At 43.3% G+C, this 576,716-nt stretch overlaps 2 protein-coding genes and 2 pseudogenes across 3 annotated transcripts; 1 reads left to right on the top strand and 3 right to left on the bottom strand.

Annotated features, from left to right (window-relative positions):
- Positions 1 to 53,521: 53,521 nt before the first annotated feature.
- Positions 53,522 to 90,967, bottom strand: LOC148026307 (uncharacterized). Its single transcript, XM_087690729.1, has 11 exons — positions 90,445 to 90,967; positions 89,901 to 90,021; positions 89,639 to 89,785; positions 73,243 to 73,289; positions 72,760 to 73,132; positions 72,170 to 72,380; positions 71,907 to 72,050; positions 71,432 to 71,824; positions 55,974 to 56,154; positions 55,729 to 55,856; positions 53,522 to 54,187 (listed from the first exon to the last, which is right to left on the bottom strand). The coding sequence occupies exons 1-11, from the start codon at positions 90,724 to 90,726 to the stop codon at positions 53,965 to 53,967; spliced, it is 2,250 nt and encodes a 749-aa protein (XP_087546855.1). The 5' UTR covers positions 90,727 to 90,967; the 3' UTR covers positions 53,522 to 53,964.
- Positions 56,162 to 63,079, bottom strand: LOC148026308 (uncharacterized; annotated as a pseudogene).
- An 80,228-nt stretch (positions 90,968 to 171,195) lies between the features above and the next one.
- On the top strand, positions 171,196 to 430,782 carry PSAT1 (phospholipid sterol acyl transferase 1). Of its 2 annotated transcripts, XM_087690727.1 has the most exons (15): positions 171,204 to 171,753; positions 177,701 to 177,836; positions 178,242 to 178,386; positions 235,839 to 236,008; positions 236,128 to 236,204; positions 287,926 to 288,136; positions 288,228 to 288,399; positions 305,836 to 305,935; positions 331,138 to 331,235; positions 350,563 to 350,614; positions 353,152 to 353,223; positions 388,641 to 388,809; positions 388,927 to 389,031; positions 430,286 to 430,370; positions 430,449 to 430,782. In XM_087690727.1, exons 1-15 carry the CDS (start codon positions 171,487 to 171,489, stop codon positions 430,528 to 430,530), a joined length of 1,941 nt encoding a protein of 646 aa, XP_087546853.1. In that variant the 5' UTR covers positions 171,204 to 171,486; the 3' UTR covers positions 430,531 to 430,782. The 2 variants fall into 2 exon arrangements, with proteins under 2 accessions (XP_087546854.1, XP_087546853.1); XM_087690728.1 differs by lacking the exons at positions 430,286 to 430,370; positions 430,449 to 430,782 and adding an exon at positions 430,045 to 430,261 and having other exon boundaries at positions 171,196 to 171,753.
- LOC148026306 (uncharacterized) lies at positions 210,767 to 221,277 on the bottom strand (annotated as a pseudogene).
- Positions 430,783 to 576,716: the final 145,934 nt, after the last annotated feature.

Genomic DNA, 576,716 nt, shown 5'->3' with positions numbered 1-576,716 from the left:
TCTAGAGAAAAATGGTAGAGTCCCTACCATTGTACCAAGTTGTGACCATTTCTGAAGGTATTTTGGTTATTCTTGGATAACATGAGGCTTATAGAATTTAGTGGTGGATACTAAAGGCTTGTTGTGTTGAGATGGCAAGCTCAACACATGCACGCATTGGTGATGGACCATTGTCGGGATAAAAAATAGACCCAACACTAGCTCTAGGGCTCTAGTCGACGGGCCTCCTAAACTCACCAAAACAACCCTGTGGCCTCACAGCCAAGAGCATATGGACACAATGAACTAATTGAACCAAAGAATGCATTTGTAGATACTATTTCTAAATCATTGTAGTCCAATGTGTTCCCCTTCCCAACTCCAAGCAATTGGAGTGCCCAAACATAATGATGACTAGCACCTCATATCACATACATAGGCAGCATCTCCTAGCTGATTGTTGTGGCCCCAATACAACTCTCCTATACCCCAAGGATTCGCCGTAGGATGATGCACCATTCCAACATAAAGCACATGCGAAACATAGAGGGCTCTCTTTATATTCGTTCTAGGAGATAATTCAATCCTTACCAAATCAAGCCCCAAAGAAAAAAACCATCTAAACCTATGACTTAGGGAAACTTGCACTCAATGTGGATTAGATATTCACAAACAAGTGCCATGCATCCGAGAGATGATTCTCATGATAGCACGTATAAAATATGGATGCAAAGTAAATGCCTTTAAGTGCATAAACAAGTAAAACTTAGAGATCAAACATCGTGGATTGTGCATGAACAATTCTTTTATGACTTCAGCGTAACATAGTGTGGCGTTGCTAAGGCAGCACCAAAGTAATTCCTACTATTTCCTTTCTTTAAAACTTAAAGCAAACAAATACTGTATGTCAAGATATACATAAAATCAACATTTCAATAATATTCAACTTATGACAACCCTTTTCCCCTACTGTTTATGGTTTTCAATTCCTTAGTAGGTGTAAAGAGTATCTCTATGTGTTTTTCATGTATAAAAAGTAATAAATACACACTTTAACATAGAGAATGGGGATAAGCTGAGGCTAAACCTCATGCCCTAGCCCCACTATACATTTTATAAAATTTTGTAATTTTTTAAAGCATTAAATCTATTTTTTCTTGATTTATCTTATTATTTTTAATTGGATTTTTTTATTTTCAGACATGTAGAGCTTGCATGAACTTAGAACTAGCATTTTACTTCATATGACCCCATATGAACACCAAAATAACCATAAAGATGCATAAAACCCTCAAATTTTCCAAAATCTCAAAATTCTCGCATTGCGGGTTTTCTCAAATTTCAATTTAATTATGTGAATAGTAAGAATCCTGAGAATTCAGATTTTTCACACATTAGAAATTATATTCAATCATTTGAAACCATTTCTCAAATTATGCGCAAAAGATTCATCACAAAATTGGAAATTTGAGCACTTAGCATTTAATTTAATACAAATTTACATGTATTTCAAAGTCAAGAAGCTGCTAATGCTTTTCCATGGCCATAGTGACATCCTCAACCTTTGATTTATGCTCCATAACACTTCAACATCATCATACGTCCAAAATCTATTGCTTCATCCCATCCCCCTCTCACATAGATTGAGCTTGCATCCCCTCGCCCTTCACGCTAAAAAATTTGTTCTTTTAGTAAGCCTTTAGCTTTATCATTAACTTTTGAAGTTAATTGATTCAATTTTTGCATGTTCACACTTTTCAAAAGTGGTTCTGAGACCTAGATGGAGGGTCAAATGAGCTCAAAATTGCAAAGGGAATGAACGGTTACCTTCGTGGCATAGAAATCTATGAATTTGGCCTCCATTATATTCTTTCTGTCTCTTGGATTCGGTCACTACTTCATAACACCAAACCTTATGGGGATTAAATGGGGGGCCAGATGAACTCCGATTGGAAAACGAAGAGTTGCATTGAGTTCTTGGTGTCGAAATGCATCTAGGAAAACTCTAGCTCCTTGATCCATAGTCATTTTATTTTTCATAAAAAATTATTATTTACCGCCTCCCGGGGTCTTTTGCACTTTAAATAGGCTTCAAAAATCCACTCTCATTGGTGACCATGGGATAGGGTGACTTAGTCCATTGAATTGAGATGAACTGACCTATATATAAAGAAACTATAAAGAGCATCAAGCTGCTACAAAGAAGAATACACAACAAAACACAAACACAACTCTCACCCTATCCCCTGACCAAATTAAGGTATGAAGATCCACAAGGGATAGGCCAAGTATAATTTGACATAGATCCAGAGCTAGTCACTAACCAATTGCTTTGACATAGACTAGCTAAAAAGAACTATCAAAGGAGGTATCCTAAGTGGTGGTCTGATCTACCTATCTCATCTAGGACAACTTTTGACAAGGAACTTCTACTAGGTGAGGACTCCTATAGCTTGGTCTTTGATTTCAAATCCTTTTAATTTGATCGCTTCTAATACTTCTAGAATTGATACTTGGGTGTGTAAAAAGGAGAGAGCAGATTATATTGTGACCCAAGGAGAATAGGGTATTGGTCTTAGGTCCTGACTCGGCACCCAAGAACCTACCAAGCGCTTGCAAGGTGACACAAAATCTTTTTATTCTTTCACTCATTTTTATTTTTGCTCCAACCATCTTTATTTATTTTTTCAGCTAGGTGTCACCCCTAGGAAGATAAGGCATTGGCCCCGGGTTTACTTGTCCCCAGGAACCTACCAGGCCTTCACAAGGCAACGATCATCTGCTCTTGGAAAATTTTTTGCCCTTCCCTTTATCTTTTGTTTAGGGGTTAGAACCCCTTTTTACACACCTCCGTATTTTGAGTTTTTTAGATATATTTATTGTTTCTTATTTTTTTTTTGAAATTTGGCAAGCATCTTTAGAAAACAACTGCCTAGTAGGCTAGCAGAACAGGGTCACTTAAGGACTACTCTCAAAAATAGCTCTTTAAATGCTTGACAATGTCTTTAGAGAAGGCATACAACTGCTTAGACCTCCTCGGATACATATAACCCAAACTTTGGAACTTCATGCCTTGATTGTCGATCCCCAAAAGAAGAAAATTCTCCTCACACATGTATATATATAGCACAAAGGGAAAGAATGCACAAAGGAAGGACATCACCTAGACTTGGCCATAAGAAGCTTCTGTGCAACAAGAGGCTCACTCTAGGTACTCCATTGAATCTATTTAGTACAACACTAAGACAAGAAACCATCAACCACACCTGCACCAAATAAATACATGGCCCTCTTAGCCTAATAAAAATCAACCAATACACTCCAAAAGAAATGATGCTCTTGGCCTTATGAAAACAAAACCATAAAGCACACCATACAACATCCTATGGCTGAAAACAAACCCTTGGTCCCCCATAAAAATCATATTGAAAGACATTACAAAATCCAGGGATGGGCCACTTAGGCCCTATACTAAATGCATCACATTATTAGCTAGGCCCCTTGAATAAATAGCAAGGGGTGTCTGGTGAATATGCCATTTAATGATCCTATGTGTTCATGAAAGAATAGAAAGATGACCAATTACAACTTGACTCATCACCCATACCAACCATCGATGGCCATAACAAGACATGTCAGCATCAAGCAGCCTCCACAGTAATCTTGGGCTAATAAGATCAGGTAAGTATAATAATCCCTTAGGACCACAATTGAGAAACACATCATTAATAAAAGCATAATTTGCCAACAAAACTACAAAGTGGTTCCATCGATGAGGAATCAGCTGACAAGTCATTGTCTCAAACATTTCAAGTATGTCCAAGACTACAGGATGATACATCCTGTAGAATGGGATTCCTCACACTATAAGTCCCATTCAATTGATTGATCACTAACTATAAGTAGCCTTTTACCAATAATTGACGGATATCACCATGTTGGGCTATATTTAGCCCTATAATTAAGGCCTTGTATTTTGCCATATTATTAGTAAAAACAGTGCCTAAATAAACTCCCATTTTCATAACAACTCTACTTTGAGTGTCTTTAATAACCATACCAACTCTTACATGCTTAGCGGACCCTTGTGAAGCTTCGTCAAAATATAAAGCATAGACCCATGCTTCATTGATAGGCTATGCCATGTTGATCAGTCTACTTATACTTATGATAGTTAAAGTCAAGTCAAGAGAGAGAATGTATAACAGATACAATCCCTCATTCGTCACTAAGCTCAATAGGGTCGCTAGTAAGAACCCTATGACAATGGTGGCAGTAGACCTTAATAGTGAAAGATCCATCTTGCCACTCAATAATTTGATAACCCTTACTCCACCAAATCACTCAATCTTGGTGGTAATGCTACTTTAAATACGAATGTTCAAGATAAGGAATGATTCTACCCATCTTGCCTTGTCACTGAAGTGGAAGCTAATGCTCCATAGCCAAGACCCACAGACCACTTATTGTTTCAAGCAAGCTCTAATGGCTACCTCTCACGTAGCCGATGTGCTTTTGATCCTATGAGTGTAGTGAGCTTACATTGATGTTTCAAGCGAGCTCTAATGGCAACCTCTCACCTACCCGACATGCTTCCGATCATACGAGTGTAGTGGGCTTACCTTATTATTTCAAGCATTTTAAGCGAGCTCTAATGGCTACCTCTCACCTAGTCGACGTGGTTTCGATCCTACGAGTGTAGTGAGCTTACCTTGATGCCTGAATGAGTAGCCTCCTCTCTCTCAAGCACTCCAATAGCTCCACGATCCGTGATGTGAGCTCAAGCAAGCTCAATCCTCCATCTCCAAGCTCTGTCCACCATAACTGCGCATGCAAGAGAAGAGAAGAGAAGAGAAGAGAAGAAGAGAGGAGAAGATGGAGAGCTTCTCCACCATGGTCCCTCACCCTCACACACTCACTCCCTCTTGTTGAGAGGAAGTGGAAGTAGAAAGAGGGTATGCACATTAATCGAGGTGCTCCATAGTACTGAACAATGAGAGAGAGTGAGTGAGTGAGTCGACGGATAGGTGTGTAGTACCAGTGTGGTACACACAAATAATAAAAAGAATGTATTTATACTTAGGGTATGGTACACTTACACCCATTAGGGTGAGTTCATGTGTATGAAGTAATATATACACGGGAGAGTGTAAAGGGCCTTTACACCCAACAACCTCCCACTTAAAGGTCCGAAGCAAACCTTTAACCAACTTCCACAAGTCTAATGCAATGCTCATGTTGAGCCTTTGCAAGACTTCTAGTGAGAACATCTACAGGGTTATCTTGTGATTTGATCTTAGTCAAGGTGACTAGACCATCATCTAGAACTTGACTGATAAAATGATACCGAACAGCAATATGTTTGGTGCGTGCATGGAACATGGCATTCTTAGCTAGGCATACAATGCTCTGGCTATCACATCCAAGTACATGTGTTTTGGTGGGCAGCCCAAAATCCTTGACCAAACAACCAAGACAAATTTCTAAAGCTTTAGTGGTGGCTAAAATATATTTAGCATTAGTGTGGTAGAGAGTGCTACTATCTTTTGCAATCGAGAGCACCAAGAAACTGCCCCACCAGTCAAGGTAAAGATGCACCCACTAGTAGACTTGAGAATATCCAAGTCACCTGCCATGTCTGCATCACAATACCCCTACAGATCAGCTACACCCAAATCCTTCATGGGAAAAATTGAATTCAATTGTCTCTTCAATGCATTAATTTGGCTTTTATGCTTACCAGCAATAAGCATATCATCCACATAAAGTACAAGTATAATAAGGCTTCCATCATCAACCTTCTTAGTATATATGCAATGATATGCACTACTCCTTTTAAATCCATGTGAGACCATGAAGGCATCAAATTTTTTATACCATTGGAGCCTTTTTGAGATTTGCAATCACACCTATTGTAGCCTCTTTGGATAAGGCAGTCCTAGTGGGCTGAGGACATGCAGGCTACAGGAATCCCATAGGCATAGAGGGAAAGAGTATCACCTACCCAACTCTATTTAACATTGTACTTGCTTGTCATTTTCACATGAGATGAATGCAATGTCACTATCATTTTTCTTTTCAGTTTAGTGTACCTATTGTCTATGTACTTCAGTCAAGTCACTTTGTCTCTGTCATGTCCAAATACATATGAGTTTGGTCTATGTCTATGAGCCACCATAGTTGCCATGCTCTAGATCCCATTTTTTCACATGGTATCAGAGCGCAATTGAGCATAGCTTAGCATGTCTTAGGTCCTCTCTCTACTCTCTCAGCTCTTCTCCATCATTACCCATTTCAAGGCTAACTCATGATTTCATATTCAGTTCCATTCCCACCTCCAGCTCCACTCAAACTTCTTGTTTGCCATAGCCAAACATCACATAGCTCTGATTGAGCTCTTGGATCTTGCAATAGAGGCATTATCTCTACATGCTTCCTTCTAAGGATTTGTCCCTGACTTCAAGGCGCTTCACTCTGTCACAGAAATTGTTTACATTAGGCAAACCATAGCTTGGCATTGCCATTTTCTGAGATCACTGCCTCATTCTGTGCATCCTGCATTTGTACACTAGTGTTCTCCCTCTGCTATGCGATTTGATGAGCCATCATGGGGCTACCAAGCTTCATTTCTATAAAAAAAAGTTTTGAAAATGATCAAGTATACACTACACACAGAGTGAAAAACCACGCTACTGTCAGAAACCCTAATCCTTCCTCCATAACCAAATATTCCTCAAGCACCTCATTTTCTCTCTCTTGCCACTCAAGCCAAGGCATTATCATTTAAATCCAATTACTCTCTGAAGATTCAAGCAAAGTTCACAAATTAAATCATTGAGGAGGGGAGATCATGGTGACTTCTTGCAAGATTGAAGCATAGTATCATAATGTCTCTTGACACTTATTCAGTGACTCTTATCACTTATATCAGCTTTGCCTCACATCAGGTTTGAGATTTTTGGGCTACTCCAGCATTGAATCAAGAAGGGGAATACAACAAGATCCTAGAAGTTCTGAAGAATCATTGAAGATTTGAAGATCTCTCAAGCATCTAGCTCCACAAGTATCTCTTGATACTAGACACTTAGTGCTTTTTGGGCAATTGTGCTTGTTAGCACATTCAAGATCATTTCTTTTGTTGCTAAAATTTGAGAATTTTGGAGCTGATTTGCTGTTGTTCCTGAAACTCCAACATGGGCAAGGACTCTCTGATAGTTTGCTTTAAGGGGGTCCGATTTCACACCTGGCAGACTCGCATCAAGCTTATCCTAATGAAGAAGAGTCTTTGGACCATCACAAGTGGCAAAGAAAAGAAGCCTCGTGATGCGGACCTAGCAGTCACTTGGCAAAAGAATGATGATAAAGCTCAAGCCATTATCAAACTAGAGCTAGACGACAACTATATCCACCATGTGGATAATTGCAATACTTCACATGATACATGGAAGAGACTTAACACTTTGTTTGGTGCACAGTCTAAGTCATCAAAGTATGGTCTCTTGATTGAATTTTTTAGGCTTCACATGAAGTCTAGTACATCACTTGTCACACATCTAAATTACATGGAAGAATGTCTAACCCAGCTTATATGAATCAACATTAAAATGGAAGAAGATGTTTACATTGGTGTTCTGCTTAAAAGTTTACCTTTTGAATATAATAATGTATCAACAACCTTAATCAATATGCCAAACCCTAAGCTTGTTGATATCCAAGCATCACTGTTAGAGGAGGAAAAGAAGCTAAAAACTAAGGAAGAACCAAGCACCTCTAGAGATGAACAAGCATTATATGTTGGCAACATGTACAAAGGCAAGAAGGACAAGCTTTTCTGTGATTTTTGCAAAAGGATCAAACACATCGAGAAGTTTTGCCATGCCAGAAAGAGGTTCCAGATGGCCTATCTTACTATAGTGAAAGAAGAAGAAGACCATGGAGCAAAAGAAGAAGAAGAAGAAGAAGAAGAAGAAGAAGAAGACCAAGAGAATGACAAGCTTCATCAGTCCTTCTACACTTACTCTAATAGATTGTTTTAGCCTTGTAATGTCTAAAGCCCAATGCCTTTATCAGAAGCTTGTAAACTTCTCATGTAGCCTTGTACAACAACCTCTGTATACTTTGTGAGGCCCCTGTTACAGTGTCTGGATGTCCACCATGTTTGTGGTACCCACACTTAGCCTTTTCTGTGACAACCTCTAGTGTTTGCCATGTCTATGGTGTGCCCACACTTTATAGGTGTTGCTTTCACTAAAGCCTCTACACACTTTGTACTTCTTGTTGTGATTGAGGAGAGGTGTTGAGATTTGGAATCACACCTATTGTAGCCTCTTTGGATAAGGCAGTCCTGGGCTAAGGACATGCAAGCTATAGGAATCCCATAGGCATAGAGGAAAAGAGTGTCACCTACCCAACTCTATTTAAACATTGTACTTGCTTGTCATTTTCACATGAGATGAATGCAATGTCACTGTCATTCTGCTTTTCAATTTAGTGTACCGGCTGCTTGGTTTGCGTATTTCACTCAACTCACTTTGTCTTTGTCATGTCGTCCAAGTAGATATGAGTTTGGTCTGTGTCTATGAGCCACCATAGCTGCCATGCTCTAGATCTCGTGTTTTCACAAGCCTATTTCAAACCATACAAGCTTCTCTTAAGCTTACATACCAAATGCTCCTTTCCTTGTATAACAAAGCCTTCGAGCTATTTCATGTACAATTCTTCTTCTAGAGATCACCATGCAAAAATGTAGTTCTAACATCCATCTAATCAAGTTCAAGATCCATAGATACTATAATGGCAAATAACACTTGAAGAGTGGTCATTTTGACAATAGGAGAAAACACTTCCTAAAAATCAATGCCCTCGTTTTGTGTATAACCCTTAGCCACAAGTCTGGCTTTGTATTTGGGTTTGCCATCCACACGTTTGATTTTATAGCCCCATTTGTTAGGAATGGTTTTCCTATCCTTGGGCAATGTAACCAAATCCCAAGTATCATTCTGATACAATGACTTCATTTCTTCTTGCATAACTAGCTCCCACTTTTTCTTTAATTCACATGATAATGACTCTTTATATGTAAGAGGCTCACCTTTATCTATGAGAAAAATGCAGTCCAAAGAAGGATCAAATCTTTGTATAGGTCTTTTGACACGTGTAGACCTTCTTACCCAATAATCTATGTTATCAGGTAATGGATCCACATCCAAGGGAATGCCAATGACCTCATTGTTTGCCTTTTGAACTGCATGTTCAGGTTGTTGTAATACAATTTCAGGCTACTGAAATTCATTTTTAGCATGCTAATTTTGGTGCTCAAGCTAATGTTTAGCATCCCCTTAGTGCCCACTTTCATGTGGCTCAATAATGATACAATGATTGTCATAATCAACATCAAAAGGAGCTGAATTTTTAGTGGGCTGATGGCTGCTCAAGGTACTGATCATGCTGAAATTTAACATTCTTTTTGTCTGAGTCATTAGATGTGACATTTTTCAGCAGCTTTGACTCATTAAATACCACATCTCGATTGTGTAGCACCTTTTTCATGCTTGGAACCCAAACTCTATAGCACCCATTTCACCTTCATCTCCATAACCCATGAAGATGCCTCTATGAGATTTCATGTCAAGTTTGGTTTTGCTATCAACAGGTACATGTACATAGCATTCACAGCCAAAGACCCTTAAGTGGTCATATGAAGCAGGTTTGCCAGACCAAACCTCTTCAAGGATACCACTTTCAAGTGCATGATGTGGAGATCGGTTGCAAATATGCATTGCAATTTTAAGTGCCTCTCCCCAAAACAAATGCGAGAGATTAGCTGTGGACACCATGCACTGAATCTTCTCACATAACGTGCGATTCATTCGCTCAGTCATACCATTAGATGATGGATTATAAGGAGCTGTAAGCTCTTGTTTAATCCCATTGACATCACAAAACTTATGGAATTCTTTAGATACATACTCTCCCCCATTATCTGTTCTTATGCATTTTAACTTTAAGCCCTTTTAAGTACTATCCAATGCATAAAACCTTTTAAAAGCATCCAATGCCTCACTTTTCTGCTTAAGTAAGTAGACCCATAGCTTCCTAGAATGGTCATCAAAAGAAACAAAATAACAGAAACCACTATGAGCTTTTATTGGCATGGTGCATATATCAAAATGGACTAAATCCAAGATACATGCCTTCTTAGAGGCTCCATGAGAATATGGACTCTTTACATGTTTACCAAGAACACAATCTTCACAAAAGTCAAGCTTTGAGTTTTTCACATAAACTCTTCGAAGTGAAGAAAATACATGCAAAGCCTTTTGACTCATGTGTCCAAGATGCTTGTGCCATAACTCCATGTGTGACTGTACTTCAACAACTGCAACTAGGAAGTGCCTAGTAGTAGAGATAATACAGAGTCCCCCTTTTTACCACCTCTAGTGACTAGCATAGACCCTTTATATATTTTCCACATTCCAACACCAAAAGTGGTGAAGTAACTTTTGTTGTCTAGCTGCCCAACATAAAGCAAGCTCTTCTTGATGCTAGGTACATACCTAACATAATGAAGGATCAATTCCTAACCATTTTCAAGAGTCAAGTGTATGGTGCCCATTCCTTCAATATCACATGCATGATTGTTTGCCAAGATAGACTTTTCCGAGATTACCTTGTGCATAAGAAGAAAAACACTCCAAAGTTGGAGTTACATGAAATGAAGCACCACTGTCAACAATCCACAATTGTGACAAACCATCATGAGCTAACAACAAAGCATCTATCACATCATTTAGTGATGTACATGTCCTCTACTGTCATAGCAAGTGGATCTTTAAATGTAACCGGTAAATCAACATTTGTATCCTCTTCTATTTCCTCAATAACAACACTAGATACCACATTTTCTTTCTCTGTCTCTTTAGGAGTAGAGTTGCCATCCTTGTCATTCTTTTTGCCTTTTGCATTAGCCTGCTTCTTGCATTCTTGTTCCCTCTTAAAGTACCTGGGATTTTTATGCCCTTTGCGACCACATTGATAACAAGTAACATCTTGCTATTTTTCCTTACTTTTGCTGTGATTTTTATTTTTATTTGTAGCATTAGATTTTTTTTCAGTTCTTCCTCTTACACTGTAGACTGATCCACTATTTTCCCCACTTGCTTTGCGTCTAATCTCTTTATTTAGAATAGAACCACACACACCATCAAATGTCAAGTTGGGGTTACTGCTCAATAACACAACCAATGCTTCCCATGAATCGGACAAGGTCATGAGCAAGAAGATAGCCCTCAATTTAGGATCAAAAGTTGGCAAACCTGCATCCTGTATAACTGACTCAAAATACTAGTGAAAGTATTCAAATGCTCTAAGAAGGCATGCTTAGACTCATCAAGCTTCAAGTTGACCAACTTTCGCATGAGATGTACCTGATTAATAGAAGTTGTATTCTCATAAGTAGCATTGAGTTTCTCCCAAACTGCATAGGCATATCAAGCCCCTTTATATCAACCAAGATATCATTTGTGACGGCCATTTTAATGTAAGTAATGGCCTTTTTATTCATTTTAGCCCAATCCTCATTTGACAAAGCAACATGCTTATGTTCTGCTAAAGCATCATCACAATCCTTTAGAAAGAGTATACCCTGCATATGATCTTTCCAAAGATCAAAACCATTGTCATCAAATTTACGAATCTCAAAGAGATTCTTTGTGTTAGATGTAGATGCACTTCTAGCCATCTTCAGCAATACATAACTACAATAAAGGGCTGAATGCTTTCAGCCAGTAGCAAGGTTGTTGAATTGTAACAGCAAGTACACACTCTTGTACTTCCAAGATGTCCAAGAAGCAGATGTTTAGCTGCAATTTCAATCTCAAGTACTGATTATAGCATATACTTGAATTAATTCTAATACATTCGCATTGAAGACAGCTACCACTTCAGTAATACATCACCAAAATTTCCAAATGCAATGACCCAAATGATATATTTACCACTATATCACTACATAGTGAGTATTTAGCAATACATGTGCCAAGAGAAGCTGACCTTTTCCAACATTTGAAGCATCCAAAACTCAAAAGACTTCCACTCAATAGTGAATTTGCTACAAATTTCACTGTTTGAGTCTCAAATCGACTCAAAATATATCATCAATGTGAAAAGCCCCAGAATTTTTGCAATGAATCTGCTCCAATTGCATCAATACATCTTTTCGAGCATCAAATACGAGCAAATATTGTAGAAATTTCACGAATTCTGCAAAAGCCCTAAATTTCAGGGTCCAAGAGTGCACAATTTCCAAGAACAAGCAAAAATTTCACTTGCATTTGAAAATCCCCAAAAGTTTTGAGACTTTACACTCAATTTCTGCAATTTATGGTTCAGAATCACTAAATCATGTGTCTGGCACCAAATCTGGGAAAAGGCCCAAATTTTAAGGAGCGAATTTGCACAGATTCATGTTCTATGCTTGCTCACATGAACACCCAAAAGAGGGAAAATAAAATAACCCAAAATTTTTATTTTTTAAATAAATGGGGCTGTTGACCTATCCGTTTGAAGGATGTCAATCCGTGTAGCCCGCATCGCACAACCCTTATCAACTCATGCAACCCACCGTCCCCTATCACCCGTCACACATGCGCATCTATGCTTGGCCTTGTCGCCATGTGCTAGTTAGACTATCAGTCCCCATCGAGCCATCCGTTTGACTTGCTCCCGGTAACCTGACTGATTGTCACGCCTACAACAGTACTGTCGCCTCTGCAACTTGGCACCTGTCAGTTTGTCAACACGCACCTTGTGTTGGTCGTCTATGCAACGTGTGTTGATCGCTTCTCCTTAGCTCTTCACTTCAGATCTCAACCTGATGCACATGTTGAGTGCTGTCTGTTGGGTGGATTCTTTGTCGCGATGTGTAACACTCTTGGAAAGTGCAAATGTTGTAACCAACAGCTCTGATACAAGTTTTTTGAGAGGAAGCAGAAGTAGAGAGAGGGCATGCACATTAATCAAGGTGCTCCATAGTATTGAACAGTGAGAGAGAGTGAGTGAGTGAGTCAACGGATAGGTATGTACCAGTGTGGTACACACAAAGAATAAAAGAATGTATTTATACTTAGGGTACGATACACTTACATATGCTAGGGTGAGTTCACGTGTATGAAGTAATATATACATGACAAAGCGTAAAGGGCCTTTATACCCAACACCTCTCTCAAGCACAAGCACAAGCACAAGCAAGAGGAAGATAAAAAACTAAGAAGAAGAGAGCTACTTTTGCCACACACCAAGAATGAGCTCCTCATTCACTTTTTGAGTTTATATACAAGCCCTAAATCCTTTGGACACCCATCCCCTTTTTTAGATGATCGGCATCTTGCCAAGGTCCTCTTTTCCTATTCCCTTCTATTTACCCTATCCCTTCACCTATGCCACCCGTCTATATTTTACAATTTGTACAGGAGAGAGCCTGGCACTCTTTTACAAAATTTTAGGGCATCTTTCATTTAAAAATGCACCTTCCATCTTTGCATTTTTTTGAGGTTGCCTTTGTGCCTTTGGTCTTTTCTCCTTGTTGTTGATTTTATTGGGTCCGCATTTTGAAATTTTCTTGGATTTATTTTTGCTTCTTCCTTGTTCTTGTCATGCAATGGGGTTAACATTACCCCCCTCCTAGTCAAGTGCTAGTCCCATGGCACTTGCGAGTCTTTGTTGATGAGGGCTTAGTGAGTTGAAGGGTGGTCATGTGGGTTGATGATGGGGCCTTGTGGGGATTTGTTATGGGTGAAAAGCATATCAAATGATTGAGGTGGTGGAGGCTAATGGCATGTCGAGGCTTGCGAGGTCAATGGTTGGTCATCTTTGCTTTACTTGAAAGGAAAAGAAAAGTGCACTGCATCTAGGGGATGTGCCTACCTTACCATGTGGTCTAATATGCTCATGTTAGTGAAACTAGGAGCTAGGCGAACCACATGCAAGCCTAGGTGTTGTCCCACACACTTGAGGATCAAGTTCGTGAATAAGGGAGGTGTGATGGGTTAAACTTGGGGAGAGAGGTCTAACCATAGGCAAGTGTGACCTCCCTAGGTATGTCCTACGCTTGATGTGCTTTAAGTGTGTAGTGGGGAATCAACAATGGCTAGGGGGTTAGGAATGGACTTGGTCGATCGAGGCTACCAGACGCACCTAATTTAAGGACCCCTAGGGACTGTGGCACTCATATAGTGACTTTCTTGCTTTCTCTTGTGATTTTCTTACTCTTTTCTTTTCTTTTATGTTCCTTTTTCTCTCCTTTTTTTTGGAAAAGTAACGAAGAACTAATCTTCGTCATCATGGTCATGAGAAGAAGTTTGGGGCTTAAGAGACTTGCTAAGGAAGGCTTTTCCCTGCATGTATCCTTTTAGGTTCATTCTAACTTGGAGAGGAGTTGTGGATGAAAATGGGTGGTTGCACCTAGTGAAGCGACTGTCGTTCATACCCTCTAAGAGGGTCATGCAAAAGGATGGTAAGAGTAATCAACCTAGCCATGGCACAATTATCTATGTCGGCACTAAGATAAAAAAATAGAGGCATGAATTGGTAATCCTGTGGTGTGGGGTCTTGTTTAAGTAGTACCCTAAGCAGTCTAAGTTAGTTACAAGTAGTGATAAAGGAAGGATTTGGGCCATAAGTGAACTCATTAAGAAAATGGGTAATCGAGTCCCATAAGTCATTCTCAGAGAAGGTCAACCAGCTTAATGGCATTTACATTGTATTTTTGGAAAATCATATCAGATGTGGATGTCACAGTTGAAGTCCACCCCTACCCTTCTCGGATATGGCATATAGGTGGGGTTGTTTCTCTCGAAGGGTAGTGTGTCGCAAAACGACATCCAGGTGTCCATGTTGCCATCCAAGATTCTCCTCCACTTTGGTTGGGACTCTAGCCTTTCATTGTCCCAGGCAACTCCATGACTTTGTTTTCCCAGTAATCAAGTGCTTTTATTCCCCACTACATTGGATTTCTCTCCCTCTCTTGGTTCCACCTATCATTGAGCCTTCCTCTTACACTTATCACCTCCTCCACCACTTTGGTTGATAGTACTATGTGTAGTGTAGAGGTAAATTTGAAGGTGAAGTCAAAGGGTTGGGCGTTGTTCTCTTTTTGCTCCCACATTATGAGCTCCCCATTCCAATTCATTGGGAAACAATCTTCCCGCGGTGGAATGGGTGCTTTTCTGGGGCTACTACTGGTTGGGTTTTTAATCTTCTCCTTTCCTGCTCCAACATATTCATTCTCTTCTTCTTGATTTCCTCGGTAGTGATGTCTACCTCTTGCTGTGTTTCTAGTTGTGGAGAGGGAGGTTGCAGGACTAGCTCCTCTTCTAGTTGTCCCATTTTAAATTCTAGTTTTGCTTCTCGAAGTGGACTCTGCATTTCATCTTCTCTCCTAGCTTCTTGTGGTTCTCCTTCCTTGAAGCCTAGTAGGTCCACATCTTGGACCTTTAGCACTGTCCTTAGTAAATAATTTATTTGAGCTTGTAGGCTTAGGCTGGTTTCTTCTCCTTGCTGTTGAGCACACATCCCATGCCTTATGGCCCTACGGGTGATCTCCAGCTTTTTCTTTAGTGTCTCAACATCCTTCTCCTCTTTTGATTGTGTGACATCCAAGATAGTGCTGAGGAAGGCACATTGTTGGGCGTCCAATATTGTCTATGTGGCCTCTATGCCCTACTTTTTGCTAGCACTCTATTACCTCTGCTTTTTGCCCTAATTTTGTCCTTCTGCACTGTTAGCTCTTCATTTTGCACAACAAGGAGTTTGTACTATCTCTGTAGACCGATCAATTCCTGATGCTCTTCTTCAAGCCCTTTTCGCCACTTATCTTCTTCTCCTTCTTTTGTCTTGAGCTCTACCTTCAACCTTTTCATAGCCTGCTGCCACTTGGCATGTTTTCTCGAGTTGGTAGGCTGCTAGCGTCTTCTTCTCAGCCTCCAATTTGGCTACTGCTATATTCTTATTCTCCTTTGCTTTCTCTAGCTGCAAGAGAAGCTCTTTGATGTATTCGGGTGACATGGTGGTGGGGATGGATGTGGTGGAGATCTCTATCTTTTGCCTTTTGGGGTCTTCTCTTGACTCGGCATCTGCAACTATTGCCGGTCTCTTAAGTCCAGTCACTTGTGATCCTACACTCACATCTAGGGTTGTCTCCATGTTGTGTCCACCAGGAACTACACCTAGGCTAGGCCATGAGGTTACTAGCATCTACCTTGGGTGTAGTGCTTTGGGTAGTTGTGGTAGTTGGGGTAGTCGGCACAAGAGTAGGTGAGATCGGGTGAAGCAAGCCCTTGCCCTTGCCTTCTGCCATGGGGGTGGTATGATGTCTGGCACTTGGGCACTAGTTCCTAGGCCTTCTTTTCTAAAATGACTCATGGCAACCAACTCCTTCTCCTTGGAGCGTTGCTCTACCGACATGCAGATGGCCTTGGCCAGGTCCTCATCTTCTTTCCTTATAAGCTCCTCGGCCTCTTCATCTCCCTTTCTTTTTCTCTCCTCTTTGGCCTTCTTGGACTCCTTTTGTGCCTTGATGAGCAAGTCGGCTTTTTTTTTTCTTCCTTCCCTCTTCTTCATCCTTCTTTTGGGGAGTCTTCTTCTTCTGCTTCTTAGCCCCTCCTTGGCTAGACTGTGCTTTGTGCTCTCCTTCCTCACTCACCGTTCTCTTGCTAGATTATTTCTGATCATGGAATAGTGACCTATCAGGTGTCTCTCCAACTTGTTCTTTGCCTTGCACCTCTCCTACTGCATCCTGGATGATGGCAGTCAATACCCCACCAAATCCTATGGTTGAGGCCTTGGACGATGACTTATTCCTTGCCTTGGAGGCGAGGACTCTCCATCTGCTAGTGTTTCACATCCGTGGCCAATGCTTTTTTTGGGGTTTCAATCATTTTTCGCATGAAGACATTCAGGTTTGCTTCGTCTAGGGACTTGGCTGCAATGCTTTTCAGCATGGGTATGTTGATTCGGTTCATTAGCATGTTGTACCTAGGACTGGAGAAGAAGGCATACACCATCTTCGCTTGCAACTAGACTTTCGGATTTGGGATGTCGACAAAACTGATCCCATCAATAGTGTGGACTAGAATCTTATCCATTTCCAACATGTTATACACATCCCTTTTGGGCCGTCTCTCAACTTTATTGGCAAGCCCATTGCCCTCTCCACCAACTTGGGGCTTAGCTCATTGGCCAGATTCCTCTTCTTTTTGCATAGTTATAGTGCCATGATCCTTGTTAAAGGTTCAAAGGCATTCCACACACTTTTTATAGTTCATTGCTTGCCCAACTTTCTCCACATACTTCTCTAGATTGCATTATTTCACAATCTATTTCACAATGGCCTATTCTTTCATGGCTACATCCTCCAAGTTTAGGATGTGCCTGAAGCTGAACTGATTGAAGGTCCTTATCTCTACTGACAGTCCCTACTTTGCTTGTTCCTCTTCTGAGAATGGGAGTTTGCTACTTTTCTCCTGACTTGCCATTGTGGGTTGCTATCATAGTATCACAACTCGCCATTAGTTTTCTTAAGATAATTCCTTGCAGGGAGATGAGCAGAGAATGATTGTGTGCTTACAGAAAAATAAAATGCTTAAGTATAGAAAGATATTTTTTCTTCAAGCAATCTACACAATCCAATAGAAATCCATAAAAAGTTTCTTAAAGTATGTCTTTCTAATTTTCCTTAAAGCATATTCTTCCACCTTACCTCCTCCCTCCTTGGAAATGAGAAGAATCCTTCCTAGGATTAGAGGGTGAAGGGTTAAGGGCAATCAACGCACATTCATGGTGCTTTACTTCTGCATAACCCAAGTGTAGAATTGTGGGTTGTATTCCAAGTAGGCATGGTAGTCCATGTCAAAAGGTCGAATGCCGATGCGTGTTATGTATGTGAGGACATCCATTAGAAAGTCACTAGAGGCAATCTAGCTAGCAATATTTAGTTTCTCCTGAGTTAGAATGCGGTCTAGGTAGGGATGGGTGAGTTCATGACTAAGACTCTAAATGAGGTAGGAGCCGCATAAATCGGATTATATTCTGATGTTTTGATTGTACATCTTTGCTCGACGTTGGTCATGATGCAACATCCCTCTTGTTCCCATTAGAATCAGAGAGCATACCATTTATGCAAGAATGTAGACTCAATGTTGATGAGGGCTTTTAATGCTTCAATTTCTTGGGTGGTGGGGGCAGAGATTGCACATATGTCATAATATGTGATGAGTCATCGTCTGCGCACTTGCTCATGAGAGATTTCATTGTGGATTAACTTATCAGCCATTGTGTGAGCCTAAATGGATACAAATTCAGATTCCTCCTAGGAGCAAGGTAGCATGCACACTTTAGTTGCTAAAGGCTCATCTAAAAGACCTAAGTCTAATTGGTCATAGCTTTTAGCAAGCATGGAGAACATAGCATCTAAGCATTGATTGCAAGTGACCAAGTCATCCCCCATATTCTCAGCTAAGTCTGAGGCCAAGGTAAGGATAGACGCCTCTCGTAAGAGAGTTTAAGGCTTGCAAAAGAGGTTAGGGGTTTGATTGGGATAGATAGCTCAACAGCTCATGTCTATGACTTTTGTGAATTTGGAGGGGTTGGTTTAGATTCTTATGTGATAGACGTGGTTTGCGATTTTGTACTTGTGTTGCTAAATGCTTGTGAGGCTCTTGAAATGCTAGCAATGCTAGGTCGGGGTGGTTTGGGAGCAGCAAGCTGTGTGTCCAGTTGATAGACTTGTTGAGGCTTTACAAGCTTAGTGGGTTTGGGCCCTATGGGCTTTGCAGCTTGAGGCTTTTGTGGCTTCAGCTCCTTAATTGTTGTGTTATCCTGTTTAGACAAGTTCGAGGGTTGCACTTGAGTGGTGCCCTCAGTGGACTTGGCTTTAGGCACCTATATCCAGGTATTAAACTCATAATAGCCTTGTGCTTGCAATAGGGTTTTGGGAACCCATCGTGGCTTGATTGTGCATTGATTCCCATAGTGCCTTTTTTGCATCCTAGGTCTTGAGGATGAGTCCTTAGCATTGCAAGATCATGTCTGCTTATTTCTAGGTGACGGTCCTTGGTGTTTAGGTACCCATTGGCTCATTGGCTCTTTGGGTGCACTCTCGGTCACATGCTGGCATTGAGGCTTGGTGAGTTGTGACAAGTCATGACTCCCCTCATTAGACTTGGTTGTAGGTTTCTCTATTGATGGCTTTGTGGGCTTTGGTATGGGTGCACTCCCCTTGCTAAAAGCTGTCACTATGCATACATTGCTGATGGCAGGTGAATGCCCTGTAACTCATAATTGATATTGCAATGTGTTTGGTTCTTAAATGGTCATCCTAACAACGATTCCTTACCGGCATCCTTTGTTTTGGCAACACGTAAAAGTCCATGGGTATGCTCTCAGACTCAATAGAGACTACGAGTTTGCATTTTCCCAAAAGTATGTATGATTGACCCCCAAATGGGCTAAGTTTAGTGTTCTGGATTGTAGTTGTGGTTGACCACTTAGAGTCTAATGATGATGAGTTAAGATATTAGAGTCGGCTCCCTCATCAATCAAGGCATCAAAGGTGTGTGTCTATTGGGCAATGACTGTTATGCGTAGGTAAGTAAGTGCTACTTCTTTCTCATCTTTGTCCTTAATCTCTATGATTGCGGCAACTCATATGTTCAAAGGGGACTCTAGCATTAGAGGCTCGTGAGATGGATGCTTGGGAGGATAGTACTTCTTCATGCAGCTACCGTTGAAGAAGCCTATGCCCTCTTCGTGTAGGGTCTCGAGCTTTACATTGCTAGTTCGCAACTGATGGTGCAGACTTTGAAAGGCCCTAATCCCCTAAACTTTATCTTTTGTTTATAGCCTTTCACTGAGTATAACAACACTAGGTCAAAATCTCACTACTTGATGTGCTTGTTAAACCAGCTCTTACGTCGTGCCTTTTCGCAAATCACTGCATGAGTTGCTAGAAGTCGAGCCTCTGATAGGTGTTCTAGCTCAACTAGGCATTTCGTCTATGCCTCCTTTCCATCCCATTTCTCTTGGATGGCATCTCTTAGGCTAGGGACAAACAATACTATTGGTAGAATGGCTTTAGTTCCGTAGGTCTGCTTAAAGGGAGTCCATCCCACAACTATTTTATAGATTGTTTGATAGGCCCATAAAGTTGCCATCAACTTGTTGTCCTAGTCACTGTGACGAGAAGCAGAGACTACCTTGGTCAGGACATTCACTAAGATCTTGTTTGTGGATTCAACCTGGTCGTTAGCTTGAGGATAGTAGGGTGAAGATTTCCTATGGATGATCAGGAAGGTAGATAGGAGGTGGGAAATCACTTCGTTAATGAAGTGCCTGCCTTGATTGCTGACTAGTTTAATGGGACAACCGAATCGTGAGATTACTTACTTCCAAAAAGGAACTTGGCCGTGGTCCCCGGTCACGATCTGTCGAGCATCATTTTTTCTAGTGGTAGTGCTTCCACCCACTTTGTGACGAAGTCTGTGGCGACTATGACGTACTTGGCCTGCGAGTATCGTGATGCAGGACTAATTGGCCCAATGAAGTCAATACCTCATTTTTTAAAGGGTTGTCTTCTTGTGATGATTGGGGTGAGTTCCATCTTGTCATTACAAACTGGGACCTTGGTCCATTGACACTTATCACAGTGCTTCATAAAATGTGATGCATCATGAAAAAGCATGGGCCATCAGAGTTGGGACTACAACACCTTGCATGTTGTCGTATCTCCACTGAAGTGTCCTCCCATGATTCCATTGTGTGCCTCCACAAGTACATCATGCATCTCATATTCACACACGCATCGTTGTAGTAAGCGATCTTGTCCTAACCTATAGAGCTGACCGGCTATCAATTGATAGGGTTGTATCTTGAGGATAAGTCACCTAAGTGGGCCTTCTTGACATGTCTTTCTAGTAGTTTGTGCTCGAGTACTTGGACTATGTCATCTGCCTAGTATGTCATCAATTTGGCTCTAAACAAGTCCTTTTCACTAGATAGGTTGAAAAGATGTGCATATGAAAAGTCATCTACTATACCCTATCTAGTGGCTTCTCCTGTGGGGGTATATGAGACCGACATGTGATCAACCATGTAGTGATGCTTCCCTTTGTGTACAACCACAAAGAAGTTGAATTCTAAAAGTAGAACTAACCATCAAGTAATGCATCCTGTATAGCACAAGGTTTATTCACAAGATAAAGCAAGGCTTAGTGCTCAACAAAAAAGGTAAAAGGCATTGCTAGAAGATAATGTCAAAATTTCTTTACGACAAAGAGCATGGCCAAAACCTCTCTCTCAGTCGTGGAATAGTTCATCTCGATATCCGTGAGCTGTCTGTTGGCAAAACTCACAGGATAGTCTAAGTTGTGTTCTCCAGGCTGCTAACACAAAACAACTCCCACTGCAAACTTCGAGGTGTCAATGTGTATGTGAAAGGTGATGGTCCAATCTAGGACTTATAGAATGGGTGCAGTTGTCAAAGCCTTTTTTAACTCTTCGTATGCATGTTGGCATTCCTTGGTCCATTCAAATATTATCAGCTGTTTGTAGAGCGGTCTAATGATTAACACATAGTTCAACACGAATTTCTAATAGTATCCCATATGTCCTAGGAAGCACTGAACTCCCTTGTAGTTGGTTGGTGGTGGAAATTTGATAATAACCTTAACTTTCGAGAAGTCAGTGGTAATGCCATTCTTGGATACCACATGCCCTAGGATGTAGCCATGTTTCACCCAGAATTGGCAGTTAAGGGGGTTCAATGAGAGATAATACAGTTTGCATCGTCATTCAAAGACTGTGTGGAGTTTGTTTAGGTGTTCCCTCCAACTCGAGTGAACACAAGATCATCAACGAACACCTCTAACTCTCTCCTAAGCATGTCCTTGAAGATGGCACACATGAGCCATTGGAATGTGGCTGATGTGTTTCTTTGCCCAAAAGGCATGACTACGTAGGCAAAGACATCGCATTCAGTAGCGAATGTGGTCTTATGCCTATCATCAGGGACTTGCATGTGATTGTAACTTGAGAACCTGTCCAGGAAACTGTAGGCTTCTTTGCTAGCCACTCTCTTGAGCATATGCTTAGTGTATGGTAGTGGATAGTTGTCTCTCTTTGTAGCAGTGTTGACTTTATTATAATTAACATACTTTGATTTTTGCGTTCTTCTTTAGGAAGATCACAATGGGCGAAATCCAATCCTTGTGTGCAATTTCATAGATGAATCCCACTCTTAACGGATTATCTATCTCCTCCTTGATTTCATGAGCATGCTTGGGATTCATAGGGTATGGTCACTACTTGAATTGGCATTATGTCTGGTATCATGGGGATGTTATGAGTCACCACACTTGGATCTAGTCCTTTCAGCTCGTTGCGGGACCAAGTGAATACGTCTATGTACTTTCGTAGTAGTGCAACAAGATCTGATTCTTCCTTATCGATCAGGTCGTCAGCTCTATGAAGACAAGTCAAGGCTTCTCCCCTTTCCCAGCCAGGTCAACCTCCTTGACCTTGGCAAGCCCTTCTACGGGTTCATTCGCTTGTCGTTGCCTCTTGGCACCTAGCAACATCAATACTCTATCACTTTTCTTAAATTTCGTGAATCGCTTTGGTAGATCTCGCAGTTTTTTCTACTCCTCATCATTCGAATCCCTAGATTGCCTCTTTCTTCCCTCCTTCAACCATTTGCACCTTAGGTGGACTGGTAGGTCCCCCTTGGGGAGTGGTCGCGGTATTTTAGGGTCACTATTTATCTGAACTTACTTCCGATTCACAGTTAAACTCCCCCATCTTTGGTGGAAGAGGGAGTCTCTCATGGTGGTCATAGCTTCGAAGGTGATCTTGTCCTAAGTAGCAATGTGGCACTTCGTTGGGTGAGCCCTACCCGTTCATAGTCAATCACTCCTGTGTGCTCCAACCATGTGTGACCGCACTCCATTCGCATGATTCCTCTCTCGAGTTTAAGGGTACTCTCTTTTCGTGGATTGGAATCTACTTATATTTGCTCAATCTCATGTCCATTAGTGTCATACTCTATTGTGTCAATCTCTTCTTTGCTCTCCGTTGAAGGAACAACAATGCTCGCATTCGTCATTCGAGCTATCCTCATCCTATTGCTCGTCAATACTGGATGGTAGGAGCAACAAACCATTCAACATGATTGGTCATATGATTAGATGCACCTGAATACACATGCCATACATCATCATGTGTTCCCTTTCTAGCATTCATCATATGCTGCATAACAAACAGATGCTCAAATTTGTCTTTATTGTATTGTAATGACGATGCATAGTTTTCTTGTTGTAATTTACCACTGTGTATATCATCCTTCTTAGCATAAAAATGGATTGTAATATGACTTGTTTTGCCACAATAATGTCAAATAATAGTAGAATTTCTAGAACCTCTATTTTGTCATTCACATTTTCCTCTAGATCTCCCCTTGCCTCTAAAGTTTCCATAGCCTCCTGAAACTTGCATTTCACTGAATTGTTGATTTAATCTATTTTGCTAGTTATCACTCTAGCATGTCCCATACCACAACTTCTCCAAGAGGATTTGCCACCCCCTTCTTGAACTTGAGTAAAATGCTTGGACTTATTCACTATTTCTTTTAGATGAATCACCCTAGATATTGATCTTTTCAGTATTCATGAGATAGACAAACTCATCAAAATTTGAAAATGACTTCCGTACATACATAGAAGTGATAAATGATGTCCAAGTCTTCTCATTATTAAGGCCACCCAAAGTAGATGAAACCAAATCATCATCATCAGGCATTGCATCAATCGTTGCCAAAGCACTTGCAATGCTCCTCACCTTCAAAACATACTCATTGATACAGATTTTCCCTTCCTTCAAAGTATTCAACTCTTGCTTGAGTTGAATCTTTTGTGCCTTTATATTTACTGAAAACATATTCTAAAAAATTGTCCAAGCTACATGTGAAGTTTTTGCATTCTTGATATAACCCAACATAGTATTATCAATGACTGCAAATAGCCAATATATCATATTCCTATCCTTTGCATTTTATTCTTTCCATGCCTTTAATTCATCCGCAGTTGTAAGGTTACTCAACCCTCTAGCTCCTTTTCTTCACTTGAAGTGAACTCATAAAGGCCTTTTCCAATAAGAATAGCCAATATATCATATTCCTATCCTTTGCATTTTATTCTTTCCATACCTTTAATTCATCTGCAGTTGCAAGGTTACTCAACCCTCTAGCTCCTTTTGTTCACTTGAAGTGAACTCATAAAGGCCTTTTCCAATAAGAAAGTTCACCACACAAAACTTCTATGATGGATAGTTGTTCTTGTATAACTTCTCAATGATGGGATTTCCACTATTCTCTGCCATTATCACAAAAATGATACAAAATAACAAGCTAGTCTTCTGCAACCTTTCACGACAAGTGCAAAGCAATACCCCAAGCAACCTTTTTCATGGATTGTACAATAGTACATGTAATCTACAACCTGTTTGCAAATAAAACTTATGTTTACTTTCTAGCAAACACCTCAAAAATTACAAATTTGAAATTTGTAACTATGCACCCACTTCCAGTCGACACAACCAAAATTGTAGTATGCCTTGAAACTACTATCCGCAACCTTGAGTGTTTAAAATGGGGCTTGAAACAACCTCAGATGGCCAAAAAACCTGCAAGAAAACCTAAAAGGGCTTATGTGAGGGATATATAGTGCTCTTCTCATATACCAAATCTCATAGCAATTTGAGATTTTCACTCTATCTTGCTTTCAATGCCTTCACAAGCACTGTCTAAGAGAATGAGTGAAAGAATGGGAGGGCTTCTTACCCGTTACTTGCTTGCTTGAATCCTTGCTTCTTTTCCTTCACTTCAGCCTTTAAAACTAGCCTCTCTCAATGATGCCACTTTGATACCATATCAAGAATCGCATGGTAGGGGGACTTGCTCAAGCTGTTACTGCGCCAAACACACACCATATATATAAGAGGAAGCTCACTCAAGGACACAAGAAGAGGGATGGAGGCCAAAAAATTTGCTTGCTAGTTTTTTCTTCTTCTTTCACACATAATACAATGTACACAAATCATTAATAAGATACAACACAAAGGAAAGTGGCCTACTAAGTCAAACAATGTATAATTGACTATATTAATGGTGCTATATTTATGCTAGCTGTAGGTAGGTGTAACAAAGTAAATATAATAAGTGATAAACCAGTGGCTATGTAAGGACCATTGATGTACTAAGTACAGATGTGCGGACCATCTAGCTAGGTGGTTAGGAGTAGATTTCTAAGGACAATTTAAAGCGTAAAAAGACCTTGGAAGGCGTACAAGAGCAATTTTCCATGAAAAATGAAACGATTGCAGATCAAGGAGTTGGAGTTTATCTAGATGCACTTCGATTCTAGAACCCAATGTAAGTCTTCATTCATTAATCAAAGGTCATTTGACCCCCCATTTAATCTCCACAAGGTTTGACGTTATGAAGTAGCTACCAAATCTGAGAGCTAGAAAGAGCGTGACAACGGAGGCCAGATTGATAGATTTTGATTGCATGAAGCCAATTGTTTTGAGTCCATTTGCCATTTCGAGCTCGTTTGGCCCTTCGTCTAGGCTCAAACCACTTTTGAAAAGTGTGAATGTGCTAAACTTAAACAACGTGATGGCAAAGGCTAGATTGATAGATTTTGATGCCACAAAGCTAGTTATCTCCAGTCCATTTGCCATTTCGAGCTCGTTTGGCCCTCCGTCTAGGCTAAAACCACTTCCGAAAAGTGTGAATGTGTTAAACTAGTTAGCTTCAAAAGTTAATGACTAAGCTATGGGCTTAATTAAAAAAATGGTTCTTTTTCTATGTGAAGGAGGAGGGCACAAAATTTTTTGCACCCCCTCAAATCCATCGATTCATGAATTTTCTAATAGGGGGAGATAAGATGAATGCTCAAGGGATTGAGATAGAGATTTTTGTCACTCCACATCGCCATAAACCAAGTGCAATATGATGCACTAATCAGAAAAATTCAAAAATCAGTATTTCTCTCTCCTCTCTGCACCTTGTTCCCATGGCTCAATATATGTGAGATGAGAGTGGACTAAAGCGATAGATTTTGGATATGTGATGATGTTGAAGTGTTACGGAGCGTAAATTGAAGGTTAAAGATGTGTCAGTGGCCATAGAAGAGTATCAATGGCTTTTTGACTTTGAAATACATGCAAATTCGTATTAAATCAAATGCATAAGTGCTTGATTTTACCATTTTATGAATCCTTTGTGTATAATTTGAGAAATGGTTTCAAATAATTGAATATGATTCTAGTGCGTAAAAAAGTAAAACACGATTTACGCAACGTGAGAATTGTGAGATTTTGAAAAAATTAAGGATTTTATACGATTTTATGGTTCTTTTGGTGTTCATATGGGGTCATATGAAGTATAATGATTGTTCTTTGTACATGCAAGTTCTACATGTCTGAAAATTAAAAAAAACCAATAAAAATAATAATATAAATAAAAAATAAAATAATATTTTAATCTTGGAAAAATTACACAAAAGTATGAATATGTTCGTGAATGTATGGTGGGGCTAGTGAATGCGGTTTAGCCTCAATTTATCCCCATTCTTTGTGTTAAAGTGCATATTTATCGCTTTTTATACATAAAAAACACATAAAATTTTATCTTTACACCTACCAATGAATGCAAAACCATAAACGGTAAATGAAAAGGGTTGTGAAAATTTGAATATTATTGAAATGTTGATTTTATGTATATCTTGACATATAGGATTCATTCATTTTAAGTTTTTAAAGAAAGGCAGTAGCACGAATTACTTCAGTGCTGCCTTAGCAACAATGCACTGCGTTAGGTTGAAATCATGAGAAAATAATTGTTTTTGCACACAATCCATGCTATTTGATCTATAAGCTACTTGTTTGTGCACTTAAAGGCATTCACTTTGTATCCCATTTTTATACATGATATCATGAGAATCATCTCCTAAATGCATAGCATTTGTTTGTGAATATTCGATGCACATTGAGTGTGAGGTTTCCTAGTCGTAGGTTTAGATAATTGTTTGTTTTGGGACCTGATTTGGTAAGGATTGAATTATCTCTTGGAATGAATATAAAGAGAGGACTATGTTTCGCATGTTCTTTATGTTGGAACGACACATCTTGGGGCTAATCCCTAGGGTATAGGAGAGCTGTAGGGGGGCCACAACAATCAGCTGGAGGGTTCTCTTTGTGTATGTGATACAAGGTGCTAGTCACCGTTATGTTTGGGTACTCTAATAGCTTGGAGTTGGGAAGGGCAACACATTTGACTACGATTTAGAAATAGTATCTACAAATGCATTCTTTGGTCTAATCAGTTCATAGTGTCTATACACTCTTGGCCGTGAGGCCGTGGAGTTATTTTGGTGAGTTTAGGAGGCTCGACTAAAGCCCTAGAGCTAGTGTTGAGTAGGTCCTGACACGTGGTGCGATTGTCGAGAGTTGCTAATAAGTAGTAGTTTCCGAATCTTGGTTGATTAGGGACTAGTTAATCAGTTTGTGCCAAAGAGCAATGAGATTGATCCATTATTTCTTGATTAACACTGTTAAGTCGAGATCCAAAAATAAGAAAGAGCCGAAAGGGCTAGAAGGCGAGCTGAAATTATTAGGAGATATTCCACTTAATCTAGCAACCCAGTACCCCTACGAAGGCGAGGTCTTAGTGACCCTAGTAGCACAAATAGTTTGCTAGGAGAAGGAAGCTCTAGTGCTCCCCTTCTCCTAGTAAGTCAGCCCACTTCCAATGGAATTGTAGTTGTATCATCATGAACTCTTACAATAAATTCGATCGTCCTTATGGTGCAATCCTGTTGCAATTCTTGCAGGAACGGTGGATTTGCCAGCTTTAGGCTTCACATTAGTGAGTTCCAAAAACTCATGTTTAACTGTTGAATTCAAGATGAGGGACATCTAATGATGTTCTTTATTATGACCCTAAAATGAGGGCTACAATGTGATATCATGGCTTAGAAACAGATACCACAACCACGATCGATTTATTCTTTGCAACCTTTCAAAGAGAATTTGCCCTAGAAAGAGGTGGTCAGTATTGGCTACATGTGCTAAATGTGATATGTCAAGAACCCCATGAAAATGCCTAAGCATATGCCAAGAAGATGAAATAGATCTTTCTCAAGTTGCAAGCCTCTATTCCTATTCCACCTACAGCCCAATTGTAATACTTCTTACATGGATTGGACTTCAATATCCAATTGTAGTTGAGTAGTGTTTCTCTAGCAAATATAGATATTGCTATAACCCGAGTAGAGGAAGAAGAGTCCCGCTTACAAGGAACCTACGCATGGAGGGAAAATTTAAACTCAAACCTTAGTCTTGGAAATAATTTGGGATTGGTTAATGGAGATCGAGGTGCAATCAGCACCTTTGTATGACCAACTTGAAAGGTAGAGGAAGCATGATGCAAAATATACCTTTTTTGCCAGCTCCTCCAAATGTCATTAAGCCAACTGTAGGGTTGGGGGTGTTGTGCTTAAACCCCCGTCAAAGGGGGGCCAACGACTCCCTTGAGACTCCCTAGCCAAGAGCCGCTTTTGTGGCTCCTTGCGGATCCCAGAATAGAGGTCTGTAGTAACTCCCACACCTCGCAACTCAATTCATTGTGCCTCGAGTTGCTACCAACATAACTACTCTATTTAACTCAACAACTAGATCCAAGTGTCTGTTTTCCGATTGTAGTATGTTTGACCCTTCATTTAATGGCCACAAGGTTTGGTGTCATAAAGCAACTACTGGATTCGGAAGCTAGAAAGCATGTGACAGAGGCCAAGTGATAGATTTCAATGCCAATTTCGAGGTCGTTTTGCCCCTCCGTCTAAGTGGAAACCACTTGCAAACAAGTGTGAACATGGGAATTTGAACTAATTTTTTTGGGGGGCTATGCTTTAGCCATGATTAAGAAGGAAGAAACTCATAAAAATCACACAAGAGGGGGTGTGTTTTTTGCGGTGCCCCTTCCTCCTCATTAAAAAATGATATTTGGCACCCATTGCGATATTCTTCCTACTTCAACCCATGAGATCTCTCAATTTTTTTGTCATTTGTTGCTTCAGACTGTGCCAAAAATGATGCAATAAATGAAAAGATCCAATTTTAGTTTGTCTCTCGTATTTTAGTCATCCATTGCGTATGAGAGAGAGAGAGGGAGGGCTAATTTTATGAATCGAGGATGGATGATGGTTTGAAAGTATAATAACACGTAGATCGAGTGATTTGGATACATTAGTGGGGCTAGAAAACAACGTCAGCTGCTCCACTTTCTTGAAATACAAGACGTACGTATGCATATTTTAGAGTAAGTGACCCTTATTTAATTTGTATGATGCAATTTTTATGCATATGATAGAAAGATGATTGAAAATTGTTGAAATATGTTTATTGATGTCTGTAATTTCAAAAATTTGTTCAATTTTCTTTACGCATACTAAAAAATAATAAAATTGTAAAAATCAAAACACAAGATTTAATGGAAAATGGTATTATCCTTGAGTTTAGGGAATCAAATGATGTTCACATGGTATAAAAATGAATATGGTCATGGATCACACTTCACATAAGTCATAAAATTAAAAAACCTAAAAAATATCAATCATTTATGTCAAAATAAAAGAAAATTTCATTAAAAATAGTCAAATTAAAAAAAAAGAAAAAAATAGATTTTATATGTTAAAAAGTATAAAAAATTAGGAGAATATTTGTGATTTTTGTAATGAATGTAAAGTATGAGAGTTTGCCTTAGTTTACCTCCATTTGTATGTTAAAGTGCATGTTTAGAGCTTGTTCAATGAAAAATTATCACGAAATCTCCCTACATCTGTGCAAACAAGAAAAAAATAAATGGTAGGGAGTGTGGGATTGAAATGAAAAGAAATTTGATAAGTTTCTCATTTCTTTGCATATCTTAGCATATAGGCCATGGTTTATATAAGTTTTAAGGGGTTTAGTAGCACAAGTTAGTCTCTGCGGATATACCTTAACAATGCAGCAACACGACGCTGGTAGTAGAAAGAAATCATGAAAAGATTTTTTGTACACTTCACATTGGCTCTTTTGGTTAAGTTGTTTGAGCACAAAGTATCATATGCTTTGCATGTACAATCTAAATATGGTATCAAATGATAAATTCCTGGATGCATTACAATTGTAACTAACATTGAGAGTGTAAGATCCCCTTTGCTCTAAGATACTATGATATCTTGGGAAATTGATTAAGTGAGGAATATATACAATCTCTTGGATCGTTACAGTTATATTATGAGAGGACTCTGTTAGGCTTGTGTTCTATGTTGAAAATGGTGCATCTTGGGGCCAATCCCTAGGGTGTAGGAGCGCCATAGAGCCAATGTCAGGTAGGTCACGACACTCTTTATCCCATGCGACCTAAAAAAGTTACTAACTCATTAGAGAGGTACTCTCCTCCTCCATCTAATCACAAGCACTTAACAAACCTATTTTTGTTTCAACAACCACCTTGAAAGTTTTGAACTACTCAATTGCATCACTATTTTCCTTCATTAAATATATCCATAAATTTCTTGAACAATCATTAATAAATGTGACAAAGTATTTACTATCACCAAGAGATATGTTCTATGTAGGTCCCCAAATATCATCAATAGATTTCTTGAACAATCATCTAAACGGGACAAAGTATTTACTACCACCAAGAGACATGTTCTATGTAGGTGCCCAAATATCTACATACACAACATCAAGTATGTTTTTGCTTATATCTCTATCATACAAAAAATATTGTGTTGCTTGCTTACCAAACTGACATGCTTTACACACTTTATGAAAATTTGCAACTCTCAAAGCAGGCAACCATGTAACCAATCATTTAGACTGTATTAATTTTAGCCTTTGTATATTTGTATGTCCAATATGTTTATGCCATATTTCAATATCTGAAACCACTCCTTTTCCTTTAGCGTATATAGCAACATTCATAGCATGAATTCCAGTGTCTAAAGTGAGCATACAGCCAACTCTACTTCCTTTTGTGACCAACTTGCATTTATGATTAAAGTCTTCTACAAAACAATATTTTGCATTAAATTAAATCTACAACCCTTGCTCTACCGTTTGGCCAATAGATACTAAGTTCGTTGTTATTGATGGCACATTAATATGTCTAACAGACAGTTTGGCCATCATGCAAGGACAAGGAAACCTTTTCAATGTGTAAAATTGAGTAGCATCAATTATCACATAGCTACACTTGGATTTTGTAAATCTTGTATCCCTCAAAACCATTTAGCATGACTGGTCATATGATTAGATGCACCTAAATTGATATATCATACATCATCATGTGTCCCCTTTCTTGTAAGAGCATTCGTCATATGCTACATAACAAACAAATGTTCATTTTTGCATTCATTCTATCGTGAAGACGATGCATCCTTTCCTTAGTGCAATTTACTACTGTGGATATCATCCTTCTTAGTGTAACAATGGATTACAATATAACATGTTGGCAAACAATACTAGAATTGCCAAAACCTTTGTTCTACCATCCACCTCTTCCTCTAGAGCTTCCCTTGCCTCTAAAGTGTCCACAACCTCCTAAAACCTACATTTTACCAAATTTTTTATTTAACCTATTTTGCTAGTTATCAATAGCATGTCCCTTACCACGACCTCTCGAAGCGGATCTACCACGTCCCCTTTCTAAACTTGAGCAAAATGCTTGGACATGTTCACCACTCCTTTTGGACGATTCACCTTGCATATTGATCTCTTCAGTGATCATGAGAGAGACTAACTCATCAAAATATGGAAATGGATTTTGTACATATATAGAAGTGATAAATAATTTCCAAGCCTTCTCACTATTAATGCCACCCAAAGTACATGAAACCAAATTATCATCATCAGAATCATGAGGCATTGCATCAATCATTTCCAAAGCATTTGCAATGCTCCTCACCTTCAAAACATACTCATTAATAGATATTTTCTCTTTCTTCAAAGTATTCAACTCTTGCTTGAGTTGAATCTTATGTGCTTTTGTATTTACTAAAAACACGTTCTCAAAAAATGATCCAAATTACATGTGCTTTTGTATTTACTAAAAACACGTTCTTTTGTATTTACTAAAAACACGTTCTCAAAAATGATCCAAATTACATGTGAAGTTTTTGCATTTTTATATGCCCTAACATAGTATTATCAATTATTGTAGATAGCCAATACATCATCTTTTTATCCTTTGCATTCCATTCTTTCCATGCCTTTAATTCATCATAGGATTACTGAGCTCTAGCTTATTTTGTTTACCTAAAATGAGCTCGTAAAGGCTTTTTCCAATAAGGAAGTTCGTCACACAAAACTTCCATGATTGATATTGGTTCTTGTACAGCTTCTCAATGATGAGGTTTTCACTATTCTTTGCCATTATCACAAAATGATATAAAACAATAAGCAAGTATTCTGCACCCTTTCACAATAAGTACACAGCAATACACCAAGCAACCTTTTTCACTAAATGCTCGATAATACATATAATCCGTAATCTGTTTATAGATAAAAATATGTTTGCTGATACCTCAGAACTTATAGATTTGAAATCTGTAACTTGTGCACCCACTTTTGGTCGATACAGCCAAAAGTGTAATCTATTTATAGATAAGACTTATGTTTGCTCCTTGAAAAATGCCTCAAAACTTATAGATTTGAAAAATGTAACAGGTGTACCCACTTTTAGTTGCACTATTCCTAAAATTGATGTCCATAATGCTTGTGTATCTAAAATAGGACCCAAAATGATTTTAGATGTCCAAAAAAGTAGCAAAATATATAGTGCTCTACTTGCACACCAAATCTCATAGAAATTTGATATTTTTACTCTACCTTACTTTCTTCTCCTTCACTTTGGCTTTCAAAACTAGCCTCTCTCAGTGGTGCTGCTCTAATAGCATGTAAAGAATCATGTGGTAGGGATACTTGCTTGAGTTGTTGTGCCAAATACACACTATGCAGACAAGAGGAAGCTCACTCAAGAACACAAAAAGAAAGATGGAGACCAAAACATTTTCTTGCTCGTTTTTTCTTTTTCGTCCTCACAAAATATAATATACACAAAGTATATATAAGATACAACATAAAAGAAAATGGTCTACTGTCAAACAGTGCATAACTGACTATATTAATTGATTGGCACTATAACTATGCTAGTTGCAGGTAGTAGCAACAAACTAAATATAACAAGTAATAAGAAAGTGGCCATGTGAGGATCATTAATGATCATCGACGTGCTAAGTACAAAGGTAAAATAACTAGATGTATACAAAAAAGCAATGTTATTTAACCAAGCACTTATTGCTAATAGTATAAAATGAAAATAACTTGCACATCATCGATAGACATGTAACTCCACTGCTTCAAAATGTCCATCCATGAGGCATCATCATCTTATAGAGGACCCAACAGTAGTCAGCAAGACAATATATGAATCTCTAAACCTTCGGTGATAGTAGTGATATTATATAGCTATCAAAAGCAAGGGGCATGAAAAAATATTATTAAGGCAATATACCAAGGAGATCAAGGATTGAGATGCCCAAAAAAAAATGGAGAAAACTTACTCTTGGAGGGCAAGAAGGATGATGTCAGTCGACTCCTCATCATTGGGGCCAATAAGCACTCCAGTCTCAACATCGTCTAGCTCCTCAATCTACTGCTCCCCTCTCAAGGGTACACATGCCCCAGCGGCGGGGCCACTACCTTCCCCATTGCCTCCATGCACTCATTCAGGATGGTTGAGCTCATTATCGATTGCAAGATTTTTCTCCATCAGAAGAGGTGGATTTCAAGGAGCTAAAGTGATGGTAGAGGCATAAGAAGGTGAGGGAGATGAGGGGGCTCTTGCAAGTTGAGGCCCCGTACTCATTGAGGATGATTACGAGGGGTGGGGCTCTACCTGAAGGGGCACGCCCTTGAGGGGATCAGCTTGGAGGGGCTTATCCTTAAGGGGCTCCTTTTGGAGGTTCTCCTCCCTTGGGGGGTCAGCCTGAAGGAGAACATCCCTGGGGGGGGGGGGGGGCTCAACATGGAGGGGCTTGTCCTTGAAGGAGGGCTCCTCATGGAAGGGCTTGTTTTGAAGGGCATTGAAGGACTCAAGGTGGTGGGTTTGGGGCTCATGGGCTTAGAGGGGCTCAGTGTGATGGGGATCTATTTGAAGGGCTTGGCTTGGAGGGCCACAACCTCAACCTAGAAAAAACATGCCCAAATTGATGTCAATACTCCAATTTCTATTACCTAAAAATTACCGAAGCAAGCTCAATATGTGATCATTTTCTCCAAAATTTCCTATAATTTTTTTCCACTCAAAAAATCCTTCAAAACATGCACAAAGGCAACCCTTTAACCCTTCAAAATATTTAATCTTTCTCCTTGTAGTGTAAACAAAAAAGTGTTGAACTAGTTCCTTGGAATAACCAATTTGGACCCTACACAATGTGAAAGTAGTTCTTTCAAGATAACTAGTGCATACCCTACAAAATGTGAATGTAATTCTCTGCAAGTAGCTTCAAGATAACTAGTTTAATCCCTTGCAAGTGTGAACACGTCTTTTTATTCAAGTGTCTAAAATCCAATCCATTGGTAGCAAGAAAAGAGCTCCAAAATATCTAGTCCTTCAAGGCTAGGTGTGAACACAACTTTGTGTTACTAGTTTTATTTTGATGTAACTCAAGCTTTGTAGTATGAAAAGGGATTGAACCAAATGAATTCCATTTGAGAAAGTCTTGTGTGAAAATAAACTTTTTTATTAAGCTTTATTAAGCATTAATATTAAGGCATTAAGGGGAGGCCTCACATAAAACAAGTGTATGTAAAGAAGGGCTATTCTAACTGAATTAATCTAACATCTAATGACAAGAAACACGAAAATTGACCAAAAAATGTTGAACATGGCCATGCCATGGAGAAATCCTTCAATTAATCCATAGCATAATGAAGCCATGGTTGATGCAAAAAATACAAAGGAAACAACTAATGCTAAGATGAATTAGTTCTTGATTATTTGTGAAATGAGCAAGAAGTATTTACAATGGCACTAAGGCCTCCTTTTATACTCTTAAAAATAATACTCTCCATCACACTCTCTTCTCCAATAATGATCTTCTTTCCAATTTAATAATAGACTCTTCCATCCTCTTTCATAATTTATTATTGCAAACCATTGTCAGAGAGAGAACTAGGGAGAGAGAAAGAGGAGAGAGAAAGACTGCAGAGGAGAGAGAAAGACTGCAGGAAGAGAGAGAAATAGAGTGACGAGGAGAGAGAAAGACTAGAATTGGAGAGAGAAAGACAGGAAAGATGAAGAAGCCATGGAAGCTTGGAGCAAGAAGGGAGAGAAAGACTGTAATTGTATTGATATGTCAAAAGATGTGAAAGATTACAACTTCTCTCCTTATATACCAGTGTCAATGTGACATGGCATATTATTAGTATTCTAAGTATTCCCAGCTTCTTACAATCCATCCCTTCCCAAAAGTTTTTGTCCCCAAAAACAAAACTAGAAAGAGCTAAAGAAAAGATGGATAGAACAGAGTACTACTCTGTTTTACAGCTTTACAAATAGGGAATGAGTGAAGAATTTATCATTACAAGGGCTGAATTTGAAGTACGGAAAGTGGACCCTGCTATATGCATGGTTTGAAGAACTTTAGAAGCCATTGGAGCCTTGAAATCTTCAACAAATAGTTCCAGAAGAAAGTAGACAGCTTGCTGAAATAACAGTCCCTGCTGGACCAAATCAGCCATAACTTTTGATAGAAGTGTCCAAATGAAGTGTACCACATATCAAAACGAAGCTCTTGAAGAGTACTTTAAGCTCATGTAGATAGCTCAATTCTGAAAATGAAGTACGACAAAAAATGTTCTAAAACAGCGTGCTGTCTTGAACCAGTCTGCACCAATACTAGCTCCACAAACAGTAGACTTCAGCCACCAATGTATTCTTCAAGTATGGATACTCATCCAATATTGAATCAGGTCTCCAAGAAGCCTCTTCAGAGGGTAAACCTCTCCATTTAATCAAATATTCCACAATAGAACGTGATCGAAGCTTCTTTTCACGCTGACCTATAACAGCCTCTGGGATGTACTGAACGATACCATCTTCATCAATAGGTGGCAGCTCATCAACTAAATCCACTGGATCACCATAATAGGGCTTGAGCTGACTAACATGGAAGACATTATGAATCTTTGTAGAAGAGGGAAGCTCTAGTCTGTATGCCAAATCACCAATCCGCTTAAGGATCCTGTAAGGGCCATAGAATCTGTGGGCAAGCTTATTACTGGATCCATCTTTCAATGTAGAATACTTGGATTTGGGCACCTTCAACAAAACCAGCTCTCCTTCCTGGAACTCTAAAGGCCTCCTCTTCTCATCAGCATACATTTTCATCTGATCTTGAGCCTTCCTTAGATTCACCTTGCATTGTTGAAGAAGGGTCTGCATTCTATCCAACTCTTCCTTCCCATGAGGGTTGATCTTTTCATTAAAAATGACTGTGGGTAGGGGCACCTTGTAACCATACAAAGCCTCAAAGGGTGAAACTCCTATGCTCGCATGAGTGGAATTATTATAGGCAAACTCAGCCAGGTGTAACCAAGAATCCCATGAGGTTTGGACATCATAGCAAAAATGGCGAAGATAAGTCTCCAACCATTTATTAACTCTCTCTGTCTGTCCATCAGTTTGGGGATGATAAGCCGTAGATGGAGCCAACTTGGTACCCATAGATGTAAATACCGCTTGCCAAAAGTTACTCATAAACTTTGAGTCCCTATCATGGACAATCACCTGCGGTAATCCATGCAATCTGAAAATATGCTCCATAAACTGGTTGGCCACCTGAGAAGCAGTAAACTGAATTTTCGTTGGGATAAAATGAGCTGCTTTGGTGAGTCTGTCAACCACCACATAAATACTATTCCACCCCTTCTTGGTAGTAGGTAAGCCAGTGATAAAATCCATAGTAATATGAGTCCATTTACCCGTAGGAATAGGCAATGGCTGCAATAAACCTCCTGGCTTATGGGTGCTATCCTTATTTTGCTGACAAGGCATACACTTCATAACGAAGTCCTTGACATCTTTCCACAGTCCTTTCCAATAAAAGCTCTTGCTGATCCTGTCATAAGTCTTGAAAACTCCCAAGTGTCCAGCTAAAGGCGAAGAATGCATCTCCTCCATAATTTTTCGCTTGAAGGAAGAAGTAGAGGGAATAACAATCTTGCCCTTCCACCAAATAAGACCATTTTTAAGCTGGTAGTGCGAGTTTTCTTCCATGAGACCTTGCTGTAATTTCTGAAAGATTTGGCTGAATTCCTCATCTAAGAGATATGCCTCTTGTAGCTCTTCAATCCAATCACTATGTAATTCTGTCATGGCTGATACTTTGCAGGCCCACATACGAGAGAGAGAATCAGCCACTATGTTATCTTTGCCCCTTGTATGAGTGATGTCAAAGTCATAATTTTGTAATGTTGCTACCCATCGTCGTTGCTTTGGAGTAAGATTTGACTGAGTAAGGAAATACTTGAGTACGCGATGATCACTATGCACTCTGAATCGGCTACCATATAAGTAATGGTGCCATTTCTTGATTGCATGCAGAATAGCCAACATTTCCTGATCATAAACATTCATGGCCATCTCCTTATCAGTAAGCTTACGGCTTTCAAATGCAATTACTCCATGCTCCTGAAGCAAAACAGCCCCAATGCCACGGCCACTAGCATCACATTGTATAGTAAACTCTTTAGAGAAATCCGGGCATACAAGAATAGGAGCGGAGGTAAGTAATTCCTTTAACTGGTTGAAGCTGCTATCTGCAAGAGAATCCCAAAAGAAAGCTTCTTTCTTCAACCTGTCAGTTAAAGGGGCTGCAATTGCCGCATAATGCTTTATAAATCTGCGATAGAATGAAGATAGACCAAGAAATCCTCTAAGAGAGGTAGTAGTAATAGGCGTTGGCCAATCTTTTATGCATTGCACCTTCTTGGGATCAGCCTGTATTCCTTTTTCACTGACTATATGTCCCAAGTATTCCACTTCAGTCTGCATGAAAGAACACTTCTTCTCCTTAGCAAAAAGCCTATGATGTCTCAACACATCAAAAACCTTCCTCATATGCGACAAATGATCCTGAAAAGTCTTGTTGTAGATCAAAATGTCGTCGAAGAATACCAAGACAAACTGAAAGAGGAAAGGTTGTAGAATCTTATTCATCAGGCTTTGAAAGGTAGCTGGAGCGTTTGTAAGGCCGAATGGCATCACCAAGAAATGGTAAAGCCCACGATCAGTCCTAAAAGCAGTCTTGACCTCATCACCCTCTCTCATGCGAATCTGATGATACCCTGATCTCAAATCAATCTTCGTGAAGAATCGAGCCCCCTTAAGCTCATCAAGCAAATCATCTATCCTGGGTATAGGATACCTGTTCTTCACTGTTATCTTGTTAAGATCCCTGTAGTCAATGCACATTCTGAAAGATCCATCTTTCTTTTTGACTAACAGGACTGGGGATGCATACGGTGAAGAACTTGGTTCAATGAATCCCATTTCAAGAAGCTCTTTGATTTGCTTGGCTACTTCCTCTCGTTCACATTTTGATAGTCTGTAAGGTGGCTTATTGATCGTCTTTGAGTTGGGTTCCAAATCAATGGGGTGATCCACCGCTCTCTTAGGAGGCAATGAAGTAGGTACTTCAAATAGATCTCTGTACTCCTCAAGAAGAGCTGTCAAGGCTGGATGGTTTGCTGAATTTTTGGGCTGATCATGTGTTTCTTTGTTCAAATGCAATACAAATATCTGTGAGCGCTTCTTGTACTCTTTCTTGAGTTGTTGAATGGTGATAAGCTGAAAATCAGATTTACTAGGGATCCCCTGTAAACGGATGAGCTGTCCATTGGAGAAAAACTCCATATATAACTGTGAGAAATCCATAGTAATCCTGCCTAAGGTCATCAACCAGTCACAACCAATACAATATCTATGGGCCCCATTTCCAAAGTGATCAGGTTTACTTTGACTTCAAAATTTTCAGCCATCTGCAAAGAAACCTGTGGACAAATCTGTGTGCTGATTTCCTCTTCACCATTAGCCACTTGTACTCTAATGGGCTGCTGTAAGTCGGTGGGAACACAATTCAACTTGTACAAAATGGATTTATTGACAAAACTGTGGGTACTGCCACTATCTATCAGGATGAACACTGGCTTTCCACATATGCTTCCCTTCATACGAAGTGTATTAGGGTTCTTAGATCCCGTCCAAGCATCCATAGAGATAGAACAATTAGTGGCAGCAGGCGACTCATTACAAAATCCACCAGGATCAAATGGAATATCACCGCCTGGATCAAAAGGAAAAGAGTCAGATGGATCATAGAAGTACTCCTGTCCACCATCATCCTCGAAATCTTCATTTTCAGCATTGATTGGGACTGCATTCACTTCATCTATGTCATTTTCAAGGTCCTCAAGAACTAACATACTCTGAATTTTTGGCTTGGCATTTTTGTATACACACTTTGAAGCATGGTCAGGAGTATACTTTTCTCCACACTTGAAACATAAGCCTTTGTCCTTTCTTTCCTTATAAAGATCCATGGGAATATTTCTGGAATTTGTATTGGCTGAAGTAGACTTAGGCTTATTGTCACCTTGCTTAAATTCAACTTTTGGACTGTTTGCTGTCCTGAAATTGCCTTGAAGCCTAGAAGCATTAAATGGGGGATAAGTTGGTATCCGTAAGCTCCCATTAGGCATATGGTTGCTGCCATAATTGTTACCAACTTGCCCTTGCTTTAAAACAGTCCTTGGCTGTCCATAACTTGGCTGAAATGAAGACTCTTTCCTATACTTCCTTCCAAAGCGCTCTGCAAGCTCAATAGCCTTGAAAAGTGAAGTAGGATTTTGCGCCATAACATCAGCTGACAAGGATGGTTCTAAACCATACATGAACTTGTGTAACTTGGCCTCATCACTGATGTTTTCCACATACATGGTCAAGTTGAGGAATTGGTTTGTATAATCTCTTACACTTAGGCTCCTTTGTTCCAAGTTATACCATCTTCGTTCTAACTTCTCTTTTTCAAGAGGTGAAACAAAGACTTCAGCCATAAGTGCCTTGAAAGCTTCCCAATTCTCAATAAGTACATTCTCTTTCTTGATATACCTCCACCAAGTGTGAGCAAATCCTTCTAAGTGCAAGGAGGCAAAGTGTATCTTCATAACATCAGTTTTAGGAAATATATCAAAATAAGACTCCATCTTAGAGGTCCATTCCTCTAATTCTGATGGTGAAGATGACTGGCCATTGAATTTGGATAAAACAATTTTGTCCTTGAATTCTCTATCATGGAAGGGTTGCTGTCCCAAAACTGGCTGATCAGAATTTCCAAGTACAGAACCCCCAAAATGAGATTGAAATCTTCCAACAGGTGGCTGAGAATTACCCTGTAATCTTCCTGTTGGTAAAGCACCCCTAGAATGCTGTGTATGCAGTCCAAAAGCTTGAGTATTGGCACCGTTCAAACTGCCCAAATAGTCATCATGCCTTTGTGAAGCTTCTCCCACTTCATATTGACTATTGGGTATGCCTCTTCTTCCTATGATTCCATCTCCATGACCATTTTGGTTGGATGGCTGAAGTGGAACTGAAGGATCAGTATTTGAACAGGCCTTTTCATTAGCTTCTTTTGATGCCACTTGTAATTGTAAAAGTTTAGAGATTTGTGCCATGAGTAGTTCATTGGACATTACCAATCTATCAATGGAAGCCTTAGTCTGATCAGTAGATTGAACCATCTGATCCATTCTTGATAGCATGGCCTCATGTCGCTCTCTATGCCTTAGTTCATGGGCACACAAAGTATCATTGAGCATGCTAATTTCTCCTTGTTGAGGCTCTTCAGGGTTCTCTTGAAATGTGCTTTCCATCATAGAATCCCTGATTTGCTGTGCATAGTCCTCCTGGACCTTATTTTTGCCTTTATGCCCTGCCATACTAGTGCAGTCCTGCAGTACCCCCTGTCAGTAAAACGGCTATAACTTTGGCTAGAAAACTCCGATTGCAAAACTTTTTTGTGCGAATCGAAGCTTACAATGCCCTCTTCGAGATGAGCTATAGCACGCTATAACAGGTTTAGGACAGAAAATTCTGTAACTGACTTTCAGAGTCTGAACTGTCCAGTCCTGCACCCTGTTTAGACCTGTAAGTGCCCTGTTTTGACCCTGTAATGCAAGAAAGTAACCTCCAAAGGCTACCAAACCCTGCAAAGGGGTATATAGGACCTGTGGGTACCCTGTAGTACTTGCACCTGTACTTCAGTATCAAAGGGTGTACCTGTATCCTCCTGTAAATACCCTGTGGGTAACCTGAAAATGCCCTGTTTTACCCTGTTTTACTCCAATAGGTACTTGAGTCGTTGGAAAGTCTTCAATCTTCAATTCTCCACTCGCTGTACCTGTGTGAGGGATAAAACGGCAGGACGGGCTCCCTACACGGGCTCCGAATCGCCGGGAGGTGGGCAAAGTTCCCCCCGGGTCGGTTGGTTGCACCCCTTCGGGATCTTCGATAGTGAGGGAGGGTCACCTCTCTTTTGTCCCACTATCTCCCCCGGCATCCACCTTTTTCCTCGGTGGGAATATCAACATGGCAGAGGCTAGTGTACTAAGCAATCAGCATGATATGCATTTGGAAAATATTCATTCAGCCTTTCATGAGATGCAATTGATTGAGATAAAAGAACTTGAGATGGGAGAAGGGTTTACCTATGCAATTCAGTGACTCACTGATTGCTAGTACTTACCCTTTTACAATATTTCAGCTTGGATAAGAGAGAATTTCAACAAAACAGATCAAGGTTATGCATCAAGCTGATCAAATGTTACCTAAGATGAGTAATGGTTTTGAATCAAAAGGAATTCAATGAAATAGGCTGAAATTGAAGAAAATTAATACTATTCTCTGATCTATTGATCAATTCAGTGAATTAATTGATCAATAACCTCTCATCAACAAGTGGAAAAGCCATTAGCAATAGGATTATTGAGAGATTTCAGAGATTAGCAAAAGAAAATACCTCCATTAAGCTTGAAAATGATGATGGATATCAGCTTTAACCCGATTGATGCAAGAGTTCTTCATAATCCACCATGAATCCAACATAAAGCTTGAAATCTCCATGAAATCAGTCCATACATGCTTCAATATGATGAAATCCTTGAAAGATCAATACTCCAGCCTTGCTTGAACACTTGAACTTCAAAGATTCAAGCTCTCTGATGAAAAGCCCCAAAATATTCCTTCCATTTGAGCTTCATTGACATGCACGGGCTGAAATTTCTTCAATGTCTTCAATCTTGAAGTCTATCCAGCTTGTATTCAGCTTTAGAGAAGCCTTGAAGGTCGGAAAAGTCCAAAATCATGAGAAATTTGAGCTTCCATGTCTGTGGCTATGGCTGCCCTGCTGTGTATTAGGGTTTTGAACAGAGAAATGGCTGATGAGAGTTCCCCTGGGGCTGAAAGTTGATGTAATCCATTGTTTGATGAAGCCTTAAGAGTCTTTGATCAGTGAGCTGAGCATTTCGAGCAGCAGAGCAGTGAGAAGAGGGCAGGAAGATCAGCGCAATTTGCGGCGCATTTTTCGGGCAGTTCTGGGCTGATCTTCAGCAGCAGGCATCAACAATGGTGCTCCTCCTGTAGCTTAGGCAACAAAGATTCTTTACCCTATGGTTTGGCAGTGAGATATTCAGCACAGAGAGAGAGATTTGTGAAGATTCTTGACATCCACCATGGAAGCTTCAGCCAAAAGCTTGAAGGAGAGAGAGAGAAGCTCTCTTTTGAAAAGTAACTGGAGTTTAGTCTGTAACTAAGCCCGGTTAACCATTCTTTACCCTAGTTACCTCCATTTTTGCATAAAATTTGATGACATCCAGCCATTTAAGCCTTTACCCGCCATATCTGACCTTGGATAACTCCAGATGTAGTCATTGCTAACTGTAGTTGTCCTGCAGCACTCCACTAGTCACTGTCTTGTACCATTTTTGTCTGAAATTGGTTTTGAAATAGGAAAATGAGAGTGAAAATGGAAGAAAATAATGGATCAAAGACTGAAGCTCTGATACCACTTGTCAGAGAGAGAACTAGGGAGAGAGAAAGAGGAGAGAGAAAGACTGCAGAGGAGAGAGAAAGACTGCAGGAAGAGAGAGAAATAGAGTGACGAGGAGAGAGAAAGACTAGAATTGGAGAGAGAAAGACAGGAAAGATGAAGAAGCCATGGAAGCTTGGAGCAAGAAGGGAGAGAAAGACTGTAATTGTATTGATATGTCAAAAGATGTGAAAGATTACAACTTCTCTCCTTATATACCAGTGTCAATGTGACATGGCATATTATTAGTATTCTAAGTATTCCCAGCTTCTTACAACCATCCCCTCTTGAAATATCTTTGTCCTCACAACTTGAATGATAGAATCAATGGAATCCCATAAATAACTAAGCATAAAGAAGTTTCCTAAATGGAATCATAAGATAGAGAAGTATCTCCAATTAGAAAGAAGGTTCACAAATATGGAAAAATCCTAAAAATCTAAGTGTTGTCCAAAATAGGGTGCAAGAGTAAAAATGCCATAATTTTGGATATACTCCTCCAAATAAGGCAAATGAGATGTCTAAATATAGAAGGCACTCCAAAGCACCCATACAAACCATAAAAATCCAATTTTGATGGAGTGACGCCAATTAATTTTAATGCAAAATTTTAATATGGAACACTCACAACAAAGAGCATGAGCACTGGCCTAGCAAGTTGGCCTAGTAGGTGGTTGAGATCCAGACGTAGTCTCACTAGCCCAAGTGCCTCCAAGCCTAACCCCACCACCCTGATTCCCATCATGCTAGCCCTCCAGGAAGAGCCCCTCAAACCCTTCAAGATGAGCCCCACCACCCCAAGCCTCTTGAGGCCCTCCAGGATGAGCCCCTCTAGGAGGAGCCTCTCTCACGGCTCATATATATCCTCAATTTTAGCTTTTGGATCACCATTGATTTATGCATTGAAATTTATAGATGGGAAATTTAATGTATCTCATTTTGCCATTATGTTTTTGGCTAGAATTTGGATTCATATTTGACATAAAAAATTGGGATGCTCCATTATGCACTTGTAATGGACATTTTGATGGTATTGTGTTCTCACAATTGCAAATGTATTTTGTGATATCATCCCCTTTCTTTTGAGATATTATACATTTAAGGTTTTGGGCTACAATTTTTGGTTGAAACCCTATACCAAATTCCTTAGATCACTAATATTGTTAGTGAGAAGTTGACAAAAGATGAGTATATTATTTAATCATATAATATGAAAAATATTTGTATGGATAAAGGTCTATGGAACCTCATTATAGGGAAGGATGCTTTTCCTAATCTACCAAAATAGGACTGGGTTGAAGAGTAGAAGAAAGATTACAAATACTAGATTGAAAAGACTAGGAAAGTGTTGCATTGGATCTCTTTATGCATATCAAAGACATTGATACCTCATATCTTACACATTTTCATGAAGACTAAAAAGCTCCACTCCATAAATAGGTGTTGGCTATATGTTTACACGTGTGGTTTTTTGCTTTAAGTTTCTATAGATTAGGAATTTTGGCCATGTGTTAGACTAGGTTATCTACTTTTTCCTCATTGGATAGTTAGTGTTTTCTTGATCAAGATTATGTTTTCTTTAGTCATAAAATATTAGACCCTCATCAAAGCTATAAATATCATGGATATTAGATAGATTAGCTACAAATACCTTTCACTTGCACCTCACTAGGATTTGGATTCATGAGCACATCACAAGTAGATTTGTTTGGATTCACTACACATGGGGGTCGTCTCCCTAGAGTTTATCTACTTCCATGCCATGGGATTGGAAAGATGCATGTTTGCAACATCATTGAGCACTTTCAAGATATGACCCGCACCTCACTAGGATTTGGATTCATGAGCACATCACAAGTAGTTTTTTTTTTTTTTAATTCACTACACATGGGGGTCGTCTCCCTAGAGTTCATCTACTTCCATGCCATGGGATTGGAAAGATGCATGTTTGCAACATCATTGAGCACTTTCAAGATATGACCCCTATGTAGCTATATACACTTAGATGTGAGCACACTAGATAGAGCACCTATCATTGTGCATGCACAATTTTATGCACACACTTTTGGGATATTGTGCCACTTGTTAGGAACCATGGTTTTAGAGAATGAGGAGGTTGGGTATCTTTGAGGGTCACGAAGGACATCAATAATTATGTGAGATGTGTTGTTTCTTCTAGTCAACATCATACGATCATCTTTTTATCAAGAGCATTATGAGTTATAGGAGAGTAGAGAGAAGCACATTCATTTTTCTACAAGAAGTGAGGTTGGAGAGTAAATGACTTTAATTCTAATCAATAAACATGTGTTTGCATGTTACATAGTGCACTTACACATTGGATAGCTTTTCCAAGTGCACACATTGTTTTCGCATGGAGCATTGGGTGTCCTTGGTAGCATATCATTGATTTTTTATTGTAGTTCTTTAGTAGGACACCATGTTGAAGAAAGTAGGTATTTCAATAAGAAAACTTCTTGAAGACAACAATTTTAAGATTTTATTGTGATCAATCTTCCCCTTGAGGATGAGGAGACCTTTAACTTACAAGGGCTCCTCTTGATACTTTAGTGTGGCTCGATTCCTTTACTCAATGGAGCACAACTCAAAAAGGTTGACATTTTTGACATCATGTGATATTTTTTTGAGAAAGTTTCACATGCTAGCATGCTTCAAGGATCATTTGATCAAGAAACATGTGGACACACCTTAGGCTTTCTCTTTTGAAATATTAAAATAAAGTAGACAATAGAGATGGTTTTAAAGCCTTGATTATGAAAAAAAGAATTGAAAATACTATAAAGAAATATATCAACCACTATCATGCAACAAGCAAAATTTTATACCATAGAAAAACATCATGAAAAGCAAGTACCGTGATGATTAATTGAAGGCAAGAATGATATTGCATCATTTGAAAAGCTTAAGTGATAAGGCTTATAAAAGGCCATGTAACAAGTGATTTTTCCCCCCTTCCACGTGTCATGTGTGGTGTTGTGATAAAGATTCTAGGAGCAAGAATATGAAGGAGAAGGCTAGTGTTAAGATATCGAGCTCTATATGAGCTAGCATCCATTACGTGCCTTGGTGATATGGTAGAATATTACTCACTAGCATATTAGATCATTGACATGACGATATGCCAATGATTCTAAAACTAACTATATCCACATAAATCACCCTTGGTTATGACACATTTATTGTACCACATCTTATTTTCTTAGCAAGTTCATGCTTAGTGATCACGTGTACATGCATTGTGGTACTTTTATATTAGTATTTTATCATATTGTAGACTTAGTTCTTTTGAGTGGAAGAAGAAGAAAGAAAAAGAATAAGATTTCAACCCTATCTCTTTGTGTTCTCAAGTCTCCATTGCTTTTATGTGCATGCTCTTGGGTTCTTCACCTCTCTCTCCTTTTGTCTATATGAAAGTTTACGGGATGACAAATTTCTTGAAGAGCAAAGGTGTTTGGAATGACATTGAAGGAGACATGGCAGTAGCATCTGAAGTTCCTACGTGACGCATTCCATAACAGCTAAAGTCTAGGAAAGATTGGGAGCAGACATAGAGCAAAGTCATGTATTGATTGTCTATCAATGTCATAAATAGCATGATGGGCTATTTGTAGGAATTTGATACCCTTGGTATTGCATGAAAGAATCTACCAAGCTTATTCAAAGACAACACAAAAGCCAAAAAGCTGCAACTCAAGTTAGACCTAATCAAGTGAAAAGAGAGAATCAATCCATTAATAATTATGCCTTGAAGATCAAGAGTATTAAGGAAGCTCTTGGATATATCAATGTAGTAGTTGATAATGATGATGTTGCGAGATGGACTTGGAGATGAATACAAGAGCTTCATGTCATATATGAATATGAGGGATAATATCCTTGATTTTGCAAACTTGATTTCTATATTGATACTTGAGGAGAAGAACATTGTCTTGGATTCCTCTTCTTCTCAAAATAAGAACAAGTCTAAACAAGTGTTTTACTCTACTAGCAAAAGTAAAAGTCATGGGAGAGGCCAAGGTGATGGTCGTGGTCAAAGTTATAATACATAGTAAAATAAAGGAGAATAGTCCCAAGGAAGGGGGAGGTCAAAGAGACCAAGTTACAGATTCTAATAGGCAACAAAATTCTAGTGATAGGAGGAAGTGCTAGCATTGTGGTTAGAAGGGCCACATTTCTAAAAACTACTTCAAAAAGAATGTTGAAATTAGAAATGGAAAAAAGCAGCACGATAATATGTATCCAGTAGCAAAAAAATTGTCTTGTTCTTATTTGAGCCTCGAAAATCCATGAAGGGGAGAATTTTACTCATTCCAAAAGATTGTCCAAAGAAAGGTTTGATGCACGAGTGGATCACCTCCATGATTGCATCGTAAGATGTTGATAAAGGCAAGAGATCTAGATGGGGACTTCTTGATACATAGGTTGAAGGTTGAGTGGTAAGAAGTGCACCATGAAACATCAATTTTCTCCCACAATAGCTTGTGGGTCGGGAGGCACCCCGCATTGGGCCTAGGATGGAGATGGAAAACCTCCATGGCTTAACATATGCAGATATTAAAATACCCTATTCTAGATAACGAGTGGATTATGGATTGTGTCCATGGGACTTGGACAAGGGTATCCACGTGTTTGGATACAGGTCTTGAGATGTAAGAAACAAAATGCTATATTAGCATTGCACCTTAGAGAAGGTGCAGGTAGAACCCAAAATAATGGCAATCATGCACCAACCTGAGGTTGTGGTAATCCCATGCAACAAGATTGGCCAAACAAGGATAATCATGTTTGGATAAATTATTAAAGATAAAATTTTATTAAGTTTATTTTTAAAATCTTCAAATTTATCTCGCTAAATCATGCAGATACTCACATGCACATCTAGGAGAATGTAAAAGCAGCCCCAAAAGTGCTAGAAAATCACGTAGAAAATAGTATTTTGGTTCTAAAAATTGTACCGAGCTCGATAAAAATCTAAGAAATCCTAAATTCAAACATATATATTTTTTCTTTTTTACTTTTTAAGGGAAAAACATGTGATAAAAGCAAGGATAGTTCATTAATATCATAGTCCTAAATCATTACAGTGATCAATTCTACTTGCAATGTGAGTGTTTTTGGATTTGTGCATGTAACGATTATCTTAACTCAAGTCCTTGCTTGTGAGAGTTGTATGGAGAACTCATCTTGCAAGATGGGACACCTTGTGGGGTGATGTGAATTATAAGGATATAAAACTAGGGTGTTTGCAAAAGACCTTCTAGATGTAAATTGTAGTGCCAAGCAGTGTTGTGGATGAAAAGTGGGTATTTTTTACTCAAGAAGTCAGTAATCAAAGTAATGGAGTCTACATTTGAGGTGACAGTGAGAGAATGCTAGTTTACGTGCTCAAACAACCCCTAGCTTACCTATTCCACAACTCGCTACTAGTGATTGTTGCCTAGATGCTATGGACATGGTTTGCACATGCAAAAGTCCCTAAGTGTGAACTTTTTGGAAAGAAAAACCAATGCATTGGAGCAACTAGACATTGCACTCTACCACATGTAGGCATGATGGAAAGTCAATTTCCTATCACTATTGAGTTCAAGAAGCATAATAGAAATGCAAACATGAATATTAGATCACTCAATGTTCTATATGCTTTTGCTCTATGGTCTACAAAGTAAGATATGACTTGAGGTGCATCAATCCATGCAAGTAGGCAATGCATTTGATGTATTCAAAGAACTCAAGCTTAGAAAGATTGCAAAATGAAGCTTTTTATGATTTTTAACTGTTTTTTTGCAATAGAATTGAAAGAAGAGAAATCCTAGTCTAATCTACTCCATACTCCATGTCCATATCAAGTTGGTTCCAATTTGACTTAGCCTTCTTATCTAACCATGTGTATTTTGGAAGGAGTGTCTATTCAAAGAACTCAATTCTTTTGACAAGACCAACTTCTTAATTCACCACAACTGATTTTCCTAAATAAGCCATGTATGTTTCTTATTATCCATCCCTTCTCTAATTGGAAAACAAAACTCAATCCTTTTAAGCAATCACAATCTCCTATTCCTACACAGTGTGAGAGTATGCGCTCACACACAAGAAGCATTCTATCCTTGGTCCCGGCCAAAAAACCAAATATATAAATCTTTTACCAATATTAGAACTTTAAACGAACTTTTATTCATTCAAGAGCTTACTTCAAGTATGGAACGTGGCTAGCTCCAAGCCATTATGTTCCCCTCTCTCTATCCAAAGTTAGTATTCAAAGTAAGTAAGAAGATAAAGAGAACTCAATGCTTGTAGTTGGCTCACAAGTACTCACCCCTCTTCATTGTAGTTTGCCACCAGAGATCTTGATGGCCACACGATTCAAATGTGCTCCTCTTGCACACCAAACTCTCAATCTACCACCATCCCATTCCTCTTCATGCCACCAAGAAGAAGAAGAAGAGCAATAGAGGAGAAAAACCTTCTCCTTCTCCTTCTCTCATTCTCTCACTCTCTCCCTCAATCCATCACTCTCTTTCTTTCTCTCATACAAATAGGGAGACCTCAAGAGCACTATGCGGTAATGCAAAGAGAGGAAAGAAGATGAATGAATGGAAGAGAATCCTCACTCTCTTAGTACCCTCTTACTCTCACACAGACACACTCCCTCTCAAGCAATAGCTATGGTATAAGTAAGAAGATGGGGCTTGAGCTCAAAATGCAACCTCAACCCTTGGTCTCTCTCGCAAGTCCGGTCACCTCATTTCTACATACCTATGGCTCTTTTGACGACCACACTTGCCCACATATCTTCATTAATTATTGGGGGGTGTTATATGCATACAATGAATAGAAATAAAAATATAAGTTGTGATTTTGGGAGATACTACAATTTGAATAGGAACGAGGTCAACTCACTTTGGTCCCTACTCCTAATCTACCAATGACTAGTCTTCTTTGACTCCTTTAAGTGACTTTTGACTAGTTTGACCAACCTTTGACTTTTCCCTTTTCTCAAAACGTTGCAATTGAATTAGCTACAAATGAGGTAGCCATGGTTCATAATTTTGAGTGATCATTAGAAAATCCAATTTTATATTCTCGTTGTCCCAAAGCATTGATTATCTTGTAATAATTTATGAAAATCGATTATGATTATCCATATAAATTCAAGTCATTCATCTTAAAAGAAATTTCTTGACATGAATTTAGTCATCTCGATTGTAAATTTCTGACATACTTGAAATTCACCATTAGGGGTTGTGCGATCTTTTATAGCACCCACATTAGTCTTTTTTTTCACTAGTTACTAGCAAATCAATCCCTAATTTAGGCTCTTAGAAGCATCCTACTTACTTCTTGAGATCAACACGACCACATCAAATTCTTAGGGACAATGAAAGGCTCTCATAGTCGAGGCAATCAGAGTCACAGTGGTGCAAGTGAAATGCTCAATTGTAAGTGGAAAGCAGCATTTGTTGTAGGAGGACCCTAAGAGATGTACATATAATCCTTAGAATCTATTGCTATTACAAGTTTAGTTCTCCAAATATTGCAGGGGAAAGGGTGTAAGCGTTAAGCGAGGGCCGGTAATAAAACACTTTTCGTGAACCTAGCGGGGATCCATTATAAAACACTTGCTATCCAAGATAAGAACATAAAAAAGGGGGGATTGGTTACAACAAGCATATGTGGCTTTCAATTTTTGTGAGAGAGGAGGGAGCTGAAGCCCCACTTTCAATTGGCGTGCATATGTTTTTTGGTAAAGGCTTGCTTGCAAGTGTCATGCATGCTACATTGGAATTAATCGCAAGCAAAATTGTTTTGAATGATTGCTTGGACGAATGGAGAGAGACTTTTGGCTATTCAAATTGTCTCTCTGCGGTGAAGACCCGTTTGCCAAACTCTTAGCTATTCAACCATTGGCCCCTTCACCCTACACCATACACTCGGTATGGCATGCGCCTTCAGAATATGGAACAGCAGCGTGCTTCGCTTCTTCCGCCCCTTTGCTGCTAGATCGATCCTTCACCTCGACAGGTTTCTTTCCAGATAGTAAGATCATCTTCATCTTTTACAATCGATACATTGCTTTCGTGCTGCTTGTGATACTTTGATGGATATGGCGCTTATGACAGTTGCTTTCGTGCTGCTTGTGCAAATGTGGCAACACTATCACATTGCTCCTATTGAGGTCATGTTCGATGATTGTCGTCGTCGTTGACGTACATTGCGCTTGCCTGTGCATTTTTGTGGCCTCCATCATATGCAACATGTGGCTGGCATGATGATAACGGTTGGATGAGTGATTTTGGACCTAAAATGCAGCAGAAAAAGAGACTTTAGAGGAGCACATGATCCGCTCATTGAGCTGAGGATAGTTAACTGAGTAAAGGCACTTTAGAGAGCCAAATATCCATGAGACTTACAATTTGTATATCATGAGAACTCGGGGTGTATATTTAGTGTAATAACATATGCCTTGCATAAACTTCCTGCATAGCCAATGGTTTACTTTAGGATCCTCATCTTGACACACATGGGATAATCATGCCTAGCTTTTGTTGCTTGCTCACTCAAAGGCAATCTTATTAACATATTTGAGTCGTTAGTATTTGTAGCATGCATTGGAGAACAGTTTAAGGAAGACCAGCAGAAAGCATCCAATCCAATGTCAAGCTCGAGCAAGAATTAGAATGTTCTCCCACAACACAGCCTCTAAATGTATCTACCTAGATAAGTTCATCTTTAGGAACATGTGATTTCCTTCCTACAACTGTTGCAGCGAAGTCCACATGTGGAATGGAATAAATTGGCGACATCTTTGGGGTTGCCCAAACCATGCAGTAAGATACGAATTGTACTCAGTCCAAAGCATGGATCCCAAGACACTACCTGAATAAAGCTACCATGGTCCCATGCGCCTGCTTTTTACTAACCAACCAATAAACTACCTCTATGTACAACATTGGGCATCATAAAAGCCCTTATCAAGGAAGATGAAGCTTTGATTTACATTCTCTCCCATTACTTCCTTCGTCCAAGCTTTTAAATGAAGTAAACAAACATAACAAGTTGCTAAGTTTCTTTCAAGTTTGCAATACGGATGGCCAAGGCAAGTTCCTATGCAATATTTGCCAACATTTAGGTACATTGAACATGCAGTCACTCAAAACATCAAAAGTTAGACACAAGCAAACAAAAGCTTTGCCCAATGAACTTTTAAACTTTGTTGCCATTGGATGTAAATGCAGAAGTAATTTTTCTCCTTTTACACCTTCCATAGCTTACTTCTACTTTCCCAACTAAAGATCGATAGGAATCCCCACTGATAGTGCACCTACCTGTAAGTTTTCCAATGGAAGTACACAATCCAACCAGCTCCATACTACCACTCTTTGTTTCAAATGTAATTTACTCTTACAAATTGTGAAAATCTGCATGTTCCATCACTTCATGCTTACTTCTGTTCTATAGCTGAGCTCCATGGGATTTGAACCATGGAGAAAGCATCTATAAACCTTGGTCCCCATAAGTCAATAACAAATGAAAGGGGGAAAATCCATATACACCTCTATTAATTGTTCGATCATGATGTTTGTATTCTTCTACAAGGAGTGGAACTAGTTGCACACATGAAATGAGCATATTTATCTCCCATCATAAGTCTGATAAATTCAAAGACCTAAACTGAGTCTTGCTTGTGAAACAGAAGAAAGCACCTCCCCTTGATCATTAATCACATCTCCCAGAGGACATAAGATACATCTGAGAGTAAGGCTTTCTTGGATACAAAATTTGCCACAGATTGAGGAAAAAGCCAGCTCCAACGAACTCTCCCCAAGAATAGCTTGGGAATAATGTATACACCAATGCCCAAATGATTTTAGTCTTCATGTCACCATCATATCAACTAACATAACTATCCAAGGCTACTTATGCTTACAGAAAGTCAATAAGAGGTATGGTTTTACACACACATCAAATGTTATTGAATAATATTCAAGATGTTTAGTTCTCCTTGCATTTTAGGTGCAAATACAAAAAAAATTTACAAAACCTTAAGCAAAAGAAGATTAATATCTTTTGAGACAATGCTACCAATGGCAAATGAAACTACACATATGCCATGATTATTGGTAACCCAATATAGTTTGATCCACTGAAATGATCTCCCTTAGCCATAAGAGAGAGTGCCAATCACATTGTTTAAGAGGCAGAGTTGACTATATATCTCAGAAAATTAACTCTTAAACCAGTACGCCAAAATGGTGAATACAACTACCCCATGATATAATTTTGAGCCATCTGTGTACAAGAGCTCCTAGCTCTCCTGCTATGCTGAAAGACCCAGCATAGGATTATAACGGAGGGATTTGCAGTGCATCTATGATGGTTACCACCTGAAGTGAGTCTCCTCAAGAATGTGTACACACAAAATTATGGCCCAATCTTCCAACTACTCCAGAAAATTTACACTCCATGTAAAGAAATTCAGCATTTCAAAGAATCCATATTTTTTGGTGTTAATCTTCATTGTTTTCAAGTTTAGAACAGTATCTTCAAGCACAGCCTCATGGTTTTTCAACTTGGAAACACTTGCTCCTACTTAGCAAAATTTTCACCTATTTAACATGCTTCCAGGATTATCCATGCTCCTCTCAAACTCCAAATTTACTTAATCATGTGAATCCATATCTGTCAAATCCTCTTGGCTCTCTCCAATTTGTCCTTCATTATTTTCCTCATCAGCATTGCTTGGCAGGCCTGCAGTATTTCCAGATGCTGTATTCCCATCCACCTCTTCAACAACTAGTACATGCGGGCTTCTGATGCCCATTTCTGGTGGATGAAGATTCGAATCTAAACTTCTTTCTTTCTCACTACAGGTTCTCTCACACCTACATAAACCAACAGCACAGCAGCTATAAGCTAGCAATTATAGATCAAAAATAGATTTGTGGATATCACACCAACAAAAGTTCGATGCAAAAACAAGCTTTTCCAAATGCAAAAAAATTGTTCATCTCAATACATCAAATCTCAGAAATAAATTACAACAGTAGCGATAATGGCTGATCTCTTAGAGACTCTCAGGAATATATCTAACCAGCCACTAGAGCAGGATGTAATGCCACTTCTTTGGGGTTCCCTCTTTAAATTGAGAGGACTGCTAATTATCATAGAATGATCAACCCTTTCTGCAAATTTTAAGCCTTGCTTCAAGAGGCTGTGGCAGATTCCAGAGCTTTGGCTTAAGTAGCATAGTCTTTGGATATCAGCTTTTAGGTCGACCCAAATGTCTTCCGTGACAGTTCATACTTCCCTACCCAGTCAAAAATGTTCACGCTAGCTGGTCACCATCCTTCCCCACACCATGAATAGTAGTTTTATATTCACAGCTGACAAGTGCATACTTCGATACTCTGCAAAAAAAGTTCACGCTACCCGGTCACCATCTTCCCCATGCCTTGAATAATATTTTATATTCACAGCACACAAACTGCATGTTGATGTCTGGAACTGTATGTGCATGCTCTATTTGAAGCCCTTGCCCTCTTTGGTGCACTTTGCCATCTGCTTGCTTGTGAGGTTGAAGTTGTTCTTAGTTGCTGATGCAGCTGCCAGTGGAGGCTGCTAGTAGAGGCACCACCTGCTCTCCTGTTTCTCTCAATCTTCGACCTCCAGTACCTGTGGAATAGGAATGTGAAGAAGAAGCAGAGGAAACTCAGAGGCATTGCCTTTGATACTACCTCAGCATTCAAAGGCATGGAAAAGAGCCCTCAGATTGGCTTGTCATCCCACTCACAGTGAGATGATGCAACCTAGGGAGCAGTAGCCTAGGTCATAGACAAAGAGCCCACTTGCAAATATGAGAATGTTGAGGGGAACATGACCTCTCAGATATCTACATAGCAGTAAAGAGTCATTCCCACCTTCTCTCAGCCAGTGGACAGCAAGCCACTAATATACATGGAAGATTACTGGCAGCCCTATGGCATGGTACATGTGGACAGCAAGATGCAGTGTGGACAAAGAGCAGTAGCATACTTCTACTCCAGAGTCCAGGAATCCCCACCCATATATGGACAGAGATCATTCATACACTGAGAGGTAGATAGATAAGACTACAGAGTGACTCAGACCACCTGAGCAGGAGGCAAAAAGCCCTACACACTTGGGAGACTAGCACCTTATGTGTCAAGAGGTTTTCTTCTTCAGGGAAAAACGACCTCCTTAACTAAGAACATAACTTCTTTTAGCTTTCAAGTTGATGAGGGTCATGGTACAGACCTAATCCTGTAAGAAAAACAGCATTTTCAACACAAGTTATATACTATATGCAGTTTATGTATTGCGCATTGTTTGGGTTAACACAATTCAATCATGTGAGTGCAAGGCATACAAGCAATATAACGGAAAGGTTCACAGTAGGTAGTACCTTAGAAAAGATGCTGAATCATTGATAGATGCCTTCATGGGATGTGGCTGACCTGTTGATATAGGTGCCATGTCCTTGAACCAGTCTAAAAGAGTTCTTGAGCTTATGTTTTGATGGCGAAACCATATCTGCATACAGAAATATGAAGTAATCCATTTCAAGCAGCACACATGCCTTTCTTGTGAAACTCCATCTCAAAGGTTACATAGTAAAATGGATTTACAGTTTGAGCAACAAGGACTAACATCTGTTGTTGGCCGATTGATTGGAGCAAGGAACAAGCGGCGTGGTTCTTCCTCCAATGGCTTTGGTGGCAAGTGCATGAAGTATTTGTCAAAACATTCCACAACATCTTTTTCACCACACTGAATGACATCTCGAAATATCTCTTTCCTTTTACATTTTTGTGCTCTTTTCTCATCATACCTATACATTCACAAAGAAAGAGCTGAAAAGTAGGAGCATGCATGTCAAATACCTAGTATTTTGTACTTTCTCCATAGTGATAACATTACTCTAGAGATGTGTGGAAAAAAGTTAAATATTTTCTATAAAATAAGACAAACTAGTGTAAAATTTTCAAGCACTCAGTTGCATTTACTGTTGAGACGAATGTGAGATGCATCTCATTTATGTATCAGTTTTGACCTCAGGTTAACTAATTGGAACTGAGTTCGAGATATTCTTTCCAAAAAATATGATATTACACCTCAATCAAACAATTAATATAACTTATAGATCACAAGACCTTAATGGAAACATTGCCCCCAGGCTGGCTGTTCTCAAAATGAGATTTTGAATTTCCCTCTAGCCTGGACTGGCCACTGAGTTAATAGGCAATTTAAACGGGACACAAAGCCAAATCAATTAAAGCATCCATGGCAGGAAGGTGTATGTATCCCAAACAGCTACGCATCTCTCTGAGACATGATCTCCAAGGCGTGCATCTCTCCTCTAGTGCCCTTGAAAAGCAAGCTCAAGGCTCGCCTCCAGACCTTTTGTGCATAAGTGCCATACCATAAACAAATAAGTTTGGCTCCCCTTTGCAACTTCACATCTTTAAGAGAAGTAAGTGACAAAGAAACAAGGATAGAAGTGATCATGACCAATTGATAGATGTGCCTACAAATAGGCAAGAAACTCTAAAAAGACCCAAAAAGTTACTCTTGGGTGATGTAACCCTAAAAATATTCTAAGGTAGTATCTCGAGCCAAAAAGATGAACAAAGGCCAAGAAAAAGGGACAATGACAATAAGGCAAAAAGTGACCAGAATACGTGGATCCGAACAGAGCTCGTAGTGTCCCTCATTGAATCAGTGTAGGGCTCGCAACCAAGAGATGGTCATGATCACCAACACCCTCTCTCAAATCATAGGTGTGCCTAAACTCCTAAAATACACGAAAGATGAAAAATTGAAGGTAACAAAAGAGCCTTCATGAAGATATCCACCACATTGTTCCCTATGGAACAGTAAACCAACTCCAGCTCCCCATCTTATATGCACTCCTGAACATACTAATACTCCATATAATGTGCTTCATGCGAGCATGAAACATAGGATTCCTTGCTATGGCCAAGGAGCTCTGACCATCCCCACAAATCACAATGGGTTGTGGCTGTGGAAATCCCAATCTCAGCCATCATCCTCCTCAACCAAAGAGAATTTTGACCAGCCGCACAAGCAGCTTGATACTGGGCCTGTATGGAAGAAAGAGCAACAGTACATCGTCGCTTTCTGCTCCAAGAAATGGCACCTGATCCCAAGTTAAAACAAAAACCTGCAGTAGATCTCCGGGAGTCTATGTCATCAGCACAATCTGAACCTGTCCAACTTATCAGTGAGACCTCTTCTCCATACAAAATCTCATGGGTCAGAAATCCTCGTACATGATACAAAACCCACAAAGTGGCCTGCCAATGGGGCTGAAGAGGTCTCTGCATGAATGTGCTAGCAATGTACATATCATGGCTGTATGGGCGTCATATCTGAGGGCATGGAATCTCTAACTACATGGTACATTTATAACAAGTCTACCTGCATTAATGGCCTCATTAAATGCTGGCCGACCTGATCATCATTTCCTATTATTTCTACCCATTTAAAGGCTACCTCTCATCCATTTCATAGTTGCCTCATACATGCATGCTACATATTGCTGGAGAGAGGGAGACTGGGAACACTTTGCTAGTTTCCCACAGCTCGTGCAAATTCATCTAAGGTCAAAGACATTGCACCTACTTCTTCCACATGAGAGAAGCCATGGCTCAAGGTGGACAATGGGGCTTCGTCCCATATGACATATTGTCAGGATTGGCTTCAGCACCTTCACTCCAAAGGGGTTGCCATCACCATTGCTGACAATTGTTCTGTACCCACTTGAGAAGTGGGAACAATTCCCTTCTACCAGCTCGTCAAAACTCTTCTACCAACATACTTTATATTCCTGATTATGGGCACCTGAACTTTGACTCTACTCGACGGGCGTCCCGAAAGAAGATGGAGGTGCTTCGAGATCTTCCCCCCATCAACACTTTGTGCCCTAGCTACATTTGGGTCAAGTAGCATTGACAACTGTATCTAGTATCCACAAGTTGCCTCACATAGGGCATCTACTCCACTTGAGTTGGTTTGTACGGACTTTTGTGGACCTATGAGTATGGTCTCCAGGGAAGGCCAAGTATCATCTAACATTCGTTGTTAACGATTTTAGCAAGTATGTGTGTCCCTATTTCCTGGAATACAAAAGAAGCGAGGCATATTCCAACTTCTAGAATTGGAAGGCATTTGCTAAGAAACAAGCAACTTTCAAAGTTCGACATATTCGAGCCAACCAAGGTGGCGAGTTTTGCTCTGAAGTATTTGGGAAGTTTTGCAAGAAGCATGGGATTTGAATTGAGTATACTCATCTAAGCACACCATCAGAGAATGGTGTGGTAGAGCACACCAACCAACCCATTCTTGAGATGGCGCCATCAATGCTGAAGCATTGTGGACTTCCTCATTCCCTTTGGAGTGAGGCGGTTGCTACAATGGTTCACATCCGCAATGGGTCTCCAATATGTACTTTAAGGATAAGACTCCATATGAGCCTTTCTTTGATAAGAAACCTTCCGTCTCTCACTTTCACATCTTTAGATGTAGTGCTTTTGTCCATGTGGATAAGAAGATGTTACACTTATCATGTTGCTCTATAGCTCTGGTGTGAATGCTCCCTTATCGACATGCACTTTTTGTTACACCCTTGGAAGACCAAGACAGAAAAATTCCAAAGATCGAAAATGGAAGACAATCCCAAGGCAAAAGGAAGGCGGAGAACAAAGGCACACTATGAAAAATCTAAAGACACGAAGTGCAAAAAAAAAGTCTCAAATATAAAAGGAAGCGCACAATAATAAGCGCACCTTAATATGTTAGCAAGAAAAGCGTCAGGCGCATTCCAATTCATTTTGTAAAAGAGTGTCGAACTCTCTCATGTACAAGTTGTAAAGAATGAGAGGTGAGGGTTGAGGCCAACGCTAATAAGAAGGAGAAGAAAAGAGAGTAGAGGGTGGACAAAGGCTGAACCAAGAAGGGGATGGCCACCCAAGGAGGGGATAGGGCATGTATAAAAGTCAAGAAATGAATAAAGAAGCTCATTCTTGTGTGTGGCCAAACTTGTTCTCTTCTTGCTTCTTGCTCTTTCTTCCTTCTTGTGCATGAGAGAGGAAGAGTGTGTGCAAGAGAGTCAGATACCGTGGACTCTTTTTCTCCTCTCTTCATCATCATCTTCTTCTCTTCTCCCTTCTTGCACACATGGCTATGGGAGCTTGGAGATGGAGCTTGTTTGAGGGCACGTCTTGAATCGTGGAACTATTGGCGGATTCATGGAAGGAGACACTCGATTGGATTCAAAGATAAGCTCACTACATTTGTGTATGGAAAAGTGCACACGGCTATATGAGAGAGAGCCATAGCTCTCGGCTTGAAACACTTGAAGCAATAAGCAGTCCATGGATCTCGGTGGTTTGCTCGCGAGAGCGACGACATTTTAGTTCTGTTGTCGTGATCAACAAATTCAAGCTTGAGTGCTTGCCCGCTCCAAATCGAGTGATGAAATAGGGGTCTAGGTTTAGAAAGCTTTCTGTGCATTGGTTAGAGTAGAAGAAATGTATTTTGATCTGATTTGAGACATTAAGGTTTGGGAAATAAGAAAAAAAAAAGGAAAAGATAACTCTTTGTATAACTAGGAAATAGGGGACTGGGGAAAGAAAGGAAAAAGATTTTTTATGTCTAGGAAGGAAAACAGAGTGTAAGGGGAAAAAGAGAGAACACAAAAGGTGAAAAGAGGGAAGAGAGAGCTCATTTGCACACTGTGAGATTGAGAGAGAGCTGTTGGGAGAGAGATAGGGAATAACACCTCCAAAGGCAACAGCACCAGCAATCCTTGGCATTGACACATTCAAGCGTTCTATGTACACCTTGAGTCTTTATTAATGATTATTGTATTGATTCAGAAATTGGATGCATTAGAAGTTGTCCATTAAGACATTAAAGTGAATATTTGTGCCATTCGGCATGTTTCCGTATACTGCTTGGATGGCCAAATTCTTAGGGGACTCAGACATTCGAGTCCACTTAAGTCCACTCAGACAATGTCCAACTCGAAAAAGAGTCCACTCGAACTCGGACCAAATTCGGGCCTCAAACAGCCAACTCAAATGCTCAGACAGGCACCCCTCATCCAAGTCCGACCACTCAAACAACCACTCACCTATAGAAGTCCACTCAGATGGCCGAATCTAGGACTTGGACAGCCAAGTCTAGGACTCGAACAAGTTGTCCAAAACCCTATTTTTAACTATTTTCTGCCACTTTAAGACCTGCTAGGGCCCACTACCAACTGTCCAACAACCAAGTTGAAATCCGAATAACACGTGAGACCAAAGAGTTGTTTGCACTCAAAAACCTTGACCTAGCAATCCAAGAGTGACTGAAATAACTAACCACCGGCCACTACCTTGGATAGAGACCTAAGTTGACCAACTTGGCTGAACACCCATCAGACCACCTACCAAAACCCATAAGGAACCCAAACCATCTAGTAGGAATAATCACGATCCACGCAAAAAAATCGCAAGGCGCGAAACTGATTGGATGTGATTGACTTCATCAAATGTTACACTTTGCATTGTAGACACTTAAGTGTATGTGAAAGTTGGAAAGCCTAATTTTACACAACTCACATTGAGTCACACCACTCTAGTGTATAAGTGTTTGGATTAACAAGGAAAACACTAAGGGGAATTAAGCTAAAAACGAACCCACCAGTAGGAGTGCAACCCCGGGAATTAGACGAGTAACCCAAGACACCAGGAACAAACATCTAGGATAGACAAAACCATCGGACCATTGAGGGAAGAAGGGACTAGCCAAGATTAGAGATGCATCTTTAGCCAACCTAGTTGACCTCATAGAAGCATAGTTGCAAGAAATGCTAAAGGTTGAAACATATAGAATGAAAACATCTTTCTAAATTTATAATGAAGGGAAGCCCAAACTTACAAAAGATCAAAGATATAAAGGCTGAGTTTAAACATCGAGAACTAAAAGCGAAATACAAATGACATGTCAAGAAGAAGCAAAAAGAAAATAAAAATACATCAAACATCTATCTCATCTAGAATCTCTTCCTCTTCGTCATCTTCATTAATTTCATTATCTTGATTCTCTTCATTAGCATCCTCCTCCTCTTCATCTTCAGCTTCTTGCATGGAACATGGATTGTTTTCATCTTTATGAAATCCAATATAAAGATCATAAGTATACTCTGATTTCATCTTTGTTAGCAAACGCAAGTTTGCATTAACAAAGACTAAATCATCAGCCTTCTGAGTGCTTAGCCTGTTTCTCTTCTTGGTGTGTATATGACTAAATGTGCTCCAAAGTCTTTCAAGTGCAGAAGATGCACAAACTTGGCTGAAGATTTTAACAGCCAAGTTTTGCAGCTTTGGAGAATCAGCTCCATAGTTCTCCCACCATGTAACTGCACGTACATGGAATCTACAACAGTCCAAAATAATGTATAGTTAGAAAAGCTGTATTAAAACTTTATATAGATTGAAAAACTAAGCAATTTTGTGAATTACCTATCACGTTGCACATCAGGCCAGTCAAACATGCCTTCTTTGTTGCGGTACTTAGCGAGTTGAAATTTGATTTCTCGACGTTCCTCAGGACTTGCCACCAATTTCTGAAGTGTGGTATTCCAACCTTGAGTTACTTCAGCATCCGACTAGACTTGCCACCAATTTCTGAAGTGTGGTATTCCAACCTTGAGTTACTTCAACATCTGACTAGAGTTGCTTTCCCTTGTGTTGGAACTTTGGATCCAAATTGTAAGCAGCATAATGAAGTGCTGAGTAGTATTGGTTCCATTTGCTAACTGCAAGCTCCTCAATTTCTTGTTTCTTCGGTGGAGCAAGATTAAGAGCACGGATGTTTTCACTGAGACGATCCATTGCTTCGTACACTTTACTGATATACGGTACATCACCATCCACTTGCCGCAAGAGATTTACCATGGGTAAGCATAGAAGAAGCAATTGCTTTGCTTCCTCCCAATACTCATCTTAGGTTACTGTTGTGTAGCACAACTGGCCCAAAGTTGACTTTGAAGTAGACCATGATGCCCAAGATGGACTAGCAACCATTTGTTTTAAAGCTGGCCTCATGTTGTATAGCCGACAAAGCATAAGGAAATTATAGGCAAACCTGGTCTCTGAATATTTTAGTAGCTCCTTTTTGGCAAATTGCCTATACAAGGCTAGAGAGAAATGATGGCAAGTGACAAAAGAAATGATTTCCTTGCCTGTAACAATTGTACTCTTGATCCGTGTTAATGCTCCAATGTCTTTCAATAAATTATTAAGACAATGGGCCATACATGGACTCCAGGTGATATGGGGATATTGTTGCTCTAGTAAGGCACTTGCAGCCCTATTTGTCGCCTCTCCATCAGAGACAAATTGAATTGCATTCTTGGGTCCAACATACTCAACAACCTCAACCCACATCTCACATAAGACAGGAGCTGTCTTTTGCCGGGTACCACACTCCGTGGATTTTATATATAGAGGCTTGCCACGACATGCAGCAAGGACACCTTCCAAGGAATGGCTGCATATGTCAGACCAACCATCACCTATGAGACTCACCCCATAGGTATCCCACTGTTATTTAATTGGTGTGATGGCAGCCTTTATGCTGGTCACTTCCTCGTGTAGAAGTTTCTCACGTAGTGCATCATAAGAGGGAGGTTAGTAGGAAGGGCCAAACTGGGCTATTTTAGAAACCATCTCCTTAAAAAAAGGAGATCGTGCCACATTAAATGGAATTCCACATGAGTAAAAAAAATGTGCGACAGTTGCATCTACTTGAGCCTTCCTTTGTGGGTGCCATGCAGTGAACAAATTGCCTTATTTTCCACGAGGGATGGATGATGTACCTTGTGTTCCACTGCTTGTGCAGTCGTAGGAAAAGTGGCAGACTGATTTGCTCTGCTCTCACGAGCTCAACTTCCACTAGTGCCACTTGTAGTTGAAAGCATTGATGCTCAGATGACGTGAGTGTCCTTTGGGGGCCTAGTTTCAGGATACATCTTGACATCCCTTGCCATGCGAGCACGATCCTCTGGTGTTATCTTGTTGCAACCTTTGATACCATGGCCGGGGACATTAAGGAGATGCACCATCACTCGATCAGCACCTCCACCTCTTTTGATGCCACAAAAGCGACACTCAAAGCGTCTTGCTCCACCCGCCTTGCTATTGTAGGACCCAACGATGCTAACTTGCTGCCACCAATAGTCACTTTGGGTCATCTCTTTCTCTCTCGGGGTTTCATTTAGTTGGGCTTCCATGGTTTGAGGCCTCATTATGAGGTGAGTGAGAGAGAGAGAGAGAGAGAGAGAAAGAGAGAGAGATTATAGGACGAGATTGTGTTGAGATTTCACTTTTGGGAAAGAGAGAGGGAGAGAGGGAGATGTATGAGTGTATGAGGCTTAAGATGAATTGAAGTGTGTTGAACTTAGAGGCTTGCTGAACTGTGTTGAAGCTCGAGCTGAATGTGTGTGCGAGATGTGAATGTTTGAGGCTTAGGCTAAATTGAAGTCACTTCCGGTTTGGTCCTTGAGTGAGATGAGTTAACTTGATGCTTAGTGCACATATTTATAAGTATAGGAATCAAGATAAGGTTCAAGATATAGGTCCCTGAGAGGCTTGAGGTTAGAGAGAGAGAGAGAGACAGAGAGGCTGATTTGGAAGCTTGCAGGTGAATAATCTATTAGAGAGAGAGAGAGAGAGAGAGAGATTATTTATGAGAGAGAGAAATGAAATGAAATGATATATTAACATCTACAAAAGGCCAAAATGACCTATGAGACCATGAGTTACAATCATGTGTATGATGGTACAACTGTCTGGGCAAAATATGTAGCACAAAGCAAAATAAGAAAGGAAACTAACTATGGCTATGTGTAAAACATAGACTCTATCTAGTAACAATGAGCTCCAAATGGTACAATCTCGTGTGGGTACGGAGGGCCTAGCTCTAGCCCGAGCAATAGTCCCTTGTATCCGCCCATGAAGGTATCGTCAGTGTCTATGTAGAGGCCTAGGACGTCTAGATCGGCTAAGCTGAACGGCTCGATCAATCAGTACTCCTTGTCTGTGTGTGGACTGTGGCAGTGAAAGAGGCTCTCGTGTGGACTATGGTTGTAACTGTATTGAAGTCTTCTGAGTCTCCTTTGCAAAGAAGTTTGTGAGCTGCCTCTGTGAAGGGCCTTGGTGTCTTGGAGTAGCTGTACTCCTGAGGCGCATGTGAATTTGAAGAAGGGTTGTAAGGAGCTGTAAGCTCCCTCTTGATTCCATGCAAGTCACAAAAAGACTTAAACTCAGTAGATGTGAACTCACCCCCATTATCAGTTCTCAAGCATTTCAGCTTTCTATCTGTCTGAGTGGCCACAAATGCATGAAAAGTTTTAAAAACAGCAAACACTTCACTTTTCTTTTTCAACAGATAAACCCAAATCTTCCTGGAACAATCATCAATAAAAGAGACAAAATATGCAGCACCACTCGATGATTTCACGGGCATACTACATACCTTAGAATGCACGAAGTCCAAGACATTAGATTTACAGGAGACACTAGAGTAAAAGGAAATTTTTCATTTGCTTTCCAAACTAACAGTCGTTACAAAAATCAAGTTTAGAGCCTTTTCCATCAACCCTCTTCAAAGAGGTAAGGACATCAAGTCCTTTTTGGCTCATATGGCCTAATCTCTTATGCCACAACTCCAAATGACAGCCAATTTCAGCAACTGCAAGAAGCTTGCCATTCAAAGCTTTACAGTGTAGACAATACAAAGTGTCCTTCTTCTTGGTTCCTTTTGCAATCAGCATGGAACCCTTTTTCAAGTTCCACAAACCACCACCAAACAGTGTAGTGTAACTGTGCGAGTCAAGCTGTCCAACAGATAGTAAACTCTTTTTGATGTCAAGCACATATCTGACATCTTTCAACACAAGCTCTTGCCCATTATCCAAAGACAAGTGTACAGTGCCTATCCCATCAATGCTGCAAGCATGGTTATTTCCAAGATATACTTTTCCATAACTGCATGCATTGAACATAGCAAAACACTCCAAGCAAGGAGTTACATGGAAAGAGGCACCAGAGTCTACAATCCAAGTCTGAGTGACACCATCATCAACTAACAAAAGTGCATCAATCACATCAGCCTTGGTAATCTGCATATCCTGCATGTGACATACAAAGGCATCATAATCAACTGCACATAATACATCAGCCTCTGTATCCAAGAGCTCCTCTATGACTACACTGGAGGCCACACTGGCCTTTTCCTTGCCTTTGACTGCCTCAGATACACCTGTCTTATTCTCTTTCTTCTTTTTGTCTTCTACATTCTTCTTTCTCTCTTGTTCCTTCTTGTAGTACCTACAATCAAGCTTCTTGTGGCCCTTCTGACCACACTAATAACAAGTAATATCACTCTTTTCCTTTCCTTTGCTCTTGCTTCTCTTTCTCTGTCCAGCATTTGCATTTTTCTTTTCAGCCTTGCCTCTAACATTGTAAGCTGAGTTGCTGCCTTCTCCATTAGACTTACGTCTAATTTCTTCATTCAAGATTAAACCCCTCACACCATATGAGAGATTGGGGTTATTACTGAGAGAAAACACCAAGGTTTCCCAGGAATCAGGCAGTGTCATGATCGAAAAGATCGCCCTCAACTTATCATCAAAATCCAAATTGGCATCCTTGAACTGATTTAAAATGCCAGTAAATGCACTTAAGTGCTCAGCTACAAGCTTGGACTCATCCAATCGCATATTCACCAACTTGCACATTCAATGTACCACCTCATTAACAAGTGAGGTGTTCTCATAGGTAGTTTTCAACTTCTCCCATATTGCATAATCAGTATCTAAGCCCTTAATGTCTGTCAAAATGTCATCAGTGACACCTATCTTTATATAAGCCACAGCCTTTTTGTTGACTCTGGCCCGTCCACTGTGTGCGCTTGGTGGTGCCTAGTCAACAGCCCGCCTTATCGACTATCATGCTTGGTTAGCTACATGGTCCCCGCCCGCGCCCACTGGACCTGCCACCTTGCTATTGGTCGCCTCGACTCCCCTCTGGTCCCCATTGCATGCGTCTGCCGCCTCCGGTCCCCATTGCGTGCGTCTGTCTGCTCCCTGTTGGACCCCGCTACCCACATGTACCTGCTGGACCTGACGCTGATCGTCAGCTACGCACAATGCCCATTGGTCGCTTGCGGACCCCTACCGGCACCTATTTGCGAGCTACCTACTTGACCTATCGGTCTTGTACTGTAAGCTCTGATACCCGTTGTTGAGTGTGTGCTGCAGCTGGAGGAGTGAGCAAGTGAGTGAGAGCGACAACGAGAGAGAGTACGATACGATTTGGGTGTACCAACAAATGTTGGTACACAAAGAATAAAATGTATTTATACTTAGGGCACGTAAGGCTGCATTCACATGTACAACTAAATAATACATATGTATAATACACGGAGGTGAATAAAGGGCCTTTATCCCAACACCATCAAAGTGCAACACACTCTCCAATTCATACTCTTTGCCTCAGTCGTAGAGACACAGGAGTTCGAGGTTCAGTATTCACCTTGCATAGTGTGTTTGCTGCATTGAGCATTGTATTTATTCATTAGCATTCATTTATCTTCATTGTTCATTTGTCTTTCTTACTCTTCCCTTCTAGAAGACAAAAACAAGGGCCCCCTTTGGAGATGTAAGAGAGACATTCTTATGAAATTGATCAAACAACCATGTGTCACAATAATTGGCCCTTAAACTCACAAAAAGTGGGCATAGTAGACTATGAAATCACTTGTTGTACAAAATTAAAGTATCTATGTGGAAGTTAATTGAGGAACGATGTGATTTGGTCATCAAGGAACTAGGTAGCCCCGTAGTGGCACACTCAATGAATAAAAGTTGGTATTCCACCAACTTGACCTTAAGGCCATCCCAATCTATGATTTTGAACTCTTGGAACTCACGGTCAAGGTTGATGCAAGTCCTAACCCAAGCCATATAGGGGTTAGTGAAGTGTTTCCTATGGCAAAAGCATTCTATGCTTTCCAAGAGCAGTAAAAATGTTGTATTTGTGAGAAATTCTAGTAAAGGACCTTGCATCTACTCAACTGACAAAAGCATTTTGTGCTTTCCAAGAGGAGGCAACTTCTAGACGAGTTGATTGGGGGTCCAATGCCTAAACTAGGTCTCATAAGTTTTATGAATCTAAAACCTGCCTCATGAAATTTGACCAAGTGGTATAATTAGACCCATTAAAACGAGTCTTATATGTGAATGCATTCTTGATTGTAAACTTACATGTGTATGATAAGGATAGTGTGATAGAAAGGCATGAATAGAACATGCTCTTCCAAAAGATGCCAAAGAAGAAAGCACTAGAATCTAAGATCCTTACCCAACTATAGTCTTAGGCACTAGAATATAGCCAGAAGGTCCACTAGGTAAAGGGGGAGAGAAGGTGCACTGTGGGATGTGGAGTGGGGATAGGGAAAGGAGGGAGGGGAGAGGGGAGAGGGGAGAGGGGAGACGGGAGAGGGGGTATGCTTCAATAGGTAACCCTTGCGAATAGATATCCCAAGGTGCTTGGTTTGGGGGATAAAGCCCCAACAATAGTGCACCTCCACCACCGAATTGTGCAAAAAGGTCTAGAGAAATGAGAAGTGACTAAGTTTGATGGTATCCCCTCTAGTATGTGGTGCAATAGATGGAGAAATGAGTGAAGGTATACCAGAATGAAAGAGTCTGATGGGTGGGATTTGAAATTGTGGTGTGGATGGATGTGGAGTGTATGAAGTGGAAAGATTTTGTGAACTAAACGAAAATGTTGGAAAGTGGAATATTGATGGTGGATCTTGTGAATGCGAAGATGAACACCAAAAGGAAAATGACTTGTAGAAGAAAACTGAAAGAAGATTTACTTGACTTTTTCTCATAACCACCTCTTCTTGTGTTTACCTACTAAAATGGATCTTCTTCATGATCTACACTAGTACTCTAAAATACAAAAGGAGAAATGAAGGAAGAACTAGAAATTGAAAAATTCTTATGGCCACCACTCCCCAGATGATGCACGACCCCTACCTCCAATCGTGCCCTTGCTGCCTCCCGCTCTGTCGCCAACGTTCTGGAGAATCTGTAGCCTCCTCCTTGAGTCTCTACCAATCATTTGTGTCTAGTCACCTCCTAGCCACTCGGGCTTTGAGGTGCCACTCTTGAGTGCCTTGTGTGTGTCCGATTCTCTATGTGACATGTATGCACGCATACACTCCATCACCCACCCAGTGGAAAACCTCTACCGTGATAGGTGCCGAAAATTCATCATGCAAGGATGCCACTATATAGTCCTTGCTCCCCTCGGATATGTTTTTCCAATGGTCTAAGACGTTGTGTCGAAAAACATATTGGCACAACTCTCTCATGCGAGATATCACCCTCCTTCCCTCATCATTCATAATAAAGCACCTATCCTATCATCTACGAGATATCCATATCCATCTGGGGTACGCCTAAGGTGTATCCTCTCCCACCTATGACCGCGCTCCTAGACATAATCAGGAGACCCCTGTACATCTGGTGTACCCACAGAGGTAGTATCTCTCAGAGTAGCACCCATAGGGGTACCACATGCGGACAATTGAGCAAAAGTTGGAGTCACTGGAGTAGATGTCACAGGTGTGACAAATCCTGGAGGTGACACATATCCACCAAAATGACAAGACAAAGACATTCCATTGGTGCATCCACAATACCCACCTAAGCCACCCTCTCTAGAACATGTACGAGAGTGAGGAGTAGCACCCCTTTCTAGAGGCGACAACAGGATCACATCATCCACATCTCCACAGCCCCCCCCAAAATCACTCCCTCCGTCCGAGCTCAATCTAGAGCATTGACCTCATCTACTAAAAACCAAAGCATCAGAGCGTATTGAAGTAGATCTCAAGGAACGGCCCGATGGTGTCTGAGACAACCATATCTCTGAATCGGGCCCTCTAGACTTGTTCACCTTTCATCAATGATGTTGAAATTTGATCGAAAACTGGTACCTATTCTACATTTCCTTCTATAATTGGGCACTCCATCCCAATATGCAACTCTGACCGTCTTGCAAGATCCTCTGACTTATGCACATAAGCCGAAGGCTAATTGAGGTGAATTAGGTTTGATGGATCTTTCTACAAGTACTTCTCATATTATTCTCAAGCGATCTTGTACAATTTGATTTGCACGTACCAATCTACCATATCACTCTCTGTCAAAGGCTCAACAGGAGAGAGCTTTAAGTGCCACTCCTATTCAACCTTTGATGGTTCTGAAGGAGATTGCTTTGGTGATGAGAAGGATGAAGACATCATTCCTTTTGCATTCTTACTTCTCTTCAATGTCGAGCTTTCAAATCAAGGCTTAGGTTTCTTCAAAGTGTACCTAGATCTAATACCTTGCAAAGAAATACTCAAGCAAAGATAATAAACACAAAGTGTACGGCAAGTCACAATGATAAACAGTAGAAATCAAAAAGAGTAACTCAAAGTGAATAAGAACGAATACTAAAAATACACTTTGCTATACAATAACCTCGAACCTCTGTCTCTCAAAGTGGACCAGGGCAAAGATGAACTGGAGAGTGTGTCATACTCTGAATGGATGCTGAATCAAAGCAACCAGCTTCTGATGGTAATCAGCTGCTGTAAATGCAAATCAGAGTGAGAAATCTGTCTTGAACAGGCTGATGAATGTCATTGGCAGCAGGGCAGTCTGCACAGGTGGAAAGACTTTCTTAAAGTGGCCAAAAATGTAGAACAGGCTGCAAACACAGCTCCTGCAAGTCAATGGCTCCAGGTGGGTGGTAGAGTGCTAGGCAGCAGCAGGAAGCAGCAAACAAAGCCTGCTGCAGGCTGAAACTGGAGACCAACGGGGACTGATGGCTCTGGGCTGATGTGGGTAGCAGCTGGCAGTAGCAAATGCAGGAGAAGACAGCTCCAGAACTGTATGTAGATGATGGGCAACAGTTACCAATATAGCACCTCAGATAGGGCAGACTGGATACACAGTCTATGAACTGAGGTGTTCTCCATGCAGGATGTAGACACCAGTGGAACAGGGTGCCAGCCGATGAAGACTGGAAATCTACAAAATAGGATCAATTAGTGGCTAGGCAGCCTCTCTACTTATAGATGTGGATCCAACCAAAAGTTTGGATGTTTGCTTATGGGACACAGAAACTTAGGAGCATTTTGAGTTTGGGGCTGTTTGAAATGAGCTAATGAAGGTTAAACTGTAATGCCACTGCATCTGTCTACTCGCAATCTAGCTTTGGTCTACTTGGGTAATTTTGGAACAAATGTCTAACACAATATTGATCAAACAATCCCTCATTTGAAAGTTGACTCTTAAGCATTGGACACTTTCAGAATAGATGATTCCACACTGCATCACGTTGCTTCTCAACTATGGCAAAATTACCTATTGTTGTTTGAACCGAGGTTTTGCATTCAAGTATACAATCAATACTTATCCTGGCTAATGTGAAGGTATCAAAAGGCAACTCATATGACCACTTTAGTCAAGTATCTGTTCCCTTTCACCTTATCGTAGCACCCAAATCATTGAGTCTTTACAGATTTGGAGAGTTCATATTGTGGGAATGTTTACAGAATATTTGAACACCCAACTCAGAGTCCTGGAACTCAAGGTATGAATCCTCCAATCAAATATGTATGCCTGAGTAGGCTGCTTGATTGGTACCTCCAACTTAAAATATACCAGCCTCAATTAAATGACTCTGTTGAGTATCTTGTAATTAATAACAATGCAATGAGAGCTCGTGTGCAAAACCAAGCTTAAGAGAGCAAAGTAAGGAAGCTCATTGTTTTGTCATAGATGAAAGAGTGTCTAAGCTCCTTACAGTAAGCATTGATGGGTCAGTTCAAAAGTCGACGACAGGCATCTCTCTTAGCACATTTAGCGACTAACTGTATAGTTAAGACCAAATTACCAAGAAGGCAAACTCACATCATTTTGACTGTTCAAACTTCCTCAATAAACAAACATGTTTGATAGAACTTACTCCCAATAGACATCCCCTTCATCACTGACAATTTTCTGAAATTCCACATCTGTTGTGTCATAAAGCTCCATGTTACCATTGATACCAAACTTGTGGATAGCATAATAGCAAAGTCTTCTGCAAAGTCCTTTTGGTGTATCCATTTGATTTTCTGAGCATGCCAATATGTCAATTGCATAAGTGGGTTCCAGTTCATCTAGCCTTCTCCTTTTGCTTCCACCAGCCCCCTGCAATAGACTGTGCTTCATGGCCTCTATACACGATATGCGAGCTTTCTCAAAAATAATGTCTTTACCTGCATCTACAATTGGGCCATTATAACTGCCTTGCAAAGTAAGTCTTTTGTAGTGTGACTGAATTATCCGTGCAAAACCCCTATACATGGCCTTCAAACTGCATGATGGACACAAAATGAAATCCCTTAAAGCTCTGCAAGTCCTACTCTTGAACAGGCTCTAATGAAAACAAGCGATACCTTTCTGATGGAAACAGATCTCCATTGCGCTTCTTCACCATACAAAAGAACTTGACAAGACTCTCAGCAAACTCAGGAAAACTTAAGTCTTCAATCTCCCTTTCTGGCAAACCACAGCTTCTTCGCCATTCTGTATAATGTCGCCTTCATAAACATGGTATTGCCAAAAGTCATACTACATACTAAGAGAACAACTAATGAAAGAAGACAAATTAACTTCTAGCTATCACTTACTAAAAGATGTGTTCATCCATATATAGTACCTGGCCCAAGCATCAGTTTTTGCACTCCTATTTTCTCCCCCTGAGTCTATCTTCATTAGAAGATCCGAATCTAATTCTCGAAATTTCCGGTTTCCACTCTCCAAATTACAACCTTCAGCGTGCCCATCACAGCTTGTAGGCACAAAAATGTTGGGTGCCGGAAGACAGCCCTCATCAGTATCACCCTCGACATTACATTTTGTTATTTTATCTATTTTGCAAACATGAGAACCATTAAAATCTATCACAGTTTTTATTATGCTGCAGACATGAAGAAGATATGTGCAAATGGTGTTTATCTTGTGTGTTATGGTTGTGTTTAAACATACACAAGTCTATGCATCCATATGTGTGCACAAGCAAGCGTACACGTTCATACATGTGTGTGTACATATGACATACCATAACACACATTTACATGTGTTGGATAGTTTACTTACATAACATTGTGCGTATTCTGTATGCAAATGTGTGGTTGTGCATTTGAAGAGGGGAAAATATAGATGTGCATTTTGCATATCAGGAACACACAATTAGCACAGCATGAAAGCTCTCACGATATGAAGGGGTAAGGAAATAAAAGTAATCACCTGTTCTTTTTGCAGTCCTTGAGTAACTATTCTCCCCTGATAATGTCAATGCTGTATTGCGAGAAGATTTCTGCTTCCTTGGAGCTGTGCCTCTGCATACCATATACGGTTTTCCAATTGAAGCAACATTATAGCCTGGGGAATAATCACTAGTTCCCGGTGGTATTGAAGAAGGCATGGAAGGAGAAAGTTCCATATTTAAGCTCGCACAAGGAACATGTGATTGGGTAGGCATCAATATATTAGGAGAAGAAGTGTTTGACCAAGAAGGCTGTATTTCACTGTGGGTGACATTTGGAAGTGTATTCTGTCTAAAATGGATAGAATCAGCCTTCCCTTGGAGGATTGCATTCAAAACATCTGTACTCCTGTGCTGCAGGCTCACAAGTTAAGATATCTTTAGCCAAAACAATATGTAGGTACAGTTTAAACCATGATAAAGAAAAGAAGGCAATATGGCTAGTGTCTCACATCCATACTAACCTTCTCACACTCAACACTAGCCTCAAGCTCCAACGCCTGTCGTCGTGCTGGTAATACATCAGGCAAACAGGACAAAATCAAGAAAGAAGAAAGAGAAGGTGTAACCTGTGACTCGTATACCACATAGTTTGACTGACTGGTAAAGCTTGTCCTTACAGGAATTCCAACAAAGTTGTTAAACTTTTCTTAAAATAAACAAAGACATCAACAATGCCACTGAAAGTGGTGAATGCTGACTGAAATATATACATACATCTTGTTTCTCCATAGTACTAGCTGAGAATCTATTTCATCACCTGAATGTGGGGATTCAGACTGCATATTTTTGGGGAAACATTCTTATCCAAAATTTGCTCCTCCATTTTCTCTATATAAGCCTTCCCTGAATAACAACAATGGCTATGAATATGAAATTTGAAAGAGCTAGAGACTGCTCTTGTAACAAACCAAGCCTTGGAGCTAGCACCCAAGTCGGCTTGCACCCAAGCCTTGGGGCTAGCAACAAACCAGGTCACAACCATGTCCCAATGTTGAGAAACCAAGTCATCCAATACATTTTCCCTCCTTCATTCCTATTTTTGGTTTCCATTTACAGCCCCAAAAAGGCTTTCTAGATGCCTCCCAAGAGAGTCGGCTGAGAGACTTTAGTGGGCAACACTTGAGATAGTATGTGCCTATAAATACGGCACTGATCCAGCCATTCATCCGATCCCACATTCATTCCTTCCGACGTTCTATCACTCTCTTCCATCTCTCCATTGCTGCTCACACCCCACCTGGAGGACATTGCAGTTCGAGATCTCCATCTTCCCTGCATCAAGCACCCTATCTTCCTTCCAAGATGCATTTTGGCCTACAAACACTCTCTCTGCACCAAACATCATCAACCATCAATTGGCGACTAGACTTCTCCTACTAGCGACCTCTCCTCCTTGCTGGCGTCAGCTTCCACATGCTCTAGACATTTGCCTTTGGCAGATTGTGGCCTCTATGGTCTACATTTACCTATCAAGAGGCTGCTCCATCATCAGCCAACCATCTCCATCACTGGGCGCCATCATCCCTAGCTGCATTTTGCAATCTAGGCCCACCCTGGCATCGGCACTACCTCCAATAGGCACCAGTTTTTTCATCCTAGCTATGTTTTGCAATTCCTGCCCATCTCAAGTCGAATTCCCTCATCTCCCAAGCTGCCTTGTGATTCCTCATCCTCTAGAGTTCTTGTAATGTTCTCCCCCCCACCTTCTGCATGAACTAGTGTTAGAAGGGGTAGTGGGTTTTAAGGTTGAAAACCTTAATAATTTTTAGAAAAGGAAAAGAAAGGAAAATCCGTCGACTAGTCGACGGATTGTCATCTCAAGCGCCACCACCCTCTCAGAGTTATCATTGACCTCTCTTGCAATCATCGACCCACCCTCATAGCCATCACAAAGAATACTGCAATTGACTATCCCATAGCATTTCAAAAACACAAGTTGAGAGGATGCCTCGATAAGGCTGATAGCCTTCAGCCATAGCCTTAGACTATAAAGCCTTAGCTGCTTAAGCCAAAGGCTTAGGCTATTACTTTATGATCACCCACCATGGCTGAGAAGCGAGAGAGAGAGAGAGAGAGAGAGAGAAGAAAAGAGGTAGAGAAGGAGAGAAGAGAAGAGGAGTAAAAGAGGAGAAGAGAGAAGAGGAAGACAAGAAAACAAGAGAATACGGGAGGGGTAGAGAAGAAGAAAGGAAGAGGTACATGAAGAGAAGAGGAGAATAGAGAGGAAGAGAGTGAAGGAGAGAGAGTGGAACAAAGAGAGCAAGAGGAGGCCACCATCAATCGCAAAGGAGAGCACTACTTCGGATTGCAAAGACTCGTTTACCTCTCGTGCTGCTCATACCCATGGAACGAGTCCTCTTCCTCCCTATGAAGTCTCAGTCTTGCGAGGAGCTGGCCAAACCATTTGGAGTTCCTAATCAAGACTGGGTCAAAGCTCCTACACAGACTCCCTACTTGCGATGGCTGCAAAGAGACAGTATTCTAGAGCAGGGAGTGCGGGAGCTATGAATACGATCGATAACGTGGTCAACACGCCATCACATGCAACACAAGACCAGGTTCTTCCATAGATTAATGATCAATTATTTACACATGAGTAGGAACCTAAGTAAAAGAGTTTTTTTAGTAAAGAAATTATAGCTTAATGGGAAAAAGGCTAGTTGTGAGTCTCTTTTCCAAGGGGGATTAGCTACCCCCTTGGAGAGTTTTCGACCAACTCTAATAGCGAGAGGTCACTCCGTAGGGGGGTCCTCAGGCAAAAGAAGTTGAGGGTGCCAAGGGGGACTTTGGCCGGTAAACTCTTAGACTTCTAGGATTCGTCTAAATTCCTACGTGACTCGGAATGGATTTCCTAAGTCCCCGGTACTAATTAAGAGGGGAAATCTTGGAAAAATAAAGGTCTTCATTTCGTTCTTCCATATGGGCGGAAGATGAACACTTGCATAAGAATTTCTAATAAATAAAGAAGTTGTTATTCAAAAGAGTTGTTTCCATTGTTTGGGTGTTGTGATTTCAATTACGTGAATGAACACTATGACTAAAGGATTAATGAAGGAAGCTGATTTATGTGTACAACTTAAATGTGTTAGGTAAGTAGACAACTAAAACTACCCAATCGAGGGAAGTGGTAGGGCGTGATTCCTGACAAATCCGCCCTAAGGTAGGGTGGTCTCAATAAGCAAAGAGCTTCTTCACAAATTCAATGCATTAGAATATAGAAAAATATTGACCCATAGAGTCAATTAGAACCTTGATTCTATATCATTTTAGGGAAATGAGTGAGACTTTGCCTCACGAGCAGAGAGGTCGACGTAGTCATACTCCCGAGAGAGTCTAGGCAATAAACCTCGTGTTACTTGAAAGAGTACCAAGCACAGTGTTGCTTAGAAAATCATTTGGATGGACCACTAAATCATGCCACTAAGGATGTCTCAAGCAAGCAAGTTACACTGATATCAAAACGAAATAGAATTAATGTATAGGTAGATTTGTTTGTAACCTTGTTTAAGGAAACGTTCGATGCAAAAACAATTCTTTCCAAATAATGAAGATTCGCAAAAGTCCTTGATATTCTGAACAATATTTATATCAGCAATGCACTCCCTTGATTTTGATTGGCAGGATCGCTTCATAAGATTGGAGGGTATGTACAATCCTTCGCCATAATATCGAGAGCGTCGATGGATGCAAAGTGGAGTCTATTGCTTCATCAATGCCGATCGGCTTGCCTACCTTCAAAAAAACCTTAAAAGAATCAAGTGGATGGAAGACCTTAAGCTGGTCAAGCTATTTATCTTTTAAGAATCATATCTAGATCCTATCCTCAACATAGGCGAAGAACGAGTTTGCCAAAACGGTGATCTTTATGATCAAGTGCTCTGAATTCTCCCAACCAAGAGCATTGCCATTTTAGGACACTCACACTGCCACAATTATTGTAAAAATGGTTTCCCAAATTTCCCCCAAAAAGTACAAAGTCCTAAATATATTTAATAAGCCTCCTACCTACAAAACTATTAATGTATTTGAATTTCACAATTAGGACTGTCGTAACCCAAATTTCTCTCTAGCTTGATTCCAAAATTATCTACTTGATGTAATAAAGAAATTCGGTTAGCCCTATTGCAAACTATGAATAATAAAAGAGTCTCAAATTTTTACAAGATAGTGTACTTTGTACTAACCATATGCTATAAATTTAAAATTCGTGGATTTAAGTATTGAGAAAGACCTTAAAGAGAGACAAATATTATAAGCATTCAAGACGTACAACTAGTCTTGCAAATGTTAACAAAACCAAGGTATTCCGCCTTCCATATCTATGCATATCCTGACTGAAGCGCAAGAGAAGAAATTCCTTTTCAAGCAAATCAAACCACCCAAGTTTGATGGCAAAGGAAAGAATATCGAGTTTGAAGCAAAAATTTGAATTGAATATATGGAGGATTACATCGTTGTTGCAAATACTGCTCCTACAAATCACACAATGATAGCTAAATTGAAGTTGACGGGCAGAGCCCGACTTTGGTGGAAGCAATGGTACAAGGACCAAGGGATTGTGGAAGCAACCATTACTTGGGAAAAGCTTAAGGAAGCTATACGTGGGCGATACCTCCCACCAGTACACCACACACTGAAAATGAATGAATTCTTTAGCTTGAAGCAATCCAGATTAAGTTTGGAAGCTTACTATTCTAGATTTATATCCTTCTCGAAGTATGCCCAGGCCATGGACATCACCCAACAAGTGTCAAAGTTTTGTCACTGGCTAAACCCTCCATTGGATACTCGTCTCGAAGCAATGCATCCGATTTACAAGATGCATTAATTCAAGCAAGGCCCATTATACAGGAACTTCAATCAGTATCCAAAAGTGGCAGATTTTGGAGACAAAGTTCTCCATACAAAGGGCCACGAAGATATGTCAAGAGAATCCAAGGGCAATACCAAACCAAGCAAAGGAAGAAGGCCAAAACAATTGCATATGGAAACTTTGTACCTACAGTCAGCAACAAGGAGATACCAACATGTTTCCATTGCAACAAACCCGGCCACTTCAAAAGACAATACCCAAAGTTAGGTCAAACAATCTACCAAGGGAAATTTCGTGGCTAGAATCGAGCAATTTCAACCACCAAAGTAAAAGTTGATGGAGTAATCTTCAAAGGGAGGAATAAAGAAATAAACGAATGTGAAGATTCCACTTTAGAAGTAGACATGGAAAGAGCAATGGTACATGCTACTCTCAACAAGAAGAGCCCCAACCACCAATTCTCAGTAATCCAAACCCCAACAAACTACCAAGGTAAAACCTTTAAGATTTTTATTGATTATGAAAGCACCCACTTGTTTATCTCACCGAAGTGTGCAAAAAGGCTAGGAATAAATACTGAACCTACATCTAAGTTATTTGTAAAGTTGGCAAATGGGAAAGAGGCAATTTCTACTCAACATATTAAAAGAGTGGAATTTAACTAGGAAGCAATCTTTCTAACATGTGGTTCAAAGTTATGAATTTAGGAGCTTACAAATGCTTGCTAAAAATGGATTGGCTAATCCCCAACAATGCTCATATTCATTGCAGGAAATGTCAAATCACGTTCCTAAATCAAAAAGGAGAGTTAGTAACCACTCAAGGCAAAGGAAACCCTACAATCCGATAGCAAAAGCTTCTCGAATCATAAAGGATCTAAGAAAAGGACTACCTATCTACCTAATCAAACTTAATAAGACTGATCAAGGAAAGGAAATTAATGAAGAATCATCTTGGCTAAGGGAATATGCAAATGTATTCCCTGAAAAGCTAACAAAACTTCCCCCACCAAGAGAAGTTAATTATGAGATCAAACTAACACCAGGAGTTGCATCAATAGCAAAGCGGCCCTATTGTATGTCCATTCCAGAAGCCATTGAATTGAAAGAGCAACTCAAGCAACTTTTGGACCAAGGATACATCAAACCAAGTAATTCACCATGGGGAGCCCCAGTGCTATTCCAAAAGAATGAAACCCTCCCTCTCTGCATCAGCTACCGTGTGTTAAAATAAGTGACAATCAATAACAAATATCCAATTCCAAGGATAGACGAATTACTTGACCATCTTCAAGGCACAAAGATCTTCTCAAAGATAGATCTAAGATCAAGCTATTTTATCAGATAAGGGTCAAAAAAAAGACATTCCAAAAACTGCATTTAATACAAGGTATAACCATTACGAATTCATTTTGATGTCTTTTGGATTAAACAATACACCCGTAACCTTTAACAAGCTGATGCAAGACATCTTTTGGCCCTATCTTGATGACTTTGTTCTTGTCTTCTTCAATGACATCTTGAAAACTCAAAGAAGGATGAAGATCATGAATCGCAACGCCTAGTTGTTCCTAAAACAATGAGGATGCACAAGCTTTATGCCAAGAAGAAGAAATATGGCTTCTTTAAAAAGCAAATTGAGTACCTTCGATTTGTAGTCTTTGACAAAGAGGTTGCGGTATACCTTGCCAAGCTTAAAGATGTACAAGAATGTACACCCCCAATGACAATTAAGGAAGTCCAAAGTTTTCTAGGCTTGACAGAATGGCACAAGATTTTTATCAGAGATTATGCCTTGATTGCCTCACTCTTGGCTGATTTACTCAAGAAGCAAAATGCCATTGTATAGACTCCCATTGAGCAGTCTAGCTTTGAGAAGCTTAAGCAGAGTTAGATCACAACTCTTATTCTAAAACTACCTGACTTGAATCAAGAATTTAAAGTTGTCACTGATACAAGCTCTCTTGCATTAATTTATGTGCTCATGCAAGAAGACTGTTCGATAGCCTATTCTTCTAGAAAGTTGAAGATTCATGAGAAAAACTATGCTACCCATGATCTGGAGCTACTTGTTATAATTCATCCTCTGAAATTATGAAGGCACTATTTGCTTAGTAGCAAGTTTACCTTAGTCACCAACCATAAAAGTCTCAAACGGATCTTTACTCAACCAAACCTAAACATGAGACAATGATGGATTGAAAACTTGCAAGAGTAAGGGGAATACCATTGCGGATGCCCTAAGCCACAAAGCATTTCTCAATACCCTTATCTTAGAAGAACCCTCCAAGGCAAAATCTCTAACAGTCATGGTATCAATGCCTAGTAATCCAATCATAAAAATAGCTAAGGAGGAAGCAAGTAATGATCCAAGGTACTAACAGATGATAAAAGAAGTCCTATCCAAGAAGATAAACCCTAAGTTCAAGTCCAAGTATTTAGACTTCTCTATAGAAGAAGGATTTATATACTTCAAGACGAGGTGGTGCATCCCAAGAGCCAAGACCTCAAGAAGAAGATACTTTGGGAAGCCTATGATTCTCCTTTCTCAAGACATCTGGGCTATGCAAAGACTCTCAACACTATAAGAATAAGCTTTCATTGGAAAAAGCTCAAAGGAGATGTGCTTAAATATGTCACTGAATGTCTGAACTGCCAATAGGTCAAGGCTGAGAGCACGTCAAGATGCGAAATCCAACCACTTGACATCTTGCAAATAAAGTAAGAATTTATCAACATGGATTTTGTGATTGGTTTACCTTATGTCCAAGGAGAATACAACTCAATCATAGTCATTGTGGATATGATGACTTGCTCACCTTATGCCAATTAAAACCAACTACAAGGCTTCAAGATATTACAAGGATTTTTGTGAAGGAGATCTTTAGGCTGCATGGATTACCGAAAAGGATTATCAGCAATCATGATTTTCTCTTCACTTCTCATTTTTGGAAGAGCTTATTCGAGGCCATCGATACCCTTCAGCACCACCTATCATCCTCAAACTGATGGGCATATTGACCACGTCAACCAAGTCATTGAAGATATACTAAGCTTACTACTATAGGGAACCTAAGGAATGGATACAATACCTATCTTTGGTGGAGTTTGTTGACAATGCATCCTACCATCAAAGCATCCAGATGACCCCATTCCAAGCTTTGTATGGGTAAGAATGCCTAACATCACTAAACCACCCTAAAAGTAGAAGCTTCCAAGAAAATGTCAACCCCCGTCCAGTCTACTCCACCCTCCCCCAGTCTACGCCTAACCATCACCTCCTCTTCTCTCCTCCTCCTCCTCCAATTTTCCTCTTTCTTCTTCCTCTACTTCCCTCTTCTCTCTCTTCTCCATTCTTCTCTTCTTCCTTCTCCCTTCTTTGCTTTCCCTAACTAGATACATTTCGCAATTGAGGCCCACCCCGACATTGTCAACACCTCCGACAGGTATCTATTGTTTCATCCAAGCTGCATTTTGCAATTCTTGGCCCATTTGGGGTTAGATTACCTCATCTAGCAAGCCGCCTATGATTCCTCATCCTTTGGAGTTCTCGTCCTTACCTGATGATCTTCTTCCTCAACTCTAACGACACTAAAGGACTATGTTCCACTCCCTTGATAATTGTCCTTCATCTTCAGCGTTACCTTCTATATCCTACTTGCCAAAGGACAATGTTTCACTCCCTCCATGGTGCAAATTCCCTTCAGGTAGTACTGCCACCTAATCATACACGACAATGCAGGAAGCTTCAAAGCTTCGGCTCTACCATATCCACTTGATTCACTAGCATGATTTAGTGATTCATCGTTCTTTTTCTTCTATGTTTTCTGGGAGTTTCTTCTTCTCTCACGGTTTGCCATACACTGTGTTTCTTGTTGGGTTTCACTCATGCCTATTCTCACAGAGGAGTATCGGTGATCAATAGGACACTAGGGGACTTTTTATTCTCCATACAAGAGATTTTTTCCCCCTGACTTATTCTCCTTTTTTGTATATGCCTATGTTACACATTTACGGGCACTTATCATGTTGCACACACTTTCGTGTGTGAACACCCCTTACAACCCTAAGGTTTAAGGGTTGTACTTTGTACTTTCATTCTACACTCTTTCAGTCTATTGCATTGGGTGTCGCACTTCACTCTCCACGCTGTCTACTGCACTCTCAGCTGAGCTTCGATCCTCTCAACCTCTCACATTTGGTATCAGAGCTGAGTTCAGCTCTCCTCCAAGAGCTCTTGCCAGGGCTACAACTCCTACTCAACATCTACAACAAGTACAAGGAAGCCTATGCCACTGCAGCCCACCTCCACACATGCTGTTAGCCCTTGGCGTGCACCTGCATGCTCCGCCCCCAACACCTGCACAGAGTCGCCCTCTGGTGTTCTTCTTGGTACCCACCCCCCAGCACCCGCAGCACTACCGCCTACACCCGCCTGCCGCCTGGACCTCAAGCACCTGACGCCTCTTGGACCCTGCCACCGCCTAGACCCTGCCCTACAATGTGCCGCCCTGAGGCACTCTTCCTAACAGTGGTGCCAATACCACTGCATACGACTGCAACCTCGCCAGCACCACTGGTCCGTCACGCCTCAACAACACATGGTCCAATGCACCTCTAGCACGAGCCAATACAACCGTCAAATTCACGGTAAAATGACATTTTTTAATCAATTTGTATTTCAAATCTTACTCGCAGGAAAAGGATTGTGCCTGGGTAACATATCTCTGTATTTGCAAGTGTCTAGGACACATTTTGTGTAGAGATTTTATGAAAATTTGGGGTTTTTGTTGTCAGTTTAGAGATTGGCAAATGTCCTGCAGTCTTAGTCTAAAATAGACTGTTTTTTACCATTTCGGGGCGAGAAATTTTGGGGCTTTTGCTTCTACAGTGTTGCTGAGCATTGAATGCACCTTGGACTGCATGCATTACAAACAGTTTTGACAGAGTGAACTTCAGTTTGCGAAATGCAGCAACCTATTTGCTGTAATTTCTGGAAATTTTGAGATTTCTAGGTTGGTCCATCTTGGACTTTGCTCCTTTCTTGCTCTTTCTGCAAAGAAACAGGGAACGGCCGTTCCGGCTTGTAGGAACGGCCTAACGCGTTCCAAACCCTCCAAGGAGGTGAAACGGCCAGGGAACGTTCCCTGCCGTTCCCTGTTTGGAACGGTCGTTCTAGGCCTATTTACTGAAATTTGACGTGTTTTTTTTGTTTTTTTTTGCTTGGGTCATAGTCCTTCAACCACATATTCACCCATCTCCATTGCCTAATGTGCACACACTAATCTCTCTCTCTCTCTCTCTCTCTCTCTCTCTCTCTCTCTCTCTCTCTCTCTCTCTCTCTCGTTGAAGATTCAAAGTGTCAAGACAACCCACAAGCTAATTAGGAGTCCATGCAAAGTTCAAATTTGATGCATTATCAACTCTTGCAAATCAGAATCAAATTTCAGCCGATCCTCAATTCCAAGGTATTCATCCACTTATATTATCTAATTTCAAGGGAAATTGGGATAATTGGGACAATTCAAGGCAATTTGGAGCTATGGGGTTAATCGAGTCAATTTTGGGACATTTGGGACATTTTCATGCATTGACGGATATTGGGGCAATTAGAGGGACATTCTTTGGGGCAATTTGGGTCATGCAGGGCATATTTGGGGCACTTAAGACATGTGCCGTTCCCCCTGTTCCCATTCCCCAACCTTGGACGTTCCCCCCGTTCCAGGGGGTCCCGTTCCCGTTCCTCGTTCCAGGTAACTATGTCTTTCTGGCATTGATTATCATGGCAAATTAGGGAGGTGATGTATTTACCTATGTATCCAAAGAGGACAGATTGGATGGTAACAACTATTCACTTTGGTTATTCATGATGAGGAATGTGTTGATTGGGAAGAATCTTTGGGACTATGTAAGCGGAGAAGAAGTTAGGCCCGGAATTGTGGCTCCTACTACTCCTCCTCCAGGAGGATGTGGACAACGGGCACCTTAGCCTGTTCAGCCTGCTCCACTTCAGCCACTTTCCCAAAGATCAGCAACGCAGAAAACATGAGATACATGGGATGCACAGGCTTTGTCACTGATTGCATTGGCAGTTCAGCGGTCTATCATCCCTCACATTCGGTCTGCAACTTCTTCACGAGAAGCCTGGCTAACTTTGGAGCAGATGTTTGTTGGTAAGAATGAGACCCACATCTCTTTCTTAAAGAAAGAGCTTGAGACACTGAAGATGGATGAGGGTGATTCTATGCAAGATCACTTGAACAAAATTCAGAGCTCGCGTGAGCAGCTTATGAATGTCGATGAGTATTACTCAGATGCACAGCTGATATCTACTACATTGAACTCATTGCCGCCCCTCGTACTTGGCCTTTCATACAGCCCTAGACCTCACCATGAGGATTGCCCCAGAGCCGATTACTTTTCTTCAGCTAGTCAATTTGCTTCTAGAGGAGGAGCAAACAAGAAGAAACAGTGGTGTGGATGTCATAGCCACTGAGTAAGCTTTTATGGCACGACAGAAGGGCAAGGGCAGCCAAGCAAAGAATGCTCTGTAGAGTTCTGGAAATTCAAGCAATCAAGGGGACACGGAAGCCAAGAAGGGCAAATGCCATTATTGCAAGAAGCCAGGTCACTACATCACTAAGTGTAGAAAGCGTATAGCCAATGAGAAGAAAAAGGAGTTGGGGATGTTTGTTTCTGATCCTCCTTCCACTGCTACTAAGTCAGCGTCCTTTGTTGCAAACAGGGACTATTGTTTTTATACATGCAGTTATGACTCTTCGTGGTTTGATAGAGCATTTAGCTCTATTGAGGATGCAAGCACTTGGTTCTTTGACAATGGTGCTTCTAGGCACATCACATCTTGCAAAGATTTATTTGTTTCTGTCGGTGTCGCACCCGTTGGCAAGTTTGTACAGTGTGACAACAATGCATCATACCCTATTAGAGGTATTGGGGAGATTGTGCTCACAGCCATTAACGGCTCTATTCTCCGCCAACAGGATGCTTTGTTTGTGCCAAGTATAAAGAAGAATTTGCTATCTATTTCTTCTTTGGCACGATGTAGATTGTTGGTCATCTTTGATGATGACAGATGCATGGTGAGAGATAAGGAACACATGACTTTGGTCTTGACTGGCACTCCATGTCATGGGTTATATGAGCTAGATGCTCTTTCAGTTGATCAGCCAGTGTACTTAGCGTCCACTCTTACTCTTGCTATGTTATAGGTGAAGTCATGGCATGCTCGCATGGGGCATGTGAACTATGGTAGCTTGATGCTCTTACAACGTACATAGATATTAGATGGATTACCTCTTTTGGAGAGACCTCCTGAGCATTTATGCGAAGGACGTATTTTGGAAAAAATGCATCGGTTTTTGTTTCCCCATGATGTAGCTTTTAGAGCCATAGCCAGTTTACAGTTAGTGCACTCATATATATGTGGCCCTATGCTACTATTTTGTGACTTTTATTGATGACTTTACTCGCTTCTGCTAGGCCTTTTCTTTGGTGAAAAAGTCAGAAGTATATGATGCATTTTTGGCTTTGATAGCACTTGTTGAGAACCAATCTCGTTGTAAAGTAAAGACTCTCCGTTCGGACAAAGGGGGGAAATATATGTCCTCTATGCTGAATTCTTTTTTGAATCAGAAGGACGCTGTTCATCAAATCACTGTTGCTTATACTCCACAGCAGAATGGAGTTGCAGAGAGGAAGAATCGGTCACTCATGGAGATAGCCAAATGTATGCTGAAAGCAAAAAGCTTGCCACACAATTTTTGGATGGAAACTGTTATGTGTGGTTGCCATGTTTTGAACACATGCCCCACCAAAGCATTAAAGAATATCATGCCTTTTGAGGCTCGAAACTGCCGGAAACCTTCTATTGGGCACTTTCGTACCTTTGGGTGTCTTGCATATGCACACATTCCCCAAGTACTTAGAAAAAAGATGGATAACAAGGCTGTCAAATGCATTTTTGTGGGATATAGCAATGAGAGCAAAGGCTACAGACTATATGATCCTGTCTCTAAAAAGGTATTTGTTAGTAGGAATGTACTCTTTGCTAGGCCATATACTAGTTTTATAGTTAGTGTTTTGAGTAGGTCCTAAAACAAACTGCAAAAAAGTCATTGGAAAGTTATAGGGTCATAGAATACTAGGGGTAACAACTGTTTTAATGACAATCGACTATAAACATAGATAAGTATTTAAGCCATTCGGTGCACATGGAGATCTGCAAGTAGTTTGTGGAGCCACACACACTCTGTTGTGGTTGTGAAGTAGCAATTGTACTTTGTTTCTTACTAAACCAAGAAACGAGAGATGTATCCAAGAAGAAGCAATTGCCATTATGAGAGACATGGGAATTATCCCTTGCTGGTTTTGACACATATCAAGCTGCCCGTGATGTATTTGAAGGGCTACTGCCCATTTCATTTGGTGATTCAACTGGAGTTTCAGCAAGTGAACTTAATGTTCAACTAGCTACTCCATTGGAGAATGCAGAAAATCAGCCATTGGCTGATCTGAATATTCAGCAAGAGCTTGTGCACAATCAGGAGGCAAGACAAATGCCAAGTATTTACAGACTATGAAAGATAGTCATTTGGATGCTCCCATGGCTGGTCGTACTAGAAGGCAAACTCGTATGCATGATACTTCACATACCATGGAGTTTGTTATGGCAGCAAGTACAGTTGATGATGAGGAGCCTAAATGTTTTGAGGATGCACAACATAGTGTGCATTGGATGGCAACAATGCAAGCTAAGTTTGATTCTATCATTAAGAATCAAACATGGGATTTAGTATCTTTGCCCATTGGGAAAAAACCCATTGGAACAAAATGGGTCTACAAGCTGAAAAGGAATGCAGATGGATCCATTGACAAATATAAAGCAAGGCTTGTAGCTAAGGGCTATGCATGGAAGAAAGGCATTGACTATGAGGAGACATTTACTCCTACCTCCAACATGACTACCATCAAGTCTATGGTTGCTTTGGCTGCCCACTTTGGATGGACTATGCATCAGTTAGATATTAAGACTACATTTTTACATGGGGAGCTTCATGAAGAAGTATATGTACAACAGGCCATTGGTTTTGCAATTGAGGGATCCGAACACTTGGTTTACAAGCTGAAAAAGGCTTTATATGACTTGAGGCAAGCTCCTAGAGCAAGGTATGCAAAGATTGATGCTTTTTTACTCAGCCAAGGGTTAATAAACAACTCATCTGAGTCTACCCTTTACGTATGCAAAGAGGGGGGATCCATGCTGATCATTTGTCTATATATTGATGATCTTTTGATTACAGGGGACACATGCTGATCAGATTTCAGCATTTAAACTAAATTTGCAGCAAACTTTTGAGATGTCAAACTCTGTACACCAATGGAACTTAGACTAAAGTTGTTATTGCATGATGACAGTGATTTTTTTGATATACACACATATGCTCCAACAGTTGGATGCCTTATCTACCTATGCAACACTAGGCCGGACATACAATTTGCAGTTTCAGCCCTGAGCAGATATACGCATCGGCCACGCATGTCACATTGGCAAGCTGTCAAGCGTGTCTTCCGTTACTTGCAGGGTTGCTTTATGCCAAGGAGGGACCATTGCACTTACATGCTTACAGTGATTCTAATTGGGCTGGTGATTATGATTCACGTCGCTCCACTAGCGGAAATTGTTTCTTTCTTGGCTCATCTTGCATATCTTGGCTTAGCAAAGAAACAATCCACTGTTGCCACATCGTCATGTGAAGCTGAACACAAGGCAGCTTTCACTACCACAGTTGAATGTGTATGGATTAGACGCTTGCTAGCTGATCTAGATGTATTTGTAACGGAGCCTACTCCTTTGTTCACTAACTCAGAGTGCCATTGCAGTGGCACGAAACCCAGTGTTTCATGCATGCACGAAACACATTGAGATACATTATCACTTTGTCAGAGAGAGGCTACATGCAAGAGATATCAGCCTTGTCTATTGTCCTACCACCAGTAATGTGGCAGACATCTTCACCAAAGCTCTTCCTCGTGACAAATTTGAAGCATTTCGCAATGCTTTAAATTTGATCTCCTTTGGTGGCAAATGACCCTTGTATTTTGATCACTCTTCACTCCAAGGGGGGTTTGTTGAGTTTCACTCACACCTACGCTCACAGAGGAGTGTCGGTGATCAGGACACTGGGGCACTTTTTACTCTTCGTACGAGAGGTTTTTTCCCCCATACTTATTCTCCTTTTTTGTATGTACCTATGTTACACATTTACAAGCACTTATCATGTTGCACACACTTTCGGGTGTGAACACCCCTTACAACCCTAAGATTTAAGGATTGTACTTTGTACTTTCATTCTACACTCTTTCAATCTATTGCATTGGGTGTCGTTCTTCACTCTCCACACTGTCTACTCCACTCTCGACTAAGCTTCGATCCTCTCAACCTCTCACATTTCTCCCTGCAAACCCTACTATCTCTCTAATATGGCATGAGTGCATGCCATCCCATCACACTATTTTGACATGGTATTAGAGCATACCTGTTATTTTGACACCCAACAACTAGCGTCCCATACGACCAATCCACAACATCATAGTATATGAAGGCATTGCCCTATGGGCCAAGTGTTCAAGAGTGGTGATCACACAATGATATTCACAATAGGGCCTTGAGTCCTATTAATAGAACTTGGCTGCCCTAACCTTGAAGTGCCCTTAGTGCATTCGCACCAAGTCACTTCATAACCATTGTGACTAATGCTACTAGAGCCCATCCAAATGTACAAGGATATAACAATAAGAAACTAGTAACGTTGATTTGCTTAAGAGAAACACTTTGATTTAGTGAAACATGCTCATTTCAACAAAAATTTAAGAAAAGAGAGTACTACACAAGACAATGAAATGTAGAAATTTAGATATGCCATAATCAGAGTGAAATGAGTAGAGAATGAGACACAAGAGACTTAAAAGACACTTATAAGAATGGTGTCGCATGTCAAAGATTACAAGAGTATTTATGTCCCTAGACCAGCTAGCACTTAGTGGGTTTAGCCCTCTTGCCTAGAAGTTAAATATGCTTTAGAATGATTTCCAAGGATTCTCTTTGTAAGGCTCACAATTGGAAACATAAACACAAATAACTTTTTAACACCACACAAACAAATGGCCTTTTCCTTCCTTGTTTAGTTATTTGTACCAAATTGCACGACTCTCCTAATTAACTCTCTACAATTATTTCACATAGATCAAGATAGATTGCTCCAACCTTCTACATCCCAAGGCATGGACTTTCTCTAGGGAAATTTGTTGATTAATCATTCAAGCTACTATCACCAATCTCAATGTTTCAGACCCAAGCCCTCTCAGCACAGGTTGCCCAACCCATCACACCCACATCCCCAATGCCAAAGATGCAGGTCCACAAAGACCATAACATTTTGTATTCCTTTGATTGTAAATTTAGAATGTATCATCGCTCGATGTATCCAACTAGTGTTCCCAAGTTTGTTTATACTACCAATGCATTACGTGGCTCCTAGAAGGAGTGGACAGGCGAGGCATAACTCATGCCAATGTGCTTTTACAATGCATCTTGTGTTATCCATATTTTTTATCTCTTTGTCATACTTGCTCCCATCAATCCTTGCCATTTTAAGTAAACCAAATTGATCCCTTGAAAATATGTATAAGATATAAAGGAAAATGTGGCTAAATCATATGAGGGCACCCTTGCTTGGCATTATGAGCTTGCACAATCACAAATCCTAACTTTATTTGGAGATAGCAACCTAAGAATGTTGGCTCACACCTCTTGCATCAAATCACATGTCAACAATCATTTCAAAGTTCACTTCTATGCTTTATAATACCGTGATGTTCCGGTTGACATAATTGAGCTTTTTCAATCATGCAACTATACTTTGAGACCAATCGCTAGTCTGAAAAGGAAATAGCCTTTCACATCACAAAAAGTGCTTGTAGCACACCAAATCTAACATTGATAAAAATGGAGGCAAAAGCCCAAACCTTCTATGAAGGCATCATAGAGATCCAATGCCAAAGCCCCAACAGCATCAGTTGCGCTGCGTCCTTTTAGCATTTCAAGACATAGAACCAAATCCCTTGAGTTTCCACCTTGAGAGTGGGTTGACTTCAGTTTTGCAGAAGTAGCCCCTGCTTTTCAGTCAAAGCCCCACAAGTTTACATGCCAAACCCACCTTCATGCAAATGTTTCCAAAGATAAAAGCAATCTATGTATCAACTTGGGCTTTAGGAAATGTGTCTTCACCTTTGCCCCCAATTGCACTTGCAGGGCCTCCGAGTTCAATCTTTACTGTATCGGACGAGAATGACTCACTTAAACTTTGAAGAAAAGCCAAAGGAGTGCTTGCACACCCAAGATTCTCCTTCTGTGTGCCGATAACATTGGGTATGAGTTTGATAGAATGTTCACCACACCGAATTGATGCACTTAATATAATGCTTGACTAATCAGAGTATGATAAGTCCTCTAAGCATGTGAAAAGAATCTCTTGGTACACCATTTCCTACAGCAGAAAAGCCAGAGACCCTCTCCCTAAGTTCCACATGTCGCAAATCTGCGATCAATGCAATTGATAGGTAAAATCGTACTATCCATGAGTTAGTGGTAGCTTGACTAGTTGCTGCAGCTTCCTTTGTTTCCGCAAAGAAAGAAAATCACGAAGAAAATTGCCTGCACAGTAGCTGAGATTTCTAATAATTGTATTATCCACAAATGATTGCTACCTTGACTTTTTATTTACTGCAATTTAATGTCGGCAAGTGAGGAGATCGCGAAGAGAGGGCAGTACCAGCTCTCTGAGGAAGGGAAGGCTCAATTGGGCATGCCAGGTGTTAGAATGGAAATCGGAGGCGAGGATTTGCAAGTGGCTGGTGTGGCAGGCGTAGACGTGGAGAAGGAAAGGCAGCAGTGCGGCGTTCCTGGCGTGAGGAGAAGAAGGATCCAGCTCTCCTCGTCCCCGATTGAAAACCGCCTTGAAGTTGGCCATGGCTCCACCCCACCCAACACCACCATCATCATCATTATGCAGCTCAGCCGCCATCGCAGCAGGCAACTGGTAGTGCAGTAGCATTCATGGAGCGAGCGAGCGAGTTCTCTGTTCAGTGAAGACACATGAGCGGCGGAATGCCGGCAAGGTACGCTCCCTTACTGGTTGGTGTGTATGTATTGGAGGAGAAGCCGGGCACGCGCGTGTAGTACCTGCTGCTGCTTGCCTATCAATGCGAAACTGGCCACATTCGAACATGAGACTCTAACACAGTTGGTAAGAACCTTTTTCCCAAAAGGGCCTGTCACCTGTGTAGCCTAACACAAAGTGATATAGCCCCCTATACAAGGCCAATATGCGCCCCCCCCCCCAGGTTCAAGAGACTCGGGAGAGCTAGTGATATAGCCCCCTATACGATGCCAATGTGCCCCCAGTTCAAGAGACACTTGGGCAAGCTAGTGAAGCAATAAAACTCCAACGATGCAATCGGAGGAGAGAGAGTGTTGAGTGATGGCTTGCTACCACACATTCTATTCTTCTATTCTATTCGAAAAGTCTACAACCGTGTTGCACATTGTTTTGACTACTCAAACACATTCTTGACCTTCAATCTCATTCAGCAAAGTAGTGTAGAGCATTAGAATTATTTTCCAACCTTGTCTTACTCTTCCCAACCTCTGCACAACAGGAACCTTATTACGATCCTAGGAATGCAATTACATAAACTCAAACTAAAATCTTATAGAACTCAAAGGGAAAATGGATGTCATGTTGATTGCAGCCCTGAACATTGATGTATTGAACACTTTCATAATGTTGGTGTGATCATCATGATGCTAATGTGAATATTGAAGTGATATGATTCAATGTGGATAGTGACACCCTTAATTCTTTGGGACTGGAGTGAGTTGTTGGCCTGATGCAACACTGACCTTATGTGATTGAAAGATTATGTATTGTGGTGATACTTTGCAGTCGTGCAACTATGATTGGGACATACAATAAACACATATTACAAATTTAACCTTAACTTGGATTTTTTGAAGGTGGATCATGAATGCATGAAGGTAGGCTATGAATTCATAGAATGAATGTTGAAATGTTCTGAATGTTCTTTGCAATCTAAGAATTTGTGAAGAATGATGTGAAGTAAAAGCACCATGCATGCCAAACAACTCAGAGAATGCAACCACTCCATTTATAACTTATGGCCCATGCATACATGGGGGAGATTTCTGATGACAAAATAGCATATCCAACAATGGAAGTAGTATACCATACTCCACCTGCGCAAGGCATAAAACCTACAATCCAAAAACATGTGAATGGACAGTCTCACCTAGATCAATAAGACGTGAAAAAACATCTCATACCATTAATGTATACAAAGATCCAAATCATGATTCGCATAAAGCCACAAATCATGAGATAAGAAATAAAAAGAATGAGATACATGAAAAGGTTCAAGTTGAGTTGCTAGAGAAAATGAAAACTATGCATAATGAAATAAATGCAACTATCAAAAAGGGAAAAGAAACGAAAGCATCACTCCAATGGATAGAGTAGAATGGATTTCTTTGATTGTCATTGTACCAAAGAAGAACAAGAAGTTGTGGATTTGTATGGATTATCAACAAAACCTCAATGTAGCCCTCATGCAGCCACTATCCCAAATCCATTTCCTTTACCCTTTTTAGATAGTCTACTAGATGAGATTGTAGGTCATGAAATATATTCTTTTTTGGATGGCTTTAGTGGTTATAATCAAGTCCAATTGGCACCAAAGGATCAATCTAAGATTGCTTTCATAATAGCTTGGGAATTATTTGTATGTAGAGTGATGTGGTTTGGCTTAAATAATGCTATTGCCTCCTTCCAGAGCAAGACATGCAAGAGATCTTTGTCCCCTATTTGATGGATTTTATGAGGGTCTTCTTGGGATAATTTTAGTGTTTTCAGCACAATCTTGCTCCATCTCCATCATGTTTGACTATGTTTGCAATGTTGTTGGGAGGTTAGTCTTAGTCTAAATCCCATAAAAAGTGTGCTTCATAGTAAAAGGAGGGATGTAGTTGGGTCACACTTTTTGAGACAATAACATCACTGTGGTCCCCTAAAAGGTAGCCATAGTCATGCATGCAGAAATCTCAACATCCTCCTTTTTGTTCTTCAATTCCTTAGTCAAGTCTAGTGGCATGGTTAACATGTCCGATTGTTAGCAAATGTCATTATCCCGCTAAACAAATTGGCTCTTGTTGCCAAAATGGTATTCCAATGGAATGAGGATGCAAATCTAGCATTCCGACACCTCAAATTGATGCTATCTAAATCTCCCATTCTTATCCCTCTAGATTGAACCAAACCATTCCGTTTGTTCATAGACACTTTAAATTGCACCATCAGCAATGTACTCATATGGGAGGATAAAAGGGTTGGTTTTGTCCTGTCTATTATGCTAGTCACTACCTTTCTAGAGTAGAAAAGCTTGGGGATGATCTCCTCTGTGAATAAATTTCATCATTACTTGTTAGGGCATCCCTTTGTGTTCCATGTGTATCATTCCACACAGGTTTATTTGCTCAAACAATAGAATGTTACAAGTCGGTCGGTAAGATGGATCCTTTTCCTTCAAGAATTTGAATTCAAAGAGATTCGTAGGCCCAATGTTTAGCATGTGGTGGCAGATAGTCTAGAATCTACTCCTACCAATCCACCCCAGACATGGTACAATGAAATGCTAGCTCTTCTACAAATAAGGGAAGTTTCGAATCCCCTTAGACCACTAGAAACACCTAGCTCTTTGAAGTTGCAAATTTGAGTCTATTCTTGGGTAGTTCTCATCATTCGTCCTTTCACATCTGCTTTGTTCATCAGGAAGGATAGGGCCTCATGATCCACATAAAATTTAAAGTGGGTGGATAGGAGGTAGTGGCGAAACTTCTCTAGGGCAAACACCATTGCCAAGCACTCAAGCTCTGTCACTGTATAGTTCCGTTCCCTATCAGTGACTTTTCGGCTTGCATAATAGATCGGTTGATCCAGCTTCAAGGAGCCCTTCTGGCAAAGGACAGCACCTAAGCCTTCAATTGATGCATCAGTGTGTACATGGAACTCTTTCGTCCAATCAGGAGGTTGCAGAATGGGTGCCTCAATCAGACACTGCTTCAGAGTGGTGAAGGCTTTGTCACATTCTTCCGTCCAAGTAAACTCTGCATCTTTCCTCAGAAGCTTGTGCAAGGAGATTGCCTTTGTTGCAAAATGAGCTATGAACCTTCTGTAGTAACCCACATGGCCTAAGAATCCCCTCAACTGTTTGAGGTTGGTGGGTGCTGTCAGAGCTGCAATCTTTTCGATCTTTGCAGGGTCTGTTGATATCCCTTGTGCAGAGACAATGTGGCCCAACAGAACTCCACAAGAGACCCCAAAGATGTATTTGTCGGGTTTGAGGGAAATCCCATACTCCCGGCATTTGTCAAAGCATTGTTCCATGTGCTCCCAATGTTCACGAATCAAACTATAGACACAGAAGTCATCCAAATATACTTCAATAAAGTCGTGTAGATGATTTTGAAATGCGGCCATCATGACTCGCTGGAAAGTACCAGGGGCATTGCAGAGCCCAAATGGCATCACTCGGTAAGCGTAGGTCCCCCATTCTGTGGTGAAGGTTGTTTTGGACTGGTCTTCTTCTGCTATCTGCACTTGGTTGTATCCGCTAAATCCATCCAGAAGGGAATAAAGCTCATGTCCTGCCACTATGTCCAACAGTTGGTCTGTGAAAGGGATAGGAAAGTGATCATTCTTCGTCTTGGAATTGAGCTTTTGGAAATCCACACATATTCGCAATTTGCCATTCTTCTTGGGTACAACCACGATGGGTGAAGCCCATTCACTATTTGCCACTGGATAGATGAACTCGGCTTCCAGAAGCTTCAGCAGCTCCGCTTTCACCAATGTGGAATAATTTGGGTTCATTCGCCTCTGTCGTTGCCGTACTGGCTTGGCATCAGGCTCCAAGTCAATATGATGTTGACATATTGTGGGATCAATCCCCTTTAGGTCTTTGTAAGACCATGCAAACACGTCCAAATTCTCTTTCAACAAGTTGTACAAGGTTGACAACTCCTCTTCTGGGAGGTTGCTACCCACCTTCAAGTGGCATTCAATGCCATCTGCATCCACAAAGGTTAACTGCCTTTCACCTTCTACTTCACGGATGAAGGTCCCATGGGCTGCTTCTGGATACAGATCCGACTCCTTCAAGGGAGTGGTGTCCTCTTCTGATGTCCCACTAGAACCAACTTCTTCTTTTGGTGGAGACTTAGGTTGCTCCTTAAGATGTTGAAATGGGATTAGAGCTGTTTCGGGTTTGGTTTCAAAATTAATTACCTCTTGGCTTGAAGACTCCTCTTCTGAAGACGCATCCAGGAACGTGACATAACAGGGACCCTCTGATGCCTGTTGGGTTTGTGGGACTGGTGCTTGTTGGCACGGTGCATCATCATCATCTTTCTTAGGCAAAGATGGGTTAGAACGGCATGAGCCACTGCTGAAAAACGGCTTGGTCTTCTTAATCCATGTCTTATAAAGATTTTGCATATGAGAAGATCCATTTACCAGACCAAATGGTACCATTACCATTCTGTCCCATAGCATAAGCTCGTCTGCTTCTGATGCTTCTGAAACTCCTTCTTCAAATGTATCCTCTTCGGATGGGATAGATTCTTCTGGCTCACTTTCATAACCGTCTTCATCCATATCATATTCATCCTCTTCTGTCTCTGTCTCTGTCTCTGCTTCTGCTTCTACCTCTGCTTCTGTCTCTGCAGGCACTCTGTAACAGAAGAACAGATTCTCTGTTTCCTCTCCTGCCTCTGTCTCTGTCTCTGCTATGGCCATGTAACAGGGAGAGCAGTACATCCATGCTTCTATCTCACTGTCAGAAGTGATTTCAGAAGTCATTCCTGGTTCATGCAGGAAGTATTCACCCATTGATAATGGCTTTGCATCTTTTGGAAGTCGGCTTACAGTATCCACTGTTAAGGAACGTGCCACTGTTTTCTTAGGAAGGATCTGTTTGACAGCATCTTCGTTTGCTGATGTTCCATCTGTAGCCTCATTAGGGGAGTCAGAAGATAATTCCAAGGAAGTGGATCCATGTCCTTTTTGAGAACCATACAGTTTCAGCACCACTTTATTGGGCCCTCTATCCAAGGTCAAGGTTCCTTTGAACCAATCCATCCGTGCTCTGACTTCAAAAAGCCATGGTCTACCCAGTAACAGAGGATAGGATGTACCATACGAGTTTGGCTTCACCACCAAATAGGTTAGCCAATAATCTTTTCCAGCCACTGTAGTCTTCACATATGGGAGCATGCCCAAAGGCTTGATTCTACTCTGATCCGCCAGTCTGATGAGCCATTGGGTGGGTTGCACACCTTGTAGGCCTAGATCTTTCATTGTCACATCCGTCATAATGTTCACTGATGAACCACCATCAATCAGTGCATTTGCAATGAAGCAGCCTTCTATCCACACGCCAGTCTCTGGGGTACCTGGATCTAGAAAGGCGTTAGCTACATCCACTTCTTTGACAGGATTTGGAGCTTTGTTGGACTTTGTCACTGTTGAGGGAGCAATCCTTAAACCACATCTTCTTGTCAATATACTTTTGAACCTTTTCCGGCAGTTGTATCATCGTACTTTGTTCAGAGTGCTACAATGGGTGGTATTGCTAATGGGGAAGAATGGGGTCATGGAGGTGGTGCGCAGATCGACGTTGTATGCTCGCGTAGTGAATGCCGGAAGGTCCCCAAGAACAATGAACTCTACTTTTTGCACAAGTTACAAGGTAAAAAGCATGAACAACAAGAGCAAGAGACCAATTGGGTGCAATCTTCCCCCATGCCTTGTGTGAGTGCTTCACAAAGCATGTATTTTATGTATATTTCATCTTCATGCTCAATAATAGCCCAATTTACAAAAATATAACAAGCTTTTAGCTTTTGAGTTTGCTTTTACAAAAATAGGAATAAAGCTAATGGACGGTGCCCAATGAGTCTGGCACGCCCAATACAATGTCCAAATAGAAATAACATAACCGTGCGCCCATGCGTATACAAAAATAATAATAAATAATCGATGCCTCAATAAATAGGCATGACAAAATATAGGCGTGGCACCTATCAGAATATAATCCATAAATCGAATACTCGCTATCCTCCGATGCTTTCCTCCGCCACTGCTGCTATCTCTACACATCAACTGAAGCATTCACAATCGTTAGTAAAATAATACAATTAAACCGACAAAAGTGAATACCTAGCAGTCTTCAGCTACATAAATAAATCAACTGGTTAGAAATAAATCCTAACCTTAATTTATTACGAGTGCGCACTCTAAACTCATAAACGTCTATTAATTTAATATGCATTTTGCGGAATCACCTGCTATGGAATCAACCATGTACACACTAAATTAATGAAACGCCCGAAAAGGACAGGCATCCCCATCAACTTCTCGCACAAAGATTCCACTTTGTGTATGAGCCCCGGTCATCAAAGTTTACGGAATCCACTGTAAAACCTCACGGAATCCACCGTGGCACGAAATCCACCGTGAAATATGCCTCCTGGCATCATACCCCCGGGGTGGGATAGCAATTGACCTCAATTGCTATTAGCTCAATGTGGAGCTAACAGAGTGGGGAAAGCATTTAAGTCTCTAGCATGCATCCATTGTGCTTCCTCTACAGGATGGTTCTTAAATTTAACTAGATATCTAGAATACCTTCGGGCAGTTCTAGTGGTCATAAAGTCAGTGTCTATAATAGCTTTTGGTTCAAGTATTTCAGTCTCTTCCTCTAATAAAGGTGGGTTTTCATAAACAGGGTGTACAGGTAATTGGCCTCTAAATGGTCTCAATAAACTAATGTGAAATGTGTTGTGAATTTTCCAATGAGGTGGTAATTCTAACTTGAATGCATTGTCATTAATTTTATGAATTATCCTAAATGGTCCATAGAATCTGGGGGCTAATTTAACAACTGGATGTCTATCTACACTTTGCAGTCTACGTTTTTCTATTCTCAGCCAAACATAATCATCAACTTTGAAATTCATTGCTTGTCGTTTCTTGTTGGCTTGTTTGGTATATGATTGCTGGGCTTTAGCAATCATATCTTTAACCTCATCAAAAATAGTATTATGCATACTAGCAATATCATCAGTACTCTGAATTCTATTTGACAAAGATGCAACAGGTGTAGATAATCTATATCCATAAATCAGTTCAAACGGTGCTTTCTTTGTAGATGTGTGTGGGGTATTGTTATATGCAAACTGTTATAAATGCAAATGTGTGTCCCATGTCTCTGGTTTAGAGATAGTATATGCACATAAAATATCTAGAATTGTGCTATTAGTGGCTTCTGTTTGTCCATTAGTTTCTGGATGAAATGCAGATGAGAAATCAATCTTTGTGCCTAGGTTAGCAAACAGAGTAATCCAAAAGTTGTTACAAAATCTAGAATCACGATCTGAAATAATAACTTTTGGCAATCCATGGTTAGTAAAAACAGTTTTCAAAAACAATTGTGCTGCTTGTGATGCTATTAAAGTTTTCTTACATGGAATGAAATATGCTTGTTTACTAAATCTATCTACGACTGTCCAAATCATATCATGGTTAGATTTAGTATTAGGTAAACCAGTAATGAAATCCATAGAAATTTGTTCCCAAGGTTTAGATGGAATAGACAAAGGCATAAGTAATCCATACTGTTTACCATGATGTCTCTTAACTCTTTGATAAATCAAACATTCAGAAACAAAGTTAGATACATCAGCATCCATATGCGGCCAATAAAAATCTTCAGTTAATGTACGTAAGGTAGATATGATACCTCTATAACCTTGATATGGGGGACAATGAATTTCATTCAAAACAAAAGATCGGAATGGAATTGTAACACACAATCTCTTTTCATAAAACATAAATCCATCATTATATGACAATGAATCAATAGGAATCAAATTATTTTGAACTAATTTATTCCAATCAGCATGAAAAGTAATATCCTGATGATATGTATCTTTCATAGCAATCAAAGAATCAAAAGATATGACAGAAATATTATGAATGGCAGGTCTTCTACTCAATGCATCAGCCAACTACATTTTCTTTTCCAGGTTGGTATTGAATGATAGGATGAAAACTTTGAATAAAGGAGGCCCATTTGATATGTCGGTCAGAGATTTGGGGTTGGCTAAGTAAATGTCTAATACTTTGCTGATCGGTCTTAATCATAAATTCTGAACCCATTAAGTAGTGTTTCCACTGTCTTAATGCTTGTACAACTGCTAATAGTTCTTTGTCATATGTAGAATATTTCAATTCAGAAGGTTTCAGCTTACAACTAAAATAGGCTATAGGATGATTGTCTTGCATAAGTACAGCTCCTATTCCGGATCCACTAGCATCGGTCACTACTAGAAAGAATGGTCTATTAAAATCAGGCAACTGTAGAATAGGGGCATGGATTAATGCATGTTTTAATAAGTCAAAGGATTTCTATTGATTTTCGGACCAATGATAGACAATACCTTTCTTCAGAAGTTTGGTTAATGGTAAAGCAAGTAATGAAAAATTACGTACAAACTTCCTATAGAAACTAGCAAGACCAAGGAATGAGCGTAACTCATGCACGTTTTTAGGTACATGCCAATTCAATATTGCATCAATTTTCTTAGGATCAACTTTAATTCCATCAGATGATACAATATGACCTAAATACTCAATTTCTGTTTTCAAGAATTCACTCTTTTCAGGATTTGCATACAGTTGATTTTCTTTCAATAACTGAAAAACCAATGATAAATGCTCATAATGTTCTTTCTCATTTTGACTAAACACAAAAATATCATCAAAGAAGACAATTACACAATACTGATATTTCAGAAATATACGGTTCATCATTCTACTAAACGTAGCAGGTGCATTAGTCAATCCAAATGGCATCACTAAAAATTCGTAATGACCAAACTGTGTTCTAAATGCAGTCTTGAATATGTCAGACTTATCTAATCTCACCTGATGATAACCAGACTTAAGGTCTATTTTACTAAATATAGCAGATCCTTGTAGTTTGTCCATAAGGTCATCAACTCTAGGAATAGGATACCTATTCTTTACAGTGATCTTATTTAAAGCTCGATAGTCAATGCACATACGATAGGTATTATTCTTTTTCTTGACTAACAGAATAGGTCCACCAAATGGAGAACTACTAGGTCTAATCAATCCTCTATTTAGTAATTCCTCAACTTGACTCTGAATTTCTTTTTGCTCTATCTGGTTATGACTATATGGTGCTTTGCAAGGTGGTTGTGTGCCAGGGATCAAATCTATCTTATGGTCTTCTGGACGTAAAGGAGGTAAACCAGGTGGTAGGTCTTCTGCAAAACAGTCCTTAAAATGTGCAAGAAATTCTTTATGCCTAGGGTGCATATGACTTTCTTTTACTTGCAATTCATTCACCCAAATGAGATAAGATTTACTACTCTTGCGTAATGCACGTTTAGCTTGAGTATGCGAAAGCAGTGGAAAAACATTAGATGCATGCATACCATATAATGTAATAGATTTTCCTTGAAAATTAATATTCATTGAGTGTGTGGAATAGTCTATATCTGGGTTATGCTGGTGACGCCAAGGCATAACTAAAATAATGTCACTCGACTGTAATGGAACAACTAGAAAATTTCTTCTTTCAGTGTATTGACCAATTTGAATCTCTAAGTCTTGCACTTCCTGTGTACCATTATACCTAGTGCCTAAAAATGCAGCTTTGATGCGATAATGCATAGGTACAGTCTGTAACTTCAATTCTTTTACTAATTTTGCTGAAATAAAATCATGAGTACTACCGTCATCATGCAAAATAGTCTTTTCCTTTCCATGCACCAAATATTTCATAGTCAATAATGAATGTGGAGTAGACATACCTGGTAAAGTATCCGAAGGTGTAGTAGTGTCATCCTCATCTTCAGTGAAATCAGGCATATCTTCATGTTCGTCTTCATCCATTGCTCCAAGGTAGTTGATATGGGCAGGTGGCTTCTTTGAATGACAATTTGTTGCTAGATGTCCAGGTTGGTGGCATTTATAGCATACTATGGGCTTGGCTTTGGTTACATTGTTTGCAATGGTGGGAAGTCTAGGTACATTAGGATTTGGCTGTGGAATAGGCTTAGGGTTTTGATTGACATTGGATGGTAATGCAGGTGGTTTTGCCCAATTTTTACGGAAAGATGATGAAGAGAAACGACCTAGATTAAATCTTCTAAAATTGGAATTGAATTGTTTAGATCCATAATTACCATTGGCTTGGAATTGTTGTGGTTGCTTGTCTCTGCCTCGTAGCTTATCTTCAGTGTCGTGAGCTAGTGAAATGGCGTCTTCAAGGGTAGCAGGCTTGAACATGTTAACTTCAGCGTAGTAATGCCCAAGGAGTCCAGACATATACTTACGTTTGTGTGTTGCTTCTGGTACGTCTTCAAGCATGCATAGCTGGAGTAATGCATTCCAAAGACGCTCTGTATACTGAGGTATAGGCTCATGATCCCGTTGCTGGAGAAGATCCCATTGCTTAATAGCTTTCTCATGAAATTGTGGTGGAAGGAAATTCTGCATGAACTTCTTCTTGAAATTCTCCCAAGTATCAGGACATTCTATGCTCTTGCGTACTACAGTCCACCAAAGAGATGCTTTGTCTACTAAATGATTAGTGACACACTTGATTTTATCTTTTTCTGCATAGGTTTCCTCATGGAAATAGTCATCAAACTGACTAATGAATGCTAGAACAGTTTTTCCTTCTCGTATGCCATTGAAAGTACGGAATTTGAAACTTCTTTTACTTATCTTTGATTCCTTGCGGATGGTTTGAGCTTCGAGAGTTGCGTCGATGGTACGTCGAATAAGATCTTCAGCTTGAGGTTCTTCTTTGTCGGTAGACGCTCTTTGTAAATTTGCCAGTTGAGCTTGCAATGCTTGCCTAGCCCTTCGTTCTTCTTCCAATTGTATCATGATTAAGTCCAGCTTTTGCTCCATTGTAGGCTCAGGTAGGTGGCCTTCGGCCATAAGATCATCCATATGTGGTTCCGTCATCCTGCAAAACTCAAAAGACCTTTCTCACTCAAAATCAAGTTAGCGGGATGAGCGTAGCTCAAGTTCGAGAATACAAGGCTTATGTGTTTTTGGGTATAGCCTTCTCAATCTTTGGAAAATCTACGTATTATCCTTCTTCGTATGTTGAAAATGCTTCAGCAAACCTGCGTATGGATAGAGTACCTTCCAATGAACAACTTTGCAATTCGGAGTTTCTGCGCAGGAACAGTCCTTCTAGGAGCTTTGAGCACAAGTCAGTTCTGACTCCAGTTGACTAGTTTGACTTGCAAAGTTGCAGACTTATGTGACTTGCAGAATTGCAGACTTGCAGAACTTAGTCGATTTATGGAACTTGCAATACTTCAACTTGGTAGACTTGCCAAATCTGACTGACTGTGTGTGACCTGGAGTTATTTGTGACTTGCAGGATTGAGAGTTTTATGTGACTAAGCTTAGTTGATTAAGCTTAAGACTTCTTGGCAGCAAAACGGCGCAAATTGTTGGGGGGGGGGGGGGGGGGGGGGGCGCTTTTATGACGATGCGAAAATTTCGGAGGTCCTCGGAGACCTCGCGTTGATAATTGGAAGCTTTTAAGCTTCTTTAAAGCTTATAAGCTTTACTATTAAGCTTATGAAAAGATTGGATATGGAGATTTCTCACTGTTTTCCAACGACTTGATGAAGGAGATTTGGAAGTGGTCCTCCGTCGCTATAGCCCGGTCCTTCGTGATCCAATAACAGAAACAGGGGTTCTTGATCGCCAGAAGTCTGCCTGTATCGACGGTTCGCGACGAGATTGACCGTAGAGCTCGATCGTTCCAGGAGCTCCGCCTTCGCACGAGATGGATAGCGATTGGAAGCTCTTGATCTCAGCTCCGCTCTAATACCACTGGTGCGCAGATCGGACGCTGTATGCTCACGTAGTGAATGCCAGAAGGTCCCCAAGAACAATGAACTCTACTTTTTGCACAAGTTACAAGGTAAAAAGCATGAACGACAAGAGCAAGAGACCAATTGGGTGCAATCTCTCCCCATGCCTTGTGTGAGCGCTTCACAAAGCATGTATTTTATGTATATTTCATATTCATACTCAATAATAGCCCAATTTACAAAAATATAACAAGCTTTTAGCTTTTGAGTTTGCTTTTACAAAAATAGGAATAAAGCTAATGGACGGTTCCCAACGAGTCTGGCACGCCCAATACAATGTCCAAATAGAAATAACATAATCGTGCGCCCATGCGCATACAAAATAATAATAAATAATCGATGCCTCAATAAATATGCATGACAAAATATAGGCATGGCGCCTATCAGAATATAATCCATAAATCGAATACTCGCTATCCTCCAATGCTTTCCTCCGCCACTGCTGCTATCTCTACACATCAACTGAAGCATTCACAATCGTTAGTAAAATAATACAATTAAACCGACAAAAGTGAATGCCTAGCAGTCTTCAACTACATAAATAAATCAACTGGTTAGAAATAAATCCTAACCTTAATTTATTACGAGTGCGCACTCTAAACTCATAAACGTCTATTAATTTAATATGCATTTTGCGGAATCACCTGCTATGGAATCACCTATGTACACACTAAATTAATGAAATGCCCGAAAAGGACAGGCGTCCCCATCAACTTCTCACACAAAGAATCCACTTTGTGTATGAGCCCCGATCATCAAAGTTTACGGAATCCACCGTGAAATATGCCTCCTGGCATCAGGAGGAAGCTCATCAAGGAATTACTATTCAAAAAATCTAGCAAGCAGGTCTTTAGTGGCCCACCTTGTAGGGAGATATACCCAAATAGGTTCCCAAGTGTGATCCATGGGTCAGCCTCTAGCCTAAGATCGGCTCCTTCTCCACCTTATTTTACCTCTGGATCCCTTTGACAAGTGGGGCCTTGACTTTGTCAGTTGTCCTATCAAGCTAGCATCTTACACTAGGATTTGGTACATCCTCTCTACGAATGGATCATTGCACCAAATGGGTCGAGGCTTGGGCTCTTTCGAACGATTTGGCTCAATTAGTGGCCAAGTGCTTATTCTAGGATATTTTTACTCACTACGGGAGTCCAATGGATGTGGTTAATGGCCAAGGTGGTCACTTTATCAACAAGGTCATTAAGAAATTAATCGCTTTCCTCTTCATCATTCACAAGAAGTCCTATCCATTTTTACCTTAAAAGATTGGGATACCAAGATACCAACAACATTGTGGGCTTATCACACATCTTTTAAGGTGGCAATTGGCTTGACTTTGTACAAATTAGCATTTGCCATGGAGGCTGTGATGCCCTTGGAATTCATGGTTCCCAATCTACGAATAGCGGCGGAAGATCAGCTCCTTTTAGAGGACAGATTACCTATCCAAGAAAAGGCTCTTTTGAGCAGGGAGCCATGCTGGGTTTTGGTTTTTAAGACCCAGATGGAAAAATTGCCCGACAAACCGAAGTACCATTGGAGTAGTCCATTCTAGGTGTTTCAAGGCACTCGATCTAATGCTTTTTACCTTAATGACCTTAGGGGAGAGTACTTGGAGGAGATTTTGGTGGCCGAATTATATTTTTACAATGTTCCTCGCTCGCCCTTTTAGCATTGCATGGACCTGTGGCTCTCGCAACATCACTTGTTCTACAATTCACTCCCTCAACAACCTCTTCCATCTCTTGGTCTTACTCCTGCTAGGAGTTGACCTCCTTCTCTTGGAGGTCTTCCTGTGGTTTCATAACATCTTGCTGTGTTCTTTTCGAGTCCGTAGTTGGCACCTCCAATCATTCGGTTAGTTCCTATTATGGTACTAGTTCTTGCTTGTATCACGGTCCAGGATGAAGTCCCTATCCATGATGTAGGCAACATTGAAGACTGATTCTAGAAGTCTATTAGGCATTGGACAAGAGTGGACCGGATAACAAAATGCTAGAGTACCAAAGTCTTAAGAGTCATGGATTGCGATTGTTTGGATCTCTCAATTGGCAGTTTAGATGTGTCCATTTGTATCTAACATTGATGTTTTCTTTGATACAGATGTCACCTATTGTATTCATGTTGAGAGCATTGTTGTATTTATTCAAAAGCCTTATGAGAGATTGCTAACTATTTTGATGTATTCCGATGGATTATATAGTATGAAGTCTTCTTCATTCCAGTCTATTTTCTTACTTTATATTTCTATTTTGTGTGTTATGATTAATTGTTCTGTTTATGCATTTCTATGTTGAGTTCAGATATGATGTCTTTTTTGGGGTTTGATGTTTGTGTTCATACTACTACCCAATTATAAGAAAAGCATGAGCGCTTATATCATAAAGGCATTCCTATCCAAGAGCAACTCTCTTGTGAACTACCCAAATACCAACGATAAAAATATTGCATTCTTCCTATCCATGCAACCCCGATAAGGATTAAAGAGCCCTCTAAGGTAAAAGCACTCAAACAACGTTGTATCTCCTCCATGTGCTTTGATGTACTGACCCCACATACTGTGAATTAATATCCTTAAGATCTATTTTTGATTCCCAAAAACTCGATGCACCATAATACTTGCTACATCATTCATTGCCGCCAAAGAGGAGCTTCACATGGCTAGCCGTTTGAACTAAGGATCCTTGGCTAATTGGGCAAAGATGCCATGTGCTATCGTCCATCAAGCTTTAAACTAGTCATCGTATTATTCTTCATCTCCTTCCTACTCATAAGCATTTTCTAACATTGAAGGATCAAGATATTTCTCTAAACCCAAATTTTCTCCTTGTTGCACACAATGTGTGCATATTTCGAGATTAGGCATTCCATTTTTCCTATTCCTTTATGTACTTTCAGATTGTGAGGCATCATCATGAATTGAAACATTGTATGATGACATGCTTTGCTATAATGTACTCAACCGATCACAATTTTAGTAAGAATGCAAAGTCTCTGGCTTGCATGCAAGTGCCTCGGGCCCACCTACTTAAGGGATAGATGTAGCCCAACAATGGAACCATGAAACTAGCCTTCTTTCTTGGAAAGAGTGATATAGATGACTTGTCTTACCACAAATTACAACAAGCAATCAATAACAAATTTGAAAATACAAACTTTACCACTTAATCTTGGATCATCAACACAATTGGCATGCCTTGAAGTATTTCTTGGGCTGGCCTCCTTCGATCTTTAATACAATTGTTGTTAAGAATGACTGGGCACTTTAAACAACATTGCACCCTACTTATGCATCCTTATGGTTCAACTTGCAGACTTGGACACCCTTGCCATGCTCACATATAATCCAAATTTCTACAATTTGTGAATCCCTAAAAATCCTATTGTACATAAATAAAACCATGCTTGATGTAAATATCAATAAGATTGTGACTTTAACTTTAAAAACCCAAAAAATCTACACACACTACGCTCGATTCTATAAGCTTGGAAGCTTGTATTCTTTTTTTAAAGGGGGAGAGCTTTAAATGTTTCCAACTTCTCCTTACAAGGGAATTGACTAAGGACACCCTAAAAAAACATAAAAACTAAAACTACCAATCCATACATCAAAATGATGGGCAATAAAAATAAAAGATATATAGGTGGATGAAATAGCTAGGGGTAGAAGGTCAAATCGCCGTTCCAATGTGAAAAAGATGCATTCATATGGAAACATGTCAAAAATATGAAAAAAGTTTTCAAAAGTTAATTACAAGAGAATCATAACTTGGAACAAGGGGCTATACAAGGGAAAAGTATCTAGTTCAAAGGGATAAACATGGTAAAGGAAGGGTACATTGACATGGATGAACTGAAAAATAGAAAAAGAGTAAAATCGGCAAAGAGGAGCCTTAGTGTAGGGTGGGATAGGACGGATTGGTTGGGAAGGGACACTAATAGGGCAACAAAAGAAAAAGTATATCAATTACAAATCGGTTAAGGCATGCCTATATTCATATATAGAATGGACATGCAGGGACCTATCCCCACATTTAATATCTTAAACATCGATTAGACTGACTAGAAGTGGCATGAACACTGGACAAGTGACCCAACCCTTGCATCCCCACACTTATAGCATAACATACAATGATGGAATCACAAAGAGTAGAGCTAGAAACACCTGGCTCATTCAATCGATGGTCATGGTTACTCGTTTTCATGCAAGGCATGGTACATTGGTGAATCCCAACCCACTTGGCATAGGTGTAAGAAGGAACCCCAGAGAGCCTTCAAGTGTAGTGCACATGGGATAGTATGATGGGTCATATTGTGGTTACAAAGGCCCATCCCATGTGTGCATAAGGAAATGAGAATGTACCTCTTGCCAATTGTTGCAGCATCCCTCAATCTACACCTCTCAATTAAGGAAAAACTAGTCATGCTTTGCTCCCTTGTCTCGTGCTTTGTTGATAGATTTAGGAGGATAACTTGATTCCTAAAACCCATTGATGTAATCCTCATGTCACTTGTGCAAAGGCTATATACCTTGTGCATAGTTAATGGTGCAGCAATGCATATTGCCTTGTGCCAACATATGGTGCAAGAAGGAAGGACATGCAGGCTTATAGTACTATGCATAGAACAGACCATGCATTATGTATTGAGAGGTCCCATGTAATGCTCCATTCCACATAGCTCACCTCTCGTATGAATTAAAAGGGAAAAACCAGTTACTCACCCCACCCTCTGTTTCACACTTGATTAATAGATTAGAGGATAGCTCATACTCACATCCCCATCAGATTAGGCTGAGAGCTCACATCACATAGTGGTGGAGTCACAGGACATAGTGCACCAGGGGAGGTGGCTTTAGAACAACACCTTTGTGTTTTTAAAAAAAAAATCAATGGCAAGAGCACCATTTGTCAAAAACATCCATGCCACCTTTTGATGGGTTGGAAGACATGGTAACATAATAGAGGCAAAAGCTCTAATTGAGGGGATAGAAGAACAATACCACCTCCTCAAAATAAGAATGATGGCTATTAGTAGTGTAGAAAAGTTCGTAATGAGTGACACCATGGGGGGAGGCGGATTGTTCACTATGATTGTCAAGATCCCAAAGGAGGAAAGTACTTCTTGAGGCAATAGCCACTAATTAGGAGGGATCATTAGAGGTGTCCATGGCTTGTATCTGAATAAGGCCATTCAAGTCAACTAGAAATATCATGTAGGGGCCCACCTAATGCTAGTGGAGTTTTTCTAAAAACTTGTTAAAGTGCAAATCATATGCAAGGACAAAGTCACTTTTCTTGAATTCTTTGTGCTTAATGATGTTATCATGGTAGAGTTTGTGTAGAGATTGTATGGCTTCCATGCAATGTCATACCATTTTTCAAATCTCATCTAAGCATTCCAACTACAAGAGATGATGCTGTAGGTGATGGCCACTCACAAAGAGGACAATTCCAACTCCATAGGGAAATAATTAATGTGATATACACCAACCGAAAGGGTGTTTGTCATCCTGTTGTGTTGCATCATGAGACGAAGAGGTCATTGTGCAAATCAAAAAGGACATATTGTTCCTTGCCATGCAAAATTGATTAAGAGTTCTTCAAAGATGGTCAAATTGATATCTGATCAGTTGCCAAAAAAAATGGTTTGATCCATTGGCTAAGGATCTTTTGTAGCTCAAGCTTGTCTTTCAATGTTGGATAGCCCTAGAATCTAATGGTGGCTAAGTCAAGAGCCATCAAGAAGAGAAACATTGAAATGGATTTGATAGGAGGTTCAAGAATGAGAGCTATAGTATTCATTGCATCTAATTGAATCACACTTTGAGGATGAGAACTATGGTATACAATGCATCAGACTAACTCATGAGGATGAGTGCTATAGTATTTAGGGCATTTGATTGACTCATGTATTTGTGGGCTGGACGATACTTTAACTCCTCCATGAATGGTAATCCTAAGGTTGCAAGCATGTGCATCTAGCGTTGCTCATCCTCAAGGGAGGGAATATATCTAGCTGGAGGTCGAGTGCTCGGAGGGTTGTTAATATCTCCTTTTACCAGTGTAAAGATAGGGTCTAAGTCAATGAGGGATGTTTTCCAAGACTCGGTCTCAATGTAGACTACCTCTTTCTGATTACCAAGAAAGACTAGACCATTACTTCAGTCTTTAATGAGACATGCATTGTGCATGCAAGTGCTATAATTATGAAAGGTTCAAGATATTCGTAAACATATCATGGGTGACTTGCATCACGAACTAGAGACACCTCCTACTTTATGAGATATATTCTATTTTGTGTCTTGATTGTGATCTTATCTATTGGTTGTGGCTTGCTTGGAGAGATGCATCATTTATGTGAGATGTGCTGGGGATATTGAGCATTTCATCAATCTACGCCTTCTATAGCTCTTCTTATGTTGCCTTTACCTAGTCTTTAACTTTTTCAATCACAACTGATTGCTAAACTAGGTTAAGATATGAGTCATTTTTGGCGATATTTTCCTTTGTGGTTTGAGGTACTCTTGTAGCACTCTATGTACTAGAGATAGGAACAATTGTGGGATTGAGCAGAGGCCATCACTCTTGAGTTTGAGTTTAGCTCTCTTCCTCTATTTCTTGGCATCCTTCTTACCAATTACTAAGCCATTCATTCTTGTTGGGCCTTTGATACTTACTCCCCCACTTTGTTTTGTGTATAGGATGATGGCGTGCACTGGAATGGGAATACTGTCTTCATCATTGACCATTTCCACTAAGCTTAAGGATACTCAAGGCACAATGGTCTTACTACACTTGCCTTGCATTATGGGCAATCACGGTAGATGTGTATGACTATGCATTGTGGACAACATTGGTCAACTTTGTTTCCCTTATCTTGATCATGTTTCTGTGGACACTTTGAGAAAACACGTCCTACTTGTCCACAAGTCTAACAAGAAATGGGGTTTCTTGTTGAAGGTATACCTCACCCATGACCTCCACAAAATAATATTTGGTATCAATCTATAATCCATGAGGATTGGGTATCCTTTGTCATCATAATAGTCTATAGGGTTTGTGTATTCCTCATCCTCCATTGGTTCTTCAATGAAATGGATAGGGGTAGGTGGATGAGTGATTATTGGCATGGGCGTTTATGTATTTCTAAAGGATCAATTTCTATCCTTTGTATAGTTGCTCGATGTTTTGGAGGGGTTAGCAATACCAATGGCAAGGTAAGTGTGAGATACCTTGGGTAATTAGCAATTTGATTATACTATTAATAAGGAAAAATTAGGCTCAAGGAGCCATTGTGGGGCTTTGTTATATGTAGCTTCATGGCCAAAACATCCACAATTAGTGCATATCCCTGATGATTGGGAATATTCTAAGGAAAGGTGGGCTCCATCTTTCCTTAGAATATATTGTGGTGGTCTCCACCACAATATACATACTATATGTTTTGGTAATGTGGTTGTAATATTTTCAATGACTTGACCATCTTGAGCAACTCTTGATGTTGCTTCTTAACATCAGCAATCAATTCTAGCATCTTTTTATTCTCTGCGTGAGATTGTCCTACACGATTCTCTTATTGGGGTTCCATTGTGCATTTGTCCTTGCTTCATTCTCTATGAAGGTCATCCATGCTGATAGCCTTGTCGAGGACATCATTGATGATGGAGTGATCTAACTTGGAATTTCCAATTGAGCTTTCATATATCATTTTGCTGGCAAATGCCTTTGTGCTTGCTTTGGGTCTAGGACTTTCTACGACACAAGAGGGATGCATTTGAAGATGCTCTAGATTCTAGAGACATAATCCCTCATTCTTTTCCCTTCTAGCTCTTCTATATTCATGATTGAGTAACACAATGAGGTTATCCCCATAGCTAACTTAGCAAATCATTTAATGAACAAATCTTTCAGTAGTAGGAAAGAGGCTTTCTTAGTGGCATCCAACTCGGTAAACTGGGTTTGCCTTGTTTTGGCTAAGCAAAGTCTAAATACTTGCACTTGCTTAGCATCATTGAGAAGATTGTTTGACTTGCAAACTTGCTTGAACTATTGTGTAAAACTATAAGGATCATCATTGGTTCAATATTTGTCTAATTGTTTAGCTACTAGGGGAGTTTTTACTTGGTCTTGGTTTGACAGGGGAGAAGGATCAAAGCTTTCTTGGAAGAGCTATGGTGGGAGAGCAAGAGCAAGAAAGAGAGAGAGACCAAATGGGAACTCCAACGGTCACAATGTGTGACCAGGCCTTCCTTTATTCAAACTGTCACTAAAAGAATAAAGAATAAAGTGACTGTGACGGGCGCCTGCCACCTAGAGTGTGCAATGACGGGTACTGTCAGTGTAGTAATAATACACGGGCAGCTAGGCAGAGGCACCTTTACCCCCAGCAACCTCCCACTTGAAGGAGAATCTTCCCTAGTGAGGATTGAAAAGAAAAAGAAAAGACAGTACAATGTACACATGTACAATAGGATGAGGAAAAATGTCATCTCATCCAATGCCCATCAATCTCCTGAGGAAGGCAAATCGCTCAATAGTGAGGCTTTTCGTGAGTAGATTTTTGTTAGTGGAGATCTTGACAAGGTCAATAGACTTGTCCTCCATGACCCCACGTATGAAGTGATACCTCACCTCAATGTGTTTCGTCTTTGCATGGAAGACCGGATCCTTGGCTAGCTAAATAGCACTCATAGAATCCGAATGCAGCGTAGGCATAGAATCAATCCCAAGGTCATGAACCAAATAGCCCAACCATATGGCCTCCTTACAAGCCTCAGTGGTTGCAACATACTCGGCCTCAATGGTAGAGAGAGCCTGTGGGAGCTTTCGCTCAACCGCCAAGACCCACGGACCGCTTATTGTTTCAAGCGTTCCAAGCGAGCTCTAATGGCTATCTCTCACCTAGCCGACGTGCCGTCAATCCTACGAGTGTAGTGAGCTTACCTTGATACTTGATCGAGTACCCTTCTCTCTCTTGCACTCCAGTAGCTCCATGATTCTTGATGCTAGCTCAAGCATCCTCAAGCCTCCTCCATCTCCAAGCTCCATCCTCCATAGCCACGCACGCAAGAGAAGAGAAGTGAAGAAGAAAAGAGGAGATGGTGAAGAGCTTCACCCTCTTGATCCCTCACTCCCACACACACTCACTCCCTCACTCTCTGACACTCCCTCTCTCAAGAGCACACACAAGCAAGAAGGAGAGAAGAAGAGAGGAAGAACAAGACTCTTTTTGCCACACACCAAAGAATGAGCTTCTGATTCACTTTTCAACTTTATATACAAAACCCTAAATCCCTTTTGGGCGGTCATCCCCTTTTTCCCTTTTTTATATGGTCGGCCATAGCCTAGGCCCTTTTTCCCATTTCCCACCACTCTAATTTCATCCTATTCCCAACTAATGCGTACAATTTACACAGGAGCGAGCCTGGCACTCTTTTACAAGGATTCGAGAGCGCTTCCATATTTATTGGTGCGCCTTTTACTTTTTTGTCGCCTCGGGGCCACACTGAGACTTTCTGAGGGTCGTGCCTGAACATTTAAAATTTTCAGGGTCTGGTTACTAGTCAAGGTGCCTTTTTCGCTATTTCCTTTTTTCTGTTTTCCGCTCCTCTGTGCTGCGGGAAACACGGTAACAGAGCCGTACACTTTTGACCCCTAGACATCCAAGAGATAGCATCTCTAGCATAGATGAATACATAGCCAGAAATAGACTTCCTACTATCTGCATGTCCTACATAATCGAAGTTTGTGTACCCCACAACTCTTGTATCTTGGCAGCCATAGCAAATACACATATATGTTGTGCCTTTTAGGTATCTCATGAATACCCTTCACAACATCCTAATGTTTCTTGCCAAGTGTAGCCATATAGCGTGCCACAACACCAATTGTAAAGGCAATATTTGGTCAAGTGGCTATCATGGCATACATCAAATTGCCCATGATTGATGCATAAGGGATCTTGGCCATCTTGGTCCTCTACTCATCTGCTTTGCGGACAATTGGCATGTGAGACCTTCACATAAGAAGGTAATGGATAGCCAATAGGCATCACGTCCTACATGCGGAAATACTCAAGGACTTTATGAATGTACTCCCTTTGTGAGAGGTAGAGTAGTCCCTAATGCCTATCGCACTTAATGCGCATACCAAGAATGTGAGAGGCCTGTCCCAAATCCTTCATCTCAAAGCTCTTCTTCAGCTGAGATTTAAGAGCATCAAACTCATCATGAGCTTTCCCTGCTATCCGCATATCATCCACATAAAAAGTACCAAAATAAGCAATGAGCCATCATGGGCTTTCTTCGTGTAAAGACACAGATTCATAACACTCCTGTTGTAGCCCTGTGATTACACAAAGGCATCAAACTTATGATACCACTCCCTAGGTGCCTACTTCAAGCCATACAGACTTTTCTTCAACTTGCACACTAGGTGCTCCTTGCCAAGTTCTACAAAGCCCTTAGGCTGCTCCATGTATATCTCATCATGAAAATCCACATGCAAGAATGCAGTTTTGACATCCATCTGATACATGCCCAAGTCAAGCTGCGCGACTAAGGCCAAAACCAAGAATAGGATGGTCATCTTGACCACATGAGAGAAGACTTCATCAAAGTCAACTCCATGCTCTTGTTTAAAACCCTTAGCAACAAGTCTTGCCTTATAAGCCGTCTTGGGGTTTCCAAGGGTACTTTTTAGCTTGTACACCCATTTGCATGGCAAAACCTTCTTGGCCTTAGGCAATGCAACCAAATCCCAATTCATATTCTTATGTAGGGAGTCCATCTCAGACTACATAGTCCTCTCCTAGCAGTGATTGTCACCCTTGCGCATAGCCTCATCATAGGTGAGAGACTCTCCTGCATCTATAACCAAGACATAATGCATCGAGGGCTCAAATCGATCAGGTGGACATCTAGCTCTAGTAGACCACCTCATTGTAGGCTCTGCTACATATCTAGCAACGTGTCCAATATCCTGGCCATGTGTACCAACTGCTGCTGTGTAGGCTGTCCATTTGGCTGTGCAGGAGTACGTGGCTCCTCCTAGAATATAAACTTGTGTATCTCGACCACCTTCTCAAGTTGCCTATGCATCTTATCTTCATGGAATACTACATCATGGCTGCAGATGACTTTTCGTACCTGTGGATCCCAAAGGTGGTAACCCATCTCGCTTGCATCTCCATAGCCAAGGAAATTGCATTTGACACTCTTAGGATCCAACTTAGTCCGCTTGTCCTTGGGCACATGGCAGAATGCCTCACATCCAAAGACACATAAATGTGCATAAGACGGAAGTTTCCCAATCTATACCTCCTCTGCAACCTGGAAATCCAAACCACTGGAAGGTGATGTATTGATGACATGCACAGTTGTACTAACTACCTCAGCCCAAAAGCTCTGTGTGGTAGGCCTGCATGGCTAAGCATACTGCGTACATGCTCCTGGATGGTTATATTCATCCACTCAGCCAAACCATTCTGGGGTGGGGTATAGGGGGTGATCAACTAATGCTTAATATCTCGCTTGTCACATAGCTACTCAAAGGCATTTGACACATATTCTCCCCCATTGTCAGTCCTAAGGCATTTCAGCCTATGTCTAGTCTAGTTCTCAACCAATGCAAGCCATATCTGAAACACAACCAAGACATTTGACTTAAGCTTAATGGGGTAAGCCCAGACTTTATGTGAAAAATCATCAATGAACATCACAAAATACTTTGCACCACCCATAGATTGACAGGGTATGCGCCCACAGATATCCGAATGTACCAATGTTAGGGGCTCACTCATGCATGTCCTACCAAACTTCTTATGCATATTCCTAGTCTATCTGCCATAAAGACAATGCTCACATGAATCAAAACATGCATAGTCAAGGGGAGGTAAGTACTGCAAACCCAGAAAGCATTTTCATTCCCTTCAAGGATATATGGCCCAAATGGGCATGCCAAAGAGATACATGTGGGATGGAACTGACTAACAAAACATGGTCAACAAAGGACCCATCAACTACAAGAGGACAGAGGCTGCCAGCCTTGGCACCTCTAGCAAGCACAAGTCTGCCACGTGTGATCTTCCAGGTAGAATCCCCAAATGAAACATGGAATTCAGCATCATCAAGCTTCCCTGTAGAAATAAGACTGCGTGTAAGCACAAGTACATGATGTACATCTCTGTAACAAAAAAGTACTTCTAGTAGAGAACTACAGCTGTACATCCTCGATGCCAACAATAGCAAGTGACTTGTCATCACCCAAGCGAACTGAACTAGAGATAGTGCAGTAGGAATGGAACCACTCATGGGATGGTATAACATGAAATGAAGCACTGGAATCCAAAAGCTAGCACTGTGCATACATAGAGTGAACCTCGGTCAATGGCATAGCATCACAAGAACTAGTTGCAAGTATGTATTCCCCATCGGAGTCATCAGTCTGGATGACATTTATCTCCTCGATTTTCACACTGGATTTTGCAAGCATAATGCATGATCAGAGGACTTTTCCTGTACTTTTTCTTTCCTCTTCTCTTTGCACTTCTCATTGTGCAACTCATGACAGTGTGGGTGTATATGACCCTTCTTGTTGGACTTCTGTGAGTCTTTGCCACGGCCATTCCATGGTCATTCTTTCCATTACCATCTCTGCATCTAACAGTCAAAGCATGCGGCACACGAGAGGTATCCAAGTTCTTATGGTTGATCTCTTCCTGCAGAAGAGCACTCTCCACATTAGGCAAGTTCAGAATAGTAGGAGGAGCACATAAGGCAGTGCGGAATACATCCCATGACTCACTTAGAGTCCCAAGCAAAAACAATGGAGTAACCTCCTTATCATTAAAGGTAATGCCCTGCGAAGTCAAGTTCTCAAGAATAGCATGGAACTGGCTCAAATGAGTAGACATTGTTATATTCTCCTTCATGTGCATGTCCATAGAGAGCAAGCTGTAGACAAAATGAGAGCAAACTGTAGACAAAATGAATGCACCAAGTCAACCACTGACTATCAAATCATAACCAGCATCAAGTAGGCATAAATGAGCATGTGATAGTCATACGACATCGAGCAAACACCCAAGTATGTCAAATGAATATGTCAGTAAGTCGACACACCCCTTGTGTAATAGGGCAAAGTGTACACAACACTGGCAAGACCTGACACAAAGAGGTGTATGCTCAGGGAGTGCAAAGCCCAAATCAGCCCAAGTACATTTATGAGGACCACGGCATATCAACCATGCAACATCCAAGTGAAGATCCCGGTCTCAAGTATCTGAATGCTCAAGTAGCATAAACCACCTGCTCAATGTTTGTCATGCATATCAAGATGCTCCCACTCACACAAAAGTCATGAATATCAAGCAAAGAAGCTCAACAAGGGCATATGATAGCACCAATGCCAGAAGACCCAAGATCAAGCATCAATAAGACCTCATGAGCATATAGACCGTATAGCATCCATACATAGCATCCATAGACATCAAGTACATCCAAACTATAACTCTGGCAAGCTGAGAAATAGTCAAAGTAAGCTTCGGGCAATCAAAAAGACAAAGCAAGGCTCAGTAGCATCCAACTCTAAACAATGTAGCATGCATGTAGTAGTGGCATAGGCCAAGCATGTCAAGACTGATCAAACATAATCAAAGTACATGCCATAAGTACAGCAGAGATGAAGATCCAAATGCTATGCAAAGCAAGCTCAAGCTCAACTAATGATTCGAGAGCAAATCCAAGCTCTGTGTTGATCCCCAAGAGTCACTACATCAATGTATATATCCAAGACATAGCCCAAATCCAACATGCATATCCAAACATAAGCAAATAAGCTTCATCCCTGAATATTCCATCAGAAAATAAATGTCCAAATTTGAGCAAACAATTGGCTGAATCTAAGATGAAAACCATAGACAAACCATATGCATACTTTCCCATATATATAGGCACTAACCGAGCATAATCGGGCATCAAATGACTATGTAGCATGAGCATAAAATGTAATGACAAGGGGTTTCCATATTTTGGGCTGCTTGTGGACTATGTAAAATAGTCAATGACTGAGCAAATTCAGCCCTAAAAGCATCTCATATCATAGGCATACATTCTCCTAGCATTTGGGGGCAACATTCGGGACCCAATCGGGCAACCAATGTCAATGCCATAGTGGTCTAGATATAAAATGCTAATGTAGCACTACTGTGGGCTACCTATAAACTATGTATAATAGTCCCAAACCTAAAGTAAATAACATCAATGCTCAATGCCAAGGCTCGGGATCAAATGCCAAGCATAAACCAAGTGTATAGTGCCCAAATGAGGTGTTTTCTAGCTGCCAATGAGTGCCAAGGGAGGGCTGAAGTAAAAAACAAATTTTTTGTAGGTCTTCAAGATAGCCCAAACTAATCTAGGGCCTATGGAAGGGCTGGGCAAGGTTAAGGAAAGGTTGGGGGAGTAGTCAAGGACCCCCAGGAGCTCCCTCTTGAAGGGCAAAGTCACTGGTAGAGAGTAGGCATCACAAGGAGCAAGAGGACATGGCTGCCCTACTTCACAAAACCTATGGACTGAAGTAAAATAACAAAAGAGAGATCCAATACCTTTGAAGGAATTCCTTGAGGGTGTCCAAATGGGTTGAGTAGGTGCTTGGGAAGCTGGGGAGTGACAGGAGCTTGGGAGAGTTAGCTATGGCTGCTAGGAAGGAGACCCAATGAGTGTAGGTAATCAATAGGAAGCTGAAGGAGTCACAAACCAAGTCGGAATGCTCGAGCAACCATGATCTGATACCAGTTGAAAGGTGAGAAGGATCAAAGCTTGCTTGGAAGAGCTATGGCGGGAAAGCAAGAGTAAGAAAGAGAGAGAGAGACCAAATGGGAACTCTAACAGTCATACTGTGTGATTGGGCCTTCCTTTATTCAAACTATCACTAAAAGAATAAAGAATAAAGTGACCGTGGGACAGGCGCCCACCATCTAGAGGGTGTAGTGGTGGGTACTGTTAGTGTAGTAATACACGGGTGGCTAAGCAGAGGTACCTTTACCCCCAACACGATTTCCCAGCATGTTGCCCATTTTTATCAAAATAGACTTGTAGCATGTTTGTGTGGTCAAACAAATGCCTTTGCATAAGATCTGAGAGGGAGTCTTGCAATCAGCCTATAGCTCCAATATTGTGTAGCATCCATCCCATGCTATCCATTTTCTTGCATATTCGCAAGTTGTTATTTGGTGTCATTGTTAATATCAACCAATCAATTGACGTAATAGTTCCTTGTGCTTGTAGTTCAACCAGTTTATATTCTATGGAATTTGGGCCATAATTTCTAATATCAAAGCTTGTAGCATACTGAAAGCTATCAATTATGGTTTGAAAATTTTCCATGTCACCACTTGGATTCCTCAATTTGTCCATATTGCTAGTTGAGGTACCTGTGGTCTCTTGGTTGACTAGGTGAATTACTTGATTGACAAGGTCCCTTGGGGGTGTATTCTCAAGGTCATGTTCAACAACAAGGACTAGTGTCTCTACTAGTGGTTGAAGCTTGAACCTAATGTCCATTCCATAAGTGCATGCACTTCCTTTATGGGCTATGCTTTGTGTTTTGGTCCTTGGTCTAAAAGCTCTTTAGAATGATTTTCAGCGTTTTGTCCAAAATATAAGTTTCTTTTTTTGCAATTTAGGTAGTGAGGTGTCTCTTATTTTGATCTCTTGATCTTTTGTTTTGTTTGATTTGTATTTTGGTTTTTTTTCTTGTTTTTGTTGTGTTTTTTGTGTGCTAGAGGTAATGATAGTGCCTTGGGAATTGAGATTGTACTTTAGAGGTAATGATGATGTTGTGCACCTATGCATATTATACTAATGCAATGTGCATGTGTGACAACACCTAGAAAGATGCCAAAACATTGAATTTTATTTATTTTTTGCAATATTGTATACAATTAGTACATTGTTATCAGATTTGTATATTACTTCTATGCAGATGCGGTTGTAGTTATTGTCTTTGAAGGATGGTCTAGCAGTCCAGCAAGAGGAGTGCTTTAGGATTCATAGTGGAGAAAAAGGGGTTATTGTTAATCTTCATAGATGTTATAAATTGCAAGGCAAGCCAATAGGATTAGGTTACAAAGAATGACAACATCTATTTCAAACTCTGCCACTTTTAGCAGGTGGACTAGTATTGGAGGTGCAATGAGCTTTGGATGCCTTGACAATTGGTTGAGTTTGATGGAACAAATAGAGGTTGATATTATAGATGAGCCAAGGGAAGGATATGGACTAAAGCTTTCTGATTCAGAGGACATGAATGTGGATAAAGTGGAGCTATTGTGTAGAATAGAGGAGCAACAAGGTTTGAGGGCTGAGTGGGAAGAGGATATGCAATGCCAACTAGAGAAGATTAGCATATTGCAAGCAAACACTCAAGCATCCATGTGCTTTAGTACTCCCATGAAGAGAACAATATTTGATCGTGTTGCAAGTCACCACCATCTTGTTCTTCAACAAAATAAACATGTGCATGGGATGAAATTTTATTACAATCCTACTCAAAGCAGAAAGAGCATTGGAGTTTTTATTTCCTTGATTGAATGAATTGATGGGGAATATAATTTTTATTTTTTTCAAAAAATAGTTGCAATATGATAGTAAGCGGGATGAGAAGGTGTGTGAGACATGTCATTAAAAAGAGGGGAATGCCAAGAAGAGAAGGAGAAGGGGGTGCCGGGAACCAAAGGGGGAAAGGGAGAGGAAAAGCCATGAATTAGAGAGAGCGGAAGCAAAAAACACACGGGAGAGAGAGTAAATAAAACCTTGGGCCATTTGGCAAGAAGGGGGGGTGATTATGAAAGGAGGGCGCCATCAGGAACACATCGTCAAGGAAGAAGGAGAAGAGGGCGCCTTCAATGAGGGATGATTTGGCTCAAAGACCACATCATTGATGTTCCTAAAGCCTAGATAAGATTCATAAATCATCATAAACACCAATGGAATCCAAATTTCTCTTCTGCTCTGACATCGCTCTCCCTTCTTCATAATGGCCAATTTGGAGCCTCAATATACTTGGGTAGACTGAGATTATAGGCTGGTAGAAGAATTTCTCCTCTTCAAATCACCCTACCTCATGCGTAGTTTGGTGGAGAGATGGGCAAGATATTGAATTAGTTACCTTCTCCTCATTTAGACATCGCATGTGAAGAAGCCATAGCCATGGAATTTAAGCTTTTAATTAAATCTTAATAGCTTTTAACTCTTAAGGGCCATTCATATTGTGATAAGTTAATTAATAAGTGAGGAGCTGCGAAGAAGTGAAAAAGTGAAGAGCTCGCATTCAAGATGACTGGTGGGTGGAAGGTAGGCCTTGGTTGGATTACGGGATGCACACCTCCAAAGACAAAATTTTGACTTGCGTGTTTTCAAGAAAGAGCTTGATTTGTTTAATAAAAATAAGTAGTATGAAGTGATAGTTTTCTTGGTTTAAAATTTTAAAATGGCATAGATAAAATTTGATAAACTCTTTGGTTGAACAATTATGAGATATAATATTTTTCTCATGAATTCTATACTGTTGAAAGTTTGCTGGAAAATTTTTAGACTTTTTGGAAAAATTTTAACGTGTTTTAAAATTCAAAAAGAGTTATTTTAGAGTAAAAATTACAAATTTCATTTAAAAAATTATGTTTTACATCAATAAAAAGTGTGATTTTTTCATGGGAAAGTTGAAAGTAAAGTTTTTATGCTTTAGTGAATTTTTTAGAAATTAAAGAAAAAAACCATTTTAATGTTATTTTTAAAGAAAATATCCATATAAATCATGGTGTTTTTGATTTAACACAATTAAGAGTATATACGTTGTGTTAATTTATGTCATATGGGGAGCAAAAAGAAAAGTGTAAGGGTATTTTATGCTTGTTGCTAAGGTTGGAAATAACTACAATCATTAAAAAATTATAAACATCATAAAATTTACAATTTATTTATATGATGGCATGAGGGGAAGCGTCAGCATCTATGCTGAAATTTTACATGTTATTCATATAAACAGTGCTTAGATGATCGTTAAGAAAAAGAGTGGAGGGCCACTAAGATAATTGATAATTAAGGGGAGACATTGGGTTTAAAATGAACTGTGTGTGTACACAAAAGAGTATGGAAGGAACATGTATTTATCTTGCTTGATATTAGTTAAAGAAGAGAAGAAGAATGACGTTACCATTCGAAAATAACAAAATGAATTAATTATTTAAACATTAAGGAGCAACGACGAATTGCAAAATATGAAGAGGGGTTACGCTTTTAAATAGGGACATAAGAATCATAAATTTCTAGAACGTTAGATGATTGTTTTGAATGTTTGTTGATTAGCAAGTATATAAAGGAATTAATTGGATAAAGGTGGAGAAGAAACAACTTAAAAGGAACCTAAATGTAGATGTATTGATAGATGCATTAGATCTATACCCTGAAACCAATCTTCTTAAAGTCAAATACAAAACTTCTTGGATAAACCGCCACTAGTATGGCAACGGTAAACTTATGAGGAGCCGCCCGTGAAAGATGGGAGGAAACAATAGTTGTCCTAGGCTTAGCATTCTAGTGCCTAGTATAGAGACCTAGCCACCGTGAAGATTTAAGAAGTGAAGTGCAAGACTAAGTAATCTTATTGAGTTCTAGACATTAGGTTGGACTACTACGAATGAGTGTCGTAAATATTAGGGAAGGCTAGACATAGTTAACAAGATTAGTGCCAAATATCACCTATCTAGTGCAACAACTCTTAGAAGTTGGCTTGGCAACCTTGTTAAAAGTGGCTTGGTCATTGGCCAGTCAATGTGTGAGTGTATAACCTACAATACATGGTAAGTGCAAACTATATATGATAATTGTGGTGTATGTTGAGCAGATGGTAGTGTTTGCTCTAGGTGTAAGTGCATGGATAGTACACAAGTACACTAAAATTCTTGTTTACATGAATGCACGTGCACTTTTGTGCACAACACTTTGGGTGCAATGTGTTAAGGGAGGTGTATAGTAATTAGGGTACAAGGGTTAAGGTGTGTTTTGTGTGTGTGTGCACTAGGTAATTTAATATATGCCTAAATATTGGTGCACTTGGGTTTATGCCTAGCCTTTATATTCTAATGTGTGATGTGCCTAAGTGTGAATATAGTCAGGTTACGAGTGCCCATGTGTAGCACTAAGGTGTTGCTAGTGCATGTAAGTGCCCTAGGAGAGGCCAATGTTTTGTGATTAACTATGGTGGTTTAAATATAAGAGGTGTGTAAGATGTGGTGCACAAGGTGTACCTAGGTGAAACCTAGCTATTGCATGTGTGGAGGTGTATTTTGACGGTGTCTTAAGCTAAGTTCACTAAGGTGTGTGTGTATGAGAAGGTCCCTATGTGCAAAGTGTTACACTAGTGCACTATGATGCAGTGGTGGACTAACAAGATGCAAATCTAAGCTATGCACAAATGTAGATGAAAACAAAAATGAGTGTTTGTTTGTTATACAGCATATGATGAATGCAGTTACAGGAAAGGGGACACATGATGATGTATGGTATGTGGATTAAAGTGCATCTAATCATATGACCAGTCATGTTGAATGGTTTGGAGAGATGCAGGACTTACAAAATCCAGGTTATGTGTAGACGGGTGATGATTCATGCCACCTAATTTCACATATTGGAAAGGTTCCCTTAACCTTGCATGATGGCCAGACAAAGAGTCTATCAACACATGTATTACATATGTCATCAATTACAAAGAATCTAGTGTCTATTGGCCAAATGGTAGAGAAAGGGTTGCAAATCCGATTCAATGCAAAAGGTTGTTTTGTAAAAGACTTTAATGATAAGTGTAGGTTGGTTGCAAAAGGAAGTAGAGTTGGCCGCATGTTCACTTTAGATAGTGGAATTCTTGCAATGGATGCTGCTATGTATGTTAAAGGAAAAGGAGCAATTGCAGACATCGAAATATGGCATAAACATATTGGACATGCAAATGTGCAAAGGGTGAAATTAATGCAATCCCCAGAGGATTGGTTACAGGGTTGCCTTCCTTTAGAGTTGCAGAATTTCATAAAGTCTGTGAAGCATGCTAGTTTGGTAAAGCAGGCAAGACAACCCTTCTAGCATGATAGAGAAGCGATGAGAAAAATACTTGATGTAGTGCATATAGATGTTTGGGGGCCTACACAGAATGTATATCTTGGTGGTAGCGAATACTTCGTCACATTTCTTGATGATTGTTCAAGGAAGCTATGGGTATATTTCATGAAGGAAAATAGTGATGTATTTGAGCACTTCAAAACTTTCAAGGCAATTGTTAAAACAGAAACATGCTTGAAAGTGAAGTGCTTGAGATTAGATGGAGGGAAAAAGTACATCTTTAATGAGTTTACTAGCTTCTTGAGGACTCATGGGATAAAGAGGCAATTTACTTGCAAGTATACCCCATAGCAAAATGGGGTTGCATAAAGAAAAAATAGGCATATTGCAGAAGTTACACGGGCATTAATGACAGAAAAGAATATGCCAAAATATTTTTAGTTTGAAGTTGTCCATACTGCTGTCTATAGTATGAGTAAAACCCCCATAGTTGCAATTCATGGGATGACTCCTTAAGAAGGCTTTACTGGCAAGAAGCCCAATGTATCACACTTGAACGTATTTGGCTGCGTTGCATATGTTCATGTGCTAGATGAGCTATGGAAGAAGCTTGATCCAAAGGCTGAAAAATGTATTTTTATTGGATACTCTTTAGAGAAAAAAGGATATCATTGTTATAACACTGTCACAAGTGAGTTCAGAGTGAGTAGGGATGTTATTTTTTATGAGATGCGCAATTGGTATGCACCTGATGGTGATGTATTAGATGATGATAATGATCATGATAACTATGTGTAGAAAGAAAAGCAAGAGTCACAGAGTCTTAGTGGACCAGAAACATCATCTAGTACTACATCTACGGTGATGAGCCCTTGGTCTGGGAGACTAAGGAGTAGCCCCATATCTTTAGGTGGATCTATAAGTATTGCAGGCAAAGACAAAGGAAAGAAGAAAGTGTTGGATGGTAATGATGCATCTACTAGTCATTTGGGATTTGATGAAGATTCTAGTGGTTTAGAGAGTTTGGACGATGAGCTTGGTATTCCTTCAATTAGGACACCAAGTGTAGAGAGAGCTCATAGTAATGTAAAGGATCCATTGAGTGATCCAGTGGTACGCAGGTCTAGCAAGGTTAGATACCTTGTTAAAAGATTTGGTTTTGAAGGTTATGCAGCTCACCATTATGCATATATGGTAAAACTAGTTGAGGATGTTGAGCCCACTTGTTTTGAGAATGTTGTTGGTCATGCTCATTGGGATGTAGCAATGGATGAGGAGATGACACCATTAGAAGCCAATAAGACTTGGAATTTGGTACCCTTGCCTAAGGGTAAGAAAGCTATTGGCTATAAGTGGGTTTACAAAGTCAAGCATGATGCAAATGCTTCCATTAGCAGGTATAAGGCTAGGCTGGTTGCAAAAGGCTATGCTCAAACATATGGAATAGATTATGAAGAGGCATTCAGTCCAGTTGCTATGATGGCAACTGTTAGATGCATGATTGCTTTGGTAGTAGCCAAAGGTTGGAGTTGTAGCAAATGGATGTTAAGGATGCCTTCTTGCATGGTGAATTGCAAGAAGAAGTGTATATGGAGTAGCCAATAGGTTATGAGGATTTAGAGCATCCCACATATGTGTGCAGGTTAAAGAAAGTGCTCTATGGGCTGAAGCAAGCACCTAGAGCATGGTCTGACAAGATTGGAGAGCATATTGTCAATATTGGATTTTGTATTTTTGATGCTGATCACTCACTTTATGTGAGAAGGGGAGATGTAGGTTTGGTCATCATAGTCATTTGCGTGGATGATTTGATTATTACAAGTGACAGTGACAATGGGATTGCTAAAGTTAAGGACTTCTTGAAGAAGAAATTTGAGATGAAGGATTTGGGTAAGCTAAGATACTTTCTTGTTATTGAGGTGATCAGATGTGATGATGGTATATGGCTATTCCAAAGGCAGTATGTCTTGGATATGTTATCCAAGTATGGTATGACAGCATGTAAGCCTCTTTCAGTACAATTGGAGCAAAATGTGAAGTTGAGTGTTGACATTGGGGATGAGAAAGAAGACCCTACTATGTTCAGGAGGATAGTAGCGAGTTTGATTTACATGACTATCACAAGGCCAGACCTGAGCTATGCTGTTGGCCTTATTAGTTAGTTTATGCAGATTCCTAGAAAGCCTCATTTGGATGCAGTTAGACGTATATTGAGATATGAGAAGTCCACTTTACATATGGACTTTTTTATGAGGCAGGTAAGGATGTACAGGTCTTTGGATACATAGATGCAGATTGGGCTGGTAGCATGTCAGACAGAAGATCTACTAGGGGATTCATGTTTTCCCTTGGTAGTGTAGCAGTTACATGGAGCAGCAAAAAGCAACCTATAGTTGCTTTATCGAGTATGGAGGCTGAGTATAGAGGTGTTGCCATGGTAGCATGTGAGGTGGTATGGCTATAGAAGTTATTAGGTGATCTGGATGTGTAGGGAGATGGTCCAGTTGTCATTCATTGTGACAACATGAGCAGCATACAGCTAGCTAGGAATCTAGTGTTCCATGCTAGGACAAAACACATTGAGGTGCACTACCACTTTGTGAGAGAGAAGGTACTTGCACAAGAGATTGGCTTGGTATATGTCAACACACAGGATCACTTAGCTGACATTTTCACAAAGGCATTGGGTGTAGAGAAGCTTCGAAAGTTCTTAAGCTTACTTGGAGTTGTAGAGATAGAGTTGAGCTTGAGGGGAAGTGTTGAGATGGCAAGCTCAACACATGCGGACATTGATGATGGACCGCTTGGCTAGATGGGTCCGCACGTCTACACTTAGCACATTGGTGTTCATTATGATACTCACATGGCCATTGACTTATCACTTATTATATTTAGTTTGTTACACCTACCTACAACTGGCAAATATATAGTGCTAGTCAATTAGTGTAGTATGTCATGTACTGTTTGACTTAGTAGGCCACTTTCCCTTATGTTGTATCTTATGTATACTTTGTGTCATTGTATAGTGTGAAAAAAAAAGAATAAGAAATCAACAAGAAAATGTTTTGGCCTCCATCTCTCTTCTTGGTTCTTGAGTGAGCTTTCTCTTGTGTATACAATGTGTGTTTGGTGCACCAGCTCAAGCAAGTCTCCCCACCACACAATTCTTGACAAATTCTCCCTTCCTAGTAGGAAGGATGTCAATTGTGGAGATGAAAGGGGGTCTTTGTGTGCATGTGTGTGATTATAGTTATGTGTAGTTGACATGTGTGATTAGCTATATGTGCATAATTCATGCATACGCGAGGGTGTGGATGTGTGGTATGTGCCTATGGATGCAGTGTGTGACCATGAATGCACAATGACTGTATGATGAATGCATGGTGAGTGTAAGTTTTTCCACGTGTGTAACCCTAGCACCTTGTGTCTTCTCTTACTACCCTATGATCCCCTCTTCCCAATAGGGAGGATGTTAGTTGTGAGAGGAAATAGTTGGTTTTGGTGTGCACTAGTGATGGCATGTTTATGTGCATGTCTATGTGTGTAAATTTTGTGCTTTTGTATATGCAAGAGGATGATGTGATGTGATCATGAGTTCATGTGATGCAATGATACCCACACTTGGTGCAATGGTGCTTATAAGGTGAGCATATAAGGATGTGATGTATATGTCACACGTGCATCATTGCGTGTTAATGTGGTACACATATGCTCCTATGCACCTACTATGGTAGTGGTGTGCATCAAGCCCTCCTCCCTGTCTCATTGCTCCTATTGATCCTTCCATCCCAATAGGTTGGATAGTTGAGCATATAAGAGGGGGGTGCTAATGCTCACATAGCTGCATTAGGTACACATGATACACACTAGTACATCCAGGATGAGAAGCAAAGCACACAAAGAGATAAATAAAGACCCTTTTTTAAAAACAAAAAATACCACAAAGAACAAAAGAAATCAATTAAAAATTCATTGCTAACGGCACATAGTCATTTAATACGTGGCACAAAGGAGAATGAAGGTACATGCATCTACTTTTCACAAAAGAGGTGCACATAGAGGCAAAATGCTTTTGTGAGGATTAATCCATGTGCAACCAATAAATGGTACCATGTGCAGATAATTTATCCTCTATCTCTCACCCTTTAGTACACTCTCTCCCTTCCAAGTAGGGTAAAAGTCACAATGGAGGCTGACAGGGTAGGGCCAAGATAGTCTGCACCCCTCTCCACCGCAACATATTCAAAGCCTGAAGTATAGATTTAAGACATACCTATTGAGACACCATGTTGCGCTTCGATGGTGGTGGCTTGCTATCCCTCCTCGTTGGCAATTCTCTAAAGATAATGTTGGACCTTTGCTTCTTATCCATAGCTCCTTCTATTCAATGGCCACTCTTGTTTCCTACCAATGGTGCTTGGCTATGGTGGATCTGTTTGATAGCACTTTGGCTATGGTGGACTGGTATAGGAGATGGTGGTGAAGGAGATGAAGAAGGTGGAGATGAAGGTGATGTAGGAGATGAGGATGGTGATGATGACGATGGTGGTGATAAATAAAAGTCGATAGAGGGTGAAGACAACAGTGTCAAAGAAGAAAGCAACATGAAACATGAAGAAGAGGATGATGTTCATGGTGATGGTGATGCTTGTTGTAGGCCTTGAAGCAAGGCAAAAAATGAGGATGAACATGATGCATATGATAATCTTGTTGATGCTCAGGCCAATGAAGAATGCACTAATGGAGATGATGAAGATGAACATGATGTTGATGATGAAGACAAAGATGATTATGATGAGCAGCCTACCCATGTGCTACCTACGATTATGCTAATGGTCCCTTCTAGGAGGATATCAAGGGCTTGCTCTAATGATGAATAGTAGTAGAGAAAGACAATGGGTAGTAAACAATGATGAATAAGATGCTAATTACAAATAACAATAGGTATAATCAAGAGGAGACAATGATACAGATGATCAAGCTGTCCATTGAACAACATTAGCAAGTGCAAATTTAACAAGTAGTAGATGAGCACAATGCTAATGATGATGATGATGATCAAACTATCCACCAATAGTGGTAGTATGCATAATTTGAAGACAATGATGATGCTGATGGCATGCTATGTAGAAATAAGCACTTGCTTGTTCAAGGGTAGTAGCAATCAAAGATGAAGGGCAACATATGATTACGAGAAAGATATTGTCCATGAGTAGAGGCAAGCGCAACTTGTAGATGATGTTGGTGCTAATGGTGCCACAGTTTGATGACAAGTAGTAGAGGAAGATAAAGATGATAATGATGATGAGCACAAGGTAGAACATGTAGATGAGTGGTGTGCGACAGTGAGTAGGGTTGCTAAAAGCAAATGTTGCTTTCTTCTCTATTTTTCTCCCCTTCTGTTCTTTATTGTTTTCTTTCTCACTAGCATAAATCCCACAAAATCAAGCAACCTGAAGCTCTTAATCCTTAGTATGCATATGTCATCTTCTTTATTCATCTTTGTCAAGGAGAGGACTAGAGAGAGAGAAAGAGGAGAGAGAAGTTTGTTGTAGTGAGAGAAGAAGTGCAAATGAGAGAGAAAGAGAGTGAAAAGGAGAGAGAAATACAAAAAGAGAAGAGAAGCCATAGAAGCTATGAACAAGGAGGTGAGGTAAGAGATAATAATGTATTAATATTCCAAAAAGATGTGAAAAATTACACATCTCTCCCTTTTATACCTTTGATAGTGTGACAAGGTATTATTACTATTTCTACACTAAACATCTCTTCTTCCCAACTTCTTACAATCTCACTCTAAGGTGGTTATTTATGACTATGGTTACCACTTACGATCATAAAATCCCAATCATAAAACCCAAAGGTATTTATAAACAAAAAATACAAATCTAACTATTTGGAAGCATTTCAGAGTTCACATGAGTAGGGCTCTCATATTTCACAACTGTAAATCATGTGAGTGACTTTGTGGTTGATGATATTAGTGAGATTGTTGAAGTTAGGGACTTTTTGAAGAAGAAGTTTGAGATGAAGGATTTGGGTGAGCTAAGATACTTTCTTGGTATTGAGGGTGATCAGATGTGATGATGGTATATGGCTGTCCCAAAGGCAGTATGGCTTGGATATATTATCCAAGTATGGTATGGTAGCATGTAAGCCTCTTTCAGTGCCATTGGAGCAAAATATGAAGTTGAGTACTGATGTTGGGGATGAGATGGAAGAGCCTACTATGTTTAGGAGGATAGTAGGAATTCTGATTTACATAACTATCACAAGGTCTAACTTAAGCTATGGTGTTAGCTTTGTTAGTCAATTTTGCAGATGTCTAGAAAACCTCACTTAGATACATTTAGACACATATTGAGGTATATGATGTCCACTTTGCATTACAAACTTTTTTATGAGGTTGCTATAGATATGTACATATTTGGATACAAGAATGCAGATTGGGCTAGTAACATGTCTGGAAAAATATCTACCAACAACAGATTCATATTTTTTCTTGATAGTGCAATAGTTACATAGAGTAGAAAAAAGCAACCTATAGCTACTTTATTGAGTATAAAGGCTAAGTATAGAGGTATTGTTATGGTAGCATGTGAGGTGGTATGACAACCAAAGTTATTGGGTGAATTGGATATGCAAGGAGATGGTCCAATTGTCATTCACTTTGATAACATGAATAGCATATAGTTTACTAGGAACCTAGAGTTCCATGCTAGGATAAATCACATCGAGGTGCATTACCACTTTGTGAGAGAGAAGTTTCTTGTAGGAGAGATTGACTTGGTATATGTTAGCACACATGATCAAAATAACTGATATTCTTACAAAGGCATTAGGTGCAGAGAAACTTCAAAAAATTTGAAGCTTAGAGTTGTAGAGATATAATTGAGCTTGAGGGGGAGTGTTGAGATGGCAAGCTCAACATGTGTAGATACTAATGATGGACCGCTTGGTTAGATGAGTCCACATGACTACACTTGGAACATTGGTGGTCATTATGATCCTCACATGGCCATTGACTTATCACTTATTATATTTAGTTCATTGCACCTATCTACAACTAGCATAGTTATAGCGTCAATTGATTAGAATAGTCAGTTATGCACTATTTGACTTAGTGGGACACTTTCTTTTATATTGTATCTTGTATATAATTTATGTACATTGTATTGTGTGTGGAGGAATGAGGAAAAACGAGCAAGAAAATGTTTTGGCCTCCATCTCTCTGTTTGTATTCTTAAGTGAGCTTCTTCTTGTGTGTATGGTGTGTGTTTGGTGTAGCAACTCATGCAAGTCTCCCCACCATGTAATTCTTGGCAACAAATCCTACTAGTAGGGGCTACTATGGAAGAGCTTGACAATAAGTATCTACATCTCTCTTTGAGATTTTGCTCATGCTCTTTGAAGGTGGTATCCCTAAACTAACTTCACCTTTGTCTCTTGATATGAGTGCAAACTTATGGCCTACATGGAGGGTGCTCTTTCTGTAACAATGATTCTATGCCATCTGACTACAAAGATTGTGCGGGTCCCATAGTAGGGCCCTCAAGATGTTAGATGTGGATGGAGGACATGTCTCAATGCATTTCTCCTTCTGAAGATTATACATGGTCTTCCAAATGTGAGTGGTTTTTATCATGCAAGCTTGTTTTCCTAGTCAAAGCTCATAGCTTGTAATATCTTCTTTGGCATAAGATATTAATATAGGGAGCTACTCAAACTTTGAAGTGAAGAAATTCAAAGTTAGTGCCATTCAATTTTTTGCATCTACAATTGTTGAGCATCATAGGGAGGAGGTGTTGTGGAGAGATAAGTTTGAGAGAGAGCGATTATAGAGGAGACATGAGAAAAATGAGAGTAGATGCGGCTCTCCAAGAGACAAGCGATGCCATACGAGGTCATGAGGCCACCATGAAAGACGCTCCTCAATGGGTTGAATTGAGAGAAACTATAGAGAGTGGATCGAAAGTGGTGGAGAGGGGGCTACAAAGATTGGAAGCTCTTTGGCATGATATGGAGAAGGCACATCAAACCTCAACCCCCATCCCAATGTGACAACCTCATTGTCCTCGTGGGCAACTGAGCTGCCCGCATCACCAAGTAAGCTCTTGAAGATTCAGCCCCTACCCTCAAGGAGACACTTGAACCTCACCTTCAAGGCCAACATTGTAATTCTTCAATGCTCATTCACCACTTTGTAAATGGGAATGGAAATGCGAAAAATAGAAAAAGAAAGGAAAGGTACTCATATGTATTGCGAAACTTGTTGTTTATATTTATTTGATGGTATGGTCTTTCTTGAGTACAAAGTACTCATGAAATGTTTACCTTTCTTTTGTGGAAAATATATGTGTCTACGATTGTGAAAAGACTCACTCATTTTGATTATAGTTGGGCTGATTAAAGTGGGTATCATGTGTGGTGAACCTCACAAGGGTCACCACCAAGCGAAGAAGGCCTCTCTCTAGGCCACTGAAGGGCCCTCACTTTGCTTGGTGTTGACCCTCATGTGCACAAAGTGTCATATGGGTCACCATCGAGTGAGAGAGGCACCTCCCTAGGTCAACAACAGCCCTCATATCACCCTCGTATCACTTGGTCGTGACACTCAGAGTGGAGGTTGCTCAAATTTGGTACGATTCTCAATGAAAATTAACTCTAGTGTGATTTGCTCATGGCCTAGAATAGATCAATACACACTGAACAGATATTTGAGAAAAAGGAATTTGCTTGACATTGTTTTTGTGTCAGCGCCTAAGTTACGTGAAGGTATAATACTGCACTCAGAAGACTTTTCCAGCACTTTTTCTTTTCCCTTTCCCTTGCACTTATCATCACACATTTTATGGCATTGCGGCCTAATATGTCCTGCTTTTGCCACAATAATGACAGGTAAGATCGGACTTCCGTCCACAGGACTTACTGCGACCACGTGACTTGGACCTGGACTTCTGAGAGTCCCTGCCCTTATAATCATTATCATGCCTGCCATGTCTACCACCTCTAATGGTCAATGCATGTGAAGAGCGGGAAGCATCATTGTTTCTCCTATTGATTTCCTTAGTCAATAAAGCACTCTCAACATCTTTGATTTTCAGCCCATCAAGCTTGTTCGTGCATGTGGCAGTACAAAAGACATCCCATGATTCAGGCAAGGTGCCAAGCAGAAACAAGGGGTGCAAGTTGTCTTTGAACTCAATATCCTATGACAACAGACTCTTCATGATAGCATGAAACTAACTGAAATGAGATGAAAGGGAGGTCCCCTTCTTCATGCAAAGATCCATTAACTGCTTTAGCCAATACATCTGTGACGCAGGACTCTGCTACGCATAAAGCTCCTGAATCTTCTCCCATAAATCCCAAGCACTCTGATTCTCATCTTCAACAACATTATGATGGACCTCTTCTGAGAGTGACAGAATAATGGTAGACTTGCATAGCTCATCAACTTCCATCCAAACATCATCGTCCATATCCTCAGGTTTGACACCCTTGAAACACAAGGGTTTAATCTACAACTTTTGCACCAAAATCTGCCATATTTGGGACTTCCAATACCCATAGTTGGTACCATCCAACTTGGCAATGTTAAAGAGAGTTGTGTCTTTTATATGACCAGCCATAGTGTCCCAAATCAATGCAAAAAAGTAAAATTGCAGGTTGCTATAATTAATAGAAAATGCACTAAAACCACTACTAAAACTGGTTGAAAGAGTGGATTTCACCAAGAGAAGCATAGGTCCACCAAATATGACCAAGATAACATAAAATAGTAAGCATTACCCTCATAGAAGTGCTCAAAATCTGCAGATTTCAGCTTACTGTAATAAATGGCAGTAATATATAAAACTATCCCAAAATGAAGCAATCACTGATACATATGTCATTGCAACTGCCAGGTAATAGGATACATCCAACAGTGAGTTTCCAGGGGCAAGAAGATACCAAGAACTGTCAAACCAATAACCTGTTAGGCAAGAGACATGTCATAGGTCTAGAAGTCATGCATGTAATGGGTCTCGGGGTAAGAGAAGAGACCAAGCACAAGCACAACTAATAGAGCAAGAAGCTCAATACATAACCATCCAAGATGCATACAAAACTGACAAACCTATGACAGAGATAGGTGCTTGCCCCAATAGGCATATCAAATCAGCCCACTAGAGACAAACTGTAGACATAAAGCTCTCAAGAGAGCAAATGCATGTAACTGTCCCACAAGCTCAAGATCATCTGTAAATAAGACTCTATGTACATCCGAAGATACCAAGAGGCTCCCATTGGAAGTAAAGTCAGATGCAAAGAGAGCAAGCAATGCTCAAATACATTGAATACATAGTATCAGATATGCCAAATCCCAGTAGGGTACATCCGGAGCATAAATCCCAAGCTATCTCAAACCCATAAAGCATAAGCCTGAAAGCATTCAAAGAGCATGTAACTGATAACCAAATGTAATGCCCAGTAGATCCAAAATGCTCAAATACATATGAAGACGAAGCTCCAAGTAACTGTCAAGCATGGGCAAACCAAGTGGCATCTATATCTGACCAAAGCATATATACAAGAGGCCTAAATGTCAAGCAGTGACAATAGGCATAGACCGGTCCAAAGCATGCCAACTGAAGCCAAATGCCAGTGAAGAACAACCAAGTTAGAGCTTCATACAAGCTCAAAAGCATTCCAGAACCAAGAAGAAGAATTTGAAAACCTCCAAATACTATAGTATGATCATTCAAACCTCCAAGAAGCACCCCGTATCCATGAACCAATGCATGCACCAAGTAATTGAGCTTCAGCCCATTGTATTACAGCAAGCAAATTACTATTAAATGAAGCTCCAATAGTGCTCAAATTTGCTCCAAATCAGTCCCAAAGCATAGACATAGCATCCCATAACATCCGGGCATCAATAGGCAGCAAATGGGCAATGCCAAGAAGCATCAAACAGTAAATGTCAAGTGCTGCCCTGTTTTGACAGTCCTGGGATTGTGTATACAGCAAAGGGCTGAAGGGGGAAGCACTCGAATCAATCACTGGGAATCAAGCACCAATTTCGGGGAGTAGATCAGCCTAGCCCCCTAAAAATGCATCAAAAATTGCGCTGTCTATTCTTAGGGACTGGGGGATCTACAACAACCCTCGGGGGCACTTGACAAGGTCAAGGGGACTCTAATGCACCTTGGGAAGAAGTCGATGAAGGTTTGGAAGCTCGGGGAGGAGGCAGGAGATCAAAATATACTTGCAAATGAAGGTGCCATGGCTGCCATTGAAGCTTAGGTTGAAGCTCTTCAAATCCAGGCTAAAGAGAATGTCGAGCAAGCTCCAATGCCTTTGCTTTGATACCAGTTGAAAGGGAAGTGGAACCCAGGAGGATGACGCTTGGCGGTGAGAGCTATGGCGGATGGAGACCAAGAGCCAAGAGAGAGAGGGACTCAAAAGTGGAAACTCCAACAACCACAATGTGTGGCTGGGCCTTCCTTTATGCAAACTGTCACTAAAAGAATAAAGAAAGTGACTGTGAGATGGGTGCCTGCCACACCTGCAGTGTGTAGTGGCGGGCACTGTTAGTGTAGTAATATACGGGCAACTAGGTGGAGTCACCTTTACCCCCAACAACATGTACCACACATTCTACTAGCTGCCACTCTTAGAAGCTTACTGGATACAAGTCTATTAATATCAAATAGTCTTGTCAATTACAAGATGAATAAGAAACACAGACCTTCATTCAGACCAGAAAGTAAATGCAGCCAAAACGCATCAACAGTTGGGTCTATGGAGGGGGACATTATAGATAGTGGGCTTAAGGTGAAGCTCCTTATGCATGAAAACATGTTGCATAAGTACTTCTTTGATTGTCTTCTTGGAGCCACAAAGCCTAAAATTTGTTACCCTACCCTTCCAGCATGATAAAAAAGAATTGGCTATTGAAGATCTCTTCCACTTTCTTTGCTACATGATTATCCAACTTCCCTTTATTACGGTCAAGGAAACCCACTTGTCCTGCTTATCAAGCATATTGAAAGTGACTATGGACTTGATGAAAGCACTAGGTCCTTTACACTGAGAGAATGCCTCTATGGAGTAGGAAGATTGAGGGTAGAAATGTGTAGCTGAGTGGAGAGAAAATAAACTGAAACTCCAAAGGGTGCAGAGTGGAGGCAAGAGTGAGGGAATGAGCATTGACCAATCAAAGATTTTGAATAAGGAGAGGCTTCCACCACCTTTTCCCCCCTTAGTAAGAGAAATGGCTACAATGTGATGGTAGAACATTACTATTGGAAAATGGCAATCACTTCACTTTACTATTGAAAAATGACGATTACTCTACTCACTACAATAAAACTAAAAATATAAGAAATGCCAAATTTATTATTTGAACTTATGAAAATAATTTTTGAAAAAAAGGTTTTGTCATAGAATCCTTCTCCTCATTGGTGGAGTGCACACTCTCTCTACATGCTAAAGTGCCGAAAAGTGACCTCAAACTCTGACTAATGAAAACCACCCCCATAGCCACCTTCATTGACCACCTTCATAGTCCATCAAAATCAAAGAGAAAGAGAAAAAGACCCAAACAAAAATCTAGGTTAAGAAGCAAGACCAATAAGGAGAGTATACAAAAAGGCAAAAACCAAGGTCCATGGTATGTTAGTCTTTGAGGATTCAGAAGGATGACAATGATGAGGTCAATGCATTTGTAACTACCATTAAAAATGAGGATGTTGAGGAGGAAGTTGGGCAATAACACTTTTATGATCCTGCCGACACTTTTCCTTTTGATCCGGGTGGTAGTATTCCTATTGATCCATGAGGAACTCATGATGAGCTCCTTGTTGCCACTATTTGTTTCATTTCGATGGATGCTTGGATAGGTTCTAAGAGCCCTAATACACTTCATATGAAGGGTAATATTCATGGGAAGGATGTGTTTATCCTGATAAATAGTGGCAGTACACACAGTTTTGTGAATAAGTCCATTGTGGGTAATTGAATTATCTTCCCACTGATTTGTAGCAGCCCATAAGAGTTCAAATAGCAAATGGTGAAGAAGAAATCAACACTCAAATATGTCCACATGTTTCTTTACAACTGGCTGAAAAATATGAGGCAAAAGTAAACATGATTTCTTTGGAAATGGGGACCATAGATGTTGTACTTAGGTGTGATTGGCCGATGACATTAGGAAAAATTAATATGATTTCTCACAACTGTATATGGAGTTTATCTTTCATGGATAGCTCATCCATTTTATAGGGAATCCCTAGTAAATTAGATTTTCAGCTTATGACCATTAAACTACTCAAGAAGGAGTACAAGAGGTGCTCAGAAATTTTTGTTTTGCACTTGAATAAAGAGGCTGAAGATTGAAAGGTGAGAAGGATCGAAGCTTGCACTCGAGAGCTATGGCGGGAGAGCAAGAGCAAGAAAGATATAGATAAGAAATGGGAACTCCAACAGTCAGAATGTGTGACTAGGCCTTCCTTTATTCAAACTGTCACTAAAAGAATAAAGAATAAAGTGACGGGTGCCCGCTACCTACAGTGTGCAGTGGCGGTGACTGTCAATATAGTAATATACGGGTGGCTAGGCGAAGGCGCCTTTACCTCCAACAACCTCCCACTTAAAGGCGAATCTACCCTAGTGAGGAGTGAAAAGGAAAAGAAAAAAGACAGTACAACATGTACACATGTACAACAGGATGAGGAAAGATGTCATCTCATCCCATGCCCATCAACCTCCTAAGGAAGGCAAAGCGCTCTGTAGAGAGGCTTTTCGTGAGCAAATTTGCAAGATTCTGGTTAGTTGAGATCTTGACAAGATCAACAGACTTGTCCTCAACGACTGCGAGTATGAAGTGATACCTCACCTCAATGTGTTTCGTCTTCGCATGGAAGACCGGATTCTTGGCTAACTAAATAGCACTCATAGAATCCGAATGCAGTGTAGGGGTATCATCAATACCAAGGTAAGCAACCAAACAACCCAACCAAATGGCCTCCTTGCAAGCCTCAGTGACTGCAACATACTCAGCCTCTGTAGTAGAAAAGGCCGTGCATTTCTACACCCTAGACATCTAAGAAACATCACCTCCAGCATAGGTGAATACATAGACTGAAGTGGACTTCCTACTATCTGCATTCAAGTACCTCATGATACCCATCCCAATGCTTCTTGCCAAGTGTAGCCATATAGCATGCCACAACACCAACTGTAAAGGCAATATCTGGATGAGTGGCTATCATGGCATACATAAGACTGCCCACTGCAGATGCATAGGGAATCTTGGCCTTCTCGGCCCTCTGCTCATCTGTCTACAAACAATCAACCTGTGATACCTTCACATAAGAAGGCAATGGACAGCCAAAAGGCTTTATGTCCTGCATGCGGAAGCGCTCAAGGACTTTATGAATGTACTCCCTTTGTGACAAGTAGAGGAGTCCTTGATGCCTGTCGCATCTAATGCACATACTAAGTATGTGAGCGGCCTATCCCAGATCTTTCATCTCAAAGCTCTTCTTGAGCTGAGCCTTAAGAGCATCTAGCTCATCATGAGCTTTCCCTACTATCAGCATATCATCCACATAGAGTACCAAAATCAATAAAGAACCATCACAGGCTTTCTTTGTGTAAAGACACGGATCCACCTATTGTAGCCATGCGACTGCATAAAGGCATCAAACTTATGATACCACTCCCTAGGTGCCTGCTTCAAGCCATAAAGACTTTTCTTCAATTTGCACACTAGGTGCTCCCTGCCAGGTTCTGCAAAGCCCTTAGGCTACTCCATATAAATCTCATCATGCAAGTCCCCATGTAAGAAAGCCATCTTGACATCCATCTGGTATAAATCCAAGTCAAGCTGAGCAACCAAAGCCAAGACTAAGCACAGGGTGGTCATCTTAACCACAGGAGAAAAGACCTCATCAAAGTCTACACCATGCTCTTGCTTAAAACCCTTTGCTACCAATCTAGCCTTGTATGTCGGCTTGGGGTATCCAGGGGTACTTTTCAGCTTGTACACCCACTTGCATGGCAAAGCCTTCTTGCCCTCAGGCAAGGAAACTAGACCCCAAGTCTCATTCCTATGCAAGGAGTCCATTTCAAACTGCATAGCCCTCTCCCAGGAGTGACTGTCACCCCTGCGCATAGCCTTATCATAGGTGAAAGGCTCTCGTGCATCTGTAACCAAGACATAATGCATCAAGGGGTGAAATCTATCAGGTAGACGTCTGTCTCTAGTAGACCGTCTCACGGCAGGTTCTGCTGCCTGCCTAGTTGCCTATCCAACACCCTAACCATGAGCATCTGCTGCAGCTATAGGCTGTCCAACTAGCTATGCAGGAGCTCTCGACTCCTCCTGAAATATGACCCTGTGGATCTCAACAACTCTCTCAGGCTGCTGATGCATCTTGTCTTCATGGAAGACTATATCATTACTGCGGATGACTTTCTGCACCTACAGATCCCAGATACGGTAACCCATCTCGCCTACATCCCCATAACCAAGGAAAATGCATTTGACACTCTTAGGATCCATCTTATTTCTCTTGTCCTTAGGCACATGGCAAAATGCCTCACATCCAAAGACATGGAGATGCGCATAAGAGGGAGGTTTTCTAGTCCATACCTCCTCTGCAACTTGGAAATCCAAACCACTAGAAGGTGATCTGTTTATGACATGCACAGCTGTACTAACTGCCTCATCCCAAAAGCTTTGTGGTAGGCCTACATGGCTAAACATACTGCGTACATGCTGTTGGATGGTTCTATTCATCCGCTCAGCCAAACCATTATGGGGGGGTGTAGGGGGCAGTCAACTGACGCTTAATACCCTGATCATCACATAACTACTCAAAAGCACGTGAGACATACTCACCCCCATTATCTGTTCTTAGGCATTTTAGCCTATACCCAGACTGGTTCTCAATTAATACAAGCCATCTCTGAAACACAGCCAAGACATTGGATTTCAGCTTAATGGGATAAGCCCAAACTTTCCGTGAAAAATCATCTATGAATATAACAAAATACTTTGCATCACCCATAGATTGACAAGGCATGGGCCCACAGACATCCGAACGTACCAATGCCAAGGGCTCACTCACGCTTGGCCTACTAGACTTCTTATGCGTAGACCTAGTCTGTCTGCCATAAAGACAATGCTCACATGAATCAAAACATGCATAATCAAGGGGTGATAAGTACTGCAAACCAAAAAGCATTTTCATTCCCTTCAAAGACATATGGCCCAAACGGGCATGCCAAAGAGACACATGGGGGATAGAACCCACAGACAAAACATGATCAAGGGAAGAAGCGAATACAATCAAGGGATAGAGGCTGCTAGTCTTGGCACCCCTTGCAATCACAAGTCTGCCACGAGTGATCTTCCATGCAGAGTCTCCAAAAGATACATGATAACCTGCATCATCAAGCTGTCCAGCTGAGAGAAGACTGCGTGTCAAAGCAGGTACATGACGTACATCCTGCATAACAAAACTGCTGCCAGAAGGAGACTGCAGCCTAACATCACCAATGCCCACAATATCAAGAGAGCTGTCATCACCCAAGCGCATAGAATTCGAAACAGTACGGTATGAATGAAACCACTCTCGGCAAGGTATCACATGAAAGGACGCACCTGAGTCAAAGAGCCAAAACTGTGCATACATAGAGTGTATCTCTATCATCTGCGAAGCACTAGAAGAAGCTGCAAGGATATAATCATCATCAACATCCTCAGGCTGCATAACATTGATCTCTTCAATTTTAACACTGGACTTTGCAGGCACTATGCTGCGAGGATCAGAAGACTTATCCTGCACTTTGTCTTTCCCCTTATCTTTGTGCCTTTCATTGTGCAGTTCATGGCATTGTGGCCTAATATGGCCCTTTTTCTCACAATGGTGACAAGTAACATCTGCATTCCTGCCATGGGATTTGCTATGTGACTTCCCACGAGACTTGGACCAAGATTTCTGAGAATCCCGTCCATGGCCACTGCCACTGCCATGCTTTCCATATCCATCATTCATGCCTCTAACTGTCATAGTATGCGACACACAAGAGGCATCCAAATTCTTACGGTTAACCTCTTCCTGCAGAAGAGCACTCTCAACATCAGATAATTCAAGATAGCAGTAGAGGCACATAATGCAGTGCGGAATATATCCCATGACTCATTAAGAGTACCAAGCCAGAAAAGAGGAGTGACATTCTCTACAAAAGTGATGTCCTGCGAAGTCAAGTTCTTGAGTATAGCATGGAACTACATAACACTGGCAAGACCTGACACCAGTATAGTGTATGCTCACAAGAGTGCAAAGCCCAAGCTTAGGTCAAAAGCAACTCCAAGAAATCAGTGCATGAACCATGCAACATTTAAGTGTAAGAGATCCAAAAGTCTCAAGTATCTGCAAAATGCTCAAATAGCATAAACCTCCTGCTCAATGTTGGTCAAGCATACGAGATGCTTCCACTAGCTCAAAAGGCAGATAAACGAGCTCAACAGCTTAAGCAAACCAAGTCAAAGTACCAAAGATAGGTAACCAAGACAATGCCTCAATAGCATCCAAGGTCATAATGGAAAAAGCCAAGTCATAACGAAAAAATCCAAGTCAATGTCCAACTACTCAAGGAAATACTCAAATGAATGTCGAGACGAGCTCAAATAACTACCATCTATAGCCAAAGCATAAAGCATTCACCAAGACATCATAACCTGTACTGGGTAGCCTAGGCATAAACCATATCATAGATGAAATGCCACCTGCAAAGAAGTGTCAGTCAAACCCAAATCGAGCTCTAATCTTAGCTCAAAAGCATTCTGGAGCATAAATAAGACATGTGGCATAGTCAAAATACATCATGACATCATACCGAGTAGTCGGGAGCACCCTGTTACCAATAAGTATAACCCAACTGTAGCATAAATAGCTTCAGCCCTGAAGTTTCTAGCAGCATATAACCTCTATAAACTTAGCAAATCAGTTCTCAATCCAAGCTCAAATCCATAGGCAAACCATAGGCATACATTCTCGTTTGTATAGGTACCAACCGGGCATAATTGGGCATCAAATGCCAAGACATGTAAGCATAAAATTGAAGTAATAGGTGGTTGCCCTATTTTGGACAGATCTGGGATTGTTCAAAATAGTCAATGGCTTAGCTAAATCAGCTCCAAATGTGTCTCACATAAGAGGCATAACATCCACAAGTGATCCGGTATCAATAGACATCAATAGAAGCATCACATAAGCCATAGGCATACAAACACATGTTGTCTCAGACCTGAAATTTATTGCAAAATATTCTATCATCAAAATTTGGCAAATCCGACATCACCATTGCATCTGAAGCATGCCAAAACCCCAACTTAGACTCTTACCTTGCCTGAATCGGGTTCTGAATGCCTGAGATATGACAAAAAGAGTGATTTTTGGGCCTGATTTTGAAACATGAGCAAAAAAAACGTGAGTTAGCGGGGGGGGGGGGAGGGGGGGGTCTGTTGTCCCACGTGTCAACAATGGGGCCCAAAGGGGGCACAAATGGGGTCCAAAGAAGTCCTACAAGCCTCGGCAAGCCTTGATAGGCTGGAAGCAAGATCCAGGTGAAGGAAGCTCCAAGAGGTGTGAGCTATGGCTGCCCACAACCTGTGAAAACCCTGTTTACCTAGACCTATGGACTGAGATAAACCTCTCAAATAATGAAGCAATACCTCAATGTCAATGCCCCTATGGTGCTTCAATAGGCCGGGAAGAAGCTCGGGAAGCCGGGGAGTGACGGGAAGGAGACCCAATGCGAGTGGGAGTTGATGGGAATCTGAGTATGCCACGAGCCAAGCTCAAGAGTCAGAAGCCATGCTCTGATACCAGTTGAAAGGTGAGAATGATCGAAGCTTGCACTCGAGAGCTATGGTGGGAGAGCAAGAGCAAGAAAGAGAGAGACAAGAAATGGGAACTCCAACACTCAGAATGTGTAACTGGGCCTTCCTTTATTCAAACTGTCACTAAAAGAATAAACAATAAAGTGACAGTGACAGGCGCCCGCCACCTATAGTGTGCAGTGGCAGTGACTGTCAGTGTAGTAATACACGGGCGGCTAGGCAGAGACGCCTTTACCTCCAACAAAGATCAGGCAAAAAATTCAGCAGATCATCTAGCTCTGAAAGCTCTTCTTGAGGAGTACATGGATTTGTTTGAAGTATCTACTTCATTGTTAGAGAGCAGTAGATGACTCTATTAATTTAGAGCCCAACTCAAAGCCAATTAATAAGCCACCCTACAGATTGTCAAAGTGTGAGCATGAAGAAGTAGCCAAGAAAATCAAGGAGCTTCTAGAGATGGGATTCATTGAACTTAGTTCTTCACCTTACGCATCTCCGGTCTTGTTAGTGAAGAAGAAAGATGGATCCTTCACAACATGTATTGACTACTATAGGGATTTAAACAAGATCATAGTGATGAGCAACTACCCAATACCCAAAGTTAATGATTTGCTTGATGAGCTCAAGGGGGCTAGATTCTTTATCAAGATTGACTTGAGATCATGGTATCATCAAATCCATATACGAGAGGGTGATGCAGTCAAGAGTGCCTTTAGGTCTGATCGAGGGCTGTACATTATCTAGTGATGCCATTTGGACTTACTAATGCTCCAGCTACCTTCCAAAGTCTGACAAACAAGATTTTGCAGCATTTCCTCCTTCAGTTTGTCCTAGAGTTCTTTGATGACATCTTAATCTATAGCAAGACTCTACGGGACCATTTATCACATAAGAGGAAGGTTTTTGATGTATTGAGGCATCACAGACTCTTTGCTAAGGAGAAGAAATGCTCTTTCATGTAGACTAAGGTGAAGTACTTTTGGCCATATTGTCAGTGAAAAAGGGATCTAGGCTAACCCCAAGAAAGTGTAGTGTGTTAAAGATTGGCCAACACCTACTACTAGTACTTAACTTAGAGGGTTTCTTGGTCTATCCTCATTTTATTGCCAATTCATTAAGCATTATGTGGCTATTTCAGCTCCGCTGAGACTAACACATTAAAGAATGAAGTTTTCTTTTGGGATGCACTTGCAAACTCAGGTAAGTTACTCATGAATATATGTGTGCGTCATGTGGGTTCAAAATAAGATATTTAAAAAATACAAATTTTATATAAATATTACATATAGAAGGATTTAATATAAAGGGGTTATTTACATATTGAATAGAAAAGGGTTATGCTTTATTTAGGCAAATTTCACTGATAAGCATATTTATAAATAGACTTTGAATGCAGGTGATGTAGAGGATATAAACATAGTAACTTTCCCGAGCTTGCAGATAGTAGGTTCAACCAGTTTAAAGGAACTCCCTACTTTCTCTTCCTATTCTAGTATGCCTGAATTTTTCGAAAGAGTTAACCATACAGTGTGATGCCAGTTGGCCAAGGCATAGGGGCTATTTTGTTAGAGGAGCATGGAGCGATTACCTTTGAAAGTTGCAAGCTTACAGATAAGGAATGGCTATGAATGTCTATGACCAAGAGATGTTATCTATCTTACATGTGATAAAAAAGTGGCACCATTATTTGTATGGCAACCACTTTAGAGTTCAAAGTGATCACAGAGTCCTTAAGTATTTCCTCACTTAGTCTAATCTTACTCCTAAATAGCGTAGGTGGGTAGCTACATTACAAAATTATGATTTTGATATCACTCATACGAGGGGAAAAGACAATGTAGTGGCTGATTCTCTTTCTCATATGTGGGCATGTAAAGCTTCAACACTACATAGTGATTGGATGGAAGAATTACAGGAAACCTATCTTTTGGATGAAGAGCTCAGCCATGTTTTTTAGAAATTACAGCAAGGTCCCATGGAAGAAAACTTACATTATCATCTTAAAACTAGCCTAATATGGTTAAATGGTAAGATTGGTATTCCCTCTACTTCTTTTACACACAAAATTATGGAGGAGTTACATTCTCTTTGCATTTAGCTAGACACCTTGGAGTTTTTAAAACCTATGATAAGATCAATAAAAGCGTTTATTGGAAAGGAATGTGAAAATATATCAAAGATTTTGTCATGAAGTGCATGCCTTGTTAGCAACAAAATAAGGACATCACCCATAAGCCACATGGTCTGTTGTAGTCATTACCTATTCCTATGGGTAAATGGATGCACATTACAATGGACTTCATTATTAGTTTGCCTACCACCAAAAAGGCATGGAATAGTATATATGTGGTGGTCGATAGACTCACCAAGGCATCCCATTTCATTCCAACCAAGACCCAATTTACTGCTTCACAAGTGGTTGGTCAGTTTATGGAGCAGATTTTTAGATTACATGGATAACCATAGGTGATTGTTCATAACAGAGTTTCAAAGTTCATGAGTAACTTTTTGTAGGCGGTATTCAATTCCATGGGCACTAAATTGGCTCCTTCTACACCCTATCATCCAAAAACTGATGGCTAGACAGAAAGGGTAAACAAGTGGTTGAAGACTTACCTTCGTCATTTCTATCATGATGTGCAGCAGTCGTGGGATTCTTGGTTGCACTTGGTTGAGTTTGCCTACAATAACTCCACTCATGCTAGTATTGGAATTTCACCCTTTTGAGGCTTTTGAGATTCAACCTCATGATCAGCATCATCGACTCTATCTTGACAGTTGTAGTCTTAGCTGTCATCATTTTCCATGTGTATTGTAATAAATGAGTCGGAGACTCAACCATAGTTAGTGACATAGTCAGTTAGTGACCTAGATTGTTATGTAGTGTGTGAGTAGACTTTAGTCGGTAGCTTCTGATTAATGAAGGTGAAAGAACATGAGAGTACTCTACTCTCTGTGTGTGGGTTTCTCTCAATTTCTATGCCTTTTTCTCTCCCTCTAAAACTTTGACATGATATCAGAGCCATGAAGCAATGAAACCCTAAGCCTACCATCTTGACACTGGAGTCATGGAAGTCGGAGCTTGAAGAGGAGAAGACTAAAGTGGATCTGCAAGAAAAGGAAGCCATAGTTGACATTTGAAAGGTATGCATCAAAGTTGGAGCTCTTGCAATTGCCAGAACAATTGTTGAGACTTGCATAGAGGATCAATAGCATGTGTTAGAGCTTGTTAAAATGAGATTATTATTAATGACTAGAATTTGTAGCAGATCAAAAAACATGATGCTCACAAATTGTGCATGTTTCTCTTGAGGGTGTAATGGGTAGCATCAACCATCAAATGCCATACTTTAATGCTCAAGAATGAAGAGCAATGTTATATAAAGCTAGGAAAGCATTGTCCAAGTGTTCAAACATTGTGGTTGCTAATTGAAAACCAGATCTAAAGACATCAACAAGTTTAAAGAATTGATTGAGAGATTAAAGAATTGTAAAATTTCCCTCAAATTTCAATAAATCATTACTTAAATCAGCCCACTCATGGAATCCATTGTTTACTTGATGCGTATTGGATCCAATCAATGAATTAGAAGCTCTTGACAGAAGTTTCAACATTACATTCAATCCAATGATGAGATTGCTTACTCTAATCCATTGATTTGCTAATGATTATTCATTTATGACAAAAATATATCATAATCCATTGTAAAAGGGTAAGTAAGTAGTGAGTCACTACATGGTAAGACCCTATTCCCATTCATTTTACCAAATTTCAATTCTCTTACATTTCATTTAAAGAGCTGAATGAAAATTTCACTAATGTATACCATGCTAATTGATAAGAGTAGTATGCCACTACCATGTTGACATTCCCATTAAGGAAAAAGATGGATCTCGGAGGAGATAATGGGACACTAGAGAGGTGACCCTCCCCCACTATTAAAGATCCAGAAGGGGTGCAACAAATCGACCCGAGGGGAACCTTGCCGACCTCCTAATGATTTGTAGCTTGTGTAGGGAGCCTGTCTTGTCATTTTATCCCTTGAAAGGCATACAAATTCTTACGATTAACCTCTTCCTACACAAAATGGAGAGGTGGATTTTGATCCGTAAGATAGGCTCCCTACACGAGCCCTCTTACGGTTAGCCTCTTCCTGCAGAAGAGCACTCTCAACATTAGATAATTTCAAGGTAGTAGTAGAGGCACATAATGTAGTGTGGAATACATCTCATGACTCATTAAGAGTACCAAGCAAGAAAAGAGGAGTGACATCCTCTGCAAAAGTGATGTCCTGCGAAGTCAAGTTCTTGAGTATATCATGGAACTGGCTCAAGTGAGCAGACATAGTCACATTCTCCTTCATGTGCAGATCCATAAGTTGTTTCAGCCAATACATTTGACTCGCTGGACTTTTCTTGTCATAGAGATTCTTGATTTTATCCCACAATTGCCATGCACTCTATTCTTCCTCAAATACATTGTAGTGAACCTATTCTATGAGAGACAATACAATGGTGGACTTGCATAACTCATCAAGCTCAAGCCATTCCTCATCTGGCATAGTTGCAGGTGGATGCCCGCTTAACCTCAAAGGTTTGATCTACGATTTCTACACCAACACCTGCCAAATCTGGCTCTTCCAATAAGAGTACTTCGTACCATCAAGCTTAGTGATGTTGAAAATAGCATGATCAGTGGATGAACTCGCCATAATGCAGGCTGGAAGACTGTAGACAGTCCAAAACCGCTTGCTGTTTACTATAGAAAATGACAAAAAAATCACAAAAATCGAGGGGAAATGGCGAGGAATGTGGAACCAAAGTTGCTGCCCACCAAGTACTAGTGAAAGTACATCATTTCAGAGTGTTTTAGCATGAAAAATTCATGTCAATCCATACATATATGCTTGCTGTAATAAATTTCAGATTTCAGTAAAAGAGAGCTAACAGTGCCAAAATCGGATCCCAAGGCAATCAGATACTGCCAAGACCAAAGCCGACATCATGCGCGGGCATAGCATAAGCATATGACAGTCGATAAGCATGAATCCAACACCCAAGTATGTCATACAAACATTTGCCAGTGAGTAGGCACACCCCCAGGCAACGGGGCAAAGTGTTCCTGCCACCACCAAAACTTGACACAAGTAGGTGTCAATTCACAAAGATACGGATCCAAAACTGAGACTTAGCTCATAAGCATACAGTGAACTAAGACATATGATGTATCATCCCAAAAGGTAAGAAGTTCCAAAGTCTCAAGTGTCTGTAACTGCTCAATGGCATGTAACGGCTCAATGCATAAAAGTACTGCCTGCTCAATGTTTGATAAGCATTCAAGAATGCTCCCACTGGCACAAAAGTCATTTTTTACGAGCTCAAGAGCTCAAGCTAAGGCAAGACACAGTGCCAATGACATAAGTCCAAGACAATACATCAATAGTGCATCTCGAACATGTAGGCGGTAGAGCATCCGTAAGCATGTAAGACATCAAATACATCCCAATCCAAACTCTGACAAGTCAAGTAACATCCAAGATTACTCTAGATAATCCAAAATGCATCCAAGGTGGAGCTTCAATGAGCACTCAAGCTCAACGTATGCATAGGATAATCAACCGTGACATGAGCATCAAGCCGTAAGCAACGGGTATGCATAAACCCAAGAAGCATCACTGTCAAAGCATATAGCAATGTCAATAAGTGCATGCTAAAATAAGCTCAAGCTTCCAAAAGCATCCGGATTCAATGACAAGCTCAAAGTCATCCCACGATGATCAATACATCATAGCATAACCCAAGACATACATCCGGAACCAATAGGCATATGTCAAAGCATGAAAGATAGCTTCAGTCCAAGAGTATTTAGCATGCATTTATTGTTATAAATTATGTATTTCTAGCCCCAAAATCAGGCCAAAATCATAGCATTACATGTAGCTTCAATCCCCCAATCAATCGAGATGCAATAGTCATCAAACCGGTTATGTAGTCATGCCCAAACAAGTATAGGCATACAAATACATGCTGTCTCAGACCTGAAATCTGTTGCAGAAGATTCTGTCATCAGAATTTGGCAAATTCGACATCACCATCGCATCCGGAGCGTGCCAAAACCCCAACTTAGACTCTTAGCTTGCCTGAATCAGGTTTCGAATGCCCGAGATATGATAAAAAGAGTGATTTTTTGGGCCCGACCTAGCCAAAGACACAAGGGATGACATTATTGCTTGTCTTAGATGCTTAGATGCCACGTTCATGTCACTGGCTCTAAGTTATGACCACTTTCACTTAGGCATGCTACAAGAACCTTTAGCGATGGAAGTTCGCATGATGCCTTGTTCCTGGGAAACATTCAAATTCACATTTGTCAAAACACCCCACTCAACTGCCGAGTTGCAAGGCGCTTAGATATCAAGAGAACAAGCCATCAAACAATGCCTCATTACGTCTTATGATAAGCATGTGACTTCTTCCATCACTAACAAAGAAGTCGAGGAGTTGAAAGCATTAGCTAATATCGACTCCCCATTTTTACGAAACTGGTACACTCTGGGATTGTAGTGGGAACTCGAAGGATGCCAAATCATGACCAACGCTAAGCAGCGCCGCGCAATCAAGACATCGGAGTACAACCCAACCTATGTCGCACCCATCTCGTATAAAGTTTTAACACTCTTTGTGGCCGACTCATGGAAGAGCACATCAAGGGACACCCATATCTTGATCGTCTCTTGACTGAGGAAGAGCTCCACATTGCTAGCCGCATCGATTCCGACGATTTCCTAATAGATGTCCTCACTTACATCACACACGTAAGTACCCAACCCTTCACTCTAGACCCCAAGGCTCAGTTGGAATATAACCCGGAATTCTATACTTGGCTCATGCAAGTAACCCTTATACTCGAAAGATGAATGCCTTGGATCTCCTAACCTTCGATCCTAGGAAGGATTCTTCTCAATCTGGAAGGGGAGAGGGTACGAGGGTAGCGTGAAGGTGAATAGGGTGAAGGTGAATCAAGGGTACGATGGTAGCATGAAGGTGAATAGGGTGAAGCTGAATAGGGTGAAGGTGAATCAAATTAAAACCAATCAAGATCAAATAAACACAATAAACACATAAGAAACGGGTGATGTAGGAGGAATGTCACAAAAACATTGAAAAAAAAGTATGAAGGGAAGAATCTGTATTGGATCTTAATGCTTTCATTCAACAAATATAAAATCTTTCTTTTCAACAAATTCTTGTATGTATATTAATTATAGCACTAATGGGAATTATGGTTCATGATAGGAACAAGAGATGTCGTAACAAGACCATGCCCACTAACTCCCCTTTACATAGGAAGAGAGAGCACAGTACGGCATTAGCCTGGAAAATCGATCTTATAGTGAGCTAAAATTCTGCAGCATTCACAACCTTGAGAAGATGATGGCCAAGGAGCAGGCTGCAAGGAGAATAGTGGAAGAGTGCCACCTCCACAAGCACCTAGAAAAGTTTACACAGGAACCTAACCACATGAAGTGTGTAGAGTTCTTGAGAATGTACAACCCCGATCGAGAGTGCGGAATGGTGATGGTAGGAAAGGGGACAATGCCCGACAAGTGTAGGTACCACTAACCTAGGCCTTGGTGGAGAAAGCACTCCGGCTAGAACCTAGGGTGGAGAAAAAATGTAAGAGGGATGTGTATGCCCTGCTGAAGATGAATAGGGAAGAAGTCTTGACAAACGACGGCATCAGCTTACAAGACATCCCCGATATTGAGATTCGCATACATGTAAAGTTGGTGCATGCCCTTTTCTCCAGCCAACACTACAATTCCCTCATGCACCGGATCAGTGTACCTATGTTGGAGAATGTGGTAGCCCGCACCCTGGACGAGGTGGATTGGAATGGCTATGTGCGCAAAAAAATAGACCAAGCAGCCAAAGCACTAGCCCTAGGCAACAAACAGGCAGGTGGAGAATCCCCCACATCTAAGAATACGGAGAGGAAGAAACCTTCCTCGAAAGCCTCCTTCATCGGGTATGGAAGCATACTGACGGCCATCATCTAGGAGGCTGTGAAAGAGGCCCAACAGGGAAGTAAAGGAGCAAATGAGACCCCAGATAGGTCATTGACCCACCAAAAGGAGGAGCAATCGAATGATTGGACAGAAAACGAGACAGAGAAGGAGGAGCGGGAGGCTCAATCCGGACGAAGAAAAACAAAGGAGTTAGTTGGGAAGGCAACTCAAAAGAAGAAATAGAAGGCGGGCAAGAAATATAAAGAAGAAGATCTGGAAAGAGCAAAAAAGGAATCCTTGAGAGAGGCAACGGAGTGGAAAAAGAAGGAGAAGGAAGAAGCGAAAAGTTTGGCTGAGGAAGCAAGGAAAATAGAAAAAGAGAGAGAAAGAATAGCTATGGAAGAGGAGGCAAAGTTGAGAAGACAAGAGGAGGAAGACATGGCCGAAGCAATTTTCTAGTCTATAGAACAAGAGAGCCGACTCGATGGCCTAGGGACCTTAAGTCTGCCTAGGGAAGATAGACCCGGCTCAAGCGCACAAGTACCTGAAGCCATGATGTCCATGGTCATCGAGGGCAAGGGTAATGCCCCCCTCCATCCCATTCTGGTCCCCCTTGATACCCGCCAGTAAAGCCACCACTACCACCCCCAGCATCCCGGCCAGCATCGACATGGACAGCTTTGTGGTGTGGATGCAATACTTTATCAATAAGGAACTAGCACAAGGAAGGAGCGGGGAGGCCACAACCCCACCAGGCACAAAAGGCCAACTACAGATGCCAAATCCAAGCAAGAGCCAAAGCGCCAAAAAATTGAAGCCTTGACCACCCCAATCCCCACCACCATGATGCCACACGCAAATCATGACAAATACATTAATGAATTGCTCTCGCTGTTAGAAAGGGCAAGGGAGGAAAGGAGGATCGCGGTGGCCGAGCTGGAGGCAGAAAGGGAACCGGTAGCGGCCTTCCAGCTCGAAAACACAAAGCAAATGGCTGCGCAACAAAAGGAAATTCTCGACCTGAAGAGGGAACTAAAGACCAAAGAAGAAAAGGAGCAAAGCTGGCGATAATAGCTCAAAGATGAAAATCAAGAGCTCGAGAAGATGCAAAAAGAAAATGGCATGCTGATCGTGCAATACGAGGATCTAGCAGCAAAAATAGGGTGGATCGAGCAGGGCATCAAGGAGTTTACTACAGGGGAGGAAGGGAGGAAACAAGAAGAGGAGCACCACCACCGAGAAATGGAAACAATGACTAAAAGGTTGAGCCTCGAAAGAGAAGAATAAGAGCGAATGAGCAGAGAGTTGGAAGATCAGTAGAGCGGAGGCTCACAACCTTGGTGCAAAGACAAGGAGAAGGCATGGAAGAAATGAAAAAGAGGGCTAAAGAGTGGACATACTAGAAGGAACAAAGAGTGAAGACCTTGGCGCATCGCCTGGCTCTGGTGGAGAAAGAAAAAATCCTAGCAGAAGGCAGCCCAAATGGCCTTCCACACTCAACAACGAATCTTCCCGAACACCTTGATAGATGCCACTCATGAGGAGGAAGGGGAATCCTTGGAGGCAATAAAAAAGAAACTAAGCATAGCATGTAGAGCCCTGTGAGCAGGGCTACACATGCCCTCCCAACCCATTACAATGGGGCTAAGCCCGGGGGAACAACATAGGTATCTGCTATTGGCCGGCCTAAACCCCAAGGAAATTGATGCCCTAGGGTTCGTAGAAGGGATGCAACAGCAAGAGTGCCCAAGGAGTGAGACAGAACTGCACATCGACCTAGGCGGATTCGAAGAAAACGTGGTTTCACAATCCCCTTTACCCCATCTTGAAGGGCAAGGGCAGCCAGTAGACGCATCTATGGAGATGAAAACCACCCTCAGGGAGAAGAGGAGGAAATTGGTGGAAGAAGCCAGATAAAGATTAAGAGCTAACCCTATCGCCTAGCCCTCTATACCCAACCTTCCATGCCCAAATGACATGCCTCCCAGTTTTCATACAGAGCTCATACTCTGGGAGAGATAAGAATAGGAGAAGCAGCCCTTCACCAAAGGCAAGACACACCTAGGGAGGTAACACTCGCCTATGGTTAGACCTGTCACCCTACGCTACAGTCACCGCACCTCCCTACCGCACGAACGTGGTCCTCAAGTGTGGGACATCATCCAGGCCTACCTATGGTTAGAACCAGCTCCCCGTTCCACCAGTACAAGCACACTGCACGGCACAGTAAAGCAGACACTCCCCTTAGGTAGAGAACTGCACTTTCTCCTCTCAAATACTGCAAGATGTGCCAAACCATCAACTTCGGAGGCCCCATCATCCACTTGACATTATTGCCCATGCTTCCACAGTAGCCAAGCCCACCTATGGCCCTACCATTACCTGACCAACAACTTGCCAACCGTCTACCCTTTCCCAACAAACAGCTCAACGTGCTATGGGACTGGCACTTGTCTCGAAGGGGGGTAATGTTAACCTCAAATCGAAATGGCAAAAAAATAAAGGAAAAAGTGCAAAAAGAACGAAAAAAGAGCAAAGGCGTAGAGATGGCCTCTAAAACTAAACTGAGGCAAAAAGAGCAATTTTAAAGGAAATGCACCTCAAAAACTCTAAAAACCCTTGTAAAAGAGCGCCAGGCTCCCTCCTGTGCCACTTGAGACGTGTATAGGCTTAGGGCATAAAGCCAGAAGAGGGAATTAGAAAAAGGAACCTTGCCACAATGGCTGGTCATGTAACAAGGGATGGGTGCCCATGGGGCTTTTAGGGTTTGTATATATAAAGTTCAAAAAGTGAATGAAAGCTCATTCTTTGGTGTATGGCTAACAAGAGTCCTCTCTTCTTCTTGCTTGTGTGTGTGCTCTTGAGGGAGTGAGTGTGAGAGTGTGAGGGAGTGAGTGAGTGCGTGGGAGTGAGGGATCAAGAGGGTGAAGCTCTTCGCCATCTTCTCTTCCCTCTTCTTCTTTCTTCTCTTCCCTTCTCTTGCCTCACACGACGTGGCTATGGTGAATGGAGCTTGGAGATGGAGGAGGCTTGAGGATGCTTGAGCTAGCATCTAGGATCGTGGAGCTACCAACTTGTGTGAGGGAGGAGGCGACCCATTTCAGCATCAAGGTAAGCTCACTACACCCCGAGAGGATCAATGGTGCGTCGGCTAGGTGAGAGATAGCCATGAAAGCTCGCTTGGAACGCTTGAAGCAATAAGCGATCCATGGGTCTTGGCGGTTGAGCGAAAGCTCCCACACCAAGTGAATCATTGTTTACCTCTCCCATGCTCTTGGTCAAGAAGAAGGACGGATCATTTCACATGTGCATTGATTATAGGGATTTGAACAAGTCTATGGTTAATAGGTATGCTATCTCCCATGTTGACAATCTTTTAGATGAGCAATGCAAAAGTCTTCACCAAAATAAACCTTCATTCCTGTTACCATCAAATTCAAATGAAGGAGGGAGATGAGTTCAAAATAGCCTTTCAGACTTAAAGAAGATTATATCACTTCTTGGTTATGCCTTTTGGGCTTTCCTATACAACTGCTACTTTTCAATCCCTTATGAACAAAATATTGCAACCATTCTTGTTCAAAACAATCCTTGTATTCTTTGATAATATCCTTATCTATAGCAAGTCCAAGCATGACCATTTGAAGCATGTACGGGAGATCTTTAATACCCTAAGAAGACACACACTCTTTGCCGAGATGATGAAGTATTCTTTCATAGAAGATGAAGTGAAATACTTAGGCCATATTGTAGGAGAGAAAGGAATTAGAGTAGATCCAAATAAAGTGAAATGTGACGAAGAATGGCCTCCCCCTATGAATTCGACATATTTGGGAGGATTTATTGGATTATCTTCTTTTTATAGGAGGTCCATCAAGAATTATGCTCATGTGGTGGCTCCATCGATGGATAATCTTTAAAAAGAAGCTTTCTATTGGGAATTCATAGCCGACAAAATAATCTTGCACGCTTGAAATTCTCTAAGGAGTTTACCGTATGTGCTTATGCTTGTGGAAGAGGAGTAGGAGTTGTTTTATAACAAGATCATGGAGTCATAGCTTATGAGAGCCGAAATCTTGATGACGAGGAGAGCCAACCACATGTCAAAAGTGATCATCGTGTGTTGAAATACTTTCTTTCACAACCAAATTTGTCTCCCAAACAAGCAACAAAGATGGTTGGCCACTCTTCAAGAATATGACTTTGAGATATCATATATGGCTCGAAAAGATAATGGGGTAGCGGATGCTTTGTCAAGAATATGGGCATATTCCATTTCCACTATTTTCACCATGCATAAAGATTAGATCCATGACATTCAAGGAGAGTACTTACTTGATAAGACCCCTAATTCACATTTCGAAGACACTATTTTGCAAGAGATACACTCTTCACCTTTAGCGGGTCATCATAGTTTAATCAAGACATTCGATAATATTCATAAGAGCTTTTATTGGAAAGGAATTTGGAAGGATGTTAAGGATAATGTCATGAGATGTCTTCTGTGTCAACAACAAAACAAGGACTCCACACTTCTACCTAGTGGATTACTTCAACCACTACCTATTTCTCATGGGAAGTGGACCGATATTAGCATGGATTTTATTATGGGATTACCTATAATGAAGCATGGATGGAATAGCATTTATGTGGTTCTAGACTAGTTGACTAAATCAAACCATTTCATCCCAACAAAGGTTCACTTTATAACAAAGCAAGTACCTCATCAGTTTATGAATAGTGTCTTCAAAGTTCATGGGATTCCAATGAAGATTGTGTCTGACCGTGACACTAAATTTATGGGAAATTTTTGGAAGAGTTTGTTCTCTTTTATGGGGACTATTTTGACTCCTAGCACTGCTTATCGTCCACAAATTGATGGTCAAACTAAAAGTTTCAATAAATGGCTAGAGACCTATTTATGACACTTTTTCCATTATACACAAAATGCATGGGATCATTGGCTTCACCTTGCCGAGTTTTGCTATAATAATACTCATCATATGAGTATTGGAATTTCTCCTTTCAAAGCATTTTATGGTTATAAAGTTCAAGTTCCTTCCACGTTATTTCATGATGATGCAAATCCTCATTCTTGTGAAGATGTTAAGACCTAAAATGGCCCTAACATTGGCTCCATGGCTCTAGTTGAGCCTCCTATGCTCACAAAACCACCCTCACGGCCTCACGGCCAGAAGCGTCTGGAGGCTATACAGGGTATAATCACGTACTTGTATCAATTTGTAGTCCAACATTTTTCCTTCCCAACTTCACCAAAGGGAGTATATGAATAGTTAGGTGACTAGCACCTCAATTCACATACACAAAGAACTCCCCCCAGCAGAGTGTTATGTCTCCTACAGCTCTCCTACACCTTAAGGATTAGCCCAAGATTCGCCATCTTCAATATAAAACACAAGCATAATAGAGTCCTCTTATAATATAAACATAACAATCCAAAAGACTGTATATATTTCTCACTTAATCAACCTCCCAAGATATTGCACTATCCTACAGCAAAGGGGAATCTTAAACTCTCAATGTTGGTCATCACACCTAGACATACAATTGCAATGCATCCAAGAATTTATATTCTAACACTATATTTAGATTGCATATGCAATGTGTATGGCACTCTATGTGCTCAAACAACTTAACTAAAAACTAGCCAACGTGAAGTGCATAAACAACCTTTTAATGATTTCTTTCTATTAGCGTCATATTGCGTTGCTTGAGAACATCACCCTGCTAACCCATGCTATTGAACATTATGAATGAGGGAAAAAATATCTACAAGATCTGCCATCACAAGTCAACACCCTACTACTCGAGAGCCAACACCCAAGTCAAAGTCACAACTCATATTCTCTATTTAGTCTTGACAAGGACAATTACTACTTATCATTGTGATTGGGATGATCTATTTATAGGGGGCCTCTGGGCGTACAAAAACCTCTCATACGGCCATAAATGCTAAGGAAATAAGTGACTTTGAGACTAATTGTCAATTTAGAACAACAAGGACTTGGAGTCAAATTCTATAAACTATGAAACTAATGGCCGCACCATAGAGCAAATCTACATAGACCCAAAACCCTCTCTACTTGAGAGATTGCTCATTGATGATGAAACTATTAAAGTGACCTTAGAATTAGAATGGATTGATTATCTCAAGGTTCTTGGTACAAATGAATGAGGTATCAAACCAATGATCTATATCCAAATCTTGAGATACTCCTAACCGAGAACAACCAATGCAATGTTTAGGACGATCTTCGATGGAGTTCAAACTCAGATGCAAATGGAGATAGGATTCTGATAACCATCCCAATCTATAAAAACTAAAAATGAATTCCATATCAATTTGTAGAGAAAACACCTAAAATTTGACACACACAACATTGAGTCCAAAGATTGAAGTCATAAAAAACCACATGACTCATCTCCACACTTCACTAAGTTCAAGAAGAGAGATCAAATAATTGTATTGCTCAAGGCAAAGCACAACGACACATCCAACAAACCCATTGAGGGCCTTGGAAAGGTCAAAGAGGTGAATATTGTAGGTCAAAGAGGTGGACATGGATCAAGGAATGGCAAGCCTCCTATGAAGCTTTGAAAAAACTCTAGTGATGACTACACCAATCTTAAGAGCCCCGGACTCTCGACAACCACATTCTACGTGCACATCAATGCTTCTAAGATTGCAATTGGAGCTATATTGTACCAAGTTGGTGAGCATAATATGGATTTTTCAGTAAGTTTTGCTAGTTAATAACTCACTGGAGCTAAGATGAATTACTTGACTACAGAATGAGGACTAGCAACGGTTTATGCTATTAGATAATTTAGACACTATCTCCTTGTTAGTTCCTTCACATGTTTTATAGACCATCAGATGCTCACATACCTCGTAAATAAGCCTTGTGACACAAGATGCATCACTTGATGGCTTCTACTATTGCTCGAATTTGACTTCTCAATTGTGGTACACAAGGGAAAATAGCACTTCATTATTGGTCACTTGTTTAGAGTGACCAATGGTGAAAAAGCTATAGGAGTTTATGACCAACTCCTTGATGATCATCTATTCCACATTACACAGGAAGCTCAACTCTTCAAAGTTGATCTCAACCCTCATTAGGCTAATGACATTATTCATGTTTTTTAGCAAGGCTTATGAGAACAACCGATTGATAAAGCTCACCTCATGCATCTTTTGATTAAGACCACAAACCTTACCAATTGATTACATGTCAATTATAGTACTTAGGATAGGATGGTCTACTCAGGAGATGTGTATATGAGCATGAAAATGAAGAGGTGTTGCAAGAAGAAGCACATGGTGGTGGCATTGGCAGCAGCGCAACGGACACTTCAATGCAACTGCCATAGCATGCAAGGTACTTTAATCCCAATTATGATGGCCTCGACTCTTCAAAGATGCAGCCCATTTTGTCAAGCACTATGATGAGTGCCAAATGAAAAAACTACCCATTAGAAAAGACTAAATGGAACTCACTCTAGTAATTGTCGCCCATTGAAGAGGTAGTTAATAGAAACAAGTACTTCTTTTAGGATAGGTAAGCTCATAGTCCATTCTCTTTATAATAGTATTTATTATAGGATATGTAAAATTGTGATATGATAAAACTTCCATACTATAGGGTTTAAGAGATTTCAGTAGTGTAGAATATGAGATGGTATTGATTTCACAAACCAATCCATGTTGTTGGAGGTTGCTTGCATCCCTATATCATGGTGAAGAGTTGTATGAAATGAGGAGATTGAAGAGGGGCCACAAGAGTAATTCAATTGGCATGCCTATCCATGCATAACTCAAGCTCTAGGAATGAATTTTAAAAAGATAATGAATTTTTGAAAATAAAAAACTACTTGGTCTCACTCGAAAATTGGCCATTAACCATCCATATTTAAAATCCTAGCCCCATGGACTTGAAAGTGTTTCAACTTTCACCAACTTGGTCCTTGACACTGAGTGTTTAATTTCTCTAAGCCTCATGACACCAAAAATCATTTCCAAGGGTACATTTGATGCCTAGAGCCAAGATTTCTCACTAGGTATCCATTGGCACCTAACTAGTACAACTTTTACTCATGATCCTCGCTACTTGAGATAGGGTTTGATTATCATAGTGCCATGACTTAGCTTGCACTTCACATGTGCACAACTTATTTATGGCAAAGTAATACATTAAAAATTCACATCTGTGGGACAATTTTCTTTGGCAATCTCATCTTTAGAGAGACCTTTTCTCCTTAATGACAGTGTTTTGAGTCATAAGACTCCATGAGGAGATTGGCTCCAAGATCTCTATACTTGAGGATATAAACATTGTTGGTAACATTTTTTTGCAGAGTCTAGCTAGTTAAGAAAGTTTGTAAACTTCACCAACTCATTTCTTCCTATTTTTATCAATGAGACTTGCAACCCCCATGCCTTGGCAATAATTTTGGTCCAACTAATATTCAAAAATGTTCCTTCAAATTTGACTTTATTCCTTGCATTCCAAATTGCTTTCAAGGTGATGATCCTATAAGATGGAACATCATTTCTTCCTCCTTCTTGACATGCTTGCAATTGTCGAAGATGCAGGCCTAAAGTTCATTTTCAAGTCCTACATGTTTTGGACTTGGGCTTCCATCTCCTTTCTGTTCATGGCCTTATGAGGCTTGACACTTGCATTGTCCTCACATTGTGGACTCTTCATTAAGAGCCATTCTTATGATAGGTTGGTAGGAGAGGGAGCTATAGTAGCTCCATTTCCCTTCCATTGTGAAGGAACCTTTAAGGCATTTTTCCACTCCCACACCCATTTCCAATACTACACCCCCTATCCATAGATTCTATGGCATCCCCCACAATCTCCAGTCGTAGTTCCCTCCACCCTTCCATCCCTTCGAGGGGGATAAACTTAGAGATGCGGCTATGGATTCCTTGGCTCTTATTTTTTCAGGGCAAGATTCCTGGGTTCGAGGAACTTCTTCAAGGATTGCAATCTTCTACATCCATTACTTTCATACACTAGCCTCTTTTGTTTGCCATTGGGCCACCATTCATCAATGCTAGTATGCCCAATCCCATGGCCCTTGGTTCCTAATCCTCCTTTACAAAAGTTACATTGCCTTCAATAGCTCCTCGCTATCCTCTAATGATTAGGTCAATGGCTTGTCTCACCCATACGTAACTAGATATCTATGGCATGATCTATTTGAGGCCTCTCCACTCCATTGACCTATGGTGGCCTCTTGTTGGATCAGTTTTTAATTTAGAGAGTGGATCCTACTCTTTGGTTGACATTCTTCATTGATGGACCTTGTTAATAGTGGCATAATTCCTAAAACCCTTAGATACGTTTCATCTCCTTTGGCCTTTCACCACATATTGGATCTTTTTTTTTTCCCTTGAGGAGGAGGGTTGTGGGGTCTTAGCAATCACGTGTGTCTTATGTGGTCATCTCTTACTTTTGAGCTACTAAGTCAGACAAGGCCATTAGGAGATCTAACAGTATATTTGTCTATTATCTCATTTGTTCCAAACACTTTAGGTGGCCTCTACAACAATGGGCCATGCCATCTCTCACTTCTAAGGGGTTGCTAGTACATGGGGCCATGACATCGTTGGTTCCTAAAGGCCAAAGAAGTGTTTAAAGAGACTCAAGGTACCTAAGGCAAAGGCGTGTTTTAAAATGTAAAGGCACCCCCAAATTTTTGTAAAAGAGCGTCGGGCTCCCTCGTGTGAAAATTGTAAAGAGTAGATGGGCATAGATGAAGGCATAATGTAAATAGAAGGGAATAGGAAAAGAGGACCTTCGCAAGATGGCTGGTCATGCAAAAAAGGGGATGGGTGCCCAAAAGGATAAGGACATGTTTAAAAGCCAAAAAGTGAATAGAGAAGCTCATTCTTGGTGTGTGGCAAAAGTGACACTCCTCCTCCTCCTCCTGTTCTTCTTCTCTTGTCTTCTTCTTGCTTGCTCGTGCTTGTTGAGAGAGGGAGTGTGAGAGTGTAAGGGAGTTAGTGTGTGAGGGTGAGGGACCATGGTGGAGAAGCTCTCCATCTTCTCCTCTCTTCTTCTCTTCTCTTTTCTTTTCTTATCTTGCGCGCACAGCTATGGAGCATGGAGCTTGAAGGTGGAGGATTGAGATTGCTTGAGCTCGCAACTCAAATTGTAGAGCTATCGATGTGCTTGAGAGAGAAGGGTACTCGATCGGGCATTGAGGTAAAGAAATTGTGGTGGGGACCCTCCAAGACCAAATCATCAAAGGTTGTCTTAGAGCAAACACAATGCCAACCTTGGACATGTAAGGAGTGAAGAACTTGTCAAGGCCTAAGAAGGAGATGTTGATGGGAATGCCTTCCTCAAGTGTGGAGTAACCTTGGCCTTTGACCCCCATCTATCAAAGTATACTACTAAAGATTCAGTGTGAAGTGGGATGGCTATAAGTTCTGCCTTCATCTGCTTTGACAAGGTGAAACGGAGACTTGACACATCAATTACCACTTGGATAACTTTGGGTAGTGGTGCCAATGAGAGCCAAAGGTGGGGGAAGGTTAATCTTCTACCGATTTGCAAACCAGAGATGATGCCTTAAGGGCCATCATTTTGTCCACAAAGGTGAGCTCTCTATTTGAAGCAAAGCAAATAAGTGGTAAAGGCATCAAATGAGTGTGCATGGAGGCCTACTTGGAGTCTCTTGGTAATGTTGGTGGATCGACTACATTCTCACGTCACGCACTCATGCATTTGTCTTGTGCTAAAGTGTTCTCAACATCTCATTCATGCTTTTATTGTGGTGGTTTTGATGCCTCAAGAGAAGGGTGAATGGAAGTAGAAGAGGAGAGGGAGGCTACTTGGGCAAGAAAATGGTGGCCCTAAAGAGAAGGCCAAAGACTCTTCCACTGTTGGAAGGAAGGGAGCCTAGGATAGAAGAGGATAGTAGCCAAGCAAGAGAAAAGGAGGGGTAGAATTACATCATTGAGTTACTCCTTGACTACATCATTAATGAACAACCCAGTTGAGGTGTAGCTAAAATCACACCATTGCTTCATTGAAAAGGGATGCTTGCATCATAAGAGAACTAAAAACTAAATTTTTTGGCTTGCCTTTAGCCATAGTGATTAGTTTGGCCAACATTTTTCTTAGAACATAAATTAGAAAAAAGTATAATAAAAGTTTCTAACTTTTTCTTTGGTGATTTGAATCTTCACAACTCCTCTATTCATCACTATGTTGCTTATTCAATGATGAGTACAACAATGCCAAAAATGATGGGAAGCAAATACAACAATGCCAACAATGGGAAGGGCAAGAGGTATGTGTTTGTGTACAATCCATTGACGAGTTGCATGCTTGTATATTGTCCATAAAAGGTGCTTTGTGCATGCTCTAGCCATAGGTGCCTTTCAGCATTCTCATTGGAGGTGTCATGGATGTACAACTACTTTCCAAGGGTGCAAGCATGTAGCAAGTGGAGCACTTTTAATTGAAGTTGATAGGGACAATTGAGCAATTGAAGCAAAGAGCCAAGAAGGTAGTAACCAAGGCAAAAGATGCAACATTGGGGATATAATTAAGTATATGATGTTCCCCATGTCATTCCCTTGGGAGCAAGTAAGATCTTCAAGCAAGATGATAATTTCTTCAAGAGATTATCAAACAACATGTAGCATATGTAATATTTTTCAACACTATGAAAATCACTTAAATCAATATACATCAAATAGTAATATTTTGCACAACTACTCTTGTACAATTTACATGTTATTATAGCACGTAATACAATTTAAGTATTATCCATTTGCTTATCATAAGATAGGAAGACATGCGTGTTGAAATGGGTCTGTTACTTTTTGCTAACATTGATGTTTTGTTCATCCATTAGTACATGCAAATGGCAATGAGCATTCAAAGTGTTTTTGTAAAGTGTTATAAGCATCACATCCCATATTATGACTTTGTGGTTAGTATAGTGGCTAAGTACATAGTCTACATCTTTTGAGCTTAGGAGAAATACTATGTCTTTGTGGTTAGTGTAGTGGCCAAGTACATAATCTACATCTAATGAGCACAAAAGCTGAATTCCTATGAGATTCACTTAGTTTATTTTCCCTTTATGCACATCATTTTTCATTTAATGGTGACAAAATTATTATCATGACATCAAACTTCTTTTTTCATAATGACTACCATCTCAGTTTGACCTTATTGTGATAAAGTTAGAAATTTTAGTTCAAAAAAAGCATAGCCCCTTCTATAAAATAATTTTATTTATTTGTCGCTTATGTGACAATATGCACACATCTTTCAAGTATGCATTACATTATGCATTTTCCAGTGTATGCACATTACAACATGAAATCGATCTTAGAAATAATTCACATTATATATTATTATTTATCACATTCTTGTTTTATAAACCTCGTTGTGCATCCACAAACATGTTATATACACATCTTTAGACAAACACATATCGATTATACCACATTTGTTTACATCCATTATTAGGACACTTCTACTTACCTAGAACAAAAAATAAAGAATGCTTTTCGCCACACCTAGTTAAAATGTATAAATTAGACTTTGCTTCATTGCACATCAATAGACTACACTACTAGCTAATCTATCAAAAGGAAAACTTGAGTTTACTAATGCCTAATTTTCACTTCAAGGAATTTGCAAAGCTTTTCAAAGGGCTTTTTTAATCAAAAGAATATTTAAAAGACATTTGGTGCGATTTGGGAGACTTATACTTGTGTGTCCATATCATATGCTTGTAAAATAGGTGTTGACAAAAGGCACATTATTCTATATGTTTCATGAAAAAAAAAGGCCATCGAAAGTGAGTACTTTTTGGTATCATAAAAGGGACTTTTTGGGACCACCCACATATGTAGATATTGTGTATTTCTAAAATGTCTATGAACAAAATGTATATGATGCTTCAAATATTTCATAAAAGAAACTTTTTGTAATGCAGTATTGATATTGAAATTATCAAAAAGATGTAAATAGTTACATCATCTAAATGATACAATGAGGCTTAAGTCTTAAGACTTGGTTTCTTGAAAAATAACTTGAAAAGCTAGTGTTTGGCCTTCAAGACACCTATAGTAGCTAAGACGTCCTCTCTCAATTGATCCACACAACTCTCTAGCTTCCCTTTCTTAAACCTATTGAAAATTAGGCTATTTCTTTTGGACTAGATGAGCTTGAGAGTTAAGCCACATAAGAGGCAAACTAGTCACTCGGTATTGTCTTCCAACCTTGCATGATCAAGAAAAAAATAGTTAGTGCCATCCTGAAGTTGTGGTCGATATTAGCTTCCCTAAGCCATCTCCTAACTGCTTTCCATATACGCACCACATGCAAATACTTTGATAAAAGATGCTTTTCAGTCTCTTCAGCCCAACCACAAAAAGGATACATAGGAGAAACTTGAATTTTCTTGGTTAGTTTGGACCTAAGTAGCACTATCTTCAAGAGTGGGCTCCACCTCAAAAATTTGATTTGAAATGAAGGTGCAACTTTTCAAATGTTATTTGTCCTCCTTTTCCATATCTCCACACTAGCTAGTAAGAACTCTCTTTTCCACTTAGCCTACAAATTCGTTAGAATTGTAGGAGTAGATGCTCTTAGATCTTAGGCTAATTTATAGTGCCACATTTGCTTGCCCACCATTAGGCTAACCAATTCCTTCAAGACTAAGTCTTCCAGTTTATTAGTGGAAGAGGGCCAATGTTGCTTCAACTACTAGAATACTACATTCAACCATTGGACTTCACTATCAATAAGTTTGAATCTCTCAATTGTTTGATTTGCATGCATCAATTGGGATCGTTGTGAGTCCCCAAGGCATGCCTCAGTGAAGCATCACCAATTGTTCTACCCTTAGAGGACTAAGAGTATTCTCCCAAAGCTTTCTACAAACTAGCGAATGAGGGATCTTAACACAAGTGTGGGGATGTAAGTATATCTTGTGAGTCGAAGTTGCTCCATGAGCTACCCTTGATCTTAATGGAGATTCTCCCCTACAGTATGCACATTCGTGGATGAGTTTTCATAAAGAAACTTGTTTAAAATAACTATGAATAGTCTCTCCCAAAGCTTTTTCCAAACTAGTGAATGAGGAATCTTAACACAGAAGTGTGGACACGTGAGCGTATATTGCCAGTCAACGTTTCTCCATGAGCTACCCTTGATCTTGATGGAGATCCTTCCCCGTAATATGCACATCCATGGATGAGTTTTCACAAAAGAAACTTGTTTAAAAGAATAGTGAATGAGAATTGATCCTCTTACCTCTAGGAAAGCCTAAAACCAATAAAACAAATAGCTTATGAGATTAAGATTCATTTTTTGTAGTTTTATTAGTTCAATATATAGGGTGATTGTTAAAACTAATGGACCGCTTACAGTGAATGACAAAATGAGGAGCTTAATATGTATCCTCACCAAAGGGGAACATTGTAGTAGATAGATCATGCTTGGTATGCTACAATGGGTGATGATGATTTATCCATCGGGATCTTACCACTTTATAGTCGATGTGCTTCTAACAAGGCGAATAGTGCATCAAGGTAGGTTCATGATGCATGTGTTTCATTTTATATCATATGCTTGTTTTTTTTGTCATTTTTAGATACTAATCATTGTGTTAATTGTTTCTAATAATACCGAATAACCATGGATGTGTTGATGTGTTGTATAGCATATGGGGTCTTGAAGATTGACTGGCACTAGGATTACCATGCAAAGTAGCATATGTATCACATTAACATATACTAGCATTTCTTGCCTTTGCGTGTGTGAAATGATATGCCAAAGCAGAAGTGTGAGGGAAACAAAGTTGTTGTGTGATACTTCACTTCCCTTACTTTTTCCTCACATACTATATTTCACTTTTCTCATTGTCTCTCTCACTTCTTCCCCCATGCATTGTATTTCATTTTCCTCAACTTTACATGTCAACTTTGCTTCCTCTCTCTCTCTCTCTCTCTCTCTCTCTCTCTCTCTCTCTCTCTCTCTCTCTCTCTCTCTCTCTCTCTCTCTCTCTCTCTCTCTCTCTCTCTCTCTCTCTCTCTCTCTCTCTCTCCCCCCTCATATACCAGTATTATCATAGCCACTTGCCAATTAAGTCAACCTTGTCACTCACTTTATGTGAGTTCAAAGAGAGGGAAGGAGGGAGGGACACACACGCATACACAGAGAATATTAACTTCTCAAAAAGGCCAATGTGGGCTATGAGACTAGAGCGACACATATAATGATGGTGTGTTTCTCATCTAGAACAAGAAAACATGAAAAACCTGCCTATCATGCAAAAAAGTGAAATAGTGTCCTATAAAAATAAAACATGTCGATGATTTAAAAGTAAACATAGAAAAAGGAAACCTCCATCAATGAGATGTTTATCCTCTAAGGAGATGTATCTTTGCATGGTTGAGGCATCTTGGCATTTGTCTCATATGGCACTCAATGATGGCTCTAATGTGTTTGTGGTGTGGACGTCTAGGCTTTTGTCCGGGTGGACATGGGCACCTAGACTACGATTGAGTGTCACTGCTCTATCCAAAGGGACACCTATAGAAGATGAGGTCCAATGACGATGTACTTTTATAGGCTGTGTGGTAGTAGTAGTGGTATGTGCCATACTTAGCCACGTAGTAGTAAAAAAGTCAATGACTACTCTTTGTCTATGTGAGCTAAGTTGTGCGGGCCTCCTACTTTGTAGAATTGTTGCTCTACGCCTCTGGAGCTCTAAGAGGAAGAAACCCAAGCATATCTACTCCTCTAATTGCATGATTCATCTCAAGGATTCAAAACCCTCTCAAAATAGACAACGATATCTGCCTTGTATATCATAATAAACAATGCATCGAGAGATGTAGCGTTCCTTTGTCTTTGGCTTTGTATCCCATAGTGGGCATATGCGTTCCTCAATCTATATGCTCTCCCATCTGCTTGTTGCACAAAGAGAGAGAGAGAGAGAGAGAGAGAGAGAGAGAGAGAGAGAGAGAGAGAGAGAGAGAGAGAGAGAGAGAGAGAGAGAGAGAGAGAGAGAGAGAGAGAGAGAGAGAGAGAGAGAGAGAGAGAGAGAGAGAGAGAGAGAGAGAGAGAGAGAGGATGTGTGTGTATTTGTTCATGTGTGGTGTACTAGACGTGAGGCAATATTTCTCTCTCAATTGAACTTCTCTCTCTCTCTCTCTCTCGGTCAACTACTCATCTTTAACCTTTAGCACACTTGCATGTTCACAATTGTGCCCATGCATGTCTAATTTATGGGCTACATCCCTTTGGCATAATATATTTTCTCTGGGCTTTAATTCATACTTCTATAGAACATTTATAATAAAAACTAAACATTCATAAGAGAGTCTTATGTATGTGATTTGGTAATTTTGAAACTCCATCCAAGGCACAGTGGTTACTTCAAATGTCCATTATGCTGAATGAGTTTTTTTCCTCATGCTTCTGCACATTGAATTCCTTTTCATTTTAGGGTTTCTCGAATGTTTTTCTCTTGTTCAAGTTGAGGGCTACAAATCGTTTGGTATCTAGGTAGGTATGGGAAATTTGATGGGATCTAAGTTCTATTTTGGCCATTTTAATGCTTTGGTATATTTCTATGTGAATTTTCTCTCTAGTTATCATGTTTTCCTTATACTCTGACCATATCATTCATTTTCCTTTGTAAAGCCTTTGAAGGTTCATAACTTGGGTTTTTTAATAAACCCTTCCCATTGCTAAGGGGTATATTGTAGTAGCTTAAACAATCTATTCAAGAAAAACAAAAACATTGTCCATGACAATGTACATATAGCCAAAATCTACAAATTTGGATATGTACCACCTGATCATGTATTAAGAGATGATGAAAGGTACTTGCACATGAGCTTCTGCACATGTAAAAGAAAAAGTCAAAGCATCATGCATGAAAATAGACGATGTTGTAGACATCTTGTAGTAACATCCACATAAGCATGATATAAAAGAGTATTTTGGATGCCAAATCATAATATTAGTATTAACCAATAGCTTTTATATCAAAGGCCTAGTTAGTTTAACAAAGGGGATAACCTAACCAGGCCCTCCTCTCCTAGGTTACCTAGCATACATGACATACTCCAAAATCGCCATGGTTTGGCAACTATTTTCCCCCATTTGACTTCCTCCCTAACCTTATCAAAGACGAGCCTATTTAGTTCCTATATTTCCTTAAGCACTAGTATTCTTAAGGTGTGGAATGCTAGTTAAAGATGCAAGCTTGAAGACTCCTTCCAGGACCCATCTTGGATTGCAAATGGGAGGTGCAAAAAAAGCTATTTGCCAGGCTTGATTCACAATTCAATTCTTTCAAATGAGGTGTCTCATTGTTTGGAGTAATTAAGATAACTATACACAAAGAGAGAGAGAGAGAGAGAGAGAGAGAGAGAGAGAGAGAGAGAGAGAGAGAGAGAGAGAGAGAGAGAGAGAGAGAGAGAGAGAGAGAGAGAGAGAGAGAGAGAGAGAGAGAGAGAGAGAGATTAGATGCAAAGAAGTTTGCGTTATTTATTTCATATGATGGAAGACAGAGGGTGGAGAGATGGAAGGGAGAGAGAAAGAATCAATTGTTAGAAAGAGAGAGAGATTATAAGAAATTAAAAAATGCAAGTTTATTATTGCAATGATGGGGATGTTCATATCTGAGAGGAGGTGATAGTGCCCTTGTGTGGAAGCAAATTTTTTTGCTATTTTGATTTACATGATCTCTTTCTCTCTCTCTCTCTCTCTCTCTCTCCATTCCATACTCTTATGAAAATGCTTTTTTTTCTAGTAGGGCCCCTCCTAGAGGCAAATTTTTTTATTTCACATAATCTCTCTCATGGTTCCTCTTTAGTCCCCCCTTTTCCCTAGTTGCCCATAGAAAATCACCCTTCCTTCTCCTTTGTCCATACCCCAAACCCTAATCTATATTGTCTCTTTCTCTCTCTTCATCTACTCACACACGCACATGCACACACACACACACACACACACACACTCTCTCTCTCTCTCTCTCTCTCTCTCTCTCTCTCTCTCTCTCTCTCTCTCTTCTCTCTCTCTCCTTGTATCATGCGTGTATTAAAGTATAGGGGTGGTGGTGGTAGTGGTCGTAACCGTGGCAAGCATGGAATAAGTGGTATATATGGAACAAAAATATAGGGTTAAGAAAAAAGGTTGCTCCAAACAATTGTTTCTTACCCTTTCTTAATTGACTTCTTTTGAAATGATATACAAATAAGTAAATATTCTTCATATTTATAGATTTTTCATAATTTTTGTTTTGAAGAAAATGTATTGCCCCTACTAACCACTAAACCTTAAAGGGCCTAAAAGAAAAAATATACAAATGTATTTTTAAATTTATATTGTGACACATGGACCGAGTACCGTTGTTGGCAAATTTTGCTTGGACACGGAGGTGCTTTAAGGGGGGCTTTGCATGTGACACAACTAGCTATTTTGCCTAAGTGCTACATCTCAATTCTCTTTGTGCAAGGTTTCCCGGATGATGACACAAGATCAAACGTGTAGGGGCATGTGCTAACAAAGACATATCATTAGGTTGGCTAACATCAAATGTAGGAACATGTAGATGGTTTAAAAAGAGAGTTGAACTCAACTTGAAATTTTACTACTATACTATTTTTGCTATAGGTTTGGAAAGCCCTGAACTTTTAGAGGGCTTCGCAAACCTACCCCCTTTTCCAAACCTCCCTTCTTAAATCAAAACCCCCTCCCCTCCCCTCTTTCTCACGTGTAATATCTCATTTTCTCTTCCCCCACCCTTTTTTCAATAAAGCCTCCCCCCCTCCCTTTTAAAAATTAAAACCCCCTCCCCTCTCTCACACTTATAATCTCTCTCTTTCTTTTCCCTCTCCCCTTTTTAATTAAAGTCTTCCCCCCCTCTCTCTCATGTGTAGGGCCTAGGTTTTCTCTCTCTCTCTCATTAAATCAAACTTCCTTTTAAATCAAACATTTCTCTCTCTCTCTCTCTCTCTCTCAGTTAGATTAAACTTTTTCAATTAAACAATTTAAAAGTTTTTTTAATTTAAAGTTTTTCAAACATAGTTTTTCACACACTTTGAGAGAGAGAGAGAGAGAGAGAGAGAGAGAGAGAGAGAGGAAGAAGAAGATGATGATGACGATAATGATGATGCAGAGAGAAGGGGGAGAAAGAGAATAGAGAATAGTATTTTTTAATTAAACATTTTTCTTCTCCCCCTCCTCCCTCTCTCTCATGCGTAGGACCTAGGTTTTTTTTTCTCTCTCTCTCACAGTTAGATTAAACTTTTTATGTAAACTTTTTGTTTAATTAAAATAAGGACACACACACACACACAAAGTAAAAAAAGAAAAAAGAGGAGGGGGAGGGAGGGAGAGAGCGAGAACAGAGAGAAAGAGAATTATAGAGAGAGGAAATATAAAATTTAAGAGAAAGAGGAGGAAAATTAAAAAGGAAAAGAAATGAGAGAGAGGGGAAAGAGATAGAGAGAAGAAAATGAGAGAGAGAAAATAAGAAGAAGAAAGGGGAGAATTTGAACACAAAGAGAATTATAGAGAGAGGAAAGATAAAATTTAAAAGAAAGAGAAAAGAAAAAAATTTAAAGAGAGAAGAAAATGAAAATGAAAAAAAGATAAACTTTCTTTTTAATTAATATGAGAGAGAGAGAGAGAGAGAGAGAGAGAGAGAGAGAGAGAGAGAGAGAGCAAAAAAGAAAGAAGAGGAGAGGGAGGGAGAGAGGGGGAACAAAGAGAAAGAGAATTATAGAGAGAGAAAATATAAAATTTAAGAGAGAGAAAGAGAGGAAAAGAAAAAAAAAAGAGAGGAGAGAGATAGAGAGAAGAAAATGAGAAAAGAAGAAGAAGAAAAGAGAGAATTTAAACATAGAGGGAGAATTATAGAGAGAGAAAATACAAAATTTAAAAGAAAGAGAAGAAAAAAAAGAAAAAAGAGGAGAGAGAAGGAAAAGAGAGAAGAGGGGTAAGAGAGAGAGAGAGAGAAAGAAAGAGAGAGAAGAAGATTAAGAAGAAGAAAGAGGAAAAGAGAGAGGGAGAGAAGATAAAATTTAAAAGAGAAAGAGGGAGAGAAAAAAAGAGAAATTTTAAAAGAGAGAGAGGGAGAGAAGAAAAAAAGAAAAATTAGGAGAAAGGGGAGGAGAAGAAAAGGGGGCACAGAGAGAGACAGAGGAGAAGAAGAGAGAGAATATAAACATAAAAAGAGAATTATATATAAGGAAAAGATAAAATTTACATACTTTGAAAGAAACTGAGGGGAGGGGGGAAAGAAAGTGAAAGAAGAAGAAGAGAGAGAGAGAGAGAGAGAAAGAAAGAAAGAAAGAAAGAAAGAAAGTTATATTAACGTCTTCTAAAGACCAAAACTGGCCTATGAGACAAACTGTGATACAACTGATGAGGTCCAGCTATCCAAAATAAAAGTGCTGAATGAAAAGCTAAAAACTGAAAATTGAAAATACGGTGCTGTGAGTGTGATAAGTGTCGTGTATGTGTATGTGCGTATGTAGCTCTGGTACTCCAGATAATGGCTACAAAAGGGGAACAAATGTCGGCTGTGATAGGGGAACAACTATCGGCTATGATAAAGTGGTGCGATGTGTATATGTAACAGATGCAGGGAGATATACTATCCTGGGATGTAGTAGCAGTCGTCGAAGTCGCTAATAGCAGGTGAGCCCTCCTGGATGCAGGATGTGGTACATCGGCGGTGGAGAAAGAGCAAACTGGAGATCTGAGATCCAATGTGTCGAGCGTCGTCGGATCTCAGTCTGCTGTCAATGTAGATCAAGAATCCTCCGGATAACATGTAGAGAGAATTATAAAGAGAGGAAATATAAAATTTAAAAAGAGAGAGAATAGAAAATAACACAGAGAGAGAGAGAGAGAGAGAGAGAGAGAGAGAGAGAGAGAGAGAGAGAAGAAAAAATTTAAAAGGAGAATGAAGAGAGAGACAAAAGAAGAATAAAAAGAAAGGAAAAAATAGGAGAGAGAGAGAGAGAGAGAGAGAGAGAGAGAGAGAGAAGAAAAAAGGAGAGAGAAAACTAGGAGAGAAGAAAAAATAAACCAAAATAGAAGGCAGAGAAAGAGAGAGAGAGAGAAAATTAGACAAAGGGAATTTAGGAGGGGGAGAGAGAGGAAAAAGAAAGATGAAAAATTGATTGTTGTGCGAAGTTGCCATACGATAACTTCGCTTGCCACTTCAAAACAACGAAGCTGCTGTGAAGCACGCGCGGAACGCTAGTGTATGATTATCTAGGTTGGTGGTTTGAAAAGAGCCTGCTGCCTTATAAACAGGTCATGCATGATGCTACTTTTGAGGAACAAAGAGTGTGGATTGACATCGGAATGCAGTGGAAATCTATGTGGTGGCTATCATTAATGCAGGAGTCAAAAACCACGTGATTTGAACTTTAAAGTTTAGAGCATTGAACGAATCAAGGTATCGAACGTGTCTGAAAGCCGGGAGGGAATATGCTATCGCCAGGGAGAGCTGCGAGCTAGCCTGGTCCTTCTAGCATATGTACTTTGTACGAGTTCCGGAACTGAATATAGGAGGAGGAGCAGGAAGTAGAAGGAAGACGACGAGAGAGGATGAGAGATGGGAGTAGCATTACAAACGCGTTAATGGCCGTGCCTCTCTTCTGAACCGTCGTCCATCGTCATCATCATGATCATTGTCTCGTCGTCGTGGCACCTCCCGAGCTCTGCTGCCAAGCTTGCGTGCTGGCTACTCCTTTGCTCGTGCTGGATAAGCGTCCGGGTCGCGGCAGCAGGCGTCGATTCCAAACGATGGGGGCCGCACCTCTCCAAGCTCTCGGGAGTGATCATCCCTGGATTCGCATCCACCAGACTGCGTGCCTGGGCAATGCTGGACTGTCCTTTCTCTCCCCTTGATTTTCGACCTTTGGATCCTGTTTGGCTTGATACCAGGAAGGTAATAGCTCCCTCCATTAATTGAGGATTGATTAAAGCGCTTAAATGATATTGAACGGTTCAGTGCAAAAGCTGAATTAAAATAGGTCTGTAAGCTACTACAACAAAAGGCTTGTGCTTTGGAATGGTGCCTGTATCAGAAGAGTTTTAAGGATGTCCCTTTGAGATATAGAGTCTCTCAAGTGCGGACGGGAACGTATATCAGAACACGGGAACGTATATCACAACACGATGATTGTGTTCACTGTTGGGAAAATACCTCAGTTGGTCTCAGCATTGCTCGTTAAAGGCTGCAAAGTGACGCCCTAGGCTTGATGATGGCTGAGTTATCTCCCTACAATAAATCATTCTAGTGGCACTTGGAAAGTGGGCTTGCTGGTATAAGCCACCCATGTCTAACTGTGATAGGGCTATTTCTAGGATGTGGCTCTTGGCTAAGGGTGGGTTTCATTTAGAATCTCAAGTTGAAATAATGATCTTGTGTGACGTGACCCAAGGTGGGTATGAGGTGTTGGTTGGCAATGTCAACCGACCAGATAAAATTCGTGTTCGCATGTGACACGTTTCAAAGCTTTCAACTTGTTCCTAGATGTATTCTCAAAGCCCAATTTGGATGGAGAATTTGGGATAGATTGTTGCAAGTTGGTTTTGTTAGCAAGTTGTAAACAAGTACAAATATATACTCCTTTAGAAATAGTTCACCATCAATGGACTTTCCAAACTTCTTGATTCTCCTCTTCATCCTAGACCCATTTCTTTTGGAGTTCTTTGTTCAATTTGTTGATTATGGAGACTGAGATCACACCTTCATGCTTGTGCATACAATATTTGCCAACATAGCTACATCTTTGAACATGAAAAGCCACGACAAGAGAAAATCCGAAGACAAAACACTTCTTTAGTGTTTGGAGACAAGTTCACATTTCAAAATACATGTAGTTGTTGTGTCTATTGATATTTTAAACTATCAAAATGAATTAGCATCGGCTTAATAATAAAATAACTTTTTCGCAGTTGGCTGAAATGCATCAGTAGCATTGTGGTTCTTTGAGATTCCATGGAAAATTGGAGAGACTGTAGGGCGGCTCTAAGCAGATAAGGAGGAGGAGAGGCTAGAGTTGAGTCCATGATGCCGATTAGAGCTTGAAGATAATTGCACTATCTTGGTTGATCAGGTGGCAACACTTGTAGATGTGGAGGGAGTGAAACACAATCCTTTGGGCAGGGGGATGTTGGAGAAGACACTTGGTGATGAAGGATAGCAGTGTAGGGAGTGGAACATAATTCTCGAAGAGCTGTAGGTGATGATGAGAAGATGAGATCAGCAATCCAAGTGATTAAGACAACCATCACAGTGGCATGCTGAAGAAGGAAACACAACTGCTCCTCCTGTGAAAGTAAACACATACCCAGAAGTGGACTTTTTGCAGTCCGCATGACCAGTATAGTCTGCATCCGTAAAGCCAACAACAGATGCCTTCTGCTTTCCAAAGCAGATGCACAACTCCTTTGTGCCTTTGAGGTATCTCATAATACCTTTCACTGCATCCCAATGCTTCTTGCCAGGGGTTGCCATGTATCTGCTAACCACTCCCATTGAAAAAGCAATGTCAGGACGTGTAGCAACCATAGCATACATCAAACTGCCAACAGCTGAAGCATATGGTATCTTGGCTATTTCAGCCTTCTCATCATCAGATGTAGGGCTGCCCTCTGCACTAAGTTTCACATATGGAGGCAATGGAACCCCAATTGTTTTCCCCCCTCCATATTGAAACGTTGCAAAACTTTGGAGATATACTCCTGCTGAGATAGATAGAGTAAGCCTTTAGATCTATCCCTGAGTATTCGCATGCCAAGAATGTGATTTGCATCACCCAGATCCTTCATTTCAAAACTGCCATGAAGACTTTGCTTCAGTGAATTCAAGACATGAGTATCCCTGCCAGCAATCAACATATCATCTACATACAAAACCAAGATAATCAGGCTGCCATCTGCTGCCTTCTGGTGTACATGCAGTGATCCACTTGACTTCTATGAAAGCCTTGGGACTGCATGAATGTATTAAACTTATGATACCATTCTCTTGGTGCTTGTTTCAGCCCATACAAACTCCTTTTGAGTTTACATACCATTTTTTCTTTCCCTTGTTCAACAAACCCTTGAGGCTGCTGCATATAGATGTCTTCATGCAGATCACCATGTAAAAACACAGTCTTTACATCCATCTGTATGAGCTCCATATCCTCAACTGCAACCAAGCCCAAAATGGTTCTCAATGTAGTCATCTTGACTACAGCAGAGAAAATCTCATCAAAGTCAATTTCATGCTCCTGCTTGTACCCCTTTGCAACCAATCTTGCTTTGTACTTGGGTGAGGAACCAGAAGTGACCATTTTGTAAACCCATTTGCATGGAAGGGTTTTCTGCCCTTTAGGCAACTGCACCAAGTCCCAAGTGCCATTTTTTTCAAGAGATTTCATCTCTGACAGCATGGCTTTATACCATTTCTTGTTGTCCTGTCTGTCCAATGCTTCCTTGAAGCAAGACGGTTCACAACAGTCTATCAATATGACATATTCGGCCACATTAATTGCACCAAGAACAAATCTGTCAGGTTGTCTAGTAGCCCTAGACGATCTCCTAAACCAGTGTTTGTTGGCTGTTCCTGCAAATTTCCATTTTCAGCATGCTGTCATGGCATTTCAACCTACAAATCAGCATTAATAGCTTGCTGTCCTGGCTAATCAAGCTCTTCTTGAAACTGTAACTGCACACTGTCAATACTTGCAATCTCACATGCATAGTTGTCCCCAAGATGGACAACACCATGTCGACCCCCTGTATAGGCGGAGAACCACTCACGATGAGGGGTGACATGAAAGGAAGCACGTGAATCAAGAATCTAGGTATGCATGTCATCATCTGTATCTGCAAGTAGAGCATGTGCACAAAAATGTGAAGAGACAAAGAGTACATCACTCCCACTGCCACTGTCATGAGTGACTACATTCACCTCTTCAATTTTTACACCGCTCTTCTTAGGTTGACTGTCCTTCTCTTCTCTTCCTTGCAATCATCTGTCTTCTCGCCTTTTCCTTTCTCTTTCTTCCGTTTGTAGCAGTCACGTTTAAAGTGACCCTTCTTGCCACAATGATGGCATTCAACATCTTTGCCATGTGATTTACTGCGTCCCTTGCCATCATATTTTCCCTTTTACTGTGATCTGCCCCTAGTATGTAAAGCACTGGAAGACTTACTGGATGCGTTGTTCTGCCTATTCATCTCTTCCATAAGTAGAGCACTCTCTATATCAGCATACAAAAGGATCACATTAGAATTGCTCATAGCAGTCCTGAATGTATCCCAACTCTTTGGTAGAGTGCAAAGCAAGAAAGTAGCCTTAAATTCCTCATCAATCATGAACTTCAAGGCAACCAGGTGGCTGGAAATGGAGTTAAACTCACTCAAGTGAGTAGACATTGCTGTACCTTCTTTTATACGCAAATCCATAAGCTTTTTCAGCCAATACACTTTACTTACAGCACTCTTCTGTGCATACAGTTCTTCCAGTCTAGTCCATATAGCATATGCAGAATCCAAACCTCCAATGTTGAAGAGCAAGGCATCAGATATCGATAGCTCTATGGTTGAGCGTGCAAGCTCATTCAACTCATCCCAATCGTCCCGATCCATGTCCGCAGGCTTTGCCCTTTTAGTTTTGATCAGCTTTGCCTGCTTCTTTTGTAATAGGATATTGTAGCATTGTTTTTGCCACACTGCAAAATTATGTGCGCCTTCAAGTTTCTTTATATGCATCGAATTAGTGCTGTCATTGCTGCCAGCCATGGTTTTTAGCCCAAATGTGACAAAAAAAAAAAAACAGTAAATGCAGGCCCAAACTGCCACCCAAGTGACCAAGGTACAAACAAGTACCAATCAGCAATAAATGACCACGCAAAAGTACAGATTTCAGATCTGTAATTAAGTTTTCAGAAGCACCAAACCAATTGCTACATCATTATCCAACTGATTACAACTGTTCCAAAAGGCATGTGCATCACATTACATGAGAAATCCCAAAATTTCAGCTGCAATTTCTATTGTACATGTACCACGGGCATAAAATTCGACACGAATGATCAAAAGCCCCAAAATTTTGTGCTCAAAGCGTCAAACACACATCTGCATTTCCTTTGTTATGCATAGGACTATCTAGTTTTGCCAAAATAAAGCAATTTCAGCAAAACCCCCAAATTTTACCAAGTGTTGATGTCCAAATTGCGCGGAATTCAACCTGCATGTACATAAAATGACCAAGTGCTGCACAAATTTTGCCCAAATCGCAAAAGCCCCAAATTGCACGGGGTCCAATGTGGCTCAATGTCGAGAAATTGGGTCAATTTCAGCCCAATTTGTGCATGTACATGAAAAGCCTCAAATGTCGGGGACGAAATGTCACAAATTCCTGCAATTTCTGAGACAAATATCACTGTTGCATCTTGCTTGCACCAAATCTGGACAAATCCCCAAATTTTCCAAGTCGTGCGTGCACTAACGTCAGTGAAATTGAAGTAATTTCACTAAAATGTGAAGAGCACCAAAATTCCCAGGCAAATGTGCACTGACTTTGCAATTTCTGAGTCAGATTGTCCAATTCTGTGTTGAGATCCTCAGATTCGAGAAAAGCCCCAAATTGACTTGTTACACCTAGGCAGTCTTGTGTGCATAGGTGAAAACTTGTGTGCACTCATGTGTGTATCTTGATCTAGTCCACTGATCCCATGAACTAACAAGAAAGGCACACCATCTTGTACTCATCATCTTAGTGCACTCACCTCACACACAACCTGCACCTAGAACTCATCTAGCCTCTTGTATCTCTTAAATACACACACAAATAGCCCATAACAATCACCTCATTGTACTTAGCTTCACACTTAATACACTCCATCCACATTGAGGCACATATCTACTTAGATTGAGGCATAGACCTAGGTAGCACACTTAGTCCAACACCTAAAACTCAGGTGGGCAGCAGCCCTCTAGGTCAGGAGCCATCAGGTGTGGGCAGCAGCTTGAGCTGATGTGGGCAGCTCGAGACAGCACTGGGCAGAAGTTATAGCTACTCCAGTAGGGTGTCTAAACTACTTGAAAGAGGCAACAATAGGGGAATGATGGGCAAGATGGAGGGCTCAATAATTTTCTTATTCTTCTTTTTCTTCATTCTCTCTGGCTTCTCATACACACATTGTGAGATACAAAAGTGGATACTATTTGCACTCTCCTTTTAATCAATTTTCAGAATTTGTTAGAATTGAAACTTGGTTGTTTTCATAGTTGAGTGTGTGAGTTGAGAGCAAGAGTGAGTTTCTTCATGTGTACATGTGATTGGACATTTATACAAAATAATCTATAAGCTGATGCCAAACATGTTCAATGTCTTATACATGTTCTGGATCTTTTAATCATACTTTATGACCAGTTCATGGATGTTTGGTACATGCAAAATGGATGGTCAATGTTGGCACCCAGTTCAACAGATTAGTGGACCTTCATCTGTCTAGCCAGAGAATACGACCGAACTGCAAATTTACTTGTGCTTGGTGTGTAATTACACATTAATTCATTGTTATACTCACCTTAGTTATAAATTTAGAAAGTTGGATCAGTTGTTTAGTTTGCACTTGTTTTGTAGTATGTATAAAGCTAGACTTTATACATAAATTGTTGAGAATCCAAAGATTTTGTCAGGGCTTTCTTTGTTGGAGATTCCTTTGATTCACTTTGCCATGGTTGCTTGTGTATACTGAAGATGTGTATCGTTTGGTACCTTTGATTGACTTTATTGAGTCTTAGGACCAAGCTGCTGAAAGGTTAGTCTTGTGAAGATCTTGAATGGAGGAATCTGTTACTATGCTAATTATGTTGCCTATAATTTGCAGGTTATTTCTGTACCTAATTGTTGGCTGAAGTGCATGCTTTTAGAACCTTACAACCAAACAGATCATCCAGAGTGCAAGTCTCGTCCAGACTCAGGCCTTACTGCAATTACGGAGCTTGATCCTGGCTACATTACTGGTATTGTCCAATTTTAGGTGTTCAACCTCTAATAAGCATCCAGTACTCCAAGTTGAGGTGTTGTTGAAAGTCTCTAGCTTGTTGCACTTTCTGTGAAATGCAGGGTCCATGATATACTGTATTAAAGCTAGTTACTAGACGTGCACCACATGCCTTGATAACTTGTCAACTACCTAATGACCGCATGACATTCTCATTTTGTTAGCTGCAACTGTCAAATTCTCTGGTTCTACTGCTGTAAGGTGCCGATTGTAAGTAGAGGAGCAGGATAATATTCTTTACGTATGCTTGTGACCTGGTAACACATGCTTAAGCTAAAGTTAATTTTTTTCTCCATTGTATGGCCTCGTAATTATAAAAGTTTATTAAGGCTTTCAACTTGATCGTGTGTATATTTTTTTTCAGGTCCCTTATCCTCAGTCTGGAGGGAGTGGGTGGATTGGTGTGTAGAGTTTGGAATTGAAGCAGATGCTATCATTGCTGTACCATATGATTGGCGATTGTCTGGGAAAATGCTGGAGGAAAGAGACCTTTATTTTCATAGACTAAAGTAAACATTCTATATTAACCGCATTTAATAACCAACATGTTTTCATACATGATTTTGCACTGCCAGATCTAGGATTATATCCTTATTTCTGATAGTTCTTGGAACTACTTAATCTGACTTCACACATTTCTGTGTAAATAGGATCCAGGACTTCCATGCATTTGCTACCTTAATGACTTTAAAAATTGTAATCAAACGATGCAAGTGTAAGGCTTATCATCGCATATATTTTGTAAATACTAGCAGAGTTTACCAGATTTGAACATTAACTATTGCGAGGACATTCCCTTTTTTTTTTTTCCCAAATGGCTTGGTAACTACCTTATGCATGCTCACATACATGCATACTTTAGATGGATTTGGGCCCACCGCACTCATGCATCTGCATGTGCGGATGCACAATGCACAAGCATACACACACACCCACAAACGCATGCAGGCTTTGGTTGATGTAGGTCAATGGTGGACTATGTGAGAGAGAGAGAAAGAAAGATATATTAACGTCTACATAAGGCCAATGTGGCCTATGAGACAAAATCCAGAGTACATCCATGTCTAATGTCATCTCATCAGTAAGGTAAAGATAACATTACAAATAAGTGGGTGGCCTATGAAACAATACTGAAAATAACTATATGATGGGTTGAACCATGTGTAGTGTTGTTCCATCGATAGAAAAGAAAAGAAAAGGAAAGGAGAACCAGATCTGATAGAGCCATGTACAAAAGTGTGGTGGAGACTATGGGCTGTAGCCGACCTCAAGATATGCACATGATCTCAGCTATGATCTGGTCCCTAGCTGCTGCACTGATATGCCTGGTAGTGAGTCTTCGGTGTCTCCTGATAATGGCTCTAATCCGACTGTGGTGTGGCCTCCTCGGGTGTGGTCTTGGTAGACGGGGTCGTCGTGCTTGACGAAGGGAAATGGTTCTATCCAGTGTGACTCCACAGTGTGGCCTGTAAGGTGTCTAGCGGGGTGGCTTTGTCTTTGCTAGGTTGGCAGTGTCAGTAGGGTCGGCTCTGTAGAAGAAGTCTGTCACTGCTCTCTGTGTGTGTCCTTTTGGATGACTGGCCTCCTGTCTCGCAGTAGTGTAGTTCGGCGCCTCTCGAGCTCCAAGAGGAAGAGACCTAGGCATCTCTGGTCCTCGTACTCCATGACACGACAAAGGGGTCCAAATCCATCACGGAAGAGGTAGTGGTACCCTCCTCGTATGTCATAGTATACTGTGCATCTGCATATGTAGTGCTCCTTCGTCTCAGGCTCTCGACCACAAAGCTGGTAGGTTCTATCCTCTGCTAGGGTATTTGTCCATTTGCCTGTCTCCATCTGAAGCCTATGTGAGGAGGTGCGGATCTGTCTGATAGCAACCCTACGCTATGGGAGAGATGGGTGTCCATATATGCTGGCCGAATAGTGAAACCATCATTAGAGAGACACAAGAAATGACTCCTGTAGAACTCCATCCTCGATTCTAGAGGGAGTGGTGGATGGATCCATGTCCTTTGCTGTCTCAATCCTCAAGATATCAGCTCTAATCACCTGGTTCTTCAGCTCTGATCGGCTAAGAGAAAGTGTGGGGCAGTCAAGGCTATAATCCAAAGGTGGAAGACGGTCAATATCCAAACCATGTAGGCTAATGTACAAATTACGAGGATGCTCTTACCTTCACCTTTAGCGATCTATGTAATGCCATTGTACACTTCCTAGATACATTCTCCTCTTGCCTTGACCCAGCATTTATCACCACTTGTAATTACCTTCGCCTACTTAGAATTCTCCTTAGGATAGATCCCACTCCGCAAGAGTGCAACTTACCCCCTCTCTTCTTCGATCCTAACATGATTGATAGCTGTGCCATGGCCCGTCTCATGATGCGAGCCACGCTCCTACCCTCGTTTTGCCTAGCCCTTATTGGAGATGTGCTGCGTGCCCGAACTGCTGGTCGTTGTGTATTTTGCACTACATGTGATGAAACATTGCTTCATCTTTTTGCCTCTTGTCCAGTAGCGCGACAGATTTGGTGTTTTATTTCTTGCATCTGGCTCTCGGTGACTTAGCTCTGGATAATAGCCCTTAACGTCTATGAAAGGCCAAGTTGGCCTATGAGACCAAAACGTTACATACAAAATGTCTGGGAAACTTTCCAGGTCCCAATAAAGCTACCATCTAATGCTATGATGAACTAATTGAGTAGGTACAAAATGGTATATAGGCTGGGTACAATTTATATGTGTTCCAAGTATGGTGTGGAACTACTCATGGAGCTTGGTCATCCTAAAATGTCCTGCATGGGTCTATCTAACATCGAGAGGCTGAATCGGCAGGGCAGGGCCCTCCAGTGACGCCGTAGTATCCCTTGTATCCTCAACATGTGCCTCTTGTGGGGGCGGGGGCGGGGGCCGGTTGGGCATGGGCGCCGGGCTTTACTTCTTGCCGTGGCTATGGCTAGGGTGGTCCCCCACGGCCGTGAGGTCAGTGGGGCTGGAGAGAGAGAGAGAGAGAGAGAGAGAGAGAGAGAGAGAGAGAGAGAGAGAGAGAGAGAGAGAGAGAGAGAGAGAGAGAGAGAGAGAGAGAGAGAGAGAGAGAGAGAGAGAGAGAGAGAGAGGCTTTTCAGAATCCCTCGTGGATACCGTGATTTATGGGAACAGCTTTTGTCAGTGCTCCACAGTAGGCAACCCTTTCTTGCCCTTGCTTTGGATTGTCCTTGGCAGGATTGGGACCTTGCGGGTTGGTTAAATTTGGAAAAGGCCTCAGCTAACCAGGTGTATCATCTTCTGATTAAAGACCATCAATGGCTGGTTACTAAAGCTAATACTGTATGGGGATTGCGGAAATCTCAGTCATGGTGGAAGACAACTGTGATGGAGGGCTGGTTGAACAAGACACCTTTCAAATGCAAGGTCTTTCTTTGGAGGGTGATGATTGGTGGTCTTCCGCTTGCTTTAGCCCTTTCCAAGCGTCGAATCTCTAATGGCCATTGTTTCTTTTGCACCACTACTGTGGAATTGGCCCGTCATCGATTTATTTCGTGCCCTCTCGCTAAGAATATCTGGTCGCTCTTGTCAGCGGTTTGGCAAGCAGTGGTTGGCTTCTCGCTAAGCCCTTTTGATTGGGTTTTTGTACGACCAAAATACCCCACACCGGCGCAGTCGCATATGAAGATCTTGCTTCACTTTCTTAGATATTGGGGATGCTGGCACAATTGGACCACTCAAATGCCTTTCTTTTTGATTCGGTCTCTAATGTCTTGGCACATATTGTGAGGCTTAAAGGTCTCTTGCATTGGCAGATGGATCTTCATTCAGCTCTCTGGCTTACTCCCTCGGGAGGACTTACTTCCCTAGCATATGGCAATTTCCTCTGCGTCTTTGCCATGACTTTTGTAACCCTTTTGTAGTTTAGTACTGGGTCTTTACACATGATGGCTTAGTGTCATCGTGTATCTTGTAATCAAGTAAACTTGTACCTTTTTTTCATAGTTAATACAATTACCTTTTACGAAGAGAGAGAGAGAGAGAGAGAGAGAGAGAGAGAGAGAGAGAGAGAGAGAGAGAGAGAGAGAGAGAGAGAGAGAGAGTCTACAACAGGCCAAGTTGGCCTATGAGACCAAAATGTTGCATACAAATGTCTGGGAGATTTCAAAAGTCCCAGTGAAGCTAACATTTATGCTATGTTGAACTAAATTGAGTAGGTACAAAATGATATCTGGACTAGATACAATCTAGAGGTACTCCCAGTGCGGTGTGGAACTGCGCCTGGGGTGTTCATCCTAAGATGTCCCGCATGGGTCGGTCTAGCATGGAGAGGCTAAAGCGGTGGGCAGGGCCCTCCGATGGCGGTGTAGTATCCCTTGTATCTTCGACCAGTGTCTTCTGTGGGGGACGGGGGCCGACGGGGCGTGGTCGCCGGGCTTTACCTCTCGCTGTGGCTATTTCTAAGGTGGTCCTCGGGGGCCAGGAGGCCGGTTGGGCTTGTGGGGCCTCGGTGGTAGGGAGGGTAGCTGCTATTTGATAGAAGTCGTTGAGTGTGCGTTGGTTGGTGGCTCCTTGTCTTTGCTCCGTGGTTCGTAGGAGGTGGTCTCTGTGGCGTCGTATTTCCAGTAGAAAGAGCCCCAGGCATCTTTGGTCTTTGAATTCCATCACCTTGGAGAGTGGTCCGAATCCTTCGCTGAATAAGCAGTGGAAGCGTCCCCGGATTTCGTAATACACTTTGCATCTACAGATATTGTGTTCCTCTGTCTCTGGCTCGAGATGGCAGAGCTGACAGATTCGGTCTTCTGGGGGGAGGGGGTTGGCCCCGTATCTGCCTGTTTCGACCCGTAGTTGGTGTGAGGACGTGCGGATCTGTCCGATGGCACTTCTGACCCTGTGAGACAGGTGTGTGTCCATGTAGCTTGGGCGGGTGATGAAGCCGTCCGGGGAGATATGCAGAAAGTGTTCTCGGTAGAAAGCCTTCTTGGTTCCTAGTTCCGATGTGGGGGTCACCCATGTCCTGGCGGTGTCTGTCTGGATGATATCCATTCTGGTGATGCGATTTACCTCCTCTCGGCTGAGCTCCAGGTGTGGGCAGTCTAGGCTGTATTGTAGTGGGGGGAGGTGGTCCATGTGCAGGCCATGGAGCCGTAGCCAGGTCTCTGTTCGGGCATACCAGCACTCAGTGTCCCCTTGTGTTGCTAGCTGTTTGGATGACTTCAGGGCGAGTCTGGGGTACCGGTGCCGGGGCAGGTCCCATATTCGGTGCAAGAAGGTCACGGTCTGGAAGAGGGCCTCAGCCACGAGGGGCAGTGCCCCCAGCTCTGCGCGGATGATCTCGTGTGGTACGGAGGGCTTGCTTCGGATCATCCATGAGATCATAAGTACTAGGGGTCTCTCCATCTGGTCCCATCCCTCATAGGTGGCCTCCTCCTCATGCAGTGGCTGATCCTGTGGGGCCCTCCGCGTGTGGTAGAGATTGGACCCCGATATGGGAGCCCCGTACAGGAGGGTTGGTGTGACCAAGGTGTCAAAAAGCCAGAGTTTTGTCCGGGGTTCCTGGAACTGTATGCGGGCACATTGGTTCTCCATTGACCTGAGGGCTGCATAGCCTCGGGTTAGTCTATCTTACGCGGCTTTTCTCAGGATAAATCTCGGCCCAGAGAATGTAATCCCCAGATAGACGTATCTTTGGACCACGTCCACGGTTTCTCCACCGTATGTGAAGGGGGGTACCGACCGACGGAGCCATTGGGTTGACGTGTTGAACACCATGACCTTGGTTTTCCCCAGGTTCACAGTTAGGTCTTTGTCTTGGCAGAAGGCCTGTAGTGCGTCCAGTTGGCGCTGCAGCCCTTCGGGTGTGCTAGAAATGAGGACTATGTCGTCCGGATATAGTAAGATAGGTATCAGTGTCCCTCCCAGGCTCGATCCCACCTCGCCCAATCTATCTATGTACTCTGAGATCTCATCAATGTAGAGGCCAAATAGGGTGGGCGATAGTGGGCATCCCTGCTTGGCTCCAATGGTGCTGGTGATCTCCTTTGACAGCCCTCTCGGTGCCCGAACTCGGCCCGTTACCGATTCGTATAGTGCCAGTATCCCCCATCGTATTTCGGTTGGTACCTCCAGTTCCTGTAGTCTCTGCATGAGCCTCGCTCGTGGGACTGTGTCAAAGGCCTTGCGGAAGTCCACGAAGCAGTAGTACACCCGTCTTCCATGTGCTTTGCCCTCCTCTATGATGGCTCTCAGTGTGAGGATATGGTCAAGGGTGCAGAACCCCCTCCTAAACCCTGCTTGTCCTGCTGCTCGGTGTTGGTGTTGCTCTGTCCACTTGCTCAGCTCGTGGTCCAGTATGGATCCATAGAGCTTGGCTAGTACATGGCCAACCATGACTGTTCGGTAGTTCGTGGGAACCATGGGGTCTCTGGCCTTCAGGATAGGTATTATGGTGTTGGTTGACCAACTGGCTGGGAAGCCTTGGCATAGGGCTCTGTTGAACATGTGTGCTAGGAGAGGTGCCAGTATGTCTCTAGCATGGGTCAAATGCTCTGCTACCAAGCCTTCGTGGTCTTGGGCACGACCATTTTGGAGTCTGTCAATGGCGTCCCGAACCCGCCCCGTGCTGAAGAATGTGGATGATCCGGGTCTGAGAGAGAGAGAGAGAGTAATTAATACAATTACCTTTTGAGAGAGAGAGAGAGAGAGAGAGAGAGAGAGAGAGAGAGAGAGAGAGAGAGAGAGAGAGAGAGAGAGAGAGAGAGAGAGAGAGAGTTATATTAACGTCTACAACAGGCCAAGTTGGCCTATGAGACCAAAATGTCTGGGAGATTTCAAAAGTCCCAGTGAAGCTAACGTTTATGCTATGTTGAACTAAATTGAGTAGGTACAAAATGATATCTAGACTAGATACAATCTAGAGGTACTCCCAGTGCGTTGTGGAATTGCTCCTGGGGTGTTCATCCTAGGATGTCCCGCATGGGTCGGTCTAACATGGAGAGACTAAAGCGGCGGGGCACGGCCCTCCGATGGCGGCGTAGTATCCCTTGTATCTTCAACATGTGTCTTCTGCGGGGACGGGGGCCGGCGGGGCGTGGGCGCCGGGCTTTGCCTCTCGCTGTGGCTATTTCTAAGGTGGTCCCCCGGGGTCGGGAGGCCGGTTGGGCTGGTGGGGGCTCGGTGGTGGGGAGGGTAGCTGGTATTTAGTAGAATTCGTTGAGTGTGCGTTGGTTGGTGGCTCCTTGTCTTTGCTCCGTGGTTCGTAGGAGGTGGTCTCTGTGGCGTTGTATTTCCAGTAGAAAGAGCCCTAGGCATCTCTGGTCTTTGAATTCCATCACCTTGGAGAGTGGTCCGAATCCTTCGTTGAATAGGCAGTGGAAGCGTCCCCGGATTTCGTAGTACACTGGGCATCTATAGATATAGTGTTCCTCTGTCTCTGGCTCGAGATGGCAGAGCTGACAGATTCGGTTTTCTGGGGGGAGGGGGTTGGCCCCGTATCTGCCCATTTCGACCCGTAATTGAGGACGTGCGGATCTGTCCGATGGCACTTCTGACCCCGTGAGACAGGTGTGTGTCCATGTAGCTTGGGCGGGTGATGAAGCCATCCGGGGAGATGTGCAGGAAGTGCTCTCGATAGAAAGCCTTCTTGGTTCCTAGTTCTGACGTGGGGGTCACCCATGTCCTGGCTGTGTCTGTCTGGATGATATCCATTCTGATGATGCGATTCACCTCCTCTCAGCTGAGCTCCCAGGTGTGGGCAGTCTAGGCTGTATTGTAGTGGGGGGAGGTGGTCCATGTGCAGGCCATGGAGCCGTAGCCAGGTCTCTGTTCGGGCATACCAGCACTCAGTGTCCCCTTGTGTTGCTAGCTGTTTGGATGACTTCAGGGCGAGTCTGGGGTACCGGTGCCGGGGCAGGTCCCATATTTGGCGCAAGAAGGTCACGGTCTGGAAGAGGGCCTTAGCCACGAGGGGCGGTGCCCCCAGCTCTGCGCGGATGATCTCGTGTGGTACGGAGGGCTTGCTTCGGATCATTCGTGAGATCATAAGTATTAAGGGTCTCTCCATCTGCTCCCATCCCTCATAGGTGGCCTCCTCCTTAGGCAGTGGCTGATCCTGTGGGGCCCTCCACGTGTGGTAGAGACTGGACCCCCATATGGGAGCCCCGTACAGGAGGGCTGGTGTGACCAAGGTGTCAAAAAGCGAGAGCTGCCCAGCTGCAGTAAACCCTAAGTCCGACAGTTGTCAGAGAGGCAGCGTCTTGACTTGTGTGCCCACGGATCTGAACACAGAGAGAGAGAAAGAAAGAAAGAAAGAAAGTTATATTAACGTCTACAACAGGCCAAGTTGGCCTATGAGACCAAAATGTTGCATACAAATGTCTGGGAGATTTCAAAAGTCCCAATGAAGCTAATATTTATGCTATGTTGAACTAAATTGAGTAGGTACAAAATGATATCTAGACTAGATACAATCTAGAGGTACTCCCAGTGCGGTGTGGAACTGCTCCTGGGGTGTTCATCCTAAGATGTCCCGCATGGGTCGGTCTAGCATGGAGAGGCTAAAGCGGCGGGGCAGGGCCCACCGATGGCGGCGTAGTATCCCTTGTATCTTCGACCAGTGTCTTCTGCGGGGACGGGGGCCGGCGGGGCGTGGTCGCCGGGCTTTACCTCTCGCTGTGGCTATTTCTAGGGTGGTCCCCGGGGGCCGGGAGGCCGGTTGGGCTGGTGGGGCCTCGTTGGTTGGGAGGAAATGTCTTGCGCTCTTTTTCGGTGTTTTATGACCCTGCTGTTATACACTTCTTCACTGGCAGGATCCCAATGCTTTCCCATATTCGCCAGTGGCTGCACCATTTACTACAAGGGGAGTGTGTTGAGGAGATTTTTGTTGGGCCCCGAGGCTTCTATGATGTGTTGTTGAAATCGGAGAAGCATCGGCCTGATCTCCTGTCTAAACTGCCATTGTTCTTTGATCGCCGTTTGGTCCATGTTGTGCCATGGCGCCCTATGGCGGATTTTTAGCGCCTGCTTCAACGTGAATGCCCGGTGTGGGTTGAAGTGGAAAATTTCCCGGCTGTCTATTGGCCTTTGTTAAAGGATGCCATGCCCGTCGTGGGAACTCTTCTGGTCCCCCCGAGCCTAAGGGCCATGAATCGTAACTGTTTGTGTATGTTATGGGACACTGCTAGGAAAAGGCTTGCATGGCTTCGTATTAATTGCTCTGGCATGCATCCTTTGCACTTTCGTTTGAAATGGGGCAACTTTGCAGGACACTGCTTTTCGTGTGGAAAATTTGTTGCATTTTATGGCCGAGTGCCCAGAGAAGCAACCGTCTTCAAATGATGAGCATGTTGTGCTACCTATGGAAGACATGGTGCTTGATGCTCCGTCACAGGATGCAACCCAGCCACCTAAAGTTTTGGATAAAGGTAAACAACCTTTTTCGGGTTTGGACTCCCGTGGCAATGACTGGGTAGAGGCACGTCCCAAAAAAGGTAAAAAGTTTGATGCTGGCCTGGCGGATACTGGGCCTAATGTCTCACAAGATTCCATGCGCACGTATATGCGCAGGAAAGAAATGCTGTCTTCAGAGCACGCTGCGCATACTATGGTTCCTTCTGCTCCCCGTAATCAGTCTACTAGGAAAGTATATACAGACGGTCCAAAGGGCCCACCCGCTAAGATGGCTTTTGATACTAGAGGGAATGTGATTACACCATGGGATCGTCGTTATCCCCGTGCCATCCGCAAGACAGTGGATATTTCGTCTACCTCTAAAGCGGGCCGTCAGAACTCTTTTGCTGTGTTAGCTGATTTTTTGGATGAGGGTGTCCTTGACATTCTAGCAGAAAAGGTCAAATCGAGGCAAGTGGTGCCTCGTTCTTGATTTTCTTTTTGAATACACATGAAGATAGCCACGTGGAATGTGCGAGGCATTTGTTCTCGCCATAAGCAACATGCCATGTGGACTGTATTGCATGAGAATCAGTGGGATGTCTTGTGTGCAGTTGAGCACAAGAGTCATGGTGAAGCAGGAAAAGTTGTGGATTGCCATGGGTTTTGCTTGTTTTATGCAGGGACACACGCCGGGCATTATTCTGGTGTGCTTATGATTGTACATGAGAAATATCAGCCTGTTCTTATTAAAAATGATGTACATGGCCGCTTTGTGGTAGTTGAAGTTTTATTTGAAGGAGAGATCTTATGGTTGTTGGGTCTCTATGCTCCGAATGACCCTTTATCCCGCCGTGATCTTTGGAATACTTTGAAGACCTCCTTGTCACTTGGCAGACGGGGTTTTTTGATGGGGGATTTTAATATGTGTGTTGATTCTTCACAGCCCACTTCAGGGCATTCGGTGATGGACGCTCCGAAAAGTCGGCTGTGGAATGCGTTTGCGCTTGCTGTACTTAAGCAAGATCTATGGTCTTGGCTACACCCTTCCTCTACAGGGTTTACTTTCCATTCGGCGCAATATGCAACTACATGGTCGCGGTTGGACCGAATGTACATCATGCAAGAATGATGATTGTCTTCTTGAGACGCTGGAAATGAGAGTCTTGCAGCAATATGCCTTGTCGGACCATTTCCCTCTCGAGCTTGAGATACTTGCACAACCCATTGCACCTTTTATGCAATTGCTGGATAGACTCCCTTTACGTTTCAACTCGTCTTATTTGAAGCATTCAATCTTTCGTGGCTATATGCAGCGATTGATTGATAGTTTTTTATTGGACTTCGCCGCTGAGGGCACTGCTTCCTTTGAACGCTTGCTCTCTAATGTGCAGCGGGTTGCTCAGCAGTATGGGATCGACCATGCCTCTCTTTGTCGGCGGGATCGACACGTAGCGGAGGACTTACTGGCTTTGGTTTGTTCTCTGCTGGTGGACACTCCAGATGATGAATTTCTACTGTCATTGGTGATGCGTTTGGCTGATCTTATTAAAGAGTTTCAGTTGAAATCTTATCAGCAGGCCAAATTGCAAAATTTGACTGAGAATTTGCAAGATAGTGCTTGTCAAACTCATAAGTTCTTTCGCGCTCTGCATGCCTCTCCTGCTCGAGAAAATTTCACTAGACTCCAGAATTCAGAAGGTCGAATGGTCACTGACCCTCAGAGTATTGTCAATATGTGTAGGAATTATTTTCTAGATCTTCTTGGTTCTTCTCAGTCACCTTCTGACCAGGTTACGCATGCACGTTTAGTCTTCTATGATCTTGTCCGACATCAGGTTCCAATTGATATGCAAACTGCTTTGGAGACAGATATTTGTGAGGAGGAGGTTATGGATGTTTTGTTACGCTTGCCTTAGGATAAAAGTCCCGGTTGGGATGGTCTCACCAATGAATTCTTTGAGAGTTCTGCTACCCAACTGGTGAAGCCTTTGACGGCTATGTTTCAGCAGGTTTGGGAAACAGGGTTCATGCCTTCCTCATGGAAAGAAGGTCTTATCAAACTGCTTCCAAAGGTTCCTTCGTTGTCGATGTTGCAACATTGGAGACCAATTTCTTTGATGGGTTCGATGTATAAAATCTTTTCCAAAGTGCTGGTGAATCGGCTCCACAAGCATCTTTCAGCCATTGTGCATCCTCTTCAATATGGTTTCATTAAGGGCTGCAACATTCTGCATAATATCTTAAATGTGCAAATGACTATGCAAGGCACTCAAGTTAGGAAGTGGTATTGATTCAATTGGATTTGGAAAAGGCTTTTGACTATTTAGACTGGTCGTTCATTGCAGAACTTATGTTTACTATGGGCTTTGGTACTCAGATGTCCCGCTTGATCTACACCATTAGTGCTGCGGCTTCTTCGCGAGTTATGCTAAATGGTGGTGTTACAGAGCCCTTTGTCCTTGCACGCTCTGTGAGACAAGGTTGTCCTTTGAGTCCTCTCTTCTTTGCCCTGGTGACTCATCCGGTTCTTTCGATGTTATCTTCCATGGTAGCTTCGACTCAATTGGCCGGATTGTCTCTTTCTTTTGGTCAGCACTTCATTAGTCAATCTTTGGGTGATGACAGCTTTATGATTTTGCGTGCGGACAAGGACAATATTCGCAAGGCATTAGATGTTTGGACGCTCTTTGGTCATGCTCCTGGTCTTTGTATCAATGCTTTCAAATCAGCCATTCTTAGTTGCATGGAGTCAGATTTACAGTCATTGGGCTGGCAGGGACAGGTTGTTCCCTATGGTTCCATTGTCAGGCATCTTGGGTACCCTTTGGGTGTTGCTGTTCGGCCAAAACAACTACTACAGTGGATTTCACAGAAACTAGCAGCTAAGTTTCTGTATTGAAAGTCGCAAGCTTGGCCCTTCCATGTTCGCCTCAAAGTGGCTCAGACAATTATGCTGCCAATGCTCACATATTTCTTGCCATTGCTGCCTTGGACTCCTACTACTTTGAATGCTCTCACTCGGCCAATTCGTTTCATGTTATGGAAGAAGGATTCATTGCATGCAGGTATTTCGTGGATTTCGTGGTCGCATACATGTACCCCCAAACACCTGGGTGGTGGGGCTATTTTGGATGCCGAAACTCATATGCTAGCACTTCGTTGGTCTCTTTTTCGTGCCATGTGTGTGGAGCATCACCCGTGGGCCGTTATAGCCCGTTATTTTCTTGAGGACCGCAGGCTTCTGCATGGTAATACACAAATTCGAAGCTCCTGGTGGCATGTTCTTAATGCAGACTCTCGGTTTTCGAGTCCTTCCTCATCTCTGCTTGTTCATTTGGTCGTGTCCTGGCAATTGGTTCTCCAGAAGGCGCATTGGTATCCAGTGGAGGACCGCTTACATACTAACTCTTTTCAACTGGAATTGTTGGCAAGCTCGAGATTACTTTCATGGGAAGGCAAACATGAGCTCAGACCAAAATTTAACCGCATGGCCCGTTTGGGCTTGACTTCACAGATGCCACCCTTGCCAGTCATAATGTCTTCAATTTGTTTTGTACTGCCAGAAGGCTTTTTAGAATCCCTCGTGGATATCGTGATTTATGGAAAGAGCTTTTGTTAGTACTCCAGAGCAGGCAACCCTTTCTTGCCCTTGCTGTGGATCGTCCTTGGCAGGACTGGGTCCTTGGAGGTCGGCTGAATTTGGAAAAGGCCTCAGCTAACCAGGTGTACCATCTTCTGATTAAAGATCATCAATGGCTGGTTACTAAAGCTAATACTGTATGGGGGTTGCGGAAATCTCAGTCATGGTGAAAGGCAACTGTGATGGAGGGCTGGTTGAACAAGACACCTTTCAAATGCAAGGTCTTTCTTTGAAGGGTAATGATTGGTGGTCTTCCTCTTGCCTTGGCCCTTTCCAAGCGTCGAATCTCTAACGGCAATTGTTTCTTCTGCACCACTACTGTGGAATCAGCCCGTCATCGATTTATTTCTTGCCCTCTCGCTAAGAATATCTAGTTGCTTTTGTTAGCGGTTTGGCGAGCTGTGGTTGGTTTCTCACTAAGCCCTTTCGATTGGGTTTTTGTACGCCCAAAATACCCCACACCGGCTCAGTTGCATATGAAGATCTTGTTCCACTTTCTTAGATACTGGGGATGCTGGCAGAATTGGACCACTCGGAATGCCTTTCTTTTTGATTCGGCCTCTAATGTTCCGGGACACATTGCCAGGCTTAAAGGCCTCTTGCTTTGGCAGATAGATCTCATTTGGCACTCTGACTTGCTCCCTTGGGAAGACTTACTTCCCTGGCATATGGCAATTTCCTCTGCGTCTTTGCCATGACTTGTGTACCTCTTTCCTGGTTTTGTACTGACAGTTTACACACGTTGGCTTAGAGCCATCGTGTATCTTGTAATCATGTAAACTTGTACCTTTTTTTTGTAATTAATACAATTACCTTTTACGAAAAAAAAAGAGAGAGAGAATGTTGATCTGATGGTCTGATGTAACTATTCACTATCTAATTTAATTATCTTCACGAGAGAGAGAGAGAGAGAGAGAGAGAGAGAGAGAGAGAGAGGGGGAAAATTGTCCGGCGGTCTATTGGCCCATGTTGAAGGATGCGATGGCAGTTGTGGGAACCGTGCTGGTTCCCCCAAGCCTCAGGGCGATGAACCGCAACCGTTTATGCATGCTATGGGACACGGCCAGGAAAAGGCCCGCGTGGCTTCGCCTCAATTGTTCGGGCATGCATCCTTTGTATTTTCGCTTAAAATGGGGCAACTTTGCGGGCCACTGCTTTTCATGTGGTAAATTGGGGCATTTCATGGCCGAATGCCCTGAAAAGCAATCGTCTTCGGAGGATGCGCAGGTTGTGCTGCCCAAGGACGACATGGTGCTTGATGCCACGCCCCAGGAAGCCCTTCAGTCTCCTCATGTCGTGGATAAAGGCAAACAACAGGTCCTGAGTGTGGATTCCTGTCGCACTGACTGGATTGAGGCACGTCCCAAAAAAGGGAAAAAGTTGGATGCAGGCCCGGCGGATCCTGGGCCTACCGCGCCCTAGGATTCCGTGCGCACGTATACGCGCCGGAAAGAAATGGCCACTTCACAGCAGGCTGCGCGTCCTACGGCCCCGTCTGCCCCCCGTAATCAGTCTCCAAGGAGAGCCTATACCGATGGCCCCAAAGGCCCACCTGCCAAGCTGGCATTCGATGCCAAAGGAAATGTTATTACACCCTGGGATCGGCGTTATCCCCGCCCCTCTCCCAAGGCCGTGGATTTCCCTTCTACCTCCAAAGCAGGTCGCCAGAATTCTTTTGCAGTATTGGCTGATTTTCTGGACGAGGGTGTCCTGGATGCTCTCGCGGAAAAGGTGAAATTGAGGCAGCAGGCGCCTCGTTCTTGACTTCCTTCTTTGAGGATACATGAAGATAGCCACGTGGAATGTGTGAGGCATTTGCTCTCGCCATAAGCAACATGCCATGTGGACCGTCTTGCATGAGAACCAGTGGGATGTATTGTGTGCAGTTGAGCACAAAAGTCACGGTGAAGCAGGAAAAGTGATGGATTGTCATGGATTCCGTCTGTTTTATGCAGGGACCCATGCTTTGCACTATTCGGGCGTGCTGATGATTGTCCATGAGAAATATCAGCCTGTCCTTGTTAAAAATGATGTGCAGGGCCGCTTTCTGGTCATCGAAGTCGTATTTGAAGGAGAGATTTTATGGCTGTTGGGCCTCTATGCTCCGAATGATCCCGCATCCCGACGGGATCTTTGGTCCACTTTGCAGGGCTCCATGTCACTCGGCCGAAGGGGGTTTTTGATGGGAGATTTCAATATGTGTGTTGACTCTTCTCAATCCACTTCAGGGCATTCGGTAATGGATACGCCGGAAAGCCGGGTGTGGAGTTCCTTTGCTTTGCACGTACTCAAGCAAGATCTTTGGTCGTGGCTTCACCCTTCTTTTTCAGGATTTACTTTTCATTCCGCACAATATGCGACTACCTGGTCGCGACTGGACAGAATGTATATCATGCAGGGGGATGATTTTCTTCCCGAGATGTTGGAAATGAAGGTCTTGCGGCAATATGCGTTGTCGGACCATTTCCCCCTCCAGCTTGAGATGCGGGCACACTCTATTGCACCTTTTGTGCAATTCCTGGATAGGCTCCCTTTACGTTTCAACTCCTCTTATTTGAAGCATTCAATTTTCCAGGGCTATATGCAGCAGCTGATTGAGAGGTTCTTATTGGACTTCGCCTCTGAGGGCTTGCCTTCATTTGCACGGCTCCTCTCTAATGTGCAGCGGGTTGCTCGTCAGTATGGGATCCATCATGCCTCGCTTTGCCGCCGACGTCGACATGCAGCAGAAGACTTACTGGCTTTGGTCCGTTCCTTGCTCCTGGATTCCCCTGATGATGATTTTCTGCTGTCTCTGGAGAGGCGATTGGCCCATCTTATTCAAGTGTTTCAGTTAAAATCTTATCAACAAGTCAAGCTGCACAACTTGACGGACACATTGCAAGATAGCGCCTGCCAGTCTCATAAGTTCTTTCGCGCCTTGCACGCGTCTCCGGCTCGCGAAAATATGACCAGACTCCAGGATTCGGAAGGTCGCATGGTCACGGATCCGCAGAGCATTGTCACTATGTGCAGAAACTATTTTATGGAACTTCTTGGTTCCTCTTCCTCGCCTTCTAGCCAGGTTACGCATGCCCGCTCGGTCTTCTATCATCTGGTCCGCCAGCAGGTTCCCGTTGATATGCAAGCCGTGTTGGAGACGGATATTTGCGAGGATGAGGTTATGGACGTTTTGTTGCACCTGCCGAATGATAAAAGTCCTGGCTGGGATGGTCTCACTAATGAATTCTTTCAGACCTCGGCCACGCAGTTGGTGAAGCCATTGGTGGCCATGTTTCAGCAGGTGTGGGAAACGGGGGTCATGCCCTCCTCATGGAAAGAAGGCCTTATCAAACTAATTCCAAAGGTCCCTTCGCCGTCAAAGTTGCAACACTGGAGACCAATCTCTTTGATGGGCTCCATGTATAAAATCTACTCCAAAGTGCTGGCGAATCAGCTTCACAAGCACCTTCCAGCTATTGTGCATCCTCTCCAATATGGTTTCATTAAGGGCCGCAACATTCTGCATAATATCTTAAATGTGCAAATGGCTATTGACTATGCGCGGCACTCCGGTCAGGAAGTGGTACTGATCCAATTGGACTTGGAAAAGGCGTTTGATTATGTGGACTGGTCGTTCATTGCAGATCTCATGTCGGCTATGGGCTTTGGTACCCGAATGTCCCGATTGATCTACGCCATTAGTGCTGAGGCTTCCTCCAGAGTTATGCTTAATGGTGGAGTTACAGAGCCATTTGTCCTTGCACGCTCGGTCAGACAGGGTTGTCCTTTGAGCCCTCTCTTCTTTGCCCTGGCGACTCACCCGGTCCTTTCAATGTTATCCTCCATGGCAGCCTCTGCTCAGCTGGCCGGGCTGTCTCTTCCGTTGGGTCAGCACTTCGTTAGCCAATCCTTGGCTGATGACACCTTTATGATTTTGCAGGCAGACAGGGACAACATTCGAAGGGCATTAGATGTTTGGAAACTCTTTGGTCAGGCCTCTGGGCTTCGCATCAATGCCCTTAAGTCAGCCATTCTCAGTTGTACGGAGCCTGATTTACAGTCCTTAGGCTGGCAAGGCCAGGTGGTTTCCCGTGGCTCCATCGTCAGGCATCTTGGATACCCATTGGGGGTGGATGTACGGCCAAAAGACCTGCTGGAGTGGATTTCACAAAAACTGGCGGCGAAGTTTATATATTGGAAGTCGCAAGCGTGGCCATTCCATGTCCGCCTCAAAGTGGCCCAGACAATCATGCTTCCAATGCTAACGTATTTCCTGCCTTTGTTGCCATGGACGCCTACTACTTTGAAGGCCCTCACTCATCCCATCCGTTTCATGCTGTGGAAGAAGGATTCACTGCAGGCCGGCATTTCCTGGATTTCATGGTCACACGCATGTACCCCTAAGCGCATGGGTGGAGGAGCTATTTTGGATGCACACACTCATATGCTAGCTCTCCGTTGGTCCCTTTTTCGTGCCATGTGTGTGGATCATCACCCATGGACCATCATAGCCCGTTATTTTCTTGAGAACAGCGGGCTCCGCCATGGCAACACACGGCTTCGGGCCTCCTGGTGGCATGTCCTTAATGCTGACTCTCGTGTTTCCAGTCCCTCTTCCTCTTTGTTACTGCACTTGGTCGGCTCTTGGAAAGTGGTGCTCCAAAAGGCCCGTTGGCACCCAGTAGGGGACCGCTTGCAGACTAACTCCTTTCAGCTGGAATTGTTGGCAGTATCCGGGCTCCTTTCATGGGAAGATAAACACCAACTCAGACCAAGATTTAATCGCATGGCCCGTTTGGGTGTGACGTCGGTTGCGGATGCTACCCTTGCCACTCGCAATGTCCTCGTATCGTTTCGGACTGCTCGGCGACTATTCAAGATCCCGCGTGGATACCGTGATTTATGGGAGCAGCTTTCGTCGGAGCTTAAGGGTCGCCAACCCTTTCCTGCCTTGACTGTGGATCGCCCTTGGCAGGACTGGGATCTTGCAGGCCGTCTGAGTCTGGAAAAGGCCTCTACTAATCAGGTGTATCATCTTCTTGTTCAAGATCACCAATGGCTGGGAGAGAAAGCTAATACTGTTTGGGGACTGCGGAAATCGCTGTCATGGTGGCAGAAAACGCTGATGGAGGGCTGGCTAAACAAGACACCTTTCAAATGCAAGGTTTTTCTTTGGCGGCTGATGATTGGTGGTCTTCCTCTGGCCTCGGCCCTTGCCAAGCGTCGCATCTCGAATGGCAATTGTTTCTTCTGTACCACACCGGCGGAATCGGCCCGACATCGTTTTCTCTCTTGCCCACTCGCCAAGAATATCTGGTCACTCTTGTCGCACATTTGGCGCGCGGTGGTGGGGTCCTCGCTAACTCCTTTCGACTGGATTTTTGTACGCCCGAAGTATCCCGCACCGCCACAGTTGCATGAGAAGATCTTATTTCACTTTTTCAGATATTGGGGATGCTGGCACATTTGGACCACGCGCAATGCTTTTCTCTTTGATTCGGCCTCTGATGTACCCCGACATATTGCCAGGCTTAAAGGGCTCTTGCATTGGCAGCTAGATATCATCCGACACTCCGACTTGCTCCCTCGGGAGGATTTGCATCCGTGGCATATGGCAATTGCCTCTGGGTCGTTGCCATGATTGGTGTAACCTTTTCAGTGCATTACTACGCGGCTTCCCCACACGTTGGCCTAGGGCCCTCATGTATCTTGTAATCAGGAAAAAGAGAGAGAGAGAGAAAGAGAAAACCTCTTCACATGATGGCTTTGTGTCATCATGTATCTTGTAATCCAGTAATCTTGTATTTTTTTCGTAATTAATACAATTACCTTTTACGAAAAAAAAAGAGAGAGAGAGAGAGAGAGTCCGTCCGCCTTTCCCTGAGAGCGCCTCCCTGCCCTGTTCGTCCGTCTGTCTGGTTCCCTGAGAGCGCCTCCCTACCCTGCCTGTGACCTGACCCTGCGACCTAACCCTGAGACCTGACCCTGCGCAGGAGCGACCTGACCCTGCGAATCTGCTCCGTTTTCCTGCCCGACGACCCCGACCATCTGTATAGCAGGCGGCTGCACTGTGGACTCCACCGTCAGACTGCACCGTCAGTCCCCCGTCTCGTCTCGCCTTCGAAGCCCCTTTACTAAGAGCGACTGGCACGCAGTCTTCTAGGTTTCCGGCACAGCAGAAAGAATTCTGTGATACAGCAGAGGGTCGGCCTCCGCCGTGTGAGAAACTAGCTTTCAGGGGTGCAGATTTCTGACTCAGCAGACAGAGACCTGTGCTGCAGCAAGACACACAGAAAGAGAGAGAGAGAGAGAGAGAGAGAGAGAGAGAGAGAGAGAGAGAGGGAGACAGAAAGGCCTGTGCGCCCTGTGTTCCACCCTCCTGCCCCTGCACTGTTAGGGTTGTGCCCCTGCCGCACGCCCTCTTGGGACAGGTCGTGACTGCGGCGGACAAGGTCGCGTCTCCCGCTCTTCACCGCGCGTCAGTCCTCCTTCGAGATCCAATCGTGATACAATATGGCTGGTCTGGATCTGGATTTTATAGACCAAACGGTGGCAGCGCTTGGTTCGGATTCTGATACTGAGGAGCCTGAGGATATGGTTCCGTGGACCGAAGAGATGCCCCCTGGTCCTGACATCCAGCCTGCGGGTAAACGTACCAAGCATACTTCGGATGAGGCAGTGGATCATCAGGATCGTTCCTATGCTCAGGTTGCTTCGGATTCTATGGACTCTCTGGATGTTGACTGGGAGCATTTGCTGGAATTTGCCAATACTTTGCTTGGCGATTATGTTCAACATAATCATGAAGTCTTTTCTGACTTTGCATCTGACGATGTTCTGGAAGCCACTATGGACCCGAAAACTGTCCTGCGATCCTTTTTGGTGTTTTATGATCGCGCTGTGATACTCTTCTTCACTGGTCGAATCCCACTACTTTCCCGTATTTGCCAGTGGCTGCACAGTCTGCTACAAGGAGAATGTGTTGAAGAGATTTTTGTTGGGCCCCGAGGGTTTTTTGAGGTGCTGTTGAAATCTGAGACGCATCGTGCTGCTTTCCTGTCTAAATTGCCTTTGTTTTTTGATTGCCGGTTGGTCCATGTTGTACCATGGCGTCCAATGGCAGATTTTCAGCGTTTGCTGCAACGTGAATGCCCTGTCTGGGTTGAAGTGGAAAATTGTCCGGCTGTCTATTGGCCACTGTTGAAGGACGCTATGGCCGCTGTGGGCACTGTTCTGGTTCCTCCAAGTCTAAGGGCTGTGAATCGCAACCGGTTGTGTATGTTATGGGACATTGCAAGGAAAAGGCCTGCTTGGTTACGTCTCAATTGCTCTGGCATGCATCCGTTACACTTTCGTTTGAAACGGGGCAATTTTGCAGGACATTGCTTTTCCTGTGGACAATTGGGGCATTTTATAGCCGAATGCCCGGAGCAGCAACACACTACAGATGCTGGCCATGTTGCGTTGCCCATGGAAGATATGGTGTGTGATGCTCCGTCGCAGGTTGTTATCCACCCACCTAAAGTTCTGGACAAAGGTAAACAACAGGTTTCGGGTCCGGATTCCCGTGCCACTGACTAGGTTGAAGTACGTGTAAAAAAAGGCAACAGGGTTGTTGCTGGCATGGAGAATACTGTGCCTACTACCTCACAAGATTCCATGCGTACCTATATGGGCAGGAAGGAAATGTTGTCTTCCGAGCGATCTGCTCCTGCTATGGTTTCCTCTTCCCCCCGTCCTCAACCCACCAGGAGAATGTATTCGGATCGTCCAAAGGGTCCACCTGCTAAGCTGGCTTTTGATACCAGAGGCAACGTCATTACCCCGTGGGATCGTCGTTATTCCCGTTCCATTCCCAAGCCAGCAAATATGCCATCTACCTCCAAATCTGGTCCTCAGAACTCTTTTGCTGTGTTGGCGGATTTCTTGGATGAGGGAGTCCTGGACATTCTCGCAGAAAAAGTCAAATCGAGGCAAGCTGTGCCTCGTACTTGATTTTGTTTTGAATACACATGAAAATAGCCACGTGGAATGTGCGAGGAATTTGTTCTCGCCACAAGCAACATGCCATGTGGATTGTATTGCATGAGAATCAGTGGGATGTCCTATGTGCTGTTGAGCATAAGAGTCACGGGGAAGCCGGAAAAGTTGTGGATCGCCATGGCTTTCGTTTGTTCTATGCAGGGACACAGGCCATGCATTATTCGGGTGTGCTCATGATTGTACATGACAAATATCAGCCTGTTCTTATTAAAAATGATGTGCATGGCCGCCTTCTGGTGATTGAAATTTTATTCGAAGGGGAGATCTTATGGTTACTTGGTCTCTATGCTCCGAATGATCCTTTATCTCGTCGGGAGCTTTGGCAGACTTTGCAGACCTCCTTGTCAATTGGCAGACGGGGCTTCTTGATGGGGGATTTCAATATGTGTGTTGATTCTTCCCAGTCCACATCGGAGCATTCGGTAATGGACGCGCCGGAAAGTCGTATGTGGCATGAGTTGGCTCTTACTGTTCTTAAGCAAGATCTCTGGTCCTGGCTACACCCGTCTTCTACAAGGTTTACTTTCCATTCTGCCCAGTATGCAACAACATGGTCGCGGTTGGACCGCATATACATCATGCAGAATGATGATTTTCTTCCTGAGATGCTCGAAATAAAAGTGTTGCAGCAATATGCCTTGTCGGACCATTTCCCTCTGCAGCTTGAGCTGCTCACACAACCCATTGCACCTTTCAAGCAATATCTGGAGAGACTCCCTTTGCGTTTCAACTCGTCTTACTTGAAGCATGCAATCTTTCAGGGCTATATGCAGCAATTGATTGATAGATTCTTAGTGGACTTCTCCTCTCAGGGCACTGCTTCATTTGAAAGATTGCTCTCTAATGTGCAGCGGGTTGCTCGGCAGTATGGAATCCATCATGCCTCTCTTTGTCGGCGGCGTCAACAAGCAGCAGAGTACCTGCTGGCTTTGGTTCGTCCTCTGCTGGTGGACACTCCGGATGATGCATTTCTGCTAGCGCTGGTAATGCGGCTGGCTGATCTTATTAAAGAATTTCAGTTGAAATCGTATCAGTAGGCCAAAATGCAACATCTGACAGAGACTTTGCAAGATAGTGCGTGTCAGACTCATAAGTTCTTTCGAGCCCTCCATGCCTCTCCTGCTCGGGAGAATATGACCAGACTCGAGGATGCAGAAGGCCACCTGATCCTTGATCCACAGACTATTGTGCATATGTGTAGGAATTATTTCCGCGACCTTCTTGGTTCCACTTCTCCACCTGGAGCCCAAACTACTCAGGCCCGTTCGGTTTTTTATGACCTGGTCCGCAATCAGGTTCCGCAGGACATGCAAGCTACTATGGAGTCAGATATTTGTGAGGCAGAGGTTATGGACGTTTTGTTACAGTTGCCCAAGGATAAAAGTCCGGGTTGGGATGGTCTTACCAATGAGTTCTTTGAGGCTTTTGCTACCCAACTGGCAAAACCATTGAAGGCTTTGTTTCAGCAGGTGTGGGAAACGGGGATCATGCCTTCCTCATGGAAAGAAGGACTTATTAAACTGCTTCCAAAGGTTCCTGCGCCGTCTACGTTGAAACATTGCCGTCCAATTTCTTTGATGGGTTCTATGTATAAAATCTTTTCCAAAGTAATGGCGAATCGGCTCCATAAGGATCTCCCTGCCATTGTGCACCCTCTCCAGTATGGTTTCATTAAGGGCCGAAACATTCTACATAATGTATTAAACGCGCAACTGGTGATTGATTATGCAAGGCATTCTAATCAGGAGGTCGTACTGATTCAATTGGACTTGGAAAAGGCTTTTGACTATCTGGACTGGTCTTTCGTTGCTGAACTTGTGTCTGCTATGGGCTTTGGTGCTCGGATGTCTCGTCTAATCTACACCATCAGTGCTGCGGCATCTTCGAGAGTCATGCTGAATGGAGGTGTTACTGAGCCATTTGTCCTTGCCCGCTCTGTCAGATAGGGGTGCCCTTTGAGCCCTCTCTTCTTTGGCCTTGCGACTCATCCAGTTCTTTCGATGTTATCTCATATGGCAGCTTCTACTCAGTTGGCTGGATTGTCGCTTCCTTCTGGACAGCACTTCATTAGTCAATCCTTGGCTGATGACAGCTTTATGATTTTGCGTGCGGACAAGGATAACCTTCGAAAAGCATTGGATGTTTGGGCTCTCTTTGGTCAGGCGTCCGGCCTTTCGCATCAATGCGTTCAAATCAGCCATTCTCAGCTGCACGGAGTCGGATTTGCAGTCCTTGGACTGGCCGGGTATGGTTGTTCCTCGTGGCTGCATTGTCAGGCATCTTGGGTACCCTTTGGGTGTTGATGTTCCCCCAAAGCAGCTTCTACAGTGGATTTCTCAGAAAATGGCGGCTAAGTTTCTGTATTGGAAGTCTCAGGCCTGGCCCTTCCATGTTCGCCTCAAAGTAGCCCAGACAATTATGTTGCCAATGCTCACATATTTCTTGCCATTGCTGCTCTGGACTACTACGACTCTGAATGCTCTTACTCAGTCTATTCGTTTCATGCTATGGAAGAAGGATTCATTGCATGCAGGTATTTCCAGGATTTCTTGGTCGCATGCCTACACCCCCAAACGCATGGGTGGAGGGGCTATTTTAGATGCCGAAACTCAGATGCTGGCACTCCGTTGGTCTCTTTTCCGCGCCATGTGCTCGGATCATCATCCGTGGGTCGTTATAGCCCGTTATTTCCTTGAGGATCATGGGCTTTTGCATGGCAATACCCAAATCCGGAGTTCTTGGTGGCATGTTCTTAATGTTGATTCGCGGTTCTCCAGTTCTTCTTTGTCGCTGCTTACTCATTTGGCATGTTCCTGGAAACTGGTCCTCCAGAAGGCTCAGTGGCATCCAGCGGAGGATCGCGTAGCTACTAATTCTTTTCAATTGGAATTGCTGGCAGTCTCGCGATTACTTTCATGGGAAGGTAAACACGAGCTTAGACCACAATTCAACCGGATGGCACGTTTGGGCTTATCTTCAGTTGCGGATGCCACCCTTGCCAGTCGCAATGTGCTAATATCGTTTCGTACAGCTAGGAGGCTTTTTAGGATCCCTCGTGGATATAGGCATTTATGGGAACAACTTTTGATGGTGCTCCAGAGCAGACAACCCTTTCCTGCTCTTGCTTCGGATCATCCCTGGCAGGATTGGGACTTTGAAGGCCGGCTGAATTTAAACAAAGCTTCTGCTAACCAGGTGTATCATCTTTTGATTAAAGATCATCAATGGCTGGTTACTAAAGCGAATACTCTATGGGGATTGCGTAAATCCCGGTCATGGTGGAGGGCAACTGTGATGGAGGGCTGGTTGAACAAGACACCCTTCAAATATAAGGTCTTTCTTTGGAGAGTGATGATTGGTGGTCTTCCTCTTGCTTCAGCTCTTTCCAAGCGACGAATCTCCAATGGCAATTGTTTCTTTTGCACCACTACTGTGGAATCCGCCCGGCACCGATTTATTTCTTGCCCCATCGCCAAGAAAGTCTGGTTATTCTTGTCAGCCGTTTGGCGAGTGGTGGTTGGTTTCACACTACGCCCCTTTGATTGGGTTTTTGGGCAGCCCAAATACCCCACTCCGGCACAGCCACATATGAAGCTCATGTATCACTTTCTTCGATATTGGGGCTGTTGGCATAACTAGACCATTCGGAATGCTTTCCTTTTTGATTCCGCCTATAATGTTTAGCGGCATATTGCTAGGCTTAAGGGCTTCTTGTATTGGCAGCTAGACCTTCTCCAGCATTCTGACATGCTCTCTAGGGAGGACTTACGTCCCTGGCATATGGCAATTTCCTCCGTGTCTTTGCCATGACTTTGCAACTCGTAGTATTGGAACCTCTTCACATGATGGCGTAGCGTCATCATGTATCTTGTAATCAAGTAATCTTGTATTTTTTTTGTAATTAATACAATTACCTTTTACGAGAGAGAGAGAGAGAGAGAGAGAGAGAGAGAGAGAGAGAGAGAGAGAGAGAGAGTATATTAACGTCTCTAAAAGGCCAATGTGGCCTATGAGACCAAAACAGTACATACAATGATGGTGTGTTTCTCATCTGGAATGAGAAAAAAGATGAAAAACATGCCTATAAGACTGAAAAAGAAATGAAGTAGTGTCCTATAAAAGGGGAAACATGTCAGTGATCTGAAAGCGAGAGTAGAGAAAGGAAAACTCTCCATCAATGATATGTCTGTTCTCTAGGGAGGTGTATCTCTGCATGGCTGAGGCGTCTCGGCATCTGTCTCCTGTGGCGCTCAATGCTGTGGTGTGGATGTCTAGGCCTTCGTCCGGGTGGACGTGGGGGCCTAGACCGGCTAAGTGCCACTGCTCTATCCAAAGGGACACCTATAGAGGATGAGGTCCAATGATGATGTACTCCTGTAGGCTGTGTGGCAGTAGTAGTGATATCTGCCATACTCTGTCGTGTATCAGTGAAAAAGTCAGTGACTGCTCTCTGTTTATGTGAGCCGAGCTGTGGGGGCCTCCTACTCCGTAGAATTGTTGCTCTGCGCCTCTGGAGCTCCAAGAGGAAAAGTCCCAAGCATCTCTGATCCTCAAATTGCATGATCCGTCTCAGGGGTCCAAAACCCTCTCGAAACAGACAGTGGTATCTACCTCGTATGTCATAATATACAGTGCATCGGCAGATGTAGTGTTTCTCTGTCTCTGGCTCTCTGTCGCATAGTGGGCATATGCGTTCTTCTGTCTGTATACCCTCCCATCTGCCTGTCTCAATCCTCAGGTGGTGGGATGAGGTGCGGATTTGACCAATAACTGTGCGTAGTCCATGAGGCAGCTGTGTGTCCATGTAATTGGGTCGGGTGATGAAACCATCCTCAGATACCTGAAGGAAGTGGGTCTGGTAGTGTGCCATCCTCGTGCCATGGGGGGAGGGGGGTCCGATCCAGGTCTTCTCCGTATCTAACTTCAGTATGTCTGCTCTGATCACATGGTTTAGCTCTGATCGGCTTAGGTCAAGTGTAGGGCAATCCATGTTGGGTATCTCACACGCCTTACTTACGCCTACGCTCATATGGGAGTGTGCGGGTGATCACTAGGACACTGGGGCACTTTTTACTCTCGGTAGGAGAGGTTTTTTCCCCCAGATTATGTGTACTATTTTGTATGTGCTTGTGGTGCACACTTACGGGCACTTACTGTGTTCGGGTGTGAACAGCCCCTTATAACCCTAAGGTATAAGGGTTATCATTTGTACTTTCAGCTCACACTCTATTCAGTACTATTGCATTGGGTGTCGTGCTCAACTCTGTCTCTCACTCTCACACTGTCTACTGCACTTCAGCTGCACCTCGATCCTCTCCCATCTGACATTTGGTATCAGAGCTGGTCAGCAGCTCTGTTCGGTTCCCGAGGACTTGCGTCAGCACTGACAGCTCGTCAGTACCTGTCTGGTACAGCACGTGCAGCCTGTACCTTCGTCAGCAGCCACGTCACTTGCAGCTCCACCTGCCAGGTTAGCTCCAGCCGCCAGCGCAGCTCCACCCGCCAGCGTCAGCTCCAGCCGCCAGCGCACAGCTCCACCCGCCAGTTGCAGCGCGCCATCTGCAGACGTCTTCAGTCCAGGCGCAGCCTTCTCTGCCCAGCGCGCTGATTGCAGACGCCCCCAGCGCCACCTGTCCCAGCGTGCCACCTGGCAGGAGCCGTCAACGTTAGTCTCGTCAGTCACGTCTGACATCAGTCTGCTTCACGTCAGCTGCAGGCGCTGACGTATGCCAGCGCGCTGTCCAACAGTGCAGTCCTCGTCAGCCCAGGCGCCGCCTAAGTCGTCTGTTAGCCCATACGACTTCCGTCAGACCACCGTCAGTCCACCCGTCACACGCGACTGACCTGCGCCCGCCTGTCAACGTCACGTGCAGCCCGCAAGTCTGACATCAGCCCGTCCTGCCCGCCGTTTTGACCACGCGCAGCCAGCTCGTCTGACGACCACGTCAGCCTGTCCTGCGCCAAACTGCCCGTCGACCAGCACACGCAAGTCTGCTCCACGTCAGGTAAAATTTTCAACAAATTTTTTTAATTTCAGCCCAGAACACAGTTCTGGAAGCGGAGGTTCACACGCGGCAAGCACAGAACAAGTGGGGGGATAAATTTCATGCAAATTTCTGGACTGGATCGTCAGAAATTTTGGGGCTTTTGTGTATTTGGAGGACAGATGCATTTAAACTGCTGATACAGTCACAGACCGACTGTTTTTGACAGAGATTTTGGCAAAATTTTGGGGATTTATTCATAACAGTGTTGCACTGCATTGTTTGCACATTGGGAAACGTGCTGTGTCTGTCTGTGACACATTGAATGCACATTTTGGGGTTTTTGTAACAGACATTTGTGACAGAAATTTTGGGCAGAAAATTTTGGGGCTTTTGATGTTTTAGTGCTGCTGAGCACTAATTGCACCTTGGGAAGCGTGCATCAGTGACAGTTTTTTTTGACAGAGTACCCTTTGCACATTAATTGCAGACTTGTGTTTGCTGCAATTTCTGGAAATTTGCAGATTTCCAGCCCGTACTGCATTGACATTGCTCTATTACCTTTTGGGAAATAATGGCAAATCAGGGAGGAGATGTATTCACCTATGTGTCCAAGGAAGACCGATTGGATGGGAACAATTATTCCCTTTGGTCTTTCATGATGAAGAATGTATTAGTGGCAAAAAATTTGTGGGATTATGTCAGTGGAGAGGAAGCACGACCGGGAGTTGTGGCTCCCGCTACTCCTCCTCCAGGAGGACGTGCAAGAGGGCAACCTCAGCCCCCTCCACCTCAGCCCGCTCAGCCACTTCCCCCAAGAACTGCAGCTCAGAAAACTTGGGATACACGGGATGCACAGGCTATGTCGCTGATTGCATTGGCAGTTCAGCGTTCTATCATTCCTCATATTCGTTCAGCAGCTTCTTCACAAGAAGCTTGGTTGATATTGGAGCAGATGTTTGCAGGAAAGAATGAGACTCGCATCTCTTTCTTGAAGAAAGAGCTAGAGACTCTAAAGATGAATGAGGGTGATTCTATGCAGGATCATCTCAACAAAATTCAGGACTTGCGGGAGCAACTCATGAATGTGGATGAGTACTACTCAGATGCGCAGCTGATTTCTACAACATTGAATTCATTGCCTCCCTCTTACTTGGCTTTTCATACTGCCTTGAACCTCACTATGAGGATTTCGAAAGAGCCCATCACTTTCATTCAGCTTGTCAGTTTGCTTCTAGAGGAGGAACAAACTAGACGGAACAGTGGTGTGGATGGTATAGCCTCTGAGCAGGCTTTTATGTCAAGGCAGAAGGGTAAAAACAGCCAAGGGAAAAATGCTTCGCAGAGTTCTGGTAGTAGCAACACTTCACAGACAAGTCAGAAACAGGGGGGCACGCAAGCCAAGAAAGGAAAATGCCATTACTGCAAGAAGCCTGGCCACTACATCACTGAGTGCAGGAAGCGCATCGCCAAAGAGAAGAAGAAGGAGTCAGGGATGTCTGTTTCTGCAGCTCCTTCCACTGCTAGTGAGTCCGCGTCCTTTGTTGCAGACAGGGACTATTGTTTTTACACTTGCAGTTATGATGTCTCTTGGGCTGATAGAGCATTTAGCTCTACAGAAGATGCTGACACTTGGTTCTTTGACAGTGGTGCTTCACGGCATATCACATCTCGTAGAGATTTGTTTGCTTCTCTTGGTGCACCTCCCGTTGGGAAGTCTGTTCAGTGTGCTAATAATGCATCATACCCTGTTCGTGGTATTGGGGAGATTCAGCTTACAGCCATTGATGGCTCTATTCTCCGCCTACAGGATGCTTTGTATGTGCCTGGCATTAAGAAGAATCTGCTTTCCATTTCTTCTATGGCACGTTGTGGTTTGCAGGTCACCTTTGATGATGACCGTTGCATGGTCCGTGACAAGGAACACATGACGTTGGTCTTGACAGGTTCTCTGTGTCATGGGTTATATGAGTTGGATGCTCTTTCGGTAGATCAGTCTGCATATTTGACATCCACTCTTACTCCTGCTATGTTAGAGGCAGAGTTATGGCATGCTCGTTTGGGGCATGTAAACTATGGCAGCTTGATGCTATTACAGCGTACTCAGATGCTGGATGGATTACCTCTCTTGGAGAGACCTCCTGAGCATTTATGCGAGGGTTGCATTTTGGGGAAAATGCATTGTTTCTCTTTTCCCCGTGATGTTGCTTTTAGAGCAACAGCCAGATTGCAGCTTGTGCATTCGGATGTTTGTGGGCCCATGCAGACACAGTCATTGGGTGGTTGTTACTATTTTGTAACATTTATTGATGACTTTACACGTTTGTGCTGGGTCTACTGCTTGAAAAAGAAGTCAGAAGTGTATGATGCATTTTTGGCTTTCAGTGCACTTGTGGAAACTCAGTCTGGTTGCAAGATTAAGACTCTCCGTTCGGACCGAGGGGGGGAATACATGTCCTCTATGCTGAATTCTTATTTGCAGCAGAAGGGCATTATCCATCAGTACACTACTGCATATACTCCACAGCAGAATGGGGTAGCAGAGAGGAAAAATCGGTCACTCATGGAGATGGCCAGATGTATGCTGAAGGCAAAGAGTTTGCCTCATAGTTTTTGGATGGAAGCCGTCATGTGCGCTTGCCACATTTTGAACAGATGCCCTACCAAGGCCTTAAAAACCGCCACACCTTTTGAGGCTTGGCACAGCCGCAAACCTTCTGTTGGCCACTTCCGTACTTTTGGGTGTCTTGCATATGCCCATATTCCACAGGTACTTCGAAAGAAGTTGGACAACAAGGCTGTAAAATGCATCTTTATGGGATATAGCAGCGAAAGCAAAGGCTACAGACTCTATGATCCCGTGACCAAGAAGGTTTTTGTCAGCAGGGATGTTGTATTTGATGAAAAATCAGAATTATCCTTGGCTGGTTTTGATACATATCAGGCTGCCCGTGATGTCTTTGAAGGGCTGCTGCCCATCACATTTGGTGATTCAGCTGGTACTTCAGCAAATGAACCTAATGTTCAGCCAGCTGCTCCTATGGAACATGCAGTAAATCAGCACATTGCTGAAACTGAAATTCAGCAGGAACTTGTACACAGTCAGGAAGCAAGACAGGTGCCTAGATGGTACACGCAGACTATGAGAGATAGTCATTTGGAAACACCCTTGGCTGGTCGTACTCGAAGGCAAACTCGACTGCATGATTCAGCACATTCCATGGAGTTTGTTATGGCAGCATGTACTCATGATAATGAGGAGCCTGAATGTTTTGAGGATGCACGACATAGTGTGCATTGGATGGCAGCCATGCAAGCTGAATTGGATTCTATTCATAAGAATCATACTTGGGATTTGGTGTCTTTGCCAGTTGGCAAGCGTGCCATTGGTACGAAATGGGTCTACAAATTGAAAAGGAATGCAGATGGATCCATAGATAAGTACAAGGCACGGCTGGTAGCTAAAGGCTACGCACAGAAAAAGGGCATTGACTATGAGGAGACCTTTGCTCCTACCTCCCGTATGACGACCATTCGGTCTATGATTGCCTTGGCTGCACATTTTGGTTGGAAAGTGCATCAGCTGGATATAAAGACTGCATTCTTACATGGGGAACTTCAGGAAGAAGTGTATGTACAGCAGCCCATTGGTTTTGCAGTTGAAGGCTCAGAAAATTTAGTATGCAAGCTGAAAAAAGCTCTATATGGTTTGAAACAAGCTCCACGAGCTTGGTACGCAAAGATAGATGCCTTCTTGCTTAGTCAGGGGTTTGTAAACAGCCCATCTGAGTCTACCCTTTATGTACATAAAGAGGGGGGATCCATGCTGATTTTGTGTCTATATGTAGACGACCTTTTGCTCACTGGAACACGTGCTGATCAGATTTCAGCATTCGAAAATAATTTACAGCAAACTTTTGACATGTCTGACCTGGGTATTTTGCACTATTACTTGGGCATCCAATTTGTACATGATGCTAGAGGCATTGGATTATGTCAGTCAAGGTACATTGGGCAACTTCTTGAGAAGTTTGGCTTACAGGATTGCAAGCCAGTTTGTACACCCATGGAACCTGGGCTCAAACTGTCATTACATGATGACAGTGATTTGTTTGATATCCATACTTATGCTCCAGCAGTGGGATGTCTCATCTATCTATGCCACACTCGGCCAGACATACAGTTTGCCGTTTCAGTTTTGAGCAGGTACATGCATCAGCCTCGTATGTCGCATTGGCAAGCTGTGAAGCGTGTGTTTCGTTACTTGCAGGGTACTAGAGCTCTTGGATTGCTTTATGCCAAGGGGGGACCACTGCAGTTACATGCTTACAGTGACTCTGATTGGGCTGGTGATTTTGATACTCGTCACTCCACTAGTGGCAATTGTTTCTTTCTTGGCTCGTCATGCATTTCTTGGCTTAGCAAGAAACAATCCACTGTTGCCACGTCGTCATGTGAAGCTGAGTACAAGGCAGCCTTCACTACTGCAGTTGAGTGCGTATGGCTTAGACGCTTACTTGCTGATTTGGATGTATCTGTTACGGAGCCTACTCCTTTATATACTGACAGTCAGAGTGCCATTGCAGTGGCACGGAACCCTGTGTTTCATGCTCGCACGAAACACATAGAGATTCACTACCACTTTGTCAGAGAGAGGCTACATGCAGGTGATATCAGCCTTGTCTACTGTCCTACCACCAGCAATGTGGCAGACATCTTCACCAAAGCTCTTCCACGAGACAAATTTGAAGCATTTCGCGATGCTTTGAATTTGAAGCCCTTTGGTGGCGGATGATCCTTGTACACTTGATCACTCTTCACTCCAGGGGGGTTTGTTGGGTATCTCACACGCCTTACTTACGCCTACGCTCATATGGGAGTGTGCGGGTGATCACTAGGACACTGGGGCACTTTTTACTCTCGGTAGGAGAGGTTTTTTCCCCCAGATTATGTGTACTATTTTGTATGTGCTTGTGGTGCACACTTACGGGCACTTACTGTTAGATATGATCAATGCCCCACCCTCATTAGGTGCTACCAATGATCCATGGTGCTCAAAGTTGTAAGGCCCCCATTATGAGGAGAAGCCAAATGTGAGCCCGGACATTGGTTGAGTCCTGACTTGTATATCAGATGAGGTCTATGTGACCGGATGGCAAAAAGGTGACTGTTGTGGGTCTAATCTTTGGGTTAGACGGAGTGGTTAAGCTGGTAGCAACTCGAGGCACATTGCATTGAGTTGCGTGGTAAGGGAGTTAAAAGGGGCCCCTATTGTGGGGTCCGGGGGCCGCGGAAGCGGCCCCTGGCTGGGGGGTCCCAGGGGGGCCAGCGGCCCCCCTGGCGGGGGTCCGGGGGCAGCGCCCCCGGCCCGATGGTAAAGGGAATATTCCCTGGAATATTCCCTGGCCGACTAGTGGAGGCTCATATGGTAGGTCGGTCAGCAGGCCGACCTAACGACCTTCGCGGGCTATAAAAGCTAAACCCCTTCGCAGCCATCTTACACTTATCTTTCACCCAGTCAGAGTTGTTGTTCCAGCTAGCCTTAAGCTCTTCACCTATCTTCTGTCTAGATCGCCATCTAAGCTTCACTCAGTGGAAGCGCACGGGTGGACAGAGCCATCTTTGTATCAGTTGTTTGAAGTTAAAGAATTTACTGATTCTCCTCTTATCTGTTGTGTACTCTCTATCTCTTTCTCAGATTCTGTTCGCTGCGCCGTGTAATATTTTACACTTACTGTGTTCAGGTGTGAACAGCCCCTTATAACCCTAAGGTATAAGGGTTATCATTTGTACTTTCAGCTCACACTCTATTCAGTACTATTGCATTGGGTGTCGTGCTCAACTCTGTCTCTCACTCTCACACTGTCTACTGCACTTCAGCTGCACCTCGATCCTCTCCCATCTGACAATCCAGGCTATAGTCGAAGGGGGGTAGTTTGTCAATCTGCAGCCCATGTAGACTCATCCATGTACTCATCTGAGCATACCAACAGTGTCTGTCACCGTCTGCTGCTAGTTGTCTAGAAGAGGCCAGGGCTAGCCGTGGGTATCTATCTTGGGGGAGCTCCCATAGTCTATGTATGAAAGTCACTGCCTGGACCAAGGCCTCAGCCACCATGGGTGATGCTCCCAACTCAGCTCTAATAATCTCATGTGGGGTCGAGCTCTTCACTCGTATCATGCGTGAGATCATCATGACCAGTGGTCTTTCCATATGCTCCCATCCGTCATAGTATTCCTTCTCTGGTCCATCCTAGTCCCCCAAAGGCTGTCTCCTCGTGTGAAAGAGACTCGGACCCCAAATAGCTGCCCCATATAGGAGTGTGGGTGTAACCAGGGTGTCAAAAAGCCACAATTTGGTGCGCGGCTCATGAAACTGTATGTGAGCACATTGCCTCTCCAATGCACCTAAGGCTGCATATGCTTTTGCCAGACAAGCCTCTGATGTCTCTCTCCAAGAGAATTGTGGTCCTTTCAATGTGACCCCCAAATAAACATACTGCCTAACCATCTCCACTGGCTCTCCGTCAAAAGTAAACTGGTGCTCAGCTCTTGTCACCCAAGCAACTGAAGTGTTAAATACCATAACTTTAGTTTTCCCAAGGTTCACCTTAAGATCTCTATCTCTGCAAAAAGCTGATAATGCATCCAAGTGTCTATTTAGTCCCTCAGGTGAGTCAGATATAAGTACAATATCATCAGCATAAAGCAGTAATGGTATCAGTACTCCAGCTAGGCTGGCTCTGGCCCCACCAGTCCTATCCACATATTCTGAAATTTCATCTATATACAGCCCAAAAAGTGTCGGTGAAAGTGGACAGCCTTGTTTCACCCCAATGGTGCTATTGACTGTATTTGAGATGCCCTCAGGTGTTCGTACTCTGCCTGTCACTATCTCATACAGGGCATAGATACTCCACTATATCTCTACGGGCACATCAATGTTTTGCATTCTTCTCATGAGTCTAGCATGTGGCACTGTGTCAAAGGCCTTGCGAAAGTCCACAAAACAGCAATAGATCTTTTTCTTGAATGCCTTGCCTTCTTCGATGATTGCCCTCAACGTAAAGATATGGTCTAGAGTTGTATATCCCCTCCTGAAGTCAGCTTGGCCTTTTGACCTCAGGCCATGCATCTCGGCCCATTCACTCAATGCTTGTTCCACGATAGAGCCATATATCTTGGCCAGCATGTGTCCAATCATGATAGTTCGGTAGTTACTAGGTAGCGCGGGGTCTCCACTCTTAAAGAGCGGCACAATAATATGGTCTGACCAACAGGTTGGAAATCCCTCACAAATTGCCCTATTAAAGATGTGAGCCAGCGTTGGTGCCAAAATATCACAGGCATGCGTGAAGTGTTTAGCCACTAAACCCTCATGGTCTTGGGCTCTTCAATTTTTCAGTTTCCATATGGCATTCCTCACTTTTTTTTCAGTGAGTGAGAGAGAGAGAGAAAGAAAGAAAGTTATATTAACGTCTTCTAAAGACCAAAACTGGCCTATGAGACAAACTGTGATACAACTGATGAGGTCCAGCTATCCAAAAATAAAGTGCTGAATGAAAAGCTAAAAACTGGAAACTGAAAATACGGTGCTGTGAGTGTGATAAGTGTCGTGTATGTGTATGTGTGTATGTAGCTCTGGTACTCCAGATAATGCCATAATGTGAGTGTGATAATGTGAGAGAGAGAGAGAACCCTCATGGTCTTGGGCTCTTCCATTTTTCAGTTTCCATATGGCATTCCTCACTTTTTTTTCAGTGAGAGAGAGAGAGAGAGAGAGAGAGAGAGAGAGAGAGAGAGAGAGGAATTTTACGAAAAAAAAGAGAGAGAGGAATATTTACGAAAAAAACAGAGAGAGAGAGAGGAATAGGGCGTCCATACATGACAGTCTTTAGATGCTCTTTCCTTTGCTTGCGTTACAGCCTTTGGATCCTTGGCGTGACTGGATGTTTGTGCTTTCTAATGATTTTGGGAAAAGATCAGCTAATCAGATATATCATCAGACGGTGGAAGCCAAGAGATGGGTCATGGGGAAAGTGAATAGATTATGGTATCGTAGGGACAGTAGAAAGATTTATCCAGCTTTGGAAGTCTAAGGTCCTGTATCAGGAAAATGTCTTCATGTGGCGGCTTCTCATTGGGGGTCTACCAACGGGAGAAGTGCTCCATGCCCGAAAGATCTCTGCTGGCCGTTGTGTTTTCTGCACTACGTGTGATGAGACATTGCTTCACCTCTTTGTCTCCTGCCCTGTTGTGCGACAGAACTGGAATTTCATTTCCCGTGTGTGGTTCTCGGGACTTAGCACCGTCTATCAGTTCGTTCGTGGATTATGGGAAATATGTCCTCTATGTCCTCTTTGAGTTCAGATTGTTCCTGTCTATTTCATTTCCTTAGATGGACAGCCTTGTGGCATATATGGCGTACTCACAATGTCTTTATTTTTGATTCAGCATTGGGCATCCATGGGCATGTGGCCCGTGTGCGTGGAATAGTGTTATGGCCAATCTCCTCTATGAATCCACCGTGGAATATGTCTCCTAGCATCATACTTCCGGGACAATTGCTATTAGCTCAATGTGGAGTCAGCAGTGTGGGGAAAGCACTTAGGTCTCGAGCGTGCATTCATTGGGCCTCTTCAACAGGATGATTTTTAAACTTAACAAAATATCCAGAATATCTACAGCCAGTTCTAGTGGTCATAAAGTCAGTATCTAGAATAGTTTCAGGCTCAAGGATTTCAGTTTCTTCTTCTAGCAAAGGAGGGTTTTTATATATAGGGTGTACAAGTAATTGTCCTCTAAAAGGTCATAATAAACTGATATGAAAGGTGTTGTGGATTTTCCAGTGTTGTGATAATTCTAGATTAAATGCATTGTCATTGATTTTGTGAATGATCTTGAAAGGTCTATAAAATCTAGGGGCTAATTTTACAACAGGATGTTTGTCAACACTTTGTAATCTTTGCTTTTCAATTCGTAACCAAACATAATCATCAACTTTGAAACTCATAGCTTTTCTTTTCTTGTTAGCTTGTTTTGTGTATGATTATTAGGCTTTGGCAATCATATCTTTAACTTCATAAAAAATAGTAGTATGCATGTTAGCAATATCATCAGCAGCTTGAACTTTGTTTGACAATGATGTAACACGTGTAGGCAATCTATATCCATAAATAATTTCAAATGGTGTTTTTTGTGTAGCTGTATGTGGTGTGTTATTATATGCAAACTGAAGTAAATGTAAATATGTATCCCATGTTTGCGGTTTTGAAATTGTGTATACACGTAAAAGATCTAAAATGGTACTGTTAGTAGCTTCTGTTTGGCCATTTGTTTCAGGATGAAATGTAGATGAAAAATCAATCTTTGTTCCTAAGTTAGCAAATAAAGTAATCCAAAAATTATTGCAGAATCTAGAATTACGATCAGAATTAATAACTTTTGATAAACCATGGCTAGTGAAAACAGTTTTCAAGAACAATTGAGCAGCTTGAGATGCAGTTAGTGTTTTCTTGCATGGAATGAAATATACTTGTTTGCTAAACCTATAAACAATAGTCCAAATCATGTCATGATTAGCTTTACTATTAGGTAAACCAGTGATAAAATCCATTGAAATTTGTTTCCATGGTAGTTTTGGAATTGATAAAGGCATTAATAAACCATATTGTTTTCCATAGTGTCTTTTAACTCTTTGACAAATTAGGCATTCAGATACAAAGTTAGATACATCAATTTTCATATGTGGCCAATAAAAATCTTCAATCAGTGTACGCAAAGTAGATATAATTCCTCTATGATCTTGGTATGGGGGACAAAGAATTTCATGTAAAACAAATGATCGGAATGGAATAGTTACACATAATCTTTTTTCATAAAATATAAATCCATCAGTGTAAGACAATGAATCAATAGGAATCCAATTATTTGCAACTAGTTTATTCCAATCAGCTTGAAAAGTAGGGTCTTGGTCATAAGTGTCTTTCATAGAGAGAAGAGAGTCAAATGATATTAGAGAAATATTATGAATAGTCGGTCTTCTACTTAAAGCATCGGCAACAACATTCTCTTTTCTGGGTTGATATGGTATGAGTGGATGAAAACTTTGAATAAAAGCAGCCCATTTAATGTGTCGGTCAGATATTTGTGGTTGACTAAGAAAATGTCTAATGCTTTGTTGGTCAGTTTGATCATGAATTCAGATTCCATTAAATAATGTTTCCATTGACGTAAAGCTTATACTACAGCTAGCAATTCCTTATCATAGGTAGAATACTTAAGTTCAGAGGGTTTAAGTTTGCAGCTAGAGTGGGCTATGGGATGAGAATCTTGCATAAGGACTGCTCCTATTCTAGATTCACTAGCATCAGTAACTACTAAGAAAAATGGTCTATTGAAGTCAGGTAATTGCAATACAGGAGCATGAGTTAAAGCATATTTCAGTAAATCAAAGGACTTTTGTTGATTGTCAGACCAATGATACACAATGCATTTCTTTAATAGTTTTGTCAAAGATAATGCAAACAATGAGAAATTTCTCACAAATTTTCTATAAAAGCTAGCAAGACCTAAGAAAGAGTGTAATTCATGCACATTTTTGGGTATCGGCCAATTCAAAATTGCTTTTATCTTTTTAGGGTCAACTTTAATACCTTCAGATGAAATAATATGTCCTAGATATTCAATTTCTGTTTGGAAAAATTCACTCTTTTTTGGATTGGCATATAATTGATTCTCTTTTAATAATTTAAAAACCAAAGACAAATATTCATAATGCTCATTCTCATTCTTACTGAAAATCAATATGTCATCAAAGAAAACAATGACACAATGCTGATGCTTCAAAAATATGCGATTCATCATACGACTGAATGTGGCTGGTGCATTAGTTAAACCAAAAGGCATAACCAGGAATTCATAGTGTGCAAATTGTGTTCTAAATGCAGTTTTGAATATATCAGATGTGTCCAATCTTACTTGATGATATCCAGATTTAAGATCTATCTTGCTAAATATGGCAGATCCTTGTAGCTTGTCCATAATATCATCTACTCTAGAAATCGGATATCTATTCTTAACAGTAATTTTATTTAGGATACGATAATGAATGCACATGCGATAGGTATTGTTTTTCTTCTTCACTAATAAGACATGTGCACCAAATGGAGAACTACTAGGTCTAATAAGTCCTCGGGTTAACAATGCTTCAATTTGGGCTTGAATTTCTTTCTGTTCAATTTGGTTATGTCTATATGGTGCTTTACATGGTGGTTCTGATCCAGGAATTAGGTTTATCTTGTGATCTTCAGGACATACAGATGGTAATCCAGGTGGTAAATCAGCAGCAAAACAATCTTGAAATGGGGAAAGAAATTGTGCGTGCCTAGGATGCATCTGATTTTCTTTAGCTTCGATTTCATTCAACCATATTAAATAGGATTTGCTACTTTTCTGTAATGCACGTTTAGCCTGAGTATGAGTAAGCAATGGAAAATTATTGAAAGTGTACATACCATGCAACGCGATTTGTTTTCCTTGAGAATGAATTTTCATTGAATGCGTAGAATAATCTATATCAAGATTGTACTGATGTCGCCAAGGCATTCCTAAGATAATGTCACTAGACTGCAAAGACACAACTAAGAAATTTCTTCGTTCAACATAATCACCAATTTTAATTTCTAAGTCATACACCTCTTGTGTTCCATTGTATCTAGTGCCTAGGAATGCAGCCTTGATGCGATAATATGCAGAAACAGTATGTAGATTCAATTCTTTGACCAATTTTGCAGAAATAAAGTCGTGTGTGGTCCCATCATCATGTAAAACAGTCTTTTCTTTACTATGCACAAGACATTTCACTGTTAATAAGGAATGGGGATTTGGTATACCTGGTAAAGTATCTGAAGTAGTACCAATGTCGTCATCGTCTTCTGTGAAATCCGGCATCTCTTCATGTTTTTTATCTTCTGTCGCTCCCAAATAATTGATATGAATAGTTGGCTTATTGAATTGACAATTGACCGCTAGACGTCTAGGTTGATGACATTTGTAACAGACTATGGGTTTGGATTTGGATACATTATTGGTAGTAGCAGGAAGTTTAGGAATGTTGGGATTTGACTGGAGAGATGGCTCAGGGTTTGAATTTGTGTTTGATGGCAAAGCAGGTGGTCGTCCAAAAGATTTATGGAATGAAGATGGAAGGAAATGACTTTGATTGAATCTTCGAAAATTTGAATTGAATTGTTTTGAACCAAAGTTACCATTACTTTGAAATTGTTGTGGTTGCTTCTCTCATCCTCGAATTTTGTCTTCAGTGTCATGGGCCAAGGAAATTGCATCTTCGTGGCTTGAACATGTTGACCTCCGCATAAAAATGTCCAAGTAAGCCAGACATAAACTTGCATTTATGGGTTGCCTCAGGTACATCTTCAAGCATTCGTAGTTGCAATAAAGCGTTCCAAAAACGCTCGGTATATTGTGAAATAGGCTCACGATCCCTTTGTTGCAGAAGATCCCATTGTTTGATTGCTTTTTCGTGGAATTGGGGTGGAAGGAAATTTTGCAAAAATTTCTTTTGGAAAGTCTCCCAAGTAGTGAAACAATCAATGTTTTTGCGGACAACAGTTCACCATAGGGATGCTCGGTCAACTAGATGGTTAGTAACACACTTAATTTTATCTTTCTCAGTATATTGTTCTTCATGGAAATAATCATTAAATTGACTGATAAAAGCAAGTACAATCTTTACATTGCATGACCCATTGAAAGTACGAAATTTGAAGTTTCTTTTACTTATCTTTGTTTCTTTCCGAATAGATTGCGCTTCAAGTGTTGCATTGATCATACGTCGTATAAGATCTTTAGGTTGTGGTCCATCTTGGTTGGCGGTAGATCGTTGTAGATTGGCCAATTGAGCTTGCAAGGTTTGACGTGCTCTTCATTCCTCTTGAAGCTGCATCATAATCAAATCCAGTTTTTGCTCCATCGTTGGTTCGGGTAGGTCACCTTCAGCCATAAAATCTTTCATGGTTTGATCGGACATCCTGCAAAATTCCAAAAGACCTCACACACTTGAAATCTTGTTAGCGGGATGAGCGTAGCTCAAAGTCGGGTTTACAAGGCTTATTTCTTTTTAAAAAAAAAATTTGGCTTTTTGTAGTATCTCTCCTTTGCGGTTGCGGAATTTGATATCAGGATTGTCTTTCAAGAAGATAATCTTATGTATAGACTGCGTGTTGTAAACTGTTCATTGGAATCTGGTTCTGTCAGTCCACAGGTGTAAACAGGGGCTTCTAGAGAGGGTTGAAGATGAGTTCAGGATTGACCTAGTGTGAACGCTTGCTAAGGAGGGATTTTATGATTGACTTTGAAGCTTTAGGAACCTTAGAGTATTAAGCTTTATTAAAAAGCTTAATTTTTTTTTTCTGAAACGAATCGGTACAAGAAGACGTTGACGGCGGAATGGACGCCCAGGAGTATACCGCGCCGTCCTCGTCGCTGGGATTTAGGAATTAAGCTTTTCTAAAAAGCTTATTAAGCTTTCAAGTTGAAATTAACTTATATGTCTTCTCTGATCTTGAAAAAAAAAAACGTGTTAATGAAGAAGCTTCCTGTGTGGTCCTCCGTCTGCAGAGGCCGGTCCTTCGCGATCTGAGTGTATAGCAGGGGGTTCTTGACTGCCAGGAATACACTGGTATCAACCGTTTGCCACGAGACTGACTGTAGAGCTCGATCGTTCCAGGAGCTCCGCCTTCGTGCAAGATGGTAAGCGATTGGAAGCTCTCGATCTCAGCTTCGCTCTGATACCATTGGTGCACAGATCGGACGCGGTATGCGCGCGTAGTGAGCGCCGAAAGGTCCCCAAGAACAAAAGAACTCTACTTTTGCACAAAGAACAAGGAAGAAAACTTGCACGACATGAAGCAAGAGACTAATTGGGTACAATTTTCCCCCATGCCTTGTGTGAGCACTTCACAAAGCATGTATGTGATATATTATTGATCTCCAAGCTCAAAAAATAGCCCAATTTACAATTAGCATGCTTTAGCTTTTGTGTTTGCTTTTGTTCCACTAAAAAATTAAAGCTATTGGGTGCCCAAGGAGTCGGGCGGTACGCAAATACAATGTCCAATACAAATATTTAAATCGTGCGTCCATGCGCATACAAAAAAAAAAGTCAAGCGCTTTAATAAATAAGCGCGTCAAAATATTGGCGCTATGCCTAAGATGCGCGCCCATAAAAAATGATAATAATTTGAATACACGCTATCCTCCAGTGCTTCCCAATGCCCATAATTGTTAGAAAATAATAAAATTAAACCGACAAAAGTGATATCTAGCAGTCTTCAGCTACAAAATAAATAAATTGGTTAGAACTCAATCCTAACCTTAATTTATTACGAGTGCGTACTCTAAACTCATAAACGTCTATTAATTTAAATATGTATTTTGCGGAATCACCCGCTATGGAATCACCCACTTGCACATTAAATTAACAAGACGCCTGAAAAGGACAGGCGTCTCCATGGACTTTTCGCACAAGGAATCCACCTTGTGTATGAGCCCTGGCAATAAAATTTTACGGAATCCACCGCAAAACCTCACGGAATCCACCGCAAAACCTCACGGAATCCACTGTGGAATATGCCTCCTGGCATCAGATAGCCTTTAGGTTGGCCCTTTTGCAGGCTCTATGTGTACAAAGTCATCCTTGATCAGAGATTGCTAAATTTTTTATTGAAAAGAGTGGTGGGAACACGGTTATGGTTATTCATGCTCCTTGCTGGAATGTGCTTAATTCCTCGAGGCCTATTAAGGTCTCCCAGTCTTTCCTCCTTTCTCATTTGATCGCATCCTGGCAGGAGATCTTACGTTTTTCAGTTTGGCGCCTCTCGATATTCGTAAGGAGGTGAATTCCGTGCAAGAAGTACTGGCATCCTCCAGGTGGTTGGATTGGCCGGACAAAGATTTGCAGAAAGTCAAGTTTAATAGAATGGCTCGTTTGTGGTTGCAGATAGTTTTTGATAGTGTTATTCTTGGGCAGTCCCATCTTTATTCTTTTCAGCATATGCATCAGCACTTTTAGGTACCCTGTGGATAGTGTGACATATGGTCATCCATACATGCCAGACTTTAGAGGTTCTCTCCTTTGCTTGTGTTACAGCCATTGTATCCATGGCTGACTGGATGTTCGTGCTTTCGGATGATTTTGAGAAGAGGTATGCTAACCAAATATATCATCAAATGGTGGAGGCCAAGAGATGGGTCACTACAAAGGTGAATAAATTATGGCATATAAGAGATGGCAAAAAGAAGTGGCGGGAAAGATTCGTTCAGCTTTGGAAGCCTAAGGTTCCCTATCAGGGTAAAGTCTTCTTATGGAGATTGCTGATTGGTGGTCTTCCAACTAGAGAGGTGTTGCGTACTCGAAAGATCTCTGCTGCTTGTTGTGTATTCTATACTAGATGTGATGAAACATTGCTTCATCTTTTTGTCTCTTGTTCGGTTGCTCGACAGATCTGGAGTTTTATTTCCTGAGTGTGGTTCTCGATGACTCAGCATTGGATAACGGCCCGTTCATGGATTATGGGAAAGCTGCCCTCTCTACCTTCCTTGCATTCTGATTATTCTTGCCTATTCCATTTCCTTAGATGGACTGCCCTCTGGCATATTTGACACACTTGGAACACCTTTATTTTTAATTCAGTTTCGGGCATCCATGGTCATGTGTCCCGTGTTCAAGGTTTAGTGCTATGGCAGATTTCTTCTATGATATCAGCTGACCTGGTTCTTCTTGACATTGCTGCTCCTTGGCTGGCTATTGTTCGCTCTACTCCAACAGTCCTTTCTGTGTGATTTTTTCTTTGTGTAAAAGTCCTATTAGTCTTTCCTCAGTTTCTCAGATGACCTGATGGTCTGATATAATAGAAAGTAAGACATATAGAGAGAATGTGACTTGATGGTTTGATGTAAATATTTACTACTTAATTCAATTATCTTCATGAGAGAGAGAGAGAGAGAGAGAGAGAGAGAGAGAGAGAGAGAGAGAGAGAGAGAGAAGGAGAAGATGGAGATCGCGTCGCGTGTGCCTGTCGCGCCGCCATAGCCCGTCTGCGTCCACGTCGTTGCCTGCAGCTGCCGTTTCGCCGTCGTCTGCAGGGCCGTTGTCCGTCGCCCGCCGCCCGCAGGCCCGTCGCCTGTCGCCCGCCGCTGAAGTTCCGTCGCCCGCGGCTGCCCTTGGCGCCCTGTTGCGTATCTCCCACGCCCCGTCGGGCACGACTGAGTCCCCCGCCCCGCTGCTGGTCGGACCATCATCAGCGGCCCCTGCCCTGCTGTCGCCCGCCTGAGTGGCGGGCTCTGCACCAGCATTTTGCTCGTTTGCCCTCTGTGTCTAGGGTTTCTGCTGGCGAGGCCCCTGCCCTGTGCCCTCGACTATCCTGCGCTGCCGTCAACTGCCAGACCTGTGTTCCACCCTCAGGCCCTTGCACTGTTAGGGTTGCGCCCTGCCACACGTGTTCTTGGGACAGGCCTGCGCTGCCGTCAACTGCCAGACCTGTGTTCCACCCTCAGGCCCTTGCACTGTTAGGGTTGCGCCCTGCCACACGTGTTCTTGGGACAGGCCACGACTCAGGCTGACAGGTAAAGCTCCGGTTTCATTGGCTGTGTTTGTGGAATCTGTCCTTGGACAGCGCCGCTGTACAGGAAAGAAAGAGAGCGAGAGCGAGAGAGAGAGCGCGAACGAGAAGACAGCAGTATGGCTGCCCTGGATATGGATTTTCTCGACCAGACGGTGGCAGCCCTTGGCCCTGATTCCGATGCAGAGGAGCCAGAGGATATGGTGCCATGCACCGAGGAGCTGCCTCCAGGTTCTGAACTGCCGCCTACTGGCAAACGCTCCAAGCATACTTCTGATGAGCCAATGGGTCCTCAGGAACGTTCCTATGCGCAAGTGGCCTCGGATCCTGTGGATTCGCAGGAAATCGACTGGGAGCATTTGCTAGACTTTGCCAATACTCTGCTTGGCGATTATGTCCAGCATAATACTGAATCTTTTTCTGAAGCGGGAACGGATGATGTGCTGGAAGCTACGGTGGACCCTAAATCAGTCTTGAGATCCTTCTCGGTTTTTTATGATCGTGCAGTTATCCTTTTCTTCACTGGCAGGATCCCAGTGCTGTCGCATATTCGCCAGTGGATGCACCATTTATTGCAAGGGGAGTGTGTTGAGGAGATCTTCCTTGGACCTCGCGGCTTTTATGAGGTGCTGTTGAAATCGGAAACGCATCGAGTTGAGCTCCTGTCCAAGTTGCCACTATTCTTTGATCGCCGCCTGGTCCATGTTGTACCATGGCGCCCCATGGCCGACTTCCAGCGCCTGCTTCAACGAGAATGCCCGGTGTGGGTGGAGGTGGAAAATTGTCCGGCGGTCTATTGGCCAATGTTGAAGGATGCGATGGCGGTTGTGGGAACGGTGCTGGTTCCCCCAAGCCTCAGGGCAATGAACCGGAACCGTTTATGCATGTTATGGGACACGGCCAGGAAAAGGCCCGCCTGGCTTCGCCTCAGTTGTTCGGGCATGCATCCTCTGCATTTTCGCTTGAAATGGGGCAACTTTGCGGGGCACTGCTTTTCATGTGGGAAATTGGGACATTTCATGGCTGAATGCCCTGAAAGGCAACCGTCTTTGGAGGATGCACAGGTTATGCTGCCCAAGGACGACATGGTGCTTGATGCTCCGCCCCAGGAAGTCATGGATAAAGGCAAACAACCGGTCCTGGGTTTGGATTCCCGTCGCATGGACTGGATTGAGGCACGTCCCAAAAAAGGTAAAAAGTTGGATGCAGGCCTGGCAAATCCTGGGCCTCCTGTTTCCCAGGACTCCGTGCGCACATATACGCGCAGAAAAGAAATGGTCACTTCACAGCAGGCTCCGTGCACTACGTCCCCGTCTGCCCCCCGTAATCAGGCTCCAAGGAAAGTCTATACTGATGGTCCCAAAGGCCCTCCTGCTAAGCTGGCGTTTGATACCAAAGGTAATGTGATTACTCCCTGGGATCGGCGTTATCCCCGCCCCACTCCCAAGGCAGTGGATTTACCCTCTACCTCTAAAGCAGGTCGCCAGAATTCCTTTGCAGTATTGGCTGATTTTCTCGATGAGGGCGTCCTGGATGCTCTCGCGGAAAAGGTGAAATCGAGGCAACAGGTGCCTCGTTCCTGACTTTCTTTTTTGAAGAAATATGAAGCTAGCCGCATGGAATGTGAGAGGCATTTGCTCTCGCCATAAGCAACATGCCATGTGGACCGTTTTGCATGAAAATCGGTGGGATGTATTGTGTGCAGTTGAGCACAAAAGTCACGGTGAAGCAGGAAAAGTTGTGGATTGTCATGGATTCCGTCTGTTTTATGCAGGCACCCATGCTACGCACTATTCGGGCGTGCTGATGATTGTCCATGAGAAATATCAGCCTGTCCTTATTAAAAATGATGTGCAGGGCCGCTTTCTGGTTATCGAAGCCTTATTTGAAGGCGAGATTTTATGGTTATTGGGCCTTTATGCGCCGAATGATCCCGCATCCCGACGGGATCTTTGGTCCACTTTGCAGGCCTCCATGTCACGTGGCCGAAGGGGGCTTTTGATGGGAGATTTCAATATGTGTATTCACTCTTCTCAGTCCACTTCAGCGCATTCGGTAATGGATGCGCCGGAAAGCCGGGTGTGGAATTCCTTTGCTTTGCATGTTCTTAAGCAGGATCTTTGGTCTTGGCTTCACCCTTCCTTTTCAGGGTTTACTTTTCATTCTGCACAATATGCAACTACTTGGTCGCGGCTGGACAGAATGTATATCATGCAGGGGGACGATTTTCTTCCCGAGATGCTGGAAATGAAGGTCTTGCAGTAGTATGCGTTGTCGGATCATTTCCCCCTTCAGTTGGAGATGCGGGCACAATCTATTGCACCTTTTATGCAGTTGCTGGATAGGCTCCCGTTACGTTTCAACTCCTCTTATTTGAAGCATCCAAATTTTCAGGGCTATATGCAGCAATTGATCGAGAGGTTCTTATTGGACTTCGCCTCTGAGGGCTTGCCTTCATTTGCACGGTTGCTCTCTAATGTACGGCGTGTTGCTCGGCAGTATGGGATCCATCATGCATCGCTTTGTCGCCGTCGTCGATCTGTAGCAGAGGAGCTACTGGCTTTGGTCCGCTCCTTGCTCCTGGATTCCCCAGATGATGATTTTCTGCTGTCATTGGAGAGGCGTTTGGCCCATCTTCTTCAAGTATTTCAGTTGAAATCTTATCAGCAGGCCAAGCTGCATACCTTGACTGACACATTGCAAGATAGTGCCTGCCAGTCTCATAAGTTCTTTCGCGCCTTGCATGCGTCTCCGGCTCGCGACAATATGACCAGACTCCAGGATCCGGAGGGTCGCATGGTCACTGATCCGCAGACCATTGTCAATATGTGCAGAAATTATTTTATGGAACTCCTTGGTTCTTCTCCCTTGCCTTCTAGCCAGGTTACGCATGCCCGCTCGGTCTTCTATCATCTGGTCCGCCAGCAGGTTCCATTGGATATGCAAGCCACTTTGGAGGCGGATATTTGCGAGGAGGAGGTCATGGATGTTTTGTTGCACCTGCCGACGGATAAAAGTCCTGGCTGGGATGGTCTCACTAATGAATTCTTTCAGAGCTCGGCCGCGCAGTTGGTGAAGCCATTGGTGGTCTTGTTTCAGCAGGTTTGGGAAACGGGGGTCATGCCCTCCTCATGGAAAGAAGGCCTTATCAAACTGATTCCAAAGGTTCCTTCACCGTCAAAGCTGCAACACTGGAGACCAATCTCTTTGATGGGCTCCATGTATAAAATCTACTCCAAAGTACTGGCGAATCGGCTTCACAAGCACCTTCCCGCTATTGTGCATCCTCTCCAATATGGTTTCATTAAGGGCCGCAACATTCTGCATAATATCTTAAATGTGCAAATGGCTATTGACTATGCGCTACACTCCGGTCAGGAAGTGGTATTGATTCAATTGGACTTGGAAAAGGCGTTTGATTTTGTGGACTGGTCTTTCATTGCAGATCTCATGTCTGCTATGGGCTTTGGAACCCGAATGTCCCGAGTGATCTACACCATTAGTGTTGCGGCTTCATCCAGAGTTATGCTCAATGGTGGGGTTACTGAGCCCTTTGTCCTTGCACGCTCAGTCAGACAGGGTTGTCCTTTGAGTCTGCTCTTTTTTGCCCTGGCGACTCACCCGGTCCTTTCAATGTTATCCTCCATGGCAGATTCTGCTCAGCTGGCAGGGCTGTCTCTTCCTTTGGGCCAACACTTCATTAGCCAATCTTTGGCTGATGACACCTTTATGATTTTGGAGGCGGACAGGGACAACATTCGCAAGGCATTAGATGTTTGGACGCTTTTTGGTCAAGCCTCTGGGCTTCGCATCAATGCCTTTAAGTCCGCCATTCTCAGTTGCACGGAGCCTGATTTACAGTCATTAGGCTGGCAAGGCCAGGTGGTTTCCCGTGGCTCTATTGTCAGGCATCTTGGATACCCAGTGGGGGTGGATGTATGGCCAAAGGACCTGCTGGACTGGATTTCACAAAAACTGGCGGCAAAGTTTATGTATTGGAAGTCGCAAGCGTGGCCCTTCCATGTCCGCCTCAAAGTGGCTCAGTCAATTATGCTCCCAATGCTATCGTATTTCCTGCCATTGTTGCCATGGACACCTACTACTTTGAAGCCTCTCACTCATCCAATCCGTTTCATGCTATGGAAGAAGGATTCTCTGCAGGCAGGCATTTCTTGGATTTCATGGTCACATACATGTACCCCTAAGCGCATGGGTGGTGGAGCTCTTTTGGATGCAGAAAATCATATGCTAGCTCTCCGTTGGTCCCTTTTTCGTGCCATGTGTGTGGATCATCACCCGTGGACCATCATAGCCCGTTATTTTCTTGAGGATAGCGTGCTCCGCCATGGTAACACCCGGCTTCGGGCCTCCTGGTGGCATGTCCTTAATGCTGACTCGCGTTTTTCCAGCCCCTCTTCCGCTTTGTTACTGCACTTGGTAGACTCTTGGAAAGTGGTGCTCGAAAAGGCGCGTTGGCACCCGGTAGGGGACCGCTTGCAGACTAACTCCTTTCAGCTGGAATTGTTGGCAGTATCGAGACTACTTTCATGGGAAGATAAACATCAGCTCAGACTGCGATTTAACCGCATGGGCCGTTTAGATGTGACGTCGGTTGCGGATGCTACCCTTGCCACGCGCAATGTCCTCGTATCCTTTCGGACTGCTAGGCGACTTTTCAAGATCCCGCGCGGATACCGTGATTTATGGGGAAAGCTTTCGGCGGAGCTTCATGGCAGGCAAGCCTTTCCTGCCCTGGCTGTGGATCGCCCTTGGCAGGACTGGGACCTTGCAGGCCGGTTGGGTCTGGAAAAGGCCTCTACTAATCAGGTGTATCATCTTCTCATTCAGGATCGCCAATGGTTGGGTGACAAAGCTAATACTGTTTGGGGACTACGGAAATCGCTGACATGGTGGCAGACAACGCTGATGGAGGGCTGGCTGAATAAGGCACCTTTCAAATGCAAGGTCTTTCTTTGGCGGGTAATGATTGGTGGTCTTCCTCTTGCCTCGGCCCTTGCCAAGCGTCGCATCTCCAATGGCAATTGCTTCTTCTGTACCACAACGGCGGAGTCGGCTCGACATCGTTTTCTTTCTTGCCTGCTTGCCAAGAATATCTGGTTACTCTTGTTGCACATTTGGCGCACTGTGGTGGGGTCCTCACTAACTCCTTTCGACTGGGTTTTTGTGCGCCCCAAGTATCCCACACCGCCACAGTTGCATATGAAGATATTATTTCACTTCTTCAGATACTGGGGATGCTGGCACATTTGGACCACGCGCAATGCTTTTCTCTTTGATTCGGCCTCTAATATACCGCGCCATATTTCCAGGCTTAAAGGCCTCTTGCACTGGCAGTTAGATCTCATCCGACACGCCGACTTGCTCCCTCGGGAGGAATTGCTTCCTTGGCATATGGCAATTGCCTCTGGGTCGTTGCCATGATTGGTGTAACTTTTTAGTGCATTACTACTGGGATTTTTCCCACGTTGGCCTAGGGCCCTCGTGCCTCTTGTAATCAGAAAGAGAGAGAGAGAGCGAGAGAACTTCTTCACCTTATGGCTTAGTGTCATCAACTATCTTGTAATCAAGTAATCTTGTATTTTTCGTAATTAATACAATTACCTTTTACGAAAAAGAGAGAGAGAGAGAGAGAGAGAGAGGCCTACGCTGTTTCTGCAGCCCGTGAGCTCTTTGCTCGGCCTCTGACCGGCCTCTAACCGGCATACGTCGTGATACAACATGGCTGGTTTGGATATGGCTTTTATAGACCAAACGGTGGCAGCTCTTGGTTTGGATTCGGATACAGAGGAAGCAAAGGATATGGTTTCGTGCACAAAGGAGATGCCCCCTGGTCCTGACTTCCAGCCTGCGGGTAAACCCACCAAGCATACTTCGGAAGAGACAATGCATCATCGGGATCGTTCCTATGCTTAGGTTGCTTCTGATTTTGTGGACTTTCAGGATGTTGACTAGGAGCATTTGCTGGAGTTTACCAATACTCTGCTTGTCGATTATGTTCAACATAATCAGGAAGTCTTTTCTGACTCGGGAAGTGAAGATGTTCTGGAAGCCACTGTGGACCCGAAAAATGTCTTGCGCTCATTTTCAGTGTTTTATGAACGTGCCGTTATACTCTTCTTCACTGGTAGGATCCCAGTGCTTTCCCGTATTCGCCAGTGGCTGCACAGTCTGCTACAAGGGGAGTGTGTTGACGAGATTTTTGTTGGGCCTTGAGGCTTTTTTGAGGTGCTGTTGAACTCTGAGAAGCATCGTGCTGATCTCCTCTTTAAACTGCCATTGTTCTTTGATCGCCGTTTGGTCCATGTTGTGCCATGGCGCCGAATGGCAGATTTTCAGCGCCTGCTTCAACGTGAATGCCCAGTGTGGGTTGAGATGGAAAATTGCCCGGCTGTCTATTGGCCACTCTTAAAGGATGACCTGCTGGTTTTGGTTCGCTCCCTACTGGTGGACACTCCGGATGATGCATTTCTGCTTGCCCTGGCCATGCAGGTGGCCGATCTTATTAAAGAATTCCAGTTAAAATCGTATCAGCAGGCCAAATTGCAACATCTGACAGAGACTTTGCAAGATAGTGCCTGTCAGACCCATAAGTTCTTTCGAGCTCTCCATGCCTCTCCTGCTCGAGAGAATATGACAAGACTCGAGGATGCAGCAGGCCACCTTATCCTGGATCCACAGACTATTGTGCATATGTGCAGGAATTATTTCCGTGACCTTCTCGGTTCTGCTTCTCCACCTTTAGCCCAAACTACTGAGGCCCGTTCGGTTTTTTATGACCTGGTCCGCAATCATCTTCCGCAGGACATGCAAGCTACTATGGAGTCAGATATTGGTGAGGCAGAGGTTATGGACGTCTTGTTACACTTGCCCAAAGATAAAAGTCCGGGTTGGGATGGTCTCACCAATGAGTTCTTTGAAGCTTTCGCTACCCAACTGGCGAAACCATTGCAGGCTTTGTCTCAGCAGGTGTGGGAAACGGGGATCATGCCTCCCTCATGGAAACAAGGACTTATTAAACTGCTTCCAAAAGTTCCTTCGCCATCTAAGTTGAAGCAGTGGCGCCCGATTTCTTTGATGGGTTCAATGTACAAAATCTTTTCCAAAGTAATGGCGAATCGGCTCCATAAGCATCTCCCTGCCCTTGTGCACCCTCTCCAGTATGGTTTCATTAAGGGCCGAAATATTCTACACAATGTTTTGAATGCCCAATTGGCCATTGATTATGCCAGGCATTCTAATCAGGAGGTAGTACTGATTCAACTGGACCTGGAAAAGGCTTTTGACTATCTGGACTGGTCTTTCGTTGTTGAACTTATGTCTGCTATGGGCTTTGGTGCTCGGATGTCTCGCCTAATCTACACCATTAGTGCTGCGGCGTCTTCGAGAGTCATGCTGAACGGAGGTGTTAGTGAGCCATTTGTCCTTGCCCGCTCTGTCAGACAGGGGTCCCTTTGAGCCCTTTATTCTTTGCCCTTGCGACACATCCAGTTCTTTCCATGTTATCACATATGGCCGCCTCTTCTCAGTTGGCCGGACTGTCGCTACCTACAGGACATCACTTCATTAGCCAATCCCTGGCGGATGATACCTTTATGATTTTGCGGGCGGACAAGGATAACCTTCGGAAAGCATTGGATGTTTGGGGTCTCTTTGGTCAGGCGTCAGGCCTTCGTATCAATGCGCTCAAATCAGCCATTCTAAGCTGCACAGAGTCGGATTTGCAGTCCTTGGAATGGCAGGGTCTGGTTGTTCCTCGTGGCTCCATTGTCCGGCATCGTGGATACCCTTTGGGTGTTGATGTTCCCCCAAAGCAGCTTCTGCAGTGGATTTCTCAGAAAATGGTGGCTAAGTTTATGTATTGGAAGTTATAGGCCTGGCCCTTCCATGTTCGCCTCAAAGTAGCCCAGATAATTATGTTGCCCATGCTCACATATTTCTTGCCATTGTTGCCCTGGACTACTACGACTCTGAATGCTCTTACTCAGTCTATTCGCTTCATGCTACGGAAGAAGGACTCTTTGCATGCAGGTATTTCCTGGATCTCGTGGTCGCATGTGTGCACCCCCAAACGCATGGGTGGCGGAGCTATTTTAGATGCCCAAACTCACATGCAGGCACTTTGTTGGTCTCTTTTCCGCGCCATGTGCTCGGATCATCATCCGTGGTCGCTATAGCCCGTTATTTCCTTGAGGGCCATGGGCTTCTGCATGGCAATACCCAAATCCGGAGTTCTTGGTGGAATGTTCTTAATGCTGATTCGCGGTTCTCCAGTTCCTCTTCATCGCTGCTTACTTATTTGGTATGTTTTCTGGAAACACGTCCTTCAAAAGGCTCAGTGGGATCCAACGGAGGATCGCTTGGCTACTAACTCTTTTCAATTGGAATTACTGGCAATCTCGCGTTTACTTTCGTGGGAAGGTAAACATGAGCTTAGACCACAATTCAACCGTAAGGCACGTTTAGGCTTGTCTTCGGTTGCGGATGCCACCCTTGCCAGTCGCAATGTGCTTATATCGTTTTGTACAGCTAGGAGGCTTTTCAGGATCCCTCGTGGATATAGACCTTTATGGGAACGGCTTTTGACGGTGCTCCAGAGCAGACAACCCTTTCCTGCTCTTGCTTCGGATCATCCCTGGCAGGATTGGGAGCTACAAGGCCGGCTGAATTTGAGCAAAGCTTCTGCTAACCAAGTGTATCATCTTCTGATTAAAGATCATCAATGGCTAGTTACTAAAGCGAATGCTTTATGGGGATTGCGTAAATCCCGGTCATGGTGGAGGGCAACTGTGATGGAGGGTTGGTTGAACAAGACACCCTTTAAATATAAAGTCTTTCTTTGGAGAGTGATGATTGGGGGTCTTCCGCTTGCTTCGGCTCTTTCCAAGCGACGAATCTCCAATGGCACCTGTTTCTTTTGCACCGCTACTATGGAGTCCGCCCGCCACCGATTTATTTCTTGCCCCGTCGCTAAGAAAGTCTGGTTATTTTTGTCGGCCGTTTGGCGAGGGGTGGTTGGTATCACCCTGCGTCCCTTTGATTGGGTTTTTGGCCAGCCCAAATACTCTACTCCCGCACAGCCACATATGAAGCTCATGTATCACTTTCTTCGATACTGGGGCTGTTGGCATAACTGGACCATTCGGAATGCTTTTCTGTTTGACTCCGCCTATAATGTTCAGCGGCATATTGTGAGGCTTAAGGGCCTCTTGTATTGGCAGTTAGCTGTTCTCCATCGTTCTGATTTGCTCTCTACGGAGGACTTCCGTCCCTGGCATATGGCAATTTCCTCCGCATCCTTGCCATGACATTGTAACTTGTAGTACTTAGAACCTCTTCACATGATGGCTTGGATTGTCGTCACGTATCTTGTAATCAAGTAATCTTGTATTTTTTTTCGTAATTAATACAATTACCTTTTACGAAAAAAGAGAGAGAGAGAGAGAGAGAGAGAGAGAGAGAGAGAGAGAGAGAGAGAGAGAGAGATTAACGTCTTCTTTGCATTTAGATTATTCCTGCCTTTTCCATTTTCTTAGATGGACAGCCTTGTGGCATATTTGGCGTACTCGGAATGCCTTCATTTTTGATATTCAGTATCGGGCATCCATGGTCATGTGGCCCGTGTTTGTGGTTTCGTATTATGGTAGATCTCCTCTATGGTCTCAGTTGATCTGGTTCTTCCTGACATTGCTGCTCCCTGGTTGGATATTGTTTGCTCTACTCTAGCTTTCCGAGTGACATTCCAGTGTTAAGAGTTGTGATAGACTTTTAGTTGTATCTGTGTGTTCTTTTCTATGCTGACCTGATGGTCTGATGTAAAAATGTGAGACTTGTATCCTTTTTGTTTTGGTTGGCTTGAAGGCCGGATGTAAATATTCCAATATTAATATACACTCATTTTTGAAAAAAAAAGAGAGATTAACATCTTCTGAGGCTAAAATTGGCCTATGAGGCGAAACCTTGTACAATGTCGATTTCATTGGACGTCATGGGTTTTGGTCTGCGCATGTCTCATTTGATATACATTATCAATTCATATGTCTCTTCATGGGCCATGTTGAATGGTGTGGTCATTGATGTGAGAGTGGGAATGGAAAAGGAACACAAACACGAAGAGAAAAGGAGAAGAGAAAAGACAATAGGAAGAGAAGAGAAAACTGCACTGAATGTGAAATGAATGTTGAATACAAACTTGGACCGATCAGTCAGTGTACGCAATCCAAAGTGTCAGTGAGGGCACCGGATTTGCATTGAAGTCCCTAGTCAATAGGACATCTCCAATACTTGAATAGTGCATAGTATCCTTATATAATGGTAGGTATGGTGACTCCTCCCTTGTGGTTTATATGGAGAATTTGCTACTCCTTCCCCCTCGTGATTGGGCTTTAGTGTGGCATGTTGTCTCCCATCTATAGCCTCACCTTTGATGAGTGCGTAATTGGACTTTGGTGTTTCTTTGTATATAGAATGATGTTCTTGCTCGTGAAGGTCTCGTGGAATAGCCTTGCATCTGTCCTCATGGCTCCATTACAGTTTCACGTGCGAACTTAAAGTGTATCTCATAGGCTAGGTTCGTCATTGGTGCCTATTTGTGATAATGATGCGCCCATCTTTGTATATTGCCCATTTACCCGCTTTGTGGGTCTTTCATAATTTGTGGCATGCATTCCTTGCGGTGGGCTACTTGGGCGGGTGTGAGGTGATTCCCCATATTTGGTCGTGCACAATGGCCAAGGATGCTTGGGATAAGTTTGCTTCATTGTATTGGCGGGTGTGCAATGAGGCTTGCATAGCCTATTTCCACAAGTAGCTTGAGATGGAGCACATGATAGAGGGTCACTCTGTGGATTCATGCATTACACGTGTCAAGTACATTACAAAGTAGCTTGCTAATATTGATGAAATAATTCTCGATGACTCTCTTGTATCTACGGTCTTGGTTTGTCTACTTGATACTTATGAGAGTTTTGCCACTACACTTCATTTACTTGCAAAATGAGACATTGATGCATACACATTTGAGCATTGGTATCACGATTCTTGCAAGAAGAGTAATCAAGGCATAATCGGTCTAATATAAGTATGGAAAATCAAGCATTTGCAGCGAGCCATTGAAACAAAGGGTAGTCATAGCAGCCCTTAAACTCAAAGGGTAAAGGCAATGCATCTTCTTCTACGGACTCTTCAAGCACCAAGGATGACGGTGCTAAGAAAAAGGATATAACTATTGCAGAAAAAAGGGGGTATGTTATTGAGGAATGCAAAAAGAGGATGGCAAGTGAATAGAAGAAACAATCGGGCATGAGTGTTGTTGAAAATTCAGCAAATGCAAAGGATGCAATTGCACATTTTGTAAGATTAGACGTTGGTAAGTCTTATGTCTTTGTTGTGCATTGTTCGTATGATCCTTTTTCACATGAGCATGGTCTTTCATTTTTGTTGAAAATTGCAGTACATCATATTTTAATAGTGGAGTTTCCAAGCACATAACGTTCTTTCGTGACTTTTTTGTATCATATGCAAATATACAAAAGGGGGGATCCATTCGTATGCAATCCAAGGCATTGGTCAGATTTCCATTATTGCAATGGATGGGAAAACTATCATGCTTGAAAAGGTCTTGTATATGCCAGGCGTAAAGAAAAATTTACTTTTAGTTTCAGCCATTGTATGTACAGGTTTTGTGGTTAAATTCCACATGGATTGATGGAGTGTTTATGACTTAAGTAATGGGGATTCCCTCATTGTCACCAATACATTGTACAATGGACTCTATCAGCTTGATTTATATGAGAGGAGAGCATCCAAGGATGCATTACAGGTTGATGCCACCATTGCCTAAAAAGCAAAAATATGGTGCTTGATCTTTCTCTGTTAAAAGCACCTACTCACAATGTATGTGAAAGTTGTGTACTCGGCAAAATGCATCGTGTTTTGTTTCTCAAAGGTGGATCTATGTGTGTTAATTAGAAATTATAGCTTGTGCATAGTGATGTTTGTGGGCCCATGTGTATCAAATCTATCGAAGGATACTTGTACTTTGCTACCTTCATTGATGACATGACTTGTAATTGTTGGGCATATGCTTTGAGACACAAATTTGAAGTGCTTGCATGCTTTTAAACATTCTTGGCCTTGGCTGAAAACGGCAGTGTTTGCAAGTTGATTATACTACGTACCAATTGAGGGGGGGAATATATGTCACGAGAGTTCAACTCTTGTTGCCAAAGGGTATGCCCAACAGTATGGGATTGACTACTATGAGACGTTTGCACTCTCTTCACGTATGACCACCATTTGTAGTGTCTTCGCTTTGGCTACTCATTATGATTGGCATGTGCATCAGTTGGATGTGAGGATCGCTTTTCTAAATGGTGATCTCCATGAGGAGGTTTATGTCACCCAACCTTCTGGCTTTGTTTAGAAAGGGTCCAAAAGGGAAATGTGCTGTTTGCATAAGGCCCTCTATGATTTAAAGTAGGTATCTAGGGCATGGTATGAGAAGATACATTATATTCATTATTCATTCATTTATTTATCTTTTGTGTTCATTGTGTTCATTGTCTCTGAGTTACCCTACCCCTTCTGAGTTCTTTATCAGTTTGTGCTTCATCGTATGATTGTGTTTGTATTTTGTGTTCGGGTATTTCTTTATAGTATCTCCAAAGGTGGTTGAGAGTTCTTGAACAATAGCTTTGAAATCATGAAGTAGAGGAGTTTCCTTTTGAAGTAAGGGTGTAAACCAAGAGACGACTGCACTTGAGAGGATTGTGCTGACAAGTCCCACTTGAGAAGCATCATCAGGATAGTGCTTGGACTACATGCAGAATAACAATTGCACGTGTTGCAAAAAGCCTTTGAACTTTGATTTGGTCCCATTGAACTTTTTAGGTAGGGTGACCTTTGGCTTCTTCCTATAGCTAGGAGGGTGGCTACAAGATGTCAAAGGGCCTTCTTGATGCAGAATTGCTTCTTGGAGTTCTTGGAGTTGATTTTGAGGGCCTTGAATGGCTAACCCATCTGATATCATGTGAAAAAGAGATACAAGGTGGAAGTAATAGAAACAATTGTTGAACACTATAAGCAATGGGCAAGAAAGCAAGGACACAAGGACACTATGAATGAAGAAATGGGCCATGGGATCCATATGCAAATCATGAAAAGACGTGTATGAGCCACATGGGCTATGGCGACCGTCATAGTTTCTCTAGTCTCCCTCTCGCTAATGGATGTACGTGTGCAATGAGTGAGGAGAGTGGAGAGTTAGGCATCTGTAAATAGGCAGCGGCAAGGCCCTAGACAACTAAGGCAAGCATAAATGGCCATCCAAATGCCCTTTCAAGTGACCACTCAAATGCCCAAATATGACCAACGAAATCCTTGGAATGTACTGATGCTAATGTCTCCTTTCTTGAATTTGACATTTGTTTGCCGGAGTTCCATGCATCCACAAGACTAGGCTTTTGGAAAACCCAAATTTACAAGATTTGTTTGGCGAGATACCCTAGTGGTGTTTCACTTTTTGTGCTTTTGGGTCCATTGGCATGATTGGACTATGTGCAATCCTTTCAATTTTGATTCCCATTTTGGCATGTATATCCATATCGGCCATTTGCAATGTCTCCTTTAGTGGCAATTGAGCACCATCAAGAGTATGTGGTCTTCTTATGAATCCTAGTATGAATAAATGCATCTCTCTTCCTTCTCATTTGTTTAGAGTCACCTTACAGTCTCTCCCATGTGCAACTTCCAAATTGGAAGGTTATGGATTCCATTTGCATTCTAATCAAATGTCGTGTAATAATAGGAGCACTAGACATGACAGGTATTCAATCCCGTAATTAGCATATGCTTATACAAAAGTGAGGTCCTTTTGGAGGTAAGTATATCTCCTGCAATCGACTGCACCAAATTTTTTGGATGTTTGTGTATTAGCTAGAATTGAGTTTTATCAAGAGTTGGAATACATACTGTCACCACTTAATTCAGAAGTAGTTTTTATCAGGATCTAGTGGTTTTGAATCTCTCTGATTAGTATGCTGCTGTTCAAACACTTAGTTATCAGTCTTCTCTAATGTGCATCGGTATTTGATATTGTCAGTAATTTGAAGTGGTAGCCAATGTGTGTTTGGTGTTTGGAAACCTCATAGTAGGCTCTACTTGAACAATCTTCTTATGTACTACTGCAAGTGAATGATGCACCTGAAATACTTAACATGTTTAAAAGCGTACAGGCACGTGTGCATGGAAGAGCTTAGAGATGAATGCTATTTTCAGGTTGACATTTGAAACTGCATTGAAGCATCGAGGGGGACCTTCTCTCGTGTTTGCTCACTCCCTAGGCAACAATGTTTTCCGATACTTCTTAGAGTGGTTGAAGATGGAGATTGCTCCAAGGATGTATCAAAAGTGGCTGGATGATCACATATATACATACTTTGCTGTTGGTCTGGTTTATCTTCTCCTCTTTTGGTACCCTTATCAAAAATTGCCTCTTTACCCCATTCTTTTCATCTGTTTGGCAATACTTCAGCATGGAAAAATAAATTAAACGTTTTCTTCTCAGGAGCCCCATTCCTAGGAGCTGTCGAATCAGTTAAGGCGGCATTATCTGGGCTTACTTTTGGGCTTCCTATTTCCGAGGTATATGGTCTTGATCATTGCCAATGTCCTATTGCCTTGTGCCGTTTAGTGTAACATGTGAGAAAAGCTGAAGTTCTGTAAAAACTATTTGTTTTCTTGGGGCTTAAGGTGAACAGCCCTTATAAAAGTCTTAATTTAGTCTGTTTGTATAATGATCTTTCAGAAGTTATGGGAACAACTGGGGGAGAAATGTTTGAAGAATCAGAATGATGTATCGAGTGTTTGGAAATGCTCAATGGCTAATTGAATCAATTATGAAAATAATGGCGTGTGAATTTCATCTACTAATTAGTGTTTCATCACACTAACAAGAAAGAACTTGTTTATATATTTATTTGATTTTTCAATAATTGTTAACCTAGCATCTTTGATTAAGGTGTACTGCAGAAATAGCAGAAAATATATATTGTACATGCTTAACATACAGTGGATGGTTGCTGACACTACCCACCTGATGCACTTCAAGAATTTCAATTGTGAGAAATGCTGGATGAACAAAAGCATTGGTGCTCTGGAGGCTGGCAATCTGTGAATGAAATACAAGCACAAGAGAGGGAATAGGAGAGAATAGAAGATTTTATTATACTGATCTGAAAATACAACTGATTCTTGTTGACACTACTGTGTGCTTGTAAGAGCTTCATGGCTTGATGGGGGAGGGTGAGTTTATGTGTCATGCTCAATAGCATTGGATACACTTAAAATTGGCAGCCTCGGTCTAATTATAGTGTTATATTCAAGTCTATATATGGCGTTTGAGGACTTCTGTGAGAAGCAAAAGAAGGCTAGAATACATTGCCTCTGTAGCTTTCTTACATCCCTGGACAATGTGGATAGGTACCTGCAGCATTTTCCACAGAGAGTCACTAGGTCTGAACACGTCCTAAAAGTTAGGATGGTCTTGAAGCATGAATACACTTCGTGTACATCAGGGATTGGTAAAGCTGCAGTATGCATGTGTTCAGGGTGTCTTAGAGATTGGGTGCATAGTCACAGCTGATGCAAAATTAGACAGAGATGGGGGATATGGAGTGGGGAGGAACTGCTATTACTTGTGACTATATAGTGACATTATGGGACGTGGTATGGAAAGAAGCTACCATCCCTGCAATCTTCAAGTCCATAAATGGCCGTTACTTGTGACTATGATTGGGTGGGTAGGTTCTATAAAAGGAACCTAGGTCCCATTTGTGCACGTCATGGCAATGCACTCTTGGACTGGGGAACCTACACAGCTCTACTTTTACACCCATATTAGTGTGGGTTGGTGATATGGGATGTCAACTTTAGAGGCTTGGCCTGTTTTGATTGGTCCTAGCCTCAAGGGACACCTCATATTGGCTCTATGATTGGGAAGTGAGCATGATGCCTATTTCTTTATGCTTGTTATGTGCTTGTATGACTTGTCATGTGTGCAGGATGGATCCTAGTGGGGCACTAAATTGGTATCCGAGTCTCTTCCTGCTCTCCAATGCTTGCTGTGAGAACTTGCACAAAACCACTGGAGCTCATGGGACCGTGATGGTCCAACTTGACATGCTCTCTCCACTCTTGCACAGGGTGGTATGCAACAGTACTAGCACGAGACGATGGCGAGGGGGGAACATGCAAGCTGCAATGGCTCTTACTGGTGAGTTTTAACTAGTGCCATTACAGACTCTTATGTGTGCTGGTTTTTGTGTATGCTCTTCATTCTGTCTTGTGCCTTCACAGTGTCCCCCTATTGGGTACAATGGTGAGAAACTTTTGTATTTTCTGAAGTGTTTTGTGAAAGAATGGTGGTGAAGAAAGAGAAGAGAATGATGGTTGGGGCTGCTCCTCACCTGCTAGGTGATGAGTTGGGCTGCTGCATACCTGTTCTTGCCATCAAAGGTGGTGGCATTGTTGCTGTTTTGTCCACCTACGTATCTGGAGGAGGTGGTTGTGCTGCTGTTGCATATCAAATGGGTGATTGTGCTGCTGCACATTGCTGAAAGCCATGTCTACAGGGGCCAACTCTTCAGTCAGTTCTTAGGCCAAAGGGCATTTAGGAGATTACTTACCGTACTACCAGTTTAAAAGGTAGTCATCTTGGCATGTAGCAGGGTTGATGCCTATGTGGGTCCGGTGAAGGGTGGCAGCATAGTGGATAGTTGCATGACTTTGAGATAAACGACTATGTTACAAGCAGAGCAATTGCTAGTGGGTCATGTGGCTTCTGGTCAGTCTTCTCGATTAGCACCCTTCCAAACTGCAGAGGGAATGTCCAATTGGTGAGTTGGACCCTCAATGGATTACTCCATAGGGTCATTCTGCCTCCATTGAGAGCACGCAGGATGATTCTAGGTCTGTATCCTTGAGTTGCCCTTTTATCTGTAGCCTATTGAGGCACACCCTACCTACCTTGGCCATTTGGTTGCTAGATTGTGGATAACGGTGCTACTCACCATATGAACTTTATTTGTGACCTTTTTATCTCACAAAAATCCACGGGAGGATTTGTCTGATGTGTAATAACTCCAAGGCCCATATTTGTTTCATTAGCTTAGTGCTCTTTGATCTTCATGAAGGCCCCATTCTCACCTTCATAGACAATGTGTATCATGTCCCTCAGTTAGATGTGAACAATTTACCTTTGGTAATTGGGACGAGGAGTCTTTTTCACAAAGAGTAAAATGGAAATCATTGATGAGACTGCCTGTCTAGTGGTTGCTCATAGCACTCAGTTCTTGACCCAACCTTCTATAGAGGGCTTAGGTTCCACGAAGTGCACTCACTTGTGACTTGGGCACCTTTTGGTATGGTGTCTTTGGTACTATTGTCTTGGACACGTGCTATGATTCTTTGTATGAGTTGTCCAAGGACAAGCTGATGAAAGGGATCCAAAAACTCAAAATCACTTTGAGATGTTTGTAGACCTTGCTAGTTGGGCAAGCAACATCTCATTACTTTCCCATAGCACACCCAACATGGAGCTTTAGGCATCATAAGGTTGATTCGCCTTGATCTTAGTGGCTAGTCACCCATGCTGTCTTTGAATTGTTCACTCTTATTTTTCTCAGAGTGGATGATTTTTCTCATAGAAGAAGTGGGAGGCTTTTGCTTATTTTACTATGTGGTTTAGGCTATCTCAAATCAGATGGGTAATCAAATGAGATTCAGATAGGGACAACCAGATTTGATGGTAGTGGTGAGTTGGTATCCCACTAGTTTATGAGTTCTTGTAATAGCATGGCATTCTACCAATCGATCTCTACTAACTCCCCCTTGCTGATTGAAGTTGTTGAGTGTGAGAACTATACGACATGAATATGGCTTGCTCCATGTTGTACGCAATAGAGCTTGTGGTGCACCTTTGGCCAACAATCATTAACACTTTGGTGTACCTTTTTAACTGCCCCCCAACTACGATGGTCCCTTAAAAGACCTGTATTGAGACTTTCTTTGGCCAGAAGTGTTTTCTTTCCCACCTACACATCTTCTTTTGCTATGCATACATGCACGCAAGGATGATAAGTGGGTAAAGCTGTCACCCAAGTTAGAGCTTCTAATCTTTGTAGGCTACTCATCTGAGGCCAAGGCTGTTTCTGTTAAGCTAAAAAAGATGCATTACACATTAAATCTTTATTAGCTCATTTAAACAGCCCCAAAACTCAAAGATTATCAAAGTTTCTGTGTCCCATAAGCCAAAACCCTAATTTTGGGAGGATCCATTGTTAGGAGTCTAGTTTGCTCATGAGTGAGTTTCAGCACGTACCTTAGTGGGACATGCATTACTGATTATTTTAGGCATTTTTAATCTGTCATTATGATGGTGATTTTGGCATTTATTGCTGGCTGACCAACATTAAATGCTAGCTGACCTGATCACATTGGTGGCATATTTACGGCCTATTTATTTGGCTTCCTCCTCCACTATCTTATCATTCATCATTTGCAAATTCCAGTGTAGGCCCTATTGGAGAGAGTGCCAGTGCCCACTTTTGTTGCTTTCTCTTTTCCCTCGTGTTGTTAGTCTTTACAGTAGTCTTCTACGCTTCCACTATTGCACCCACTTTTGACATGGTATCAGATTTTAGGTTTGGGGTTTGACATGGTATCAAATTTCAAGATCAGGGTCCAACATGGTATCGGACGTTTGTGGTTGGGCTTCGGGTGCTATTTTTTGCTGTTGCAAGTCTGCCCATTGCATTTGTATATTCCTTTAGCCAAGATGGTTCTTCATCAACTTCCTTTCCTTACTCAATCTTATTAAGTTTGATTAGGTAGATTGGCAATCCTTTTCTTAGTCCCTTCATGATCCAAGAAGCTTTTGCTAGCTAGATTTTAGAGTCTCCAGCTTCGCCTTGAGTGGTTACTAACTCTAATTTTTTATCTAAGAATATGATTTGACATTTTCCGCAATGAATATGAGCATCACTAGGGATTAGCCAATCCATTCCTAGCAAGTACTTGTAGGCTCCTAAATTCATAACTCTAAACCCCATGTTGGAAACATTGCCTCCTAAGTTAAATTCCACTTTTCTAGTGTCTTGAGTAGAAATTGTCTCTTTCCTATTTGCCAATTCCACTAACAACTTAAATGTAGATTCAGTGTTTACTCCTTGTCTTTTTGCCCATTTTAGTGAGATAAATGAGTGGGTGCTTCCACAATCAATCAAAAACTCAAAGGTTTTACCTTGGTAGGTTGCTGGGGTCTAGATTAATGAGAACTAGTGGTTGGGGTCCTTCTTCTTGAGAGCAGTATTCCAATGCATCAAATTTGTAAAGAAACTCTCGACTTATTGAGACCACCCTACCTTAGGGAAGATCTACCAAGAATCACACTCTCCCCTTTCCCTTGGTTGGATAGGTTTAGTTGTCTACTTACCTAACATGTTTAAGTTATACACATAAAATCAACTTCCTTAATTAATTCTTTTCGTCACAGTGTCTGTTCACGTAACTTAAATCACAACACACAAACAATGAAAATAATCCTTTTGAGAAAACTTCTTTATTTAATGAAAATACTCTTCTAGAACGTTTCATGATGACATCATCGATGATACATGCGATGACATAGCATATCTTCTAGAAGGTTCTATGATGACATGGCAAGGGTGGGTTCACATGGTTGGCTCGAGGATGTCCTGTTAACTGTGCGTTCGCATGGGATGTGGATTCATATGGCATGAGCAAGAATTAATTCGTACACTTGATCATGGCATGTCCGTGATATTACCTCCTCCTTTAGTGACGAGTTTCACGAGGAGCAGCTTGGTGGTTTGGTCCAAGTTTTGTTGGATTCCTCTTGTCAAATTCTTTAACTTTGAGAGGGGCTCTCTGGAGATATTCTGTAGGTTTCCAAGTGCGATCATTGATGTCATATCCTTTCCAATGAACAAGGTATTCCAGTCGACCTCAGGAGATCCTCGAGTCTAAGACATGCTTGACCTCAAATTTTTCATGATCTTCAATCTGGAATGGTGGTGGGGGAGTAGACTCTCCCCCCTTAGTGGTGAGTTATGGTATGGCTCGAGCAAGGAAACATGGAAGACTAGGTGGATCTTCATGGTGCTTGGAAGTTGGAGTCGATAAGCAACTGGATTGAACTAGGCTACGATAGTGAAGGGCCCAAATCTTTGGTGGGATAGCTTGGTGGAGGGGCTTGTTATCTAGAGGTTATGCCTGAGTAACCATACTTAATCACCGACTTTGTATGCTGGATGTTGGAGACGATACTAGTCTGCATAGTGCTTGTACTGATTCAGAGCCTTTTGGATTTGTTGCTTGAGTTCTTGCCACTTGGTGTATTTTTGCTAGGTGTTGAGCTTTCTCTCGAGTGGCTCTTTACTTGACTAGAGAGATATACATCCATCCTTGGATACTGACCACAGTTTGCAAAGAAAGGAGTTTGCTTGGTAGATGCATGGATACTATTATTATAAGCAAACTTTGCAAAGGGCAAGAGTTCAAACAAATCGTTCTGATGGTAGTTGATGGTGTAATAGAGATATTGTTCTAAGAGTTGACTTACCCGTTCTCTTTGACCATCAGTCTGTGGATGATTGGTTGTGTATAACTTAACTTGGACTCCTCGAGGTTGCATAGGCACTTCCAAAAACTAGTTATAAATTGGAGACACCAATCACTGATGATGTCGTCCAGGAGTCCGTGTAATTTGAAAATATATCTGAGGAAGAGTCTAGCTTTATCTCGGGTGTTAGGATTCTTTACTTGATTGGAGAGATGTACATCCATCCTTGGATGTTGGGCATAGCTTGCAAAGAAAGGAGCTTGCTTGGTAGATGCATGGATACTATTATTATAAGCAAACTTTGCAAAGGGCAAGAGCTCAAACCAACCATTTTGATGGTAGTTGATGGTGAAATGGAGATATTGTTCCAAGACTTGATTTACTCGTTCTCTTTGACCATCAGTTTGTGGATGATTGGCTTGGAGACCAAGAGATTGCAAAGACTGTTTTAAAAACTAGTTATGAATTGGGGACCTTGATCGCTGATGATGTCGTCTGGGAGTCCATGTAATCTGAAAATGAATCTGAGGAAGAGTCTAGAGGTAGCTGCACATGTGATGGTCTTGGCGGTAGGAATGAAATGTGCCATTTTTGTGAACCTATCTACCACAACAAGAATGGAGTCATATTTGCCCAATTTGCGAAGATTTGTCATGAAATCCATGGACAGAGAAGACCAAGGTTGCACTGGAGTGGGCAAGGGTTGCAGGAGGCCATGTGGTTTGTGACGAGATACCTTGGCCCTCTTGCAGGTGTCGCATGATTTTATATATTCCTTAACTTCTTTTCACATTTGGGGCCACAAAAAATCTCTTGAAATAAGCTCCAAGGTCTTATTAATTGCAAATTTTCTTGCTGTTGGGTTGTCATGGCGTTGTTGGAGTACTTGGAGTCTTGGCTTTCTTGAAGGGATGTAAAGTAGATCCTTATGGTATAACAATCCATTAGTTTCCTGAAACTCACAAACTTCATTTCATTTTTCCTCTTGATTTTTTCTCTTGACATTGTTGGCCAAATCATCATGCAGCATGGCTTCATGGATTAACTAGATCAAGGTAGGGTCGTCTTGGTGACAATTGGAGATGGCTGCTAGCTGGAGGTGCTGTGGCTTGAGTAGTACTAGATCAAGGTAGGGTCGTCTTGGTGACAATTGGAGATGGCTGCTAGCTGGAGGTGTTGTGGCTTGAGTAGTATTGCTCGTTGTTGATCAAATGCTTCTTCTCCCTTCTTAAATGCCAGGTAGGATCTTCTTGATAAACCATCTGATTGGGATTATTGGTGTCCTAGGTGATAGGTGATGACAAAGTGAAACCTAGATAAGAAGTTACACCAGCAGGACTGTCTTTCATTGAGGATGTGGATTGTTTGTGATGTGTATAGATAATAACTTTATGGGCTGCACCCTCTAGATGATGATACCAAGTATCAAAGGCATCTATAATGGCAAGGAGTTATTTTTCATGGATCACATAGTTTATCTCTGGAGGGGAGAACTTCCTTGAGTGGAATGCTACTGGATGTAAATGACCATCATCTCCATGATGGGACAAGGTGGCTCCTAAGGCATAGTTTGATGCATCTGTCTCTAAGAAAAATGGCTTGGTAAGATTTGGGTGGACTAGGATTGGGGCAGTGGTGAGAGCGCTCTTCAGGGTTTGGAAGGCCTTCTTGGCTTCTGTTGTCCATGAAAACTTTGAGTTTCCTGTGAGTCTGGTGAGTGGTGTTTCTATCTTTGAGTAATCCTTGATAAACATCCTGTAGAAGTGGCAAAGCCAAGGAAACATTGGACATCGGGACACATGTGGGTGTTTGCCAGTCAAGAATAGTCTCGATCTTCTTGGGGTCCATGAAGATTCCTCTTTGGGAGACATTGCATCCCAAGAATTTAACTTTTTCCTGATGGAAAAAACACTTCTCAAGTTTTGCATATAGTCCTTTTTCTCTGAGCTTTTCCAAAAGTAATTTTACATGGTGCTTATACTCCTTTGGATCTTTTGAGAGTATCAAGATATCATTGAAGTATATAACTACAAAATCATCTCGATGCTCTCGGAAGATATCATCCATCATATGTTGAAGCACTGTAGGAGCATTGGTGAGACCGAATGGCATAACAACATTCTCAAAGTGACCATACCTTGTGCGGAAGACTGTCTTCCATTGCACTTCTTCTCTGATCCGTACAAGATTGTAAGCCCGATGTAGATCAATCTTTGTGAAGATCTTGGCTTTTCCACGGTGTTCTAAGAGCATTGATATCAATACCGAAGGGTATCGATTCTTGACTGTTATCTTATTGAGTCCTCGATAATCCACACACATTCAAAGTGACCCGTCTTTCTTCTTCACGAACAGAATTGGGGCTTCAACATGAGACTTCAAGTACCTAATGAACCCCTTGGCTCGGTTCTCATCAATGTTCTTGCGTAGTTCAGCCAGTTCATCAAGGGATAGCTTGTAGATGGGTCCAAAAGGTGGTGAGCCCCCTCGTGGAGTCGTATAGCACAATCATATGGTTTGTGTTCAGGCAAGAGATTTGCATTCTTAAAAAAAAAAACATCTTGAAATTCTTGATACTGGCTTGGTAGCTTGAGTGACTCATCCTTACTAGATTCTTAAGCTGGTATATGATATATCATGTAGGTTGGTTCGTGCCTTGCTGTGTGCATAAAGGCTTTGGCTCCTAGATATACCGACTTTCCTTGATTTTCATGAGGTGTAATCTTTTGCTTACCCTAATCAATTTTTGGGTTGTGTTTCTTTAGTCAAGGCATCCCAAGGATGATTGGATTTGTGGGATTGGATATGACATTAAAGCATACACGAGATTTGTGATCGCCAAGAGTTACCATGAGTGGTTGGGTTTCCTTGGTAATATCTTGAGATGCTAGAGGTCTTCCATCCATGACTTCAGCTGTTGCAGGATTGGTCTTTTGGAGCATTGGAATATGGTATCTATTCACAAAGCCATCATCAATGAAATATGCGGAGGCCCCGGAGTCGACCAGGGCTTGGGAAAGGGTCTTTCTTAGCAGGATCATCTGGATTGTGACAAGAAAAGTTTCCATGGGTGTGGCTGAATCAAGAGACCCTTTCTTATGTCAAGGTCCGGTTGTACAATCTCATTCACAACCACGCATCCTTGTTTTCTTGGTTGAGGATGGTTGCAGCAACTCTTGGAGTTTGTGCGCTCTTATTTGGGAAATTTAGGGCGATGCATCCAAGTTTTTCATAATATAGGCATAGATGATTCTCTCTTCGTCTTTGCTTTTGTTGTGGGGTTGGAATTTAGTATTATCTATTTGCACCGGAGGCTTGGTTTCTTCTCTGATTGGGGCTGGGTTCCATAGGTGAGGCCTTAAGCCTTCTCGCATTTTTTGCTTCCTTTCGAACAATCTATTGTCACACTGGATGGCTTGCATGATATAATCATTGAGTGTTTTTGTCTTAGGCATAGTGAGCATGAGGCCCTTGATGTCATCTCAAAAACCAGATCTGAATTGGCTGATAATATACTCCTCATGCCAAATGAGGTTACAGATTGATTTCCTAAATTTAGATGCATAAGCAGAGGCAGGGTGGTTACCTTGTCGTAGCTTCCGAAGTTTTGTTTATGCTATTGGAGCAGTGTCTACATGTCCAAATGTGAAAGTGAGCTCGCAAAGAAATGCCTCATAGTTATGAAGTATTGGCATATTCTTTTTTCAAGATTGGGATGATCCATGATAAAGCTTGACCACAAAGCGAAGTCCCATTGAGTCCTACCTTCGAAGCATCAACTGGATACCTATTCGGTTGCATGCGGATATAGAGCTTTACTTGTTGCAGGAATCCCCTGAACTTCGAACGGTCACCATTGAACTTCTCTAGTACGCTGATCTTGGGTTCTCTTGTTGTTGAGGGTTGATAAACACATGGAATTATTTGATTTCTTGCTCTATTGTTTTGCAAGTCTCGCATATGGTCATGCATCTCTTGAAGCGTAGGGCCTAGATGCATAGGGTGTTCTATTTGAAGTTGCACTTATCGTTCATTGAATTCTTGAATTTGTTGTTGAAGGTTTTGAAGGGAGGCCACGATTTTTTCAAGGGTCGCCTCCATGGTGCTCAGTAGGGCTAAAAAGTACTCTTGCCAAACTTTTATGGAAGCACTAGACTGTGCTCGAGAGACTAGACTAGATGCGAGATTTGTTACAAGAATTTTGATTACAAGATCATCCCATGTAGGGCACAAGGTACAATGAAAACTTAACAAGATATGAAAAATCCCACAACCTCACATCGTAGGTATAGACAGCAAGACTTGATAGGATATGAAGGATTCACCGACCCGGGACCGTAGTAGGCATGGATATAAGATATTAGAATTACAAGATCTACCTTGACGGGGATGAACAAGATACAAGAGAATACTAGACAAGATCTCATACTACGAGATTACAAGGTGACAAGACAATAGGAGTATAATGAAAGACAAGACAAGAATAGACAACATGACTAGACAAGAACTAGAATTGGAACTCAAAGTTACTTACTTGGAGGCTTACTTGGAGGTCTCGACTCCTTGAGCTTCCAAGACTGGCATTGGTAAGATTGAGGAGTTCTATAGCGAGCCCCTTCTTTTATAGGTGTTGGAGGGTGACTAAAGATCTTCTAGAACGTTCCATGATGACATGGCATATCTTCTAGAAGGTTCTATGATGACATGGCAACGTGGGTTCGCATGGTTGGCTCGAGGATGTCTTGTGCAGGGTACATTCACATGGGGTGTGAATTCATATGGCATGAGCAAGAATTAATTCGTACATTATAGATTGTCAGGGTCCAATAATTTGCCACTTTTAGCCCGTTTGGCCGGCTGGTCTTTTATGGCGGTATGTCCACGACAGACATTATCGATGCTAGTGAGCTTTACATATATGTCCTCAATGTTGCTTGACTATAAGGTGTCTTTTCGGTTACAAGGGAGGCTTCCATTCCAGTATGGTGACTCCAATGAGGCATTTGCAGCTTTAGAGAGGGGTGATAAGAAGATGAAGTTAAAGGCCTAGTGTTATCATTGTGGTAAGAAGGGATACTTGCGCAAGGATTCCAAAGAGTTAACGGCTTCGAGGAAGAAGGAGAAGAAAAAGAAGCACGATACAGACTCCTTTGCTGAGTCATTCTTTTTCTCCAACTCCCACTTGGATCCTTTGGGCAAGGCAAAGGCGAACGTGTGGAAAGGTTCATCTTCTTTAGATTAAGGGCACGGCTTGGCAGCCTCTCGTCCTACTACTTTCTAGCGTAGGTGATGTGGTCCTCCCTCACGACTCTCTAGTGCTAGAGAGAGAGAGACAGAGAGAGACGATGGCGGAGAGAGAGACGACGACCTTCCCTGCATCTGCACCACCGTGATCTGCCCCCTCTGACCCGTCGCGTGTCCCTTCTGCTGCAGCTGACTGACTTCGCCTGCTTTTGCACATCGACCTGCCCTGCGTCTGCACCGCCTGTCTGCCCCTTCTGAACCGTCGTGTGACCTGCCATCCGTCCTGCCCGCCATCAGGGACGACTTTGCTGAGGAGAGACAAATCGATTGCAGCAGACGACCTTACGCCAGTGCAGTTCTGCCCTGCCCCTGTATGAACAGCCTTCTCACTGCCAGTCAGGTACAGACCTGTTGTGCGAGCAGCCCAAACTTGAGCACAGTCCCTGTGCGCCCTTCTGCAGACAGTTACAGGCCCCCAGACTTACAGGCTTAGACCTGCGGTCAAAAGGCTTGCATACAGGCATCTGCAAGGACAGAGAAATCTGATTGCAAGGACAGGTCACGTTAGAGAGAGAAGACAGCAGTATGGCTGGCCTGGATATTGATTTTCTAGACCGGACGGTGGCAGCCCTTGGCCCTGATTCTGATACAGAGGAGCCGCAGGATATGGTGCCGTGCACGGAGGAGATGCCTCCGGGTTTTGAACTGCCGCCTGCGGGCAAACGCTCCAAGTATACTTCTGATGAGCCAATGGGTCCTCAGGAACGTTCCTATGCGCAGGTTGCCTCTGATCCTGTGGATTCGCAGGAGATTGACTAGGAGCATTTGTTGGACTTTGCCAATACTCTGCTTGGCGATTATGTCCAGCATAATAATGAAACTTTTTCTGACGCGGGAACTGATGGTGTGCTGGAAGCCACGGTGGACCCTAAATCAGTCTTGCGGTCCTTCTAGGTGTTTTATGACCGTGCTGTTATACTTTTCTTCATTGGTAGGATCCCAGTGCTTTCACATATTCGCCAGTGGATGCACCATTTATTGCAAGGGGAGTGTGTTGAGGAGATCTTCCTTGGACCTAGCGGCTTTTATGAGGTGCTGTTGAAATCGGAAACACATGGAGCTGAGCTCCTGTCCAAGTTGCCATTATTCTTTGATCGCCGCTTGGTCCATGTTGTACCATGGCGCCCTATGGGCGACTTCCAGCGTCTGCTTCAACGAGAATGCCCGGTGTGGGTGGAAGTGGAAAATTGTCCGGCGGTTTATTGGCCATTGTTGAAGGATGCGATGGCAGTTGTGGGAATAGTGCTGGTGTCCCCAAGCCTCAGGGCTATGAATCGAAACCGCTTATGCATGTTATGGGACACGGCCACGAAAAGGCCTGCGTGGCTTCGCTTCAATTGTTCTGGTATGCATCCTTTGCATTTTCGCTTGAAATGGGGCAACTTTGCAGGACACTGCTTTTCATGTGGTAAATTGGGGAATTTTATGGCCGAATGCCCCGAAAGACAACTGTCGTCCGAGGATGCGCATGTTGTGCTGCCTAAGGATGACATGCTGCTTGATGCCCCGACACAGGAGGCCCTTCAGCTACCTGATGTCGTGGATAAAGGCAAACAACAGGTCTTTGGTTTGGATTCCCGTAGCACTGATTGGATTGAGGCACGTAAAAAAAAAGATAAAAAGTTGGATGTAGGCCTGGCGGATCCTGGGCCTAATGCTTCACAGGATTCCGTGTGCACGTATATGCGCAAGATAGAAATGTTCACTTCACAGCATGCTGCGCGTACTATGGCCCCGTCTGCCCCCGGTAATCAGTCTACAAAGAAAGTCTATACAGACGGTCCCAAGGGCCCACCTGCTAAGCTGGCGTTTGATACAAAAGGTAATGTGATTACACCCTGGGATCGGCGTTATCCCCGCCCCACTCCCAAGGCAGTGGATTTTCCTTCTACCTCTAAAGCAGGTCGCCAGAATTCGTGTGCAATATTGGTTGATTTTCTGGATGAGGGTGTCCTGGATGCTCTCGCGGAAAAGGTGAAATCGAGGCAACAGGCGCCTCGTTCCTGACTTCCTTTTTTTGAAGATATATGAAGATAGCCACGTGGAATGTGTGAGGCATTTGCTCTCGCCATAAGCAACATGCCATGTGGATTGACTTGCATGAGAACCAGTGGGATGTATTGTGTGCAGTTGAACACAAAAGTCATGGTGAAGCAGGAAAAGTTGTGGATTGTCATGGATTCCATCTGTTTCGGTTGAAATCTTATCAGCAGGCCAAGCTGCATAACTTGAGTGACACATTGCAAGATAGTGCCTACCAGTCTCATAAGTTCGTTCGCGCCTTGCATGCTTCTCCTGCTCTCGAAAATATGACTAGACTCCAGGATTCGGAAGGTCGCATGGTCACTGATCCGCAGACCATTGTCAATATGTGCAGAAATTATTTTATTGAACTTCTTGGTTCTTCTCCCTCGCCTTCTAGCCAGGTGACGCATGCCCGCTCGGTCTTCTATTATCTGGTCCGCCAGCAGGTTCCACTTGATATGCAAGCCACTTTGGAGGCGGATATTTGCGAGGAGGAGGTTATGGATGTTTTGTTACACCTCCCTAAGGATAAAAGTCCTGGTTGGGATGGTCTCACTAATGAATTCTTTGAGAACTCGGCCACGCAGCTGGTGAAGCCATTGGCGGTTATGTTTCAGCAGGTTTGGGAAACAGGGGTCATGCCTTGCTCGTGGAAAGAAGGCCTTATCAAACTGATTCGAAAGATCCCTTGCCGTCAATGCTGCAACACTGGAGGCCAATTTCTTTGATGGGCTCGATGTATGAAATCTTCTCCAAAGTGCTGGCGAATCGGCTTCACAAGCACCTTCCAGCTAATGTGCATCCTCTCCAATATGGTTTCATTAAGGGCCGCAACATTCTGCATAATATCTTAAATGTGCAAATGGCTATTGACTATGCGCGGCACTCCAGTCAGGAAGTGGTATTGATTCAATTGGACTTGGAAAAAGCTTTTGACTATGTGAACTGGTCTTTCATTGCAAATCTCATGTCTGCTATGGGTTTTGGTACTCGGATGTCCCGATTGATCTACACCATTAGTGCTGCGGCTTCTTCAAGAATTATGCTCAATGGTGGGGTTACAAAGCCATTTGTCCTTGCACGCTCGGTCAGACAGGGTTGCCCTTTGAGTCCTCTCTTCTTTGCACTGGCGACTCACCCGGTCCTTTCAATGTTATCCTCAATGGCGGCTTCTGCTCAGCTGGCAGGATTGTCTCTTCCTTTGGGGCAACACTTCATTAGCCAATCTTTGTCTGATGACACCTTTATGATTTTGCGGGCGGATAGGGACAGCATTCGAAAGACATTAGATGTTTGGACGCTCTTTGGTCAAGCCTCTGGTCTTTGCATCAATGCCTTTAAATCAGCCATACTCAGTTTCACGGAGCCTAATTTACAGTCATTAGGCTTGCAGGGCCAGGTGGTTTCCCGTGGCTCCATTGTCAGGCATCTTGGATACCCATTGGGGGTGGATGTACGGCCAAAGGAACTACTGGAGTGGATTTCACAAAAACTGGCGGCGAAGTTTATGTATTGGAAGTCACAAGCGTGGCCATTCCATGTCCGCCTCAAAGTGGCTCAGACATTTATGCTACCAATGCAAACGTATTTCCTGCCATTGCTTCCGTGGACGCCTACTACTTTGAAGGCTCTCACTCATCCCATTCGTTTCATGCTATGGAAGAAGGATTCACTACAGGTAGGTATTTCGTGGATTTCATGGTCACATAAATGTACCCCTAAAAGCATGGGTGGTGGAGCTATTTTGGATGCAGAAACTCATATGCTGGCTCTTCGTTGGTCTCTTTTTCGTGCCATGTGTGTGGATCATCACGCGTGGACCATTATAGCCCGTTATTTTCTTGAGGATAGCGGGCTACGCTATGATCATACACGGCTTCGGGCCTCCTAGTGGCATGTTCTTAATGCTGACTCTCGATTTTCCAGTCCCTCTTAGTCTCTGTTACTGCACTTGGTCGGCTCTTGGAAAGTGGTGCTCCAAAAGGCCCGTTGGCATCCAGTGGGGGACCGCTTGCAGACTAACTCCTTTCAGCTGGAATTGTTGGCAGTATCGAGATTACTTTCATGGGAAGACAAACATCAGCTCAGACCAAGATTTAATCGCATGGCCCGTTTAGGTGTGACTTCGATTGCGGATGCTACCCTTGCCACTTGCAATGTCCTTGCATCGTTTTGGACTGCTAGGAGAATTTTCAGGATCCCGCGCGGATACTTTGGTTTATGGGAACAGGTTTTGTCGGAGCTTCAGGGTAGGCAACCCTTTCCTGCCCTGGCTGTGGATCGTCCTGGCAGGACTGGGACCTCTCAGGCCGGTTGAGTCTGGAAAAGGACTCTACTAATCAGATGTATCATCTTCTCATTCAAGATCACCAATGGCTGGGTGTGAAAGCTAATATTGTTTGGGGACTGCGGAAATCACAGTCATGGTGGCAGGCAACGGTGATGGAGGGCTGGCTGAATAGGGCACCTTTCAAATATGCAAGGTCTTTCTTTGGCGGGTAATGATTGGTGGTCTTCCTCTTGCCTCGGCCCTTTTCAAGCGTAGAATCTCGAATGGCAATTGTTTCTTCTATACCACTACTGAAAAATCGGCCCGACATCGATTTCTTTCTTGCCCGCTTGCCAAGAATATCTGGTCACTCTTGTCGCAAATCTGGCGCGCAGTGGTGGGGTCCTCACTAACTCCTTTCGATTGGGTTTTTGTGCGCCCAAATTACCCCACACCGCCACAGTTACATATGAAGATCTTATTTCACTTTTTCAAATATTGGGGATGCTGGCACATTTGGACCACGCGCAATGCTTTTCTCTTTGATTTGGCCTCTAATGTACCGAGACATATTGCCAGGCTTAAAGGGCTCTTGCATTGGCAGATAGATCTATCGGCACTCCGACTTGCTCCCTTGGGAGGATTTGCTTCCCTGGCATATGGTAATTGCCTCTGGGTCTTTGCCATGATTGGTGTAACCTTTTTCGTGCATTAGTACGGGGATTTCCCACACGTTGGCCTAGGGCCCTCGTGTCTCTTGTAATCATGTAATCATGTAATCTTGTACCTTTTCGTAATTAATACAATTACCTTTTACGAGAGAGAGAGAGAGAGAGAGAGAGAGAGAGAGAGAGAGAGAGAGAGAGAGAGAGAGAGAGAGGACGTGTCTAGCTCCAATACTAACTGTCGGAGAGAGAGAGAGAGAGAGAGAGGGGGAGTGTTGGAAAGCGCCATGCCGGAGAATGGCGAGGAGCGATGGTGAAACTGGCTATGACGGGACGTTCCTGCTGCGGCGATTTTCCCTGCTCCTTCTGCTCGTCTAGGGCAGCGCGTCAACCAGGATTCGGCTCCTGCCCCTCCACGCTGTGTTTTTCGTGTGCTTCTGCAGCTTGTTAATCGCGCCCCTTGCCGTCGCCTAACCTGCGCCCTCTATCACACGGCTTCGTTGATGCCCGACATCTGCTCGCCAGATCCGCCGCTGGTCGCTGGTTCTGCGCCAGCGAGCCGCGCCCTTCAAAGCTGCCCCCTCGACGCCTGGCCTGTGCCTGACCCTTTGACGCCTGCCCCGTCGACGTTTTCCCAGTGTAGAGAACTCCGTATGTGGTCGACTGCTCTGCGTCAACGTGCAGGACTGATGCAGCCGCGTTGAAGCCTCACCGGTGTCTGCCCTGTTACCGTGCGCCCCGGTTCACCTGCGCGTGTCTGTCCTGTTCTCCACAGGAGCCTCGTTGCAGTCCTGTTGCTGCCGCCGGGTGGTTCCCTGATTTTGCAGGTCTGCGAGACTTGCACGGAGAGAGAGAGAGAGAGTGAGGGAGCGAGCGAAAGCGAGAAGACAGCAGTATGGCTGGCCTGGATATGGATTTTCTAGACCGGACGGTGGCAGCCCTTGGCCCTGATTCTGATACAGAGGAGCCGGAGGATATGGTGCCATGCACGGAGGAGCTGCCTCCGGGTTCTGAACTGCCACCTGCAGGCAAACGCTCCAAGCATACTTCTGACGAGCCAATGGGTCCTCAGGAACGTTCCTATGCGCAGGTTGCCTCTGAACCTGTGGATTTGCAGGAAATTGACTGGGAGCATTTGCTGGACTTTGCCAACACTCTGCTTGGTGATTATGTCCAGCATAATAATGAAACTTTTTCTGATGCGGGTACGGATGATGGGCTGGAATCCACGGTGGACTCGAAATCAGTCTTGCGGTCCTTCTCGGTGTTTTATGACCGTGCCGTTATACTTTTCTTCACTGGCAGGATCCCAGTGCTTTCACATATTCGCCAGTGGATGCACCATTTATTGCAAGGGGAGTGTGTTGAGGAGATCTTCCTTGGATCTCGCGGCTTTTATGAGGTGCTGTTGAAATCGGAAACACATCGAGCTGAGCTCCTGTCCAAGTTGCCATTATTCTTTGATCGCTGCTTGGTCCATGTTGTACCATGGCGCCCTATGGGCGACTTCCAGCGCCTGCTTCAACGAGAATGCCCGGTGTGGGTGGAAGTGGAAAATTGTCCGGCGGTCTATTGGCCATTGTTGAAGGATGCGATGGCAGTTGTGGGAACAGTGCTGGTTCCCCCAAGCCTTAGGGCTATGAATCGAAACCGTTTATGCATGTTATGGGACACGGCCAGGAAAAGGCCTGCGTGGCTTCGCCTCAATTGTGGTAAATTGGGGCATTTTATGGCAACCGTCTTCCGAGGATGCGCATGTTGTGCTGCCTAAGGATGACATGGTGCTTGATGCCCCGACACAGGAGGCCCTTCAGCCACCTAATGTCGTGGATAAAGGCAAACAACAGGTCTTGGGTTTGGATTCCCGTAGCACTGATTGGATTGAGGCACGTAAAAAAAAAAGGTAAAAAGTTGGATGCAGGCCTGGCGGATCCTAGGCCTAATGCTTCACAGGATTCTGTGCGCACGTATATGCGCACGAAAGAAATGTTCACTTCACAGCATGCTGCGCGTACTATGGCCCCGTCTGCCCCCCGTAATCAGTCTACAAGGAAAGTCTATACAGATGGTCCCAAGGGCCCACCTGCTAAGCTGGCGTTTGATACAAAAGGTAATGTGATTACACCCTGGGATCGGCGTTATCCCCGCCCCACTCTCAAGGCAGTGGATTTTCCTTCTACCTCTAAAGCAGGTCGCCAGAATTCGTTTGCAGTATTGGCTGATTTTCTGGATGAGGGTGTCCTGGATGCTCTCGCGGAAAAGGTGAAGTCGAGGCAACAGGCGCCACGTTCCTGACTTCCTTTTTTTGAAGATATATGAAGATAGCCACGTGGAATGTGCGAGGCATTTGCTTCGCCATAAGCAACATGCCATGTGGACTGTCTTGCATGAGAACCAGTGGGATGTATTGTGTGCAGTTGAGCACAAAACTCACGGTGAAGCAGGAAAAGTTATGGATTGTCATGTATTCTGTCTGTTTTATGCAGGGATACATGCTACGCACTATTCGGGCGTGCTGATGATTGTCCATGAGAAATACCAGCCTGTTCTTGTTAAGACTGATTTGCAGGGCCGCTTTCTGGTATTCGAAGTCTTATTTGAAGGAGAGATTTTATGGTTGTTGGGCCTCTATGCTCCGAATGATCCCGCATCCCGACGGGATCTTTGGTCGACTTTGCAGGACTCCATGTCACTTGGCCGAAGGGGGTTTTTGATGGGAGATTTCAATATGTGTGTTGACTCTTCTCAGTCCACTTCAAGGCATTCGGTAATGGATACGCCGGAAAGCCGGGTGTGGAATTCCTTTGCTTTGCGCGTACTTAAGCAAGATCTTTGGTGGTGGCTTCACCCTTCTTTTTCAGGGTTTACTTTTCATTCCGCACAATATGCAACTACTTGGTCGCGGTTGGACTAAATGTATATCATGCAGGGGGATGATTTTCTTCCCGAGATGCTGGAAATGAAGGTCTTGCAGCAATATGCATTGTCGGACCATTTCCCCCTCCAGCTTGAGATGCGGGCACAACCTATTGCACATTTTATGCAGTTGTTGGATAGGCTCCCTTTACGTTTCAACTCCTCTTATTTGAAGCATCCAAATTTTCAGGGCTATATGCAGCAATTGATTGAGAGGTTCTTATTGGACTTCGCCTTTGAGGGCTTGGTTTCATTTGCACGGCTGCTCTCTAATGTGCAACGGGTTGCTCGGCAGTATGGGATTCATCATGCCTCTCTTTCTCGGCGACGTCGACATGCAGCAGAGAACTTATTGGCTTTGGTCCGTTCCTTGCTCCTGGACTCCCGAGATGATGATTTTTTGCTTTCATTGGAGAGGCGTTTGGCCCATCTTATTCAAGTGTTTCAGTTGAAATCTTATCAGCAGGCCAAGCTGCATAACTTGACTGACACATTGCAAGATAGTGCCTGCCAGTCTCATAAGTTCTTTCGTGCCTTGCATGCTTCTCCGGCTCGTGAAAATATGACTCGACTCCAGGATTCGGAAGGTCGCATGGTCACTGATCCGCAGACCATTATCAAGATCTGCAGAAATTATTTTCTGGATCTTCTTGGTTCTTCTCCCTTGCCTTCTTGCCAGGTTACGCGTGCCCGCTCGGTCTTCTATAATCTGGTCCGCCAGCATGTTCCATTTGATATGCAAGCCACTTTGGAGGCGGATATTTGCGAAGAGGAGGTTATGGATGTTTTGTTGCACCTGCCTAAGGATAAAAGTCCTGGTTGGGATGATCTCCCTAATGAATTTTTTGAGAACTCGGCCATGCAGTTGGTAAAGCCATTGGTGGTCATGTTTCAGCAGGTTTGGGAAACAGGGGTCATGCCTTCCTCATGGAAAGAAGGCCTTATCAAACTGATTCCAAAGGTCCCTTCGCCGTCAAAGCTGCAACACTGGAGACCAATTTCTTTAATGGGCGCGATGTATAAAATCTTCTCCAAAGTGCTGGCAAATCGGCTTCACAACCACCTTCCAGCTATTGTGCATCCTCTCCAATATGGTTTCATTAAGGGCCGCAACATTCTGCATAATATCTTAAATGTGCAAATGGCTATTGACTATGCGCGGCACTCTAGGCAGCAAGTGGTATTGATTCAATTGGACCTGGAAAAGGCGTTTGACTGTGTGGACTGGTCTTTCATTGCAGATCTGATGTCTGCTATGGGCTTTGGTATCCGGATGTCCCGATTGATCTACACCATTAGTACTGCGGCTTCTTCAAGAGTTATGCTCAATGGTGGGGTTACAGAGCCATTTGTCCTTGCACGCTCGGTCAGCCAGGGTTGCCCTTTGAGTCCTCTCTTCTTTGCCCTGGCGACTCACCCGGTGCTTTCAATGTTATCCTCCATGGCGGCTTCTGCTCAGCTGGCAGGGTTGTCTCTTCCTTTGGGACAGCACTTCATTAGCCAATCTTTGGCTGATGACTCCTTTATGATTTTGCAGGCGGACAGGGACAACATTCGAAAGGCATTAGATGTTTGGACGCTCTTTGGTCAGGCCTCTGGTCTTCGCATCAATGCGTTTAAGTGAGCCATTCTCAGTTGCACGGAGCTGGATTTACAGTCATTAGGCTGGTAGGTCCAGGTGGTTTCCCGTGGCTCCATTGTCAGGCATCTTGGATACCCATTGGGGGTGGATGTACGGCCAAAGGACCTGCTGGAGTGGATTTCACAAAAACTGGCAGCGAAGTTTATGTATTGGAAATCGCAAGCCTGGCCATTCCATGTCCGCCTCAAAGTGGCTCAGACAATTATGCTACCAATGCTAACGTATTTCATGCCTTTACTGCCATGGACGCCTACTTCTTTGGCTCTCACTCATCCCATTCGTTTCATGCTATGAAAGAAAGATTCACTGCAGGGAGGCATTTCCTGGATTTCATGGTCACATGCATGTACCCCTAAGCGCATGGGTGGTGGAGCTATTTTGGATGCGGAAACTCATATGCTGGCTCTTCGTTGGTGTCTTTTTCGTGCCATGTGTGTGGATCATCACCCGTGGACCATCATAGCCCGTTATTTTCTTGAGGACAGTGGGCTCCGCGAGGGTAACACACGGCTTCGGGCCTCCTGGTGGCATGTCCTTAATGCTGACTCTCGATTTTCCAGTCCCTCTTCCTCTTTGTTACTGCACTTGGTCGGCTCTTGGAAAGTGGTACTCCAAAAGGTCCGTTGGCATCCTGTAGGGGACCGCTTGCAGACTAACTCCTTTCAGCTGGAATTGTTGGCAGTATCCAGATTACTTTCATGGGAAGATAAACATCAGCTCAGACCAAGATTTAACCGCATGGCCCGTTTGGGTGTGACTTTGATTGCGGATGCTACCCTTGCCACTTGCAATGTCGTCGCATCGTTTCGGACTGCTAGGAGACTTTTCAGGATTGCGCGCGGATACCGTGATTTATGGGGGAAGCTTTCGTCGGAACTTCAGGGTAGGCAACCCTTTCCTGCCCTGGCTGTGGATTGCCCTTGGCAGGACTGGGACCTTGCAGGCCGGTTGAGTCTGGAAAAGGCCTCTACTAATCAGGTGTATCATCTTCTCATTCAAGATCACCAATGGCTGGGTGTGAGAGCTAATACTGTTTGGGGATTGCGGAAATCGCTGTCATGGTGGCAGGCAACGCTAATGGAGGGCTGGCGGAATAAGGCACCTTTCAAATGCCAGGTCTTTCTTTGGCGGGTAATGATTGGTGGTCTTCCTCTTGCCTCGGCCCTTTCCAAGCGTCGAATCTCGAATGGCAATTGTTTCTTCTGTACCACTGCGGCGGAATCCTGGACTCTTGTCGCAAATCTGGCGCGCAGTGGTGGGGTCCTCACTGACTCCTTTCGATTGGGTTTTTGTGCGCCCAAAGTATCCCACACCGCCACAGTTCCATATGAAGAACTTATTTCACTTTTTCAGATACTGGGGATGCTGGCACATTTGGACCACGCGCAATGCGTTTCTCTTTGATTCGGCCTCTAATGTACCGAGACATATTGCAAGGCTTAAAGGGCTCTTGCATTGGCAGGTAGATCTTATCAGGCACTTCGACTTGCTCCCTCGCGAGGATTTGCATTCCTGGCATTTGGCAATTGCCTGTGGGTCCTTGCCATGATTGGTGTAACCCTTTTTAGTGCATTAGTACGGGGATTTCCCACACGTTGGCCTAGGGCCCTCGTGTCTCTTGTACTCATGTAATCATGTAATCTTGTACCTTTTTTCCGTAATTAATACAATTACCTTTTACGAGAGAGAGAGAGAGAGAGAGAGAGAGAGAGAGAGAGAGAGAGAGAGAGAGAGAGAGAGAGAGAGAGAGAGAGAGAGAGAGAGAGAGAGAGAGAGAGAGAGAGAGAGAGAGAGAGAGAGAGAGAGAGAGAGAGTGTGTGTGTGTGGAGAGCGAGCGGGAACGATGACGGACGCGATGGCGGAAAGATAGACGACGACCTGCCGTGACCCTTCTGCTGCAGCCGACTGACTTCGCTTGCTTCTGCACGTCGACCTGCCCTTCATCTGCACCGCCCGTCTGCCCCCTCTGACCCGTCGCGTGACCTGCCATCCGTCCTGCCTGCCACCTCAGGTACGCTCGTCGGTCCTGTTCCCTATTAGACCCGCTATCGCCTGTTCGTCCTGTCCGCCATCGCCTGTTAGACGCTTCCTCGCCTGTCCGCCATCGCCTGTCCGACGCCGCCCTCGTCCCTTCTCGGCCTGTGGACGTGCCTTCTCTACATAGCGGCCGTCTGTTTCTGCGCGCGCGATTCCTAAGCCTCTTTGCCCGTCCAGTGCGGGGTCCGTTTTGCCGGGGAGAGAAAGAAAAGAAAGAAAGAAAGTTATATTAACGTCTTCTAAAGACCAAAACTGGCCTATGAGACAAACTGTGATACAACTGATGAGGTCTAGCTATCCAAAATAAAAGTGCTGAATGAAAAGCTAAAAACTGGAAACTGAAAATACGGTGCTGTGAGTGTGATAAGTGTCGTGTATGTGTATGTGCGTATGTAGCTCTGGTACTCTAGATAATGGCTACAAAAGGGGAACAAATGTCGGCTGTGATAGGGGAACAACTGTCGGCTGTGATAAAGTGGTGCGATGTGTATATGTAACAGATGCAAGGAGATATACTATCTTGGGATGTAGTAGCAGTCGTCGAAGTCGGATCTCAGTATGCTGTCGATGTAGATCAAGAATCCTCTGGATCTCTTGTCGGTGTGGCGGTGGGGTCCGAAACCCACGGATCCTCATGCGGCGTCGGGTACGCTGGTTCTCAGCCTGCTGTAGTGTGAGCCCGGAGGTCTGGCTGGAGGCTGGTACTGTAGCTCTCACTCTGTCTGTCTGAAAGAACTGTGTGATAGTCGTCTGGGTGAGAGAGAGAGAGAGAGAGAGAGAGAGAGAGAGAGAGAGAGAGAGAGAGAGAGAGAGAGAGAGAGAGAGAGAGAGAGAGAGAGAGAGAGAGAGAGAGAGAGAGAGAGAGGCTTGCTCGTTTCTGCCTCCCGTGAGATCTTCACTCGGCCTCTGGCCGGCATACGCAGTGATACAATATGGCTGGTTTGGATCTGGCTTTTATAGACCAAACGGTGGCAGCTCTTGGTCCGGATTCTGATACCGAGGAACCGGAGGATATGGTTCCATGCATAGAAGAGATGCCCCTTGGTCCTGACTTCCAGCCTCCGGGCAAACGCACCAAGCATACCTCGGAAGAGACAGTGGATCATCAGGATCGTTCCTATGCTTAGGCTGCTTCTGATTCTGTGGACTCTCAGGATGTGGACTGGGAGCATTTGCTGGAGTTTGCCAACGCTCTGCTTGGTGATTATGTTTAACATAATTAGGAAGTCTTTTTTGACTCTGCAACTGAAGATGTTTTGAAAGCCATTGTGGACCCGAAAAATGTCCTGCGCTCCTTTTCAGTGTTTTATGAACGCGCTGTGATACTCTTCTTCACTGGTAGGATTCCACAGCTTTTCCGTATTTGCCAGTGGCTGCACAGTCTGCTACAAGGGGAATGAGTTGAAGAGATTTTTGTTGGGCCCCGAGCTTTTTTGAGGTGCTGTTGAAATCTGAGACGCACCGGGCTGCTCTCCTGTCTAAACTCCCTTTGTTCTTTGATCACCGTTTGGTCCATGTTGTGCCATGGCGCCCAATGGCAGATTTTCAGCGCCTGAAATGTGAATGCCCTGTGTGGGTTGAATTGGAAAATTGCCCGGCTGTCTATTGGCCAATGTTGAAGGATGCCATGGCCGCTGTGGGCACTGTTCTGGTCTCTCCAGGTCTAAGGGCCGTGAATCGTAACCGGTTGTGTATGTTATGGGACACTGCTAGGAAAAGGCCTACTTGGTTACGTCTCAATCTCTCTGGCATGCATTCTTTACACTTTCGCTTGAAATGTGGCAATTTTGCAGGACATTGCTTTTCGTGTTGAAAATTGGGGCATTTTATGGCCGAATGCCCAGAGCAGCACCACACTTCAGATGCTGAGTATGTTGCGTTGCCCATGGAAGATATGGTGTGTGATGCTCCGTCGCAGGATGCTACCCACCCACCTAAAGTTTTGGATAAAGGTAAAAAACAGGTTTCGGGTTTGGATTCTCGTGGCACTGACTGGGTCAAAATACGTGCAAAAAAAGACAAGAGGATTGTTCCTGGCATGGAGGATACTGTGCCTTCTCTCTCACAAGATTCCATGCGTACTTATATGCGCAGGAAGGAAATGTTGTCTTCCGAGGACACTGCTCCTGCTATGGTTTTCTTTGCCCCCCATCCACAGCCCACTAGGAGAGTGTATTCGGATCGTCCAAAGGGTCCACATGCTAAACTGGCTTTTGATACCAGAGGCAACGTCATTACCCCATGGGATCGTGGTTATCCCCGTTCCATCCCCAAGACAGCGGATATGCCGTCTACCTCCAAATTTGGTCGTCAGAACTCTTTTGCCGTGTTGGCTGATTTCTTGGACGAGGGAGTCCTGGACATTCTCGTAGAAAAGGTCAAATCGAGGCAAGCTGTGCCTCGTACCTGATTTTCCTTTGAATACACACGTGGAACGTGCGAGGAATTTGTTCTCGCCACAAGCAACATGCCATGTGGACGGTATTGCATGAGAATCAGTGGGATGTCTTGTTTGCTGTTGAGCACAAGAGTCACGTTGTGGATTGCCATGGCTTTCGTTTGTTCTATGCAGGGACACATGCCATGCATTATTCTGGTGTGCTCATGATTGTACATGAAAAATATCAGCGTGTTCTTATTAAAAATGATGTACATGGCCGCTTTGTGGTGATTGAAATTTTTTTCGAGGGAGAGATCTTATGGTTACTTGGCCTCTATGCTCCGAATGATCCTTTATCTCGCCGGGAGCTTTGGCATACTTTGCAGACTTCCTTGTCACTTGGTAGATGGGGCTATTTTATGGGGGATTTCACTATGTGTGTTGATTCTTCGCAGTCCACATCGGAGCATTCGGTAATGGACGCGCCGGAAAGTCGTATGTGGCATGAGTTGGCTCTTGCTGTTCTTAGGCAAGATCTTTGGTCCTGGCTACACCCATCTTCTACAGGGTTTACTTTCCATTCTGCCCAGTATGCAACAACATGGTCGCGGTTGGACAGCATATACATGATGCAGAATGATGATTTCCTTCCTGAGATGCTCGAAATGAAAGTGTTGCAGCAATATGCCTTGTCGGACCATTTCCCTCTGCAGCTTGAGCTGCTTGCACAACCCATTGCACCTTTTCAGCAATTTCTAGAGAGACTCCCTTTGCGTTTCAACTTGTCTTATTTGAAGCATGCAATCTTTCAGGGCTATATGCAGCAATTGATTGATAGATTCTTATCGGACTTCTCCTCTTTGGGCACTGCTTCGTTTGAACGATTGCTCTCTAATGTGCAGTGGGTTGCTCGGCAGTATGGGATCCATCATGCCTCTCTTTGTCGGCGGCATCGACAAGTAGCGGAGAACCTGCTGGCTTTGGTTCGTTCTCTGCTGGTGGACACTCCAGATGATGAATTTCTGCTGTCACTGGCAATGCGTGTGGCTGATCTTATTAAAGAGTTTCAGTTGAAATCTTATCAGCAGGCCAAATTGCAACTTCTGACGGGGACTTTGCAAGATAGTGTGTGTCAGACCTATAAGTTCTTTCGAGCTCTCCATGCCTCGTCTGCTTGAGAGAATATGACTAGACTCCAGGATGCAGAAGGTCACATGGTCCTTGATCCGCAGACTATTGTGCATATGTGTAGGAATTATTTCCTCGACCTTCTTGGTTCCACTTCTCCACCTTCAGGCCAAACTACTTAGGCCCGTTCAGTTTTTTATGACCTGGTCCGCAATCAGATTCCATAGGATATGCAAGCTACTATGGAGTCAGATATTTGTGAGGCGGAGGTTATGGATTTTTTGTTACACTTGCCCAAGGATAAAAGTTTTGACTGGGATGGTCTCACCAATGAGTTCTTTGAGGTTTTTGCTACCCAATTGGCGAAACCATTGACGGCCTTGTTTCAGCATGTGTGGGAAACGGGGATCATGCCTTCCTCTTGGAAAGAAGGACTTATTAAATTGCTTCCAAAAGTCCCTTCGCTGTCTATGTTGAAACATTGGCGCCCAATTTCTTTGATGGGTTCTATGTATAAAATCTTTTCCAAAGTAATGGCGAATCCGCTCCATAAGCATCTTCCTGCCATTGTGCATCCTCTCCAATATGGTTTCATTAAGGGCCGAAGCATTCTGCACAATGTATTAAATGCGCAACTAGCGATTGATTATGCAAGGCATTCTAATCAGGAGGTTGTACTGATTCAATTGGACCTGGAAAAGGCTTTTGACTATCTGGACTGGTCTTTCATTGCAGAACTTATGTCTGCTATGGGCTTTGGTGCTTGGATGTCTCGTCTGATCTACACCATCAGTGCTGCGGCGTCATCGCGAGTCATGCTGAATGGAGGCGTTACTGAGCCATTTGTCCTTGCCCACTCTGTCAGACAGGGGTGCCCTTTGAGCCCTCTCTTCTTTGCCCTTGCGACTCATCCAGTTCTTTCGTTGTTAGCTCATATGGCAGCTTCTACTCAGTTGGTTGGATTGTCGCTTCCTTCTGGACAACACTTCATTAGCCAATCCTTGGCTGTTGACAGCTTTATGATTCTGCGTGCGGACAAGGATAACCTTCTCAAAGCATTAGATGTTTGGGCTCTCTTTGGTCAGGCTTCCGGTCTTCGCATCAATGCTTTGAAATCAGCCATTCTCAGCTGCACGGAGTCGGATTTGCAGTCATTGGACTGGCAGGGATTGGTTGTTCCCCGTGGCTCCATTGTCAGGCAACTTGGGTACCCTTTGGGTGTTGATGTTCCCCAAAAGCAGCTTCTACAGTGGATTTCTCAAAAACTGGCGGCTAAGTTTCTGTATTGGAAGTCTTAGGCTTGGCCCTTCCATGTTTGCCTCAAAGTAGCCCAGACAATTATGTTGCCAATGCTCACATATTTCTTGCCATTGCTGCCCTGGACTACTACTACACTGAATGCTCTTACTCAGTCTATTCGTTTCATGCTATGGAAAAAGGATTCTTTGCATCCAAGCATTTCCGGGATCTCTTGGTCGCATGCGTGCATCCCCAAACGCATGGGTGGAGGGGTTATTTTGGATGCACAAACTCACATGGTGGCACTCCGTTGGTCTCTTTTCCGTGCCATGTGCTCAGATCATCATCCGTGGGTCGTTATAGCCCGTTATTTCCTTGAGGATCATGGGCTTCTGCATGGTAATACCCAAATCCGGACTTCTTGGTGGCATGTTCTTAATGCCGATTCTCAGTTCTCTAGTTCTTCTTTATCTCTGCTGGCCCATTTGGTATGTTCCTGGAGACTGGTCCTCCGGAAGGCTCAGTGGCATTAAGTGGAGGACCGCTTAGCTACTAATTCTTTTCAATTGGAATTGCTGGCAGTCTCGCGGTTACTTTCATGGGAAGGGAAACACGAGCTTCGATCAAAATTCAACCGCATGGCACATTTGGGCTCATTCGGCACTCGGACTTGCTCCCTCGGGAGGACTTACTTCCTTGGCATATGGCAATTTCCTCTGCGTCTTTGCCATGACTTGTGTAACTCTTTCGTGGTTTCGTACTGAGATTTTACACACGTTGGCTTTAGAGCCATCGTGTATCTTGTAATCATGTAAACTTGTACGTTTTTTCGTAATTAACACAATTACCCTTTACGAAAAAAAGAGAGAGAGAGAGAGAAGAGTTTGCGATGTCGTCGTCTGAGAGCCTAGCCCTGCCGTCGGCCGTCTGACCTGCGGGTCGTGGTCACAGCCATCGCCCGTCAGTCCTGCGAGTCGGGGTCCCTGTCGTCGCCGTCAGACCTGCGCGTCGTGGTCCCTGCACGTCGTGGTCCCTGTAGTTGCCCGTCAGACCATTTGAATCGTGCTCTTGAACCGGCATCGTTAGGGTTGCGCCCTGCCCTATGCGTCATCTACACTTCCTCTGGACAGGCCACGGCTGGGGCAGACAGGTAGCAAACATGTATGTAGCACTTAGGGGAGTGTGCAGCAGCGTGGAGAAGCCAAGCAGTAGACCAGCGTGTTGGATCAGACTCAACACCGACCTGCCTGTAACCGTGTCTGAACTGACAGTTCAGATTATCACAGGACAACCTCGACGGGACATACCGGGACAGTCGTTCACAGTGCACATGTGATTGTGGACAGGGTCACTTCAGACAGCAATCAACACTGCATATACTAACTTGTGTGTGAAGAGAGAGAGAGAGAGAGAGAGAGAGAGAGAGAGAGAGAGAGAGAGAGGCGAGAGAGAGAGAGAGAGAGAGAGAGAGAGAGAGGTCTTGATTCAACTGGACCTGGAAAAGGCGTTTGACTGTGTGGACTGGTCTTTCCTTGCAGAGCTTATGTCTGATATGGGCTTTGGGATCCGCATGTCCCGATTGATCTACACCATTAGTACTGAGGCTTCTTCAAGAGTTATGCTTAATGGTGGGGTCACAGAGCCATTTCTCCTTGCACGCTCGCTCAGACAAGGCTGCCCTTTGAGTCCTCTCTTCTTTGCCTTGGCGACTCACCCGGTCCTTTCAATGTTATCCTCCATGGCGGCTTCTGCCCAGCTGGCAGGGTTATCTCTTCCTTTGGGGCAGCACTTCATTAGCCAATCTTTGGCTGATGACTCCTTTATGATTTTGCAGGCGGACATGGATAACATTCGCAAGGCATTAGATGTTTGGACGCTCTTTGGTCAAGCTTCTGGTCTTCGCATCAATGCCTTCAAGTCAGCCATTCTCAGTTGCGCGGAGCCTGATTTAGAGTCATTAGGCTGGCAGGGCCAGGTGGTTTCTCGTGGCGCGATTGTCAGGCATCTTGGATACCCATTGGGGGTGGATGTACGGCCAAAGGCCCTGCTGGAGTGGATTTCACACAAACTGGCCGTGAAGTTTATGTATTGGAAGTCGCAAGCCTGGCCGTTCCATGTCCGCCTCAAAGTGGCTCAGACAATTATGCTACCAATGCTAACGTATTTCATGCCTTTACTGCCATGGACGCCTACTTCTTTGGCTCTCACTCATCCCATTCGTTTCATGCTATGAAAGAAAGATTCACTGCAGGCAGGCATTTCCTGGATTTCATGGTCACATGCATGTACCCCTAAGCGCATGGGTGGTGGAGCTATTTTGGATGCGGAAACTCATATGCTGGCTCTTCGTTGGTGTCTTTTTCGTGCCATGTGTGTGGATCATCACCCGTGGACCATCATAGCCCGTTATTTTCTTGAGGACAGCGGGCTCCGCGAGGGTAACACACGGCTTCGGGCCTCCTGGTGGCATGTCCTTAATGCTGACTCTCGATTTTCCAGTCCCTCTTCCTCTTTGTTACTGCACTTGGTCGGCTCTTGGAAAGTGGTACTCCAAAAGGTCCGTTGGCATCCTGTAGGGGACCGCTTGCAGACTAACTCCTTTCAGCTGGAATTGTTGGCAGTATCCAGATTACTTTCATGGGAAGATAAACATCAGCTCAGACCAAGATTTAACCGCATGGCCCGTTTGGGTGTGACTTCGATTGCGGATGCTACCCTTGCCACTCGCAATGTCCTTGCATCATTTCGGACTGCTAGGAGACTTTTCAGGATTGCGCGCGGATACCGTGATTTATGGGGGAAGCTTTCCTCGGAACTTCAGGGTAGGCAACCCTTTCCTGCCCTGGCTATGGATCGCCCTTGGCAGGACTGGGACCTTGCAGGCCGGTTGAGTCTGGAAAAGGCCTCTACTAATCAGGTGTATCATCTTCTCATTAAAGATCACCAATGGTTGGGCGTGAAAGTTAATGCTGTTTGGGGCTTGCGGAAATCACTGTCATGGTGGCAGGCAACGCTGATGGAGGGATGGCAGAACAAGACACCTTTCAAATGCAAGGTCTTTCTGTGGCGGGTAATGATTGGTGGTCTTCCTCTTGCCTCGGCCCTTTCCAAGCGTCGAATCTCGAATGGCACTTGCTTCTTCTGCACCACTTCGGCGGAATCGGCCCGACATCGTTTTCTTTCTTGCCCGCTCGCCAAGAATATCTGGTCACTCTTGTCACGAATCTGGCACGCGGTGGTGGGGTCTTCACTGACTCCCTTCGATTGGGTTTTTGTGCGCCCGAAGTATCCCACACCACCACCGTTACATATGAAGATCTTATTCCATTTTTTCAGATACTGGGGATGCTGGCACATTTGGACCACCCGAAATGCTTTTCTCTTTGATTCGGCTTCTAATGTACCGCGACATATTGCAAGGCTTAAAGGGCTCTTGCATTGGCAGCTAGATCTCATCAGGCACTCTGACTTGCTCCCTCGGGAGGATTTGTATTCCTGGCATTTGGCAATTGCCTCTGGGTCCTTGCCATGATTGGTGTAACTTTTTAGTACCCTAGTCCGGGGATTTCCCACACGTTGGTCTATGGCCCTCGTGCCTCTTGTACTCGTGTAATCATGTAATCTTGTACTTTCTTCGTAATTAATACAATTACCTTTTACGAAAAGAGAGAGAGAGAGAGAGAGAGAGAGAGAGAGAGAGAGAGAGAGAGAGAGAGAGAGAGAGAGAGAGAGAGAGAGAGGCGTGCGATGGTGGACCTGTGGACGTGCGTTCCTGTCGGCGGACGTTCTCCCCCTGACCAGCGGTTCTGTGTACCTGCCGCGTGCGTTGCCTAACATGTTCCATCACCAGCACAGGGTCTGTTCTGTCCTGCTCGAGCCCTGCCCTCGCCCACCGGTGAACAGCCGCTGGAACCGTCCTGCGAACTGGTGTGCCTCCTACCATCCTGCGGCGTCCTGCTCAGAGAGAGAGAGAGAGAGAGAGAGAGAGAGAGAGAGAGAGAGAGAGAGAGAGAGAGAGAGAGAGAGAGAGAGAGAGAGAGCGAGGAAGATCAGACCTTCTTCAGTCTGCGGCTGGAATCGGCCGCTGGCATCCGTCCGCCGCTTTCTCTCTGTTGCAGTCGTGATCGTCGCTCTGGTAGGCTCTGCATCAGGTTTCACGCCCTTGTCTATTCCACCAGAAACCCTAAGTTCAACAGTCGCCCTGCTGCTGGAGCCGCCAGCGTCTTCTGTTCCGGCCGCCCTGTCCACGCCCAGATGCCCTGTCACTGATGCCCTATTCATGATAGCATCGTCCTGACGCCCTGTTCCCGGACACTGCTGACGGACCCCTGCCTGGCATCCCAGCCTGTCCCGTCCTGCTGTGGAGACCGCCCGGCTTGTGCTTCGCCTGTCTGCCCCTGCACAGAGACAGGAAAAAGGGAAAGCGAGAGAGCCGGCAAAACAGAGGGTCAGTCCTCCTTCGAGATCAAATCATCATATACGATGGCGGGTTTGGATCTGGACTTCATAGATCAAACAGTGGCAGCACTGGGCCCGGATTCCGATGCGGAGGAACCTGAGGATATGGTTCCGGGCAACGAAGAGATGCCCCCTGGTCCCGACAGCCAGCCTGCGGGTAAACGTACCAAGCATGCTTCGGAAGAGATAGGCGTTTCTCAGGATCGGTCCTATGCCCAGGTTGCCTCGGATTCGGTGGACTCGCAGGAAATGGACTGGGAACACTTGCTGGAATTTGCAAACACTTTGCTTGGCGATTATGTTCAACATAATCAGGAAGCCTTTTCTGACTCTGCACTTGACGATGTGCTGGACGCCACCGTGGATCCAAAAACTGTCCTACGCTCTTTTTCGGTATTTTATGATCGCGCTGTGATACTTTTCTTCACTGGTCGAATCCCGTTGCTTTCCCGTATTCGCCAGTGGTTGCAACATCTGCTACAAGGGGACTGTGTTGAAGAGATTTTTGTTGGCTCCCGGGGTTTTTTTGAGGTCCTGTTGAAATCAGAGACGCACCGTGCTGCTCTCTTGTCTAAACTGCCGTTGTTTTTTGACCGCCGGTTGGTTCATGTGGTTCCATGGCGTCCAATGGCAGATTTTCAGCGTCTGCTGCAACGTGAATGCCCGGTCTGGGTCGAGGTGGAAAACTGTCCGGCTGTTTATTGGCCGCTATTGAAGGACGCCATGGCCGTGGTGGGCACTGTTCTGGTCCCTCCCAGTCTCCGGGCCGTGAATCGCAACCGCTTGTGTATGCTATGGGACACTGCAAGAAAAAGGCCTGCCTGGTTACGCCTCAATTGCCCTGGCATGCACCCATTACACTTTCGTTTGAAATGGGGCAATTTTAGCAGGGCATTGCTTCTCCTGTGGACAGTTGGGGCACTTTATGGCCGAGTGCCCGGAACAGCAACACACTTCCCATGATGGCCATGCTGTGCCGCCCATGGAAGAGATGGTGTGTGATGCCCCATCGCTGGATGCTACCCATCAGCCCCAAGCCTTGGCCAAAGGTAAACAACAGGTTGCGGGTCTGGATTCTAGCGCCACTAATTGGGTGGAAGTCCGTGCAAAAAAAGGCAACAGGGTTGTTGCGGCCATGGAGAACAATGTGCCTACTACATCACAAGATTCCATGCGTACATACATGCGAAGGAAGGAAATGCAGTCTTCTGAGCGCTCGGCTCCTGCTATGGTTTCCTCTGCCCCCCGTCATCAGCCCGCCAGGAAAATGTCCTCGGATCGTTCAAAGGGTCCTTCTGCTAAGCTGGCATTTGATACCAGAGGTAATGTCATTACCCCGTGGGACCGTCGTTATCCCCATTCCATCCAAAAGCCAGCAGATATGCCGTCTACTTCCAAATCTGGTCCGCAGAACTCTTTTGCAGTGTTGGCAGATTTCTTGGACGAGGGAGTCCTGGACATTCTCGCTGACAAAGTCAAATCGAGGCAAGCAGTGCCTCGTACCTGATTTTGTTTTGAGTATACATGAAAATCGCCACGTGGAATATGCGTGGAATTTGTTCTCGACACAAGCAACATGCTATGTGGACTGTGTTGCATGAAAATCAGTGGGATGTCCTGTGCGCTGTTGAGCACAAGAGTCACGGTGAAGCCGGAAAAGTGGTAGATTGCCATGGCTTTAGATTGTTTTATGCTGGGTCGCAGGCCATGCATTATTCGGGTGTGCTTATGATTGTCCATGACAAATATCAGCCTGTTCTGATTAAAAATGATGTTCATGGCCGTTTTTTGGTGATTGAAATTATATTCGAAGGGGAAATCTTATGGCTACTTGGCCTCTATGCTCCGAATGATTCCTTATCTCGTCGGGCGCTTTGGCAAACTTTGCAGGCCTCCTTGTCACTTGGCAGACGGGGCTTCTTCATGGGGGATTTCAATATGTGTGTGGATTCCTCCCAGTCCACATCAGAGCATTCGGTGATGGATACGCCGGAAAGTCTTATGTGGCAGGCGTTGGCTCTTGACGTCCTCAAGCAAGATCTCCGGTCCTGGCTACACCCGTCCGCTACAGGGTTTACTTTCCATTCTGCCCAGTATGCAACAACATGGTCGAGATTGGATCGTATATATATCATGCAGAATGATGATTTTCTTCCTGAGCTGCTCGAAATAAAAGTATTGCAGCAATATGCCCTGTCGGACCATTTCCCTCTGCAGCTTGAGCTGCTTGCACAACCCATTGCCCCGTTCAAGCAATTTCTGGAGAGACTCCCTTTGCGTTTCAATTCGTCTTACCTGAAGCATGCCATCTTTCAGGGCTATATGCAGCAATTGATTGACAGATTTCTCTTCGACTTCTCTTCTCAGGGCACTGCGTCATTCGAACGATTGCTCTCTAATGTGCAGCGGGTTGCTCGGCAGTATGGGATCCACCATGCCTCTCTTTGTCGGCAGCGTCGCAAGGCAGCCGAGGACATGCTGGCTTTGGTTCGTTCTCTGCTGGTGGACACTCCGGATGATGCATTTCTGCTCGCACTGGCCATGCGAGTGGCGGATCTTATTAAAGAATTCCAATTGAAATCATATCAGCAGGCCAAACTGCAACATCTGACAGAGACGTTGCAAGATAATGCATGTCAAACCCATAAATTCTTTCGAGCTCTTCATGCCTCTCCTGCTAGGGAGAATATGACCAGACTCGAGGATGCAGAAGGCCACCTTATCATGGATCCGCAGACTATTGTGCAGATGTGCAGAAATTATTTCCGTGACCTTCTCGGCACCACTTCTCCACCTTCAGATCAAATCACTCAGGCCCGTTCGGATTTTTATGACCTGGTCCGCAATCAGCTACCGCAGGACATGCAAGCTATTATGGAGTCCGATATTTGTGAGGCAGAGGTTATGGACGTCTTGTTACATTTGCCCAAGGATAAAAGCCCGGGTTGGGATGGTCTCACCAATGAGTTCTTTGAAGCTTTTGCTACCCAACTGGCGAAACCATTGCAGGCCTTGTTTCAGCAGGTATGGCAAACCGGGATCATGCCTTCCTCATGGAAAGAAGGCCTTATTAAACTGCTTCCAAAAGTTCCTTCGCCATCTACATTGACACAGTGGCGCCCCATTTCCTTGATGGGTTCAATGTACAAAATCTTTTCCAAAATAATGGCGAATCGGCTTCATAAGCATCTCCCGGCCATTGTGCATCCTCTACAGTATGGTTTCATTAAGGGCCGAAATATTCTGCACAATGTATTGAATGCTCAACTAGCTATTGATTATGCAAGGCATTCTAACCAGGAGGTAGTACTGATTCAATTGGACCTGGAAAAGGCTTTTGACTACCTGGATTGGTCTTTCGTTGCTGAATTTATGTCGGCTATGGGCTTTGGTCCCCGGATGTCTCGTCTAATCTACACCATTAGCGCTGCGGCGTCTTCGCGAGTCATGCTGAACGGTGGTGTTACTGAGCCATTTGTACTTGCCCGCTCAGTCAGACAAGGATGCCCTTTGAGCCTGCTATTCTTTGCCCTCGCGACACATCCAGTTCTTTCCATGTTATCTCATATGGTAGCCTCTTCTCAGTTGGCCGGTCTGTCGCTTCCTTCAGGACAGCACTTCATTAGCCAATCCCTGGCGGATGATACTTTTATGATTTTGCGGGCGGACAAGGACAACCTCAAGCGCACATTGGATGTTTGGGGCATCTTTGGCCAAGCCTCCGGCCTTCGCATCAATGCGCTCAAATCAGCCATTCTCAGCTGCACGGAGTCGGATTTGCAGTCCTTGGACTGGCAGGGTCTGGTTGTTCCTCGTGGCTCCATTGTCAGGCACCTTGGGTACCCTCTGGGTGTCGACGTTCCACCAAAGCAGCTTCTGCAGTGGATTTCTCAGAAAATGGTGGCCAAGTTTATGTATTGGAAATCTCAAGCTTGGCCCTTCCATATTCGTCTCAAAGTGGCCCAGACAATTATGTTGCCAATGCTGACATATTTTTTGCCATTGTTGCCCTGGACTACTACGACTCTCAATGTTCTTACTCAGTCTATTCGCTTCATGCTATGGAAGGACTCATTGCATGCAGGTATTTCCTGGATTTCTTGGTCGCATGCCTGCACCCCTAAACGCATGGGCGGCGGAGCTATTTTAGATGCCCAAACTCACATGCAGGCACTCCGTTGGTCTCTCTTTCGCGCCATGTGCTCGGATCATCATCCATGGGTCGATATAGCCCGTTATTTCCTTGAGAGCCATGGGCTTCTACATGGCAATACCCAAATCCGGACTTCTTGGTGGCATGTTCTTAATGCTGATTCAAGGTTCTCCAGTTCTTCTTCGTCGCTGCTCAATCATTTGGTATGTTCCTGGAAACGGGTCCTTCTAAAGGCTCAGTGGCATCCGGCGGAGGATCGCTTAACTACGAATTCTTTTCAATTGGAATTATTGGCAGTCTCGCGTTTACTTGCATGGGAAGGCAAAAATGAGCTTAGATCACAATTCAACCGGATGGCTCGTTTGGGCTTGTCTTCGGTCGCGGATGCCACCCTTGCTAGTCGCAATGTGCTTATATCTTTTCGTACAGCCAGGAGGCTTTACAGGATTCCGCGGGGATATAGGCCTTTGTGGGAACAGCTTTTGCGGATGCTCCAGAGCAGACAACCCTTTCCTGGCCTTGCTTCAGATCACCCCTGGCAGGATTGGGACCTACAAGGCCAGCTGCCTTTAAGCAAAGCTTCTGCTAATCAAGTTTATCATATTCTGATCAAAGATCAACAATGGTTAGTTACCAAAGCCAATGCTTTATGGGGCTTACGAAAATCCCGGTCCTGGTGGAGGGCAACTGTGATGGAGGGCTGGTTGAACAAGACCACCTTCAAATGTAAAGTATTTCTTTGGAGAGTGATGATTGGTGGTCTCCTGCTTGCGTCGGCTCTTTCCAAGCGACGAATCTCCAATGGCAACTGTTTCTTTTGCACCACTGCGGTGGAATCAGCCGCCACAGATTTATTTCTTGCCCTGTCGCAACAGAAATCTGGTTCTTTTTGTCGGCTATTTGGCAAGGAGCGGTTGGATTCACCCTGCGCCCATTTGATTGGGTTTTCGGGCAGCCCAAATACCCCACTCCTGCACAGCCACATATGAAACTCATGTATCATTTTCTTCGATATTGGGGCTGTTGGCATAACTGGACCATTAGGAATGCTTTTCTTTTTGACTCCGCCGATAATGTTCAGCGACATATTGCGAGGCTTAAGGGCCTTTTGTATTGGCAGTTGGATCTTCTCCGGCATTCTGATTTGCTCTCTAGGGAGGACTTCCGTCCCTGGCTTATGGCAATTTCATCTGCCCCCTTGCCATAACTTTGTAACTTGTAGCACTTAGCCCCTCTTCACATGATGGCCTGGATTGGCGTCATGTATCTTGTAATCAAGTTATCTTGTACTTTTTTTCGTAATTAATACAATTACCTTTTACGAAAAAAAAAAAGAGAGAGAGAGAGAGAGAGTGAGGATCGTGGTCGCGATGGCTCCGCCTGTTCGTTCCGTCCTGCCGTCGGGCGTCTGACATGTCGGCTCTGCCCGTCGGTCCTGGTCGTCTTGGGCCTCTGCATGCCCCGCCTTTTCTGTGCCTTGACAGATCACGCCTCCGCGGGTCCCCGTTTCTGTGTGCCCGTCTGGCCCTTGCCGTCGCCTAGACCTGCGCGACCTGTCAGCCCGCCCCGTCGACGCCTGATGATTGCCCGCCTGATCCGCCTGATCCGCCTGTGCTCGCCTGACGACTGCCCGCCTGATCCGCCTGTGGCCGCTTGCTCTGCGTCAGCGTGTAGCGCTTGGTTCAAATGCCCTGTCGACGCCTGAAGACTGAACGCCTGGCGAGCGCGCCTGACGAGTGCTTGCTTCGCGATGGCCTGACGACTGCCCGCGCGCCTGAAGACCCACCCGCCTGTATTCGTCTGTGGCCGCCTGCTCCGCCTGTGCCTGTCTGCTCGCCTGACGCCTGTCGTCTGAAGCCTGTGGTTAGAGAGCACACGCTTAGCCGCAGCTTGTTCCTACTTGCTTCTTTTGAGAGAAGACAGCAGTATGGCTGGCCTGGATATGGATTTTCTAGACTAGACGGTGGCAGCCCTTGGCCCTGATTCCGATACAGAGGAGCCGGAGGATATGGTGCCGTGCACAGGGGAGATGCCTTTGGGTTCTGAACTGCCGCCTGCGGGCAAACGCTCCAAGCATACTTCTGACGAGCCTATGGGTCCTCAGGAACTTTCCTATGCGCAGGTTGCCTTTGATCCTGTGGATTCGCAGGAGATTGACTGGGAGCATTTGTTGGACTTTGCCAATACTCTGCTTGGCGATTATGTCCAGCATAATAATGAAACTTTTTCTGACGCGGGAACTGATGATGTGCTGGAAGCCACGGTGGACCCGAAATCAGTCTTGCGGTCCTTCTCGGTGTTTTATGACCGTGCCGTTATACTTTTCTTCACTGGCAGGATCCCAGTGCTTTCACATATTCGCCAGTGGATGCACCATTTATTGCAAGGGGAGTGTGTTGAGGAGATCTTCCTTGGACCTCGCGGCTTTTATGAGGTGCTGTTGAAATCGGAAACACATCGAGCTGAGCTCCTGTCCAAGTTGCCATTATTCTTTGATCGCCGCTTGGTCCATGTTGTACCATGGCGCCCTATGGGCGACTTCCAGCGTCTGCTTCAACGAGAATGCCCGGTGTGGGTGGAAGTGGAAAATTGTCCGGCGGTCTATTGGCCATTGTTGAAGGATGCGATGGCAGTTGTGGGAACAGTGCTGGTTCCCCCAAGCCTTAGGGCTATGAATCGAAACCGTTTATGCATGTTATGGGACACGGCCAGGAAAAGGCCTGCGTGGCTTCGCCTCAATTGTGGTAAATTGGGGCATTTTATGGCAACCGTCTTCCGAGGATGCGCATGTTGTGCTGCCTAAGGATGACATGGTGCTTGATGCCCCGACACAGGAGGCCCTTCAGCCACCTAATGTCGTGGATAAAGGCAAACAACAGGTCCTGGGTTTGGATTCCCGTAGCACTGATTGGATTGAGGCACGTAAAAAAAAAAGGTAAAAAGTTGGATGCAGGCCTGGCGGATCCTAGGCCTAATGCTTCACAGGATTCCGTGCGCACGTATATGCGCAGGAAAGAAATGTTCACTTCACAGCATGCTGCGCGTACTATGGCCCCGTCTGCCCCCCGTAATCAGTCTACAAGGAAAGTCTATACAGATGGTCCCAAGGGCCTACCTGCTAAGCTGGCGTTTGATACAAAAGGTAATGTGATTACACCCTGGGATCGGCGTTATCCCCGCTCCACTCTCAAGGCAGTGGATTTTCCTTCTACCTCTAAAGCAGGTCGCCAGAATTCGTTTGCAGTATTGGCTGATTTTCTGGATGAGGGTGTCCTGGATGCTCTTGCGGAAAAGGTGAAGTCGAGGCAACAGGCGCCACGTTCCTGACTTCCTTTTTTTGAAGATATATGAAGATAGCCACGTGGAATGTGTGAGGCATTTGCTTCGCCATAAGCAACATGCCATGTGGACTGTGTTGCATGAGAACCAGTGGGATGTATTGTGTGCAGTTGAGCACAAAACTCACGGTGAAGCAGAAAAAGTTATGGATTGTCATGTATTCTGTCTGTTTTATGCAGGGATACATGCTACGCACTATTCGGGCGTGCTGATGATTGTCCATGAGAAATACCAGCCTGTTCTTGTTAAGACTGATTTGCAGGGCCGCTTTCTGGTATTCGAAGTCTTATTTGAAGGAGAGATTTTATGGTTGTTGGGCCTCTATGCTCCGAATGATCCCGCATCCCGACGGGATCTTTGGTCGACTTTGCAGGGCTCCATGTCACTTGGCCGAAGGGGGTTTTTGATGGGAGATTTCAATATGTGTGTTGACTCTTCTCAGTCCACTTCAAGGCATTCGGTAATGGATACGCCGGAAAGCCGGGTGTGGAATTCCTTTGCTTTGCGCGTACTTAAGCAAGATCTTTGGTGGTGGCTTCACCCTTCTTTTTCAGGGTTTACTTTTCATTCCGCACAATATGCAACTACTTGGTCGCGGTTGGACTAAATGTATATCATGCAGGGGGATGATTTTCTTCCCGAGATGCTGGAAATGAAGGTCTTGCAGCAATATGCATTGTCGGACCATTTCCCCCTCCAGCTTGAGATGCGGGCACAACCTATTGCACATTTTATGCAGTTGTTGGATAGGCTCCCTTTACGTTTCAACTCCTCTTATTTGAAGCATCCAAATTTTCAGGGCTATATGCAGCAATTGATTGAGAGGTTCTTATTGGACTTCGCCTTTGAGGGCTTGGTTTCATTTGCACGGCTGCTCTCTAATGTGCAGCGGGTTGCTCGGCAGTATGGGATTCATCATGCCTCTCTTTGTCGGCGACGTCGACATGCAGCAGAGAACTCATTGGCTTTGGTCCGTTCCTTGCTCGTGGATACCCCAGATGATGATTTTCTGCTGTCACTGGAGAGGCGTTTGGCCCATCTTATTCAAGTGTTTCAGTTGAAATCTTATCAGCAGGCCAAGCTGCATAACTTGACTGACACATTGCAAGATAGTGCCTGCCAGTCTCATAAGTTCTTTGGTGCCTTGCATGCTTCTCCTGCTTGCGAAAATATGACTAGACTCCAGGATTCGGAAGGTCGCATGGTCACTGATCCGCAGACCATTGTCAATATGTGCAGAAATTATTTTATGGAACTTCTTGGTTCTTCTCCCTCGCGTTCTAGCCAGGTTACGCATGCCCGCTCGGTCTTCTATCATCTGGTCCGCCAGCAGGTTCCACTTGATATGCAACCCACTTTGGAGGCAGATATTTGCGAGGAGGAGTTTATGGATGTTTTGTTGCACCTGCCTAAGGATAAAAGTCCTGGTTGGGATGGTCTCACTAATGAATTCTTTGAGAACTCGGCCACGCAGCTGGTGAAGCCATTGGCGGTCATCTTTCAGTAGGTTTGGGAAACAGGGGTCATGCCTTCCTCATGGAAAGAAGGCCTTATCAAACTGATTCCAAAGGTCCCTTCGCCGTCAATGCTGCAACACTGGAGACCAATTTCTTTGATGGGCTCGATGTATAAAATCTTCTCCAAAGTGCTGGCGAATCGGCTTCACAAGCACCTTCCAGCTATTGTGCATCCTTTCCAATATGGTTTCATTAAGGGCCGCAACATTTTGCATAATATCTTAAATGTGCAAATGGCTATTGACTATGCGCGGCACTCCAGTCAGGAAGTGGTATTGATTCAATTGGACTTTGAAAAGGCGTTTGACTATGTGGACTAGTCTTTCATTGTAGATCTTATGTCTGCTTTGGGTTTTGGTACTCGGATGTCCCGATTGATCTACACCATTAGTGCTGCGGCTTCTTCAAGAGTTATGCTCAATGGTGGGGTTACAGAGCCATTTGTCCTTGCACACTCGGTCAGACATGGTTGCCCTTTGAGTCCTCTCTTCTTTGCCCTGGCGACTCACCCGGTCCTTTCAATGTTATCCTCAATGGCGGCTTCTGCTCAACTGGCAGGATTGTCTCTTCCTTTGGGGCAGCACTTCATTAGCCAATCTTTGGCTGATGACACCTTTATGATTTTGCGGGAGGACAGGGACAACATTCGAAAGGCATTAGATGTTTGGACGCTCTTTGGTCAGGCCTCTGGTCTTCGCATCAATGCCTTTAAATCAGCCATACTCAGTTTCACGGAGCCTGATTTACAGTCATTAGGCTGGCAGGTCCAGGTGGTTTCCCGTGGCTCCATTGTCAGGCATCTTGGATACCCATTGGGGGTGGATGTACGGCCAAAGGACCTACTGGAGTGGATTTCACAAAAACTGGCGGCGAAGTTTATGTATTGGAAGTCGCAAGCGTGGCCATTCCATGTCCTCCTCAAAGTGGCTCAGACAATTACGCTACCAATGCAAACGTATTTCCTGCCATTGCTGCCGTGGACGCCTACTACTTTGAACGCTCTCACTCATCCCATTCGTTTCATGCTATGGAAGAAGGATTTATTGCAGGCAGGTATTTCGTGGTTTTCATGGTCACATAGATGTACCCCTAAACGCATGGGTGGTGGAGCTATTTTGGATGCAGAAACTCATATGCTGGCTCTTCGTTGGTCTCTTTTTCGTGCCATGTGTGTGGATCATCACCCGTGGACCATCATAGCTCGTTATTTTCTTGAGGACAACGGGCTACGCCATGGTAATACATGACTTCGGGCCTCCTGGTGGCATGTCCTTAATGCTGACTCTCGATTTTCCAGTCCCTCTTCCTCTCTGTTACTGCACTTGGTTGGCTCTTGGAAAGTGGTGCTTCAAAAGGCCTGTTGGCATCCAGTGGGGGAGCGCTTGCAGACTAACTTCTTTCGGCTGGAATTATTGGCAGTATCGCGATTACTTTCATGGGAAGACAAACATGAGCTTAGACCGAGATTTAACCGCATGGGCCGTTTAGGAGTGACTTCGATTGCGGATGCTACCCTTGCCACTCGCAATGTCCTTGCATCGTTTCGAACTGCTAGGAGACTTTTTAGGATCTCGCGCCGATACCGTGGTTTATGGGAACAGCTTTTGTCGGAGCTTCAGGGTAGGCAACCCTTTCCTGCCCTGGCTGTGGATCGTCCTTGGCAGGACTGGCACCTTGCAGGCCGGTTGAGTATGGAAAAGGCCTCTACTAATCAGGTGTATCATCTTCTCATTCAAGATCACCAATGGCTGGGTGTGAAAGCTAATACTGTTTGGGGACTGTGGAAATCGCAGTCATGGTGGCAGGCAACGCTGATGGAGGGCTGGCTGAATAAGGCACCTTTCAAATGCAAGGTCTTTCTTTGGGGGGTAATGATTGGTAGTCTTCCTTTTGCCTCGGCCCTTTCCAAGCGTCGAATCTCGAATGGCAATTGTTTCTTCTGTACCACTACTGCGGAATCGCCCCGACATCGTTTTCTTTCTTGCCCGCTCGCCAAGAATATCTGGTCACTCTTGTCGCAAATCTGGCGCGCAGTGGTGGGGTCCTCACTAACTCCTTTCGATTGGGTTTTTGTGCGCCCAAAGTATCCCACACCGCCACATTTACATATGAAGATCTTATTTCACTTTTTCAGATACTGGGGTTGCTGGCACATTTGGACCACGCGCAATGTTTTTCTCTTTGATTTTCGCCTCTAGTGTACCGAGACAAATTGCCAGGCGTAAAGGGCTCTTGCATTGGCAGCTAGATCTCATCCGGCACTCCGACTTGCTCCTTCGGGAGGATTTGCTTCCTTGGCATATGGCAATTGCCTTTGGGTCGTTGCCATGATTGGTGTAACCCTTTTTAGTGCATTAGTACGGGGATTTCCCACACGTCGGCCTAGGGCCCTCGTGTCTCGTGTAATCATGTAATCATGTAATCTTGTACCTTTTCGTAATTAATACAATTGCCTTTTACGAAAAAAAAGAGAGAGAAGAGGTGAACGGAAGGTCGACGATGGCGGCTCCCTGTCCTGCGCGTCGCCTTGCCCTCCGCCTCCCTGCCCTGCGCGCCTGACCTGCTCGATGCCGCCCGTTTGCGTGCCGTTTTCCTGCTCGACGCCGTCCGTCTGCGTCCGTCTGCCCTGCCGTCTGCAGTCCTGTCCCCCTGTGTTACCTCGTACGCCTGCCTGCCCGTCGCCTGCCCGGTCGCCTGCTCCTGACGCCCCTCGCCTGTCCCGTCGCCTCAACATACAGAACCAAGATAATCAGGCTGCTATCTGCAGTGATCGACTTGACTTCTATGGAAACCTTGAGATTGCATAAATGTATTAAACTTATCTGCAAATCTTTCAGGCTGGTGCATATATATGTCTTCATGCACATCACCATGTAAGAATGCAGTCTTTATATCCATCTGTATGATCTCCATATCTTCAGCTGCAATCAAGCCCAAAATGGTTCTTAATGTAATCATCTTGGCTACAGGAGAGAAGATTTTATCAAAATCAATTCCATGTTTCTGCTTGTATCCCTTCACAACCAATCTTGCCTTGTACTTTGGTGAGGAATCAGAATTGACCTTCATATTGTAAATCCATTTGCATGAAAGTGTTTTTTGCCCTTTAGGCAACTGCACCAAGTCCCAAGTGCAATTATTCTCAAGAGATTCCATTTCTGGCAACATGGCTTTGTACCATTTCTTGCTGTCTTGTCTGTCCATTGCTTCCTTGAAGCAAGAGGGTTCACCACAGTCTGTCAACATGATGTAATCAGCCACATTGTTTGCACCAGGAATGAATCTATTAGGTTGTCTAGTAGCCCTAGATGATCTCCTAACCCAATGATCATTGTTTGCTTACTGTTGAGCATTTTCAGCTTGCTGTCCTGGCATTTTAGCCTGCAAATCAGCATTAACAGCTTGCTGTCTTGGCTGTTCCTGCACATATAGTGGCGCATTATCATGGGCAATAGCTGGCTGATCATTTCCAACATCATTTTCTGCATTTACAGGGTCATTTACAGCAAGTATTTGCTGCTGTACAATGGGCACATTTTGCTGCCCAAAGGTATTTCTTCTTGGAATACAACCCTACGGACCTCCTCAGTCTTTTCGGCTTGTTGATGCATCGGATCTTCCCGGAAGAAAATGTCATTGTTGCGTACTACTTTCCTTTTCTCGGGATCCCACAGTCTATACCCCATTTCATCCTCGTCACCATATCCTAGGAAAATACATTTACAACACTTTGGGTCAAGTTTGTTGCGCTTTTCTTTACAAATGTGCACAACAGCGTTGCAGCCAAACACTTTGAGGTGAGCATATGAAGGTGGCTTGCCCGACCACGCTTCTTGGGGAACTTCCCCCCCCCCCCCCCCCCCCCCACCAAAAGACATGTTTGGTGATGACTGATTAATCAAGTGTACGGCTGTCATAACAGCCTCTGCCCAAAAACCATGGGGTAATGTAGCATGAGAGATCATTGTACTAACCTTATCCTGTATGGTCCGATTCATATGCTCTCCAATGCCATTTTGGGGTGGATTATGAGAAGCAGTGAGCTCCCTCTTTATCCCTTTGCTGCCACAAAATGCGTGAAAGGCCTTGGACACATATTCCCCACCATTGTCAGAGCGAAGATACTTAAGTGTCTTATCAGTCTGATTTTCAACCAATGCCAAGAAGCTTTTGAACTTGTCAAGCACTTCATCCTTGCTACGAATAGGATAAACCCATACCTTCCGTGTATCATCATCGACAAAGGTGACAAATTATTTCTTTTTCTTTGAAGATAATCCTGGCATATGATGCACATCGAAATGTACTAATTCTAGAGGAGAAGATTTCAGCGAAAGAGACTTTTTATGAGACGTCTGTACATGTTTACCATAAATACAATGATCACAACGCTCAAAATCACCATAACGAAGACAAGGCAAGTAACCCAAACGAGAGAGCATTTTCATTTCAGTTTGACTCATGTGTCCCAACCGGCCATGCCACAAAGAAACACTTGGCTGCTCGGTCACGGCAACAACATGATCACTCACACTAGATACATGGAGAGGATACAAGGTATCACGTTTACAACCTCTGGCAATCACTCTAGATCCCTTACAGATCTTCCACTTCCCATCACGAAAGGTGGTTTGAAATCCATTGTCATCTAGCTGCCATGTGCTAATCAAGCTCTTCTTGAGCTGAGGTACATGCTATACATGCTGAAGTGTGAAGACAGAACCTTGCTGAAACTGCAACTGCATACTGCCAATACCTGCAATGTCACATGCATAGTTGTGTCAAAGATGAACAACACCATGTTGACCCCCTGTATAGGCAGAGAACCACTCACGATGAGGGGTGACATGAAAGGAAGCACTTGAATCTAGAATCCAAGTATGCATGTCATCATGTATATGTGCACCAAAGTGTGAAGAGACAAAGAGTACGTCATTCCCACTGTCACTGTCATGAGTGACTATATTCACCTTTTCAATTTTGACACTGCTCTTCTTAGGCTGACTCTCTTTCTTCTCTTCCTCGCTAGCATCTGTCTTCTTGGCCTTTCCTTTCTCTTTCTTCCATTTGTAGCAGTCATGTTTAAAGTGACCCTTCTTGCCAAAATGATGGCATTCAACATTGCAATCAGATTTGCCTTTTTGCTGTGATCTGCCCCTAGTATGCAAAGCACTAGAAGACTTACTGGATGCATTGTTTTGTCAATTCATTTCTTCCATGAGTAGAGCACTCTCTACATCAGCATACAAAAGGATCACATTAGAATTGCTCATAGCAGTCCTGAATGTATCCCAACTCTTTGGCAGAGTGCAAAGCAAGACGTAGCCTTAAATTCTTCATCAATCAAGAACTTCAAGGCAACCAATTGGCTGAAAATGGAGTTAAACTCACTCAAGTGAGTAGACATTGATGTACCCTCTTTGATACGCAAATCCATAAGCTTTTTCAGCCAATACACTTTGCTTGCAACACTCTTCTGTGTATACAGTTCTTCTAGTCATGTCCAAATAGCATATGTAGAATCCAAACCTTCAATGTTAAACAGGAAGGCATCCAGCTGGCTGAAAATGGAGTTAAACTCACTCAAGTAGAAGCCAATACACTTTGCTTGCAACACTCTTCTATGCATACAGTTCTTCCAATCTAGTCCAAATAGCATATGCAGAATCCAAACCTTCAATGTTGAACAACAAGGCATCAGAAATTGATAGCTTGATGGTTGAGCGTGCAAGCTCATTCAACTCATCCCAATCTTCTTGTTCCATGTTTGCGGGCTTTGCCCCTTTGGTCTTAATCGACTTTGCCTGCTTCTTCTTCTTCTGCAACAAGATATTGTAGCATTGTTTATGCCAGACAACAAAGTTATGTGCTCCTTCAAGCTTCTTAATGTGGATGAGATTACTACTGTCACTGCTACCAGCCATGATTTTCAGCCCAAATGTGACCAGAAAATTCAGCAAATGCAGGCCCAAACTGTCACACAAGTGACAAGGTACAAACAAGTACCAACCAGCAATAAGACTCTACCTAGAAGCAAAAATTTCAGATCTGTAAGTAAATTTTCAGAAGCACCAAACCATGTTCTACAATGCTCCACAACTGATTACAGCTGTTCCAAGGGCAAATACATCACATTACATGAGAAGTCCTATACTTTAGCTGCAATTTCTGTTGTACATGTACCCACGGGCATAGAATTTGACATGCACGGTCGAAAGCCCCAAAAATCTTTGTGGTCAAAGCATCAACCATACATCTGCACTGTCTCTGACATGCATAGAACAAGCCAATTGTGCCAAAATAGAGCAATTTTGGCGAAACCTTCAAATTTTTCCAAGTGCTAGATGTGCAAATTGCATGGAATTAAACCCGTATGTACATGAAATGACCAAATGGCGCACAAATTTTGCCCAAACAGCTAAAGCCCCAAATTGCACGGGGTCCAATGTGCATCAATGTGGAGAATTTGGCTAATTTTCAGCCCAATTTTGCATGTACATGAAAAGCCCCAAATGTCGGAGGCAAAATGTCACAAATTTCTGCAATTTCTGAGACAAATTGTCTTGTCGTGCATCACAATCCCCAAATCTGGGAAAAGCCGCAAATTTTTGGGTGAAGATTGCATAAATTTCAGTGAAATTGACTCATCCAAGCAAAAATTTCACTTGCATTTGAGAATTCCCAAAAAATTTCTGAGGCGTATGCATTCAATGTCTGCAATTTATGGTCCAGAGATCATTGCAATATGTGACAGGCACCAAATTTGGGAAAAGCTCCAAAATTTAAGAGACAAATTTGCACAGATTTGCCTTCTGTGCTTTTATGTGTGAACATCTGGCAGAGAGGTGAAAATAAGATGAAGTAGATTAAAAAAAAAAGACCGTTGACCTTCTGCCTTTGCTTGTTTTTCGTGCAGTCGAGAGAAACCTGTCGCCCGTCTCATCGAAGCTCTCCGGTCCTGCCGCGTAGAGAAACATGTCGCTCATCATGCGGAAGCTCTTCGGTCTCGTCACACAGCCATATCCTGTCACCTCCAAGCTCCGTATCCGGTTGCTATAGCTGTTGCAGGTCATCCTGGCCGTCGCCTAAATAAAACGTATCTTGTGGCATGCCAGTTGGCCTTTGTTTGATAGTTAACCCTCCCATCGACTGTTAGTCTTGTACCTGTCAGGAGCTCACCTGTCAGTTGCCTTGTCGAGCTTGCAGCAACTGTCGGCCATGACATGCTCGCCTTTTGTAGCCTGTCTCACTTCTGACGTCTCGAGAAGCGTGCACTCCTTGCTCGCTCTGATACCAGTTTGTCAAGTTCGGAGGGCGTGAAGATCGAGACACGCAGTGCTTGCTAGCAGCAGAGAGAATGAGAGAGAGTGTAGAGTAGTCAGGAGTGAATACGATTTTTGGGTATAATGACGAGTGTACCACTTTAGGTTTTTAGATAGATATATATATATGAAAGTACAAGTGCTAAGGGTGTGTTCACACCCGAGCACATTTAAAAAAGGCACGAGGGCCTTTATTCCCAACAAAAAGTTCAAAGTGGTTCCATTGTCTTTGTAGTTCTTGGTAGGCCACTTGACAAACCAACTCTTTAGGGATCAACCCCTTAGGTTCTCTTCTTTAGATCCCAGCACCCTTAACATGGAGCCATCAATAAGGCACCTATGCAAGTTGTATTAGAAGCTACATTCAATTCCTAGTGGATATGCACCTCTACCCATATGGGGCATTCTGAGGGTACCAAATAAACTACTAGAAATGGCATCACATTAATAATTCTAAGAGCATCATAAGTTTGTACATACATCTCAAGCCTCCAATGTCTTTTATCTAAAAGAAACAGAATATGAGATGTCTACTACTGAGGCAAATGCATATGACAACTACCAATCCACCACAAAAAGAGAGGGGGCAACTGCAAAGAAGAAGTAGGGAACCTGTAAAGGAGAAGAAGAAGGAGACAAGAACTCTTACCTACCTTTGAGACAACTGACCTTGACTTGTCTTGTCCACTTTTGGCATAGTTGACATGGGATAGGTTTTGGGGACGAGGGTTGAATGGGGACAAGAATAGAATTGTCCTCCTGTGTCATGACAAGAGAAGGCTATAACATGGAGATAGAGAAAGGGTACAAGGATGGGATGGGATTGGAACGAGAAACTAGAAAATGGCCATCCCTTATGACTATGCTTTTTGGGCATGGAGGTACTCTAGCATTTGGGAGAGAGATTCATATCAGAACAAAATAATGCCCTTCAGATACTAGAGGAGTTTCTGCTTGTTGAGGCCACTCTAATGGTGACCATGTTGGATCTAGCTCTCATAATTACAAAGGACTTGGATGGATCATGAAACATCCCCCTAGGATCCAACTTGCACATGAGGCATGACACAAGCCATACCCAGGGCAAAGAATAGAAAGAAAATTGACATAAAATCACTTCCCAAGCATAGAGCCAAATGGGCTCACTCCCAAGCTGGGGGGGCTAGCAGCAAATCAGATCATGACCACATCCCAAGAGCTACTGTCCCTTACCACCAGCCCACACCATCCTAGCATTGGACATATTGCCTTACGGGTCAAGAGTCGAAGAGTGGTGATCACACAATGATGTGCACAGTAGGGCCTTGAGTCCTATAACTAGGACTTGACTGCCCTAACCCTAAACTGCCCCTAATGCATTTGCACTAGAGTCTAGCTCACTTTATGACCATTGTGACCAATGCTATTAGCACTTATTTGGATGTCGAAGGATGTAACACTTCCCCCTTACAAATGATTGCTATCCCCAACAATATCTTTAGGGATGAAGTGGTGAAAATGACTCTTCAATGAATGTATCAATTGCAATAAGACCTTCACCTTCTGGTGGTTCTTCCACTTGACTAAATACTAGATATTGGAATCAATTTGGGTTAGAGTGGAATGTAATAGTAGAGTCCTCGACACATGACTTCCTCAATCAGGACTATGAGCTCACCTTGCTCTAGCCATTCTTTTAAATGACTCACGTGTAACACCCGGTGAGCTGAGATATTAAATCCAACTTGTAAGACATATTATTTATATTCTTAGTAATCTGAAAAGAACCACAATACCTCGAAGATAACTTATAGCACTTGCTAGTAGTAATTGTATTGAGGATTTGGGACTTTAAGCCCTTTTGGATCACTTAGATGCTTATGATCTTTCTCCATTTCTTATATTCTCCCATATTAATCCATTACACGTTGCTCACGTGATTTTTCCACACTCATGCTTGTGCCTCATGCACTCTTCATGACTGCACATTTCAACACCCCCCTTCAATTATGAGTTGGGTTTCACTTGACAATGACTGTGTCCTCATGCACTCTCCTTGTGATACATGTGGCTTTCTTATATGTCTTGTCTTCAGAATTGCTGGAGGTCTTACTTGGATGTGGTCCCATATCTGATCCATGAAGCTTTTATGTCCTTTTGCTGTCAATTATGTGTAAACTTATTTCTGATTGCTCTTTATTATACCTTTCGATTGGTTGCTCAGATCATGATTGTGAGGCCATGAACAGCTTTGAAAGGGGGTTTAATCTCAAATATGATGCTTGAAACTCTTTCAGATCACCAAGTCTCTTTCCAGAGTCTGTTTGTAAGTAGTTCAGCTCCATAGTCTGCACGTGATGTGCAGAGATGTTGGCCCAGCCTACTGGCAAGAATGGCTGCTCTGATACCATGTTGAAGATTTGATGATGACTGAAGTGCATGTACATAAGCAGCCTCCTAACTCTTGTCACCTTACATGTGGAAGAGCTCTTGCATCCACCTCAAAAGTTTGTGATCATTTAGATGCTTTTCTTCTCTCTCCATTTTTTCTTATATTTTTTTTCTGAAAAAAGGTGTGGCTAATTAATTACTTAGAAGAAATTTACAAAGAAGTACAAGTGCTCAACAGTCTAGCTGGAACTATCTGTAAATCAGAAATTACTCATGTATACAAGCCGCTCAAGGCGGTTTGGGGGATGGGGGATAGAAGCCATGGAGGGGGAAGGTAATACCAAGGCCGCCTGTAATGCCGAAGTTCTTGTTGGTGCTGAGTCACCTTGTAGTTGATCCAGGTGGTAGCATGCTTTCCAAATATGCCACTTTGAGAGGCTCCCAATGATCTTTCAAGCCTCTAATTGTGACACCACAGGATCCAATACCTGGTGCCTGGGCAAAGTCCCCAGGCCTACCATGGCACATGAGCATGTCTTGTTGGTGAAGATTGTGTCATGCATCTCTGCCTCATTCAGCAAGTACTAAGTAGTGGTCCATTTCTTCTTGTATACGTCCATTCATGCATTACACTAATGCTTGCACCTCATGCACTCTCCATACTTGCACATTTCAGCAAAGGTTGTACACTTGATAGAAGAGGACCATGACAATCTTCTCACACCAGAAAAATTGTATTCAGCAGCTCAGACATGATGTCGAAGAGCAGGGCCCAATGGAAGATTGGGAATAATCATCTTCTCGTATAGATGTTGTTGATGACCAACACAAAAACCTTATATGCTAGAATTGTGCTGCATATCTATAGAAGGTGTTGAGACTAGTTCTTATGTCATGCTGTTTGTGAAATGGATAATGATAGAGGGATACTTTATCTTTGGTTTGTTTTTTGTTTTCAGGGAACTGCTCGTCTAATGTGCAACTCATTCAGTTCATCAATCTGGATGCTACCATTCTCTAAGAACTGCCATGCAGGACATAGATCTATAAAAAGATCAAGTCATCTTGTCAAGGATGATGCAGCAGCAGTTTGTGATGATAATGAATATTCCATAAGATCATCAGGGTGGCCTGTAGATATTGTGCAAGTAGAGGTTCCTGAGAATCCAGGCATGTGTAATTTAAGCTCCATGCTGCACATAATTATGTTGTAACAAATCACTGAATAGTAATGTGGTCTCATTGTGGCATGCTACTGAAGGTTCCAGTTTCTCTCAGAGCTATATGTCACTGTCAGAATCTTTTACCGATACCAACTGTTCTCCAACGACACGGTGGTCATTTTCAGCTCGTGAAGTAGCAGATGGAACATTTTTTAGTGCTGTTGAAACGCTTGATGAAGACATAAAAAAGGTTCATCATCAGCTGAAAAAGTATATAGCCTGAAGCCTTTGTGTGGGAGTGTAGATTAGGTTTAAGTGGTGGCTTTTTGGTGCTGCTTTTTAATTTGTGCATGCTGATTATGCAACTCTAGTAATGTAAGAAACTGTGACTGGGCTTCTTAAACTGTGTGATTTGGTTGTGCTTCTTAATTTTTCATGTTGATTAACTTTGTACATGTCGATTATGCAGGTCTCGTAGTAGTGCATTTGTAGGGCTCCATGATACTTTACTTTGCTGAGTGTTGGCTGCGGGTGGGGGCCCAGTCCACATCATCTTGCATTAGTATATGTTTGTCTATCTGTGCCATGTAAGCCAAAGAAACTCCTTGAGGTATGTGAAATGGAAGAAGGTAGGCAGCTTCACCATGCAACTCATTCGAGCTTTCAACCTCCCTATTCAATTGCTAGTCATGGATGCTTGAATAAAGCAAGGTGCAGATCTAGCTTCCAAGACTTCCCCTGCAGCCTCCTCCATGGGAGATGCTTAACTTAGAGAATAAGTGCTCCTTTCACTTCATCTTTCGAAGCCTTGCCTTTCCAAATCGGAAGGGAACCCAATCATCTTTGCCAAACTCCACATGTTTGTAGTGATGGACTTTTGCTCTCGTATGCTTTTCCTCTGATCTTTGAAGAGCTTACTTCACTCTTTTGTGGGCTTCATCTATACTTTCAACATGCTTATCTACCTCAAGATTTTATTCTTTGTATGTAGAATGGATGGAACCTTCTTGCCACCTTCAACTATCTCAAATTGAGCCACAGACTACCAAGAGTGCAAAGGAAAAGCTCCCACATGTCTTATGCTCTGAGACACACTTCAGAAGATCTAGGACAATAGAAATTACTGCTTTGATTGTTCATTTGTCTATGGATGAAATGAAGATGAGAACTTCAATGTAGTATTGATATTCTCAAATCCCTCCCCAAAACAAGCTGCTCATTCTATGAGAGTGCGCAATGGAAAGAGGAAAGAGAACACAAGAGAGAGAGGAACAATGTGAGTGCAATGGCTCAAGATACAAGGCTGCAAAAATCATCCCTAACATGCAGCTGTATGCGTCAATGTGGGCGCTAGATGGTAGTAGGGGGATGAGAGAATGAGGAGGGCTGGTTGATCATGAAGGATCAATGATGAATAATGGATAATGAAATTGGGAGGGCAAGTTGTCTATATATATATAGGTGAAAAAGAGGCAAAACCATAAATCTGATCAAACCACTAAAAAATAGCCAAAAGTGCACTGAAGGAAATGCACTAATGTGCCTTTCATCTAAAGTGTCTAAAACTCATAAAATGACAGACAAAGACAATGTTTGAGTTCCTAATGGCCTCATCTAAGGCTCATAGGCAAGAGAGGACCACACAAGATACACATGACTACTAAAACCCCCTCTCAGATCTTGGATGTGGTGGAAGGCCAAAGGAGATGTGGATTCGAGGGTGGTAGGAAGAGTGTCAATGATGATGTAGTTCGTCGATGAGGAAAGCCAGCTAAGGAGCAAGACATCCTCTCCATATAAAAAGTCGATCAAACGGAAGGCCACCAAAGGGCAATGGAAATGGAGAGGCCTCAAACATATTACTCTAGAAAACTCCAATCTGGGATGGGTGAGCCAAGCCTCTAACCCAACTATGAGACGATAGTGAGAAACTATCAAAGGCGCCATAAGTTGCATAGAAGCACTAGGAACCAATGGCCAAGTGGTAGGGCATGGTGGCTCGATGACTAAGAAAAAGGGGTAGCCGCATAAAAGAAAGGCCTAAAGTAGATTGGAAACCTTGAAGAAACTCCTCATGATTCTGGAAAGCCCTGTCTAAAGTACAAAGGGCCAAGAAATCCATAGCCACATTACCAATATCATCCCCTTTTGAAAGGGATGGGAAGCACGGGGAAACCACTAGAGGAGATGGTGGGGGATGGGATGAAACTTGTGGAATAGATGGTGCACAAGCGGAAATAGGGGCGCTGACGAGGCAACTCCACAACTTGCCATGGACGAACGACATCCAGTTGGCAACCTACACGAGGTCAACGGACCCCCCGTTACACCTTTCAAAATGGTTTTTTTAAAAAAAGAAAAAAAAAGGGAAAATCTCCTTTATTCCCTTTTTCTTTTGACGAGGTTTCAGACGTGGAGGCAGAGCTTCCATTTTTGTGCAATCTAGGCCCAGACATTCGGGGCTTGTCTAGACGGAGCACTGTTCATGCAAAATTGAGGCATTGGTGTTAGAAATTGCAGACATTGTGTGCATTTGAATTGGGGATTTAGCCAAAATTATTGAAATTTTGCTCATTTGAGTGAAATTTCTCAACATTGGACCCATAAAATTTGGGGCTTTTATCGTATTGGTGAAATTCTGTTTAGCTGAGTCAGACTGGCTGACATTGGTGCATATTTGGACCCGAAATAGTTGGGGCTTTTGCAAAATTTTGTGAAATTTTGCTAATTTTGCCCGGTTAATGCTTTTAGGAACATGTATTAATGTAATTGGGACAGATTGGTCGGTGAAATTTGGGGGTTTTGCTGAAATTGCTCTATTTTGGCACAATTGGCCTATTTTATGCATGTTAGAGACAGTTCAGATATATGGTTAATGCTTTGAGGACAAAATTTTGGGGCTTTTGACCTTCCGTGCATGTCAAAGTTTATACCCGTGGGTACATGTACAACAGAAATTGCAGCTAAAATTTGGGATTTCTCATATAATGTGATGCATTTGCCCTTGGAACAGCTATAATCAGTTGTGGAATGCTGTAGCACATGGTTTGGTGCTTCTGAAAATTGAATTACAGATCTGAAATCTCTGCTTCTACGTGGTCATTTATTGCTGGTTGGTACTTGTTTGTACCTTGGTTACTTGGATAACAGTTTGGGCCTGCATTTGCTGATTTTTTGGTCACATTTGGGCTGAAAATCATGGCTGGAGCAGTGACAGCAGTAATCTCATGCACATAAACAAGCTTGAAGGAGCATATAACTTTGCAGTTTGGCAAAAAGAGTGCTACAATATCATGTTGCAAAAGAAGCAGGCAAAGCCGATTAAGACACAAGGGGCAAAGCTCGCAGATTTGTAATAGGAGGATTGGGATGAGTTAAATGAGCTTGCACGCTCAACCATCGAGCTATCAATTTCTAATGCCTTGTTGTTCAACATTGAAGGTTTGGATTCTGCATATGCTATTTGGACTAGATTGGAAGAATTGTATGCACAGAAGAGTGTGCAAGCAAAGTGTATTGGGTGAAAAAGCTTATGGATTTGCGTAGGAAAGAGGGTACAGTAATGTCTACTTGAGTGAGTTTAACTCCATTTTCAGCCAGCTGGTTGTCTTGAAGTTCTTGATTGATGAAGAATTTAAGGCTATGTTCTTGCTTTGCACTCTTCCAAAGAGTTGGGATACATTGAGGACTGCTATGAGAAAATCTAATGCGATTCTTTTGTATGCTCATGTAGAGAGTGCTCTACTCATGGAAGAAATGAATCGGCAGAACAATGCATCCAGTAAGTCTTCTAGTGCTTTGCATACTAGGGGCAGATCACAGCAGAAAGGCAAATATGATAGCAAGGGACGTAGTAAATCACGTGGCAAACAGGAATAAAAGTGTTTTCTCGTTTGGGTTACTTGCCTGGTCTTCGTTATGGTGATTTTGAGCATTGTGATCATTGTATTTATGGTAAACATGCATGAATGTCTCACAAAAAGTCTCTTTCTTTGAAATCTTCTACTCTAGAGTTTGTACATTCAGATATATGTCAGATGCCAGGATTATCTTTAGGGGGAAAGAAATATTTTGTCACCTTTGTCGATGATGCTACACGGAAGGTATGGGTTTATCCGATTCGTAGCAAGGATGAAGTGCTTGACAAGTTCAAAAAATTCTTGGCATTGGTTGAAAATCAAACGGATAAGACACTCAAGTGTCTTCGCTCTGACAATGGTGGGGAATATGTGTCCAAGGCCTTTCACGCATTTTGTGACAGCAAAGAGATAAAGAGGGAGCTCATTGCCCCTGATAATCCATCCCAAAATGGAGTTGTAGAGCATATGAATCAGACCATACAGGATAAGGTCCGTACGATGTTGTCTCATGCTGCATTACCCCATGGTTTTTGGACAGAGGCTGTTATGACAGCCGTACACTTAATTATTTGGTCACCAAATAGGTCTTTGGGGAGGGGGGGTTTCCCAAGAAGCGTGGTCGGGCAAGCCACCTTCATATGCTCACCTGAAAGTGTTTGGAAGCAAGGCTTTTGTGCACATTTGTAAAGAAAAACGTAGTAAACTTGAGCCAAAGTCCTGTAAATGTATTTTCCTAGGATCTGGTGATGAGGGTGAAATGGGGTATAGACCGTGGGATCCCGAGAAAAGGAAAGTAGTACGCAGCAATGACGTTCTCTTTTGGGAAGATCCGATGCATAAACAACCCGAAAAAGCTGAGGGGGTCCATAGAGTTGTATTCCAGGAAGAAATACCTTGTGGACAACAAAATGTGCCTGTTGTACAACAGCAAATACTTGCTGTAAATTAACCTGTCAATGCAGAAAATGATGCTGGACATGATCAGCCAGCTATTGCCCATGATAATGAGCCACTACATGCGCAGGAACAGCCAAGACAGCAAGCTGTTAATGCTGTTTTGTAGGTTGAAATGCTAGGACAGATTGCTGAAAATGGAAATTTACAAGAACAGCTAGCAAACAATGATCATTGGGTTAGGAGATCATCTAGGGCTACTAGACAACTTGACAGATTTGTTCTTGGTGCAAACAATGTGGCTGATTATGTCATGTTGATAGATTGTGGTGAATCATCTTGCTTCAAGGAAGCAATGTATAGACAGGACAACAAGAAATGGTATAAAGCCATGTTGTCAGAAATGGAATCTCGTGAGAAAAATGGCACTTGGGACTCGGTGCAGTTGCCCAAAGGGTAGAAAACACTTGCATGCAAATGGGTTTACAAAACGAAGGTCACTTGTGCTTCCTCACCAAAGTATAAAGCAAGATTGGTTGCAAAGGTCACTTGTGGTTCCTCACCGAAGTACAAAGCAAGATTGGTTGCAAAGGGCTACAAGCAGGAGCATGGAATTGACTTTGATGAGATTTTCTCTCCTGTAGTCAAGATGACTACATTGAGAACCATTTTGGGCTTGGTTGCAAGCGAAGATATGGAGCTCATACAGATGGAAGTAAAGATTTACATGGTGATCTGCATGAAGACATATATGTGCAGCAGCTTGAAGGGTTTGTGGAAAAAGGGAAAGAAAAGATGGTATGTAAACTCAAAAGGAGTTTGTATGGGCTAAAACAAGCACCAAGAGAATGGTATCATAAGTTTGATACATTTATGCAGTCTCAAGGTTTACATAGAAGTCAAGTGGATCACTGCTTGTACGCGAAGAAGGCAGCAGATGGCAGCCTGATTATCTTGGTTTTGTATGTAGATGACATGTTGATTGTTGGTAAGGATACTCATGCTTGCGCTTCAATGACTACTTCCTCGCATTGGTGGCCTTGCTCAGCATCTTGATGTCTCTTGGGAGCCATGGAAGAAGCTTGATGGATTTGGGCAGGGCTTCCACATAAGACTAGAGAGAGAGAGAGGGAGAGAAAGAGAGGCTTGGCTGATTGTGTTAAATATGCGGGGGTTAACCCCGAATCCATTCAACCCGAATGACCGGTTGTTCCACAAAAAACTGAGGTTTTGGCCATAAACCATAATCACGATGGATGGCCGAATGGAGATAATCACATTTAGTGCATTAAAAAAAGGATTACTTTTTAAGCTATTAATTCTATAATTTTAATGAGGGATAAGGTAGTCCGTTACATAGATTAGGATAAGTTAGAAAACACATTTGGGAGAGAGATTAATAATTGCAAATTGTTTGTAAAGATACATTTGTTTAGTATCTTATATAATCCTTCAGAGACTTTTAAGCAGCATCTTGATCATTTAAGCCTTTTTTACCGATAATTGACTACTGTCAAAAGCCGTTTGGATAATAATGATGATAAAAAGGCTATACTTTTGAATAGCTTGACGAAAGAAGTACAATTCCATGAAACCATGAGAGCTCTCTAGTTGGCTCGAGAGATGAAGTATAAGGAAATGGTCACCATCCTTTTGGATGACGAAAAGTGCAACAAAGATGCAGTTATTGCATCAACAGCCTTCTACAGTAAGAAACAACCACCCAAGTGCTGATATTGCAAGTGTGTTGGTCACATTGTTGATCAATGCTACAAAAAGAAAGATAAGTAGCAAGACAAGCAACATGTCCAATATGCTGTTGCTAATACCTTATCTAATAGTGACTTTGATGAGCCATCTACCACCTTTGATAAGGCCCTTAATGTATCTGTTCAATCATTGTCTCTTGACAATGTATAACCCTATTAGTATGCTTTTAAAATCAAATCCTATATAAATTAATAAAGTTTTTTGGAATTAAACACTAACCATACCCATGCATGTGTTAAGACCTTTCCAAGCGCTTACTGTGTGGGATACTCTGCCCGGATTTTTATTCTAAAAGATTTGTACTTTCCTTTTACAATTCTATTAGAAGCTATGTTTGAAGGGGGATTGTAACCACTTCTACGTGATTGCTGGGTTGATCTTGAAAGCTATAATAGGAAACATGTTTCTTGGCTACTATACCAGCATGTGGGTAGATTTGCCTAGGGTCTTGAGTCTAAGTGTGATTTCGAAATTGCCCTAACCCTAGAATACAATCACATTACAAGACCCTTTAGCCAGCCTAACATTTAGGACATGTTCACATCATTAAAGTCATAATTCTGGACATCTAGTGATAAAATTGTTGTTGGTCATTCACCAATGTTGTGGGTGCCCATTTGGGATGTATCTCCTCCCCCCCCCCCCGGCCAATGGGTGTTATTTTCCTTACCAATATTGTGAGGAACGAAGTGAAATGGCGAATATTTAGTGAGCATGTACTCCAATTAACCTTTGCTTCTTAGTACTTGCTCCACTAGACATTTGGAATAAGTAGTTGGATTAACTTACTTAGTCTTATTGGTCAAGAATCAATCTAGGTTTGAGTGGAATGCTGTAAGTGTTATCCTCCTACTAAAGAAGTTCCTCAGTTGGGATTGGTTTATCCTGCCCCGGGTGTTCTTTGAAATGGCTTATATGGGACATCAGATGAATGTGGAGATCCAAAGGTATCTCGAGAGGGAAGTGTTAACCCTCAAACAACAAGGTGGAAAAGCCGGAAAATCTAAAGCAGAAGACAAGGCCAAGGAAAAAGTGAAACAGAAGACAAAGGCGGGCCAAGAAGAATCTGGAAACACAAGAAGTGCAGAAAAGTCCAAAATCAAGGAAAAAGATGCACGATGCAAAGCGTGAGTCTATACTTTTTGTAAAAAACCGCAAGGTGCACCATGATTTATTTTAAGAGTGCCGGGCTCTTACCCATGCAATTTATTTTAAGAGTGCCGGGCGCTCACCCATGCAATTTGTAAAGGTAGTTGAGTGGTAGAAAGGAAGCTGGGAAGATAGAAGAACAATGGGACAAAGGGCCTAGGCAACGACCGGCCGTGTAAAAAGGGGATAAGGGAATGACTGTCCAAAAGGGATTTAGGGTTTTGTATATAAAGTTGAAAAGTGAATGAGAAGCTCATTCTTGTGTGTGGCAAAAAGCTTCTTTTTCTTATTCTCTTCTTCCTGCCTTCTTGCTTGTGCTTGAGCGAGGGAGTGAGTGAGTGTGAGGGAGTGAGTGTGTGAGTGAGGGATCGAGGAGAAGAAGCTCCCCATCTCCTCTCTTCATCTTCTTCTCTTCTCTACTCTTCTTTTGTCTCGCGTGGCTATGGAGGATGGAGCTTGTTGGAGAGGGATTGAGGTTGCTTGAGCTTGCCTCAAGGATCGTGGAGCTACCGGCGTACACGAGAGAGGAGGGTACTCGATTGGGCATCAAGGTAAGCTCACTACACCCCATAGGTAGGGAGGGCGTGTCGGCTATGTGAGAGGTAGCCATGGCTGCTCGGCTTGAAACACTTGACCAATAAGCGGTTCGTAGATCTCGGGGGTTGAGCTTGATGCTCCCTTCATTTTGGTTCCGTTGCTGAGACCGACGGAATCGAGCCCTGAGCGTTGTGAGCTTCGAATCGATCATAGAAGTAGGGTTTTCAGCTCGAACCGGTGCTTGAGATAGATAGGAGATTTAGGTGGTTTGATTTTCAGAACAAGTAAGTATTTTGGGTTGTTGTTGAGTAGGCAAGTAGCTAAATCAACTGTAGCCACTGTTTTTGATTTTTGTTGCGTTAGCATAGGATTAGGACCAAGGAAACAGGGAAAATAGAAGGGTTTTCTGTTGTTGAAAACAGGGAGAAAGGGGCATAAAATCTAAATCTTGAGTAGATGGGTGCAAGAGGGGCAACCATAAGATGAAAGGAGACTTGAGCAGGGCAATAAGAGTCTCAAAAGGTCAGGGGAAGCCTCATTTTGCAGTTGGACATTCAGAGAGAGAGAGAGCTTGAGAGAGAGACTGTGAGTGCGATCCGGTCATTTTGTTGTCGCCCAGCCATTCCAGGTATTCCTTGACCTTCTCTATGTTGTGCTTGTTTGATCTGGAAAGTTGGAGCTTGTACTAGGACCCCCACGCGTAGCATTCGTCGTTCGCGCCCTTGTGACTGCGTCGCGGAAAACGCAGTCGGACCAGGCTGCAGGTGTCCGAGTGCCAGAATCGGACACTCGGACTGTCCGACTCTTGGAGTCAGACTGTCTACTAGTCGGGCTGTCCGACTCGGACGCACCGCCTTAGAGTCGGACCACCTAGATCGATTAGACCAACTACGTGATCGGACCATCCGACTCTGCCAGTCGGACCCTGCCACATGGTAGTAGGACCCATTTTGAGACTCGGACCATCCGGTCCAATTGGACAGTCCGGTTCTACTAGTCGGACAGTCGGGCCACCCAGACTCGGATGGTCGGACTCCCAGAATCGGACCACTAGGGCAGAACATTTTAACTGGTAAGTGAGCCACCTTCTTAGGCCAAGGACACTTCGAACACATCCCCAAACATCCTTGAGTACCTGACCTGGCTCTCAGAAGCGAGAAATTGGAGAAGCCACACCTGGGCAGCCTAGAGTGAATCTCTAGTAGCAGGCCATAGAACAGATGAGACTTAGAGCTGAAACTGACCCTCAGATTCCAATCCGGCCTTGACGGAGTGTAGAGTGTGTAGCGTAGATCCTAGACAATACGAGAGGACAACCAGAAAATGCGCTTAGAGCCATATTAGGCTACAAACAAAAGGGGGAAAAGCGGGAACTGCATTGTTATTTTGCATTCGCACGCCACGCTGATTTCATAATTTAAAGTGCACCAAAAGGGAGAAAGCTTGATTTGGCACTGCGCACTGGAAAGCACTAAGCACAAGTGTGAATAAATTTGACAGCTGCTTTTAATAACAAGGAACTCACATAGAATCGTAATAATTTAAAGAACTCACCAGTAGGAGTAGACCTTGAGACATAGCTGGGTGCCATAGAGCCCCGTTAATAGGACCCCGGATCCTCGCAGAGAGGGCTTTGCCCCCTCCGCACTCCCCCAAATATCAACGGTTGATTGCAACACTCAATCCACCGACAATAGAACTTGCATTGACCAATCAAGAGTAAATACAACACTGTCACAATAGGGTGACAAATCTATACGAGTCGCATCCAAGGAGAACCATGACGCAATAACAACAAAGCCTCAGGAGAAACATGGAATCCCCGAGGACATAAGCAATCCTAGAGTTGACCAATCTTGCTCATCTAGGCCTGAGCTCCCAACTATGCTAAAGCCTAGGGAAACTCCTAGAACCTTGCATGAGATAGTAACTGAGCAAGCCCTCATTGAACATACAAGTGTTGCAGAATGCTTAATTGAGTTGGATGCTAAGCTCAAAGTGTTTGCACGTGTCTACGTCCTAGCAGACATGGGCGCATTCCCTAGGGAGCAGCTTGAAGAATACTTGCTATTTCTCCTATCCTGGGAAGAGCAAGAACATCTTGACAAGCACTATGACAGGCTCTTGCATGAACGCATGCGACTCATTTTTGATGAGGAAGCCGACGAACTACGCTTAACTGTGACATTCAATGATGTGCTCGGCCAACCAAATCTCTTAGAGATAGAGCAACTAAAGCGACAATCAGAGGGTCGAAGTCAATTTGAAAAACGTTCGTTTGAAAACCGTGTTACAATGGCCCAACTGGGAGCCCAAATTATGACAGACTTAGAGGAGCGATTGGCCAAATAGCGGTCTGAAAGAGACCCAACCTATGTGGCATCGAATTCCTTTCGAGTGCTGACTGCCATTCGAGGTATGGACTTAGCCGAAACTAGCCAAGAAAACTCTCTAATTAATAAGGTTCTCACTGAGGAGGAGCTACAAGTTGCGAGTAGGCTCGGACAAGGTACCATGCTACTCGATGTTGCAAAATATCTTTTGTTATTAAGTAAGCGGCCACGAGTACTGGATGCGTGTGCCACACTCCAATACAAGCCTGAGTTCTACAATTGGTTTTTATCCTCACGAAGTGACATGGATTCGTAAATATGTACATAAATAAACAATGAGTCTTGTGACTGTGTATAGATAATGTCAACACACACAAGCAATGATAGTCAAGCAAAGGGAGAAGAGTTTGGGTTTGACAGGCTGAGCTCCTCAGGTCCTTCTCTCACCACACGTGTAGAAGTTGTGTGACTATTCCCGCCTCTAGGTGGAGGGCATGCAACCCTCATTACCGCCATAGGAAGCCCTGATCAACATCTCTGAGGACGTAGACAGGGCGCTGTCCCTTTCTATACGCCTTTCCCATTTTCGGTCTATCCTTCCGAGGATGAGCCTTGCTCCACTCCATCACAACCAGTCCGTGCAACTTAGCATAAGCCAAGATCTGCTAATGGCTGGAATACGCCCTATAGTCGCAGTAGGATAAATATCATCACGGGGGCCGTCCCTCTACAACAAACATTACATGCCTCACCTCACCCCTCCTTGTCATATGCGCTTGATAATCCACTGTTTAATCCCTTTTATACAAATTATTCTATCTTGCCTCAAAGCCTAACCTTGGTTCACATTTTGCAGATTCCCCCATAGTAGCCGTCATGGAGCACACAATGCAACTGGCCGGCAAAGAAACTCTCCGCCGTCGGAGGGAGCACAAGGCACTAGCGCCTCCACCAGAACGCTACGTGTCTACTCTAAAGAGGTACACACTGAAAAGAGGCCCGAAGAGACACTGCCTAGGACGCAAGCCGAAAACTTGCCAAGCCAAGAGGAGGAATGCTCAAGGGAGCACTCGGGATGTAGCAACACGGGCCATGCAGGCCCCCATTAGATGCTCGGGCACCAGGTGTTCGAAAGAGGAAAAGACGGCTAGAAACGAGCAGGAATTTAATAAATTGTTTAAAAGCATTCTTGAAACAGCTACGGCCAGTCGCGGCCAGGGACTACACCATGCGGGTCCCGGCCGATATCTTCCCTGCCTAGCCTGATGGGAGTCTCTCATCGGCACAGCCCTAGTCGCCCGACCACCCGAACTCACCCCGCCTCGAACAAATAGAATAGCCCCCATGTTGTATAAGCCGTTTAACAAAAACCATCTTGCCATAACTTTTTGTCCTTAAGTGGTTAAAGGGGCAGGCTCCCTAAATGTACAAACCTCCCTTACCTACTACTAATACATGCCACGTCTTTAACAAGCATCGATGATATGCATCGCAGTCAGCACTATAGGATTTTGGTAAAGTAATATCTTTTTGTGCATCTATTATTATAATTGATGCATATGACTTGCATATACTCTCACGAAGTATCAAGTGGATGCAAGACGGCACAGGTCTTTGTACGAAAGTATTCAATGTCCAAGTCACAAAAAGACCAATAGTCTCACAAGGAGCCATGACGAAGCCTCACCGCCAAAAGCGAAAATCACCCTTGCCGATCGCCCACATCGCATGGCCCAAAGCATGATCAGTGGCCACTTTCTCTTTTTGGGTCGAACTCTACACCTAGCACTTACGGCAGCTGTTACCTCAATTGTACCAACATCGCACGTTACAGAGGTTTTGCAAAATCTCTAGTGTATCTTCCCATCTCAACAACTGTTCTTCTAGCAACAAGGTTAGGACACAATCATCACTGTAATATCTAGTTTCGTAGCCTTTGAATCTCGACATTTCCCAATCCAATTGTAAGGCTGATAGCCTCAACGTATTGCAATGGTTGTACTCATGTTATTTAAAAAAAAAAAAAGCACTCACAATCACAGCACGACACCTAGGGGTCCTCAAATTAGGTACGCCCAGTGACCTTGGTCGACTGACTCCGTTGTCTCTAGTCCCCTAGCCCTCTACATACCCCCCACAATTGTTCAGGGCACATCAAGGGCAAGACATACCTAGGGAGCTTGTCTCGTCTATGATTAGACCTGTCACCCTGATCCATTTGCACGATTCCTTTTTTGCACTCCGCCTTAATACCATTGCAATCGATCGTGGTAAGCAATGCACGACAGCCATGGAAAGGACACCGTACTCGTCAAGCAATACAAGTAGCTACCGGCTACCGAAAGTAAGATGTCGCTGAGCTAAACCATGCTACATTGTATTGTCACAGCACAAACGATGTCTCATGCACCTTCTTGTGTACTTCCCCTCACCATTGACAACTTTTTCTACCTCAGTGAACCCTTGCTTCCTCCACACGTTGCTATGAGGAACCGACATGTGGTCTCCTAACTATGTAATATCTAAGTATGCATGTGTACTCATATAATATCTGCACCACCACAATATATATATAGTTTGGGTTCTCAAGTGCAGGACAATACTCTCAGCTTAGTGAGAGTTCGACGTGTCTCCTAAACTAATCAACACTACGTCTTGTGGACGATGAGAAGACTAGTACTAACCCCAGGGAGAGACCACATATAAAGCTTTTCAATTGCAGGTATTACAGACTCCAACGGAAGTACTGTCAGCTCTTCATCAGCACTCCACTCTGAATTCGTATCCTTCATCATCCTGTAAGCCTAGCAACGAATCCTCACCCATCCCAGCATCCCTGGAACATCAACACCTGTGCCAATCCATGAATGCAACTCCCAACAAAAACCGGTCCTATCCCCAACTTCAACATCCCTATCACCAAGTAAGCAGGCCAACAATGTGCAATCAACCACCTTCATCCGCACCACCACTAAAACTTCTCCAATGGCCGCCATAGTAGTCCCTTCCACCCACATCTTCGGTGCATGCCAAAGCCTGCTATCTACGACGGTGAGTGCCATGGGACTTGCACTCGTCTAGGAGGGGGGTAATGTTAACCCTCAAACAACAAGGTGGAAAAGCCGGAAAATCTAAAGCAGAAGACAAGGCCAAGGAAACAGTGAAACAGAAGACAAAGGCGCGCCAAGAAGAATCTGGAAATACAAGAAGTGCAGAAAAGTCCTAAATCAAGGAAAAAGGCGCACGAGAAAAAGTGTGAGTCTATACTTTTGTAAAAAAGCGCAAGGCGCACCATGATTTATTTTAAGAGTGCTGGGCTTTTACCCATGTAATTTATAAAGGTGGTTGGGCTGTAGAAAGGAAGCTAGGAAGATAGAAGAACAATGGGACAAAGGGCCTAGGCAACGACTGGCCATGTAAAAAAGGGGATAAGGGGATGACCGTCCAAAAGGGATTTAGGGTTTTGTATATAAAGTTGAAAAGTGAATGAGAAGCTCATTCTTGTGTGTGGCAAAAAGCTTCTTTTTCTATTCTCTTCTTCTTGCCTTCTTGCTTGTGCTTGAGAGAGGGAGCGAGTGGGTGTGAGGGAGTGAGTGTGTGAGAGTGAGGGATCGAGGAGAAGAAGCTTCCCATCTGCTCTCTTGATCTTCTTCTCTTCTCTACTATTCTCTTGTCTCGCGCGGCTATGGAGGATGGAGCTTGTTGGAGAGGGATTGAGGTTGCTTGAGCTTGCCTCAAGGATTGTGGAGCTACTGGCGTGCACGGGAGAGGAGGGTACTCGATCGGGCATCTAGGTAAGCTCACTACACCCCATAGGTAGGGAGGGTGTGTCGGCTATGTGAGAGGTAGCCATGGCTGCTCGGTTTGAAACGCTTGACCAATAAGCGGTTCGTAGGTCTCGGGGGTTGAGCTTGAAGCTCCCTTCAGGAAGATACTTAATTGATCTTCTCAGTAATTTGGGCTAATACAAAATATCTTGAAGATAGTGCAAAAGTTGCACTGAAGGGTGGCAACCACTGAGATTTTGAGCATCTCTTTTTAGAAATTTGAGTATTGACTGCAGGCTAGAATTCAACATTTCCAAAATATCTTGTAGAAACTTGAGCATGATTGCATTGTCACTCCTTTGAGTCCTGAGGCAACCTGGTGGTCTTGGCTTATAACCGTATATCATTGAGAGTGGGCTATATCTGATGGCCAAAAGCTGAAATTGTTGTAAGCGAACTCAATCTAGTCTGGGGCATAATGCTTTGAATCAGATTGATAATAGGAGACATATGGTTGATGCATATTCTTCAAATTGTGACCATTTAGGTCTATCAACAGATCTCAAGATGCTCCATGGATGATAGAAAGAAGCAAGACTCCAGTATGTATGTTATTTCGCTGGAAATGGACATTGAGCTAAGAAACACAGACATTGATGATCTCGTTGAGCAAATTATGTAACAAGCGGGTCTCCAAGCATGCTTGGCATGGTTTGTTTTTGTAAAAATGAGATGGGCCATCTATGGCACTTCGTCAATCAGAACTTGGGCAGAAAGAGCAAAGCATCATGACCATGGCTTTAATTGGCAATCCCTACAATGCCCCATGGATATGCAAGTGCACTGAGGTGGAATGGTGTTACGTGCTTACGCCATTCAGCTTGTTGGTCTGACGCCATGGAAACTTGTGCAAACTTCATGCATAAAGGATTTGTTGGGCTGCCAGCAAAAGTACAGGCCATCCAAGGCTAAAGCTTGGTGTATGCCAAAGTCATTGGTGTCCAACATTGGGGTGCATTGAGGTGCGCATTAAAAATTTTCTTCTAGATATCCTTATAACTTCAAAAGGATATGCTTATAAGACAGTACCCATGCTTACCTTTACTGAAAGTAGTCCACTATCGATGAAGTACTTTAGCAGTATCTTTCTCTCAGAAGCCAGTTTATGGGACTCTGAATTCCCTAAGCTCTATGGGATAAAGGTATTATCTTGGACTAGTTGCTAAATCTAAATGAAATGAGGATCTAATTGGCAATGCTCCATGAGAGAAAGATAGGAGTCAGTTGGGGTTTTTGGAAAAGAATAAGACAGATCTCAAAGGTGCTACTAACAGCATCAGCAACTTGATTAGTTGCATGCTTATAGTAGCATGTGCCACAATCAAACACTAAGATGAGTTCTGTGTGCATTACCTTCTGGCTATGGAGGAGATTGGTCTACTTGAGGAGATATTAAAGAAAATTGGGTCATCTGTAAAAGGAATTGGGCATCATAGAAACAAGGATGCCTAACTTTAGGTGCGTGGATGACGGACATGATTCTTTTTTATCGGTGGTATAGTGCATTGGGGTACCAAAACACGGTACTCAAATGTGATATGTCAACCGTGTTGAAACAGGTGGCACCTATGATATAATCCAATAGTGTCTATATGGACCTTGCAAGGCTGTTGTGGATCGAATGTCTGCAATAATTGATCTGCAATTGCAGTGCAGTTGTACCCAATCACATACATGTTAGAGAACATTAATTGAGCTTGCAGTGAAATCAAAAGTGACTTCAGGAAGTGCAAAAACCAATGAATAGGCAATTCGGCCACTAATCTTACCTTAGGGCCTAAATCTTGTGCAATCAATCGATATCATATCATGAGCAGAAGTACTTTGTGCAAAATAATTCACATTTGAGTTGTTGGATAAGCACAACAGTCATCCTTACCACAGATATTGACAAAGCAAATAATTTGTCATTTGTTAGACAGTGATAGGAGTGAGGGTAAGACCACCAGGTTTGACCAGATAGCATATGATGGTTTACAATGGGTAACCAGACACCTTTTGCAATGCTAATCCGTACTGTATAGATTTTTCATGAGAGTTTTTTGTTTGCAGCATGTTTCATCAGCTAGTGGGCGTCTTTGAGATTGATGTTTGCTAGATCTATATGCTGACATCTCCTTCCTTCACCTTGGATAAAGGATCATGTGAACATGCTGGCATTTGGATAAGTCATGAAGTGGTAGAGAAAACATTCAAAGGAAATGTAAACACTCTCTTAAATTGCTTCTTACCTTATGGAGATGCTTGGTTGGGGTTTTGCCATCTAGTGTTGTCCTTGCTTAGAGAAGAATTGCAAATTCTGTTTGTGCATGTTGTATGGCTTCAACTTAAATGTTTACACATTGGTTCTGCCCTTACAGTTGTAACTGATAGATATAATTTTGGGTTATTAAAGGGTGTATTTTCCTTCTCATAAATTTGGAAAACAGTTTGGATATTTATTGTACTTGTGCTTTGAGGGCACATGCTCATATTTTTACTTAGATGAGATTTCAGACATTTTTGACCATTTGGAAGTCTTGTATTATGGTCTACAGTGATATTATTGTTGATACATTTACTTTCTTTGGGAGACCTTTGCAGTGTCCTATAGACCTCATGATAGTGATCAAAGCAAGCAATCTTTCTTTTTGAATGTTTGTGGCTTTGGCTATGTTGACCCCAATATAGCTATCTTTGCACATTGATGTACTATAATTCAATGCGATAGTTTCACAAAAAACACTAAGTGTTTCCACGTCAACATAGGAGTTTCAGCATTCCATTGATATAATATAAGTCAATGCCATAGTTTGACGAAGAACCCCAAGAAAGGAGTTTTTGTTGCGAGTCCAGATCAAGTTAGGAGTTCCCATTTTTTTCAATGCCGATTTTGCTTCATTTTAACTCATCTACAATATAAATGAAGGGAGATTTGTTTTGAACCATTCCCATTCATAGTTGAATATAGAATTATTAACCAAGCTTACGGTCTTTTTCATAGTCTTGCTGTCTAAACTTTCAAAATTCCTTTTTGAAAAATTGGCTGGAGTATTGCATTGCTTTCTGAATGATGCAGAGAGATTTACATAAGTACAGAGTCTCAATATCTTATTGCACCTCTTAAATAAAATGAACACTAAAATATTCTGGCTTAAACTAGGAAATCCATGTGAATTTTACAGAACCTTTTTTCCTAACATGGTTCTTAAGCTTTACATAAGTACAGAAGTCTCATTATTTTATTGCACCTCTTAAATAAAATGAACACTAAAATATTCTGGCTTAAATTAAGAAATCCATGTGAATTTTACAGAACAGTTTTTCCTAACATGGTTCTTAAGCTTTATTTTGTAGATACTTTTTGGATGATCCAATCTTAAATCCTTTGACGCCTTGGGAACGTCCGCCATTGAAGAATGTATATTGCATTTATGGCATTGATATGAGAACTGAGGTGGGTTTGACTCTCAACTTAAACTTAACATGCCACTTCAAGTTAATGCAAGTTTGTATCTTAAGCTTAATAATGCATGCTAAAATGGTTGGCGTTTTTGCTACATTAAGCTCAAGCATTACTTGCTGTTCATTTATTTAAGACCAGTGCTTGTGATGGTCAATGGTTCCTTTTCTCTTGAACTGTGGCTTGAGGGATCTGATGAAGGCCTGAATATACTGATCTGGAGGATGTTAAGAAGTATGACATAGGCTAAGTCTATATCCTATGCTGGTATGAAATAAAGTGAGGCTATGTGTAAAGTGACCTAATAGTCACAGTATCTATCCTCTTTGGAAGATACTCAGTTAGTGTGCAATAAAGAAGAAGAAGAAGAAGAAGAAGAAGAAGAAGAAGAAGGAGATGGATTGAGCCTCCATATCTTGTGCTGTCTCCCTTCCCTGGCGCGTTTATCTTGAGTCTTTTGAGTTGGTACCAGAGTGGGAGTGCGGGAGTGAAAAATTGGATTGAGGAGCACGTCGAATCAAGGTCTACATCAGGCTCAATGCTTGTTGTCCACCATTAATAGCGGTACTAATCCTTCACTAATGAGCCCAAATTCAAGTACATCAGGTGTATAGATTGGAAGAGCCATTGTAGCTCGGATTTGGGGGACTTTATTGCTCACTTTGTATGCATTCGGGAAGCCATTGAAGGCTACAAAGCAATGTATTACAGCATGGTTGTAGTTCATTTTCAAAAGGAAATTGGTCTATGTATTGTACCTAGAAGCACGGGGGCTGCTTAAGCTCATGGCCTGCTTGAGTTGGGGGCTTGCTTGAGCTTGGAAGCACAATGATAGCTTGAATTGAAGCATAGGGCTTGCTTGGAAAGAATAAACAAGCGGTTTAATTGCCATAGACAGAGAGAAGATTTTAGAGATCTTTTCATTGATTAGAGAGCTTCAAGCTCTATGCCCAATTGAAGGACAAGAGGATGTGACCGTCAAATTTACGGCCTGTCAAAATGGCCCGAAGGTCTGTCAAGTCAGAGTGGTGGCAGCAATATCTGCCGCCTTGTTCACGATATGTTTTGTTTTTAAGGCATAGCCTTTATTAAAGGCTAGGGTACCCCTTGAAGTAAATTCTTTTCATATTGGCACAAGGCAAACTGGTTCTTCACCTTTCTTCACATTGGAGTAATCATTGAATTTGATGATTGGGAGGTTTCTTTCACATTTGCTTCGGCTGAACAAGTTAACACTGAATTGGTTCACAGCTGTGTCCTCACACTGCAGAGGTTCAAACTAGTTGTTTCGAGGAAAAAGGGCTGTTTCTATGCAAGTTGCGGGTGGCTGTTTGGAGCCCAAAAAATTTCCAAAAAACTCTAGAAAAATTATTGTGCTTTGACATTGGTCTGGACTTCATTTCTAGGACAAATTTTGCAAAGAAGTAGGCAAAATTGTCATTTTTTTGCTCGTATTTTGATGCATTTTGGGCCATAGGGACACCATTTGAGCTCCGAACTGAGTGTTTCTTGCTAGATAGTAAATCCATGACATGTGGACATGATGTATTGATGTATTTGGCAGTTGGACACATGAATGACAACGATATCATTGGAATCTAATTTACATGTATTTTTAAAGACGTTTTTAATGTTTTCAGTCTTGGAAATGTTGATGCTTGGGTTTGATTCATATTCTTGAACATTGATTTGACACACTGTATATTGTTGGTTCTTTGAAATTGCAGTAGTCATCATGTTAGAAATGGCACAAATCACTCAGATTTTTCATGACAAGTTGACAAAAGACAACTATAGTGTGTGGTTGTATTGTATGCAAAATTTTCTGATGGGAAGAGATCTATGGGATGTTATAAGAGGTGATGATGCTTGTCTTGAGGTCCTTGATGAGCTGATGGAGGAATAGAAGGCTTATAAAGATCAGATAAATAAAAATAGGAACATTTTACATTGGGTATTCATATGCATTTCAGAGACCTTGATCTCGTAGATTAAGAAATCTAGTACATGTGAGCATGCATAGGAGATCATTAAGAAGAAGTATGACACTTGCCTGGAGCCAAGAAGGATACGGTTGAAGCAAAGGTTACATGGTGCATGGCGCAAAATTGGAGCGTTAGTGCCTATGTTGTGGAGATAAAACAGATTGAAGAGGATCTTTCTTTGATTAATACATCTTTTGATGATGATAACTTGGTTTCTATTACCTTGAATAAACTTGGGCTTGTATACAAGTCCCTTGACACTTCTATCTCAAGAATTGAATGAATGATAAGCGCAACTTCAAATAGGACACCCTATGCATCTAGGCCCTGCGTTGCAAGAGATGCAAGACCAGATACGAGACTTGCAGAACAACAGAGGAAGTGATCAGATGATGCTGTGTGTTTATCAACCTCGAACAAGAGAATCCAAGATCAGGATGCTAGAGAAGTTCAATGGTGACCTTTCGAAGTTTAGGGGATTCTTGCAACAAGTCAAGCTTGTGTGATGGAGAGAGGATCGAAGCTCAGCTCAGAGTGCAGTAGACAATGTAAGAGTGAAGCACGATACCCAATGCAATAGAGTGAAAGAGTGTAGATTGAAAGTATAAGGTACAGCCCTTAAACCTTAGGGTTGTAGGGGGGTGTTCACACCCGAACACGATAAGTGTCCGTAAGTATGTGACATAAGCACATACAAAATAAGACAATAAGTCTGGGGAAAAAAACCTCTCGTACCGAGAGTAAAAAGCGCCCCTGTGTCTTGATCACCGACACTCCTATGTGAGCGTAGGCATGAGGCGTAAGTGAAATATCCAACAAACCCCCCTTAGAGTGAAGAGTGATCAAGAGTACAAGGATCATTTGCCATCAAAGGAGTACAAAGAAATGCCCTAACACAGAAACATAAATGAAAACTGTACGACAAAGCACAGACTGATAAAGAATATAGTTAGGGTTAGGGTAACTCAGAGACAATGAACGATGCTCATGCAGCAAACACACTATTCAGTGAATGAATACTGTGCCTCGAACTCTTGTATCTCAAGGATCAGGGTAAGGGTAATGAGCTGGAGAGTGTGTCGTACTCTAAATGGATTCCAATTCGTAGCAAGGCAGCCTTTGGATGTCGAACACCAGCAAACGCAGTAGTGAGAAGCTGGATTTGATGCAGACAGTAGTGAGGAGAGAGAAAGACTAAAAACGCAGGCAGGACAGCCTGCAGGAGAGAGAGAGACAAAAAACATAGGCAGGACAGCCTGGCTACAGGAGAGAGAAAGATTAGAAACGCAGGTAGCAGGACTTATGATGTGGCAGGCTGTATGGCAGCAGGTTTGCACAAGAATAGCAGTCGCCTGGCTGGAATCAGCTCCAAACTGCGTGAAGAGGGCTGGAAATCAGGCGCCAACTGATAGAGACAGCAATGGACAACTTCGGCTGAGATGACCTCCGTGAACGGGGTGTGGGAAGCAAGCTGAAACACCTGAAATCTGCAAAAACGAGATTAGAGAAGAGTAGAGGGCTGGCTGCCTATTTATAGAAAATTAGGATTCTAGATCCTCTCCCACTTAACTCTCTCGATCCGCTTCCCATTTTAGGGTTTTGCCTAAAATAAGCCTCAAATAAGCATGCTTTGGGGCTGTTCAAGTGGCTAAGTGCATTTCTTAGCATAATAAGGAGATCAAATTTAAAGCATTGCAAAATGCTTCAAATTTGTCAAGAGGAAGAGCTTTGGTGAAGATACCTGCCACATTACTGGTGGTAGGACAATAGACAAGGCTGATATCACTTGCATGTAGCCTCTCTTTGACAAAGTGATAATGTATCTCAATGTGTTTCGTGCATGCATGAAACATTGGGTTCCGCGCCACTACAATGGCACTTTGACTGTCAGTGAACAAAGGAGTAGGCTTCGTAACAAATACATCCGGATCAGCTAGCAAGCGTCTAATCCATACGCATTCAACTGTGGTAGTGAAAGCTGCCTTGTATTCGGCCTCACATGACGATATAACAATAGTGAATTGTTTCTTGCTAAGCTAAGATATGCAAGATGAGTCAAGAAAGAAATAATTGCCACTAGTGGCCTGACGTAAATCATAATCACCAGGCCCATGAGAATCACTGTAAGCATGTAACTGTAGTGGTCCCCCCTTGGTATAAAGCAATCCAAGAGCTCTAGTACCCTGCAAATAAAGAAAGACACGCTTAATAGCTTGCCAATGTGACATGCCTGGCTGATGCATATATTTGTTCAGGGCTGAAACTGCAAACTGTATGTCCGACCTAGTGTTGCATAGGTAAATAAGACATCCAATTGTTGGAGCATATGTGTGTATATCAAACAGATCACTGTCATCATGTAATGATAGCTTTAGTCCAGGTTCCATTGGTGTAGAGACTGGCTTGCAATCTTGTAAGCCTAACTTCTCAAGAAGTTTACCAATGTATCTTGACTGTGATAAACCAATACCTCTAGCATCATGTATGAATAGAATGCCCAAGTAATAATGGAAAGACCCCAAGTCTAACATGTCAAAAGTTTGGTGGAAATTTTGTTTGAATGCTGAAATTTGATCAGCATGTGTCCCTGTAAGCAAGAGATCATCATCATATAGACAAATGATTAGCATGGATCCCCCCTCTTTACATACGTAAAGGGTAGACTCAGATGAGCTGTTTATGAACCCTTGGATGATGCATATATCTTCTCAGGAGTGAAACTGCAAACTGTACATCCAACCTAGTGTTGCATAGGTAAATAAGACATGCAACTACTGGAGCATATGTGTGTATATGAAACAAATCACTGTCATCATGTAATGACAATTTTAGTCCAGGTTCCATTGGTGTCCCGACTGGCTTGCAATCCTATAAGCCAAACTTCTCAAGAAGTTTACCAATGTACCTTGACTGTGATAAACCAATACCTCTAGCATCATGTATGAACTGAATGCCCAAGTAATAATGCAAAGACCCCAAGTTTGGCATGTCAAAAGTTTGCTGCAAATTTCTCTTGAATGCTGAAATTTGATCAGCATGTATCCCGGGAAGCAAGAGATCTTCAACATATAGACAAATGATCAGCATGGGTCCCCCCTCTTTACATACGTAAAGGGTAGACTCAGATGAGCTGTTTATGAACCCTTGGCTAAGTAGAAAAGTATCTATCTTTGCATACCAAGGTCTTGGAGCTTGTTTCAAACCATATAAAGGCTTTTTCAGCTTGCAAACTCCATGGTATGTGCATCCTCAAAGCATTCAAGATCCTCATCATCAAGTGTGCTTGCTGCCATAACAAACTCCATGCTATGCGCAGTATCATGCATACAAGCTTGCCTTCTAGTACGACCAGCCATGGGTGCATCCAGATGACTATCTTTCATGGTTTGTAAATACCATCTAGGCATTTGTTTGGCCTCCTGACTGTGCATAAGCTCTTACTGAATTTCAGTTTCAGCACTTTGCTGAATATTCAGATCAGCCAATGGCTGATTTTCTGCATTTTCCAATGGAGCAGCTGGCTCAAAATTGAGTTCACTTGCTGAAACTCTAGGTGAATCAAATGTAATGGGCAGCAGCCCTTCAAATACATCACGGGCAGCTTGACATGTATCTAAACCAGCAAGGGACAATTCTAATTTTTCATCAAATAGTACATCCCTATTGACAAGCACCTTTTTAGAGACAGGATCATATAGTCTGTAGCCTTTGCTTTCTCTACTATATCCCACAAAAATGCATTTCGTAGCCTTGTTATCTAACTTTTTTCTGAGGAGCCATGGAATGTGTGCATATGCAAGACACCCAAAGGTATGGAAGTGTCCAACAGAAGGTTTGCGACTGTTCCAAGTCTCAAAAGGTGTAATTTTATTTAATGCTTCGGTGGGGCATTTGTTCAAAACATGGCAAGCACACATGAGGGCTTCCATCGAGAAATTTTGTAGCAAGCGTCTTTTCTTTCAGCATACATCTGGCCATCTCCATGAGTGACCGATGCTTCCTCTGTGCAACCCTATTCTGCTGTGGAGTATAAGCAGTAGTGTACTGATGGACAATGCCCTTCTGCTTCAAAAAAGATATTTACATAGAGGATATGTATTCCCCTCCTCGGTCCGAATGGAGAGTGTTAATTTTACAACCAGATTGGTTCTCAGCAAGTGCAACAAAAGCCAAGAATGCATCATATACTTCTGACTTTTTTATCAAAGAATAGACCCAGCAGAATCATGTAAAGTCATCAATAAAAGTCACAAAATAGTAACATCCTCCTAATGACTTTGTCTGCATAGGCCCACATACATCTGAATGCACTAAATGTATCCTGGCTGTGGCTCTAAAAACAATATGATGGGGAAACGAAATCCGATGCATTTTTCCCAAAATACATCATTCGCACAAATACTCAGGAGGTCTCTCCAAGAGAGGTAATCCATCTAGCATTTGTGTACGCTCTAAGAGCATCAAGCTACCAAAGTTCACATGCCCCATCCGAGCATGTGATAACTCTGCTTGTATCATAGAAGGAGTAAGAGTGGATGCGAGGTACGCTGACTGATCAACTGAAAGAGCATCCAACTCATATAACCCATGACATAAAGTGCCAATCAAGATCAAAGTCATGTGTTCTTTGTGTCTCACTATGCATCTGTTATCATCAAATGTGTCCTACAATGCACAACGCGCCAAAGAAGAAATAGAGAGCAGATTTTTCTTTATGCCTGGCACAAACAAAGCATCTTGTAAGCACAGAATGGAGCCATCAGTGGCTGTAAGCACAATCTCCCTAATACCTCTAACAGGGTATGACGCTTTGTGGGCACACTGTACAGACTTGCCAACTGGAGCTGCACCAACAGAAGCAAATACATCTTTGCAAGATGTGATGTGCCTAGAAGCACCATTGTCAAAGAACGAAGTGCTTGCATTCTCAGTAGAGCTAAAAGCTTAATCAGCCCAAGATGTGTCATACTGCATGTGTAAAAGCAATAGTCCCTGTTGGCAACAAAGGACGCAGACTCAATAGTAGTGAAAGGAGCATCAGAAACTGACATTCATGATTCCTTTTTTTTCTCCTTGGCAATGCGCTTTCTACACTCAGTGATGTAGAGGCCTGGCTTCTTGCAATAATGACATTTGTTCTTTTTGGCTTTTGTGCCACCTTGTTTAGTTCCCTGTGAGGTGTTTGAAGTCCCAGAGCTCTGCGGAGCATTCTTTACTTGGTTGCCTTTGCTCTTTTGTCTAGCCATAAAAGTCTGCTTAGAGGCTATGATATCCACACCACTATTTCTTTTTGTTTGCTCCTCTTCTAGAAGAAAATTGACTAATTGAACAAACGTGAGTGCGAGAACCCTCATGGTGAGGTTTAAGGCCGTATGAAAAGCCAAGTATGAACGAGATAATGGGTTCAATGTGGTAGATATCATCTGTGCATTTGAATTAGTACTCATCAACATTCATGAGTTGCTCACGGAAGTCCTTAATTTTGTTCAAGTGATCCTGAATAGAATCATCCTCATCCATTTTGAATGTCTCTAGCTGTTTTTAAGAAAGAGATAAGAGTCTCATTCTTACTTGCAAACATCTGCTCTAAAGTTAGCCAAGCTTCTTGTGAAGAAGTTGCAAAATGAATGTGAGCAATGATGGACTGCTGAATTGCCAATGCAATCAAGGACAAAGGCTGTGCATCTCGTGTATCCCATGCTTTTTCAGCTGTTGATCTTTGGAGAAGTGGCCGAAGTGGAGCAAGCTGAGGTGCTGGCTGTCCACGTCCTCCTGGAGGAGGAGTAGCTGGAGCCACAACTCCGAGCCTAAGTTCTTCTCCACTGACATAATCCCAAAGATTTTTTGCCACAAGCACAGTTTTCATCATGAAGGACCAAAGTGAGTAGTTGTTACCATCAAATCTGTCCTCCTTGGATACATAGGTAAAGACATCTCCTCCTTGATTTGCCATGATAATCAATTACCAAAAGAAGCAAAAGTGCAATGTCCAAGCTGGACCAAATTACAGCAAATTACAAATTTAGGAAATGTCAAAATTTCCAAAAATTACAGCAAATTACTTGCTGAAATTAGTACACTTAGGTGCACTCTGTCAAAACTGTCTTTAATGTACGCAGTCCAAGATGCAATTAGTGTTCAGCAACACTATATGAGCAAAATCCCCAAAATTTCTTTCCCCAAATTTGTTCAAAATAGTGTATCACTGACTGAGATTGCAATACATGTGCAAATGTCCGCAAAAAAGCCAAAAGCCCCAAAATTTTTGATAAATTTGGTCAGAAATTTTCATTGACCGTGTCCCAAACACGTACTCACAATTCTGTGCCTGAAGCCCTCTTGTCTAGAGATAAATTCTGGAATGAAAAGGCAATTTAAAAAAAAAATACTTGTGATATCAGTCGATTACTCAAGTTGATGGCCATAGGCGTTGGTATTGCTGCAGGGGTTCCTTCTGGCGAGATGGCGAGTAGCTGAGTAGAGACGGGCACAGGTATAGTTGCAGGCGCAAGTACAGGTGCAAGTAGGGACAGGCAACGCAAGTACATGGAGCAGGTTGCGATGCAGGGACCAGACAACTCTGGGTGAGGACTTGGAGCATTGGCGGAGCACAGGTACGATGGCTAGGGGGTAGGCGTACAACAGACGGCGGATGGCTCTTTCAGGCGCAGGAAGCATAGATGAAGCTTTTGCGCTGTTTGACGCAGTTGGCGGGGCGGGGCGGAGGGCCTGGCGGATGTAGGACGACCTGCACGTACGGGCAAGCCAGTGGATGGACATGGCGCAATACGCTAGCGGGCAGTTTGAGTGGGCAAAGTAAGCAGCGGCTTGGCGGGTGCAGGACGAGGTGACGGGCTCCGTTGCTGACTGGTGCTAGCTGAGAGACTACAGAATAAGCACCATAGGGCGGAACTCTGCAAGTGCTGGGAGCAAAGCTGAACCTAAGGAAAAGCTGAGTTGAGTTGAACAGAGTCAAAGCTTTGATACCAAATGTGAGATGGAGAGAGGATCAAAGCTCAACTTAGAGTGCAGTAGACAATGTAAGAGTGAAGCACGACACCCAATGCAATAGTTTGAAAGAGTGTAGATTGAAAGTACAAGGTGCAACCCTTAAACCTTAGGGTTGTAGGGGGTGTTCACACCCGAACATGATAAGTGCCCATGAGTGAGTGATATAAGCACATACGAAATAAGACAATAAGTCTGGGGGAAAAAACCTCTCGTACCGAGAGTAAAAAGTGCTCCAGTGTCCTATTGATCATCGACACTCCTATGTGAGCGTAGGCGTAAGTGAGACGCAAGTGAAATACCCAACAAAGCTCTATATCCGCATGCGACTGGATAGGTATCCAAATGATGCTTCTACGGTGGGATTCATTGGGACTTTACTTTGTGGTCAAGCTTTATCATGGTTCACCCCAATCTTGGAAAATAATGTGTGTACTGTTGGGTATCTCACACGCCTTACTTACGCCTACGCTCATATGGGAGTGTGCGGGTGATCACTAGGACACTGGGGCACTTTTTACTCTCGGTAGGAGAGGTTTTTTCCCCCAGATTATGTGTACTATTTTGTATGTGCTTGTGGTGCACACTTACGGGCACTTACTGTGTTCGGGTGTGAACAGCCCCTTATAACTCTAAGGTATAAGGGTTATCATTTGTACTTTCATTAGACACTCTATTCAGTACTATAGCATTGGGTGTCGTGCTCAACTCTGTCTCTCACTCTCACACTGTCTACTGCACTTCAGCTGCACCTCGATCCTCTCCCATCTGACATTTGGTATCAGAGCTCAGCTCAGAGCAGTCTTCAGTCTGCAGTCTGCAGCCCACTCCAGTTCAGCCAGCCCCCGCCAGTTCTGCCCCAGCCGCCTGTACCTGTGCGTGTCCTGCACAGCGCGCCACCTGTACCTGCGTGCTGCCACCTCTGCCCAGCGTGTCCTCTGCCCTGTGTCTGCCCAGCGTGCCCCTTCGCCTGTCAGTCTGCCTGCGCAGCCTCCCTGCGCTGAGCTAGACTGTGCCGTCAGCTCCAGCTGCCAGCGCGCCACCTGTTTCCACCACCCAGTCCTGGGTACCGCCTCCTCTGCCCAGCGTGCGCCCAGTCCTGCCTGCGCGTGTCACTGGACCTGCACGCCTGTACCTGTGCGTCAGTCCGACTGTACCCAGCAGTCATTATCTCGGGAATCGTGCCCGTCGTCAACACGCAGAGGTAACATTCTGCACTTTTCTTTTACACAGGAGTTCGTGCAACAGGTTCAGGTTCAGCATTGGGAAACGTGCTTAACAGCAGGTTCAGTTTTCAGCATTGGGAAACGTGCTGTGTCTGTCTGTGACACATTGAATGCACATTTTGGGGCTTTTGTAACAGACATTTGTGACAGAAATTTTGGGCAGAAAATTTTGGGGCTTTTGATGTTTTAGTGCTGCTGAGCACTAATTGCACCTTGGAAAGCGTGCATCAGTGACAGTTTTTTTTTTTACAGAGTACCCTTTGCACATTAATTGCAGACTTGTGTTTGCTGCAATTTCTGGAAATTTGCAGATTTCCAGCCCGTACTGCATTGACATTGCTCTATTACCTTTTGGGAAATAATGGCAAATCAGGGAGGAGATGTATTCACCTATGTGTCCAAGGAAGACCGATTGGATGGGAACAATTATTCCCTTTGGTCTTTCATGATGAAGAATGTATTAGTGGCAAAAAATTTGTGGGATTATGTCAGTGGAGAGGAAGCACGACCGGGAGTTGTGGCTCCCGCTACTCCTCCTCCAGGAGGACGTGCAAGAGGGCAACCTCAGCCCCCCCCACCTCACCCCGCTCAACCACTTCCCCCAAGATCTGCAGCTCAGAAAACTTGGGATACACGGGATGCACAGGCTATGTCGCTGATTGCATTGGCAGTTCAGCGTTCTATCATTCCTCATATTCGTTCAGCAGCTTTTTCACAAGAAGCTTGGTTGACATTGGAGCAGATGTTTGCAGGAAAGAATGAGACTCGCATCTCTTTCTTGAAGAAAGAGCTAGAGACTCTAAAGATGAATGAGGGTGATTCTATGCAGGATCATCTCAACAAAATTCAGGACTTGCGGGAGCAACTCATGAATGTGGATGAGTACTACTCAGATGCGCAGCTGATTTCTACGACATTGAATTCACTGCCTCCCTCCTACTTGGCTTTTCATACTGCCTTGAACCTCACTATGAGGATTTCGAAAGAGCCCATCACTTTCATTCAGCTTGTCAGTTTGCTTCTAGAGGAGGAACAAACTAGACGGAACAGTGGTGTGGATGGTATAGCCTATGAGCAGGCTTTTATGTCAAGGCAGAAGGGTAAAAACAGCCAAGGGAAAAATGCTTCGCAGAGTTCTGGTAGTAGTAACACTTCACAGACAAGTCAGAAACAGGGGGGCACGCAAGCCAAGAAGGGAAAATGCCATTACTGCAAGAAGCCTGGCCACTACATCACTGAGTGCAGGAAGCGCATCGCCAAAGAGAAGAAGAAGGAGTCAGAGATGTCTGTTTCTGCAGCTCCTTCCACTGCTAGTGAGTCCGCGTCCTTTGTTGCAGACAGGGACTATTGTTTTTACACTTGCAGTTATGATGTCTCTTGGGCTGATAGAGCATTTAGCTCTACAGAAGATGCTGACACTTGGTTCTTTGACAGTGGTGCTTCACGGCATATCACATCTCGTAGAGATTTGTTTGCTTCTCTTGGTGCACCTCCCGTTGGGAAGTCTGTTCAGTGTGCTAATAATGCATCATACCCTGTTCGTGGTATTGGGGAGATTCAGCTTACAGCCATTGATGGCTCTATTCTCCGCCTACAGGATGCTTTGTATGTGCCTGGCATTAAGAAGAATCTGCTTTCCATTTCTTCTATGGCACGTTGTGGTTTGCAGGTCACCTTTGATGATGACCGTTGCATGGTCCGTGACAAGGAACACATGACATTGGTCTTGACAGGTTCTCTGTGTCATGGGTTATATGAGTTGGATGCTCTTTCGGTAGATCAGTCTGCATATTTGACATCCACTCTTACTCCTGCTATGTTAGAGGCAGAGTTATGGCATGCTCGTTTGGGGCATGTAAACTATGGCAGCTTGATGCTATTACAGCGTACTCAGATGTTGGATGGATTACCTCTCTTGGAGAGACCTCCTGAGCATTTATGCGAGGGTTGCATTTTGGGGAAAATGCATCGTTTCTCTTTTCCCCGTGATGTTGCTTTTAGAGCAACAGCCAGATTGCAGCTTGTGCATTCGGATGTTTGTGGGCCCATGCAGACACAGTCATTGGGTGGTTGTTACTATTTTGTAACATTTATTGATGACTTTACACGTTTGTGCTGGGTCTACTGCTTGAAAAAGAAGTCAGAAGTGTATGATGCATTTTTGGCTTTCAGTGCACTTGTGGAAACTCAGTCTGGTTGCAAGATTAAGACTCTCCGTTCGGACCGAGGGGGGGAATACATGTCCTCTATGCTGAATTCTTATTTGCAGCAGAAGGGCATTATCCATCAGTACACTACTGCATATACTCCACAGCAGAATGGGGTAGCAGAGAGGAAAAATCGGTCACTCATGGAGATGGCCAGATGTATGCTGAAGGCAAAGAGTTTGCCTCATAGTTTTTGGATGGAAGCCGTCATGTGCGCTTGCCACATTTTGAACAGATGCCCTACCAAGGCCTTGAAAACCGTCACACCTTTTGAGGCTTGGCACAGCCGCAAACCTTCTGTTGGCCACTTCCGTACTTTTGGGTGTCTTGCATATGCCCATATTCCAAAGGTACTTCGAAAGAAGTTGGACAACAAGGCTGTAAAATGCATCTTTATGGGATATAGCAGCGAAAGCAAAGGCTACAGACTCTATGATCCCGTGACCAAGAAGGTTTTTGTCAGCAGGGATGTTGTATTTGATGAAAAATCAGAATTATCCTTGGCTGGTTTTGATACATATCAGGCTGCCCGTGATGTCTTTGAAGGGCTGCTGCCCATCACATTTGGTGATTCAGCTGGTACTTCAGCAAATGAACCTAATGTTCAGCCAGCTGCTCCTATGGAACATGCAGTAAATCAGCACATTGCTGAAACTGAAATTCAGCAGGAACTTGTACACAGTCAGGAAGCAAGACAGGTGCCTAGATGGTACACGCAGACTATGAGAGATAGTCATTTGGAAACACCCTTGGCTGGTCGTACTCGAAGGCAAACTCGACTGCATGATTCAGCACATTCCATGGAGTTTGTTATGGCAGCATGTACTCATGATAATGAGGAGCCTGAATGTTTTGAGGATGCACGACATAGTGTGCATTGGATGGCAGCCATGCAAGCTGAATTGGATTCTATTCATAAGAATCATACTTGGGATTTGGTGTCTTTGCCAGTTGGCAAGCGTGCCATTGGTACGAAATGGGTCTACAAATTGAAAAGGAATGCAGATGGATCCATAGATAAGTACAAGGCACGGCTGGTAGCTAAAGGCTACGCACAGAAAAAGGGCATTGACTATGAGGAGACCTTTGCTCCTACCTCCCGTATGACGACCATTCGGTCTATGATTGCCTTGGCTGCACATTTTGGTTGGAAAGTGCATCAGCTGGATATAAAGACTGCATTCTTACATGGGGAACTTCAGGAAGAAGTGTATGTACAGCAGCCCATTGGTTTTGCAGTTGAAGGCTCAGAAAATTTAGTATGCAAGCTGAAAAAAGCTCTATATGGTTTGAAACAAGCTCCACGAGCTTGGTACGCAAAGATAGATGCCTTCTTGCTTAGTCAGGGGTTTGTAAACAGCCCATCTGAGTCTACCCTTTATGTACATAAAGAGGGGGGATCCATGCTGATTTTGTGTCTATATGTAGACGACCTTTTGCTCACTGGAACACGTGCTGATCAGATTTCAGCATTCCAAAATAATTTACAGCAAACTTTTGACATGTCTGACTTGGGTATTTTGCACTATTACTTGGGCATCCAGTTTGTACATGATGCTAGAGGCATTGGATTATGTCAGTCAAGGTACATTGGGCAACTTCTTGAGAAGTTTGGCTTACAGGATTGCAAGCCAGTTTGTACACCCATGGAACCTGGGCTCAAACTGTCATTACATGATGACAGTGATTTGTTTGATATCCATACTTATGCTCCAGCAGTGGGATGTCTCATCTATCTATGCCACACTCGGCCAGACATACAGTTTGCCGTTTCAGTTTTGAGCAGGTACATGCATCAGCCTCGTATGTCGCATTGGCAAGCTGTGAAGCGTGTGTTTCGTTACTTGCAGGGTACTAGAGCTCTTGGATTGCTTTATGCCAAGGGGGGACAACTGCAGTTACATGCTTACAGTGACTCTGATTGGGCTGGTGATTTTGATACTCGTCACTCCACTAGTGGCAATTGTTTCTTTCTTGGCTCGTCATGCATTTCTTGGCTTAGCAAGAAACAATCCACTGTTGCCACGTCGTCATGTGAAGCTGAGTACAAGGCAGCCTTCACTACTGCAGTTGAGTGCGTATGGCTTAGACGCTTACTTGCTGATTTGGATGTATCTGTTACGGAGCCTACTCCTTTATATACTGACAGTCAGAGTGCCATTGCAGTGGCACGGAACCCTGTGTTTCATGCTCGCACGAAACACATAGAGATTCACTACCACTTTGTCAGAGAGAGGCTACATGCAGGTGATATCAGCCTTGTCTACTGTCCTACCACCAGCAATGTGGCAGACATCTTCACCAAAGCTCTTCCACGAGACAAATTTGAAGCATTTCGCGATGCTTTGAATTTGACGCCTTTTGGTGGCAGATGATCCTTGTACACTTGATCACTCTTCACTCCAGGGGGGTTTGTTGGGTATCTCACACGCCTTACTTACGCCTACGCTCATATGGGAGTGTGCGGGTGATCACTAGGACACTGGGGCACTTTTTACTCTCGGTAGGAGAGGTTTTTTCCCCCAGATTATGTGTACTATTTTGTATGTGCTTGTGGTGCACACTTACGGGCACTTACTGTGTTCGGGTGTGAACAGCCCCTTATAACTCTAAGGTATAAGGGTTATCATTTGTACTTTCATTAGACACTCTATTCAGTACTATAGCATTGGGTGTCGTGCTCAACTCTGTCTCTCACTCTCACACTGTCTACTGCACTTCAGCTGCACCTCGATCCTCTCCCATCTGACATGTACTTCATAACTATGAGGCATTTCTTTACGAGCTCACTTTTACATTTGGACATGCAGACATTGGTCCAGTAAGCAGAAACAAAACTTCGGAAGCTACGACAAGGTAACCACGCTGCCTTTGCTTATGCATTTGAATTTAGGAAATCAATTTGTAACTTCACTTGGCATGAGGAGTATTTTATTAGCCAATTTAGATGGGGTTTTCGAGATCCAATGTGATAATAGATTGTTTGAGAGGAAGCAAACAAAGCGAGAAGAATTAAGGTCTTGCCAATGGAAACCAACCCCAATCAGAGACCCAATCGGAGAAGAAACCAAGCCTAAACCAATGCAAATAGATAATACTAAATTCCAACCCTTGACTCCATAATAAAAGCAAAGACGAAGAGAGAAGCATCTATGCCTATATTGTGAAACACGTGGACGCATCGCCCTAAATTGCCCAAATAAGAGGGCGAGAATCCCAAGAGTTGTTGCAACCATCCTTGCCTAGGAAAATGAGGATGTGCGATTGTAAATGAGATCGTACAACTGGTCCTTGATATAAGAAAGAGTCTCTTGATCCTAGCCACACCCATGGAAACTCTCCTTGTCACAATCCAAATGATCCTCACGAGAAAGACCCTTTACCTCAAAGCCCTAATCGACTCGGCGGCCTTTGGATGTTTCATTGATGATGGCTTTGTGTATAGATACCAGATTCCAATACTCCAAAAGACCAATCCTGCAACAATTGAAGTCGTGGATGGAAGACCTCTAGCATCTGGAGATATTACTAAGGAAATGTGACCACTCATGGTAACTTGTGGGGATCTCAAATCTCGTGTATGCTTTAATGTCGTATCTAGTCCCACAAATCCAATCATCCTTGGGATGCCTTGGCTAAATAAACATAACTTAGAAATTGATTGGGTTAAGCAAAAGATTACATGTCATGAAAATTAAGGAAAGTCAGTATATCTAGGAGCCAAAAGGGTCGAAATGAAAAGAAGAGGAATCTAACTGTGAAGTGAAAGTAGGAAGGAAGCGAGGGAAGTCAAATGTGAATGGGAAGAAGGAAAGTCATACTCAAATGAAGCAAAGGATGAATGATTACCTTGTGGAACATCTTTGAAGATAGAGTTTCTTTCAAATTCATACTGATACCAACCCTAGTTTCCATGGTGACTTACAATCTCAGTTCTAGATTAATTTTAAGGAGTATAGACAATATCAGACTTACTTAAAAATGGATTGTACGAACCTACCCCACTAGGCTTGATTGTGAAGAATTTGAACTTTTGGATGTTTTCCGAGTGGATAGCCTTGGATGATTAGTCTTGTCAATAGAGTGCTCCAAGTGAGATGTGCCTTGTGGAGTATGAGACGAAGAACATGTGGGCCATTGTGAATTATCCCTAAAAGAGAAGTTTGTAGATGGAGCGTTGTTCTCCAAATCAACACCACTCAATAAAGACTTGATTGGAGTAGCAACAACTTGAGAAAGCATTAGAGGATTTAAAGATGGGATTGTCTGAGTTGTCGTGAAGCAATTATATATTGTTCGTGTATCTTGCATAAACGAAGCCTCTGTGATAGCACACGATACTCTTTAGAAGAACATGGTGGACTTTCTAACCGTGTGAAGATATGCTAGGTTTGCACAGAGAAAACATACGAAAATATGAAGATCACTAAAACACAATAACTCAGAAAGTAGCACAATATAGGCAAAACACAAAAACACAAACATTGACAGAGAAAGAAGAGAACTCTGAAGTGAATGAAGTATTGCTATTGTGATGGGAGTACTAGGTTGTGCTTCAGAGACTAGATTAGATGCAAGATTTGTTACAAGAATTTGGATTATAAGATAATCCCATGAAAAGGCACAAGGTACAATGATAACTTAACACAATATGGAAAATCTCTCAACTGGGGACCCTAGGTATATACAACAGGACTTGATAGGATATGAAGGATCCCATAACTTGGGACTATAGGTATGGATACAAGATAGTAGAATTACAAGATCTCCCTCGATGGGGATGAAGAAGATAGAAGATAGTACTAGACAAGATCTCATAATACGAGATTACAAGGTGATAAGATAACGGAAGTATAGTGGAAGATAAGACAAGACTAGATACCATGACAAGAAAAGAACTAGAATTGGAACTCAAAGTTGCTTACTTGGAGGTCTCGACTCCTTGAGCTCCAAAGATTGGCATTGGCAAGACTGAGCTCTATAGCAAGCTCCTCCTTTTATAGGTGTTGGGGGGGGGGGAGCAAAAGATCCAGAATGTTCCATGATGACATCATTGATGATGCAGGCAATGACATGGCATATCTTCTAGAAGGTTCTGTATTGAACATGGCAAGGATGGGTTCGCATGGTTGGCTTGAGGATGTCTTGTTAAGGGTGTGCTTGCATGGGGTGTGGATTCATATGGCATGAACAAGAATTAATCCATACACTGGATCGTGGCATGTCCGTGACGGCTATGCATGATGGAAAGAAGGTATGAGATGCTCATGCAGAGCTGTTTAACAACTAGTGGCTCTTGTGGGAGTGGGTCAAGAGAGTAGTTGGAGTGTGATGTCCATGGAATATGAATCCCAAGTATTGTAACCACGATTCAGAGTTGAAAAAGTGTTGAATGTGGGACACTGGAAACGAAAATGGAGGTTCTTGGAGGCTGAAATTTTGTAAATGAAGCCGTGTACCACCCGTTGGAGGCTAGAAATAGATTAATGCAGCTGAGAACAATATGGAGGCAGTTGTCATGGATGGAGTGTGTTGAAGTAGGGCGGCTTGTGGAACAATAAGTTTCAAAACACAAGCCATGAACTCTTGAATGAATGTTGACGTGGTAGTCCGTATAGGGCTGGTGCAAAACACAACTGTGTCACGTGTCCTGGTAGTAGGGCGGCAACATGAAAATAAGTGCAAGTGCTATAAGATACTTGGTTGCATTTGATGATGGTTGGACAAGAGCTGGTGATAACATGATAGCAATTGCGTGAAGATGGACAATTGTTGTGAAGGTGGATTGTGAGCTAGAAATAGGGCCCTGATTGATGCAGAAGGACACTCCCAAATTAGAGATTTGCTTATGGAACACAGATGCTCTCTAGGAACACGTTTCTTTTTAATGAAAGCCAGGTAATATTTAAAGAGAGAAGAGCAATCAAGAGAGCGCTAGAAGGCATAATTGCCTACAACCATGAGCAAAGGGCTAGAAGGCTACAGCAAGACGCAGATATGTAAGAGGCTAGACGAGTGCTAGACCTAGCTGGAGTGGCCAAATCTGGACCGAATGTAGAGAGGGAACAGGCAGCAGAGGCTGACATGACATTGAGCGAACTGGTAGCAAAGCGACTCTTGGACAATACGTCCGTTGAACAGAGTTTTGGGATTGTTTAAAAGAGCTGATTAGTTTGTAATGCATTTTTAGCTCAACATGCCTACCATACATATGTGATATGTGCACAGTGGATCCAAAAGTGGTTATGGGCATGGTAGCTACATGAGTAGCCCAAGGAGAAGGGATAGGAATTTATAGGTAGATGATGGGAATCCCTATGTGGGAGTGACCCATGGAGTGTGTGACGTGGCATCGTAAGTAGACGATGTAAACCCTTGTGTTTGACAGGCAGATGGAATGGGTGGTGAATGTCCAAGAGGAGCGAGGAAAATATACAATAGAATCATCCCATGATAGACAGATGTGCTCACTTATGGGTGTGTGCAAGGCACAATGCTAATGGGTAGTGTTTCCCTAATGATGTACCTGGGTGTAGAGTGGCATTCACTTGTGGGTAGCTAGTAAGGGTGTGGAAAAAGGAAAAGTACTAGGATTTGAAATAGATGATCCCAATCATTTAATCCTAAGCTATTGAAAGCAAAGGAAAGAGAATTGAGAAAAGAGACCGGCTTGATGCTTTAGAAGAAACAGAGGAGATAGTGCCAAGTATATTTGTAGATGTATGTATGTGTCTATAGCCTTGAAACCAGCCTTCAGAAAAAATCTGAAGGATAGGGATGAGGAAATAACTTGCACACACATGAAATAAATTAGCTAGTAAACAAAGTACTCACTGAACAGGCAAGTTAGAATAATCAACCATGGTAAACGATACATGATGGGCCTCAAAGATTGGTGCTGCTTTTGATATTTCTTGATCATTATTCAAACCTTGCACAAATTAGAAGTGACTTGTTGTCACAAACTAGGACTTTCTTGATACTAGTGATTCCCATGTGCCTTGCTCTTGAATCAGCGTAAACTTGTCTCCAATGTGGTGTCCTCTATTGCTCTTGCCAACCTTCACCAAATGCACGATAAATCTGTCCATTCACACTAACAAGTGTAATGCATAAGAATACATGTTCTTAGTCCAACTGACATGTAAAAGTGACATTGGATGTGCAAATCTGTGCCCGCACCCCCCCCCCCCCCCCCCCCCCCCCCCCCCCAATCGCTTCCCGCTGCAAACAATGTGTAATACATGCAAATCTCAGTTCCTAACTAATCTGATTTGCATTATGATGTCTCGTCCCTGTTTATGGATCAATCCCGGTGCTTTGCCCTAACCTTTGCACGCCTAATTTGCATCAAAGTAGGAAAATTCAGATCAAATATGCATTGCTGTTACAACAAACCAGCATTCAATTCATGTCCAAAAACAAAGAGCAATTGTTTTGATCCCTGCAATGTGCATTCAATTAGGTATTACCTTGCATTCCCCTAATTTTCCTAGCATTTCCTGCAATAGAATGGCTGAATTTCAGCGATTTTACACCACACAATTGATCCATAAAAAATGCACATTGCCAAACCCTAAAAGTTACAACCAATATTTGAACCGAATTTCATGGAGCATTTGCCTAGACAAATCTCATGTCTTGCATAGTTTCCATGCAATCCCACACTACTTCTGTCACAAATAGAGGGATTTCTTATAGAAAGTATACCAGGCTTGAGATCTCAGAGGATAAAAGAGAATCTCAACATGTGGTGCTGTAATCACATGTTTTGCTGAGAAATGGGTAAAAATACAATAGCATACTTTGTTGTGAATGGAGTTATAGGCTCAATGGATTTTCAATATTGAGAGGAGGAGATTGGTTGCAGTCAAATCCACACATGCTGTCAGCTCATGTTTCATGGCTTAAAACTGCAATTTTCGCAACAAAGAAGAGAAGAATGGCTGTTTTTTACTTGGGCTGCTCCATAATGAGAGAGAAAGAGATCCCAAATAGTGAAGGTGAGCTTTCTAAATGAATAACCAATTAGTTTTTAATCTAATTTGGTTTTGATTAATGGATAATTAATGACTTGGCCATTAATCATGAGTGAGCTGCTCATTGGACGAATCTTAAGCTCAGGGTATGCTTTATAACTTAAGTGAGCTGTGTACTAGGCAAAACTTTCAAATGATCATTAAACTTAAGGTGCAAACTTCACATTGCACCTTGTTTCTTTTTCGGTGTCCTTGTACCACATAGGCTCAACACATATCCACTGCGTACATTGGGTGCCAAATCCTTCACTGTTAGTGCAATGGTCACCATGCCAAGAGCTAGGGATACTAGAATTAGAGTTAATTTTTTATTAAATCGTTAAGCCTATTTCTTATTTTGGTGAGAGCCTCCTTTATTGAAGTTAACATAATCAAACCTTTCATGATCGAGATTTTGCACACAGAAGAAAAAACATGAAATAGTTTTGTTTCATATGATTTAAGAGGGTTATATGGACTTGGCACTGGTCCTAGTTGTGATGAAGAAGATGGGTCACTAGTCATTGCCAATTCAGCATGTCCTCCTTGAGTGAAGATGTGCCAAGCCTTACCAATGGATCTAATTGATGGGCAAGGCTTCCAGAGGTGTGGTGGGAATATTTGATGTGCAAGAATTCATTGAACTCCTTTGTCATGAGCTCTACATGTGACAAAAAAGAAGAAAGTGGTGATATGTTGTCCCTCCTATTGAGGCCATAATGTCTCCTCAAGGCCTTTAGTGATGGAGATACTTGAAAGGTTAGTGTGGGTTCCCAAGAGGAAGGAGTTAGAGACATTGTGAATTGGTTATGTGTTGTTCATTTATCTTGCATAAAACAAGCTCTCTAGGATAACCGTAGGATGCTCTTATAGAAGAGCAACGGCTCTAATATCATGTGAAGCGATAGTAGGTTTTGCATTGAGACAACACAGAATGTATGAACATGACTAGAACACAAGAACTTAGACAAGAATGCAATAAACACAAAAAAGTAAAACACAAACAGAGAAGAAAGAGCTGTTGAAAGTGAATGAATCAATGTTGTAAATAAATGAGAGAATGTATAGTATGCTAAGCAGAGCAATGCTAGTAGTTAGAGAGTGAGATGATACGTATATTTGAGATGGATCCTGAGGTCTTTGTTGTAGGTTAGAATTGGGATGATGTTGAAAGTGGAAGGGCAGTAAGCTCGAAACCAAAATGCAGTAGGTTCGTGGCTGAATCTGGCAAACACAGTAGTGTGACCACCCACAGGCAGAGTTAGTTGGTCATCGGTAGTAGCTGGGGGTTGGGTGACAATTGAGCAAGGTGTGTTGATGCAGGGTGGCATGTAGTTGCTGAAAATGCACACAACATGAGAGAGAAAATGTTATCAACAGGATTGGTGATGGCAGTCAGGCTACAAATGCAGTTGTGTGAGGAGTCCAAGCAGTAGGGTGTCAGCTGGGAATAGAGCCCCAAGGGCAGGAGAGAGTGCGACAGCAATACACAAGGGCTGGGCAGCTGGTGGGAGAGGGCTGATGGTTGGAAATAGGGCTTCAACAGTTGGAGAGGGCATGGAGGATTGATGCACCCTTAAAAAAGGGATGAACTGAGTGCAGGGATATCTGCGGATCCTCGGAAAATTAGGGTTTTGACTTATGGGACATAGAAATTGGTAATTTGTGAGTTTTGGGGCTGTCTTATGGAGCTAATGAAGATTCAATGTGTAATGCATGCTTTTTACTTAACAAGATGCATGGCCATAGCATTTCTACTTTTCCAAGAGTGGACGACCTATAGAAAGACCAATGGGGGATTGGTTGGGGTTTTAGCCTATGAACAAGGTCCCACAACTCTTCTAAGTCCAACACATATGGCATAAGGTCCGATGAAGTGGTGAAATCTAACCCCTAAAATAAACCTTGTGACTAAAAGCATTTTTGGCCATAGTAGAAGGATGCAAAGGCAGGTGAGGTGTTGTCTAGGTAGGTTGTGGTGGTGGTTGGGCAGATGTTTGCCTGGTACTACATGTGGTGCCAAGATGCTTGTTGGCATGGTGACTTGTGGTGGTTGACTCTTGGAAGGTGGTGATGCTTGATGGAAGGTTGATGGTCTACTAGGCAGAGGCGTTTGAGCAAACTACCTTGAGTGATGTTTTGGGCTTGATATGCTGGGATCGATACCTTCGTGTGTAGGTATCCATGGGTGCTTGGTTTAGGGGGATACATCCCCAACATTGGTGCATTTGCACCAGCCAGTTGTAGGATAGGGTAGCAACTTATGAGATATGTTCCTAAAGGAGCTGTACTTTGGGGTTTGGTGTGGAATGGATGAAAGTAATGGTGAATGTGCAACGGAATGAATGTGAGAAATGGGTGGGATTTGTGAATACTGCATTGCACTAGAAGTAGAATCTCTAAAATTTGCAAGTGAATGAGATGGATGATGTGATCTTCTTGCTCGTGACCTACTTCTATTGACATTCTGCATAGTGATATGGGGAAAGTTATCATGAATTCATATTCCCATGGTCCTAGTTAAGAAAGGACTAGCTTAAAGTAAAATCTGCATACCTTGCACCGATTCTGGTGGGTTGATTTGCACCTTCCTCTAGGATGTGAACACGGCTAGATCTTGAGCATAAGGGCTAAACCCTTGTGTGACTCTCTCACTTGTTTGCTGCAGAAACTCTACACATTCAGCTTCAGTGATAAGTTAGTTGGATCTTAGAAGGATCCTTTGGATCTAAGGAGGGCTTTGTGTTCTTGAAAGGAGACTATTGGTACCATTCCCTTAAAGCCTCCATGAAGGCAGATATTGTGAAAGGAGAGAGTCTTCGAGGGGGACAGCTTGGTGAAGATGGCTGGGACACATCGCCTTGAGGCTTGTGTTCTTAGGTGCTCTTGAGTGCCAATTTTCCTTGTCAAGGCTTGGGTGTCAATGCAAGCACCTAGCTTTGATACCGTGTAAAGAAATGCTAGGTCGCACAAAGAGAAATGTAGAAATTATGACACTTGTGCAATATGAGGTGTAAAATGCTCAAATGAACAATGGATGAATATGACAGAAAAGGGGCCTCAACCTCTGTGCCTTGAGCATGGGGAATGAGGTGAGCTGAGAGTGGTGTTAGAGACGACAGTAACAGCTTTGAGAGTTTGTCGTACTTGTGATAGATGCCAAAGTGCAATAGCAGCAGTCCACTGGGCTGATGATATTGTTGTGGCGGCAGTGGACAGAGTGGAACACAGTCCTCAGGAGCAGCATAATATCCTGGATATCTCAAGGCAGAAAAAATGCAGATGTCAGGCTGAAAATGGCAGCTCCATGCGACAAAATTATGGTGACTGACGATGTCAGCTGGCAGCCAATCGAGAGGAGAAAATGCAGCCTGATCTACAGAAAATGCTGGTATACCAAGTCATGTTGATGGCGACCATGGGCTGGGAAGCAGCTGAATGATGGTCTCCGGCTGGTGGGGATGTCATCTAGGTAGTTGGGCAGCCATCTGAGGATGGTGACAGCTGAGATGCAGGGGGGCAGCAACTCTGGATAGGGTGTGGGTAGCATTGGAGATGATTGGTAGGTATAAGCTGAAAGTTTTTTGATGAATGATCGGGTAGGATACATGATGCCTACAACATGCTCTATCCATGGAGGAGTTTTGGGCATTTGTCGTACTGTTAAAAAATAAGGCCTTTTATTATTGGTAATCAGCATTAATTGCTTTATGGGGCTTTTTAAGGTGAAAATCTGGCATTAGTACACTGTAAATTTAAATGGTGAATGTCTTAATTTTAGGGGCTCAATAGGGCTTGCTAGTTTAATTCCAATAATGAGCTCTTTAAGATCGTCATCATGATGAATTTTTTCAGGAATGTTGACATTGGTTGTGGATCCTCCATTGGATAAAGCGGTGTTAGGAGGCCCCCTCTGTTTTAGGTCCAGTTGTGTAAATGAAATCTTTCTATCCTCGAGAATGTCCTGACAAGAGAGCTTGCAAGTATACCAAACTTTACCATGAACAAAGTATATTGTGCCGCAGTGTGGAAAATGGATTCTCCCATCCTGCTTTCTTTCCCCCTTTGATGTATGGATAAATCTGTCCCCTCTATGCTTTAGAGCACCAACAATGTTAAAGGTCTCACCAACTATCTAATGATTGACACACGGTCAAGCCTGGTCCAAAATTGTATTTTGTCCCATTTGTGATTTGCATCATAAATAATCAGCAGTCTAACAAGTGCATGATCTACTCACACAGAGAGCTATAGGGCCCTCCCTAAGTATAGAATGCCCCAACCTTGAATTGCATAAAGCTAATGCTCTCCTACACAAATGTAAACACCCACATGAAGGTGTGTAGTGCCAACTGCTGGAAACAAATAAAACATTGGCCCAACAAGAAGTTCTAATTGTAGTGGGATATCCTCTTTGCTAAGAGTGTGATTCTTTTGGATTGTAAGAAAACCTCATTTTTGTATGCTTTACCTTGTCCTTCATGGTGGGGTTCTAACCCCTTTTGAAGCTTTCCAACACTAAAATATAAAATTTTGAAAAAAGAAGGGTATGTGTTTCCTGTATTTTGAACTTAAAAAAGAGTGTACAGGTGTGTCTGCATGGGATAATTTGAACTTCTTGTGCCTTTTTATGCAACTTACAAAGAAATCCTTACAGCCTATGTGCCAAAGTAGAATGATAGAAATTTATTTATCAAGACTCAAGAGTTCTGTTTTTTGCTTTGACTTCAGTCCTTACATGTCATGTAACAGGTTGGCTATGTATATGCATTGAGTGGCAAACCTTACCCAGATAATTGGATTTTAATGGATGTCATCTATGAAATTGAAGGTGGTTCTTTACAATCAAGGTAATCTTGTATAATGCTTCAAGGTTGTGTTGTGTAAGTTAGCAATATCTGCCATAAAAATTCTCCCTACAGGCAGAAAGAGACGTATTATTATATATTGAAAGTATTAAGTAAATAATTCCACATCCATTGCTGGTTAAAGTAGGAACAGGTTTATGTTGGACAGATTTTTAAGAAAACATCATTTCTCAAGGGTGTGAGTGGATCACAAAAATGTGAAACCCTTTTCTATTATCAAGATAATGCAAATGGGTTGGTCAGAAATGGCAAAGTTTATAGAGACATGGCGGTAGTTATGAAACATACTGCGAATGAAGGTAGAGGCAGCAGCACTTGCAACCCTCTGTCCCATTGGCACAATTGGGTTACCCAGAATGCTTTCATCTTTAATTATGCCTCTGGGGTTGAAAGTCATCTTGCTAGGCTGAAAGGCCTTCTTCATTGGCAGTTGGATCTTGTTCAGCAGTCTAGTTTTTTAATGACATGGTAAAGTGATTGCTCCTTGGGGTTGCAATATCCATATTGTAATCTTATTGATGTAGATCCTCCCTCGACATCTAATGTGCATAGTAATGGGAACAATTGTTTTGCTGTTCTGGCTGATTTTTTCGATGAGGATATTCTTGCTACCTTGGAAACTAAGGCTAAAGGAAGGTGGTTTCAGCCTCAAACATGATTTGCTTACTGTTCTTCATGAAGTTGGCTACATGGAATGCCTGTGGTATTTGCTTACATAGCAAAGAATATGCTATGTGGTGAATTCTGCATTCTAATGGTTGGGATGTTGTGTGTGCTACGGAGCATAAGAGTCACAAAGAAGCAGGAAGAATCGTGCACTGTCATGGCTTCAAGCTCTTTTACACTAGTGTTCCTACTAGAACTCATTCTGGTATGCTGTTAATTGTTCATTGAGAAGTTTGAACCTATGTTGATTAAGAGAGATGTGCCGCCTGGGACTTATCATGGGGGACTTCAACATGTGTGTGGATCCATCTCAATCCAGCTCTAGACATGGCTTTGATGGATGGGCCTGAATGCTAAGATTGAAATGCTTTTGCATCGATGTTGTTGAAACAAGACCTATGGTCTTGGTTATCTCTGCTTGACCATGGTCATGCCTTTTATTCAGATCACTTGGAAACTTGGAGCCATTTGGATGGCATGTATGTCATGCATGATGATTCTCTTTTGCCTGAGGTTTTCGAAATTTAGGCTTTGCAATACTTTGTGCTTTCTGATCATTTCCCTTTGGTGTTTGAGATGTTTAAGCATCCTCTTCATCATTCTCGACATTTTTTGAACAAGTCACCATTGCATTTTAATTCTTATTTCCTGCAACATTGGATGGTTATATGAGACAATTATTGCATTAGTTCACATGGATCTCCTATCTAAATGGGCTGTCCCTGTGGATCTATTGGTATCTAATGTGCAAACAGTGGCTAGGCAAAATGGTACACATCATGCTACTTATCACCGAGAAAAACGGAAGGGGCATAGCTGAACTATTAGTTGCGGACATAACATAAGATGAGGTTATGGAAGTTTTGTTGCACTTGCCTTAAGGACAAGAGTGTTGGGCGGGATGATCTTACTAAGAAGTCCTTTGAGACATGCAATTCAGTTGGCTGTGCCTTTAACTACCCTACGTCAGTAAGCTTGGATGATAGGAAAGATATCAACATCTTGGAAGGAGGGTGTCATTAAAGTGATTTCCTTGCCAATCCAATGCTAGTAAGTCTCATAAGTCTCGTGTTATGCAACATATGAGAGCTGATTTATGGGTATTAGTGTGCAAACTTGAAACTAGATCAATAATTCCCGTTTGTCCATGGCTTTGCAAGTTATTTCTGTGTCTGCCTTCCAAAAATACCATTTGTTGAGTATGTTGACTAATGGTTGTTGCAAAGGGAGAGAGAAGCTGTCCATGTTATTGTTTATGAACGGGCAACTTTGTCAAAAAAGAATGACTTGCAAGAGCAAAGAACAAAGGACTCGATGGACACCCTTGTCTAACATATCTAGAAAGTGCGAATGGCTTCGTAACACCTCCATTGAGCATCACTCGTGCAGAAGAGATGTGACTGAGTGTAGAGTGAATTTGGGATTCTCAATCCAAAGGTGAAGGGACTTAGGATTATATTCCATGGCATAATATAGACCATGGTTGCAACCTTGGAGTGTGTAGCTTGGGTTAGAGGTAGAGGTCCAATAGGTGGCTATGAGGATGTTTAGGGGAGAGTCAAATGATACCCTTGTCTAATAGATTTTGAAAGTGAGAATGACTTTGTACCACCTCCATTGAGCATTCCTTGTGCGAATGAACCCAATTCAGTGTAGAATAGATTTGAGATTCTGGGTCCGAAATCCATCTTTTGCATGAATGGGGCTATAAAAGACGAGTCCTAATGATCAAAAGCTTTCTCCAAGTTGAGTGAAGCCATCACTATCCCTTGATTTGTGTATTGTGCATAATCCATTTCTATTTGTACCTTGGGAATATTATGTAAAGTATCTTGCCCTTTAAGAAACCCATATTGGTTAGGGTGCACAGTGTTTGGGAGGTGTTTATGCAATCTAGTAGACGACACCTTGGCAAAAAATCTTATACATAAATAGGCCATCAAGGAAGGTGAGGGCACATTAGGTAGGAATTTGAAAACTTCGTTTTATGATTTATTCAAGAAACAAGGTTCCATATGTCTAGTTGCATTCTTGGAAGCCAATGTTAATGAAGCATTCACGACCCTCTCAAAGGCATGTAGTTGGGGCCCAAGGAAGTCCAATATATAGATAATCAATGCTATGTGGATCTGTTTGCAACCACACAACATTTTCCCTTGCAAAAGGAGCATGTATCTTGCAACAAAGCTTATGTGTTTGGCAATGATTGTGGTGCAAACCCATGGTCAAGCTATGAGCTTAACTTGTTGAAAGGTTTACAACTGAAATTGTTAGCAAGAGTTGCCGTATAAAGATGTAGAAAGCAAGAGATGCTTGTTTGGATTGTCAATTAAAAGTAAATGTACTAGTACTAATAGTTGGTTTGCTTGCACCAATCTTTGTGCTCAAGGCATAGCATGGTGGATTGGATATTCTCTAGCCACTTTGTGCACATTATCTACAAGCAGATCATAGGAAGCAACTCCAATACTAGGGAGAGTGAGTAGAAAGTGACTTGGAAGTTGCCTCACATAAGCATCATAGACATCATGTTCAAGAAATGAAGAGTTAAAACACAATGGTAGCTTGCTCAAATGACGTTGAAAGAGGTACACATGCTATTTGAGCATTCGAAATTCCAGAGGAAAATGATAAGAAAGGATATAGAAATGCTCAACCACAGTCTCCAATACCTTTGATAAGAAGGAGTGGCACTTTTTACTCTCGGTATGAGAGGTTTTTTCCCCAGACTTAGTCTTATTTCGTATGTGCCTATGCCACACACTTCTGGGCACTTATGATGTTCGGGTGTGAACACCCTCTACAACGCTAAGGTTTAAGGGTTGTACTTTGTACTTTCAAATTACTCTTTTAGTCTATTGCATTGGGTGTCATGCTTCACTCTCACACTGTCTAGTGCACTCTGAGCTGAGTTTCGATCCTCTCTCCATCTTACATTTGGTATGAGAGAGCTCAGGCTCTGTTCAGCTAAGCTTTGTTGAGCCTCCGGGAGTTTCTGCTCAGGTTCAGCTCTGCTCTCAGCACCTGCAGTGTGCCGTCTTGTGGTGCTGTTCTGCAGCCTCCCAGCCAGCACTGGTCAACAAGGGAGCTCGTCTGCCAGGTTGTCCTGCACCCGCCAGGCCACTACCCAATTCGTTCGCCCAAATTGCTTGCTCCACCAGCATCAGCCAGCGCCACGAGCAGCGCTGCCTACAGCGCCCTTGCGCCAGCCTGGGAGCCCACCCGTCAGCCTGTCTGTACCTGGCGGCGCTGCCCTTGTGGCCATGCTTGCCCCCTGGCCTTATCCCTATGCTCTGCCAACTGTGATGCCCCTGCAGCTTCCTGCCTTGTGCCACGCCGCCAGCTGCCTCCAGCACCGCCTGCGCCTGAGGAAGCTCCCGCCAGGTCTCTGACATGCAGTCCGCCACCCTTCTGACCCTGAGCGTGTGCCTGTACCTGTGCTCGCTTGTACTCAGCTACCCGCCAGCTCGCCTAGAAGCACCGTCGGCACCTGTGTGGCCACCAGCTTGTGTGGTCGACTAATTCCAGAGGTATTAAAAAGAAAAAACCTTTTTTACTCTATATTCATCTCTGGAAAATTTGATCTCCTTTGGTGGCGGATGATCCTTGTACTCTTGATCACTCTTCACTCCAGGGGGGTTTGTTGGGTTTTCTCACTTACGCCTACGCTCACATAGGAGTGTCGGTTATCAGTAGGACACTCGGGCACTGTTTACTCTCGGTACGAGAGGTTTTTTTCCCCAGACTTATTGTCTTATTTTGTATGTGCTTATGTCACACACTTACGAGCACTTATCGTGTTCGGGTGTGAATACCCCCTACAACCCCAAGGTTTAAGGGTTGTACTTTGTACTTTCAGAATACTCTTTCAGTCTATTGCATTGGGTGTCGTGCTTCACTCTCACACTATCTACTGCACTCTGAGCTGAGCTTGGATCCTCTCTCCAACTCACAATCATGTAGAGCATACATGAGATCTAGCCTACTCTAAGTATTTAATTGTTGGACAACGCGGAAGGTATAGCTGCATTGCGAAGACCACAACCAAGGCAATAGCTCTTGTTAAAGGACTAATGATGGAAGAGCATTCCAATCATTGCCTTCACGTGTGTCCATAAGACCATGTCTAGATGTAGACTAAGAATGAGCCACATACATGTTAAAGTCACCTATCAATAAACTAGGCATGCCAATTCAAAGGCATGTCGGTACCAGAAAGCCATATAATTTCACCACGCATTGAGAAGTTGGCCGTACACCAAGATTCAAGGCTCTGCTGGGAGAGACATTGACCATTGAATGTGTACAAAGTTCCTCGAATCTTATAGGATAGCTACTAGTATTTGAATCATGAACGTAGAGACACCGTAGGGACACTAGAGCACTCGATTATGTTTATAGGATGCATTGTAGAAGAGGTGCTTGGCATAGAACATAAGAATAAACCCTATTTTAAAAGCCAAGTTTCTACCTTGAGGTAGAGACACCAACCTCTCGACCATTAGAGTGTCAACCTACCTTCTCCTTCTTTAGCACAATTATAATGTGAGATGCCATTGATAGACTTTACAATGGTGAAGCAAACACCACGATGGAGTGATCGTAGGGCACTTTTCATAGGTGGGGAACATGTTGCTACTACTTCTAGCTCACTAGTTCAAGAGAGCCCTTTGTGAAGGGTTTCCTACCATACTTAGAGATCGCACATAGAGATCAAAATCAAGTTATCACTATAGATATTGTGAAGATTGATACACATTGTACATTGCTATATCCCCTAGAGCCCCTTGGTATGAAGATGGCAGAATGTTAGTGTCATTTCCTACATGTGTCAGCAGAGGGATTCATTATCAGGCTAGCGTACATGGACGTCCACCTCTCTGCTGAGCTCAAACACGCTTTTCAGCTGATTAGCATCCTTGAACAGCCCCAAAACACACTGAATTAATGAAAAACCCTAAAAGGGAGAGTGGTCCAAGAGAGTTTCAGTGGTCCCCAAAAACCCTAATTCTTTGGGGCACCCTTTAACATCTATAATTAGAGAGGCTGCCCCCATTCAGGCTAGCCCCTTCTGTGCAGGTGTCTCACCCTTGAGTGCAGATTTCAGCCATCAGTCCACACATACGTGGCTGTCCAATCCCAACGACTGCTGCTGCCACACCTTCCCTCTGCTGCATTTGCACCTCCAATGTGTAGGCAATATCATAAGTCGACCTTCTGTTTGCTGCATTTGGACCTCTTCATGACTAGCAGCAGTTAGCGACTGCATCTACAGCTTGTGTTTGGTGTCTTCTCTCTAGGCGACGGCTTCCTCCATCACGTAACAACTCATTAGGCGAGAGTTGCCAGCCCTCTTCCACACATGTCCTGCGTTTGCTACATCCTCTCCATCCTACACTCCGACCACTAGTGGTCACGAACTTGGGTTTTGTCTCCGGTGGACGTCACTCTCCAGAACTTTGCCCTCCCCTTGAGTATCTGTACACTCTTATTCAGAGCAGAGGGGGTTGGTTGCCTCTTCTTCAAGAGGGAAAACCAATAATGGCAAGAACTCGCAAGATGCGAAGGCAAGCCAATCCAAGGGTGACACCTCTTCTTTAGACGGAACCAAAGAATCAAGACCTATCTGGCAGCAACTCCCTAAGAAAAATACGTTTTGCACACACTGCTAGAGATTCAGCCATGTGGATGAGGATTGTCCTGTGAGATGGAAGGATCGAGGTGCAGCTAGGATTCAGTAGACAGTGAGAGAGTGAGAGACAGAGTTGAAGCACGACACCCAAGAGAATAGACTGAATGAGTGTAACCAAAAAGTACAAAGTACAACCCTTAAACCTTAGGGTGGTAGGGGGTGTTCACACCCGACACACACTAAGTGCCCAATGTGTGTAACATAAGCACATAAGTACATACGACAATAAGACCATAAGTCTAGGGGAAAAAACCTCTCCTACCGAGAGTAAAAAGTGCCCTAGTGTCCTACTGATCACCGATACTCCCATATGAGCGTACGCGCAAGTGAGGCGTGTGTGAGTCAAATACCCAACAAACCCCCCTGGAGTGAAGAGTGATCAAGAGTACAAGGATCATCCGCCACCAAAGGATATCAAATTTAAAGCATCGCGAAATGCTTCAAATTTGTCACGAGGAAGAGCTTTGGTGAAGATGTCTGCCACATTATTGGTGGTAGGACAATAGACAAGGCTGATATCACCTGCATGTAGCCTCTCTCTGACAAAGTGATAATGGATCTCAATGTGTTTCGTGCAAGCATGAAACACTGGGTTCCGTGCCACTGCAATGGCACTCTGACTGTCAGTGAACAAAGGAGTAGGCTCCGTAACAGATACATGCAAATCAGCTAGCAAGCATCTAAGCCATACGCATTCAACTATGGTAGTGAAAGCTGCCTTGTATTCAGCTTCACATGACAATGTGGCAACTGTGGATTGTTTCTTGTTAAGCCAAGAAATGCAAGAAGAGCCAAGAAAGAAACAATTGCCACTAGTGGAGTGACGTGTATCATAATCACCAGCCCAATCAGAATCACTGTAAGCATGTAATTGGAGTGGTCCCCCCTTGGCATAAAGCAACCCAAGAGAACGAGTACCCTGCAAGTAGCGAAAAACATGCTTGATAGCTTGCCAATGTGACATACGTGGCTGATGCATATACCTGCTCAAAGCTGAAACTGTAAACTATATGTTCGGCCTAGTATTGCAGAGATAGATAAGACATCGAACTGCAGGAGCATATGTATGTATATCAAACAAATCACTGTCATCATGTAATGACAGTTTCAGTCCAGGTTCCCTGGGAGTACAAACTGGCTTGTAATCTTGTAAGCCAAACTTCTCAAGAAGCTGCCCGATATACCTTGACTGTGATAGCCCAATACCTCGAGCATTATGTATGAACTGGATGCCCAAGTAGTAATGCAAAACTCCTAAGTCAGACATGTCAAAAGTTTGCTGCAAATTTTGTTTGAATGCTGAAATCTGATCAGCATGTGTTCCAGTGAGCAAAAGGTCATCAACATAAAGACATATAATCAGCATAGATCCCCCTTCTTTACATACGTAAAGGGTAGACTCAGATGAGCTGTTTAGAAACCCCTGACCAAGCAAGAAAGCATCTATTTTTGCATACCAAGCTCTAGGAGCTTGTTTCAAACCATATAGTGCCTTTTTGAGCTTGCATACCAAATGTTTTGAGCCTTCAACTGCAAAACCAATGGGCTGCTGTACATAAACTTCCTCCTGAAGTTCCCCATGTAAAAATGCAGTCTTGATATCGAGCTGATGCACTGTCCAACCATAATGTGCAGCCAAAGCAATCATAGACCTGATGGTCGTCATACGGGAAGTAGGAGCAAATGTCTCCTCATAATCAATGCCCTTTTTTTGTGCGTAGCCTTAGCTACAAGCCGTGCCTTGTATTTATCAATGGATCCATCTGCTTTTCTTTTCAGTTTGTAGACCCATTTCGTTCCAATGGCTTTCTTTCCAAATGGCAAGGACACCAAATCCCAAGTTTGATTCTTAGTAATAGAATCTAATTTAGCTTGCATAGCTGCCATCCAATGCACACTGTGTTGTGCATCCTCATAACATTCAGGCTCTTCATTATCAAAAGTACTTGCTGCCATAATAAACTCCATGGTATGTGCTGAATCATGCAAACGAGTTTGCCTTCTAGTACGACCAGCCATGGGTGCATCCAAAGGACTCTCTTGCATAGTCTACAAATACCATCTACGTAACTGTCTAGCATCCTGACTGTGTGCAAGCTCTTGCTGAATTTCAGTTTCAGCATGATGCTGAATATTTCGATCAGCCAATGGCTGAATTTCTGCACTTTCCATAGGAGCAGCTGGCTGAACATTAGGTTCATTTTTTGAACCTCTAGCTGAATCACCAAAAGTAATGGGCAGCAGCCCTTCAAAAACATCACGGGCAGCCTGATATGTGTCCAAACCAGCCAAGGATAATTCTGATTTTTCATCAAAAACAACATCCCTACTGACAAAAACCTTCTTTGTAACGGGATCATAGAGTCTGTAGCCTTTGTTCTCATTGCTATATCCCATAAAAATGCACTTAACAGCCTTGTTGTCCAACTTTTTTCTAAGTACCTGTGGAATATGGGCATAGGCAAGACACCCAAAGGTACGAAAGTGACCAACAGAAGGTTTACGGCTGTTCCAAGCCTCAAAAGGTGTGATGGTCTTCAAGGCTTTGGTAGGGCATCTGTTCAAAATATGGCAAGCACACATGACTGCTTCCATCCAAAAACTATGAGGCAAGCTCTTTGCCTTCACCATACATCTGGCCATCTCTATGAGTGACCGATTCTTCCTCTCTACTACCCCATTCTGCTGTGGAGTATAGGCTGTAGTATACTGATGGACTATGCCCTTCTGCTGCAAAAAAGAATTCAGCATAGAGGACATGTATTCCCCCCCTCGGTCCGAACGGAGAGTCTTAATCTTGCATCCAGATTGATTTTCAACAAGTGCACTGAAAGCCAAAAATGCATCATACACTTCTGACTTCTTTTTCAAACACTAGACCCAGCAGAAACGTGTAAAGTCATCAATGAATGTCACAAAATAATAACAACCGCCCAATGACATGGTTTGCATAGGCCCACAAACATCTGAATGCACCAACTGCAACTTGGTTGTTGCTCTGAAAGCAACATCACGAGGAAATGAGAACCGATGCATTTTTCCCAAAATGCATCCCTCACATAAGTGCTCAGGAGGTCTCTCCAAGAGAGGTAAGCCATCCATCATCTGAGTACGCTGCAAAAGCATCAAGCTGCCAAAGTTTACATGCCCTAAACGAGCATGCCATAACTCCGCCTGTATCATAGCAGGAGTAAGAGTGGATGTCAAGTATGCCGACTGATCTACTGAAAGAGCATCCAACTCATATAAACCATGACACAAAGATCCTGTCAAGACCAAAGTCATGCGTTCTTTCTCTCTAACCATGCAACGGTCATCATCAAAGGTGACCTGCAAACCACAACGTGCCAAAGAAGAAATAGAAAACAAATTCTTCTTGATTCCAGGCACAAACAAAGCATCCTGCAGGTGGAGAATAGAGCCATCAATGGCTGTGAGCTGAATCTCCCCAATAACACGAACAGGGTATGATGCATTATTGGCACACTATACCGATTTTCCAACGGGAGGTGCACTAACTGAAGCAAACAAATCTCTGCGAGATGTAATATGTCTAGAAGCACCACTGTCAAAGAACCAAGTGTCAGCATCCTCTGTAGAGCTAAGTGCTCTATCGGCCCAAGAGATGTCATAACTGCAAGTGTAAAAACAATAGTCCCTGTCCACAACAAAGGACGCGGACTCACTAGCAGTGGAAGGAGTAGTAGAAACAGACATTCTTGACTCCTCCTTCTCTTTGGCAATGCGCTTCCTATGCCTTTCTGTCTTGCCACAAAAGCTTGCTTAGAGACTATAGCATCCACACCACTATTTTTCCGTGTTTGCTCCTCCTCTAGAAACAAACTAACCAGCTGAATAAAAGTGAGTGGGTGCTCAGCAATCCTCATGGTGAGGTTCAATGCAGTATGAAAAGACAAGTACGAAGGAGGTAAGGAATTCAAGGTGGTGGATGCATCCGAAAAATACTCATCTACATTCATGAGCTGCTCCCTCAAGTCCTGAATCTTATTTAAGTGATCCTGCATAGAATCCCCCTCATGTATCTTCAGAGTTTCCAACTCTTTCTTCAAGAAAGAGATCCGAGTCTCATTCTTTCTTGCAAACATATGCTCCAAAGTCAACCATGCATCTCCTGAAGAAGATGCCGAACGGATATGAGGTATGATGGACCGCTGAATTGCCAGAGCAATCAGCGACAAGGCCTGTGCATTACGTGTATCCCAAGCTTTTTGAGCTGCAGATCTTGGAGGAAGTGGCTGAGGTGGAGCGGGCTGAGGTCCCCGTTGTCCACGTGCACCATGGGGAGGAGTAACGGGAGCTACAACTCCCAGTCGAGTTTCCTCTCCACTGACATAATCCCATAAATTCTTGGCCACTAATACGTTCTTCATCATGAATGACCAAAGCGAATAGTTGTTTCCGTCCAATCTGTCTTCCTTGGATACATACGTAAAGACATCACCTCCCTGATTTGCCATGATGAAAAATTTCCAAAGACAAAATGAGCAATGTCAAAGCAGTATGGACTGGAAATCTGCAAATTTCCAAAAATTGCAGCAAACACGCTTTTGCAATTAATGTGCAAGGGCGTACTCTATCAAAAAACTGTCTTTTAATGCACGCTTCCCAAGGTGCAAACAGTGCACTACAACACTGTTATATCAAAATCCCCAAAATTTTTGCCAGAATTTCTGTCAAAATAGTCTTTTTGTGACTGTACCAGCAGTTCATATGCAACTGTCCTCAAAATACACAAAAGCCCCAAAATTTCTGATGATCCAGTCCAGAAATTTGCATCAAATTTATCCCACACCTGTGCTGTGCCTGCCGCGTATGAACCTCCGCTTCCAGAGCTTTGTTCTGGGCTAAAATTAAAAAATTTTGTTAAAAAAAAAAAACACATCTGACGTGGTCAGGGTGGACGCTGGTCAAACGACAATTGCTGTGACGAGGATTGCAGGCGGACGAGCAGAGTGGCAGGTCGCTGGTCAGACGGGCAGGCGGGCTGGACAGTCGCGAGCAGAGTGGCAGGTTGCTGGTCGTCGGGCGGGCTGGACAGTCGACGTAGGCAGCGTCGTGGCTGACATGGACTGCGGGGCAGACGGGCAGCCGTTTGGGCGCTGACCAATAGCGCGTTGGCAGACGTCAGCGCCTGTAGCTGACGTGACGAGACTGGCTAGGCAGACGAGACTGACGTGGCTGGGCAGACGTGACTGATGAGACTGACGTGGCTGGGCAGACGTTGCTCTGGAGACAGGTTGCGTGCCCTAAGTTAGCTGGAGACGTCTCCTCTGTAAGCTGGAGGCAGGAAGCGACGTCTGACGAACAACACTAGCGTGCTGAAGACTGATTACTTGGAGCAGACGCTGAGTAGAGGTGGCTTGGGTGCGGTCAGGACTGCACGCTACAGGCAGGAGCTGAGCTCTGATACCAAATGTGAAATGGAAGGATCGAGGTGCAGCCGGGATTCAGTAGACAGTGTGAGAGAGTGAGAGACAGAGTTGAAGCACGACACCCAAGAGAATAGATGGAATGAGTGTAACCAGAAAGTACAAAGTACAACCCTTAAACCTTAGGGTTGTAGGGGGTGTTCACACCCGACACAGACTAAGTGCCCAAATGTGTGTAACATAAGCACATAAGTACATACGACAATAAGACCATAAGTCTAGGGGAAAAAACCTCTCCGACCGAGAGTAAAAAGTGCCCCAGTGTCCTATTGATCACCGACACTCCCATATGAGCGTAGGCGCAAGTGAGACGTGCGTGGGTCAAATACCCAACAAACCCCCCTGGAGTGAAGAGTGATCAAGAGTAAAAGGATCATCCGCCACCAAAGGATATCAAATTTAAAGCATCGCGAAATGCTTCAAATTTGTCACGAGGAAGAGCTTTGGTGAAGATGTCTGCCACATTACTGGTGGTAGGACAATAGACAAGGCTGATATCACCTGCATGTAGCCTCTCTCTGACAAAGTGATAATGGATCTCAATGTGTTTCGTGCGAGCATGAAACACTGGGTTCCGTGCCACTGCAATGGCACTCGGACTGTCAGTGAACAAAGGAGTAGGCTCCGTAACAGATACATCCAAATCAACTAGCAAGCGTCTAAGCCATACGCATTCAACTGTGGTAGTGAAAGCTGCCTTGTATTCAGCTTCACATGACGATGTGGCAACAGTGGATTGTTTCTTGCTAAGCCAAGAAATGCAAGAAGAGCCAAGAAAGAAACAATTGCCACTAGTGGAGTGACGTGTATCATAATCACCAGCCCAATCAGAATCACTGTAAGCATGTAACTGCAGTGGTCCTTGGGATAAGTAAAAATCATGTAAGCCTTGGGATAAGTAGAAATCAAAGTGGTTGGTCTAACCTTCAGCTCAGTTTTGGGCCTAAGAGCGGGTGTTGGGCGAAAACACGCTTTTCAGCCGATTAGAATTCTTAAACCGCCCCAAAACACACTTAATTAATGAAAAACCCCAAAAAGGAGAGTGGTCCACCAAAAACCCTAATTCTTTTGGCACCCTTCAACATCTATAAATAGATAGGCTGCCCCCATTTAGTCTAAACCCTTTTGTGTAGGTTTCTCACCCGTGAGTGCAGATTTAAGCCATCAATCTACACATATGTGGCTGTCCAGTCCCAGTGATTGTTGCCACGCGTTCCCTCTGTGGAGTTTGCACCTCCAATGTGTAGGTGATAGGTGACAGCCCATCTCCGTCATCAGTCGACCTTCTATTGGTGCATTTGGACAACTTCATCACATGGCGGCAGCTGGTAATTGTATCTATAGCTTGCGTTTGGTGTCTTCTCTCCAAGTGACAGCTTCCTCCATTAGGCGACAACTCCTCCTCATGAAGCGACAGCTGCTAGCCCTCTTCCACACTTGCCTAGCAGCTTGTGTTTGTTGGTGCTCCAGGTCCTTCTTCGGACACCTACGTTTGCTGCATCCTCTCCATCCTACACTTTGATTGGTTACAGACTTGGGATCCGTCTCTAGTGGACATCACTCTCCAACACTTTGCTTTGCCCTTGAGTATGTGTACTCTTACATTCATTTACAGTATTCATTCACTTCAGAGTTGTGTTCTTCTCTCCTTTCTTCTCTTTGTGTTTGAGTTTTTGAGTTTGAGTTTTGAGTTTTTTGTTAGGGGTTGAGTTTTGCTTTCTATGTTTGTGTTTTTGTCGTACACTGTGTTTTCTCAGTACAATTTCGAGCAGTTTCCTTGACATTTTCCTATGGGATGTGCAATGCTATTGGATAGATACGGACATCATCACATTGGCTTAGGATTGAGACAAGGTGGTATACTGTTTGAGGATGCAGGTATCTAGCAGTTGTGCCACCAAGAGGTTGAGCTTGATTAGCAATTTTGTTTGTAGATGTATTGTATATTATGAGCTTAGAGGGAGGTTTTATTGCCTTTTGTAGGAGGGTTTTGGGCCTCTCCATAGGGTGATGGAGTACGATGACCAAAGACGCCTAGGATAGTTCTTATTCGGGATTTGAGCACACATAGAGAAGCTTCTTAGGAGGAAGACAAAAAGAGAGATAGAGTCAAGGAGCCAGCACGGGTTCTTAGAGAGTTTTTTTAGTGCTAGCTCACTGTATGTGTCAGGAGGATGCATTTTATTAATTTTGTTAGCTTTTGATTAAAAGTTTATCAAATGTGCAAATGTGACTTGCACATCAATTATTTCATAGTGTTGAATCCATGACCTCGAGATATTAGTTAATGCCAAAGGTAAAAGGTGTAATAAGTTATGCTTGAGAGCTACTAGGTGGTCCTTGGTGTTAGATTTTAGCTTGGACTAATTTATTGGTCACTAATGTTAGTGGTGGCATTAGAGACTAGGCATCAATTAATTAATTAATGTCGGTCTAAGGCTCAATTACAAATACTACCACTACAACAATGCCACAACATCATCCACTACATGCAACCACACTCTGTAGAGCATGGCGCCTACCATTCTGTTGTTGTGCTTGACATTCTTAGTTTTGGAAAATTAAGCCATCACTACTTGCCATGATAGACATGCACCTCTCCTTAGTAGACTCAATTTCTTGGACCACACCATGACCTATATTCTTGCCTCGAGGAGGATACATCGTTTCTAGAGAGTTGAGACATGGTTAGATGTACTCATTTCTTTGACTCATGGGTCTTTTTGCCTTTTGGAGATGTAAATACATCATTCGTTTCATTCATTCATTCATTCATTCTCTCTCTTTGTCTGTCTGTCTGTCTCTCTCTCTCTCTCTCTCTCTCTGTCTTTGTAATGAGTGATTTTATTATATCAAATGAGTACAAAAGTTACCTGACTAAAAGAGGTTCAAAAGTTGGGGCAAGGTCCTTAAAGAGACTGCCCAACACCAAGGTGCTGACTCATCTATGATCAAGATATCAATATGTTGAATGAGATCAAGCTGCCACCGAAGAAGTCCCTTAAGTTTTGCAAGATGACTCTGAATGCCCAAGGTAGCATAGAAAAAGAAGGCATTGCAAGTGATGTAGATATGCCAACAACCCTAGCTTTAGAGAAAGTGAAAGAGTATCTTTATCCATGCTCAAATGAGTACATGGATGAGTCTACATGGGCTGCAGATTGACAGACTACCCCCCTTTGACTATAGCCTGGATTGCCCTACACTTGACCTAAGACGATCAGAGCTAAACCATGTGATCAGAGCAGACATATTGAAGTTAGATACGGAGAAGACCTGGATCCGACCCCTCTCCCCCCATGGCACGAGGATGGCACACTACCAGACCCACTTCCTTCAGGTATTTGAGGATGGTTTCATCACCCGACCCAATTACATGGACACACAGCTGCCTCATGGACTATGCACAATTATTGGTTAGATCCGCACCTCATCCCCCCACCTGAGGATTGAGACAGGCAGATGGGAGGGTATACAGACAGAAGAACGCATATGCCCACTATGCGACAGAGAGCCAGAGACAGAGGAACACTACATCTGCCAATGCATTGTATATTATGACATACGAGGTAGATACCACTGTTTGTTTCGAGAGGGTTTTGGACCCTTGAGACGGATCATCCAGTTTGAGGATCGGAGATGCTTGGGATTTTTCCTCTTGGAGCTCCAGAGGCACAGAGCAACAATTCTACGGAGTAGGAGGCCCCCACAGCTCGGCTCACATAGACAGAGAGCAATCATTGACTTTTTCACTGATACACGATAGAGTATGGCAGATACCACTACTACTGCCACACAGCCTACAGGAGTACATCATCATTGGACCTCATCTTCTGTAGGTGTCCCTTTGGATAGAGCAGTGGCACTTAGCCGGTCTGGGCGCCCACGTCTACCCGGACGAAGGCCTAGACATCCACACCACAGACAAATTAAAGCCATCATTGAGCGCCACAGGAGACAGATGCCGAGACGCCTCAGCCATGCAAAGATACACCTCCCTAGAGAACAGACATATCATTGATGGAGAGTTTTCCTTTCTCTACTCTCACTTTCAGATCACTGACATGTTTCCCTTTTTATAGGACACTATCATTCTTTTTCAGTCTTATAGGCATGTTTTTCATCTTTTTCTCGTTCCAGATGAGAAACACACCATCATTGTATGTACTGCTTTGGTCTCATAGGCCACATTGGCCTTTTGGAGACGTTAATATACTCTCTCTCTCTCTCTCTCTCTCTCTACCACCTGCGCTGCTGCCCTGACCTTTCCCCACGCTTGTAAACCCTAAATTCTCTTTGTCCATTTTGTTTCTCCTTGTCTGTCGTGAGTAGGGCTAGGGTTTTGGGGGAGGGGGGGAGAGCACCCTTGGAGGGGGTGCTCTTCCCCAACATCCCCCGCTTTTGCTAGACACATCTAGATGGACCAGTGAAGGAAACCCTTCTTGTCCACCCTTTCACAATCTGCACTTGTGGTAGTGCCACCACCCCTTGCAAAACCATCAGCATGGGATTCGTACCTCCTTCAAGAAATAAAGAAATTGCAGGCAGAGATGTTCAATGTTAAGCAAGAAGTAACCAAGAAATATGAACAAATAGGAGAGCTCCAGCTGCAAATACAAGAAATGAAGATGGAGCAACACATAAAAGCAAAGTTCACAGCACCAGTTCAGGTAACAACCCCATCTCCACCACCAGTAAAGTTAATAGAAGAAGTTCCGTTAGTCATCAGGGAAAAGGAAAGGGTTGAAAGGAATCAAAGATACATTAGGGTCGGTGGCCTCCCTCTCGATAGAGCCACACTTCCACAAGAAGAGCAGGGAAATTATATTCTTAGCAGAGATGTACTCAAGGAATAATTGGGAAAGATCGTCTCATTTTTGGAGTTGGGAGATAAAATGTTCATTGAATTGAAGGGGAAGCATTTAAGAGTCGGCTATTGTGATCTAGAAGAGAAGATAAAGGTCATGAAGTAGATCAAGTCATTAGCGGGGATATCAGTGTGGATATTAGATAAACTAACACCGCTCGAACTCAAGAATAGAGCAGCAGAACTCAGCAAAGTTAGAGAAGCCAGGAAGGAAGGGAAGTGGGCAGTTTACGGAGGAGGGAAAGCTATCATTGTAGAATTCCTTGTGAAAACCTCTGACAAAGGGGCAAGCCTTTAGTTATCATGTCTCTTGGCTAATGGATAACTTGTAATTTATTGGCAACTCTGATGAGTCATAAGAGGCCTTTGGGACCTCAAATTTTACTTTTGCCCACTTGGCAATGACCCAAAGTGGAATGTAAATGGAAGCGTCGATGCATGTCCCATAGGTTGAGTTTGGCGTCTCATGGGCGTTAATGTGACTTTCTTTCTTTCTTTCTCACTTTCAGATCACTAACATGTTTCCCTTTTATAGGACACTATTTCATTTTTTTCAGTCTTATAGGCATGTGTTTTTCATCTTTTTCTCGTTCCAGATGAGAAACACACCATCATTGTATGTATTGCTTTGGTCTCATATGCCACATTGGCCTTTTAGAGATGTTAATATACTCTCTCTCTCTCTCCCTCTTTTTGTGAAGAAGTGTAAATTAATGTATGGAAAGTTTTACAGCAGGCTTTCCAGCCAACTAAGCAAAACGAGGCAACAAGTGTGATGAAGCTAAAAGGCTAAGAGAAGAACACACTACATGAATAAAATTGTCAAAAGAGCTATCCAACACCAATGCACAGGAACAAGGGAAGGGGATCATGAAGAGGGCACAATAGGGGTGGAGGGAATAGTATCCATGCGTGGAGTAAGCACATCTCCAATTATGAGATCGGCTGGAATAGAAGAAATCTTCCATAGAAGCAAGCCTCACACTTGTCCCCTGGGTGCCGTGTGGTGCCTGCCCGCCCCGCTGGTCATTTTCATTTTCATTGTTGCTCTCAAGTACATGTATCTTTCTCTCTATCAATAAATACATTATTGTATTATGATACCTCCACTTCTAGCAGCATGAGTGAGGAGAAGGAGATTGAGGAGGATGTAGAGAGTGCATCATGGTATATTGTCTAGGATTCAAGTTTGACTGTTCAGTATGTTATAATTACGCAATAAACATTTTGGTAAGGTCCATGGGTCTTGTTTGATACTTTTACTAGATATAGTTCTGTTGGTCACTTTGATCATTGTAAATAATGATGTGGTTACTTTTCTTTTACCACACTATAGATAATAACCTGGTTGAGAAACTACAAGTAATGCCTATATTTTTGAAGAGTTGACACTTTTTGGAGGCTGGAGGTTTATATTGTAGAATTCGATCATTGGTCATGTATATAATGAATAAATATGTCTATTTCTTTCAATATATGTATACACACACCATGAACCATACTTTTTAATAGATATGTAAGAAACGTTTTTTTAATGTTTCCTAAAAATTACTGCTGTAGGAAACTTGTTTGCAACTCGTTTTCTTCCTTGCCACTTCTGAAACTTTGGGCTACTATGGCAATTGGCCAGTTCCGCACATCCTTGCATCAGCTTGGTGTTGAGACAGCTAGATACCTCTAGAGAGAGCACACTTCAGTGGACACCCTATGCCAGCTTTGTCAAGAGGAGATCAAAGTCAGAAGATCAGTATACATGCCACTGCCTGCACATCAGGAGATTAGAAGAGCTACACTAGCCTCTTCACTGAGTGGGCTTCCTTTTCACACTTAATGAGGGGGAATGACCAGTGCTAGCTCAGGCTCTATCTACTTGCACTTTGCAGGCACGGAAATGCCCAACTATTGTGGGTGGCATGTAGGCAACCCAAGGGCCTACACAGAGACGCTCAAAGGCTTCTTCCACCCCATGGGGCCAGTATCTGATACTAGGCATACTCTGGTGCGATCAGCTGTATTTGCTTCCTCAGACCTGGGGACACGCACCTGTCCTAGCAGGGGAATGTTGGACAACGCCAATGAGATCTACAGAGACTGTTGCCCATGCCTCAAGAGGGGAGACAAAGGCTTCTACATGGATGGATCCAGGCCATCGTTATGCATTCTGGATGATGCCCACCTTGCCATGTTAGTGAGGAGGACATTTTCCATGCTTCAGAGACCCATGCGAGCCATCCTCAAATGACACAGAGTTCCCATCTTGAGCCAGTTTCTCCTCACAAGTCTTTCCCCTGTGCCGGTGCCCTCACGGAGGAATTCAGCCCCACACATTTTTCAAATCTTTGTTTTTCTGCTCATTGTCTTCAGAAGTTGGAAGTGAAATTAACATTGAAATCAATAATCTGTGTGCAAGGCCTAGAATAACACCAATCATCTTCTTTTCTTAAAATTGCTGTTCTGTAATAATATTTTAAGTTTTCCTCGGCTATCTGAGATGTTTTTCAGAGCTGCAATCAATTTAATATTCTTTCTGGTTTGATGCATACACCTCACTTTCACACATTATTTTCTGTGTCATAGATTCTGGAGTTGTCTTTCGCTTTAACAAAGGATTTGTGATACTTGTTGTTTTGCTAGGTCTGGATCCAGTGTGATAGGAAATGGCAGTGCGAGCAGTGGAGATGCTACGGTACATGCTGTTGGTTTTACATTTGCAGAGTAAAGTTTTAATGATTTTAGCTATGCTTTGGTCAACAGTAAGAGGCTGTTCAGTTGCTTATCATTTTAGAGGTAATTAAATAAACAGTGTGTCTAAGGGTGACATGTGGAATCATAGAAGGTCAGTGCAAGAGGCGATCAGTACAAAATTAACTCTCTTTTTCCTGGCATGTCTTGTTAAGGTTTAACTTAGCGTCTTTGTGTAGGATCTGTACAATTATAACCTGTTTAACTATTCTGGGGCCCACCTAGTGTTATTGCATCAGGATTGAAGGGCAACAGTGCGAGGAGGGAGAAGAAACAACCTGGGTTGAGAAGAGGGTTGCCTTCAGCTTACTACAGTTGTGGATGCCTTTGTTGATAGCCTTTTGTTGCTTGGACCTTGCTGTCCGTGTGCTTATCCCATTACATTTCTTCCTCTGATCCATGTCTCTCTTGAGCCGGTCCTCTTCTTTCTCTTTCACCTGTGTCCTTCTGTTCATCATCGAGACTTGTGGTAGCTGGTCCTACTCTTAGTGAGTATCCAATGGAAACATATGAGCTGATGCCAAAGCATCCTGCAGCTATTCGCAAGCCATCTACCTTGTGTATTGTCTTACCAAGGATCAGGTTTGATAACTGAGATCAAGTGAGTACCTTTGAAAACCTGTCTTCAGCAGTGTCCTGGCCCCTGGGCCTCTCCACCTTTCGAGTTAAGCTTCATATTTGGATCCATTCATCCCAAACCTTGCATATTCTGAGGCTGCACAACTTGGGAGGGGAAGATGCACCAAAACAGCCTTCAGAATTTCTCTCGCCAGACTCTGTGTTCTAATGAGATGATGTCACTTGCATGAAGCTTAAGTAGGGATGAAATGCACCTGGCCAACCAAGTGGTATACCGGAAAAAATGAAATTTGAATAATTTAGCCTGGACTCTTGTGTGAGGGATGCAGCAGAGCCATTTCCATGGGCTGATCTGTAAGCAGCGTGATGGTCTCCTTTCAAGAACCCAAGGATTCCATGAATTTTTGCCATGACATAAAAGGGCAAGAATGAATAATACCAGCAACAAGGTCAGCTAATTGCAAAGAAGATAGAGTGGGAAATCCCTTATGATCCATCGTGAATGTGGTGGGTCATGACAAAGATCCTGGGGTGTAAAGGTATCTCCATAGCGGAGGAGATACCACCCCAAAGGAGATTTTGGGGTGATCCTTTAGCCAGGGAAGTGAGCTTCCTGAATGTCTGCCTTAAAGCAATGAAAGAGGGGTGTTATGGAAGACTGAGGTTCCAAATATAGACTAGAAGAGTGATGCCAGCCACACATGGTAAATGGAAAACTACCTGAAAGATTGTGCCTTGCAGTGTGCATGATATTTCTACTAGTCTGCTAAGAAGGGCAGGAATGAATAATACCAGCAACAAGCTCAGCTAATTGTAAAGAAGATAGATTGGGAAATCCCTTATGATCCATCGTGAATGTGGTGGATCATGACAAAGATCCTGGGGTGTAAAGGTATCTCCATAGGGGAGGAGATACCACCCCAAAGCAGATTTCAGGGTGATCCTTTAGCCAGGGAAGTGAGCTTCCTGAATGTCTGCCTTAAAGTAATGAAAGAGGGGTGTTATGGAAGACTGAGGTTCCAAATATAGACTACAAGAGTGATGCCAGCCACACATGGTAAATGCAAAACTAGCTGAAAGATTGTGCCATGCAGTGTGCATGATATTTCTACTAGTCTGCCAAATTGAAATGATTTACTCATTTGATTCTAAATCTACTATGGCCAATGGTATCTGCTGGCATCATCTGCTGCTATGATGTTGGCAACATCAGGTTTGGCTGTCAACCTCTCTGCTTTAGTGTCCAGACAGATTCTACCAGCATAGTTCCCTGACAATCTGGATGCAAGATAACTTTTCATAGGTGTTGGTTCACACCCTTCCTTCTTAGTATTGCAAATATATGATGGCATCACAAAGTTCAACTGGTTTGTACTGGCCCTGAGACATGTAATGAGAGGGTTCCAAATGGAAGGTTCTATCTATTTCCTCAGCTGATTGAGGGCATGCTGTGTGGAGGGGCTATGGCTGCAAGAGCAAGCAAAGAAATAGTGCACAGGTGGCTACATAATTTACTTTTCATAGGTGTTGGTTCACACCCTTCCTTCTTAGTATTGCAAATCATTGATGACATCACAAAGTTCAACTGGTTTGTACTGGCCCTGAAGACGTGTAATGAGAGGGTTCCAAATGGAAGGTTCTATCTATTTCCTCAGCTGATTGAGGGCATGCTGTATGGAGGGGCTATGGCTGCAAGAGCAAGCAAAGAAATAGTGCACAGGTGGCTACATAATTTGTCTTTGGCAGTGTCCATATTGTGAAGCTGCTTGTAATACCGCAAAACCAATGACATTTGAATTGACTTTAAAGTACATTAAGTCAGAGCTTTTATAATCATTCTCATCTAGCATGTTACTGTCTGTGTATGCCCATTTTTATCAATCCTAAACTTTGGATATGCAGGTGCCATATCACTCTCTTTCATGGTGCAAAACTTGGCTTGGATCATCTGTGAACATAACTCGGACACCCCAGGTGACGTTTGTCTTGTTTGAGGAATGTCAAAAAGTTGGCAGCTTTACCCTTTGAAGAGCAGGCTGTAGATTATGTCGTACTTAAAAGACTCTCTTTGAAAGAGGTTCACCCTTTAAGAGCTGTATTGTGGAAAATTTGGTACCTAAACTATCCACTTTGACAAATTAAAGGAAAGTTCAGTTTTCATCATATTTTAACTGTTTGATTGCCTGAAAGCAAAATATCTGGTCCAGAAACTAGGGATTAGACTCCAAAATTTTTGGCCTTTTCTGGTTTAAGATGCTGTGTGCTTTGTTCCGCTTCTCAGGGTTTTCAGCAAAGCATACACATTGTTGTATAATAAGCATTTCCTCAAACTAAGAGCTGTGTGAAAGAAAAATCATCACTGAATCAGACCTTGCCTTCAAAGTGGACAGATAATGATAAGTCTTGGTTTTCCTTCTTGAATTTTATTAATATCGGCACAACTGTATATGTCAGAGTTATGCAAGGCCATTAAAACTTTGAAGTTAAGTCCTAACTGTATTGGGCATCTTCTTTGTCCTCATCTAGGTTTAATGAGGGTGCTGATGTCCAGGAAGGCCATCCAGTAAGTTTGTTGCCAACTTGTTTTCAAATTTTCAAAAGAGGGGTTTGAAAACAAAGTCATCGTCCCTCACTGCTCCCTATTCAAAAAGGCCTTGAAAAATTGGTGTGCTACCTTTTGCTAGGACTCTTTAATTCAGTTTCCCAACCATTGCCCACTTTTTAAGGAAGTCTACAATACCTGCAAAGATTGTACACAAGCATTGTGCAAACTTGTCTCTGCTACACAACTAGTTGTCTATCAATCTGCTCATTACGTTTTTGGAGCAAACTCTCCGGAAATTGCAAATGATGGGGGAGGCAGAGTGGTGGGAGCTGTAGTAAAGATGGACGGAGGAGGTCCTTCAACATCCTCCAAGAGTGGGGCTGAAACTCCTAAAAGCCCCTCACAAGGCAAAGCTTCTAGGTTGGTGCCTTGAGCCCTTTAGCTAGAAGGTTGCCTAATAGAAGGTTGATTTTGAAGTACCTTACCAAGGCATCCCTCTAACACTTTGAACAAGTGGGGTCAGCCTACCAAACCTTGCATTGATGTGTTTTTGTGATTATCAAGATTTAGGCAAACTCTGTGGCTGATCCTTAAGGCTGACCTACCCTGTGCACATAAATAGCTGCCTGTGAATCTGCTCATGACAACCTGGCGAACCTGCACAAGCACTATGCAAGGTTGTTGTGAAACTCGAGAGGGATTGTAAGTGAAAGATGGAGGGGGGAGAGTGATAAACTACTGAAGATCAAACCTGAGGGGCTGATATTCGCAGATCCTTCTTTTTGCTAAAAAACTCCTGGAAGGCTGCTAAGAGGGGATTTTTCACCTTCTATAATTGAGGAGGGGTGTTTCCTAGTCTTGCAAAGATTGAAACAAGTCTTGCGTTGGGAATAGCGATAGAAGGAAGCTACCTGTCACCCACTGTGATAGGAGAGGAGATAGACTCCCATATTTTCTTTAGAGGTATACTTCCATGTGTTCCTTCTGTTAGCAGATATGTCAGCTCATGTGTGAGTTTGTGCATGCAGTGGCTGGGGATGTTATTTAGGATATTTAGGCATTCTTATTTGTGTCATTTTATGGTCATATTGGGCATTTATTGATGGCTGACCTGACATATTTTATGGCATTATTCATGCCTATATATTCTGGGTTCCTCCTCCTCAGTCTGTCAGTTCACCACCTGGAGGTCCCATGGAGAGAGGAGCCGGTGCCAATGCCCACGCAGCCAGTGACTTAGTGTTGTATGCGACTGTCTCATGTTGGGTATATGGATTCCATTTCCCGAGCATACATCTGAGCTCTCCTCTGTATTGTGTTCTTTAGTGTTCTTTCTTTCCCTTTCTCTTTTGTATTGTGTTTCAGCAGTTTATTACAGCATATATTTATGCTTCCATTGGTGCTCCACTTTTGACACCTTCAACATGGTTGAATCAATCTCAGATGCTGTCGCCTGGTCCGTGCCTTCTCTTGAACCGTGTAACTTGCAGTCATGTTTGTTTTTGACCTTCCACCCCTTGTTTGTTCTTATCACTATCTACTTGAGTCTTATCAGCTTGCCACGTTGTGTGCCTTGAGAGGCTAGCACATCTCTTCTTCAAGGTGTGATCTACATTTGGGATGGTTCAATGCAATTTTAAGACCTTCCCTCATGTTATTAGGCTCAACTTTTGATGAAAAGGCTTGTGCCCTATTAGTATGGAAAATATTCAAGGTAACGTCAAACAGTCCCTATCTCTCATCCACATGATCATAGGACACAAATGGAGTGAAATTTCTTTTTCTTTCCTAGAAAATAGAACCATAGTAATAACATCTGATAGAAAAAGTGGAGCGAAAATACAGAGTACAAGGAACTCTATAAAGAGTAACTAAGTACATGAAAAATATAGTGTTGTGTGAAAAACCAATCAGGTAGGCTATAATGGCAAACTATCTAAGGGGCAGTATGGAAGAAAGTATCAGAGTCCCATGTCTGCAAGAAGGCCTCGTTTTTCTTTCCTCATCCTCTTAGAGCTGTTGTGCATCCTCTCCCATCTCCCATGCAGAGTGTGGATGATCTTTTCCTAAATTGTCAATAAATTCTTTGCTGCGGATGGTACCAAGCTAAATATGGCTGCATCTCACAGTCCACACGGTACATGAATGGTCAGATCCATCCTAAATGTCAATGACATGGTTACATTTGACAGTCGAGACGTACCAAGCTATGGTACCAACAATCAACTCCCATATGTGACAATGTCCCTGGGTCCATTGCGTTTGTGAGTAATCTAAAGCGGGGATCCTTCTCAGATGCTCTGATGATGAGAAAATAGAAACTCCCTTGAATATCCTCATAGTCACATGCTGAGCCTTTATCTATGATCCAGGCTACAACCCCCCTGATTGTGACTACGTTTTATATTGTGCAACAGAATATCATCCTGAGGGCTCTATCAAAATATGTGATGATGCAGAGAGACAATAGGGTTTGTAGGGAGAAACACAGAGTGTGTACATCAAACATTGACAGAAGAGAAGCTCAGAAACACAAGATAACAAGATGATGAACCATTGAATCATGCTATGAGAAGGAAAGCTGATACAATGGAGCCATAGCTCAAAAGATAATTGTACTATCTTGCTTGAATGGAAGGGTAGTGGAAGGGGCGTGAGTGCAGTGGAAGGATTGGAGAGAGGAAAAGTGACCACAAGATCGAATGAATTGAGTGAGGGGTGAACCGTGACCTATATATAGGCACTGGTCTGTCTAGGGTGGCATCCCACTGATTACTATAGGAAGGCACCCCACTGATCACTCTAGAATGGCACCCCAGAATGTGGTCGCCTAGCTTTTTTTGGGGCTGTCTGTGATGAAAGCTTAATTGAAGCGACTAGATTAAAAGAGTGGTTTCTCTACAAACCCCCTCAAGCCCAAAAATGAATGAAGAAAGAGGAGTGAAGAGAGGTAAGGAGAAGATGAAGAGGATCTTTAAGTCCCAAGATTTCCACTTGAAAGGTAACTTGTAGGAAGGAATAGTGGATAGGATGAATTGTAGAACCTGACTCCACATCAGAAGAGAAGCCACTAGCTCGATAACTCCATGTTGGAAGGAATTTGAGGGCCTCTTCACTAAGTCGTGGCTAAACCTCCAAGGCCGTGATCCAGGTGGTACTTGAAGATCATGGGTATCAAGAGGAGAATTGACTGCTCGAAGAGAGCCATCCCCAAAGAGTAAATGGTGGGTGAGGAACTTCATGATGAGTAGGTACCCCGTTTGAGGGTGGAGATGGAGGGCCCCCCTTGGGAGTTGTAGAAGAAGTAGAAGCCCCCTCAGAGGGCATGGAAAGAACATTCCCCTTTGAATCACCCTCTATGAGAGAGAGGGAATCTAAAAGCCCCATTGGGAGTTGTAAAAGAAGTAGAAGCCCCCTCAGAGGGCATGGAAAGAACATTCCCCTTTGAATCGCCCTCTATGAGAGAGGGAATCTAAAAGCTCATGCATAATGGACTGTGAAGTATCTAACGATGAAGGAAATGCTGCTTGTCATGTTAAAGAAGGCATCTGGGGTGTCAAAGATGTCGAAGAATACCTAGAGGTGGCCTCTCAAACTTGAATAGTCAAGGGTGGGAAAAGGTGAGACTCATGTGAGCTAATGGTGGGCAATAGTCTCAATGGAGTGGACTTCGGAGCCAAAGTAATGGAAGGAGTTGAATAGCCATTGACTCTCGAAGGAGCAGATTACCAAGGGGACAATAGCTAACAATTATTGTGTTGGACCAAGAGGGGCACGCTAAGAGTGATGGAGATCGAGCAGGAGTGAGCGTGAGAGTGTGACGGCTGAAGAGAGTGTAAGCAGAGTGAAAGGTACGAGTCGATTAGAGTGTATCAACAATGTGTTGGTACACAAAGAATAAAATGTATTTATACTTAGGGCATGTAAAGGGTGCGTTCACATGTACAATGTGCGTGTACTATAGGCGGAGGTTATGGGGCCTTTATATCCCAGCAACCTCCGACTTAAAGGTCCGATATGAACCTCTAGCTAACCAACTCCCACTGGTCGAATGCAATGCTCGTGTTGAGCTTTGTTTAGACTTTTAGTGAGAACATCTGCAGGGTTATCTTGTGTTTTAATCTTGGTTAATGTGATTTGACCATCTTCTAGAATCTGCCCGATGAAGTGATATCGCACATCTATATGCTTTGTGTGTGAATGATACATGGCATTCTTAGCTAGATACACAACACTCTGGCTATCACATCCCAAAACTGTAGTACCCATAGACATGCCGAGATCATCTACAAGTTTGCTCAACGATATATCAGCTTCAGTAGTAGTCAGTGCAACAATGTTCTGTAACCTGGAACACAAAGAAAAAACCCCACTAGCAATTATAAACACATACCCATTGGTGAACCTACGAGTGTCCAAGTCATCTGGCATGTCTGTATCACAATAACCTTGCAAACTAAGTGCACTATGCCCATAGCAAATACTTTTTCTTTGTGTACCCTTAAGGTATCGAAGAATACACTTGACAGCCTCCCAATGTGCTTTGCCAGGATTTGACATAAACCTGCTGACAATTCCCACTGCATGAGCAATGTTTGGATGAGTAGCAACCATAGCATACATAAGAGAGCCACAAGCTGATGCATAAGGAACTCCCTTCATAGCATTTGCTTCCATGCCATCTTTCGTGTTGTTGGCTTTGCTAAGCTTGAGATAAGGAGATAAGGGTATCCCAAAAGGCTTAGCTTCAGCCATGTTAAATCTGTCCAGTACCTTTCCAATGTACTTTTCTTGAGATAAAAATAGCAATTTCTGCATTCCATCTCTACGAATCCTCATGCCCAAAATATGCTCTGCATTCCCCAAATCTTTCATGAAGAAAGCTGATTTCAGCTGATTTCCAAGAGCATCCAAGCTAGTCTTTTTTTTCCCAGCTAGTAACATATCATTCACATACAAAACAAAGTATGATGGGGCTGCCATCTGTTTCCTTTTTTATGTACAAGCAATAATCTGCATGGCTGCGTGTAAACTCATGAGATAGCATAAAAGTGTCAAACTTTTTGTACCACTGCCGTGATGCTTGCTTCAGCCCACACAGGCTACGTTTTAGCTTACATACCATCTGCTCTTTTCCAGGAACTACAAAGCCCTCGGGCTGTTTCATGTAGATTTCCTCATCAATGTCACCATGCAAGAAAGTTGTTTTTACATCCATTTGATACAACTCTAAATCCAAAACAACAGTAAGAGCAAAAAGCACACGTAAAGTGGTCATCTTCACAATAGGTGAGAAGACCTCTTGGAAGTCAATCCCTTCCTTTTGTGCATACCCTTTGGCAACTAGCCTTGTCTTGTACTTGGGTTTCCCATCAACTGTCTTTACTTTGTACACCCATTTGTTTGGAAGTGGCTTCCTTCCCTTGGGTAGTTACACAAGATTCCAAGTATCATTTGCATAGAGAGATTTAATCTCTTCTTGCATAGCTAGCTCCCACTTATTGCTGAACTCACATGACTTGGCCTCTTTGTATGTAAGAGGTTCACCCTTATCTGTAAGCATCACATAATGCAAGGAGGGGTCAAACCTATGTGGTTTCCTTCTTACTCATGTAGACTTGCATACCCAATGATCAACATTTTCAGGAATTGGGTCTACATCTGGAGGTATATTATTTTCAGTATTTATTGGCTGCTGTAAGCCATTTTCAGCATGCTGTTCATGCTGTACAGCACCTTCATTTTCATTTTCAGCGCCTGCATTTTCATAATCAGCAAGCTTATATTGCTATCCATGACCTCCTTGTGCTTCTATTTGTTGTCCATCATCATTTGGCTAAAAAATAATCGATTGATCATCAGTTTCAGTCTATGGTACAACACCTTGAGGCTCATTTTCTGAAGTAATGGATGGCTGCAAACTCTGGAATATCACCTTTTTCAGATCTTCATTAGAGGCTAAAGTGGCTTTCAATAATTTTGTCTCATTGAACACAGCATTACAACTGCGAATAATTTTCTTGGACTGAGGTAACCACACTCTGTAGCCAATTTCACCCTCATCACCATAGCCCATGAAACGCCTTTGGTGGATTTTGGGTCAAGTTTCTTCCTCAGCTCATCCCTAACATGCACAAAAGCATCACAGCCAAATATGCGTAAATGGTCATATGAGGCCGATTTGCCAAACCAAACCTCCTCAAGGATGCCATTATTTAAGGACTTGTTTGGAGAGCGGTTACAAATGTGAACCGCGGTTTTGAGTGCCTCTCCCCAAAATGCACGAGGGAGATTAGTAGTGGACAGCATGCACCACACTCTTTCACATAAATTCCTATTATATCTTTCATCCACTCCATTCGAAGAAGGGCTGTAAGGGGTTGCCAGCTCCCTCTTAATACCATGCAAGTCACAAAAGGACTTGAACTCAGTCGATGTGAACTCAACCCCATTATCAGTTCTCAAGCATTTCAGCTTTCTACCTCTCTGAGTGGTCACAAATGCATGAAAAGTTTTAAAAACAGTAAACACTTCACTTTTCTTTTTCAGCAAGTACACCCAAATCTTCTTGGAACAACCATCTATAAAGGAGATAAAATATGCAGCACCACCCAACGATTTCATGAGCATACTATATACATCAGAATGCACTAAGTCGAAGACATTGGACTTACGAGAGACACTAGAGTAAAATGAATTTTTTATTTGCTTTCCAATTTGACACATTACAAAAATCAAGTTTAGAGCCTTTTCCATCAACCCTCTTCAGAGAGATAAGGACATCAAGTCCTTTTTGGCTGATATGGCCTAATCTCTTATGCCAGAACTCCAAATGGCTGCAAATTTCAGCAACTGCAAGAAACTTGCCATTCAAGGCTTTATAGTGCAAACAATACAAAGTGCCCTTCCTAGTTCCTTTTGCAATCAGCATGGAACCACCACCAAACAGTGTGGTGTAGCCATGTAAGTCAAGTTGACCAACAGATAGTAAACTCTTTTTAATGCCATGCACATTTATGACATCTTTCAACACAAGCTCTTGATGTCTAAAGACAAGTGTACTGTGCCAATCCCATCAATGCTACAAGAATGGTTATTTCCAAGATATACCTTTCCATAACTGCCTGCATTGAATATAGCAAAACACTCCAATCAAGGAGTTACATGGAAAGAGGCACCAGAGTTACAATCCAAGTCTTAGTGACACCATCATCAACTGACAAGAGTGCATCAATCACATCAGCCTTGGTAATTTGCATATCCTGCATGTGACATACAAGGACATCATAATCAACTACACATAATACATCAGCCTTTGTATCTGAAAGCTCTTCTATAACCATGCTAGAGGCCACATTGGCTTTGTCTTTGCCTTTGGTTGTCTCCAATGCATTTGTCTTTTATTCCTTATTCTTTTTATCTCTTGCATTCTTCTTTCTCTCTTGTTCCTTCTTCTAATACTTGCAATCAGGTTTCTTGTGGCCCTTCCAACCACAGTGATAGCAAGTAATGTCACTCTTACCCTTTCCTTTGCTCTTGCTCCTGTTTCTGTGTACTGCATTTGCATTTTTCTTTTTAGCCCTGCCTCTTACATTACAAGCTGAGTTGCTGCCTTTTCCATTAGACATACGTCTAATTTCTTCATTCAAGATAGAATTCCTCATTCCATCATATGAGAGATTAGGGTTATTGTTGAGTGAAACCACCAAAGTCTCCCAAGAGTCAGGCAGTGTCATGATCAAAAAGCTGGCCCTCAACTTATGAACAAAGTCCAAATTTGCATCTTTGAGCTGATTTAGAATCCCTGTAAATGCACTCAAGTCCTCAGGTGTAGGCTTTGACTCATCCAGTCGCATATTCACTAACTTGCACATTAAATGCACCTGATTAATAGGTGTGGTGATCTCATAAGTAGTTTTCATCTTCTCCCATATTGCATAACTTGTATCTAAACCCTTAATGTTGTTAGAATGTCATCAGTGACACCCATCTTTGTGTAAGCCACAACCTTTTTATTCACGCTGCCCAACCTGCGTCAGACATTAGTGCGGGTTTATCTTTCTGCAAAGCATTCTCACAATCCTTTAGGAACAAAATGCCTTGCTTAGGGTCTTTCCAAAGGTCAAAGCCATGACCATCAAACTGTTTATGTCTGCAATTTCTGACTCGAAAGTCACTGACAGGCCTAGATGAGATCAAATCTATGAACTCCTGCCAAGGAGAAGGAATTCAAGAAAGGATTTGAGAGAAAAATGGTTAGGATTTACGGACTGATGGCCGAAGGGGGGGGGGGGAGGAGGGGGGCGGGGGGTTCCGTTGACCCTGCCCCATCATGTTTGATACTTGCCTGCCGGTGCCGCCTGTTGCGCGTCACGCGTCGCGTTGCCCGCTTTCAGTCGTTCGCTACCCGCAGAGGTTACTGCCTATCGCCTACTTGCTGAAGGTCGCCTGCCTATCGTTCGCTTGCAGAAAGTCGCCTGCTGGTCCACGACACGAATGCTGAGTTACTCGCATGCTGGTTCACGACAAAAATGCTCAGTCGCCCTCCTGTTGGTTGTATTCGACTGGTAAGATGTTGGGAAGCATGCATAGAATCTACAGCTTTGATACCAGTTGTTGGACCAAGAGGGGCACAGCTGAGAGAGATGGAGATCGACCAGGAGTGAGCGTGAGAGTGTGATGAGTGAAGAGAGTATAAGCAGAGTGAAAGGTACGAGTCGATTAGAGTGTGCCAACAATGTGTTGGTACAGAAAGAATAAAATGTATTTATACTTAGGGCACGTAAAGGGTGTCTTCATATGTACAATGTGCTTGTACTATACACGGAGATTACCAGGCCTTTATATCCCAACATATTGTCTCTCGGTGAAGCGAACTATAGAACTGTGGGTTGTTGTGGGGGCAACTAGTCAACCCTAGAAGTAGTAGAAGAAACCTCCATAGTGCATTGTGGTGGTCTCAAGGAGGTTGAGGTTGCCAAGTGATCCTCCTTTGGCTCAAAAGGACTTAGTGCACATTGGATGCATCTTATTGCCTTGAGCATAAAAATATGTAAGCCGGTGCAGATTAAACTTTGTGGCCTAGAAGGGAGAAGTGGCAGGACGAGTGTGTGGGGGTAGATGCATCTCTCTCTCCTAAGGATCAATCAAGTGTTGGTGGTCAAGATTTCACTCTCTTCTCTCCCTCCATCCCGAGGCTCTTTAAGCATCAATCTATCAAGTCTCTCCCACCCTCTCCCTCTTTAACTTCCAAGCCTTTCACTCTCCCTTTTGTCCCCAACTCCCTTTCTCTCTCTCAAGAGTCAAGTCTCTAACTCTCCCTTTGTCAAGCCTTTTTCTCACTCCTCTATCCCACCCGAACTTCCAAGCTTGAATCCTATTTGCATCATGACTCATGAGAAGCATGCGGCCTTCAATTTGCACACCATCCATGTGGAGAGGGACCCACAAAGAACTCCAAGTCGCACCATTGGATGTACAAGTATTGTCGGAAATGCTACGCAAGTAGTGTGACCCGACTTCTCCAAGATCTTTCCAAGACCTTTGGGAGGGAGGGGCGGCCGAGAGCGGGGGGGAAGGAGGCAAGTTGAACCATGTTAGGGAGTCCCTCAAAGCATTGTGGAGGAGATTCTTGCCAATATGAGAGGGGGAGGATCCACTAGAGGATGAGGAGAAGTGGCACATTCATACCAACACCTATAGCGACTCATGGGGAAGCCTCGGATGCAGGTTCATCTTTGAGTGATGCCTGCACCATTGGTGGTGCCGACTCCACATCCACGTCTAGCTTTGACCAAAGACAAGTGGAAGCTATGGGGGATCTCTCTCTCTCTTTTTTTTTCGTAAAAGGTAATTGTATTAATTACGAAAAAAATACAAGATTACTTGATTACAAGATACATGACGACAATCTAAGTCATCATGTGAAGAGATTCTAAGTGCTACAAGTTACAACGTCATGGCAAAGATGCAGAGGAAATTGCCCTATGCCAGGGACGTAAGTCCTCCCTAGAGAGCAAATCAGAATGCCGGAGAAGATCCAACTGCCAATACAAGAGGCCCTTAAGCCTGGCAATATGCCGCTGAATATTATAGGCGGAGTAAAAAAGAAAAGCATTCCCGACGGTCTAGTTATGCCAGCAGCCCCAATATCGAAGAAAATGATACACGAGCTTCATATGTGGCTGTGCAGGAGCGGGGTATTTGGGCTGCCCGAAAACCCAATCAAAGGGGCGCAGGGTGGAACCAACCACTCCTTGCCAGACAGCCTACATAAATAACCAGACTTTCTTTGCGATGGGGCAAGAAATAAATCGGTGGCGGGCGGATTCCACAGCAGTGGTGCAAAAGAAACAGTGGCCATTGGAGATTCGTCGCTTGGAGAGAGCCGAAGCAAGCGGAAGACCACCAACCATCATTCTCCAAAGAAAAACTTTACATTTGAAGGGTGTCTTGTTCAACCAGCCCGCCATCACAGTTTCCCTCCACCATGACCGGGATTTACGTAATCCCCATAAAGCATTCACTTTGGTGACGAGCCATTGATGATCTTTAATCAGAATATGATACGCTTGGTTAGCAGAGGCTTTGCTTAAGGTCAGCCGGCCTTGTAGGTCCCAATCCTGCCAGGGATGATCCGAAGCAAGGGCAGGAAAGGGTTGTCTGCTCTGCAGCACCCTCAAAAGCTGTTCCCATAAAGGCCTGTAACCACGAGGGATCCTGAAAAGCCGCCTGGCTGTACGAAAAGATATAAGCACATTACGACTGGCAAGGGTGGCATCCGCAACGGAAGACAAACCCAAACGGGCCATCCGGTTGAATTGTGGTCTGAGGTCCTGTTTACCTTCCCATGCAAGTAAACGGGAAACTGCCAGCAACTCCAATTGAAAAGAGTTAGCAGCTAAGCGATCCTCCGCTGGATGCCACTGGGCCTTCTGGAGGACGTGTTTCCAGGAACACACCAAATGAGTGAGCAGCAACGAAGAAGAGTTGGAGAACCGCGAATCAGCATTAAGAACATGCCACCAAGAACTCCGGATCTGGGTATTGCCATGTTGAAGCCCCTGGCCCTCAAGGAAATAACGGGCTATATCGACCCATGGATGATGATCCGAGCACATGGTGCGGAAAAGCGACCAACGGAGTGCCTGCATGTGAGTTTGGGCATCTAAAATAGCTCCGCCACCCATGCGTTTAGGAGTGCACGCATGCGACCAAGAGATCCAGGAAATACTTGCATGCAATGAGTCTTTCTTCCATAGCATGAAACGAATGGACTGAGTAAGAGCATTGAGAGTCGTAGTAGTCCAGGGCAACAATGGTAAGAAATATGTGAGCATTGGCAACATAATAGTCTGGGCCACTTTGAGACGAACATGGAAAGGCCAGGCTTGAGATTTCCAATACATAGACTTAGCCACCATTTTCTGAGAAATCCACTGCAGCAGTTGCTTTGGGGGAACATCAACACCCAAAGGGTACCCAAGGTGCCTGACAATGGAGCCACGAGGAACAACCAGACCCTGCCAGTCCAAGGACTGCAAATCCGACTCCGTCCAGCTGAGAATGGCTGATTTGAGGGCGTTGATGCGAAGGCCGGACGCCTGACCAAAGAGGCCCGAAACATCCAATGCTCTTCGAAGGTTATCCCTGTCCGCACGCAAAATCATAAAAGTATCATCCGCCAGGGATTGGCCAATGAAGTGCTGTCCTGTAGGAAGTGACAGTCCTGCCAACTGAGAAGACGCTGCCATATGAGATAACATCGAAAGAACTGGATGTGTGGCAAGGGCAAAAAATAGAGGGCTCAAAGGGCATCCTTGCCTGACAGAGCGGGCGAGGACAAATGGCTCAGTAACACCTTTGTTCAGCATGACCCGCGAAGACGCTGCAGCGCTAATAGTGTATATGAGACTAGACATCCGCGGACCAAAGCCCATAGCAGACATAAGTTCAGCAACGAAAGACCAGTCTAGATAGTCAAAAGCCTTTTCCAGGTCCAGTTGAATCAGTACGACCTCCTGATTGGAATGCCTGGCATAATCAATTGCCAGTTGAGCATTCAATACATTGTGTAGGATATTTCGGCCCTTAATAAAACCATACTGTAGAGGGTGCACAATGGCCGGGAGATGCTTATGGAGCCGATTCGCCATTACTTTGGAAAAGATTTTGTACATTGAACCCATCAAAGAAATTGGGCGCCACTCTGTCAACTTAGATGGCGAAGGAGCTTTTGGAAGCAGTTTAATGAGGCCTTCTTTCCATGAGGAAGGCATGATCCCCGTTTCCCACACCTGCTGGAACAAAGCCTGCAAAGGTTTCACCAGTTGGGTAGCAAAAGCTTCAAAGAACTCATTAGTGAGACCATCCCAACCCGGGCTTTTATCCTTAGGTAAGTGTAACAAGACGTCCATAACCTCTGCCTCACAAATATCAGACTCCATAGTGGTTTGCATGTCCTGCGGAAGCTGATTGCGGACTAGGTCATAAAAAGCCGAACGGGCCTGAGTAATTTGGGCCGAAGGGGGAGAGGTGAAACCGAGAAGGTCATGGAAATAATTCCTGGACATATGCACAATAGTTTGCGGATCCAGGATAAGGTGGCCTTCTGCATCCTCGAGTCTGGTCATATTTTCTCGAGCAGGAGAGGCATGGAGCGCTCGAAAGAACTTATGGGTCTGACATGCACTATCTTGCAAAGTTTCCGTCAGATGTTGCAGTTTGGCCTGCTGATATGATTTTAACTGGAATGCTTTAATAAGATCAGCCACCCGCATGTCTAGTGCAAGCAGAAATGCATCATCCGGAGTGTCGACCAGCAGAGAACGAACCAAAGCCAGCAGATCCTCTGCTGCCTTGCGACGCTGCCGGCAAAGAGAGGCATGATAAATCCCATACTGTCGAGCAACCCGATGTACATTAGAGAGCAATCTTTCAAAAGACGCAGTGCCTTGAGAAGAGAAGTCCAAGACAAATCTGTCAATCAATTGCTGCATATAGCCCTGAAAGAGTGCATGCTTCAGGTAAGATGAGTTGAAGCGCAAAGGGAGTCGGTCCAGAAATCTCTTGAAAGGTGCAATGGGTTGTGCAAGCAGCTCAAGCTGCAGAGGGAAATGGTCTGACAAAGCATATTGCTGCAACACTTTGATGTCGAGCATCTCGGGAAGAAAGTCATCATTCTGCATGATATACATACGATCCAGTCGCGACCATGTTGTTGCATACTGAGCCGAATGGAAAGTAAACCCTGTAGAAGACGGGTGTAGCCAGGACCAGAGATCTTGCTTAAGAACAGAAAGAGCCAACTCATGCCACATACGACTTTCAGGTGCGTCCATCACCGAATGCTCCGATGTGGACTGGGAAGAATCCACACACATATTAAAATCCCCCATGAAGAAGCCTCGTCTGCCAAGTGACAAGGAGGTCTGCAAAGTCTGCCAAAGCTCCCGACGAGATAACGAATCATTCGGAGCATAGAGGCCAGGTAACCATAAGATTTCCCCTTCGAATAAAATTTCAATCACCAAAAAGCGGCCATGAACATCATTTTTAATAAGCATAGGCTGATATTTGTCATGTACAATCATGAGCACTCCCGAATAATGCATGGCCTTTGTCCCTGCATAGAACAGTCGAAAGCCATTGCAATCCACTACTTTTCCGGCTTCACCGTGACTCTTGTGCTCAACAGCGCACAGGACATCCCACTGATTTTCGTGCAATACGGTCCACATGGCATGTTGCTTGTGGCGAGAACAAATTCCTCGCACATTCCACGTGGCTATTTTCATGTGTAGTTAAAACCAAATCAGGTACGAGGCACAGCTTGCCTTGATTTGACCTTGTCAGCAAGAATGTCCAGGACTCCCTCGTCCAAGAAATCCGCTAACACAGCAAAAGAGTTCTGAGGACCAGATTTGGAAGTAGACGGCATATCTGCTGGCTTGGGGTTGAAGCGGGGGTAACGACGGTCCCATGGGGTAATGACATTACCTCTGGTATCAAATGCCAGCTTAGCAGGGGGACCCTTTGGACGATCTGAATACATTTTTCTGGCGGGCTGATGACGTGGGGCAGAGGAAACCATAGCAGGGGCAGCGCGCTCAGAAGACAACATTTCCTTCCTGCGCATATATGTACGCATGGAATCTTGTGAGGGAGTAGACACAGTATTTTCCATGCCAGCAACAACCCTGTTGCCTTTTTTTGCACGTACTTCCACCCAATCAGTGGCACGGGAATCTAGACCCGAAACCTGTTGTTTACCTTTGGCCAGAACTTGGGGCTGGTGGATAGCATCCAGCGACGGGGCATCACACACCATATCTTCCGTGGGCGGCGCAGCATGGCCAACATCGGAGGTATGTTGCTGTTCCGGGCATTCATCCATGAAATGCCCCAACTGTCCACAGGAAAAGCAATGCCTTGCGAAATTGCCCCATTTCAATCGAAAGTGTAACGGATGCATGCCGGAGCAATTAAGGCGCAACCAAGCAGGCCTTTTTCTTGCAGTGTCCCATAGCATACACAAGCGGTTGCGATTCACTGTCCGGAGACTGGGAGGGACGAGAACAGTGCCCACCGCGGCCATAGCATCCTTCAACAGTGGCCAATAAACCGCCGGGCAATTTTCCACTTCTACCCATACAGGGCATTCCCGTTGCAGCAGACGCTGAAAATCTGCCATTGGACGCCATGGAACCACATGAACCAACCGGCGTTCAAAAAATAAAGGCAGTTTAGACAGGAGAGCAGCACGGTGCGTCTCTGATTTCAACAGAACCTCAAAAAACCCCCGGGAGCCAACAAAAATCTCTTCAACACATTCCCCTTGGAGCAGACTGTGCAGCCACTGGCGAAAACGGGAAAGCAGGGGGATTCGACCAGTGAAGAAAAGTATCACAGCGCGATCATAAAATACTGAAAAGGAGCGTAGGACAGTTTTTGGGTCGACGGCGGCGTCTAGACCATCGTCAGGCGCTGAGTCGGAAAAGGCTTCCTGATTATGTTGAACGTAATCGCCAAGCAACGTGTTGGCAAATTCCAGCAAATGCTCCCAGTCAACATCCTGGGAGTCCACAGGATCTGAAGCAACCTGAGCATATGAACGATCTTGAGGAACACCTATCTCTTCCGGAGTATGCTTGGTACGTTTACCCGCAGGCTGAATGTCGGGACCAGGGGGCATCTCTTCGTTGCACGGAACCATGTCCTCAGGTTCCTCGGCATCAAAATCCGGGCCAAGTGCTGCCACTGTTTGGTCTATGAAATCCAGATCCAAACCAGCCATCGTATGACAATTTGATCGTATGACAATTTGATCTCTCTCTCTCTCTCTCTCTTTTTTGAACAGATCAGTGGGCACTCTGGCCGAGACGCTGTCTCTCTGACAGCCAACGGGCGTGGGGCTTCACAAAAGCTGGACGCCTCAGGAGAAGACGACACGCACAGGCAGGCTGAGCTGCAAACAGCAGCACAGACGAAGGCAGCGGGGCGACTGGTGACGTGGCAGCGCGATGGGGCAGGGGACAGGACGGGACAGGCGGCAGGACACGGGACAGAAGGCGGAACAGGAGACGACGGCTCTTGCTCTGACGTCTAGGGTTTTCGCTGACGACGCAGGACAGGGCGTGAACAGGGTGCGAAGGCGGGCGGAACTGCAGGCGTCGGCGGTGCAGACAGGGCACGAACGACAGACGGGCTGAGGCGGAACGTCAGGCAACGACGGTGCTGACGCGCGCGAGAGGTGACGACAAGCGGGTCGTCAGTCTTCGACGGCACAGGGCTACGCGACGGCAGGGCGTGCAGTACCAGGCGACGGCAGGGCGACAGGAAACGGCGGCACCATTCGCGACGGCATCAGCTCTCTCTCTCTCTCTCTCTCCGGATCTCTCTCTCTCTCTCTCTCTCTCTCTCTCTTTTCGTAAAAGGTAATTGTATTAATTACGAAAAAAAGGTACAAGTTTACATGATTACAAGATACACGATGGCTCTAAGCCATCGAGTTACAAAAGTCATGGCAAAGACGCAGAGGAAATTGCCATATACCAGGGAAGTAAGTCCTCCCGAGGGAGTAAGTCAGAGTGCCGAATGAGATCTAACTGCCAATGCAAGAGACCTCTAAGCCTCGCAATATGTGCCGGAACATTAGAGGCCGAATCAAAAAGACAGGCATTCCGAGTGGTCCAATTGTGCCAACAGCCCCAGTATCTAAGAAAGTGAAACAGGATCTTCATATGCGACTGCGCCGGTGTGGGGTATTTGGGCCGTACAAAAACGCAATGAAAAGGGATTAGGGAGAAACCAACCACTGCTCGCCAAACCGCTGATAAGAGTGACCATATATTCTTAGCGAGAGGGCAAGAAATAAATCGATGACGGGCCGATTCCACATTGGTGGTGCAAAAGAAACAATTGCCGCTAGAGATTCGACGCTTGGAAAGGGCGGAAGCAAGAGGAAGACCACCAATCATCAGCCTCCAAAGAAAGACCTTGCATTTGAAAGGTGTCTTGTTCAACCAGCCCTCCATGACAGTTGCCTTCCACCATGACTGAGATTTACGCAATCCCCATACAGTATTAGCTTTAGTAAGCAGCCATTGATGATCTTTAATCAGAAGACCGCAAAATCATAAAGGTATCATCAGCCAAAGATTGGCTAATGAAGTGCTGCCCCAAAGGAAGAGACAATCCTGCCAGCTGAGCAGAAGCCGCCATTGAGGATAACATTGAAAGGACCAGGTGAGTCGCCAGGGCAAAGAAGAGAGGACTCAAAGGGCAACCCTGTCTGACCGAGCGTGCAAGGACAAATGGCTCTGTAACCCCACCATTGAGCATAACTCTTAAAGAAGCCGCAGCACTAATGGTGTAGATCGATCGGGACATCCGGGTACCAAAACCCATAGCAGACATGAGATCTGCAATGAAAGACTAGTCCACATAGTCAAAAGCCTTTTCCAAGTCCAATTGAATCAATACCACTTCCTGACTGGAGTGCCGCGCATAGTCTATAGCCATTTGCACATTTAAGATATTATGCAGAATGTTGCGGCCCTTAATGAAACCATATTGGAGAGGATGCAGAAAAGCTGGAAGGTGCTTGTGAAGCCGATTCGCCAACACTTTGGAGAAGATTTTATACATCCAGCCCATCAAAGAAATTGGTCTCCAGTGTTACAGCATTGACGGCGAAGGGACCTTTGGAATCAGTTTGATAAGGCCTTCTTTCCATGAAGAAGGCATGACCCCCGTTTCCCAAACCTGCTGAAACATAACCGCCAATGGCTTCACCAGCTGCGTGGCCGAGTTCTCAAAGAATTCATTAGTGAGACCATCCCAACCAGGACTTTTATCCTGAGGCAGGTGTAACAAAACATCCATAACCTCCTCCTCGCAAATATCCGCCTCCAAAGTGGCTTGCATATCACGTGGAACCTGCTGGCGGACCAGATGATAGAAGACCGAGCGGGCATGCGTAACCTGGCTAGAAGGCGAGGGAGAAGAACCAAGAAGTTCCATAAAACAATTTCTGCACATATTGACAATGGTTTGCGGATCAGTGACCATGCGACCTTCTGAATCCTGGAGTCTAGTCATATTTTTGCGAGCAGGTGAAGCATGCAAGGCGCGAAAGAACTTATGAGACTGGCATGCACTATCTTGCAATGTGTCAGTCAAGTTATGCAGCTTGGCCTGCTGATAAGATTTCAACTGAAACACTTGAATAAGATGGGCCAAACGCATCTCCAGTGACAGCAGAAAATCATCATCTGGGGTATCCACGAGCAACGAACGGACCAAAGCCAGTAAGTCCTCTGCTGCATGTCGACGTCGCTGACAAAGAGAGGCATGATGGATCCCATACTGCCGAGCAACCCGCTGCGCATTAGAGAGCAGCCGTGCAAATGAAGCCAAGCCCTCAGATGCGGAGTCCAATAAGAACCTCTCAATCAATTGCTGCATATAGCCCTGAAAAATTGGATGCTTCAAATAAGAGGAGTTGAAACGTAAAGGGAGCCTATGCAGCAACTGCATAAAAGGTGTAATAGGTTGTGCCCGCATCTCAAGCTGGAGGGGGAAATGGTCCGACAATGCATATTGCTGCAAGACCTTCATTTCCAGCATCTCGGGAAGAAAATCATCCCTCTGCATGATATACATTCGTCCAACTGCTACCAAGTAGTTGCATATTGTGCGGAATGAAAAGTAAACCCTGAAAAAGAAGGGTGAAGCCACGACCAAAGATCTTGCTTAAGTACGCGCAAAGCAAAGGAATTCCACACCCGGCTTTCCGGCGCATCCATTACGGAATGCCTTGAAGTGGACTGAGAAGAGTCAACACACATATTGAAATCTCCCATCAAAAACCCCCTTCGGCCAAGTGACATGGAGCCCTGCAAAGTCGACAAAAGATCCCGTCGGGATGTGGGATCATTCGGAGCATAGAGGCCCAGCAACCATAAAATCTCTCCTTCAAATAAGGCTTCGATTACTAGAAAGCGGCCTTGCACATCATTTTTAACAAGAACAGGCTGGTATTTCTCATGGACAATCATCAGCACGCCTGAATAGTCCGTACCATGTGTCCCTGCATAAAACAGACGGAATCCATGACAATCCACAACTTTTCCTGCTTCTCCGTGACTTTTGTGTTCAACTTGACACAATACATCCCACTGGTTCTCATGCAAGACAGTCCACATGGCATGTTGCTTATGGCGAGAGCAAATGCCTCGCACATTCCACGTGGCTATCTTCATATATCTCCGACATCTACATCTATCACAAATCCATTTAATCTCGATTTCATTCCAGCCTATTATTCCACTACCACATGGTTTCAGCCTCCATTAAGTGCACCGCATGTTGCCTATCACCTAGAATCACATATGTTTTCATTCACCACATTGGGAGATTCTTCAAACTTAGGCAGAGTCGTTAGGATCTGATCTCTTCATCAGCTGAGTGCTAATGTTTCACCTTTTTTCTCACACACTTTCGTGATTATTGCAACCTAGGTATTCCCCCAGTCTCTCTCGACTATGGATCAGTTGGTGCCAAAGTTTACCTCAATGCCGTTACCTAGTGGACCCTTTGGTAATTATGTTGTGTCCCAACTGACATTTGGATAGGGCTTACATGTCCCAGTGCCTCCACTTCCACTGGCACCTTATGGAAACATGCATGTTCGAGTGTCTTCGCATCAATTAGTACTCATTGTACACTTATTTCCTATTTTTGCCTACCCATCTCTTTCCCCTCCTCCTCCTTATCAAAGATCTCCACCAACACCAGCACCATCTTATCCTCCATATCCGTCTTACCCCACATTCGTGACAACTCATGGTTCTATCTCATCTTCCGCCAAGCATGCATTTTATGACAAGACTTGTTTTAACGGGTCAAACTTTACAACTTGGTCGAACTTGATGAGACATGACCTTGACTCATAGAACTTATGGGATATTTTGCAAGGGTTGAAACCCCCAACCTATCTCGTGCTTGTTTCATACGAGGTTGTCTGCTCGTAGAAGGCTACGAATGCCTCTGCTATTGTCAAGTTGATGCAAGTTTTATTGTTTGAATTTCATTCTGAGCTTCAGCATTTTTTGACTTAGCATTAGAGCGATGAGCACATTTGACTGATTGTTGTGTGGCTCGGGATAGGATCCATCGAATAAATCTTGACCATGAGCTTCAGAACTTCAAAATCTTTGATTGGGATGACCTAACAGTGAAGTTGACTGAGTATCGTCTCCTTGCCGAATTCTCCACTACAGGGACTCCTAAGTCCTTTGACGATTAGGTCACATTGTTTCTTAACAAGCTATCGCATAAATACTTCAATTTTGTGCAGCAAGTGGTTTCTCTGTCCAATTTACCAACATTCTATGAATTTGAGCATCAGCTATTGTGTTATGCTCGGCTATTCAATCAATTTTATTTGAGTTATCCCTAAGAGGGGCACTCTTGTTGCTCATTCTCAAAAGGGGCAGCAAGGGACGGGTAAGCAAAGTCAAACTTCAAATCAAAATCAAAATCAAAATCAAAATCAAGCAAGGAAATTACAAGAAAACTCCTAGTCTTAACTCAAACCTAGGTGGTAGAATGTATCTAACAACAATAGGTATTGTCAACATTGTCAAAATGTTGGCCATTTTGACGAGGAGTGTTGATCAGAGGCAAGAGGCACAACACCAAAACCCAAGTCATAGATTCCGGCCCCTCAGCCAAGCAACCCCTATCAGGGGAGGCAGGGTGAATGCAAGGGGCAGTGGAAAGGTCAGACTTACACTGCCACCGCTCAGCCATCTCAGTCTCCAACGTTCTGAACTCCAAAGGGCTTTTTTGATTGGTTTGCTGAGGCCCAAATCGTCTTCGGAGAGACATCCCATGCGAGTCTCATCCACATCTGTGAGTTGTCTTCGGACGAGATTACCGTAGAGGCCTACTTATCACAGTTGAGTGTATTAGCATCTGTTTGGATTGTGAACAGTGGAGTTACACATCACATGACTCCTGTAGAGGATGTCTTCCGTACTTGAGTCACTGCAGTCGGGTGGGTCCCCGTAGAGAATAACTCCTCCATCAAGATCCAGGCTCAAGGTTATGTCAGTTTTGCTACTGACAATGATCCGGATTTTGCATCATTGCACAATGTATACCATGTCCCTGAGCTTGGGGTAAAGTTGGTATCTATTCAGTAGATTCGTCGTTTGGGGCGAGGATTTTTCTTTACAATGACTACAGTCAAGGTCCTTGACTCTCAGACTTGTTTTGGTGATTGCTTGCGGTGAGGCATAGCCTAATGGTCTATACCACATGACCTATTTTCTTATTGAGTTGACAGTCGAGGCCTCTGTTTTACGTAGCTTCTAGGCAATAGCCACATCTCATGAGTCTACGAACAACGAGCATTTTTAGCATTTTTGCCTAGGGCATCTTGGCTATGAATCTCTTTATGAGTTGTCTCGCCGTGAGATGATTGAGGGCCTTCCTCGCCTGAAGCTAGCTCAAGATGGCTGTAGAGCACGTCAGCTCGGGAAGCAACACCATATCCCATTTGCTTAGCAGTGTACACAGAGAGCTGAGGCGCCTCTTAGATTGATTCACGTTGATCTTTGTTGGCCCACATCAACTGCTGCCTTGAACGGCGTGTTCTACTTTTTTTTTATAGTAGTTGATCATTCAAGATGCATGTGGATATACTTCCCAAGCATAAGTTTGATTATTTCACATATTTCTCTGCTTGGGTTCTACTGGTTCATAACCAAATAGGTTGTCATGTTGGTTGCATGAGGAGTAATAGCAGTGGTGAGTTCATCTCCCATGAGATTTTCGAGTTTCTACAGCACCATGGCATCTCTTGCTAGCTCACCTCTACCAACGCCCCCTCTTTGAATGGAGTCATAGAGCATTAGAACAAGACAGTGATGGAAATGGCATGCTCTATGTTGTTCGTAGCAGAGCTTCCTGAGCGTCTTTGGGTTGAGGCTGCTAACACTGCGGTGTACATCCTCAAACGGTACCCAATTGCAGCTTTTCCTTAGAAGACCTCGTACGAGGCATTCTTTGGCTCTAGGCCTATGATATCCCACTTCAGCGACTTCGTGTGTCGTGCATACACACACATGCTAATGATAAAATAGAAAAGCTCACTCCTGGACCTAATCTCCTTGCTGTTGTAGGGAAACTTCTTTGGTTAATTTATACTAGGTGAGACTAAGCTTACTCAGTCAACATTCTTAGTCAGTATTTCACAACACCTAGCATATTACATTGGATTGTATGTCTTCATGTGTTGCATTATTTACGGTATACCTATTCTTATGGCCTCACTTATGGTTCTGGTTTATGTTTGCAGAGATACATCGATTCTGATTAGGCAGGAGATCTTGACACCTGACGTTCCCATGGCGGTTAGCTCTTCATCTTGGGCATGGCTCCCATTTCTTGGTCTAGCTGTAGGCAAGGGACAATGGTGGCTTCTACAACCAAGGCTGAGTATAGAACTCTCTTCAATGGCACCACCGAGGCCATCTACACGAAGAGCTTATTGGCGGTGCTTCACTTCCCTTATAACTCTCCCACCATTGTTTATTGCGACAATCAAACTGCCATTGCCCTTGCAGGCAATCCGATCATCACACCACGGGCACGTCATGTAGGAGTCCACTTCCACTTTTCTAGAGAGCAAGTTGAGCTAGACACTCTCTGCCTAGAGTTTATGCCTTTATCAGACAATTTTGTAGACATTTTGATGAAAGCGGCTAACCGGCCGGTTCTTCAGTATCTTTTTCCAAAAATTGGCTTGGGTATACCCTCCGCTACGTCTTCAGATTAACGGGGAGAGGGTGCTTCCCTCTTGCTTTCCCTTGGAGTTTGAGAGGGGGTGGCCACTTCTCTTGATAGTGACAGTGATGATGCTTCATTCATTTATTCTTTTGTATTGTACCTATGGACATTTGTAACTTTATCCGTAGTGTCAGGATGATATGATTGTAAAAGGGCACTTAGGCAAGTAAACAATTCCCCTATGAGGGCATTGTCCAAGTAGCTTCCTTGCATTGCATTTTACATTTTGCATGATATCTTGTATCTCCCTTTGCATTACCCCAGGCATTGGTATTCTGTTCATGTAGACATGTATCTATGCGCAATTATCCCTTTTCGGTCTTTTGGAGTAGTCGTCTCTGGATCCACCATATTCGTAGCATTGGACATGGCAGTTTCCAAGGTACTTCTCCCTAGCTTGCTTGCTTCACATCTTTACTATATTTATATTACCCACACGTTAGCCACTTTCATTTTTCACCGACACCCAGTAATGGTAGGGCTAGTATGCTTGTTTTGTGAAGGTCTTGGTTCTAACCATCCTTATCACTCTCGTTTTGGGCACGGATACTCGATAGGACAAAAACTAATTTGAAACTGTCACTTAATGTTAAATCTATCAAAACTACAAAGCCCTCCAAAAAACAAGAAAAAAAAAGAAAAAACTCTATAGCTGATTCCATCCAACTTTGCGATTTGGTAGGCCATTGGACAGATAATGTGCGCCCTTTGTCCAATGCCCATGCCTTGGCCTCTTTGGGGTGATCACTTGGGCTCTCTTGGTAAGATAACCATCATCTCTGTAGTCTTAGTAGGCCACTGTGCGGCCAACGCGCACCCTTTGTCTAATGCTTTAGTTGCTTTGGGGTGGTATGCATGGGGTACAAGATAACGAAGAAAAAAAATGGGGGCTTGGTTGGCCTACTTCTCCTGGCACCGTTGTGGGCCTAAGAGGGGGTGTTGAGGTAAAAATACATTAGCTTCGTCTAAACAGTCCCAAAACATGCTTAATTAAGGAAGAAACCTTGTTTATTTAAAAAGAAATGTGTTGATAGAGAGTTTTTGTATCCCATAAGCACAAACCCACTTGGGGGCCCCCAATGTTCTATAAAGAGAAAGGCTTTTCTCCATTCAGTCTTAATCTCGTTTTTGCAGATTTTAGGTATTTCAGCTTGCTACCAACACACAGGCCACGGAGGATATCACGGTCCAAGCTGGCCATTGCTGTCTACAATAGTCTGGCACCTATTTCTAGCCTATCAACACAATAGTCTAGCGTCTATTTTCTCTCTCCTACAGCTAGCGTTTTTTGTCTTTCTCTCTCCTTCCCTACGATCTGTAGCAGATTCAGCCGTCCTTGGTTGCGCTTGCTCGTGTTCGACATCCGGAGGCTGCCTTGCTGCGATTTGGGATCCATTCAGAGAACGACACACTCTCCAGCTCATTACCTCTGCCCTAATCCTTGAGATACAATAGTTTAAGGTACAATATTCATGCACTATATAGTGTGTTTGCTACATGAGCATTGTAGATTCAATAGTGATATCATTTCATTCATTCTTTGTGTTCATTGGCTCTGAGTTACCCAAACCCTAACTATATTCTTCTATCAGTCGATGCTTTGTCATACAGTGTTATTTGTGTTTTTGTGTTGGGGTATTTCTTTATATATTACTATAGCAAATGCTACCACTACAATAGCGTCACTACACCCACCATCCATGAGTTAGAGGTGTCATAGCAGACGAGACAGTCACACTGCATAGAGCACAGCCCCTACCAGTCCCTAGCTATGCCCGATATCCTTACCTTTGGAAAATTCCATCATTGCTGGCTATCAAAGACCAGTAGCTCTCCTTAGTGAACTCCATGTCTTTGACAACTCTATGATAGATATTCTTTCCTTGAAGAGAGAACATTGCTTCTAAAGAGTCATATTTATTAGCATGGATCCTACAGGTTAGTTGAAGGATCATTGAGAGATCATTTTGTATATGATGGAAGCCTATACTTGCAGTAGTCATAGTTAGTCATTTTTATTTTCATTTTCATTGTTGTTCTCCAATCAAGTTGACATGGCCAAAGTACTCATTTATTTGTCTGGTAGGCCATTTTGGCTTTTTGGAGTTGTAATTGTATCTTTGTGTGTTTCTTCATCTATCCGTCTCTCCCAAACCGATAGCCATTAGAAAAAATTAGGAAAGTATAATTGTGATCCAGCAACCGAGAGCCTTCAATTAAAGGCTTGTTATATAGCCTTGCAAGCCCTATATGGTTCATTGGGCATATCGTATCCTCATTTAGGTCGAGTTTGATCAGGTTGACAATCACAAGGATGAGTCTTCATGTTTGATTGCCACTAATCAATTGATCTCTAACCTAAACCGATCAGTGAGGGGTTTAAACTTAGTGGATAACATGCGGTCTTGACAATTCGGTTACGATATTAATGAATACGATATTGATCATGATGGACAATTTGTTTACTTATCATGCTAGCCATATTGATAAGAACGGTAATGATCATGACGATGACAATCATGATGATGATGAGCACTCAAATGATGATGTAGACAAGGTGAAAGACGATGACGATAAGGAGCTCATGCAATTTCGGTGGACTGTAGTATACCTTTGCGATGACAAGCCGGAGGATGATGACTTTGAAGTTTAATTGGGGGACTGGAATTTGACGGTGACTGTTTCATTCGAGTAACTTCTTGAAATGTTTCAAATTTTACCTTTAGGTAATCTACTTAGCCTCATTCACACAGAGCATTAAATTTTATTTCATTTGTGTGTGAAACATTACACCTACGTGAGCATGCTGGTGGGTGAGGAGTTCATGTAGCAGCAGGGGTGTGATTATATGGTGCCCCCCTCCAACATCGATAAGGGGTGGTTTGAGTGGTTTGTAGATTTATGTGAGTTGGGACTCTAGTAGCTCTCATCCCCTACCTCCTGATGATGACATCCTTGTCTTACCTACACAACTATTGCTTATGGAGCCATCATTTGATAATGATGGTAACCTCATCAGTGAGGATATGTACGAGAGTGTCTCAGCATCCAATTTTGAGGAGTCACCTTCAGACTCTCTTAATGAGCACTTAGATGGTCTTGATGATGATGATGATGATGATGATGATGATAATGATGATGATGATGTCCCACTCTAGGCCTCTCTCTTTGTTGGATGACTGTATCCACTCCTACCTATTATCTATCCATGTATGTTGTTGTACTGCATGTTGCACATGCAACCTCCGGTGCCTAGCATATGCCAAATTTAGATCACAACCTCATGTATTCATCTTGTTTTCTAATGGCATTACTTTTTTTACTTTAAACATATGTTCCATCATTTATAGCTTAGAAAAAATTCAAGTTTCTTTTTTCGGTACTAATGTCAGACGATACATTATAAAATCTTAAGGTATCATTTAGTACTATATTTGATCATACCATATCGTATTGTACCTTTTGTATGTGACAAATGTGGCTTTGATCCTGCTCATCTGTATCCTCCTCCCTGGCCTAGGAGCGCAGCCAAAGAATGGGCTATCAAGGAATGGATCTTTCCATAACACTTCTAGATCCCACTGTAATGTTTGCAGGGGCCTCCTCTAATACACCCAATACCTCAATTCGTGAATATGGATGCAATCATAGGTATGCTAAAATGAATGTGATCCAAATGGAGGTCATCACTATATCTCAAATGGATCAATTGAGCTTTGATAAGCCCAATTCATCCATTTGTGAATATATATGCAAATTGAATATTTGGCCTTGTGTTGCATAAATAAATGAGACATCCAATTGCTGGAGCATGTATATCGATGTTAAACAAATCACTGTCATCATGTAAAGACAACTTGAGTGCAATTTCCATCAGTGTGCAAACTGGCTTACAATCCTGGAAGCCAAACCTCTGAAGGAGTCTACCAATATATCTAGACTATGTCAATCCAATGCCTCTAGCATCGTGAATGAACTCAATGCCCAAATAGTAATGCAAAGGCCCTAAGTCAGACATTTCAAAGGTTTGCCGCAAATCTTTCTTGAATGATGAAATTTGATTAGTATGTGTCCCTATGAGCGGAAAATCATCTACATAAAGACATATGACCAGTAAGGATCCCCCCTTTTTGCATACGTAAAGAGTAGACTCTGATGAGTTGTTAATGAACCCTTGGCTAAGTACAAAAGCATCAATTTTTGCATACCAAGCTCATGGGGCTTGTTTCAAACCATACAAAGCCTTTTTCAGCTTGCATACCAAGTGTTCGGATCCCTCAACACAAAACCAATGGGCTGCTGTATATACACTTCTTCTTGAAGTTCCCCATGTCAAAATAGTCTTAATATCAAGTTGGTACATAGTGATGTAGGAGCAAATGTTTCCACATAGTCAATGCCTTTCTTTTGCACATAGCCTTTGGCCATATGCCTGGCTTTATACTTACCAATGGATCCATCCGCATTTCTTTTCAACTTATAGACCCACTTTGTACCCATGGCTTTCTTTCCAACAAGCAATGTCACTAGATCCCATGTTTGATTCTTTATGATAGAATCAAATTCAGCTTGCATTGCTTCCATCCAATGCACACTTTGTTGTGCATCCTCAAAACATTCAGGCTCCTCATCATCAAGTAACAAACTCCATTGTATTAACATGATCATGTAGACAGGCTTGTCTTCTAGTATGACCAGCAGAAGGAGCATCCAAATGACTATCTTTCATAGTCTGCAAGTACCATCTAGGCATTTGCCTAGCTTCTTGATTGTGGACAAGCTCGTGCAAAATGTCAAATTCAGCATCTTGCTGAATATTCAGATCAGCCATAGGCTGATTCTCTGCATTGTTCAATGGAGCAGCTGGCTGAACATTGTGTTCATTTACTAAAAATCCACCTGTATTGCCAAAAGAAATGGGCAGCAACCCTTTAGATACATCATTTGTAGGGTGATATGTATCAAAACCAGCAAGAGATAATTGTGATTTTTCATCAAAAACCATGTCCCTACCGACAAAGACTTACTTGGAAACAGGATCATACATTCTATATCCTTTGCTCTCATTGGTGTATCCTACAAAAATGCATTTAACAGCCTTGTTGTCCAACTTCTTTTTTAGTACCTTGGGAATATGAGCATAGAAACACCACTGTCAATGAATCAAGTGCTAGCATCCTCAGTAGAGCTAAATGCTCTATCAACCCAAGAAGAGTCCAGTGTAAAAATAGTAGTCACAGTCTACAACAAAAAACGCGGACTCAGCAAGCAGTAGAAGGTGCATCAGAATTAGACATCCTTGACTACTTCTCCTTGGCAATGCGTTTTTTACATTCTGTGATGTAATGACATGGTTTCTTACAATAGTGGAACCTGCCCTTCTTGGCTTGCGTCCCCCCCCTCTTTCTTGTTGCTCTGTGAAGTACTTGAACTTCGAGAACTCTGCGGAGCATTTTTTGAGTGCCTGCCCTTGCCTTTTTGCCTCGCCCTAAAAGCCTATTCAAAGGCTATTGTATCCATCCCATTGTTCTTCCTTGTTTGCTCTTCTTCTAGGGGCAAACTAACCAACTGAAGAAAGGTAGATGGATGCGGAGAAATTCTCATGGTGAGATTTAGGGCCGTATGAAAGGCCAAATGAGATGGTGGCAAAGAATTCAAAGTAGTAGAGATCAACTGTGTATCCAAATAATACTCATATACATTCATTAATTGCTCACGCAAGTCTTGAATATTTTTAAGATGATCATGCATGGAATCACTTTCATCCATCTTCACATTCTCAAGGTCTTTTGTGAAGAAAGAGATGTGTGTCTCAATTTTTCTGGCAAACATTTGCTTTAGTGTAAGCCATGCTTCACGTGAGAAGCTGCAGATCGTATGTGTGGGATTATAGACTGTTGAACTGCCAATGCAATCAGTGACAATGTTTGAGCATCCCATGTGTCCCAAGCCTTTTGTGTTGCTGATCTCTTGGAAAGTGGCTAAGCTGGAGCGAGCCTTTGACATGTCCTCCTGTAGGAGGTGTTGCAGGAGCCACAACTCCAAGACTGGACTTCCTCACCACTAACATAATCCCAAAGATTTTTCACAATCCGCATATTCTTTATCATGAAAGACCATAGAGAATAATTATTGCCATCCAATCTATCCTCCTTGGATACATATGTGAATACATCACTCTGTCCCTGATTGGCCATAGCAAATGCCATTGTTTCAAAGAGTGCAAAACCAAGAGCTGAAGCTGGAACAGCCTAGAAATCTGAAAATTTCCTGAAATTACAACGTGCACCACGCTGTAATTGACAAATTTGTGTCACACTTTGTCAAAACTCTCCAATGTACACACTATCCAATGCACAAACTATGCTGAGGAATACCATCAATGCAAAAGCCCTGGAATTTTGTTGTCCAAAATGCACAATTTCAGTCTATTTCAAACTGAACCTGTAGTACATGTGCTTCTGCACTAAACTAAGAAGCCCCTTTCTAAAATTCAAATTTTGAATTAAAAATGGATAAATGTCTTTGTTACCTTATGTGTTGGCAGCCTATGGGGGTGACTGCCTGGAGGAGCGGCAAGATGGCGCATGCAGCTACACTATAGGTAGCACAGGCTGTCAGTGGTGGTGCAAGACCAAGGTGTAGGTGGTCAGGCAAGTTGGAGCAGGTGTCAACAGCACTGGCTGCTGGCTGGCTGCTGGCAGAATGCAGGGGCTGCTCGTCGGGACATAGCCGGCACTGGTGGCTTGAGCTGACCTAGTTGGGAGGGGCTAAAGCTAAGCTAAATCCTTGCTCTCAGACCAAATGTGAGATGTGGAAGATTGAAGCTCAACTGAGAGTACACAATTGACAACAAAGAGAGCGAGAGAGTGAAGACACGGCACAACTCCCAATGTGATTGCCAAAAGAGTAATGAAAATACACACGATAAGTGCCCAAACTGTGTGACATAAGTACATAAAATAAAAGATAATATAATTGGGGGGAAAAACCTTTCATAAGGAGAGGAAAAAGTGCCCTAGTGTCCCATCGCAGATCACCAACACTCCTCTGTGAGCATAGACGTGAGTCAAACCCAATAGAAACATCATGTTAAGAGCTCTTTTCCATACCTCCTATGCCCTTGGGCAATCCCATATGTAGTGCCTTTGTGTCTCCTCTCATACTGTTGACGTTTAGAGCAAGGGATAGGGTTTCTTTCATAGCCAAGCCATCTACCAATTCCTAAACTCTTGTGTGCTAGTAACCAAAGGAGGGCTGTCGTCCAATTTGCTGCAAAAGTCTGCAAGGGAAAGCTATGATATACCTTGGGTAGTGAGCTGCAATTGGCATCCCTCTGATCCTACTCATCCCCAGCCTAGTGGTATACCCAAAGAAGGGTATATTCCGAAGTGTCTATGCAAATGGATCTCTCCATACCCATTCCCAAGGATCCCATTGAAGTCTTTGCAATGAGCTCCTCCTACATACCCAATGTCTCCATCCATCTAACATAAAAGTTTGAGGCCCTTTTCTTTCCTTTTTTAGCCCCGTCTTGAGACCAATCGTTTTTCCCTCTAGCGGCTTTTTGTGTGTATAGAGGCCATGAGTTCCTTCTTGATTGATGAATACATACATTTAAGTACCAAGCTTGTCATTCTTGATCATGATTAGCTTGTGCATATAGAGTTTGCATATGACATGGTAATTTCTCTAGATGGGAATGAGAGCAACTTTAGAGGTTTTGTTCTAGCAATGAAGATCTTTTGCCTAGTGATAGGTATCCTCATGTGACACAAGTCCCATGCATTTCGGGGTTATGTATGACACAACATTATTGAAGGACATATGAGAATCTCAAATGGATTCCTTGTGCAAGAGGGGTATCTTGGAGTGACATACTTCAAAGCACTAATTGGTCGCACCACTAACACACCACCACGCCCAAAATGGCCACTACATGCCCCCTCGATAAGTTATCGTATGGACAAAGTAAGCTAATTCCATCTTGCAGCGAAACAAAGGCACCGTCCAGATCATTTCCCCATTTGGCAATTTATCCAGTCATTCAATGGTCACCAAAGAAGACCCAAGAAGCATCAAACATCTCTAGGGAAATCCATGGAGCAATCTTTATGTAACAAGCATTGACTCCTAATGCAACATAAAAATAATCTAGGTAACCACCACCACGCTCCCCCCCCCCCCCCCCCCCTCGAACATTTATGCATGTGTCAATTGTCCTTGAGGTGTCTTTGAATAGAATGTCTTCTCTTTAAAAAAAGTGTTAGAATGGCCTCCTTAGTCGTACATTGTTTAGTTATATTAAATTCTTCTTTTGGGGCTGGCATCTCGGACCTTTTATTGCTCTAATGTTATCTTTGTGGCTGTACATTCTTGCTCTCCATTGTAGCAGGGCCTGTTTTGCGCCTTACAAGTTAAGCTCTACCAATTAGCACTTCGGCAAGACTTGTTGGGTGCATCAGTTGGTTGAACACCTATGTTGACGTGGCATGTGTGTGTAAGTCCAGGCTCTTGCCCATTCAATACTTTGTTAGTCCTTGTCATTGGTAGGGTCATCGAGGAGGAACCAATGTGATCAAGCTCCGTTGCTCATTCAACTTGTGAGCTATGCTAGCTACACATAGGAAAATACCAATGCCGCTCTTACCCGTTGTCTCAGCTAATAGGAAAGGAGATGCCTGTCGTTGTGGCATTCGAGTGTGTCTCTTATCTTTGGGAATAAAAAATTTAATGTTTTGTGTGGGCCTCTTAGGGTGATGGGAAGGAGGGGAAAATAGATGCCAAGGCAAATGAGGCCATTCAGATAGGAGTCCCATCTTTGATCATGAAGAATAGGTAGTGGTACCCTCCAAGTGTGAAGAAAATAATGTTTGCCTATTGTGCGAGTCAACATAAAGCTGCTCCCAAAGCCTTCTCTAAGAATAGACAATGAAAATCTAGAGCTCTAAGGTGGAGAGTTCTCTCCAGGACTCTCTCCAACTACGTGCAACAGGCCTTCCATATGGCATCCTACAAAAACAACCTTTTAGATCTCTCAATGGGACATTCGAGGCTCTCAAACATGTTGATTGAACATTTGGCTTACATAACCTAGAAACAATGTTGTGCATCTCAACAAGGCTTGCTACTAGTGATCTTTGATGCAATAAAGACAAGCTGGTCCGATCAATGTGCAGCCTCTCCACTAAGGCAATGGACGACTAGAGAATCTTCTAGTAGGTAAGGGAGCCCCTAGGACTACTTTCATCACTTGAATGATTTATAAGAATGTTGGCTTGTGCTTCTGTAAAATAAAAATGACAATCCATGGTCCACCTCGCTGGAGCTAGCTAAAGTTCTTGCCAAATGGTCAGGTTCCAAGGACTGGGTGCTCTACTAAAGTGGAGGCTGTTCATTTGACATTCTAGGAAACCAAAATTCATACTCTTGACCACATTATGGATTTGGGGAACAAGTTCCTATTCAACAAAGTTGAAGACAAAGAGGACAATGAGCACTGAGCTGTTGGGCCAGCAGTGACACTTTGCTTGCAGATTCAGAGAGTGACAACCCCTCTCCATTGCTGACATAAGTGTACAGGAGGAGAGTAATTGCTCTCTTCTCCAACATGGACCCCTAGGAGCCAAGCTTCTATGTATGTCTCATTGGTGTTGTAAAATCTGGCTGCCTCATGCCAGTATATAGGCCAGTATAATCATGAACCACATGTTCCATGTTCTGCAATGTGAAATGCCTGAAACGGTGTAATCTTTGATTGAAATGTGAAATGCCTTAAATGAAACACGACTTTGAAATGGGGAAAAATGATTTTTCTTACTGTTTTTAAGGGCTTTTGAACATAATTAATGGAGGATGCCATTATAATACATGTTGTCTAATTAAAGAGGGCACATTTGCCTTGTGTGGAAACCTTTTAAACCATCAATAGTGATGATATGCTATCAGCTAGCACTAAAACCTTTGAGATAAGATAATGATTAAGACTCAATCTCACCCAGTAGATACAGTACCAAGAAAACGATGAAACGCAAAATAATCCCATATGCTAGAAGAAGCTAATCCTTGATGCCAATACTTGGTATCTACTCTACCTCAGTGTGTGCATGTCTTGCCCATTCCTAGCTCATACGTAACAGTTTCCTGTGTACGAAACCTTTATGATATCGCTCATTCTTGGAACTCCTAGCTAGATTTACTATTGCCAGTCATGAACATATATTGCTCATGCAAGCTGCTACTTGATGAGGAGCTCTAGTGCACCCATGTTTAGCCACTATAGCATGTGCTCTCACGCTTCTTGAACTAAGGGCTGGAGTGTTTTGTATGGATCTCGCAGGCATAGTTCTGCCCTTTCCAAAGTCCTCATAGCTGGACTTTGCTATCCTTATGATTTACATAAGATTCTCAGTTCAAAAGGCATGGGTCTAGAAGTCTCTCCTTTAGAAAGGCTTCCAACGATGTGGGCCTTGCCTTGTTGGAAACCCATGTTGAGTTTGACCTTAACCACAGCTCCTACCAGTTTTGCCTACTCCTTCCTTTGCAATCTCACAATGACTCTGCAAAGTGATGGTGTAGGGGTCCCGTGAGATGCTAGGAGGAGATTGATAGAAAACTAGTTATTTGGGATGAGTAGCTTAGGGAAAACAGGGCTTGCAGCTTGGTCAGTGCTAGCACATTCAATGGACCACTTGAGAGCTTGCTGTATCAGTTTCATTAGGAACAGCTACCATTTCACAAATGAAGAAGTTTTGGACCCTCCTGTTGCAGGTATTGGGAGCCACGACATGAGGGTGACAAGGGTGATAGCCCACAAGTGAGATTAATGATACTATCCTAGAGGTATGTCTTGCCCCTCATTGGCAACCTCTTGTGAGTGCATGCAGAATTAAGGCGATTTAGCTGACCCTTTTTGGAGCTATTGTTCAAGTGGTCGACTTGTTCTGCAAGCCCACCAACAAGGCACTTTCCTTGTAATTCAGCAGGGTGGCAGGTTGCTGTTGGATAGGGAGAAAAGGGAAGGGCCATCCCAAATCTCCATAGTGAAGGATGCATGTTGTGGGGCTGAGAGAGAAGTCTTACACATTGAATCCTTGCATTGGCATTATGGCAAGAGATGCTTGGGTAGCGGTTGTGGATGTGAGGAGGCTGAGTCCTAAATGAGCTGGATTGGTGAAATTTGCCCCTAGGATTGAACTTGCACATGGGGCACCCCACAATCTGTAGCCATAACATAGACCATAAAAGAAAAGGACATCAGACTTGCCTCCCAGCTGTAGAGCCAAACGAACTCACCCCTGAGCCTGGGAATCAGCAACCTGCAGGGTGGTCACGACCATGTCCCAAGAGCTGGCGTTCCATACCACTGGCGCACACTGTCCCAGTGTGTGGCTGTGTCAGCCAACGGGTCTAAAGTCCAAGAGTGGTGATCAGACAATGACATGCACAATAGGTCCTTAAGTCTTATTAACAGGAATTAGCTGCCCTAACCCCTGAAGTGCCCCTGGTGCATTCATATTATGTCATTTTATGGCCATTTTGACCAATGCTACTGGCGCCCACCCAGATATCCAAGATTGTAACACAAGGATGTAACAATCAGAACCCAACATGATACAAGTAGTGTGGCATGTTTTAATGATGGGTGGGCTCCATCCCACCTTTTGTTGGCAGTGGTTGGTGAAGCATAGCATTACCAAGCCTTGATGATGTGTTTGTGGGATGGTTCACTATTGAGGGAGCTCTCTTTGTTCCTTTGGTTGGTCGAGCATGGCAGGCTCGCAGTTGGGAATTGGCTGGCATAGATGTGGGGATGGGATATGTTAATACTACGGTGGACAATACTTGGAGACATAAGACTGCCATGAGGGGCCTTTCATCTATGTGATGTAGCTCTTTTATGCTCTAACTATGCTTTTGAGCCCTTGTACTTCCATGCTTTACTTTAAATTACATAAGAATTTGAACAGAGATCATCTATGCTCTTCATGGTGTATGGGAGAGGTTGCATGGTGATTCTTGGTGCTAAGGTGTCTAGGTTGACTTTGAGTGCAGAAGTTTCTCTCGATATATGGGATTCAAGCACATTCTTATAGAGGAATCACATATGATCTGGAACTATGTACCAGATTGGCCTCACACAATCCTTGTATTAGACACTCCCCTGAGAGAGAACAGTTTGGAGATTCTACCTTTTGTTTTATTGTTGTCCGAAGCAGTGAGCTTTTTGGTCTTAAGAAGAGCATCTCAGCTGGCCTTTTGCACTTGTATTGTATTTGACCTTTGTTTCTCTGATTGGGATGATTACTTGTAGATTTAACTCTTCTTGGTAAAACGGTATTAGAATATCAATATCAACAGCATTTGGAGTATGTTTGGATTTATTAAAGATTAAAAAACTTGAGTTCGACATGCCTAGAAAGGTTGATTTATTAATGTATATCAGGAAAACCACAATCGTAAGTCTTTGGGAAATTGACTCTTGCAGCGTGCCTACAGTGCCACTGAAGTTCAGGTGGCTTATGATGTAAAACACAAAGATGGACATGATATCATACCGAACATGACACGTGATAGCAATGTCAAGTACATGACCTTCTTTGAAGATAGTGCCAGCATACCCAACAAGCGCACTGCTGTTTGGGAAATAGACAAAGGTTTCTTCTTATTGATGTGCACAAATGTTCTTCAAAAAACTAATAACTATTCAGATCATTGGGGATTTAGACCAAGTGATGGCTGCAAAATTAAGCTCTTACAAAATCTGAATGCAGTTGATCATAGAAATATTGTACGGCTTCCTGTTTTGCTTCGTGAGCTGTGGCTGGAGACATCACATGGATTTCATCCAGAAGCAAAACGTAATTTTGTTTCAAAAGGTAATATCTTTCTCAATGTGTATGTATAAAAAATGGTTTCAAATTACACACCTGGTTTGAGTTGCTTTCCTAATTCTGCTTGTTATGCATGTGCCATGCTCAATCAAGAAGTCAACATCACCCCTGTTAGTTTGGTTAAGTTCCTGAAAGCCAATTTCAGTTAATACAGCTACCTATATTGACATCTGTCTTCATACTTGGTTCCTGTCTGCCATCAGCTTCCAAGCTGATTTCTGAGAGGTCGCACTATTTCCATGCACAAAAAATTTTTAATACCCACTTCAATTTTCCCTATTCAGTTTTGAAACTCTATTTATATATGAAGAAAAACTATTATGTTAGGGTGATGAGAGGAAACATAAAATACTGAAACCTGTTTAGCTTTCATGATTTGCTCAATACATCCATTTTTCATAACTAATGCCATATTCACAGCAAATAGAATGCCCCAAGAATTGAGCTGTGTCCTACATCTGTTAAACTCTAGGAACTTCAACTACCCCTTCGAAGGGTTCCTTGTTTCCTACAGATGCAGGCTTTGGAACTTCAATGTCTGGAGTAAGGCTTTAGTATGTTCACAACAAGCTACATGTTGAGAATCCAAATCTCATGTTTGGCTTGCAGAGGATAGAACTCCTAAAGCTTTCTATGATCATATCAGTAATAATCCCAACAATCCTAAAAGAGGTTCTTCATCTTTTGGATCAAGAAGTGGCCCAGGTGTACATATATTTGAGTCTTATTGAGTACAGAGACATGCACCATATTTGGCTACTATAGAGCTGCACCAAGTGGAAAACTTCATGAGAAATTCCTCTATCATGCCAATGCCTATTTCTGGACTATGAAGCTGGCATGGGTACTGCTGACTTTTCAGACACTGGCACTGCAATATATTTGGCTAACTTTTTTGGTGCTGCTTTCAGGGTAGCAATGGATTTTCTATTAGATGTGGGATATTACTACAGATTATTACCACCTCTCATTTGCAAGAAGTCAAGGCACCTCACTGTAGTAGTTGCGCGATGCCTTGATCTTGTTTTACAATAGTGGTATATGTGACTTTCAGTCTAGGATATTAGGCACATTTTCCATTGTTGGAAGCGCAGAGTGTGTTTTATCATGTCATTATTGGGTATCTTGCAGCTTTCGTCGTATAAACACACAATAGAGTGGATGGAGATTGTATGTGGGTATTAACACCCCTTTACACCTACCAACATTTAATAAGGGTCAAGGGTGTGTACTTTAGCCGGTACAAGGCCCTAACTTGTATTCTAAATATGCAAGCTTTATCAATCTATCTTGCACAATCTCTTTTTGTTTTTTTTTCAGCAGAATTCTTTTACAGTGTTAGCTGATTTTCTAGATGAAGGTGTCCTTGACATTCTAGCAGACAAGGTTAAATCGAGGCAAGCGGTGCCTCGTTCCTGATTTCTTTTTTGAAGATATATGAAGATAGCCACATGAAATGAGCGAGGCATTTGTTCTCGCCATAAGCAACATGCCATGTGGACTGTCTTGCATGAGAATTAGTGGGATGTCTTGTGTGCGGTTGAGCACAAGAGCCACGGTGAAGCAGGAAAAGTTGTGGATTGCCATGGGTTTCGCTTGTTTTATGCAGAAACACATGCTATGCACTATTCTAGCGTGCTTATGATTGTCCATGAGAAATACCAGCCTGTTCTTATTAAAAATGATGTACAGGGCCGCTTTGTGGTAATCGAAGTTTTATTTGAAGGAGAGATCTTATGTTGCTGGGCCTCTATGCTCCGAATGACCCTTCATCTCGACGGGATCTTTGGAAGACTTTGCAGAGCTCCATGTCACGTGGCAAAAGGGGTTTTTTAATGGGGGATTTCAATATGTGTGTTGACTCTTCTCAGTCCACTTTAGGGCATTCGGTGATGGATGCTCCGGAAAGCCGCGTGTGGAATGCCTTTGCTCTTGAGGTACTTAAGCAAGATCTGTGGTCTTGGCTCCACCCTTCTTCTACAGGGTTTACTTTTCATTCCGCACAATATGCAACTACATGGTCGCGGCTGGACCGAATGTATATCATGCAGGATGATGATTTTCTTCCTGAGATGCTGGAAATGAAAGTCTTGCAGCAATATGCCTTGTCGGACCATTTCCCTCTCTAGCTTGAGATTCTTGCACAACCCATTGCACCTTTTATGCAGTTGCTGGATAGACTGCCTTTACGTTTCAACTCGTCTTATTTGAAGCATCCAATCTTTCAGGGCTATATGCAGCAATTGATTGAGAGGTTTTTAGTGGACTTCGCCTCTGAGGGCTCGGCTTCCTTTGAACGACTGCTCTCTAATGTGCAGCGGGTTGCTCAGCAGTATGGGATCCATCATGCCTCTATTTGTCGGAGGCGTCGACACGCAGCGGAGGACTTACTGGCTTTGGTTCGTTCACTGCTGGTGGACTCCCCAGGTGATGAATTTCTGCTGTCTCTGGCGCAACGTGTAGCTGGTCTTATTAAAGAATTTCAGTTGAAATCTTATCAGTAGGCCAAACTGCACAACTTGACTGGCAATTTGCAAGATAGTGCTTGTCAGACTCATAAGTTCTTTCGCGCCTTGCATGCTTCTCCGGCTCGAGAAAATATGACTAGACTCCAGGATTCAGAAGGTCAAATGGTTACTGATCCGCAGACCATTGTCAATATGTGCAGGAATTATTTTCTGGATCTTCTTGGTTCTTCTCCGTCGCCTTCTGACGAGGTTATGCATGCACGCTTTGTCTTCTATGATTTGGTCCGCCATCAGGTTCCACTTGATATGCAAACTACTTTGGAGGCAGATATTTGTGAGAAGGAGGTTATGGATGTTTTGTTACACCTGCCTAAGGATAAAAGTCCTGGTTGGGATGGTCTCACCAATGAATTCTTTGAAAGCTCGGCTACCCAACTGGTGAAGCCATTGGTGGCTATGTTTCAGCAGGTTTGGGAAACAGGGGTCATGCCCTCCTCATGGAAAGAAGGCCTTATCAAACTGCTTCCAAAGGTTCCTTCACCGTCAATGTTGCAACATTGGAGACCAATTTCTTTGATGGGTTCGATGTATAAAATCTTTTCCAAAGTGCTGGCGAATCGGCTCCACAAGCACCTTCCAGCTATTGTGCATCCTCTTCAATATGGTTTCATTAAGGGCCGCAACATTCTGCATAATATCTTAAATGTACAAATGGCTATTGACTATGCCAGACACTCTAGTCAGGAAGTGGTATTGATTCAATTGGACCTGTTCTTGTCAAAAATGATGTGCAGGGCCGCTTTGTGGTCATCGAAGTCTTATTTGAAGGAGAGATTTTATGGTTGCTGAGCCTCTATGCTCCGAATGATCCCGCATCCCGACGGGATCTTTGGTCGACTTTGCAGGGCTCCATGTCACTTGACCGAAGGGGGTTTTTGATGGGAGATTTCAATATGTGTGTTGACTCTTCTCAGTCCACTTCAGGACATTCGGTAATGGATACGCCGGAAAGCCGGGTGTGGAATTCTTTTGCTTTGCGCGTGCTTAAGCAAGATCTTTGGTCGTGGCTTCACCCTTCTTTTTCAGGCTTTACTTTTCATTCCGCACAATATGCAACTACTTGGTCGCGGTTGGACCAAATGTATATCATGCAAGGGGATGCTTTTCTGCCCGAGATGCTGGAAATGAAGGTCTTGCAGCAATATGCGTTGTCGGACCATTTCCCCCTCTAGCTTGAGATGCGGGCACAATCTATTGCACCTTTTATCCAGTTGCTGGATAGGCTTCCTTTACGTTTCGACTCCTCTTATTTAAAGCATCCCATTTTTCAGGGCTATATGCAGCAATTGATTGAGAGGTTCTTATTGGACTTTGCCTCTGACGGCCTGGCTGCATTTGCCCGGCTGCTCTCTAATGTGCAGCGGATTGCTCGCCAGTATGGGATTCATCATGCCTCTCTTTCCCGGTGACGTCGACATGCAGCAGAGGACTTACTGGCTTTGGTCCGTTCCTTGCTCGTGGATTCCCCAGATGATGATTTTCTGCTGTCACTGGAGAGGCGTTTGGCCCATCTTATTCAAGTCTTTCAGTTGAAATCTTATCAGCAGACCAAGCTGCATAACTTGACTGACACATTGCAAGATAGTGCCTGCCGGTCTCATAAGTTCTTTCGCGCCTTGCATGCTTCTCCGGCTCGCGAAAATATGACTCGACTCCAGGATTCGGAAGGTCGCATGGTCACTGATCCGCAGACCATTGTCACCACTATGTGCAGAAATTATTTTATGGAACTTCTTGGTTCTTCTCCCTCGCCTTCTAGCCAGGTTACGCATGCCCGCTCGGTCTTCTATCATCTGGTCCGCCAGCAGGTTCCACTTGATATGCAAGCCACTTTGGAGGCCGATATTTGCGAGGAGGAGGTTATGGATGTTTTGTTGCACCTGCCAAAGGATAAAAGTCCTGGTTGGGATGGTCTCACTAATGAATTCTTTGAGAACTCGGCCACACAGTTGGTGAAGCCATTGGCGGTCATGTGTCAACAGGTTTGGGAAATAGGGGTCATGCCTTCCTCATGGAAACACGGCCTTATCAAACTGATTCCCAAGGTCCCTTTGCCGTCAAAGCTGCAACATTGGAGACCAATTTCTTTGATGGGCTCGATGTATAAAATCTTCTCCAAAGTGCTAGAGAATCGGCTTCACAAGCACCTTCCAGCTATTGTGCATCCTCTCCAATACGGTTTCATCAAGGGCCGCAACATTCTGCATAATATCTTGAATGTGCAAATGGCTATTGACTATGCACGGCACTCCAGTCAGGAAGTGATATTGATTCAATTGGACTTGGAAAAGGCGTTTGACTATGTGGACTGGTCTTTCATTGCAGATCTCATGTTTGCTATGGGCTTTGGTACCCGGATGTCCCGATTGATCTACACCATTAGTGCTACGGCTTCTTCAAGAGTTATGCTCAATGGTGGGGTTACAGAGCCATTTGTCCTTGCACGCTCGGTCAGACAGGGTTGCCCTTTGAGTCCTCTCTTCTTTGCCCTGGCGGCTCACCCGGTCCTTTCAATGTTATCCTCAATGGCGGCTTCTGTTCAGCTGGTAGGATTGTCTCTTCCTTTGGGGCAGCACTTCATTAGCCAATCTTTGGCTGATGACACCTTTATGATTTTGCGGGAGGACAGGGACAACATTCGAAAGGCATTAGATGTTTGGACGCTCTTTGGTCAGGCCTCTGGTCTTCGCATCAATGCCTTTAAGTCGGCCATTCTCAGTTGCACGGAGCCTGATTTACAGTCATTAGGCTGGCATGGCCAGGTGGTTTCTCGTGGATCCATTGTCAGGCATCTTGGATACCCGTTGGGAGTGGATGTACGGCCAAAGGACCTACTGGAGTGGATTTCACAAAAACTGGCGGCGAAGTTTATGTATTGGAAGTCGCAAGCGTGGCCTTTCCATGTGCGCCTTAAAGTGGCTCAGACAATTATGCTACCAATGTTAACTTATTTCCTGCCATTGCTGCCGTGGACGCCTACTACTTTGAAGGCTCTCACTCATCCCATTCGTTTCATGCTATGGAAGAAGGATTCCCTGCAGGCAGGCATTTCATGGATTTCATGGTCACATACATGCACTCCAAAACGCATGGGTGGTGGCGCTATTTTGGATGCAGAAACTCATATGTTGGCTCTTCGTTGGTCTCTTTTTCGTGCCATGTGTGTGGATCATCACCGGTGGACCATCATAGCCCGTTATTTTCTGGAGGACAATGGGCTACGCCATGGTAACACACGGTTTCGGGCCTCCTGGTGGCATGTCCTTAATGCTAACTCTCGATTTTCCAGTCCCTCTTCTTCCTTGTTACTGCACTTGGTCGGCTCTTGGAAAGTGGTGCTCCAAAAGACCCGTTGGTATCCAGTAGGGGACCGCTTGCAGACTAACTCCTTTCAACTGGAATTGTTGGCAGTATCCAGATTACTTTCATGGGAAGACAAACATCAGCTCTGACCGAAATTTAACCGCATGGCCCGTTTAGGTGTGACGTCCATTGCGGATGCTACCCTTGCCACTCGCAATGTCCTCGCATCGTTTCGGACTGCTAGGAGACTCTTCAAGATCCCACGCGGATACCGTGGTTTATGGGAAAAGCTTTTGTTGGAGCTTCAGGGTAGGCAACCCTTTCCTGCCCTGGCTGTGGATCGTCCTTGGCAGGATTGGGACCTTGCAGGCCGGTTGAGTCTGGAAAAGGCCTCTACTAATCAGGTGTATCATCTTCTCATTCAAGATCACCATTGGCTGGGTGTGAAAGCTACTACTGTTTGGGGACTGCGGAAATCGATGTCATGGTGGCAGGCGACACTGATGGAGGCCTGGCGGAATAAGGCACCTTTCAAATGCAGAGTCTTTCTTTGGCGGGTAATGATTGGTGGTCTTCCTCTTGCCTCGGCCCTTTCCAAGCATCGAATCTCGAATGGCAATTGTTTCTTCTGTACCACTACTGCGGAATCGGCCCGACATCGTTTTCTTTCTTGCCCGCTCGCCAAGAATATCTGGTTACTCTTGTCGCAAATCTGGCGCGCGGTGGTGGGGTCCTCACTAACTCCTTTCGATTGGGTTTTTGTGCGCCCAAAGTACCCCACACCGCCACAGTTACATATGCAGATCTTATTTCACTTTTTCAGATATTGGGGATGCTGGCACATTTGGACAACGCGCAATGCTTTTCTCTTTGATTCGGCCTCTAATGTACCGAGACATATTGCCAAGCTTAAAGGGCTCTTGCATTGGCAGCTAGATCTCATTCGACACTCCGACTTGCTCCCTCGGGAGGATTTGCATCCCTGGCATATGGCAATTACCTCTGGGTCGTTGCCATGATTGGTGTAACCTTTTTACTGCATTAGTACGGGGATTTCCCACACGTTGGCCTAGGGCCCTCGTGTCTCTTGTAATCATGTAATCATGTAATCTTGTACCTTTTTCCGTAATTAATACAATTACCTTTTACGAAAAAAAAGAGAGAGAGAGAGAGAGTTTCGACATCTATCGGCTGCTCCCACAGGCGTGCAGACGGCATAAGCGCCGCTCGTTAGTCGTCCCTGCCGTTCGCCATTTTGCCATCCGTCAGCTGTTCGGGGGCCGGGGGTCCCTGCCGTCGCCCTTCAGTCCCGTGGGCTCTCGTTTCTTGCGTCCCGATCCTTAGCATCGCCCTGCTTCGCCCTGCCTTTTGTCCCGCCTTCTGTCCCGCCCTGTCTTCTGCCCAGTCGCGCTACCACGTCTGCAGTCGCCCCGTTTCCTTCGTTTGTGGTCCTGTTCGTGGCTCCACTTGCCTGTGCGTGTCCTTTTCTGCCGAGGTGCTCAGCAGCTGTAAACCCTAGGCCCGACAGTCAGAGAGGCAGCGTCTCGGCCAGAGTGCCCATTGATCTGTACAAAGAGAGAGAGAGAGAGAGAGAGAGAGAGAGAGAGAGAAAGAGAGAGAGAGAAGAGAGAGAGAGGAAGAACGGACCTGTTCGCCATCGCCCGCGCCTGCAGGCCCCGCCGCCCTCGCCTGCAGGCCTCGTCGCCGTCGCCTGTGCCTGCAGGCCCCGTCGCCGTCGCCTGCGCCTGCAGGCCTATTTTTCGCCGCTGTCGCCTTCGCCTGCAGGTCCCGCCGCCGTCGCCTGCAGGCCCCGCCGCTGCCGCCTGAAGGCCCCGCCGAAACCACCTCGCCCGTGTGCCCCCCCCCTGCTCCACCTCCGCCCGCACATCCTGCAGAGGTGCGTCTTGCCAGATTTCCGCCCCTTTACAAGTCGCCTCTGTCCACCATCGTCGAGGGCTGCATCGACGTCTGTTGCTGACTGCCGCGCCTGCTCCCGGAGCTGTCCAGACGCCCTGTTTCCCAACTCCTGTGAAACCCTAAACCTGACCTTCGTCAGAGAGGCAGCGTCCGGAATCGCGTGCCCTCTGCTCTGTACACAGAAAAAGAGAGAGAGCGAGAGAGTGTGTCGGTCAGTCCTTCTGTGAGATCAGTTCGTCATACACGATGGCTGGTTTGGATCTGGATTTCCTAGACCAAATGGTGGCAGCACTTGGCCCGGACTCTGATGCTGAGGAACCCGAGGATATGGTTCCGTGCACTGAAGAATTGCCCCCGGGTCCTGACATCCAGCCTGCGGGCAAACGTTCCAAGCTCACCCAGGAAGAGATAGGCGTTACTCCCGATCGTTCCTATGCGCAGGTTGCTTCGGATCCGGCGGACTCTCAGGAGGTGGACTGGGAGCATCTGTTGGAATTTGCTAACACGGTGCTTGGTGAATATGTTCAACACAACCAGGAAGCCTTCTCTGCCTCTGCTCCAGACGATGTTCTGGAAGCTACCGTCGAGCCAAAAACTGTCCTACGCTCCTTTTCGGTATTTTATGATCGCGCGGTGATACTTTTCTTCACCGGTCGCATCCCGCTGCTTTCCCGTATTCGCCAATGGCTGCAGAGTCTGCTACAAGGGGAATGTGTTGAAGAGATTTTTGTTGGATCCCGGGGTTTTTTTGAGGTCCTCTTGAAAACAGAGACGCACCGTGCTGCTCTTCTGTCTAAACTGCCTTTGTGATCGTCGCTTGGTTCATGTGGTTCCATGGCGCCCGATGGCAGATTTCCAGCGCCTCCTGCAACGTGAATGCCCTGTGTGGATAGAAGTGGAAAATTGTCCGGCTGTTTATTGGCCGCTATTAAAGGATGCTATGGCCGCTGTGGGCACGGTTCTAGTCCCTCCTAGTCTCAGGGCTATGAATCGCAACCGCTTGTGCATGTTATGGGATACTGCACGGAAACGGCCTGCATGGTTACGCCTCAATTGCTCTGGCATGCATCCGTTACACTTTCGTTTGAAATGGGGCAATTTTGCTGGCCATTGCTTTTCCTGTGGACAGTTGGGGCACTTTATGGCTGAATGCCCCGAGCAACAACACGTTTCAGATACAGCTCATGTTCCTCCGCCCATGGAAGATATGGTGTGTGATGCTCAGCCGCTGGATCCTACCCACCCGCCCCAAGTTCTGGCCAAAGGTAAACAACAGGTTTCGGGTCTGGATTCCCGTGCTACTGGTTGGGTTGAAGTACGTGCCAAAAAAGGCAACAGGATTGGTGCTGGCATGGAGAGTACTGGGCCTTCTACCTCACACGATTCCATGCGAACATATATGCGCAGGAAGGAAATGATGTCGTCAGAGCGCTCTGCTCCTGCTATGGTTTCTTCAGCTCCTCGCCACCAGCCCGCCAGGAAAATGTATTCGGATCGTCTCAAGGGTCCACCAGCACAGTTGGCTTTTGATACAAGAGGCAACGTCATTACTCCGTGGGACCGTCGTTACCCACGTTCCAACCCCAAGCAAGCCGATATGCCCTCGACCTCCAAATCTGGTCCTCAGAACTCTTTTGCGGTGTTGGCAGATTTCTTGGACGAGGGAGTCCTGGACATTCTCGCCGACAAAGTCAAATCGAGGCAAGCTGTGCCTCGTACCTGATTGTGTTTTGTATACACATGAAAATAGCCACGTGGAATGTGCGAGGAATTTGTTCTCGCCACAAGCAACATGCCATGTGGACTGCATTGTATGAGAATCAGTGGGATGTCCTGTGTGCTGTTGAGCACAAGAGTCACAGTGACGCCGGTAAAGTTGTGGATTGCCATGGCTTTCGTTTGTTCTATGCAGGAACACAGGCCATGCATTATTCGGGTGTGCTCATGATTGTACATGCCAAATATCAGCCGGTTCTTATTAAAAATGATGTTCATGGCCGCTTTTTGGTGGTCGAAATCTTATTTGAAGGGGAAATCCTATGGTTACTTGGCCTCTATGCTCCGAATGATTCGTTATCTCGCTGGGAGCTTTGGCAGACTTTGCAGACTTCCTTGTCACTTGGCAGACGCGGCTTCTTCATGGGGGATTTCAATATGTGTGTTAATTCTTCCCAGTCGACATCGGAGCACTCGGTCATGGATGCGCCAGAAAGTCGTATGTGGCACGACTTGACTCTTGCTGTTCTTAAGCAAGATCTTTGGTCCTGGCTACACCCGTCTTCTCCAGGCTTTACTTTCCATTCGGCCCAATATGCCACAACATGGTCGCGGTTGGACCGCATATATATCATGCAGAATGATGATTTTCTGCCTGAGATGCTTGAAATAAAGGTGTTGCAGCAATATGTCTTGTCGGACCATTTCCCTCTGCAGTTCGAGTTGCTTGCACAACCCATTGCCCCCTTCAAGCAATTTCTGGAGAGACTCCCTTTGCGTTTCAACTCCTCCTACTTAAAGCATACAATTTTTCAGGGCTATATGCAGCAAATGCTTGACAGATTCTCCTTGGACTTTTCCTCTCAGGGCACTGCCTCCTTTGACCGATCTTGTTAAAGAATTCTAGTTAAAATCGTATCAGCAGGCCAAATTGCAACATCTAACAGAGACTTTGCAAGACAGTGCATGTCAGACCCACAAGTTCTTTCGAGCCCTCCATGCCTCTCCTGCTCGAGAGAATTTGACCAGACTCGAGGATGCACAAGGCCACCTTATCCTGGATCCACAAACTATTGTGCATATGTGCAGGAATTATTTCCGTGACCTTCTCGGTTCCGCTTCTCCTCCTTCAGCCCAAATTACTCAGGCCCGTTCGGTCTTTTATGACCTGGTCCGCAATTAGTTACCCCAGGACATGCAAGCTACTCTAGAGTCAGATATTGGTGAAGCAGAGGTTATGGATGTCTTGTTACACTTGCCCAAAGATAAAAGTCCGGGTTGGGATGGTCTCACCAATGAGTTCTTTGAAGCTTTCGCTACCCAACTGGCGAAACCATTGCAGGCTCTGTTTCAGCAGGTGTGGGAAACGGGGATCATGCCTCCCTCATGGAAACAAGGCCTTATTAAACTACTTCCAAAAGTTCCTTCGCCATCCAAGTTGACACACTGGCGCCCCATTTCTTTGATGGATTCCATGTACAAAATCTTTTCCAAAGTAATGGCGAATCGGCTCCATAAGCATCTCCCTGCCCTTGTGCACCCTCTCCAGTACGGTTTCATTAAGGGCCGAAATATTCTACACAATGTTTTGAATGCCCAATTGGCCATTGATTATGCCCGGCATTCTAATCAGGAGGTGGTGTTGATTCAACTGGACCTGGAAAAGGCTTTTGACTATCTGGATTGGTCTTTTGTTGCTGACCTTATGTCTGCTATGGGCTTTGGTGCTCGGATGTCTCGTCTGATCTACACCATTAGTGTTGCGGCGTCTTCGCGAGTCATGCTGAACGGAGGTGTTACTGAGCCATTTGTCCTTGCCCGTTCTGTCAGACAGGGGTGCCCTTTGAGCCCTTTATTCTTTGCCCTTGCGACACATCCAGTTCTTTCCATGTTATCACATATGGCCGCCTCTTCCCAGTTGGCCGGACTGTCGCTTCCTACAGGGCAACATTTCATTAGCCAATCCCTGGCAGATGATACTTTTATGATTTTGCGTGCGGACAAGGATAACCTTCGAAAAGCATTGGATGTTTGGGGTCTCTTTGGCCAGGCGTCGGGCCTTCCTATCAATGCGCTCAAATCAGCCATTCTAAGTTGCACGGAGTCGGACTTGCAGTCCTTGGACTGGCAAGGTCTGGTTGTTCCTCGAGGTTCTATTGTCAGGCATCTTGGATACCCATTGGGGGTTGATGTTCCCCCAAAGCAGCTTCTGCAGTGGATTTCTCAGAAGATGATGGCCAGGTTTATGTACTGGAAGTCTCAGGCCTGGCCTTTTCATGTTCGCCTCAAAGTAGCCCAGATAATTATGTTGCCAATGATCACATATTTCTTGCCATTGTTGCCCTGGACTCCTACGACCCTGAATGCTCTCACTCAGGCTATTCGCTTCATGCTCTGGAAAAAGGACTCATTGAAGGCAGGTATTTCCTGGTTCTCGTGGTCGCATGCGTGCACCCCCAAAAGCATGGGTGGCGGAGCTATTTTAGATGCCCAAACTCACATGCAGGCACTCCGTTGGTCCCTTTTCCGCGCCATGTGCTCGGATGATCATCATCCGTGGGTCGCTATCGCCCGTTCTTTCCTGGAGGATCATGGGCTTCAGCATGGCAATACCCGACTCCGGAGTTCTTGGTGGCACGTTCTTAATGCGGATTCGCGGTTTTCCAGTTCTTCTTCATTGCTGCTTACTCATTTGGTGTGTTCCTGGAAACACGTCCTTCGAAAGGCTCAGTGGCACCCAACGGAGGATCGCCTGGCTACTAACTCTTTTCAATTGGAATTACTGGCAGTCTCGCGTCTACTTTCGTGGGAAGGTAAACATGAGCTTAGACCACAATTCAACCGGATGGCACGGTTGGGCTTGTCTTCAGTTGCGGATGCCACCCTTGCCAGTCGCAATGTGCTTATCTCCTTTCGTACTGCTAGGAGGATTTTCCGGATCCCTCGTGGATATAGGCCTTTATGGGAACAGCTCGTCACGGTGCTCCAAAATAGACAACCCTTTCCTGCTCTTGCTTTGGATCATCCCTGGCAGGATTGGGTCCTACAAGGCCGGCTGCCTTTGAGCAAAGCCTCTGCTAATCAAGTGTATCATCTCCTGATTAAAGATAATCAATGGCTGGTTACTAAAGCGAATGCTTTATGGGGATTGCGTAAATCCCGCTCCTGGTGGAGGGTCACGGTGATGGAGGGCTGGGTCAACAAGACACCCTTTAAATATAAAGTCTTTCTTTGGAGAGTGATCATTGGGGGTCTTCCGCTTGCTTCGGCTCTTTCCAAGCGACGAATCTCCAATGGCACCTGTTTCTTTTGCACCACTACTATGGAAACCGCTCGCCACCGATTTATTTCCTGCCCCGTTGCTAAGAAGGTCTGGTTATTTTTGTCGGCTGTGTGGCGGGGGGTGGTTGGTATCACACTGCGCCCCTTTGATTGGGTTTTGGGCCAGCCCAAATACCCTTCTCCCGCACAGCCACATATGAAGCTCATGTATCACTTTCTTCGATACTGGGGCTGTTGGCATAACTGGACCATTAGGAATGCTTTTCTGTTTGACTCAGCCCATAATGTTCAGCGACATATTGTGAGGCTTAAGGGCCTCTTGTATTGGCAGTTAGCTCTTCTCCATCGTTCTGATTTGCTCTCTACGGAGGACTTCCGTCCTTGGCATATGGCAATTTCCTCCACATCCTTGCCATGAATTTGTAACTTGTAGTACTTAGCACCTCGTCGCATGACGACTTGCATTGTCGTTATGTATCTTGTAATCAAGTAATCTTGTATTTTTTTTCGTAATTAATACAATTACCTTTTACGAAAAAAAAAGAGAGAGAAAGAGAGATATATAGAGCAGAGAGAGAGAGAGAGAGAGAGAGAGAGAGAGCAAGGCCGACGCCGTTTCTGCTTCCTGTGAGCTCCTGGTTCTCGGCAGACGTAGTGCTACAACATGGCTGGTCTGGATATGACTTTTATAGACCAAACGGTGGCAGCTCTTGGTCCGGATTCTGATAGAGAGGAACCCGAAGATATGGTTCCTTGCACAGAGGAAATGCCCCTCTGGTCCTAACTTCCAGCCTGCGGGCAAACGCACGAAGCATACGCCGGATGAGACAATGGATCATCAGGATCATTCTTATGTGCAAGTTGCCTCGGATTCTGTGGACTCTCAGGATGTTGACTGGGAGCATCTCTTGGAGTTTGCGAACACTCTACTTGGCGATTATGTGCAACATAATCAGGAAGTGTTTTCCGACTCTGGAACTGAAGATGTTCTCGAAGCCACTGTGGACCCGAAAAATGTCTTGCGCTCATTTTCAGTATTTTATGAACGTGCTGTTATACTCTTCTTCATTGGCAGGATCCTAGTGCTTTCTCGTTGTAAAGGGAAGCAGCATTAGATGGCAAACCATCTGTCTCATATCCCCATGGAAGAAGTGGCTGGACAAGGCATCGTGGATGAACTGCAAGACGTGCATCTATTCCGCCTATCCAGTGAAAAGGATTTGTTTAGAGCTGACATGATGCCGTATTGGGTAGATGGCATAGTTCAAGTGTTTGAGCACGGACTGCCGGAACATCCAATAGAAAAATCTTGACTTAGGTGGCTCATCCTGAAGATCCAACCCTATCAATTGATAACAGACCTGAAAGAAAAAGCCTTGGTTGGGATGGCCTTCCTAATGAGTTGTTTTCAACCAATGTTGAGCAACTTAAGGACCCGTTGACTCGCCTGTGTTAGCAAGTTTGGAATTTTGGTGTTATGCCTTCAGACTGGAAGATTGCAGTCATTCGGTTATTGCCCAAGGTTCCCTCTTCTACTTCTTTGAAACAATGGAGACCCATTTTTGTTATGGGCTCTTTATACAAAATCTTTTCAAAAATCATTGCCAATATAATGCATAACATTTTGAATGTTTAACTGGGGATTGACTTTGCAAAAGCTTCAGGCCAGTAGGTGGTCATGCTTCAGCTTGATATTGAAAAGACATTTGATCATGTAAGCTGGTCTTTTTTGAGGCAACTAATATTCACCATGGGTTTTGGGCCACGTATGGTTTCTCTTGTGGATACTATTAGTCAAGGGGCAGTGGCCCGTATTGCACTTAATGTAGGCATCATTGATGAAATTACCTTATCCAGCTTTCTCCGTTAAGGCTGCCCTCTCAGTCCTTTGTTGTTTGTCGCTTCCCAATGGGGCCCAACTTGTGGGTCAATCTTTGGCAGATGATTCCTTTATGTTTCTTAAGGCTGATCGCTCCAATGTTAACCGGGCAATGGTCGCGTGGAAACTTTTTGCTATGGCATCAAGACTCCATATTAATGCTCAAAAATCCACTATGCTCTCTTGTATAGAAAATGATTAGTAGGATTTGGGTTGGAATGGTATTGTGATTTCCAAGGGGAATATAACTAGACACTTGGGTTATCCTATTGGGGTGGAGGTGGCTCCTCGTGCCTTGATGGATTGGATGGAATCTCGTATTCATGATCGGTTTATGTACTGGAAGTCACAAGGCTCGCCTCTCCATGTGAGACTTAAAGTTGCACAATGCATTATGATCAATATGATTTCGTTTTTCTTGCCTTTGCTCCCTTGGACTAAAAAGTCCCTATTGGAATTGGTCCAACCTATCCGATTCATGTTATGGAAGAAGAAAGAAAATCGCCTGGTCAGGTGTGGATTTTATGGCAGCACGTGACTACTCCTAAAAGGATGGTGGGAGCAACTCTATTGGATGTTAATTTTCATATGGCTGCTTTGAGGTTAGCTCTTCTGTAGACTCTTTGTGTACAGACTCATCCCTAGACAGATATAGCAAAATGTTTTATAGAAAAGACTGGCATTTCTCATGGTAGCACAATTATTCATCCTTCTTGGTGGCATGTGCTTAACTCCACAAGATCTATTAAGATCTCCCAATCTTTTCTCCTTTCCCATATGATTGCATCTTGGTAGGCAATGTTACGTTTTTTGGTTTGGCGCCCCTCGGATTTTGGCAAGGAGGAGAATTCTTTCTTAGGCGAAGTACTCGCCTCTTCCAGGTGGTTGGACTGGCCTGACAAAGATCTGTAGAGAGACAAGTTTAACTGCATGGCTCGGTTGGGGTTGCAATCAATCCAAGATGGTGCCATTCCTGGACAGGCTTGTCTTTATTCATTTCGGCATTATTAAGGCGAAGCCACGCAGGCCTTTTCCTGGCAGTGTCCCATAACATACACAAACGGTTTCGGTTCATGGCCCTTAGGCTCAGGAGAACCAGCACCGTTTCCACAACGGCCATGGCATCCTTTAACAATGGCCAATAGACAACCGGACAATTTTCCACTTCAACCCATACCGGGCATTCACGTTGAAGCGGGCGCTGAAAGTTTGCCATAGGGCACCATGGCACAACATGGACCAAGCGGCGATCAAAGAACAATGGCAGTTTGGACAGGAGCTCCGTCCGATGCTTCTCCGATTTCAGCAGCACCTCATAGAAGCCTCGAGGCCCAACAAAGATCTCCTCAACACACTCCCCTTGTAGTAAATGGTGCAGCCACAGGTGAATATGGGAAAGCACTGGGATCCTGCCAGTGAAGAAGAGTATAACCGCACGGTCATAAAACCCCGAAAAAGAGCGCAAGACAGTTTTCGAGTCCACCGTGGCATCCAGAACTTCTTCAGTTCTCGAGTCAGAAAAAGCTTCATGATTATGCTGGACATAATCGCCAAGCAGAGTATTGGCAAACTCCAGCAAGTGCTCCTAGTCAATCTCCTGTGACTCCACCGAATCAGAGGCAACCTGCGCATAGGAACGTTCCTGATGACCCATTGTCTCTTCGGAAGTATGCTTGGAGCATTTGCCCGTAGGCGGAGGGTCAGAACCAGGAGACATCTCCTCTGTGCAAGGAACCATATCCTCCGGTTCCTCTGTATCAAAATCCGAACCAAGGGCTGCCACCGTCTGGTCGATAAAAGCCATATCCAGCCCAGCCATGCTTCTGTCCTCTCTCTCTGTTTCTCACTCGCTTGCTCTCAGACGGGCGCATAGTCTCTCTCTTTTTTTTTCGTAAAAGGTAATTGTATTAATTACGAAAAAAATACAAGATTACTGGATTACAAGATACATGATGACACAAAGCCATCATGTGAAGAGGTTTTCTCTTTCTCTCTCTCTCTCTTTTTTCTGATTACAAGATACACGAGGGCCCTAGGCCAACGTGTGGGGAAGCCGCGTAGTAATGCACTGAAAAGGTTACACCAATCATGGCAACGACCCAAAGGCAATTGCCATATGCCACGGATGCAAATCCTCCCGAGGGAGCAAGTCGGAGTGTCGGATGATATCTAGCTGCCAATGCAAGAGCCCTTTACGCCTGGCAATATGTCGGGGTACATTAGAGGCCGAATCAAAGAGAAAAGCATTGCGCGTGGTCCAAATGTGCCAGCATCCCCAATATCTGAAAAAGTAAAATAAGATCTTCTCATGCAACTGTGGCGGTGTGGGATACTTCGGGCGCACAAAAACCCAGTCGAAAGGAGTTAGCGAGGACCCCACCACCGCGCGCCAAATGTGCGACAAGAGTGACCAGATATTCTTGGCGAGCGGGCAGGAGAGAAAACGATGTCGGGCCGATTCCGCCGGAGTGGTACAGAAGAAACAATTACCATGAGGAGGGCATGACCTTTGGAATTAGTTTGATAAGGCCTTCTTTCCATGAGGAGGGCATGACCCCCGTTTCCCACACCTGCTGAAACATGGCCACCAATGGCTTCACCAACTGCGTGGCCGAGGTCTGAAAGAATTCATTAGTGAGACCATCCCAGCCAGGACTTTTATCATTCGGCAGGTGCAACAAAACGTCCATAACCTCTTCCTCGCAAATATCCGCCTCCAAAGCGGCTTGCATATCAACTGGAACCTGCTGGCGGACTAGATGATAGAAGACCGAGCGGGCATGCGTAACCTGGCTAGAAGGCGAGGAAGAGGAACCAAGAAGTTCCATAAAATAGTTTCTGCACATGGTGACAATGGTCTGCGGATCCGTGACCAAGCGACCTTCCGAATCCTGGAGTCTGGTCATATTTTCGCGAGCCGGAGACGCATGCAAGGCGCGAAAGAACTTATGAGACTGGCAGGCGCTATCTTGCAATGTGTCCGTCAAGTTGTGCAGCTTGGCCTGTTGATAAGATTTCAACTGAAACACTTGAATAAGATGGGCCAATCGCCTCTCCAGAGACAGCAGAAAATCATCATCAGGGGAATCCAGGAGCAAGGAACGGACCAAAGCCAGTAAGTCTTCTGCTGCATGTCGCCGTCGGCGGCAAAGCGAGGCATGATGGATCCCATACTGGCGAGCAACCCGCTGCACATTAGAGAGCAGCCGTGCAAATAAAGGCAAGCCCTCAGAGGCGAAGTCCAATAAGAACCTCTCAATCAGCTGCTGCATATAGCCCTGGAAAATTGAATGCTTCAAATAAGAGGAGTTGAAACGTAAAGGGAGCCTATCCAGGAATTGCACAAAAGGTGCAATAGAGTGTGCCCGCATCTCAAGCTGGAGGGGGAAATGGTCCGACAACGCATATTGCCGCAAGACCTTCATTTCCAGCATCTCGGGAAGAAAATCATCCCCCTGCATGATATACATTCTGTCCAGTCGCGACCAGGTAGTTGCATATTGTGCGGAATGAAAAGTAAATCCTGAAAAAGAAGGGTGAAGCCATGACCAAAGATCTTGCTTGAGTACGTACAAAGCAAAGGAACTCCACACCCGGCTTTCCGGCGTATCCATTACCGAATGCCCTGAAGTGGATTGAGAAGAGTCAACACACATATTGAAATCTCCCATCAAAAACCCCCTTCGGCCGAGTGACATGGAGCCCTGCAAAGTGGACCAAAGATCCCGTCGGGATGCGGGATCATTCGGAGCATAGAGGCCCAACAGCCATAAAATCTCTCCTTCAAATAAGACTTCGATCACCAGAAAGCGGCCCTGCACATCATTTTTAACAAGGACAGGCTGATATTTCTCATGGACAATCATCAGCACGCCCGAATAGTGCGTAGCATGGGTCCCTGCATAAAACAGACGGAATCCATGACAATCCATCACTTTTCCTGCTTCACCGTGACTTTTGTGCTCAACTGCACACAATACATCCCACTGGTTCTCATGCAAGACGGTCCACATGGCATGTTGCTTATGGCGAGAGCAAATGCCTCGCACATTCCACGTGGCTATCTTCATGTATCCTCAAAGAAGGAAGTCAGGAACGAGGCGCCTGCTGCCTCAATTTCACCTTTTCCGCGAGAGCATCCAGGACACCCTCATCCAGAAAATCAGCCAATATTGCAAAAGAATTCTGGCGACCTGCTTTGGAGGTAGAAGGAAAATCCACTGCCTTGGGAGAGGGGCGGGGATAACACCGATCCCAGGGTGTAATAACATTTCCTTTGGCATCGAATGCTAGCTTGGCAGGTGGGCCTTTGGGGCCATCGGTATAGGCTCTCCTTGGAGACTGATTACGGGGGGCGGACAGGGCCGTAGGACGCGCAGCCTGCTGTGAAGTGGCCATTTCTTTCCGCCGCGTATACGTGCGCACGGAATCCTGGGGCGCGGTAGGCCCAGGATCTGCCAGGCCTGCATCCAACTTTTTCCCTTTTTTGGGACGTGCCTCAATCCAGTCAGTGCGACGGGAATCCACACTCAGTACCTGTTGTTTGCCTTTATCCATGACATGAGGAGACTGAAGGGCTTCCTGGGGCGTGGCATCAAGCATCATGTCGTCCTTGGGCAACACAACCTGCGCATCCTCCGAAGACGATTGCTTTTCAGGGCATTCGGCCATGAAATGCCCCAATTTACCACATGAAAAGCAGTGGCCCGCAAAGTTGCCCCATTTTAAGCGAAAATACAAAGGATGCATGCCCGAACAATTGAGGCGAAGCCACGCGGGCCTTTTCCTGGCCGTGTCCCATAGCATGCATAAACGGTTGCGGTTCATCGCCCTGAGGCTTGGGGGAACCAGCACTGTTCCCACAACTACCATCGCATCCTTCAACATGGGCCAATAGACCGCCGGACAATTTTCCACCTCCACCCACACCGGGCATTCGCATTGAAGCAGACGCTAGAAGTCGGCCATGGGGCGCCATGGCACAACATGGACCAGGCGGCGATCAAAGAATAGCGGCAACTTGGACAGGAGCTCAGCGCGATGCGTTTCCGATTTCAGCAGGACCTCATAAAAGCCGCGAGGTCCAAGGAAGATCTCCTCAACAGACTCCCCTTGCAATAGATGGTGCAACCACTGGCGAATATGCGAAAGCACTGGGATCCTGCCAGTGAAGAAAAGTATAACTGCACGATCATAAAACACCGAGAAGGATCGCAAGACTGATTTGGGGTCCACCGTGGCGTCGAGCACATCATCCGTTCCCGCAACAGAAAAAGATTCGGTATTATGCTGGACATAATCGCCGAGCAGAGTATTGGCGAAGTCCAGCAAATGCTCCCAGTCAATTTCCTGCGAATCCACAGGATCAGAGGCCACTTGCGCATAGGAGCGTTCCGGAGGACTCATTGGCTCATCAGGCGTATGCTTGGAGCGTTTGCCGGCAGGCGGCAGTTCAGAACTCGGCGGCAACTCCTCCGTGCATGGCACCATATCTTCCGGCTCCTCTGCATCGGAATCAGGGCCAAGGGCTGCCACCGTCCGGTCAAGAAAATCCATATCCAGGCCAGCCATACTGCTGTCTTTTCTCTGAAGAAGTCGTCAGGCGGCAGTCGTCAGATGGGTCTCCAGGCGGCGCGCATGTCTAGGCGATCCTCTCTCTCTCGCTCTCGGCTGCCTTAGCTCGTATTTCAGGAGAAGTGGCGCCGCCTGACGAATCAACCAGTTGTACAGCAGGCGAGCAGAGGCGAGGGGACTGCCTGACGGGCTCAGTCACGACCAGAGCCAGACGCCAACAGCGCGCAGGAGACGGACGAGAAAGCAAGGTGCAGGTCGCAACGGCGCAAGTTCAGGCCTCGACCTGTTGTGCAGCAGGCGCGCAGAGGCAACGGGACTGCCTGGTGGGCTCAGTCGCGACCAGAGCCACGCGCCAACAACGCGCAGCAGACGGGCGACGAAACGGGGTGCAGGTCACGATGGGGCAGATCCAGGCGACCTGGCGTGCAACAGAAGACGGCGGCGTGGTCAACGGCAGGATTCGACGGCGTGCAACAGACGACGGCAGCGTGGTCAACGGTAGGATTCGGCGGCAGGCCCGGTTAGGTCACGGGGGTGCGAGGGTCCGACATCGCTCCCGTTCTCTCCCAATCCTCTCTGTCTCTCTCTCTCTCTCTCTCTCTCTCTCTCTCTCTCGCGCATAGTCTCTCTCTCTCTCTCTCTCTCTCCACATTCGTGTGGTCGGATGGAAGGAAGGGGATAGCCCCCTGGCAGATGCCCAACAGATATGTGGAAAGTTGGGAGTAGAGGATCCTCAAATAGTGGAGAATGCATGGCGTGTAGGGAAAGACCTCACCAAGGGAAGGCCTCTTATCCTCAAATTTGCCAACTTAGAATCCAGACAAGCCTTCCTCTCTAAAAGGACAGCTCTAAAAGGGGAAAAAGTCTACCTGGAGGATGACCTCACACCCACATAGGTGGCACACCGTAAAGAATGCATGCCACAGATCCTGGAGGCTCGCAAAGCGGGAAAATGGGCAGTATACAGAGATGGTCGGGTCATCATCACAGATGAGCGCCAATGACGGGGCGCGGCCTATGAGACCCACCTGAGTTTTGCAGTGTGGAACTGCAACGGAGCTATAAAGACAGATGCAGGATTATTCCAGGAGACCTTCACCGGCAAGGACATCGTCCTCTACACAGAAACCCACCAAAGCCCAGGCACCTACTTACCAGAAGTGAGGGGATATAGATGGGAGACGGCATGCTGCCCTAGAGCCCGAACAAAAGGAGGGACCCGAGGGTCCGAAGGGGTGGCTGTGTTGTACAGGGAGGAGCTACAGCCCATGGTGCAGGTCATGCAGAAAGATGAGGAAGCCCGGTTCATGTGGATCCGGATACACACAGATCGCCCCCGAGACATATACATGGCGGTGTGCTATTTCCCACCAGCACGCTCCCCATACGCACCACAGAAGGGCGAGTCACCATACCTACCACTGTACGAAGATATCATGCACTGCTCCAGCTTGGGGGATGTCATGTTGGCTGGAGACTTCAACGCATGCACAGCACAAAGGCAGACCCCCTTCTTCGAGAGCGAAGACCACATGTACAAAGAGATTGCACCGGAGGAGATAGGACTCAACCGGGCGTCACAGGACATAGCTGAGTGCACCGAATATGGCGAACACCTACTGGCGTTAGGGGGGGCACACGGACTGGCCATCCTCAACGGCCTCGACAGATGGCCCGGGTCGGATGCCCTCACATGCTTCCCACACAAGCACGCGGCCAATTGCATCGGACGGGGGGCACATGGAGCACCCACACAGAAACTGGGAGCAAGCACAGTGGACTATATCCTCGGCCCTCTATCACTTATCCCCGACGTCTAGTCCCTTAAAATATCACCTCGCGCACTCGCAGTGGCTGCCGACCATGCATACCTACAATTTGACATAACCTGCAGGTATGACCTAACCCCCCAAGATTCCCCAGGTACCACTTTACCAGGCTAAGTGTGAGCGCATACTCCAACCATCTCTATTGGAGCCTGCAAGAAATGAACACCCACGCACCCTTGGAGGAGGTCACAGCACAGTTGGCGGGCACACTACACACCTCAGCTGCCGAATACTTCCCCCACACATCCCCCTCCCCCCACCCCACCCCTCCGAACAAGAATGTCCCACAGAATAGCTTGTACGACGCAGAGTGCAGGGAAACCCGGCTCCGTCTTCAACAGGACGAAGCACGGGGAGTACACACGCATAAACAGGCACGTTTGATCTTCCGTCGCCTAGTGCGACGGAAGAAACGAGCCTACCTCTCCAAAGTGGAACACGAATTCTACCAGCTATTCTTAGGACAGGACAGCAAAGAGGCATGGAAGGCGTTTCAGGAACCCCGAGCCCAGACGCCCATCACCTCCCCGGACACTTGGCACGCATATGCAACCTCACTATACCAAGTACCCAAGCAGCCCCAGCTAACCCGGCCCCCAGGGAGCAGACCCGGATCATCCACATTCTTCAGCACGGGGCGGGTTCGGGACGCCATTGACAGACTCCAAAATGGCCGTGCCCAAGACCACGAAGGCTTGGTAGCAGAGCATTTGACCCATGCTAGAGACATACTGGCACCTCTCCTAGCACACATGTTCAACAGAGCCCTATGCGAAGGCTTCCCAACCAGTTGGTCAGCCAACACCATAATACCTATCCTGAAGGCCGGAGACCCCATGGTTCCCACGAACTACCGAATAGTCATGGTTGGCCATGTACTAGCCAAGCTCTATGAATCCATACTAGACCACGAGCTGAGCAAGTGGGCAGAGCAACACCAACACCGAGCAGCAGGACAAGCAGGGTTTAGGAGGGGATTCTGCACCCTTGACCATATCCTCACACTGAGAGCCATCATAGAGGAGGGCAGAGCGCATGGAAGACGGGTGTATTGCTGCTTCGTGGACTTCCGCAAGGCCTTTGACACAGTCCCACGAGCGAGGCTCACGCAGAGACTACAGGAACTGGAGGTACCAACCGAAATACGATGGGGGATACTGGCACTATACGAATCGGTAACGGGCTGAGTTCGGGCACCGGGAGGGCTGTCACAGGAGATCACCAGCACCATCGGAGTCAAGCAGGGATGCCCACTCTCGCCCACCCTATTTGGCCTCTACATTGATGAGATCTCAGAGTACATAGATAGATTGGGCGAGGTGGGATCGAGCCTGGGAGGGACACTGATACCTATCTTACTATATGTGGACGACATAGTCCTCATCTCCAGCACACCCGAAGGGCTGCAGCGCCAACTGGACGCACTACAGGCCTTTTGCCAAGACAAAGACCTAACTGTGAACATGGGGAAACCAAGGTCATGGTGTTCAACACGTCAACCCAATGGCTCCGTCGGTCGGTACCCCCCTTCACATACGGTGGAGAAACCGTGGACGTGCTCCAAAGATACGACTATCTGGGGATTACATTCTCTAGACCGAGATTTACCCTGAGAAAAGCCGCGGAAGATAGACTAACTCGAGGCTATGCAGCCCTCGGGTCAATGGAGAACCAATGTGCCCGCATACAGTTCCAGGAACCCCGGACAAAACTCTGGCTTTTTGACACCTTGGTCACACCAACCCTCCTGTACGGGGCTCCCATATGGGGGTCCAATCTCTACCACACGCGGAGGGCCCCACAGGATCAGCCACTGCCTGAGGAGGAGGCTACCTATGAGGGATGGGACCAGATGGAGAGACCCCTAGTACTTATGATCTCACGGATGATCCGAAGCAAGCCCTCCGTACCACACGAGATCATCTGCGCAGAGCTGGGGGCACCGCCCCTTGTGGCTGAGGCCCTCTTCCAGACCCTGACCTTCTTGCGTCGAATATGGGACCTGCCCGGCACCGGTACCCCAGACTCGCCCTGAAGTCATCCAAACAGCTAGCAACACAAGGGGACACTGAGTGCTGGTACGCCCGAACACAGACCTGGCTACGAAAGGTAATTGTATTAATTACGAAAAAAAAATACAAGATTACTTGATTACAAGATACATGACGACAATCCAAGCCATCATGTGAAGAGGTTCTAAGTACTACAAGTTACAATGTCATGGCAAGGATGCGGAGAAAATTGCCATATGCCAGGGACGAAAGTCCTCCGTAGAGAGCAAATCAGAACGATGGAGAAGAGCTAACTGCCAATACAAGAGGCCCTTAAGCCTCACAATATGCCGCTGAACATTATAGGCGGAGTCAAACGGAAAAGCATTCCGAATGGTCCAGTTATGCCAACAGCCCCAGTATCGAAGAAAGTGATACATGAGCTTCATATGTGGCTGTGCGGGAGTAGAGTATTTGGGCTGGCCAAAAACCCAATCAAAGGGGCGCAGGGTGATACCAACCACCCCTCGCCAAACAGCCGACAAAAATAACCAGACTTTCTTAGCGACGGGGCAAGAAATAAATCGGTGGCGGGCGGATTCCATAGTAGTGGTGCAAAAGAAACAGGTGCCATTGGAGATTCGTCGCTTGGAAAGAGCCGAAGCAAGCGGAAGACCCCCAATCATCACTCTCCAAAGAAAGACTTTATATTTAAAGGGTGTCTTGTTCAACCAGCCCTCCATCACAGTTGCCCTCCACCATGACCGGGATTTACGCAATCCCCATAAAGCATTCGCTTTAGTAACTAGCCATTGATGATCTTTAATCAGAAGATGATACACTTGGTTAGCAGAAGCTTTGCTCAAATTCAGCCGGCCTTGTAGCTCCCAATCCTGCCAGGGATGATCCGAAGCAAGAGCAGGAAAGGGTTGTCTGTTCTGGAGCACCGTCAAAAGCTGTTCCCATAAAGGCCTATATCCACGAGGGATCCTAAAAAGCCTCCTAGCTGTACAAAACGATATAAGCACATTGCGACTGGCAAGGGTGGCATCCGCGACCGAAGACAAGCCCAAACGTGCCATCCGGTTGAATTGTGGTCTAAGCTCATGTGTACCTTCCCACGAAAGTAAACGCGAGACTGCCAGTAATTCCAATTGAAAAGAGTTAGTAGCCTTGGCTATCCTCCGTTGGATGCCATTGAGCCTTTTGAAGGACATGTTTCCAGGAACCTACCAAATGAGTAAGCAGCGATGAAGAGGAACTGGAGAACCGCGAATCAACATTAAGAACATTCCACCAAGAACTCCGGATTTGGGTATTGCCATGCAGAAGCCCATGGCCCTCAAGGAAATAACGGGCTATAACGACCCACGGATGATGATCCGAGCACATGGCGCGGAAAAGAGACCAACAAAGTGCCTGCATGTGAGTTTGGGCATCTAAAATAGCTCCGCCACCCATGCGTTTGGGGGTGCACACATGCGACCACGAGATCCAGGAAATACCTGCATGCAAAGAGTCCTTCTTCCATAGCATGAAGCGAATAGACTGAGTAAGAGCATTCAGAGTCGTAGTAGTCCAGGGCAACAATGGCAAGAAATATGTGAGCATGGGCAACATAATTATCTGGGCTACTTTGAGGCGAACATGGAAGGGCCAGGCCTGAGACTTCCAATACATAAACTTAACCACCATTTTCTGAGAAATCCACTGCAGAAGCTGCTTTGGGGGAACATCAACACCCAAAGGGTATCCAAGATGCCGGACAATGGAGCCACGAGGAACAACCAGACCCTGCCAGTCCAAGGACTGCAAATCCGACTCCGTGCAGCTTAGAATGGCTGATTTGAGCGCATTGATAGGAAGGCCTGACGCCTGACCAAAGAGACCCCAAACATCCAATGCTTTTCGAAGGTTATCCTTGTCCGCACGCAAAATCATAAAGGTATCATCCGCCTGGGATTGGCTAATGAAGTGCTGTCCTGTAGGAAGCGACAATCCGGCCAACTGAGAAGAGGCGGCCATATGTGATAACATGGAAAGAACTGGATGTGTCGCAAGGGCAAAGAATAAAGGGCTCAAAGGGCACCCCTTTTTGACAGAACGGGCAAGGACAAATGGCTCAGTAACACCTCCGTTCAGCATGACTCGCGAAGACGCCGTAGCACTAATGGTGTAGATTAGGCAAGACATCCGAGCACCAAAGCCCATAGCAGACATAAGTTCAGCAACGAAAGACCAGTCCAGATAGTCAAAAGCCTTTTCCAGGTCCAGTTGAATCAGTACTACCTCCTGATTAGAATGCTTGGCATAATCAATGGCCAATTGGGCATTCAAAACATTGTGTAGAATATTTCGGCCCTTAATGAAACCATACTGGAGAGGGTGCACAAGGGCAGGGAGATGCTTATGGAGCCGATTCGCCATTACTTTGGAAAAGATTTTGTACATTGAACCCATCAAAGAAATCGGGCGCCATTGCGTCAACTTAGATGGCGAAGGAACTTTTGGAAGCAGTTTAATAAGTCCTTGTTTCCATGAGGGAGGCATGATCCCCGTTTTCCACACCTGCTGAAACAAAGCCTGCAATGGTTTCGCCAGTTGGGTAGCGAAAGCTTCAAAGAACTCATTGGTGAGACCATCCCAACCCGGACTTTTATCTTTGGGCAAGTGTAACAAGATGTCCATAACCTCTGCCTCACCAATATCTGACTCCATAGTAGCTTGCATGTCCTGCGGAAGCTGATTGCGGACCAGGTCATAAAAAACCGAACGGGCCTGAGTAGTTTGGGCTGAAGGTGGAGAAGCGGAACCGAGAAGGTCACGGAAATAATTCCTGCACATATGCACAATAGTCTGTGGATCCAGGATAAGGTGGCCTGCTGCATCCTCGAGTCTTGTCATATTCTCTCGAGCAGGAGAGGCATGGAGAGCTCGAAAGAACTTATGGGTCTGACAGGCACTATCTTGCAAAGTCTCTGTCAGATGTTGCAATTTGGCCTGCTGATACGATTTTAACTGGAATTCTTTAATAAGATCGGCCACCCGCATGGCCAGGGCAAGCAGAAATGCATCATCCGGAGTGTCCACCAGCAGGGAGCGAACCAAAACTAGCAGATCCTCCATTGCCTGTCGACGGCGCCGACAAAGAGAGGCATGATAGAACCCATACTGCCGAGCAACCCGCTGCACATTAGAGAGCAATCTTTCAAATGACGCAGTGCCCTGAGAGGAAAAGTCCAAGAAGAATCTGTCAAGCAATTGCTGCATATAGCCCTGAAAAATTGCATGCTTCAAGTAGGACAAGTTGAAACGCAAAGGGAGTCTCTCCAGAAATTGCTGGAAAGGTGCAATGGGTTGTGCAAGCAACTCGAACTGCAGAGGGAAATGGTCCGACAAGGCATATTGCTGCAACACTTTTATTTCGAGCATCTCAGGCAGAAAATCATCATTCTGCATGATATATATACGGTCCAACCGCAACCATGTTGTTGCATACTGGGCCGAATGGAAAGTAAACCCTGGAGAAGACGGGTGTAGCCAGGACCAGAGATCTTGCTTAAGAACAGCAAGAGCCAACTCATGCCACATACGACTTTCCGGCGCATCCATTACCGAGTGCTCCGATGTGGACTGGGAAGAATCAACACACATTGAAATCCCCCATGAAGAAGCCCCGTCTGCCAAGTGACAAGGAGGTCTTCAAAGTCTGCCAAAGCTCCCGGCGAGGTAACGAATCATTCGGAGCATAGAGGCCAGGTAACCATAAGATTTCCCCTTCGAATAAAATTTCAATCACCAAAAAGCGGCCATGAACATCATTTTTAATGAAAACAGGCTGATATTTGGCATGTACAATCATGAGCACACCCGAATAATGCATGGCCTGTGTTCCTGCATAGAACAAACGAAAGCCATGGCAATCCACAACTTTTCCGGCGTCACCGTGACTCTTGTGTTCAACAGCGCATAGGACATCCCACTGATTCTCATACAATGCAGTCCACATGGCATGTTGCTTGTGTTGAGAACAAATTCCTCGCACATTCCACGTGGCTATTTTCATGTGTATGCAAAACACAATCAGGTACGAGGCACAGCTTGCCTCGATTTGACTTTGTCGGCGAGAATGTCCAGGACTCCCTCATCCAAGAAATCTGCCAATACCGCAAAAGAGTTCTGAGGACCAGATTTGGAAGTAGACGGCATATCTGCTTGCTTGGGGTTGGAACGTGGATAACGACGGTCCCACGGGTTAATGACGTTGCCTCTGGTATCAAAAGACAGCTTTGCAGGTGGACCCTTTAGACGATCCGAATACATTTTCCTGGCGGGCTGAGGACAGGGGGTTGAGGAAACCATAGCAGGAGCAGAGCGCTCGGAAGACAACATTTCCTTCCTGCGCATATATGTACGCATGGAATCTTGTGAGGTAGTAGGCACAGTACTCTCCATGCCAGCAGCAATCCTGTTGCCTTTTTTTACACGTACTTCAACCCAATTAGTGGCACGGGAATCCGGACCCGAAACCTGTTGTTTACCTTTGGCCAGAACTTGGGGCGGGTGGATAGTATCCAGCGACGGAGCATCACACACCATATCTTCCATGGGCGGAGCAACATGGCCCGCATCTGAAATGTATTGCTGCTCTGGGCATTCGGCCATAAAGTGCCCCAACTATCCACAGGAAAAGCAATGGCCTGCAAAATTGCCCCATTTCAAACGAAAGTGTAACGGATGCATGCCAGAGCAATTGAGGCGTAACCAAGCAGGCCGTTTCCGTGCAGTATCCCATAACATGCACAAGCGGTTGCAATTCACAGCCCTGAGACTGGGAGGGACCAGAACTGTGTCCACAGCGGCCATAGCATCCTTCAATAGCGGCCAATAAAGAGCCGGACAATTTTCCACTTCTACCCACACAGGGCATTCACGTTGCAGGAGGTGCTGAAAATCTGCCATCGGGCGCCATGGAACCACATGAACCAACCGACGATCAAAAAACAAAGGCAATTTAGACAGGAGAGCAGCACGGTGCGTCTCAGTTTTCAAGAGGACCTCAAAAAAACCTCGGGACCCAACAAAAATCTCTTCAACACATTCCCCTTGTAGCAGACTCTGCAGCCATTGGCAAATACGGGAAAGCAGCGGGATTCGACCAGTGAAGAAGAGTATCACAGCGCGATCATAAAACACCGAAAAGGAGCGTAGGACAGTTTTTGGTCGACGGTAGCTTCCAGAACATCGTCAGGTGCAGAGTCAGAAAAGGCTTCCTGATTATGTTGAACATATTCGCCAAGCAGAGTGTTGGCAAATTCCAGCAGATGCTCCCAGTCCATCTCCTGAGAGTCCACAGAATCCGAAGCAACCTGCGCATAGGAACGATCCTGAATAACACCTATCTCTTCCGGGGTATGCTTGGTACGTTTACCCGCAGGCTGGATGTCAGGACCCGAGGGCATCTCTTCAGTGCACGGAACCATATCCTCCGGTTCCTCAGCATCAGAATCCGGGCCAAGTGCTGCCACCGTTTGGTCTATGAAATCCAGATCCAAACCAGCCATCTTGTATGACGAGCTGATCGTGAAGGAGGACTGACGCACAGGGCAGATCACTGTCGGCTGAGTTAGAAATCTGCACCCCTGTAAGCCGGTTTCGCACACGGCGGAGGACGACCCTCAGGACGTCACACGAATAGGTTGCAGGCGTTAAAAGTCTGGGGCGACCACCACGGTGGCTGACTGGCGAGGGCAGCGTCCGACAGGCGAGGGGGGCGACCGACAGGCGAGGGCGGACAGCAGGCGTGGGCAGAAGCCCTGACGCACAAGGCGAACGGGCGTAAACCAGGCGCAGAGCCCGCAGTGCACGCGGGCGACAGCAGGGCTGGAGACGCAGCTGACGGGCCGCCAGATGCAGGCGGCGAGCCTGTGGGAGACGACACGCTGGCGGGGACAGGCGACGACAGGGAGACGTGGCGGCTGCAGACGTGGTGGCACAATAGGCAGCCGACAGGGCGGGACGGAAGGCTAGATGAAGCAGAGCGACGCGCAGAGGCGAGACGGCAGATGCACAGGGCCACGTGGCGGAAAGGCGACGGACGAGCTCAGCCGACGAAGGACAGACGCCCACGACCACCATCCGCCATCGCGCTCTCGAGTCCCACCATCGCTGTGCTCTCTTTTTTTTTTTTTTTCGTAAAGCTGTGCTCTCTCTCTCTCTCTCTCTCTCACGCGCTCTCTCTCTCTCTCTCTCTCTCTCTCTCTCTGTGTACAGGAGCAAATCAGCTCTCTGATCTGCGCAGGGTTGCAGTCACGTGCTGCCAGGTTAGGGCTCCCTGTCTCTGTCGCGGCCCAGCAAGATGCACAGGGCAGGCACCCGCAGGCAAACGCCGTCCAGATGAGTGACAGGGCAGCAAACGAAAGGTACCTGTTTCTGCAAACGAAAGGCGTTCGGTCTTCGGGCGTCGATGGGGCAACAGGGCGTTGCACGCTGACGCAGAGGAAACGACCCCAGGCGGGTAGTCGTCAGGCGAGTAGGATCAGGCGGGCATAGGCGAACACAGGCGGAACAGGTGGGCAATCTCCAGGCGTCGACGATGCGCTCTAACAGGGCGCGCAGGTCTAGGCGACGGCAAGGGCAGGGCGCGCAGATAGAGGCGACGGCAAGGGCACGGCGCGCAGGTCTAGGCGACGACAAGGGCCAGACGGGCGCACACTCTCTCTCTCTCTCTCTCTCTCTCTCTCTCTCTCTCTCTCGCATCTCGCTCTCTCTCAAGCATACATGCCTCTTATTTGTATGATCATTGATGTATGATGTATCCACTCCTATGTATGTACTTGTAAGTTATAGCGCATGTTGCACATGCGACATATGCCATAGAGTTTTTGGCGTGTTACCCTCAAGTATTCATTTTATATACGCCAATAGCATTGCTATTTAGACTTTAAACATCTGTTCTATCATCTATAGTTCAAAATAATGAAGTTAATTCTTTTTTTCGTACTAATATTGTACTGTATCTTATAAAATCTTTAGGTACCATTTAGTACCGTATTTTATCGTACTGTACCGTACCGTACTTTTCGTACCTGACAACTATATGCACAGCTCCTCACATCAGCTAGAGATTGAGACTGGCAGATATAGATCCATCCCACCAGCTAATTAGAGCCAGAGACAGAGGAGCATTATATCTACCGCTGCCCAGCGTATTATGAGGTCCGTGGTCGTTTCCAGTGTCTCTTTAGAGACGGATTTGGACCACTATCCATGATTTTACCGATTAGCGATGCCTTGGTCTCTTTCTTCTTGAGACACAACGGCTTCGTGACATGCACCTCAGGAGTACAGTTGCTCCAGGACACCAAGGCCCTTTACAGAGGTAGCTCACAGACTTCTTTGCAAAGGAGACTCAGAAGACTTCAATACACTTATAGCCACAGTCCACACGAGAGCCTCTCTCACCGCCACAGTCCACACACAAACAAGGTGTACTGATTAATCGAGCCGTTCAGCTTAGCCGATCCAAACGTCCTAGGTCTCGGCATAGACACCGATGACACCTTCATAGACGGATATAGGGGATTATTGCTCGGGCTAGAGCTAGGCCCTCCATACCCACATGAGATTGTACCATTTGGAGCTCATTGTTACTAGATAGAGCTCTATGTTTTACACATAGCCATAGTTAGTTTCCTTTCTTATTTTGCTTTGTGCTACATATTTTGCACCATCATACACATGATTGTAACTCATGGTCTCATAGGTCATTTTGGCCTTTTGTAGACGTTAATATATCATTTCATTTCTCAAGCTCTCGGTCATGTGCATGGATCGGTTACCTTTCTTAGAGAAAAGCAATGACTTGCGGACATTGAAATTGCACACATGGTGATTGAGTTCAATCTTGCATTCAATGTCCTAAAGCAAGAGCAATGGAAGAAGATGGTAATAGCCAATTTCAATATGGGTCCATGTGAACGATGAACCGATGTCACATACGACATGAGGACGAAAAAGATTGATGAAGAGAAGGAGAGGATTGATAGAGCCCTTGATCCTGTTGAGGCCACATGGATTAAATATGGTTGCTTCATTCTCACCGACGGATGGAGTAATCGTAAGAAACAGGGCATCGTCAACATACTCGTCTCATGTCCACTTGACACTTACTTTTTGCGGGACACAGATACCGGCAAGAGAGGGAGGAAAACGACGGGCACATTCATCTACCACCACATTCGACAAGCTATCGTTGAGATATACATTGCCTTTTAAATTTGTTACACTTTCTTTCATTATGACAATTGATTTATACATAACTAGCTATCTCCTTATCTCTCTTCATTCTAATTTCTTGGATCTTGAAAGCTGAAGTTTAAAACGCTCAACTTTCTCTTTCTCTCTCTAATTTCCAAGTTTTGTTAGTATACTTGTAATTTGTAAATTGTGGTTGTAGGTGGGCCCCTCGAATGTGGTGTAAGTTGTTACCGACAATGCATCGAACTATCGGCGCATGTGTCATTTGCTTGAGACTGAGTTGCCCATGATTGTGTGGATTCCATGGTTGGACTTGCTCATGGAGAACATTGGGAAGCTCAAGTGGGTGAAGAGGGTGGTTCGCAAAGCTACATCAATTGTCACCTTCTTCACGGTAAAGATAAAGGTGCTTGCGATGTATCGTAAGCATAGCACATTGTGAGTTGAAGAAGCCTTTTTCAACTTGCTTTGCTTACATGTTGTTATTGTTGGAGCACCTTTATGAGGTGTGGTTCACCTTGCGCCAAAGACAGTGGTGTCCACTCTATGGAATGAGTGGGATGAGCATGAGACAGAGGAGGCCAAAGCCATGTAGTGTGTGTGTCATAATGAGCAGTTTTGGCAAAAAGTTTGTGCCATTGTCATTGTCATGACTCCCTTTTATAAAGTGTTACGTATGAGTGATTGCAAGGGGTCCACCATGGGCCTTCTTGTTCACTTCTTTAGAGTGGCATTGGTGGAGGCACGTGCTTGTACAGTAGGGTTGTCAGGTACAAAAGGTATGGTATGGTACGATAAAATACGGTACTAATTGGTATCCTATGATTTTATAAGATACGTACGATATTACTAAGGAAAAAAAAAACAAAAACTTGGTTATTTTGGATTATAGATAATAGAACACATATTTAGAGCTAAAATAGCAATGTCACTTGAGTTAATAGGATGAATACATGAGGATAACAAGGAAAAACCTCATGCACAACATGCGCAATGCACTACTAGAAGACAGATGGGAGTGTATATGTAATACATCAAAGAACAAAGCAAAGCTTAGAGTAGATGGACAAATAGGCTCTTCATTCTTTTGTGTACGTGTGAGAGACGAGGCTTGGTAGTTTAGAGAGAGAGAGAGAGAGAGAGACTCTTCAAGATCCCGCGTGGATACCGTGATTTATGGGAGCAGCTTTCGTCGGAACTTCAGGGTCGGCAACCCTTTCTTGCCTTGACTGTGGACCGCCCGTGGCAGGACTGGGACCTTGCAGGCCGCCTGAGTCTGGAAAAGGCCTCTACTAATCAGGTGTATCATCTTCTTGTTCAAGATCACCAATGGCTGGGAGAGAAAGCTAATACTGTTTGGGGACTGCGGAAATCGCTGTCATGGTGGCAGAAAATGCTGATGGAGGGCTGGCTAAATAAGACACCTTTCAAATGCAAGGTTTTTCTTTGGCGGGTGATGATTGGTGGTCTTCCTCTGGCCTCGGCCCTTGCCAAGCGTCGCATCTCGAATGGCAATTGTTTCTTCTGTACCACACCGGCGGAATCGGCCCGACATCGTTTTCTCTCTTGCCCGCTCGCCAAGAATATCTGGTCGCTCTTGTCTCACATTTGGCGCACGGTGGTCGGGTCCTCGCTAACTCCTTTCGACTGGGTTTTTGTGCGCCCAAGGTATCCTGCACCGCCACAGTTGCATGAGAAGATCTTATTTCACTTTTTCAGATATTGGGGATGCTGGCACATTTGGACCACGCGCAATGCTTTTCTCTTTGATTCGGCCTCTAATGTACCCCGACATATTGCCAGGCTTAAAGGGCTCTTGCATTGGCAGCTAGATATCATCCGACACTCCGACCTGCTCCCTCGGGAGGATTTGCATCCGTGGCATATGGCAATTGCCTCTGGGTCGTTGCCATGATTGGTGTAACCTTTTCAGTGCATTACTACGGGGTTTCCCCACATGTTGGCCTAGGGCCCTCGTGTATCTTGTAATCAGAAAATCCTCTGCATCCTTGCCATGACGTTGTAACTTGTAGTACTTAGAATCTCTTCACATGATGACTTAGATTGTCGTCATGTATCTTGTAATCAAGTAATCATGTACTTTTTTCGTAATTAATACAATTACCTTTTACGAAAAAAAAAAGAGAGAGAGAGAGAGAGGAGAGGGGGCTTCGTTTTGCTATCCGTCGGCTGCTTCCACCGGCGTGCAGATAGCATAAGTTGTCGCCCGTCCATCGTTAATCCTGGGGGACTGGGGTCCCTGCCGTTTCCCTTCAGTCCTGTTGGGCCTCGTTTCTGACGTCCCGGTCCTGAGCGCCGTTCTGGTTCGTCCCGCCTTCTATCGCGCCTTGCTACTTCCAGTTGCGCTGCCACGTCTGCAGACGCCCATTTTCCTTCGACTGTTCTGCTGTTCGCGGGTCCGCTTGCTCGTATTTGTCCTTTTCTGCAGAGGCGCCCAGCCGCTGTAAACCCTACGCTCAATAGTCGTCAGAAAGGCAGCGTCTTGGCCAGAGTGCCCACTGATCTGTACAAAGAGAGAGAGAGAGAGAGAGAGAGCTTAGAGTGAGAGAGAGAGAGAGAGAGAATACGTACTGATACAATATGGCTGGCCTGGATTTGGCTTTCATAGACCAAACGGTGGCAGCTCTTGGTCCGGATTCTGTCACCGAGGAACCAGAGGACATGGTTCCGGGCACAGAGGAGATACCCCCTGCTCCTGACCTCCAACCAGCGGGCAAACGCACCAAGCATACTTCGGCAGGGATAATGGATCATCGGGATCGTTCCTATGCTCAGGTTGCTTCTGATTCTGTGGACTCCCAGGAGGTTGATTGGGGGCACCTATTGGAGTTTGCTAACACTTTACTGGGCGATTATGTTCAACATAATCAGGAGGTCTTTTCGGACTTTGCAACGGAAGATGTTCTGGAAGCCACTGTGGATCCGAAACATGTTTTGCGTTCCTTTTCAGTGTTCTATGAACGTGCTATGATACTTTTTTTCACTGGTAGGATCCCGCTGCTTTCCCATATTCGCCAGTGGCTGCACAGTCTGCTACAAGAGGAATGTGTTGAAGAGATTTTTGTTGGCCCCCAGGGTTTTTTTGAGGTGCTGTTGAAATCAGAGACACACCGTGCTGCTCTCTTGTCTAAATTGCCATTGTTCGTTGATCGCTGTCTGGTCCATGTGGTGCCATGGCGCCCCATGGCAGATTTTCAGCGTCTGGTGCAACGTGAATGCCCTGTGTGGGTTGAAGTGGAAAACTGTCCGGCTGTTTATTGGCCACTGCTAAAAGACGCCATGGCCGCTGTGGGCATTGTTCTGGTCCCCCCAAGCCTAAGGGCCATGAATCGCAACCGCCTGTGTATGTTATGGGACACTGCTCGAAAAAGGCCTGCTTGGTTACGCATTAACTGCTCTGGCATGCATCCTTTACATTTTCGTTTGAAATGGGGCAACTTTGCAGGACATTGCTTTTCATGTGGAAAATTGGGGCATTTTATGGCTGAATGCCCAGAGAAGCACCACACTTCAAATGCCGAGCATGTTGCGCAGCCCATGGAAGATATAGTGTGTGATGCGCCGTCGCAAGATGCCACCCAACCACCTAAAGTTTTGAATAAAGGTAAACAACAGGTCTCGGGTTTGGATTCTGGTGGCAATGACTGGGTAGATGTACGCGCGAAAAAAGGCAACAAGCATGCTGCTGGCATGATGGATACTGACCTGTTGCCTCACCAGATTCCATGCGTACGTATATGCGCAGGAAAGAAATGATGTCTTCAGAGCACTCTGCTCTTGCTATGGTTTCCTCTGCTCCCCGTCAACAGACAGCTAGGAGAGTGTCTTCAGATGGTTCTAAGGGTCCACCCGCTAAGCTAGCTTTTGATACTCGAGGTAATGTCATTACCCCATGGGATCGTCGTTATCCCCGCTCCATCCCCAAGTCAACGGATATGCCATCCACTTCCAAATCTGGTCGTCAGAACTCTTTTGCCGTGTTAGCTGATTTCTTGGATAAGGGTGTACTAGACATTCTCGCCGAAAAGGTCTCATCAAGGCAAGCTGTGCCTCACACCTGATCCTCTTTTGAATCCACATGAAGATAGCTACGTGGAATGTGCAAGGAATTTGTTCTCGCCACAAGCAACATGCCATGTGGACAATATTGCATGAGAATCAGTGGGATGTCTTGTGTGCTGTTGAACACAAGAGTCATAGTGAAGCAGGTAAAGTTGTGGATTGCCATGGTTTTCGTTTGTTCTATGCAGGGACACATGCCAGGCAGTGTTCTGGTGTGCTTATGATTGTACATGAAAAATATCAGCCGGTTCTTATCAAGAATGATGTACATGGCTGCTTTGTGGTGATTGAAATTTTATTCGACGGACACTGTTAAGAAGATTTGACTGCTAGGAACCCTGACTTCAGGTCGATCCTAGTGGGAACGGTCGGATAAGTTCCGTTGCGGGGCAGACTCGAGAGACCCTAGTTGGCAAACCCCGTGTCATTCCTTGGGAGTGTCGGTGGCATCTTCTAGATTGATCTCTCGATGGGCTGCTAAGATGTGTCCCACAAATTGAGGGACGGGCACATTTTGCATACTTATCTTGGAAGTTGGGGGAGAGAGAGTGTGTGTGTGTGAGAGACTTCTCTTCAGGTCATGTGAGAGAAACTGGAGTACCTATTTTCTCATTCACACAAAGTTTCGCAATCGGCTTAGTACACGACACTTAGAGAGGCTAGTCTATTGCCGCACTAACTTACGCATGATGAAGGCTATGATGAGCATGGGTGGTCCGAAGCAGGTAAAGTTTAAACACTTAACCATAAAATTTATTTTATTTTATTTTTATTTTGAAATTTAAAGTTTATACTTTACAATTTAGACTTTAGCATTTACAATCTTAAGTGCATCACTGAATTGTGTAGGTAAATGTTGATCATTCAAGTTGACGGGCGACACTCTTCCGAGTGTACATCAGGAGGTGGACAAGGAGAAGGAGATGTTTTTTGCAGAACTCTATAGAGAGCTTATAGTAGTAGATACTCACTGTTAGCATACTCATGGGCAAGGAGTTCGAGTAGGTGGTAGCAGGGCCATGGTCATTTGACGCCCTCCAACATCGAGGAGGGGTGGTTCGAGTGGCTTGCAGACATAAGGCAGGGCTCTAGTAGCTTACATCTTCTGCCTCATGATGACATCCCCCCTTTGCCTACACAATTGCCACCTAGGGAGCCATCATTTAATGATGATGGTAACCTCATCAATGAGAATGAGTATGATTGTGTCTCATCATCTGATGCCGAGGAGTCATCTTCAAACTCTCTTGATGAGCACTCAAATGGTTCTAATGATGATGATGATGATGATGATGATGATGATGATAGTGATGCCTCATCATAGATTCATATGACATAGGTCTCTCTTTTTTTTGTATCAGATATACTAGACTGTAGTTGTATCGCATGTTTTGCGTAGCCCATGCGACCGCAATGGTCACCCTCATGTATTCATCTTATTCTGTAATGAAATGTCTATTTCCACTTCAAACATGTATTCTATGATCTATCATTTAATGATTTATGATTTTTGTTATTTAAAAAATCTTCTTAATTTTTTTTCGTACTAATATCATACCGTACCTTATAAAATCATAAGGTATCAATTAGTATCGTATTTTATCATACCGTACCGTATTGTACCTTTCGTACTTGACAACTATGATTACAAGGAATGAAGAGCTTCCATTGTTTGACGACTGACACATAAAGGTGGCAAAAAGCATTCTATTAAAGCTTTAATCATTCAAAGTGTAAAAGATTTAAGCTAATAAGCCCAGCATTTTTGTTAAAAACGCTTGCTTTAAAACAAACTAAAGTAAGAAAAAGCCTCTCAACGTGTGAAAGGAAAATCTATATAAGAGGAGGTATATGAGGAGTTTGAGGACACCCTCCTTGATCTTTCCTTCAAGACCTTATATGGGAGGGGCTTGAGGTTGAGTTTGTATCCCTCGCCTTCTTTGAAGACCGCCATCGAATTTTGGAGAGAAGGCTTGAGGTCGAGCTTTAAGCCCCTTGTCTATGTCAAAGTTTCCGTCATCGCGAGTCGCTATGAATATTGGCTTGAGTTGGGCTTTAAGCTTCTTGCCTATTTTTGAAGATCGTCATCGAGTTCCATGACATGGCTTTTGAGTTTGAGCTTGGTGCTCCTCGCCTTCCTCAATTCCACCTTCTTCTCTTCTTCCTCAAATTGATTTTGATCTAATCCGAAAGTCATATTAAGTATCTTGCCTATAGCTTTATTCAAGAATTTGTTTTTCTCATTCAACTTGAATCTAAACTCTTCTTGATAATTATTTTATGTTGAGTTCTTCCATCTCAAAGCGTCCCTGCGACAAGTGACTTTTGCAAATCCCGTGCGACACCATTACATTGATTGGACTGCCGCTTGCAGTTTGAGTTGTCTGATGAATTGACACGGTCTGAAACTGTCTGATGCAGTTTGACAAACTGTCTGACACAATCTGACGGACTGTCTAAAGCAGCCTTGATGACTGTCTTGACGTAGCTCTGATGACTATGTTGACACAGTCCTAACATAGCTCCAACAACCTAAGCTTTGATACCAATTTTTCAACGGAGTGCAGGAGGATCAAGACACGTGATGTTGTGATTTGCACAGTGGCGTACAGCCATCGTGTATCTTGTAATCATGTAAACTTGTACTTTTTTCGTAATTAATACAATTACCTTTTACGAAAAAAAAAAAAAGAGATTGTTCACTCCACACCATTCGTTCTTTCTGTGTGACTTTTTTGTGTTAGAGTCTTCGTAGACTTTCCTTTATGTTTGTTATTTCTATGCTGACCTGATGGTGTGATGTAAATATTTACTACTTAATTCAATTATCTTCACATAAAAAAAAGAGAGCACAAGACTCGATGTGGGGTTTAGGTTTTTGATTGTGTGTGTGTGTGTGTGTGTGTGTGTGTAAGGGTGTAAGGGTGCGTGCACACCTAAACAGCGTAAACGGCACAATGACCCTTTATTCCCAACAAGCATTACAATGTCAAAAGAATGTAGGAAGTACATCTTAGAAAAGGGTTTCATTACATTGCTTAGAAGATTACTATCCTTGTACATAGTTTCCTTTTTTATTCCAATAGTCCTCAATGGGTCCGAATTTGTTGCAATTCTTGCACTTGGGTTTCCCTTTGTTCCAATAATCTTACTTCTTTTGTCCAGTTTTATCGCATGTCCTACAAACAATCTTGGAAGATCCTTTGCTATAGAGTGTAGATACTATGGGGCTCAATGAAGTTTCTCGGAATTTCTCTTTGAGTTTGTTTTCTTGCTCGTAAAGAGTAGCTTTCACTAAGTTGACTTTTCTACCTAGCACATTTCTCAATGCTAGATAGAAAACAACTCAATGGGAGGGAAGGGTAAGAAGTGTGAAGGTGAATGCGAAGTACCAAACTCATGCTCAAATGAAACGAGGGATGAAGGATTACCTTGTGGAACATCTCTAATCATAGAGTTTTCTTCAAATCCATATTGATACCAAAGTGGGTCTCCTAGATGACCTACCATCAATCCCTCCATAACTAAAGGGGCAATATAGACGTAATTAGACTCACCCAAATCTACCACTAGGCTTGATTGTGAGGAGTTTGAACTTTTGGCTGTCTCAAGTGGATAGTCTTTCCCCAATTGAGAGGCGATCAGTCTTGTCAATGGAGTGCTTGGATTGTGCACCTTATGAAGAATTACGATACGAAGAAGTGTTGGGCCTTGGTGAATGATCCCTAAAAGAAAGGTTAGTACATCGAGCATTGTTCTCCAAATCAAGACAAGAATGCCTCAATAGGGCCTCAATTGAAGAAGTAGCCTCAGAAAACATAAGAGGATCCAAAGATGGAGTGTCTGTGTCCCATCAGCCAAACCATAATTTGGAAGGATCCACCCTTCTGTAAATTATAGGAGCTAAACTTAAAGAGCTAATTAGTTTATAATGAATTTTTTAGCTTAACAAAAAGTACACATTAAAAAAGATGAAGCACAAGGAACTAAACTCATAGTTGTCAAGTACAAAAAGTATGATACAATAAAATACAGTACTAAATTGTACCTTATGATTTTTGAACTTATTCTCTCCTTGAAGGTAATTATAACCTAACTTTTTTTTACAAAAAAAGGGAGAGAAGTTGTTTGAATCTCAAATATCATAATCCCATGAGAGTATTGTATTACTATAGGAAGCATTTAACTCATCCCAAATTGCAGCTTGGACCGGAAAAAAAGTATTCATTAAGTTGGTAGCCTATGGTACTAATACATACTGTACAGTACCTATATTACGGTACAATATGAACACTTTTATACATTGTACTAGTGCAAGTATGGTTAAACTAGAAGAGCAAGGAAGCACAAGAGACCATATCTTGAATCTAAATACATAATACAGAGGTCCTTTATAGAAGAGTGACCTCCTTTATAAGGGTGTGCATATGTTGCCACCACAAAAGGGTGATGCCAAGTGTGCTTAGAGTCATCACACTTGAGTGCATCTCACACATAAATCATTTTAGGAGCTGGTTTTCCAAAAAGGGACAGTTTTTCTTTTAGTTTCAACCTTTCTTTCACTGAAAAAGGAATGCATAGTTGGGAACAAAAGTTAAGACTAGTTGATGCATGTCTCTTTCTGTGTGATGTAGCAGGTGTGTTGAAGAAGGATGGTTTACACTGTATTATTTCCTTTTTCAACACTAAATGTTTGTACTTTCCATACCTTTTACCCAACTTGTACTGAGTAGGGATGATCCAGGCAGTATTCCTTCTCTCTTCTAAATGCTGTGAATGTCTTCACTTTGTATTTTGGTTTCTATGCATCATGCGTCTCAACCATCTCTGAGTTTTAAATGAAGTTCAGCAATCATTACTGCACACCTTTTTTTTCAGTGAAGCGTGAGCCAATAAGAGATGAGGATTGCTTTTGGGATTATTCAAAGGCACGATGTGGTTTACCTGAGCGGTGTGAATACAGGTATATTGTCTAGATGTCTCAAGGTGGGATCACATGAATGAATGTAGTTTATCTGTTTCTCAACCTTTGCATGTGCAGGTATGTATTTGGGGATGTTCATCTAGGGCAAAGCTGTCGACTGCGGGCTTCCTCTGAGAACCCCTTCCAGCATTATTTGTAAAAAGCCTTTTAGTTCATGGGCAGCATCATTTGTAAAAAGCTTTTTAGTTTGAGGAGTGTGTGTTGAGTTATTTGTAAAATGCTGCATCCATTCTTTCTGCCATCTTTTCTAAAATATGGCACTGATGGCAGCTCCATTATTTTGGACATTTTTTGCTGATGCCTCGCTGTATCATCTATATTAGTAATCTTTGCATCCTTAAGACGAATGTCCTATGGAGTATGAAGTTGGTCATTTGGTAATATATTCTCATTGAGTCTAAAATCTAATGTCTCCATTCAAATTGTTTTCAAGGATGCAACTGATCAGCTCTCTGAAGACCTGACAGAGAAACATGAGCTGCTCCCCCACCCCAACCCCACTGCACCCCCCCCCCCCCCCCGGCCCAAAAAAAAATAAAGTTCTTCTCCAACGGAAAATCATTTGGTGCTTTACATTACAAGCTCTTACAAAAAGCAACTGATTTGTTATCAGCAACCAAGGGACCCTCTGCCGTTTTTTTAACGAGGTACAGTGCCTGATTGAATCTGTCAACAGGATATCTTATGGCAAGATCTTCATCATGGCTTATTTGTATTGTGCTTTTTTTTGGGAGCGAATATATATTGTGCCTTTGGGGATGCGGGGCGCAGGGTTTGAACTCACATACCCCTCAAACTCAAACCACTACGCCACAACACCATTGGCATTGTGCTTATATTGGACGGTACCACAAATAAAATCATCTTCAAAATAAAATTCTCTCATTTGTAGCTTAGGTGTTCGAGAGTGAACGACGGTGTGACTCGATGAAGGTGGGGATAAAAGGCATTTAACACGTCCGTGCCAATTTTCTGCAGAGTAACTTTCCGCGTGGCAAGCTGCGCATATAACACAATGCATGGGAGTCTTGCTAGGGAGCTGCTGTGTGAAGCTAACTGACAGGATGGCAAGGATGTAGAGATGACAGACGAAAGCATTAAAGACAATGAAACTCTGAGCATTGTAGGTGAAGAGGTTTGTAGTTCGCTGAAATGAAAAGAGCAGGAAGAAGAGACAGATGACAGCATAGATGACATCAGCAAGAAGCAAGCTCGGAAGGAGTCAACTGCAGAGAAACCGCTTAACCTTGAGGAGCAAGCTTGGAAGGAGTTTGACTGTAGAGAAACCGCTTAACCTTGAGGAGGAATACTAACTCGGGCCTGAATCCAATCCCCAATAGGTGGCAGAGCCGTTGGCCGAGTGCATCCGCAGGAATATGGAAGAAAGAATGAAAGGGGTGGCCAAGAAAGTTACTCTGGATGCAAAGAAAGATGCGGAATGTGCTCAGGTTTAACTCCAAGGCTGTCCTGGTGTTCTTCACGGGTAAGTCACCAAAGGCAATGGATACAGCAACCTAGTTTAATATCATACTTAAGGAGGTGGGCTCTGTGGAATCTATTATGGAGGCAGGGGCTTCTTTGAGGTTGTGCTTGACAAGAGAGAAGCAACACAGAAACTTCTGGAGGAAGGAGTGTACCTTTGGGGGCTCGATTTGGTTGGATCCCTCCATTGACAAACCAGAGCTTTTGGATCCGGATATTCCATGCATGGTTCAACTAAGGCAAAGGCTGGTGTGGAGCAAGTTTGCTGGCACTTGCTTCGAATGTGGATTGTGGGGGCATAATTATAAGAGTGTCCAATAGTCAAGGAGGATAAAGAAATTGAAGATGGGGAATCGGGTTGTGCCATATTAATCAAGTCATGTTGGCTGCCAAGACTGAGGAAGTTTTCAAGAGATGGGCAAATCTTGGCTGTGACAATAGATTAAGCTAGTGAGGTAGAAATTGTACATAAGCATGGCTTTAATGAAGCAAAAATGAGGAAGATGCTATGAGCACGCCCATGGGATGGGAGATCAATAAAACTCGAGTCGCAACAGGGATTTTAACATGGTGATAGAAGCAATGGATGCCTCCCTAATGTCACTACAAATTTGTGAGGAAGAACTTAAAGAATGAGAAGACCTAATAGAAAAGCTAAAGCTTTTAGACTATTGGGTTTGACTCATGCCTACACTCATAGAGGAGTGTCAATGATCCGCAGTAGGACACTGGGGCACTTTTTGCTCTCCATGCAAGGGGTTTTTTCCCCCAATTACATTATTCTCTATTTTGAAAAGGAAGTGGAACCCAGAAGGAAGAAGCTTAGCAGTGAGAGCTATGGCGGATGGAGAGCAAGAGCCAAAAGAGAGAGAAACTCAAAAGTGGGAACTCCAACAACCACAACCTTCCACTTAAAGGCGAATCTGCCCTAGTGAGAGAGAGAAAAAAGAAAAGACAATACAACATATACACATATAGTGGAAGATAAGGAAAAAGAAGTCAATATCCATCGATCTCCTGAGAAAGGCAAAGTGCTCAGTAGTGAGGCTCTTCGTGAGCAAGTCTGCAGGATTCTGCTCAATCGGAATCTTGACGAGGTCAACAGACCTATCCTCAACGACCTCGCAAATAAAGTGATACCTCACCTCAATATGTTTCGTCTTCGCATGGAAGATCGGATTCTTGGCCAACTGAATGGCACTCATAGAATCCGAATGCAGTATAGGCATAGCATCTGTCATACCAAGGTCTGTAATCAAACGGCCTAACCAAATAGCCTCCTTGCAAGCCTCTATGGTTGCAATATACTCAACCTCTGTAGTAGATAGGGCCGTACACTTCTGCGCCCTAGACATCCAAGAGATAGCCCCTCTAGCATAAGTGAACACATAGCCAGAAGTGGACTTCCTACTATCTGCATGTCCTGCATAATCAGAGTCAGTGTGTTCTACAACTCTTGTATTCTAGCTGCCATAACAAAGACACATATCTGTTGTGCCCTTCAAGTACCTCATTATACCTTTCACGGCATCCCAATGTTTCTTGTAAAGTGTAGACATATAACGTGCCACAACCCCAACTACAAAAGCTATATCTAGACGTGTGGCTATCATGGCATACATAAGATTGCCCACGGCTGATGCATAGGGAATCTTGGCCTTCTCGATTCTCTGCTCCTCTATTTGCGGACAATTGGCCTGTGACACCTTCACATGAGAAGGTAATGGACAGCCAATAGGCTTAACATCCTGCATGCCGAAGCGCTCAAGGACTTTATGAATGTATTTCTTCTGTGACAGAGTAGTCCCTGAGATCTATCGCGCGTAATGCGCATACCAAGTATATGAGAGGCATGTCCCAAATCTTTCATCTCAAAGCTCTTCTTGAGCTGAGCCTTAAGAGCATCTAGCTTCTCATGAGTTGTCCCTGCTAAAAGCATGTCATTCACATAGAGTACCAAAATCAGTAAAGAATCGTCACAGGCTTTCTTCATATACAAGCATAGATCCATAGCACTGCGGCTATAGCCCTGTGACTGCATGAATGCATCAAACTTATGGTACCATTCCCTAGGTGCTTGCTTTAAGCCATATAGACTCTTCTTTAGCTTGCACACTAGGTGTTCCCTGCCAGGGTTTGCAAAGCCCTTAGGCTGCTCCATGTAAATCTCATCATGCAAGTCTCCATGTAAAAAAGTCGTCTTGACATCCATCTGGTACAAGTCTAGGTCAAGCTATGCAACCAAGGCCAAGACTAAGCATAGAGTGGTCATCTTGACCACAGGAGAAAACACTTCATCAAAGTCAATACAATGCTCTTGCTCAAAACCCTTAGCAACCAATCGAGCCTTGTATACCGGCTTGGGGTGTCCAGGGGTACTTTTTAGCTTGTACACCCCTTTACATGGCAAAGCCTTCTTACCTTGAGGCAAGGAAACCAAATCCCAAGTTTGATTCTTATGCAATGAGTCAAGCTCATACTGCATAGTCCTCTCCCAAGAGTGACAATCACCCTTGCGTATAGCCTCATCATAAGTAAGAGGCTCTCCTGCATTTGTAATTAGTACATAATCCATAGAGGGCGCAAAACGGTCAGGAGGTCGTCTATCTCTAGTAGAACGCCTCAATCCAAGCTTTGCTGCTTGACCAACATCTTGTCTATCATCGACATATCTAGCATCTAGGCCATGAGCATCAGGTGATGTTGCACGCTATTTAGCTAGCCATGGAGTGGGCTAAATGGGAGCAGGTGACTCCTCCTGAAAGATAACTCTATGTACCTCAACCACTTTCTCAGGCTACATATGCATTGTGTCCTCATGAAAGATGACATCATGGTTGCAGATCACTTTTCGCACCTGCGGATTCCATAGACGGTAACCCATCTCTCTTGCATCTCCATAGCCAATGAAAATGCATTTGACACTTTTAGGATCCAGCTTATTGTGTTTGTCCTTGGGCACATGGCAGAATGCCTCATATCCAAAGACACGCAAATGATCATAAGAGGGAGGCTTGTTTGCCCATATCTCCTTTGCAACCTGAAAGTCAATGCCATTGCTAGATAACATGTTAATGAGATGCACTGCAGTAGTAATTGTCTCAATCCAAAAGTGCTACGGTAAGCCAGCCTGGCTAAGCATGCTATGGATCCTTTATTGAATGGTCATATTCATGCGTTCAACCATACCATTCTGGGATGGGATGTAAGGGGTGGTCAATTGACCCTTAATACCACGCTCATCACAAAACTACTCAAAAGTACGTGATACATACTCACCCCCATTATCTAACCTTAGACATTTGAGTCTTTTTCCAGACTGGTTCTTTGCCAATGCAAGCCAACATTGAAATGTGTCTTAAGACATCGGATTTTCTTTTTATCGGATAAGCCCAAACCTTACGTAAGTAATCATCTATGAAAGTAACAAAGTACTTTGCCCCACCAAGTGACTGACAGGGCATGGGTCCACATACATCTGAGTACACAAGAGTCAAGGGCTCACCCATGCGTTTCTTACCTGGCTTTTTATGCGTATTTCTAGTCTACCTGCCATACAAACAATGATCACAAGAATCAAAATGTGAAGAGTTAAAAGGCGGAAGATATTGTAAAGCACGGAGTATTTTCATTCCTTTAAGAGACATATGCCCCAAACGAGCATAGATGGGGAATAGAACCCACAGACAAAACATGATCCAATGTAGCTGTTAATACAAATAAGGGATAGAGGTTGCCAAACTTGGTACCTCTTGCAAGTACAAGCCTGCCACGAGTAATCTTTCATACAAAGTCTCCAAAAGACACAAAATACCCTGCATTATCAAGCTGTCCAATTGACATAAGGTTGCGAGTCAATGCAGGTACATGGCGTACATCATGCAAAACAAAAGAACTGCTAGAAGGAAACTGCAGCCTAACATCTCCAATGCCCACAATATCAAGAGACCTGTCATCACCAAGATGCACAGAACTAGACATGGTGCAATAGGTATAAAACCAATCTCGACAAGGTGTCACATGAAAGGATGCACCCAAATCTAAGAGCCAGCACTGCTTATACGTAGAATGTATCTCAGAAGTCTGTAAGGCATCGCATGAAACTGCAAGTATGTAATCATCATCTGAATCAGTGGCCTGTATGACATTAACCTCTTCTATCTTCGCACTGGACTTTGCAGGCACAATACTGCGCTCAAAAGACTTTTTCTACACTTTTTCTTTTCCATTTTCCTTGTGCTTATCATCGTGCATTTTATGGCACTACGGTCTAATATATCATGCTTTTCCACAATAATGACAGGTAAGATCAGACTTCTGTCCATGGGACTTACTGCGACCACGCGACTTGGACCTGGACTTTTGAGAGTCCCTGCGCTTATGATCATTATCATGCCTGTCATTTTTGCCACCTCTAACGGTCAATGCATGTGAAGAGCGGGAAGCATTATTGTTTCCCCTGTTGATTTTCTCAATTAATAAAGCACTCTCAACATCTTTGATTTTCAGCCCGTCAAGCTTGTTCATGCATATGGCAGTACGAAAAACATCCCATGATTCATGCAAGCTGCCAAGCAGAAATAACGTGTGCAAGTTGTCTTTGAACTCAATACCCTGTGACGACAGACTTTTCATGATAGCATGAAACTGACTGAAATGAGATGAAAGGGAGGTCTTCTCCTTCATGCGAAGGTCCATTAATTGCTTCAGTCAATACATATATGACGCAAGACTCTGCTGTGCATAAAGCTCCTAAATCTTCTTCCATAAATCCCATGCACTTTGATTTTCATCTTCAACAACATTATAATTGACATCTTCTGAGAGTAACAAAATAATTATAGACTTGTATAGCTCATCAACTTCCATCCAAACATCATTATGCATATCCTTAAGTTTGACACCCTTGAAACGTAAGGGTTTAATTTGTAACTTCTGCACCAAAACCTGCCATATTTGGGACTTTCAATATCCATAGTTGGTACCATCCAACTTGGCAATGTTAAAGAGAGCTGTATCTTTCAGATAACCAGTCATATTGTCCCAAATCAAAGCAAAAAAATAAAATTGCAGGTTGCTGTAATTAGCAGAAAATGCACTAAAATCACTGTTAAAACTAGCTGAAAGGATGGATTTCACCAAGAGAAGCACATGTCCACCAAATATGACCAAGATAACATCAAATAGTAAGCATGACTCTCATAGAAGTGCTCAAAATCTGCAGATTTTAACTTGTAATAAATGACAGCAGTATGTAAAATTGTCCCAAAATGAAGCAATTACTGATACATATGTCACTGCAGCTGCCATGTAACAAGATACATCCAACAGTGAGTTTCCAGGGGCAAGAAGGTACCAAGAATTATCAAACCACTAACCTGTCTGGCAAGAGACATCCCATAGGTCTAGAAGTCATGTATGTAATGGGTCTCGGGGTAAGAGAAGAGACCAAGCACAAGCATAACTAATAGAGCAAGAGGCTCAATACATAACCATCCAAGATGCATACAAAACTGACAAACCTCTGATAGAGATAGGTGTCTGCCCTAATAGGCGTATCAAATCAGCCCATTATAGACAAACTACAGACATAAAGCTCTCAAGAGCGCAAATGCATGCAACTGTCCCACAAGCTCAAACTCATCTGTAAATAAAACTGTGTATATCGGAATATACCAAGAGGCTCCCATTGAAAGTGAAGTTAGATGCAAAGAGAGCAAGCAACGCTCTAATACATCAAATATATGGCATCAGACATGCCAAATCCCAGTAGGGTACATCTAGAGCATAAATCCCAAGCTATCTCAGACCCATAAAGCATAAGCCTGAAAGCATTTAAAGAGCATGGAACTGACAACCAAATGTAATGCCTAGTAGATCCAAAATGCTCAAATACATCGGAAGATAAAGCTCCAAGTAACTGTCAAGCATGGGCAAACCAAGTGGCATCCATATCTGACCAAAGCATAAATGCAAGAAGCCTAAATGTCAAGCAATGACAATAGGCATAAACCGGTCCAAAGCATGCCAACTAAAGCCAAATGCCAGTGAAGACCGACCAAGTCGGAGCTTAATCCAAGCTCAAGCATTCCGGAACCAAGAAGAAGCATTTGACAACCTCCAAATACATCGGTATGATCATTCAAACCTTTAAGAAGCACCCCGTATCCATGAACCAATGCATATACCAAGTAAATGAGCTTCAGCCCACTGTATTATAGCAAGCAATTTACTATTATATGAAACTCAAACAGTGCTCAAATATGCTCCAAATCAGTCCCAAAGCATAGACATAGCATCCCATAACATCCAGCATCACCTGGCATCAATAAGCATCAAATGGGCAATGCCAAGAAGCATCAAACGGCAAATGTCAAGTGCTACCCTGTTTTAACAGTCCTGCGACTATATATACACCAAAGGGTTGAAGGGGAATTCAGTCACTTATTGTACTTTATACCTTTTGTGTGTGAACACACCTCTGTAACCCTAGGGTCTAAGGGTTGTACTTTCTACTTTTACTTATATACTTGAGCATTGCATTGTGTGTTGAACCGTGTCTTCACTCTCACTCTCTACTGTCTATTGTGCTTCCAATTGAGAGCTGGCATCTCCTTTTGCACATTTGGTATCAGAGCTCAAGCTCAGCATGGTCCCCAAGCTTGTCAGCCCCAGCACCTCGGCTAGTTATAGCTCAGTTGCCCTCAACTATAGTCGCCACTCTACACGCTCGGTCCTGGTCCAATCATAACCACCCCCTAGTCTCGTCAGCAAACAGCGCCACTAGTGCTACTACCCCTCGTCTGTCCAACACCACCATTACTGCTCCTGCAGCTCCTAGTCTTGCGCTAGGCCACTAGCGCAATCAGCATTGTCACCACCTTGTCACTACTTGGCTAGCAACCAGACTTGCCACCACCTCCGCCAAGTTCGCCTTCCCCACCACCTTCACTATGTCATTGAGCTCCTTCAACCATTGCCTGAGCTCGGCTCTCGGCGCAGCTCCACCAAGCTACCACCACCTTCTAGTCAATTTAGGCATCATCTCGGCTCGACCTCGGCTCACATTTCAAAGGTAACATGTATATTTTATTATTTTTATTTAGAAATTCGAACTACAAGGGGCTTTTGCTTAAGGAGTGTATTTTTGCTCGTGGAAGTGCTTCTAGGCACACACATTGTAGAAATTTCTTGGGATTCTAATCAAAAAATTTAGGGCTTTTGAATATACCAAAGATTCAGTTTGGAATACATTAAAATTGTGCGTTTTGGACAGCTAAATTTCGAGGCTTTTGCATTTTTGTGCCATTGAACACTGTTTGTGCATTGGACAGCATGTTACTCATTGAAATTTGTGAAAATTTCAGCACATTGGACAGTGTGATCAGGTGTGATACAGTTTTGCTAATTACACATTGGTGTATGTTGTAATTTTTGGAACTTTGCATATTTCCAAGTTGTACCGAGTTTGGTTCTTGCTCTTGTATGGTTTAAAAGAGTGACATTTATAATGGCCAATCAAGGACAAAGTGATGTATTCACTTATGTATTGAAAGAGGATAGATTGGACAACAATAACTATTCTCTATGGCATTCATAATGAAGAATGTGCTCATTGCTAAAAATCTTTGGAAGTATGTTAGGAGTGAATAAGTCTATCCTAGAATTGTGGCTCTTGCAGCTCCTTTCCAAGGAGGATGTGTTCAAAGGCGAGCTCTCAGCCACTTCCCCAAAAAACAGTTGGACAAAAGGCTTGGGACACTCGAGATGTCCAAACATTGTTATTGATTGCATTAGCAGTTTAGTCATCCATAATTCCATATATATGATCTATTGTTTCTTCACGAGTAGCAAGACTCACTTGAGCAGATGTTTATTGGAAAAAATAAGACACTTTTTTTTTAAAGAAGCTTGAGAATGTGAAGATGGATGAAGATGATGCCATGTAGGATCATCTTAATAAAATTCAAGACTTGCATGAGCAGCTAATAAATGTAGATGAGTATTATTTTGATGCATATATGATCTTTACTACTTTGAATTCCTTGCCACTCTCTTATTTGGTCTTTCATACGGCCTTAAATCTCACCATGAGAATTTCTCTGTAGCCACTTACGTCTCTTTAGTTGATTAGTTTGCTCCTAGAAGAAGAGCAAACATGGAAAAACAGTGAGATAGATGTAGCCTTTGAACACGTTTTTATGGTGAGACAAAAGGGCAAGGGTAGTCGGTCTAGGAATGCTCTGTAGAGTTCTAGAAGTTGAGGTATTTCACAAAATAACAAAAAGCAGGGAGGCATGCAAGCTAAGAAGGGCAAGTGTCATTATTGTAATAAGCCAAGTCACTAAATCACAAAATGTAAGAAACACATCACCAAGGAGGAGGTGTCAGGGATGTCTATTTCTGATGCACCTTCTACTACTACAAAGTCTGCATCTTTTGTTGTTGACTGTGAGTATTGTTTTCACACTTATAGTTATGATTCTTCTTGGGTAAATAGAGCATTCAGCTCTACGGAGAATGCTAACACTTGGTTCTTTGACAATGGTACTTCTAAGCACATTACATTTTACACGGATTTATTTTATCGCTGTTATTGTAGCTCGTATTGGCAAATCTGTGCAATGTACCATTGTCCATGTCGAACTATGCTTGGTGTGTTTGCCCGCTGGCTAGAGGTCAGGAGCAGGGGGCATCTCCTCTGTGCACGGAACCATGTCTTCTGGTTCCTCGGTGTCAGAATCCGGACCAAGAGCTGCCATCGTTTGGTCTATGAAAGCCAGATCCAGGCCAGCCATATTGTATCAGTACGTATGTCGGTCGAGTGAAGAACTCGCGGGAGGCAGAGACACGCAGGCCTCTCTCTCTCTCTCCCTCTCTCTCTCTCTCTCTCTCTCTCTCCCTCTTTTCTGTATAGAGTCGTTGTCCAGGGGCGTACTCTGCAAGCACAGCCGATGAAAGCGGAGCTTTACCTGTCAGCCTCAGTCGTGGCTTACCCTGTTAGAGATGTTGGAGAGATTGTCTTGAAAGCCATTGATGGCTTGACTCTCTGTTTGTTTATAGGATGCATTATATGTGCCAAGGATAAAGAAGAATGTTGTTCATTTGTGGTATGCATGTCACATTTGATGATGACAAATGCATGGTTAGGGATAAGGAAGTCTTGACTTTGATATGGACTAGCAAATTATGTCATGGACTCTAAGAAATAGATATGTTTATTTGATTGATCAATCAATCTATTTGGCCTCTACTATTACTCTGTTATGTCACATGCAGAGCTTGAAGAGATCTCCTGACTAGATTTGTGAGGGATGCATTTTGGAAAAAATGCATCAATTCTCTTTTTCTTGTGATGTTGCTTTTAAGGTAGTGGCCAGGTTGCAGATTGTGCATTTGGATATATATGGACTTATGCAAACAAAGTCATTGGATGGATGCTATTATTTCATCGCCGTCGTTGATGACTTTACTCGCTTTTGTTACATCTACTCATTACTGAAAAAGTCAAAGATGTATGGTGCATTTTTTGCTTTCATTACACTTCTTGAAAATCAATCTGGTTATAGGATTAAGACTCTCCATGCGGATTGAGAGGGGAATACATGTCTTCTTTGCTAAATAATTTTTTGAAGCAGAAAGGCATTGCCCATCAATATACTAGTGCATATACTCCACACCAAAATGGGGTTACAAAAAGGAAAAATCAATCACTCATGGAGATGGCTAGATGTATGCTGAAAGCTAAGAATCTACCAAATGATTGTGCTTGTCACATTTTGAACAGGTGCCCTACCAAGGTATTGAAAACTGTCATGCCTTTTAAGGCTTGGAACTGTAGGACATCTTTAGTTGGACACTTTCATACTTTTGGATTTTTTGCAGATGCTCATATTTCCAAAGTATTGAGAAATAAGTTGGACAACAAGGTTGTCAAGTGCATTTCTATAGGGTACAACAGTGAGACTGAAGGATATAAACTATATGATCCTGTATCCAAGAAAGTCTTTATCATTAGGAATGTGATCTTTGGTGAAAATTTAGAATTATCTCTTACTGGTTTTGATACATATTAGTTTGCCAATTATGTGTTTGCAGGGGGGGTTCCCTATTTCTTTTGGTGATACAGCTCTACATCCTCTATAAATGAACAAAATGTTTAGTCAACTACTCCATTAAGTAATCTAAAAATTCAATCTATGGTGGATTTGAATATTCAACAAGATGCTGAATTTGAGGTTCATTAGGAGCATGTACATAATTAGGAGGTTAGGCAAATGCCTAGATGGTACTTGCAGACTGTAAAAGACAATCATTTGGATGCTCCTATTGTTGGTCATGCTAGAAGACTAGCATGTCTACATGATCATGCTAATACAATGGAGTTTGTTATGGTAGCACACACTTGATGATGAGGAGCTTATTTGTTTTGAGGATACACAACAGTGTGCATTGGATGGCCACAATGCAAGCCGAATTTGATTCTATTAAGAATAATCAAACATGGAATTTAGTGGCACTGCTTGTTGGAAAGAAAACCATTGGCACAAAATGGGTCTATAAGGTGAAAAGAAAAGTAGATGGATCCATTGATAACTACAAAGTTAGACTTGTGGCAAAAGGCTACACAAAAAAGAAGGGCATTGATTATGAGGAGACATTTGCTCCTACATCTCATATGACTACCATTCGGTGTATGGTTGCTTTGGCTGCCCATTATGGTTGGATTGTGCACCGGCGTGATATTAAAATTGCATTTTTACATGGGGAACTTCAAAAGAAGTATATACACAACAGTCCATTGGTTTTGTAGTTGAAGGATCTAAACACTTGGTATGCAAGCTTAAAAAGGCTTTGTATGGTTTGAAGCAAGCTCGGTGAGCTTGGTATGCAAAAATTGATGCATTTTTACTCAACCAAGGGTTCATTAATAGCCCATCAGAGTCTACTCTTTACGTATGCAAAGAGGGAAAATCCTTATTGGTCATTTGTCTTTATGTAGATGATCTTCTGCTTACAGGGACACATGCTGATCAAATTTCAGCATTCAAGAAAAATTTGCGGCAAACTTTTGAAATGTCAGATTTGGGGCCTTTGCATTACTATTTGGGCATTCAATTTATTTATGACATAGTCCCAAGTGACGGGGGATGGGGATGGTGACAAGGACGGGGACGTGACGAGGACGGCCAAAAGTATGGGATAAGGAACAAAGGACCGGGGACTAGTAACAAAATATGTACTTAACTTTCTTTAGAATGAGAATATGCATCATCAAAGTAAAATTCAAAGGCATAACTTGAGCAATGACTTACAAGTAATGAGTTACAACACTAATACAAGGCTCAAGCTAAAGTCTAATTAGTAATAACATGTTATACAATAAAAAATTCAAATAGCTAACATTTTGTATAATGTGTAATGATGAAATCATGATTTAAGTGACATGTTAGCTTTGCCATTGATGGTCAAATTTCAACTATTAGCAAGTCTACAAGTACATACTATGAAGCTAAAATTTGAAAGTTGAAACATACAAAAATGAAACATATAAAGCTGAAACTCAAGATTGAAGTAGAAATTTTGCTCAAACAAAGTCTGGTTCATGTGACATGTTAGCTTTGCCATTGATGGTCAAATTTCAGCTACTAGCAAGACAACAAGTACATACTATAAAGCTAAAGCTCAAGACCAAAGTAGAAAATTTGCTCAAACAAAGTTCAAATGATTGTCACAAAGGCTAATAAATCAAAATGAGTTATGATAAGTGAAAAATGGCATATAATGCATGCCAAGGCCCAAGATACATGGAGCTGCAAGCAAGCACTAATCAATATGAGCATCACTCATACCAAAGCTGAAAGTTGACATCACTCGGAATCCTCCTCATCATGATGCTCATCTTTATCCTCCTCATCCTCATCCTATTGGTGCTGCTTTATCTCTTCTATCTACTACATTTCCCACTCCACAAGAGGATTCGCCTTTGCAATCATGCTTTTACCAAGCATACGCAAGTTAGCACTCACAAAAACCAAGTCACTTGCCTTTTGTACACCAAGGCAATTTCTTTTCTTAGATGCTATATGGCTGTAGGAGCTCCATAATTGCTCCAAACATGATGAACTAATTGCCTGGCTAAGTCCACGAATTGCCAAACTTTGCAGCTCACGCCTATCTACACCATAATCCTTCCACCATAGTGTTGTCTCAACCTTGAAACGGTCCACAAGTGCATCTGAACAGCCAAAGGAGCCCTCTTGCTCGCTATATTGAGCCACTTGATTTCTAATTTTTCTCCTACTGTCAATATTTAGCACCAACCTATCCAATATTGCCCTCAAAACAATCGATACTTCTTTATCTATCATTTGATCACCCCCTTGAAACTCTAGATCCAAGAAAAATGTTGTTGCATGTAAGGGAGAGTAGTAGGAATTCCATCTATTGACACACAACTCATGGATGGTCTCATACCTATTTGCATTAGGCTCCAAATCTTTCAATCTCTCTATCGTCCTGTCCATGGCCTCGTACACCTTACCAATGCATGGTTGCATACCATCCACAAGCCTCAATAAATGCATTATTGGTTGTACCATAGCATCAATACACTTCACATCATCTTGAAACAGAAGATTTTCTACCAATTCTTTCTTTTCCATCCCTGCAGCAATGATAGCCAATGGGGCGAAGAAGCAAACTCACCACTAATAAAAAGTTGTCACAAAGCACCACTGCATGAACTCAATTGACCCAACATGAGAAAATTAACTGTGAACTGGGTATCATAATATTTTAAAAGCATTTTCTTCTTTTTGTTGAACTCATGGCACAAGAACTTATGATTGGGCACAAAGGATGCCATCAAATCTACATTATCGTTTTGCCCTGCATGAGACATTTCACTATCAGTAACTTTTCTCTTTTTGGCTGCATGCAAATTGTGTGTCCATATTGTAACCTTTGGACCAACTATCACTTGGCGAGGTGTTCTATCCAAATGCAGACCAAAAGTAGAAGCATGTACAATCGCATAAGCATTTCAAACAGTCAAGTCTTCCAAAAACTTTTGCATACCTCCCTTTCCAAAATTCAAAGCAAGAGGCAATCATGTTTCTTGTGCACGGATCTTGCCATATTTCCAAAAGATGAGCTGTTGTGCCAAGGCCTCCTGATAAGTAGCACAATCCTTTCTCTCATGCTAGAAACTATCACACCACATACATCTTTTTCCCTGGTTTAGGGGCTGTTGTTAGTCCCATTTCCTCTTGTTCTTTTTCATCCAATTTTGCAACCTTCAATTGAAGATCCCGCATGCCTTTGACCAACTCATCTAATACATCTTCCTTAATAGTGGGAATAGTAGGTACAACCATAGGTTTAGCCAGAGAAGTGGATGGTTTACTAGATACATCAATTGTTTTACGTATAACAGTGGGCAAGCTAGAGACATGAAATCTTTCTCTTCTTCTATGCTTTTTCACCAATGCACTAATAGCTTCCTTGACATGCCTCCACTCTATTTTAAGACCTATCTCTGTAGTTTGATCCTCTAGCAAATCATCAAGCTTCTTGCTTTTATCCACGAGAACTTTCCAATATCTTTCAACATGTTATTTAGATAGTGATTCATGCAAAAAGAAAGTGTAATATGAGGATAAACACTCTGTAAAATAATAGTTGCAGCCCTATTTGTGGGCTCACCATCAACAATAAACCCCACAACAAGATCTCTAACTCTATTGCATTTGTTCAATTAGCAACAAGTGAATCAATTGACTTTCATGTACCTGAAGCATCATGAGATGAAATGAAGTACATGTCACCTCAAGAATAAGAAACTACCCCATGGATAGATCTCCTATGCAAGTCAGTCCATCCATTTGCAATGAGTGGCAATGAGTGATACACCATTCCTTTGCCATGTACGCTTGGCCTTTTTAGCTACTTGCTCCACCACTTGCCTTTCCTTTTCAAGCAATGTAGTACGCAATGTTTTTTATGGAGGAATATCAACCATGCAACAACAGCATCAACTTTCTCTTTTTTTTGTGGCTCCCAAACAACATCAAGAATGTGTTGTCACCTAGGAGGATCAACTGATGCTTGCCCCGTTGATGTTCCTATCCCAAATGTATCTCGAATAGATGAAGTAACATTAGCACTAGACGATATACGAGATACCTGAGAGATAGATGCCATCGCAAATGCAACAGGGTTGATAGATGGCACACGTGGTGCTCTTCTCGTCACAAAAGATGAGGCTCATAGCTCAATGTCCTTCTCTGTGAGCTCTCTTCTCTTCTCAGGGGTCATGTTAGGGCAGTATCGCACCTCATATCCTTCAATGTGTAAGAAGTAAGCTCGAACTTTACTTGCTCCACTCACGTGCCAATATGGCCATAATATACATATTCGTGCGCGACATCTCCCCCCCCCCCCCCCACTTTTGGGACTCTCAATGTAAGAGAAGGAAGATATCAAAGCTCAATTGAGAGTGGAGTAGACAGTGTAGAGTGCGAGAGCACGACACCCAAAGCAATAATCTCAAGTGTAAGGTGCAAGTACAAAGTACAACCCTTAAACCTTAGGGTTGTAAGAGGGTGTTCACACTTGAAGTGTGTGAAACACGATAAGTGCCCAAAATTGTGTAACATAGGCACATAAAATAAAGGGAATAAATCTAGGAGAAAAAACCTCTCGTACGGAGAGTAAAAAGTGCCCCAATGGATACTAAAGATCACCAACACTCCTCTATCAGCGTAGGTGTGAGTCAAATCCAACAAACCCCCTGGAGTGAAGAATGATCAAAATACAAGGGTCATCCACGAAAGGAGATCAAATTTAAAGCATTGCAAAATGCTTCAATTTTGTCACAAGGAAGAGCTTTGGTGAAGATGTCTACCACATTACTGGTGGTAGGACAGTAGACAAGGTTGATATCTCCTGCACATATAGCCTCTCTCTAACAAAGTGATAATGGATCTCAATGTGCTTCATGTGTGCATGGAACACTAGGTTCCATGCCACTCCAATGGCACTCTAACTGTCAGTGAACAAAGGAGTAGGCTTCGTGACGGATGCATCCAAATTAGCTAGCAAGCGTCTAAGCCATACACATTCAAATATGGTAGTGAAAGCTACCTTGTATTCATCTTCACATGACGATGTGACAATAATGGATTGTTTCTTCCTAAGCCAAGAGATACAAGATGAGCCAAGAAAGAAACAATTGCCACAAGTGGAGTGACAAGAATAATAATCACCATCCCAATCAGAATCACTGTAAGCATGTAAGTGTAGTGGTCCCCCCTTGGCATAAAGCAATCCAAGAGTCCTAGTACTCTGCAAGTAACAGAAAACACGCTTGAAAACTTGCCAATGTGACATGAGTGGCTGATGTATATATCTGATCAAGGCTAAAACTCCAAATTTTATGTCCGACCTAGTGTTGCATAGGTAGATAAGGCATCCAACTGTTGGAGCATATGTGTGGATATCAAACAAGTCACTGTCATCATGCAATGACAACTTCAGTCCATGTTCCATTGGTGTATAGACTGGCTTGCAGTCCTATAAGCCAAACCTCTCAAGAAGTTTACCAATTCATCTTGATTATGACAATCCAATGTATGTAACATCAATGCCCAAGTAATAGTGCAAAGGCCCCAAATCTGACATCTCAAAAGTTTGCTGTAAATTTTGTTTGTATGCTGAAATCTGATCAATATGTGTCCCTATAAGTAAAAGATCATCAACATATAGACAAATGACTATCAAGGATCCTCCCTATTTACATACATAAATGGTAGACTCTGATGAGCTGTTCATGAATCCTTGGCTGAGTTAAAAGGCATCAACCTTTGCATACCAACCAATGGACTGCTATACATATGCTTCTTCTTGAAGTTTCCCATGTAAAAATGTAGTCTTTATATCTAGCTGATGCATAGTCCATCCATAATGGGAAACTAAAGCAACCATAGACCTAATGGTAGTCAGGCGGGAGTTAAGAGCAAATGTCTCCTCATAGTCAATGCCTTTCTTTTGTGCATAGCCCTTGGCCACAAGCCTAGCTTTATATTTGTCAATGGATCCATCTGCATTTCTTTTGAGCTTATAGACCCATTTTGTTCCAATGGCTTACTTCCCAATAGGCAAAGATACTAAATCCCATGTTTGATTCTTTATGATGGAATAAAACTCATTTTACATTGTTGTCATCCAATGCACACTATGTTGTGCAACCTCAAAACATTCAGGCTCCTCATTATCAACTCTATGTCCTGCCATAACAAATTCCATGGTATGTGCACCATCATGCATATGAGCTTGCTTTCTAGTATGACCAACAATAGGAGCATCCAAATGACTATCTTTCATAGTCTGTAAATACCATCTAGGCATTTGTCTAGCCTCTTGACTATGTACAAGCTCTTGCTAAATTTCAGATTCATCACCTTGCTAAATATTCTGATCAGCCATGGGCTGATATTCTGCATTATCCAATGGAGCAGTTGGCTGAACATTAAGTTCACTTGCTAAAAATCCAGTTGTATGACCAAATGAAATGGGCATCAGCCCTTCAAATACATCACTAGCAGCTTGATATGTGTCAATATCAATAAGGGATAATTTCACTTTTTCATCAATAACCACATCCCTATTGACAAATACCTTTTTAGATACAGGATCATGTAATCTATATCCTTTGCTCTCACTAATGTGCCCCACAAAGATGCGTTTGAAAGCCTTGTTATCCAACTTGTTCCAGAGTACCTTGGGAATGTGTGCATATGCAAGACACCCAGAAGTACAAAAATGCCCAATAGAAGGTTTTTGGCTGTTCCAAGCCTCAAAAGGCTTGATATTCTTTAATGCTTTGGTGGGGCATCTATTCAAGACATGGCAAGCACACATAACTGGTTCCATCCAAAAACTATGAGGCAAGCTCTTTGCTTTCAACATACATTTGGCCATCTCCATGAGTAACCGATTACTTCTCTATGCAACCCCATTCTGTTGTGGAGTATAAGCAAAAGTGTACTAATTAACAATATCCTTCTGCTTCAAAAAAGAATTCAGCATAAAGGACATGTATTCTCCCCCTTGGTCTAAACGAAGAGTCTTTACCCTACAACCAGATTGGTTTTCAACAAGTGCTAGAAAAGCCAAAAATACATCACACACTTCTAACTTTTTCACTGAAGAGTAGACCCATTAGAAGTGAGTAAAGTCATCAATAAAAGTGACAAAATAGTAACAACCACCCAATGAATTTTTCTGCATAGGGCCACATACAGTTTAGTGCACAATCTATAACCTGGCAGTGGCTCTAAAAGCAACATCACGGGGAAATGAAAACCGATACATTTGTTTCAAAATATATCCCTTGTATAACTGCTTGGGAGATCTCTCCAAGAGAGGTAAACCATCAAGCATCTATGTATGCTGCAAAAGCATCAAGCTACCATAGTTTACATGTCCCATGTGTGCATGCCATAACTCCCCATGTAACATAGCAGGAGTAAGAGTAGACACTAAATAGGTCAACTGATCAACTGATGAAACAACATCCAACTCATATAACCCATGAGATAGAGTGCCAGTCAAAACCAAAGCTGTGTATTCCTTATCTCTCACCATGCATTTGTCATCATTAAAGGTGACCTACAAACCACATCGTGCCAAAGAAGAAATATATAAAAATTTCTTTTTTATATCTAGAACAAACAAGGCATCCTATAAGAGAAGAATAGAGCCATCAATGGGTGTCAACATAATCTCCCCAATATCTCTAATAGGGTATGATGCATTGTTGGCACATTGTACAGACTTGCCAATCAGGGCTATAATAACAGAAGCAAACAAATCTCTACAAGATGTGATGTGTCTACATGCACCACTATAAAAAAACCATGTACATGCATCCACAGTAGAGCTAAATTTGTATCAGCCCAAGAAGAGTCATAACTGCATGTGTAAAAACAATAGTCCCTGTCTGCAAACAAAGGACGCTAACTTAGTAGCAGTGGAAGGTACATTAGAAAAAAACATCTATGGCTCCTTCTTTGGCTATGTGCTTTCTACACTCAATGATGTAGTGGCCTGGCTTCTTGCAATAGTGGCACTTGCCCTTCTTGGCTTGTGTCCCCCCTTGTTTCTTATTGCCCTATGAAAGTGTGTGAAGTCTCAGAGCTCTGTGGAGCATTCTTTGCTTGGTTGCCCTTGCCCTTATGTTGTCTCTCACATTAGAGATGGTGGAGCTACTGACAAGGGCAGAGGAGCTAGAGACGATGGCTCTCAGGTCAACTGAGCCTAAGCTTTGATACCAAATGTGAGAACGGGAAGAGATCAAAGCTCAACTAAGAGTGGAGTAGACAGTGCAGAGTGTGAGAGCATGAATCCAAAGCAATAATCTCAAGTGTAAGGTGCAAGTACAAAGTAGAACCCTTAAACCTTAGGGTTGTAAGAGGATGTTCACACCCAAAGTGTGTGAAACACGATAAGTGCCCAAAACTATGTAACATAGACACATAAAATAAAGGGAATAAATTTGGAAAAAAAACCTCTCGTACTACGGAGAGTAAAAAGTGACCCAGTGTCCTACTGAAGATCACTGACACTCCTTTGTGAGCATAGACGTGAGTGAAATCCAACACTCAGCATGCACTTCATCCCACCAAGACCATGTGTCATCCCTTCTACTTCTTCTACCATGATGACCACCTCGACAAGTGTGGTTACCCCATGCTCAAAATGTTAATGCCATGAGAATTTGAGATGATGAGGAAGATTAAAATAGGTTATGAGAGAGAGAGAGAGAGAGAGAGAGAGAGAATTTTCCTACACATCTTTGGAGACTTCTTCCTTTGGTTTTGAGATCCCTTGGCAAGGTGTTGGTGGAGCCCTGTTTGGCCTCCCATAATAGGAACAGGGCTTGTATGCTTTGGAACATTGGGAAACCTCAGCCTACTAAATTTCATTTTGAGGTCCATGGGTTGCAAACGTTGGATTTTGAGTTCAAATAGGGGACATTTGTTGGACACTGCTTTCGATGTGGCCAATCGAGTCATTTTATTTTTGAATGTGATAGTAGCCTTGAGGTTTTGCGGCATTCTTTGGACCATGACATGGATATGCAAGAGCGTGATCCTCAGTATTTGACTCATCATCAAGAGGTTGCTCCTCCTATGCCTCTTGCCCTACATGGACACAATAATGGAAATAAGAATGTTTCCCAAGTTGATATTGAAGGTGAGTCACATTCAACTGGTCAGGATCTGCCTCTTCTCAGGATGATTCATGGGTCACTATGGTTAGACATAATGCTCAATAGGAATCTTGTTTGACTCCTGCTCACCTATCTTCTCATCCTATTACTTAGACTTTTCAACGTAGAGGTAGGGGTTTTTACATGAAACTTCAATCTTCACATGAAATTGGAGTTGGTGTGGTTGATAAAAGTGCTTTTGATTCTACTTTGTGCTTTGATGCTTGTGGGAGGCTTTTTCCCTCTCGGGATGTTTTTCACTCTAAGCAACAATAGTTCCCTTCTTGTGCTTCAATTACTAGTTTGGATAGGGTGAATCTTGTGGATGTGATTCATAGTGAGATGGAGAGATTTCAGGCTGCTAAAGCTATGGATGTTAAAGGGACAGCGGTGATTCATTGATTCTCTCTCTTTTTATTTATCATGAGACTTGCTTTATGGAATGCTAAAGGCATTTCTTTTGGCAATATCAGTTGTGGAGAATTATTTTTGTTGGTAATTGGGGTGTTTCTTATGTCGTGGATCATAAACAATATGCTTTGGCGGGTTTTTCTTATGTATATAAGGATTATACAATTCTTTTTAGTGGACAAGTTCCACATAAATCTGTAGTTATGTTGGTTATTTGATCTTGGTTGCAACCATCCTTGGTTTCTCAAGATGCTCGCAGCTAATTTTTTATGCTGGAAATCATATATGAGGGTAAGGTTTTGTGGTTGGTCGAAGTGTATGCTTCTACTACTCGGAAACACTATCAACTTTGGGAAGACTTACCCTACCTTTCCATGGCTCATCAGCATATTTGCGAATCAAGTGACCACCTCACTCGATCATGGATGGTCTTAAGCATCACACTTGGGATGCACTAACAATTTTTTCTTTGAAATAAGACATGTGGTTTTTGAAACAAGACATGTGGTCTTAAGCGTCACACTTGGAATGCACTAAAAATTTTGTCTTTGAAACAAGACATGTGGTCTTGGATGCATCCTTCACAGTCTGGATATACTTATCGCTCTCTTCAGCATCTAGATACTTGGGCCAGACTTGATAGGATATACATTTTTCAGAGTGATTCTTTTCTTCCAAGAGGGATTGATATGTAGGTGGCACAACAACATGTCTTGTCATATCACTATCCCTTGGTTTTGGAATTGACTCATAGGTTGATTCATGCCTTTAAGGCTTTGCTTGCTCGTTTGCCTCTACATTTCAATCAATCCTTTTTGCTGCAAAATCAGTTTTTGGAGTGTATCTAGCAATTGATTTCTTCTTTTAGCTTGAGGGTTGTTAACCCCAAGTCGAGATGGCGGAAAATGGTAGAAAATGGTGGAAAATGAAGGAAAAAGCGAAAAAATCATGGAAGAAGAGCAAAGACACGCAGGCGGCCTCTAGAAGCTAAGCCGAGACCAAAGGCGCAATTTTAAATGCAAGGCGCCTCAAAAAACTTAGAAAACTCTTGTAAAAGAGCGCCAGGCTCCCTTCTGTGCCAATTGTAAAATATTAGACGGGCATAGGCTAGAGGCATAAGGCTAGAAGAGGGAAACAGAAAAAAGACCTTGCCACAATGGCCGGTCATGTAAAAAAGGGGATGGGTGCCCATGGGATTTTAGGGTTTGTATATAAAGTTCAAAAAGTGAATGGAAGCTCATTCTTTGGTGTGTGGCTAACAAGGGCTCTCTTCTTCTTCTCTTCTTCTCTTCTTCTTGCTTGTATGTGCTCTTGAGAGAGGGAGTGTGAGAGTGTGAGGGAGTGAGGGATCAAGAGGGTGAAGCTCTTCACCATCTCCTCTTCTCTTCTTCTCTTCTCTTCTCTTCTCTTTTCTCGCGCGCGCGGCTATGGAGGATGGAGCTCGAAGATGGAGGAGGCTTGAGGATGCTTGAGCTAGCATCAAGAATCGTGGAGCTACTGAGGTGTGCGAAGGAGGAGGCTACTCATATCGGCATCAAGGTAAGCTCACTACACACGTAGGATCGACGGTGCGTCGGCTAGGTGAGAGATAGCCATTAAAGCTCGCTTGAAACGCTTGAAGCAATAAGCGGTCCGTGGGTCTTCACGGTTGAGCGTGAGCTCCCATAACATTTTGGTTCCGTTTCCAGGACCAATGGATTCAAGCTCGAGCACTTGCGTGCCTCATATCAAGCATCGAAGTAGGGGATTCATCCCCGAAATGGAGCTTGAGATAGGTAGGAAGTTTGGGTGTTTTTTTATCTTCAAAACAAGTAAGTATTTTGGGATATTTTGGTTGCTTGATGATTGGAAAACATGGAGAATCTATTTCAGTTTTTTGCCTTCAATTTTTGTTGCATTTAGCGTAGGTTAGAATTAGGAAATCGAACCGGAGAAGGGTAGGATTTACTGGTTCAAAACAAGGCAAAACAGGGCAAAAATCGTGCAAAAATTGGTGAAATACTCGCTAATGATGCCTAAGATTGGCAAGTGAGTGATTGGGGGCATCAACAGCACACCCAGGAAGGGGTATAAGAGCCACAAGGCCAAGGGAGAGCTCATTTATGCCATTTCAGTGAGAGAGAGAGAGAGAAAGAGAGATAAAGAGCTCCAGCCCGCATCAATTCGATCGCATCACCGATGCGCTTACCGGCCTGTTCAGGTATATAAATCTCTCCCTCTACTCCCCTAGATAGGATCCGGAAGTGCATGGCCATTATGCTTGCTTACATCTTGTGAATCGATCAAATTTGTGTTCGCACAGTTTACGCACGCCGCACTCGGCCCGTCCGAGTGGCCTTTCCTAGGCCGAGTCCCAGAATCGGTCCTCGGCCCCTGTCCCTCAGCCCACTCGGTCCAAACCCTGGTCGGCTCTCGGACCCCGTCCGAGGCAAACCGTCCGAGTCCACCCACTCGGCCCGTCCGAGCCAAACTTTCGGCCACGTGGTACATTCGTCGAACTCGGCCCATCCGAACGACCCATCCGAGCCTCAAATTCGGCCCTCAGTCACTTTTCACATTCGGCCCTTGGCCCAAGTGCCTCGGCCTGTCTGAATTCGCCATTCGGCCCGTCGGAATCAAAACCGTCCGAGTCAAACCCTGAAATTCGGCCCTTGGCCCTGTGCCTCAGCCCGTCAGAGTGACCTACTCAGACCCTACAATTCAGACCAATTGGTCCGAGTACAACTTCTTATCAAATTTTTCAGAAATTTTACCTGACCCGGCAAATACGCAGCAGCGCAAACTGTCGAAACCCTTCGGGTGCTCAGAACTTGATTCTGGCACACGTAATAGGAAAAAATCATAGCGCACAGTCACTTAGCAGCTAGAAGTGGGCAGTTGCGAGACCCAAGGATTTAGACGCGAGCTGCTAAGCTGTAAAACCTGATTGACCGAAAATGAACAAGGCGACATACGAGAAAAACCCTAAACCTTGATAAAACGGCCAAAAAATTGATCTACAAGCTTAGCAGGCCCAAAACAAGCGAGAGTGTGTAAGACGCTGAGGAATTGCTTGCTGCACTCACATTGAATTTTTGCACTTGAAGTACACTTAACAAAGCTGAAGCTTGATTGAGCACAAGTGCACGAGAAACGACATACGCATTGAATGATCATAAATTGAGGTTTGTATTCAATAACTAAAGGAACTCACTCAGATAAATCACTCAAAAAACCCACCAATAGGAGAGGACCCAAGACATAGACAAACCATCAAAGCACAAATTAGGACCAAGCAAGGAGCGCCAAGTCTACTGAACCTGATCGATAGCTTGGTGGAGCAAGACAACTCGACAATGGCAGAGGAAAGCTCAGACCGCTGGTCTAATGAGGAACTCGATTTGAACGTCTTCCCAGATGCTATTCAACAGCTGGTAAGCAGTTACGATGCACACGCCCGGTGTGAGCACCGCGGTAGAACAGCAAACGCTATCATCGTAGATATAGAAGAGGAGAGAAAGCTAGCCTGCAAAGCATTGCAAGGCATAGCCGAATACAATAGGGATCAACAAGCTAGAAGCCAAAGGCAAAGTATGGAGTTGCGCGAGGTGCAGCGAGTGTTGAACTTAGCAGGTAAGAACCAAACAGATCACGAGAGAGCCCTAGAGGGGGACTTGACGTTGAGCGAGCTTCTCATGAAGCGACTGCTAGATAACACGGCTATAGAACAAAGTGCCACGGCACTAGCGACATCGTTGCTCACAGGACTAGGGGCAAACCAAGGGTCAAAGAGCCAGTCCAAAATACCAATAGTTGCTAAGCAACTCGACAAGTACCAACCCCATGACGACCCATACAGTTTTGTTGAGCAGTTTGAGCAAGTCTGTGAAGCCAACGGCCTCAACGACCTAACTCAACGCTCGCAAGCGTTCAGGCTTTGCCTAGGCGGCAAGGGTAGAACGTGGTATACGAGCCTAGATGCTGTAGAGCGAGCCAACTTTAATGGCCTCAAGGATCTCTTCATCAAGAGATTCGCCCAGCTCGGATACTCCGATAACCTACTAGTACGCTTGATGAACATCAAGCAGAAAGAGAAGGAGGATTTCCGCGACTACGTAACCCATGTGAGGAGTCTCTTCAAGAGAATCCCTCTAGGCGAGCGACCGACTGAAAGAGCAGTTTCGACTGTATTCATCAGCGGAATTCGAGACGAAGAGTTATATAAGGCTTTGGCAGGCAATTCAAGCCTGCAGCGAGACGCGGTAGCTAGAGTGTTCGAGGAAGCCATCAGAGTCGATGATCAGGTGAAAGAGCGGAACTCCAGGAGCTCGAACGTAGAGGAGACCAGCTCCCGAGGTTTAGAGAGAGCGTCAGCCTCTAGTGAGCGATCAATCCCATCATCCCAAGATAAAGGGAAGGCCACCGAGACAGATCAAGGCTTGGCTAATGTCAAGATGGAATTAGCCAAGTTGCAAGACATGTTGAGATGACCAACGCGTTAGCACGTCCAATGCGCGAGTGTCAAGATCCTAGGTTAAGACCTTGTGCTATAACTACGGTAGGTTTGGCCATGATGTCGCGCATTGTAGATTACCAAGAAGACTTCCGTACTCGCAACCCTACGGCTAGCCTTACCTAGCAAACAGGCCACATCCATTCTTTGGAAGGGAACCCCATTGGCCCTTCCCGCGTCTAACAATATGAAGCCAGCTGTTCCTAGGATGGAAATAAATCCTACGGGCATCCCTAGACCGCCTGGTCCTTACATGACCCATCCACCGAGCGATGCTCCAGTCCACTACGTGGAAGAGCCAAGTGAGGAAGAAACTTACATATATCCTTATGTCTCGCATGACGACGAGGGCAACGCTATCCTCATGGACTATCGACCCATGCCGGTGATGGTGTTAGGAAGAGAACGAGGTAGAGGCCTAGGAGGGCAGACGCAGGATCCAATCATCTGTTAGACTTGTGGTCACCTCGGTCATGTCTCATCACGCTGCCCTGAAAGAGAGTAGTAAAACAGAAACAAGGCTGACCAAAGGTGCGCAAAGTGTGGAATCACCCATCTCTTCGTAGACTGCCCAAAGCGAAAGCCATCTTCTAGCTCAACCAACATACCATCTGTCCCATTGGGGCTGTTTGGTATCGAGAATCTCGATGGGGAGACCACACCTATCCCATTGCGGGACATGACCCAAGCCCAAACGAAGCAGGCCGGCATCTCTCTTCCAGGACCTAGCAATCTTGACACAGCCTCGATAGGGAAGAAAAGCCGCAGGCGGAAAAAGAAGAGATCGGAAGCTAAAGTCGCACTAAAAACCGAGAGTGCTATGACTCTGCCTGCAGGAAAGAAGGTTTCAGACGCAGAGGCAGAGACTTCAGCCCCTAAGACGGCCGAAAAGGGAAGCACTAAGGTAAGGGAATACCCGCATCCGAAGCGACAGTTAGAGGCCATAGAAAAGGTGAAGGAATGGGTGAAGGAGGCTCAAGAGCATCTCAAGGACGCTGAGCCCATCATAGAGGACGAGATCGATGATCTCTCCAGTGTAAGCATGCCAATATCACCGCCTCAACCTAAGTCGATAGAAGCAACCGCCCCACAAGCAGTGCCGCTAAGACTAAGCCTTGATACTACAGAGCCGCAGATCAGTCACGGCCATTGGCCAGGACAATCCAGGTTAAGGGAGAGACAAGTATCCAAAGATCTCATGACCACGCTAGTGACTACCCCTGTAACACTTGGCCTGGGAGATCTGCTTAGGCAGCATTCTACCCTATGGCAAGATCTTAAGCAGTGGGTCGAAGGGTCATGAGAGCAGGTCACGGCAGACCCTCAAGACCATGACGCAAAAACGCAAATACCGATTTTGATGCTGCACTCTGTGCCTAACTCCTTGCACGTCAATGCCTTCTGGGAAGGTTCTGAGATGCACATAGTCTTACTAGTCCTAGCCCTAGGCGAAACAACAAGAAAGGGAATCGTAGACACAGGAGCTGGGGTTAGTGTGCTTAGCCATGCAGTGCTTCAGACTTGGGGAAACCCGTATGTTAAAACTGCTAGGTTTAATGTTACACTAGCAAACGGTATGAGAGTAAAGCTATTCAGGGCACTTAAGAATTGGCCAATGAAGATTGCAGGCGTCTAGTTCTCTGTTGACTTTATAGTCATGAAAGGAGTGGACTATGATATCCTACTAGGCCGACCCTCGATGCGCAATGCTAGAGTCATCGAAGATTGGGGTAACGGCTTGATCTTCCTTGGCAACAGAAGGGATGCCGTAAGGATAGAGATGGATACTTGGAAGACCTCACCGGTCGACCTAGACGCCATCTTTGTTATGCTCAAGGGTAACACTCAGGTCAAGGAGTCCTATGGGCCCTTGACCAAGTATATCCCATGCCTAGAGGATGAGCGGGATTGGATGCACGTTCTTGCTACAATCGACCTGTCATTCTCAGACCATGAGGCGTATGAGCAAACCATGAAAACGATCGGCAGGCCTAGCAACACACTCTCCATACCAATCTGCATGATGGCAAGAACCCTTCGGGGAAAGCCTAAGCCTGTCAACTTCCAAGTCCCAACTAACAAAAGGGAACTCCATGAGATGCTAGAATACTTGACAGACAAGCTAGCTTGCAATTCAGCTGCAAACTTCAAACCACTACAGGATCTCTTAGGTGAATCCAAGTGGCAATGGACCAGAGTGCATGACTTAAACCTCATGTATAACTGGGCCCTAATCCTTGACCAATGACAAGAGATGTACCAGGCCCTAGGAGATGACGAGTAGTCTGATGAAGGGGATTCCAACAACGAATTTGAAGACTGTCAATCCTTTAGTGATGGAACTGAGGGTGAAGTGGATACCGTAGAGTACGACACTAAAGGACAAGAAATAGAGCAAATACGAGTAGACTCCAAGCCGTAGAAAATAAATATCTTTAGGATAGAGCGAGGGGTCATGCGCATGGAATGTGACCGCCCCTGGTTGGAACACGTAGGAGCCATAGACCTCAAACAAGCAGGCTTAGCCCAGCCAGGGATGACACCAATCCTCAGGACAGAATCACCATCTGAACTACGTCCACCAGGGGAGACTACCTCTTCTAGCGAAGACGGGAAGTTCAACTCTGAGTCGGAGGTTAGTTCGGACAGTGATCCAGAAATCCCTAGGCCGCACGAAGGGGGACCTACCCATCCACCTGAGGAGCACACGGATAAGGCAGGAAAAGGTAAAACAACCCAGGGGTACGCAAACGGAAGAACAACAAAAACCGCAGGACCTCCCTAAGCGCTTCACGAAATTCAAAAAAGGGGATAGGGTAGTGGTTCTGTTAGGTGCCAAACGTCAAGGACAAACCAATGAACCAATCGAGGGACCAGCCAAGGTCAAGGAGGTGAATCTGGCCCAGGAAGGGGAAACACCCCGACCAGTCTTCATTGCCAATGACTTGATTGAGGAAGAAGAAACTAGTCTTGTCGCTCTCTTGCAGGAGTACATAGACGTATTCGCCTGGTCCTTAGAAGAGCTTAAGGGGGTAGACCCGAGTGTCGTGACTCACAACATACCCATGACGCCAGACGCAACATCAGTCAAGCAGCGACCGTATCCTATGAATCCAAAACACGCTCATGCTGTCAAAGAGGAAATTGACAAGCTGATGAGAGCGGGATTCATTTACGAAATTGCGCACACAGACTGGGTATCACCCATAGTCATCGTGATAAAAAAGAATGGAAAAATCCGAGTGTGTGTCAATTACAAGAAGGTGAACGCTGCTACAAAGAGGGACAACTATCCATTGCCGTACACCGAGCACATGCTTGAGAGGGTGATAGGCAAGGAAGCCTACAGTTTTCTGGATGGCTTCTCAGGGTACAACCAGGTGCAAGTACATTCTACGGACAGGCACAAGACCGCCTTCGCCACTGAGTGGGGCGTCTTTGCTTACATAGTCATACCCTTCGGGTTGACTTACGCCCCTGCCACTTTCCAACGCCTCATATGCACCATCTTTAACGACATGCTTCGCAAGGAGTTAGAAGTCTTTATCGACGACCTATGTGTCCATTCGACCTGGATCGAACACTTAGACAAACTCCGCGCAGTATTTGAACGGTGTCACTTATATCATCTCTCCTTGAATCCCTTAAAGTGCCAGTTTTGGGTAAAGCATGGATGCGTCTTAGGGCACGTGGTGTCCAAGAACGGCATTGCCACTGACTTCTCGAAAGTTAGGATTATTGTTGACCTTCCACCCCCAATTAATTACAAGGGAGTTTCAATGCTTCTTAGGCCATACGGTGTACTATCGGCGGTTTGTACTGAACTATGCGTTGATCGCCAGACCATTGTACAAGCTGCTGATTGTCTTCGAGTGGACCGAGGCATGCCAACGAGCATACGAAGAGTTGAAAAAGGCTCTAACCATGGCACCAATTCTACGAGCCCCAGATTGGACCATTACCTTCCACGTGCACATCGATGCTTCTAAGTTTGCCGTGGGGGCAGTGTTGTGCCAACCTGGTAAGCACAACTTAGATTATCCGATAAGCTTTGCTAGCAGACAACTCACTGAGACGGAAATGAACTACTCAACAACAAAAAGAGAGGGATTAGCCATGGTGTTCGCTGTGAAGAAATTCCGGCATTACATTGGCCACACCCTGTCAAGATTGTGGGAGAGAAGGAAGGAGTCTCACTTGTAGCTTTCTTGCTTGCACAATGGGGGAATACACACAAGGGTGGAGGCTGAAAACAGTTTTCCTCTTCTTAGTTGTGGAAGCCAAAAGAACTCTAGTACAAAGAAATAGAAGAACCCTATATATGGGTCTCAAACCAAACTCAACTAACTAAGGTGGCATACTAACTGAGCCACGAACTAGAGTAGATAAGGATAGCTATCATGTAGCTATTATTCATGGGCGGTGTACCAACCGCGTCTGCAACTGACAAGTCGGTGACATAAATACACAACGGTCACCCTGGCGTATCACGAGTGGAGCTCGATATCTCAACACACCCTTCATCTTTTTTGTGGACCATCAAGCCCTGCTCTATCTGGTAAACAAACCTTGTGCTACAGGACGCATAGCTCGATGTCTCCTTCTACTCTTGGAATTTAATTTCTCCGTGGTTGTGCGGAAAGGAAAACAGCACTACATGGCTGACCATATGTCACGCATTCCCACGGGAGAAGCCGCTGGACAAGGCATCATTAATGAATTACCCGACGCCCATCTATTCCACCTGTCCAATGAGAGAGATTTGTTTAAGGCTAATCTAATGCCATATTGGGCGGATGACATAGTCCAAGTGCTTGAGCACGGATTACCTAAGCGACCAATGGAAAAAGCCCGACTTAGGTGCTTGATCCTTAAGATCCAGCCCTATCAGCTGATTGCAGGCCAACTCTATAGGTTGGGGCAAGACGGATTGCTGTGTAGATGGGTATGTGAGCATGAGATGCACGATGTGCTCTCGGAGGCACACAGCAGCATTGCGGGAGGACACTTTAGCAGAGACACGACAGCACGGAAGGTGCTGCAGTCTCAACTATGGTGGCCCATGCTTTTCCGCGATGCCACGCGATTCGTCAAGCATTGTGACGAGTGCCAGTGGACAAAAGTCTCGATTCGCAAGGATCAGATGGAGTTGACTCCAATTATTGCTCGACAACCCTTCGAAAAATGGAGAATTGACTTCATAGGACCCATCAGTCCTGCAACGCAGTACTCACAAGCCAAGTACATCATTGTGGCCACGGATTACCTCACGAAATGGGCAGAGGCAAGAGCCACACGTAAAAACGACGCTAGGACGACTGCCAAGTTCTTATGGGAGCAAGTGATCTCACGATTCGGCTGCCCCATCGAACTGGTTATTAGTGACCAAGGCACGTACTTCATCAAAGAAGTGATAGCGCATCTCTTGTCCACCTTTCTCATTATCCATCGCAAATCATTGCCATACTACCCTCAGGCAAATGGTCAGGCAGAATCCACGAATAAGATTCTCGTCAATGTCCTGACCAAAGTAGTCTCAGCCTCACGTAGCGAGTGGGACAACAAGCTTATAGCAGCTTTGTGGGCTTACCATATGGCTTATAAAATGGCTGTCGGTCAAACCCTGTTCAGGCTGACCTATGGAACAAAAGTAATCCTACCCTTAGAGTTCTTTGTTTCTAGCCTGAGAATAGCCCTTCAAGAATGATGGGAAGGGAAGGAGTCATGGACACAATGCCTGGTCGAGCTCGAACGCCTATCAGAGACCCGTCTTCTAGCCACCCAGCACTTATATGTGAGAAGGCCCGTCGCAAAAGTTGGTTTGACAAGCATGTCAAGCAGCACGACTTTGAACAGGGCGACTTAGTGCTCCTCTACTCCGTTAAGGGACATAAACAGAAAATGAAATTTCGATGCCTTGGACCCTTCAAAGTTCGTGCGATCAGCCGCACAGGCAATGTCGAACTCAAAACCTTAGATGGTGAGGGAATAGGCTTCTTCAATGGTAGTCGTGTCAAGAAGTACTACCCTCCCACCCATCCTTTGCACGAGCCCCCGATGTTAGAACCGCCTGTCAAAGTACGAGTGGCCACAATCACTGAGATTGATGATGAGGATGAGGAAGCCGTAGAGCCCGCATACCTCCATATAACGGTCACAGCAAAACAAACCTGTGCTTTCAACGCTTTGATCGATGAGGGAGCAAACTTCAATGTCCTAACTCACGATCATTGGACCAAACTTGGCAGACCACCACTTCAACCCATGAATGCTAAATTAAGACCATATGGGGCCCATTCCTACGAACTCCTCGGCAAGTGCAAAGTATCTGTTTCTATCGAGTCTGAGACTGTCGCAATGATTTTTACATGTTGCCAAAAGCTAAAGACCCAGGCACGGAGTCGCTACTAGGACGCACTTTCAAAAAGCAGACTCACTGCAATGTTGATTATGAGTCGCAGTGCATCCACCTCGCAATAAGCAACGTTTGCATTGTCACAGCTTTCAGCAAGGGCTGCGTGACTTTATTACCGTCCGCAAAGCCACCGATAGAATTCTCCATGACCAATCTATGGAGGGGGTAGTGCGCGGCCGCCACCTCCCAGAATTCAGGAATCACAGCCCACAGTAGCAAAACATAAGGCTCAACAGCCTAGATTTCAATGGAGGCCCAAGCAGCCGCAATCGCCGCCTGGGAGTCGACGCCCCTATCCTCATACGACCAAAAACTCTAAACCTAAGGGGCCAAGACGCAGTCACAGAAAGCGCCGCATGATCAAGCAAAGATGGGTCCCGAAAGCCCTCTTACGTGCGCAAGGCTACTACGAGGGAAATACCCGACTGTGGATCCCTAAGGCCCACACGGCCAAGGGCACCATTCATACACCGCCCTCAAGCTTCATCAAACCACGTTCCATCAACCCTCAAAACCACAAGCTGCAGTGCTCTCCTGAACCACAACCATCCGTCTCAGGCCCAAGAGAGTCCCACAAACCTACCGGCCCAAACCACTGGCTCCGTCACAAGAGTCATCACCCGCCGAAGTCAATCCGCCTCCCCAACTCCAACCTGAATGTAGCAGCCCGTCCGTCGTGGCTACTCCTAATCCACTCAACATCCAAGCGGCCCAACCACAAACTCACGAACCCTCCCAACCGCCCATATTCGTTGTCAAAAGCTCTTGTTCTGTCAAACCTCAACCACATGTCGGCCTTACGCCCTCCTATAAACGAAAATCCTTTTTAGCGCTAGCCACTGACTTCGCTGAGGACACCGGGGACGACGTGGTGGATTGTATTAAAAGACTAGATGACACTTTCATGTCACTCACGCTAAGCTACGACCGCTTGGACTTAGGTCTATTAGAAGAACCCTTTGCAATTGAAGTGCAAAATATGCCTTACTCTTGGGAAACCTTTAAATTTGTGTTCGCAAAAGCTTCTCGCTCCACTACTGAGTTGATTAACAATGAAATCTCCAAGGAGCAAGCCATCAAACAGTGCCTTATCACATCATACGATCCACGAACCACTTCTGCTATCACTGACCAATAAATTGCGGAGTTATCACAACTCGCTGATTTTTGAATCTATCCCCATTCTCTTCATGCTCTTGGGCTTAAGTTCCATCATTTTTTCTCTCGCCATAAACAAGGTTCATATGGACTGAGAGAATGAGGGAGAATGGATGCCGGTTCACAATGGAATGCGAGAGATAGATCAAGGAGGCACCAAGCAAGCATTGGTGGCTGTAAATGAGCATTAGCGGCTTCTCATTTTTGAATTACAAGGTGTACATATGTGGTCTTATGAGTAAGTGGGCTTCCTCTTGGTTTTATAATGTAGGTTTCTAGTGTTTGAAAATGGTTCATTCTATTAGAAATATCAACATGAATAGCAAGTCTTAATCATTTATACATTTTATTTTAAACGTGTAAAATACATAAAAGTGTGATTTTATGCTAAATTGTCATTTCACATCAAACAATGTAAAAAAACTAAAATTTTAATCATAAATAATTATAAAATATAAAAATGAGTTTTAATTGAGAAATTTTACTTTTTTGTGCAAAAAATTATGGAAAATTAGGGATATATTTGTGCAAGTATAATGGAGGTAAAGCATAGGGATTGGCCTCAGTTTGCTCCCATCTATACGTTTTAGTGCATATTTATTGCTTTTATTATAAAGAAACATACGTGGAAACATCTCTTAGCCTACCCATCACAAGCAAAACCTAAACGGTAGGGAGAGAGAGGGTTTTATGCACTAATTATGGTTCAAATTTTGATTTACTTGTTGTACTTTTCATATAGGTTTGAATCTTATTTTAAGTATTAAGAGGTACAATTGCACAAAGTAGCCTGACAATACTCTTATCATTGAAGCAAAGTCATTAGTAAAAGAAAATCATAAAAAGAATTTTTTAATACATTTAGATGCTGATTTTATTTAAGAAATTTGTTTATGCACTCAAAGTCATTTAGTTTGCATTGCATTTCATCGACGTGGTAAAAGAAAACTATCTCTTGGGTGCATAACACTTGATTTCAAACTATTGACCCACGATGAGTGAGGCTCCTTATGCTATATGTTTAGTATAATTGTTTCCTTGGGGACTAATTTGGTGAGGAATATACTATCTCTTAGAATGAATATTATGAAGAGTAGAATTTGTGTGTATGTGTTATATGTTGAGATGGCGCATCCTGGGGCTAATCCCTAGGATGTAGAACAATTATAGTGGAGTCACAGTGATAAGCTAGGGAGTGCTCCCTTTGTTTGTGTTACAAGGTGCTACCCACCTATATGTTTGGGTACCCTTTTTGCTTGGAGTGAGTCAGGAATTGCATCACATTGAACTACAATCTAGAGATTGTATCTATGAACACATTCTTTCGATAAATCAGTTCATAGTGTTTATACACTCCTAGCCATGAGGCCATGGGATTGTTTAGGTGAGTATGGGAGGCCTAGCTAGAGCCCTAGAGCTAGTGTTGGGCCCATTTTTTATCTCGACACCCTATGAATAAGACCCCTACATATGTATAATAAACCCACATTCGCAATCTACCTTCATTGAAAACTAAACAAGTCTCCTAAATTATTATGATGTATTAACCAACCACTATCTTGTGTATATAAATGTATTGTATCAAAATTTTCTATAGCCCTTGTGGAGAGTCAACCAATAGCACAATGTTATCTACATGCAATAGGAGAGGTATCCATCTATCTGCGCCAATGGAGCCTCTCTATCCCCTCCCCTAGAGATGTAGTCAAATATCTCATTCATGTATGATCAAAATTGTGCTCATGAGAGGACATCCCTCTTTTGCTCCTAGGGTGGAATGAACAAGTGCTGTAATAAATGCTTAGAGATACAGTTAAAGATCTCATTCATGTACAATTAAAATTGGGCTCATGAGAGGACATCGCTCTTTTTCTCCTAGGGTGGAATGAATAAGTACTAACCAACACTTACATATCTACACTTTCACTATATCCTCAAAACTAATGTCTGCACTTAGATAACTATGCTCATTATCATTATGCATATGTGGCTAAAGTTGTGTAAAATATAGAGACCATTAGTTTTGAGAACACAGTGGTGGGTAATGAGGATTGAGTTCATGCTATGGATGAAGAAATGGTAGTTCTAAAGGCAAATGACACATGGGATTTGGTTCCTTTTCCTAAAGATAAGAAAGCTACTAGATACAAATGGGATTACAAGGTGAAGCATAAGTCTAGTGGGTTTATTGAGAGGTATAAGGCAAGGCTAATTGCCAAAGGGTATATCAAAACTCATGGCATTGATTATGAGGAGACTTTTATTCTAAAATGGCTAATGTGAGGGCTACCATAGTAGTGTCTGTGTCAAAGGGTTGGATCATGCATCAAATGGATGTCAAAAATTCTACCTTGATTATGTAAGCATCGAAAGGCCTTGTATGGGTTGAAGCACCTAGTGCATGGCATCATATGATTGTGAAATATCTTGTTAGAAGTGAATTCCACACAGCACAAGTTGATTAGTCACTTTATGTACGTGAGAGTGATGTAAGTATTGTGATCATCACTATATATAGTTGACTTGATTATTATGAATGACAGTGAGACAAAGATCGTTCATGTGAAGAGTCTTTTCAATGTTGAGTTTGAAATGAAAGATTTGAAGGAGTTGCACTATTTTCTTGATATAGAAATAATCGAGACTCTAGAGGGTATATGGCTATCACAAACATAGTATGTTTTGGATATGCTTAAAAAAAGGTATGATTGATTATAATCCAATCTTGATATCTCTAGATGTTAACTCCAAGTTTATGCACATGAGCATGATGTGATTGAGGATGTTACTATGTATAAAAAGATTGTGGGCAGCACTATGGACCATTTCTCATACTCTAATTGGGCCAACGGGTTCTTTACCTACTAGTTACCTTCTCTCAAGGTAGATTTCTTTGTGGCTTACTCCCTCTTAAACTCTTGGATGTCGGCTTACAAGGCTTGCAAGGGAACTACCACATCCATGATACTTCAACTATTCTCATTATATCCTCATGTCTCTTGCATTAGTATTCATCTCTTTTACTCATGTCTTCCTAGTAAAAGAGGTGCATACCCTTGCATAGATCTTCATGTTCCTTCATCAAGGTGTTTGGTCCTGTGGTACCTTTGCACAACTTCCTCTATATTTCCCTCTCCTTCTTGTGGTAGGATATCAAGGAAAGATGATAATCAATTACCTTATGGGATTGTGCCCTCAAGGTCTACACCATAGCCTCATATGTTGCCCTCTATTTTTTATATTCTCCCTCTGTTAGTTCATTTTCTCATAATATAGGAATTCAAGTAGGTTTGCTACATGCATCATGATCATAGGTAGATGTAGAGCTATAGGAAATCCATTATAAGGTGTTTTTGGTTGCCTTAAGCCAACATCCTCCTTTTTGCTCTTATCTCTTCTCCTATATCTTCCACACTAGTGTTAGCCTTTGTGTTCTCTTTTCTTTGTCTTTTTCATTGCCTTGTTGGATCTTTCTCAATCATACCTTAGTTTATTGGTTATTGGTCTTTTGTAATTTACTCTCTTTGATCCTACCCATTTGGACCTTTCTCCATAGTGGATGTTGTAGCAATGGAGGTTACACCTTTCTTGAGAGGGCCCAACTCAGCAATTATTAAGAACCTTGCAATGAAAACCCTTGTAATTGATACTCCCAAAGGGGCACATATTGCTTAGGTGAGTGTAGAACCATACATTATTGCACCAATTATTGCCTCTATGCTTGTAAGATTCCTTGATGGCCTTTGAAGTACATTTCAAGCCTTGGTAAGTGACTCCATGATCATGTCAATTTGCAAGTTATTTAAGTTCTACTTTTTAATTATTATTTATATTGTCTTCTCCATGAGACCCTTATGATTCTATTGGTTAATGACTTTGAGTTGCGACTCTTGAGTCTTCATCTTGAATTGCACTAAAGAATAGCCCACCATCATTATTCATCCTTGTCTTTTCATTCCATCTAATTTCTACAGTTATTGATCTCATTATTGATTCATATTTATCTGCTTTTGCTTTTAGGCTCAAGGCCCACTCTGCCAACTCAAATGTAAAAGCTATCAAGCAAATTTGTCTCCCACGACCTTCTCTAAATCTAATAGTGCCCATATTGGCATTTGTTCTAAAAGCTTCAATGAAGTTAGTATCCCCACATCTAGGATGGCCCACCACTCATAGCTCTAAGATAGGTAGCAAGTCCACACAATCAATATTTTGATCGTCGTACTACTCTCCATGATCTTATCTAGGTTTCTCAAGCGACAGCTTCCCAATATTCCATAGCTATGCTGAAAGTGAAATTCTTATTGCACTTGATAGTGAAGATGATCTTGTCATCATTCTTGATATCCTTGACAATTGTGACTCCTTGAGGAGGTGCTTGGTTTTCCATCTACACAAGAAAATAATTCATAGTCAAAGCTTTTGATTGGATCATGTCTTTCTGATTCAACAATGATAAACATAACCTTAGGCACTCTAAGAAAAATTTAAATTCACTTCAATTCCAATTGCAATATTTGTTTATTATATTTTTCCCTTTTGATAAAAATGCACATATTCTTATTTAGAAGTGGATTTTGTGGCTCTCAATGTATTCCTATGGATGTTTATAAAAATTTGAAATAAAAAGGAAAAGAATAAACATTGAATTATATACATGAGAATGAAAGTTTATTTGTTTATAGTTGATGATCCTTGTAACAACCATTTGAAGAAGTGAGGGTTGTATTCAAGTGGTGCATAATGATTATTGTCATACATTCTTATGCCAATGTGGGTGATATAATTAGGACATCCATTAGGAAGTTGCTAAAACCTAATTTGCTAGCCATATGAAGTCTTTTATCACTCAGTATTATATTTAAGAAGAAGTGGAGTATGGTGTGAACTTGTAATGGTCAAATACTTATTAAGGTGAGTACTTGAAATGATGTAGGAGCAATATAGATTAGATCATACCTTGGATCATAGTCATTCATCTTGATTGCTCATTCAATGTTGGTCACCATATGATAATTGACCCTTTCCCATTATGCGTGCACTGCATAAACCATTACTTCAAAAATGGTGATTCTGAGTTTTCTAGTCAAACCAATTCCTTTAGGTCTTATAGCATTATATCTAGATGCTAAGGTTAAAAGAAGGTATCAAGAAGTCACGTAAAGCCTTTTCTCTAGTCATTTGTGCTATAAGCTCCTCTCCTATTGTAACATGTTTGGTGAAAATGAATTCATACTCCTCTCACGATCATGAAAGGGTTTTTACTACGTCAACCATTTTGCTATCAAGGGATCTAGGTACCCTATTATAACAAGGTGAATGTATTATCAACTAGCTTAATGCTTATTGATATGGTTTCACTAGTATCTACAATCATGTTGGTAGCTAGGTCCAAGATTGATGATCATTTGTAAGATAGGTGTAAGCCTAGAGGTGGTTTGAGACTCGTAGTGCAATTAGTCAAGGATGTTGCCATGAGAAAATAATCCTTGATGAAGTCTCAATACTATCCTATCAACCCCAAGAATCCTTGGATTTCCTTGATTGACTTAGCTATTGGCCAATCTAGGATTCGTTTCATTTTTCCAAGGTCAACCAAGATTCCATTAGTAGAGAAAATAAATCATAAGTATTCAATTTTAATAGTGAAGAATATAAATTTTCTCATATTAACATAGAGTTGATTTTCACATAGGGTTTGTAATGCATTCCTTGGATGATTTTCATGGTCCTTCAATGCTTTGGAGTATTACATCATCAAAGAACACTAGCACAAAATCATCTAGGTATAGTCAAAATATATTGTGCTTACTTGATCAAATGTTTCTAGGGTATTAGTCAATCCAATTGCCATTACCAAGAATTCATAATAACCATATCTAGTGCTGAAGTCACTCTTTGGAATATCCTAATCCTTAATTAGGATTTGATAATATTTAAATCTTAATTCTATCTTTGAAAAAAGTAAACCCTATCAAATCTCACCATATTTGACAATCTAGTTTTAATACACCTTTAACTCTAAGTGCTTTACGATTAACATGTTCTAGGAAGGTATCGAGGACATGTTGTTCATCCTATGCAAACTCTTGGAGATACTATTCAATGAGGAATTCTTAATGTTGGAGCCAATGTGAGCATAGTTAATCAAGCCATACTCCAACCTTGGAAAATCTATTGATTGAACCAATGTATTTTAATCTAACCAATGTCGATCGATTTAAAGTTATACCAATGGGAGTCTTAAGAGAATTTCTTGTCAAGAGATTGCTAGAGTACACATCAAGGTTAACTTTGTTATCATAAAAGGGGTTGATTACAACCTATTCCTCATTTAACCATGGATATGCAACACACATCTCATTGAGGATTGGAGTAATGATTTAGTTTTTCTTGAAAATAGTAAGATGGTAGTTTGCAATGAGGTGCAGTTCCTAGAAAACCTCACATGTTAACTTAGATGCTATCTTTGCACTCTTACATGGAGATCCTAACAACCATTCAACTTTCTGACCATTGGCTAGATATACTCCCTCTCTTGAGGATGAGCAAGGTTGGATGCATGTTCTAGCCACCTTGGAATTTCCATTTATGGAAGAATGGGAATATTGATCAGCCTATTAATTGCATGGGTCAAAAAGATACATGAGATATTTTAGCAGTTATGGTTGAACCTCACAACCAAGTAGACACTAATCTAACCATCTTTGAAGAATTATTGAACAACCCCGCATGGCAATGGATAAATTTGTATCAAGTCCTTTTCAATTTCCTTAATGGCCTCTTCGTCTTGTTGATGAAGGAGCAAGGTGTAGATGCTAAGGAAGTGAGTGACTTTGAGGACTATGAGTCAATTCAAGACAACCATGATTGTAATTTTGACACTATATATTGTGACATTGATGGCTACACTAAAAAGAAAATCTTTATAGATCCCAAACCATCTTAGATTGAGAGCTTGCTCATTGAATCAAGCATTGCCAAACTAAACTAAAAATCAGAGTGGCTCAAATACCTCAAGGTACTTGACTACAAATGACTACGAGCAAATAGGGCACCAACTCAATGATAGTTGGCAGTATTGCTTTATTAGCCTAGTAAGGCCGATTTATTAAGAGTAATGGGCAAATATTGGAGATGGGGTTGAAATGCTTAATGACTTGTAGTTAGATTCCTCCTTCACCTCTCTTGCCTTCCTCCAAGTGCCGAGTGAGTATTCTCCTCATCTATTTTGGCAAATGCCATTTCCATATCCCAAAACTCAAGAGAAAATTCAACATGCAAAGATTTAGCTTTTCATTCAACTCACAAAAGCTATATGATTTTTCCATCATTGTATGCAAAGGAAACTAGCATTTCATTAATGATCACTTATCACTAGTAACCAATGGTGAAAAGGCCACATGAGTGGATAATCAACTCCCTGATGCTCATATGATCCACATTTGTAATGTTCTTATGTAATACGTTTTAATATATTACGTTTACGTAAAACGTAATATTTTTTTCATCGAAAAAAAAAAGCAGTCGACGTAATCAACACAACCTCATCATTGCAAATGTCAACATCCTCATCGCGAATGATTACAAACTGAGAGGAATAATAACTCCCCTCCCCCCAAAAAAAATAAACTACACGTAAAAATTAACATCTTTTGATTAGCCACCCCCTGCAAAAACTATAAATTGAGGCATGGGGGATAACCAGAGAGATGGATAAGAGCAATCTTGATGAGCATGAGACACTAATCGAGAAGGAGGAGATTCTACTCACAAGATGAGGAGACATTATTATATTCAACCCAAGTAGGGGGATATGCTGAAGGTCTCTCACCCTCTTCTACTCTAATCTGAAAAGAGAAGACGTTAAAGAACTCTATCCTATTCTATCAATCCAGTTAGAAGTCATACCTCTACTCTCGTCCCTACTTCGTCTACTAGAGAGAGAGAGAGATCATACCTATTCTCTCGCTCTTGCTAGAGAAGAGCTACTCTTGTTCCTAACCTTACTGGCCAAGGTGAGAGAGAGAGAAGTATTCCTCTCCACAAGGCAAGAAGAACCATTCGCGAGGAATACATCATCAAATCCCACAAATAACCATCATCATCATCGAGAGTCTTACACCTTTTCTAACTAGTATTATGGCCATGTTCTTATTCTTCTACAAATCATATATCCTTCATGGCCCCTAAGAGAAGAAATTCAAAATCAAAAATAGCAAGTGGCCCTGTTAACATGGAAGCAACGATTGAAGTTGCAAGCATGGGAGTCACTAACGGAGTCACGAGCGTGGATAACAACCCTTTACCAACCGCGATACCACAGGTTTTCCTAAAAATTTCTATCCGAATTCAATAGAAATAAGATAAGTCTCTTAAGAAATACTACAATCTTAGAGTATTCACTTGGTAAATTTTAGAACATCTTATAGGCTAGAAACTGTTAGGAAAACTACGAAATTCTAGAACTCATGAGGAATTTTTTCAAGAAAATTTTATTAAGAATGAAACCCTAAAGAAATTAGTCAAGGATATAGTTTTAATCTAGAAGCTTTGATTCAAGATTTTAAAGACCGAAAATATGTCTAAGTTGAAGAAATTGACTTAAGGCCAATAAACTTGGGTTACAAGAATGTCATCATAATCCTTAAACTGGGAAGTTAGAGACCCCAAAATCTAGATACCCGAGTTTAATTCCAAGGGGAAGAGCTCACTATGCGTGAATTTCAAAGGTCAATTCCTACAAGATTAATCATCTCTTGAAGTTTGCATGGTTGTTTGAAGTCATAATTGCTTGAAGACATCAATCTTATTTGTGATTTTCTATATCAGATCCTGATTGAATTAAGTATTGGAACATATAAAAATTAAGGATCCCTATACCTCCCCCAAGGATAGGTGCTAAATTCCCATACCAAGAAGGGATGTTTTTACCACCGTGAAAGCATGGACCGACTCCGATGGCGAGAGGTCTCCTAGCAGGGATCGTATTAAGTAGGAGGTGGTTAGGGTGCCAAGGGGGCAATGGCTAGTAAATCCTTTATGCACCTAGGGACTACTTGGTCCCCTTTATGGCCCGAGTTCTACTTGAGACACCTAAAAACGCTAGCTATAGGTGGATTTGATCTTGGTGGCATGCAAATGTGCTGGATGAGACAACACGTGAAATTGTAATTTTTCTCCTATATAGGTAGGAAAACACACATTATGAAATATAATCAATGAATTTGTTTTATCCTAATTGTATGTCTGTGAGTAAATTACGCAAATAAAAAACTGTGCATAAAGAGATTTTTAATTAATGAAGTTGTTTTTATATGTTTCACGTAATGTGGTAGGTAATCAGATAACTAAGAACCTTCATAGAGGGAAGCGAGTGGATGGATTCCCAATGAATCTAGTCCTATGGTAGGGTGGTCTCAGTTAGCCGAGAGGTTTCTCCAAAAACAAACGCTAGGAAGAAACTCTAGGAAGGTCCGATTCACCAACTTACCTAGGGTTTGGTCTTAGAACCAAACTGAAAATCATCTTAGGGAAAAGGTACGGTGGTTGTGCCAAAGCACTACTAGGGATTTTATAAATCCTTAGTCTGCTACTGGAAAAAAGTGTTGTACTCCATTAACCAAGGGTAATGGCAGTCGCTTCTTCCGAACAAGAAGCCTCTCGAAGAACACCTCCGGATGTGAGTCAGTTGGTGATAGGTGACTATTAGGTCAATTAGATACCTTCAGGTCGATTCTCCATGGGTAAGGGCAGGACGTTTCCCCTACAGGGGTAGACCTAAGGTTAACTAGTTGAACAAAATCCGATCATTCTGGTTAGAGTATGGATGGCGATGGCTGGAAGGTAAACTCTAGGCGACTACTAAAACGTTATCGTCACATAATCAAAAAGTGGGTACGTTACAACTAGTATAAGAGCGAGAAAAAATCAAAAACTTGGTAATTGTAGCCTGAGATATGAGTTGTTTTTTTTTCCCTTCTCTTACTAATATATGTTTTTATCTTAACCAGAGAGGAGAAGATTGGGAAGGATTCCTAGTCTTCTGAGCAATGTTTATATTGACAAAGCATTCTACAGATTATGGATGGAGAATGCAAGTAATGCGGATTCTGGATCGCATCTATGATCCTTCTCCACTATACCAGGAAAGACGTTGGATGATAAGCTGTGGATATTGATATATCGACGCAAACTGGCTTGCCTTCCTTCAGACTAATTTGAAGAGGATAAGATGGATGGAAGACCTTAAGGTCGTGAAAGTTTATTTATTCCATGAAGCCAGAGTGAATTCAATTTTATTCACTAGAGGTCGGGAGGCTAAACTAAATCGATATGTTTATGAGGAAGCGACAAAGGTCATCCCAATGGACCGAGTTATGGTTGTCGATCGCTCTAAACCTTGCAACTACATCAAAGATGGACTTCTTGATCTTCCTTTAAAGTACCAATTTTTAGATATCCATTCTTCAAAGCCCGATCATTACCCAATGGATGTATCCAAATGCCATGCTTAGATTGTATTAGGAAAATTATCTCTCCCAAATAACCAGCCATCCCAAATAAACCATGTATTTTTTTTCCCCTATGGCAAAAGAAATTATTTTGTATATCCATTGAATGTGAAATCGATTGCCATTTTGGCAATTAAAAATTACGAGTCAGTAGATATATCTAAAATCCATGGTTAGAATTCCTTAAGTTAATTAAGAAAATTATATCATGATGTAACCTTCCTTGAAAATTTAATATAATGTATTTCTTCCTTCTAAATGATTTCTCTTTTTGAAAAGATACGAGCAAATTGTATGATAACATATGTAGAGCTGACTAGAGAAAATCTTACGATACCATAAGAAATTGTTCCTACCCTTAATGCTGTTGAGATCCAAGAAAAGAAGTTCGTGCTTAAGCAAATCAAGCACTTGAGTTTGATGGCCAAGGCAAAAACGTCAAGGCTGAAGTAGAAATATGGATTGAGTCCATGGAAGATTATTTCATTGCTACCCCAACTAATCAAGCAATGATCGGAAAGTTAAAATTAAAAGAAGAAGCCCAAATTTGGTGGAAACAATGGTGTAAGGACCAAGGAGTCTTCGAAGCGTCTGTTAGTTGGGATGTATTAAAGGATGTAGTGGGAGGCCGGTATCTCCCGCCAGCATACCGCACGCAAAGGATGAATGAATTCTTTGGTCTAAAGCAACTTGGAATGGCACTGAAAGCCTATCACTCGAAGTTTATAACACTTCTCAAGTATGCATTGTCTATGGATATTGCGCAGCAAGTATCCAAGTTTTGCCACGGATTGGATGATCCCTTGAATACACAGCTTGAAGCAATGAGTCCATCCAAACTCCAAGACACATTGGTAAGAGCAAGACCGATTATACAAGAACTCCAATCCAAACCAAGAAATAATAAGCCTTAGAATAATAAGTTTAAAAATAGAAATATCTCTAGGGGCTATGCAAAAAGAGCTCAATGTCAATTCCAATCTCTTAATAGTAAGAAGGCTAAAACATCTGCGGTGGAAAACTTTATTCCGTCTATTGGTGGTAATAAGAATACTTTCAGGTGTTATTATTGTAACGAACCTGGCCACATCCAAAGGCGATGCCCAAAACTCGAATAGAGCGAACGCCAAAGCAAGTTCGGTAATGACCAAAGCGGACAGCCACAACTAGAGGAAGAGTTGTTGGCATAACCCTCAAGGAAGTAGAAGATGATAAAGGTCCCACCTTGGAAAACCATATAGAGAGCAAGAATTCACGCCTCTCTCAACAAGAAGGGACCAAATTTACAGTTCTAAGTGATTCAAACACCATCAACCTATAACAATAAACTGTTTAAAATTTTGATTGATTGTGGAAGCACACATTCATTCATATCACCAAGGTGTGCTAGAAAACTAGGCATAGACATAATGCATGCACTTGGACTGATAGTTGAGTTAGCGGATGGAAAAGAAGTTTCCTCAACACAACAGACAAGTAAGGTGGAGTTTAATTTGGGTGGCAATCAGACCAACATGCATTTCAGAGTGATGAACTTGGGAACCTACGAGTGCTTGTTAGGAATGAACTGGTTAGTTCCCAACGACGCTCATATTCATTGTAAAAAGGGCCAAGTCACATTCTTGAATCTTGTAGGATAACAAGTGACCGCACAAGGAAAAGTAGGAAAACCAAAGATTCAATTAGTGAAAGCTTCTCGAATCGTTAAAGGTTTAAGAAAAGGCTCACTTGTATACCTAATCAAATTAAATAAGACTAAGTAGGATAAAGAAGCCAAAGATGAACCGTCATGGCTTGGGGAATATGCTGACATATTTCCTAAAGAACTAACTTAACTTCCACCATAGAGAGAAGTCAACCACAAAATCAAGCTAGTCTAGGAGTTGCACCAATTGCAAAGCGACCATATCGAATGTCCATTCTGGAAGCCATAGAACTAAAGGAACAACTCAAATAGCTCTTAGATCAGGGATACATTAGACCTAGTAACTCACCCTGGGGAGCTCCAGTGTTATTTCAGAAGAAGAAGGATGGGACTCTCCGTCGCTGCATTGGTTATCGAGGGCTAAATCAGGTAATGATCAAGAATAAGTATCCGATTCCAAGGATCAACGAACTACTTGATCGACTACATGGAGCAAATGTTTGCTCCAAGATTGATCTCAGAACAAGGTATTACTAGATCAGGATCAAACAAGAAGATATTCCAAAAACTGCTTTTAGTACAAGGTACTGTCATTATGAGTTTATCGTAATGTCATTTAGATTAATAAATGCCCCTGCTACCTTCAACAGATTAATGCAAGATATATTCATGCCTTATCTTAATGATTTCGTCCTTGTATTCTTTGACAACATCTTAACATACTCCAAGGATGAAGGAAGTCACGAGTCACAACTGCTAACAGTTCTTGAGACAATGCAGACTCACGTAAGTAGATCTAGCCAAGGTCAAGGATGTACTCGACTGGCCGTCTCCAACCACGTAAGTGAAGTTCGTAGCTTTTTGGGTTTAACAAGATGGTATCGGGTCTTTATCAAGAATTATGCTTTGATTGTTGTACCCCCCACCAACCTACTCAAGAAGCAAGTTGCCTTTAAATGGACCCAAGTTGACCAGTCTAGCTTTGATAGGCTCAAGCTAAGCTTAGTCACAATCCCAATCCTCAAACTACCCGATCTTAGCAAAGAATTCGAAGTGGTGACCAATGCGAGTTCTCTTGCCTTGGGATATGTACTCATGCAGGAAGGACATCCAATAGTATATTCCTCTAGAAAATTCAAGACCCGTGAGAGAAATTATGCTACTCATGACTTGGAATTACTTACAATTATCCATGCTCTTAAGTTATGGAGACATTATCTACTTGGGAAGAAATTCTCGCTGGTAATTGACCATAAAAGTCTTAAATGGATCTTCACTCAACTAGATCTAAATATGAGGCAATGTCGATGGATCGAAGTCTTGCAAGAGTATGATTTTAAGATCAAATATAGACCAGGCAAAGAGAATGTAGTTGCAGATGCTTTAAGCCACAAATCATTTCTCAATACACTTATCTCAAAAGAACCTCCTAGAGCTCAAACACTAGCTACAATGATATCAATGCCTAGCAAAATTCTAAGCTTAAGACAAAGTATCTTAACTTCTCTGTTGACAAAGGACTTGTCTACTTCAAGACAAGATTATGTATTCCTTCAAGTCAAGAACTTAAGAAGAAAATACTATGGGAAGCTCATGATTCTCCATTTTCAGGACATCCTAGCTATGCCAAAACTCTCAATGCAGTTAGGAAAAGCTATCATTGGGAGAAGCTCAAAAGTGGTATACTTAAATACATAACCAAATGCTTGAGTTGTCAACGAATAAAAGCCGAACGAGTTAAGCTGCCAGGAAAGCTACAACCACTTGATATTCCTTAGATGAAATGGGAATTCATTAATAAGGATTTTGTAGTTGGATTGCCCTCAGTTCAAGGAGGATACAACTCGATCATGGTAATTGTAGACATGTTGGCTAAGATTACCCACCTTATTCCAGTCAAAACTAGCTACAAAGCATCAGATATTGCCAAGTTATTTGTCAAAGAAATCTTTAGACTTCATGGACTACCAAAGAGAATTATCAGCAATCATGATTCTCTATTCACTTCACATTTTTGGAAGGGAATATTTGAAGCTCTCAGTACACAGCTTTGTTTTAGTATAGCTTATCACCCTCAAACTGATGAGTAGACATAGCATGTAAATCAAGTCATTGAAGACATACTTAGGGTATATTGTTGCAAAGAATCCAAATGGTGGATACAATATCTACCTTTGGTGGAATTTTCTTACAATGTGTCCTATCATCAAAGCATTCAAATGACCCCATTTCAAGCTCTATATGGGCAAGAATGCCTAACTCCGCTAAACTTCTCCGATCCTACCTTGAAGGTTGAAGCTTCTAAGAAGATGCTTGAAGAGATGGACGAACAAGTCAAAACCATCAAGCAAGATATACAAGCTTCCAAGGATCGGCAGAAAGCCTATATTGACCTAGGGAGAAAAGAGTGAATCTTCCAAGAAGGGGACAAGGTTTTTATCCGTGTACACCCAAAGATGAGTTCTTTATCCTTGGGAAAATTCAAGAAGCTAAGCCCAAGTTACTGTGGACCTTACAAAGTCATAAGGACTCTTGGATCTAATGCTTATAAGCTGCAACTTCCTAAAATCCTAAAAGTTCATGATATATTCCATGTAAGTCTCTTGAAACCCTATGTACCTAATCATGATCATATTCTTGATTATCAACAAGTTGTAATGCCAAGCCAAGGTATACTTGAACTTCAACATAATAAAATATTGGATGTAAAAGAAAGAATCAATAGAAATAGGATCCTTAGAGCATATCTCATCTAGTGGAAGGATTATCCTAAGGAAGATGCCACTTGGATTGATGAAGAAACCCTACGAAAACAACACCCCCAACTTCTCTCGAAATGAGAACATCTTGATTCCTCTAAGGGGAAGAGGATGTAATGCTCTTATATAATACCTTTTTTACGTATTATGTTTACATAAAAGTAAGCTTTTTTTCATCAAAAATTTTAAAAAAAACGATCAACGAACGTCAACATAATCAACACGACCTCATCATTGCAAACGTCAACATCCTCATCTCAAACAATTACAAACTAAGAGGGATAATAACTCCGTCCCCCCAAAAAATAAACTACACGTAAACGACTTTTGATCAACGACGATGACCACCCCCTGCAAAAACTATAAATTGAGGCATGGGGGATAACCAGAGAGATGGATAAGAGCAATCTTGATGAGGATGAGGCATTGATCGAGAAGAAGGGGATTCTACTCACGAGATGAGGAGACATTATTCTATTCAACCCGAGGAGGAGATACGCTGAAGGTCTCTTACCCTCTTCTACTCTAATCTGAGAAGAGAAGACACTGAAGAACTCTATCACATTCTATCAATCTGCCTAGAAGTCATACCTCTACTCTTGTCCCTACTCCGTCTACTAGAGAGAGAGAGAGATCATACCTATTCTCTCACTCTTGCTAGAGAAGAGCTACTCTTGTTCCTAACCTTACTGGCCAAGGTGAGAGAGAGAGAAGTATTGCTCTCCACGAGGCAAGAAGAACCATCCACAAGGCCTACATCATGGAATCCCGCAAATAACCATCATCATCATCGAGTGTTTTACACTGTTTCTAGCCGATATTTCGAATGTGTTCTTCTTCTTCTACGAATCATATATCTGTCTTGGCCCCAAAGAGAAGGAATTCAAAACCAGAAATAGCAAGTGGCCCTGTTAACTGGAAGCAACGATTGGAGTTGCAAGGATGGGAGTCACTAACGAAGTCACGAGTGCGGATAACAACCCTTTGCCCATCATGATACCATAGGTTTTTCAAAATTTTCTATAGAAATAAGATAAGTCTCTCAAGAAATATTGCAATCTTAGAGTATTCACTTGATAAATTATTAGAACGTCCTATAGGCTAGAAACTATTAGGAAATCTACGAAATTCTAGAACTCAAGAGAAATCATGAGGAATTTTTTCAAGACGAATTTATCAAGAATGCAACCCTGAAGAAATTAGTCAACGATATAGTTTTAATCTAGAAGCTTTGATTGAAGATTTTGAAGTCCGAAAATATCTCTAAGTTGGAGAAACTGACTTAAGGGACAAGGAACTTGGGTTACAAGACTGAGAAGTTAGAGACCCCAAAATCTAGATACCTGAGTTTAATTCCAAGGGGAAGAGCTCACTATGCGTGAATTTCAAAGGTCAATTCCTACAAGATTAATCATCACTTGAAGTTTGCATGGTTGTTTGAAGTCATAATTGCTTGAAGACATCAATCTTATTTGTGATTTTCTAGATCAGATCCTGATTGAATTAAGTATTGGAACAGATAAAAATTAAGGATCCGTATACCTTCCCAAAGGATAGGTGCTAAATTCCCATACCAAAAAGGGATGTTTTTACCACCGCAAAAGCATGGACCGACTCCGATGGCGAGAGGTCTCCTAGCAGGGATCTTATTAAGTAGGAGGTGGTTAGGGTGCCAAGGGGGCAATGGCTAGTAAATCCTTTACACACCTAGGAACTACTTGGTCCCTTGTACGTCCTGAGTTCTACTTGGGACACCTAAAAATGCTAACTATAGGTGGATTTGATCTTGGTGACATGCAAATTCACCGGATGAGGTAGTGCGTGAAATTGTAATTTTTCTCCTGTATGGGTAGGAGAACACACATTATGGAATATAATCAATCAATTTGTTTTATTCTGATTGTATGTCCTTGAGTAAATTACTCAAACGAGCAAATGTGCATAAAGGGATTTTTTTGTTTTTAATGTTTCACGTAATGTGGTAGGTAATTAGATAACTAAGAACCTTCATATAGAGAAACTAGTGGATGGATTCCTTATGAATCCAGTCCTATGGTAGGGTGGCCTCAGTTAGCCGAGAGGTTTCCCCAAAAACAAACACTATGAAGAAACTCTAGGAAGGGCTGATTCACCGACTTACCTAGGGTTTGGTCTTAGAACCGAACTGAAAATTATCTTAGGGGGGCAAGGTACGGCGGCTGTGCACCAAAGCACTACTAGAGATTTCATAAATCCTTAGTCTAGTACTGGAAAAAAGTATTGTACTCCATGAACCAAGGGTAATGGCAATCACTCCTTCCGGACAAGAAGCCTCTTGAAGGACACCTCTGAATGTGAGTTAGTTGGTGATACGTAACTGTTAGGTCAATTAGGAACCTTAAGGTCGGTTCTTCGTGGGTAACGGCAAGACGCTTCCCCTACTGGGTAGACCTAGGGTTAACTAGCCAAACAAAATCTGATCATTCTGGTTAGAGTATGGATGGTGACAATTGGAAGGTAAACTTTGGGCGACTACTAAAACGTTACTCATCATGTAATCAAAAAGCGGATATATTAGAACATTAATTAGGAAGCTCGGCTCTTTAAGGCTGATTTCACACCTCATTGGACTAATGACATTGTGCATATTCTTGAGCAAAGCCTACTAAAACAATCAATTAAGAAAGCTTGACTAACACACCTCTTGTTGAAGACCCAACCTTATCAATTGATCATTGGTCAATTGTATCACCTAAGGCAAGACAATCTCCTTCAGCAATGAAATTGAGGATGTGTTACAAAAGACACATGGTGGTATTATTGGAGGACACTTCGATGTGAATACCACAGTAAGGAAAGTGCTTCGATTCCAATTGTACTGGCCCACTCTCTTTAAGGATACATCAAAATTTATCAAGCACTGTGATGAGTGCCAAACAACAAAGTTACCCATCCGAAAGGATAAGATGGAATCATACCAATGATTGCATGTCAACCTTTTAAAAAGTGGGATACAAAATAGATGTCATAGGGCGCATTAGCCCAACCACACAATATTTGTAGGCTTGATACATCATCTTAGCCACAAATTGGATAAATAAATGGGCTAAGGCCAAGGAAACTTGTAAAAATGATGCATAAGCCACTGGCAATTTCTCTAGGGGTAAGTCATCTCATTTTTTTATTGCCCCATCAAAAATTTTAGTGATCAAGGAACACACTTCCCTAGTGAAGTGATTGAGCACTTGCTATCTACATTCTTGGTCATTCATAAGAACTCTAGTCCTTGCTATCCTCAAGAGAATGGATAAGCAAAAGCCACGAACAAAGTTTTCATCAGTGAATTGACCAAAATTGTCTCAACATGGCATTCAAATTGGAATCAAAAGCTCATGGTAGCACTATGAGTCTATCAAAGAGCTTACAAGACTACCACATGACAAACTCCATTCTGACTTACCTATGGTAGAAATGCCACTATGCCTGTTAAGTTCATAGTCCCTAGCCTACGCATTGCTAACCAAGAATATTGGGATGGTACTAAAGCATTGCAACATTATCTAGAAGAGCTTGCAATGTTACCTAGAAAAGCTCAAGTACCTTATTGAAACACATCTACTAGCCATTCATGCCCTACTCTTGAAAAGGCCCGATGTAAGGTCTAGTTTGGCAAGCATGTTAACTCTCGATAAAGGTTATCTCATTTTTCCTTATTCAACCAAAGGCTATATGCAAAAGTTGAAACTTAGAGACTTTGAACCTTTTCACCTCTGTGTAATCAATAGGACAAGGAATGCTAAGCTAGAAACCCTAGATGGTCAATTCATTGGCCATTTTAATGGTAGCAAAATAAAGAAATACTATGCACTTGGACATCCTTCCCATGAAGCACCCATGGCAAATGATGATAGTCCTCTACTATATATAATAGACCTTTTATGAGAATCGTTTGAGCAATAGTACTAATATACTCTTGCATCATACTTTTGGCCAAATCCACCAAATCTAGTCATAAATATTAGAGTTATTACAATTAGTAGCTTAGAAATGGAAGATGAGCCTATTATTCCAATAGCCTACCTCCATATACACCTCATGCACTCATTGATGAGGGATGAGATCATAATGCACTTCCTTATGGCCATTGAAAAAACCTAGGCCTCACAAATATAGCTAATAGATGCAAAGTTGAATCTGTATAGAGGATGGTCTTACTCCTTTTTGCGTAAGTGTAAATTGACAATCACCATTGAGACTGAGAGCATCCCACTCCTCTTCTATGTTCTTCCAACCTTTGAGGAAAGTGACAATGAGATTCTTTTGGAATGAACATTCAAGTTCTTAACTAATTGCAAATTTTACCTATGTGGATAAACATATTCATCTATAGTTAGCAGATACATGAGTGATTATGACCTTTAATTCCAAGAGGTGTGATCTGAGCCTACTCAAATCACCCCTACATCTCAATCTAACCAATCACCTAAAATCATGATGCTCTTGACCTAGTTTTGGAATGATTAAGCCCTCAAGAAGCCACGTATGAGCTCCATTATATAGTAGCAGTGGAAACCCAACACCCCCTCATGCAACTTCATGCATTACATGCCAAGAAAACACAATAAAAAACAAGCTTATCAATGATGACATCCCCATAGTAACCCATGTATAATGACTCAATGGGTTCCACTGGCCCTTCTCAAAGCCCAAGGGTATTATGAAGGCTGTCATAAACTCTAGTTACCAAAATTACCCATGGATGCATCCATGGTCACCAGCTATATACCAATTGTTGCAACAACTTCAATGACATTTCATAGACAAACTAGTGCCAGTATTGCATCTACTAGCCAAGCCACCATAGATATTTCACACTCATGAAAAAGATTCTCCCTCCCCTTCTAGCCCACTTATCACCTCATCTCCACCCTTAAATTCCCCAATCAACTCAATGTTTGAATCCTCTAAATTGGCTATAATTGCAATTGGCACAAGCTCATCTGTCACCAACCTACACAAGAGGGTATCCTTCCCAACCTATATTAAGTTTTCCCATATCGAATGTGTGAATTTCCACCATCTCCATTAGCCACATTAAGAAAACCACATCAATGTTGTTCAATCTGCAGAATGGTTGAAGACTTATCCATCCAAGTAAAAAGGCCACCATCAAAATGCTTTTTGCAACTCAACTCCATGTTTGGCACCTTTATCAAACTATTCACTCTATGATAGAACTTGAATTGGCCAACACAAATATGATCATGCTCACTTTCTAATGGGACCCCACTCAAGAAGAGCAAGAACATTTGTTCAACAAAAGCATCCCCATACATGATCAATTGGCTCAAGAGATCCCAAGAAATTCTTACAAACCTACCAAATACTTCTCTTATTTACAAAGGCAACACTTTGTAAGAACCTTTTTACCATTGATAGACTACACCATCTTTACAACATGACTATGTGCTTCCTTAAAAGATATTATATCATTTTCTTTGAAGCTATTATTACAAGAAAGAAGGTTGTCACCACCACGGGCAAGAAACACCTTTCTTTAGTGATTATTGAATAAGGGAAGGCTAGTCAAACAATGCTTTTTTATCTTCTTACATAGCTTTATTGCTTGTGTTGCTTCCATTGTGACTATTCTAGTTCCCATATATTGAGTCTCTCTCTCTCTTGCTCTCTTGCTCCATCCACTATAGCCCTTGCTTCTGTTTGTATGCTTCCACTCAAGCTCTTGTTGAGATGACAAGCTCAACACATGCAGACATTGATGATGGACCGCCTGGTTAGATGGGTCCACACGTCTGCACTTAGCACGTCGGTGGTCATTATAACTCTCACATGGCCACTGACTCATTACTTACTATATTCAGGTTGTTACACCTATTTACAACTGGCACAGTTATAGTGCCAGTCGACTAGTGTAGTTGGTTATGCATTGTTTGACTTAGTAGGCCACTTTCCTTTTATGTTGTATCTTATCTATACTTTGTGTATATTGTAAAGTGTGTGGAAGAAGAAGAAGAAACCAGTAAGAAAACGTTTTTGGCCTCCATCTCTCTTCTTGTCTCTTGAGTGAGCTTCTCCTTGTGTATTCTGTGTGTGTTCGGCGCAGCATCTTGAGCAAGTCCCCCCACCACGCGATTCTTGATAGCTCTACCTTTCAATAAATGTTGTGATCCTACCACTAGAGATATCTTCATAAGTAAGAATGTAAGGTTCAGTGAATATGACTCTTGATATAGACCTAAAGCTATAGTTGAGATGGATGCTTATCAAAGCAATGATGATGATGGTTATAGGAAGAAAATTGTAGTAAACAATAAGCAAAGAGATCAACATATTGAAGACATGTCTAGTCCTCAAGACCTTAAAGAAAGTAGTGGGAGTTGTAGCCCATGGAGTGTTAGGTTGAGAAGTGTACAAAACAAGAAAAAAATAGTGCAAGGGAAGAAGGCTATGGGTGAGAATTCAAAGGACGAGTCTATGGATGATGAGTACTTTGAAGGCACGACTTTCTCATCTATTGAGGTCTGTGATCTTGGCAATTTGGTCTTGCCTTTCTCTCCCCATGCAAAATTGTATCAAGCTTCTTAGCTTGGGAGAGTGGGTCATAGTGTATGTGGGTAGTTTTATGCTTTAATTGCTTTATTCTTATTTACAAAGGAGACTATTTTATATTATTTATGTACAATAAGAGATGGTTTGTGAGTCTAGTAGTTGTAGAAATCAAGATTGTACTCTAATTTAGCCAGAGCTTCTAGGGCATCGGGTCAAATAAGTAGCTCACAAAGATAAACATGATATAGTCTAAGAGTGAGGAGCCATTGAAACACTATTTTGAATCCAAAAGCAACCGAGAAATTGAGAACTTGACCGTAAGCAAGTAATTGACAAAAAGGTAAAAAGATGGGTAAGGCTTGGGATTCCAAGCTATGCACATTCAATTTTTAATTTTGGTAAGAAAGGTAAAAGATGAGATATTTAAATTTTATTTGAAAAGGCTCACAAAAATTATTTTTGCTTGTAGATGGCAACCACATAAGCACCATTCCTCTCAGCCATAGTGTAGCCTATATTTGTCAAAGACCCATTGAATGAGGATAAACTAGTTTTCTCTGCTCAGTAGAGACACGAGCTAAAATTGGAGGCAAGCATGTAGTGAGTAGGCTATCCAAGGTTTTGAATTCTTACCAAACTCGAGAATCTGATTGAAAAATATCAAACTGCTAGGGAACTCATAGTCGATTCCATCCTTACAGACTACATCAAAGTGACATCTACCCAAATCTACTTTTTAATTTGCACTAGATTAATCAAGAACTACAACCCAACCATGAAATCAAGTAGATTTATATACAACATAAATTTCATAGGAACTATAATGAATAGGTGATTAGCATTGAATTCACCTTGAAGTTAGTAAAAGAGACCTTGGGCATCAGATGGGAATCAAGAAAGTATACTAAATCACAGAAGACCTCCCCAAGTCTCTCAAAGGTGGAATGAGACCTTAGGGATCAAAATGGGATCATGAAAGTATGTTAAAATACAGGAGACTCCCCCAAGTCTCTCAAAGGTGAAATGAGACCCTAGTAGTAAAAATTGATGGAACCATAGTAAGTAGTGGCCAATGAAGGAGTTCTTCTGAGAGTAATCCTAGAAGAAGAGATAAGGTGATGGAACCATAGTAAAAGTAGTAGCCAATGAAGGAGTTCTTCTGAGAGTAATCCTAGAAGAATAGCTGAGGTGATAGCTTAGCTATTTCATCATCTCTTCACCTACAATAAAAAACCTTGCTCAACCCAACTAGAATCCCTAAATGGCTCCTAGAGGATATATTGACAAGAAACCTAATTAAGTAGAACTTAAATGCTTTATGGATAGAACATGTCATAGAGTCCTCAACCAAGGCACAAAGGATTGATCCAAAGAATCCTAAAGTAAATATTAACTACACACAGAGGCCAAGCATAGTATCATCAACTATGGCAACTCACTTACATGTATCATTACTATCATTGAAGGAATGCCCTTCCAGGAGATCCTACCACCACACAGAGAACCACCTATGGGAGCTTTCTCTCAACCGCCAAGACCCACGGATCGCTTATTGTTTCAAGCGTTCCAAGCGAGCTCTAATGGCTATCTCTCACCTAGCCGACGCGCCGTCGATCCTACGAGTGTAGTGAGCTTACCTTAATGCCAATATGAGTTGCCTCCTCTCTCACACACGCCGGTAGCTCCACGATCCTAGATGCAAGCTCAAGCATCCTCAAGCCTCCTCCACCTCCAAGCTCCATCCTCCATAGCCGTGCGCGCAAGAAGAGAGAAATGAAGAGAAGAAGAGAATAGGAGATGGTGAAGAGCTTCACCCTCTTGATCCCTCACTCTCACACACTCACTCCCTCACACTCTCACACTCCCTCTCTCAAGAGCACACACAAGCAAGAAAATGAGAAGGAGAGAAGAAGAAGAAGACTCTTGTTGCCACACCCAAAAGAATGAGCTCTTATTTACTTTTTGAACTTTATATATACAAACCCTAAAATCCCATGGGCACCCATCCCTTTTTTACATGACCGGCCATTGTGGCAAGGTCCTTTTTTCATTTCCCTCTTCTAGCCTTATGCCTCTAGCCTACACCCATCTAATATTTTACAATCGACATAGGAGGGAGCCTAGCACTCTTTTACAAGAGTTTTCCGAGTTTTTTGAGGTGCCTTTTCATTTAAAGTTGCATTTTTTGCCCCGGTTCATCTTTAGAGGCCACTTGCGTATCTTTGCTCTTTTTCCATCTTCCTTTTGCTTTTTCCTTCATTTTTCTGCCATCTTGAATTGGGATTAATATTATTGCCCTCCTAAACGGGTGCCAGTCCCATGGCACTTTGACGTTGGGTTGGTGTAAGGGTGAGGGCCACATGTAAACTCAGATGCTTGTGGAAGCTTAAGAATTATGTTTGTCGAAGCAGCTAACTGGATGTCATGGGTTGACAAGGGCCTCCGAAGTTGGTGGTTTGGCGCTTTTGGGGTGCTTGAAGGAGAAGGTGCGGTGCTCTACCTAAGGGGGGTGCTTCCTCAGTGTGTTGGCGCATTGTGCTCGTGCTAGTGGAATGGGGAGATGGGTCTAACCGCAGGCGAGCCTGGGTGATGTCCCACACTTGAGGACCCCATTTGTGCCAAGGGGGGTGCGGTGCCAGTGGCTTAGGGTGACAGGTCTAACCAGAGGTGAGTGTTACCTCCCTGGGTGTGTCCTGCCCTTGATGGACCCTAAGCGTGAAGTGGGGGAGCAAAAAGAGCTAGGGGGTTGGGAGTGGAGCCAACCGACTGAAGCCACCAGACACGCCTAGCTTAAGAACCCCTAGGTGCAGTGATTGTGCTTTTTGTGGTGATAAGTGCTTCTACAAGTGGGTGATGTTGACCAGTCAGTTTTTTTTTTTTTGGTGGGATGAATGACAGCTAGGCTTAATCCTCTTCGTCTGAACGAGGGGGGGGAGGAGGGCGGATGGATTTGCGCAAAAATTGGTGGCTTTGCATGTACCCTTTCAGGTTCATGCGGACGAGGAGAGAGGTGGTGGATAGGAAGGGGTGATTACACCTAGTGAATTGGCTGTCACTCATGTCCTCTAGGAGAGCTAGGCAAAAGGAAGGTAGTAGGGTAGCTCTCATCATTAAGCGTGCCATAGCGCAGCTATCAATAGCATTGGGATCAAAAATGAGGGAAGGCAAGCCATTCTCCTACGGTGCCGGATCTTGCTTGAGTAGGAGCTTAAGAAGCCTAAGGTAATTACACGTAGTTATGAAAGCGGGATCGGGACAAGAGGAGAATTCCACGAGGAAGCGCGTCATGGAGTCGGTTAGGCTTCCTAAATCAAAAAGGAGGGTATCCTCGAAGGAGGTGGCATTGGAATTGTAGATGATGGGGAAGTCATGCCTCCCATGGAGGGTGGCGACAAAATCCACACCTACCCTACGAGGATATGCCATGAATGTGGGGTCGTTCCTTATTGAGTGTTGAAATGACTTGTGTTTTGGCTGATTTTTGTTGTTTTGGAGAGCTGAATGGTTGATTTTATGGGATGATTGATTGATTTGGAAGTGGTTTGAGAGTGTTTTAGATGATATTGATTGTGTTTTGGAAGTTCATGATGTTTGTTGGTGGTTCTGTGATGTTCTGATAGGTTCTGAATGGTTCTGTATACCTTCTATTTTGTTCTGTTTTGGTCTGTTTTGTTCTGATTGTCTTCTGTAAGGAGGGATGAAGTATTGATTGATGAAGATTGAGAGCTTGTGAAAGTTTATTGAATGGTTTGTGAGAGTTTGAAATGGTTTGAGAGTGAGTTATGTGGTTTTGATAACCTTTTGTAACCTTCTGTAGGTCTTCTGTAGAGCTTCTGCTTCTGTTCTGTCTCTGTTCTGTTCTGTACTGTAGCTGTTCTGGTACTGTTCTGTATGCTTCTGTAAGTGTTCTATGGAATGTATATGTGACTTTGGGAAAGTTTTCTAGCCTTGGAAAGAGGTGAATACAAGTGCAAAAGAGCTGAAAGAAGTGGAAGAAGTAGCTGCTGAAGACTCAAGTGAAGACTAGAGTGAAGTGACAGTAGTGAGCTATGAAAGGATACTGTAGTGGCTCTGGTGACTCTTCATATCAGACATACCTCTTGGGAGGGGTATCCACGACCTAAGAGGGATTATTGAGAGTGATTTTTGAGAGATTGTAGTGAGGAGATGATGTATTGTTGATGGAGTGTGAGAGAGAGAGTCAGAGATAGCCAATTCTACTCAAACAGAGTGATTGTATGTGAGAGATTGAGAGAGAAGACTATGAAGATATTGAAAATGAATACTATGTGATGTATTTCCATTCAAAGATGGTGTATTTCTTTGCTTTCTTTGTTCTATTGATGGATTTTGTGAAGATGTTGAAGAATATGGTTGATTCTATCAAAACCGTGGGAGATCTACATGATGCTGTATGAAGATTTGTTGTGCCTGGTGTTTTTGTCTTCATTGTGATCATATGAAACATGATAAACAAGCTTGTTGATGTTACAAGATAGATTTTCTTGCAAGAGAATTCTCTTTTCCTTGGTGTTCCTCTTGGGGCTCCATGTTTTTGGTGCGCAGCCGGGGAAACTTGCCATCAACAAGCACCAGAAGAGGCTGAAAATGAAGGAAATGGCATTGCCAAGAAGAGAAGAATTCAATGGATGATTGTAAAGTTCCTTCTTCCACTGAAGAGTTGGAATTCCTCATAATCAAAGCCACTTTCCACAAGAAGTTCATCCCACAATGGCGGAAACACATCACCATCATGATGCATGCTTTATGTGGTGGACAGTTTCCTCTTCTTGTTGAAGCAGCAGAAACTTGCATCTTGGTGGCAAACTGTTTAGGAACAAACTGAAGAGCAGAAACAGAGAGAATGACCATCCATGGAAGATTTGGTATTCATTGAGAAGTTTCCAGACAACATCAAGTGGGAGATTGTGAAGAAGCTTCAGGAGTCTTGGTCTGTAGAGGTTCACAGGGACAAGAAGGAAAAGAGTTGGAATTTGTTCGTGGACGCTCAACAGCAAGATACATGGGATGCTTGGTGTACTGATAATCTTCTGTTTGTTCAATTAGCAACCCACTGGAAGTTGGTAGATAGAGTGTTTTTCACAACATACACTGTTGAAACCATCAGAAGCTGGCATTACTATGATGATGGCACCACCACAATGCTCAGACGTATGCATTTTGACACCTTTCGAACCGAATACCTTCCCCTGTGCAGTGGCATGAAAGCAGAATTCAGGGACGTTGAAAAGAAAGAAGTAGAAGAGATGTTGGCAAGAGAGTCCTCCAGAGACTGAAGCCTTCTGTTAACCCTCTGTGGAGCACTAACAACATAGTGGAGCCAACCCCCTGATGAATGACGCAATAAAAAGGCAAGCGTTAGAACGAGTCTAGAGGTACGTGAGAAGAGAGAAAGTAAAAATCAAGGCTGAGAACGAGCTAGCAGCAGAAGCCACCTTTGACGCCCTTGCGGAACTCTTTACAGAAGTCCCAATGGCACATCAAGCCCTTCCTCCTGCTGGAGGTCCACTTCCAAGCCAGATCCGTCCTGGAAATATTGATGACAGGCCAGCGAATGTAGTTCCATTGCCAGTTTTTAAGGGAGAGTACAATGAAGACCCCGATCTTCATGTAGCAGAGTTTATGGTAGCATGTGTGGCTAACAATGCCAGAACCCCTGAGCATTGGTTAGCAATATTCCCCGCCACTTTCAAGGGCGCGGCGTTTCAGTGGTATGAGAGACAAGCAGCAGGAACTTTTGGCACATGGGACGACCTGAAGTTGGTCTTCCTCACTAAATTCAGGCGTGAAGGTTTTGAAGAACGGATGAGAGAGGAATTTATGAACCTAAGTCAGTCTTCTAGAGAAAGAGTGGAAGCTTATGTCTCACGAATGGAACCCATCCTGAAGAGATGCACTAACCATAATCTAGATGATGGCATTCAGAAGGGGGTGTTTCTCAGAGGATTACAACCAGAAGTCCGTAAGTTTGTGGAGCTACAAAGACCAGCCACCCTGCAAGCTGCAACAGAAGGTGCAAGACTGTACGATGAAGTGGAAGCTCGATTAGCAATGAATACAGGAAGAGGAGTCCTACCTCCTCTGATGCCAGGAATGATGTACCCACCTAATGCAGTCCCTGGGACTGTTCCCTACCCCTACCAACAGATGCCCTCGGTATCACAGTACAGTGCACCAAATCCACAGTGGCCACAATCCATGCCTCAAATGATGGTTCAACCACAACAACAATGGTCCCAACCAATTTCTTCATTATCAAATCAGCAGCAACAGTGGAACCCTACCAATTGGGGTCAACAGCCAACAGTTCAAACAGGAGCACTGAATCAGAACCAGAACAGAGACCCCTCTGTACCAGCCCAACCAGTTTATGCAGTGATTACAGAAACTCCTCAAAACCCTCCTGCCAGTGCCTCAGGAGGTGAAAGCTTGAAGGACTATTTATCTAACTCAGTTGCAAACATCAAAAAGGAGTTGATGGATGTGATTACAGAGCAACTACAGACGTTGAAAGTGAACACAGCGAGCATATCTAACATTGCAGGAGCAGGAAGAGATGTGATGCGGTCAAACACTTGGTGTGGTAAGTGTCATCAAGCAGGCCATTTAGCCACTGAATGTACACGAAAACCAACCATTCCTGGGGCCTTCTGTTCCTACTGTTTGCAGAAGAACCATACAGAGGACATTTGCTCTCTGAAGGAGATGCATGATAGGAGAAGGAAGGAAGAAGACGCAAGATTCAACTTGCTGGAATCCAAAATGATAACACAAGATATTGGATCCAAGCCTAGAGAGTTTTGTCCTAATTTTGGACCCAGAAGATTTCCCTCTCAAAGTTACAGAGGAAGACAGTTTGGCGGTGGTCAGAGATCAGAAGTGGAGTGTTACAGATGCGGAGAAAAGGAACACATCTCACCAAATTGTCCAAATCCCAGAAGGTCAGTGGATTACAAGCCCTTATGCAGTCGATGCAAAGGAGAAGGCCACACTGCAAAAGACTGTCCAAGCCCAGCCCTAGTGAAAAACAGTGCTACTGACAGTCCGGCCAAGGCCCAAGAGCCTACCTCCAATTTGGTGGAATTGGAAGTTGCTGCCATCACGCGTGCAAAGCAGAAGGAACCACCTATCCAGAAAGAAAATAACCCTCCTGCCAGAACAGTGAAGTTCAATCTTCCACCAGAAGAACAGAACAGAACAGAGCCTAACAGTGCCGTCCAGAGCTCTACAGTGCCACTGAGAGTTACAAAGACAGTTACAGAGACAGGACTAGAGGTCCAGGATACAGAAGAGGAGGAAGTGCCACAAGTGGCAGAATAAGTTCCTGTAATTCCTCTGTTGGAAGAAAGAGGGAAAATGAAAATGGGTGTTGCCCCATTCCCTAATCGGTTAGAGAAGCCAGTGGATCCTATTAAGGAATACGATCTGGTCAGAGATCTAGATACCTTTAGACCAAATCTTACATTCCGTCAATTATTGATGTTGTCTCCCAGTTGCCGGAAAAGGTTCAAAAGTATACTGACAAGAAGACGTGGCTTAAGGATTGCTCCCTCAACAGCGACAAAGTCCAACAAGGCTCCAGAGCCTGTAAAAGAAGTGGATGTGGCTAATGCTTTCCTAGATCCAGGTACTCCAGAGACTGGCGTATGGATAGAAGGCTGTTTCATTGCAAATGCACTGATTGATGGAGGTTCATCAGTGAACATTATGACGGATGTGACAATGAAGGATCTAGGCTTACAAGGTGTGCAACCAACCCAATGGCTCATCAGACTGGCGGATCAGAGTAGAATCAAGCCTTTGGGCATTCTTCCATATGTGAAGACTACAGTGGCTGGAAAAGATTATTGGCTAACCTATCTGGTGGTGAAGCCAAACTCTTATGGTACATCTTATCCTCTGTTACTGGGCAGACCATGGCTTTTTGAAGCCAGAGCAAGGACGGATTGGTTCAAAGGAGCCTTGACCTTGGGCAGAGGACCCAATAAAGTGGTGCTGAAACTGTATGGTTCTCAAAAAGGACATGGATCCACCTCCTTGGAATTATCTTCTGACTCCCCTAATGAGGCTACAGATGGAACATCAGCAGACGAAGATGCTGTCAAACAGATCCTTCCCAAGAAAACAGTGGCACATTCCTTAACAGTGGATACTGTAAGCCGACTTCCAAAAGATGCAAAGCCATTATCAATGGGTGAATACTTCCTGCCTGATAGAAGCATGGATGTACTGCTCTCCCTGTTACATGGCCATAGCAGAGACAGAGGCAGAAGAGGAAACAGAGAATCTGTTCTTCTGTTACAGAGCTCCTACAGAGACAGAAGCAGAAGCAGAGACAGAGACAGAAGCAGAGACAGAAGCAGAAGCAGAGACAGACGAGGTTGAATATGATATGGACGAAGAAGGTTATGAAAGTGAGTCAGAAGAGTCTATCCCACCTGAAGAGGATACATTTGAAGAAGAAGTTCCAGAAGCATCAGAAGCAGACGAGCTCATGCTATGGGACAGAATGGTGATGGTACCATTTGGTCTGGTAAATGGATCTTCTCATATGCAAAATCTTTATAAGAAATGGATTAAGAAGAACAAGCCGTCTTTTAGCAGTGGCTCATGCCATCCTCACCCATCCTTGCCAAAGAAAGATGATGATGATGCACCGTGCCAACAAGCACCAGTCCCACAAACCCAACAGGCATCAGAGGGTCCCTGTTATGTGACATTCCTGGATGTATCATCAGAAGATGAGTCTTCACGCCAAGAGGTAATTACTCTTGAAACCAAACCCGACACAGCTCTAATCCCATTCCAACGTCTTAAGGAGCAACCTAAGTCTCCACCAAAAGAAGAAGTTGGTTCTAGTGGGACATCAGAAGAGGACATCACTCCCTTGAAGGAGTCGGATCTGTATCCAGAAGCGGTCCGCGGGACCTTCATCCGTGAAGTAGAAGGTGAAAGGCACTTAACCTTTGTGGATGCAGATGGCACTGAACGCCACTTGAAGGTGGGTAGCAGTCTCCCAGAAGAGGAGTTGTCAACCTTGTACAACTTATTGAAAGAAAATTTGGACGTGTTTGCGTGGTCTTACAAAGACCTAAAGGGGATTGATCCCACAATATGTCAACATCATATTGACTTGGAGCCTGATGCTAAGCCAGTACGGCAACGACAGAGGCGAATGAACCCGAATTATTCCACATTGGTGAAAGCGGAGCTGCTGAAGCTTCTAGAAGCCGAGTTCATTTATCCAGTGGCAAATAGTGAATGGGTTTCACCCATCGTGGTTGTACCCAAGAAGAATGGCAAATTGCGAATATGTGTGGATTTCCGAAAGCTTAATTCCAAGACGAAGAAGGATCATTTTCCTATCCCTTTCACAGACCAACTGTTGGACACAGTGGTAGGACATGAGCTTTATTCTCTTCTAGATGGATTCAGCAGATATAACCAAGTGCAAATCGCAGAAGAAGACCAGTCCAAAACAACCTTCACCACAGAATGGGGGACCTATGCTTACCGAGTGATGCCATTTGGGCTCTGCAATGCCCCTGCTACTTTCCAACGAGTCATGATGGCCGCATTTCAAAATCATCTGCACGACTTTATTGAGGTATATTTAGATGACTTCTGTGTCTATAGCTTGATCCGTGAACACTGGGAACATCTGGAACAATGTTTTGACCGATGCCGGGAGTATGGGATTTCCCTCAACCCCGACAAATGCATCTTTGGGGTCTCTTCTGGAGTTCTGTTGGGCCACATTGTCTCTGCACAAGGGATATCAACAGACCCTGCAAAGATTGAAAGGATTGCAGCTCTGACAGCACCCACCAACCTCAAACAGTTGAGGGGATTCCTAGGCCATGTGGGTTACTACAGAAGGTTCATAGCCCATTTTGCGACAAAGGCAACTTCCTTGCACAAGCTCCTGAGGAAAGATGCAGAGTTTACTTGGACAGAAGAATGTGACAAAGCCTTCTACACTCTGAAGCAGTGTCTGATAGAGGCACCCATTCTGCAACCTCCTGATTGGACGAAAGAGTTCCATGTACACACTGATGCATCAATTGAAGGCTTAGGTGCTGTCCTTTGCCAAAAGGGCTCCTCGAAGTTGGATCAACCGATCTATTATGCAAGCCGAAAAGTCACTGATAGGGAACGGAACTATACAGTGACCGAGCTGGAGTGCTTGGCAATGGTGTTTGCCCTGGAGAAGTTTCGTCATTACCTCCTATCTACCCACTTTAAATTTTATGTGGATCATGAGGCCCTGTCCTTCTTGATGAACAAAGCAGATGTGAAAGGACGAATGATGAGATGGCTCCTTTTATTCCAGGAGTTCGACTTTGAGGTGATTACTAAGCCTGGTCGTTCCCATGTTCTGGCTGATCATCTGTCGCGTATCCCACAAACTGCCGACGAGGAGCAGGATGATCCAGACCTCCCTGATGCTTCCCTATTCTTGGTAGAAACTGTAACTCCCTGGTATCCAGACATTGCCAATCTGCTGGCAACCCAACAGTACCCTCCTGGTATTTCTAGTCGGGAAAGGAAGAAGCTCATGTTAGAATCAGCCCCCTACACCCTGCTAGGCGGTGCATTTACAAGAAAGGCAAAGATGAAGTGCTCAGAAGATGTGTTGCAGGAGAAGAGATTGGGATTGTTCTGAAGGCTTGCCACGACGAGCCATGTGGAGGTCACTTTGCAGGAGAAGCTACAGCCAGGAAGGCTCTGCTAGCAGGATATTGGTGGCCTACCATTCATAAGGATTCCTATGATTACTGTAAAAGATGTGATGCTTGTCAAAGAATGGGGAAACCCACGAAGACAAGTGCCATGCCACTGCAACCTATCCTTCCGTTGAAGCCGTTTGAGAAGTGGGGCATCGACTTCGTAGGTCCGATCGATCCTCCTACCAGAAGGAAACAGAACAGATACATCCTCGTATGTACGGATTATGTCACAAAGTGGTGTGAAGCTAAAGCCCTAAAGCGGGACGATGGTAACAGCGTGGCCCTGTTCATGTACGAGAATATCATCACCTGTTTTGGCAGTCCCTTAGAGTTGGTAAGTGATAGAGGCACGCATTTCCTCAACAAAGTCATGGAAGAGTTGACAGAGTTGTATAAGATCTGCCATCGCAAGTCCACTCCTTAGTACCCCAGAGCCAACGGCCAAGTCGAAGTCACCAATCGCATCCTCTGCTCGATTCTGACAAGAACAATTGCTGCACATCGTCGTGATTGGGACGATCGACTTACAGAGGCCCTCTGGGCATACAGAACCTCCCATAAAGCCGCAACAGGACAGACACCATTCCAGTTGGTGTATGGTACAGAAGCTGTTTTTCCTGTTGAACTGGAATTACCCTCTTTGAGAGTGTCTATCAAAGAGCGTTTGGGGGACGATGATTCACTGCAACGCCGTCTCCTGCATTTGGAATGTTTGGACGAAATTCGTCGGATGGCTCTACAGTGCATGGAAGCCACACAAGCCCGACGTAAGGCTTACCATGACAGTTTCATCAAGCACAAGGAGTTTAAAGCAGGTGATTTGGTCCTAGCCTATGATTCACGATTTGGCAAGTTTCCTGGCAAGCTCCAGCAGCGGTGGATGGGCCCCTATAAGGTACTTGCAGTCAACCCTAATGGCTCTGTCCAAGTACAGACCGTTGATGCCTCTGATGACCCCTTTCTGATCAATGGATATCGCCTGAAGAAGTACTTCCCTCCTTGGGGATCTTGACAATTACGGACACTTGATCCTTTCCCTCGTTGGCGCGGCATTGTACTTCTTATGATGCTACTGCTGATAGCCGTTCTTCAGTCACTCCTGATGAAGTGGACACAACCCTCTGTCCCCTTAAACCCCCCTTCCAACCTTGATCTCTTATCCTCTATTTTCCACCAGCGACAGTGGTGAGGTGGGTTCTGACAAATGGTCTTTCTACCATTCCTTTGCTCAATATTGAAAAAAAAATAAAACAAAACATATCGGTCATGGGAGAAAAGGACTTAGGTCCCTGTCATGCCGACTCATCTTCGAGAAAAGGTGGAAACACCCTCGCGAATAGGGGAAAATAAGAAAAAGAAAAAAACCAAAGAAAAAAAAAACAAAAAAAAACAAATCTGCTATGAGAGAAAAGGAAGCAATTCCCTGTCATAGCAGGCCTCGTTCCAAGAAAAGGTGGTAAACACCCTTGGGTGGGAAGCTGGCTGTGGAAAAGGTGGTAACACCCAGCAGTCCAGAAAGTGGATTCATTGATTGATATCCCTCGGATCCAATTCCGAAGCTGCCTCCCTTGGTACGCTGTGTCCTGGGTCTTTTTGCAAAGTGATTACCTGTCCTCTAGCAGATGACATGTTCCTATTCAACACAATGTTCGATTTGATGGCTACCTCCCTGGGTACGCCTCTTCAACAATTGATGACGCGATCTTCATCGACAACCCCTTGAGTGATGTGAGCTTTCATCCTAACCGGATGGGGAAGTGAGTACGGTTGCCCTCTGTATCTATCAACAGAGAGTGAGACAGAGGGTGGGGCGAGAGACCAGTCTTTTCCCTTTAAATCGAATGAGAGGAGAGAAGTGTGAATGAAGTGTTGCACGCACGGGATGGGCCTCTCAATGCACAACGCACAATTTGTTTCTGTGCACTGCACCATAAGGCTCACTGGCCTTCCTTCTCGCACCGTATGCCGGCACAGGGCGGGATACACAGTTGCACCATCAAATGCGCACAAGGCATACAATCTTTGCACAAGTGACTGTGAGGATTACATCAATGGGTTTCAGGAAAAGGCTGCCCTCCTGTATTTATCAATAGAGAGTGAGACAGAGGGTGGGTTGAGTGTGACTGGAGTTTCTTCAATCAAATACCGAGAGGTGAGATTGAGGGACGTTACGACACTTGGAGTCAGGTATGTTCCACTTTTCCTATGCACCCACGGGATGGGTCTTTGCTGTCCTCACAAGACACTTCACCCTGTTCTGTACACTGCACTGTAAGGCTCCCTTGCCTTCCTCCTTGCACTTATGCCAGACGGGTTGGACGCACTACTGCACCATCAACTGTGCACCCTGCCATACTCCTTCTGCACCATTTCCCCCTTGTCGATTCCTCAACCGGGTATGCGATATGGGTTTTAATCATTCTTCCTTGAGTGATATTAGTCATGGGGCGAGTGACTGTTCTTTCATTTCGTTTGAGTGATTGTGAGTTGAGTGTAGTATCCCTCATCATCATCGACGAATTTCCTGTGATTCCTTCCATCAGCTATCTCCCTGGGTACTGCCGCGTGGTCCCTGCCATGACAGACGTGTGCCGAGAAGATCCCTTGGTCCCTCCAGCGCCGACAACCACACTGGACGTCCCATCGATACTCAACCTTGATTCTTGACGAAACGGGCCAAGTTTTTCTAACCCTACACTTTGCTTTCTTCGTGCCGGTCATGTTTTAAGTGTGGGGAAGTTAGTGGATGGTCTGTGGCATGGTCCTAGGTCCCTGTTGCTCGGTTAACCCTATCCGTTAAGGTCTTAAGTGTGGGGACGCGTCCCTGCGCGTCTATATTCTCTATCCCCTGCATATGCCTCAACCTGTTCCTGCATGTATGCCATGACTTGCTTTCACCCTCCTGGGATCCCTTCCCAACCACCCGGTTATGTTCCACCCACTCTTGGGGCTGTTCCCTTGCAGTTTTTCTTCATTCCCTGATTTTGAGGTTTTTCCATGTGAATGCACCCTACGTTCACCATAGTCCAAATCCAACCTTATAGCCCTGTTCCCCCCATTGAACTGACCATTTTTCCTTTTTACCTACCCCTGTTCCGGTGCACGGTTTTTGAGTTATTAATTTTTGAAGCCTTTTGTGTAATTTAGCCGGTTTTCCATGTGAACGCGCTTTTCTTGCTTCCGAATCATGCTCTGACATCATAGCCCTGACCAGCGCTTTTCCCCTGAAATTTTTCCTTTTTATTCCGCATCATTCCGATACACGGTTTGTCCGTTATTAATTTTCCGGGTTTTCACGACTTTTTCGTGTGTATTTTTGCTATTTTTCCATGTGAACCTGCCTTGTTTGCATCGGAATTCCAATTCGATTTGACAGCCGTGTCCCCTGTGCCTTCCCCTCCCTTTTTCCTTTTTCCTCCACCCTTTTTCGACTTCCGGATTTTTACTTATTAATTTTTAAATGAGTTTTCGGGAGTATTTTTGGAGTTTTTCACATGTGAACCCCTCTTACTTCCACCGGAACTGCGGTTTAACGTGATCACCCTGTGCCACTCCTTCCTGTGGACATTTTTCCTTCTTACTGCCTGTCTTTCCGGTGAACGGTTCGTCCGATATTAATTTCCGATTCCATTTTCGGGTTTGTTTTTTGGGTTTTTCCCATGTGAACGCATCTTATCTCAATCGAAATTCTGTTTTGCTGTGATAGGATTGTTGGGGACATCTTTTTGCACAGTTTTCCTTTTTTTTGCACCTCGTTCCGATGCACGGATCTTTCGATATTAATTTTTAAATTGCGTTTTTGGTTCATTTTTTGTGTTTTTTGCACGTGACTGCCTTTACCCCTCCCGAAACCTCCTTCATATATTTTTCTTGTTTTCCCTCTGTTGTCCTGCCCACTTTTTGTTTTTACGCTATGTCGTTTTGACGTCCGGATTGGGAGTTATTAATTTTTCTTTATTTTTACGTTTTTCTCGCGCCCGTTTTGCGCGTGAACGCGCCCTTTTTCGATTTTACGAGTCTCCACGCACCCCGATCGTGTCCGCGTAACCCGTACCGTCTTCCCTGCGTCATTTCAATCCTGTCACGGCAAATTTTTTTACCCCGCCCCGCGCACGAGCGCGGGACGGGGGTACGCGCCCTTGCCCCCCACCCCTTCCCCCCACCTGCCCACCCCATGGCCCCCCCATGGGCCCCCACCCCTTTCCCCTAACTGCCCACCCCTTCCCCCCAACCGCCCGTTTCTTTCTCTCTCTTTCTTTCTCTCTCTCTCTTTCTTTCTCTCTCTCTGTGCGTTTCTTTCTCTCTCTCTCTCTCTCTCCTTCCTTCCTCCCCCGCCGTGCTTCTCCTTCCCCCCCGTCCTGCCTCCCCCCGCAGCCCTTCTTCTCCTGCCCCTTCCCCAGCCCGTCGACTTCCTCCCTCTCCTCCTTCCTCCCCCGCCGTCTATCCCCTACCCCCCGTCGCCTCCCTCCCCCAGCCCTCCCCGCTGCCGCCCTCTCTTCTCTCTACCCCCCACCGTGCTTCTCCGCCCGCCGTCTCCTCCCTACCCCCCCCGCCCGCCGTCCGTCCTGCTCCTCCCCCAGCCCTCCCCGCCGCCGCCCTCTCTTCTCTCTACCCCCTGCCGTGCTTCTCCGCCCGCCGTCTCCTCCCTACCCCCCCGCCCGCCGTCCGTCCTGCTCCTCCCCCAGCCCTCCCCCCCGCCGCCTCCCTCCCCTTCCCCCAGCGCGACCGTCCCTCTCCCTCCTCCGCTGCCACGCCCCTGGAATTGCCACCGCTGCCGCTTGGAGCCTGCCTCCGCCGTCGTCGCGCCGCCGACATCGCCGCTGCCGCCGGGTCGCCGCCGACACCACCACCTCCTCCTCCTCCCCCTCTCTAACTCTCATTAGGTTAGTTAACTAACCTTTAATTTAGTTACCTAACCCTTAATTTAGTTAAACTAACCCCTAATTAAGTTAACCTAACCCTAACTTAATCTGAGTTAGGTTAACTAATCTAACCCCCACCCCTAACCCTAACTTAACCCTAGCTAGGTTAGTTTTAACCTAACCATAGTCAACCTAGCTAACCTAACCATAGTCAACCTAGCTAACCTAACCATAGTCAACTTAATTACCTAACCCCAACTTAACCTAGTTGACTAACCCCTACCTAGTTGACTAACCTAACTTAGTTGACTAACCTAACTTAGTTGACTAACCTAACTTAGTTGACTAACCTAGCCTAGTTGACTAACCTAAGCAACCTTGACTAACCTGACTTGACTTAGGTAGACTAACATGACTTACCCCCACTAACCAGACTTAACTGACTTATGCCTCACTGACTTATCTGATTAATGTGATTTAGGTGATTTAATTAATCACTACATTAATTTTTCCATTTAAAAAATTCAGAAAAAATTCTAAAAATTCCTTTTGCCTTTTGCCAATTTTTGGGAGTTTGTCCGCTAGCAATTGCCTACCCTATAATTTCTGAAAATTCAATATTTCCTAATTTCACCTCCAAATTGCCAATAAATGTAGAAAATTCATTTAAAATTTCTAAAATAACTTCTAAAAAATTCCCCTCACCTCCCTTCCTCATTTTCCCTAATCACAACTTAACACAAAAAATAAAAAATAAAAAATACAAATCAAAATAAATAACCAACACAAACCAAATCCACCCATCCGCTAAGGTGTTGTCATTGTTGTTTCATCAGTGGTCTTTACTTTTCCTTTCCTGGATTCCCTTCTTTTGGTGGACTCTTCCGTGCGCATTTCTGCATTACATACACACCCCTTCCAGGTATTTATTTTATGTGCTTTATTTATTTTCATTTCCCCCTTAATCACAAATTAATTGTTAAAATGAATTCTTTAATTCACCCACAGTTTCCACGCGCATTCTCGCTCAACACACATACTTTTTAATTAAAATAAACCAGCCATTCACTTAGCACGCGCTACGTGCGCTAAAGAGGCACTTTAATTTTTTTTAATAAAATAAACCAGCCGTCACATGAGCACGCGCTGGCAAAAAAGCGCTCCACATCACCTTAAATTGTAATTAATGAATTGCATTTAGAGACCCAGTCGAGAATCGAAGTCCGGGAATCGAATAACTGCACCGCTTCACCTAATAATTGGTAATTAAATAACTAATAAGGAACCGCCGTTTTCTTACTAAGGTTTATCACCTAATAAAAATTCACCCATTTTTAATAATTGATTAAAATCAACCCTTCATTAAATTAATTCCCCCCTCACTGCACTTAATTCCCCTTTTTAATGAAGCGTTTCGTGGGATGGGTATGCGCCGTCATTAGAGTTATTTTCCATGGTCCAGTCTTGGTTCTATCACAGATATAGCCTTGATATGTGTCGGATGTGGTCTTATTTTGGTTTCCTGTCTTAGTTACGGTTAAGGGTACGGTATGCAGTTTTTTCTTTTGTTGCCTGATACGGGGTTCTGGGTGTTTGTCTGATGCATCGCATGAACCTTTCGGTCGCATTTGTCTCAAGGTCATGTCAAAATTTTTTCTAGGATGTGGTTTGCTTGGGGTTAGTAGGTTGTGTCACATTTTATTGTTTGGTTATTCTCTTATCCTTGGTTTTTTTTTTGTTTGTTGCTTTGCAGGCATTCTCCTTGATTGTCTGTGTTTGTGGTGTGTGTGTGTAACCATCTGAATGGCGCCTTCTCATGCTCCTCCCCCTATCCAGTACGTCCCATTAGTTAGTAGGGATTACTCTTTCCTACTTACTTTTGAGCCCCTCACGAAGGCGGGACTTGCTGCTTTTGTGGCCACTCCTTTTCCATTGCTTCCAGAGGATCCGTCGTTATGTGATGAGTTCCTGGCCTCTTACAGCAAGAAGACAGGCGTAGTCCAAGGCATGTCTATGACTTTGACATCTCGAGGCTTAGGGAAGGCTCTGTCTCTTCCCTCCAAAGGAGAATCTTTTGTGACCACTCGTCTGTTGCAGAAGCAGACAAGGGAAGTCCTTGATGTTAAGAAGGTGATAAACTCTTCAGGAGTTTCTTTTTCTATGATCACTGATCCCGTATGGAAGACGATCTGTCAGTTCCTTCAAGACAGGTTTATGCCTGCCAAAACGCCATCCCACTATTTGTCCAAAGAGCTTTTCACAGCTTCCAGGATGGTGCTGAAAGGAGTTGCTATTGATTGGAGCACTTACCTCCTTACTAAAATGGATCAGCATTTTGTTAAAGTCACCAGGGATAATGTTACCAATGTTACATACGGATCATATTTGTCTGCCTTCTTGATCTATTCAGGTTTACAGAAGACTGTACCTCCACCTCCTCCATCAGATCCAGTACCTCCTCCTCTACCTTCAGAAGAGTCAGCACCCATTGACATTGAGGATGATGATTCTCCGCCTCCCCTGGTCATACAACGCAAACGCTTGAAGAGGGTAGCGGATAAAGCCCCTGCTGTACTTCCCTCAGTGCCTATCCCTGCTACTTCTGGCAGTGAACTCCCTGGGTATCTCACTTGCAATAACCTGTTCCGAGCACATCGAGAAGGCTCTTTGGAGATCTCAGTTCCCTCCCTGAACAGTCTCGTCTCAGGAGATGCCATTCCTTTCCTCTGCAAGGATATTCAAAGTTCCATTGAGTTGTCAGTGACAGCCTGTGTTCAACAGCTGTACACATCTTTCTATGAAGAGCTCATGCAGTCCAAAGACCAGTTGCATAAGGCAACATCTGAGTTAGCTTCTGCTAAGGATACCCTAGCAGATTTATTTAAGCAAATGGAACAACAAACCCAACTGGTTGCCACTCAAAGCGATGAGATTTCTTCTTTGAAGACCCAGTTATTCGAGGCTTAGTCACAAGTTACTAACCTTTCAGCAGAGAAGGAGAGGATGTCCAGCGAAGGGAAAGAATTCCAAGTTCTTTTAGATGACAAGCTTTCAGCTTTACAGATGGCTAATGACACAGTGGCCAACCAAGCCTCCCAAATCCAGCAGTTGCAAGATCAGCTTGCAAAGTCCCGCTCTGTTCCTCCAAGCCCTCCTGTTCCATTAATTCCTTCTCTTTCACAGCAGGATTTGGCTGCCCTACAGAGACAGGCTACTTTGTGCCCTCTATTCCAAGATAAAGTGGAAAGATTGCAGTCCAGAATGGACTTGTTATGGTCTACCTTTGAGCAGTTTCAGGACTATGTCTTACCCGACCATTCTTTCTTTGTCCACTACCACTTACAGAAGTTGGTCTTCTATATGAAGCTTTCCACGATGGATTTACCTTTTCTAGAGGATGGCTGGAGTGGGGCTTGGTCTGCTGAGTTGTTGACAGAGGTAGTCAGAATGGTCTTTGAAGATTCTGTCACGCCAGATACCATGTTGATGTCATACATGTATCTCCGAGGAGATTTGTTAATTCCAGATGAGGTAGATATGGCATGGTATGTGGGGGATGTGGTCTTACAGGCTGTTTTGTATGTCAATCATTTGGAGTTGCGCATAGCTTATATGTTCCAAAGTTATTCCTCCAAAGTAGCTGATTGTCAGGATAGTTCGTGGCATCCCATGATTGATTCGGTGGTCCTAAATCAAAGACAAAACACAGCTCCTACCTTTGCCTAGAGTACTACCCAACTGAGGATGGATCTCTTAACCTATCTTTCCAAACATAATCCATTTGATGCTACCTTCTTTGATGCCTATCATAGACGATCTCTTTTAGGACCTTCTGTTCCTACCCTCCTCTATTACCAACAAATGGCTCACCGCTATGCTATATATCTTTCCCTTTGTCAATCTAATTCCACAATTATTTTACCTCTTCTTTTCCAACCTTCAAATTTCCCTCAAATTCCTATTTTCACCTACTGTTCCTTTATTGAGGATAGGGTATTTTCCCCTTCTCCACCCTGTCCTTCACCCCTCATAAATGTACCCTCTACATTTCCTATTTATCAGTTAATACCGTTCCTTAGTGATTCCTTACAAATTTCTGCCACTCCTTCTTTAACATTTTCTTCCTTTTATGATTTTTCTTATCCTTCCCTTCATCCACTTTCCCTTATTCCATTACCCTCTCCTAACACTTCCATATCTCAACCACCTCAGTTGGTTAGTGACTGTGACGGTTTTGATAATCAGATTTCCAGAAGAAGGGGATGGAGTTCGGATGATTGCCTTACAGGACCGCAGATTAATTGGCCAGTAATTCCAGGAGAATGGACAGCTTCTAGTCAAGCTTATCAAAACTATGTTCATTTTGCCCAACAATATTCACAGTCTGCAGATCCCTCAGTGAGATTAACTGCTCACTTTGCTTGGTACCTGGCGTATATGCATAGGCACTCTCATACTGATTCAAAGCCTATTCCAAAGTTGTGCATGAATGTCAATATTAGCATTGATTCCCAACAGCTGGAGATATTGTATTTTCATGCCCTTTGTTTGCCTAGCAGATACTTGGTCCTGTTGGAAAGGATGTGCTGTCTCCAATTTTTCCAAAATCCTCCTAAAAAATTTGTAGATGAATCCTTATCTATGGATCGATTCCGACAACATCAATCTTTTAAGAGGGATCATCTTCATTGATGCCTTTCCAATGTATGATGGAAGCTTTTTAATGAACAACTCTCTTTTTGAAGAAGTCATTCAGATGGTTGTGTTGTGTATTAGTGTTTGTGTTGTGAGTTCATTTATGTCAAACGAACGTGGTGGTTTCCTATTGGATTTCGTATACGAGCTATGTTTTGGAGATTTGTAGAGTTGGGGTCGTGGATGTGCCTGGTGTTTTTGTCTTCATTGTGATCATATGAAACATGATAAACAAGCTTGTTGATGTTACAAGATAGATTTTCTTGCAAGAGAATTCCCTTTTCCTTGGTGTTCCTCTTGGGGCTCCATTCCTCTCGTAGAATAGGGTGTTGCAAAATGCCATCCAAGAGAGCATGTTAATATTGCATATTCGCCTTCTCCAGAGAGGTTGGCAGTTGTAGCCCCTTCCAGTGTGTGGCACTTCGTACACTTTGTCTTGCCAAAATTTTGCTTCCTCCGTGCCCCACAGAGTGGGGGTCTTTGCCCTATCGTCCAGCCATTTTTGGCCCAGTCGGCTGCCAGCCGCGATCACCTCCTCCATTACTTTGATCGGCCGGACCCTTCTCAGGCTGTTAGGCATAAGGAAGTTGAAAGAGAAAGGGTCCTTTTCGATTTCCTGCCATTCCCAAACCACCAGCTCCACGTGGAATTGCGTTGGGAGGTCATCGGGGCATGGTGGGAGGTATACGGATGGCCGCACAACTGGCTTGGCTTGCAGCCTTTTTCTAGCTTCTTCCACCAATTTTTTCTATCGCTCCTTGAGCGTGGCTTATCTGTCCAGGGGCGGGTCAAGTGGTTGTTGTTCCTGAATGTGCGGCGAGGGGGGTTGTGGGATCACATCTTCTCTGAATCTGTTCATGTCGAATTCGAGTTTTGCTTCCTCCCCCTGCCGGCTTCCCTGTGGTGCTCTCTCTTCAAATCCTAGGGCATCCACTTCTTGGGGGGTTAGGCCGGCCAGCAGTAGGTATTTTCATTGCTCGTCCAGGCTCAGCCTAACCTCCGCAGGTTGGGGTGGCATTTGTAGTCCTGCATGTAGAGCTCTGCATGCAATGTTGAGCTTCCTTTGTGCCACCTCCAACGACTCTCCCTCCTCTGGGCGGGTAGTGTCCATGATGGTGTCGAGGAAGGCTTTTTGTTGGGCATCGAAGGCCACTTGGGCGGCTTCTACCTTGCTCTCTGCAATGATCTTTTCCTTTTCTACCAGAGCAAGGCGCCGTGCCAATGTCTTCACCCTCTTTTCATTATGCACCACCCACTCCTCTGCTTTCTTGTTCATTTCCTCCATGCTCTCCCCTTGCTTCAGGGTCAATATCATGAGCCTTTGCTCTTGGTCCTCCAATTCCCTGATCAGCCTCTCCTGTTCTTCTCTTTCAGAGTTCAACTGATCGATTAGGCGCTCAATCTCTTCTTTCTGCTCCTCCATGTCCTGCTTTCTTTTCTCATCCCTAGCATTGAGCTCAGCCATGAGCTCTTCAACTTAAGCAATTTTTGCAATGACCTCCTGATATTGCATTATCAGGAGCTTATGTTCTCTTTGCATCTTCACCAGCTCCTGTGTTTCATTCTCGAGTTGCTGCCTCCAGTGCTCTTCTCTGTCATCCTTAGCCTTTATTTCCTGCTTGAGATCCGCGATCTCCCTTTGCTGCATGGCCATCATCCTTGTTTTGTCAAGCTGGAAGGTGGCTATTGATTCCTTCTCAAGTGCCAACTCAGCCACAGCTATTTTTCGTTCCTCCTTGGCTCTCTCCAACTGCGAGAGTAGCTCGGTGACGTATTCGTTGTAATTAGCTGGCGGCGTCATCGTTGTTTGGATGGGTGTTGTTGAGGCCTCCACCTTTTGTCATTTAGGATCTTGCCTAGACTCTGCGTCTATGGCCGGCCGCTTTTGCCCTGTAGCCATAGTTTCAGTGCTCGTCCCCTGGGCTATCTCCTTGTTAATGAAGTAGTGCATCCATGCCACAAGATTTTATACGTCTGTGCTGGTGGGGATGCTGGGGGTGATGGTGGTTAGCTTGGTGGGAGGCACCAATAGAGTAGGAATTGGGTGCATTAGGGCTTTGCCCTTGCCCTCAGTGACATCGGGCAACAAATCTCCGACACTTGTGTGCTTGACCTAGGCCTTTCTTCTCTATGTGGGCTCAAACTCCCCAGTTCATCTGCTCTGCTTTGTTGTTCTATGGACCGACGTGTAGCTTCAGCCAGGTCCTCTTCCTCCTTCCTTCTTAGTTCTTCCTCTTCTTCATCAGCCTTTCTTTGCCTTTCCTCTTCTGCTTTTATCTGCTCTTCCTTCTTTTTCTCTTTTTCTTCCTTTTCCTTTCTTTTTCTCTCCTCTGCCTCCTGCTTTGATGCCTTCTTAACCTTCTGTAGTTGCTCCTTTTCCTTTTCTTCTTCCTGTTTTTTCTTCTTCTCCCTCTCCTTGGCCTCCCTAAGGGACTCTCTCTTGGCCTTCTCTAAGTCCTCTTTCTTTTTCCTGCGGCCCTCATCATCCTTTTTCTTCCTTTGAGTGGTCTTCTTTTTGGGTTTCTTGATCGCCTTCCTGCTTTCCTGTTCTTCCCCTTCTTCATCTGTTTCAGTTCTATCAATAGATTCTTCTCTGTCCTGGTGAGGGGGCGTCCTATTGGGCGTTTCTCCTTCTCCCTCCTCTACATTCTGCGTCTCTCTTATTGCCTCTTGGATGAGCGCAGTCAAGACACCTCCATACCCGATGTAAGAGGCCTTGGATGAAGCTTTCTTCCTTTCTGTAGCTTTGGAGGCTGGAGACCCTCCACCTGCTGGCACACTTCCTAAAGCCAATGCTTTAGCTGCCTGGTCGATAGTTTTTCGTACATACCCGTTCTATTCAACTTTGTCCAGAGTGTGGGCCGCTATGCTCTCCAGCATAGGCATGCTGATTCGATGCATCAAGGAGTTGTAGCGTTGGCTGGAGAAAAGCACATGTACTAGCTTTGCTTGCAGCCTAGCTTCTGCGTCGGGGATGTCTAGGATGGTGATGCCGTCATTGGTGAGCACCTCCTCCTTTTTCATTTTCAGTATAGCATAGACATCCCTCTTCTGTTTTCTCTCCGTCTTTGGCTCCAATCCCAATGCCTTCTCCACCAAGGCTGGGTCTAGACGGACCTGCACCTGCTTGGCACTTTCTCCTCTACCCACCGTCACTGTGCCGCATTCTTGGTCTGGGTCGTATGATCTGAGGAACTCTACACACTTCAGGTGGCCCGGCTCCTATGAGAATTTTTCAAGGTACTTGCTGAGGTTACATTGCTCGACCCCCTCCTAGCTGCTTCCTCCCTAGCCACCACAACTTCTATGTTGCAAACGGTTCGAAACTTAAGCTGGCTGAAGGCGCGATTTTCTAAGTAGATGCGATATTGCTCTCTTTCCTTATCTATGAACGGGAGTCGATGGGCTCAGTCTTGTTGCGACATTTTTTGTTCCTGTCATAAACCAAAATTTTCATTAGTGCTTTCCACATAGTAAATTGCTGACTGCTGAAAAAAAAAAGAACTCTATGCTTTTTGAATGAATTCATTAGGACCCACTGTAGATTTTTCTTTTCAGCCTTTAACTTTTTGCTTGTTTTTCATAATATATGTTTATGTGTTTCACTAATTTCCCCTCCCCTTCCAACTTAAGAAGAATCCTTCCTAGGATTTAGAGTTAGAAAGGTGATGGCGTTTGGCATGGCGGCATAGGATTTACTTGTGAAGGAGCCAATTATAGAATTGGGGGTTGTACTCCAAGTGAGCGTCGAGGTCCAGATCAGAGGGTTCAATCCCCACTTATGTGATGTATGTGAGAACATCTGTTAGAAAGTCACCAGAGTTAACTCGACTAGCAATGTCTAACTCCTCCTCGGTCAACAAGCGGTCGAGGTAGGGGTGTCCTTTGATGTGTTCTTCTATAGGACGGCCCCGAAGAGTGGTCAACACTCGATATGAGGTTGGCGCGACATATGTGGGGTCGTACTCTGCTATTTTGATAGCGCGGCGCTGCTCAGCGTTGGTCATTATTCAGCATCCTTCAACTTCCCATTGCAACCTAAGAGTGTACCAATGCCTTAAGAACTGGGATTCCGTCTCAGCAAGTCTTGACAGCTCTGCAACTTCTTGGTCAGTGATGGCAGAAGTGGTTCGTTGATCATATGACGTGATGAGGCATTGTTTGATTGCTTGCTCTTTGGAGATCTCAGTGCTGAGCAATTCAACAGCGGAGGTAGTGGCTTTTGCGAACGCGAATTCAAATGTTTCCCAAGAACAATGCATCGTTTGAACTTCGGTTGCGAAGGATTCGTCCAATAGGCCTAAGTCCAGGCGATCGTAACTCAGAGCTAGTGACACAAAAGTGGCATCCAGTCGCTTAATGCAATCCACCACGTCATCCCCTGTTTCTTCAACTAAATAAGTTGCTAGTGTGAGAAAGGATTTCCTCTCGTAAGAGGGTCTAAGGCCTGGGGGTGGTTGGGGTTTGGTAGAACTTGAGCCTTTGGCAACGAAAAGTTGCGGTTGTGAGTGTTCTTGAGCTTGCGATTGGGTCGCTAGGACTATGGCTGGGTTAGCAGCAACCTTGAGTGACGGCTTGCTATTTTCAGGATGGATTTGGGAAGTCGGATCGACTCTGGCGGGTGATGACTCTTGTGATGGTGGCTGTAGCTTGGGTCGATAGGCTTGGGCGACTCTCTTGGATTCACGCGTGGATGAACTTGATGGTTGCGGGTCAGGGAAGCTCTGCGGCTTGTGGTTTTGAGGTTTTATGGTTTTTGGGATGACCAAGCTTGAGGCTGGTGTACGAGTGGTGCCTTTGGTCGTGTGGGCCTTAGGTATCCATATCCAAGCATTGCCCTCATAGTAGCCTTGTGCGTGCAAGAGGGCTTTGGGGACCCATCTTTGACTGATTACGCATCTATTCCTGTAACTGCATTTGGGCCTCCTAGGTGTAGAGTTTTTGGTCTTATGAGGGTAGGAGAGTTGACTCCTAGGTGGCTGTTGCAGGTGTTTAGGCATCCATTGAAGGCGAGGCTATGGGGCCTTATCTTTGGCTGCTATGGGTTGCGGTCTATGAAATTCAGGGAGTGGCGGCCGCGCACTACCCCCCTCCTTAGACTTGACTACATATGTTTCTATCGGTGGCTTTGTGGCCCGGGATGAGGTCGCGCAGCCCTTGCTGAAAGCTGTAACAATGCAAACGTTGCCTATTGCGAGGTGGATGCGCTGCGACGCGTAATCGACATTGCAGTGAGCCTGCTTTTTGAAAGTTTGCCCCAGCAGCGACTCCATGCCCGCGTCTTTAGTGTTTGGCAACACGTAAAAAATCAGTGGTACAGTCGCAGACTCGATAGAGACGACGGCTCTGCACTTGCCAAGAAGTGCGTATGAGTGGGTCCCATATGGGCTTAATTTGGCAGTGGTGGGTTGAAGTTGTGGTTTGCCAAGTTGGGTCCAATGATCGTGAGTTAAGACGTTGCAGTCTGCTCCCTCGTCAATCAGAGCATTAAAAGGGCATGTTTGGTTGGCAATGACCATGATATGGAGGTATGCGGGCTCTACCGCTTCCTCATCCTCATCGTCGATTTCAGTGATTGTGGCTACTCGTACTTTGACAGGCGGTTCTAACATCGGTGGCTCATGCAAAGGATGCGTAGGAGGGTGGTACTTCTTGACACGACTGCCATTGAAGAAGCCTACTCCTTCACCATCTAGGGTCTCAATTTCGACATTGCCTGTTCGGCTGATTGCAGGAACTTTGAAGGGGCCAAGACCTCTAAATTTCATTTTTTGCTTATGCCCCTTAATAACTGAGTAGAGGAGCACTAAGTCACCCTGTTGGAACTCGCGCTGCTTGATGTGCTAGTCAAACCAGCTCTTATGTCGGGCTTTCTCACAGATTAGCGCATGGGTGGCTAGTATACGAGTCTCCGAGAGGCGTTCAAGTTCAACTAGGCATTGTGTCCATGCCTCCTTCCCTTCCCATCGTTCTTGAAGTGCTATTCTCAGGCTAGGAATGAAGAATTCTAATGGTAGAATCGCTTATGTTCCATATGTCAGCCTAAAGGGGGTTTGACCGACAGCCATTTTATAAGCTGTGCGGTAAGCCCACAAAGCTGCCATCAGCTTGTTGTCCCAGTCGCTGCGTGAAGCATAGAAAACTTTGGTTAGGACATTGACAAGAATCTTATTCATCGATTCGGCCTGGCCATTTGCCTGAGGGTAGTATGGCGAGGATTTGCGATGGATGATGAGGAAGGTGGACAGGAGATGCGCGATCACTTCATTGATGAAGTGCATGCCTTGGTCACTGACCAGTTCAATGGGGTAGCCAAATCCTAAGATCACTTGCTCCCACAAGAACTTAGCAGTCGTTCTAGCGTCGTTTTTTCGTGTTGCTCTCGCTTCTGCCCATTTCGTGAGGTAGTCCGTGGCTACAATGATGTACTTGGCCTGTGAATACTGTGCTGCAGGACTGATGGCTCCAATGAAGTCAATTTCCCATTTTTCAAAGGGTTGTCGAGCAATAACTGGGGTTAATTCCATTTGATCCTTGCGAATCGGAACCTTCATCCGCTGGCACTCATCACAGTGCTTGACAAATCGTGCTGCATCGCGAAAAAGAGTAGGCCACCACAATTGAGACTGTCGCACCTTTCGTGTTATCGTATCCCCGCTAAAGTGCCCTCCAGCAATGCCGCGGTGTGCCTCTGAGAGCACATTGTGCATCTCATGCTTGCAAACACATCTATGCAGCAATCCATCTTGCCCCAGCCTATAGAGTTGGCCTACAATCAGCTAATAGGGTTGGATCTTAAGGATTAATCGCCTAAGTCGGGCTTTTTCTATTGGTCGTTCCGGCAGTCCGTGCTCAAGCACTTGAACTATGTCATCTACCCAATATGGCGTTAGATCAGCCTTAAATAGATCTCTTTCGCTGGAAAGGTTAAACAGATGGGCATCTGGTAAGTCATCAACAACACCTTGTCCAGCGGCTTTTCCAGTGGGAATGCGTGACATGTGATCAGCCATGTAATGTTGTTTTCCCTTTCACACCACCACGGAGAAGTCGAACTCTAAAAGCAGAAGGAGCCATCGAGCTATGCGTCCTGTTGCGCAAGGTTTGTTTACTAGATAGAGCAAGGCTTGATGGTCCATGAAGAAGGTAAAGGGCGTGGCCAAAAGGTAATGCTGGAATTTCTTCACAGCGAATACCATGGCTAATCCCTCTCATTCCGTCGTCGAGTAGTTCATTTTCATCTCAGTGAGTTGTCTATTAGCAAAGCTCACTGGATAGTCTAAATTGTGTTCGCCAGGTTGGCACAACACTGCCCCCATGGCAAACTTAGAAGCATCGATATGCACGCGGAAAGTAATGGTCCAATCTAGGGCTCGTAGGATTGGCACTGTGGTTAAAGCCTTCTTCAACTCTTCATATGCCCATTGGCATGCTTCGGTCCATTCGAAGACAATAAGTAGCTTGTACAAGGGTCTGGCGATCAATGCATAATTCAGTACAAACCGCCGATAGTATCCAGTATGGCCTAGGAAGCATTGAACTCCCTTGTAGTTGTTTGGGGGTGGAAGGTCAACAATAACCCTGACCTTCGAGAAGTCAGTGGCAATGCTGTTCTTCGACACCACATGCCCTAGGATGCATCCATGCTTCACCCAAAACTAGCACTTTAAGGGGTTCAAGGAGAGATGATATAAGCGACACCGCTCGAAGACTACTCGGAGTTTGTCTAGGTGTTCGATCAAGGTCGAGTGGACATAGAGGTCGTCGACAAAGACTTCTAACTCCTTGCGAAGCATGTCCTTAAAGATGGTGCACATGAGGCATTGGAAAGTGGCAGGGGCATTAGTCAACCCGAAGGGCATGACTATATAAGCAAAGACGCCCCAGTTAGTGGCGAAGGCCGTCTTATGCCTATCTGCAAGATGCACTTGCACCTGGTTGTACCCTGAGAAGCCGTCCAGAAAACTGTAGGCTTCATTGCCTACCACTCTCTCAAGCATGTGCTCGGTGTACGGCAACGGATAGTTGTCCCTCTTGGTAACAGCGTTCACCTTCTTGTAATTGATGCACACCCGGATTTTTCCATTCTTCTTCATCACGATGACTATGGGCGATACCCAGTCTATGTGCTCAATTTCGTAAATGAATCCCGTTCTCATCAGCTTATCAATCTCTTCTTTGACAGCATGAGCGTGTTTTGGATTCATAGGGTACGATCGCTGCTTGACTGGCATTGCGTCTGGCGTCATGGGTATGTTGTGAGTCACCACACTCAGATCCACCCCCTTAAGCTCTTCTAAGGACTAGGCAAACATGTCGATGTACTCTTGCAAGAGAGCGACAAGACTCGTTTCTTCTTCATCAGTCAAGTCATCGGCAATGAAGACTGGTCGGGGTGTTTCCCCTGCCTGGGCTAGGTCCACCTCCTTGACCTTGGCTGGTCCCTCGATTGGTTCGCTCGTCTGCGCTTGACGTTGGCACCTAACATAACTACTATCCTATCCCCTTTTTTGAATTTTGTAAATCATCTAGGGAGGTCCTGTGGTTTTCGCTATTCTTCCGTTCGTGTATCCCTGGGTTGTTTTGCCTTTTCCTACCTTAATCGTCTACGCCTCAGGTGGATGGGTAGGTCCCCCTTGGTGCGTCTGGTTGTGGGCGGCCTAGGGATTTCTGGATCACTATCCGAACTAACCTCTGATTCAGAGTCAAACCCTCCGTCTTCGCTAGAAGAGAAGTTCTCCCCTGGTGGGCGCAGTTCAAATGGTGATTTAGTCCTAAGTACTGATATCGTTCCTGGCTGGGCTAGGCCTGCTTGCTCAAGGTCTATGGCTCCTACGTGTTCCAACCAGGCGCGATCACATTCCATACGCATGACTCCTCGCTTTATCCTGAAGATACTCTTTTTCTGCTGCTTGGAGTCTGCTCGTATTTGCTCTATTTCTTGTCTTTCAGTGTCATATTCCACGGTATCTATCTCACCCTCACTTTCATCACTGAAGGATTGGTAGTCTTCGTATTCGTCGTTAGAATTCTCTTCATCAGACTGCTCGTCGTCTCCTAGGGCTTGGTATATCTCTGGTCGTTGGTCAGGAACCAGGGCCCAGTTATACATGAGATTTAAGTCATGCACTCTGGTCCATTGCCACTTGGATTCATCTAAGAGATCCTGGAGTGGTTTGAAATTTGCAGCTGGATTGCCGGCTAGCCTGTCCGTTAGGTATTCCAGTATCTCCTGGAGTTCCCTTTTGTTGGTTGAGACCTGGAAGTTGACGGGCTTCGGTTTTCCATGAAGGCTTCCTGCCATCATGCAGACTGGTACGGAGGGTGTGTCGTTAGCCTTGCCAATTGTTTTGATGGCTTGCTCATACGCCTTGTGATCAGAGAACAGCAGGTCGATTGTAGCAAAGACATGCATCCAATCGTGCTCGTCCTTTGGGCATGGGATATACTTGGTCAAGGGCCCATAGGACTTCTTGACCTAAGCATTACCCTTGAGCATAGCAGAGATGGCATCTAATTCGACTGGTGAGGTCTTCCAAGTGTCCATCTCTACTTTCACGGCGTCCGTCCTATTGCCAAGGAAGATCAAGCTGTTACCCCAATCTTCGATGACTCTAGCGTTGTGCATCCAGGGTCGGCCTAATAGGATGTCGTAGTCCACTCCCTTCATGACTATAAAGTCAACGGAGAACTGGACACCTGCGATCTTCACTGGCCAATTCTTAAGCATCCCGAATGGCTTAACTCTCATACCGTTTGCTAGTGTGACATTAAACCTAGCAGTCTCAACGGGTGGGTTTCCCCAAGTCTAAAGCATTGCGTGACTGAGCACACTAACCCCAGCCCCCGTGTCCACAATTCCCTTTCTCGTTGTATCGCCTAGGGCTAAAACCGGTAAGACCACATGCATCTTGGAACCTTCCCAAAATGCATTGACGTGCAAGGATTTAGGCATAGAGTGCAGCATCAAACTCGGTATTTGCATCTCTGCATCATGGTCATGAGGGTCTGCCATGACCTGCTCTTGTGACCCTTCAACCCACTACTTAAGATCTTGCCATAGGGTGGGGTGCTGCCTAAGCGGATCTCCCAAGCTAAGTGTTACAGGGGTAGTCACCAACGTGGTCAGGAGATCATTGGGTGTTCATCTCTCTCCTAACCTGGATCGTCCTCACCAAATGGCTGACTGAACCACGGCCCTGTAGCGCCAAGGCTTGGCATTAGTGGCACTGCTTGTGGTGCAGTTACTTCTTCCGACTTTGGTTATGGAGGTGAGGTTGGCATACTTATGCTGGAGAGATCATCAATCTCGTCCTCTATGATGGGCTCAGCGTCTTTTAGATGCTCTTGGGCTTCCTTCACCCATTCCTTCACCTTTTCTATGGCCTCTAACTGTCGCTTCAGATGCGGGTATTCCCCTACCTTAGTGCTTCCCTTTTCGGTCATCTCAAGGGCTGACGTCTCTGCCTCTGCGTCAGAGACCTTCTTTCCAGCAGGCAGAGTTGTAGCACTCTCCGTTCTTAGTGTGATTTCAGCTTCCGACCTCTTCCTCCTCCGTCTACGGCTCTTCTTCCCTTATCGAGGCTGCATTGAGATTGCTAGGTCCTGGCAGAGAGATGCCGGCCTACTTCTTTTGGGAACGGGTCATGACCCGCAATGGGATAGGTGTAGCCTCCCCATGGAGGTTCTTGACACCAAACAACCCCAATGGGAAAGATGGCACATTGGCTGAACTCGAAGATGGCTTCTGCTTTGGGCAATCAACGAAGAGATGAGTGATTCCGCACTCTGCACATCTTTGGTCAGCCTTGTCTCTGTTTTGCTGCTCTCTTTCAGGGCAGCGTGATGAGACATGACCTGGGTGACCACAAGTCCAACAGGTGATTGGATCCTACGTTTGCCCTCCTAGGCCTTTACCTCATCCTCTTCCTAACGCCATCACCGGTACACAGCGATAATCCATGAGGACAGCGTTGCCCTCATCATCATGCAAGACGTAAGGGCATACGTAAGCTTCTTCCTCGCTTGGTTCTTCCACATAGTGGACAGGAGTGACACTCGGTGGATGGGTTACATAAGGACCAGGCAGTCTAGGAATGCCTGTACGATTTATTTCCATCCTAGGTACAGCCGGCTTAACGTCGTTAGGCGCAGGGAGGGCCAATGGGGCTCCCCTTCTGAAAAATGGCTGCGACCTGTTCACTAGGTAAGGATGGCCGTATGGTTGTGAGTATGGAAGCCTTCTTGGTAATCTACAATGTGCGACGTCATGACCGAACCTACCGCAATTAGCACAAGATCTTGACCTAGAGTCTTGACACTCGGCTCGCAAGTGGTTTTCGCCACAGTACACGCATTGGACGTGTGGGCGCGTTGGTCATCTCAACATATCTTGCAACTTGGCTAGTTCCATCTTAACATCAGCCAAGTCTTGGTTCGTCTCGGTGGTTTTCCCCTTATCCTGGGAGAATGGGACTAATCGCTCACTCGAGGCTGACACTCTCTCTGAGCTTCGCGAGTTGGTCTCTTCTAGGTTTACGCTTCTGGAGCTCCGCTCCTTCAGCTGATCGTCAACTCGGATGGCTTTCTCAAAGACCCTAGCTAGCACATCTCGCTGCAAGCTCGAGTTGCCTGCCAAAGCCTTATATAGTTTCTCGTTCTGAATCCCACTGATGAATACAGTTGATACTGCTCATTCTGTCGGCCGCTCTCCAATAGGGTTTCTCTACAAGAGACTCCGCACATGGGTCACATAATCGTGAATGTCCTCCTTCTCTTTCTACTTGACGTTCATCAAGCACACTAGTAGATTATCAGAGCATCCGGGCTTGGTAAATCTCTTAATGAAGAGATCCTTGAGGTCATCGAAGTTGGCTCGCCCTACGGTATCTAAGCTTGTATATCACATCCTACCCTTGTCGCCCAAGCAAAGCCCGAACGCTTGAGAGCATTGAGTTAGGTCGTTGAGGCCGTTGGCTTCGCAGACTTGCTCGAACTGCTCAACAAAGCTGTATGGATCGTCATGGGGTTGGTACTTATCGAGTTGTTTGGCAACAATAGGGATTTTAGACTGGCTCTTTGAGCCCTGGTTTGCTCCTAATCCGGGGAGCAGCGATGTCGCTAGAGCCATGGCACTTTGCTCTACAGCTGTGTTATCGAGCAGCCGCTTCATGAGAAGCTCACTCGACGTTAAGTCTCCTTCTAATGCTCTCTCATGGTCTGTTTGATTTCTGCCAGCCAGGTTCAGCACCCGCTGCACCTCTCGCAACTCTATGCTTTGCCTTTGGCTCCTAGCCTGCTGATCCCTATTGTATTCAGCCATGCTTTGCAATGCTTTGCGGGCCAGCTTTCTCTCCTCTTCTAGATCTGCGATGATAGCATCTGTTGTCCTACCACGGTGCTCGTACCGGGCATGAGCGTCGTAACTACTGACCAGCTGTTGAATAGCATCTGGAAAGACTCCTAAGTCAAATTCCTCGTTAGATCTACGGTCTGAACTTTCTTCTGCCATTGTCGAGTTATCGTGCCCCACCAAGCTATCGATCAGGTTTAGTAGACTTGTCAAATCCACTTAGTCGGCGCCCCTTGGTTGGTCCTACTTTTGCGCGTTGATGGTTTGTCTATGTCTTGGGTCCTCTCCTACTGGTGGGTTCCTTGAGTGGTTTATCTGGGTGAGTTCCTTTAGTTATTGAATACAATCCTCAATTTATGGCCACTCAATGTGTGTGTCTTTTCCTGTGCACTTGTGCTCAATCAGGCTTTCAGTTTTCTTGAGTGTACTTCAAGTGCGGAAATTCAGGGTGAGTGCAGCAACCAATTTCTAGGCGTCTTATGCACTCTCACGTTGTTTCGGGCCTAATAGGCTTGTTGGTCAATTTTCTGGCCGTCTTGGCAGGCTTTAGGGTTTCCCTAATATGTTGCCTCGTTCGTTTTTTGTCCAATTAGGCTTTACAACTCAGCAGTTTTCGCCTAGGTCTCTGGGTCTAGCAACTGCCTACTTCTAGCTGCTAAGAGGCTGCACCCTACGATTTTGCCTATTCCGTGTGCCAGAATCAAGTTCTGAGCGTCCTAAGGGCTTTCGACAGTTTGCACTGCGAAGTTCTAGCCGGGTCAAGTCAAATTTCTAAAAATTTGGTAAAAATCTACACTCGGCCCAACTGGTCCGAATTGCAGGGTCCGAGTGGGTCACTCGGACGGGCTGAGGGCCGAATTTGGGACTTGGACAGGGTGGGCTCAGATGGGCCGAGGAGCAGACTCGGACGAAGTCACTCGGACAGATTGGCTCGCACGGGTCAAGTAGTCAACTCCGACAAGGTCGCTCGGACGGGCCGAGACAATTGGGCCGAGGGAAGTGGGCCGAGGGTCGAGTTTGACACGTCGATCATTCCTTGTGATTTACTCAATCTATTAGGCATAAACCTCTAGATCCTACCTAAGGGGGTAAGGGAAAGGATTCATATACCTGGATAGAGTGGTGGGATCGCTGTTGGTGTGATCGGATCGAATCGAGCAATAGCTCTCTCTCTCTCAAATGGTCACAAATACGCTCTCCCTTGGCCTCTTGGCTCTTATACCCCTTCCTAGGTATGGTATTGGTGCCCCCAATCACTCACTTGCCGATCTTAGGCATCACAAGCGAGCTTTTTGCCATTTTTTGCATGATTTTTGCCCTGTTTTGCAATAGTAAACCCTACCCTTCTCCGATGTGATTTCCTAATCCTAACCTACTCTAAATGCAACAAGAATCGAAAACAAAACACTGAAATGATTTCTCCATGTTTCTCAATCATCAAACAAACAAAATAACCTAAAATACTTACTTGTTTTGAAGATCAAAAACACCCAAACTTCCTACCTATCTCAAGCTCCATTTCGGGGATGAATCCCTTACTTCGATGCTTTATATGAGGCGCGCAAGTGCTCAAGCTTGAATCTGTTTGTCCTGACAACGGAACCAAAATGTGGGAGATTTCGCTCAACCGCCAAGACCCATGGACCGCTTATTGTTTCAAGCGTTCCAAGCGAGCTCTAATGGCTATCTCTCACCTAGCCGACGCGTCGTCGATCCTACGAGTGTAGTGAGCTTACCTTAATGCTGATATGAGTTGCCTCCTCTCTCACACATGCCGGTAGCTCCACGGTCCTAGATGTAAGCTCAAGCATCCTCAAGCTTTCTCCACCTCCAAGCTCCATCCTCCATAGCCATGCGTCCAAGAAGAGAGAAATGAAGAGAAGAAGAGAAGAGGAGATGGTGAAGAGCTTTACCCTCTTGATCCTTCACTCTCACACACTCACTCCCTCACACTCTCACGCTCCCTCTCTCAAGAGCACACACAAGCAAAAAGATGAGAAGGAGAGAAGAAGAAGAAGACTATTGTTGCCACATCCAAAAGAATGAGCTCTTATTCACTTTTTGAACTTTATATATAGAAACCCTAAAATCCCATAGGCGCCTATCCCTTTTTTACATGACTGACCATTATGGCAAGGGTCTTTTTCCATTTTCCTCTTCTAGCCTTATGCCTCTAGCCTACACCTTTACAATCGGCACAAGAGGGAGCCTGGCGCTCTTTTACAAGAGTTTTTCGAGTTTTTTGAGGCGCCTTTTCATTTAAAGTTGTGCTTTTTGCCCCAGTTCATCTTTAGAGGTTGCCTGTGTGTCTTTGCTCTTTTTCTATCTTCTTTTTTCTTTTCCTTCATTTTTTCGCCATCTCGACTTGGGGTTAACACCACCCACAATGTACAAGGGTTCATTTGAGGATACCATAGAAAGAGAAAAGAGGTGAAGAGAAGAGGGAGAAAACCTCAACTATAATACTAATACAAGCAAGAAAAGGAAGTAGAGATAAGAGGAAGAAGTAAGGTCATCCTTGGAGGACTTTGACAAAGGAGACACGAAAGAAGAGCAACTAATTGTTTGTGCTACTAAAAAGAGGTCAAAGAATGAATGGCAAAAATTAGAAGCCAGAATGAGGTATTGTCAAGAAGACTATGAAAGGGCTATCACAACATCTATAGAGGAGTCCATGTGCAGTAAGGAATAGCACATTGCACAATAAGTAGAAAATCTCATTGTCACTTTATTCTTTATTCTTTACATGAACAATAGAATAAGAGAAGGCACTTGGAGTTCCCACATATCATCTTGCTCTCTCTTGCTTAAACCTCCATAGTTCTTCCTTCTTTCTTGCTTCCACTCTTGCTCTATCTTTCAACTAGTATGAAAGTGACGTTCAGTGTCTGTGGAAGCTGATGCTTGCTTGGAGTGAGGAAGCATGAGAAGTGAAGCTTTATCACGAAGAACAAATATTCGAGCTTCTTCTTGACATTGATGCTTACTATCCGCACATTGATAGAGGTATTATTCTCATAGCCAAGATCTAAATGTAAGTCAAGCAATTGCATAAAATGCTTCCAATGATAGTGCTATCTTAAACATAGATAAGTTGAATGGAAACACCTTCTAGTATTGGAAGGCTCAATTTTGGTAGGTATTGGTGCAAAAGAAGCAAGTCAAGCCATTGAAATTAGAGGGAATAGAGCCAAAAATTAATGATGCAGATGAATAGGAAGAGCTTGATGAGCTATGTAAGTCTACCATCATTTTGTCATTATCAAAGTAGCTATACCTCAATGTCATTGAGACTCATTTGGTGCTTACACATTATGGAAAAAGATTTGTAATCTATATGATAAGTAGAGTTGGGCAACATAGCTATATTGTCTTAAGAAACTCATGGATTTTTATATGAAGAAAGACATATTTATGTCTTCTCACTTAAATGAGTTTCATTTCATTTTCAATTAGCTTACCTCGCAAGACTTGAAGTTTGAGAAGAATGTTAAGCCGCTTGTCACACTACTTGAGTATGAGAATATCTTCTATACTATTATAAGTATGAACCCTCTTGAAGGTGGCTTTCAGCTCAACGATGTAGAGGTGCTTTACTCACAAAAGAAGTAAAGAGGAAAAATGTTGGTGTAGCATGTACTTCTCATGTACTCACTATATGAGAGGCAAACAAGGTGGTAATGGGAATAATAATCAATTGGGACAAAGATTCACAACCCAATAAGGACAAGTCTAAGTCTTGTGGGGACAATCACATAGTAAGTCATGTGGTCCTAAGTTCTCTCTTACTTGTCATTATTGTAGATAGTAATGTCACACAAGGCCACAATCCCATAAGATGCATAATGAAAGGTGCAAAAAAAGTAAAGAAAATATGTAGGGTGGAGGGGAGCTACAAGCTCTACCCCGAGACCTACGGACCGCTTATTGATCAAGTGTTTCAAGCCGAGTGGCCATGGCTACCTCTCAAATAGCCGATGCGCCATGCCTACCTTACGAGTGTAGTGAGCTTACCTTGATGCTCGATCGAGTACCCTCCTCTCTCTTGCACACCGGTAGCTCCACGATCCTTGTGGCAAGCTCAAGCAACCTCAATCCCTCTCCCATGAGCTCCATCCTCCATAGCCACGCGCGAGACAAGGGAAGAGAATAGAAGAGAAGAAGATGGAGAGAGGAGATGGAGAGCTTCTTCTCCACGATCCCTCACTCTCACATACTCACTCCCTCACCCTCTCACACTCCCTCACTCCCTTTCTCAAGCACAAGCAAGAAGGCAAGAAACAAGAGAAGAAGAAGAAGAAGCTTTAGCCACACACAAGAATGAGCTTCTCATTCACTTTTGAACTTTATATACATGCCCTCCCTTCTTTGGGCGGTCATCCCCTTTTTTATATGGCTGGCCATTGGCCTAAGTCCATTTCTCATTTCCCACCATTCTAATTTATCATATTCCCAACTAATGCATACAATTTGCACAGGAGCGAGCCTGGCACTCTTTTACAAGGATTTGGGAGCGCTTACACATTTAATGGTGCGCTTTTTACTCTTTTGCCTTCTCGGGGCGACACTAAGATTTTCTGGGGGTCATGCCCGAACATTTAAATTTTTTAGGGTCTGGTTACCGGCCAAGGCGCCTTTTCCTTCTTTTATCCTGGCTATTTCCTTTTTTCCATTTTCCCGCTCCTCTGTGCTACAGTAAACATGGTAAACATTACACCCCTCCTAGCCAAGTGCCAGATAGTTGGGTCTGCTGCTAAGCGGAACTGGTTGGTAGATGACACTGATTCAAAGGTGAGGGTGTAAATGAGAGGTAATGGAGTTTAATGACGATGACCAGGAGAGATTCCGGCATGCTTTAGGCTTCATGAAGATGCTCGGCATTTCTCACATAGTTGTGGCTTCCATTCTGCGATGGCTAGTAGGGGTTCCAATTGGCTGGTGAAAAATATGTAGCCGGTCATCCCTTGAGCATCAAAAATGCTTGGTCAATAAGCAATCCCTTAGGAGGATGGTGTTGGAGGGATTTATCCTGGAGAAGTCCCCCCCCCCCCCCCCCCCGAACTCTGCCTTGACAAAGATATGCTTTGTCTTCACATTGAAGATCTGTGTCTTTGATTTGAAGATCTTTGTCTTTTATTTGAAGATCTTTGTCTGTGATTTCAAGATCTTCAGTGCTGCATTGAAGATCTTCAACCTTGCATTGAAAATCTTCAGGCTTGTGGAATCAATAAGCGATCCGTAGATCTTGAGGCATTAGGCATGCATCTTTGGAAGATGAGGTTCCAAAATCTATGCCAATGGCAGATCTATTACAGAGTACTCCTTTTGCTTGATTTGGTTCAGTCATGGTAGCCATCAGCAGGTAGATGGTTGGTGACATGAAGCATGTTGGTCCGTCCAATCCAATGTAGAAAAGCTCCTGAAACAGCAGCAAGGGTGTCATATCCAACACATCGAAAAAGTTTTGGTCATTAAAGGATGTCGTGGATTATCTTCTTTAGCTGAGTAGCCAGTTCTTGAAACACGAACATAATCTGCAAGAAAAGTTATGCACTCCCTAAGGGGTGTGTCTGCCTCACCGTGTAGTGCATGGTGCCTGTGGTAGTGGAACTAGGAGATGGGTCTAACCTTGGGCAAGCCCTTGGTAATGTCCCACACTTGAGGACCCAGTTCGTGTGTTGTTGGAGGTGCGGTGCAAATCTTAGGGTGACAGGTCTGAAATTCCTGCCCTTGATGTGCCCTAAGTGTGAAGTGGGGAAGGGGCTAGGGAGAACCCTAGATGCAGTGAGACTGTGGTGCACAACAAGGCGAAGGGAAGTTGCAAGCTCATCATGTGAAGTCTTCCCTCTCTTATCTTTTCTTAGTAGTAGATTCATCCCTTGGCTTTGCTTTTCTTTGTTGTTGTCTCTTCTTTCCAATTCACCTTTTCTTTTGTTGCCTTGTGGCTTTTTTTTTTTGAAGATGTTATACATAGATGCATGTGATACAAGGTCATGATGGGAGTTTAATCCTCATCATCCGAATGGCGGGTAGGGGATGGTGGAGGGCGAGGGGCTTTGTTAAGGAATCTGCGGCTCAGCATGTAGCCCTTGAGGTTGAGGCGAATCTTGAGAGTGGTGGTGGAAAGGAAAGGGTGGTTGCACTGTGTAAATTTACTATCGCTCATATCCTCAAGCAGTGCAATACAGAAGGATGGCAAAAGAGTAGCATGCATCATGAGGCGAGTGATGGTGTTGCTATCTATAGCATTGGGGTCAAAGTAAAGGGGTGGAAGGTGACGTTCTTGAGGTGCAGGCTCTTGGTAGATTAGGACCCTAATTAGTCTAAGATAATTACAGGTTGTTATGAAGGTGGGGTCAGGACAAGATGTGAACTCACTAAGGAATCTATCTATGGAACTGTACAAATTAGGGAGGGTAAATACAAGGGCATCTTTATAGGAGGTGCTATTGGCATTATAGATGATAGAGAAGTCAAACCTGCCGTGGATAGACGGATTAAAATCCACACCTACCCTTCGAGGATACGGCATGAATGTGGGGTCGTTTCTCTCAGAAGGAAGGGTGTTACAAAACACCATCCAAGCGTCAAGGTTGACATCAAAAATGCGTCTTCTCCAGGTGGGTTGGCAATTGTAGCCCTCCACCGATCTAGGCACCTGGAAGACTTTATCATGCCAAAATTCGCGCTCCTTGGTTCCCCAAGCAGTTGGGTTGGCCTCTCGCTCCGCTAGCCACTTGTCCTTGAGCCTTGCATCCATAGCGATTACATCGTTTATAACTTCAATGGGCATTACTCTATTTAGTTTAGTGGGAAGCTCGAAGCTCAAGTTGAAGGGGTTGCGAGCACATTCTTGTTGTTCCCAGATGATTAGCTCTGCATGGAATCCAGCGGGGAGGTCCTCAAGGCGCGGTGGGAGAGGAGCAGGTTGCCTTAGGACAGGTCTAATGTTCAGCTTCTTCCTTGCCTTCTCCACCATTTCTCTTCTACACTTAGCCAGGGTTGCTTTCCTCTCAGCGGATGTGTCAGTGGATTGCACTTCATCTTGTCGTGGAGGAAAGGGTGGTGGGACATAGTCCTCCTCCTGAGGTCCCAGATCAAACTCTGGTCCACCCCCCCTTCTGCTTGTACTTCTTCTTGCACCTTCTCTTCTATGAAACCAAGTTCGTCAATTTCTTGCACCGTTAGGCCTACCTGTGTAAGGTATTTTCTTTGCTCCTCCAGGCTCTGCTGCAGGCCTCCTAGATGCAGTGAATATGTGTAGGCCTACTGTTAGGGCTCTGTGTGCAATGGCTAGCTTCTTCTGCTGATCATTGGCCTCGTTTTCTTTTTTTTTGGTGGAGTGAAGCAGGGTGTTGAGGAAAGTGTGTTGTTGGGCCATCATAGAGAGCTGGGCAGCCTCTGCCTGATTTTCAGCCAACACTCTATCTCCTTCTGCTTTGGCCAATCGGCATGCCAGGTCTCATACCCTCCTTTCATTGTGGTCAGCCCATTCCTTCGCTCTCTTCTCCATATCTTCCAAGCTCTCCCCCTGATGGAGGGTCATAGCCATGAGTCATTGCTCTTGGTCTTTGAGCTCACAGTGTAGGCGGGACTACTCCTAGTCTTCATTGGCGATCTGCGCACTGAGCTGATCCAACTGCACCTGCATTCTTTGCACCTGCTCTTCTCTTAGCTTTTCTAACTCTGCAGTCTGCTGTTTGATCTTCTCAAGCTGGTTTTGTGCCTCCTGGTTGACTGTAGTGAGCTGGTCGTTCTTGCGCTGCAAGTGAGTTGTGGTCTCCCTCTCTCTGTTGAGACGATCCATTAGGATTTTTCTTCTTCCCTCCCAGGCAGCATCATGTTCCTTTAGGGTTTTTACTTCTTCTGCATCTCTATTGCTGGCTTCCTCCTTTAGCACAGCAATCTCCTTTTGGTACTCTGCTATCTGTTTAGTTTTCTCCAGCTGGAGAGTGGCTCTTGATTCTCGCTCTGTTGCCAACTCTTCCATGGCAATTCTCTTTCCTTCCTTGGCCTTTTCTAGCTACAAGAGCAACTCTTTAACGTACTCATCGTACTAACCTACTGGAGCTAGGGGATGGGACATGGTGGCGGCGGTGGTAGTAGCTTCTATTTTCTGTCTTTTAAGCTTTGGGCTTGTTCCACATCAGCCGTGGCTGCCCTCTTCACTCCTAACACTGGAATGGCTACGCGAGCTTCTCTTGCTAACTCCCTTTCCACCAGGAACTGCAGCCATGTGACCATATTGCTCTCATTGACCTTTGGCGAAATTCCTGGGGCGGGGATGGTTATTACGAAAGCAGTAGGGCTAGTTGGCACAAAACTGGTAGGGACAGGCGTGATGGTCTCCTTGCCCTTGCCCTCTGCGAACCGACGGCGGGATGGGATCTGGCACATTCAAGCTCGTGTCCGGGTTCTCATCCTCCTGGGGCAGGGTTTGCTTTCTTTGTCATTGATGTTGTTCCACAGATAGGTGAGTTGCAAGTTCTATATCTTCTTGTTCCTTCTTCCTCAAGGCTTCTTCCTCCTCCTTAGCCCTTCTTTTCCTCTCTTCTTCTGCCTTTCTAGACTCCTCTTCCACTCTCTCTGCATCCTCTTTTTCTTTCCTTTTCCTCTCTGTTTCCTGGGCTCTTGACACTCTTTGCGCTTTTTGCAATTCTTCTTTCTCTTTCTTCCTCCTTTCTTCTTCCCTTTGCTATTGAAAGCGCTTAGTGCATTGCTCTCTTTGCTGTTGCTGGCGCTGTTCTTCTTGCTTTTCTTCTTCATCACTACTCTCGTCAGTTTCTGTTTCCTTGTCAGAGCCAGAGGATTCTTCGTTGTGTGGTGAGGGTGGCGGTCTCTCCTACTCCTCCTCTGCTACTCCTGCCTCCTTTACTGCTTCTTCAATTAGGGCAGTTAGTACACCTCCATATCCAATGAATGATGATTTGGAGACTGCCTTCTTCCTGTCTTTTGCTGCTGGGGATTCACCTCCAGGAGGTTGGCTTCCCAGATCAAGCGCTACGGTAGCGTTCTCGATTTTGTGTCTTACATAATCATTCCAGTCAATCTCTTCTGGTGCATTGGCCGCGAGGCTTTCGAGCACATGCACATTTATTCTGCCCATATAGGCAATGTATCGATGGCTAGAGAAGAGGGTGTGTATGAATTTAGTACGCATGCGGATTTCGTCATCAGGGATGTCCTGGGTATTGACTCCGTCGTTGGACCGCACCTGGCCCTTGTCCATTTTTAGCATGGCGAAGACGTGCCTTTTTGGTCTCTTTACGGCCCTTGATTCCAAGCCCAGTGCCTTTTCTACTAGTTCCTTGCTTAAGGGTACCCTGACTTGCCTAGCAGCATCCCCCCTTCCCACAGTCACCATGGCACTCTTGGAGGCAGAGTCGAAGGTTCGTAAGAACTCAACACACCTTGCAAGATCCACATTTTGCTTCGCCTTCTCCACATACTTGGTCATATTTCCCTTTTCTATGACCTGCTTAGCTGCTTCCTCCGTTTCCATGACCCTGGATAGATTGTGGACAATTCGGAAATTCAGCCATTCGTAAGCTTGAATTTGCAGACTCGGCATATATTTTTGCTTTTCTTCTTCCGTGAAGGGAAGTTTATGAATGTGATCTTGATGAGCCATCTTGGGTTCCTGCCCAGCAAAAATACTTTTCATTAATCACAAGTGGAAAAGGAAAACATGGCTAAATGAAGCTAAGCATGAAAAATACGCAAAACAGGAATGCAAAGAACTTGAAAAATTTTGCTAACTTTTTTTTTTAAATCACTGAGTTCAACCTTTCAACAATTATTTATGCCTTCTTAGCCTTATTCCTCCCCCTCGGAAAGATGAAAATCCTTCCTAGGATTGAACGAAGTGGTGAGGATATCAAAGGTGATTGTGATGGGGTGTTCCGGCCAACAGCCACTCATAAAATGCAGGGTTGTACTCAAGTTGAGCGTGACGATCGAGTTCACAGGGTTGTACAGAAACTTGAGAGATATAGGTCAAGACATTGTGAAAAATATCTTCGGTATTAAGGCGGCTTGCAACGTGCAGTTCTTCTTCCGTAAGGAATTGGTCAATGTAAGGATGGGCTAGGACCTGGTCATCTAAGTGTTGGTTCCGAGTAATGGCCAAAACTCTAAATGAAAGAGGTGCCACATACGTAGGATCGTACTCAATAGTCTTGATTGCCCTCCTTTGTTCAGCATTTGTCATGATACGACAGCCTTTCTTTTCCCATTGGGTCCGCAAAGTGAACCATCGCTGTAAGAATGAGGAAGTTGAGCTTGCAAGTTGCGTGAGCTCATGTAATTCTTGTTTGGGAGTAGAACAAGGAGGCTTACAGTATGAGGTGATTAGTCACCTGAGAACAGCTTGCTCCTTTGAGATTTCTTCATTTGCTATTAGTTCAGCAGCAATCTTGGGGGATTTGACGGTCATAAACTCGTATTCCTCCCAAGTGCATGGTAATGCACGAACATCGGAAGTAAGTGGTTCATCAAGAAGACCTAGGTCCCAACCGCTCATAACTCCTAGCAAATGTGGTGAAAGTGTGGTCTAACACCTTAATGCAGGTCACAAGGTCATCTCCCGAAGTTTCAGCAAGGTCTTTAGCCAAGGAAAGGAAAGATCGTACCGCATAGGAAGGCCTAAGACCTGCTGATGGTGATGGTGCAATTGAGTTGGACAACAGTGACTCCATTGCTGGTGTCACAGGTGTGGCTTTACACTCCGAAGCACTTTGAAGTGTTGTAGAAAGCTCTGGTGGCATGGAAGTTGTGCTGGGTTCTGAGTGCGCAGTCACGGAAGTATTCAACTCTTTTGAGTGAGGTAAGCTTGAGGCTTTTAGTGATTGCTTTGGTCGATAAATTAGCTGGGCCTTATTAGTCACAGCCGACAGTGGTTCGCTAACTACGGCCCGGGCGCTATGTTTGCAATCCTCTCTCACTGGAGTGAGGTTGCTTGGAGATGAGCCTTTAGACTTGCCATTCTTACGCACCCAAATCCAAGGGTTGCCTTCATAGTAGCCTTGCGCTCGCAAGAGATCTTTGGGGATCCATCGCGGCATGGTTGTGTGCCTACATTGATAGCATCCAAATTTCCTCTTAGGCCATGATGGACTGATTGTTTTGGCATTTAGAAGCATGTTTGGATGGTCTACCTGGAGGTGGTTTTTGCCGCTTTGGCACCCATATAAGTTTAGACTCCTTGGTCTTGTGAGCACTCTTGGTGGGTTTGGATCTAGGGTCTAGAGCTTGGCATGAGACCTTAGTGTCCTTCTATGTAGACTTCAGCATAAGTGCAGTCGTAGTGATTTCTACTGGTGGCTTCACAATGTTGAAAGGGTCAAAACAGCCCTTGCTGAAAGTCGTCACTATGCGTACATTGCCTATAGCAAGATGGATGCGCTCTAGATTATAATCCACATTACAATTTGTATGCTTCTTAAAAGTACAACCTAATAGTGACATATTACGAGCCCCTTTTGTGTTAGGCAACACGTGAAAGAAAGCTGGTATACAGTCAGACTCGATAGAAATGACCAGTTTGCACTTCCCTAAGAGTGTGTAAGCAGTGCCCCCAAATGGGGTGAGTTTGGCGTTGGGCTACAGTTTAGGTTGACCAATGCGTGTCCAATGGTCATGCGTCAAGATATTGTAATCGGCACCTTCGTCAAAAGCCTCAAAAGAATAGGTCTTTTCCGCAGTGAGACGGTAATTCGTAAGTAGGCAGGTGGCACTGCTTCTTCATCTTGATCTGTTATTTCCGTAATAGTAGCCACGCAGACGTTGACAGGGGCTTCCAACATAGGTGGCTCATGCAACGGGTGGGAAGGAGGATAGTATTTTTTTATGTGGCTGCCATTGAGAAAGCCGATTCCTTCGCCTTCGAGCGTCTCTAATTCAACGTTGCCCGTTCGACTAATTGCATGTACTCGAAAAGGTCCCAATCCACGGAATTTCATTTTCTGTTTGTGACCCTTCACAGAGTATAGCAAAACGAGATCCCCTCGATCAAAGTCACGTTGTTTGACATGCTTGTCAAACCACATTTTCCTCCGTGCTTTCTCACAAATCAGTGCATGGGTGGCTAAGAGCCGAGTTTCCGTGAGACGTTCTAGCTCTACCAAGCGATTTGTCCAAGCGTCTCTTCCCTCCCAGTGCTCCTGAATTGCTATCCTTAAGCTAGGGACAAAAAACTCTAAGGTTAGAATGGCCTCCGTTCCATAAGTCAGCCTAAAGGGCGTCTGGCCTATAGCCGTTTTATAAGCCATACGATAGGCCCACAAGGCTGCCATTAACTTGTTGTCCCAGTCACTTCGAGATGTAGATACCACTTTTGTGAGTACATTGACTAGGATTTTATTAGTGGATTCTGCTTGTCCGTTAGCCTGAGGGTAATAGGGCGAGGATTTTCTATGAATGATTAGAAAAGTAGAGAGCAGATGCGATATCACCTCATTAATGAAGTGTGTACCCTGATCACTGACTAATTCTATTGGACACCCAAACCGTGAAATGACCTGCTCCCACAAGAACTTTGCAGTGGTTCTAGCATCATTCTTCCTTGTAGCTCTTGCCTCTGTCCACTTCGTTAGGTAATCAGTTGCCACTATGATGTAGCGAGCCTGAGAGTACTGTGCCGCGGGACTAATAGGTCCAATGAAGTCGATGCCCCATTTTTCAAAGGGTTTTCGGGCCATGGCAGGGGTCAACTCCATTTTATCTTTGTGCATGGGCACCTTGGTTCTTTGGCATTCGTCACAGTGCTTCACAAATTTAGCAGCATCACGAAATAGGGTGGGCCACCATAGTTGGGATTGCAGCACCTTTCGGGCTGTTATATCCCCGCTAAAGTGTCCTCCAGAGATTCTGCCATGTGCTTCTTTTAATGCATCATGCATCTCGTGCTCACACATGCATCTGCACAATAAACCGTCTTGTCCTAACCTATAGAGTTGGCCGGCTATCAATTGGTATGGTTGGATTTTCAAAATAAGTCTCCTCAGCCTGGCCTTCTCAATTGATCTCTCAGTAATCCGTTCTCCAGCACCAGAACTACATCATCGGCCCAATATGGCGTCAGATCAGCTTTAAACAATTCTCTCTCACTAGACAGGTTAAAGAGATGAGCATCCGATAAATTGTCAGGTATGCCTTGTCTAGCGGCTTCTCCTGTGGGTATGCGGGACATATGGTCAGCCATGTAATGCTGCTTTCCTTTGCGTACAACCAGAGAGAAGTCAAATTCCAATAGGAGAAGTAACCATCTAGCTATGCGTCCTGTAGCACAAGGCTTGTTCACAAGATAGAGCAAGGCTTGATGGTCAACAAAGAAGACAAAGGGAGTGGCCAACAGATAATGTCTAAATTTCTTTACAGCAAATAGCATGGCCAACCCCTCCCTTTCTGTGGTGGAATAATTCATCTCAGTCTCTGTGAGTTGCTTGCTGGCAAAACTCACCGGATAGTCTAAGTTATGTTCACCAGGCTGGCATAGCACGGCCCCAATAGCAAACTTAGAGGCGTCTATGTGCACATGAAACGTTATGTTCCAGTCTGGGATTGGTGCAATGGTAAGAGCCTTCTTCAACTCTTCATATGCCCACTGGCATTCCTCAGTCCACTCGAACACGATCAAGAGCTTGTACAATGGTCTAGCAATCAGTGCATAATTTAGTACAAAGCAGTGATAGTATCCAGTATGTCCTAAGAAACACTGAACTCCCTTGTAGTTATTGGGTAGCGGAAGGTCAACAATGACTCTGACTTTTGAAAAGTCTGTGGCGATGCTGTTCTTTGACACCACGTGCCCTAGGATACATCCGTGTTTCACCCAGAACTGGCACTTCAAGGGGTTCAACAAGAGGTTGTATAACTGACACCGTTCAAAGACAGCTCTCAATTTCTCTAAGTGTTTGGCCCAACTAGAGTGTACGCATAAGTTGTCTACAAACACCTCTAGTTCGCGCCTAAGCATATCTTTGAAGATAGTGCACATTAAGCATTGGAAAGTCGCAGGTGCATTCATCAACCCAAAGGGCATGACAATGTAGGCGAATACACCCCATTCCGTGGCGAAGGCAGTCTTGTGCCTATCATCAGGGTGCACTTGCACTTGATTGTAGCCCGAGAAGCCGTCCAGAAAACTATAGGCCTCTTTACCTGCTACCCTCTCAAGCATGTGCTCGGTGTATGGTAAAGGGTAGTTATCCCTCTTTGTAGTGGCATTAACTTTCTTGTAATTAAGGCACACTCGGATTTTTTTGTTCTTCTTCATCACGATCACAATCGATGATACCCAGTCTGTGTGCTCAATCTCATATATGAATCCTGCCTTCATGAGCTTATCAATCTCCTCTTTTAGTACATGGACATGTTTGGGATTCAGGGGGTAAGGTTGTTGCTTTGTTGGCACTGCATCAGGGACCATTGGGATATTATGAGTCATAACCCTAGGGTCGACCCCTTTAAGTTCTTCTAATGTCTAGGCAAATACATCAATATACTCTTGCAAGACTGCAACAAGTTTGGCCTCCTCATCCTCGATCAAATCGTCTGCAATGAATACAGGTCTTGGCTTTTCGCCCTCCCCAGCCAAGTTGACTTCCTTGACTTTGGCGGGTCCTTCGATCAGTTCACTAGTTTGGCCCTGCCTCTTTGCACCTAGCAGAATCACTACTCTGTCACCCTTTTTAAATTTTGTAAACCGTTTGGGTAGATCCTACGGTTTCTTTTGCCTCTCTGCTTTTGAGTCCTTCGCTCGCGTCTTGGCCTCCTCCTTTAATCTCCTGTGCCTTAGGTGGACTGGCAAGTCCCCTTTTATATGTTTGACCTTAGAGGGTTGGGGTATCTCGGGATCACTCTCAGTGCTGACTTCCGACTCTGAGTTAAACTCGCATCCCTCGCTCAAGGAAGGAGTTTCCCCAGGGGGTCGTAGTTCAGTAGGTGCATCCGTCTTGAGCATTGGGATTACCCATGGTCATGCTACTCTGGCTTGCTTGTAATCCACAGCTCCTATGTGTTCTAGCCAGGATCTATCGCACTCCATCCGCATGACTCCTTTTTCACTCCAATTCATATTTTCCTTCCTGGGTCTCGAGTCTGCCTTGATTTGTTCTATCATTCTCCCTTCTGTGTCATATTCTACTGTATCTATCTCTTCCTCACTTTCATCTCCTATAGAGCAGCAGTCCTCATATTCCTCGTCGTCAGAGTCTTGCTCTTCAGACCGTTCATCATCGCCTAAGCTTTCCTCTTCAGACTCCTTGTTGTCAGTAACTAAAGCCCAATTGTATAACAAATTCAGATCGTGGACTTTGGTCCATTTCCATTCTAGCTTAGTCAACAGATCATGTAGAGGCTTTAGGTTGGCAGCCAAGTTGCCCTTCAGTGTGTCTGTCAAATACTCTACGATTTCCTGAAGCTCTAGCTTATTGCTGGGGATATGGAACAAGACAGGTTTCCTTCGGTTGAGTGAGCTTCCTGCCATCATGCAGAGTGGCACAGTTGGCTCCTCTATTGGCATGGTTGCGGCTTTAGCAGCCTGTCGATATAGTTTTTCCTCATTTGAGAATGGTAGGTCAATGGTTGCCAAGACGTGCATCCAATCCCGCTCATCCTCAGGGCAGGGAATATATTTAGTGAGTGATCCATAGGGTTTAGTCGTTTGAGTATCGCCTTTCAACATGGCTGAGATGGCATTTAGGTCAACGGGGTCGTTTTCCAAGTGTCCATCTCTACCCTTACTGCTTCAGTTCTGCTCCCTAGGAAGATCAAACCATTCCCCCAATCTTCAATGACTCGAGCGTTTCTCATCCAAGATCGGCCTAGCAGTATGTCATAGTCCACTCCCTTCATGACAATGAAGTTCACAGAAAACTACACACCTGAAATCTTTACTGGCCAGTTCTTTAAGACTCCGAATGGCCTTACCTTCATTCCATTTGCTAACGTGACATTGAACCTGGCAGTCTCTACAGGAGAGTTTCCCCATGCCTCTAAAATTGCATGGCTTAGTACGCTAACACCAGCGCCTGTGTCTACAATTCCTTTCCGCGTCATATCTCCTAAGGCTAGAACAGATAGGACTGCATGCATTTCAGTGCCTTTCCAGAAAGCATTGATATGCAATGACTTAGGAGTTGAGTGTAGAGTTAGACTTGGGATTTGCGTAACTGCATGATGATCTTGCTGATCTACACCCATAAGTCCTGTGTGTCCCTCCACCAAATCTTTTAACTCCTGCCATAAAGAAGGATTCTATCTAAGCAGGTCTTCTACACTTAGAGTTACTGGGGTGGACAGCAAGGTTGCAAGGAGACTGTTGGGCTCTTGTCTTCCCCTAAGGCTAGCACTCCTGGGCCATGCATTCTGTCTGCCCTGGTAAGTCCCCCTTTGGCCTTGCTGCTTGCTGAGTTGCCCCCTGTGGCAAGGATACACTTTTAGTTTATGGTTTTGTGGGTGAGACTGGTGTGCTCATGCTGGAAAAATCATCCATTGGATCTTCTAGTATGGGTTCAACATCATTGAGGTGCTCCTGGGTATCCTTAACCCACTCCTTGACTTTGGCTATAGCTTCGAGTTTTCGTTTGGGATGGGGATATTCCCCTACCTTGGCACTCCCTAGCTCAGTTGTCTTCGGGGCTGAGGTCTCTGCCTCTGCATCCGTGACTTTCTTTCCTGTCACTAACGTCATGGCTTCCTCGATTTTAAGGGTTATCTTTGTGTCTGTTCTCTTTTTCCTTCTCCTTCGGCTTTTCTTTCCTATTGAGGCTGCGTCAAGGTTACTTGGTCTAGGCAAGGAGATACCTGCCTGCCTTGTTTGAGCTCATGTCATAACCTGTAGTGGGATAGGTGTGTCCTCACTATCAAAGGTTTCCACTCCAAATAGCCCCAGAGGTACTGACGGTACGTTGGCAGAGCTAGTTAATGGTTTCCGCCTAGGACAATCAGGAAACAGGTGAGTGATCCCACATTCTGTGCATCGGAGATCCGCTTTGTCCTTGTTAGCCTGTTCCTTCTCTGGGCAACGTGATGAAATGTGACCTGGATGGCCCGCAAGTCCAACAAATCTTGGCTTGGCCCTCCAAAGCCTCTGTCTCTTCCTCTACCTAATGCCATCACCGGCACCAGCCGATAGTCCATCAGGACTGGGTTGCCCTCCTCGTCATAGGATATGTACGAGTTGACATTTGTCTCCTCTTCACTAGGCTCTTCCACATAGTGAACTGGACCATCGCTCGATGGGTGGGTTACAAAAGGCCCTGGTGGTCTTGGTATACCTGTTGGGTTCATCTCTAGTCTAGGTACGGTAGGTCTTGAGTCATTTGGTGCAGGGAGTGCCAATTGGGCTCCCCTACCAAAGAAATTGGGTGGTCTATTACCTAAGTATGGAGGATTGTACTGCTGTGTGTATGGGAATCTCCTCGGCATCCTGCAATGCAATGCATCATGCCCGAATCTACCACAATTTCAGCATGGCCTAGATCTAGGATCTTGGCATTCAGCTGGGAGGTGATTGCCGCCATAGTATATACATTGTACATGCGATCGCGCAAGCTTCCTTATCAGTTCCTACAGTCGTGCAATCTCCATTCTCATCTCCGCCATCTCCTGGCCTTGGTCCATACTCTTTCCCTTTTCCTGCGCACTAGCAGTTGCTTTTTCCCCCGAAATAGTTGATCTCTCTAGATCCCTCTGATTTGCACTTTCTCGACTGGTAGTCCTCATGCTTCGTTCCCTAAGTTGATCATCTACACGTATTGCCTCTTCGAAAACTCTAGCTAGCATGTCTCATTGCAAGGTAGAGTTACTAGCCAAATCCTTGTAGAGCTCCTCACTCCAAATTCCGTTCATGAATACTGTAGACACTGCCCTCTCAGTAGGTCGTTCATTGGCAGGGATCCTTTTGAAGAGGCTACGCACATGAGTGACGTAGTCCCTGAAATCCTCCTTCTCCCTTTGGCTGATATTCATCAACCGGACAATGAGGTTGTCAGAATACCCTGCCTCCAAGAATCTCTTGATGAAGAGGCCCTTAAGGCAAGCAAAGTTTGTACGTTCTGCGTCATCGAGGCTAGAATACCAGATTCTCCCCTTATCGCCTAAGCACAGGCCAAAGGCTTGAGAGCGTTGCACAAGGTCAGTAAGACCGTTTGCTTCGCATACTTGCTCGAACTGCTCCATGAAGCTGTATGGGTCACTGCTAGGCTCATACTTCGCTAGCTGTTTTGCTACGATAGGGATTCTAGCCTGCCCTTTAGCCCCTTGCATGACTCCCAATCCCGAGAGTAGTGCGGTGGCTAGGGTTGTAGCACTCTGCTCAATGGACGTATTGTCCATGAGTTGCTTGGCTACAAGTTCCCTCAATGTCATGTCAGCCTCTGCTGCCCGTTCCCTCTCTTCATTCAGTCCAGATTTGGCTGCCCCAGCTAGGTCTAGCACCCTTCTAGCCTCGTACATATCTACGTCTTGCTGTAGCTTTCTAGCCCTTTGCTCGTGGTTGTAGGCAATTATGCCTTCTAGCGCTCTCCTGACTGCTCTTCTCTCTTCTTCGAGGCTTGCTACCACTTCTTCTACAAGTCTGTCCTGGATCATGGTCCTAGTAACTAAATCGTAGTCATGGACTAGTTCCTGTACTGAGACTGGGAATTCTCCTAGGTCTAGCCAGTCCTCTCCTCGGTCGCCTCTTGATCCTGACATTGTTTCTGCCTCCAATTCCACAAGGCCGTCGATCAGTTCGAGAAGTTCTAGCAGCGCCTGATCCTCTATGTTGTTGTCTTCTGGATCCTCGCGTCCACTTAACGTCCTCCTGGGTCCTAACCCTGTTTGTCTGCTAAGTATTGGGGTTCACTCCTATTGGTGGGTTCCTTGAATGATTATGTTCGAGTGTATTCCTTGTTATTACAACCAATCCTCAAATTATGTACACTCAGTGTGGTGTCTATGCGTTCGGTGCAAAATCAGGCTTTCTGCTCTTTCAGTGCACAACCAATGTGGCCTACTGTATGTGCATGATTACAGCACTCAAGTGCAATGTCAATGCTACCTTCAGCTCTTGGCCATTGGGTATGAGGTCAGCACACGGCTGCCTGGTTAAAATCTGGGTCTCTGCTGCGTCTCTCAGGTATGTGGGGGTCCGATGTCTGGTCTGCTGTTGCGACTAGGCTGCGACAACACACTCTGCTAGGTTTCCTAGCCACACGGCCAAGTTTTCTATGATTTTCTAGCACCTACAGGGTCGCACTAGTGTCGGCAATGCGGGTTTGGGCTTAAATTATTAAAATAATGTCAAAAAATACATTCAATCAAAAGTGGCTCGAATGGCAGGGTCCGAATCCCAGAATCGGCGTCCGAACCGCCGAAGTCCGAATGTCTCATTCGGCCGGGGCCGAAGGCCAAATGGCCGAGTCTAAGGGCCGAAGCCCGAATGGCCAAGTCTGAGGGCCGAGAGTTGGGCCAAACGGCCAGGTTCGAGCGGACCGATTCGGCCATCCGAACACCGAATGGCCGAATCCCGAATTCGGAGGGGCCGAACCGCCGAAGCCCGAATGATAAGGTCCGAATGGCTAGATGGCCCGAAGGCCGAACTCCAAAGCCCGAAGGCCTTCGTTCAGGCGGCTGAAGCCCGAAGCCCGAACGGCACGTGGCCGAATGCCCGAAGGCCAAACGCCGAACCCTAGGTTCGGGACAGCCAACTGCCCGATTCTGGGGTTCAGACGTCCGAACGCGTCGGGGTCGGCGCACTTCCGACAATGAAAATGGTGACAAATCTAGTGTTATGTTGATGATTAGCTATTCTAGGCTGTTAAATACACATAAGGGCATGCCGAGAAAGAGATTTGTATACCTATAGCACCCCGGAAGTGTGATCGAAGGGCGTCCGCTCCTCTCCTGTGCCTGTAGCTCTCTCACTCTCTCTTGCTCTCTCTCAACTAAGTCAAAATGCAAATGAGCTCTTCTCCCCTTACCCCAGTCTTACAAAGCATTCCCCAACCACTCTCTAACCTTAGAGCCTTTCCCCATGGCGATTTCCCCCTTAAAAAACACGATTTTTACCTTATTGCAACCAGATTTATAGTAGCAAAAACCCTATCATTTCAGTTTCGAATCTTAATCATATCCTACCTAATGCTAACAAAAAATCGCAAAACCAAGCATGGATTGTATTTACTACTCAAGCACTCATCCAAAAACTCAAAATACTTACTTGTTCCAATGATTAAACCTCCTAAATCTCCTATCTATCTCAAGCACCGTTTCGGGCAAAGGCCCTACTCCTATGCTCGATTTGATGCGCGCGACCCTCAAAGCTCGATTCCATCGATCTCGGCAACGGAACCAAAATGGAGGGGAGCTATAAGCTCTACCCTGAGACCTATGGACCGCTTATTGATCAATAGTTTCAAGCCGAGTGGCCATGGCTACCTCTCACATATCCGACGCGCCATGCCTACCTTACGAGTGTAGTGAGCTTACCTTGATGCTCAATCAAGTACCCTCCTCTCTCTTGCACACCGGTAGCTCCATGATCCTTGTGGCAAGCTCAAGCAACCTCAATCCCTCTCCCATGAGCTCCATCATCCATAGCCACGCGCGAGACAAGGGAAGAGAAGAGAAGAGAAGAAGATGGAGAGAGGAGATGGAGAGCTTCTTCTCCACGATCCCTCACTCTCACACACTCACTCCCTCACCCTCTCACACTCCCTCACTCCCTTTCTCAAGCACAAGCAAAAAGGCAAGAAACAAGAGAATAAGAAGAAGAAGCTTTAGCCACACACAAGAATGAGCTTCTCATTCACTTTTGAACTTTATATACATGCCCTCCCTTCTTTGGGCAGTCATCCCCTTTTTTACATGGCCGGCCATTGGTCTGAGTCCATTTCTCATTTCCCACCATTCTAATTTATCCCATTCCCAACAAATGCATACAATTTGCATAGGAGCGAGCCTGGCACTCTTTTACAAGGATCCGGGAGCGCTTCCACATTTAATGGTGCGCTTTTTACTATTTTGCCTTCTTGGGGCGACACTGAGACTTTCTGGGGGTCATGCCCGAACATTTAAATTTTTCAGGGTCTGGTTACCAGTCAAGGTGCCTTTTCCTTCTTTTATCCTGCACTTTTTTTGCTATTTCCTTTTTTCCATTTTTCCGCTCCTCTGCTCCATTTTCCTGCTCCTCTGTGCTGCGGTAAACACAGTAAACATAGGGTGATGCAAAACTTTTGATAATCACAACATTGTTCCTAAGTCCAATGTTAAGATAGAAGAGATAAATGCCTTGGAGTATAGCTCAAACGATATATATAATTAGTACTTCATCACTTAATGCTACTCAATTGACCGATGCTCTATCTTCTTACTCTCAATGTTGGCTTCTTGATTCGAGGGCTTCATTTCATGTTACCCCACATCTTCATTGGTTTTATACCTACCGTGATACACAAGTTTGGTTAGATTAGGAGATGGCATTGCATTGGATATTGTTAGCATAGATAATGTGAAATTGCAATTTGATTTTGTTACTCCATTTTTGCTTCATGATATATGTCATGTCTTGGCTTTGACTAAAAGCCTTATCCATTGGACAATTGGATGATGACATGTACCATGTCTCTTTTCGTGATTTTGCATAAAAGATTGCTCGTGGTAGTCTTGTTTTTGCTAGAAGTGCTAAGGTTGGCAATCTATACCCTTTGCTTATATTTGGATCCATTCATCATGTTCTCGTTGTGATTGATCTTTTTTATGTATCTCTTTGGCAAAGAATGAAAGTACTTACTCATTTGCAATATTTGCCACCATTTGACTACTCATGTTTTGACTCTTATGATCATTGTTTATATGGGAGCTAGACACGTAACTCCCATAAAAAGTCTTGCTCTATGCATGTGGATGGACGTTAACTCTTATTTATTCAAAAGTTTGTGATCTCATACCCTATTAGTTATTAGGTGGTACTAAGTACTTTGTGACTTTCATTGATGATTATTCGCATAAAGTTTAGTCCTATCCTATTAAGCAAAAAACAACGGTATTAGCTACATTTCAGTACTTTCTTACGATGGTTGAGAACCAACTTGGGCATAAGTTGAAATACCTATGATCTAACAATGGGAGTGAAAAGGTCTCTAAGGCATTTGATCAATTTTGTGATGAGAGGGGTATTAAGCATTAGTTGGCCACCCCATAAAACCCACCCCAAAATGGTATTATAAAGTGTATGAATAGAACTATTGAGAAAAGAGTCTATAGTGTGCTTAGTCAAGCAAGCTTACCATAGTACTTTTTGTGGAGGCAATTACTAATATAGTTCACTTGATGAATATATCCCTCTACACTACTCTTAGTAGTAGAGTTGTAGAGGAGAAATGATCAAGTAAACCTTCCTTGCATGTATACTTATGTGTCTTTAGATGTGAGGCTTTTTGCCATATTCCCAAAGACAAATGGAATAAGATAGATCTAAAGTCTACCAAATGCATCTTTCTTTGGCATGGTGATGTAGATGAGATGAGATATCACATTTGGGATTCGCAAGCTCAAAAGGTTATATGTAGCCATGATGTCATATTCCATAAGAAACTAAGACCACATCAAGTAATTGAGATACGCAATGTGATCTTTTAGGAGGAGCCTCATGTTATAGTACAACTAGCTCTGGGTAGATAGGTTGCTATAGTTGTTGATGATGTAGTGGCCCAAGTTTCATCTATTGTGTAGGATCATGATGTTGGACAAAGAGGACATGCCATCAGGGCCCACAGTTAGTCTTAAGATTCTCCACAAGTGCCTCTTCAAGTCCTCGTGATCATTTTCAGTCCTCTATACATTATGCATAATGATGGATATCTTAGGCTTCTGCATATAAATATCCTCGTGCAAGTCCCCATGATATCTATATGCAGCAACCTAAAAGCTTTGATGAAAAGGGCAAGGAATAACTAGTGTGCAAGTTGAAGAAAAGTCTTTATGGACTTAAGCAGGCACCTAGGAAATGGTATCATAAGTTCGATGCCTTTATGCATTCATAGGGTTACTTCTATAGTGATATGAATCCATATCTTTACATGAAAAAGGCCCATGATGGTAGCCTTATCATTTTAGTGCTATATGTTGATGACATGGTGATTACTAGGAGTACTAATGATGAGCTAGATACTTTGAAGACTTTGCTCAAGAAAAGCTTTGAGATGAAGGGCATGGGATATACCTCTCACATACTTGGTATGTATATTACACACAATCCTCTAAAGAACTCCTCTGCACACAATCCCACAAAAGAAGTGCATTGAAAGTGCTTGAGCAATTCCATATACAAGGTGGTGAGCCTATTGGTTGCACATTACCTTCTCAAGTGAAGGTCGGTCAAGCAAGAGCAGAAATTCCAATATCAACTAAAGGAGCTAAAGAAACTTCAAGAAGAAAGAGCAAGAATTCAGAATCAATTGAAGGAGGGCAACTTAGCACTCACCAATCTCCAAAACCAACTAAAGGAGCATAATACAATGCTTAAATATCTTCAAGAAAAACAAGTGCAAGAACTTCAAATATAACTAGAGGAGTGTGACTCCATGCTTAAGAAGCTCCAAGTTCAATATAAAGAACAAGAGACCACCAGGAGCGAGTTCTAAAATAGACTGAAGGAGCAAGTCCAATCATTTAAAGGCTACAAAGTAGAAACTATCAAGCTAAGTACAGAGCAAAAACAAATCAATAGCTACCTCATCCTTGCTAAAATCAAAGTGGCCCAAGAGAAGGCAAAGACATGTCTACATAAAAGATGATATCTGGAGTATCACCTCATACAAGGCCAATGGAGTGCCTCATATGCAAGTCTTGAGGAGACCCTCTCCACCAACTTAGCAAGGGTTGCAAGTATGGTAAAAAATGACACACAAAGGCTCTATCAGAACACCATAATGAAGATCTCCAATGACCTATGAGTAGCATTGTAGAGTAAAACCTAGCACAAAGTCTAGTTAGAGACTTGCAAATTGGTCATGGTAAAGCAATAAAAGATATTTAGGGAAGCTATAACATTGGTCCATATACCTCAATCTGAAGATCCAAAATGACTTAAAGATCGACTAGATTTTCTTTCTAATATCTTGGAAAATATGGGAAAGATTCAAGGGATCAATCTGATTATGAAAGGGCCAACCATGGAAGATTTGATCCTACAGCTAGTGTAAAAAGGCTATGACGAGTATGAACTCAAGGAAGTAGGTATAATACAACCTAAAACACCCCAACCAACCTTTTCCATCACCTTAGAGCTACCCACAATCATGATGCCCCCCATAGATATACTAAACTTACCAAATTTTGACACGAGGGAGTCAAAGGAGCACCCAATAGATGTAGAGAAAGACAAAGAGCAAAAGTAGGCCTACACGACCATGATCCAAACTTTATAAGCTCACCCACATGGAGTAATAGAGCATCCTAATCCCCCTAAGCTCTTTCCATAATAAGGGAAAGAAAATCCAAAGAAGACAATGCAAAAATGCCAAGAGAAGCAAGAGACCCAAGCTTGCTATGAAGTTTGATTTCAAGGTCAATGAGGAGAGTAGGTTTAGAAAACCACTTTCATTACACATTGTATGACTACTCATACAAACAAATTTGAAAACATTACTATGAAGTGGCTAGACTCTTTAGATGTGGAAGCTAATCAAAATTCATACAGATATAAGTGTGCCCAAGACTACCTGAATGGCATTATTCAATTTTGGAAGGCAACAAGATGGCCTGGGAAGCCTTCATCTACCCTCAGAAGGAAGAGAGGGCAGATCCACTCTTCTATTCCTATCCAAGAAGGCATGGCCAAGAGTATCACTAAAAGGAGTACAATATGTATAATTTCCCAAAGATCCCAAATATATATAATTTCCAAAGAGCCCCAATATGAAAGCCTATTGAGCCATTCCCTTCATTCACATATTTTGCAAGAAAATTTGCTCATTGCCTAGACCCCTTCTTCGTCACCACCTACAACTATCTTCATCTCCTCATCAAGCTCCTCCAACAACTAGTAACCCCTTATGAAAATGTGTTGCAACCACTTTTTTTCAACGTCAACATTGGAAATGGTTCAACTTTACCTCCATGCCCTACTACTATCGACGTTATATCTAGTTTTACTAGAGGATATGGTGGACACCATGTTTGCTATGTGTATACATTCTTGTTACCCACAAGTATCACTATAGCTACGAGAGCACATCAAGGAGTATCTTCTCAAACAAAGGTTGTCTTTAGTGCATGCTCAAGACACTTTGAGAGTAATCTCAACACCTCAAGGAGTGTCTTCTCAGCAAAGGTTGTCTTCAATGCATGCTCAAGCCACTTTGAGAGTAATATGCTTCCTCTCTTGTACTTTGTCATATGCTATATATTTATTTAATCTTTTAAAAAATAATAAATAAAATTTAAAAAGTACTTGCAAATCCAGTGCACCTAGGCCAATACCCTAGCCCCTTTCCTATGTCATAACCTCAAGGCACATCAAGGATAGGACATCCCAAGCTTATTCGAATGACCTATCGCCCTAAGAAGATTACCATATCACATACTTTCTGTTGGGGGTTAAAGGCCATCTATGCCTAGCTATCCACATTCACTCAGTACTTAGTGCTCACACACTTGTAGCTTGTAGGTAGCAACTGCCTATCACTGTCACTTTATTCTATATTCTTTATATAACAATAGAATAAGGGAAGGCAAGTCACACCTTGTGATTGTTGGAGTTCCCACACACAATCTTGCTCTCTCTTACTTGAACCTCCATAGCTATTGCTTCCTCTTACTTTCACTTGTACTCTCACCTCTTACTCCATTTTCAACTAGTATCAAAGCGGGCGTTTAAGGAGCTTCATTGATATTCACTTCAGTCTAGGAAGAGAGCTTCAATCAAGCTTTCATGGTAGTCCCAATTCAATCCATTTAAGATATGTACCAACTCCCCTTCCTTTTAATTTCCTAACCTTCAAAGCACCTTCTCCCATTGCCATGAGACCCAAGAGGGTCAACCACAGTAAGTGGAGTCCCAAGAGCAATCCTCGCACAGTTTGATACATTTTTAGGGGGTTGCCCTACTAGTCCCTCCCCTACCATTTGGTCTTGTCATTCTCTCCAGTGATTTGCCCAATACTTGGGGATCTTTCAAGCTTCCTTTGGCTTCATATAAAAAGCTTTGGATCAACATTTCTCTACAATTCAGGATAGACGTACTATTCATTGGTTAGACAATAAGTATTTTCTTGTTTTAAGCTCTATTGATACTTATGGGGAGCAAGTTTGCAATGCTTCGATAATGCATTGATGCTAGAGAAAGGCTTTTGGATTGATTAGGGCTTGTTTAGCTCCATTCTTGAAGGATACTTTGATGTAATATCCTATGGGTAGCAAGCATTTACTCTATGAAGGCTTATGTATTAAGTGCCTACATATACTTTGGGGATGCCACATTGATGTATTGATGCTTGGCATTAATTGTTATGCCCAAATATGGTTATGTTGAGCTCTAGGCTTTGGATTTGAGCTTTGGTGAATCATTAGAAATGTGGCGGGGGCATTAGTCAACCCAAAAGTCATCACTAGAAAATGATAAAGTCCACAATCAGTCCTAAAGGCCGTTTTGATCTCATCTCCCTCCCTCATACGAATCTGATGGTAGCCAGAGCGCAAGTCAATCTTAGTGAAAAAACATGCCCCTTTCAACTCATCTAGCAAGTTGTCAATCCGTGGGATGGGGTAGTGGTTCTTCACTGTGATTTTGTTCAAGTCTCTGTAGTCAATGCACATGCGAAAGGAGCCATCTTTCTTCTTCACTAACAGGACAGAGGATGAATAGGGGGAAAAACTCAGTTCAATGAAATCCATGTCTAATAACTCCTTAACTTGCTTTGCAACCTCTTCATGCTCACACTTGGAGAGTCTGTAAGGGGGCTTGTTTACTGGCTTGGAATGGGGCTCTAAGTCAAGTGGGTGGTCCACTTGTCTCTTAGGAGGGAGGGCTGTAGGCATCTGAAATAGATCATTGTATTTCTCAAGTAAGGCTTGCAAGGCTGAATCATTAGATACTGCATAGGTCTTATCAGGGTTGTCCTTATTCAATTGCAAGACAAAGATTTGTGAGAATTTCTTAAACTCCCTTTTAAGTTGCTTTGCTATGACGAGCTGAAAATTGGGATGATCTTGAACTCCCTCTATGTGGATAGGTTGTCCATGCATCATAAACTCCATGTAGAGCTGAGAGAAGTCCATAGAAATTTTTCCCAATTGTTTTAGTGAATCATAGTCCAAGACAACATCAATGGGACCCATATCTAGGGCAATCAAATCAACCAGTGCCACATAATTTTCAGCCAAGTATAAGGGAACTGCAGGGCATACATGTGTGCTGATTTCTTCTTCTCCATTTGCTACTTGGGCCTTCAAGGGGTGGTGTAGTGCCATAGGGGTGCATTTCAACCGATCAATGGCTAATTTATTGACAAAATTGTGAGTGCTACCACTATCCACAAGGATGAAGACATGCTTTCCATTGATACTTCCTTGAATGCGAAGGGTGATGGGGCTTCGAGAACCCATCCAAGCATCCAAAGAGATCGAGCAAAGGGAAGTGGTAGGTGGGTGGGATGTCAAATCAAGTATCCATGATGGATCACCACCTAAGTCGAAGGGAAACCCATCCTTCGGGTCATAGAACTACTCTAATCAACATCCTCTGTAGGCTCAACTTGGTCAATGGGCAGGTCATCATCCTCATCGTGCCAATCTTCCATGGCATACATGCTATGAACTTTGACCTTGGTTGTCTTGTACAGGCATTTGGAAGCATGATCTATAGTGTACTTATCTCCACACTTAAAGCATAGGCCCTTTTCCTTCCATTCCTTCACAACATCTGGGGAAATGAACCATTGACTACTGGATCCATGGGAAGGTGATGCAGTGGACTGTTTATTTTCAACATACTTATTCTCAACATTAGAGCCCAATGCTATCCCAAAAGTGCCCATTTTTCTTTCAACATGGAAGACGTGGTAAGTGGGTACTTTAGGGTTGGTATTGGGCATAGAAGTGCCTCGAAAACTGAGCGAAAACCAGCTTCATATGGGGCTGATCATGAAGGCAGGGTTGTCCAACACCTTGCTAAAAATTTTCATTCTCACGGTACTTTCTAGCATATCTCTCAACTAATTCAATTGCATCAAGCAGTGTGGTAGGCTTTTGGGCCATGATATCTGTCAATAGGCTCAGTTCCAATCCATAGATATACTTATGCAATTTAGTATCATTGCTAATGCTCTCCACATACATGGTCAAGTTCATGAACTGATTTATGTATTCGCGTACAGTGAGGTTACGTTGGTCAAGGGTGTACCATCATCTTGCCAACCACTCTTTTTCCACATGAGACACAAAAACTTAGACCATGTGTATTTTAAAATCTTCCCATTCCTGTTGATTCTCTCAATTGATATAGCATCACCATGTGTGGGTAAATCCTTCCAAGTGGAGAGAAGCAAAAAGGATTTTCTGATCATCTGTGCGAGGGAAGATATTGAAGTAGGACTTCAACTTGGATGTCCATTCCTCTAAGTCAGATGGCGAGGGGAATTGCCCATTGTACTTTGTGAGGATGATCTTGTCATGCAATTCATTTGAGCCATGCTGCCCATGAAACCCTTGTTGTCCATACATCCCATGGTGGCTATACATGCCTTGCTGTCCATACATTCCATGTGATGCATTAAGCTCATGTTGTCCATTATAACCATGTTATCCATGAATGCCAGGCTGGTCATTCATACCATATTATCCTTGATGGGGCTAATTCATATGGGGTGCATGGGGGCTCCTAGGGAGAGTGGGGGAAATTCGACCAAGGGTGTTGACTAAGGGTGGGAGAAGGCCTCAAATGGATGTTGGTTGCATGGTGGACGAGGGAATTCAACAGGGGCTCATCATGCACATGAGAGGGTTCACCAATCTCGGAGGTAGAAGGGGAGATTCCCTTAGCACCAAGTATACCCTATGGACCATGCAACAGTTCCTGAAGTGGAGGGTGTCGAGACTCATGCCTAGAGTCATTGGCCTTCTCTTGGGATGAAGCAGTCGCTAATTGAACAACAAGGGTAGTGAGTTGCTCCAAGGTTTGTTGAGTCTTCGAGTTTGAGAGACCCATGTGCTCGATCACTTCATCAAACTTGGACATCATTTGGCAGTGGTTGGCGACCATGTCATTACACCATTCCATATGACAAAGCTCATGCTAACAGAGGGTGTGATTGAGAAGGGTGTACGGGTCCGTTTCAGGCATTTCCTCTTGTATGTCACCATGGTAATCCTATGCTAAGCTTGATTCCTCGTTCATGGAGGTCCGAGAGTCTCTAATCTCCCTTTGTAGTTCCTCTTGGGCCTTGCTTTTGCTTTTCTCACCAGCCATCTGGATGTAGTCCACAAGTCGTGCTGTCTATAAAAGAGGCGTAATTCTTTGTAGGAAACTCCGATTGATGAGGTTTTTGGCTCAAGTCGAAGGGGACAAAGTCCTCTTTAGGATGAGATATTAAGCTTTGTGATAGAAAATAATCAAAATTTTCTATAATGGGATTATTATGCCTATCCTAGAGCAATCTGCACCCTGCCCACAGTGACCCTAGCGCACAAAAATGGGCATAACTTTCAAATCTAAGCTCTAATTGGGGAGGTTTTTAGTTCAACCCGGAGGAGATGAAGCCCTCTTCAAGATGAGCCATAGGATTCACTTCTAGTTTTAAAAACAAAATTTTCTGCAATAGGATCTTTGTGATTGTCCTGCAGTACTGTGACCAAAAATACTACCTGTCTCTTATTGCAAAAGTCTTACGTGGATAGAGCATAGTCCGAAAGGCCTGATCATCAACATCAATAGCATAGTGACCATTATCCCAAGTATCATTGCATATCCATCTGCTCTGCCATCAATGCATAAGTAAATTCACTACCATACATCTCTTTGACGACATGCACTTCAAGTGTCATACATAAATGCCATTAGCATTGTGGGGGGTGTCCAAGGGGAATCATTGGATCAGGTGGAGTGGAGCTCATGGAAAGTACTTGCACCTGCATACAAGTATCGGACTCCGAATCACCAGGAGGTGGGCAAAGTTCCCCTCGGGTCGGGTTGTGCATCGCTTCAGGGTCTTAAGTGGTAAGGGAGGGTCACCTCTCTTTTGTCTTACCACCTCACCTGGAATCGGCCTTTTACCTCAGCCAAACTATACATGGTAGACATTTTTATTAATCAATCAGCATGAGATGCATTGGAAAGGAGACATTGGGCCTTTTCATGAGATGCAAGGAATGACAAAGGTTAGGGTAGGGGTTACCTTGGCAGTCCAATGACTCATTGGCTGCTACTTACCCAATTTATAATAGCCATTATTCAGTTTGGGACTCATCCAAGATCACAAGACAAAATGGGGGTTAATGTCAGCCAATACAATGAATTTCAGGAAGAGATATGATGCATGCATACGAAGAGGATTGAGCTATTAGACCTATGCAATCTCGAATCTCTCCAACAAGGATTGAGCTTAGCAAGTGGCTAAATTGAGAGACTAAGATCTGATTGGCGTACCTCTTTAATGCTTGGGAAGACCGTTGAAGCATAAATCATCATGATGCCCGATTGCTCCATCGATCAAGTCTGATTGGTTGGGGCCATCTGTGAAGAAGACTTCAACATTTGCATGCTCCTACTAAGGAGGATGGCTCCCATGCTTGTCCCCAAGCTTGAGCTTCAGAGAAGGAAAGTTTCAAGTGAAGCTTTCATGGCTACCCACAAAATCTCTACATGCTGAGCTCCATGTCTTCGATTTGGTTAAGGGAAAGCAAAAGGGGTTGAAGGGTGGCATGAAGGCTGAGCTTAAGTGGGCTGAACTGAGGGCTGGGGTGAAGCTTCAATGGGTGTTCATGGTAGGGTACAGCAGCAAATTGAGCCTTGCTGGAGAAGGGGGGTTCAAATTTGGACAAGGAGGGACAAACTTGGTCAAGAGAAGCAAGGGGAAGCTGTCAATGCCATGGGGAAGGCCAGGAGGGAGGAGAATTTTGAGCTGGGGGAGGGCAGACAGAGCAAGGAACAGCAACGCAAAATGCACTGCAATTTGCGGGCTGTTTCCTGGGCTCTCTTACTTGCTGTTTCCCTCCATAAGGGTGTTGCCTTTGGTCAGGGGCAAGTGGGGAAGGCTCCTGGGACTTCATATGGGCATTCCCATGGCTGCTCCAGGGGAAAAGAAGAGATTTTTTCTGTTGTGTGGCTATGGCAGCTTGCCTAGGAGGAGAGAGAAAGAGGCTGAAGCAAAAAGTAGCTGAGTTTTTGTCCTCCTCTAACCCCTAAGACTCCAATCTTGGCCTGGAAACCTTAAATTTTGCACGAAAAGAACCGTTTGACCTCCACATATGTCTGAGTCTCTAGCCATAGCTCCCGCTTGCTCCAAAAATTTGAGGTTAAATGCAGTCCTTCTTGCTATACCTATACCTATAAGCTGAGTAAGTAGGGCTTTTGGGATTTGAAAAGAAATAAAGGAGAAAGAAGAAAATGACCAAAGCCTGAAGCTCTAATACCACTTCTAATGAAAGAAGCTGAGAGGAGAGAGGAGAAGAGCTGAGGAGAGAGAAAGAGAGCAAGAAGAAGAAGGAAGAAGACTAGAGGAGGAGAGAGAAAGAGAGAAAAGAGGAGGTAAGGAAGGAGGAAGCCATGGAAGCAAGAGATGAAGGTGAAGAGTATGATCTTGATAATAACCGGTTGCCCTAATCTGGGGCTCTTACACCTTATATACCCCAGTCAATGCGACTAGGTGTCTAAACACTAGTTGATGTGTATCCCACTTGTTACAATTTTTCATTTACGAGCTTGAAGGCTTATTATGAGTATATACTCTTGAATGTATTCCTTCATCTCTTTGGGCACCCAAATGTTATGAGACACGTGTATTGATCTTTGGTTTGCTCTTGTACATTTTGATTTTCTTCTATGGGAGCACTTTGATATTTTCTTTATAGAGATTGGACCATTGAGTCAATGAAATACTCTTTCTTGCCTATGCATATATGCTCAATTGGTTATGATCTACATTGTTCATGCAGACATTGATCATATTGGGCTGATTTAGCCTTGGTTTGTATACCTGATACTTCCTCCCATCAAATGGGTTTGTCAGCTTGGATGCATTCTTAGTTATGTACTTGAGCTTCACTCTTCATATGCAGTGAGTTAATTGTTGCATATTGGTAGATCTCTATTGCTTTTGGGAAATCTCTTATGCATAGTTGGCTTATGTACATGTTATCCTCTTATTTGGAATAGCCTTCATGAATCTTATATCCTTGGATCTCTGAAAGTATTTGATACCCTAGTGACTTATGCCTATCTCGCATTGCTAGTTGCATTACATATCTCAATTGCTACCTACATATTCTTGGCAATGGAAGCTTTGTATTTTGGCTTTTTCCTCACAATTATATACATTTATTATAGTTTTGTGACTAGCCATGCTACATTTTCAACTTTGAGAAGTTTGTTTGGGAGAAAACACTTGTATTGTGCACTTTAGTGCTTCTTCTTAGTATACACTTTCAGGCTCAATTTTGGGGCTAATTTACATTTATTATAGTAGCATGTATTCTCTTTAGTTGGTGGATATAATGGTAGGTATTTCAAATGCTTCTAATGACATCTTTAATATTGAAAAGTTGGATGGTAGTAACTTCGAGTATTGGAAAACCTAGATTTATACAATAAATTAGCCTGCATTCTCTTTGGTTGGTAGACATAATGGTAGGTATTGCGAATGCTTCCTATGCTATCTTTAACATTGAGAAGTTGGATGCTATAACTTTGAGTATTGGAAGACTCAAATTTAGTGGGTATTGGTGCAAAAGAAACAAGTTATGCCATTAAAAACCAAGAAAATAAAGCCAAAATTTTGAGATAGAGATGATTGCGATAAGCTTGATGAGCTATGTAAGTCCACCAATTAAATGACTTGGAGTACATTTTAGAATATTACATTCTTGCTGCATCTTTACTTTATGCTAGTCATTTGCTTGATATTCAGTTTGTTTACTCTCAATTTTGGCTTCTTGATTCAGAGCCTTCCTTCCATATTGCTCTACATCATCATTGGTTTTATACCTACTGCATTGTTACATGTTCAATTAGACTGGGTGATAATCACGTATGTGATATTGTTGCCATAGATGATATGAGACTATAGTTTGGTTTTGGTGCTCCATTTGTGCTACATGATGTACATCATGTCCCGACTTTGACTAAAAGCCTTATCTTAGAGAGATAGTTGGATGATGACAAGTATCATGTATCTCTTGGTGAATCTACATGAAAGATTACATATGGCAACCTCATTTTTTCTAAAGATACCAAGATTTGTAGCTTGTATCCCTTGCTTATATTTAGATCTATTGATCATGTTTTGGCTATGATTGATCTTTTGCATATATCTTATTGATGTTGCCATCTTTAGCATATATACCTTAAAAGAAATGAAAGTTTTGACTCATTTGCAGTATCTCCTACCTTTGGATTATTCATTTTTGACTCATTGGTCACTATCTATATGGATGGCAAACTTGTAATACGCATAAAAATTTTGGTTTTATGTGCATGGGTAAACCTTTGGCTCTAATTCATTCGGATGTTTGTGGTTCCATGCCCTATCAATCCTTGTGTAGTGCTATGTATTTTGTCATATCTGTTGATGATTATTTGCATAAAGTCTAGGCCTATCCCTTAAAGCAAAGTTAGAAGTTTTGCCTTTGTTTTAGTGCTTTCTTTCTATGGTTGAGAATTGATTTGAGAATAGGATGAAATGCCTAGATCTAACAATGGATGTGAATATGTCTCTAAGACATGTGAGCAGTTTTGTGATGAGGGGATATTAAGCATCAATTGACCACTCCTTACATCCCACCCTAGAATGGTATTGCAAAATGCATGAATAGGACCATTCACACAAGAGTCTGCAATATGCTTAGTCAAGCAGGCTTACCATCGCATTGTTGGTCTAAGGCACTTACTACTACTTTTCATTTTATTAATAGATTCCCATACACTACTCTTCGTGGTAGAGTTACAGAGGAGATATGGTCTAGCAAACCTCCCTTGTATGCATACTTGCAAGTATTTTGATGTGAGTCTTTCTACCCTATTCCCAAAGGTAAACGCAATAATTTTGATCCAAAGTCCATCAAATGCATCTTTCTTGGATATGGTGATGCAAGGGAGATGGGGTATTGCCTTTACAATCCACATGCTTAGAAGGTTATCCACATCATGATGTTATGTTCCATGAGGAAAAGATACATATGATACCAAATAGATAGTTGGGTAATCTTTCAAGAGAAGCCTCTTATTATAGTATAGCTAGTCCTACTTAGATAGCTTGCAATAACTGCTAATAATGTAGTGGCCTCAGGATCATGATGGTAGATAGAGAGGACCAATAGTCTAGGACCCACAGTCAGTTTTGAGATGCTCTATTAGAGTATCATGTCTCCCTAATCCTTTTGAGACTTCTATGCATTATGTTATGATGATAGATTCTAGTGAGCCCCTTGCTCATAAGGAGGCCATGTTTAGATGTGATAGTCACTTTTGGGAGAGAGCAATGTAGTGTTGAGTTTGACTCAATGCAAAAAAGTCATACGTGGGATTTGGTTTCCTTGTGAAATGGTAAACATACATTGCTATGCAAGTGGGTGTATAAGTTGAAGAGCACCCTTGGTCCCCCTAAGCCAACATACAAGGCATGTTTGGTTATTAAAGGTTTTAAATAGAAAAAAGGAGTTGATTTTGATGAGATATTCTCCCCTATGATCAAGATGACAACCATTTGCTTGGTTTTAGCCTTGGTTGGATAAATGGATTTGGACTTGTATCAAATGGATGTTAAGATTGCTTTCTTACATGGGGACCTACATGAGGATATCTATATGTAGTAGTCTAAGGGCTTTGAGGAAAAGGACAAGAAACTCCTGGTATATAAGTTGAGGAAGAGCCTATATGAACTTAGGCAAGCACCTAGGGAATGGTATCATAATACTGAGGCCTTTATCCATTCATAGGGTTATTTCATTAGTGATATGGATGTGTGACTTTACATGAGTAAGGCATGTTTGATGGTAGCCTTATTATTTTGATGCTATATGTAGATGATATGCTAATAGCTAGGACTGCTCATGTTGAGTTGAATGCTTTGAAAACTCTGCTCGAGAAGATCTTTGCGATTATAGACATGGGGCATGCTTCTCACATACTTAGTGTATGCATTATATGTAATTGCTCTAAGGGGCTCCTCTACTTATCATGAAAGGAGTACATTCACAAAGTCTTTAAGTGGTTTTATATGCAAGATGGTAATCCTATTAACTGCCTATCACCTTCTTATGTGAAGGTTAGTCTAGAAAATTGTCCTTGATTAGATGATGAGAAGGCCAAGATGGACAAGTTCTTAAATGCATCTATGGTGTGTAGCTTGATGTATGCCATGATAGCCACTAGACCTGACATAGTATTTGCAATGGGAGTTTTAGCTTGTTATATTGATATACTTGACAGACGACATTGAGACATGGTAAAGTATATTATAAGATACTTTAAGGGTATTTCAAATATGTGCATTTGCTATGGTGGCTAGAATACTAGAGTCGTGGGCTACATTAATTGTGATTATAAAGGACATGTAAATAGTAGAAAGTCTATCTCTTACTATGTCTTCACCTTTGCTAGAAGTGATGTTTCTTAGATATCAAGGGTATAGAAATACGTGGTCATTTCTACTACTGAGGTTGAGTACATTGCAACCATTGAGGCTTGCAAGAAGGCCCTATGGTGGTTGTAGGCCATCTTGGTATAACTATGACTTCTACATCGCATTCATACTCTATGAGTGCCATCCAATTAACACGTAATCTGGTCTTTCATGTGAAGACCAAGTACATTGAGGTCTCTTATCACTTCATTAGAAAGGTGATCGATGACAAGTAGATAGAGCTTGTTAAGATCTCGGACTAACAAGAATCCTACCAATCTACTCATTAAAAGTTTCCCATTGAAACATTATGCATTCCTTAGGAAGATGATAAACATAAAATGAGATGATATCTATTTCTCATCCTATTATATTTATATATACACATTGTACTTTGTCACTTTTTTCTTGTTTTCTTCACACTCAAATGCATTAGCCTTTAAGTGGGAGGTTATTGGGGATTAAAGGTCACCTATGCCTAACCACTCATATTCATTATGTACTTCTTGCATTCACACTTCTACCCTATAAGTGGTGGTTGTCCATCACTGTCACTTTATTTTTTATTTTTTCTATGATAATAGAAATGAGGAAAGGTAGGTCACACATTGTGAGTGTTGGAGTTCCACACATAGTCTTAGTCTCTCTTACTTGAACCTCTATAGCTCTTGCTTCCTCTTGTTGAGAGAGAAAGGAAATATTTTAAATCATCAATCAATGTAAATAAATTAATGCAAATCTTTTATATATTTGAAAATGAAAAAACAAGCCTCATCTTTGAAGCACTATAAATTATTCCAATCCTATATGTCACAAAAGTACAACTTCAAAGAAAAGAATCAAACCTCATTTTAAACTTTGAGAAAATTTAAACTTGCTTATTTTTAATAGGTTGACTAGCCCACAAGGGATCTACCCTATCTAATTTTGACCAAGACTACTATATGTAGGCCATTTCATAGGCTAACGGTGTCGATACCCTTTGATCCATGATCCAGGATCCCTAGGCCTATCATTAAATACAACCATTTATTCTTATCTCTTAGACACTAAGTGACACTAGGTTTAGGATTTCGATTAGAGTTTCCTATGATAATTGAGTCATTTAGGGTTTCATTTTACTATAAAAAGATGCTTTATCCTAAAAGGTGAAGCATAACTGAAAGCATAAGCAAGAAGGAAGAATGAGATATGGAGGTTCAAGCAAAGAAGAGAGATACCAACGTGTGGGAACTCCAACAACCACAATATGTGACATGCTTTCTATTATTCTATTGTTATACTAAGAATAAAGAATAAAGTGACAGTGAGATGGGCAGTCAACACCTACAGTGTAAATGTCTACAAGCAACAAGTGCAAGTATATATAGACGGCTAAACAGAGGTAGCCTTTAATCCTCGATAACGATACACTTAAAAATGAATGTGCCCAAGTGTAAAAAAACAAGAAAAAAGTGACAAAGTACAAAGTATACATAAAAGTACAATAGGATGAGGAATAGATATCATCTCATCCTATGCCCATTATCTTCCTAAGAAAAGCATAACATTCCACTAGGAGACTTTTATTGAGCATATCTATAGGATTCTCATTAGTCAACATCTTGACAATCTCTATTCGCTTATCCTCAATCGCCTCTATGATGAAGTGATAATGGACCTCAATGTGCTTGGTCTTTGCATGAAGGATTGGATTACATGCCAACTAGATGGCACTCATAGAGTTCAAATGCAATGTAGGAATCATAATCGTACCAAGGTCTAGGGTCTCCTTGCAAGCCTTAGTGGCTATAATTTACTCAATATCAGTAGTAGATAAGGCGATTTATTTCTGCACCCTAGACATCCAAGAAACATCACCTCTAGCAAAGGTAAAGACATAGCTATATGTGGACTTCCTACTACCTACATATTCTACATAATCAGAGTCCATGTAGCCCATGACTCCAATATCATAGCTACCATAGAAAATACACATATCTAGAATGCCCTTAAAGTATCTCATGAGACCCTTCATGGCATCCTAATGTCGCCTGCTAGATGTAGCCATATAACGAGCCATAACTCCTATTACAAATGATATGTCTAGGTCTAGTAGCTATCATAGCATATATCAGACCCACCATGGATGCATACAAGAAATTGGCCATCTTAGCCTTTTCATCATTTGCCTAAGGATAATTTACCTAACTAACCTTCACATGAGAAGCTAATGGACAACCAATAGGCTTACCACCCAACATATGGAACCACTCAAGGACTGTATGGATGTACTCCTTCAATGATAAGTAAACGAGTCCCTTAGAGTGATTGCATGTAATGCACATACCAAGTATATGTGAGACATATCCCATGTCATTCATCTCAAAGCTCTTCTTGAGTTGAGCCTTCAAAGCATCCATCTCATTGCACACCCACTTGTATAGCAATGCATGTTTCTCATTATACTCTAACTGCATGGCCCTCTCCCAAGAGTGACTATCACATATGTGCATAGTCTCGTCATCATAAGTGAGAGACTCATAGCATTTGTCACCATGATATAATGCATAGAGGGCTCAAAACGTTCAAGATGACATAAGAGTCTAATTGAGCATTTCAAAGCTAGTTATGGGTCTGTAAGTCCTACCCTCTTTGTCTAATATCATAATTCTACACAACAAATAGATCCTAGGCCTTCCTAGGCCACTACATTATTAGCAACAAAGGAGGTCTAACTAAAATTGGTTGTATTGTAACAGGAGGCTCCTCTTAAGAGATCACCTTGCATATCTCAATCACCTACTCTAACCTCATATGCAACTTTCCTCATGGATTATAATATCATGGTTGCGAATAACCTTCTAAGTCAATGAATCCCAAAGGTGATAACCCATCTCACCTATATCGTCATATCCAACAATATACATTTGAGGGACTTCGGATCCAACTTATTATGCTTGTCTTTGGGAATATGGCAAAAAGCCTCACATTTAAAGACTCACAAGTATATATACAAGGGAGGTTTACTAGATCATACCTCCTCTATAGCTCTACCATCATGAGCACTATGTGGGGATCTATTAATGAGATATAAGGCAATAATAACTGCCTCAACCCAAAATTACTGTGGTAACCTGCCTAACTATGGATTCTTTTCTGAATAGTCATATTCATGTGCTCTACAAAACCATTCTAGGGTGGGATATATGGGACAGTCAGTTGACGCTTAATACCCCATTCATCACAAAGCTACTCAAATGCCTTAGAGACATGTTCATCCCCATTGTCAAGTCATATGTATTTCTACTTATGCCCAAACTAGTTCTCAACCATATGAAGAAAGTGTAATGTAGACAAAATGCATGATTTTTTCTTAGTATGATAGGTTCAAATCTTAATAGAATAATCATCTATGAATGTAATAAATTACATCATGCCACCCAATGACTAATAGGCATGGGACCACAAACATTTGAATACACAAGAGCCAAGGGCTCACACACATATGTAGAACTAGACTTTTTATCAGAGTTGCATGTTTACCTACTATAAAGACAATGATCACTTGAATCAAAATATGAGTAATCAAGAGGAAAGATATTGTAAATGAGTGAGTACTTTCATTCCTTTCAAGGATATATGCCTAAGACAATGCTAGAGAGATCTATCATAGCCAAAACATGATCAACAAACCCAAAGATAAGCAAGAGGTAGAGATTGCCAACCTTGGCCCCTCTAGTAAAAACAAGCTTACTATGAGTAATTTTCCATGTAAAATCACCAAAAGATACATGGTATCTATCATCATCCAACTGTCGCAACTGAAATAAGGCTTTTAGTCAAAACCGGGACATGACATTGTTAAGTGAGCGGTGATCAAAGACTAGCCTCTCTCAAAACTTGAAAACTAGACATTAAGGAGTGCCGGTTAGGGAATCGACTTTGTCGAAGAATGACCCACAACACAACTTTTTAATATTTTATGAACACAAGCCAATCAACACATGAACCCAAACAACCACTTATGCTTCATGTACCTTTAAAAATCATCGACAATACACACTAGATAGAGCATCGAACACAAACTTCAAGAAAAAAAACAATTGCAAATAATCCTCATACCTTGTCAAAAGTTGTTACAACACGTTGAAACCTTTGCACCCACGAACTCTTCAAATTACACGACAAGTCTTCACTTACTTGCACATCACCCATAACTCTCCTCTCACAATATCAAATTTACATCCAAGAGAAGGGCAAGGGCCCTTAACTGCTTTGTATAGGTTTCTTCTTCAAGCAGCTGTGTATGCTTTGTTTTAAAAGCTTAATTCTTTGTATAGGTTTCTTCTTCAAGCAGCTGTGTATGCTTTGTTTTAAAAGCTTAAGCATTCTTGTTGTTTTAAAGCCTTTATAAAGCTTTAATAGCTTTTCATTGAAAAGTCTTATATCGTTCTACACAAGCTTTTTAAACATTTTTAATGATATTCATCACCCTTCACTTGAATTTTTTGATGTTGCCATCACCGCTGCTTCCAAAACCAAGTAGGTCGATGCTTTCTCCTTGGTTTCTTTTTCCTTCTTAACAAATTTACAACCAAATATGATAGCACTAGAGCTCGAATGGCTTTCCGAAATGCCTACAAGTATCATCTTGTTGTTTACTATAAGTAGAACCACAAGCGGTTCCTGAGCATGAGGTGTGAAAACTATGTCAATGATGTAGTCCAAGGGCCCATTGCTTTCTTCATAAAATCCTCATCTAAACTTTAAAGAAAATGATCAACACCTAAAACTCCCTTCTTTTCTATTCCTTCCTCTTCGACTATACATTCATCTTTTGATAGTCATCTTGTCAGGATTTTACATGGCCGATTATGTGCATTCACAAAAAAACTCACAAAATCGGAGATTTCATCTATCTTTTTTGTGTTCATCATCTGTGAATTTATCTGACAAATGACTATGTATTGAATGTCTTCCTCAGCATACATTACTCCTATAACATGCATTAATAATTCCAACCCTCCCTCAAAGATTCTTCAAGCAATCAGTTCTTTCACTCGGATTTGGTTTGGTTAATTTAGCTTCATCCCAATCATATCGACCATTGTCACAATTCATTCTGTTGACCCAAATTGTTGCCATTTGACCTTTGCATACCTGACCCTTCCATCCCCTTCAAAAATTTTAATCTACTTGAATTAGTATTTGAGTATGAAAGGTATTCTGAGTCCAATGAACAAATTGATGAATTGAACAAGACTTGCCTTTCTGTCTCTTTGAATCATGTGTTTTCTAGCAAACACTTTATTGTATCACACTCTTTGTTACAGATGCACCTCTTTGATTCTTATCAAGTAAAAGGTGAGAAGGATCGAAGCTTGCTTGGAAGAGCTATGGTAGGAAAGTAAAAGCAAGAAAGAGAGAGACAAAAAATGGGAACTCCAACTGTCACAATGTGTGACCGGGCCTTCTTTTATTCAAACTGTCACTAAAAGAATAAAGAATAATGTGACGGTGACAGGCATCCGCCACCTGCAATGTGCAGTGGCGGCTATTGTCAATGTAGTAATACATGGCGGCTAGGCGGAGGCGCCTTTACCCCCAACAAACTCCCACTTAAAGGCGAATCTGCCCCAGTGAGGGGTGAAAAGAAAAAAGAAAAGACAGTACAATATACACATGTACAACAGGATGAGGAAAAACGCCATCTCATCCAATACTCACCAATCTCCCGAGGAAGGCAAACCGCTCAGTAGTGAGGCTTTTCGTGAGCAGATTTGCAAGATTTTTGTCAGTGGAAATATTGACAAGGTCAATATACCTGTCCTCCACGACCCCACATATGAAGTGATATCTCACCTCAATGTGTTTTGTCTTCGTATGGAAGATCGAATTCTTGGCGAGCTGAATAGCACTCATAAAATCCGAATGCAGCGTAGGTATAGCATCAATCCCAAGGTCATGAACCAAACGGCTTAACCATATGGCCTCCTTGCAGGCCTCAGTGGCTGCAACATACTCGGCATCAGTGGTAGATAGAGCCGTACACGTCCAAATCTTGGGCATCCAAGAGACAGCACCTCCATCATAGGTGAATACGTAGCTAGAATTGGACTTCCTACTATTTGCATGTCCTGCATAATTGGAGTCTGTGTACCCCACAACTCCTGTATCCTAGCTGCCATAGTAAATACACATATCTGCTATGCCCTTCAGGTATCTCATGATACCCTTCACGGCATCCCAATGCTTCTTGCCAAGTGTAGCCATATAGTGTGCCACAACACCAACTGCAAAGGCAATATCTGGACGAGTGACTATCATGGCATACATCAAACTGCCCACAGCTGATGCATAAGGGATCTTGGTTACTTTTTGCTCATCTATCTGCGGACAATCGGCCTATGAGACCTTCACATAAGAAGGTAATAGACAACCAATAGGCTTCACATCATGCATGTAGAAATGCTCAAGGATTTTATGAATGCACTCCCTCTGTGAGAGATAGAGTAGTCCCTAATGCTATTGTGCCTAATGTGTATACCAAGAATGTGCACTCTTGGATCTGTAACCAAGACATAATGCATCGAGGGCTCAAATCTATCAGATGGACATCTATCTCTAGTAGACCATCTCACTGCAAGCTCTATTGCTTGTCCAACTACCTGTCCAACACCCTGGCCATGTGTACCAACTGTTACTACAAGCTGTCTAATTGGGGTTGTGCAAGCTGTACTGAAGCACGTGGCTCCTCCTGAAATATAACCCTATGTATCTCTACCACCTTCTTAGGCTATCTATGCATCTTGTCTTCATGGAAGACTACATCGTGTGGCAGCATATGACTTTCTGCACATGCGGATCCCACAGGCGGTAACCCATCTCACCTACATCTCTATAGCCAAGGAAAATGCATTTGACACTCTTAAGATCCAGCTTACTATGCTTGTCCTTTGGCACATGGCGGAATTTCTCACATCCAAAGACACATAGATGCGCATAAGATGGAGGTTTCCTAGTCCTCCATACCTCCTCTACAACCTAGATGGCCTCAGTCCAAAAGCTATGTGGTAGGCCTACATGGCTAAGCATACTGCGTACCCCCTTCTGGATGGTTCTATTCATCTACTTAGTCAAACCATTCTAGGGTGGGTATAGGGGGCGGTCAACTAATGCTTAATACCCCTCTCATAACTGCTCAAAGGCACGTAACATGTATTCTCCCCCATTGTCAGTCCTAAGGCATTTCAGCTTATGCCCAATCTAGTTCTCAACCAATGCATGCCATCTTTGAAACACAATCAAGATATCTAACTTTAGCTTAATGGAATAAGCCCACACTTTCTATGAAAAATCTTCAATGAACGTGACAAAATATTTTGCACCACCCATAGACTAACAAGGCATGGGCTCACAAACATCCGAATTTACCAATGCCAAGGGCTCACTCATGCATGTCTTATCAAACTTCTTACGTGTATTCCTAGTCTATCTGCCATAAAGACAATGCTCACATGAATCAAAACATGCATAGTCAAGGGGCGGTAAGTACTGCAAACCAGAAAGCATTTTCATTTCCTCCAAGGATATATGGCCCAAATGGACATGCCAAAGAGATACATGTGGGATGGAACCTATTGACAAAACATGGTCAACAGAGGATCCATCAACTACAAGAGGATAGAGGCTACCAACCTTGGCACCTCTAGCAAGCACAAGTCATCCACCCATGATTTTCCAAGTAGAATCTCCAAATGAAACATGAAACCTAGCATCATGAAGCTGCCCTGCAAACATAAGACTGCGTGTAAGCGCAGGTACTTGTCGTATATCTTGTAATAGAAAGGTATTGCTAGTAGAGAACTGCAGCTATACATCCCCAAATAAAACGTGAAACCCAGCATCATTAAGTTGCCTTGCAAACATAAGATTGCGTGTAGCGTGTAAGCGCAGGTACATGACGTATATCTTGTAACATAAAGGTACTGCCAGTAGAGAACGTAAGCGCAGGTACATGACGTATATCTTGTAAGAGAAAGGTACTGCTAGTAGAGAACTACAGCCGTACATCCCCAATGCCAACAATAGCAAGTGGCATGTCATCATCCAAGCGAACTGAACCAGAGATAGTGTGGTAGGATTGGAACCACTCACGGCATGGTAGAACATGAAATGAAGCACCAGAATCCAAAAGCTAGCACTACGCATACATGGAGTGACCCTCGGTTAACTACGTAGCATCACAAGAACTAGTTGTAAGTATGTACTCCCCATCAGAGTCCTCAGTCTGCATGACATTTATCTCCTCGATTTTCACACTGGATTTCGCAAGTACAATGCTACGATCAAATGACTTTTCTTGTACTTTGTCTTTCCCCTTCTCTTTGCACTTCTCATTGCGCAACTCATGACATTGTGGGCATACATGACCCTTCTTGTCGCAATGGTGACATGTTACATTAGCATTTCTCCCACAAGACTTACTACGTGACTTGCCACGTGATTTAGACCTAGACTTTTGCGAGTCATTGCCACGGTCATTCTTTCCATTACCATCTCTGCCTCTAACAGTCAAAGCATGTGAGACACGAGAGGCATCCAAGTTCTTACGGTTGATCTCTTCTTGTTGCAGAAGAGCACTCTCCACATCAAGCAATTTCAAAGTAGTAGCAGAAGCACATAAGGCAGTGCGGAATACATCCCATGACTCACTCAGAGTCCCAAGCAAAAATAATGGTGTAACCTTATCAGTAAAAGTAATGCCATGCAAAGTCAAGTTCTTAAGAATAGCATGGAACTGGCTCAAATGAGCAGACATTGTCACATTCTCCTTCATGCGCAAGTCCATAAGCTACTTGAGCCAATACATCTAGCTTGCTAGACTTTTCTTGTCATAGGGATTTTTTATATTTTCCCAAAGCTGCCATGCAATCTGTGCCTCATCCATGACATTGCAGTGCACTTGTTCAGTGAGAGATAATATTATGGTAGACTTGCATAATACATCAAGATTAATCCAATCATCATTTGATATGCCTGCATGTTGCTACCCGCTCAATCTTAGTGGCTTTATATGATTCTTCTAGACAAGTACCTGCTAGATTTGACTCTTCCAATAGCCATAATTAGTACCATCAAGTTTGGTAATGTTGAAGATAGCATCATCAATGGAAGAAGATGCCATACTGTAGTCCAAAACAGTGCAAACAGTTCAAATCTGCTTGTTTTCTACTGTAAACAGCCAAAATACCACCAAAACCAAGGCAAAATGACCACGAAGTGATAGCTAATGATGCTGCCCACCAAGTACCATCCAAAGTACATAATATCAGGATGATTCAACATGAAAAATACATCACAATCCATGCATAATTGCTTACTGTAATAAATTATAACCAAGTACAATGAGAGCAAACTGTAGGGAAAATGAATGCACCAAGTCAACCACTGACTCTCAAAGCATAACCAGCATCAAAGTGGGCATAAATTAGCATGTGATAGTCATATGGACATTGAACAAACACCCAAGCACGTCAAATGAATCTGTCAGTAAGCCGGCACACCCCCGTGTAATAGGGCAAAGTGTACACAACACTGGCAAGAACTGACACAAACAGGTGTATGCTCAGGGAGTGCAAAGCCCAAATCAGTCCAAGTACATCTGTGAGGACCACAACATATCAAGCATGCAACATCCAAGTGAAGATCCGAATCTCAAGTATCTGAATGCTCAAGTAGCATAAACCCACCTACTCTATGTTTGTCAAGCATATCAAGGTGCTCCCACTGGCACAAAAGCTATAAATGTCAAGCAAGAAAGCTTGAACAAAGCATGTAAGAGTGCACCAATGATAAGTGTCCAAGGTCAACCATCAATGAGACATCCCGAGCATGTAGGCTATGCAACATCCATACATAGCATACATAGACATCAAGTACATCCAAAGGCAAACTCTGACAAGCCAATGAATCATCAAGTTATCAAATGTCAAGCCAAGGCAAGGCTCCAAAAGCATCCAACACCAAAAAATGTAACTAGCGTGTATAAGTGGCATAAGCCAAGAATGTCAAGACCGGTCAGACATAAGTGAGATACATGCCAAAGTACATCTAAAGAAGGAGATTCAAGTGCTACAAAATGGAGCTCAAGCTCAACCAATGATCCGAAGCAATAATAAGCTCAAAGTTGATCCCCGATGATCAATACATCAGAGTAATCTCCAAAGCATGTCCCGATTCCAAGAGGCATAGGCAAACATGAAGTAATAGGCTTCAACCCACTATTATACAACAATGATTTACTATTGAAATTTGTGATTTTTTGGCCCAAAATTCAGACCAAGATCATGGCAAAACATATGCCTTGCATCCCCCAACAATCGGTCATCAATAGGCATCAAACAGCTTAACTAAGAAGCTCCAAACAAGCATAGGCATCAACTACTAGTGTAGCATTGACGTTTAGTGTCTGTTAGCTGCTGTAAACTATTTCAAAGTAGTGCTATAGGACCTCAGATCAATGTTCAAGGCTTGAGAGGCTTCAAATCATATCAAGCATCATTGGCAAGGGTGCCACAATGATTAGAAAGTATGCCATGACCAACATTTGATGTAGGAGCTGCTATCCATCTTTTGCCTACAACAGGTGTAGGACACGTTGATCTGCCTGGGGTTGCTGCTCACATTTTTTGTTGGTTCAAGCTAGTAAGAAGCTCAAGGGGGTGCCAAAGAAGGCACACAACAAGCCTAAGGTGCCCCACAAGTCCATACAACAAGGTATGAAGAGAACAAGCTTCAAGGCTGGAAGCTATGGCAGTCCTCTTTCTATGTAAACCTGTAGCTTCAATGAAACCTGATGAAAAATGACCAAATACCTCTAATGGAATGCCTTGAGGGTGCCCCAAGGGGCCAAGAACATGCAAGGGAAGTCAGGGAGTGATGAGAGCTCGAGAAGGTCGGCTATGGCTACCGAGAGTGGAAGCTAATAGTGTAGGTATTCGAAAGGAAGCTGAAGGAGTCACGAACCAAGTCGAAATGCTCAAACAACCATGCTCTGATACCAGTTGAAAGGTGAGAAGGATCAAAGCTTGCTTGAAAGAGCTATGGCGGGAGAAAAAGAACAAGAAAGAGAGAGACACAAAATGGGAACTCCAACCATCATGATGTGTGACCGGGCCTTCCTTTATTCAAATTGTCACTAAAAGAATAAAGAATAAAGTGACAGTGATGGGTGCGCACCACCTACAATGTGCAATAGCGAGTACTGTCAATGTAGTAATACACAGGCAGCTAGGCAGAGGCGCCTTTACCCCAACATCAAGGCCTCATGCCATGTTTACAACTCTCTCCAAATTTTCAGGATGATCAACTTACTCGAATGGTGATGAAGGTGATGATATCACAAAATTAGAAAGCCAAAAAGAAAGACTTGATGTAAATTGAATCGTGCCAACAAGATCTCAGAGAATTTTCCCATAAGTAAGATGAGGAAATGTTAATATAGAAAAGGCCAGCCTATTGGATAATGCCTTCAAATATTGAGGGCCCTTTACTTTCCCTGACTTCCAAAAGAACAGACATGATTTATTGAGCCTTCAAAACCATTATGTTTTCTTCAAACATATATATTTTGTCACAATGCAATGTGTCCTAGAAAGAATATGCTTTGAAATAGAACTTTACCCAATCATTCATGATTTGAGAAGAGATGCAAAGTCGAATCCATGTTATGCAATCAAACAAGTGATGTTCCACACGAAAAGATGAATGCACTAGAAAAAATGGCGCCTATCTACATGTGCTTGTGTGTCGTGCAAAATGCAAACACAATTCCTTAATTACTTTAAATCCTTAACCTCACCTCTCATCACTCAGCAAGGAAATATTGCATTCCGCTCCTCCTACCCAAAATCTCACAGTCACTCAACAAAATAATGGTCCTCAAGATGTTGACTAAGAACACAATCCATCTCATAACTAAAGATGTCCTTCATGACCCTCAACTCACCCAACCACCTTTCGCACTCATCAAGAAATTCCTAATTTGGTGATGAATATCCTAACTCTCATGCGTGCAAGAAACAATGCGTGCACAATGAAAAGTGCTCTCTCAAGTGTGCATGTATCTAAAGTTTACTGCATATAGTTTCAATGGGCCTCATCCATGCTAGTGCTCAATGATGGTGCAAAACATGCATAAACCCAATCCATGGCATGGAAGTAATTTATAAGATCAAGAGGTGACCCCCGAGTGTAGTGTAACATGAAGTGCTTGTGAATCCATAATCCGTGTGATATGCCAAAGTGTCGACAAGAAATCTTACATGTTCCAAGATGTTCAACAACTTCTAGCAAACTCTAGCTCCAACTTGTCTAAAAAAATACCAATCTTGACCAAGGCTATCAAGTTTCCCACACTCAAAAATTAAAACAAAATAACAAAAAAATTTCCTAAGCTAGACAAACACAGAAAATCCAACTACAAAACAACAAAACAAATAGTTGTGCAAACCTCTAAGCTAACAAAAAATCAACTTATCTACAATTTTAGTAGGGGTTTTTAGTTTTTTTTAAAACACTTGACAACATATATGATGAAGCACAAAAGGAGCACCAATACCAAATTGTAGTGTAACATCACCTATGCCAATGATATCCAATGTAGCATCATCTCCCAGTCTAATAGAACTCGCTATGACAATATGGTAGCTATGAAACCAATGATAATGCATGGTAATATGGAATGAAGCCCCTAAATCAAGAAGCCAATATTGAGAGCAAGAAAAGGGAGCATCAGTCAACCAAGTAGTATCAAGTGATGAAGCAATAAGAATGTAGTCATCATAACTATATTCCAAGGCATTTACCTAGTCTATCTTTAGGCTCAACTTAGGCATAATCTTTGTGGACTTTGCATTTTCATGCACTTGTCCCTTGCCTTTCTTTGCACATCTTATGACATTCAACCTAATGTGACCCTACTATCCCACAATAGTGATATGTCAAAGATAACTTATGATCATAGGACTTATTACATGATTGCCTATGAGATTGAGACTTTCCCCTATTGGGTTGTGAGTCTCTACTATCATTATTATTCCCATTTTCATTATTTCTATCTCTAATTGTAAGTACATGAGAAGTGTAGGCTGCATCAATATTTTTCATATATGATAGTAGACTTACATAACTCATCAAGCTCATCCCAATCATATTTATCCCAATTTTTTGGGTTTATGCCCTTGACTTTCAATGACCTAACCTACTTCTCTTATACCAATACCTGCCATATTTGCATCTTTTAATCTTGAAAGTTCTCACCATTCAACTTCTCAAGGTTGAAAATAGCACTGTCATTAGATGCATGTGAAGCTCGTACCATGATGTCTGCAAGGAGCTGTAAAGTACAAGAGTATGGATTGCTATAATTATAGAAAAATAGCCCCAGACTAAGCCAAAATTTAGGACAAGAAAAGAGAAACTAAAGAGTATATAGCCGTCCACAAACAGTAGATACTAGAGTGCTCAAACAAAGCATCTATTCTCAAAGAAATGGCTCAAAAATAGTTTTCAGCATTGCTACATATAAAATTAGAGTAAATGGCCATACATACAAGATAATAATCAAAGAAGTGAGATCCCAGTACTAGTAATATTCGAATAACTACCTACATATATAAAAATGCAACTAGTAGTCTAACAACCAAGTATCAAGAACTGCCAAAACATATAGGGCGTCAGATAAATAAATGCATATGACAAAGTGTATCAAGCATGTATCCACCACTACTAAACTACTAACAATATTAAATACAAGGTATCCAAGCTCAAAAGCAAGTCAGCCCATTATCATGAATCTCTACAATAAATAATATCTACATAAACCAAGAGAGCGTAAAGAGTCTCCCATTGACTCAAAGAACCAAGTTTTGCAATATAAATACAAATGGCTTCCATTGGAAGTGAATCCAGAATGATCAAGATCACAACAAAGCTCGATATATCAAACATATAACACCCGAGAAGCCCAAGCACATCAATGATACATCCAGGAGCATATACATCCAATATGTCTTCAACTTGCAAGTGAAGAATCATTAAAGCAAAAGGTTAACAACCAAATGCAACCAATGGAGCTCAAATTGAAGCTTCAAAGGTCACCATAAACATATCTTAGCATACACATCACTGTTGAACATCAAGATAAACATATGGAAGACCCAAAAAGCACATAAACACGCAATACATAAAGCTTTGTAACAGTAATCTTACTATATGAACCATAACTATTTTGTTTTGTATAAAATAGAGAACTAAGGACTGCACATAGTCAACTTTGTGAGTTTGCTCAAATCTATAGTTCTTGTTGCGCTCTTCATTTCTAGATATTGAACATCTCAATCCGATATCTTATGCAAAAGTTATGACCAAAATACAAAAGTGTTGTCAAGTTGACATAACAATCCACAACTTTTGCAACATGCTCTATATCCACTCAAAATGGATAGAATGGTTGCTTCTCAGCTCAATAAATTCTCAACAAGGCTTAGTTAAGCCCTAGGAAGCTCCTTAACATATCCATCTTTAGTACATAAGTGTGGCATTTTTCATTGTGATTGCCTTGAGCATTGCACCCTCTCTCATTTATTAATACATTGTGACTCATTTTTTTATCAAGTGTCATCGTGCATTAAGTAATTCATTCATTCATTCACTTTAATTAATTGTATAATTACTTTACATTTGGGCCAACAATGGTATCAAAGCTACTTATCTCCATTGCCTTTGTTCACAACCATTTGCCCCACTGCCATTGCCATTGAGTGCCACACCTCAACCCACTATCAATTAAAGCCATTGCCATCATGCCAACTTTTATCAACTCCAATTAGTGGCTAGCAATGGTTGCATGTCACTGTGTCTCCATTGTTACTACCGTTCAATCCCTTCTTTTATGCAAGTGTCAACAACGAGTCCTTCAATCCTCTACTACCCTCCTAATACCTCAAAAACACTACCATCAAGTAGCTTTGGTGCTCAACATAGCTTGTTGCCTTTATGCCTTGTTAGTTCTCAATATCATCCTACTGATTGTTGCACCAATTGATCTTCTTAGATGTTGATGTAGCAATCTTCTATCTATTGTGGCATGCAAAATGAATCAACTATTCATGTTGCCACCTATATCAATGCCTTACCTTAGAGGGCCACCTTAACTTGCCACCTAAATCCAAACTATCCACCAGCCACGTTGCCGCCTTGATGCCCATAAGGAATCTACACATCTACTATCCTTATCACATTTTCCACATCGAATATGATAGTCAACAACTAGGCACTCTATTGTGTTTTAATTGACAAATGAAATATTATATTTTTAATTTTATTATTTATTATCTTACACTAGCAAAGCACCTATTCTCATTTTCTTATATTTGGGGCTTTTTATAAATTCTCTCAATTCATCCCCACTTTATGCAAAAAATTTGGGCCTTTCCATCAATTTTCCTAAATTAAGTCATCGAATTTAAAAATATTGTCATTGATTATTGACAACTTTGGGGCCTCTCATGTGAGGCCTTCAAATTCATCAATAAAATTAGGCCTTTTCCAAAATTTGGCATTTTCATCAAAATTGACACTCAATTCATCTTCAAGCATGACATTCAACACCTTTTAGCGACAATTGCATCATCTACGCAAAAAATTTCACAAAACTTCTTCAAATTTCTCAATAAAATTTAGGGCTTTCCACCATTTCAACTCAATTTCACCCAAGTTTCTTTTTAAAATTTGACACTTTTTTTAAAAATGATGGATTTTATCAAAATCAAGGCTTAATTTAGCCTCAAGCACAACATTTGGCATCAATCAAGTAATGATTTCATTCAATTTCTTTAGTTTCTTTTCAAATTTCGAGTAAAATTTGGGGCTTATGCCTAGTTTCACCTCCAATGTATTTGTAATTTGAGGTTTTTGTCTCAAATCACTTTTCTTTGCCTCAACCTATACAATATTATATTATTTGGCTTGTTGGTCTTGTTTTTCCTCGACATTGAAGAAAAGTTTTATTGTTTGGATGCATTTACTAGCAAATCTTCTCAAATTCTACTATTGTTTTCATCATCATAGCATTCTCAGCCACCATCGATCCTCAATTTATGCATATATTTTTATTGGTGCCTTCTTCGAGTAATATTTTATTTCACCATATTATTTTTTCTACATATTTTTCTCTCTTCTCAATAGGAAAACAACAAGAGAAAAATATTATGTTCATATTATGCGACTCCATTGAAGCAACCAACTACTCTTCTATCAATGGTTCATCATTATTTGGGGATTTATTTTCTTTCTTTTTACTTTGAAATTATCATTTTATTGCTAATATTCACTCATGGCTAGCCATAATAATGATTCATTGGGCATGGTTGTTGGGCATGCTTGGTATTGATGAGACAAGCTTGATAGTACCAATTATCTTATGTAAGCACGTATGATGCGACACGTTCTTTTCACAAAGAATCTATAAAGTGTTGTGACCAACACCGAGACAAGGTCAACTTCTCACATGTTGGCACCACCTCTTGTCTCCACATTAAGAGGTGGCTCTCATGATGCTGTCATCTTCCTCTACCACATCACCTCCATTGAAAGACAAATCCCATGGCATGGTCGTGATTCCTAAGTGCATGCCTTAATCACCCTATGCATGAAGAGAGATATAATTCTACATATCACATCATGCAAGACAACCAAGGATGCAAGGAATCAACTTGCATCACTATATCAAGTGCACAATGAAGTGCATGTTGCTTACATCATACATAAGCAACCGGATGACATTCACATGAAATAAGGACATAATATAGATGCTATATTACAAACATCAAATATCTTATTGAGTAATTATTAAATATTAATGAGCTGGTCCCAAATAATCAACTTGTTTCCATCACTCTTAATGATCTACCAAAGTCATACCAAGGTCTTGCTGCCACTCTACGATTGGTAACTATGCGTAACTAAGTTATTTATGATTTCAACTAGCTTGTCTCTCCCTTATTTGCAAGAAAAACAAACTTTCTCAACAACAATGCTACCATGCTAGCCCAATAAGCCTTGTCTTGATTTTTATGATCAATATTATGCTAAAATTTCTCTTAATTGTGCTTCCTCAATGAGTGGTCCTTTTATGGCACATGTTTCTTCAATGCCACATATTTCAAATTTGTTGATTTTCATTGCATATATTGATGACTTCTGTATTAATGGGATCAATGCTATCTAAATTACAACATTATAACATTATTTTTAACAACCACCTGATGTTGTTTATGTTGGTGTTCTTCATCCACCTTTGCCTCCCCACCATTGAGGGGGGCATACTTCCATCACCGACAAAGTGCTCAAGTGAACAATTAAGCATTAACATTGATAGTCCTTTTGTGAATCATTGGTAAGCAATCTTCACATGCCTCAATTATTTAAACCTTTCTTCAAGGTTGATTCTTCGCTTATGAATAACTTTTTAGTAAGGTTACTCCTCCATTAGAGTTTCAAGCTATTCAACTATTTCTACATGTGATACCTTTTAAAACATGATATGTCATTCATTGTATTGTCGTAGGTTACTATTCCATTTGGATGAACTTGTGCTCTTCAACTAATCGTGCCTTTAGATCATCATGGGCCAACACTATAGCACCTTAGTCCTTTAGATCATCATACTTTCTTTAGACAAGCTCAACTATTTTGTACATACCTATTTTTGATAGCCTTCTCACGAAGAGCCAAGTGCATTAAAAGCTTACATGCTATACATCTTTAATTACCCAACTATTTGATAGCTACGAGAAGGTAAATATTACTCCCACTATGCCTTCTCATTGAGTCTAGCACCTAGCATGTCATAGTAGTACTCGAGTAGGAGTATGGATGGTGGAGGCATATGATCCTAACTGCATAGTCCCTCATGAGAGAGATGCATTCTTCATGGTGAATATCAATGTTATATTCAATCATGGACACTCAAAATATTGTAAGTTGCAAGTGATGTGCTATAATGAAGGCTCTCAACATGTATGGATCCCCACCAACTCCTTTTTGTCACCAACAAGTGCATGCAATCAATTGCTATCAGCTGTTCAAGTCAAAGCCAATTGTGGAGAGTGACATGATTGGTTTTAGGACACATGGCCTAATGTAGTGCTTATGAATATGCTTAATCCTTGGGGGCGCACCTATAAGAAATCAACTATATAACATGTGTTCAAAGAGTATTAAGAAATACCATTTCTTTACATGCCATAAAGCCATCAAATGAACCCTTTTACTTTACTAAACTTACAGATTTTTTCCAAATTGTAATTTTAAAAACTACTTTTGTAAATATAATCTTGCAAAATTTGCTAAATAAAACTCATGTGGTATCTTACATGTTCTGTAAGGTGCACCCCTCGGGCTTAATCAAATGGCATGTGCGACCTAGATAAGGAGGATAGGGAAGAAGACAATGTAGATGGGGACCATGATGCTTGAAGTTGTTGATTGCCAAGAAGTGAGCATGAAAAGAGGTGATGTAGACAGGGGTTGTGATGCTTGAAGCTTAAAATGCACTAGGAGAAGGTTATAAGAAGGAAGAAGATGCTAGGTGTTGCTCTCTCTCTCTCTCTCTCTCTCTCTCTCTCTCTCTCTCTCTCTCTCTCTCTGTGTATATATATATATATATATATATATAGTATGTCATGTTTTGCATTTTCCTCCTCCATGGAGTGCATGGGTTAGATTGCCTTCATGCAAGGCTATTCCAAGGTGCCCACACTTGGGTATATAGGCAGAATTGGTTATGCAAAGGATATGCAAGCTGGGCAATGAACAAAGCTAGGGAGAAGAGGCCATAATCTAAATGACACACAATTTCCCACATATACAATTGTAGTGGCCATGAGTTGCAACAAGTCGAAAATGTAGCAAAAGAAGAGCCAACTAATTCTCTCTCTCTCTCTCTCTCTCTCTCTCTCTCTCTCTCTCTCTCTCTCTCTCTCTCTCTCTCTCTCTCTCTCTCTCTCTCTCTCTCTCTCTCTCTCTCTCTCTCTCTCTCTCTCTCTCTCTCTCTCTCTCTCTCTCAAGCTATCTTAGTGGAGCACATGGGGGCATAGAAGATAGCATCACCGCCCCCAAAACTAATCACACATCCAACAACATGCCATTGCAATGAGCTAGCTACATTGACATCGTTCCAATTCAAGCTAGGCAACTGTTATTTTCAAAAACTTGGGTGCAAGGCAAGTGTTCTTATATGTCTCTATTTGTCTCTCTCTCTCTCTCTCTCTCTCTCTCTCTCTCTCTCTCTCTCTCTCTCTCTCTCTCTCTCTCTCTCTCTCTCTCTCTCTCTCTCTCTCTCTCTCTCTCTCTCTCTCTCTCTCTCTCTCTCTCTCTCTCACACACACACACACACACACACACACACAGCATGTGCTTGTGTACAATATTTTGGTCTCTAATTCATAATTTTTGTTTTATTTATTGACTTTTTTTTCATAATGAGTGGAGAATATATTAGATTAAAGGAAGTGATGTATACCTCAACTACCATAGGTGGATTTTCAAAAATGTATTCTAGACTCTTTTAAGGCTATTATAAAATACTTTGAAAGACTTATCTTTGCTACAAAAGGTTTTCAAATAGGTCAAGACATCACTACAAATACTCTACCAAAGACCTACCGGTACCATCAATCTCACTAAGGACTTCAAGATTTGATCATTACTGCATGACTGTATTGCCATGATGGCTAAAGCACAAACAACATTCCAAAGCTTAAATTTGTAGTCATCTCTCTACCATTCTTTTTACCAAAGAGGATAAGCTTGGGATCCATGCTTTCATTAAACCTCCCATTCGAGTCCACTCTTGGAGCCCTCCAAAGTCTTTTGCTCTTTCTACATTCCCAAAAAAGATGTCTAGCAGTTTCAGTCTCTCTACCATTGAGCCCATAGAGAGGTGATACTTGGAGGTCTTTATGCATGCTTCTCAAGTAGGACCTGGTACTTCTACATTTCCATAGGGGTTTGCCTTTTAGCCAAAGTGAGGAACTTATAGGGGTTGGCATTGTTGATGAGATTGGATGAAGGCCAATCTATACTAACCCTATCCAATTGGTGCTATAGAAAGTCAACCTCCCCTTCATTGAGGTTGAAGTGCATCTTGACTTGTTCTAGCTCCAAGAAGTAGAGATTCCTACTATTCCACATGTCTTTGAGATGTCTTTCCACCTAATTAGTCCTTTCTTAGCTAGCCACACAAGCAAGACTGGGCTGGATCTCCATGGGATTGATGGGGTCCTCAAAGGCAAATATGCAAGTCCACATTATCTGGTTAAGGGATGAGTCCCCTTTTTGTCTTTAGCCCCTACCCACTTAGCCTCCTTAAGAACTTCTTGCCATGCAGTAACTATTCTTTGGGCTAGTATGGTCTCCCTTGCTTGTTCAACTCTAAGGGCTTTAAAGAAGAAGGAGCTAGGAATATCTCCCATTAAGGCCCACTGCCCCTTCAGCTATACTTTCACAACTTCAACTTTAGCCATTTGCATAGTGTTAAGAAAGTGCTCCACTAATCTGAGCAATTGATGCAAATGACAGTCACTAAATTGAAGAAACTGAACCAAAAGGATACACTTGTATGCTCTTTGGGCAGCGGAGAGAGTATTTCTTTGGGTCCTAGCTTGTTCCTTGGCATACTTCTTGGCAGCTTGGGTTATTGATGAGATAGAGTTTATCCAATTGGCAATCGTGTCTTTGTGATAACTATTGGTTAGCTTCAAGGTGTCCTTCAATTGCTAGCAATAAACCTCTTTATTAAGAAAGGAAGTGTTGAACCTAAAGGGGGGTGGGCCGCAATGATTATCCTCCCCCCTTTACAATCTAAGGGTGCATAGTATCAGAGTATGATCAGAAGCCATCATTTTTGTAAGGATCTCTCTAATTGAGTGGCCCACCAAGCATTCCAACATGCTTGTTATGCCAAGTGAAGGGGGAGTTGCTATCATTCCCAAAGGCTAATGCTATATCAATCAAATATTGAGAGACTTCCATATTATGCCACCTATACCTTTCTTGAGTGATCATATAGCCCCCTTCATGTGACATGTCACTCCTCCACAAGGTCATGTTATAATCTCTAAAGAGGATGGTGTTTTGATCGGATAGCTTACCTTTTATTTCTTCCTAAAGCCGACCATGATCAGCATAGGAGTTGGGCCCGTACACCAAGAGAATGCCTCTCATCCCTAGCTCGACAAAGTCTTCGAGCACCATGTAACCTTTGAAGAGCAGACCTTTGGCTTGGTTGGCAATGATTTTAACCTCCTACAAGCCTAAAATATTTGGCTTGTATTTCCTAATGATGTGTCTGCATGCATCCTTTTTGAACTCTCCTCTAATCACCTAACATTCTAGGAAATAATAATAAGCCTATTCACAGATGTGTATCTTGTCATCTTCGTCTTCCTCCTTGTCCAGAACTGCATGGAAGTTTCTATCAACAAGATGTTTACGTGCCAACTTCTTAGGCGAGATCTTATTATTCTTCTTGCCTTGGTTATGCAACCCTCCTTTGGGTGTAGTATTCTCTTTATTGGCCATTGAGTTCCCTTTGACAAGTTGGGGTGAGGATTGTGTGTCCTAAATTAGCTTTGGAGGGGCCTTGATTGTTGTTTCCTTGTCTCTAGTAGCCTGCTCCTTCACCTTACCTTCTTTCCTCTCGGCCTCCTGGTTGTTGGATCGAGGCTACATGGCCTGCTTGGGGGTTCCTCTCTTGCTGGCTTCTTTTGAGCTGGCAATTTCTTCCTACTTGTTCTTGTGAGAGTAATTTCTTGCATAATGTCCCCCTTCCCTGCACATGAAATAGGTGTTTAGGAAGGGAGAAAACTTGACTTTGACTAGGAGCTCAATACCATTAGGGTCAAATAGCTCCAATACTTCAGCGATGCGATTTGTTATTTTCTAACCCATAGGATGCAAACTTTATTTTCTATCCTGAGTAATCCATTAGGGCTAGAGGTAGCAAGGACTTGCCCAGGGCATCTACCAAGCACGAAAGTTCCCCAACCATCTAGGATGGAAGGGTGGGAAAACTAACCCAAACACGGCATTCAATTTGTAGCACTTCTTCTGGATTGAAGTTGGCTCTCCATGGGAGGGAATACACCAAGTTACCTTGAAACCCCACCGCTGATTTGAAGACAAAGTCTCTATCAACCTTAAAAGTGACCATGCCAAAAAAAAAAAGCCCATACCAATGAAGTGGTATTGAACTAGGCATGCCTTTGCTCTAAAGGTGGTCCAAAACCATTGGGAGAACTTTTCCTCCATACAAGGCCTTCCAAGAAAATACATATAGAGGCCACAATTAAGATACTCCAAATACCTTTGATTAAGGCGTTGAAGAGAGAAGTAGATTGGTGTTTAGGCCATGATCCTCCCCTCACCCAATGAGGCACTCGTCATCTGTTGAAGTCTTATTGATATGCTTGTAGTGCCTTCTCGACCTCCTGCACTTCCTGTTGTACATTAACAACCCCCAGATAGTCCATCTCCATGTCTTCATCCCCCTTCAGTTGCTTTATCGAGCTTCCAAGCTTGCTCTCACCATCAAGGTTTCTCTTGCATGGCTCTATGCATGCAAGCCACATTACCATGTGGCATGTGCAGGGTTAATGGGAGTAAATCCCCTAAAAGGGAATGCACATGTGGCAACCAACCTTTATTTACCATTTTGTTGGATTCCTACAACTTGTTATTTGTTGAATGTTTTTGAACCTTCAATTTCCTTTCCTTTAATAGGAACATGGTTTGCACATATTTGATTGTTATAAAATTTCTATCAAGGATATTTTTCCACACATAAGCATACTTAAGTTTTGAAGATTCATTACAACTCTATCTTCTCATGGATCTAACACAATATTTGAGAGGAAAACCAAACTTGCATAATGTCTACCTTCCCATGGCAAATAACAAAGTATATGCTAGTTCTCAATATTTATTATACAAAATTTTAGAGGCGAGATCCAATATGTTATCATGGGTGAGTGAAAGAGATCATGAGAAAGAGAAAGTGCATGAAAAACATTTACTGTTTATGTCTTAACTCTA

The sequence above is a fragment of the Lygodium microphyllum genome, chromosome 13 (genome assembly GCF_053477565.2).
Source record: "Lygodium microphyllum isolate KBCC chromosome 13, Lygodium_microphyllum_v1.1.10, whole genome shotgun sequence".
Lineage (NCBI taxonomy): Eukaryota > Viridiplantae > Streptophyta > Polypodiopsida > Schizaeales > Lygodiaceae > Lygodium > Lygodium microphyllum.
Note: the sequence above shows the minus strand (reverse complement) of the source record. Positions and strands in the feature narration are given on the sequence as shown.

What these genes read in the sequence shown, in the direction of transcription:
- LOC148026307 (XM_087690729.1), bottom strand. Translation starts at nt 90,726, where the DNA reads ATGCTACTGCACTACCAGTTGCCTGCTGCGATGGCGGCTGAGCTGCAT. An exon ending in AAGTGCAATTGGGGGCAAAG is followed by an intron (nt 89,786 to 89,900) that starts GTGAAGACACAT and finishes ACTGAAAAGCAG; the next exon opens with GGGCTACTTCTGCAAAACTG. An exon ending in TCAATCGGCCAACAACAGAT is followed by an intron (nt 55,857 to 55,973) that starts GTTAGTCCTTGT and finishes TTCTGTATGCAG; the next exon opens with ATATGGTTTCGCCATCAAAA.
- PSAT1 (XM_087690727.1), top strand. Translation starts at nt 171,487, where the DNA reads ATGATCATTGTCTCGTCGTCGTGGCACCTCCCGAGCTCTGCTGCCAAG. An exon ending in TGATCCTGGCTACATTACTG is followed by an intron (nt 177,837 to 178,241) that starts GTATTGTCCAAT and finishes ATTTTTTTTCAG; the next exon opens with GTCCCTTATCCTCAGTCTGG. An exon ending in CCTGAGCGGTGTGAATACAG is followed by an intron (nt 430,371 to 430,448) that starts GTATATTGTCTA and finishes TTGCATGTGCAG; the next exon opens with GTATGTATTTGGGGATGTTC.